This window comes from Gorilla gorilla, chromosome 5 (genome assembly GCF_029281585.2).
Source record: "Gorilla gorilla gorilla isolate KB3781 chromosome 5, NHGRI_mGorGor1-v2.1_pri, whole genome shotgun sequence".
Lineage (NCBI taxonomy): Eukaryota > Metazoa > Chordata > Mammalia > Primates > Hominidae > Gorilla > Gorilla gorilla.
The window spans coordinates 120855390-121292039 of NC_073229.2; the positions used below are offsets into that span (position 1 = coordinate 120855390).

Sequence of the window (436650 nt, forward strand, 5' to 3'; positions counted from 1 at the left end):
ATATATATACAAAGCTGAATTTGAGGGACAAAGTAACAATAAAAGATTGGACACTGGAGCAGAAAGTGGAGAGTTTAAAACTGCATGGATTTGTTTTTCCTTGACATGTCACTGAAGTTTATGGAAACTCTGTTCACAGGCAAGTAGTTGTTTTGTACCTCTTCACTGGGTTTAGGAAAATTCAAGCAGGCCTCAGCAAAAGCACAGGGTGCCTTGGTCTCAGCATATCTCAATTTCTCAGGCTGCTGGGCATCTGCAGGTGCATACTGCCATTGCTTCACATTGAAACCACACAGGCACCTTAGCAAAAAAATGCAGTTTGAGGGATGGAGGGAACCCGAGCAGGTACGGGCGGCCATGGGGCCATAGTAAGCGGAGGACTTGATTACACAGGAAAGTGTTCTCATGTCATGCTTTTTAGATATTTGGGAGTTGTATAAATTATTTGATGCTTTCACTTGGGTTTTTTTTTGTATTGTTTTGCCAATTAGATCAAATCTTAAATTACAACTGTGTTCTACAGAAACTACAGAAAAATAGTGTGGAATCTTAGCTTGAACTTGTTAATGTGAGGCCAAAGTAGAGAGTGGCATAGATTTCTCCAAATACTGTGATGTTTCATGTCATTTGGAATTTCATTCATGAAAAATAGGAAATAGTAGAGGAGCTAAGCTTGGATATAAGCTTAGCTTAGCTAAGCTCTTGTCCACAAATGCTTAAAACTCTGTCCCTCATATAATCTCAAGTTGGCTCTGGATTTTTTAATTCCATAAGTTCTGAAATGGCTTAAAAATGGTGTAAGACACAAGTTGTAGCTGAATTCACAGAAGAGTGGTTTATTTCACCAAAAAAATAAATAAATAAATAGGGCCTTTAGTATAGAAACAAATGCTAACTTCTTAGGCTCAACTGAAATATTGCAGAACCAAGAAAAAAGGTAATTTAAAAGGCCTGTGCTTGAAACATTCTGCCTCTAGGAATCAAGTTTGCTCAGAAGTCAAGGAAGACTTGAGAGTGGCTTTTTAAAAAACTGGTTCAGCCTTCATCTCAGAACAGAAGCAGTAGAAACATGAAAATAAATCAAGAAAGACAAACCAATTAAACTGGAGGAAGAAAAATAATCATCAGGGGAAAGGTTAAGCTCCGAGGAAATGGGTTATGTGGATATTAAAGGAAACATAAGGTCTTGAAGGCCAGAATAGATCAATAATGATGAGAATATAAAATAAATAAGTGTTATATGATAATAAATTAATAATAAAGCAGCATTACACCCAGGTGTTGTGAGGATAAAATGAATTAATATATGGAAAGTCCTCAGAGCAGTGCTTGTATGTGGTAAATGCTCTACCTGGGTCATCTGGTGTCATTATTATCAGTACTGTTAAGTTTAGAGGAGTAAAGATACGGGCATAATAAGCAGAATAAACTGTTAGACACCAGGGCAGAAAAGAGAATAAGGATATGTTAGTAGAAACATCTCTCACTTTGGCCAAAAACAACAGAGAATTAAAGCTACTCAAGGCTTCCGACATCCAAGAGCTGAGGAGCAGTGGTACTCTGGGGAACAGGGGCAGAGGCATAGGTCCTCACCGGGCTCTCAGGTATTTCTATTCAGAAATCTGAGGCGATTCTCCAGCTGAAACAACGAGGGATTGGAGGGAGCCCATCTTTCCTGGGAGTGAGTCTTCCTAAGTGAAAGCAGTTTCATAAGAAGAGATAGAGATCATATCCCCTGTGGCCAATGACCCACAGGCCCACTCACGTGACAGAGCAGTGCCCTCCAGATGAATCCCACCCTCACTACGTTCTGGGGACCATACACACCATTTTTGGTCTTAGCACTCTATTTTGTAGTTGTTGTAGTTACCTTAGCCTTTTGCCTTCATTTTCCTTATTTAGTTAATGGTTCTGCCTGTTGCACTCTAAACTCCACTGGAACATAACCTGGGTCTGTCTTGTTCATTCCCAAATTTCTAACACTTAGCACAATGCCTAGCGTATACTTGTTGAACAGATAAATACATGGGATAGCTATTGAAGATGCTAAAGAGTTTTCTTCAATTTCCTTTTGGTCCTGATCATTTCAAAGCACATGATTAAAAATATAATTACACTTTGGAATTTTAAATTTATACTATTTTCCCATTCTTCCTATATATTGAACATAAGCTTCATGTTCTAATGAGGGAGTAGTAGGTCACAAACTCAGTTGCCTGCGGGGACACTGAGTTAACACAGATGACTAAAATGATCGGCCTAAAAAACTGTAGGGCCAAAACTGTCTAGCTCCAAACCTAATACCTAATTATATTTGTTCTTGGTTATGGTCACATCTTCCTATTTCATTTCATCTCTCTCTCCCTCTCTCTCTCTCTGTCTCTATTTCAGACATCGTCTATAAAAGGATAGTAGAGACTAAAGTCAAAATTATCCCCTCTTTTTTCAGACAGGGCTTGCCTTTCCTCTGTCTGGCAAATAAGGTGAGGGGCCGATCACCTGGTTCTAATCAGGAGTTGAGCTGACTTGGGATGGATGCAGCTTTAGAGAAAACCCAGCTCGCTTCACGTTGGAGATTGTGCTCTCCTCTAGCAGAGCTTCATCTACCGAAGCCCCTGAAAACTGGGGTAAATTTGCCTTTGTTTTTCTCTCCAGGCCCCATCCTTCCTGTTCCTCAGCACTTAGCAGACATATGCATCTGTGGTTCCTCTAGATTCCAATCAGAGTCACCCCATTGTTAGGTATGGCCAGGGGAGAGCAAGGGGAAATTATGTAAGCTAGTTCTGAGCAGAAGCTTGAAAAACCACTGAATGTTTCCATGCATATACTTTTTTCCCTCTGCCATGAGACTGGCATGTCTGTGTTCGTTTCTTAGACCTGCCAGATAAGGTACCCACAAAACTGGGGCTCAAATAACATAAATTTATTGCCTCACAGTTCCAGAGCCTAGAAGTCCACAATCAAGATGTTCAAAGGATTGGTTCTTTCCGAGGACTGTGAGGGAAAGATCTGTCCAGGCCTCTCTCCTTGGCTTGTGGATGGCCGTCTTCTCCCTGTGTCTCTGCACATCATCTTTCCTGTAAACCAAAAATAAAATTCTAAACCCCCAACCAACTGAATAGACCCCTCCTCTCACCAAGGGCATTCCAATTAAGCTGAAAAACTAGTTCAGGCCATGATGGGAAATAGGGGTAAGATGTGCCTCATTATACCTTCCTCCCGTTGGAATTCAGGCACAGCTGACCAGCATTAACATCAGCACAGAGACCTGAAGACTGATGAAACACTTTTGTAGCAGTAAGACGCCAAATTCCAGCCTGATTCTAGTGTCGCATCACATGACAGATCATTGGTACACCCTGAAAGAAACAGAAGTATTTTACCCCAAAATATATTTCTTTGACATATTTTGAAACGGCCCTGCAAAGGTATCTCTTGTGGGGAAAATCTACATTCTGTAGGGAATCTCTGTTCCTTTCCAGGTTTCTTCCCTGACTCAGGAGAGAATTAACAAAGAGTCTGGCACTGATTTAGGTCTGATAAGAGCTCTGAAGCCTGCTACCTGGAGGCTCCAGCTGCATGAAAAAACCTTGTTCTCACAACCCCTTATCTTAACCCAGACATTTCTTTCTATTGATTCCAGGTCTTAATAACTCTTTCAACCAATTGCCAATCAGAAAATCTTTGAGTACACCTATCACCTGGAAGCTCCCACTTTGTCTTGCCTTTCCAGAAAGAACCAATGTACATCTTACATGTATTGATGATGTCTTATGTCTCCCTAAATTGTATAAAACCAAGCTGTAGCCCTGCCACCTTGGGCACATGTTCTCAGGGTATCCTGGGGCTGTGTCACAGGCCGCTGGTCACTCATATTTGGCTCAAAATAAATCTCTTCAAATATTTTACAGAATTTGACTCTTTAGATCAACATGCCTCTGTGTGTGTCTGTCTCTGTGTCCAGATTTCCCCATTTTATAAAGACACCGTTCATATTGCATTAGGGCCTATCTTACCTAATCGTATCTGCAATGACTCTCTTTCCAAATCAGGTCACATGCTGAGGTACTAGGGATTAGAACTTCACCATATGAATTTGGAGGGGATCATAATTCAACCCATAACAGTGTCAGAAATTACAACTGCTTTTTCAACCTGAATCCAGGAATGAAGAAGACATGCAGAGCAAAGCCTTCAGGGCCTTACAGACCCATAGCTGACATGCAACATTAGACATAAATAAACCTGTATTATTGCAGGCCACTGAAAATTCAGGGGTGGTTTGTTACCACTGCCTTACTTCGTGAAAATTACTTAACACAGCATCTAATATGCATTAACTCAATGTATTTCTTTTGGTTTCAGTTAGTGTCATGGGTTAAATTGTGTCTCCAAACAGATAAGTTTAAGTCCTAGTCCCTGATATCTGTGAATGTTACCATACTCAGAAAGAGGTTCTTTGCAGAAGTTAAGGTGAACTCACACTGGATTAGTGTAAGCTCTAAATCCAATGACTGGATACATACAGGGAAGAAAGCCATGTGAAGACAGAGGCAAAGATGGAGTGATGCATCTACAGGCCAAGCGCCAAGTATTGCCAGAAGCTACCAAAAGCTAGGAAGAGGCACAGTAGGATTCTTCCCTAGAAACTTTGGAGGGAGCGTGGCCTTACCAACACCATGATTTCAGACTTTTATCCTCCAGAATTATGAAAGAATAAACTTATGTTGTTTTAAGCCATGCAGTTTGTGGTATTTTTTTTAACAGTCCTAGGAAACTAATACAGGTAGAATGAATCCCTACTCTCACTGCCATGTTTCTTTGCACTCTGTTTCCTCAAGGCCAGTAATTCTCAATGTAGTTCTCTCATCTTTATAGTTTGTGAAATGCCACAAAGATATGGCAACAACTTGTCTGAAAGTGTCTTGGTGGTGGTGTGTGCTTTATTTTGTCTTTCTGTGTATAGCCATTGATATTTCAGTGGAAAGTTAAAAATGTGTGCCAGGTGCTCCTAAAGCTGATACTCTATAACTCTCATATTTAATATGTTTAAGCATTTAGGAAACAATTTTCCATTGAAAACTGAATATTCCAAATCAACTGTGGAGCAGTGGTCAAAAATACCAGGGAAAAGACTAGACGTAAAGTGCAACACTTACTTCAGGAAACCAATGCCTCAAAGCCCCTGTATCTTAAGATCCAACAGGCTCAGTTGTAAGGAACTCCACCTGCCTGCACATTTCTGGCCTTTATCTATGATACCTTCAGGACACTAGAAGGGAGGTAATAATTTTATTATTAATTTTACTGTAATGATTTAGGGTCACTATTTGGAGTGCAGCCATAGTACTCTCTTGCCCAGACACCTTCTGATAGAGCGCAAGGAAGGCAGAGCAGGGAGTCTAAGCACACAGGCTTAGACACAAGCATTATTGCATCATGCTTCCCTTCAAATTGGCCCCAGCAACAATTAAGTGAGCCAGTATTTACCCCAGGTGAGGAGGCACCTGTGACTGACTTCTCCCGCCTCAGAGTGATTCAACAGGAACTGTTTCAAGCAGCAGAGAATGACTAAGGTTGATGGCGGCTTTTACAGAGGCAGCTGGGAATCAGGGGCTTACAGCTTCGGGACAATAACCTAATGAACAGGACTCAGGGATTAGATTAATCATTACTACTACATTTATACTTATTATATTTTCTAATTCAAAAGAATTGTACAATCATTGAAGAATAATTCAAACACTACAGAAATATGTGTAAAGTCAAAGTCCCCATAAACCAGCGTTGTACCCAGAGATAAACATTGTCATCTGTGTGATACACAAATGTCTAGAAATTTTTTCTCTAATAATATAGCCCCTCTCCCCCTTTTTGACAAATTGAGATTGTACTACACTTTTTTTTTAACAATTTGCTTATTGAACTTAACAATATGGAGATACCTTTACAATTTTATATGTCTACTTGTCTTTTTTATTTTACTTTTTTAAAACAATGTTATCATTTTCATAAAAATGAAACATTCCCATTCCAAAATATTTAAGCTATTCAGAAGAGTACAAAACAGGTAGCAAATAAATATAATGTAAATAATTAAAAATACATCTCATTAACATTTTATGAACTTCATTCCAGCTATTAATTTGTGTACAAATATATGGAGAATAAAAAAAGATATATGGATACATTTATAAAATAATTTTGTAATATAAATAATATTTAAATAAAAATGTAATTTTACTTTAAACACTAGAAAAATCAATTGAAATAAAATTAATAGAAGTCAGACAAGCAAGTGTCTTCTGACAAAGAATTAGTTGGTTAAGGTTATGGAAAAATCCAAAAATCATTAAAAGATTTGGTTCCATTATGTTGTTTTAAACTATATACTTCAAGTACCAACAATGTCAATTGACTGCCCCCTATGAAAGATAAGAAAATATTACCCTCATACTGCCTCCCTCTCCTGACTTCTAGATTTGAGTTAAAGCACTATTTTTATTTCGTCAACCAATCCCGTTATTATTTTGCCTTAGCTTCACATATAAATGCATTTAATATTGTAGCAGACACTACCAAACATTTGTTCTTACCCCTCTTTTCTACTCCAAAGAAATCCATTTTGTTCCAGTTCTTAGCCCTTTTCTCACGGCTGTGTGCTTCAGGATAAGCCTAACTCCGAGAGTAAGTCCTAATTAGTCAACCCCGGTGATCTCATTCTCTTCACCAATGATTGGTTAGTATCATAGGCATGTGGTACAATTCTGGCCAATGAGACATGAGGATAACTAATAACTTCCAGGAAATATTTCCTAACTTTTAAAAGGAAACACACAGAAAAAGTCTATTCCTTTTCTGAATGTGATTGCATTTGGCTGTGATGCCTGGATTGTTGCAGCTTCTTTGAATCCTGAGAGCAGATCTCATATTTTGAGGACGAAAGAACATAAAGATTCAGAGAAGCTGAGTCCATGATATGTTCACTGGACTCCTAAACTGAACAATATGGAGCTACACTGTTTCTGAAACTTCTTGTTATATGAAGTAATAAATATTGTTTAAGTCATTTTGAGAAGGATTTGTTTCTTGAATTCAACATCATCTTCAAAGCTATCCTAATAAACATAAGTATTTACCACTGATTCTTCTTACTACATATCACCTTATGATTTAGAGAGAATGTGTGTATGTATTTTATCTAATCCTCGAGTAACTTCGTGGCAAGCTTTATCTACTGGAAAAGTTCTATTAATTAGTAATATAACTAACTCACATTTTTAATTCATTCACAAATTTATTGATTGATGAATTTGTGTGTGTAAATATATAATCTTGACTGTAGGAGAAGATAGGCAATAAAATAAATAAGGACATTATATGGTGTATAAGAAGGTAATAATTGTTATGGCAAAAAGTAGATCAGGAAAGAGGGTAGGGAGAACTATGAATGAAGGGTGGGGTAAGGGTTGCAATTTTAAATAGGGCGGTTGGTGAAAATCCCATTGTTCTGTGCAATTCTCATCATGACTTTCCATTTAATCACTTGGATGCCCTGTAAATTAATAATTTAACCTATTGTAATTCAGTTGAGTAATGTCAAACTCCTTTGTTTAATTTTAGAGTATAAAAAATGTTAATACAATAAATTTGGCATATGATGCTCTCCTTGGAGAATATTATTCAAGCAGATATTTAATTGTTATCTGAAAGATTGACTCCATCGAAGTTTGGGAAAATCAACACAGCCTCCCGAGAAGATATTTTAAAAATATTTGTTAGAGACACATTTTCCCATGCCTTGGAAGTTAAACATAATCTCCATCCTCTCATCCAAACTGTCTTTCAAGTGTCAGTCTGCTGATAAATGAAAAGGAACCTGATATGCACTAACTTTTTGTCTACCTGGTTACTTATTCTTCAAAACAATAAACAATAACTACCATTTATTGAGGATAAGATAAATATCAGATGAGGACGCAAACTTAATACAGAATCCTCCTACAATTTTACAGTAATTTTATAATCTTTCAAACTTCTCTCTCCCTTGCTTGATTTTACATATTTATCTCAATAAAGCATTTAATGAAGCAATTAATGCATTTCATTTATTTTTCCAAGAAGTCACAACTCTTTGTCCATTCACATTTCATTCACTTTCCATAAAATTAAATTATACAATTATAGCAACAGGTAAAATCCATTTAAATCATTTTGGTAGCAACAAACAGACAAACAAAAAACAACATTTCACATGCAAATCAAAAAAAGTAGGGCTGGGCATTTTTCTTTAAGTACTGCTTATCCCAAGGGACTGTGTGGCCCTATCACATAACAGAACTAAAAGTTTAAAAGCACTAAAGAAAATTGATGATCAAAATCTCTACTACTCCATCTTTTTCCTTTCATCTGGCCAGAGTTAATGTGGAAATATTTCAGCTCTGCATTCCTTTCTGTCATGCTGGACCATGGGGAGGGTGAGGCTCCATCATTGTCAGGCAGGGGGAAATCATCGCCCATGACAGGAGAGCAGAGAGACACCAGGATTCATAAGAGCTGGACAACATGTCACATACACAAGGAAGGCTGCAAGCACAAAGTCAGAGAAAGCCAGATCTGAAGTTTTTCAATGATATGACCAATGATCAGACTTGGAGAATATTTCTAGAATATTAGACAGAAACCACGAGCTAGACGATCAAAGAAAGACAAAGACAGGGATAAATCAAAAGCACATCCAGTCAGTGCCTGGAAGGCTGAGCCATCTTTCAGACAGTATTTCTCTCTGACATTTCTCCATTTCTCCAGGTTAGATCAATGTCCTCTCCCTTTCTTCCATGAGATTTATAACACTGTGTCAATGCTATGTCCAACTCCCCAGGTAAGACTTCTTATCTTAGTAAACATGCTTGTCACAAGTTAAACACAAAGACAACAATGTTTAATGCTACTTTGTAGGTATTTCCCAAAGCTCAGAAGTGGAAATAAAATCACAGAAGAAAAAAAAACTGGACATTCTCAGGAACCCAAAATGTAGGGGTATAGGTGTTGAGGGAGAGATAAAAGAGGAAAGTTAATATTTAAGTACTTGATCTTTAAAATGGTAAAAAATTTATATGAATATGTTTTTGGATTTTAGATGTCATCTGCATCTAATCCTCCTGTGACCATTTTAAAACACGGCCACAAATTCTTTGCGGGGCTGGGCAGGGATCTATGTCTACTCCTCTTGATTCCGACCAAGATGTGGCTTCTTTGACAAATAGAGTGTAATAGGGTTCTCTAGAGGGACAGCACTAATAGGATAGCTATATATATATATGAAGGGGAGTTTATTAAAAAGTATTGACTCACATGATCACAAGGTGAAGTCCCTTTTAGCCAGGTGTGGTGGTGTGTTCCTGTAGTCCCAGCTACTCAGGAGGCTGAGGCAGGAGAATTGCTTGAGCCTGGGAGGCGGAGGTTGCAGTGAGCCAAGATTGAGCCATTGCACTCCAGCCTGGGCAACAGAGTGAGACCTTGTCTCAAAAACAAAACAAAACGAAACAAAAAAAACCAAGGTGAAGTCCCACAACAGGCCATCTGCAAGCTGAGGAACAAGGAAGCCAGTCTGAATCCCAAAACTTCAAAAGTAGGGAAGCTGATGACGCAGCCTTCAGTCTGCCTGAGAGTCTTGCCAGGCCTGAGAGTCCCTGGCAAATCACTGGCGTAAGTCCAAGAGTCCAAAAGCTGAAGAACTTGGAATCTGATGTTCGAGGGCAGGAAGCATCCAGCACAGGAGAAAGATGAAGGCCGGAGGACTCAGCAAGTCTGCTCCTTCACCTTCTTCTGCCTGCTTTATTCTGGCCTAGCCATGCTGGCAGATTGAGGGTGGGTCTGCCTCTCCCAGTCCACTGACTCAAATGATTCAAATCTCCTTTGGCAACACCCTCACAGACACACCCAGGAACAATACTTTGCATCCTTCAATCCAATCAAGTTGACACTCAATATTAACCATCACATAGGGTCCATAGGAAGTGACACAATGACTTGATGGTAAATCCTAAAAGCCCAGGCCACTTCTGCCTTGTGTGCTGGAAAACTCACTCGGGAGCCCTAAGCTGCCTGACGAGTTCAGCTGCCTTGAGGCCACTATGGAGAGGCTACAAATAGGGGCTCAGGTAAACAGACCCAGGCTTTGAGTCTTTCCAGATGAAGCGCCAGCAATGGAGAGAGAAGATACGTCTTCCCGGCTATGCTTTGTTTGAGTTTCTGACCACAGAAAGTGTGGACATAATAAAATAGTTGTCTTATAACACTAAGTTTGAGGGTATGAGGGTGGTGTGGAGGTGATTTGTTATACAAAAGAAATAACTGAAATATTCCCAATACTCTTGAGTAGTAAAAAAGTATTTATTTATGTGTCCCACTATACCCAAGCTGCACACACTCTCAGGCATGCAAACTTTCATTATCTGCCTCTTTCCTTCTGAAGAGAAAAGAAAGTTAAATACTGTTTTGGCTGAGTTTTCCCTATAACACTGTTGTTGTTGTTGTTGTTGTTGTTGTTGTTGTTGTTGTTGTTGTTGTTGTTGTTGTTGTTGTTGTTAGAAACTATTCAGGACCTTAAGAATAATCATTCCTTAGGAGGATATATAACCTATTCTCGAGGAATATGCTTTGGCCTTGCTATGGCACTCAAAGGTTAAATTAAAGATTATATCCTTTAAACCCCTAAGAGATGGGAAGAGGCACCCACACATGCTTACTCCCATCTGTCTGCCTTTGCCCTACTCTTCTCTGCCTCTCACAGCCTTGTGCAAAGATCATCTGTCATTCCCAGTTCTGCAAGAGGTATGACGTGCTTGTGTCTGATGCTCAGATTTGGAGCTGCAGATCCTCTCACTAAGAGCCAAGCAGATGGTATCCGTAAATCCAAATCTAGATGAGAAATGGCTTTTATGTAGAAAGATCACTTTTAAATTATCCTATATGTCATGTTCCTGTGAGCCACTTTCTTCCAAATATTCTCAGCAACCTCTTCATAGATGAATTTACTAAAAACATGCCTTCTTTTTAAATGTAAGCCCAAGATAGATAGATGATCCAAGACCCAGATGATTCTATGACTTTCTCTTCCCATTTCATATATCTTGAAGAAATATTTTAAAAGTACAACAAAGATATTTGACTAACTAAAAAATTTATACACAAGAATACATATTCCTAATGTTTATTCGGAACTCCCAGATGTCAAAAAATTGTATACTCTAAATGAAAAGTTGCCAGTTGCTTTCCTTCTTGAATATTAGGTATATTATTAAAGGAAGTTAAATAAAATAATTCATGTTTCGTAAAGGAGTTTGTCATATCTCTGCACCATATAAAGAGAAAAGTAAATCCAGGGATCAAACACTCATAAATAAGAAAAGAAAGGAAGCTATTTTACTGGTGTCATACTTAATAGTAAAGAGACAGTGCTAATAGGTTCTAAGTGGCTGCTTATCTAAGCTTCTTAATTTGTAAACATGTAATGGTTTTGATAATCTACTTCAACCAAATTCAGCTCTATGTCAGGCACTCAAGGCAGAGCACATGATGTGTCCATTGTGAATTGGGGACAGGCACCTTCAAAGCACAGACGCAGAGACAGGGATGAGTAGGGCCTACACAGCTTCGGCAATGCTTCCTTGGACAGAAAAGAAAGCAATGAATTCCTGTGAACCTATTCTGAAGCATGTGCCAGCATCACTTCCTGAGCCTGAGCCATCAGAAGAATAAGGGATTTCCTGACTTTCAAAGTCCTCCATCCATGCTGGGCAGGCTCATTCCTAAAAGAAACAGCCCCTTCATCTCAGCAGCTTAATACAATATTTCTTGCTCATGTAACAGTGCAGTGAGGGTGGATGGAGGGCTCTGTTCTATGCAGTGATTCAGGGACCTCAGATCCATCATCTTCCAGCACCTTGGAGTCCTTTGTTAAATCCTCTCCACTGGGACATCTCACTGGGGATAAGTGAAGAGGTATGACCTCACTTGGTCTCACCATCTCAGCCTGGATGGTGACACTCATCATTTTGCCTCAGGTTCTTCAGGAAAGAACTAGTCTCATGGCCCCATCTATATGCAAGCTCTGCCACAAACATTTAAAAAAAAAAAAGTTTCTATTTTTTTTCCCAATTTTCCGCAATTGAAAGAGTCTAACGACAGCAGAGAATGATATGGTAGAAGATAGCCTGGAATCAGTAGTGTGTGTACTAGATAGAATAATCCCCTCACCAAACACCTCCATGTTTAATCCCAGAACCTGCGAATGTTACCTTATATGGCAAAAGGGACTTTGCAGAAGTAATGAAGTTAAAGATTTTGAGAACTTTTTAAATTTCTTCTTACTTCCTGAGTGGCTACTTCCCTAATCCTGACTAGGAAAATTATCAACTAAAATCTTATATATTCCTTTAAGATGTAGCCCAATTTGGTGGAAATATATTAACATTTGATGTAGATATCATTGTCACCTCAATAATTTATTCCCATTATCTGTGAGAAAATGTAAAAGTTTGGCTGAACAATTATAATGTGGCATTTAAACTTCTCATTTACCAACCTTAAGATTTCCAATCTTAGAAACCATATTTAAAGTAAAGCTCTCAACATGCTATGCTATTCTTAGCTCAGTTAGAAAATGATGCCGGTTATAGCAGCATAGCTATGATGTTGCCATGGTTATCTACCTGTTAATGATTAAATTTGCTTCCTTTTACACTTATTAGAATGTATATTTTGAAAATGGAAAAGTTTCAGTGTATTAGAAGATTACAAGATCCAAAGTTCTGAAACAAAAGTTTGTGTATTAGAAGCCTGTTTAGGCTATGATGTTCAGAAGATACTTCTTGTGTGTCCCCTACGGGTTTTGTTTTATTTTTATTTTTCTCATCAGCTACAAATGGATAAGCATTTTATGCATCAGAGATTCATTATAATTTCCTGGGAAGAGACAAACTTGGTGAAAAATAGTATGAATTATGCAGAAATATAAATTTGTTTAAATACCACAAAGCATCAGCAAATTAAATGTTTATTTGTTTCAATTATTTATCAGACCCATCCTCTTGCATCTACACACAAAATTATTACCATAAACTTCCAAGCCAAGCAAAGTTTTAGCATCACAGAAATAAGATTAATGACTGCTAATTTTTTACAGGAATGATTCTAAAACTCATAAGGCAAGATACTTTTTTTTCAATTTTATTTTTAAAATCACTCAACTGCTTGTCTCTTCTCCACCTTCCAGCACAGCAAATAATTAGTATCCTCACATTTATAGCCATCACTACAAGTTTTTAGAAAAAGAGCCAAAACTTGGAAACTGTTTACAACATATATATCTGAATCTTCAGATTATTTGGCTCTGTTTGAGATGGAAAAAAAGTCGGGGGTGGACTATGAGGTAATGTTTATCTTCCTATGCTTTTCTATTTGTTTATTTCACAGGCATTTCCTGAGTGCTTAATATGTGGCAAGCCCTGCCCTGATGCTAGGGATACAGGAATGAACAGACTCGGTTCCTATCTTTATACAGCTTTTAATAGCAATGGTAAGAAATGATGAGGCCTAAACCAAGGCTTGTGAATGGGTCAATCCCTTCTGACAACAGGATGGACCGTTAGCCTGGCCTTCAAATTCTTCAGCCTATATTTTAAGCCTCCCTTGCCGGAATTTACCATGCTTCCTTCAAACAGGCTATTTTTGTGCATCATTAGAAACCCAATTCCTGTGACAATGGCCCTATTTGCTATCTGCAATGAGAAAATTATATCCAGATTTCAAGGTCTAACTCAAATCTCTCTTTCTCCATATGGCCTTCCACGACCTGATGTCCTCTCTCAGTCTTCTGGACACCCGAAGACTCTTTATTTAATGTCAAAAATCATGTGGAAAACTTTTGACTTTCCTTTATGAGCCAGATACTTCACAAGGTATATTTTGTTTGCATATTGAATGAACTTTATAATGAAAATATCTCCATTTTAATATAAAACGACTTGAGTTTCAGTGGAAATAAATAAGTTACCACAGGTTGGAGCTACAACTCAACCCAGAACATTATGATTCAAAAATCTATGTTCTTTCTAACACACTATAATGACTTAATAATAATTTTTAGATTTCTTATCATCTTATAAATTCTGTTAAGTTAGGAATCATCTTTAAATATGTCTGTATTTCCCTTAGCACCTAAAAACCAATGCTTTTCCCATGATACATTCTGAGTAAAATTTTGTTTCATGATTAAGATAATCATGACCAAAATGCAAGATAAAATTATAATAAATGTCTTCCTCCCCAAGTGATATATAAAATAACAATTAGAAGAGTCAGGAAGGCCAGGCATGGTGGTTCATGCCTATAATCCCAGTACTTTGAGAGGCCAAGTTGGGAATATTGCTTGAGTCAGGAGTTCAAGACCAGCCTGGGCAACATAATGAGACCCCTGCCTCTACAAAAAGTGTGAAAATTAGCAAGGCATGGTGGTGTGTGCCTGTAGTCCCAGCTACCCAGGAGGCAGAGGTGGGAGGATCGCTTGAGCCTAGGAGGTCAAGGATGCAGGGAGCGATGATGGCATCAATGCTCTCCAGCCTAGGTCACAAAGCAAGACTCTGTCTCTAAAAAGATAGATAGACACGTAGATGATAGATAGGTGATTAGAAAAATAGATAGATAGATAGATAGATCAGTCAGGAAGAAGAAAGTCACAGTGAGATAGTATAAGGTGGAAAAGAAGCTTAGAATGAAAGGTTGTGTAGAATTTAAGCTGCTGATGTTAGTGGGCAAAAGCATTAAAAATATGGGAAAAGCTAAGAGTAAAGGTTTAGCAATGAGAATGAAGAAGGTCTATCCATGGGTTTGCAATTGAAGGACTCTGACTACAACAGAGTGATAGAGTATAAGATAGCCTAGAATGATTAGTGGGTGTGGTGGACAGAATAGTGTATTGTCCCCCACACCCTGCAAAGACATCCATGTCCAATCCTGGAACTTATGAATATTACTTTATACAGAAAATGGGACTTGGCAGAATTAATTAAGGATTTTGAGAGAGGGAGATAATCTAGGATTATCCAGGTGGGCACAGTATAATCACAAGCATCCTTGTAAAAGACAGTCAGGGAATAGACACAGATGTTAAGACAGAAGTAGGAATTGCAAGTGATAGAAGCAAGGGGTCAATGAGTCAAGGAATGTAGGCAGCCTCTAGAAGCAGAAAAGGCAAGGAAACAGATTCCCTCCTGAAGGAATGCAGCTCTGCCAACACCTGGTTTTAGACTTCTGATTTCCAAAACTGTAAGAGATTAAAATTGAATTGTTTTAAGCCAGCCCATTTGTGGTCATTCGTTACAGGAACAATAGGAAACTAATAATAGGGTATCAGGACATCAGAAGTTTGAGGGCCATACTAAATAACTAAGAATCTACCCTGAATGCATTGAATTTTTCTAAGCTTAGAATGGAACTAAATTAATGTTATGGAGATGAATTATATTGTTACAGTTATTCAGTTATCTGAACCATTGTGGTAGCATTGAGAATGGAGCCAAGAGGCAGATATGAAGGATTCTAGGAAGAAAATTGTAGAAATACCTGGAGACTATCTCTGAGGAACTCAGAAAAAGCAAGAAAGATTCAAAAGCATACCTAAATTATGAGTGTGAGAGGTATAACTGAGAGAACAATGTAGGTGGAATAATAAGTGTTAAGGAAGATGGTACATTAAGTGCTATACACGTTGAGTTTAGCTATCTGAGGTCATATCCATTAGACAATAGAAGATGGACTACTAGAGAAAGAGAGATGCTTGGATATGCTGCTAACTAATTGTGAGCTCCACGAAAGTAGAAATAAAATCCTTTTTTCATTACCTATAAACCCAAATACAGCACACGTCACGCAGTAGATGCTAAGAACACGGCTGTTGATAGAGGAGTTACCTGATCATGCTAATAAAATGTCTTGCACCAGTGGAACAGAACAGAGGCCTCATAAATAACACCACACATCTACAACCATCTGATCTTTGACAAACCTGACAAAAACAAGCAATGGAGAAAGGATTCCCTATATCATAAATGGTGTTGGGAAAACTGGCTAGCCATATCCAGAAAACTGAAACTGGACCCCTTCCTTACACCTTATACAAAAATTAACCCAAGATGGATTAAAGACTTAAAAATAAGACCTAAAACCATAAAAACCCTAGAAGAAAACCCAGGCAACACCATTCAGGACATAGGCATGGGCAAAGACTTCATGATCAAAACACCAAAAGCAATGGCAACAAAAGCCAAAATTGTCAAATGGGACCTAATTAAACTAAAGAGCTTCTGCACAGCATGAGAAACTGAAAAATCATCAGAGTGAACAGGCAATCTACAGAACGGAAGAAAATTTTTGATATCTATCCATCTGACAAAGGGCTAGTATCTAGAATCTACAAAGAACTTAAACAAATTTACAAGAAGAAAAAACATGTCAAAATGTGGGCAAAGGATATGAACAGACACTTTTCAAAAGAAGACATTTATGCGGCCAACAAACATATGAAAAAAAGTCAACATCACTGGTCATTAGAGAAATGCAAATCACAGCCACAATGAGATACCATCTCATGCCAGCTTGAATGGCGATCATTAAAAAGTCTGGAAACAACAGATGCAGGAGAGGATGTGGAGAAATAGGAATGCTTTTACACTGTTGGTGGGAGTGTAAATTAGTTCAACCATTGTGGAAGATAGTGTGGCAATTCCTCAAGGATCTAGAACCAGAAATACCATTTGACCCAGCAATCCCATTACTGGGTATATACCCAAAGGATTATAAATTATTCTACTATAAAGACACATGCACATGTATGTTTATTGCAGCACTATTCACAATAGCAAAGACTTGGAACCAACCCAAATGTCCATCAATAATAGACTGGATAAAGAAAATGTGGCACATATATACCACGGAATACTATGCAGCCATGAAAGAGGATGAGTTCGTGTCCTTTGCAGGGACATGAATGAAGCTGGAAACCATCATTCTCAGCAAACTAACACAGGAACAGAAAACCAAACACTGCATGTTCTCACTCATAAGTGGGAGGTGAACAATGAGAACACATGGACACAGGGAGGGGAACATCACACACTGGGGCCTGTCGGGGTGGAGGGCTAGGAGAGAGATAGTGTTAGGAGAAATACCTAACATAGATGACAGGTTGATGTGTGCAGCAAACCACCATGGTATGTGTATACCTATGTAACAAACCTGCACGTTCTGCACATGCATCTCAGAACTTAAAGCACAATAAAAAAATTAAAAATTAAAATGTCTTGCAGACACTTCTGATTTGAAAACCATCTCTTTGGGATAAATGTCTAGTTGAAGGGTTTATCTCTTTGTTAAGTGATATCCTGTCCTCCTGTTTCCAATTTTGCATTTGGATTCAGATATATATATCTATGTGGCTTAGATATATATATCTATGTGGGAAGCATTGCCCAGTACCTATGCCTTCCTCTAGGTCTTGATATGTCTGCTGAACTAGGTCTTGATATGTCTGCTGAACTGTGTCTGGGCCCATTTAGTCCCAGGGTGTATTTCACTGATCTCTGCTGAATTGGGACTGTCCCATGTGGCCACTTGAGCATCACTTTGGCACTGTTGTAGGTACCATGATCTCAGGCTACCAAGGTGATACAACCTCCTCATCCCTATCAAAGGCATCTTGTATTTTCTTCCAGCACATCCCCTGCCTCTTAGAGATAATTCCCTTGGAATTCTCAGTTGCTTCCTCTGCATCATTCTGAAGTGTACTAGATCCAGTGAAGTTGTCATCAAGCCCAACGACTTAGCTCTCCTCCCTCTGTCTTTGTTACTCAGCCATTCCCACATCATGATGGACATGATAGTGTTAAATGCAGATATCTCTGAGATTCAGGAAGGCTTTCTTGAACTGCACCTTTGTAACCCTGAATCCTCCAAATTTATCTGAATATTTTAAAACAGCCTGTTAGTTTTCTTATTGTCTCTCCGTGGACTTTAAAATGTCATATTTGAGCAATGACTTCACAGTGACTTCTTGGTTGTAGACAGAATCTTTTACTTCCTTCCTTAGAGCAATAAGCATAGGTCTCATGACTTGGCCTTAAGGATAGAAGACTGCAGAGGAAGCAAAGGAAATATTTGAGAAAGGAAGATTTATTGAAAGCCATTTCAAAAGCATTATTTGCCTCTAAAGTAAAAGGGTTGAAGACAAGAGCATGAATGAGAGTGGAAAGAATGAGAATAAGAAAGAATAAAGGTTGAGGACTGAAGTTGAGGAAGGCTACAAAGCAGGATATGGAGAAGATGAGGAGATAGAGCAGACTCTGAAAAACAATTATTGAGCCAGGAGAATAACTCAGTGCTCACAGCACCCAAGTCCATAGGAGGAGAGAACTTACCAAAGAGGAGATGAGGAGATAGAGCTATTCTTAAAAACAATTATTGAGCCAGGAGAATAACCCAGTGCTCACAGCACCCAAGTCCATAGGAGGAGAGAACTTACCAAAGAGGAGATGAGCAAAAAAGCAAAAAAGTAAGGAGGTCAAGGAGAATGGAGATCCAAAAGGGGCTCCAGGATCTGACAAGTGTACAGTAACTGTTAACATTTGACAGGTCAGAGTTAAGAGTAGAATTTGTATTAGGACCCAGAGAATTTTCAGGAAATACTTCACAGTAGAATATTGCTTTCAATATTATTGGAAGCCATTATACACACACACACGCGTGCGCATGCACACACACACATACACACATATACTCAATATTTACTTTTGTTATTATCCCTATGTAAATAATACTGGTATATGGCCACCCTACTAAAGTATATTTTGTGTAGGTATGTATGTGTGTGTGTGTGTGTATGAGTGTGTACATGCATGTGTGGGTAAAACTCATTCTCAATTATTATTTTCTGTACATGTTACATAATTCTCCTTTTAAAACACACCAAAGTTATTGTGATTTCAGCAGATGGTCATCTCAGTTCTTACTGTAAAGTTCCAAGGCCAGAAGAATGTTATTGTTCTAATAAGCTACTAAATAAAGCAATCATTTTGTTTTTTCAAGAGTTGCTAAGCTTTAAGTAAGGGAAAAGTGTCAATTTAAGAATTGAAATTAAGGCTTATGTTATAAAAACACTGTATTAATTCCACAGAGAACTTATGAGGTAGTAGATTATATACCACCACATGCATCCAAAATTCATTTCATTAGATACTCGAGGAATTGAATTTTATACTTCAAATACTTTATTGGTCACTGTAAAATTCGTTAATAATTATACTTTTCAGTTAAATATTTCATCATAAAAATATATTCAATAAGACAGGCAGATTATACTTTTCCATACATGATAGGTATAAAAATATCTCTGTGGTACTTTTTTTTTTAGTACACCTATTAAAATGGCTGAGATGCAAAAAGTGCCTAACAGCAGAATGACCAACCTGACAAATACTAAACTAAAAAGACTCATGAGTTCTACACAAAGAGACTACAGGCAAGATATTTAAGATTTTCGAACCCCAGTTTTTCATTCTATACATTTATCTGAAATCTATAAAGATTTAGAATAATGAGGGGCATAACTCATATGCTAGGCCAAGATATGGTGCATAAATCTTAAGTGGTAAGATGCTACTCTTTTATCATTTATTTAAATGTTTCATGTTTTATAAAAATATAAAACATGAAATATAGTTTAGTAATAGCATGGAGAATCAGCAAAAGTTTCCTAGATTCATTCAGATTCACTTTCTCGCTTTCGACACAATGTAATCATTTCAGCAGGTCATTCTGTTGATATACGTTCTCAGTATACAGAATATCAATGAAATTACTGTGTTAGATTTTACAAAAGTAAAAATCAAATCCATGCAACTCATTATTTTCTCATTTATTTAATGTCTAAATAAAAGCTCATCCTCCTGATTGACAGAATGGCTGGAACTGTCAACCTCATTTATTTCACCAAAATTTATTAAAGCCCACATGAGGCTACACAGTGACAAACAAAACTTAGCTTTAGAACAGAAAGTGTATTTGAGGGTGTAACAGCTTATCAAAGGCTTGGCACATTCTTGAGTTATCAGATACAGAGGAAGGCCTTGATACCAAATCAGGCAAACAAAGAAAGCACATAAGATTTGCAGACTGATATCATCTAATTCACTGACCTGTTTACACTTCCAGAAAAGGACTAACATTTCTGGGGTTGAATGAGACTGAAAAGAAAGAATAAAAAGCTTTGTGACCATGGCAGCTGATGAGGGCATGCATTGCTGTTAGTAAACGCCATTGGCTGATATCTTCCATGCAGAGTGATGCATCGGTCCTGCAGAATTACATTTATTGCAGAAACCAGCACATGAGGGCACAGAGTTTGGCTCTTACATTATTACTTTTTAAAAGAAAATAAAATGGAAACAATTTTACAGACCTCTTATTGATGCTCCCTGAAATTAAATAATTAAACATTAGTGTGTGATGAATAAAAGCGTTTTTTTTTCTCAAGTCCCCAGGGGTCCCAAGGGGTGAAAACAGCCGCATATTTTGTCAGAAAAATGGCTTGCAACTAACATGCTGATTTCCCCAGAAATAATTGGTATGTGGGGAAAACACAATGAAGCACATATTAATAATGTAAAAGCTAGGCTTTAAAAAGACCAACTTTCAACTGATAGTTAAAAATTTCCTTCTACATTATCAGAGAAAAATCTGGGAAGGAATTCAGATGCATCTTTTCAATCCATCAGATAATATTCATGAACTTATTTTGCATATCGATCGGAGCTTTGTCACATTATGGTCTCTAAAAATCAATATTTCTACAAGGTTGTTTTCCTTTCCTTTCAAGCATTATCTTTGATTTATTATTCTCTCCCCAAATAAAAACATTCTATTCCACCAAAGCCTTGCAAATCTCCAGATGGTTCCAGAAATGTTTCTCTGCGGAGCTGTTTTTTTTTTTCTTGAAATAATTGGTGGTTCAATAACTAGCTTTGTTTGTTTGCTTGCTTGTTCGTTTTCATAACATGCTTGAGTGATTCTTCATATTAAAACCACTTGAGTTTCCCCTTTCTTCTGAACTTTACTTCCCTTTCCTGCAACTCTTTTTTATTGTGTCTCTGTATGTCCAGCTAAAGTATTACAGGTGTGAGAAGACGGGAGAATGGTCTATTATCCCCCAAGGTGAGAGAAAGGGGAAACTCAGGTGTCTTTGGTATGAAGAATCGCTCAAGCACGTTATGAAAACAAACAAATATGAAAAATCATATAGGAACAATTTCTTTCCATTTATCCCAGGTCACGACTAGCAACATAATTTGCAGGGTCTAGTGCAACATGAAAATGTGGAGCCTTTTTTCATGAATTACTAAGGGCTTTAAGAAGTTAGGCTGGGCGCGGTGGCTCACGCCTGTAATCCCAACACTTTGGGAGGCCGAGGCGGGCAGATCACGAGGTCAGGAGATCGAGGCCATCCTGGCTAACACGGTGAAACCTCGTCTCTACTAAAAACACAAAAACAAAATTAGCCGGTCGTGGTGGTGGGCACCTGTAGTCCCAGCTGCTCGGGAGGCTGAGGTGGGAGAATGGCGTGAACTTGGGAGGCGGAGCTTGCAGTGAGCCGAGATCGCGCCAGACTCCATCAAAAAAAAAAAAGGTGACACCAGAGCATTAAACCAAAGACAGGACCCTTCTAATGCAGGGCCTGAGTGCTACTGCATAGGATACATAACATATTGTTAATATGTTGGTTAAAAAAATAAAAGCATTACACAACTATAATTTGGGACACAGTGCTGAACAAGTCTTTGATTTTGTTTTTAGTTTGTGTGCTTGTTTTCTATCTTTTTAAATGCAAGTGTTCTCAGGAAATGTCAATAAGCTGCTGCTCATTGTGCCTGCCTTAGTATTCCCCTCCCCCTTTCAAAAGTAGAACCTATGAGACACAGGCTTTCTTGAGGTGGTTTATTTTATTTTATTTTTTTTCAGACGGAGTCTCGCTCAGTCACCGAGGATGGAGTGCAGTGGCGCGATCTCGACTCACTGCAAGCTCTGCCTCCCAGGTTCACACCATTCTCCTGCCTCAGCCTCCCGAGTAGCTGGGACTACAGGCACCCGCCGAGGTGGTTTATTTTTGCAAGTTACCCCAGGGCAACAAAGAGGCATACTGTGGACAGTGAAATAGGAAAAGAAGAAATTCAAGGATGTTGTGATGGTTAATTTTATATGTCAACTTGACTGGGCTAAGGGATACCCAGATAGCTGATAAAATATTATTTCTGGGTGTGTCTGTGAAGGTGTTTCCAGGATTAATATTTGAATCAGTAGATTGAATAAAGATGACTTCACCAATGCAGGTGGGTATCATCCAATCTGTTTAAGGCCTGAATAGACCAAAAAATGTGGAGGAAGAGTGAATTCACTCTCCCTTCTTGACCTGGGATATTCATCTTCTCCTGCCCTCAGACATTGGCCCCTGGTTCTGAGGCCTTCAGACTCAGAGTAGGACTTACACCATTGTCTTCCCTGGTTCTTAAGTCTTCTGGTTTGTACTGGAACTACACCACCAGCTTTCCTGGGCTTCTGACTTGCAGAAGGCAGATTGGGGGACTTCTCAGCCTCCATAATCCCAGAGCCAAATCCTCATAACAAATCTCTATATATCTAGATATATTCTATTGGTTGTGTTTCTTTGGAGAAGCCTGTCTAACACAGGTGTGTTACTGAGACTGCCACTGCTATGGGAAACTGGGCTAGATCTCCCTGAAACCCCCTGAGGGGCCACAGAGAATGTGCCTCAACATTGTACACCCCACCTAAGAGGTGGAAGAAAGGAGCTTTTATCCTCTTGGTCTTGTTGCCCATTAGCCAAGTGTGGCCCTATCAGGGGTTAACTCCCTGGGCTTTCCATATTGCATGTGAGAGTGCCTGGATAAAGACTTCATGCAGTTGAAGCTGGGCTCTGTCAGGGGGTGAGCCTGTAGCTATGTGAAGCTGCCTGCAGCAGCAGCAGGGCTAGAGGGGCAAACAGGCCCTGATACAGTGATCCCCCCACCCAAGCTGGGGCTTACCAGCAGCACACCCAAACTGATTTCTAACTAAAGCTCTTTACTACTCAAAATACCTATTAACATCTTTCTGGACAGGTGCTATACATGCAGCACAGTTTGGAACAAAGAAGAGCAACTATTATGGGAGTTAGATATTTCTTTTCAAAGAAATCCCACCTTGGGAAGGGCAGATTAGATATCTGAAAGACCAGTGGAAATATTAGGACATAGAGAACGAAAGCCTGACTCCAGCTGAAGGGCAGTTGTGTAATTGTTTTGAATTTCCTCCCACAGATAGAAACATGAGGAGATGGCCCCACCAACTATGTTCTGTGCCAGCTCTCCTGGAACTCTTTAATGTATATCCAGAGAGTTTTAATAGGGGGGATATCACTTTTATGCTGTATAAGTCAGACATTTTTTCAAATGATTGCTCGATGAAACAGAAAATAACCTTTCTGCCTGCAAACTGGTAATAGTAAAAAGTTAAAAGTGAACTTGGCTACAGCTAAAAATTACACAAAGAGAAACCAGTTCCTTGTTTAAGACAATTCTAAACACAAGCACTCTTGGTCTCCAAGACAGCTGGCAGTAATTTGCAGACATATTGTGAATAAATGTCTTCTTACTATATTTGTTTAATTGTGACAGCAGACTCATAGAGCAATCTCAGCACTGAGGGGGAAACTCCCTAAATATGTTTTGTGTAGGTGTTTCCACAGAAGTGATACAATTAACATAGAAATCAGGAAAACAAAACAATCTTTACATAACTAAGTTTACATTTCTACTTTTATTTAGGAACTCTATATGTATGTTCATTTTCCATCAATAATTTGCTATAAAAATTGCTTTCACGCGTCTTCTCTAAAGCACTTTTCCCATTTTCCCATCAGTCAGGCTACATTGTTGATGATGTCTTGAGCCCTGAACTTGATAGTGTGTCAGCAAGATGTTGATACATTTAGCAAAACACAAACATTTCTGTCTCTTAAGGAGGCTATAATTGAAATATCAAAATGGCAACATTTCCTGTATTGAAGAAACCATTTTATTAGGTTTTTAAAGACCAGATTTATCTAAAGAGCAAATAAATGCTTTGAAAGAAAAATGTGGCACATATACACCATGGAATACTATGCAGCCATAAAAAATGATGAGTTCATGTCCTTTGTAGGGACATGGATGAAATTGGAAACCATCATTCTCAGTAAACTATCGCAAGAACAAAAAACCAAACACCGCATATTCTCACTCATAGGTGGGAATTGAACAATGAGATCACATGGACACAGGAAGGGGAATATCACACTCTGGGGACTGTTGTGGGGTGGGGGGAGGGGGGAGGGATAGCATTGGGAGATATACCTAATGCTAGATGACGAGTTAGTGGGTGCAGCGCACCAGCATGGCACATGTATACATATATAACTAACCTGCACAATGTGCACATGTACCCTAAAACTTAAAGTATAATAAAAAAAAAAAAGAATGCTTTTATCAGGATTTTCAAAATGTAATTGTTTTACTCTTAAAGTGTTTATTTGTAATTGGAAAACATGACTTTAAATATTTAGTTTTCCATCTGTTTTAAAATGTAAACACCCACAAAGGCTGTATGTTGCCAGTTTTCCCTACGCTCCTTTTTATTGCCTCAATATACTTCTGCTTATAAACCTGGTAATTTCACATAAAAATAGCTCAATAGCATGGGCCTACAAAGCAAGACTCCTTTAAAACCAGTGTATAAGTGTATTAAAAAACAGAGCAAGGTATACTTAAATTTATTCTTAGATATGGGATTTCAATAAAAATTCCTTTATATCAACAAGGATATTGTTTGCAGACCTCACATCAATAAAAGTTTTACTTACAATATTAAAGGCAAAGATCACACACAAAGAATTCAAACTTAGAGAGAAACCTGGAATTCCATGTTCTTTGCACTACATTTTATTTCTATATTTCATATTTTCTCTTTGCCACATCTATCTGTAATACAATAAAATAAAACAAATATGTTAGAACTTTCTCTCTAAGTTTGGGTAACTTTCAACACAGCAAATCATAAAGTATCCAAGCCTCAGTTACCTGACCTATAAAATGAGGATATTGTACCAAGCAACCACTGTCACCGTACACGTTATAATTAAGTGTTGTCACTGTGTTTTTATTGTAGACCTTCTGGTGGAAGAGATGCCTGAAAACCTTCCTGCATTGTCTTAGTTAATTGGCTTTATCCAGAAAAGAAACAAACTTCTCATATCTTTATAACAGGAGGTAGTTTTGCAATTTGTAGTGAGGTGCCCACCAAAGCTAGGCTCCTACATTCCCACAGATACTGGGAAATAAGAGGTACTATCTTCCTTGATTATTACATTTCAAAGAGATGGCTCCCAGGTTCTTGAGAAAGACTTCACTGGGTCACAAAGCTGACAAAAGATCTATCTAGTTTTCAAAAGAGTATCTACACATTTCAAAGAGAGGAGAAAGCACTTAGTACAAGTTTTCCAAAGTAATTGCTCTTTAAAAAAAAAAGTAGGGTTGGGGAGTTTTCCTTATTTTCAACAGGGAAAATTAAGCCTCTTATTTTTCTTTTTTTTCTTTTGATAAGGAGTCTCGCTCTGTCACCCAGGCTGGAGTGCAGTGGCACCATCTTGGCTCATTGCTACCTCCACCTCCCGGGTTCGAGGGATTCTCCTGCCTCAGCTTCCTGAGTAGCCAGGATTACAGGTCATGCACCACCAGGCCTGGCTAATTTTTTGTATTTTTAGTAGAGATGGAGTTTCACCATGTTGCCCAGGCTGGTCTCAAACTCCTGGCCTCAAGTGATCCACCCCCACTCAGCCTCCCAAAGTGCTGGGATTATAGGTGTGAGCCACCGTACCCGGCCTTATTTTCCATTTTTATTTGTCCTTAAAAGTAATTCTCAGTGGCTTTGGTTTTCAATTATTAATGCTAGTCTGTGCAGGTAATGCCGCAAAACGAATCTTGGAGTCATATTGCCTGTCCAGAGACTCAAGAGTGAACCTCCTCCTACCATGTGGTCCTAACTCAACTGCATTTGTAAATTACATAGGCTCCAACCACAGCTCTAGATTTCTAACCCTCTCGCTCTACAGACACCATGGAAGGCTTTAATTGAAAACTAAGCAAACAAAGGTATAGGAGCCTGTATTATAATGAAAAATGCCTAAGTTAAAGATACAATTAAGTTAAATCTTTTAAAACCAAAGATTAAAGAGGCAATTAGTCTAGGCAATTAGACTGTGCCTACAACAGTCTGTCTCTAGGAATCAGGTTTGTTCAGGACATCAAGGAATGTCTGAAGAGGTTTTTAGAGCATGCTTCAGTGTTAGGACAGGAGCAATGGAAGAATGAGAACACAATACACTAAGAGTAATTAAAAAAAAAAAAAAAGTAATTCTCAGTACAAGTTCTAATTTTTTTCGGCGGCTTCCTAACCAGCATATAGATTTCAGTTTTATTCTCAAAGTCACATCTTCATCACTTCCCATTCAGGTTCTTGCCATGTTCATTTGCCTTGGGGTTTTTATGCCGCATGGCAAAACTCATCAGTTGGCAATTGCCAATAGAAAGGAGGGTAGTATACTCATTTACTAAAAGACTGTGGAAAGGATTCGTTGTTGGAGTGTCCCACAGGTAGTTGGAATCAGAGTCTGTAGAGTGTTCCAAGGGAAGAAAAAAATCCCCTCCAAACTCAGAAAACCTTTTTCTAAAGGTATTATAGAAGGAAAAGAGAACAATTTTATTATTAAAGAACTTTGAACTAGAATGTAATAATGCTCATCACAAGCAATTGATTAAAGACATTGTAAAGACAGAAGGAAATCTTCCTCTTTTATACAGATTATAAATCTTCCTCTTTTATGTATAGCCCATTACACTTATGTTTCCAAGATAAAATTGCTGATTTTCTCATATCTTCATGACTTTGAAGTCAACTGACAGCTGAAATTACACTTATAATCTCCTGGAGTTGGGAGATATGGCATTATCTTCCTCCATCATTACATTTCAGCCATCTGGCTTTCAGGTACTTGAGGGAACATTCCTAAATTGTGAGACTGGCAAGAGGCTTATTTAGAATTTTACTTTCTACAAGAAGGTGAAAGAACTGGGGGTGGGGGTGATGTATAGTACACTAGAGAGGTTGGGCGTGCAGTTTCACATAAGAGCTCATGTCCAGTGGGAGCAGTGGACACTCATGCCTTTGAAGGATTTTGTGAGCTTGGAAAATGTGCATATCAAAGGTGACCAGTGAAGGCTTGAGACCACTGTGCTCTTTCCCAATTGTTTTGTATAATTTAAGAGTCTCACTATCATTGGATAACCCTAGATAAAGGGAGGAAACTTTTCATACATGACACAGATTGAATTTCTTATGAACTAGGAATGGGAAAAAGTAACTCAACTCAGAGTTATTATTCTTAAAAATAGTAATATGTGACATTTTTACACCAAATGTGGTAGAATAAAATTCAGACCTACATTTAATTATTGCCTATTTTATGCCAGTTACTGTTCCATGTAAACAAGACTGAGAAGATCTTTGCCATAATGGAAATCATAATGTGCTAGGAAAAATCACACAAATATGCAGATGATTATAATCAAGGAGAATAAATTATAAAGACAGAAGTACAGGAAGTTATGGATGTTGCTTGAAACCCACATTTGGGGTGTTAAGGAATGTTTACAGATGTAGAAAAGTTTAAACTGAGACCCAAAAGATGGGTGGGAATTACTACGTATATGTGTAATATCCTAAAGGTACCATATAATATTGATTTAAAGCAGTGACCTTGACTGAATGTGGTTGCTCATGCCTGTAATACTAGCACTTTAGGAGGCTGAGGTGGGTGGATCACTTGAGCTCATGAGTTGGGGACCAGCCTGGGCAGCATAGCAAAACCTCATCTCTACAAAAAATACAAAAATTAGCAGGGCATGGTGGTGGGCACCTGTAGTCCCAGCTACTCAGGAGGCTGAGACAGGAGGATCACTTGAGCCCAGGAGGTTGAGAATGCAGTGAGCCATGTTGACACCACTGCACTGCAGCCTGGGCAACAAAGCAAGATCCTGTCTTAAATAAATAAAAATAGTAGTGACCTCCAAGTTAAAAAAAAAAAAAATCCAATTCTCTAAATATGTTTTTACAAAAGTAAGGAGGTCTGGGCTATATCTTAGAAATATTTCAATGTAGGCCGGGCGCGGTGGCTCACGCCTGTAATCCCAGCACTTTGGGAGGCCAAGGCGGGCGGATCACGAGGTCAGGAGATCGAGACCATCCTGGCTAACACGGTGAAACCCCGTCTCTACTAAAAACACAAAAAATTAGCCGGGCGTGGTAGTGGGCGCCTGTAGTCCCAGCTACTCGGGAGGCTGAGGCAGGAGAATGACGTGAACCCGGGAGGTGGAGCTTGCAGTGAGCCGAGATCGCGCCACTGCACTCCAGCCTGGGCGACAAAGCAAGACTCCGTCTCAAAAAAAAAAAAAAAAAAAAAAAAGAAAGAAATATTTCAATGTAAAATAGTTGAGCTTCAAAGCAGAAAATTTTCATTATCTGGAAAATACTTGTATTCATGATACCTCATTTCCTTAATGATGTCAGATAAAATGTTCTTTTGTTTCATGAACAAGATCTGATTGATAAAAACGTTTAGAAAATTAGTTGACCAAAATGGCTGCACTTTTCCTTCAAAAGGAGCTCACTGAGTAATTAACAGATGTAGAGAGAAATCATGATGTTACCTATCGGCAGTGATTGATGTTTCCCAATGTCACACTGTAATGCAATTATGCGAATGCTTTGACATCTGCTGTAATAATTGACCGCACTGAAGCTGCTGCCTGCTCAGGACACTTCTTATCTATGACTGCTCTCTTATTAGGGACTGGATCATGGCTACTCTTTCTGAACACACCTGTTTAAAGGTAAATTATATGTTCCTACAGTACGTCTTCTGTTGTCCACCTCAAAGGGGTCACCTAATGACAGTCTCCAAAAAATCCACATAGGCGAGTACAATTCTTTTTTTTTTTTTTTTTTTTTTTGAGACACTCTTGCTGTGTCATCCAGGCTGGAGTACAGTGGCACAATCTCGACTCACTTGCAGCCTCAACCTCTCAGGTTCAAGGGATTCTCCCACCTCGGCCTCCTGAGTAGCTGAGATTACAGATATGTGAACCATGCCGAGCTAAATTTTGTATTTTTAATAAAGATGGGGTTTTGTCATGTTATCCTGGCTGGTTTCGAACTCCTGGCCTTAAGTGATCCACTCTTGGCCTCCCAAAGTGCTAGTTTTACAGGTGTGAGCCACCGTGCCCGGCCACAATTTTCTACTGAGAAATCTTTTTTGAAATCAAGGTGAAATTTTACCTTTGTAATCTCAACACTTTGGAAGGCTGAAGAGGGAGGATCATTTGAAGCCAGGAATTCACGACTAGCCTGGGCAACATCACAAGACCCCATCTCTACTATTAAATTTTAAAATTAGCTGAACCTGATGGCCCCCACCTGTAGTCCCAGCTACTCAGGAGGCTGAGGCAGGAGGATCACTTGTGCCCAGGAATTCAATGCTGCAGTGAGCTATGATCGCACCACTGCATTCCAGTTAGGTGACTGAGCAAGACGAGACAGAGAAAGATGAAAGGACATATGAATAAATCCCTGCATTTTTAAATCATGAAAACATCTTAGTGGCTATTTTTTAATAGTTCAGCTCATAGATATATAATTGGTATATTTCAGCACTTTATTAAATAAAATATATATTTCCCACAGAAGATACTTGATGAAAGCAGAATGCTTTTCTTTTTTCCATTTAGAATAACGGTAAATTCCATTAAAATGTATTTAATTCATTGACTGGAAGTTAGGCAAAGTAAGTATGCTTAAATACTGTAAATATATGGTAAGTGGCAGATAAAGGTAATCAGGAGGTTCTTTAGCTGAGCTTTTTGAAGTTAAATATTAATATATGTTGACACTATACATCACATGGAAATTAATCCTTAAATTGAAAATACAGGTATAATTGCAACTAATCATTTTAATTGTGTAATTGCCTAGTCTGAATGGGCTGCTTGCTATAGCTGCATCGTCGTAAATTTGTAATCAGATCTAAGTGTCTTGAGGAACAAAATAATCCACCAACACTGTATTACCCACTAATAGAACTATAAAGCAATGAAGTTACAGGCAATACAGGCCCGTGCAAATACGCTAAAATAATAGTTCACAGATTGTCATGGTTCTCTAAAATCTCTAGGCTGGCTATCAAGATTTTTATCTCATTCCAAATAAAAATAGCCTTAGCTCTTTTCAGATTATAAAATAACAAATGTTCAATTTTTGAAATTTCCATACAATACAGAAATGTAAAAGGAATAAAAATGAAAGCAACTTCAGTGTCTCCACCTAAAAGAAAACACTGCTAATATTTCCTTTTATATCTTCCACACCTTTTACTATCTATACAGATTTTCTTACAAAAACTGAATCGTTTTTAAACAATGTCATTCATCTTGCTCCTTTTACTTATTAAAATACTTTGGAATCTGTACATATAATCTATCTTCTTTAATGGATATATATTTTTCAATGTATATATTTTCCTTATTTATTTAACTGTTCCATTTTTAACATACATTTAGTTTCTATGTTTCTTTTTTTGCTATTAATATTACAAGAAACACTTTGACAAAAATTCTTATACCACTTTTAAGTACTTTATTTAAATTTCTGGGCCAAAGAGGAATTATAATTTAAAGGTTTTGTTCAAATATTTGCAAATTTTTCTCTAAAATAGTCATATCAATTTCCTGTTTCATTAATAATAGATGAAACAGACTATTTCCTGTTACTTTCACCAACACTGGTTCTTATCAACATTTTAAAATTTTGGCACACTAGTTTGGTTTTCTAAAGTCTAGGGTGGAATACCAAAGAGGGGACATCAGGGGTAATATAGATGTTCATGTTCTTGATTGTAACGCTATTTCATAGGTACATACCTATGCCAAAACTCAGAAATTATATACTTCCAATACATGCAGTTTATTCCATGTGGATATGGCACTCATTTCTGGGACTGGGGCAAGCCTAACTCAGCCCATACCGAGCTTTGGTGTCCTGGCTTTTAAATTGCTGATGACCCAGCATTGGTTTCTCCATAATCCTGTTTCTCAGCTATAAGCCAGAGAAAAGGGGATAGGAGAAAGTGATATTAGCACTGCCATCAAAGTAAGGGAGCTTATCCCAAACCAGGGGAATGTGAAATATAAGCAAAGGCCAGGTTTGGGGAGATAGGCACAGAGCAGGGGACATACTGATTTTCACTGGGCCCCTAAAGGACCAGCTAAGGTGACAGCACCAACTAAAAGCTTCAGTTTAGAAATATGTTTAGAAATAGACATTGGATACATATGTGGAAACAAGAGAAACAAAAGGCAAAGCTGTTCAGGAAAGCAAGGGTTACAGGCCTAAAGAGATCCAGAGCACGAAGTGCAAGTAGCACAGAATGATGAGCGTCCTGGGCTCCCCACTGGGATTGAAGAAATACAAGAGCTGTGGGAAATATAAAGCCATGGACTTCGGTGGGAGATTTACTGCTATCATTGGCAGTGGGTAGGGTGGGGTGGGTGCCTGCTCTTTAGAAAGAGTAGAAGCTATATTCCTGAATAGGTGGCACTCAATTTAGCATGGGTTTTGGAATACCTCTACCAAGTAAGATTCTAAAGGAAATGTAATAGGCTTTAAAAATGCAGAAAAAAAATTGTTGAGAAGATAGACTACAATTTTACAAATTTTGATAAAAATACGAGTGTTTTAGATGACATTCTCAAAACAGTGAAGCAGTTTACATAGCTGGTGAATTTTTTCCACGTGATACAAGAAAGTGTCATGATTAACCTCCTCATGGGTGGCTATGGCTATCACCAACAGACCTTGAACTTCACAAGAGATACATTTTACTAATTGAAATGAAATTGGGGGCAACTTAGCAAAGTGAAGCTAATGATTCTTTCTCTTCTATTTTTTTCTATTAATGTCTTTGCCTACCCCTACTATAAAAAACACATGAATCTCAGCCATGTTAGTTTTTCTCAATTTTTAATCAAATACATGCCTACTTGCCATAATCTGATACATATTAAATAGCCAATGCAATCATGCCCATTTGCTATACTCAGCTCAAAGCAAAAAAAAACAGTGACGCTTTGGCATTGTCTCTTCACAATATCAAAGTGTGACAGTGTGACTTTATAGAGTTTTGTGAATAGTCACAGAGTATCAGGTAGAGGTTGATCAGCCATGGGGTGCTAGGTTGAATATTATTTTGGGGAGTGTCTATGAGGGTATTTCCAGATAAGGTTAGAATCAGTGGACTCAGTAAAGAAGATTGTCCTCTCCAGTGTAGGTAGGCATTACCCAATCCACTGAGGGCTTGAATAGAACAAAGAGGTACAAAAAGGATTTACCCCCTTATTGCTTCCCGCTTGCCTCATTGAGCTGAGACATCAGTCTTCTCCTGCCCTTTGACTGGCATTTATACTACTGACTTCCTCTGGTTTTCAGACCTTCAAACTCAGACTGGAACTACACCACTGGCTTTCCTAGGTCTCCAGCTTTGCAGATGATAGATCGTGGGACTTCTGCACCTTCATAATTATATGAGCATATATCTTACATTAAATCTCTCTCTAGATAGATATACAGTACATATCCCATTAGTTCTATTTATCTGGAGAAACTGGACTAATACATGGTCTGTGTGAATGCAAATTCCATTCTCGAGAGTCATTTATTCATTCAACAAGTATTTATTAAGGGTCCAGGCACTGGAAATACAACAGTAAATAAAGTTCTTACCTATAAAGAATATATATTCTGGTGGAATTCTATCTTAAGTGTGCTATTATATTGTATCCTAGACAAACATTTCTATCCCTACCACTTGGAAATAGCTGAGTATCAGCATTTTCATAGGAAGCACCAAAAACTGGAAAGTTTAACAGCATAAGCACTAGAGCCCGATGGAGCAATTTAGTTTTTATTTTGGTTCTGGACACGTCTCATGTTTGTGATTATCTTATCTTCATTGGAATCCAAATGGGTAAAGCTGATATCGGCCTGTGAAATGGGGATTTTCCTTCTCAGATTATTTTTTCTTCCCCTGGAAGAAGACTAGGCTATACTAATATTCAGGGTTCACAATACTCTTTGGTTTAAAATGTATTCTGTCCGATTGAAAGAGTGGAGCAAACCTACTTAAATCCTCCTTCCTCCAGATGATATGGAAGAATAAATCAATCAATGAAAAGTAAGCAGTCACTTCTTGCATATTCTCATACACTGTGAATGCTCAGGGGACAGTTGCTCAGTGGAGGGCTCCTCAAGAAGGCTGAGGCCCAATCTAGAGTGGAACTTGGAAACTCAACTTCCACCTGCCCCAACAGAATCTGATTAACTGAAAATAGGGGTCTCAGAAAGGAAGTGGTGCCCTGCAGGAGCCATCATGTCCTGCTCACTGCCAGCACTATCTGTGCAAGACAGGAAGGTCCAGATCAAGACAGTCCCAGGGATGAGCAGCCAGCAGGTGAAGTTTCTCTCTTCTCTCTCTGTTTCTCTCTCTCTCTCACTCTCTCTCTCCCCCCTGTAGTCTGGCATTCAGAATACATAATCTGTGGAAATGTGTACTTGGATAAATGAAAGAGCTTGTCTGTGAATTAAGCCAGCCCAAAAGCCATTCTGCAATATCTCACAAATGCCAATACTTCCTCTCTCACCATTCAACTCACAAGTGTATTGTAAAAATTTAATAAAATAATTTAGTCTTAAATGGTCTAACACAGACTATGTTGCCTAATATAAATATTCACTTGAATGTTTTAAGAAAATATCAGTTACAGTTAGTTAATCTATATAAGTGGAAATGTGTGAACATAACATAGCATGGCACAGGTATGTTATGATTTCTAGGTTAATCAGGTATGATTTCTATGTTGTAGACAATGCTTAACCATCACTCAAGTGCCACCAGTGATAGGGATAAAAGGGAAAAAAGGCAATACAAGAATTCCTGATCCACATTCTGGTTATTCAACCTCTCAATTATAAAGACGAGCTAAAACTGCAAAGAACAAGATGGTTGAGTAGGTGGAACTGCCCTTACACAGGTTAAAAAAAATCACCTTTTGACTAGCTAACCATAACCTCTTTTCTCATTTATTAATATTATCCACCACAATTCTTTAACTCTTGTGCAACTATTCTCAAAGAATAAATACATGTATAAGAATAAAATTACTATAATTACATTCATAATACAATCACAGTAGTAATTATGCTCAATTTATTCGGGAATATGGAAAGCAGTTTTGAAAAGAAATATTTTTAAACAGCTCAAATTCATTTCTGAAAATGAATCAAATGTTTAGAAGACATTTAATTGAGAAAGAAAGATCAAAGGAGCTCCAACACAATGGTGTTCTTTAATAACTGTTTTTAACCACCCAAGGGTATAATTCTCATTGTTTCATTTAATCCTGTCTATGATTTAAGTAGCTACTTTTGCTGTTCACCAGATTTATTGCCATAAGATACACTCCTTTCATTTTTACATCACGCTTTTGATTTAACCAAGGAAATTACTGGTAAAGGATTTAATTCTGATAAAATATACTTTTTGAGGGGCATTTCTGGAGAGAGGGTTCAGCTTAAAAACAAAGTAAAGATACCAAATTTACTGCTGCCAATCAATGAGCTAACCTTAAAATAGTTTTTAAATAAAGTCTGAAACTGTAATAAAGCAATGTGATGTGTTTAAATAGATTGTGAGATCACAATTCTTCCCATGATTCCTAAAAATCCCTCTTTTAATGTTTAACACATTGTGTGCTTTAGTTGCTCTGTAATTGTAAAGAGCATATATGCTTAATTCCACTTAATTCCCAAGTTTCTTGAAGAATTTTATTCACATAGAACATCTCTCTCTATTACAGATCAAGGACGGTTAAAGATATTCATTCAGTAATGTCATGTTAACAGATTACAAAAATCACATTGCTGTTTTATAAACACCCTTATAAACAATGACTTTTCCTTCTAAGTTTTAAAAATATGAAAATTTAAAAGCTCCAAGGCCATAACTATTCACTCTTAATCATGTGGCTTCTGAGAAATTTCCAACAGACCCTTTAAAAAGAGTTTAAGTAAATTTACTTACTAATTTTACACAGTCAGTGTTTTGGGGGAGGCTGTAGAGTTTTCAGCTCCAGTCAAATTTCCAACGTAGTCATTTCTGAAAATGCCCCTTGCTTACCCAAGCTTTCCAAAAACAAACCTCTGTCCTAAAAGACCTGGATTTGAGGTATTATCACATAAAGAAGCTATAGAAAACGTTTTCCATATGAAACACATTTCATAAAGAAAAGTGTTACATTTCAAAAGAGTAGACAGAACAATGTTTGCCACCTACATTTTAAATTTTTCTTCTAATTCCAGATTCATACTATTTGATAAATTTCCTGTAGTGTTTTGGTTTTTTGTTTTTTTTGTTTTTTTTCCGAGACAGCGTCTCGCTCTGTCGCCCAGGCTGGAGTGCAGTGGCGCCATCTCCGCTCACTGTAAGCTCTGCCTCCTGGGTTCACGCCATTCTCCTGCCTCAGCCTCCCGAGTAGCTGGGACTACAGGCGCCTGCCACCATGCCCGGCTATTTTTTTTTTTTTTTTTGTATTTTTAGTAGAGACAGGGTTTCACCATGTTAGCCAGGATGGTCTCCATCTCCTGACCTCGTGATCCACCCGCCTTGGCCTCACAAAGTGCTGGGATTACAGGCGTGAGCCACCGCGCCCGGCCTCCTGTATTTTTTTCTATCTCACTACCTTCATATATCCTTGCAAAGGAAAATCACAAGACCTTACTCTTCATTAAGACTCACGGGTCACACCAATCTAAATCTGATTAACTCATACCAGGAATTCCCAAAATACAATTTCAATTTACAGAGAAAGATTAAAAGGTACATTTGGCGTTTGTACTACAGGAAGAAGTCAGTAGTGGGTGAAGGGCTAACAGTTTCAGAGTGTTATTCTTTCTTTTGTAAGCTTATATAAATTTAAAAAGGCTTATGAAGTGAGTTTTCCAGCCAAGAAATTCCCCACTAAAAAAGCTTTGAGTCCCTGCTGCCAGGCCCTTCAGCTTAATGAACCCACAAATACACATGTCACAAAACACAGAGGCAGAAGTGGTTTGCTTGAGAGAATCAAAGTAGAACATTTTAAAGGATGTAGCTAAAGGAAACCCAAAATCTAAGCATTTCCTTGTCTTCTGTCTCTTTCACAAACCCCATATCCAATCCATGAATAAGTCCTGTCAGCTCTTTACGTCCAAAAATTGTCTAGGCAATCTCCTCTTCCTGCAGGTTTATGGTGGCTAGGACCCTGTGCACAAATCCCAAAACCAGCCATGAGCAAGGCTTTCATCACTGCTCAGTAATGTGGGGCTCCCAGCATGGTCACACTCAGCCTTGACTAAACCCACCTCACATCTGAATTTCCTTGCAAATATCCTTCCAGGGTATTATAATATTTGTCAGTGGTAGACTGTGGTTGAGAGCAAACTATCTGTTGAGCACTGAGTGCTTTGTTGTCCCTCCATTTGGTCCCTAGAATCTGGCCACCCTGAATATCAATAAGCATACCTCAGAGAATACAGAGGTTGTCAAGTAAACCCTGGGGCTGCTAGAGGTTCATGTGAGGACTAAGAAGTTTCTGGTGAGTGAATATGACTCCCCTGCGATCATCACCATTGCTGCACTCCACTGCATCTCAACAGGTAGCTCCTGGAGCATTCTTTTCACAAGGCCTTCTTAATACCAACCCTTTGTTTCTTACCTGCATCCATCAATCTCAATTCTGGACTGCCTTGAGGAAGTTGTAACTGCAAGAATATGGCCTGATTGATGCTAAAATGTTTGCAGAGAGCTCGCCTAAGAAGGAGATCCCATGCAAAAAGAAGAATCATCAATCATCAGGAGAGGGAAGGCAGAAGGCTGAAGCTCAGAAGAAGGAAGAGAAGAAGGTAGGACTTCACTAGACTCTGGTCTGGAGGAGAAATTGCATATGTAAATAGAAATGCTGCTGAGCCCATGGCTAAGGACACCTTTGTTCATCTTCCCAAGAATACTTGCGTGTTGGATGAGTGTAGGTGCAAAATCTCCCATGAAAGCACCCTCTCTACAGTGCTATCATATTTCCAAGAGCGTTTAGCTGAGATGACTAGTATTTGTGGTGTGATGAACACAGCATACCCAGCACTCACCCCGACCCTTACGAGTCCTAATCTAATCACAGGGATGCTGGACCGTGGTTGGACAAACTGAGGCAAAGGCCTTCAGTAGTGTCTTCCTCTTTAGAATCAACTTTATTTTTAGACTCTGGGCCAGAAGATTGCCCTCCCACTGAGTCCAAGTTGGAAGATGTGCTGTGAGTAAAGTAATTGGCATGGTGGTAACTGAAACCTAGAAAGGAAGAGAACTCATCACCATTTGAAAGTGTCTTCCAGAATGTAGGCAGAGTCTTCAATTGGGGCAAGATCATCAAGTCATCATTTTTTGCCATCACCTAGTGTAGTTACTCATTAAAGGAAACCAAACACTGACAACTTCCAGAATTTGACCACTTTTCTCCATTACCATGGCTACCACCCTAGTATAAACCACCATCTTTTTCACCTCCACTAATATAGTAGCTTCCTAACTAACCTTCCTGCCTCCACATTTGTCCACTGTAGTCTGTTTCCACAAGTCACACAAGGCAATTTTTAAAAAATATAAACCAGACTATTTTATTCCTCTGCTGAAAATACTTCAAAGGTGTTCCATCACACCTAGATAAAATCCAAATTTTCTATACAATGGAATGTATTTAAGCAAAACCCTGACAGAGTGGGTTGAGGCCCTCCTTGCTCCTCACTGTGTCCTGTGTCTCCCAGGTGACAACTCCTCCAATTTCTCATAAAAGACTAAACAAACCCTGCTCTCTGGGGGTCATTATTTCTACTTACTTCTTAATTGCTGCTGTGCCCTACAGACCTCCTTATTACTTTCTTTCTTTTGACAAAGACTTTGGCATCTGGCTCATGGTCTTCCTCTTCAGCCCAAGCCCTGCCATCACCATGAGGGACTCCAGTGCTCATCTTAACCCCTGGTCTCTGAGATTTCAGTCTCCTTATGTCTGGTTATTTTCTAGGAACTTTTGAACTCTAATTATATTACCTCCAAAATCAGTTATTGAAATATCCCACAAATTTTCTCTTTTCCGCTGGCTAAAGTATTCCCACTTAAACCTCACTGAGATTTCTATTTTATTAAGCAGTCTTCTTGCTTCCAAACTATTTTTTCAGTACTTTCTCCCTTAGCCATCTTTTACTCCATGACCTACAATTCAAGTAGGTTTTAAACACTTTAAATTTGTTTGTCCTCTTGTGACTAAAACTTCTATTCTTTACATAGAAAAAGTCACAGAATAAAATAGAATGATTCCACTCTAAATTCATGTTTACCAACCCTAACAGGCTTCCAGCATTACCCGGCATTCCAATTAATGATGCACTGTTCAAGTCACTCTTTCCCTCTCCAAAGTGGCTTTGATTCTCCTCCACTCCTTGAAACTCCAATCCTCTTCCTCCCCATGCAATATTAGCAGATGACCCTTAAATATTATTTGCATAAAATGTTAAAATGTAAAGGTTAATAGAATGTCAAAAATGTACATTTTTCAATTTAAAAAATAGAAAGTAAGTGTAGTAATCACAAGCCAGTAGAGAGAAAATAGTCAAGTGATTAGCTCTATCTCACAGAAGAAAGAAACAAATTCAAAGAAAATACATAATACATAGAAAGTAATTTACCGTGGCACAAATAAATCCAAATATTTTGGTAATTTTACAAATACAAATAGATGGGTGGGAGGCAAGGGGAGGGAAAGCATTAGGACAAATACCTAATGCATGCAGGGCTTAAAACCTAGATAACGGGTTGATAGGTGCAGCAAAACAACATGGCACATATATACTTATGTAACAAACCTGCACATTCTGCACATGTATCTAAGAACTTAAAGTAAAATAATAAAAAAATACAAATAGACTAAAATTCCATTAAAATGACAGAGACTTCAGATTAGATTTTTAAAAATAAAATAAAATCTAGCTATGTGCAGTTTGTGAGATATGCCTAAACCACAATGACACAGACAAGTTGAAAGTAAAGTGATGAAAAAATGTATACCAGGCAAATAATAAACAAAAAAGATGGCACATTTATTTCCATGTCATTCAAAACAAAATCAACCCTAAGGCAAAAATAATCACTGGAGATACAGTCAGTACATGATAAAAGAACAATTCTCCAGGAGTATATAGCATATTTAAATTACAAAAAAGAAAAATTGACAGAACTACAAGAGGGTATTTGAAAATCTGGAATTATAGTGGGAAAACTTTAATATATTTCTCTTAATAAACACATATAGCATTCAATACCATTAACATTTGTCAGGCACTATTCTAAGTTCTTTGCGTAATAATTCATTCACCCCAACTCAGCATCTCCTCTTGGATGTCTAAATAGACTCTCGATCTTAACACACCAAAAATCAAACTTCTAATTTTTATCATCATAATTTGCCCCACTCATAGTCTTCCCCATCTCAAGTGATACTCCCCTGTTACAGTTGCCCTAGCCAAATACAGTGGAGTGTTCCTCATTCCTCACTTTCTCTCATTACTCCATATCCAATAGGTAAGGAAGTCCTGTTGACTCTATCTTCAAAGTACACCAATCACCTCTCACCCCGACCTCTGCTACCCTTGAGCCCAAGCCATTATCATCTTCTTCCTATATTGCTTCAGTAGCTTCATAACTGGTCTCCATGATTCTATACTTTCCTCCATACCATCCTGTTCTTAACACAGACACTGGGGCGATTCTTTTAGAATGCATGTTTGTTCAAATACTTGCTCAAATGCCTCTGACTTCTCACTTTACTTCGAGTGACTGTCAAAAGCTTACATGTCTTACAAGGCACTATGAACATAATGACTTACAAGGCATTATGCATGTGGCTCCCTCTCACCTATCAGACCACTTATCCTACTGTTCACTCCCTTGCTCACATCTTTCCAAAACATGGTTGAATTTTACTTTATGCCAACCATAGTCTGGTCCTGTGGCTTTTGCACTGGCTCTTTCCTCTGCCCACAACACTCTTGCTCCAGATATCAGCATGACTATCTTCCTCAATTTCTCCTGGTTTCTATTCAGATGCCATCAGTTCGATGAGGCTTAGCACGGCCACCCTATTTAAAATTAGAACCTGATTCCTGCCCGAACTTCAATCCTTCCACCAAAGATAATCTAAGTGTTAGGAGGGAAGGGATTTTTGCACACACCATTCACTTATATATCACATGTGCCAAGAGCAGAACTGGCACAGAATAGGCAGTCAATGAATATTTGTTAAATGAGTACATGGATGAGCAATTCATTTTTCAATTCAATTTTGAGCAAAATAAATCACTAGCAGTAGATTACTTTATTTAGCATATCAATATTACAGATGAGGAAACAGGCACAAATAGGTTAAATAACTTGCCCAAGTTCACACAGCTAGAGAGTGCTAGAACAGTGATTTTCTTTTATTTCCCCAACACACACATTTTTTAGACTCCTGTACTGTACTGACACTCAATTATTGCTCCTCAACCACTGAGAAATCAAGCAAACAGTAACAACAAAAAGAGTGTGACTACAATATTTGAGTAACAAAGTAAGCAAACTAGGCATGTATAAAACTTCATTCCTAACAAATAGAAAATTCACATTTTTAAGCAGACATATTTCCAAAAATAAACCATGTTACAGATCAAATAAAATTTAACATCAAAGACTCAACATGATACAGACCACATTATTTTACTTCAAATGCAATGAAAATAGAAGTCAGTAAATTAAACACAGTTAGTCTGTTTCCATGTTGCTGATAAAGACATACTCAAGACTGCAAATAAAAAGAGGTTTAATTGGACTTACAGTTCCACATGGCTGGGAAAGCCTCAAATCATGGTGGGAGGTGAAAGGCACTTCTTACATGGCAGCAGCAAGAGAAAATGAGGAAGTTGCAATAGCAGAAACCCCCATAAAACCATCAGATCTCGTGAGACTTTTTCACTACCATGAGAACAGTATGGGGAAAACTGCCCCCATGATTCAAATTATGTCTCACTGGGTCCCTCCCACAACACTTGGGAATTATGAGAATAAAATTCAAGATGAGATTTGGGTGGAGACACAGAGCCAAACCATACCAGATAGCTTCCAAAAATATAATACAGAGATGGAACCTAAAAACCGTACTTCTAAATACTTCATGCATTAAAAAGCCATCATAGAAATTTGGATCAGAAAGAAACATAGGCTGGGCACAGTGGCTCACGCCTGTAATCCTAACACTTTGGGAGACCGAGGCAGGTGGATCACCTGAGGTCAGGAGTTCGAGGCCAGCCTGGCCAACATGGCAAACTCCGTCTCTACTAAGAATACCAAAATTAGCTGGGCATGGTGGCACGTGCCTGTAGTCCCAGCTACTCTGGAGGCTGAGGCAGGAGAACTGCTTGAACCCAGGAGGCAGAGGTTGCAGTGAGCTGAGATTGCATCAGTCCACTCCAGCCTGGGCAACAGAGCAAGACAAGACTCTGTCTCAAAAAAGAAAACAAAAAGAGAAAAAGAAAAGAAAAGAAACATAAAAAGCACTAGATATATAAACTTCTGGGAGTAGTTACATTTGCTTCTTTTAATGTCTTATACTTAAATGTAGGCTAGAAAACAAGAAAGACCACAAATATGTAAGCTATTTGTTCTCAAGAATCTGAAAACAGAATTTACAGCAAATATAAAAATGTAAAAACAAGAAATAAAAATTAGAGCACAAAGTAAAGAAAACAAAAATAAACATGATTCCCAAAACCTGGAGCTACTTCTTTGAAAAGACTGTAAAATACACAAGTCATTGGCAGTACTGATCAGAAAATGAGACAGTAAAAATAAACAGTATCATGTATAAAATAAGGAATAATAACAGAGATATTAGAGATTTTATAATATGAAACTACAATAATAACTCTATACCAAAAAATTTTAAAACTTGGAAAAAATTGATCAAATGCATGGGAAATATGAATTATGTAAAATGACACAAGAAGAAATATAAAGCTTTAAGAGATTTATAACCATTGAAAAATTGGAGTCAATGGTTTAAAATCTACCCACAAAAATCAAAAGAGAAAAAAAAACTCGCTGCAAACAGAAAACCTAATACCTTATACATGTTCTTCAAAACTATCAACAAACATATAATCTCTAATCCCAACAATTTTCAAGGACAGAAAATAAAGAACACTTCCCTAACTCATTGCATGAGGCTGATAGGATCTTGATGCCAAATCTGGGCAAGAACAGTACAAAAACAAAAAAAAGGAAACCTAGAGGCCAATCTCACTTATAACCAAAAATACAAATATTCTAAATAAAATACTGGAAAACCAAATCAAGAATTTTGTGTATATAATATATGAGTAATCTAGGGATTTTCCAGAAGTATGAGAGGTTTACTATTAGAAGACAGATTAATGCACTTCACTTAAACATGAACAGAGGCATTTATCTTTACTCCTTCCTGAAACATTACTAAAATGACCATATGGTGATTTTTTAAGCTATTAATCCAGAAGGCAAACAGAAAAAGAGAGCAGATGACAGTAGGCAACAAAGAGGCTCACTCCATGCCCAAACCCCTACAGTGAAGCCACCTCTGGGTGTGTCCCAACCACATACTCACAGAACATCCAAGCAGCCTGGTCAGGCCTCACTCTAAGGTAGGAACAGCCTTAAGAGCAAACAAAATCCTGGCATTTGTGACAACATGGATGAACCTGGAGGACATTATGTTAAGGGAAATAAGTAATGCACAGAAAGATAAATACTACATGGTCTCACTTATTTGTGGAATCCAAAAAAGTCAAACTCATTGAAACAGAGAGTAGAGTGGTTTGTAACTTTCCATTATGGGGATGGGAGGTGGAGGGGTGGATTGAGGAGATGTTGGTCAGACACAAAATTTCAGTTCAGAGGAATCAGTCCAGGAGATCTATTGTTCAAGATCTATTGTACCACATGGTGACTATAGTTAATAACAATGTATTGTATACTTGAAAATCACTGGGTACATTTTAAATGTTCTCACCACAAAAAAATGATAAATATGTGAGGTAATACATGTTTTAAATAGCTCTTTTTAGCCAATCCACAATGTAAACATATTTTTAAACATCATAAATATATATATTGTCAATTAAAAAACAAAAATATTTTTGAAAATTTTCAGAAAGAGTTGAAACTGTCTCAAAATAAACAGGTTTTTAAATGAAAAAAAGAGATAACTCTATATTACATTAAACTCTAATAACATTTTCAGGAAATAAAAATCTCAAACGATATCTCATTTGCACCCTTCCTCAGGGGCTGCAATATTTAGATAGTATCTAAACATGAAAATATTTAGGCATAGTAGTATACCTAGAGGCATATCATTAAGAAACATGGAGATAAATGCCTGAAGGAGGGGGAAAAAAAACAGCTCAAATGTTTGAGGTTTGCCAGTCTTGCTACTGGGAGCAGGATTTGGAATGGAAATAGTGGCACAAAGAACATAGATTTGGGAGGATAAGCCTCGCAGTACAATTTTACTTTTTAAACAATGTGCCTTTATTCCTTTAACAATAATAAAGGTTCACTTTTTAAAAGGCAATGTAAATAATCACATTAACAATTTAAAGAAGAAACAACATATATTATTATTTCTATGTATAGAAAAAGCATTTAATAAAATTCAACATCCAGCCACGTTAAAATGTCCTAGAAAAATAAGATTAGAAGATAACTTTCTTAACTTGATAAAACCCTGATATGGTTTGGATCTGTGTCCCCACCAGATCTCATGTTGAACTGTAATCCCCAGGATTGGAGGTGGGGCCTGGTGGGAGGTGACTGGATCATGAGGGTGGTCTCATGAATACTTTAGACCATCCCCTTGGTGCTGTTCTCCTGGTAGAGTTCTTAGGAGATCTGGTCGTTTAAAAGTGTATAGCACCTCCCTCTTCTCTGCCTCCTGCTCTGGCCATGTGAAATGCTGGCTATCCCTCTGCCTTCTGCCCATGATTGTAAGTTTCTCCCCAGAAGCTGAGCAGATGCCAGCATCATGCTTCCTATACAGCCTGTGGAACCATGAGTCAATTAAAACTCTTTTTTAAAATATATTATCCAGTCTCAGGTATTTGTTTATAGTATTGCAAGAACAGACTAATACAAAGACATTTACCACAAACCTACAACAAATATCATCATATTAATAAAACATTATTGAGCATTTACTAAGTGTCAGACAATAACAACCCTTTGAGATAAATTTATTATACTCATTGGCATATGAGTGTACTGAGGCACAGAAACATTCAGTAACTAATCCAACTGTTGCATAGGGAGTAAGTGGCCAAGCCAGGATTTAAATTCAGGCTGTCTAGATCCACCACCCACACTGTTAAGGGCTAAACTATACCATCTTTCATACTGGAGAAAAGTTAGAGTCACATGCTTTGACGTCACAAAAAAAGCAAGGATGCCTGATTTCACAGCTTCTACTCAACATTACAAAGCTCCTACAGGGTGTTGTATGAAAATAAAAATAAAAGTATAAGGATTTAAATGGAAAAAACAGGCTGAGGGCAGTGGCTTATGCCTGTAATCTCAACACTTTGGAAGGCTGAGGCAGGAGAATTGCTTGAGCCTAGGAGTTCAAGACCAGCTTGGGCAACATAGGGAGACTCTGTCTCTATAAAAAATAAAAAAAATAGCTGGATGTGGTGGTGTGCCCAGGTAGTGCTATCTACCAGGAACCCTGTCTCTATTCCAAAAAAAAAAAAAAAAAAAAAAGGATAAAAACAGAACTACCATTATTTTCAGATATGATTGTCTACATAGAAATTGAAGATAATCTACAAAATATTACAACTAATAAGAAAGTTCTAAAATGGGTGCTAAGTATAAAATCAATATAAAATTCAATTCATCTTTCTATACATCAGCGACAATCAGAAATGTAATTTTATAATATACCATAACCAAGAGAAATAAAATCTATAATTTATCTATTAGTAAATCCAAGAAAAAGGATATAAGATCATTATAAAGAAATTTATAAGGCTTTACTGAGAGCCATGAAATTGTATAAATAAATGAAGCTATGCAACGTTCACAAACAGGAAGAACTGGTATTAGAAAGATGCAAATTCACCCCCATATTGATCTCTAACTTCATTACAGTAACTATCAAAATTCTCCCAGAAATTGTTATGGAGCTTGATACACTAATCCTATAGACCATATTATATACATTTATTTAATAAAAGTTAAAAATTCTGCATGGTAATGATAGACATCAACTGTAGGAATGATGAAGGCTTCAGTTAAAATTGTAACATTTCATTCCTTAAGAAAAAGATTTCACGATCTGAGGCAAATATGGCAAAATGTTAATGTATGTTAAATCTGTGTAGTTAGTATGTGAGTTTTTATTATAATATTTTCTGAACTTCTCTCATTTTGAAATTTTGCATAATTTAAATATTTTTAGAAGGAAAGTCAGTGATGTTGAGTGCTGCAGTGAGAACAAATAAGATAACTGCTAAATCATCCCTTAGATTTGCTATCATAGACATCACAGCTGACTTTAGCAGGAACTGATGATGTGAGATGAAGGGGCCAGAACATGACTGAATTGGGTTGAGAAATCAGTACCATAAGTAAATGGAGACAGTGAATATAGATCAGGTCATTAAAAAGCCCATTTTTTTAACTAATTCAACAAAAATGAATTGAAAGTTGTGTTTATGGCACATAAAGCTTTGTAAAACCATCTCTGTTCTCAAAGAGCTAACATTTTGGTGAGGCTGTTTTATCAGTCATCTTCTCACCCTTGGTGGCATGTCTACTCTGAAGGCTGTTTGGCATCGTGGTGTGGGAGAGGGGTCTGGCTTGCAATGGTCCTGCACTGGCAGCAGGAGCCATGCTCTCTGGTTGCTGCCTTCAGTCCCACTGACATCCTTGGGTCATTTGTGATTCTAATGCATTTCCAGTCCCATGGCGTATGCTGCCATCCACAGCTGAAACTTTTTATCACAACCACAAAGCACTTTGTCATCTTGTAGTCTTCTTTCATCCTTCATCATTTCCCAGGATGTGGCAGGAGTCTGGGCAACTTTCAGGTGCTTTTTAATGTCACAGTGGAGCTTAGTAAACTTGCAGAGAGTGCTACATCAACCTAAAATGGCTTCCTTTCCATGTTACTGCTGTCTGGAGAGTCAGCCTGGGTGGGTAGAGGTGAAGAGGTCCCAGGTCTCCTTCCAATGCACACTCACCTACGCCAACCTGTCCTGCTTTTTGCTCCAACTATCCACTGTCCTTAACTCAAGGAACCTATTTTAGGCAAGAGAGAGGAGCAGTAGGGAGTCATTCTTTTTCCATGTAGTTCTGTATTCCACCAAGATTAAGGCTGTTGAACTTCAGAGCTAAACATCAGTGTTTCTGTTCTCTAGTTCCTTCTCCCTACCATCATCAGTATTTTATTATTAAAATGTTCAAACATACAGAAAAGTTGAAAGAATTTTCCAATGGACACCCACATACTTACCATCTGGCTTCTACAATTAACATTTTGTCCAACTCTCTTTATCATATATCTATCCTCCATCAGCCTGTCATTATTTTTTAATGCATTTCAAATTAAATTTGCAGAGATCAGTACACTTCACCCCTAAACTTGCAGCATGCACATCATTAACTAGAGTTTAATAATTATTTATAGTTATTTTAGGCAAAATTTTTACGTAGTAAAATCACAAATATTAATGCACTATACAATGAGTTTTGACAAATGTCCATACCTGGGTAAATACATTCCCTGCTCATCCACTGAAACAGCTACCTCATATGCGTTCATAGTCAAAACCTGCCCCATCACCAGACCATTTTTAAGAAGGGTCTAGAAAGTTTCTCTCCTGGAATTTTCCCACGACTAGAAACATGATCCCTTCTCTACTATAATCTCTCTTCTCATGAGTCCTGAGCACTTCTAGTGGAGAGAGAAGATGGCTGCAAATGAAATTCTACGATTCCTGCAGAGAGCAGGGTAGTAAGCATGCCTCCTTCAGAAATTCCATTTCCACCCTCCCCAACTAATCCTTTGGCTTATTTTCAATCTGCCCCAGACCCAAAGGCTTATAGATTTTCTCATCCATATACCATTGCATACAAAATTTCATGTGAAGAGGTGAAAAGCCCACACTCTTTAAAAGGGAGTCTCCTTTGACTTCCTCAAGCTACACCGTATCTGCAGAATATATAAATGCACAGCACATTTCTTAATAATGCACTTTCACTAGAAATGTTTACATTTGTGGCCCATTCTCTGTCCCTAGGTAAATCAATAACCAAATCATCCACATTAGTGTTTATGTTACAGGAACTTTGGAGTGTCGCTTTTCTGGCCAGAATCCTGTGGCTCGTGGTGCTTTTGCCCAAGTTTTGCTCATGCCTGCTGGGCTCGTTCTGCCCACTCGGCCTAGCAGGCTGCACTCGGCTCATGCTACCAGCCTGGATCCCATGCCTCCAAGGAAGTCTGTGAGTCAGGCATGGAGCGGCAAGGGATGGATGAGGGAGTGTGAGGTCTGGCCGCTGCGCAGTCAGATAGGCCGACTGCTGCCGCAGGGCAGTCAGCTCCAGGTCCCGGCATGGGTGCCGGCTCTCTGAAAGGCTGTGGCTGGACCATGTGCACCACAAGCAGCTTCCCCAGCTGGCACTGGGGAATGCGGTGGCACCTGAAAGCTTGGAGATGCCAGGAACTGCAGGGCCCCAAAGAGGGAGTCACAGCCCTGGCTCCAGGAGCTTCCAGGTCTGGGCTCCCCAAAGGGCTGCAGCTCTTCTCTCCTTCTTTTCGCCCACAACGTGGTGAGCAAGGGACACGTTGCAGCACTGTTTGTGTGATAGCTCTTTTAGCCTCACCATTTGGCAGGTCCCAAGTTCTTGTCCTGCTCCCGGGAAGAATGAGGTACACAGGCAAGTGAAGGGTGAGCAAGGCGAAGCTTCTAGCAGAAAGGGTAGCTCCTCTTTGCAGGCAGGTCGTCCTAACAAGTGTTCAGCTCCCAGGAGAAAGGGTAGCTCCTCTCTGCAGCTTGTCATCTGGTTGTCTGCCCTGCTCTGGCTGAGGCCAGGGCTTTTATGGGCCTCAGAGGGGAAGAAGTGCATGCTGATTGATCCACGGGCAGCCACGGGTGGGCCCAGAAAAGGCACCACTCTGGTCCACAGGACTGGCAGCCCAGCCCCCAGCCTTCAGGCCCTCCTTTGCATCCAGCTACCCTCAGTCCTCCTTCAGCTTCCTCCATACCCTGTGCTCGTCAGCATACAAAGTCCAGAGAAGACTGAGGCAGCAGGGGACTGGTATGTCAGCACTGCCCTGAGTGTGCACACACCCAGCCAGGCTGTAACGGTGCCCAGGCTCGGCCCTTGGTCTGCTCTAAGATCAGAGTGGGCACCGGGAGCAGGGAGAGGCCAAGCAGTGGGACCAGACACGCTGAGCCTTCAGGGTCAAGGGGGGTCTTCCTGGGACCCCAAGGGTGCAGACTGCAGAGACGCCTGGGTCCTGTGCCTGGGAAAGTGAGGCTCCCACCCACTCCATGGAGTTTGCAGGCAGCCTCAGCTATGCCTTCCCACTGCAGCCAGTGTGATGACAACAGCCACTCCAGATGGCCCACTGCTGCCATCATTTACATCCTCTTTTTGGCCTCTTCAAGAATATGGTCATCTCGTTTCCTCCCAAACAAATGAATCATAGAATAAAAATGCAGTATGCTTTCTATTTAGGAGGTGAGGTAGCACTGAAGGTAGTGCCTAGCTCTACCTGTACTGACCTTGAAAGCTAGCAATGAAGCCCTTCTCCTGGCCAAGGCCACAGCTATTATTTAAAAGCCATGTGGCTCCCATACTCGCAGCTGAGTACAGGAGGAGGCTGAGGTGGGAGGATCACTTAAGCCAAGGAATTCGAGGCCAGCCTGGACAACATAAGAAGATCCAGTCTCTATAAAGAAAAAAAACCATCTGGAATACATAAATACACATTTTTACAATGATGTTTTTAAAAAAGATACAAAAGCGCCACTATGTTTATATCACTCATTTGTTCATTTTAAACTTAAGACTATGAAAATTAAATTACACTTACTGAAAAAAGTTACTCTATATATATAATAAGGTATTCAACTTCTCTTATGAAATATTTTAAATAAATAGAAGTGTCCACTTAAAAACAAAATCATCGGGGCATTATATCTTTCAAAAATACTTTCTCCTATTAAGAAAGCAAATCCTTTCTCTTATGCTTTAGTAAATAAGAAAAGCACACTTTATGAGCTTCATTTCAACAGTAACTAAGTGACATTTGGCAACAGTAGGAGCACAAATCTGTTAACCATGGTACTTTTGTAATAAACAAATAGTATTAAATGAAGTTATTATATTAAACAAGTGTTCTGGATAATTAACATTTGATTTCTATTTATTCCAGGGTCTTTAAAGTGGTGATGGCCACACTTGTTAGGTTAGGAATACTCTTTAAAGAGAGAAAGCCTCAAAATGCTTGTTGTCAAGGATGTTTCACTGGAATTACAGAGCGCTTCAACAACAGTGAATGTGACTGTATCAACTTCAGACTCCCACCTTAAGTACAAAACAGTATCTGTCAGAACCATAAACTATCTGAAAAGAGAAAGGAGTTTTCGTGGGTAGGCTTTAAAGTCTCAAAAAATAATAATAATTTCCTTCTGTATCTCTCTGTTGCTTATTCAAGCTAACCTTCTTCCTGATCCTCTCACATGTCACCACTAATCTTTATTGAACACCCCTGCTGCCCCTGAAAAGGATATTCCAGGAGCATGCTAAACTTGTGACTGCAAAGAACAACTGCCCAGACAGAGTTCAAAAAGGTTACACGGATCTACACCCTCCACAGGAAATTAGCAATTCCCAATATTAAATTGCTTGCTTGTTATTGTATATTGTCAGTTTGGTTTTGACTCTGTTTGCTTTTGTGAGGAATGCTGAAAATTCTCTTGTATAATTTAGGAAGGTAAGAAAGAAAATGCCAAACTTAATTTCCAACCTAACTCTCCATTTTGATATTGTGGTCAACCAAAATTGAGACTTAGCATCCCCACACACTGACTACCACCCTATTATTCCTCTACCCTCTACTCTCCACCCAAGAAAAAAACAGGAACTACTAAAGGAACTAGAGTGGATGTCCTTTAAATCAATTAACATCAACTGTAGTATTATTCGAGGCAAGGAAAGTCCAAGCATAAGAGTATCAAAGGTTGCTCCTTTTCAAAAAATAATGTCAAATTGTTGTTAATAGGAGCAGCCACATAAATCTCTCAAGCAACTCAAAGTCTCGACTCAAAAATAACCAAAAATGTTAGATGTAATATTTTATTCCAATACTTTAAGAGGATCCCAGCTATACCCGAGAGGATGGCTATTACTACTACTGCTACTACTACCACTGTTACACACACACACACACACACACACACACCCTTTCCACAATTCTCTCCACTAGATTTACATCTGATCCTCCTCTCTGTAAATCCACAGGACCCTAGAAGAAAAAAAAATATTCATATTCAGGATACACTTGAATATCTGCAACATTAGAAAGACCTAGGATTAAATTATATCTGTAGAGAAATATAAATTCTGGAAAAATGGAGAACGAGGGACAGAAAATTAGAGGAAAAGGAGTAAGAGAAGACAGTGAGTGTAAGTGGAGGAAGGAGTTCTGTGGCCACTCTAGGGACGCCAACGTAGTGAAACTCAGTGCTTGTGAAGGACTAGGAACAAAGTGGCTACCCAAGGAGTACAATGCCTCATCTCCACATCCATATCTCACCCTCTCGCCTTTGGGGAACAGCTTGGGCACAGTGAGCTATGCTTTGTAGTAAGAAACTGTTTAGGCCTTCAATGGTGACACAGGTGTGCTCAGTCATGGACACTGGTCTCAGGCAGTGTCTGGAGCTTCACATTCCAGGCTTCTGCCTCTTTCATTGTGGATCATCTGGCAACAAGAAGTGTCTTCCTCCAGACTATAAGAAATTGAGGACAGGGGTTTTGTTGGTTTTGTTTATTGCTCTATAACATGGCCTGGAACATATACACGCTCAATAAACATTTGTTGGATACCAGTTGAATACAGGCCAGCAAGGGGATCACAGCACCTCAGTGGCAGATTCACGATTAGAAACTCTTAATGTCCAGACTTATTATGATTTTCTCCAAATATCACGTAGTTTAGAAACAATTTGGTTTGAAAAAATGTTCAAACTAATCTTAAGGAGTTAGGAGCTTTAACTCATAATTAAGCAAATATTTAATCCCTTTTAACTTTAAATACCAGAGAAAGAGCAAGTAACCTGGGAACACATACACAGAGAGGGACAAAAACTTTACTTTTATTTATTTATTTTTACTTTGTCTTTTCTTTTTTTCTTGAGACAGGTTCTCACTCTGTCACCCAGGGGGAAGTGCAGTGGTATGGTCTCAGCCCACTGCAATCTCAAACTCCTGGGCCCAAACAATTATCCTGCTTCAGCCTCCCGAGTAGCCAGGACTACAGGTGTGTACCACCAGGCCCAGCTACTTTTTAAATTTTGTTTCATAGAAATGGGGCCTTGCTATGTTGCCCAGGCTAGCCTCAAAGTCCTGGCCTCAAGCAGTCCTCCCACCTCGGCCTCCAAAAGTGTTGGGATTACAGGCGTGAGCCACTGCACCCCAGCCTACTTGTATATTTAAAGAGAAGAGATTAAATTTTTTACGTTTAATTTATACAAATCATAATTTAATGATTCCAAGCTCAGACTAATTATAAATAAAGTAAAATCTAGGAACAGAAGATTTGTGGTGCTTTGTTATTTTATAGAATATTTATGTTAAGCTAAATTTCCCCAAGGCATTTTCTTGGGCCCTGGAGAAAGAGACTTAAGTTTACATAGTAAAGTATTATTACATAGTAAAGTAAAGTATAGTAAAGGGCTAACTACTTTACAAATAATATTCACATTTAATGATTTCTGACTAGCTACTATTTTTACAAGGTTTGAAAATCAAAGCAACATTTTTTAAAAGTATACCTTGAGAAATCTCAGTTCCACCCCATTCCTGTCCACCTTGTCCCCACACGCATTACGGTAGCCATTTTTATTTGTTTCTTGATTATCATTCCAATGTGTCTTTATACAAATATAAATAATTACAGATTTTTGTTTTTACTTTTTCATCTTTCTTAGTTTAATATATACACAATGCTGTTCCTTGCTTTCTCCATTAACAGTAATACAGCCTGGAGATCTCACACCAGCATTTTATGAATGTCCTCATTCTTTTCATAACTGCATAGCCCTCCACTGTGTGGTGAATCAGGGCTCTATTGGTGGGCACTGGTAATGTTTCCTGTTTTTTTCTATTGGAGATGATGCCATAATGAGTTTATACATACACTATTTTGTAATTGAGTAGATAGATCTGTAAAATAGATTCCCAGAAGTGAGATTTCTGGAGCAAGGAGTAAAGTGCAGCTATAATTTTTGGTGATTATTACCAGACATTCCTCCACAGGAGTGGTATGCTCCATTTGCCACCAGCAGCAATATATGATTCACTGGCACAGTGTGTTGTCAAACCTTTCAGTTTCCACCAATGTGGCCATGAGAAATGTTATCTCATTTTTATTTCTCCTACTATGAGTGGGGCTGAGCATCTTTTCACATGCTTATGGACATTTCCATTTCTTTTTCTGTATCTATCCACTCCTGCCTTTCAACCATTTTTCTGTGTAGAGGCTGGTCTTTTTCTTCACAGTATTAGGAGCTTTTTATATAGTAGGAAAGTTACATGTTTCTCTGTGATGTCAGTGGCAAATATTTTTTCCTTGTCTATCAACTGACTTCTGGCTTTGCCTATTGGAGTTTTCAAGTTTTTTATTTCCATTCAGAAAATATGACTACATTGTCCTTTCGAAGCATTACACAACCCTAGAAGGTAGCACAATTATTTCCATTATTCAGAAGACACCAAGCTATAGGAATATTAAGTAAATTGTCCAAAAACATACAAATCTGACCACAGATCTAACACTGATGATGATATAAAATTAATTATGCCATACTGCCCTCTCACCATAAAGATAAAAAATGAGAAAAGTAATAATATTAATATTTCACACTTTATATTGGTTGTATTTTTATCCTCACACCAACTCTATAAAGAGATTATTTATTTCATTTACATTACAGATAACAATTTGAGACTACTAAAAGGGAAATAAACTTCCCCAGTTTGCATTGACTTTTTTCTCATCTTCATGGATTTATCTACCTTCGATCTTTGAGGCTGCTGACTTTTGGATGGGGTTTAACATTAAGTGTTCCATTGAGGACTGAATTTTGCTTACATTATGGACCCTGAAACTCTTATAAATGGCCATATGGCCCTCACTAAGTTGTATAGAAGGAAGCTCAGATTTGAATCTGTGACCCCACACATGGAATTTGTGTGCTCACTACTCCAGATTCTTACTACTACTCTACCCTTCTTTTCCTTGTATTTCTTTATTTTCTCTTGTTGAATTGTGTATATTGTATCGTCACCTAAATTAATTTTAATAAGAGTGTAAATACATATTCAAACTAAGTATTTTATCTTCATTTTTAAATCCTTTAAATATTCCAAAAATATTATGATTGAAACTCTACTAAATCCAAATTATGACTCAAATTAAATGGGTTAATAAAATAAAGTTTATTGCATCTGCACCCAAATTTCACTGAATTCTTCTTACTCTGCACTGACCCATAAAACTTCACCAGAGAAGAGCAAAAATGGCAAGTGAATCCTGCTCCATCAACTGAGGTATGCAGGTTCTCTCACTGGGACTGACTAGGCAGTTGGTGAGACCCACACAGAGCAAGGAAAAGCAGGGTGGAGTGATAACCCAGGAGCCACATGGGATAAGGAGAACTCCCACACCCAGCCAAGGGAGGTGGTGAGTGACTGTGCTACCCCACCCAGGAAACAATGTTTTTTCACAGATCTGTGCATCCTACGGACCAGGAAATCCCCTCGTTAGCCCACCCCACCAGGGCCTTGAGTCCCAAGCACAGAGCTGTGCAACCTGCTTGGGCTGCAGCCAGCAGCAGCAGGCTGGACACTGTCTAAGGCTACCGAGTTCCCAGGCAGAGGGGTGGCCGCCATCACTGTGGCTCCAATCGGCCATTTTTCTCTGCTGGTATCAGGAAGACTGGGCAGTTTGGACTGAGAGGAATTCCCCACAGTGCAGCACAGTGGCTATGGCAGATCATGGCCAGACTGCTTCACTAGGTGGGACCCGGATCCATCCCTCCTTACCAGGAGGGGCCTCCCTGCAGGAATTGCAGCAACTCCAGCCACAGGTTTATGGAAAGAACTCTGATATCCTGGAAAGGAGCCCCAACACAAGAACTTCACAATGCAACCATTGTGTCAATAGCTGAATAGACCAAGTGGAGCAAAGGATCTCAGAGCTTGAAGACTATCTTGCTGAAACAAGACAGGCAGACAAAATTAGAGAAAAAACAATGAAGAGGAATGAACATAACCTCCGAGAACTACGGGATTATGTAAAAAGATCAAACCTATGACTGATTGGGGTACCTGAAAAAGATGAGGAGAATGGAAACAAATTGGAAAACGTACTTCATGATATCATCCAGGAGAAGTTCCTCAACCTAGCAAGACAGGCCAACATTCAAATTGAAGAAATCCAGAGAACCCCAGCAAGATACTCCATGAGAAGATCAACGCCAAGACACATAACCTTCAGATTCTCCAAGGTCAAAATGAAGGAAAAAATGTTAAGGGGAGCCACAGAGAAAGGCCAAGTCACCTACAAAGGGAGGCCCATGAGGCTAACACCGGGCCACTCAGTAGAAACCCTACAAACCAGAAGAGATTGGGGGCTGCCAATATTTGACATTCTTAAAGAAAATAATTTCCAACCTGGAATTTCATATCTGGCAAAATTAAGCTTCATAAGCAAAGGAAAAATAAAATCCTTTTCAGACAGGCAAATGCTAAAGGAATTCATCACCACCAGGCCTGCTTTACAAGAGCTCCTGAAAGAAGCACTAAATATGACAAAGAAAAAACATTACCAGCCACTACAAAAACACACTGAAGTACACAGAACAATGACACTATGAAGCAGCTACATTAACAAGTCTGCAAAATAGCCAGCCAGCATTATGACAGGATCAAATTCACACATAACAGTATTAACCTTAAATGTAAATGGGATAAATGCCCCAATTAAAAGACACAGAATGGCAAGCTGTATAAAAACACAAGACCCATCAGCGTGCTACATTCAAGAGACCCATCTCATGTGCAAAGACAAGCATAGGCTCAAAATAAATGAATGGACGAAAATTTACGAAGCAAATGGAAAGCAGAAAAAAACAGAAGTTGCAATCCTAGTTTCTGACAAAACAAACTTTAAATCAACAAACTTTAAATCAAAATTTGTTTCTGACAAAACAAATTTACAATATACACAATTCAACAAGAGAAAATAAAGAAATACAAGGAAAAGAAGGGTAGAGTAGTAGTAAGAATCTGGAGTAGTGAGCACACAAATTCCATGTGTGGGGTCACAGATTCAAATCTGAGCTTCCTTCTATACAACTTAGTGAGGGCCATATAGCCATTTATAAGAGTTTCAGGGTCCATAATGTAAGCAAAATTCAGTCCTCAGTGGAACACTTAATGTTAAACCCCATCCAAAAGTCAGCAGCCTCAAAGATCAAAGGTAGATAAATCCATGAAGATGAGAAGGGTAGAAGGGTATTACATAATGGTAAAGGGTTCAATTCAGCAAGAGGAGCTAACTATCCTAAATATACATGCACCCAATACAGGATCACCCAGTTTCATAAAACAAGTTTTCAGAGACCTACAAAGAGACTTAGACTCCCACACAGTAATAGTGGGAGGCTTTAACACTCCACTGTCAATATTAGATCATCTAAACAAAAAATTAACAAAGATATTCAGGACTTGAACTCAGCTCTGGATCAAGTGATCCTGATAAATATCTACAGAACTCTCCATCCAAAAACAACAGAATATGCATTCTTCTTGGCACCACATGGCACTGACTCTAAAATTGATCACATAATTGGAAGTGAAACACTCCTCAGCAAATACAAAATTACTGAAATCATAACAAACAGTCTCTCAGACGACAGCGCATCAAATTAGAACTCAAGATTAAGAAACTCACTCAAAACCACACAACTACATGGAAATTGAACAACCTGCACCTCAATGACTCCTGGGTAAATAATGAAATTGAGGCAGAAATCAAGAAGTTCTTTGAAACCAATGAGAACTTAAAGACAACATACCAGCATCTCTGGGATGCAGCTAAAGCAGTGTTAAGAGGGAAATTTATAGTACTAAGTGCCCACATCAAAAAGCTAGAAAGATCTCAAATCAACATCCTAACATTACAACTCAGACAACAGGAGAACTGGCTGGATGTGGTGGCTCATGCCTGTAATCCCAGCACTTTGGGAGGCCCAGGTGGGCAGATCACCTGAGGTCAGGAGTTCAAGACCAGCCTGGCCAACATGGTGAAATGCTGTCTCTATTAAAAATACAAAAATTAGCCAGGCATGGTAGTATGCACCTGTAATCCCAGCTACTCGGTCAGCTGAGGCAGGAGAGTTGCTGAACCTGGGAGGCGAAGGCTGCAGTGAGCTGCAATCACACCACTGCACTCCAGCCTGGGTAACAGGGCAAGACTCTGCATAAAAAAAAAAAAAAAGAACCAGAGAATCAACAGCAAACAAATGCCAAAGCTAGCAGAAGGAAAGAAATAACCAAGATCAGAGTGGAACTGAAGGAGATAGAGACAAAAAAAAAAAAAATTTCAAAAAATTAACAAATCCAGGAGCTGTTTTTTTGAAAAAAATAATAAAATACATGGAGCACTAGCTAGAATAATAAAGAAGAAAAGAGAGAATAACGTAATAGACACAGTAAAAAAGATAAAGGGGATATCAACACTGACCCCACAATAAATAGAAACAACCATCAGAGCATACTATAAACACCTCTATGCAAATAAACTAGAAAATCTAGAAGAAATGGATAAATTCCTAGACACATACACCCTCCCAAAACTGAACCAGGAAAAAGTTGAATCCCTGAATAGACCAAAAATGAGTTCTGATATTGAGGCAATAATAAATAGCCTACTAATCAAAAAAGCTTAGGACCAGACAGATTTACAGCTGAATTCCACCAGAAGTAAAAGAAGAGGTGGTACCATTTGAAACTATTCCAAACAATTAAAAAGGAGGGACTTCTCCCTAACTCATTTTATGAGGTCAGCATCATCCTTATATCAAAACCTGGCAGAGATATAACACAAAAAGAAAATTTCAGGCCAATATCCCTGATGAACATTGATGTGAAAATTCTCAATAAAATACTGGCAAATCCAGCAGCACATCAAAAAGCTTATCCATTATGATCAAGTTGGTTTCATCCCTGGGATGCAAGATTGGTTCAATATACACAAATAATAAATGTGATTCATTAGATAAACAAAACTAAAGACAAAAACCACATGATTATCTCAATAGATAGAAAAGGCCTTAGATAAAATTCAACAACCCTTCATGATAAAAACTATCAACAAACTAGGTATTAAAGGAACATACTTCAAAATAATAAGAGCCATTTATTACAAACCCACAGCCAATATCATACTGAAGGGGCAAAATCTGGAAGCATTCCCCTTGAAAACAGTACAAGACAAGGATGTCCTCTCTCAACACTACTATTCAACATAACAATGGAAGTTCTAGCCAGGGCAATCAGGCAAGAGAAAGAAATAAAGGGTATTCAAACAGAAAGAGAGTATGCAGCCAACAGACACATGAAAAAATGCTCATCATCACTGGCCATCAGAGAAATGCAAATCAAAACTACAATGAGATACCATCTCACACCAGTTAGAATGGCAATCATTAAAAAGTCAGGAAAAAACAGGTGCTGGAGAGGATGTGGAGAAATAGGAACACTTTTACACTGTTGGTGGGACTGTAAACTAGTTCAACCATTGTGGAAGTCAGTGTGGCAATTCCTCAGGGATCTAGAACTAGAAATACCATTTGACCCAGCCATCCCATTACTGAGTATATACCCAAAGGATTATAAATCATGCTGCTATAAAGACACATGCACATGCATGTTTATTGTGGCACTATTCACAATAGCAAAGACTTGGAATCAACCCAAATGTCCAATAATGATAGACTGGATTAAGAAAATGTGGCACATATACACCATGGAATCCTATGCAGCCATAAAAAATGATGAGTTCATGTCCTTTGTAGGGACATGGATGAAGCTGGAAACCATCATTCTCAGCAAACTATCACAAGGACGAAAAAACCAAACACTGCATGTTCTCACTCACAGGTGGGAATTGAACAATGAGAACACTCGGACACAGGAAGGGGAACATCACACACCGGGGCCTGTTGCGTGGTAGAGGGAGAGGGGAGGGATAGCATTAGGAGATATACCTAATGTAAATGATGAGCTAATCTGTGCAGCACACCAACATGGCACATGTATACATATGTAACAAAACTGCACATTGTGTACATGTACCCTAGAACTTAAAGTATAATGAAAATATATATATATAAAACAATTTCATGAACTAGAAAAAAATAGGAAGAGTGGAAATCAAATTGCCTTTGTTTGTAGATGACATAATCCTATACCTAGAAGACCCCACTGTCTCAGCCCAAAAGTTTCTTAAGCTGATAAGCAAATTCAGCAAAGTCTCAGGATACAAAATCAATGTGCAAAAGTCACAAGCATTCCTACACATCAACAACAGACAAAGAGAATAAAATACTTAGGAATACAGCTAACAAAGGAAGTGAAGGACCTTTTCAAAGAGAACTACAAACCACTGCTCAAGGAAATCAGATAGGACACAAACAAATGGAAAAACATTCCATGCTTATGGATAGGAAGAATCAACATCATTAAAATGGCCATACTGCCCAAAGTAATTTATAGATTCAATACCATTCTCACTAAACTACCATTGACATGCTTCATAGAATTAGAAAAAACTACTTTGAAATTAATATGAAACCAAAAAAGAGCCCATATAGCCAAGACAATCCTAAGCAAAAAGAACAAAGCTGGAGGCATCATGCTATTGGACTTCAAACTATACTACAAGGCTACGGTAACCAAAACAGCATAGTACTGGTACAAACACAGGCACACAGACAAATGAAACAGAATAGAGAATGCAGAAATAAGACTGCAAATCTACAACAGTCTGATCTTTGACAAACTTGACCATAAAAAGCAATGAGAAAAGGACTCCCTATTTAATAAATGGTGCTGGGATAACAAACTGGCTATATGCAGAAAATTGAAACTGGACCCCTTCCTTACACCTTATACAAAAATTAACTCAACATGGATTAAAGACTTAAATGTAAAACCCCAAGCTATAAAAACTCTAGAAGAAAATCTAGGCAATACCATTCAGGACACAGGCATGGGCAAACATTTCTTGACGAAAATGGAAAAAGCAATTGCAATAAAAGCAAAAATTGACAAATGGGATCTAATTAAAATAAGGAGCTTCTGCAAAGCAAAAGAAACTATCATCAGAGTGAACAGACAACCTACAGAATGGGAGAAAACTTTTACAATCTATCCATCTGACAGAGCTCTAATATCCAGAATCTACATGGAACTTAAAATACAAGAAAAAAAAACAACCCAATTAAAAAGTGGACAAAGGACAAAAACAGACACTTCTCAACAGAATACATTTATGCAGCCAGAAAACATATGAAAAAACTTTCAACATCACTGATCATCAGAGAAATGCAAATCAAACCCACAGTGAGATACTATCTCACATCAGTAAGAATGTCGATTATTAAGAAGTCAAGAAACAACAGATGCTGTTGAGGCTGCAGAGAAACAAAGTGGATCTTTTGCTGCACTTGGTCTATTCAGCTATTGATACTAGTGGTTTTATACTGTTGGTGAGAATATAAATTAGTTCAACCATTGTGGAAGACAGTGTGGCAATTCCTCAAAGACCTAGAACCAGAAATACCATCTGACCAAGCAATCCCATTACTGGGTATATACCCAAAGGAATATAAATCATTCTGTTATAAAGACACATGCACGTATATGTTTATTGCAGCACTACTCACAATAGCAAAGTCATGGAATCAATCCAAATTTCCATCAATGATACACTGGATAAAGAAAATGTGGTACATATACACCATGGAATATTATGCAGCCATAAAAAGGAATGGATCATGTCCTTTGCAGGGACACGGATGGAGCTGGAAGCCATCATTCTCAGCAAACTAACAGAGGAACAGAAAACCAAACACTTCTCACTTGTAAGTGGAGGCTGAACAATGAGAACACATGGACACAGGGAGGAGATCAACACATACTGGGGCCTATGGGAGGTGGGGTGTGTGGGGAGGGAAAGCATTAGGAAAAATAGCTAATGCATGCTGGGCTTAATACCTAGGTGATGGGTTGATAGATGCAGCAAACCACCATGGCACACGTTTTCCTATGTAACAAACCTGCACATCCTGCATATGTACCCCAGAACTTAAAATAAAATGAGAAAAAATTGAAAATGAAAATTTGTATCTCTGTTAAGGGAAGGGTCAAGGCACATCAGAATTATTTTTAGCTTATGGCAATTGTCTGACATGCTAATTGCTACCTGGTTAAATCAAACTTCTTAAAGATGATTTTTTTTTACTAATAAAAAAATCATTTTATGTATGTTTTATTTGAAGCTAAACAGACATGGAGCTTTTAAATTAAAGTTGTTTATTTGAAGTCTGTTTATTTGAAGCTAAACAGACATGGAGCTTTTAAATTAAAGTTGAAGTTGATACTCAAAACATAATCTTCCTAGAAATTTTTGGGCCCCTATGGCTGCAATTAAATTACCCAAAGAGGCAGGGTGTGGTGGCTCACGCCTGTAATCCCAGCACTTTGGGAGGCTGAGGCTGGCAGATCACTTGAGGCCAGGAATTCAAGACCAGGCTGGCCAACATGGCAAAACCCTATCTCTACTAAAAATACAAAAAATTAGCCAGGCATGTTGGTGCACACCTATAATCTCAGCTACCAGGAGGCTGAAGCATGAGAATCATTCAAACCCAGGAAGCAGAGGATGCAGTGAGCCGAGATCGTACCACTGCACTCTAGCCTGAGCAACACGGTTAAGACACTGTCTCAAACAAGTAAAAAAATAAAATCGCCCAAAGAGCTAACTAAAATTACCTGAAACATTATTTTAAAATATTACTTTTTACAGAACAGAAAACTTATTATTATATAAAAACAATCCAAATGTACTCTAAATCATATCACTGGTATCCTTTTTCCATTCACCTTCAGTGAATTCCTTATACAGAACTATCTAGTACAATGGAGAGAGTTTCCCTCTGTTCTCAAACTTCTCTCTATATCACTCCACTCATGGAAGACTGCCAGTATATTCCACTTAGGAAAAGTGCATTATACAAAATGAAAACTTAGCTCATTGTGATTTTAAAAAACCAAAACTAAGATAACACAAATGTATATATCTATCTTAAGAATAAAAGCAAAAAGTTTTCTTCCTCTTGTTTTGTCTATTTGTTCATTTGTTTTTATTCTGTTTCTGATCTTGTTTTCAGTGGGACTGTGAGCAACTCAGTATTTACTCTCCCTAAGCCTTGGATCACTGTATACTTAGACAAGCTGAGTTGAGTTACCTTGAGAAAAATTGGACTTTAGACTTTTGGATTATTTTTAACCTCAGAAAACGACAGTGTTCCTGGAGTCTAAAATTACTATACCTGGAGGAGCTAATTTTCATCTGTGCTTTGAACTTATACAGAAGCCACACCCACCTTTATCTATCTGCCTTATAGGTTAATTTGCCACAGGATGTTCTGTCTGGTCCTCTCTGGTATTATTTAGCTGATAAAAACTGCTTGGAAATGTTGCGACTACCCACATTTTACCTTTATTATATTGAATCCAAATTGATTCAGATCATCCCAGCTCTCTCTTTCTCTTTTTGCCTCTGAAATTTGATTTTGCTGTTGCCAAGAATGAACTGTTCCTTAGGGAAACTGGTAAAAATTCTGATTGTATGTCACCTTGAACATAAGTGTCAGGTAATTTTAGTTTTTCCTCAATTTAAAATCACTGTTTTATCTTCTTACGTATCTTTGAAGGGAGGTAGGGAGAAGAATTGATCCTTATAAAGTCATTTACCACTCACCCTTTCAACTATAGCATATCTACTAACAAGGAATTAAGCTATCCCCAATCAGCAAGAATTAGTATTTAATAGAGCTATCAAAAACAAAAAGTATATCCCACACTGATAATAAATAAATCAGTATACCTAAGAGTTAAATTTTCATTTCAAAGGAAAAACACCAGTCCTGATTTTCTGGGTTGGGATTAAAATCTTAGATCTTTCTGGTTTTCATCTAATTTCTGGGGCCCTTGTGAACCATTACTTTATTACCTGCAGCCAAAAAATCTCCCCTAAGGCTGTTCTCCAGGTACGGTTTCTTGCAAAGGGCACAAAGAACAAATTTCAAGTTACTATAATAAGCGTAAGAAAAAACGCCCTGCTTAAAAAAAAAAGAAAAATAAAGAAAAATAAATCTTAAATTTCAAACTGGTAAGCTAGATGCCTTAACACATTCTTCCCATTGCCTAAGTCACTTCATCAACCACTCTTCTCCCTCTCCCTCTTTCTTCTCCTTCTCCTTCTCCTTCTTCTTCTTTTCTTCCACAAGGTCTTCCTCTGTCACTCAGGCTGAAGTACAGTGGCGCAATCCCGGCTCACTGCAACCTCTGCCTCCTGGGTCAAGCAATCCTCCCACGTCACCCTCCCAAGTAGCTGGGACTACAAGCATGTGCCACCACCACAACCGGCTAATTTTCATGCTTTTTGTTTGTTTGTTTTCATTTTTGTTTTTTGGTAGAGATGAGGTTAAGCCATGTCGTGCAGGCTATCTACTATTTTCTTCTTATGCCCCAAATTTGGAGACATAAAGTGAACAGTCAAAGGGGAAACAGTTAAAGTTTCAAATTTACATTTTTTAAAAGTATTGAATAAAACTCTGGGCCGGGCGCGGTGGCTCACGCCTGCAATCCCAGCATTTTGGGAGGCTGAGGCGGGTGGATCACGAGGTCAGGAGATTGAGACCATCCTGGCTAACACGGTGAAACCCCGTCTCTACTAAAAATACAAAAAATTAGCTGGGCGCAGTGGCGGGCGCCTGTAGTCCCAGCTACTCGGGAGGCTGAGGCAGGAGAATGAAATGAACCTGGTAGGCGGAGCTTGCAGTGAGTCGAGATCGCGCCACTGCACTCCAGCCTGGGCGACAGACCGAGACTCCGTCTCAAAAAAAAAAAAAAAAAAGGGACATGGATGAAGCTGGAAACCATCATTCTCAGCAAACTATCGCAAGGACAAACCATCATTCTCAGCAAACTATCGCAAGGACAAAAAACCAAACACCGAATGTTCTCACTCACAGGTGGGAATTGAACAATGAGAACACATGGACACAGGAAGGGGAACATCACACACCAGGGCCTGTTGTGGGGTGTGGGAAGAGGGGAGGGATAGCATTAGGAGATATGCCTAATGTTAAATGACGAGTTAATGGGTGCAGCACATCAACATGGCACATGTATACATATGTAACAAACCTGCACGTTGTGCACATGTACCCTAAAACTTAAAGTATAATAAAAAAATTTAAAAAAAAGAAATTTGCAATTAAAAAAAAAAAAAAAAAAACCTCTGTGAGAAACATTTAACCAGAGCAGAAATGCAAAGAAATCAGCCATGGTATATAGTTATTAAGAAGAATGAGTTGTATCCAGGTAGACCAACCTATAAAAACAGCCATGAGCTATTAATTTGAAGACAAAACAAAGATATTGTGCAACAATATATACACCATGACCCGATTTTTGTAAAATGAATAAACAAGTAAACAAAACTAAACACAATAGAAGTTTGTAAATCTCTATGAGCCCAGAGGAAAATACACAGGGACATCCAGCCAAAGGTTAGCATTAGCTACCTCAGGAAAGCATAATTAGAAAGAAGAAAGTAGAGATTAAAGTTCTCTGTCATATTTCTGTATTGCTTTGACTTTTGAAAATAAATTTTACTATCTTATAATTAAGCAAAACAAAAACGTAAGTGATAAAAGGTAAACTAAGGAAGACACATACATCATACCTGAGAAATAATTTTTGATTCAATTCAGTAAGTATTTGTTCAGTGTATGGACTGATTAGATATATATTAGATATGGTGCACTTTGCCAAAGTAATAGAAAATCTGATTCAAACTGACTTAAACAAGGACATTTATTGGCACACATAACCAGAAGTCAGCCGTGATGTGGGTTTCAGGAGTGACACCTGTGCATTGATTTCATCCTCAGTCCAAAGGAAAAAGAGGCAGAGTTCTGAGATACAGTCTCCATGTCCAGAATATGAGCGACCTCCTTTCTGGAAGGTAGCCCAGGAGATGAAGGAAATGCTTTCAGGAAATCTTTCCTTGTGCTTCATCAGCTCAAATTGTATTGTGCACCTAATCATGATAAACTCATTGGCAAAAAAAAAAGAAGAAAATTTAGATCAATCAACTACTGTTAGAGTGGGGTGTGAGGATGGCCTCTTCTGAGGACCACAGGGATGAATATCTGAACAAATTTCCATTAACAAAGAGAAAGAAGAAATTGTGGCTATGGTCAAACAACAGTGAACAATGGTGGCATGTCTTTACCCTAACAGTGTTTACACTGTTGCAGAAGGCAAGCAATAAAAAGAAATTCTAATTGTGAAGAGTGTTATGAAAAGGCAAGTATATACAGTGCTATGCTTTCAGAACAGATAGCGAGGATTTACCATTGACAAGTGGGGTTGCGGAAGCTTACAGAAGACCACCCTGAGGAATGTTTAAGACCTGAGGAAGAGAGAGAAACTCTACTAAATCCAAATTTATGATTTAAATTAAATAAATAAAATAAAGTTTACTTCATTTGTACCAGAATTTCACTGAATTCTTCTCACTCTGCACTGACCCATAAAACTTCACTAGAAACTTGTGATTATTTGTATCTCTGTTAAGGGAAGGGTCAAGGCACATCAGAATTCTTTTCAGCTCATGGCAATTGTCTGACATGCTAGTTGCTACCTGGTTAAGTCAAACTGCTTAAAGATGAATTTTTTACTAATAACGTATGAAGACAGGAAGGCCAGTGGGTGTGATATGTTTAAAGAACTGAAAGCAATGCTGATGGCCAGAGCCTAGAGAAACCAATGCTAAGGTTACATCTGCTGTAGGTTAGGAAAACTCCCACAAATTATCAAGGAAAAGACAAATGCCCCGACAGAAAAATGGGAAAAGTAGTTCACAAGAAATAGAAAAAGAAAATAAACATGAAATATTGCTTGGTCTACTAACAATAAAAGAAAAGCATTTTGAAATACGTTCCATTTTTCATTTACCAAAATAAAAATTAAAAACTAATTCTGGAGTTCAGTCTTCAATTAGGACATAGGCATTTGCTACAGTGAATATAAATTCATACAACTTTTCTAAACAGCAATTTGACAATAAGTCCAAAATTTCAAAAATGACTGACTGCCTTCTGAACCTCACAATTCAACCCCTTGGAATTGATCTCAAACAAACAAATGAAACAACAAAACCCACAAATGTGAGTAAATATGTTCAGGGATGTTCATCACAGCATTTTATGTAATATTGTAAAGCAATACTGGATGGAATTGTTACTGAGTGAAAAGCAAATTAAAATAGTATTAGAATCTGACTTCTCAGCCAAGCACAGTGGCTCACACCTGTAATCTCAGCACTTTGGGAGGCTGAGGCAGGAGAATCGCTTGAGGCCAGGAGTTTGAGACCAGTATGGACAATGTAGCAAGAACCCGTTTCTACAAAAAATAAAATATATATAGTTGGGCATGGGGGTGTGCGGCTGTAGTCATAGCTACTTACTTGGGAAGCTGAGGTGGGAAGATGGCTTAAGCCCAGAGTTTGAGGCTACAGTGAGCTATGATTGCACCATTTCACTCCAGCCTGGGCAACAGAGTGAGACCCTATCTCTTTAATAATAATAAGAAGAAAGAATTTGATTTCTGTTTTATATAGCAATGATACACATTCACAAAAAAAGAGAAATATTTGTAGGTTATTTATAGGTTAGTTGAGGATATTTATAGGTTAGTTGTCAGTGGATTTTTTTTTAATATTTTGTGCTTTGCAACATCTTTCAGATTTTCTATATAATATAAATGTTTTCATTTTATAATAAGAATGGAGACGTTTTTAAAAAGAAAAGCCAAATCAGCCCTTTTTGGAGGGACTTATCTCAGTAATCAAGGCAAAACTATAATTTTCCTTTATTTTTCACATCACTATATCAATTCCCAGCTTCTCAATACAGAGAGGGCTTAGACATAGTGAACTCAAATCATCATGGTGAAAAAAGGAAATAAGACCTGTCATATAATAACAGGGTAAGATATCCACATCTTGTCATTTTTCCTTTAAAGCAAATATTTATTTTATTATCAAATTATTGGAAAATGAGAAAGAATTGGGAGAAAAATTTATTAGTTCCATTGCAGCAACTGCTGACGAGATGAACAAATAAGCTATCATATGGGATACAAGTCCATCCTCATTATTTATCATTCTAACTACCATTAACAGAATGAGTTCTGTCTGCCAGGTGCCTTACAAACTTCATTTTATTTCCAAATCTCTGAAGAACAATGAAGGATATGTTGTCTTTGCTTTCACAGATGAGAAAACAAAGGCTCAGAGTAAACAACTGGCCAAGTCAAAACTTGACCCCACATCTGCTGCAATTCAAAGCTTATGTTCCTTCCTCCACACTAATCTACTTCCCCATAGCACACTTTATAACAGTAACTCACATTATTAACATTGTCCAATAGTTGTATTTCCATATTTCAGCAATTGATTCAATATTTATTGAGGGACTACATATCCCAGTGACTATATAAGGAGTAGGATATCAGAAAATGTTGCTTGCCCTCATGGTGCACCCAGAGGCAAGGTTGTCTGCTGAAGCTAAATGAGAGTTAGGAAGAACTGATGTGGGTTAAAAATAATCAGTTTTGGAGCCTATAAAAAGAGCTGACCAGGGCAGTGTAAAAAGTTTGTCAAGTAGTGCTGAGGTCCAAATAAAGTTGGAGAACATGAACTTGAAGTGGCACCAATTTTTATGATTGTGCAATATTATTGTTTCCAACAGCATTCATCGGCTTTGTTTGGAAACCAAATGTAATGGAAATGTGTTGTTTTTTGACGACCCAATATTTATAGACCATCATTTTAGTCATTGTGTTACAGTAGGTAGTCAGGCATGAGCAGGAAAGGAGAGGGCTCCCCATCCACCAGGAATGTGGGGCAACCATTAGGTGATGGTCTGGCAGTTGTCACACTACCTCTGTAAAAATGATCATTGGTTGCAGCCACTGCCAGGGAGATGGCTTGGTAGTTGTCACATTAAAATGATAGTTGGTCACAGGTGCTAGGGAGAGGCAATTTCTCAACAGAATAAAAACACTTGAAAATGGTAATCAGCAACTTCCAATAAAATCTCAGGAACTGGGTGAGTGAGCTTGAGCATGAGTATTAAGAGACAAAATGGTGAAGTATGACCTTCCAGGGGCATTCCACTAGAAAAGGGAAGAAAGCCTCAGGTGACTGTATGCACAACGCTAGTAAACACACTGCACGTGCTCACCTCCTAAGTGCAAGGAAGGCATTGCGCATGCAGGCAGCCCACCCTAAGGGAAGAATCATGGGAAAAGGGACACAAGATGACAGGAGGGGGCCAGCATATAAAGTCCTAGGATCAAGGTTAAACGGGGCACATGACCTTCAAACTGCCCACTTGGGTCTCTTCCAAGTGTACTTTCCTTTCTTTCCTAATATAAAGCTTTTAAATAAACTTCCACTCCTGCTCTGAAACTTGCCTTCGTCTCTTTTTCTGCTTTATGCCCCTTAGTTCAATTCTTTCTTCTGAGAAGGCAAGAATTGAGGTTGCTGCAGACCTGTACACACTCACTGCTAGTAACCCAGATAACCGTATTGCACCCCAACCTCTCTCTAAGAAGTCACCCACTCCTCCTCTCGCTTTTAGCCCAGGGTGGGATCCAGGGTGGAGCATGTTGTCTGGCCCAAACAGATTGGTTAATTTTCTGTTACTTACAACGGAAAGAGCCCTTCCAGCATGTTAAAAACAAAAGGGACTGGAAGTGGGATAGTATAAGAGATGAATTAAAAAGATGGAATTGGCAAAGTCGTGGTGAAAATAACAAGGACTTTCTGTCTTGGGCAGGGAAGCTGGCAATCCTTGCTGAGGAGTAGTGAAATATTTACTTGTATCTTGGGACTGAGACCATGTGCTTCCTGAAGCTTCCTCAATACAAGACTTGATAGGAAAACAAATGGGAGTTCAGAGTGTTATTTGTTATGGCCTTCAGTAAGGTCCTACCAAGAAAATATTGGATTTAGATTGAAACTGGCCCATCTGAAAAGAGAAAAGAAGGAAAATTACAAATATGCTAGTAGAGACCATTTCTGTTGAGGGTCCACAATCTGAGATGGCTAAAAATCCAATGAAATGAAACCCGGGGTAGAAAATGGCACGCTATGCTGTCATTTAACAAACATGCCAGAAAGCTGGGAAGAAGTCATCCCTGGGAGGAAATTGGGATGTGTTCCCCCTCAACTTTCTGCAGTTATGCACCCCAGGACTGACAAAATTCAACTCACCTAATTGCAAAGAAGAAGCTAGGATGGAGCTTAGGGGCAAGAGGAGAATTACTGGTGACTCCTACCGCAGCTGTTGCTTGATTTTATTTCTAGGCAGAAGCCATTCAGTTGAGGGGCAAGTATGTGAGCCAATGCCTGAGACAAAGGCAAGGACAGCTGCTTAAGAGATTGAAATTCCCATGCCCAGTTTCACAAGTCAAGAACTATGTTTTGACATAATGTTTGACCTTTAGTTACTAGCCCTTGGAACTCAGGGAATAGAAAGGGAGGCTGTGGGTAGGAGCCCTCATTAATTGATAAAGAAGTTGCTTTGCTTGAGCTCTAAATCAACTCCCAGAACACTGAAATTTTACTAACCCAAAGTAGACTCCTTAGGGATAACTCTTGGAAGGTTCACTCTCTCCAATACCCATCTGAGGTGTAGCCATGGAAAGCAATGGACAAGAGAGAACCTTCCAGAAAGCAGAATAGGGATTATCCAACTATTTATTAAACACACACAAACAAATATTTGGAATATAGTACGTTCGCAGTAAAAGAACCTGAGATATAGACAACTTAGGACATTTACTTTCATTGAGAGTTTGTCCCATTGATGCAAATGGTCTTTTCTAACTAATCCTAGTTCCTGAATCCCAGGGAGCCTCAGAAAGAGAACTGAAGATTAAGGTCTGGGTGGTATACAGGAATCTGGAGGAAATCTTGGGCCAGGTCAAATATCTTCCCAGGAAACTTGCAGCCACAATTCCAGAGGCATAATCTGAATTATAGTCAAGAAAATACAACACATTTAGAGCCCAGCATCAGATCCTGGGAGTAAAATGAAATCATAAATGGAAGAATTAATAAATGAGCTCAGAAGATGGGAAAATCTCATTTACGAGTATGTGAGGGCCCATGAGACACATAGGATTGTTTAAGGTGCACTTTTATATGGATGCCTATTTATCACAGTTGACCTCCAGTACTAGTTCCATGTGATCCTCCACCCAAACATTTCTGAGCCATAAGCCCTATCCTAGTGTGCACCCATCAGTGGTAATCAGTGATGTTTACTCAGACTTAAACAAAGTAGCTGGACCTATGCACCAGGACCCGGAGGACAGGATTTTCTCCAACTACTATTCTATGGGACTGTGTCCAGCCTGCCTGGATTCTATGAGCACCCAGTGTTCATTGCCTTATTGGAACAGTTACAAGAGGGAAGAAGACAAGAAGAAAAGAATAAGCTAGTAAAAAGAAGAAGAAAACTAGCAGTTGCACTTACTAGAGCAGACTACAGCATTTACAAATCATCAGATAAAGGGCACCTTGAATAGACAGAGGGGAATATTTACAGAAGCAGCTGGTTTCCCTAGGATGTAATTGTAAATGTACCCACCGATTGTGCTATCATATGGCAGCAGCATTCTTCCTCCACTCACATAGTTTATGTCCAGCCCTCTGCCAATGAGAAGATATGGCTGGCTGGTCAGTTCACCTCCTATACACGGACAGCTGACTTTGTGGCCTAGAGTAATAAATCATAGACGTGTCTGGAAAGCCTTCCTGGTGTCAAACACTCTGGTTCTCATTGACCCTGAATAAAGCCTGTGCCAGCAACCAGAACTTCAAGATACAGCAACACATTAACTGATGCCCTGGTAAAGGCGGCAGATGGGTGTGAAGGCACTTAGTGCCAGGCTGGGATGGCCTAATATGGCCTGAAATACTGTGAGAAATCCTCATGCTGATCTGGGGAAAGTTGGTTTGGTCATGAGTGTGGGATTGTTCATCTGTTTGTCTCTCTTCTCAGCCAGGATATCAAGACTGTCAGTCATTCTGCCTCATCCATAAATTTCACAGCCTGGGATACAGAGCTCATCAATGCCATAAGGAAGTTGAGGACTTAGACTGTGTCAGAGGAAATCTTTTTGGCATGGGTCTGAAAATGGAAGCTGGAGCTGTACACGGGCTAACTCTCATGGGCTACTATCAAACAGTGAGGGAAACCCACAGTCTCAGGTGAAGGTTTTCTCTCTTTGGGATGCTGTGGCCACAAAGTGGCCACTGTTGGCTCTACTGTGCAGAAATGACTTTGTTTTCACCAAAACTCATTTCCTTTTCATCTGGGGCACACAAGCTAGACCATATTTCTGCCTCCACTGCAGGAAGGTGCAACCACATAACCAACTTCTATCCATGGAAATATTTGTGAAAGTGATGGAGGCCATATTCAAGTTTGGCCATAAAAATCTTCCAGGTTTCCAGGCCTGGTATCTCTTTTATCACTGGCTTTATATTGGAATACAGTTGTATATTGGAATACTAGCTGTATATTGGAATACATTAGGATCTGCATGCTGAAGATACTAGAGCTTCCCATAGAAGGATTCCTGGGTGATTGCTTGGAGCCAACTGGGGACATTTGAATTGGATTGTTCCATGAAAATGAAATCAACTATTCTTATGTTAAGCTATTGATTTGAGGGGTTTATTGACACAAAAGCTACCACTACTTTAATGAATACACAGATTGATTTTCATGTCACATTTGTGGGGTCAGGGTAATACACCCAGAATAATGTTTGCACCAATGATTACCCAGGCAGCCTGAGGAAGCATGGCTAGAGAGAGAATTTTAATTCCTTTAAGAAAGAAGCAAAACTAACTGCTAGAAAAAAAGCCCCAAAAGTCAGAGTCAATGGAGGAAGTCATTCACAAGAGATTAAGTAGTAAGACTTTAGCCAGGATGCCAGTGGGCGAGTCAAGTTGCACAGCATGAAGACAATCAGAGCACATGGTATATAGAACAAGGGCAGAGGAGATGTGAGGGCAACAAAGGTATATTTTCTTCAAATGACAATAGAGAGAGATCTGAAGGCATAAAAGAACTATGTAAAACCAGATAACTTCAGCCCCTACCTTTAAGCCAGCTCTGCACCCCATTAACTTCCTGAGGCCTTTACACACTGGCATCATTCTTGTAAAGTCCATTTCTTAAGGTTTATAAATTCTTAGGTCATTTCCCAAATTCTCTCATCTACCCTTGATGTGCACTTGTGTTGTAATAGATTTTATTATTATTTCTGTGTGGTAAGGCCAACACATCAGGAGATGAGTGCCATTGAAAAGATAGTTTATACAACTAACAGTTCCCAAGAAAGAGTACATGTTATGCCATAGGAGGCTATACTGGGATCTGTTACAGGGCAGAAAGAGAAGGGGAACTGTGGGCTGAAGCTTCTATTGTGCATTGCTCAGGGGTGAGGCAGAGTATGCAGACTTGGGATTGGTTAGTGTGACTAATCCAGCAAGCTCTGGAGCCTAAGGGCTGTTCCTAGTGTCTGACTGGGGGAATTAGGGTAGGTGAGGTATATGGCTGACTTAGGGAATAAAAGCTTGATAGGGAAGGTGTTTCTGGATATGGACTTAATCAGCTAAAGAAGGCCAACTGGCCAGCCTCTAACCAGGGCCCCCAAACTAGGTCAAGACAGTATTTGAAAAGCTATATTATAACCTGTCCCACAGTGACAGTATTTTCATGGTTCACTTCCTAGCCCTCACCATATCCCATGTTCCAGATTTTAATTTTTGTCATAAGCGTGATTGCTGAGTATACCCTTGTGGGTAATGGTTTCCTTTCCAGAAGAGGAAGGAACTGCTGTTTTTACTCTAGTGTTACTCCTAACCCTTCTAACATCCATAGTACTATGTCAGCCACTTTGGGAATTATATTGAAAGCACCCAGATAAGCACCCAGGCTACAGAAAGGGTCAAATTTCCATGAGGCTCTGCTTCTGAGAATCAGGACTTCATGACCAGAGCCACGGGCCTCCAGATCTCCTGAGATCCCATGGTCAAGCTAGCATTCCTGAGAAAGAAGGTATTTGGCATTCAGTTAATAAAGACCTGAGTAGGAACTTCACCAGCCTGAGTCCCTCCTCACTACCTAAATCTTTTCTGCCTTTCTGATGGTCACCATGTCTGAAAATTTTCCCAGAAATAACCTAGCACAAAGAAACTACCATTGTTTGTATTATTTAGATCTCAAAAGTCTTCTGTTGCACTGGCCTCCAGAAGCTGCATGCCTGCCTGGCCTGCCTAGATTTTGCCCTACACTCAGACCTTCTCTGAAGATATAAGGGCCAATAATGCTTAACAGGGATCTTGAATTCATTTCTTGTGTCTCTTGCTTGCAAATGAGAAACACATTACTTTAGAAAACGATGTGGATATGCATGTTTTACCTATGTCAGAAATTGTGGGGTGGCACTGCTGCAAATTACCAGCACTGAGTAGTAATGCTGAACCTGGTATATACTGAGATGAAGAAGTGATGAATAATGCAGACAAATCACCAAGCTTAGAGCCAGCCGACCATGGAGGAGTTGAGGACAAGCTGAGCGGGCCAGAGGCCACAGGATGAGTCAGGAGGCCCAAGCTAGGTTGACTGGGACAATCAGATTCTAAAGGAAAATCCTTCATGAATGAGGAAAGAATAAAGTGAAGGAAACAAAAAAGTACAGGTAAGAGGTTGGATAGGCAGTATTACAATGTAAAAAACACATGAGTTTCAGTGTCCATACAGACGCAGGTTTAAATTCTTGTTCTGAAACCAGCCCAACTGTCCCATATAACTGATGTTTATGGTTTCTTTTGAAAAAACCTAGAAATTGACCCTCGCAGTCTTAAAACTTGAGAAGCTTGCATTGTCTTATCTGAGTTCCTTTCTCAGGAAACCAACCATCAGGCCTCCCAGACAGTGTCAAGAAACTGAAAGTTTCCAATCAGTCACTGCATCTGGACAATGAGACGTCAGACCCAATACCTGTCATGATTGCCTAACCAACCACTTGCTGCCTGTTAACCAACTCCTCTTCCTTACCCCCTTCTCCAATTCCTGTTTTCCCATGTGGAGTTCCATTTCTTCCCCACTATATAAACCCCTAATTTTAGTCACTTGCAGAGACAGATTTGAGATTGATCTCCCATTCTTGGCTGCAACACTAGAAGCCTTCTTCCCTGGTGATACTCGTCTCAGTGACTGGCCTTCTCCATAGTGAGCAGCAGGACTTAGAAGGAACCCCTGGTGTTTTGGTAACAGTACCTCCACTTTATGAGTCCTGTAGCCTCTTAAAATCCAATTAACCACTTGAAGCTTTAAAGATTTATAAATAATATCTACCTCCCAGAGTCATTATAAGGACTGGCGATTACATAAAGATAAAGTATTTCCATCACCTAGCAGGCATCAAATAAGTGACTTCCATTAATGTAATTATTTGGTTGTGGACTCTCTATGGGCTTTAAACAGCAATAAAAGTCTTAACCAGGAACTGACAACCGAAATCATTATTTATAACACTTACCTTGCTTCAACCAACATTGAACCTTTGTTTAGTATTTACATATTTTAGAACTTACTCATTAAGCAAAGTAAACACCTTTTATATGTAAAAGTCTGAGCTAGTTGCCAAAAACACAGCATTACCCACCCCACCCCATGCACATACCATAATGTTTCCTGCCTTTTTTTGGTTTTTTTTGGAGACAGAGTCTTTGCTCTGTCGCCCATGCTGGAGTGCAGCGGTGCAGTCTTGGCTCACTGCAACCTCTATCTCCCGGGCTTAAGCAATTCTCCTGTTTCAGCCTCCCAAGTAGCTGGGACTACAGGCACACGCTGCCACGCCCAGCTAATTTTTTGTATTTTAGTAGAGATGGAGTTTCACCACATTGCCCAGGCTGGTCTGGAACTCCTGAGCTCAGGCAATCTGCCCTCCTCAGCCTCCCAAAGTGCTAGGACTATAGGAATGAGCCACCGCACCCGGCCAATGTTCCCTGTTTTTACAGATTATCCATCTTTGTTTTAAATGGTCAGTGTTTCAAAGATTTGTTACTAAATTTTAAGTTTTCCTCACTTCTATACAATAGTAGACTGATTTGGCTGCCTTTTTGTTCTTCTAAATTTTCTGTTTTTATTAAGCCAACTGTTTGTTCTGGCACCACATTAATGTATGTACCTTTTAGTCTATTTATACATGTCACATCTTGGATTGACTTTTTATTCCCAGTTTCTTCCTGGCAAAGACAATGAGCACAGTGAGCATACTTAATAAATGTTACATAATAATAACTATTAAATGTTCCTTAAAAAATCTCAAGCAGATTTTTTATCTTTAGCTTCTACTTTGGGATAATTATATCCTTCCTCAAAGCTATTTATAGCTCCCATCAGGAAGAACAACTGAAAAAAAATGTCACAGTCCTGCCAAAACTGTGGTGAAAGTGATTTAAACTCTGAAGATCTGTTGCAAGTGTTCAAAATGGCATTCGACATATGTATATCTAATTCCATCAACAGAAAACTTTTCCCAACCAAAATCTCCATGACGGAGGTGGTCATGGAATATGACTTGTCCATATCCCCATCATCAATCATTCCGATTACCCAAAACAGTCAAAGAAACGCACCTTACATGCAGTCGTTATTAGTCCATCTGCATGTGCACTCTTCAGCTGCATCATAAGTCATGTTCTCCCTCTACCCTGTGAAGAGCCTGAGCCCCAGCATATTTAGTCGAGACCATAAGTTGCAGTCACAGGGCCACCTCATAAATAAGTGAAATGGAGGACCTCCTGCATGACATGAATTGTAAATCATAGGACCAAAAAAATATACACATATGTTCAGTATTCAGGGCTGCCAGATTTAGCAAGTACAAATTAGCAATCTTATTCGCTCTACACATTAATCTCCAAACTTGCCTGGATGGTATAAGAAAACCCCAAGATTACTTTCTCTCTTAAGTCCAGGAAGCAGGTTAGAATAGTAGGTGAGTCTCCAGAGACTGAAGACATGGGCAGTGATCTCAGTTCTTGCTACCTAGAACTTATTTGGCTTGGAAAAGTCCATCCTAGTTTTTACCAGCAAGATTCTATTATCAAAAGGTCCACTTCCAGACTTTGAGAGGGTACTGCTCTCTGTGAGCCACCATGGTAGATGCTGGGGAAACCAGGAACAAGCCTAGTGCCCTGCCCTCAGGGAGCTTAGCATCTAGTAGGAGAGAAAGTGTAATTAAAGGAGAAAGGTGGGGTTAGAAATAAAGATCTAGGTCTATATGAGAAGTCTTGGGTGGGGGGGTGTGGAAGAGGTGGCTGGCATCACATCTCTGTTAGACTACATTTCTGTATTTCCCTTCAGTATGCATCTTGTTTTACTGTATATTTGTTTTCATGAGAAGGCTTTTGCCCTCAGGAGAAATTAAATAGAACCCATTGCTTGGCAATAGCAGCCTTCACACAGATTCACATACAGTGATGTCTTGCATTCTAGGTTAATCATAGCTTTTGAGATTACCTTTGGGGAAATTGTGTAAGAAAAATCCTTTTTTCTCTCCTGTCAGAGAGAAATGTCTTCTGTGCCATTTGCAGTTACCTTGCTAATGAGATGAGTCCACAGAGAGGAGGTAAGTACAGAAAGGTATCTCTGGCTGACAGCTTCCCAATGACTCCCACCATCCATGAACAAAGAGTTCTTCCAGTTTAAGTACAGCAAAAGTGATAGCAATACCTACCAGAGCAGGTGGGCTATGGAAGGCCAGCTTAGGTCCCCTCAGAAGTTTAAGTCCAGACGGAGTAGATGAACTCCTTAAAAAATTGTTATTTTATATAAAATATTATAAAAGTTCCATTATTATTGCTTCTATTAGTAAAAACCTACCTATTAGATGAAGGTATTTTCCAGAATCATTTGTCTGGCCTCTTCTTACTTGATAACAGGTTTTTCCAAAGCTTGCAACCTCACTATTCAGCCCTTTCCTTTCTGACAGTAAATATCTCACTGACTCAAGTGAAGTGGGAAAGAGCTCTAAAGTTGGGAGCTGGGGAGTCTGGTTTGAATCCCAGCTCTGTCTTTTTTTTTTTTTTTTGAGACGGAGTCTTGCTCTGTCGCCCAGGCTGGAGTGCAGTGACGCAATCTCGGCTCACTGCAAGCTCCGCCTCCTGGGTTCACGCCATTCTCCTGCCTCAGCCTCCCGAGTAGCTGGGACTACAGGCGCCCGCCACCATGCCCGGCTAATTTTTTGTACTTTTAGTAGAGACGGGGTTTCACCATGTTAGCCAGGATGGTCTCGATCTCCTGACCTCGTGATCCACCCGCCTTGGCCTCCCAAAGTTCTGGGATTACAGGTGTGAGCCACCGCACCCGGCCTCTGTCTTCTAACTGCTGCAAAAATTTGGTACAGTCATTTAATTGCCCCAGAACTAGTTCCTTGTCTGCTTATTAGGGCATAATGTATCCAAAAACCTCTAATGGAGGTTCTGTCACAGAACAGATGATAAATTACATAATTTAAAAATATTCTGTCTCATTATTTTCAAATATATCTAACAAATTACAGTACCACAGTTTTTTGGGACAGTTTTTTATACAAATTACTCAATTGATTAAGCAATTCTAATTCTTGTAACAATCATGAGTTTAAGAGTATCTTAAAATACTGCCATTTTACAACATGTTGAAAGTTTGGTGACACAGCAAGAATTTCAAAGCTGGTGTGGGGACCCAAAGGGCCCCAACTTCATGCTCAGTACTATCTGATTTATCTTTGACAGTTAAATATGTTCCAGTAACAATTTATATTATTAATTGGTTTAATCAACCTTAGATAAACTATCTACAAACCAGTGCCTAGTTATCCTAAATTCCAAACTGATGGGTGTTACTGTATTTATATATATAACAGATAGTTTTGTTTTGTTTTGTTTTAGACAGAGTCTTGCTCAGTCGCCCAAACTGGAGTGCAGTGGTGTGATCTCAGTTCACTGCAACCTCCGCCTCCCGGGTTCAAGTGATTCTCATGTCTCAGCCTCCCAAGTAGCTGGGATTACAGGCATGTGCCACCACGCCCAGCTAATTTTTGTATTTTAGTAGAGACAGGGTTTCACCATGTTGGCCAGGCTGGTCTCGAACTCCTGGGCTCAAGCAATCTGCTTGCCTCAGCCTCCCAAGTGCAGGGATTACAGGTGTGAGCCACCACGCCTGGCCAGAGATAAGACATTTAATGACATGCAGAGAAGTCCCACTGAGTCAGTTTATATATGAAGATGCGAGTATCATTCTGATCCCCAAACACCAATCTCTTCTGAACATCGGTTTTCTCCTTAGTCATTGTTTTTTTAAAAAAAAAAAAAAAAAAAGTCTGCTAACAATATTAATTGAGTACGTACCATGGTCCAGCTCTGACTCAACACTGGGGATGCAGCAGTAAGCAAAACACTGCTTACTGCCTCAAGGGGCTCAGTCTGGTGGAGGAAATCACCACTTCTCAGGGTGAGCTCTTTCACAGGAGTTTTCCTCTGTGGAACTGCTGGAGTCCTTGGCAGTTCTTCTTTATTCTTTGGGTTTTCCGTCCCCAGAACACCCATGCAGGTGGCTCCAGCAAGGGTAGAGTACAGGGGAGAGCAGTGATCAGGAAAGTCTCACACTGCCTCTTCCAACATTTAGGCCCCACCCAGCCTTGCCAGACTTTCATCACCTCTAGCTCCTTTCTCTCATTCTTGGCTACTACAGATAACCCCCAGTATTTCAGACAAATTAGTACATAATGGAACCCCAATTATGCACCAGGGTGAGAGTCTATTCAAAAGGAGTTCTGGGATCCACGTGATCTGAGGAAAGTGGCTGGGTGCTCCAATATTTCTGCTGCAGTCAGCAGGTTCTGTGAATGTTCCATGACATTACAGATGGTGTGTCCCAGACTCTCAGGGCTCCAGTCAGCCTAACAGTCTTATTTATGACTTAGCCAAATACAGTTCACAATTTAAAACCAAGACTAAACCAATAGCAGTTTAGCATTAATATCCACATCTTGGAATGCATATTTTACTGCTGATTATCTGATGCATTAAGAGTAATACTCATTCACTATGACATTTAGTAAGCTCCTCTCACTAGGGGCTTGGTTCAGTTATCAGAGAATAATAGAGGAAGGTGGCCTAGATGTGAATCCTAGCTATTCCTAAGTAAATGTACTTAACTTCTTGGGAACAGTTACCTCAGCTAGAAAAGGGGAAATACTGTGCATTAAATAGATTGAAGGTGTATTTGACCACAATTAGTGGCCAAAATATGGCATCTGTTATTATTGGTACTATTATTGTACTTTCACGCTTAGATTACTGTTATAACTACAAATGCTTTCAAATTCTTTAAAAGTACTTGGGGTTCATTATTCTTATAGTAGATGTGAATATTCTTTTAATTCAACATGTTGCTTTAATATTTATTTTGCTCTATCTTTCTTACCTTTTTGTGTCAGAAGGAAACATCGAATGTAAATTCAATAACAACCTGCTATTGTAAATCAACCTTCTTTTGTGACTTAAAACTCTCATGTTTAACTGGCACAAAACTGAAACTCTTATATACAAATAAACGATGTTTCCTATGGATTTATAAGTACAGAAAGGCCTTTGCTTTTAGAAATGGAAATGCAGTATGAAATCATTTCATCAAAATAGAAGCAGACATTATCATTGCTTTGCCAAACTGACAATCTAATTTTAAATAATTCAGCAGTAAAATTTTCATCACTTTCCTAGACAGAATTTCTTAAAGCTGTTTAACAGCTTTATAACTCAACAGTTGTTAGCTATACTACTAGTTTTTTTGTCATTTCATCTTGAACTACTCTGAGAACTTCTAAAACTAGAATATAGTTACATGCACAGAGGCCTTGAGGTCTAATTTGAAAATAAGAACCCAAAGGAAGCAGAATTTGAAGCTAAACTCAGCTTTTAACAGAAATTATTATTCATGATAAACTTTTCTAAATGAAATGCAGTAGTCGTTTTTTTAAAAAAAACTCCACTTTAGAAATGTTAAATATTTATTTATTTTCTTATCAGGAGCTCTTTTCTTGGTTGTAATAAGAATATGCACAAATAACCATATTTTTCAATATTTAAATATTAGAACCCATAATTCAAGGTTGTTTTTTTTTCCATACAGGTCAGTTACTATTGTAAAATAAATTAATTTTAATTACAAAGGTCTAGTACCAATAGATATCTAAGAAATGTATACTTTACCTCCAATAACAAACTTGTGCTTTGATATTTTTTATCATAAAAACTGAGTTTTCAATGAAGGCAGTTTAGCAGGACTATAGTTGTGAAAATAAATCTGAATGTAGCCATTCTTTAAACTTACACTAAAAATCATTGTAGAATAAAATGTCAAGCAAGTGAAAACTTTTCTGTGATATATACAGAAATGATACATATGTAAATATTTTCACATAAACAAAAACAAAGATCAAGAAAAAAATTAAATATCTTTGTGGGCAACAGAAATACACAGATTAAAAAGGTTATTTTTATTTTACTTCAATGCTTGCATTGAACACAACTGGCAGAGCAATAGGAATTAGATAAATCTTTACATTCTTCCGGGAATTACACACAATAAAGACAGCTCTCTATAAGAAAATAAAATATGAGCATACTTAGACTGCTGAAAGTCATGACTTTCAATTAAGTCACCCATTTTGCTCTACTGTGAAGCTATATGCTTTATCAGAATTTTGCCAGTTGAAAGAAAATAAAGCTAACACTGGCAAGATCCAGCACAAACACAGGTGGCAGCAAATCAGGCACAATGTTGTGTGGATTTTCCTCTCAATGTGGATTACCCATGCCTAGAAGATAATGGCTTGCAACACGAAACAAACATTGTGGGATAAAACAGATGATATTTAAATAGATATATTTTCTACAGGAATGTTTCCTGAAGAGTTTCCCAGGGACTACCTGAGCCAGAGTCAGGCAGAGTGCTCAATAAAATAAAAATGCACATTCCTGGGCTCAACCACAGACCCTCTGGGGGCCCAGGAATCTGTACTGTTAACAAGCTCCCTTGGGGATGCTTAAACATGTATTAAAAGTTTAAATAACGTTACTCCATACTATTTGGAATTTCCCTTGCATCTTTCTTTTGACCACAAATATTTCATTATCTCTTTTATGCTTCTTACTAGCCAGAAGGAAAAACAGGCAAACAAAAAACCATTTCTGATTATGCCTGTGAGCAGTGAGAATTAGTAGTGGTATCTTTCCCTGCCTCAAGAAAATATGGGGGAATAGGCAACATATGATTTTGCACCTACGTTTCTCAAAGGTGCTCCATAGTACTTATTTTTAAAGCTTTCACAATGTATACATAATAAAAATGTTCAAAATGATTTGTAAACTCTCATCAGATCAAGATAATCCAGTGTAAAAAGAACTGCTGTTCAGTGTTGCTGCTGAATTCTCACAAAGACCCCTTCATAATCTTTGTTCACAAACAGGGAGCGTCTCGGCAGGCACTCCAGAGCTCTCACCAAATGAGGCACTGCCTATTAAGCAGCATGAAAGTACCTAAAGACTGCCCATAAAACAGGAACAAAGAAAACAAAGCTCAGTTTCACCTCCAGCCAAAAAGGAGTCTTCATGACCTACCAATATGTAAGATGAATACAGATCATGCTGACTTTCCTCAGAGAAAAGTCTAATAAAAAATGTCCTTATCAATATCTGCTTGAAATCTAGTTTATATGGAAAATGGAGAGCATAATACACTTCAACATGCTACTAGTATCTACTACAGTGCTTATGTCCTATAAAATCCCTATGGACAAAAACAATTTTACCTGTGAATAAAAATTAGAAATGAAAGAGGTAGGTGACTATCATTTGAAGATAATCCCAAAACAACATGTTGAATAATATGCTTGAGTCCCCAAAGAGCTCTTTAACTGGACAATGAGTTCCAACATCGGTGCAATTTTCTTAAGAGCAGAGTTTCCCAGATATTTCATGATGTCATCAACCTTTCAATGCCCCAACTCCTGATACAGTGCCACACTCTTCAGATATTTAATATTAAGAAATAGCTAATGAAGTAAAATGTAAAGAAGTAATACTGGAGACCAAAGGGTGAGGTGATGCTGAAGTCAGCTAAGCTCTTCAAAAATCTACACCCTAGTATGGAGGAAAGCACATTTGAGTTGGACAGGACGTTAGAGATTCATCTAATCCAACTCTCTGGTTTTACAAATGAAGAAATAGAAGCTTATTTTTTCCACTGGCTCACAAAACACTAACATCCTGAAAAGATGCTATAAATCCACAGTTAACTTACTTAATTAGTCAATGATGTAGCCAAGTGGCTATATTTTCAGCCCTTATCCCTGTGGGCTGTTTTATAAAGTGAGCCACCGGTAACAGAGAAGCTGACCAAGGCCCTAGATGCACCTGGGGGCAGACTGTCAGCAAGAGAAAAACAATTTGAAATGTCAGACATGCCCTATTAAAACTTGTTCTAGACTCAGACCAGGGTTCATTTTCCCTTCTTTGTAGGAGACACACATCTGAGCACGTTCACAAACTCCAGCTCTGCTAGGGCAAGCATTGGGGCAACAATACTATTCTGCCCAGAACACTTAGAACTAACACAGATGGACAACTGGAAACCTCCAAATCCGCAGGGGCAAGACCTACACATAGCTATCTTTAATTTCTCAATAATTGTCAGTCACTTGTTTTGCAAATCAAAAACAAAACAAAAAAATCACTGGTTTTGCTTCACAGCCTTATTTATCTAAGATTTTTAAGTCTCACATTAAAAAGTGGTTGTAGGTCAGATGTGGTGGCTCATGCCTGTAATCCCAACATTTTGGGAGGCCAAGGCAGGCAGATCGTTTGAGCTCAGGACTCTGAGACCAGCCTGGGCAACATGGTGAAACCTTGTCTTTACAAAAGAAAATACAAAAAATTAGCTGGGTGTGGTGGCACACACCTGTGTGTGCGTGTGTGTGTGTGGTTCCAGCTATTCAGGAGGCTGAGACAGGAGGATTACCTGAGCCTGGGAGGTTGAGGCTACAATGAGCCATGATCACACCACTGCACTCCAGCCTGGGTGGCAAAGCGAGACTCCAAAAAACAAAAAGTGGTTGTAAGTGATTTTATTTTTTCTTTTCTATTTTCCAGTGTTTCTGTAATGCTTTCATATTTCTTTCGGTAGTTAGAAAATAAAGGCTAATTTTTAAAAAGAATATCATAGTCTAAAAAATTAAAGGATGCATAGAGTTCCCTCTTGACTATGTGACATCTAAACTGAATGAACTGTCTGCGTGGCACAGTGGAACAGCGCAGTCTCAGGATTCTGACAGATTTTTGGATCCCAGCTCTACCACTAACCTTGGGCAGGATTTTAGTCCCTCTGAGACCTGCTTTCTTCACCTGTAAAAATGAAAACAATAATACCTACCTCACAACATCCTGTAAGGATAAAATGATGCACAGTGCCTGACACATAGGTGTCCATAAATATCAACCCCTTCTCCCTATACTCCACAAAAACCCTTGAGTAAAAGGAATCACCACAGCCTGTACCAGCCACTTGCCATCCCCCTCACTACACTCACCTTTTAAATTTGCAAGGATCCTGTCTCCTAGATTTTGCGCTATTGCTTGAAGAGTTGCTATTGTGCTTAGAAAAGTATCTACATTTTATGTTCTCTTTTACAACTGTACATGCAGATAAAACATTTCTTAAAACTATCTTCCCATAAGTGATAATGCATATTTCCTAAAGCACATATCATGTATAAAAACAATTCTGAAAAATAAGACTGAATTAATTTGTACATTGTCTCTTAAAGTGCACCAAAGTAAATAGTAATGACCATTAAAATGTCGCTAACCTTCCTGGGTTAGTTTTTAAAATAAAACTAAATATATATTGATTGAGATGTTTGGCTCCAATGTGATGGTAAAAAGCAGCAGTGTCTTCCAGAAAAAAAAAGTCTTGATAAACTCAAATAAGCACACCTTAGCAGCACACGAAATGCCTACAATTCAATGTAACTGCAGGCTCAATAAAGCACAATCCTGATTCCCACTATGAAAACAAAATCAATCAAGGAAAAACCCCAAAACCAAAAAAAATCTCCTCACCCTAAATTGAGGATTTCTATTGAACCCTGGAGGTAATATTTGTAATCACTTTCCTATTGTTTATTCTTGGTAACAGAACTATAATTACCATTCTTTCTTTACACTGCTCACACACATACATACACAAACCCTATAAAAAACAATAAAGTGGAGAGGCTATGAGAAAGAAAATTCAATGTCAATAAAGAACAAGCATCACCCAAAATGTCAGTCAGTTCCAATATTCACACCACCGTCCGATGTTCCCCACACACATAGACAGCACTAGGACGTATCCGTCGCCTTGTGTGACCAGGGAGCTGCGGCAAAAACTTGAAGGACTTAGGCATCATGTCCAGGCAAGCATCATGGAATTTCTTAATCCTCCAGTAGTAGATCAGCGGATTCAATGCAGACTTGAGGTAGCAGAGCCACAGTAGCCAGGTGCTAATCTCAAAAAAGTTGTGCTGATAGTAAAAGTGCTTACTGAATGTTGCCACAAGGCTGTAAGTGGTGAATGGGGCCCAGCAGACAATGAAGACAGCAAAGAGAATCAAAATAGTGGTGAAGGCACGTGTTTTAAAGCCCATGTCAATGCTCATCTGGAAAGGTCTCTGCAGACTCATGAGACCCAGTTTGCTGGCCTGGCTGAGGCATATACCTTCAGGGTAGCTATGGATCCTCAAGGCATTGTGCCGAAGGGTGTTGAGTATGCCCATAAATGAGTACAGTATTACCAGGAAGGGTATGAAGAAAGAAATGAGAGAAATCAAAATCACATAAGCCTGGTAGCCTGGATTGGTTGTGTACCCAAACACACACTGGGGAGCTCGGGAAGGTATCTGCAGGTCGGGGTTTCCTACGGCTAAAGGAAAAGCTACACAAAAGGAAGTTGCCCAAGAAACTGCAATCAGAACCTTAGCTCTATATGGGTTTAGCTTATCCTGCCTCTGGACTATAATAAGGAACCTATCTATGCTAATGATGAGCAGGATGGCTACTCCTTCTATCACAAATAACCAGAAAAACATAGCAGATACCCTACAGAAGAATTTCCCAAAAATCCATCGGGTAGTAAGAATAGTTACTAGGGCAAAGGGCATGTTCAGCACTGCAAGCAACATGTCTGCAAAAGCTAGGCTGGCAAGGAGGATGTTAATTGCAGACCTCATGGCAGCTTTTTGGTAAACCATGAGGCACACAACCAAGTTCCCAAGAAAAGACACAAACAGAATGAATATCATTATAGCAGAAAGGGTGATCTGAAGAGGCAAGTTTAGGCTCTTAAATGCTGCTGGTGTTGTGGGCACAGCTGTACTATTCACTGTCAAGGAACTCAAACCAGTGGGAGCCATGGTTTCAAAACTATATCTAAGCAATGGACTGAGGTCAGGATGCTGGAATGGTGGAGGGAGTGTAATATTCATGTAGGTGTTTTCATACACGACAAATGTTGTGTTGGATGTCCCGGTATGGAACGCAGTCAACACTGCCGAGAAGACCATGGTTTCAGTAGGATGGAAGATGCAAGCAGAGATGCAGGAGTTCTTCAAGCATTTCAACACAGAACAGCAGTATCAGGTCCCATTGATGGGCTTGGAAATACATTCTGGAAAATGGACAATGAGTTCCATCTTCCACAAGAGTCCTTTTGCCTGAAAATAAAACCAAAACACAAAAAGTAAATGAGAAATGAGATTTGCAAATAACATTTAACTCCAGGGCTGCCTTTCATCATGAAGGATCAGTTTTGCTCTTTTTGACCGTTTAAAAATATTTTAGTCTCCAGTGTAGTCAACACTAAAATATCGTTCTGTTATTTTATCTTTAGTCAACCATGGTGGAAATTTCATGACATTCATATATAAAGCAAAAGTGCGAGGAATCTCAAAATGTGTTACTGCCCCAAAGACAAAAATTATAATCTTACTGTTAATTTTTAAAATATTTCCAATGCCTTTAATTTTAATTAAATGTTAATTTTAATTTTCATGCTTTGCTATAGTCACTATTAATACAGATTTTTATTACCTGGTTCTCTTGAGCACTATTTTTTTTTTAATTAATAGTTCTTTGGTACAAGTTCTTACTCTAATTTTACATTAGCACAAAACCGGATGACAAAGAAACCTAAAGCAGGTTTCCTATTTCACATGTAACAATTACACGCTTTAGTTCTAACATCCTTATAAGTAGGCACTAGGTAATTGTCAATGAAGATCTGAAACATTTTCTTGGCTTGCTTTCTATTTATTTATTTATCCAATTAATTCATCAATTTTTTTCATTTTTAGTTTTTGAATTAAAAATTCATTCATTTTTAATTTCTTTCCAGAAGTTCCACCACCAACCATACTGGAGAACTTACTCAAGAGGAGAAGAAAAATTCTAAGATGTCTTGGTAATATTTTCAAAAGTTTTATTTTACTAAAGCTCTCTTTGCTTCTCATAGTCTCTCTTCTCTCTCAAGTCCATTGACTTTCATCCTTTCTTTTCTGATATGTATACATCTATCTCCTCTATTTTCTTCTCCCTAAAAAACCAATCTTATTTTGTGTTAGCAACTTGATCAGAATATGTCAACCAGATAACAAAGATAAGAGATGTTAAAGGAGAGATGACTAGAAAAATATTCAGGTATGAAGAATCTATTCCAGAAAACTTACAAAGATATTTAGTTAGCTTGCTCCAAAAAGTTTCTTATCACCTTTCTCTTATCCTAACCCGCAATTTCTTACCCAGATTTCTGTAGCTCCAGAGTTTTCTGTAAGGGACTTTCTTTATCTGCTGTCTTACACATTTTGTGGTATGGGTTTTTCCTTCCGTAGGTCTTTACTGGAGAGGTAACCTCTTTATAGTTAGAAAGAAGTCTCTGAATTTCTGGCTAGATTCCTTTAATAAGCTCTTAAGAGACTGGGAAAACATACATGTACAGCAGTTTAAAACAAATTGCAGTTTACTCATTATTTTGACTTAGAATCAGTCATTGATTTTTTTTTTTTCCAGACAGAGTCTCACTCTTGTTGCCCAGATGGTGCGATCTCGGCTCACCGCAACCTCCGCCTCCTGGGTTCAAGCGATTCTCCTACCTCAGCCTCCCGAGTAGCTGGGATTACAGGTATGCGCCACCAAGCCCAGCTAATTTTGTATTTTTAGTAGAGACGGGGTTTCTCCATGTTGGTCAGGCTGGTCTCGAACTCCCGACCTCAGGTGATCCACCCGCCTCAGCCTCCCAAAGTGTTGGGATTACAGGCGTGAGCCACTGCACCCAGCCTAGTCATTGATTTTAAGGGTCACTGTCAAAATTTCATTCATTCATTTACTAATGTATGATGGGTAGGGATATCACATTTCTAAGACCCAAGATCCAGCAATGTAGCCAAATCAGGGACTCTCTACATACCTATAGCTCTACAATCCCATCTTTTTTTGTCCAGGGCTGCCTTTATAAAAAGAAGAATCCTGATCTATTCATTCAAAATATCAACTTTACTACTTGCGTTCACTTCTACGGTTTAATTTCTTTGCCCTTACTAGATTTTATCTATCCTCACATATTCACTTTGTAATACAAAACATACCTGGATAAGATGCCACACTAAGCCAGCTGCTCTTGAACTTTATTAACCACAAAGGGGCCAGTGGGAAGACAGCAGTGGTAGTTGGAAGATTTTACACCATAATCACCATCAGCCTCTATAGAAGTACCCTAAATATACATATAATTAAGACTAAAGGCTGTGCTTAATTATAAATTAACCTCAATACAAGTCTACCTCCATAGAGGTAGAGGTAATTTCTCTAGAAAAATTATAAATAGACAAATGTGTATCTTAAGCCTAATGTGACAGCTGAAATTGTGTTTGACAAAGTAAACTAACATATATCCATCCTGTACTACCACACTGTTTAAAATATTTCATTTCCTTGACCATGTTAAGGAACAAAAACAAAAAATGGGATGAAGCCAAAGTAAAACCATAATTTAAAAGATGCCTTTTAACTTGTTATATTTGCATAGTCATTGTATCTTTCTACCATAAAAGCTTCCCACAACTATAAAAACTTCTAACAATTCATTCAATATTTCATCAAATATCTATTTAAGAACCTACTACATGCCAGGTACTAAAAGGAAAATGGTGAGCAAATAAATGGTTTCTAAATTTCTCGTTAAAAATGCAGACTAACCACAGTCCACATCCCGAAAATTACACTGAAATGACAGTAAAGGGATTTTTTAAACAAAGTATATAAACCAAAAGGACAAGAGGTATAAATGAAAAACACATCAGTAGATAAAAATTTTTTTCTAATTTTTTTTTTTTTTTTTTTTGAGACAGAGTCTCGCTCTGTCACCCAGGCTGGAGTGCAGTGGCACAGTCTTGGCTCACTACAAGCTCCACCTCCCGGGTTCATGTCATTCTTCTGCCTCAGCCTCACGAGTAGCTGGGACTACAAGCACCTGCCACCATGCCCAGCTAATTTCTTTTTTTTTTTGTATTTTTAGTAAAGACGGGGTTTCACCTGGTTTGCCAGGATGTTTTTTAATGTTTTAAGGCAAAAAAAGCAAATGGTGTTGTAGTAACTGACTTAAGAAACCAGAACAGAGAACAATTTATTCTCAATACTTCCAGGGAAATATGCTTTGAAGAAACTGAAACAATCCTGTAAATCCCCAGAGAATCTCTGGATGCCAATTACCACAGAGTATATAGGCAGAGCTGAAAACTGGAAAATTGACTGAAAATCAGAGACATTGGAACCCCACTCCACACCTAGTTCTCCTCTCTGAACAATCACATGGAAGTACGTATCTCCATTTCAGTAGCCCAACTCTGTGGCACAACTGAACCTGACAAGCACCACACTCGAAAATATTAGTGCAAGGCTGAAAACAGGGGGACTGAGTGAATGCATATTCAATTTGAGAACCTAGCTCCTTTTGCCATCCTGCTCTCAGACTGCCAGAAGCCAGGCACATATTGCCCATGCAGAAGACTGAAAGGCTGTAACTAAACTGCCACAGAGGAAAAACCTCTAGATACTAACATCTGATGGTAGCCCAAGAACAATGCCAGCTTGGTGACCAGTCACCTGTATATGGAAGCCCACCCACTGTCAAACCAGCCCATGAACACAGAGATTCTAATCAACTTGTCAGTGCCTATTAAATATAAATTGTCAATTTCTCTAAGAAATAAAGAGTTTAACAAAGAAATCAAACAAAAGCATTTTTGTAGTTAAACATTAAGGAAAATAACTTCAATTTAAAATGCTAAGGAACATAGCATGAACAGACTTAATAATGCCTTTGCCTCAGTATCTGTACAGTGGTCGTCATTCACTTCACTCCTGGCTCATTGGAATGTAAATATTCCCTGGCCTTCTTCCTTTTCTTATGAAGTATAATAACCAAAGCAGTGCTCTTGAATGCTCACAGTAACTACATTAAAAGATTCTTTCCCCTAAGCATTTCTCATCAAATATCATTGTCACCTGAAGTTTCTTTGAATTTTATGTAAGAATAGGTTAAAAAGTTTCATACTTACAATTTGTATTTCCAAATGAAATAGGACAGTAACAGCATGAGAGCAACAGACAATTAGCGTAGGTTGGTAACATTTACACAGGAGTCTTAATGTTAAATCCAATCTAGACTAGTCTTTATTTGCCATTTGTTGGAAATGTTTAACAAATCTTCCAAGTGAGAAAAATTTTAAATTATGTGTGAATGTGTGCACATGATATATGCATACATAACATACATGTTTATACAAACACACATGTATGTGTACTTGTAAAACTCGCGTATTGTAGAAGTGACTGGATTTATGATTCTCTCTTATTGCATCTACAGCAACAATGCTGGGTTATCACGTTAATGATATAAGTGGAGTGTTTTATATTTGGAGTGTGCCAGAATGTCATATTTATTGGGCTTCAGTGGCTAGAATGGTCAGTAGAGGTTGTAGTATTCTCTTGGTCCTCTTTCCTTAGTCTTACCTGCCACTGGAGTGCTTTATTTTATTTTTTTTGAGACAGTATCTCACTCTATCACCCAGGCTGGAGTGTGGTGGCAAAATCACAGCTCACTGTAGTCTTGACCTCCCAAGCTCAAGTGATTTTTGGAGTGCTTTAAGTACTTGTTTTATTCTCTGAAAAGGCGATATTCTCCTAGAAGGCAGCCATTGATTTTATTAATCCCATTGTACCCTACGACCACTATGCTTTGCACACATTCTGATAAATATTTAGATAACTAAATTCATTTGCACTGTTTTGTGGGATCAATTTTTTGTTTACTCATTTTAATATTCATAAAATATGCACATAATTTTAAAAATAATTAGATAAGTTTTAAGGTGATCATCAAACCCTGTCCCAATCTTCACCACCCCATTTCTGTTTTTAGAGGTACTCATTCTTAATTATTTTAAAGGTTTTTTCATATATTTATTCTTTATATATCTAAATAACATGAAGAAATTACTTTTTGGTTTATCACTTAAATATATTAACTCCTGATTTCCTGTAAGTATAGATGTAGATTTAGCTGTCACAGCATTTCCAACTAATTTCTCTTCCCTTTGTACTATCAAAATCTTTATTTGAAACTTCTCAATTACAGTAGTGTATTAATGTAGTTATGTAAATAGTATATTTACTGATAAGCCAACAGTAGAATATTTTCCTTTCTTGTTTAACTTTTAGAAGTCCTAAAATTAATAATTAACTTACATATTTATTCTCCATTTTTTTGTTTGTTTTGTTTTGGCTGTTTGGATATTTTTTGTTGAAGTTTTTGTTCAAGTCCTTTGCTCATCTTTCAGCTGGGTTATCTTTTTCTTATAAATTTGTTGGCATTTAAATATACATACACACACACACACATACATTCTTTTTTCCCAAAGGATGAAGCTGTGCAATTTATAAGGAACAGAGGTTTATTTTGTCTCACAATTCTGCAGGCTGTAAGAGAAGCATGGTGCCAGCATCTGCTCCTGGAGAGGTTTCAGGAGGCTTACAATCATGGTGGAAGGTGAAGGGTGAGAGCAGGAACAAGAGAGCGAGAGGGGTTGGTGCCATACCCTTTTAAAAAACCAGACCTTGTGTGAACTCAGAGCAAAAACTCACTCACTACGGGGAGGACAGCATCAAGGCATTCATGAGGGATCCACCCCATGACTCAAATACCTCTCACCAGGCCCAAACCTCCAACACTGGGGATTCCATTTCAACATGAGATCTGGAGGGGACAAACAGCCCAACCATGTCAGTATCATATTCTACAGTACTGATTCTATTCAGAGCAGGAGTTTATGGAAATCACATGATTAATGAAGTTTGGGCTCATTACAACTCCCACTCATCCCAGAACTCATGCCATGGTTATTCTACCAGTTTTGAAATGCTGAGTTAGAACAGACAAACTCAGCAGATTCTCTCACTGGTTCTCTAATCTGTGGAGCAAGGGTATAATGGTAGGAAAGGTTAACTGCAAACCCTTAGAACTATCTATTTCTACCTATGAAAATAAACCAAAAGCAACATTTCATTCCTGCAGAGATTGCAAAGATTAGAGTCACCATCAAGGACTTGCAAGAAGAAGGTGATCATTTCTGCCATATCTCTATTCAAGTTGCCTCTTTGGCTTTGTAGAAAACAGATGGATTTTGAAGAGTGCAGATGCTGTACCAGATGTGGTTTTACTGATGGAGCGAATCAACGTATTTCCTGGCATCTGGTACATGGCTATTGATCTGTCAAATTCTGGTTTTCTCTATATGTGTTAGCAAAGACTACTTGAAGCATTTGCCTACCCTACTATCCTACCTCAGGGCTCTGTCAAGTCTCCAGCACGCTATCATAATCTCGTTCACAGGGACCTTGGTTGTACTTCTAGTCCATAGAATGTCATGCTGTCCATTACATGCTGACTATACAGTAAGTGGTAAATACCCTATGCATGGTAAGTCACATGTGCGACAGAGTGAAGAAAGAGTCCTAAAAAAATTCAGAGGCCTGCCATCTTTTAAATTTTCTAGGGGTCTTAGTAGTATTTCAAGATATCCCTTCCAAAGTGATAGCTCTCTTGCCTACCACTAATACAGAGACACAGCATCTAGCTGGCTTTTCTGGACTCTGGAGGCAACATGCACCTCATTTGGGTATGTTATTCTGACCTATTTATCAAGTAGCTTGAAAAGCTGCCATATTTGAGTAATCAGTAATAATAAGAGAAGGCTCCACAACAGGTCCAGGCTGCTATGAAAGCTGCTCTGCCACTGAGCCGAAAGATTTACTGGTGTTTTAGGTGTCTGTGGCACATAGGGATTCTGTATAGCATTTGGCAGGCCCCTTAAAGGTCAGACCAGATCTTTAGTATTTTGGAACAAAGCTATGGAACATGAGTGCTCCACATAAACTTGGTGTTGTCTGACTTTCTGAAGCCATACAGTTGGGTTTGCATGGAGCATTTTAGCCTTATACAGAAGGGTATGTATGAAATCAGACCTGGCAGGTGCTCAGGGCACAGTTCAGTTACATGAGCAAGTGGCTGAGATTCCCACAGCTCCTATGTTTGCTGTAATGACCCTCTCTTTAAACTTCACCTGTGACCTCACTGAGATGAGGTTCTTATGACCAGTTAACTAAAGAAGAACAAAATTAAGGCCTGATTTATTGTGCAGATGGTTCTGCACAATAAATTGGTGCCACCCAGGGGTGAAGAGTTGTAGCATTACAGCCCCACTTGGAAGCCCGTAAGGGCACAGCAGAGAAAACCTCCCAGTGGGCAACATTTTGAATAGTATACTTGGTTGTTCATTTTGACAAATTCATGCCAGAGATGAAAAACTACATTCATTCATAGACAGTAGCTAATGGTTTGACTGGCTAGTCATGTAAATGCTCACCAAATAGCAACTTTCAAAAGAAGAGCTTGATAATCAGGCAGACAACATGACCTATTCTATTGAGATCAATCAACCTCTCTCTCTAGTCACTCCTGTCCTTCCCTAAAGGATTCATGAACAACATAGCCATGGCAGAAGGGACAGAGATTATACATGTGCTCAGCAACATGGACTTCCACTCACCCAGATCAATCTGGCTATAGCCACTGGATACTCACCGTGGCAACACAGGGACCAAAACTAAACTTATTGAAAATGACATAATCTCCTGGAGACACTAGCCAACTACTTGGTGACAAGTGGATTACATGGACTACTTCCATGATTGGTGACTTTGTTTTTCTTAGAATATATCCATATGCTGGATAATTTTACCAAATTAGGCCATCAAGCATAATATCAATATGTTTAGTATCCTGTGCCTCCTTCCTTTCACACAATATCCTACACATATCAGAGAAAAGTAATCAGAAAGCTAATAATCACCTCCACTGTGGTTACACATTTCAAATAAAAACAGTAGGAACTCAAAAACAAAACTCTTAAAATTTTGTTTTTTAAGTATCCAGAAGCATAAAGGAATAGACATATCAAGATATTCAGTATTCAAAGGGGCAATCTGCATTCTTAAGAATAACCTTTTATCTCCCGAGTTTTGTTAGGAAGTATAATATCAAAGAACTGTCTTAAGCTCTTTGAATAGCTTAGCTTTAAAAATTCCACGGCAACTATGACATTACTACTGCTATAATATTATGACATTACTACTGCTATAATATCCATTTTAAGGATAATGGAATGATTGCACAGAATGGTCAAGTAACATGTCCAAGGTCACATGACTAATAATGGGCAAAGCTGGGAGTTAAACCCAGGAAGTGTGTTCTTAGCCACTACGCTATGCTGTAAAACAGAGAATACAACATACAGAAATGCCACTAGTACTAGAAAAACATAATACTTTGTTTTCTTTTACATATCACATGTATGTTTTCAAAAACATATTGCTAAATTTAAAAAGCAATTACAATAAATTTAGAAATGATGTGGAAATGAATCAGGATTATATCTATATTTTTTTACCAGAATATTCATGTAAATGTAGGGCTCTATACCGTGATTACAGAAGTCTAGGTCTGCCAAAAATATGTGACATATGGAATCTAAATATGCATGAAAAATACAAATACTTTTTTTCTTTCAAAAAATGAGACTCAGTAAAAAGAATCTTAACAGTGCTGAATTTGCTCAGTGTTTCCCAATGCAGATGGTACAAATATCTGGTAAAAATACAATAAAGCTCCAAAGCAACGAGATTAGTTTTCCCATGGGGTTGCTAAAACTGGAGTGACCACCTTTTAACCACAATTTCACATGAAACAAAGTGAAAATTCTACAATCCCAATAGAACTGAATATTTAGTAAGTAAAAGGAAAGATTTCTTCACGCCAATTCTTTCAGTGCCCAAAAGGATTTTCTGATGCTGCAGTAATATAAATGCTGGCTGTTTTTCAGAAGAGTTTCACAGGCAGAAGTGCTGAGGGCTTCCATAAAACTCTGCAAAGCAGTCCTCATCAAAACTGGGACTGCAGAGAAAAGGAGCAAAAAAGTGGGACACCTACACTGAACTCCAGTCAACTAAACAGGGCCAGCTTCTTTCTTTCTTTCTTTCTTTCTTTTTTATTTTATTATTATGATACTTTAAGTTTTAGGGTACATGTGCACAATGTGCAGGTTAGTTACATATGTATACATGTGCCATGCTGGTGTGCTGCACCCATTAACTCATCATTTAGCATTAGGTATATCTCCTAAAGCTATCCCTCCCCCCTCCCCCCACCCCACAACAGTCCCCAGAGCGTGATGTTCCCCTTCCTGTGCCAGCTTCTTTCTTTATCTCATCCTGCCATCTCTAATTCTTCAAGATGGTTTTATTCTCTTTCCTTTCTGCTCCTTTCCTTTTTCTCTTCCTTTATATTATTTTGACTGTATCTCTACACTGAAAATTTTCAAAACCAACCTCCCTTTCTAATCTCCAATAAAAGACCATCCTTGGATCCACATACAAGCTGGAGTACACTGGCTTTACCAGCTCATTAGAATCATAGCCTCTCTGCTACAACTTCCACCTCTAACCCCTCTAGGAGAATCCTGCTATCTTTGCCTCCCCAGTTAGGCCTTCAAATGACCCTGTATTTAGAGTGCATGTTAACTAATGTGTCTAACTGCCTGTTATCTCTACCATGACTCAGACTACAAATCTTGCAAAAGAGATAGGAGCACCACATTACAACTTAGAAAGAAACTCATTATACAAAATTCTGCCTTGATGTTAAAATTCACTGGGCTGCCTAGATAGAGATATAAAGATATACAGATTAGATATAGATATATGCATGTATCTATATCTACAGATAGATATAGATATGATGTGTATATATAACCAAAAAATTCTTTCATGGTTCACTAAGTATGTTCTCTTTATATGCAATTTGATCTGAATCATTTTCTGCATTTTTCTCTTCCTTCAAATCCATAGTAACCCAGTACTAAATAAAACCTATCAACTTTCACAAATGCTAAGAAAATGTCATCTAAATATGGCCAACCTCAAGCTTTTCCTAAATTATCTTACTATAAGGATGTCAAAAGTAGAGAAAAAATATCTGGGTAATAGTCTTGGCCCTTCCATTCATTAACTAAGATGTTCAGGCAAGTCAGTGAACTTTCCTGACTCTCAAATGTCCTTATCTCAAAGATGCAGATATAAAACCACACCATAGGTTGGTGAATTAAATAAGATAGATGAAAGTGAATTATAAACTACAAAGTGCTATCAAATTATAACATATTATAACCATAGTCTTCTACAGACTTCCACTATGTTATGCAATCAATATCTCTATTATAGCCTATTGGTGGGAGTATGAACTGGTACAGCATTTTGGGAGTAAGAGTAGGCAGTATTTCTTAATATTAAACAATTTAAATATTGTCTAGAATTCTACATGATAAAAACACTAGCATAAACATGCAGATAAGAATGTTCATTGTAGCATTACTTCATAGTGAAAAACTCAACATCTTTTTAATACTCATCAATAAGATAACAGTTAAATAAGCTGGGGCGCGGTGGCTCACACCTGTAATCCCAGCAGTTTGGAAGGCTGAGGCAGGTGGATAGCTTGAGGTTAAGAGCTCGAGACCAGTCTGGCCAACATGGTGAAACTCTGTCTCTATTAAAAATACAAAAATTAGCTGGGTGTGGTGGCGTGTGCCTCTAATCCCAGCTACTCAGTAGCTGAGGCACAAGAATCACTTGAATCCAGGAGGCAGAGGTTGCAGTTAGCTGAGATCACGCCATTGCCCTCCAGCACAGGCGACAGTGCGAGATTCCGTCTCATAAAAAAAAAAAAAAAAGATAACAGTTAAATAAAGTGTGGTACATACATACTAGGAATACCATGCAGCTATCACAAACAATAGGTCAATCTAGAATAGTGATAGCAGAGAATGTTCATCATATACTAAAAAAAAAGAAAAAAAATTAACATGCAGAATGACATACAACATAGTCCCATTGTTATGTATGTATGTAGATGTGTGTATATGCATATACATGCATGTGTTTGTGCATATGTACATAGGTATAGAAAAACAGACCAAACGGACAAAAGGGATTTCTTTTCTGATATGAAATTAAGGGAGTAAAATATTATTTTCCCCATACATTTACAGTTTTGTATAATTTTTTCCACATTAAATCAATATTGATCTTGTACTATTCTATCACACTTTTCTCCCTGTTTCCTGTATAAAATTCCTTGAGGATGCAAGCTGCAACCTATCTTATTTGTAACATATCTGACCTAACACAAAGCTGTGTATCCTAAAGTTGCTTAAGATAACAATAACCATGTATGCCACTCTCTATGGAAAAGAGGGTAAGAAGCAAACCACAGTCTGCAGATTCTGCAGGACCTGGGCTCAAGCTTCCCAGGGCTCCCAGCAGAGACATCCCACCAGCCCCGGTCTCAGTCCAGTCCTCTAAAATGCTGTACTCATTGCATATGCTCTAAAGGTTGGCCTTGATTCCACTGATCCCAGGATGCTAGGAAGAATCGAGTGGCACCACTATGAAAAAATTGCTGTTCTAAAACTATTCTATCCCCTAACGGATAAACAGAAACTGGCTGCTGGGAATAACCCACGCGTTCCAGCCAACTCATTACTGACAGCAGAATAAAACAGGTAGGAATCTGAAATACTGGCGTTACTCAAGGGTGTCTGCTTTTGTCTTGAACAAAATGAAAGTCTAAAAGAAAGAACAATGCCTAAGAGAAAGGAGAGCTCTTGTGACATTATGGAGCATCTCTCTCTCATTCTGGGCCACAGCCTGCGCTTGAAGAGAAAAGATGTCACATCATGTTCTTCTGTTATTTGCCACACTCTTAGCCAACAAGAATTTCACTTGGTCCTCCCTTCATTCCTATCTTTCCTCTCATCTAAGAAAGAAATTAAATTGCAAACTAAGAGAGGAAAGAAAAAAGTGTATCACATATAAATTTATATTCCTTCCTATATTAGGCCCTTGCAACATATCCAGAGATTCTAATTAAAACTGGGGGAATGGTAGTCGAAGGACACACAAGGATGGAAGTATACTCCTGAGTTCTGTTTTGAAAAAGGTGGAACCAGAAATAAAGAACCAACCATTTCACTTCAGAACTTTATTTCATTAAAAATAAATAAATAAATAAATAAATAAAATAAAAGGCAATCACCTGCATTGAGCAACCTACTTTGCAATTAAAATGAATACTCTATAAATTTAGATCACTATAACAATGTCTACTTTTTTTTTGTCGTTAATTCTGTTATTCTCTGGTTTATCTGTAAGTAGAGTCAAAGGAAGCTTTGAAAACAAACCAAAAAGGAATATACAATAATCACACAGAGTGAGACAGGGTAGGGAAGAGCTTATTTAAAGTTATTTTTTATATAGGGCACATCATCATGGCATCAAAATTACCTTATTTGCAAGGCATATCTAACCTAAAACCTATATGCAATAAAGCTAAAGGAAAAAATGCTGTGTGTACATTTTAAGTATGAACCACAAGTAGTGTTCTATTTAAAATGATGTTCCATTCCTAACATATTTCTAATTCTAACCACAATATTCACCACAAAAAAGAAGAATTTTCTCACTAATGTTCAAAGGAACACTTAGTTTTTCCATAGACATTTAAAAAATGAGATTATTAAGCACAAGGATTTATTTGCCTTCCTGTTACTTTTCCCCATAAATACTAAAAAGAAATTAAACTAAATGTCAGGAAGGGCTCTGGTTCAGAGAATATGCTAAGTGACTTCTGATGACAATCAAAACTGAAACTCAAGTGGCATGAAAGGTCAGCATTTAATAGAAGTGCAAATTAATTATAATTGAAGACTTTAAAAATGTATTTTTAAGTGGCTAATAGATTAACCTTTTAGAAACGCAAAAAGCAAAAGAAGTGATAAGTCCTATCGGTGATAGGTTTTGTTTATATTCCCTTTGTCTCCTACTTCTATTTCTTTTTATTTTTTTATTTTATTGATGCATAATATTTTGCCTATTCATGAGGTACATGTGAGCATTTGTTACATGTATAGAATGTGTAATAATCAAGTCGGGGTATCTGGAGTATCCATCATCTAGAGTATTTAACATTTCTATGCGTTGGGAACATTTCAAGTTCTCTCTTCTAATTAGTTTGAAATACAAAGAACATTGTTGCTAACTATAGTCACCCTACTCTGCTATTGAACATGAGAACTTCTACCTTCTATCTAACTGTATGTTTGTATCCATTAAACAACCTCTCTTCATCCCCTCTTCCTCTTCTGTTATCTTCCTAGCTCCTGGTATCTATCATTCTATTCTCTACCTCCATGACATAGCTTCTTTAGCTCCCACATGAATAAGACATGTGGTACTTGTCTTTCTGTTCCTAGCCTATTTAATTTACCATAATGACCTCCAGTTCCATCCATATTGCTGCAAATAACATGCTTTCATTTTTTATGGCTAAATAGAACTCCACTGTGTACATATACATGTTCTTTATCCCTTTGTCTGTTGATGGACATTTAGGTTGATTCCACATCTTTGCTATTGTGAATACTGCTATGATAAACATGCAACCACAGGTATCCTTGGATATATAAATTCCTTTTGCTTTGAATATATACTCAGCACTGAAATTGCTGGATTGTATGGTAGTTCTCCTCTTTGTTTTTAGAGAAAACTCCATACTGACCCAGTGGTCATTCAGGAGCATGTTTAATTTCCATATATTTGTAAAGTTTCCAAAGTTCCTCTTGTTATTGATTTCTACTTTTATTCCATTGTCATCTGCAAAGATACTTGATATGCTTTCAATTCTATTGAGATTTGTTTTGCATCCCAACACATGGTTTATCCTAGAAAAATGTTCCATGTGCTGATGAGAAGAATGTGTATTCTGTAGCTGTTGGGTGAAATACCCTGAAAATGTCTGTTAGGTCCAATCCAAGGTTTCTTCGTTAATTTTCTGTCTAGATTATCTAACGCTGAGAATGGGGTGTTGAAGTCCCCTACATAGTCTTTAGTCTCCCCTACAAGTTTGTTTTACTTTTGAGATGTCTTCTATTATTTGATCTTTATCTCTGAGCAGTGGCTATGATTATATATTCTCTGTCTCTGAGGAATAACTATGGTTTATTAACATAAGGATGAGCCATAAAGATGGCATCATATTAACATCTGCATAAGATTACCTGATACTAAACTGGAGTAAAACAAAACCTTATGTAAAAAGTGGTATATTTGAAATGTAGGATATAAAAAAAATACTATAAAAATGCAACAAAAAAGAAAAAAATTGTAGTATTGTTACTTCAAAGCAAAAGAAAAAATACTTTTTGTAAATGACATTCAATGGTACTCAGAAAATAACCCACAGACTTGTTCAATCTCCAACTTTATATCTAATACATACAATATTATATATGTATAAAACCTTAGTAAGTTTTCAAGCAAAGGAGGAAATGTAAATTATAGATGAGGAAGCTGAGCCACAAGGAAACTACGTAACTTGCCCAAGGTCACATAGCTGGTAAACAGTAGAGCGAGGATTGGAACTCAGGTAAAATTGCCTCTCGTCTTTGAGCCATCATTATATTAGGGGCAGAAAAAAAGCCTTATCCCAGAAAAAGAAAAAAAATTTCAGATGTGCAATTATTATAGCTACCAATTCTTAAATGTCTACCATGTACCAGACCTTAACATATATTATTGCTAATCCTGACAAACCACCCCAAAGACAGAAGTTATGTTCCCCATTTTCAAGAGAATTAAACCAAGGCTCAGAGGGCAATGTGCTGCCAATCACACAGCTGGTGGGAGGACCGGGATTAGAACCCAGGGCATCCGGCTCCAAAGTTTCTGCTCTTTACAAAATGTTTTGCTGCTTCTCACATAACCTACAGAAGAGAACGGTACTTTTATTCCACTTAATATAGCAATTTGCAATGTTAAAAATGCTGTCCCTCATCCCTGGTCTAATATCTTGAGGGTTTTATTTTTAGACTAGCCTTCCCTAAAGGCTTCAAGTTTTCTGCAGAACACCATTCCCTGAGGGCCTGAGACAGCATGAGAGCAAATAATGTGTTTTACAAAATGACCAAAAAAAAATGTAGGGCAGTGACTAAAACAAGGACATTTCTGTGAGTTATATCATACTTTCACAATTAATAGAGCCAAAATGTGGATAAGGAAAATTCCATTATCCCTTAATCTCAGACACAATTTTCATACTGCTGACTAAAAATTAAACTGTTTGGATGATTTCTTGAAATCCAAACACTTAAGACTTGGATAAACTATGGGAATGAAGAATGTTTTAGATTTTCTAAATTTTTATGTGCATGCTTTAGAACTCTGAAATCAGTTTAAAGTGGTCTAACACTTCAACTCCTTCAAAATGCAACTGGTAAGGTTGACACTCACCATTTATATGAATGCTTCCAGGAGCGAGATAATTTAACTTCATGTGAGGAAGCCAAGACATATAATTCCCCTTTTAAATTTGTGGCGATTTATAAAACAGGTACTTTCTGATACATCACAAAGGAGAATTTGATCTTAAGTTAATGATTTGCATGGATGTGAGAAAGAAGATAACTCAAAATTGGAATGGCTCTGATTCTACTTATAGGAAGTATCTAAAATAGTCAAACTCATAGAAGCAAAGAATAAAATGGTAGTTGCCAGGGACTGGGGAGAGGGAGAAATGGGGAAGTGTTCTTCAGTGGTTATAAAGTTTTTTATGCAGGATGAATAAGTTCTAATAATCTTCTGTACAACACAGTACCTGTATTAACAACAGAGTATTGTGTACTTTAATATACATTAAGAGGACAGATCTGATATTGTGTTCTTACAAGAACACACACATACAAAACAACATGAGGAAAATTTTGGAGGTGATGAATATGTTCAGTGCCTTGGCTGTGGTGAAGATATCGCAGGTTTACACGTATGTCCAAACTCTTCAGGATGTATATGTTAAATGTGTACAATTTTTTGTATATCATATATATCAATAAAGCTAAAAAATGAGATGCCTCATGAACTTAGACTTGAGGCGATGCTCCTAAATGAAATTATATAAATCAATAACTAGACAAACTTTCATACAGATAAATCACTGAACACAGCGTGACATAAGAAAACATTCCTGAAGGGTTTCCTGCTCTTCTCTCTACATTATTTTTGAAATGCGATCCACTTCATGTTAATATGACCTGTACCACATACCAGATACCAAGACAGAATACAAAAGAAAAGGGGACACAACCCTTGCCTTCAAAAATATTAAAACATTATAAAGATTAATGAAAAAACTAATTATTCTGGTCTATTAATATAATATCTTCAAATGCATGGATTCTTATTTGTTAATACAGGCAATATTACACATTAAAAATTCTTAAAAATCATTGAATAATAATGTATATTAATAAGCAAGTAAATCATAAATAGAAGACGCAAAAAAACAACGATTGTTCAAAACAGTGTTCAGTCTCACTCAAGTAAAAATGAGAATTCAAACATAATGGAATGTTAATTTTGTGCCTAGCTTTTCAAAGGTTTAAACAAGATGAAAATAATTCTAGCAAGTTGATACTCCACCAATGGGAATGTAAGCTTATAGCAATTCAGGAAGCTATTTCAACGGCCTTAAAAACATTCCTAGAGACTTCCGCTTCTAGCAAATAAAGTCAAGCCTGTAGCAGACCAACACTCCCACCAAAAACAACCAAAAAAGCTGGATAACATTTTTAAATCTCTTTGAAGACATCTGAGAGCCACCAAAGCAGGGAGAACCTGAGAGGCTACGATCTGAGAGAAATGAAGTATAGAAAAGTGAGGCACTCTGCAATTCGCGTTATTTTTCACCTGAAGGCATGAGCTAATTCTGAAATGCTAGCTCAGAGGTTTTCTCAAGGCAGCTGAGAAACCGAGAGCCTGCAAAGTGGCAGCTGAAAGGATTAAAAGCTGCTGAAAAGCTTGAAAGTCTGGTAAAAGAGGCAGCTAAAATGCTGGGAAGCTAAGCAGAGCACAGTCTCAGTGGGCTGGAAGCTGGCATTCTGGGTTCATGGAAAGGTTGGGGGAAACAACATCTGAAAGATGTCACTCTTGGAATAGGCATGAAGAAAAAATTGAATAGCCCTCCAATATAACAACCAAATATCAGCCTCTAATTAGCTCGTTTAAGTTTCTTAATATTTATTAAGTTTCCAAATCAAATATATTTTTAAGGCACAAACAGGATGTCAAAAGCACTGGCTATAAAGAGTGATAAATTCACCAAAAGGTGAAATTATAAGAACAGAAAGGCAAGCCAAAAGGCAGAAGACATTTGCAATCACTAAAGACAAAGGACTCATCCTTTGAATATATATATTTAAATGCCAACAAATTTATAAGAAAAAGATAAACAACCCAGGCTGAAAGATAGGCAAAGGATTTGAACAAAAACTTCACAAACATATCCAAACGGCCAAAACAAAACAATACAAAACAAAATCCACAACATATGTAAACATGTTCTTCCTCAACACTCATCAGGGAGATGCAAATAAAAATCACAATAAAATAAAAATCCAACAGAATGACTAAAGTTGAAAACATATATATATATATATATATATATATATATATATATATATATAAAAAATATACCAAATACTGACCAGGATGTGGTACAAATGAAACTTTCATTCATTGGGAGTGGAAATGGGTAACTAGATAACAGTATGCTGTCTATGGTAAATTTGTAGTTATGCCTGCTCTGTTACCCAGTAATCCCACTCCTGAGTAATGAACAGAAATACTTAGATTTGTACACCAAAAGTTAAATACAAGTATATTCCTAGAAGCATTATTTGAAATATTAGAACAGCAAAAATGTCCATCAATAGAACTGATAAATCAACGTCATTATATGCATATAATCAAATACTACACAGCCACGAAAATGGGCAAAACTACTATAACGCAACACATGGATGAATCTCACAAATATAACATTGAACAAAAGACAGACACAAATATGTATATACAATATTATTCAATTTATATAGAATTCAAACACAGGCAAAATTCATCTATGTTAGTAGTTTATTGGTTACCTTTGGGGAAGAGTAGGAGTTATGACTGGGAAAGGGTTTCTGGGAGGTTCATATATTCATTTTTTTTTTCAAATTTCACTGAACTGTGCCCGTATGATTGGTGCATCTTTCTGCTTGTTATGTAAAACTTCAAAAAGTTTATGAAAAATATTAAAACTTTCTAGAAATTTTACTTCTCAGGATCCATACTTAAGAAATAATTTTATACTACCCAAAGCAATCTATAGATTCACAGCAATCTCAAAATGCCAATGACATTCTTCATAGAAATATTTTTTAAAATGCTAAAATTTCTATGGAGCCACAGAAGATCCCTTATAGCCAGAGTAATCCTGAGCAAAAAGTTAAAAAAATTTCATGGCCAGGCGTGGTGGCTCAGGCCTGTAATCCCAGCACTTTAGGAGGCCAAGGCGGGTGGATCACCTGAGGTCAGGAGTTCAAGACCAGCCTGGCCAAAATGGTGAAAACCCGTCTTTACTAAAAAATACAAAAATTAGCCAAGTGTGGTAGTTCGTGTCTGTAATCCCAGCTACTTGGGAGGCTGAGGCAAGAGAATCGCCTGAACCCAGGAGGCAGATGTTGCAATGAGCCAAGATCGCACCACTGTACTCCAGCCTGGGCAACAAGAGTAAAACTCCCATTCAAAAAAAAAAAATTTCATGTACATCATAGTAAGAAATTTGAAGCAATCCTAAGGTTTACATTTAAAAAACAGAATTATGTGATTTATAAAATAGAATGCTGTACAGCAACTAAAACTGTTTTTGAAGAGTATTTAATGACACGTGAAAATATTATGCTAGCATATTGAGTGAAGAAAAGCTGTATACATAATATGTTCCCACTATGTTTTGAAAATTTTTTCAAAGAATTAGAAGAGAACATATCAAAATATTAACACACATCAGGGTGAACAGGCAACCCAAGAATGGGAGAAAATTTTTGCAATCTACCCATCTGACAAAAGTCTAATATCCAGAATCTACAAGGAACTTAAACAAATTTACAAAAAGAAAACAAATCAAAAAGTGGGTAAAGGATGTGAACAGACACTTGTCAAAAGAAGACATTTATGCAGCCAACAAACATACGAAAAAAAGCTCATTATCACTGGTGATTAGAGAAATGCAAATCAAAACCACAAGATACCATCTCACACCCGTTAGAATGGTGATCATTAAAAAGTCAGGAAACAACAGATGGATGCTGGAGAGGTTGTGGAGAAATAGGAATGCTTTTACAGTTGGTGGGAGTGTAAATTAGTTCAACCATTGTGGAAGGCAATGTGGTGATTCCTCAAGGATCTAGAACCAGAAATACCATTTGACCCAGCAATCCCACTACTGGGTATATACCCAAAGGATTATAAATTATTCTGCTATAAAGACACATGTACACATATGTTTACTGCAGCACTATTTACAATAGCAAAGACTTGGAACCAAACCAAATGCCCATCAATGATAGACTAGATAAAGAAAATGTGGTATATATACACCATGGAATACTATGCAGCCATAAAAATCAATGAGTTTATGTCCTTTGCAGGGACATGAATGAAGCTGGAAAGCATCATTCTCAGCAAACTAACGGGAACAGAAAACCGAACACGGCATGTTCTCACTCTTAAGTGGCAGCTGAACAATGAGAACACATGGAGACAGGGAGGGGAACATCACACACTGGGGCCTGTCGGGGTGCGGGGGGACAGGGGAGGGAGAGCTTTAGGACAAATACCTAATGCATGCAGGGCTTAAAACCTAAATGAGGGGTTGATAGGTGCAGCAAACCACCATGGTACATGTATATCCATGTAATAAACCTGCATGTTCTGCACATGTATCCCAGAACTTAAAGTAAAATAACATAAAAAGAAAGAAAAAGAAAAACCCAACTAAATTGCCAAAAAAAAAATTAAAAAAAAAAACGGATAGATCACAAGGTCAGGGATGGCTGGCTAACATAGTGAAACCCTTCTCTACTAAAAATACAAAAACAAAATTAGCTAGGCGTGGTGGCGGGCGCCTGTAGTCCCAGCTGCTCTGGAGGCTGAGGCGGGAGAATGGCGTCGACCCGGGAGGCGGAGCTTGCCGTGAGCTGATACCGCTCACTGCACTCCAGCCTGCGCGACACAGCGAGACTCTGTCTCAAAAAAAAAAAAAAAACAAACAACAAAAAAACAAATTCTGACCAGTAGGACAGTCTGTGGTACATTCTTCTCCAGCTTTTCTTTCCCTTACTTTCCAAATCTTGTAAAATGAGTAGTTTTCTTAGAGTCAGAAAATAAAATCTTCTTGAACATTTCATATTATAAATATGTTAATATTTGCTTTCAATGATCATAAAACATATTCCTTAAAAAAAACTCTGTTCCTTAGGAAATACATTAAGACAGCAAAATAAGCATTCTCCTGCCTATCTCATCATGCCTGTTGTCCATGGGTAAAACAAAATAAGGTATTTAGACATTTAGAAACTAGTGACAGGAGGAACTACTCAAATGTCAATTGTTAAGTAAGTGTTACTATTATTATGCAAGAAATGTATTCTCATCGGTAAAGGGCACATGTTTCTTATGAAAATAGGATTTTGTTATCCCCTAAAGAATAAAATTTAAATATGGTGCTTTACCTAGTCACTACTTTTAAGGGTACCCCATATTTCCTGCAATTACTTACCTAGTAATCTAAAAAAACAGTCTTTATCTTTTTATATTAATCTCTAGGTCACCTTTCTGGTTTCCACAAATATTCCCTCAGAATCAGTGTAATTTTTTTAAAAAAAGCAAAACAAGCCAAAAAAGCATGCTTATTTTGTTATTTTCATGCTATTCCACTAGAATCTTTTTTTTCATCCAGCTTTAGCATTGAACTGAATTTCTGGGTAGAGCTCAGCATGCCACTCACTTTTTTAACCTGTTCCCTTAGCAACTCCGTACTCATCTGACCCCATATGCCTATCTTCATGATTAGACATTTAATTTTTCCTTAATCTAGCACAAATTTCCAAGGACTTAGAATTAGTTTATCTAATCAAAACTAAATGTTTATACCATCATATCGGTGGTATTTCTTCTAAAAATGCTGGTACTCTCATCACTGCCTCTCACTACAAATGATTTTGGCGTGTTCTTTGGAGGGAATAAAAAGTCAGTCGGGGAAACAATAGTCTATCTATTGAGCACTCCCACACTCTTCCTCCAGAAGCTCATTGTGCCCACCTTGGCAGTGGTCAGAGGGCCTGGTTGCTATTTACAAACTGTGTGTCACTGGGCAGGTTACTGAACCTCAGGTTTTTCATCAGAAAAATGGAGATGATCATAGTGCAGCTTAGCTCATGAAGCTATAGCAAGGATTAAGCGAGATAGCAAATGTCAAGTATTGACACATAGTGCTCAATAAATATGCACTAGCAGTTTCACTTAAGTCAGAAAAGAAAATCACATCCTCTACAACACCAACTTTTCAGTGACATTTAGGATTCTACTCCTTCATCCTTGCAAATGACTATTTTTCCATACCTCACCTCAAACTGAGTTTAAACCTCTTTCTCACTTCAAGATTCTGCGCTGTGATTTTGATCAGATGCCTTCGTTTCTCTTCCTCTAACTCACCCTTTTATTTCAGAAAAGTGACTTTCAAATATCTCTTTTCAGAACAAAAAAAGGTACAGCTTCTTTTGTCTTTTCACTACTTTAAACAGTGGCAGAATTCTATATATTTCTTACTCAACTTTCTAGGAATAGTCTACTACAACTATGCCCAGATTATTCCTCTATCCCCAGATGCAACTGTAGTCTGGCTTGTTTTTCATAATAACACTTTTTGTTGCTGACTGTGATTATCCCTGAGAGCTCCAGCCAAGTCAATTCAACAAATAGGTCTCAGGCAACAATCATGTACCAAGACCATATATGACATGATGTCTACTAAAAACAAGTGAAAGACATACATATATATACCATGGTCTCCTCTTTCTTCCCACATAAGATAACATGACTATCTGAGACGGTTCAAGCATAATCTCTTGGCATAACAGACACATCTGTTAGACTCCCTACCCTACCACCCTACCTCTCCTCCATCAACCAGGTACCTCGTTTCCAAGGATATAATAGAAATTTCATAGAACGCAGAATCAGAAGACCTTCACAACACCATCAGATACCTCAAATAACCTCATGATTGTATATACAACAGTCAAGCATACACAAACACTTAAAAAAAAATCAAAGAATGGATTCTCAGTCCTTTGGTCTTGCACTACGTAAATGTAATGCATTACCATAGCAAATTCCAATAATGAACACAAAGAAAAATATAGAACTATGAAATTTTGTCATGAGTGGGAAACCAGAAAATAACACAAGGGAAACATCACTGAAATAAAGATCATTCTGCTCTAACGTACACCATTTCAAAATAGGATTGGTGAAGAGCAATGTTGACTCATCCTCAAAAAAAACGGCAAATCTGTTTTGACCTTGATTCACTGATATGATCAAAATAATTATGGTTAACTTGGGAAGGTTCCGAAAAAAAGGTTCTAAAGGTCATACTAAAAATACTCAGAATTTTAAAATCTATGAAATAAGACTTCAGTTTTAGTATTCAAAGTGGCCACCAGATAAAGACAAAAGAAATGTTGACAGCGTCATCATGTGCCAACTGAAATTACCTTCACTTGCCATCTTTCCCTGATACTCAGTCTTCCACCACGCTATCCATGTATACTATATAAATCTTTGGCATATACTTTTCGACTTACACACTTCTTTAAATACATTTCCATCCTTCCCTTAACAAACAGTTGCTAAGCACCTGCTCTAAGCCAGCTTCTGACTAAGCACTGCTTACAATGGGAAACAAACTGGATATATCTCCTGATCTTATGTAACTTACAAGTTTATCAGGGAGACTCACACTAAATACATGGTAACTACTGGGTTATGCCATGATGTATGTTCTGTGAAGAAAAACTCAGGATGCTACAAGAGTGAAAAACAGTGAAAACATAATTCCTCATTTACAGTCATGTACTGTTTAATGACATTTTAGCTAAGGGCAGACCACTATATAAGATTATAATGGAGCTGAAAAATTCCTTTCATAAGATTATAATGGAGCTGAAAAATTCCTATCACCTAATGACATCGTAGCCATCATGGCTTTGTAGTACAACACAATATTCATGTGTTTGTAGTGATGCTGGCATAAATGAACCTTCTGTGCTGCTAGTTGTATAAAAGTCTAGCACATACAGCACATAATACTGAACAAACATAATAAAGGATGTTACTGCTTTATGTATTTACTACTCTATATTTTTTATTGTTATTTTAGAGTACTACTTATTAAGATTTCTAAAAGTTAACATAAAACGGCCTCAAGCACATCCTTCAGGAAGTATTCCAGAAGAAGGCATTGTTATCACAGGAGATGACGGCTCCATGTGTATTGCCCCTGAAGACCTTCTGGTGGGACAAGCTATAGAAGTGGAAGACAGTCATATTGGCCCTGTGTAGGCCTAAGTTATTGTGTGTGTTTGTGTCTTAGTTAACAAAAAAGCTTAAAAGTTAACAAAATTTTAATAGAAAAAGGCATATAGACTAAAGATATAATGAAAATATTTGTATACAAATGTACAATGCATTCATGTTTTAAGATGTTATTACAAAAAATGAAAAAGTTTTAAGAAATTTAAAAGTGTATAAAGTAAAAAATTTACAGTAAGGTATTGAAGAAATTTTAAAAATAAATTTAGTGTCACCTAGGTATATTGTGTTTATAAAGTCTACAGTGGTGTACATTAATATCCCAGACTTTCACGTTCACTTACCACTCACTCACTGACAGAGTAATCTTCCATCCTGCAAGCTCCATTCATGGTAAGTGCTCTATATGGGGTACCATTTTTTCTCTTTTACACCATATTTTTCCTGTACCTACGTTTAGATATATAAATGCTTACAGTTGTGCTACAATTGCCTACAGTATTCAATACAGTAACATGCTTTACAGGTTTGTAGCCCAGAGGCAATAGCCTACACCATAATATAGCCTAGGTGTAGAGCAGGCTATACCATCTAGGCTTGTGTAAGTGCACATTAGGACGTTAACACAATGAAGAAATTGCCTCATGACTCATTTCTCAGAACATTTATGTGTACATGTTTTCTTGTAACACTCTCTAAATCTCATGCTCTATGATAGTATGGTATTATCCACTAAGATGAATCTCTAAGTAGTAGGCTAAAGACTAGTGTATTTTAGTCTTGGAAGTTATAGTTTATTTGTTATAGTTTGGTAGGCAAAGAGTGGGAAAGAATAGGTCCTGGGGAATAAGAGCAGAAAGAAAATAAATGAAGACCAAAAACAGATGTCTTTCACTGTAAGAATAGATAAATTTTTACAATATGCATGTGGTCCTGAAAAAAAGGCTTCTAAAATCAAATTGCTGGCAAACCATTTTAAATTCAAGAATATTTAATGTTTCTTGAAACCTCACTAGCAGAAAGACTCTACTGAATCCTATTATAAAGCAGAATTCATCTAAACAAAATCTAACTCCTCTAAAACAATCCCATTTCTACTATTTCTAAATTTTAATATTCAGTCAAGTTTCCTGTGTAACCAACAAATGGAAAGGACTACTCCAAGTAAAAGGGCTACATAATTATCATTCTAAATTCAAAGTACTGCATGTCACCTACCAACATAAACCCTGCTCACTCCCCACCAAAAATATGCCTTAGCAAAAAAAAAAAAGTCTTAAAGAAAATCTGCACTATTCATTTTGAACTTTTAAAAAAAAAAAAAAAATCAAAATGATAAAATGGCTGTGTTCTTAACACCAAAGAACAATTTATCATCATGCACCACAGTCACAAGGGAGAAAGGGTCCAGTGGGAGGTTGTGGTGTTTGGTTGTTACTGGGTTTCCCACTGATAGTGTCGCAAGTTATTGTCCCCACATAGTAAGACACCTGCCACTAGTCTTCTAGTTCTCTGCTCAAAGATTAAGGCATCAGTAAAAGCTTTGCAAGATTACAAAGAGCTGATGCAACTGATATTAAGACTGGTAAGACCAAAGGCCCATAGGAAATTCAATGGCTCAGTGTTAACTGTGCACACAATAGTCAGAAACGCAATTCCTGGATTTTCTCTCAAACCAAAGGTGCAGAAAGAAAAGTATGAAATATTGTTTATAAATATCACTGCTTAAACTTATGTAAAGTTTTTCTATTTGTATTATACCTCACTCATGCTCAATCCTCATTTTATTTCTTCTAGCAAATAGGGCCCATGAGAGATTGACTAACACCAGAAAGTGATGTGTATATGTGTATGTATGTGTATACTCAATATATATTCAATTAGGGCAAGAACCACTGCAACAATGCGGCCCAAATGCTGAGTTTGTATAATAGGTAATGAAACAAATGTGAAAATTCTTATATGCAGAATATTTATTACACTGGAATTGAGCAGGAAAAAAATCAGACTTGAACATAGGGTCTGGGAGAAACAACATTCAGTGAAATGATCAACTCTCAAGTTTGTATAAGATAAAAAAGAAAATTCTCCCTCCTACAAGGGCCACAAACTAAATGGATTCTTTATAAAATGTGGCTTTTGATATGGAGTGTCTTCTACCTACTAAAAAAAAAATAGCTACTAGAGGGACTGTTTTCAGGAACTTTATTCCAACCTAGAATCTAGATATGAGCAAAGATCTTACCAAAGTGAGATTCTTTTATGTATGCTTCAAAGACTATTTCCATTTTGGTGCCTGTTTACTCAAGGTGAGGAAAAGTAAAAGGACAAAAAGACTTTAAAACTGAAAATGTAAAAAGAGCACAGAAAATAGTAAAAGCTTAATTTTATGACATGGAAGCTTAATTTTATTCCATCATCACCTGATGAATGGAATCATTCCCCAAAGATAATCAAGCTAATTACCTTAGTCTTTTTTTTTTATTTATTCAGCTTCATTTACTATTATACTTGCTTTTATTGTTAACCTACAGCAACTGAGTATTGAGAGATATAATGCTGAAGTTCTTCAACTCTTTCTAGTAACTAACTGTTCATCATAACCAAGGCTGCATCCAGATCACCATATCATGTAGGATTAAAAGTAAAAATTTGAGGATGTTATAAAAACTAAAATATAAAAAATAAAAAGAACAAAAACAAACATTTCTTTAAAATGTTTACCAAGATGTACCATTTCAAATAAGCATAAAATAACTATTCATTTTTAAAAGTGAAGTACCCAGAAGAACCCTGCAGTCTGCCATCTTTAACTTGCTTTTGAGAATATAAATAAGGAATCTGTGAACCATGGGTGGCTTTTTAACTTTACCTACTACCATTTTAAAGGCAAAGCCTAGATATATGAAGGAACAGAAAGCTAAATGTGACTGGCAGTGTCTTTCCAGCTGGAAGATGAAACCAAACTTAAAACAAGGAGCTGGTAATAACTTCCTAAAAAACAAAATACAAAACTAAATACTAAATGACTGTAAACAAAATGAAGTTTGAGACTGAAGAACAGAAAGTGCTGACAACAACATCATATACAGAAATTTCTAATTTATTAACAAACAAAGATGTCAAATTAAAAATTGAAATTAAAAAGAAAGGTATTTTGCTATCATATTGTAATATATTAATGTCTGCTTTTTCTTTTCAAAAGCAAACACTCTACAGTAAGATTAGTTAAGGTCTGTTCATTAACCTGAATAACAAAGATATTCTATTTTATACATGTTTATGATCCCAGAAATAAAATAGTGTCTTTAGTATAGTCAAATTAAAAGCATTTGAGTTGCGATTACAGAATTAGAATATTTGTCAGAAGACCTCAATGGCAACCAGGGACTTCATGGGGCCAATATTTGCTAGGGTAAAAGTGAACAAAAAATAAACTCTACCATGTCAAAAGAAACGGAAATAAAAATTACATTTTATTGCATGAAGAAAATACATCATGGAAAAAAGAAAATAATCTCTCCCAAAAGATCTGTAACCACAAGGTACATTTTAAGAAATAAAGCATCATCAAACAGAAATCTGATTTAAAATGTGCCGAAGTCAGTACAGCACCCAAGCTAGTAGGCAACAGCAAATGTATTTCCCCTCTGGAGGAACTCACCTTCATCACAGGCCTGAAATAATTACCACAAAGTTCCAAGGCAAGTGAACACAGTCTAAAAAAAAAAAAAAAAAACCCACGAAAACCTCAAAATAAAGCAAAATAAAGCAACATGAGTGATTAAGAGCAAGGGGAAAAAAAGACAAACTCACAAAAGACTTCAGTTATAAAAATTATTAGACAAAGAATATAAAAATAATAAATGGTTAGAATTATGACCAGAAGACAAGCAGATTTGAAAATAAAGTTCCATATATGAAAAATATAACTGATATTAAAAACTAAATCAACAAAGTGGCATATTAGACATAGTTGAAGTGAATAAACTGCAAGTTAGAACATAAGAAATTTTTCCAAATACAATCAAGCGAAAACAATGAAAGATAAAAGAGATGAACTAAGGAAGAAAAACACAGAAAGTCTACCAGACATGGAACTGGAGTTCCAGAAGATCATAAAATTAATGAGAAAATATTCAAAAGGATTGTAAATAGAAGTTTCCAGAATTCCTGAAAAATGCTAGTCCTCAATGTAGCCTATCTAATGCCAAATAAGAGACGTTAAAATTCATACCCAAAAACATCAGATCAAAAATTCAGAATAGACAGAGATAATATCTATAAGGAGAAAGAGAGTATCTTCAAAAGATCTTAGAAGGAACCAGAGTTTGGAAAGATAGATTCCCTGACAAAGAAAAAAATGAGCTTGACTGCTTAATTCTCAATGATAATAATAAAATTCAGAAGACAATGAAATGATATTTTTGATACTTCCTTTCAGCAAATTAAATTAAATTAAAGGATTGTCACAAACAAAAATCTCTCTCTCTCCCTCTCCTCTCTTTCACACATACACACACACACTCAGCAAAGGAAAATTAAAGGATATATGTCAGGCAAAAGAGAAATGATCCCAGATAGAAGGTCTAATAGACAAGAAGAAACTGGATGGAAAGATATTAATGAATAAAGAACTAAATATAACAGATACTGTATAAAGCAATAAAAGTAATTTCTAACTTGAGAGAGAAAAAACAGGCTAGAACTAAAATACTCAACAACAATGACATGCAAGTTGGAGGAAGGTATCATAAGAATTAAACAATTCCTAAGAAATAAAATGTCACAGACTGGGTGGCTTGAACAATAGAAATTTATTTTCTCACAGTTCTGGGGGCTAGAAGTCCAAGATCAAGGTACTATGGGGATGTATATCTGGTGAGGCCTCTCTTCCTGGTTTGTAGACACGTATGATCTTACATGGCCTTCCCTCTGTGTATGCAGAGGGAGAGAGAGATCTCTGTATCTCCACAGAGATCTTATTGGATCAGGGCCCTACCCTTATAGTCTTACTTAATCTTAATTACCTCCTTATAGGCCCTATCTCCAAATATAGTCATATTGGGGATTAGGGCTTCAGCATATGAATTTTGGGGGATACAATTCAATTCCGTAATAGAAGGCAAAGATATTAACTTTAGACTAGATAAAGATGAGTATATATTAAAATTGTCTGGGTAACCACTAAAATAATAGATGTAGAACTTATAGGTAATCTCCTGACCCCCCAAATAAAAAATAGTAAAAAAAAAAAAAGGTAGGGGCAGAGGGTCAGTCTATCCAAAAGAAGGCAAGAAAGGAAAGAAGACAAAGAAAAAGCAGAATAGAAAATACATAATAATATGATAAATAAATCCAAGTCAGTCTTCATTCTAAATATAAAGAGACTAAACTCTCCAGTTAAAACTAAAGATCCAGCTATATGCTATTTACAAGAGACACATCTAAAATCATAAGGATATAGATCCAACTTTAAAGCCAACAAGTAGGGAAAGGTGTGTCAAGCCCATCATAATCTATAGGGGACCCTTTATCGTTGTATTACTATCAAAGAAAAAGAGACTTTAATTCAAACAATACTATTAGAGATACAGAAGGTATGACATATGACAAAAGGGTTAATTTCCCACAAAAATATTTAAAAATCTAAACTTGTATGTATCTAATAATAAACCTCAAAAACATATAAAGTAAAAGGTGAATTAACCAGATGAAAATAATAAATCCATAATTATAATCTCTCAGTAATTAAATGATCAAGTAGATAAAAACATCAAGAAGGATAAAGATTTAAATAGCACATTTAAAATTTTCATCTTATAGATACATATGAAACTGCATCCAGTAGCTAGAGAATACACATCGTTTTAAAGCTACACATGGAACACTTATTTGTAGAGAACACCTGCCGTTGTCCATGGAGCTAACCTTAACAAGCATCAAAGAACTGGTAAGATACAGACCACATCCTCTGACCATGTCACAAATAGTTTAGAGATCACCTACAACCACAACAAAATATGCTTAGAAATTAGGAAACATGATTCTCATTAACTCATGGATCAAAGAAATCATAGAAAATACTTAGGACAGGCACGGTGGCTGATGCCTGGAATCCCCACACTTTGAGAAGCTAAAATGGGAAGATGGCTTGAGCCCATGAGTTCAAGACCAGCCTGGACAACACAGCGAGACTTCATCTCTACAAAAAATAAAAATAAAAAAAATTAGACAGGCAGAGTGGCATGCACCTGTAGTCCCAGTTATTCAGGGGGCTGAGGTGAGGGGATCGTTTAAGCCCAGGAGGTCAAGGCTACAGTGAGCCATGATCACACCACTGCACTCCAGCCAGGACAAAGGAATGAGAACCTGTCTTAAAAACAAAGAAAATACTTAGAATTGTATGAAAACATAAGCAGCTAAAGTGATGATTCAAGGGAGATTTATACTCTGAACAAAGCAAGACTCACAACTGAGCTAAGCACTCAACCTAAAAAATTAGAATAAAGGCAGGAATAAACCTAAAAACATTGAAAAAAAGAGTAAAAATGAACATGTTAGAAACAAATATATAAATATTTTCAAAGAAGCAACTTTCGGCTTTGCTGATCATCTCTACTATATATTATACATTATATACAATAAATTAACAAAAAACAAATTACAGCTACAAACAACACTGATGAATCTAAAAAATATAACAGTGAGCAAATGAAGCAAGCATAAAAGTATAAATATTTACAGTAGAATTTACAGTAAAATTCCCTTTATGTAATAAAAGGCCAAAAATAACCACACAAAGAGGGGTGATAAAGCAAGAGTTGCCTCCATGTGAGGAATGAGCAGACAGAGGAATTCTAGGTGTATTTCTTAACTTTAGTAGTAAGTCCATGAGTATTCAATTTTTTAAACTTAAAGGTATGTTTCATGCAATTTTAAATGTACAATGTACATCACAATAAACATTCTTTAAAAATAACATGGCAAAATCAGTTTCTAAAGGATATTCTGAACTTTCCCATAAACAGTGAACATCCACAAGACCTCATGAAAAAAAATTTACCTGTTTAACCTATCCATGCCTGTTACATTCCATACTGAAAATATAGTTCCTGTTATATGAGATAGTAAAAAGGAAAATGATACTTAAACAAAAAAACATATTTAGCACTTATCCAAGTGCTAAAACAGAGGTAAGTACCAGGTATTAAGGGAGCAGATAACCTAAGCCTGACTTAGAGAAAGGAGGAAAGGAAACTATTCCACAGTGAAGAAAACAATGTCTGGAAAACAGTAACTGTCCCAGAAAGCATGTTTGGGAGTACATGCGCGTTTACCTTCTACATCCAGAACCAAATTCTAAAAATGAAAAATGCAAATATAACTGCATTCACTTGGAACACGTTTAATAGCTAAAGATAATTTTCGTTTCAAAAATAAAAGGGAGAATTTCTCTCTAAATTTAGCCATCAGTGTTTAAGTTTCTACCTTTTCCTGACTTTTGCTCATTTTATAGTTCTAGTTTTGTTACTAGAAGTGACCACATGCTTCTGTAGTAGCCAGAGTGATACTCAACTGATTTCAAAAGGTAATTTCTGGCTAAGACGAAGTTTCATATTACTGACAGAAAGGAAGAAAGATACAAACATATAGATAAAATATAGATGTAAACAAACACATGCGCATACACATATACACATAGCTCAAGGCTAAATTTTGTAAATTTAAACCTTCCAAATTTATTTTAAATGTTAAGAGTCCAGGAGTTGGCAGCAAAGTGCAGAAAACAGAATATTTTTACATCTTAGAGATGACTATACAGGAAATGACATTCATTCACTCTATTATTCCACAATTATGTATCAATATGTGTGGGCAAGAGGGCAGATGGCAATACAGTAAACTGAAATTGAAAAAGGGACAGCATTCTCATGGCACACTCAACTACTCTACCTGTTTAGCTGGAGGTAACATTTATAGTTATAACTGAGCATTCATGAATGGTTTTGGATTGAGGCTAAATCTCTATAAACTAGGGTTATTTCATTTGGAAAAAGCACTAGACAATCAGGTCTGGGTTCAAACCCTATCTCACTTGACTCTTTCATATTACACTTACCAAAAAAAAAAAAAACTGTAGAAGATAAACAGGGAAGACAATGATTAGCTCTACAGATTTTATATTGGGAATAATAAAGTGCCTTGAGGGCAATGAAAAATATCAATGCCCTTTTATTCCTCCCCAAAAATTCTATGTCTAGGGTTTTACCCAAAGGGAATAACCATAGGTATGTACAAAAATTGAGCTATAGCCAGGCACGGTGGTTCACACCTGTAATCCCAGCACTTTGGGAGGCTGAGGTAGGCAGATCACTAGAGGTCAGGAGTTCAAGACCAGCCTAACCAACATGATGAAACCCCTATCTACAAAAAATACAAAAATTAGCCAGGCACAGTGATCGGCACCAGTAATCCCAGGTACTCAGGAGGCTGAAGCATGAGAATCGCTTGAACCCGGGAGGCGGAGGTTGCTGTGAGCCAAGATCGCGCCACTGCATTCCAGCCTGGGCAACACGGTGAGACTCTGTCACAAAAAAAAATAAAAAATAAATAAATAAATAAAATTTTTTTAAAAATTGCACTGTAAGATAGTCATTATTGTACAGCTAAAGAAAAAAATTATATCCCCAATAAATTATGATACATCCATAGAATAATATTATTCAGAATTCAAAATGTTACAGATCATTCCATGACAAGGGAAGTGGTTCATCTTTACGCAAAATTACAAAGCTATATATCTACACTAAGGGCCATTTTTAGAAATTAAAATATCACAGTATTTTTCTATATGTATATAAAAATAGATACCAAAATGCTAATAATAGTTATATCTGGGTATAATTCTTCTTTTCTTTTCTTTTTGCTTGTCTGGATTTTCTAAATTTTCTTTTCTTTCTTTTTCTTTTTGAAGACAGGGTCTTTCTCTGTTGTCCTGGCTGGAGTGCAATGGTATGATCACGGCTCACTGCAGCCTCAACCTCCAGGGCTCAAGCAATCCTCCCACTTTAGCTTCGCAAGCAGCTGGGACCACAACCACGTGCCACCATACCTGACTAACTTTTTTTTTTTTTTTTTACTTTTTGGAGAGACAGGGTCTCCTCACATTTCCCAGGCTGGTCTCCAATTCCTGGGATCAAAGAATCCTCCCGCCTCGGCCTCCCAAAGTTCTGGGATTACAGGCATGAATGGCCATGCCTGGCCTCTAAATTTCCTATAATGAACAAGAAAAACTTCTAAAGTAAGAAAAAATTCTATTATGAGGGTGGAGGGTAGGAGTAGGGACAGGATCAGGAGAAATAACTAATGGGTACAAGGCTTAATACTTGGGTGATGAAATAATCTGTACAACAGAGCCCCTCAGCACAAGTTTACCTATGTAACAAACCTGCACTTATACCCCTGAACTTAAATAAAAGTTAAAAAAAAAAAAACAGATTTGAAACCTTGAAATAGTAACTATACATGAACTATAGAAACAAAAATGAGAAGTTCCCAATATCACCAAACCTGTAAGTGGGTGCAAATTTATCCAATTTATAGAAAATGGAGAAACCTGATATTCAACTTATACTCAAAACTCCTATCATTCAAGAAATGAATAATGCAAAAGAAGGAAAAACATCTGAAGAAGTGCTGAGTAGGAACAAGCTGAGAGAACAGACTTTCTGCTAGTGATAGACAGTGTGAAACTTTAGAAGGTATCATGGTTTATGCACGGTTAATCAAAATGGAGTAGGAAGACTGTGTGCTTCAAATACAGGGGAAATGGAGTAAGTTAAAATGATGAAAAGAATGGATCTTATTACAAAAGCCCACTTACCTGAACATTTTTCCCTCTTGAAGACAATGGATTAGTTACGCCTACACCCCAACTCCCTTTGTATCCACATCCTCCCAGGATCAACTTGAGCAAAAAATCCTGCACCAGACAGCCTCAGCCAAATACCATACCAAACACATGGGATATATTTAATTGATTCTTAAATAATTTTCAGTTGAAACTCTTACTCTGATCTAAACTTCAGGCTTCTTTAAATGCCTACAAATGTTCTCTCTCTAAAGTTACCTATGCATTTGTTTTTGTTTTGTTTTATATTGTATAAAGTAGGAAGATGTAAAGATGCCTCATTTTAGGAGAAAGGTAACAGCTAGAATACAGAATCATGTCCCTTCTGCACCAGCCTCCCCAAGGCAGATCCTTAGAAGTTTCCACAGAAAAGAATTTGCCTAAAATATTTTTCAAATGCTTTAATAACATAGACTGAGCTAAGTCAGTTGAGAGAAAGAAGTTAACCAAGAAGCTTTGCTCAAAAACCCTAAAAGGTATGTAAAGCTTATAACTATAATAACACATAAAGGTTTAAATTGAAAATGATGTTAAGAATTTGAAGATGATCTAAGAATCAATTAATATATATGCCAGGTGATTGGTACAGTATCTGGCTGGGGGTGTTTTTAATCTAAATTGTATCTGGGAAGATGTAATTCTTTAGCATATCACTCAAAGGAAATGCTGATAATAATAACCCTATTATTAATTTCTAGGTGACCACTAGATTGGCCCAATACCTGAAAATATACCATCTATTCCCCAAGACCCGAGAGCTGTGTTAAAATCCAACTTTTCTAACTCTTCATTATGTTTATAACGAACATGAATGAGTTTTCCTGTGTATTAAGCTAGAGTTTCATGCTTGAGTTTTCTGAATCTTCTGTCATACAAACAGAATTGGATACAAATCTTGTCCATATTTACTGGTGCAGAGGCTAGAATGCATTTTATCCTATGTGTCAAACTTAAAGCCTGAAACAGCTTGCTGTCAGCTTCAGAAACCATTTTTACAAGCATGGCATACCGCCTCAAGCCAACCAAATCCTAAAGCATGTTGGGCTGCCCACACTTCAAATCATTTGGAATGTTCTCATGTTTTGTGGTTGCAAAAGTACCAATTTTGTGGATCATCTAGTTCAAATTGAGGGCACATCTAACCTTAAACAGAAAATTCCCAGGAAACTGAAACTATAATTGACCAGGATCACATCAGCTCTTAAGATCTATGATCTCAGGCTGGTAGTCAAACATCTCAAATGTTATGTTTTGAAAGTTGAAGAAATGCAACATAAACTCTGTGAAACGCATTAATGTGTCTTCAAGGAAACACTAAGAACTCATCCTAAATATACATATGTCATAGTTGCAAAAAAAAAAGGAAAAAGTGCCACCTGCAACAAAGTAAAGGTGATTTGCAGCAAATATAAACACATTTCTGGTAAACAGCTAGCAAATTAAAGAAAAAAAAACTGCCTAACAGATTACTTCATTTCATTTCTAATTTTCATACATAAACTGAAATATAGCAGCTTCAGCTGTGAAACGTGGTAACAAATATAACAAAGGTGAATGAAATAGTTTTGCTTGTAGTAACTGGAGCACTGTATTTATACATATTGTTTTTCCAAGCATTAATGGGTCCCTCTCTCAAATCAAGTGCTTAAGACATCATTTCACAAATTGGAGTACCAGAACTTCCCCAAGGTTTGCCTCTCATGCCTTTGAGGTCTACTCTCTAAATCCCAGATCTATGAAGAATGTCCTAAAGGTTATTTTTGAAGTATTAAAATAACCTATATTGACAAACTAAATTTTACCTAGAATTTGCCTATTGAAGCTTAAGAAATGCCTGGTTCAATTATCCATTGGCAGGGTAATTCAATCCATGTGAATAGATAAATGTGGTTAGGATATGGTTCCCTGATCCAAGCCTTGTTAAGAGTTCGAGAACATACTGAAAACCAGTGCTTTTTAACTTAACTGATATTGACTAAAATGCTGAAAAGATGACAAGCCCTAGCAATAACTATTTTTAGCTGATCTTTTAGACCTACTGTTCCTGGTGCACACGTATTATTAGCTCCCTAAATGGTTTTCATGTTTTTTATATACTCAATAGCATATACAGATATGGTATATATGGTTCTACTATATATAGTATGGATACATAAATATAGATACATGTGTGATATGGATATATACATATATAAATCCACCTCTGTGTGTATCATTTCCAAAATACTCATTCACAAAACAACCATCCCAAATTAAATAAACCATATACAAAATCTCAAGGTGCTCAAGTAACTCTAGGAACTAAGTCACATCCATTTAGGAACACTAAATTCTTACTTTCTTGCTTGTAGTCCAGCAAACTTAAGGTAAAATAGTAACTACATAGCGGTTTTAGTTATGTTTATTTTTCCTAAGCAAATTTTTCTCCAAGAGTGTTCAGCTTGCCGAAATTTTCAGAAAATGCTTGAGATGGTGGGTTCTTTTTTTCAGTTTCGGTACTGGTATATTTTACAGCAAAGTGACAAAACTGTACTTAGAGATGAAAATCTATATCCCAAACAAAATTTTACAGTATTACTGGTTATTCTGGGATGATTTTCTTCGAAAACTTCCCATTACAAACAATGTTTCCTACACTATCCCGTCTGCCTTGGCAGTATAGTTTTCACACACAAAATTGTATGTAACGCATATACCAGAAATATGTCAAGGCACTCTTTTATTTAAATAAGCTCCCACATTCTGTTTTTATTGTTCAAAATGATCTGAATGCTCATAATTGATGTAATCAATTATGTCACTAAAATTTTGGCTATGCAACATTTTACAAAATATAGGGACTTTTCATCAGCACCTTCGATTTCTAGTTGGCAATGTGAGTGAATAAGGCAAACAGGAATAGAGGTGTGGCAGAGACCTAGGGGTGTGAGAAAATGGGGCTTCCTTTACCCAAGGGACACGTGGAAAAAAAAACTTATCCACGTCTGCAATAAATGTACTTTTATGTTAGGTTTCATTAAATGAAACACGTATTACATACCTCGTCAATGGATTAGAATGTCTGAAGCAGTATCAGCTTATGCAAGAAACATGAGGTTTTTATCCATGATTCTTAGAAACACTACTCCTAGAACTGGTTGAAGGCTTCTTAATCTAAGACATAATGAAAAACAAGCTCACCCAATAAACAAAGAGAAATCCTATCTTAAAAACATATGGTTTAAACTTCATCCTACCTCACTAAAAACCTGCATGCTACTACAGGGATGCCTGTATTCCCTAAGTGTCGAGACTCAGTCTCATCAAAGACTAAACGATCTCTTTGAAAATTTGGGCAAGCCCTGGGGGAAATTTTCATAAAGATATGTTGTTGGATTTTTTTTTAAGCACTCTGAGCCTCCACGACATATTTTATTATTAAAAAGAAGAATGTTTCCGAAAAGGGGCAGAGGAGAGAAGACTGAAATCAGGGCGACGTTGAAAACCGGCCAAGGATGAAACACACAGCGCCGCAGGCTGAACCACATGGAAGAGGGAACCTCTCGTAACTGTTGGAGCGCGAAGGGACCTTTCGCTCTCGCAAACAAGGTAAATTTCAGCCCTCAAGCAGCGAGACCACCGTGTAAAAGTTCAAGTGGAGCTCATCTCCTTCCTCTCACTCCCAGCACTGAATTCTCAACCACAACAGCCCAGCAGGGAAGGAGCCGGCGTGGGGTGCCCCTCTGCAGCCGACCGTTTTCCTAGAAGGCCTAACCGCTCAGACGGGCAGGGGAGGGGGGCGGGCAGCCCGGGAGAAACCGAGTCCCCGCCGGGCCCCCACCGTGTGGCGCCGGCCGAAATAACTCCAGTCCAGCTGCAAAAACCCTCCCGAAAACCCAAGCTTCTCCGGCACAACTTCGGTCTCTCCAGCCTCATTCCCCTCCGCACTCCGCCAAACCGCTCGCCCTGCCCAGCGCGGCGGATGCAAGCGCTCCCCGCCCCGAGCGGCTACCTGTCCCGCGGGCCGGGGATCGCGGGACGGGGATCCCGAGCTTCACCTCACCTCAAGCGAAGGGCAGCGCGCGGGCGCCCGCGGAAGAGCCCAGGGAGCATGGCTTCATGTAGTCCCTCCCGGAACTTTCCTGACATAGCACTTCTCTCCTCCGCTGCAGAGAACAACGCTGCCAGGCGGAGGAGGAAGGAGGACAACGAGGAGGAGGTGGTGGCGGCGGCGGCGATAGAGGCGGCGGTGGCGGGAGCTGGAGCTGAAAGTGAGGAGCATCGCGGACGAGCGCCGCCGCCTCGCGAGCGGCCGAGGGGTTCCCGCCCCCAGGGTAACCAACGCTCCCTCTTAAAGGCGCCGGCCCCGGTTTTAGACCGGGAGGTGAGTGAGAGAAGAGGAGAAAGAGGGAGGAGGCAAGTAAAAAGGGAGGGGGCAAGTAAAGAGGGAGGAGGCTAGTAGAGACGGAGAGATCCCTGGAGGCCACGCCCGAGCTGCCCCAGGGCGGATCGCCGGCCCCTTTCAACCGCTCCCTGCCCTGAACCCCTCCACGCTCAGGTCGCGTCGTTCCTCCGCCTGGGCAAAGGCATCGAGGGTACCGCAAGTGCGCCCACCCGGCACTGGGGCAACCATCGCCGTTGGCCTGCGCCCTGCACCCCGCGCCTCGCTCCCAGACGGTCGCCCCGCCCCTAATCCCTGGCAGTCCTTTTAGGGTCCTGGTTTCCCGCTCCCACGGGCCCCCAGAGTGCACCTCCAGTGGCTACTGCCCAGTGGATTTGCGTTCCCCGAGGCTGCTCGCGTTTCTTCTTTGGTTATTCTTCCTCATTTCCAACACAATGATGAGGGTCTCACCCAGGCGCCCAGAAGACTGAAATAACTAAAAGCCAGCTGGGGCCCCTAGACCAATGCTTGAAGGTGTCCCTGATGTGAGGCATGGGAGACTTGCCAGGTATCCTCCTTTACCCGGTGCTCTGTTCTCTTCCAATGGCCAATCCCCAGCTGGCCTCCCACTGGATTTCTAAAACGATTCACTTTCATCAACACATGGGCTGTAAAGATGCCAAACAACTCAGGAAGACCCCCCAGAAAAAGTATCATCTTGAAACAGTGGAAAATGCTGCTTTCAGTGACAAGTGATATTTTCAGCTATTATCAACATATGTGATCATTACTGAGGCCACAGCCTCATGTGGTGATGCCCAGGAGGCTCCCAGCATCAGCAGCTATCGTCACCCTAGGAAGAGACCACAGCAGCAGTGGGCATGAGCAGCAGAGGGTGGCTACTGTCCACGGACTTGTTTTTCTACCTCATAGTTCCAACCCTTGCTTCTTGGACCTATGGGACTTCAGTATAGTGTTGTGCGGTTTGTACTCTGCACTATGTCCTCTGTCTGAGGAGGTGGGCAGGCAATTTGGAGTTAAGATCTAGCCTGGGTTCCAGAGCACCAGTCCTAGCACCAAGCTCGGAGAGAGTGGCATTTCCTCATTCACACAAAGGCACTTGCATATCACTACCCTGAGACTGAACCAGAACATCTCAGTTCTTTGCCTCCTGCCACCTACAGCTGCAAAAGAAGCACTTGTGTTGAACTTGTAGAAGAAGAAGGCAAGAGGAGACTATACAAAAGATTGAAGAAACTTCTGTAACCAGATGGAGAGGAAATAAGCCCTGGGCTCAATAAAAGCAGGAGATATGGTCTTGCCTGGACCAAACTTTTAAGATGGGAAAGGAGATTATCAGCGAGCAAAAGTGAAGTCAGGATAGTTGGATGTGGCCGGCACACAACTCAAACTGAGTTAGCAAAACCTACAGCAAAGGGCATTGGAATTTATTGGTTCATATGTTTATAAATCCCATAAGTAGAACTGGCACACACACACACACACACACACACACACACACAGATGTTCTTAGAAATCCTTTTTTCTCCAGATACTCAAAGAGCATCAGGACTCAATTTCTCTCCCTGTCTTCATTGTGCTTTCACTGCACTGGTTTTATTTCTCTAAACAGAGGGAAGACCTACATCTCCAGTCTTAACATCCAACCTCCTTAGCAATTAGTCGCATCAGAAAGAGAGCAAGCTGAAGAATGTCTCACCAGACCCACGTGGATCCTGCGTTCATCTCTGAACTAACCATTGTAACTATGGGATGGAATGCACACTGCCAGGCTGGGGTTATTTGCCTTTATCTACAAAAAGGTCAAGGGAAATAATTGTATGTACCCTTCATATATACCCAAACCACAGGGACCAAGTAGAAAGAAAGAGGTTTCCCAAAGGAAAATTAAAGTGTTGTTAATAAAGAAGGCAAAAGAATGTTGAGTAGATAAAGACTATAAATGCCCACTACAATCCCCATTCCCCAGTATACACACATCACCACGACTGTCACCAAGGGGACTGACCACCTCTCTGCTCCTTTACTAACAGTCTCAGGATCAGAAGAATGAGAATGCTGATGGTCATGGAGGTGCTAGTAATTGAGCCAACCAGCCACATCCTTTGGCCTCGGAGCCACTGAGAAGATCCTGAGTGACATTTGTGACATTTCACAAACCACCTGCATACAAACAATATATAAACCATGATTGTATTCAATTATTTTTTCCCTAAATTATAAACCCGCCTCCATGTACCTCAAGCCCACATTCATTATTAGGCCTTTTTTAGTTATGCAATCAATTTAATTTGATAAGAGCTCATGGAAATTCCCATATATATATATATATATATATATATATATATATATATATATATATATTCAACTTGGGGGAAAAAAAAGTGGCCTACGAATAATCACATTTCAGTATCCAAGTGCCAAAGAGCCCAGCTTTCTTTTTAAACTTCAGTAACTTTATCTTTTCAGAGAGAAAGATGTTATCTTTCTCTCTGAAAAGGTGTTTATATTTTGCCTACCAAAAAGTGACAAAAAGTTTCAGGCTTTTTTTGTCTCATACAAGAACTTTTCTTTTACAGTAGTTGCTAATAAAAAAAAAGTTTTGTATTTTTTTCTTCATTTGTGCATTTTATAGAAGTCCTCATATATCATAGAAATTTAGACTAATAAACTGAAAGAGACTTTAGAATAACCTAAAACATCCCTTTCATTTCAGAGCTAAAGAAATGAAAGTTCAGAGGTTGACTTGTGTAGGGTACATAGCTGTTTTTTAGTATCTGTGATGTCCCTAACACACATGTGCTTTTGCTAGACATTTCGAAGGATATAGAAGCAAAAGCATAGAATGTAGTCACTGTCCTCAAAGAGACATAACTATCTAAGATATAAGACAATTACAGAACATCACAATATATCATATAATTTAGTGTAAAAAGTGTGGGATGATCTCCGTGTATTAAAAATAGGCATCAGAAAATGAGACACTATGGACTGGAATAGTCTTTGAAACACTTTCTAGCGAGGAAGCAATTAGATGGTCTTTTTTAAATGCAGAGGAAAAAGGAAAGATTTTCCAAGCAAACAAAATGAGAAGGCATTGATGGGAAAAAGATCTTGCCACTTGCAGGAACAGAAATGAAACCTGTACTGTCACGGTTTAGAAAAGTTTTTCAAACTCGAAGTCATGAAGTCATTTTACTGAGTTTTGACTAGTATTATTTTAATTAAAATATCAGCATGCATCATACTTAATAAGTATTATTTGTTAAACTTGTGTTTCATTGTCGTGCGTGTTCTGAGTTATGACATGACTTCAATGTCTTACTTTGGTTAATGTTCACAGTAAGCTCAAAAGCCTCTGGTTCTGAAGCTAAATAGACTAGGTGTGAAACTGTTTTGAGGCAAGACATTGAGCAAATAACATCTCTCCAAGCATCAATTTCTTTATGTGCAAGAGATTTTCTGCACAGTCCTCTGCACACAGTAAGACTTGTAAATGCCACCTCTTATTGACTAGATTGGGTATTTTCAACCCTGACTGCACATTAGAATCACCTGAGAGGTTTTTTTTTAAAATACCGTTGCCTGGGGCCCATCCTCAGAGACCCAGATTCAATTTCGGGGTTGACTCTGGACATCAGTGAGATTAAAAGCTGCCCAAGTGATTCCAGTGTGCAATCATGGCTGAGAACCCTGAGTTGGAGCCATAGAAGAACACATCTAGCACCTGAGGAGCCTGTCTCTTTCTTCAGTGAGTACATTGACTTTCATAAGTTACGTTTCTGTTTCTTCCCATAGATAGCATGCCAGGTAGTCAGCAGATTTCTAACTACTTTCTACTCTGCATTTGCCCCTGAAAAATCTTCAACTGTGGTGTAACCTGCTCATGGTTTATCTCTGTAACACAGCATGAATCCTGAGTCATAATATTTCATGTGTCTCTCCACATGTACATTTTATGGTCAGTTGTAAGCATAGAGTCATTTCTGGAGGTGTTAAAAGGCAGTAAAAATACCACCAAAAACTCCCTAAGGAAAGGCAGAAAGGCTAGAAGTAAGTGGCATTAGAAATCCATAAGCTGAATAATTAGCAAATGACTCATTAAATTCCAGCTATTTTTATCCTAACTTTTAATAGTGTAGTTTCTAAACATAGTAATTAGTGATGTGCTTTTTGTAATTTTACATTCAGTAATCCCTCTTAAGTGTTCATAACTTACAAACTTTTTCCCCTAGTCAATCCCTTTGTGTATGAAAGAGTAAACATTTTCAAATACAACTTGTCCAAGAAATTCAGTATCTAGACCACTGGTATTTTGACTGATTGTTTTGTCTATGTAAATCCAGACTTTTCTGAACTTTGGCTGGAGAGAGATAATAAAGGTAGCATAAATTTAAATTCCCCCAAAGAGACATAACAACGAAGATAAAGGGGGAAAAACATTATAAACTACAAGTCTGATAAGCAGATACCATGTACTTCATGATATGACAAAATTAGAAGTACCCAGAACCACTGAGAGGTTTTATGGCCTAAGCAACGGAATCCGAATCTAATCAAGCCTCTAGACTTAACAGGAAATACAGGGGACAGAGGATCAAGTTAGAAATCATCTGAAGAAAGCAATCAATCAAATCCAGAATGTCAAACATTCAATAAGCAAAGTGACCTGATTTCCATATGGAATCAATGACATGAAAAAACAGGGGTCAGACTACAAAAGAGTAAAAGAGATTTAAGGATCATAATTAAATGCAACGTGTGGACTGTATGTCCTGTTTGGCACAAACAACCTGTGAAGATAATCCTTGAAATAATCAGGAAAATCAGATTATGGACTAAGTATTTGATACTATAAATGAATTATTGTTAATTTTGTTAGATGTGATAATGGCATGACAGTTATATATAAAACAAATATGTCATCGGGGTGTATATTGAAGAATTTCATAATCCTGCAAAAATAATGGAAGGAGGAATAGGTGAAAAAATGACTAACAATTTTTGAAGCTGGTGGATGGAGATTTATTACCTTGTACTAATTATTATTGAGTATATTTGGAAAACTCCCTAATGAAATTTTTAAAAATTTCTATTTGATGTTGAGCTAACCTTTTATTAAAATCTTTCTCTTCGTTTTGCTAATCGAACAGTGATAAACATATGTGGATCTAGGCCTGGTTGCATGTCAAGTATCCTGAGAAACAAGCTTTAAGTTTCAGAAATCTTTTATTATAATATTTTTGACCAATATTTACTGGTTACATTCAAGGCATCTTTCAACTCACTGTACACTGAGGACAAGGCTCTAATGCCAGTCTCTTTGCTAAGGGAACCCTCAGTGGCATAGGATTGGACCAAAAGAGTGACCAGTGAGGGACTCTGTAGGGAGAGCACACTCCATCCTACACAGCTGCCTCTCTGCGCTGCAGTTGCTTACTCTCCAAGTATCTCTGGGCTTCCATCTTTCTAGGGTGGCTGGTGTCCAGTGACTAGCTCTGGCTGCCAGCTGCCTCTCTGCGCTGCAGTTGCTTACTCTTCAAGTATCTCTGGGCTCCCATCTTTCTCGAGTGGCTGGTGTCCAGTGACTATCTCTGGCTGCCTCCATCTTGGGATGTCCATGGTGAAGTCTGTGGTTAAGTCCATAGGGACTAAATGGTTGATGCTTCTGTTATTTTTGTAAGCCTTAGTAGAGACATGGTCTCTTGGCCAGAAACCTTTCCCTCATCCTACCACATCACACTATTTTCTACCCCTCAAAGAAGACACACAAGTGTGTGCGTGCACACACACTCCAAGAAAACACTGCAGTGGTAAATAAGATTCAGTAGGCCAAGACCAATGAAGGAAGACGTAGAGCAGCCATTCAGCCTGCTTTTAGTCCATGCCTTAGCCTGTTGTTTTTCCAACACTGGTATCTGGACCATTATTGACACATGATTACTTTTAGGGTAGGTAGCTTTTTTTTTTTTTTTTTTTTTTTGAGACGAAGTCTCGCTCTGTTGCCCAGGCTGGAGTGCAGTGGCGCTATCTCGGCTCACTGCAAGCTCCGCCTCCCGGGTTCAACCACTCTCCTGCGTCAGCCTCCCGACTAGCTGGGACTACAGGCACCCCTGTATTCCCACACCCGGCTAATTATTTGTATTTTTAGTAGAGACAGGGTTTCACCGCGTTAGCCAGAACGGTCTCAATCTCCTGACCTTGTGACCCGCCCGCCTCGGCCTCCCAAAGTGCTGGGATTACAGGTGTGAGCCACTGCCGCCCGGCCAGGGTAGGGTAACTTTTAATATGTCTATTTAATGTATCAAGAATTAGAAAAATAACATATCAATCTCATTTCACGGATATTACTTCTTAGGATGATGCTAGATTTTTTTTTTTTTTAATGAGTTCGTTTTTGGCTGGGAGCATTGGCTCATGCCTATAATCCCAACATTTTAGGAGGCCAAGGCAGGAGATCACTTGAGCCAGGAGTTTGAGACCAGGCTGGGCAACATAGTGAGACCCTGTCTCTACTAAAAAGCAATTAATTCAAATAAGTCAATTTAGTAAAAATGTTAAGTGAATAAAAGTGCAGATATTTTTAGGATATGCAAAATTCAAGAAAGTTTTTATATATGACTAAGGGTTTTGAAACTCTGCTTTTATCTACAGAAGCAAAAAGAGTCTTCATAGCTCACACACTGCCAGCCCAGTTCTGCAGGGGCTTAACTAGAAAGACAAGGTAGTTAAGTAAACGCTTCGGCATTTGGAAATCACAAATTATACTTCTAATTCCACCATGACACAGGGAACTTCCATTCCTTCTTGGGAAAAATTCTGGTGGTGGTTGTTCAGCTAATCATCCCTTCTCTCTCCCTCAACCCTTTCTCATATAAGTTAGAAATAGTTCTTTATTTTTCTCTTCCTCTAGTGGACATTGTTATTATCTCTTTGACTTACCAAAACAGGGATTCCCAAATTAATTTTTTATGTTTCATAATTTTATTCTCTTTTCTTTCTCTCTCCATGTGGCTAATACCTTTAGTCCTCTCTTATAGGCAGTCCTTTCTGCTGGTCTCTGCCTTGCTGTAACCATGCATGCCTTTCTTAAAGTTTCAGATGGCTTCTCACTGTTCTGCAGATACTGTACACGATGATCCTGTAAAGAAGCCTTCCTGATTTGAGAAAAAGAATTACACATTAACTCCTTGTGGCTTCCCTTGGCTGGCTATGCTATAGTCTCAGAGCTTGAAGACCAGTTCTTTGAATCAACTCAGTCAGACAAAAATAAAGAAGAAGAAAGAATAATGATCAAAACCTCCAAAAAATATAGTGTTATATAAAAAGACTGAATTTATGACTCATTGTTATTCCTGAAAGAGAGGGAGAATAAGCAAGCAACTTGGGAATACATACTAGAGGATATTGTCCACAAAAATTTCTCCAACCTTGCTAGAGAGCCCAACATTCAAAATCACAAAATGCAGAGAAACCCTGAGAGTTACTATATAAGATGACCATCCCTAAGACATATAATCATCAGATTTCCCAAGGTCAACATGAAAGAAAAAATATTATAGGCAGCAGAGAAGAGGCTGATCACCTACAAAGAGAACCCCAATAGGCTAACAGCAGATCTTTCAGCAGAGAAGGCCTATATTCAGCATTCTTAAAAAAAAAAAAAAAAAAAGAAATTCCAACCAAGAATTTTATGTCCAGCCAAACTAAGTTTCATAAGCAAATGAAAAATAAGATCCTCTTCAGACAAGCAAATGCTACAGGAATTTGTTACCACCAGACCTGCCCTGCAAGAGGTCCTTAAGGGAGTGCTAACTATGGAAATAAAAGACCATTACCAGCCACCACAAAAACATACTTAAGTACATAGACCACTGACACTATAAAGCAACTACACAGTGAAGTCTGCATAATAACCAGCTAACATCACGATGACAGGATCAAATCTATACATATCAGTATCAACCTTGGATGTAAAGGGGCTAAAGGCCCAAATAAAAAGGCACAGAGTGGCAAGTTAGATAAAGAAGCAAGACCTAACTACATGTGGTCTTCAAGAGACCTATCTCACATGCAGTAACACCCATAGACTCAAAGTAAAGGGTTGGAGAAAAATCTACCAAGCAAACAGAAAACAATAAAAGCAGGGTTTGCTATTCTAATTTTGGAAAAAACAGGCTTTAAATCAACACCAATCAAAAAAGACCAAGAAGGGCATTACATAATGCTACAGTGTTCAATTCAACAAGAAAATGTGACTATCTGGTTGTTATAAATTTATATGCACCCAACATAGGAGCACTCAGATGTATAAATCATGTTCTTAGAGATCTATGAAAAAACTTAGATAACTACACAATAATAGTGGGAGACCTCAACACCCCACTGACAGCATTAGATCATCAAGGTAGAAAATTAACAAAGATATTTAGGACTTGAACTTGACACTGGACCAAATAAACCTAACAGACATCTACAGAACTATCCACCCAAAAAACAACAGAATATATCTTCTACTCATGTGCACATGGCACATACTCAAATCAACCACACAATTAGCCCATAAAACAAGTCTTGACAATTTCAAAAAAACCAAAATCATACCAACCACTCTCTTGGACCACAGCACTATAAAAACAGAATCAATACTAAGAAAATAACTCAAAACCATACAATTGCATTGAAATTAAACAACTTGCTCCTGAATTACTTTTGGGTAAACAAGAAAATTAAAGCAGAAATCAATAAGTTCTTTGAAACTAATAAAAACAAATACCAGAATCTCAGGGACACAACTAAAGCAGTGTTAACAGAAAAGTCTGTAGTACTAAAGGCCCACATTAAAAACATGGAAAAATCTCAAATTAACAATCTAACATCCCACCTAAAGGAACTAGAAAAACAAGAGCAAACCAACCCCAAAGCTAGCAGAAGACAAGACATAACCAAAAACAGAGCTACACTGAATGAAATATAGAGATGTGAAAAACATTCAAAAGATCAATGAAAGTAGAAATTTGTTCTTGGAAAGAATACATAAGATTGATAGACTGCTAGCTAGACCAGTAAAGAAAAAAGAAGATCCAAACAAACATAATGAGAAATGACAAGGGGGACATTACCACTGACCCCACAGAAATACAGAAAGCTCTCAAAGTCTGTTACACACACTTCTATGTGAAAAAAAAAAGAAACTTAAAAAACCTACAAGAAATCGATAAATTTCTGGAAAGATATACTGCCCAAGATTTTACCAGGAAGAAACTGAAACCCTGAACAGACCAATAACAAGATCTGACAAGAACTTGTATTTCTGGTTGGTAGTAATAAAAAGCCTACCCTACCAACCAGAAAAAGCCCAGGACCAGGGAGATTCACAGCCAAATTCTACCAGCTATATGAAGAAGAGCCGGTACAATTCCTACTGAAACTATTCCAAAACATTGAGGAAGAGGGACTCCTCTCTTACGCATTCTATGAAGCCAACATCATCCCAATACCAAAACCTGGTAGAAACACACACACAAAGAAGAAAATTTCGGGTCAATATTCTTGATGAACATAGATGCAAAAATCCTCAACAAAATACTAGCAAACCAAATCTAGCACCACAACAAAAAGTTAATCCACCACAATCCAGTAGGTTTTATCCCTGGTATGCAAGGTTGGTTCAACATATGCAAATCAATAAATGTGATTTATCACGTAAAGAAAACTAAAAACAAAAACTACGTGATCATCTCAACAGATGCAGAAAAAGGTTTCCATAAAATTCAACATTCCTTCACGTTAAAAACCCTCAACAAGCTAGGCATTGAAGGAACATACCTCAAAACAATAATAACTGTCTATGACAAACCCACACCCAGCGTCATACTGAATGGGCAAAAGCTGGAAGCATTCTCCTTGAGAACTGGAACAAGACAAGGATGCCCACTCTCACCACTCCTGTTCAACAGAGTACTTGAAGTCCTAGCCAGAGCAGTCAGGCAACAGAAAGAAGTAAAAGGTATCTAAATAGGAAGAAAAGAAGTCTCCATTTGCAAATGGATATGATTGTATATCTAGAAAACCTCACATGGTCTCTGCCCAAAATCTCCTAGATCTCATAAACAACTTCAGCAGTTTCAGGATGCAAAATCAATATACAAAAATCAGTAGCATTTCTATACACCAACAACGCCCAAGCTGATAGCCAAATCAAGAATGCAATCCCATTCACATGAGCCACAAAAAGAATAAAACACCTAGGAATACAGCTAACCAGGGAAGTGAAAGATCTCTACAATGAGAATTACAAAACACTGCTGAAAGAAATCAAATGGAAAAACATTCCATGCTCATGGATAGGAAGAGTCAATATTATAAAAATGGCCATACTTCTCAAAGCAATTTATGCTATTTCTATCAAACTACCAATAACATTTTGCACAGAATTAGAAAAAAATTATTCTAAAATTCATGTGGAACCAAAAAAGGGCCTGAATAGCCAAAGCAATCCTAAGCAAAAGGAACAAAGCTGGAGGCATCACATTACATGACTTTATACTACAAGGCTACAGTAACCAAAACAGCATGGTACTGGTAGAAAAACAGACATATAGACCAATAAAACAGAATAGAGAGGCCAGAAATAATGCCACACACCTAAGACATCTAATCTTTGACAAAGCTGACAAAAACAAACAATTAGCAAAAAGAAGAAAAGCCCTCATTCAGTAAGTGGTGCTGGGATACTAGCTAACCACATGCAAAAGATTGACACTGGACCCCTTCCTTACACTATATACAAACACCAACTCAAGATGGCTTAAAGATTTACATGTAAAACCTAAAACTACAAAAACCCTAGAAGATAGCCTAGGAAATACCATTCTTGACATAGGTATTTCAAAAATACCATTCTTGACATAGGTATTTCAAAAATACCATTCTTGACATTTGACATGAAATGTCAAAGATGCCAAATGCAATTGCAACAAAAGTGAAAACTGACAAATGGGACCTAATTAAAGTGCTTCTGCACAGCAAATGAAACTATCAACATAGTAAATAGACAACCTATAGAATGGGAGAAAATATTTTCAAACTATGCATCCCACAAAAGTCTAATATCCAGAATCTATAAGAAACTTTAACAAGCAAAAAAACAAACAACCCCATTAAAATGTGGGCAAAGGACATGAACAGACATGAACACCTTTCAAAAGAAGACATGCATGAGGCCAAGAAGCATATGAAAAAAGGTGGCTGGGCGTGGTGGCTCATGCCTATAATGCTAGCACTTTGGGAGGCTGAGGCGGATGGATCGCTTGAGCTCAGAAGTTTATGACCAGCCTGGGCAACATGATGAAACTCCATCTCTACAAAAAAATACAAAAATTAGCTGGGGGCCGGGCGCAGTGACTCACGCCTGTAATTCTAACACTTTGGGAGGCCGAGACGGGTATATTGCCTGAACTCAGGGATTCGAGACCAGCCTGGATAACACAGTGAAACCCCGTCTCTACTAAAAATACAAAAAATTAGCCGGGCGTGGCGGCATGCGCCTGTAATCCTAGCTACACGGGAGGCTGACGCAGGAGAATTGCTAGAACCCAGGAGCGGAAGTTGTAGTGAGCCGAGATCATGCCACTGCACTCCAGCCTGGAGTGAGATTCAGTGTCAAAAAAAAAAAAAAAAAAGTGAGCTGGGCATGGTGGTGAGTGCCTGTAAGTCCTAGCTACTCTGGAGGCTGAAGTGGAATGATCAGCTGAGCCCAGGAAGCAGAGGTTGCAGTGAGCCAAAATCATGCCACTGCACTGTAGCCTGTGTGGCAGAGCCAGTTCCTGTATCAAAAATATATAAATAAATAGAAGAAAAAGAAAACATGCTCGACATCACTAATTATTAGAGAAATACAAATCAAACTACAATGAGGTACCATCTTATACCAGTCAGAATGGCTATTATTAAAAAGCCAGAAAATAACAGATCCTAGTGAGGCTGCAGGGAAGAGGGAATGCTTATACACTGCTGGTGGGAATGTAAATTAGTTCAGCCACTGTGGAAAGCAGTTTGGTTATTTCTCAAAGAACTTAAAACAGAGAAATCTCATTATTGAATATATACCCAAAGAAATAAAATCATTCTACCATAAAGACACATGCACGTGTATGTTCATCACAGCACTATTCATCATAGCAAAGACATGGAATCAATCTAAATGCCCATCAACAATAGACTGAATATAGAAAAGGTGGTGTATATAAACCATGGAATACTACTCAGCCATGAAAAAGAATGAGATCATGGTCTTTGCAGCAACCACGGATGAAGCTGGAGGCCATTATCCTAAGCAAAAGAACATGGGAACAGAAAATCAAATACCACATTGTTTTGACTTTTAAGTGGGAGCTAAACATTGAGTATACATGGGCACAAAGTAGGGAACAATAGCCACTGGGGCCTACTTCAGGGTGGAGGTTGAGTGGAGGGTGAGGATCAGAAAACTACCTGTCAGGTATCATGCTTATCACCTGCGTGATGAAATAATCTGCACACCAAACCCCTGTGACATGCAATTAACATATGTAACAAACCTGCATGTGTACCCCTGAATCTAAAATAAAAGGTTTTTTTTTTTTTTCCCCACAGATCAAAACTAAAAGCTCTTCTTAGGTTTTTCTCTGGATACATTATACATATCTTTTCTTTTTGAACTAGAGCCTTATAGCTTTGAAAAATAACTTTAAAGCCAGATCTACTCCCTTTCATCTACACCAACCTCTCCATTATCAACAAGCAGAATCTTGGTGAGGTAAGTTTTAGAATTAAACAGTAATTTTTCTTTTTAAAATTAAGTCATAAATTATTAACATTAAAGGAGTAGATCTCCAAACACAGAGAGGAAGGACAATGTGAAATACTCATAGATGAGAACAATATTATCATTGTTTAGAATTTCAAAGTTATTGCACATCTGTCTTAGTCACTAAAGACACTTCTGCACCAATCCTTCCTTCAGTCATATATTCAGAGCTAAGCACCACTGGAATTCAGCAGTCAAAACTCCTGCCTTCAGGAGCTTACTTTCAGATGAGACACAAAATAAATAAGTAAAATATATGGCACATTGGGGGATGAAAATTACTATGAAGAAAAAGAAAGTAGGGAAAAGACAGCAAGAATTTTGGAGGAGAATTTAACAATAAAATCACCAGAGTGGGCTGGGCGCGGTGGCTTACACCTGTAATCCCACCACTTTGGGAGGCCGAGACGGGTGGATCACGAGGTTACGAGATCGAGACCATCCTGGCTAACACGGTGAAACCCCATCTCTATTAAAAAAAAAATACAAAAAATTATCAGGGCGTGGTGGCGGGGGCCTGTAGTCCCAGCTACTGGGAAGGCTGAGGCAGGAGAATGGCGTGAACCCGGGAGGCGGAGCTTGCAGTGAGCCGAGATCACGCCACTGCACTCCAGCCTGGGCGACAGAGCGAGACTCTGTATCAAAAAAAAAAAAAAAAAATCACCAGAGTGCTCAGGGAAATGCATTTCTGGGGAAAAGTGTCCCAAGCAGGAGGAACAGCAAAGAGAAAGCCTCTGGGCTGCTAGCCTGGAATAAAGAACAGCAGAGACACCCGTGTGGCTGGAGAAAGGGGAAGAGGAGTAGATGAGGGCAGTGTTTCTTAAAGTGAGTTCCAATGGAACCTTATTCCTGTTCTCACTTTGGGAAATGATGTACTCTGTTGCCCTTGGAGAATTACAATATCATTCGTACATTAAATGCTCTAAAAAATCCTGCCGAAGGCAACCCATTTCATGTTGATATCCCAACATTTCTCAGTTTTTCTGGACCACAAATCTCTTATGCAGAGATCACCTGTTTTTTGGAATACACAGTTTGAGAAAGATGCTTCTGGTTTATGAAATCTTAGAAAGGAGATCAAGTGTCTTACTCTTCTTTGTATCTGGTTAAAAATATTCTCAGTAAATATTTGTGGAATGGATCAACCTCATTAAGCCACATTTATCTAATGCACACTGTCCTTGTACCTTAAAGGAAGAAGTCAACCCGATTATTTCTAGTAGGTCGTGTTCCTGTGGGCAGTGGGTTCACTTTCAGCCTTCTGTGTAAACCTGAACATTCTCCTCTGCTCACGTCTCTGTCCTCTCCTGGGTAAGTTAGGAAGCCCGGCAGCCTAAATATACTGAGTTCAAGTACTTAGAAGATTCTTCTCTTGCTTAGCCAATTCTATTTTTACTGCAGTCTTGCCCTGAAGTACAATACTGCTCCCAGTTATTAATAAATGAATCTAGTCATCATTTCCTGAATGGGTTAGTCTCTGTATATACCGCTCTATGAGCAAGGGAACCCCAAAGGTGAAAGGGATAAGTAGTGGAACTTGGGGAAACTTCACGCAAACAACAGTCATCCCTCATTCATTTAAAACATGCGTAACAGTTAACTTACTTACACAAGATATCTACATTTTAAATATTACTAATTTATAATAAAACAAGCAGTGTTTTCAAATAGCCTATGGAGTATACGTACTGTTTTTATTTCTAAAGATACTACCATAGCATTTGTTCCTGAATATTTAAGAAATTCGTAAAATAACAGATAATAAGTCCTGAAGAATGATCTCTTGTTAAGATAGTGCTGTGGCTTGGATATCCTTTGTCCCCACCAAAACTCATGTTGAGGTTTGACCCCCCAGTGTAGGGAGGTGGGACCTAATGGGAGGTGCTTGAGTCATGGGGGCAGATCTTTTATAAATGGTTTGATGCCATTCTCTCTCTGGCAATACTGGATTAGTTCTCAAAGCAATAAACGACTATGTTGAAAGCAGGTTGTTATAAAGCCAGGGCACACCTCAGGTTTTGCCTCTTCACATGTGTCTGCTTTCTTTTTAACTTTTGCTGTGTCATGATGCAGCACAGAAGCCCTCACCAGAAGCTTAGTAGATGCTGGCACCATGCGCCTTGAACTTGCCAGCCTGTGGAACTGTGAGCTAAATAAACCTCTTTTCTTTACAAACTACCTAGTGTCAGTATTCTGTTGTAGCAACAAAGAACTAAGACAGACAGCCATTAACTCCGTGAACATTCTTAAAGCACCTAGGGCTAGACCATGGCTCCTTAACTAACAACTGCTTAATTATTTACTAAGACTATACTATTGTCAACTACCTAGGAAATCCATGTTCCCACAGGGAACTGCACTCTTCAGCTGGTGTCATACATACATAGCTTATAAGAAAAGCATCAATTAGTACAAACTTCAGTAGAAAATATCATAGATATTAACAAATTATCACTTACTTGAGTATTCTGTTTGTTTCAATGCCAAAACTAAAAATATGAAGAATAAAAAGAAGCTGAGAAAAAAATAATTTAAATGGTAGAGAGAAATTCTACCTCATTTAATTTTCATCTTCCCTAAAATAAATTTGCCTTGGTAATTTTGTTTTTCCACCCCTCAAGAATACAGCAGACACATAACCCTATGGTGATTCTTTCTTGGACATTTAACTTTTGATTCTAATATCTCTTCTTCAGTTGAGAATATACTCAAATTTGTCAGGTAAATAGAAAAATTTCAAGAATTTTGGTGTTTGTAAAATGGAAGCTGAAAATAATTGATGAGGAAAGAAATTCACTAAAGTTTCAAAGTAAGAAAATTGCTACAATAAAACAGATTATGTGATGATATTTTTGACAAATCTTTACCATTATTATACTACTCTCCATTTTCAGATTTATACTTTAAATTATAATCATATATCTATATCTCTGCATTATGACAAAATAAGACTCAATTTCAGAACTGCAGACTTAGTATTGGTTACACTAATACTGGTTATAATTTTGTTAGATACTGTGCGTGCATGCGTGCGTGTGTGCATGTGTGTGTGTGGATAAAAGAGAAAGATAGTGACAGAGACAAAGAGATAGATGCAGGCAGGCAAATGCATAATTTTAAAGTGAAAGAAAATCTATTCAAAAATTAACTTTCATTAATATTTGTATTCTGGTAAGATTAAGAATCCTATTTTAAGTTCACCTACATATATGTTCATACATTTATAAATGAAAATATGTTCCTATGATACACTCTGAGCACTCAAAATGCACAGAAATTATAAGGCTTACATCATTGTGTGGATTAATGGAAGCCAGTAGGTAGAATTTTTAAAACTCCCAAAAAGCATTCATAGGTAAATCATCAGCCTCTTTTCTCTTGTCAGCCACTGCTAGCCTTCTGACTTTCAGAACATACAGTACAAAAATCATTTAATATCAGGCTTTTCACTTAATAAAATACATAAATGAGAGAATTGTCTATTTGGAATATGTAGGCCCACTCAGAAGGTAAGCTCTTAAAAAGTCTAACCATGAAATGAATAACAATGTAAAAATAAATTCCAAATGGACTAACAATCTTAAAGTTAAAAAACACTATAGGTATGATAAAAGAAATTTTAGGAAAATGTCCATATAGCTTTGGTGAGAGAGGCTTCCTTAAGAAAATATGAAAGCCTAAAAGATTGATAGTCTTTTTGCATAATATAAAAATTTATGGGGAGCACCACTCCCCACTCCTTATGTGTGGGCTGCACATAGCACTTCCTTCCAAAGAGTACAGGATGGAAAGAGATAGAAAAAGAGTAACTTTACATTGGAGAAACCTGACCAAAACCACTTCAGCCGGGTGATCAAGGTTAAAATCAACAGTGATAAGTCATGTTGATAATATATATCCTCTATATGATGTGAAAAGAATGGCACTTTGTGGTAAACAAAGACAAATTCTAATAGAGTTAGGAAAAACCTGACTAATACTCTTCAAAACTGTCAAGGTCATCAAAAGCAAGGAAAGTCTGAGAAACTCTCACAGCCAAGAAGACGCTAGAAGACATAATAATTACATCTAATGAGGTAATGTGTACAGGGCCCTCAGATAGAAAAAGGATGTTAGATAAAAACTAAGGATATCTGAATAAAGTATAAACAATATGATATCAATATTTGTTAATGAGTGTGGCAAAGGTACTATACTAATGTTAAGTGCTAATAAAAGGGAAAAATTGGTGTGAGGTGTATGGAAACTCTGTTTTATCATCTCAATTTTTCTGTAAATATAAAACTGTCCTAAAAAATAAAGTATATTAAAAATATCCTTTATATGGTAAGTGTCTTAGTTCATTTTCTGTTGCTATAACATAATACCACAGACTGGGTAATTTATAAAGAAAAGACAGTTATTTCTCACAGTACTAGAAGCGGGAAGTCCAAGAGTATAGTGCTTGCATCTGATAAGGACCTTCATGCTCTATCATAATATGGCAAAAGATCAGAAGCACAAGTGAGCACTTGAGACATAAAGAGGGGAAATTGGGCCAAACTCATCCTCTTTATCAGGAGCTCATTCTCAAGGTAACTAAACCACTTCCACAATAATGGTATTAATCTATTCATGAGAGTGGAGACTTGATGACTTAATAACCTCTTATTGGTTCCCACCTCCCAACACTGTTGCTTTGAGGATTAAGTTTCCAACACATGAACTTTTGGGGGACACATTCAAACCATAGCAATACATGAAGTCAAATTACAGAAAAAGTACTTGAATTTGACAGAAAATATTTGAAAACAAATGAAGAAAATATCTGGATATTATTAGTGTTCCAGTTATCTTTGCTATGTAACAAACCATCCAAAAATATACTGCTTAAAACAATAACATTTTCATTTTACGTTCTTTCACAGCTATGAACATAGACTGGGCTCAGCTAGGTGTTCTCACGCAGGGCCTCTCACGTGCTAGGTTCACTCTCCTGTCTGGTGGATGGACAAGAAAGCCTCAACCAGCTGAGGGCTGAAACATCTGGGACTCACCAGGCAAAGCTCCCTGTTTCTCTCTGTATCTCTTTTTCCTCCTCCTCTCTCTCTGTTTTTCCTGTACTCAGTCTCTCTAGTCTCATAACTTCAGGGAAACCGGACTTTCTGTGTGGTGAGTTAGAGCTCCAAAGGCACATGTCCCAAGAATGAGATAGCCAGAATCACCTACTATGAGCTTATTGTCTTATGAGCTAACCTGAAATCATGCAGCATCGTTATCCTGTATTCTATGCATCTTGGTAGTCTTCAAGGTAAGAGAAGGGGAAATAGATTTAAGGGGAGTGGCAAGGTTCTGGATGAGTATGTGGGTCAAGAAATATATTGCCATGACATTTTTGAAAAATATAATCTGCCCCTACTAATATACATAAACCTACAAATTGAAAAAGTAAGCAAATGTACATATATATACACATATATGTGTGTGTGTGTGTGTATATACATACTGGTAAAATAAACAATATAATTATGCATTTCACTGAAATTGACATAAAAAGGCAATCAACATACAAAAAGAGATTCTACCTCACTACATTTGAAAAAAATCAGATTAAAACTATTTTTATACCTTACCCTGGAAAACATAAAAAGAGCATCAAGACTGGAGAAGGTATAGAAAAATGGGTGATTTTAATGCAATTGTAATGAAAATATATCTCATTGGTCACCTCTATCAACAAGATAGGCTGGAAATGTAGTTTTTTTCAACTGGGCACATGGCCCAGGGTCTATTCCTAAGAAAAGAGGTGAGAAGCTTATTGTTTTCAGGAAGTTGGATTTGCTACCATAATCACTAAAAATATACTTGTTTAAATGTATTGCTGTAGCTGTAGTAAATTAAGTTCACTCACCTAAGTTTGTATTGCGCATAGCAGCATTGTGAGAATTAACTCTTCAGCTGTGATTTTACTGACTTCATTTTGTAACTTTACTAGTATGTTTATATGTGTGTTTGTATGTGTGACATATAAATACACACACACACACACACATATATGAAAGCATCAAGACTCTTTATTGACTTTCTGACAGCAAAGTCTTGGCCGCTGAGATAATTACTTATAAATAAAAACGGGAATTTGAGGTTTTATCTATCCATAGGTCCTTCATAGAAATTTTCATTGGTTCATGGAAAGCATATATGAGGATGCTGATCATTGTCTGTGGTAGCAGGAAGTTGATGGCCACCTAGATTACCATCATTTGGCCAATGAATGAGTTAAATGTGGTGGATACATGCAATGAATTACCATGCAATGGTGATAAATATGTGAAAATGTACTGTTAAGTGAAAAACATTAGAAATAAGTGTCAAACAGACAGGAATCGGATCCACTGGGGATCCTCAGGCATCTTTCTCTATGTAATCTCTCCACATAGTCTATTCAGCATGGTGACATCAGGATGGCCAGATTTCTTACACAGAGTGCTTTCAGAGGCTTGCTCTGGGTCTCTCCTGCCATATTAAACATTATTTGATGAGTCAGAGAATGAATGTAAAGATGCTACCATTTCCTGAGTGTACAGCATCCACCCCCTCCCCCCTTCTATGCAGTTTTGCTTTCTGCGGTTTCTGTTACCTGCGGTCAACTGTGGTTTGAAAATATTAAATGGAGAATTCTAGAAATAAACAATTTATGAGTCTTAAGTTGCAAGCTGTTCTAAGTAGTACGATGAAATCTTGCACCATCTGCTCCATCCCACCCAGGATGTGAATAATTTCTTTGTCCAGTGTATCCACACTGTCTATACTATCTGCCCACTAGTCACTTAGAAGCCATATTGGTTATTAGATCGACTGTGGTGTTATTGCAGTGCTTGTGTTCAAGTAATCCTTATTTTACTTAATAACAATGGCCCCAAATGGGCAAGAGGAGTGATGCTGGTATATTTTTACAATTATTGTTAGTTACTGTTGTTAACCTCTTACTGTGCCTAAATTAAACTTTATCACAGGTATGTATGTATAGGAAAAAACAGTATATATAGGGTTCAATACTATCTACAGTTTCAGGCATCCACTGGGGGTCTTGGAACATACCTCCTACAGATAAAGGGAATTACCATACCTGTTCTCACTACACTTAATACGATTGGAAAAATAAACACAGAAGGGATCCACTGTCCTCCTGTACACTTTTGAAATGAGATGCGCTTGACCCAAGATTTTATCTACCATCTTGTCTTCATAAACACCTCCTCTTATTGGTGGGGCACTCTGGCATTTGGAGTCTCCAGGAATTAAGAACCACGATTCAATAACCCCCAGCAGGTCTGAATATTTACTTCCTCATTGTACAGTCACACCTTTAAATGGACAAGTTTTCCTGTAGGGAAAGCTTTGAGGAAGCTTCACAGTACCAACATATACCTGAGGCCATAGTGCAGAGCCTTTAGAACCTGGCTTTTCCCTCTTCAAAAGTGAAAGGTCTATGAACTATCTTAAACTTGGAAACTGGGAATGATCATGCATCTCTAACACAATGACTGAAGTTGGGCCTCTGCCACCAAGCCTGAGATTTTTTTGCCTATATTTTTCAAGCAGTGTCTTAGAGGTTGTCCATTTATTTTATTTCTAGAAAATCCATGATCCATTAGTCATCACTGTAGAACTTTATAGATAAAAATATTGTAATCACTATTCTGTTCTTATAGTTTATTGTGGTATTTGTTTCCATCTTGTCCCTAAAGCTTAAATTCCACCACCCAGTTTCTACCCCTCTGGGATTCCATTTTTGTTACTGACATCAGGGGACCCAATTCCAGTACAGCATCTTCTACCATCATTTGTGTTTTACTAAGGACAACCACCAGGGAGCTTATGAAGGATGACAATACACCCTGATCCATGCATTTCTTAATGCCACGGTGACAAAAAAATCCTCTAGGCCCAGAAGTGGATGGCAGCAAGTGGAAATTTGGGACATACACCTTTTGTTGGTGAGTTGTAATACTGAAGCACATATTACAGGAAAAAGCTTAACATTCTCTTAGCCCAGAGCAACAAACACATGAAAGTCAGAAGTCTCATTAATATAACATTAATCTTTTTTTCCAGTGAGGTAAAATAAGGCATAAATGCACATAATTATTGCCAGCAGATCTAAAGTCAATAAAACATTCTGCTTAAGTGTTTTTCTTACAGAAAAAAATCCTTCAGGCCCCATGGAAGGATATGGTTAGGGGATAGCTGTGAATATTGCATGCACTAGAAGCATTTCAATAATTCCATCTTCCTTAGCCTTCAGAACCCTTTCCTCCATAGCTCTAGTTTTCAAAGTGTAGTTCTAGGACCAGCAATATTGGCATCACCTGGGCACTTGTTAGAAATTCAACTTCTTGGACCTCAGTTTGACCTACTAAATCAGAAACTTTAGGGTAGATTCCAGAAATCTGGATTTTAAGAAGCTTTCCCAAGATTCTGTTGCATACCGAAGTTTGAGAACCAGTACTGTACAGCATGACAGGGAAGATCTATCATTTATACTTCATTAATGGTAGGCTTTTATTGAATCCAGGCTTTCACTGGCCAGTATAGCAGGCTGTCGATGCCATTAAAAGTACTTGTACCAGCACATTAAATTCAAAATTCCATGTGAGCACACCTATGGCAGTAAATTTAATTCAATCAAGCCTTATAGTTAATCCTCTTTGAATTAGACCATTAGAATTCTCTCCCATACATGCCCCTCGCACTTTTGACAATATTTGGTGCTGTCTTGTAACTCTTTTAAAGACTATGTCCTGACATATTTGAAATCTAGATCCTGTTAGGATATAAATCATAAATTAACCGAGAGGCAATAAAATGTAGTGAGGAGATAGGTCCTGAGAAGAATCAGTGTCACCTTGTGAGATTGCTGCCCAAGATATACTTGTGGAAAGACTTCAATTCACAGGAAAGCTGACTTCCTGAAGGCAGGAGAGGGTTCCTTGGACAAGAGAGATTCTCATCATTTGGGATATCAGATTTCTCAGCTTCACACATGTCTGCCCAAATATCTTCATCCACTCCTTTCCAGTAGTGCCTTTAATTTACTATAAGAGATCTAGTAGAAATGAGCATTTCACTGATGTTCCAGTTCTGAAGAACTTCCAATCAGGCCCAAGGCTTGGGGCTCAGCCATATCTACCTTGCAACTTACAGGAGAGGAGGGACTCTTTCAAAGCTGCCATGGAGGCTCTTTTGATTCTCCATGTGTGTTCTCAACTAAACATTCATAGTTTTCATTTCTTCTTTCTCTTGTTGTAGATCATTTAAATCAGAAGCCAGCTGATATCACTATATTATCATTCTTGTTTGTTTTTGTTTGTGTAAACATGGCTTTATTTCACTGTTACCCTTGAAGGATATTTTCCTCAAATATCCTTGATGGTATATAATTCTTTTTTAAAATTTTAATAGTTATTTGGGAACAGGTGGTTTTTGGTTACATGGATAAGTTATTTAGTGGTGATTTCTGAGATTTTAGTGCACCCATCACCCAGGCAGTGTACACTGTACCCAGTATGCAGTCTTTTATCCCTCAGCTCCCTCCCACCCTTCCCTCCCAAGTCCCCAAGTTCATTATATCATTCTTATTCCTTTGTGTCCCCATAGCTTAGCTCCCACTTACAAGTGAGAATGTACAATATTTGGTTTTTAATTCCTGAGTTACTTCATTTAGAATAATGGCCTCCAGCTCCATCCAAGTTGTTGCAAGGGCCATTATTTTGTTCCATTTTATGGCTGAGTAGTATTGCATAGCATATATGTACACCACATTTCCTTTATCCACTCATTGGGTGATGGGCATTAGGTTGGTTCATATTTCTGCAATTGCAAATTGTGCTGCTATAAACATGCATGTGCATGTATGTCTTTTTCATATACTGACTTCTTTTCCTTTGTATAGATACCCAGAAGCAGGATTGCTGGATCAAATGGTAGTTCTACTTTTAGTTCTTTAAGGAATCTCCATGCTGTCTTCCATAGTGGTTTTACTAGTTTATATTCCAGCAGTGTGAAAGCATTCCCTTTTCACCACATCCATGGCAGCATCTAATTTTTTTTTTTTTTTTTTTTACTTTTTAATTATAGCCATTCCTGCAGGAGTAAGGTGGTATCTCATTGTGGTTTTAATTTGCATTTTCCTGATAATTTGTGATGTTGAACATTTTTTCATATGTTTGTTAGCTATTTGTCTATCTTCTTTTCAGAACTGTCTGTTCATGTCCTTTGTCCACTTTTGGATGGGATTGTTTGTTTTTTTCTTGCTGATTTGTTTGAGTTCCTTGTAGATTCTGGATGTTAGTCCTTTGTCAGAAGCATAGTTTGTGAATATTTTCTCCCGCTGTCTGAGTTGTCTGTTTACTCTGTTGATTATTTCTTTTGCTGTGCAGAAGCTTTTTAGTTTAATTAGGTCTCATTTATTTATTTTTGTTTTTGTTGCATTTGGGATCTTAGTCATGAATTAACTGGGGTCTTAGTCATGAATGTCATGAATTCATTGCCTAAGCCAATGTCTAGGAGGGTTTTTCCATTGTTATCTTCTAGAATTTTTATGATTTCAGGTCTTATTATCTTTGATCCATCTTGAGTTGATTTTTGTATAAGGTGAAAGATGAGGATATCCTTCTCCATGTAGAGAAGTTTCGTTCTTCTACATGTGGCTTGCCAGTTGTCCCAGCACCATTTATTGACTAGGGCGTCCTTTCCCCACTTTATGTTTTTGTATCCTTTGTCAAAGATCGGTTGGCTGTATTTGGCTTTATTTCTGGGCTGTCCATTCTGTTCTATTGGTCTACACACCTATTTTTATATCAATACCATGCTGTTTTGGTAACTATAGCCTTGTAGTATAATTTGAAGTTGGGTAATATGATGCCTCTGGATTTGTTCTTTTTGCTTAGTATTGCTTTGGTTATGCAGGCTCCTTTTTGGTTCCATGTGAATTTTAGGGATTCTTTTTTTGTTAGTTCTGTGATGAATGATGATGGTATTTTGATGGGAATTGCATTAAATCTGTAGATTGTTTTGGGCAGTATGGTCACTTTCACAATATTGATTCTACCCTTCCATGAGCATGGGATGTTCTTTATTATCATTGTTGATCATATATGATAACATTGTCTTTATATTGATTAATCACTACAATATTCATAGCAGGAGAAAAATCAACAAAGGAAACAACAAATGTCTATGGAGGCAAAAGGAGAATGGAAGAATAAATTTTAGTATATTCATCTAATGGAATATCATACAGATCTTAAAATTCAGCATTAATTATTCTTGGAAACATAGTATTGAGTACAGAAAGAAAGTCCAAGAAGACTACTTACAATATGATACTATATTTTAGGGCTCAAAAACAAGCAAAATGGAACAATATATTTTAAACATTAGATTTAGATGAGTTAAAACTGTATTAAGAATTATACAATTCACATATTTTTACATATAAAATAACACCTTTTTAGAAACAATAAAGTGAAAAGACATAACAATGCTCTATGGAGATCTGTGATGCTTCCTAGTAGCTAAGGAGAATGAGTCAGCCAGTGCTCTGTATGGAAAGGTAAAGAAAGTCAGTGGAAAAAATGGTAATGGATTGTGTGGGGGATGGAAGAAAAGGAAGTGGGGTATGTATTGAACTAAATTCTCTCTATCAAGTCCATGGGTAAAATCTAAAATTGATAAATTAAGTAATAAACATGCCAATATTTTACTTTGAGAGAAAGACTAAAAAGTATACCAGAAAAACAGCTCAGAGTTAACATAGTTGTATTTGCAGACGGGGCTAGAAGAAATCTGGTTCAAAGACATCGCTTTTCTTCCTAATCCTTTTTTTTGTTTTTAATAACTTTATTTGTAATGTGCCTTCATAAATATTTTAATTATGTAAAACATATAAACTGCAAAGTTATCAAAGAAGTGTTTGGGCTCACAGTTTAGAAACTCTCAGAAAATTGGGAGTTACTGGAGAACAGGAGGATCCAGGAAACAGAAAGCCTGGAGGTTAATCTAATCTTGATTCTGCCACCAGGGAGCTGGGTTATTTTGAGTAAGTATGTAAACTATTTGGTCAGAGTACCTCATCTGGAGTTTGATGAGGTCACCATAAAGTGCTTTGCAGCTCTAAAGTTTAAATTTTCTACTATTATTACAGTGTGGTAGTTAACTTTTGATTATAATTATTATTGACTCTTATTGAGCACTCATTCAGGCCCATTATCCCTTTGCCACCATCTCTGTTAAACATCCATGCCTAGTGGCACTGGGACATCTGCTAGGAAAAAGTTCCCTTTACACTGAAATATCCCAAGAGTATTAAGGAAGGGCTCTCCTGTGTCCCCTGCTCTATCCCCCGTCAAACACTGTTTGCTTCTGAGAGGGAGGAAGAGGGCTGCAGAGACAGAATGCTGCACAGAACTCTAGTTCTCTCCCATCTCTATGACTCAATATTAGAACTCTTTTATCTTGTTGGCAGAACAATTTATGTGCCTGTTCCAGACCTTCATGCCAAGACTGTACACTTCAAACTTCAAAGCTTAAAAAAAAAATAGCACATCCTACATAAAAAATTTTCTTCGTTCTGGCTTCCAATTTCTGGACGATCTGCTTACTCTGATTTCCCACACAAGAGCATTGGTATAAGCCTCAGGGGGTAGATTCTGACAGCCTAGATGAGTGAGCACATCCAGACACCAGGTGAAATCTCGTTGAGCCAAAAAAGCCTGGGCCACAAGTTATCCTATTATTAACTGGCTCCTTAACACCCTCATGCTCCACTTGTAACCCATCTTCAACACCTACATTCACATGAATTTTCCTAAAAAACAGGACATCAACTCTTCTCAAAGAAAATTGAGGCCTTGAGTTTTAAAACTGAACAGTCAAAGCCTTTTATGTCTGTATTCCTGGTGAAGAGTCTGCTGTTAAACTATGTACTGTCCTGTTTATTGGTTATGTGTATCACTCTATTCAGTATCCTTACCCTGGGTACCAATAAAACAAAATTATTTCATTCAGAGTCACTCCTGGCAATTTTAACTTAGCATCCTTGGATATTTTGTTGTTTTGGCTGTTGTCTTCATATTTCTAATCCCATTAGAAGTTATGATTAAGTGTGCCTGTCTAGCTTCTATTTCTCTTTTTTTATAACCATGTCTCTTAGAGTGGTTTTACTGGTATATTTCTCCCAGTGAAATTTAATTATATGGGCTCAAGTTTACAGTTTAGAAAAAGCTCATCTGAGTAGCTAACTTCGGCCGAACTACTATGGGAGTCATAAATCCCTACAGCTTGGGCTAAAATCCTTAGGTTAGGAGGCGGGAGAAAAATCATTGGTTCCATTTTTATTCATGCAGTTTGTACCTGATTGTGTCAAGTCTACAATACTTAAAATTGCAAGATAGTAGGTATCTATTGTGTTTCAAAGTTAAGCTGTAATGATTTTGACTTTGTTTCATTTAACACAACAAGCATTTATTTGACACTTGTACTCTGAGGGATATCAAAGTGAGTAAAACAGAATGGATGCTCTTCCAAGAGGGAAGTTTTCTTTTAAAGCAGATAGAAGCAAGTGCTATAGAGTAATAAAACCAAATATGGTGGTAGGGTGGAAGAGGAAAAGCTTCATTTCACCTCAGGGGTCTTAGAAGACTTTTAGGAGGAAAGAAGATTTGACCTGGCCCTTAAAGAATTGACAAGCACTTCACAGGAAGATATGGACCTGGGACAAAAATATACTTCAGCAAAGACAAAGAGTTAATATTCTTCATATAGCAGCACATATATATTACCAGGCAATTCATAATATATGTCAAAAATATAATAAAGTATCAGTGTCTTTAATATATAGTAAGGTTATATGATGTGTTTAAAAAACCCTAAAACCTCCAATATAAAAATGAATAAAAGACCTTTTTACAGAAGAAATGTATGTGACTACTAAACATGAAATATGTTCAAGCTCACAAGTCATCAAAGAAATACAAGTTCAAACAATTGCAATTTTTAAACCATATGAAATCTAGAAATCTGTTATGAGGAAATAATTGAAGTAGAGCCAAGGTTTATGTGCAATGGTTTCCAACATAAAAATATTCTTTAAAAAGCAGATTGGTTAAATAAGTTATGATATACATTTCTGATAGAATATGCAGTTGATGTAGTTTGGCTCTGTCCCCACCCAAATCTCATCTTGAATTCCCACGTGTTGTAGGAGGTACCTGGTGGGAGGTAATTGAATCATGAGGGCGGGTCTTTCCCATGCTGTTCTCATGATAGTGAATAAGTCTCATAAGATCTGATGGTTTTAAAAATGGGAGTTTCTGGCTAGGTGCGGTGGCTCACGCCTGTAATCCCAACATTGTCGGAGGCCGAGGGGGATGGATCAAGAGGTCAGGAGATCGAGACTATCCTGGCCAACATGGTGAAACCCCGTCTCTATCAAAAACACAAAAATTAGCTGGGCTTTGTGGCACGTGCCTGTAATCCCAGCTACTTGGGAGGCTGAGGCAGGAGAATCACTTGAAGCAGAGAGTCAGAGGTCGCAGTGAGCAGAGATTGTGCCACTGCACTTCAGCCTGGTGACAGAACAAGACTCCATCTCAAAAAAAAAAAAAGGGAGTTTCCCTACACAAGCCCTCTTCTCTTGTCTGCCACCATGTGAGATGTGCCTTTCGCCTTCCGCCATGATTGTGAAACCCCCCCCAGACACGTGGAACTGTGAGGGCATTAAACCTCTTTCTTTTATAAGTTGCCCAGTCTTGGTTATGTCTTTATCAGCAGCATGAAAACAGACTAATACAGTAAATGGGTACCAGTAGAGTGGGGTGTTGCTGAAAACATACCAAAAATGTGGAAGCGACTTTGGAACTGGGTAACAGACAGAGGTTGGAAGAGTTCAGAGGGCTCAGAAGAAAACAGGAAAATGTGGGAAAGTTTGGACTTTCCTAGAGACCTGTTGAATGACTTTGACAAAAATGCTGATAGTCATATGAATAAGGTCTAGGCTGAGGTGATCTCAGATGGAGATGAGGAACTTCTTGGGAGCTGGAGCAAAGGTGACTCTTGTTATGTTTTAGCAAAGAGACTGATGGCATTTTGCCCCTGCCCTAGAGATTTGTGGAACTTTGAACTTGAGAGAGATGATTTAGGGTATCTGGTGGAAGAAATTTCTAAGCAGCAAAGCATTCAAGAGGTAACTTGGGTGCTATTAAAGACATTCAGTTTCAAAAGGGAAACAGATTATAAAAGTTTGGAAAATTTGCAGTCTGACAATGCAATAGAAAAGAAAATCCCATTTTCTGAGGAGAAATTCAAGCCAGCTGCAGAAATTTGCATAAGTAAGGAGGAGCCGAATGTTAATCACCAAGACAATGAGGAAAATTTCTCCAGGGCATGTCAGAGATTTTGTGGCAGCCCCTTCCATCACAGGCCCAGAGGCCTAGGAGGAAAAAGAGGTTTCGTGGACTGAGCTCAGGGCCCCCATGCTGTGTGCAGCCGAGGGACTTGGTGCCCTGCATCCCAGCCAATCCAGCAGTGGCTGAAAGGGGCCAATGTAGAGCTTGGGCCATGGCTTCAGAGGGTGCAAGCTTCAAGCCATGGCAACTTTTCTACATGGTGTTGAGCCTGTGAGTGCACAGAAGTCAAGAATTGAGGTTTGGGAACTTCTTCCTAAATTTCAGATGATGTATGGAAATGCCTGGATGCCCTGGCAGAGATTTGCTGCAGGGGTGGTGCCCTCATGGAGAACCTCTGCTAGGTCAGTGAAGAAGGGAAATGTGGGGTTGGAGCCCCCACACAGAATCGCTACTGGGGCACTGCCTAGTGGGGCTGTGAGAAGAGGGTCACTGTCCTCCATACCCCAGAGTGGTAGATCCACTGTCAGCTTGCACCATGTGCCTGGAAAATCTGCAGATACTCAATGCCAGTCCATGAAAGCAGCCAGAAGGGAGGCTGTACCCTGCAAAGCCACAGGGGTGGAGCTGCCCAAGACCATGGGAACCCACCTTTTGCCTCAGTGTGACCTGAATGTGAGACATGGAGTCAAAGGAGATCATTTTGGAGCTTTAGGGTTTCACTGCCCCACTGGATTTTGGATTTGCATGGGTCCTTTAGCCCCTTTGTGTTGGCCAATTTGTCCCATTTGGAATGGCTGTATTTACCCAATGCCTGTACCCCAATTGTATTTAGGAAGTAACTAACTTGCTTTTGATTTTACAGGTGCATAGGTGGAAGGGACTTGCCTTGTCTCAGATGAGACATTGGACTGTGGACTTTTGAGTTAATGCTGAAATAAGTTAAGACTTTGGGGGACTCTTGGGAAGGCATGATTGATTTTGAAATGTGAGGACATGAGGTTTGGGAGGGAACAGGGGCAGAATGATATGGTTTGGCTGTGTTCCTACCCAGATCTCAACTTGAATTCCCACGTGTTGTGGGAGGTATCTAGTGGGAGGTACCTCCACTCCTGTGGCTTTGCAGGGTACAGACTCCCTTCTGGCTGCTTTCACAGACTGGCATTGAATATCTGCAGCTTTTCCAGGAGAATGGTGCAAGCTGACAGTGGATCTACCATTCTGGGGTGGGTCATGAGGGTGGGTCCTTCCCATAATGTTCTCATGATAGTGAATAAGTCTCATGAGATCTGATGATTTTAAAAATGGGAGGTTCCCTGCACAAGCCCTCTTCTCTTGTCTGCCACCATGTGAGATGTGCCTTTCACCTTCTGCCATGATTGTGAGGCCTCCCAGCCACATGGAACTGTGAGTGCATTAAACTTCCTTCTTTTGTAAATTGCCCAGTCTTGGTTATGTCTCTATTAGCAGTGTGAAAACAGACTAATTCAGCAGTCATTCAAAGTATTTGTGAAAAACTTTTAAAGACATGGCTAATGATTCACTCTTGAGTGAATAAAGCAGAATATAAAACAGTATCTACAGTATATTCCAGTATATATCTGGATATATATTAATATGTATGTGTGTGTATGCATATGTGCATACAAAAAGACTTGTAGAAATGTACCAAAATGTTTATAATAGTTTTTTCTGGATGGAACTATGGTTAATTTTTTCTTTATGTTTCATTTTTTATTTCTTCAATTGATCATGTACTACTTTTATCATTAGGAAAAAATAAGCCTTCAAACAAATTTGGTAACTTCTGTCCTTCCCCCATCCATATCTGAGTCAACAAATGTTAGGAACAAAACTGCATATCTTCCACAGTGCTGGGCTCCACCCTGGAATCTGCTCTTCCTTTGGAAAGCTTTTAGCACTCTGTGGCACTTGCCCAGATCAAATTCATATCTGCTCTCTGCTGCTTCTTATGTGATAGACATTTCTCTCAAGGCAAGACCCCTGAATTATCACAGATTTAAGACTTTACTCCTCCACACTGTAAGCCTTTTATCTGAGCATTAACAAAAAGAAGAGAAAAATCAGGCTTTGACATTACTTAATAACCAGGAAGTACCTCAGCCGAAACCTTTTTCCTTTAAATTCCAGGCTTCTGTTTATGTAAAACAAATCCATTGCTTGTATAAATCTGAGTTCCATATATCCAGGCTACTTAGAAGGAGAGAGGTCTAAAATTTGTGAGCAAATGCACTGAAGTCTGACCCTATCAAATAAATTCATCATATATATCAACACCTAACACTTTTGAACCAGAATTAAAGAAATGATAGGGGTACTTCCATCTCTTTGGGGAAACATGGTATCTTGCAAATCAAGGCTAATTTTTTTCACTCTCAGTACAGCTGCTTGATTCCATAAAGGGAAAAAAAAAAGCAGATGTTGAATTACAAAGAGAAGAAAACACACTTCCTGCAGAACGGTGCACCTAAATTATATTACCTTCACAGAAAACAAGAGCAGATGCATTATTAGTATTTGGACAGAGGCCAATATTGGGTAAAACTATGTAGCTGGTAAGAAAGTCAGTATATAACCTCAAGCATAGAAGAGAAATCACTTAATTTACATTATTTCAACTAAGTTCTGCCTTAGATTCTATCCCACTGGAATTAAATTCTATGTGGGTCATTATTAGGCTCTTAATCCCATCCCAGAAACCAGAAGGCATCCGTGGTGGCTGAAGAAAGAGAAATATCTCTTATATCTCTTTTGTCATGGGTGCAGAAGGCATTTTCACTAATTAAGCCTGACATGGTCTGTTAAACTCTCTGCTTGCATGCCTTGAGTAGGACATGGGGATCTCCCAGGAGGCTGGCAACTCTGGTATCCAGGATCTCACCTCTCTAGGCTCATTTTCATGTCAGGCTAGGGAAGTCCCTCCTTGTCTCAACTTCTCTGTGCCATTCTGCTTCTTTTCAGAAACCTTATACTCCCTTTCATTCTTTCACAATGAGCTGTGAAGGACTATTACGTACAGAGCTGAAATCTTAAAACTAGGCTTCCCTTTCCTTGAGGTCAGGAAGGGTTGACTCTTCAAAGTGTCCTGGATGGTAAGAAAATTATTTCAATTTCCATTTCTGTGACAGCAAGTAGAAGATAAAACAAAGCATGAGGTGTCTAAATTAACAAGTCAGATCATTCATATTCTGTCCTATCCACTTTACTTTCTTTAATCTTATATTCTCATGTGCTTCACAAGCACACTAGTTCCATGTTATCTGTATCCACACATTCGTTTTCCTTCCTTAAACCATTTGCAGGTGCCTGAAGTATACATACCTTCATGCTCCTTCTTTGCTTAACAGTTGAAGCAACTTCAAAAAGAGATATTATTTTATATTATATCTGTATAAATTTTACATTATTTTTGTTATTCCAAAATCTTGATTTCTCACTCTTTCCATTCTCTACTTTCTCTTTTCTTTTTCTAAAAATCATATATATTTATGGTGTACAACATGATGTTTGGATTATATGTATTAATTAATTCTGGCTTCTTTTGAGCATCTTATGGAAGTAGAAAGTGCTGTCAGGATAAGAGATCTGGTAGGCAGATGTCTCCCTGCCAGTATTTGTGTCCCAGGATCTTTCCAAAATGCCCCAGAATTCTTCTGTTTTACTCATGGGATCAACTCCCTCAATCCAAGGTAGCAATCAATGGGCCAACAGAGGTACGTGCCTTCTCTTACCCTAACAGTACTGTGTCTTCCTGTAGTAACCCACCGACCTCTCCCTACTCTTAAAATATTCTCCTTCCCTCCTGGGTATAAAGGTCTGGCCTGAAAATGCTATAGCTGAGTATTAGCTCCCATCCCACAAAGCAATTCTCTGCTCAGCCTCAAAAGGTAAACAAATCTCAGCGCTTGAGTGTTTCAAGTACACTACTGTCTGCAAAAAGCATGCCATAAATTACATGTTTAAGACTTTGTTGTTTTTCATATTATTTATAACACTGGTTAAGACTACTTTAGCTGCAAGTAACAGAAACTAACTCAAGGCCACGTATAGTGGCTCACAGCTATAATCCCAGCATTTTGGAAGGCCCAGGAAGGAGGATTGCTTGAGGCCAGGAGTTTGAGACTAACCTGAGCAACATAGTGAAATATCACCTCTACAAAAAATTCTTTCAGAAAAATTAGCCAAGCATGGTGGTGTGTGCCTGCAATCCTAGCTACTTGGGAGGCTGAGGCAGGAGGATCACTTGAGGTCAGGAAGTTGAGGCTGCAGGGAACATAATCACATTACTGCCTTCCAGACTGGGTGGCAGAATGAGACCCTGTATCAAAAAAAAAAAAAATAGTGTGGGGACAGGTGAGGACAGAAGCCAAGAATCAGCAAACACCCATGAATCTCTTTCATCCCCTTTTCGGCTTTGTCAGTGTATCTGCTGACTTCTTGTGTCTTGGCACAGCTTGTTTTTTGCTTTTTCACTCACAGAAGCTCTTGTTTACAGGAGTTGTGTTTTTTTTTTTTTTCTGTTTTTGGCTGTTGTTTGTATTAACAGAATCTAAATAGTTATTTTTAAAGATTCTTGCTTAAATACCACATTATTCAGAAGCATTTGATTTATTGAATCAAGAAGAGTCCAAATTTGGAATCTTAAATAATTTGTTCCATTTTTCACCAAAACTTTTAAAAATAAAAACTGAAAAAACAAACAAATCCTCAAATGCAGCAGCAATAGGCTTGGATTTGTTTCTTCCACCCATACTGAATTCTGAACAAAGAACATGTGATTACACAGGCCAACTCCACAGTGCTTTCATAGATGACCGATTTCACCATGATTAAATGGCATAAAGAAGTGAAATGAGCTAACTAAACAGGGGAAACATAACTTTGATTGGCACCTCTCATTAGTTCAAGAAATCCAAACAGCGGAATCAGAGGGAAGCCAACTCTCCATTAAAAGCAAGTCTCCTCCCTCCCAGCTGTTGCCAAGAGAAGAGGAAGATGCCCAGAGCAGGAGGGAGCAGCCTGTTGAGTACTGGAAAAAATATTTGGGAGGATTATTTTTCTTCCTCACATTCAATTACTGTATTCCCAGGCCTCTTTTTGTTTCTTTACACAACCATCTCAGAAAGTGAAATTTGCTTAGGGGTCTGGAATTTACCCCTAAATATCCCAGTAAGCTCTTCTTGGGCTGAGCTCTGGAGAGCCTGCTGCAGCACAGGGCTTGATGCAAAGCAATAATGAGGATGCATCTCATGAACATTAATTGGAGGAAAACACAAAGTAAGATGATTTATGTGAACAGAGAAGACAAGGGGAGAGAATCTACACTGTGCTATTGTGTGAAGAGACCGAGGGCGTGATTTAGAAACCAAGGTTGAAATGCAGCCTGAAAGGGCTTTCACCCAAACTCCTGAAGGCAGCTTTAAGGCCACATCATCTCTTCCACTTAAGTGTCGCATTCAAGCAGTTTATTTCCATCCTGTGCAATGTTATGAAGTAGAAAAGGCTATATTTCACAAATTTAAAATTCAAATACCTTTTGAAACATTCTACACTAATACATATTAGATGTTTCTATCAACTCCCATTTTCTATTCATGCACTTGAGGTTTCCATGACAAGTACTTACAGACTTCTCAACATACAAGCTGTTCTCTCTGAGCCACGTTGCAGGTGGGAGGCTGCTTAGCCGGTGGTTAGGTCTGTAAGCTCCGGAACAGGACTGCCTGATTCACCCTCCCAGATCCTTCATTTAACCTAGGTAAGATATCTGAACTTTCTGTGCGATGGTCATGTCATCTTAAAAGTGGGAACAATAATAGTGCCAAATTCACAGGAGGATCAAATGAATTAAACAATAATTCCTTAGACAAGTACCTAGCATACTAAAAGCTTGTGATGATCTTGGATAGTGCTATTATAATAGTTATAAGATCAATGTGAGTTTGACATCTATGAGGAAAATTTAAAGCCTAGATAGTGCAGAAAAAAAACTGGATCTTGATTTTTGAAGCTAAAGATGGCCTTTCACAAGTTACTATGCAGTACAAACCTGGTCAGATTAGTATTTGAACTACATTCAGGGCCATCTTAAAGAAAGCAGGAACTCTTGTCCTGCTTTCAAGGTCACTGTATTTTAGCAAAACAAACATCTTGGCTTTCTGTTTTCCATGACCACAACTTCTTGTAGCCTTGAAGGACAGGATGAAGCATGCCCTTCACCAAGTCATCTTGGATCTCTTGCCTCAATAACCCTGTTCTGCAGCTGGACACAAGCCTACTATTTTTTCCTCACTTTTTTAGCAAAGATAGATCTGCTGTGCTGATAGCCTATAAAATTTCAATTTCCTCCAGTATTCAAATACTTTAGGCTTGCAAGAGTATAAATGACATGTTTTTAGAAACAGAAATTCAGAAAGCATCAAGTTACTGATACAGAAACAAGGAGCTCCAAACACTCTTAGTTATCCAAAAAGCCAACAGATTCTAGATTTGAAAGCTCTCTTGCCTTTTACTGCATGGAATCAATGAAGGAGTATTTTCATGAGTTATGAAGCCATGTGACATGTAAATTCAGTAAGAGTAAGCACCAGAAAAGGAGTTTGGAGTAAATCCATGAAATCTCCCTATGAAAAACATGAAACCTTAAGAGAAAATGATATTTATTAAGATTTGCATCTTGGTCATGAAATATGAAATTTAATTTCTAACAATAAAATAAACTATTTTTTATATTACACTACAATTTTTTCAAATTTCAGTTATGCACAGGCAAGAACTTAAAGAGAACAGATAAAAATGAAAACATTAATATTTTAGAGGGAAAGATTGTCAGAGGACAGTTTTCTGCTTTTGGTTAGATTTTGTCAGATTTGGACAATAAATTTTAAAAACAAAACTATAGGAAAATATTATTTTCTTCTTATTAAGTTAAATGTTGCTTAAGGCATTCCATTATAAAGAATTGAATTTACATTTAACTATAAACATTTTAATGATGATCATTAAAGCCATTCTAATTGAAAACAGAACTAAGAACTTGTAATAGTACAGAAGAGTTCAAAAAGTACCAACATAAGAGTTAAATTTAGCTCATGATTTTAGTGGGGTTTTTTTTAGGCTGCAAGTACCTCCAGGACTCTAGTCATTCAAGAAAAAAAGTGACCTGTCAAAAGTAGAAGTGCATCTTAATTGCTTCAGGACTGGAAATAACTTATAAAATAAACATTTTTGGTTTCCAGCTATTAAGATGGAAACATCTATTTTAAATGCTCGAAATTGCCATGTCATTGGTCAGAGCTGTTATTGTCAGTAAATAAACATCGAGAATAAATACAATACATTAAGACTTCAGAAATATTAATCCACTCAAAAGCATGGGAAACAGCCAAGAGATAAATCATACAACAGTAGAGAGAAGTGATTTTTCTCTCTATCTCTTAAATTGAAATGAACCTTCAGCCCTGGACTTCTTTCTCAACCACGTAGTAATGTCTTATGTCAGAGTCTTCAAACCTGCCAGGATGAATGGGAAGATTAGTGAAAATGTATGATTACTAAATAAATTAGAATGAGTGCTACCCATTGAATATTACCAGCATGTTATTGCCATAACTGCAATTGTCACTGTTGCACTGCAAAGACAGTACCAGCTCTATCTGGGGACTCAGGTAGACTTTACGGCTGAGTTGGAAAATGGGTTTCCTCCCATATACCAGTACCCCAGATGATGGCTGCTGGAGGACTCTGTTGAGAGGAATTGTGAGGTCACCTCCATAATTAATTAGTGATGCTTGCCATGAACATGAGGTGCTGTGAATATGTAGTGGAGGGAGGTGTAATTATGGCTTAAGGGCACATAAAGAGAAGGCGACATCCTCAAGCAATGCCTAACTACAGTTCCCCCAATGTACCCTGTTCTTTCTTTGTGCCTTCGCTTGTGCTATTTCCTGTGCCTGATACATCCTCCTGGGTCTGGCTTCATTGATGAGTAGCTCTATGAGTTCCAGGTAAAAATGGAAATGTGAGTAGAGACACACAATTCTCCCCTTTCTGATCCAGTTCAAAACAATTAAGGAAATGAAAAAACAGGGGTGAAGCATACATCAGTACTGGAAATGAGACTTTGAATGACCAGGAATTTCATCTGGTATATATCTGTCGGATACAAAAGTAGGATGGGTCCAGATTGAAGGACAGCACAGTCTGAATATGCAACTCATCACACTAAGTAGTGTGATCTTTCAGAAAATTAGGTGGAAAAAAGTCTTACATATCACTCCTTGGTTGGGAAGGCAAAAGCAGGCTATGCAAGAGATGAGAGAGGTTGGAGAGACATTTCAGTGTGTCTTGTTTATAGTGTTGGATGACAGGGTGGTTGCAGGGCGGAGGAGGTAACCTAGGCTAAGGGCAGCTTTACTGAGCAAAGAGCCAGCAGTGGAAAGGGTTGCACAAAGCAACTAAAGCATAACTATTATTTGGGCCAAACTATGTTGAAGGGCTAGGAGCCAAGCAGACTGGATCTGTATCAAACTGTGACACTTATTTTTCCCCACAGAAAACTTCTGTTTTAAAAATAAAAATAATATTAAAGTTAAGGAAAAGCAGAAGTGAATAAAATAGAAAGCCCCTCCAACTCCTTGCTTAGCATACTCATGTACCCACCCAATAAATTTTCCAAAGATCATTTTTTCATGGTCTTATATTACTCCAGATATGTTTGGTAAATGTGCAAATCTATACTCACATATTTATTTTTCCTTCATGTGGTGTAATATATTCACATATTTAATAGATGGGTTCATACTATTACAGAATCTGATGTTTTTACTCAAAATACACTTTGGAGAGCTTCCCTTGACAGCACATTTGGATCCTTTTCATGGCTGTAGAGTATTTCATTGCATGAATGTGCCATGATATAACTAATTTCTTTTTTTTGTTTTTTGTTTGTTTGTTTGTTTGAGACAGGGTCTCACTCTATTGCCTGGGCTGGAGTGCAGTGGTGCAATCTCAGCTCACCACCACCTTGACCTTTGTGCTCAGATGATCCTCCCACCTCAGCCTCCCAAGTAGCTGGGACTACAGGCACAAGCCACCAACCCCAGCTAATTTTTTTGTATTTTTTTTGTAGAGACAGGCTTTCGCCATGTTGCCCAGGATGGTCTCAAACTCCCTGGCTCAAACAATCTGACCACCTTGACCTCCCAGATTATTGGAATTACAGGCATGAGCCACTATGCCTGGTCAATCTAAATAATTTCTAGTTTTTGTATGTTTAAGCTGTTCCCAATGTTTCCTCAAATATTAACAATGCTGCTATTGTATGTGTGTGATTATTTCTAATTCATGTTTTCCTAAAAGTAGAGTTGTTTGCTCAAAGAGCATGCACATTTAAAATAGTAATTGATATTGTCAAATTTGTATCCCCATTCGTAATACACACAATATAGGAGAGACCTTTTCCCACACCATTGGCAATACAGGAATAACATCAACCTAAATGTTTAATAGCAGAATACTGCTTAAGGTAACTGTCATATCTATATGAGGAAATACATGCAGCTATTTAAAATTATGATGTAAAGAATACTAATACAAGAATACACTAATGATATATTAAGGAAGATAGAAAGATGCAAACAATAATATGTGGTATAATACTATTATTATAAAACCTTTCTGAGCTTTTGTTTCTTCATTAATAAAATTAGGATAATAATGCCCATCCTAATTTGTTAAGAACAAAATAAGATCGGCCGGGCACGGTGGCTCATGGCTGTAATCCCAGCACTTTAGGAGGCTGAGGCAGGCGGATCACGAGGTCAGGAGATCGAGACCATCCTAGCTAACACGGTGAAACCCTGTCTCTACTGAAAATACAAAAAATTAGCCGGGCCTGGTGATGGGCGCCTGTAGTCCCAGCTACTCGGGAGGCTGAGGCAGGAGAATGGCGTGAACCTGGGAGGCAGAGCTTGCAGTGCGCCGAGATAGCGCCACTGCACTCCAGCCTGGGCGACAGAGCAAGACTCCATCTCAAGAACAAAATAAGATCATTTTCATGAAAATAGGTAAACTATAAAATCTCTGACAAGTATAGAACGCCCTAATTGAAACTAATGCTGTCATTTTCCCAAAAGCTGTATGTCAATGGCATAGCACAGATCAAACCCACTGGGCTTTGAACATATAAGACCACCCAGAGGCTCAGTTAATGGAACACAGTTTTCACTCTGTGCATAGGCTGCCTGACAATACTGGCAAATGTGGGGACCCTGAGCACTTCCAGACACCATATGGAACAACCTGCACGGATTTGCATAGGGTGTGAATTTTTTTCCCAAGAGCTCTCAAAGCCTTCTTTTTCTCACAATTTCAACCTACCACTTTTACCTGCTCACCTTTTCCATAGAACTTACCCCTGACAATCCAAATCTGGAATTGTTTTCTCTTTTCTAACATTCGTCTATACACCTGAACTCTCAATCACCCAATGCTTTGCACAATTATGTTAACGCGTGATGCAAATATGTCAGCTTTGAGTCAGACAGATTCAGTCAAAATCTCTGTCCTTCCTGGGTCCCATTTAACCTACATAATCTTAGGCTATTTAACCTCTCTGGGTCTTGATCTCTTCATCTGAAAAATGGGGATAATTGAATTTATCTTAGAAGATAATGAATGTAAAGTACTTTACACTGACACAATATAAGACTGCAATGTGTTGATATTGTTATTATTATTTCTATTAAATATATGCTTCTTATAAGCATTGACTAGATCTTATCTTCACAAGATTCAGTAGATAATATTTATTTCTAAATGAACTTATCTAGATTGATATATCTTTTATAACTTGACCAAGTATTATTTTATTCAGACAGCAACTTTTTGTGTAGGTCCATAAACTCACAGTAATATAATAAAACATAAAATATTAAAAATGAGAAGGCAAATATTTATTTGGGGCTACATGGTGGGAGGAGGAAAGTTGAAGTAGGAGGGAACATGTAAAAGAAAAACAATACTAATGCTTCTCAAGAAAAACATGCCCAGACTTAAGACATCATTATCCAGGCCATAGAGTGTAAGACAGAGAAAAAAATAACATTTTTACAGCAGAACATAAAACATCAAGGGCTGATATATTTTACATATATCATAATCATAAATATATGTACATATTTAACTTCACAGGAAAAAAAGCTCAAGTTGAACACTTTGGCATTTGTATCACATTATGAATATTTCCCAGATATTGTTCTTCCCTCTCAATCAACTGAGAAAGTGTCATTCAGAGTTTAGGTCTGAACAAAATGTCTGGACTAAAATTTGACTTAATGGTTTCCAAGAGTCTCAAAGCAGTTTGCACTGAGTGAAGCAAAACAACACCTCCGGTCTCCAGGGTTTTTATACTCACAGGAGAGGCACTGAAGCACATAGTAAAATTTGTGATGAAGGTTCTCAGTTTCCAATTAACCCCGAAGACATCCTTTGTTTCATATAGCTCTACTTACATGTTTGTAGCCCAATCACAAAATAAACAAGTTGCCTGTTATAAAATAACATTTCTCCTTTGTGGCTGGTAACAAGCTGCATCTGGGCAAGGCTGTTAATTGGCAATTTCAAAAACACATGGGGCCAACAAGGTCTCCTAAGCAGTGATCAGCAGACATAATATATAATGGGAAAGGGAACATTGGGGATTAATAATAGAATGTGTCTATCTTATCATATTTTTAATGGGATGCATTTCAGAGAGTAAACAACATAAGCATTCCATCTCCTTATTCACAAAAAGCACAAACTATGTTGTAATGCTCTGTACTTAATGTGAAATAAGTTTTGGAATATATAGCATATGAAGTTATTTTAACCCCACTAAATACTTTTATATGAAACTACTCAAGGAACTTAAATTCATTAAGCTTATTGAATTTTTGAGTTTTCTTAGTTAAATGATATTTCAGATGCAGGGAAAACTAAATTTACAAGTGACTTCTTTTATTACAGAATTTCGACACCACATTGGGTAGGGGCTCAATATTTGAGTTCCTAGTTACTAGCCAATAATCAACTGTAAAGAATACAGCTGATGCACTCTGGTTACACTCAAAAGCTTCATTCTTCCTAGTAAGGACTGATAACATTATGGGGAAGGAGCAGCAGAAAAAAGGAAAGCAGAACCCTTCCACCTCGTCAGGAGTCAGTGGTGACACGCAGGCTTAGCATTCCTCACACCAGAGTATGCCTGGGTTCAGCTGCTTGGTAGCACTGCTGCCAAAAATTTCACATCCTGAACATGATAATGCCTAGAAAAGTCATAGGATAGGAAAGGTTATACGCCCATCTTTCAGAGCCATCCTGGCCTACCCAAGGTGTTTGAGTAGATTCTCCTTTCATAGAAAACTCTTGGGAGACAATTATAAAGGAGGAGCCATCTTCCCAACACCTGACACTAGCCATTGCCTGAGGGGAAAATTTGGGGTAAGGATGCATTTTTATTTACATTAAACATTTTGAAATTTAAAAAATTCATTTCAAATATGTGTAAGATTTTCACAATTGAGCCACATAAACTTCATTTTGTTCTAAAAATTTTTAATGGTAATTTCGAAGGTACATTATACACAAAGCATTTATTCATGCTAAAATATCTAAAGGAAAATAGATTCAAATCAGAGATCACTATTTTTACACTTACCTATTTCCTGTAGGTTTGTTGCTCTACAAGTGAAATTTTATGAAATCACATTTAATTTGCATATTTTAAAACTATGCATCACATTAACTTGCAGGACTACAATTTTGTATATTCAAGATTTAGAAAATAAACATCTTTACTGTATAAATTCAGCATACTGCTTTCTGCTGTCATTTTCTTCTTATCACCTAAATATTGAATATAATTATGTTTTAAGGTTAACAAAGTTGAAGTTGAAATTGAGCTCTTTCAAACATAACCAAATTACTAATTAAGTCTACCCATGAAGTAACATTTGGCAGAGACTGTACTTGATAAAATATTCCAATAGTCTGCACTTTAGAAAATTACAAGAGAATTCATGGCTACCCTAGAGAGTTCAACAATTTGTCTGCCTGTATGCATAGAATTCTATGGGAAGATCTTTAAGGATCCTTTTGAGCATATGAATCTATAAAACCTCAGGAGTGGAAGCAAACCATGAATTTCTCACATCCATTGGGATCACATAGCACAGCCCATGTGTTAATTAATACATTCAATCTGGCCTTCTCATCACAATGAGGAAGTCTCTGAAAGAGCCAGCAGCTTTCAAAGCCTATTAATAAATTAACATTTGATGAGTTATATGAAGATGGTATGATGCTACATACACAAGGTATGATGTTAGGTGCCAGAGCACAGGAAAGATGGATACAGTTGTCATCCTGAAAAAGCACAGATAGTGGAAAAAGATTAATAAGTACCCCTTTCAGATTTGCTACAAGAAGCAAAGAGCTACACAAAAGATATCACATATATAAAACAAGCAAATTTTCTCTTTATACACATATGCATACAATATATGTGTATGATAGATCTCCAATCTATCGTAGGAGAAAATTGAGTTGAAACTACAAAAATAAACAGCTACGTGGATCACACGCACATATATTTACATGTGCACAAACACACACGTGTGAGAAACACAACAAGAAGGCCATATGTTCCCAGTAGAAATATAAAGTTGCTTTTTCTTTATATTGCCATACTTCATAAATATTCAAAATTGGCTATTAGTCTATAATTGGAAAAATCATTATTAAAATATAAAATAATCTTAAATCTGGACTTTGAATTTTTTTCATATATTTAAAAGTTCATCTGTCATTAAGGGATTAGAAAGCACATTTCTAGTCTAGCAATCAAATAAAAATGTGTAGCTAGTAGAATAGATCCTGCATTTTAGACATCATATTTAATCTATCATATTAACATGATAAAAGGAAAACAGAAGATAATGTTACAATTTGTATTCTAGTCTAAAAGCTTTCTGGGCGTCCAGACACTATGATAATGAATACTTTAAATGCATGAATGAACCAAGATTTAATGTAAAATCACAAGTGCTTCTATCACAAATACGACCAGCTGTGTTTAGAATTTATGTCTTGATATTTTCAAAAACCAACAAATTTAAATGGACTATAGGAACTAATCACTTCCACAACCCATTTCCTGTGGCCAGTGACAAAGAAACATTTGCAAATAAAGCCAGTTTTATTTACTCTTACTGTCTTATTCAACAAACCTTTAAAAATATTTGTTAATTGCCAGTCACTATATTGAACATTGGGTATTCAAAAAGTAACACTTCAAGAGACACTTTGCATAAGTTATCCAAATGGCCAAAGAGCAAATGAATAGGTGTTCGGCATCATTCCTCATCAGATAAATACAAATTAAAACCACAGTCCATATCTATCCAAATGGCTAAAATAAGATTGGCCATACCAAGAACTGGTGCAGCTGTGGAGCAACTGCAACACTCATTAATGGTGAGAGGGAGAGTAAAATGCAACAACCTTGGAAAACTATTAAACTTTTTTTCTTTTCTTTTCTTTTTTTAATTGAGACAGGGTCTTGTTATGTTGACTAGTATGCTCTTGAACTTCTGGCCTCAAGCAATCCTCCTGCCTTGGCCTCCCAAAGTATTGTGATTACAGGTGTGAACCACCATGCCCAGCCAGCAGTTTATAATAACGTAAAAACTGTGCACACTTATGACCCAGCAACTTCACTTCTAGGTATATACCCAAGAGAAATGAACGTATGTGTCCACAGAAAGACACATATAAGACTGTTCCATTTACACGAAGCTCACAGGCAAAATTAATCTACACAATAGAAGTTAGAACAGTGGTTACCTGGGGCGAAGCTGAGGCATTACTGACTGCGAATAAGCAGGAGGGAATGTTCTGAGATGACTGAAATGTTCAATACCTTCCTTTAGGTAGTGGTTACAATGGGTATATACATAAGTAGGAAGTAACTGAGCTGTACACTAATACTTTATGTATTTTTTCTGAGTGATAATTATACCTCAATTTTTTAAAAATAACATGGTTAGGTCCCTACCTTCAAGAAGTTCTAATACGAGTGAATTAACAGCCATACAATGTGATATGCACAATGATATGCTTAGTGAACAGTGTCCATGAAGCTCAGAGGAGGAAACAATTCCGTCTGGAGAAGGCTCAAAGGTACCGAAAGCAAATGTGGAATTGGTGTTTCATTATGACCTTTATGCCAGGAAAGTCTCTCAAGAATATCACCATTTTCCTATTCCCTGGTATATTGGAATCATTTTTAAAAATCTAACTGAATATTAATTCTAAGCAGCCCACCATTGGCATTGTAGGCATTATTGCTATATATTTAATCTTCACTCACTATGTCCCATCACACAGTCCAATTTACTCCAACATATGCCTATCAGGTTCTTAGCACACCTGATGTTGGGGTGATGGGACAGGCACAGAGAGAAGTAAAACAAAATTCTGGCCTGCAAGGAATTTGTAATTTTTCAAAATACCTCTAATATCCATCTTTTCTCCATTTCTACTGACACCATCTAAGACCAGTTCTTGTTCCTGCAACAACTGAACGAGTCGAAATAAATTACTACCCCATCTTCCTGCTTTCCAGCACTTTCACAGCCCCAATTATCCCATGCATACTATTCTCATCAATTATTTTTGATGTTCAGAATGGCTCGGGAGCTTCCTGGGGCCTAATGCATCAATTGTAAACTCTTCAGCATGGCTTATCAAGTCTTGCACAATTTGGTTCCCCCAGTATTGCTCCAGAAAGAGTAACGTCTACTAAGTGGCAGTGACACTGTAAAGACACATGAGAGAAAAACAATTCTTAGCTTACATGTGCTTTGAACTTTTTCATTTTTAATGGAACACCTTCAATTTATTATTTAAAATGTGTTATATTAATTGTAGTATGATACAGGCTGGATTCTGTCTATGTGGATCTGTTATGGTCTGAAGTGTTCATTTATTCATTCAAAAATCATTTACTGAGCCGGGTGCCGTGGCTCACACCTGTAATCCCAGCAGTTTGGGAGGTCAAGGCAGGCAGATCACAAGGTCAGGGGTTCGAGACCAACCTGGCCAATATGGTGAAAACCCATCTCTACTAAAAAGTACAGAAATTAGCTGGGTGTGGTGGCGGGCTCCTGTAATCCCAGCTACTCGGGAGGATGAGGCAGGAGAATCGCTTGAATCCGGGAGGCGGAGGTTGCAGTGAGTTGAGATGGCACCACTGCACTCCAGCCTGGGTGACACAGCAAGACTCCAACTCAAATAAATAAATAAATATCATTTACTGATCAATTTCTCTGTGTTCTATATTAATGAAATACAGAAATATAAAAGACCAACTACTGTCAAAGAGGGAAACACCAAGATCAAAAACATATACATAGAGTTTTTCCTTTTTTTACGCTGCATAAAATCCTTCTTCCCTCCAGGGGTACCCACAATAGCACTCCCTGGGGCAGCTGTAATTTCCAAAAAGAGATACATAGAGTGGGATGGTGAAAAGTGTCCTGAAACAAATGCCCTTGCATTGTAAAATGTTAAGAGAAAAAATAAGGCAAAAACTTGAGTCAGTCTGGTGCTTTCCTCTGTAGGGCCTATGAGGATACATGTTTCTTCCCTCATTGAGTCAGATTTTATGATCATAGTGTCCTCAGATACAAGAATCAAATCATTTTCAAGAGCCTAACATCATTATTTTAAAACAAGGCATTGCCATTTTAAGCAAAACAGATTATATAAATGTCAGTATATTTTAAAACAATCGAATTTCTCTTTAGCTAGGAACCATTCTGTAAGAGTCTTTTTTCAGCATCTAAGGTTGGTATTGTTGTATACTAGAGAAGCCAAAATTCAGTGACCAGTTTTACTTTTCTGCCAAAAAGCCTGATTATTTTTATACATTCCTGATAGACATTTTGCATCTCTTTTTCTACTCTGAATTTGAGTCGCAGCCTTCTGGCAATATGATGTTTTCAAGCACAGATTCGATATGTATAAGCCATCCGTTTTTCTGAAGATTTATAATCGGTAATTTTAGAAGGATTCCGGCCTTTATCACATCTTAGTTTAATGAAACATCTATGCTAGTATTTTCTAAAGTTCTTTTGGAAACAAAATCTCCTGAAAGACTTCCAGCCTGTGAAAGTGAAAAACTCATTTAAATAATCAGTTCAGAACAACATTTCGGTTTATGTTAAGAATGCTGCTCTGATATTTAAAGTGGTTTAAGAAATCCAACCAGTGAATATAAAATTAAGCATAATTTTCTCTCCTCTAAGAGAGCACGGAAGCTCCAGAGAAACTGGCAACTCAGAAGATGTGTGGCACTGTGCCCGCTCCAAGGAGTAATGCTGAATGCTTTTGCATTCAGGTTTTGCAAAAACTTCATGCACTTCAGAACCCATGCTTACTAACTGAATTTTCAAGCTTCTCTTTTCCCCTTTCTTGTGGAAGCCCAACTTCCTGTGCCATCATTGAGCATACTGAGGCTCCCTGATCTTTCTCAAAATTCTACTAATAAGCCAAATGTACAATTTCAAACAAAGAAAGCCATTTTCTGGTCCCAAGGCTAGAGCTTTGAAAGTGTGGAAAGTTCAAAAGCTTAAGTTTTTTATTTGACTCCTTTTGGCTCAAATGTTGAATGGTCATTTAATTATTTTAAAAAAAAATGTATCCTGGTATTTCACAGGGTAAAAAGGGAACTTCATGAGACTCAGGAAGACAATACCCAAGCAAATGCCTGGGCATTAAAGACTGGATACAGAGAAGGATCTTTCAAAACACCTAGGAGAGCTCTTAATTTACTGATGCTCTGGTTTCACTCACCAAGGTACCATTATCTGCGTCTGAAAGGAAGTGCAGGTTAGACAGCATGTGGGCCCAGGCCTTTTTGATACAGGAATCACCTTCTGTGGGTTGCTCTCCTTCCAGGCTAAAACCCATCATCTTTGAGGGTGGGAGGGTGTGGGCCGTGGTGGATCCTGCGGGGTCAGCTCCTAGGTTAAAATGTAGGCCCACTTTGGGGGATCCAACCTCATCTTTATGGCAGGTTTTCTTACCATGGAGTAGGAGGTCTCATACCAGCAAGGACAGAAGTTTTGCCTGTTTCTTTCACAGAGGAGTCTAGTAGGGTAACATCAATCTATTTCAGCTGTTATTCCACATTTTTTAAAACCACAGTCATCTTTTTGCCTTACATCTTTTTGCTTCACCCACATTTGTTGAAAAACTTTAATGGGTGGCCAGTACAGCTATAAATTACTCTGACTCTTAATTCCATTTTCTTCATAAAATTCAACAATGACTCATTGTGGTTTGAAATGTTTATTCAGGACTAGTGAGAAATTACAGCTGGTTAGACAGCCAGAGGGCCTTTTTCATTACAATGAGAAATAAACATTGAATTCTGAGAGTAACAAGCCATGTACTGCCTTGAAACAGGCATGGCATGAATCTGATTTCAGCAAACTCTGAAGCCCTTATTCAGGTTAAAGTGAACCAAAAATGTAGCAGCTCAGGGCTGTGTGCAATTTTAGATCAAGTGTCCTCATTATAGGGTAAAAATAGAAATATCTAGGTAATATTACTGTGTTGTTCTGAGGTAAAGCAAGGAAATGAGCCTCTGTGACTTCAGTTTCTTCTGGAATCCTTCTGAGAATAAGATGTTTATTAAGCTAAGTATACAACATGATGAATGAGGAAGGATGAATGATCGGCTAAATTGTATACTACATTGAAAAAAATAAACACGAAGTTGGAATTTTGAAAAAGGAAAATTAGATTGCTGGGAAAGAGAGGAGTTTGAGTCCTGGAGGAGGAAAATAGCTTCATCTCCTTTCTCCATCCTCTCTGACATATCAGTGAAAGTAAATCAAGACTGCTGCAGATATGTGCATTACTTTAAAACCTTTTTAGCTGTATCTTCATCCCTGGCTTACCCTGCCTCAAAACTATCATTTTCCTCTTTTATTTTTAGAATAAGTAAAAGTATTAATATATGCAAATAGGATTCTTGAAAATCCAAGGAAAAATTCAAACTGCCTTCCTCAAATTCTTGACAACGTTTTATGTCTTCCTTTTCAAAAAGAAACCTACCTTCCTTCTCTCTCTGACAATGAGGAAGGACCATTGTCAGAAGATAAAGGATAAACTTTTGCTGCTCCACCTTCACCTTTTGACCAAAGATGTTTTTAATACTGTTGTGTCCAATTGCTTTGTCTCATTCTTTGATGTTTCAAGTAGGCCAGAACAAAATCTAGACCAGCCCCTCCCAGCTTCCTTCCAAATCCTAAATTAATATAGCAGGGAGTGTGGGGGAGGCTATTTTTCATTTTTCATACCCATAATTGTTTGAAGGGGCACTGTATGGCCTCCAAGTTCTGACTGATAGGGTGTCTGTTTAAAAAGACGTTCTATCAGACTGGGTACAGTGGCTTACGCCTGTAATCTCAACACTTTGGGAGGCCAAGGCAGGTGGATCACCTGAGGTCAGGAGTTCACGACCAGCCTGGCCAACATGGTAAAACCCTGTCTCTACTAAAAGTACAAAAATTATTCGGGTGTGGTGGCAGGAGCCTGTAATCCCAGCTACTCGGAAGGCTGAGCCAGGAGAATTGCTTGAACACGGGAGGCAGAGGTTGCAGTGACCTGAGATCCTACCATTGTATTTCAGCCTGGGCAACAACAGCAAAACACCATCTCAAAAAAAAAAAAAAAAAAAAAAAAAGACATTCTATCACAATCAGCTGGGAAGGAGAGACTTCAGGAAAGCCCCTATATGACATCTGGCCACTCAAATCCCTCTCACTCAAAACTGTTAGGTATGGGATTGGGGGTAACATGTACATTTGCTAGAATCTTAGGTCTCCCTATGAGACCAAACCAATAGGATTAGTTAATTCTGCTTGAAGTCAAAGTCAGTAGAAACAATATTTGAACTGACATAAAGAATAAGAAGGGTTAAATATGGTTAGATATTTACTCGTGTTTTAATTATTATTGTTAAAACCAGATGTGTAAGTGATAGAACTGGAGAAATAATCTTGAAAACTTTAAGTGCTGTTAACAAAGAGTAGAATAGAGGTAATGTACCAGTATTGCCTCTGGGATGGGACTATAGATGCAAGTCAGGAGGTTTAAGTGATGGCAGAGGCTAGTTAGATGGAAGAAAACAAGCACAGATGTCATATTCCTTTTCTTATGTTTTGAGGATTCTTGGGTGTATTTGCTGTGTATGGAACATATACCAGCATCATAGATACAGGTGACATGATAGCCAAGACCATTTAATGAGAGTGGACCTTCTAGAGCCTACTACTTCCCTCTCCTTAAAGCAAAACCTCCATTGAACCATACATGCTCAGCCTCTTCTCCTTTGCTATCAACCATAACAACCAACATGCCATGAGAAATATAATAAGATGTTGTCCAGAGAAGCGAGGGCTTTCAGTGCCTGTCTTTAGGAGCCTCCTTTAGGGGCTGACCTTCTTTCTCTGAGCCAATGAAACGCCTAAATTATGAAGGTCTAATTAATCAGCATTTGAAAGCTTCCATCAGCATCCCATCACCCAGGATACCTCACAGAACCATGAGTGTGCACCTCAAGGGCTCACCAAAGATGAGGCAAATAGCAAGACTGCATAAGAGTCTGGAAATGGAAAGATACTCTCCAGCAGTACTAGATAGTCTAGGTGTTTGAAGCCTGTGAAAGTAATCAAACGCACAGTCCTTTGTAGGGAGCAGAATTATGTGGGATGAAAGAATGCAAGGCACACCACTGACCCAGATTTGGGTAAAATAACTGGTCATTCCCACATTCTCTGTCTCATCTCTATGCACTGGCACATACGTCCCCTCTATACTAAAGTTTCCTCCACAGTGAATTCCTATTTCTCCTTTTATGCTATACCCAATGACCACTTCCCATGTAAGAGTCACTGTGATATATCATATCCCTTTGAAATTTATGTCTCTGGGAATCTTTGCTGTATGCATTGGTTATATTCATTCCCGGTCTCAAAGTTAAAAAGAGTCTCCCTTGCTAGTGAGAATTACAAGTAGAATACAGGTGTAGTGGTGGTGAGGCAGCCCCCACCTCCTACCGTGGTCAAGATGAGGACTTTGGAAAGGAATCACACCTGGGATAGCCCCTCCCGCATTGCCTTCTAATACAGCCTGGGGTCAAGTAAGTACTCAGCACTCTAATATTGTTTCCTCATCTGTAAGGTGGAGATAGTAGAAGAAACCACCATATAGAATAATTTTGAGGATAAAATGAAATAAGGAAAGGAAAGTACTTAGCATGATGTCAGGCAAATAACAAACACTGTAAATATGTACCATGGTAATATTATTATCACCATTATCATTATAAACACAATGGTTCATATATTGATACTATCCTACAAAGGAATAAAAGGTTTTGCTTCTGGGTTTCCTGTAGATTATTAGTTTCATTAAAAATTTACCATCACCGAAGTAAAATTTGTCATAATTGATTTGAAATCTCTCAAATCAAGCTAGCAAAAGGAAAAACTGTACGAATGACAAATTTCTGAGTTATAGCATACTTTTAAAGGCATGCAGTTTTATCCATTGTAAATTCACGGGACAAACTAGGATATATAAACTGGACTTTCTAAATAGAAGTCCAGTTGAGGAAATAATACGTAATCATGGCATTTGTAATTAGCATAATTTCCTCAAATACATTGCAATATACTAAATTCTTTAACTTGTTGTGGAGGATAAATTGCTCTTAAAAACTCAAAACAATTTGAGTTTTTAAACTCAAAATAACTGCTTTCTTAGAGATCACTTTTTAAAATGATCTGCTTCTGTCCAGTACAAGCAAAAAAAATATTCCAAGTGATGGAGTCTGACTATATTATACTATGTATCAAGCTAAATCATTACGAATTAATCTTCTCTTCAATGTCTTATATCTCATACTATCTCTCATGATCTATTATCACAAGTCAAGTTTGACATTTCTTTTAAATTAAAATTGTATGTTACAGAATTCTGCTCTTTCTAATTAATTAAATTCTTACAAGGTAAAATCACTTTCTTTTATACTAATAAAGCATACTATAGTTTCTGAAAAAAATTCAAAATTGTAATACAAGTTTACAAACTGGGGGGCATAAGAGAGGATTTAAGTTTACAAAGCCATGAAGACAATAATAGCTAGAGAAGATAATTCTAGAGATCCAGAAATCAATTCTTTATCATTATCACAATCACGGTAGGGCAATTTCATTGTTATTATAATGTGGGTTGTGTTTTATTCTGAAGATCATGAAGTTCATACACTTATTTCTGGTTAGTTTGACATATAGTCACGGCTATATAAATAGTGGGTGACATTTGTTGGTGGGAGAATGAACTTGAGAATGTTTAAATAACTTCCCAGTAGTGAGGAAGCTGATAACCGAACACAGATGTGCCTTGCTAACATGCTCTAAAACTTCTAATTCACTTATGTAAAATTACTATAAATATTAAATATGAGTTGCAAATATATTCAAAGCACCAGAACACAATTAGAACTCTTAAACCAAAAACTATACCTACTATTGATTTTATTTCTGATGACAAGAAAGAAACTCTGAAGTCATCCAGCATCTCCAGATCATCTTCAGGAAATTAAGTGTTATTACAGGGGAGGTGAAACACTGCATGGTGGATCAGGGAACAGGATGCTGCGTTCTAGACTCTGCTTTTAACTGTTTGAATTTAGACACCAGACCTGACCCTGAAAAATGAGGGAACTAGACTTGATTTTGATTAAGATATCATCCAGTGCTATACAATGCTTCAATGAGCAGATGTCCCAATTATCATTAACAGAAATATTCAGTCTCAATTGCAGCATAAACTAGCCTGAACTTTATGCAATGCAAAATGCACCAAGATCAACTTGTGCCCTTAAATAAACATATGCAGCTAAAATCTGACACAAGTTGGTGTTATGGGCTGAATTGTGTCCCCAACTCCTCAAATTCATATGTTGAAATCTGAAACTCTAATTCCTCAGAATGTGCCTATATTTGGGGATAGGGCCTTTAAAGAGGTACTTAAGGTTAAGTGAGGTCATTAGGGTGGGCTTTAATCCAATATGACTGGTGTTCTTATAAAAAGAGAAGATTAGCATATAAGCAGGTACAGAGGAAAGACCATGTAAGACACAGGGAGAAAAAAATGGTCATCTACAAACAAAGGAGAGAGGCCTCAGAAGAAACCAACCCTGCCAACTCCTTGATCTCAAACTTTCAGCCTCCAGAGCTGTGAGGAAATAAATTGCTGTTGTTTGTTTAATTTACCCAGTCTGTGATATTTTATTCTGCAGCCCGAGCAAGCTAATGCAGTTGGCTCTTCTATAGCAGCTATATAGTCAAAGGATTCCAATGCACATAAATATAAATAGTAGGTATAGAAAGAACATTAGGTGTCTAATAAAATATGAAGCTCTGAGATTCTGCTAGAGGTCACACCTTCTCTGTAAACATTAAAGAGGGCTCTTTGAGGATAACAGACTCTGCACAAAAGCCCCACAGTGAGCATCAAGGTGGAGTGCCAGCCTCCACTGTACCAGCCACAGCAGTGCTCTGCAAGGAGAAAATCAAAATGCTAACAATATCTACCAGCATAGGAAAATCAAAACCACACAAAGGATGAATACTTAAATAGCCTCTCAAGAACTGGAGTGTATTCACAGGGAGTGGAAGACCTTCCGCATGCATAGTCACTAAATACACCAGCCACACAAAGGGACTAGGATTGCGGGGAACCTGAATTCTTTGGTGAAGTAGTTACTTTTGTATTCTTTTTTCCCCTTAAATGGCAGCTGCAGCTGCATTCATTTTTCTTGGGACAGTACCATTAATTCAGGCAAATAAGTCATGCTCAACAGGGGTTTCATCTCTCACACCTTTGATTCCCCATTGCATTGTGTTTATACTTACAGCACTTACTAAATTTTGCCCTGTAATGGGGTAATCTGCACACTTCTCTTGTCCCAACTAGCAAGCAGGGACTATTTTTATTCTTTCTCATAACTCTTACATAGCTGAGAGCCTTGCACCAAATTAACACTCAGTAATATTCACTAGCTAGAATTGATCTAAACTGCCATTCAATAAGTCTCTGAAGTATTATTCTGCATTTTAGGTCATAGGTAAATACATATCTCAGTAGGAAACTTAGGAAAGCTGGAGTTCACACTGAGAAAGTCGTGAGAGATGAGTTTGGAGAGATTAAGTAGGCATGGAGTTCCTTATAATTTAAGGAACTTGGATTTTATCCTAAGATGATAGAATGAATTTATCACAAAGGAGCAGCATTTTCATGTTTGTGTTTTTGGAAAAATTAGCCTGAGTGCTAGTTGAAAACTGAATTATAGAGAGTCATTACTGAAGCAGGAAGCTGGTGGCAGGGGCAAATTACAGAACAGTCATTGTGTCTGAGTTTTGCAGCCTTTGTAATTGGGAGATTAGTGGGATCACTGTCCAAACAACCAAAGGATGCACAATAGGGCAAGGTATGAAGGTAAAAATGGTGAATTTAATTTTTTAATTTTTTTCTCTTTTATTAAAGTATTAAACACAATATACTAATGTATGTAAAATGCTTTATTCTGAAATATACAGCTTGATGTATTTGTACATTTGCATATACTAACGCAATGGCTACCAAGATCAAGATTGAGAACACTTCCAGAGCTTCTCATGCCCTTTCCTAAGCAATAACTTATTAACCACAAAAAATAGTAATTTTATAGTGAAAATCTGACAGATACCACCTTAGCCGAGCTATCAAAGTTAACATCATCAAAATGAGACAAATTGACATCATGTATTTCCTGATATGATGCACTGCAAAGGGCAAAGATGGCCACAAGTTCTTTGACACTTTTCCCATACTGTGGTTTATGTTCCCTACACTTGAATCAAGGCAGACTTTGTGACTACTCTGACAAATAGAATAAAGAAGTGATGCTTTGCCAGTGTCTAAGCCCAGGCCTAAAGAAGCTGACAGGCCAGGCACAGTGGCTCATGCTTATAATCCCAGCACTTTGAGAGGCCGAGGTAGATGGATCACCTGAGGTCAGGAGTTTGAGACCAGCCTGGTGAAACCCTGTCTTTACTAAAAATATGAAAAATTAGCCAGGTGTGGTGGCCGGCACCTGTAATCCCAGCTACTTGGGAGGCTGAGACAGGAGAATCACTTGAACCTGGGAGGCAGAGGTTGCAGTGAGCCGAGATTGCATCATTGCACTCCAGCCTGGGCAACAAGAGCGAAACTCCATCTCAAAAAAAAAAAAAAAAAAAAAGCAGCAGCAGCAGCAGCTGACCTGACAGTTTCACTTTCTTTGTTCTGTAATGTTTGTTTTTGAACCCAGCCAATCACCATGCTATAAGCAGCCCATGCCACATGAACAGGCTGCCTATAGATGCTCCAGTCTATAGCCTTAGCTGAACTCTCAGCCAACAAACAGTATCAAAAGCTGCCATAAGAGTAGGCTATCTTGAATGTCCCACCCAGGTGAGCCTTCAGATGACAACAGCCCCAGCTTCAACTACATGAAAGATCCCAAGAGAAAACCATCTAGCTGAGCTTCAATGGTTCTTCAATCTGCAGAATCATGAGAGATAATAATGAATTGTTTTAAGCTGCTAGGTTTTGAGATGGTTTATTATGGAGAAATAGATAACTGAGCAGCTAATAGTATAAAACTTAAGCTCCATGAGACTTGGAACTTTGTTATCTTCCATGCAATATCCCCAGCCTCTAGATAAGTGCCTGGCACATAATGGGTATATCAATAAATATTTGTGATGAATGAACAACTGGTAATATTATTGATTTGAGAAAAGAATTTGAAAAGCCACTTATCTTTTAAACAGCTATTAAGCAAAGTTGAAATGTTTGTCTTCTTTTTGCTTAATAACTTGTGCAAGCAGAGAAAGTTTTAAAAAATGCTATTAATCTTAAATCTACATTCAGAAGTAGATTGCACATTTGACCTACCTAGAAATGGGTCTCTGAAAAAAATAGAATGTGGTAACCTAAATATTTAAAGGCTTTATTAAGAATGTTGTTTCGAGGCTTTACAATCTCTTAAATTGGGTCTTTAAAAAATATTGTCTTAGCTTTTATTATTCCTCCAGAAATATCAGGGTTGGTGATGAAAGAAAAAGATGCAACAAAAGAACAATTTAAGAAGAGACAAGGTACTCTTTTTCTTTGGTGGTGTTGCAGGATTTCTGAGATATTTGTAAAGCAAAATGTAATAAATCAATCTCTCTCTCTATCCCCCTTTCTTTCTACAAGACGCATTTTAAATGGCTTTTCCCCATTTCTATGCTCCTTATCTGACGCCATAGCATCAGTTCTGAGCCAGCACCAGAAGAAGAAGGACTAATATAGAAATGATTGAATAATGAATGGATAATGGCCTAAGGAGCAATAAGCAAAGTCAATCAGAGTTGAATACTCTATGACTCTATGCAAGTATTTCCCTACGCCTAAAAATAATGTGAATAATAAATAGGAGCTCATTTGTATTGTTTCTTACATGGGCAATTAAAAAACAGCATCTGTTTCTATACTTGCCAAACCATATAAAGACATGGCAAATCATAATGCCATATACTGAAAACAATTAAAAGTAAAAAAGTAAAATTTAAATATTACACAATAACATACTGGTATGTTACACATAAACATACAAATCACCTGATTGTGTAACAGGATCATTGAAAAATGAAAGGAAATTAAAACTAATTCTAAAATACATGTAGTAATTATTATATAGTTCAGTTAAAGTATTAGGTGATTTGTGTTATGCTTACCCTGAAATGCAGGAAGACATTCAGAGAAAACTTTGGCTATGATATTCCCCATACAAAATGCTATAAAGCAGACACACATGGCAAAATTGCTCAAATATCATTAGCTCTAAATGCGATTTTTACTACCAAATACATATTAATCAATATTTATTCTTCTGGAAATAAAAAAGGTCCAAGGCTTATTGTAGAAATTGATCTATTTTTCCTCAGTGGCCTCTTCTATTTCCATATGTGGATGTCAATAATCCGATATATAAATTATTACTTTGCTTGCATTTCAACCATAAGCAGAGTTGATTGTCAGTCAGGTAACTTTTCTGTTTAAGAATTAGATAACCTTTCCAAAGGTTATTATCTCTCATGTAACTGAGGAATTTCCCTGCTCATCAACTCTACTGTTATCCATTTCATCTCAGGGATTACTTCTCAATTCCCAGGTACTGGCTTATCCCATTTTAACTAAATTCGTATTCCCAAATTATTCATCTTTACAATGACTTCCTTGTTACCTTTTTCCTCACAGGAAGCAGAGAAGGAAGCAATTTTGATGTTACCTACTATATATTTTACAATATCAATACACTGAAAAATACAGAACTCCAGCTCTGCTCAGGATTCTACTTTTCTAACTAGTGAGCCCCTCTTCTACAATTCTATTCACAAGTGCTCCCAAGATTTAGTTTTATTGCTGGGTCACTGACAGTGGCAAAAAAAAAAAAGTATGGGAGTACCTGGAATTCGTGACCCAAATGCTCTGAATTTAAAGCATAGGGATTTATACCTAATACATAGGGATTTTTACATAGGGATTTATACCTAATAAGTGCTTCTGATTTTCACCATTCCTTCTAATAAGTAATCCAGTCCTATTACTCCTGAAGCAGAAGAAATGGAGCATCCACACTAAAACACAAAAAAACAAAAAAATACATTCCTTCTCTCAGACTGTTTCACAGATTGGTCTTTGTCGAGATAAAATAGAGTGGTTATCAAACAATGAGTGATGGCTATTTGAGGTGCATAAAACCATTTTAATCCTTTATACTTGTTCTTTTCTTGTATATTTTCAACTTGTAGCCAACAGGCTATCTTTTAAGCACAGCCCCAATTCAGGGTGCTTTGAGCCCTTCAGTTCAATCCCTCCAAGTATGGGTATTAGAAGCCTCCTCATACTAAATGCTCAGGGCCCCACTCTCCTTTTCTTGAGATTATGGGTGTTTTGAGGGCACTGAGTAAATACAGAAGAGGGGATGTCCATACACAAGTATTTGGGGACGAAGCAAAGCCCCCCGGCACAGACAGGAATCATTCCTGAGTGATGGTGAGATGCTAAACCTTGACAAGTTTTTGCCAAGACAGCTACATCCAGCTCGCAGGTGGCCTTTAAGTCCTCCAACAGTGCCTCTTGCAGTTAGGATTATCAAACCTCCTAATTTGTCCAGGACATTCCAGTTTATGCCTATTGTCCCTGTTATCATGATGTAATTGGTGTCCCTTTTCAAGTATCTTAGTTTGGACAAACAATTATACGGTCATCCTATTTATTTATGGTAGAATTTTCCCAAATCCACCCACTTTTCTGTAGAAGGCTTCTCCCTTCTTGAGAGCTTTTCCTCTATCAGCTCCCTGGATCCTGGCTTTCCTGTCCAGTCTATTAATCTCCTTCCTTCCTCTCCTCACCCTATCCCCAAATCTTTGAATCTCCTGAAATTCTTTCCTTCTCCCTTCCATCATCTGGAAAGCTTCCTTTCTTCAAACTCCTTCAAGGCCACCCTTCTGTCTATTCTCTGATCCTTACCTTCTTTCACAATAAACTTTAGACCAGAGAATGCTATTTCACCTGCACAGGTGATCAGCAGTTTGGAACATGCTGTTGGCACTGGTCATAGATATTTTTTAAACACCCGTTGATCCAGAATCCATGAATCCAGGCATCTCCCAGACTTACACCAGCCTCTCACAGCAGACATCTGTATTTTCCCAGAATTCTACAGATGATTCTCATATACAGTGAGCATTGAGTAGTCCTGTCCTCATATGTCTCAGGCACTTTGCATGACATCTCATTAATTCTCATAATCTTACAAAGGCAACATAGTGTATCAGTTAGAAGCACAAGGTTCTGAAAATAACCTAACAGGACTAAATCCAGGCTTCAACACTTACTAAGTAATATTTGAAGTTACTGAAGCTCTCTGTGCTTCTAAAATATGGCTACTTATCCTTGTACCTATGGTAAATATTAAGCAAGTTAATACACGTAAAGCACTTCAATCAGACCCTAGTAATTACTTTTAAAATGTTAGATGGCATGGCTAGTGGTGATCCTGAGATCTAAACTGTTTTCTGAATCTAAATTCCATGCACTTTCTGACATCACTGCTACCAAGTGCTCTCCTATATATAATAAAAGGCAGTATAGTAGGACTGATGAATGGTATGGGAAGAAGTTCTTTATTTTATCATGTGACACCACATAACAGATGCCTAACCACACAACGTAGATATTAATAAAGAAGATGGCTCAGAAGAGTGTACTAGTATTTGTGACTCAGCTAGTGACCATTATGATAAAAAGAATAAAGTTTTGACTTATTTACAGTTTTAAAATGCATTTTATATTGAGTAGTTATTTCATGTTTTCTTAAAACAATTATTGTATTGAACTAAAAATAAACTAGGTAGTTTGTTCACATAACAAATCTACATTCAAAGACATGCTTACAAATTTTCCACTTAGTCCATTTTTCTGTTCTCAGCATTACTACATATGCCTCATTCCGTCATCACATTGAATTCTTCAACATCCTCTATATCATTTCCAGGGGCATCTCTGGGAAGTAGTGACGCCTATCTTCCCTCGGAAGCACTAATAACTCTAATATACCCACAATTCACACCTTTTCCCTTCTTTGAGGTGTGCTGCTTTTTAGCAAGACAGAAAAAACACACTACTAGGATTTGAAAAACTAAATTCTGGGCCTGTTTAAGTCATAAACTACAGAATCTTCGGTCATATATTCTCCCCAGGCATTTGTTTCTCCACCGCAAAAAATAATTCCTATTTGCTTGGTCCTTTGTAGTCCTTTATTATTTATCTTCATGATAACCCTTACATTTAGGGTAGCATTATGCTTATAGAAGAAACTCAATCTCAAAGCTAGTCTCCCAAAGATCCCACAAGTAGTAATATATTAGGCAGAGCTAAACTCACACACTCAAGATCCTAGTACTGGTACATGCTATGCTAATTAAATTTGCTAAAATGGATGAAATGGCAATTTCTCAGGTCCCTTCCAATGATCCTGTTCTCTGCTTCTACTTGCTATCTTTTTCTCTTCTCTCAACTAGCATTAACATCCAAAACTATATGTAATCACCAAATTTCATTTACCATGGTTTTGTAATTATTCTTTAAATTTTTCTCTATTTCCACATTAAATCCAGAGAAATGTTACTTTTTTGAAAGTTTCTGCTTCCTGCCTCTCTGAAGGCCATGGGACTTAACTATTTGTCAAAGCAGAAATTCCCATGGGACTTACCTATCTGTCAAAGCAGAAATTCCCAACATTTTGTAAACACCACTAATTACTTTTTATAACTGTAAAGACAATTATTCCATGCTTAAAACCAATTCAAAATAAAATAAATCCTCAATACTTCTTATTCCCTGGAGTAGTAATTTTAATTAGATTCTATTGATTCATTTTCTCCTGTGTGCCTTTATTTGGGAACTACTGTTAGTCTACCCTGCTATCGAGTCTCTTTCCCTAACGAGAAAATGTCAGTCTTAAGGGTCAGGAAAGCTTTTACTTTCACTATCACATGTGAAGAATGAACTAAACACCTAACTTGGAAAGTAAAACTCAGTTGAGGGATTCAGGACATTTCCCAAGGGGTAATACGACCAATTTAAAAGTTGGTATATGTGCCTAAAATAACAAATTAACTCTTTCACCATAATAAAGGTACAGATGTGCTCAGTCATGCTGACATGCACTTATGAAATATGCCTAAACCAAATTAAAATAAAACAAAAGATATTCTATGGCAATCTTGAAAAGTCAGGGAGCTCAATAAATATTAAGAGTATGCCCTCACAATGAGAGCATTAAATATTTGGTAGTTAACATAATTTATTACGCAAAAAATGAGAAAATATACAGCAGGAGGGATGAGGAGTACACATAGGAAATTTCTGTGATTTTCTTCATTTTGATCGTATTGCTTTCTTGTCTTCAGGAGGGAAGATTTCGACTTCAAAAGTAACAAAATATTTAAGAAGAGAATTCACATCTTTCTGTTCTAACTGGTATTCTTGCATTATTTTCTCAGCAGTCCAGGTTTCTGGAAAAAGCTTATGATTATTGAGTAGTGTCAATGCTTCTACAATGGAAATTTTGCCTTTGGGAATGCTCTTAATATTTATCATATCAAAGTGATGGTCTTTCGGCAATCTGAATTCCTTCGGCTCTTGACATGTTTCAGCAGCTTTTACCTAGTATCAAAAAAAAAAAAAAAACAGTTTTAGGATGAGAGAAAAGATTTGACATCTACTTTCATACTTCTCAAATCTACACTATTCCTCTTCAAATAACAACTAATATGGTTTGGATCTGTGTCCCCACCCAAATCTCATGTCACCAAATTGTAGTCCCCAAAGTTGGACGTAGGGCATGGTGGAAAGTGACTAGATCATGGGAGTGGATTTCCCCCTTTGGTGCTATTCTCGTGATAGAGTTCTCACCAGATATGGTTGTTTAAAAGTGTGTAGCACCTCCCCCACATCCCGCTTCTGCTTGCTCTGGCAATATAAGCCGTGCCTGCTTCCCATTCCACCATGATTATAAGTTTCCTGAGGCCTCCCCAGAAGCAGAAGCTGCTATCCTTCCTGTGTGGCCTGCAGAATCGTGAGCCAATTAAACATCTTTTCTTTATAAACTACCCAGTCTCATGTATTTCTTTACATCAGTGCAAGAATGGACTAACACAAATTCTATATATGATTTTCCAAACTTCATTTTCTTATTATAATGAGCCATAGTTTAATAGTACTTTTGCCACATTGCCTTTTCATAACTATAGCTCTATCATTAAGAAATGTAGGCATCTCTAGAAAATAATAATCAAATGTATACCATCCACTCACCACATTATTTCATGTGTTTTAAAAGAACAATGAAAATAATTTATTAAAAACTGCACCTGTTTTAAAAGGGCAGGATTCTGATGCCACCCTAACAGCTGGCTTGATAACATCTATTCTGTTTCCCAGCTTTGTATTTCATACGCAGTACTCCCAAACACCTTGAATGAATTGAAATATTGCTAGTGATCTTGTCTCCCGAGAAAATAAACTAACGCCTCCAATACACTCCAGTATAAATAAAACAACCTATGCACACCCATCCTTCCATCTATCTGTCCCATCCCAGCTTAATCCCAGCGCATGTGCTCTGCATTCCATTCTCGTTTCCTAGCTATGCCTATCATTCTTTCTTTTCTTTTCCTTTTTTTTACTGCACTGTGCCTGCTGCTGCTTTTTGGTCAAATACAGAAATGCTATAGTTACTACGTTTTTTAACATGCCCACCAAACCCAAAACCAACACCTCTTTTATGACCAGTTTCCTTCTCTTCAGGTAATGTTTAAAAGAAATAATGCTTGCTATCTCTAATGACTGCCTAGTTGCTTAATTCAGAGGACACTTTTTAGACCTCATTTGAACTCACTATAGTATCTCACTACATCTGACACTGCTGACCACTCCAATGTACCTATAACTATCTTCCCCCTTGGTTTCCATGCCACCCCCTCACAGTTTTACATCGGTTTTTTCAGTGGGTCCTTCGGGGTTTTATTCATGGACCCTTTTCCTTTTGCTTACCCTTAAATGTCAGTGTGTGACATTTAAGAGTGTCCAGGCCTTCTTCTCAGTCTACACATTCTTCCAAAGTAATCCCACACACTCCTCTAACTTCCATTACTGCCTACAAGTTAATTACTTCCAAAGCTGTGATCGTAAACCAAGACCTTTTCTTGATTTCCCAACCCAAATGCTTAACAGGTATCTCCACTTAAATGACCTACATGCTCCTCAAATTCAATATTATCTGAACTAAACCTATCACCAGTTCTACTCCCATATCCTCAATCTCAATGACCAACACTACCCACCTCTCATGCCAAAAATGAGATTATACCTGCACCTCCCTCTCCCTTACTCATTACACCAATCAATGACCAAATCCTGTTGACACTGCATCATATGTCTCTCTCGAACGCACTCACATCTCCCCCGTACTGCCAAATCACCCTAGTCCAAGCCAATGTCTCTTGCAGAAATGACTGCAAATACCTCCTATTTGGTCTCTTCTAATTAGATAAAATGCACTTTGTTCCCCCGCCAGGCTACTTTCAAATCTAACATCACTTTTGACCATTAACTCTTTAATGACTTCCCATTGTCTTCAGAATAAAACAAAACTCCTTAGCAAGAAAAATAAGGGCCTTTACGATCTGACCCCTATCACTCTCCATCCCAACTCACTTCTCCCAAATTCACATTTCACATTTTCTCATAACTGCAGTGAACTCTAACCATTCTTCAAAGGCATCACACACTCTTGTATCTTTATATTGCAAACTAGGCCTGAAACACTCTTCTCAATTTCTTCACTTTCCAAATCTCAAAGCTTCTCTCATTTTCCTATTCCCAGGTAAGGTAGATCTTCCTTCCACTCCAAGCACATCTGTATTCAGATTTCCTTTCTAATTAATAGTCAATACTAAAATAAATAATTATTTGAGACAAAAAAAATCTAAGAAGATTCAAAATCCTCTCGACTGAAAAAAAAAAACCCTTATGAAATTAAAAATAGAAGAAAATGTCCCAAACGTGATATAAGTATTTTTTAATCGAAAACAAGTATCATTCTATTATAATTAATGCTGAAACATTTGAGACATCCTGTGGAAGGAAGGAACAGATGAGAATGCCTACTTTCACTGGCATGTTAATGTATACAACACAATAAAAGAATGAAGTATAAATACTAGAAAGAGAAGTTTTTAATTCTACATAGATATATCTTTAGAAAAGAGAATCAACTGAAAACCTAACAGAAATAATAACCTAGCAATGTGGGTAGCTACACTATAAAAACCACTCACTTTCTGATATATAGTAGTACCTGGCTTTATCTACAGTTACCTGAAGTCAACTACAGACCAAAAATATTAAATGAAAAACTCCAGAAGTAAACAATCCATAAGGTTCAAACTGCAAACCATTCTGAGCAGCATAATGAATTCTTACGCTATCCATTCCATCCTGTCTAGGATGTGAATCCTCCCTTTGTCCAGTGTATCCACGCTGTACAGGCTACCTGCCTGTTAGTCACTTAGTAGCCATTCTGGTTATCAGACTGTGTGGCATCACTGTGCTTGTGTCCAAGTAACCCTTACTTTACCAAGAATAGCCCCAAAGCACAAGAGTAGTGATGCTGGCAACTCAGTTATGCCAAAGAGAAGCCATAAAGTGCTTCCTTCAAGTGAAAAGGTAAAAGTTATTGACTTAATGAGGAAAAAAAATCATATGGCGAGAGTGCTAACATGGATAATAAGAATGATCTTCGAACCCCGAAATTGTTGTAACTGTTCCATTTTATTAGTTGTTAATTAAACTTTATCATAGTATATATTTATAGGAAAAAGCAGTATATATAGGATTCAGTACTACGCTCAGTTTCAGGCATCTACTGAGGGTCTTGGAACCTATCTGCTGATAAGGGAAGACTACTGTAGCAGCAATAAACAGTTTAAATTTAAAGTGAAAAAAGCTCCCATCACAGTAACAACATTCCCTTTACCCCTCAAAGACTTAATAATTAAAATGTTAATTCTCCTCAAATTAATCCATAAATTCCCAATTATACTCAAAATCCAAATAGGACTTATTAAAGAACCTGACAATTTCATTCTCAAATTCATCTGGAAAAATATGTGAAAAGAGACAAGAAACTTTTTAAAAGAATGAGAGAAGACTATAAGAAATATCAACACACATTATAAAGCTCTATTAATTAAAACTATGGTTCTAGTGTATAAATAGAAAAATAAGTAAAACTGATGAGTCCATAAATAGAACCATATGTGTATCTAGAGATGCATTTTAAGTAAGTGGAGAAAGGTCTGGGCTCTTCAACAAATTATATTTACACAAGCCATCTGTTTGAAAAGAGGTTCAACTGATCTATTCCACACATCAAAGACCACATTTAATGCCAGATAAAGATTTTAATATAAAATGTAGTTATAAAACTACTAGAAGAAAATACGGAAGAGTTTATATGATGGTAGAGTGGGCCCAGTATTCCTTTACCACAAAAGGCAAAAAGACTGAAATATTTGACAGAATTTTGAATAAATATGTTAAAAAGTCAGACAACAAATAAATTATTTGCCATATGAAAGGCACAGTATCAATGATGTCTAGAGGCATCACAACCATGAACTGCCCAAAGGAAAAAAAGGGACACAGAACATAAACAAAAGGCAATTCCAGTTTTCATTATCACTCTCCCTAAGGAATCTAGACTTTTCCTAATGTCCCCATGAAATTTTAATATCACTATATACATATCTCTTTATGCATTATATGTATAACTGAGTCTTATACATACAAAGCATTAATTTTTTTTTTGCTCCCAAGAGTGAATTTTCAGATGCATAATTAAGTAACATGAGAGAAAGAATACTGGGGGAGTATTACTCAACACCTATTTTAAAATGACTTAACAACACAGACATTAACCCTATACTTTTTTCATGTGAGCATTTGGTGATAACTGAACCCTACAATTACTATGTGCAGCGATTAACAGATCTTGTTTTATTTCTCCTCTGTAGTGAAAATTATATTAATAATTCTATCTGTGCAAATATCCAGAGAGAGAGGGACAGTACCAGAATATTTTAGAATGAAAAAAAAAATCTGGAAGTTGTTGGCACTTCCTTGGCCTTTAATCAAACTTTTACCCCTAACTAGAATCTTCCTGCCCCCAAAAACTCATCTGGTTAACTCCAACTGATCCCTCCTCAGGCCTGAGCATAACTATCACTTCCTCAGAAACCATCCTTGATCCTCCCATTTCAAAGAGGTCCCTCCAATATACTCAGCAGTGCACGTACTTTTCCCATAATTACGGTCACATTGTTGCTCATTTGTTTAATGGCTGTGTCCTTCACAACATCATAGGCCCTGTGAAAATAAGGACTAGTTTTGTTCATCACTATATACAAAGCACTTGTGCCCAGGACTTACATAATACGGAATATGGATTTACACATAGGTTCCCATTCCTAATGTATTCTTTGATCCTTCTAATTTTAAATATCCTATCTGAATACATCCTTAAAAAAAACAAACAGAACACCCCACAAAATCCAACAACACTACTTACTAAAGGAGTCTCTGAGATTAGAACATACCTCAATCCACAGAAGAATGAGAAAATAATATTAAAGCTCTGCTTTTGTCACTCAAATGACAACCACTGGAAGTAATGCCTTACCAAATCCTACAAATTCTGAAATACTATGAAATAATTCACACAGTTGCTTGTATCAATACTTCCACAAGTTATTTTAGAATTCTGGTAAATATCCAGTGAACCAAGGCATAAGTGTCTTGCTGTCTTACACCACTGTGCTTAAACTTTGCCAAGGCGCGTAGATTGATCACAACACACACTTGCAGAGCACTCTTTTTACGACTTGCCACACTTAATCATTTTCCTGAAGCCCCAAAATAAGTAAATTGTGTATTCACTTAATTAAACACACATTTACCTGCAAGGAAGACACAGGATCTTTGGAATCAACATACACATCTTTTAGAAACGACAGCAGCTTTTCATCTTTACGAGCAATCTCTCCTTTAACTTCTGGATAGACTAAGGAAAGGAAAAAAAGTCACAATGTTAAAATCAAGGAAAATTTCCTGTAATATCCTAAACGTTTAACACAAACGCTTTCTTATATTTTCTTTTTTGTGTCGGAGTCTCGCTCTGTCGCCCAGAGTGGAGTGCAGTCGCGCGATCTCGGCTCCCTGCAACCTCCGCCTCCCGGGTTCGAGAGATTCTCCCACCTCAGCCTCCCGACAAGCTGAGGCTACAGGCGCGCCACCACGCCCGGCTAATTTTTGCATTGTTTGCAGAGACGGGGTTTTGCCATGTTGGCCAGGCTGGTCTCGAACTCCTGACCTCAGGTGATCTGCCCGCCTCGGCCTCCCAAAGTGCTGAGATTACAGGCTTGAGCTACCGCGCCCGGCCTAACCACTTTAATTTTTTTAAAAATAAACATAATCATTTGGACTGTTAGGAAAATACTTTAGATGGAAATCAAAATTCCAGGTCAGGCTCTGCGTCCATCGTCCAGTGAAGACCCCTAGAGAAAGCTCTGTGACCCTCTCGGATTTTGATTCCCTGTATCAAGTCCGTGACAGCAGCCGACGAGGGCCTGGTTAGCGGGAGCACTGGCCGCTGCCTCTGGGTCTCGGAAGTAGGCGGGGCCGCCGACCTCACCGCGGGCGCGGAGGACAGTCTCAATGTCACCGGCCTGGCGGCTCCCCCTTCCAACGCTCCGCCGACCCGAGCGGCTGCAGCCAAGCAGGCTGACGCCGATCCCTCGGCCTCCGGACCCACGCTAGGGACAGCCGGGCAGCACAGGGACTCCGCGCCCCCGGGCCCCGAAACGCCCTCGCACCACTCACGACTAATCTGCTCTCGCAGGAGGCTGTTGGTAGAGGGGTGTCTGGGAGCGACAGAGGGCTTCATCTTGCTGATTTCCCGTTCCGCTCGGTTCTCTAGGTTGAAATTCCTGATACCGCGAATCACTAGTGCTCCCATCTCCTCATAACATTATGCGCTCAGGTTCAGGCCGCACGTGGGAACACCGGCGCAGGACAACTCCCGGACACCCGGAGCATGCGCACAAGTGAGGGGAAGCCCCGCCGCGGGCGCTTAAATGCGTGCCCGTCGCCCCCTAGCGCTCGGGAGGCCACACACCGCTTCTCTGCCCAGAGCATTTAAAAGGGAGCCCCTCCCTTCGGGGCGAGTGACGGCTCCCACGGGGGCCGCTTCCGGCGGGAGGTGGCGGGGCTTAAGTCCCCGGACCCACGGTTGCTTTTAACGCTGGAACTCCGAGGGAGTCACCTGGGAAGCTCTGTAAAGTTCTGTGCCGGGCCCTACCCCAGACTTGCTGATTTAATTCTTGTGGAGTGAGGCCCAGCATTGGATAAGACTCCACGTGATTCCAAAGTTTCAGTGAAGAGTTGAAAATCAAAGTCGTAAGGAAGTTGACCTTGAAGTTGTTTCACAGGGCAATGCCACCAAAGAGTTAGCCGATAAAAATGGAACTTACTGAACCAGGGTCAAACTGGGCTCTCAAGTTGCCCTTTCCTGCTTTTGTGAAAGGAAAATAATGAAAGGATTTTCCTTGTCGATGAGTATTTGTTCTCAGCCGCTCTCATTTAAATGCCTCTTATTTTCCTGTCCCCCCGCCTGATGCATTTTCAAGCCACTGGATTCTTTTTCCATTATTTTTTACATCCCGTTCTCATTTGACCTAATGATATCGATTTTAGTTATAGTTTCCCTTATCTTATTTTTGCTACTAATTTACTTCTCCATGCTACTAAATGCTGAGTCATTCCCTCTCCTATTTCTCTTCTCTCTTGCCTTCTTCATTCTTTTTAAGCCTCTGTGTAATTTAATGAAAGGAACAGACAATAAGACGTCAGAAAAGAAAAACAAAAAAAAAAACGAGTGTTACATTCACCTTCTCCCTGTCTCTCTCCATTTCCTGAATGGGTTACTGTAGTGCTGCTTTTATTTAAGACCCTTTAGAAATATTGTTATTAATCTAAAATAAAACCCACCAGGAAGGAAGCAGTAGGAAGGAAGTTACAGTATTTCTCTTACTGTGGCTGCAAAATCTATTTTTGGTGTTCTGATCTCTGCTTAGCAAAATGAAGTAGAGTGGTTGTTTTTAACCAGTTTAAAGTAAGAAAATATTGATGTAAAGATAATCGAATAGAATAATAATAATAAAACAAGAATCAAAGAACCAAAATGAAGAAAGGGAAAGTTTTTTAAAAAGAAAACTAATGTAATCATTAAATATAATGCTTAATCAGAGCAAAAGCACTGCAAGGAAGACGGCTTCAGCCACTCTAATTTAAATGCCCTTTATTTAATTATACTGAACATTTTTACAGGGATTGGTATTTGGAATTTACAGAAGCTGAAATCAGTGATCTCAGATAGCATTAACTGGGAAGTTATCCTGAAGGTGGCAGACTGCTCCAAGATTTCTATCTTTGATACTTTTAAGCGTGCTTGTGATTCAGGGCTTTTTAGGCACGGTGTTTCTATTTCTATGGGTGCTAAGAAATTTTAATCTGCCTAATTATATCTACGTGCTTTAATCATGGTAGCAATTCGACTCACTGCCTGTTAAAATATTTTAAAAGTGAAAATCTCATTTTCATAGAAATTCCACCAAACTTTGGGCAGCATGAAAAAGTAATGTTAGAAGTGACTGTCAGGACAGTAGGGATTACAATATGAAATAATTATTTGAATTCACACATTCCAATAGAGCTTGGATTCAACATTGAAAGAGCTTCCAGTATGTGTCAGCTGCTTTGCCTGATCCTGGCCCAGTGCTGCTCAGGCCCTCAAACTGCAAAACAGAGGGCAGATGCACTCCATCAGAAACTCACAATTGGCTGTCACCCTTTGGGAATCATGGAAATAAAACCTGAACCATAAATGCATAATTCCAGCTCTTCTTGTCAAAACATATAAATTAACAGGAACTCTGAACTTAAGAACTCCTGTTGGGCTTATGTTAAGGATTGAAGTCAGATCCCCAAGGAAAGTATAACTAGGATGCTGCTTAGAATGAAGCTTCCATCTGAGTGGAGTATTATGATGCATGTGTATGGCTGAATATCTTAAGATACTAATAAACCCAGGGTCTTGACAACACACTAGAATGTAAATTCTGAGGACAGAACTTTTGTCTGTTTTGTTCACTGCTGTATCCAACACATCGAACAGAGCTAGTACACAGTAGGTACTAAACAATTATCAAATAAAGGTCAAATGAACTGAAAGACAAGTAGGATCCCTGAGCTGGAGTCCAGACCCCAGACAAGTTCTCTCTGCCTGAACACTAGCCCTGCTTCCAGAAGTGAGTCCTTATGCAAGTAACTTAATGTGGTTGAACACACTTTGCTCATCTTAAAATTGGGATAATAGTAATCACCTAAAGGGTTTTACACAGATTAAAAATATGTGTCTAGTACAATGCCCAGCTCAGAATCTGATGTTCAATATTTGCATTGTTTTTCATTTTTCAGAGGAGAAGGGAGCAGTTTTAAAAAGGACACATATTCTGAAGCTCTGGTGAATAGGTGAATGAAAGTGATAAAAAAATTTGAGATTACAGTAAGACTCATGTTCTTCAATAATTTAATTTTTAAAAAATAAAAAATGCTAAATTTGATTTTTATTTGCTGATTAACGTGCTCAGCACACGTGGTGGCATTGTTAGATTTATTAAGGTTGGAACATGGGTGGGAATCATTAGCTTTGGGGCATAAAATGCCACCTGCCTTTGCCTGACATTGGCCACAGAAATAGTCCCCACTTTGTTTCCCTCTGCCCTCATGTCTTTCTCTCTGCCTAGACTTTTACCATTGGGTACTCCTTCTTTTGAACATAATTCAACAGCATTCTGCGTTCTCCAAAGGATTACAGTAGCTAAACCCAGGTGACAAGTTGGCTCAAGGGGCCCAGGACAGCCCTCAGAGGTTTCATCAATCAAATCTCAATCACTAGTGAGGAGCACAACAGATTTATGGAGGAATGACTTATTCTGGCAGAGGTTCTGGTGTTCAGGCAGAGAGAACCTCTCCAGGGCCTGGATTCCAGATTAGAAACCAGAGAATGTGTAGAAGTCCAACTGAAGTAATTTACAAGGTTCCCAAGTTTGGCCAATTTCATAGTGATGCAGTGTTTTGGGTCTGTAAAACCTAGAATACTGGGAGCGGGGGGTAGTGCCACAAACTCAAAACCAAAACAAACTAGGCTTTGTGCAGATCCAGTATTCATATTGAGGAACACTGGGTCTCAGATTAGAGATTAGAATGATCAACCAGCAATTATGCCCAGATGCCTGCTTTGTGGTTACTGCACTCATGACTTTTGTCATTGTATTCATTTGTATTCATTTCCCATTGCTGCTAGCAAATTACCTCAAATGGTTTAAAACAAAACAATTTATTATCTTACAGTTCTGGAGGTCAGAAGTCCAAAATGAGTTTTTTAAGGATAAAATCAAGGTGTCAGCAGAGATATATTCCTCCTGGATGCCTTTTTTTTTTTTTTTTTTTTTAATGGGGAAGGGGTTCTTCTAGAGACTTCCCGCATTTCTTGGCAGCCAGCAGTTGCATCACTTCATTGTCACATTTCCTTCTCTGTGACTTTCCTACCTCCCTCTTTCCATTGTAACACCCTTATGATTACATTGGACCTGCGTGGATAATCCAGGATAATCTCTCCATCTGAAGATCCTTGATTTAGTCACATTTGTAAAGTGCATTTTGCTATGTGAGGTAGCATTTGCAGGTTCAGGGATTAAGAGACATTTTTGGAAGGCTTATTGTTTTGTTCACTACAGCCATCAACTTTAGATGACGGTTTGCTGCACAGATCATCCCATCACCCAGGTATTAAGCCCAGTATCCATTAGCTCTTCTTCCTGATTCTCTCCCTCCTCCCACCCTCCGACCTCCAACAGGCTCCAGTGTTTGTTGTTCCCCCTCCATGTGTGTATGTGTTCTCATCATTTAGCTCCCACTTGTAAGTGAGAACATGCAGTATTTGGTTTTCTGTTCCTGTGTTAGTTTGCTAAAGATAATGGCCTCCAGCTCCATCCATGTCCCTGCAAAAGACATGATCTTGTTCCTTTTTATGGCTTCATAGTATTCCATGGTGTATATGTACCACATTTTATCCAGTCTATCATTGATGGACAGTTAGGTTGATTCCATGTCTTTGCTATTGTGAATAGTGCTGCAATGAACATACATGTGCATATATCTTTTTATTAATAATAGAACAATTTATATTCCTTTGAGTATATACCCAGTAATGGGATTGTGGGCTTGGATAGTATTTCTGCCTCTAGGTTTCTGGGGAATTGCCACACTATCTTCCACAATGGTTGAATTAATTTACACTCCCACCAATAGTGTAAAAGTGTTCCTTTTTCTCCACAACCTTGCCAGCATCTGTTTTTGTTGTTTTTTTTTTTTTTTGACATTTTAATAATAGCCATTCTGACTGGTGTGGGATGCTATCTCATTGTGGTTTTGATTTGCATTTCTCTAAGGATCAGTGATATTGAGCTTTTTTTCATATGTTTGTTGGCTGCATGTATGTTTTATTTTGAGAAGTGTCTGGGCATGTTCTTTGCATACTTTTTAATTGGATTATTTGTTTGTTTCTTGTAAATTTGTTTATAGGTGTTGGATATTGGACCTTTGTCAGATGCATGGATTGCAAAACTTTTCCCCCATTCTGTAGGTTGTCTGTTTACTCTGTTGATAGTTTCTTTTTTGTGCAGAGCTCTTTAGTTTAATTAGATCCCATTGGCCAATTTTTGTTTTTGTTGCAATTGCTTTTGGTGTCTTCGTCATGAAATCTTTACCATGCCTATGTCCTGAATGGTATTGCCTAGGTTTTCTTCTAGGGTTTTCATAGTTTTGGGTTTTACATTTCAGTCTGTAATCCATCTTGAGTTGATTTCTGTATATGGTGTAAGGAAGGGGTCCAGTTTTAATTTTCTGCATATTCTAGCCAGTTCTCCCAGCAACATTTATTAAATAGGGAATCCTTTCCCCCATTGCTTGTTTTTGTCGGGTTTGTCAAAGATCAAATGATCATAGGTGTGTGGTCTTATTTCTGGGTTCTCTATTCTGTTCCATTGGCCTATGTGTCTGTTCTTGTACCAGTACCATGCTGTTTTGGTTACTGTAGCCCTGTAGAATAGTTTGAAGTCAGGTAGCATGTTGCCGCCAGCTTTTTTCTTTCTGTTTAGATAAATCAAAAAATTTCTTTAAAGGACTGAAGATAAAGCAGAAATCAACCACATAGAAAACAAACAACAAAAAAAAAACAGTTGGTTCCTTGAGAATATAAAATCTGACAAATTCAAGTGAAAATAAAAGAACAAATAAAATACATTAAGAATTTTTTGGAAAGAATATGATCATAAATATAGAGACATTTTTTTAAATTGAAAGAAAATATATATAAATATATATACAATTATAATACTCTCATTCCCTTGTGTGACATGCTTCTAGCCAATAGAATATAGCAAATATGAATATAACACAATTGAATAGAAAAGAATAGAATAAGGAATAGATACAGAATAGAATAGATTACGGTCACTCTCATGATTACTTTACATTATATAAGACCACCTTAGGAGACAAGAGTGAGGGATTCTCCTGTTGGCTTTGAAGAAGCAAGCTGCCATGTTGTTAGAGGATCTTTGAGAGAACCTGCAAGGAGGCCATAAGGCAAGGAACTTCAGGGCCTTTGGGAGGTAAGAGGAGGCCCAATGTGACAGCCCACAAGAAACAGATATCTCAATCCCACCACCATAAGGAACTTAATTTTGCCAATGACCAAGTAAGCCTGGAAGAGTACCCCTGAGCTCCAGAAATTAAGGCAGTTCAGTCAATCCTATGTAATCATTTCAATGGATTCCCAATATAGATTTCGTTAAATTCAACACCCATTACTAATAATACATTTAGCTAACAGGGAATAGAAGAAAACTGCCTTTACTTTATAAAGGGTACAATTCAGAAAATTATGGCAAATATCGTATTGACCAGCTCACAAAGAACAAGAAAAGGATATAAGAATTATAAATGTTATGTTATTTGTTCTTTTGCAAAATCAGCACTTCTGTCTGCCTTGAAAATTATAGAGAATCTGGCAAAGACTATTAGATCTAATAAATAAATTTAATAGGGTAGCTGAATAGCTAGCTATCCTACCCATCAGTTAGAAAACATAATGACCAAGGCCCAGGGCAATGGCTCACACCCGTAATCCCAGCACTTTTGGGAGCCTAGGGCAGGCAGATTACCTGAGGTCAGGAGTTTGAGACCAGCCTGGCCAACATACTAAAACCCCGTCTCTACTATAAATACAAAAATTTTCCAGGCATGATGGTGCACATCGATAATCCCAGCTGCTCAGGAGGCTGAGGCACAAGAATAGCTTGAACTCAGGAGGCGGAGGTTGCAGTGAGCCGATATCAGGCCACTGTACTCCAGCCTGGGCAACAGAACAAGACTTTGTCAAAAAAAAAAAAAAGAAAGAAAAAGAAAGAAAATATAATGGTCAAAAAATTTCATGGATGATGACCACAAAAATTATTATGCATCTCGAAATAAACTTGAAATATGTGTAAAACTAAAACTTAGTAAACCACAAAAATTATGAAAGAACATAAAGAAACACACATGGCTAGACATACCAGGTTCCTTGATGCAAAGTCTGAATAGTGTAAAAATGTCAATTATTCAAAAAATTAATTAATTTGATACACTTTCAATTTCAATTAAAATTGTAATAGCGTTTTTAATGAAGCTCAATCACTGATAATAAAGTTCATCCAGAAAAGAAAATATGAAAGAATAGCCAATAGATTTTAGAAAAACAGCAATTAGGTAGGACTTACCCTATATCAGAATATGATATAAAACTTTATGGTATGGTATTGTTACAGGAATAGGCAAATAAATAGTGACAAGACAGATGTGATTATGTACAGGGCAACGTTTAAAATCACTCTGTGATGTAAGGATATAATTCTTTCCCCATAAACAACTGAATTTCCAACATCATTTATCAGTTTGCTTTTTCCCCTTGCTCTCCATTCCCATTTATAACAATTCCCTGTCTTCTTTCTTCACTCCAGCTTTCCCTGCTGCATCAGTTTGCTTTCATACTGTATCTGTCCCTCCATGTCCCCATGAACTTGCTTTATATGGAAGTAAGGAACACCTCATCATAGCAGTTTTGGTTTGATTCCAATGAGATCTTTTTTTTTCCATCCATAGCAATTTAATCAATACAACAGTTGTCCATCTTGGCCCCAGCTACAGAAGGTAGTCTTGATAATTTGGCACAGGGAAAAAAAAGTGAAAAGCTGCAAAGAATAAGCAAATACTCAAGAAATCATTTTCATTTCAAAGATTATGAAAGATTATGAAAATAAAGAATATAGAACAGGGAATTCCAGAAGGACCCCAGAAAAGATGTGAAAAGCAAGTGTAACCAAAGCGTTTTACCTTAACTGGTAAATCCAACTCAGTAACTCCGGAGCTAGGGTCTGTGTTTGTTCTTTCCGTCTGTCTGGTCCTTTCTCCCTTTGTAACTGTCTCTGATTCTTTTCTTAGCAGCCATGGTGTAACATAATGATTACTAACCAGCTTGGCATCAGACAAACCTGCATCTGAATCTTGGTTCTATCACTTCCTGACTGCATAATTTTGTGGTAAGCTCCTTAAATTTTCTGGTATTCAGTTTCTTTATCTGTAAAATGGAAATATAACAATACTACTTATTTCATAGGGTTGTTGTGAGATATGATCCATTTGAAAGCATAAGTCTTGTCATACAGTAAACATTCAAAAACTATTAGCTATTATTCTTTTATATAACAAAATACTAATATAATAGGAAACATTTTAATAATTATAGTTTAGGTTTGATTGGCACTTTATGGCTTAGAAGTTAGTATCTTCAGATTCCTTATTCATTAACACATTATTGCAATACTCTGTAGTATTATACCCAACTATAGATATTTAAGAGAACCATTTAGCTGCCTGAGGCTGTTTTTAAAATGGTGAAGGATACTCTGGGAAGTATATGAAGTGTCCTTGCTCATAGACTTTTTGGATTAGTTTCTTATTGTCAATCTATGACCTTGCAGGCACAGCTCTGCCTTTTTATTCTGGTAGTCCCACCTTTTGTTAGCTTCTGTCTCCACTGTCCCTAGGAATTGCACACAGCCACCCCTAAGCATCAGTGCACACAACCCTCTGCCGAGTTTCATTTCTGTTGGATGTGACACTGTTAGGTGAGGCAGGGAGGCAGGTGTGGTAGACAGAAGTCTATGACCCCCAATGACCCTAAACAGGGAACCCAGTTAAGCCTGCTTTGGACTTCTAACCTACAGAACCATAGAATAATAAATAGATATTATTTTAAGCCTCTAAGTTTGTAGTGATTAGTTGTGAAGCAATAGAAAATGAATACAGCAAGAATAAAGTTGGGGATTAAGAGGGTGGTGGAATGAAGAGGGATGGGTAAAGAGACCGGGAGAATGGGATATAGCTATTATAGAAGTCATTGCAGGTCAGGTGGTGGTAGAGGTTTAAAATGATTGGAAAGAGTCTGGTTTTTATTTTCTATGAGTGAAGGTCTCTTGAGTGGAAATTAGAGAGCCATAGGTCTCTCTTAGAAAGATGACTGACAGCTACATAAAGGATGTTTTAGAAGAGAAAGAGAGACCAGGTAAGGTGCTGTTATTCTCATCCATGTGGGAGGTTAAGTTTTTTGGTCCAATTTTCTTAGGGATATCTACTTAATAAGAGGTCTTTGTAGTGGCACTGCTTAGATATGACTTCCACTTGAGCTGGACAGATAGATAGCAACAGTAACCTAAATAGTGGGATTTGAGATTCAGAGGCTGAGTAAGTATAGTCATCTATTTTTTCTCATTCCACTCTTGGTGTAGTTAATCCTTTTTAGAGCTTTTGATTCCATAGAAGCTCAGGATGTATGGATGCAATCTTGTTCACTTAGAGGTTCCCAACCCACAACCATGGGCACAGTAGCTCTTATATGTCCAGAGAAGGCTTCCAGAGAAGTCTCCAGAGAAGGCTAAAAATATGAGGTCTGTCTACAGCTCTCAGCAGTGTGATCTAGTAAAAGAGTATGTGAAGTTCCCATTTTCATCAAAAAGATAATTCATGTACCTAGCTAGCTGCATTTTGATAAGTGGTCTTAATATATTTACTGTAAGAAATTATAAGTATTTATGCAAGTCAGAGAGAATCTTGTTATTTAGCAATGCAGCTTTGTTAGAAATCTAATGGTAGTCTTCTAAAAAATAACTTTTGATTATGAAAATTTCAAACACATTTAAATGTGTAGGGTTTAGTACAACAAATCTCCAGGTACTCTTCACCCAGTATCCATAATTACCAATTTATGGCAAATCTAATTTCTTCTATATACTTTCCCATTTTCTACCTCACTAGTCATTATTTTTAAAAAATCCTTCTTTTAGTGATACATCTTATTATTCTAAGTACATCTTACCAAAGACAAGGACTGCTCTTTTAAAACATAACCACAAAATAACATTAGTCTTGTTCAAAGAGCTGTGAATGAGAAAAAGGTACAGATTTTTGGATGGGTTCACACTCAGAAATTTTTTTTAAGTGTTTTCAATGAATTTGAGCAATAAAGTCATAATGTGATTGCTAAACACTCTATGTACAGGAAGCTCTTGAAACTATGTTTGATTCTACTCAGCACACTGCCTGTGGGCTTCCCTTTCACCAGTTTCTTACCCCTAAGAGGCCACATTGTTTGCTGCTCATCAGAAGAGTGACTCTGTGATCTTAGGATGCCACAACTTAACTCACCCAGCTCATTTCTGTATCAATTCCTGCTAAAAGGTCATTTTTGTTTTAACTGGTTGGTTGAGTCAGATGATAAGTGAAATATGATTCATGTGTATAACAGCTTCCCATCCCTGCTCCTTTGCCAGCCCCTAACTCCACCCCTCAAATCAAAGTTCTGCTTAGCGATCAAGTTGTACAACTAATAGCTCTTCTTTGTATGTGAATGAGTAGTTAATTTTCCATCTTCTAACTCAGAAACCAATAGAACAGACCAAAGATACATGGACTCATAAATAGTGGACACATGGGGGAAAAGAGTTCTAGGCCAAGAGAACAGAAACTACAAAGGCTCTGAGGCAGAAGCGTGCTTGACATTGTACTCCTGTGTACTGGTGTCGTGCCTTCTAGAATAGCTAAACCAGAAAACCCCCAAAAGGATCACAGGGCAGCAAAGCTACCAATGGTAGAGTTGTGTATCTGAGACTCAGAAAATATACTCCTTGATAGTGTACAAGGGAAATAGGAGGAAATTTCAAGATAAGTCAAAGGTTTCTTATGTCATGGTAGCCCAGGGTACAAAAGTACAAGCTGATGTTAATTAACATCAAGAAATATTCCTAGAAAAGAAACATACCAAAACCTTGCCACACACAGAGGTGTTCAAGAATAAACGTATACTTGTAATGATAAAACTGGGCTCGCCTAATGATTTGGCGGGATTCATTTGTGAGACACATAAAAAATGTCACATGAATGTTATTAACAGGGTTCTGCCACATGCACACCCCTCTGCATTTATAGTAGTGAATCAGAACACTTGGAATCATGCATCATCCTACACTTCTGGATATTCCCATCCACTAGATTCTTATCAAAAAGCAAGACGAAAAGAGAAAAAGACCAAAGCTTCTTCCTCTATCTCACTTAAAACATGGCAGTAATAATTTGAGCTATGGAGTTGATCACTTTGAATTATAGGATGCTAGTTAGAACTTAGACATCATCTAGGATAATCAGCTCATTTTTCAATGAACAACTGTCCACTGTCCGCACCCCCCTCCCTTTACTGCCCTATCCTCTTGCCACTGTCCTGCCCCCTCCCCTTCACCAGTTTCTGGTGCTGACTCTAGCATGCCTCCTGCTTGCTCCCAGCCAGCTCTCCCAGGATGAGTTCTGCTGCACAAGAAGACCAAAGCTTCGTACTTGTGCCTATTTGAATTCTACCATTTGGGGATATGCTTCGCTCTTTTGCTGAAACCAGGAGAAACTGAATGAACACTGCAGCAAAAAAGAGGGTCCGTTTGAAGGGTACAGAGACCTGATAAAGGAAGACCTGACCTTTTACAAGGGCAGCTCCGGGGATCTAAGCAGCAGAAGGGCTAAGATGCTACCATTCAAGCACTGAAGACCAGCTGACTTCTGCTGCTGGATTTTTTTCTACTCCAGATTTAAGTTATCAGACAAGAGGGATACCAATTGACCTGCCTTGGGTCAAGTGCCTATCCTTTGGTAGGGTTAGAGAATTCGGCATCCCTATCAGAACCACATGGAAGTGAGGATGGTAGAGACAGACAGAAAAAAGATAGAAGATAGAAGAGAAAAACACTTCTGTCAACTCCTAAAATTAACTGCTCTGTTCTGGAATTTTGCATGTGTGTCACGAAGGCTTATTTTTGGACCTTCTTTCTGTCTTGGGACCCAGTTTTTAGATTCAACAATCTTGTGTGATTGGTCTTGATTTTGGTTCTGGACTATGCTTTGCAACCCTGCTTATCCCACAGTTTTAGGAAGAGCAAATATACTGCTACTCTGCTCACACTGTTGTGGGTTACTCTTTAGCAAAGGCAGTCAAAGCACTCCCATCTCTTAGCTCCATAATGGACAAGCTGAGCAGAAACAGACTCAGCAGAGATAGGGGAAACTTTGCCTAAGATGCTACAGATGGTTAGAGGCAGGTTCAGGACTAGAACTCAGTTATACTGATTTCCCATCCAGTGCTCTTTCCTTCTGTAGTAATTATTTCCAGTCCAACATTTGAGAGCTAACCAGAAAAGGAGAATAGAGTTATTGCCAGAACATCAGCACATTCAGAAGAGTTTGAAAGCATGCATGTGTCTTTTTGTGTGCAGGGATTGTGATTTGAACACATTAAAAATTAGAAATAGAATGTCAGCAGTTGTGTCCTGCTGGTATTGTAAAAAATCTTAAGAAGACAGATGGTAGTTTTGAAATAGAAGATTTAAAGAACTTTGTACTTTGCACTTTTCCACACGTGACAGGTGGGAAAGGAAAAACGGCAGGAGGAAGACTGTCACGCATTCAGACACAAGGTTCACACAGCCAGTTTTGGAGGTGAGCCAGATTACTGGACTGCAGCTCTATTATGAGGTGTTGCTTTCTCTATCACTTTGGGAGTGGGCGCTGTAGCTGCCGCCCACATTTACCATTGACTGCTCCACTACCTGCAACACACCCTATTTTGGAATCTCCTTCATTTGGGAACAGGGAGTGGCACAGGGAGGTCCCACATATGACCTCCCTGTTTTTAATAACCCCATCCCCAGGGAAAAAGAACAAGAAAGATTCCAACAGAAGATAAAGCAAAAAAAAAAAAAAAAATTAGACAAAATTTACCTGTCTCTGTGGCTATGTCAGAGAGGACACACAAAGGGGAAGATCCAAGGATGTGTTTATATGATGGAGGAAAGAAGGGCTTGCTCCCTTGTTCATTAGAGAAAATAGTATCTGCAGCATTGTGTATGAGCACTCTAATTTGTGTTTATTATTTTTACATTTTCAGTCTTCCCAACTATATGTGGAGCAGTATCATTATCACTTGCCTCCACATATCTACAGCACTTCATATGGTGATTTGCAAACTGTATATGCTTAATTGTACTTAATTTGCAAACTGTAAATGCTTGTTTCTGAGAATAAAATACAAGTTTAAAATTTTTGTTGATTTTTAAAATCAATTGTATCTTAATGGAAGTTACTGAGTTACTCCTCAATTTCTGTTGCATTTCCACACATAATCCCTTAAGCCTTTTAGGTAAATCCTCAGTATTAATAAGAATATGATTTTAATCTGGATTACCATGAAGCAATTAGATTTGGCATGCAGTTTGTTGATAAAATAAGAGAACCATAAAACTAGAAGCAGCACAAGCTTTGACACTCAAGGGAGTATTTTCCAGGATAATTAATTGCCAATTTTATTTTAAATACCATTATTTACCAAAATTATAGTTATATTCAGTATATATCATAAATTCTATGTGAACATGTATGGTAAAATGAACATAGTTAATTGTGTAAATAACATAATACATATCTATATCTTAAGTATCTTTTTAAAACTGTACACCTAATGCTTTGATATTCTGAATTAGTTTTCTAGGGTTGCCGTAACAAAGTACCACAAACTGGGGGGTTTAAACAACAGAACTTTATTCTCTCACAGTTCTGGAGGCTGGGAGTTCAAGATCCAGCTGCCAGGATGGCATAGTTCTGGTGTGGGCCCTCTTATGAGTTGCTGACTGCAAATTCTCTTTGTATCTTCCACTTTCCTGATAGAAAATCTTGACGTCTCTTGTGAAGAAAAAGACTTCTGTGCACATACAGATTACTGCATCCTGTGCTACTCTCAGTCCTGCAGCCTCACCCATTCTACTTCCTGAGGGACCTAGAACCAACTCAAGCATTTTCAACTTCCCCCCATGGTTCTCACTGGTTTTAGCTCTTTACAAACAATAAGCTTCTCAATCAGCTGTCTATTCTTTGACCTTTTATTCCACAATTTTTTCCCACCAGCATTTAAGTGTGGTCAAATCTCCTCCAGTGCTGTCTCCTCTACCTTCTACCCTGAATCTCTTTCCCTGTCAAAGTCAAACTTCTTGAAAGAATTAATTCTTATTTCCACTTCCCGCCTCCCATTTACTCCTCACCCCAGGGCAAGTAGCTTTTGATTTCTACCACTTTAAAGAAAGTACTGCAAAGCACAACATAAAGCTCAAACTGCTAAATCCAATAAACATTTTTTTTGTTCTTTTTCTTACTTATTACTCAGCAGTATTTGACAAAATTGGCCATGCCCTTCTTTTGAAATGTTCTTTTTCCATATATCTCCCTGCTCGGTCCTTCTTTTTTTTTTTTTTTTTTTTTTTTTTTTTGGCAGCTGCCACTCCTCCATTCACCCCTTAAATACAGATTTCCTCCATGCTTTGTCCTAGGCTCTTGGCACTCCTCACTCTGCACCCTCTCTCTGAGTAATCTCTTCCTGTTGCTGGCTTCAATTTCCATCTTATTTTGATGATTCCCAAATCTATCACTCCAGCCATCTGCTTTATAGACATGTCTTCCCAGAAGTCCTACAGGCCTTTCAGACGTAATGTTCTGAATCTGAACTCATCATCTTCCCCCGACAAACCTGCTCTTTCTCCTGTGTCCCTTAGCTCAGTGGTGGCCATCACCTCCTCCCTAGGTGTCCAAGGCAGAAAACTGGCAGCATCCTCAACTCTTAATCCCTTCCCATTCCTGACTCTCATCTCCTTCCGGGATTTCACCCTCCTCACTGGCTTTCCTCCCTCTGCTGCCATATGGAGGCTGCAGTGGTGCTTTAAAGTAAGCCAACTTGCTCATCACCCTGATTAACCACCAAACAAATAAACCCTGCTTCTCAGTTCGTGCTTTCTCTGTAGCTTCCATATTTCATCACTCTCCCCTTGCATCTTTAGTCAATAAGTTTCCTCTTTTCCTAGCACCCATTGTGATTTTTCCTGTGTTGCTCCCTTTACTGGAATACTCTTTTCTCCATTATCCCTTAAAATGGCAAACTCCTACTCTCTCAGCTCTTCCCCTGGCTGTGAGACTTGGGGTAAGTTAACTTAGCTATGCTTCAGTTTCCTCTTAAGTAAAATAGGGATAATACTAATAATATTTGCTCCATGAATGTTACAAACACCAAATGAAAAGAAAATATGCTTAGGACTTAAACTGAAACATACAAGGTACTCAATAAGTATTAGCTATTATTATTATTATTACTTATTGGACTCTGTTTATATGTCACTTTATCCAGGACTCCTTGCCTGACTTGGAAAATCTCAGTGAGGAGACCCTCCTAACTACTTCCATGATCCAGTTCCTCTGCATTGTAATTGCTGCTTGTCTGTCTGCTCCTCTCCCTACCACCTGCACATATTCCCTTCTCACCAAGGTACCCTGTAAGCCCTGTGGGAGAAGGAACCATAACTATGAGTTTTACTGTGGTATTCATATTCCTAGGAGAAGCTCGCAATTTTTTGTTGTCTGAATGAATATAGATGCAAAATTATTTCAATGTTTGATTGCTCTCTGTTTCTGCTAAGTCACCACTTTCTGAACCAGCTCTGAAGTGCTTGAACTCTTATCAAGCATGGGATTTGTGGCTATGTATAATCTTGCTAAGATTAGAAAGGACTATTAATGAGGTACAGCCTTTTTGACAGTACTGTCCAGTTTAGGTACATCATAACTCCAATTAGCCTTGGCAACACCCCAGCAACTAATAAACTGAATTCTGCGTATCCTATTTGAGAGCAGAAGCTAATTAGACAAATTATGGTCTATCTGGTATTGGCATTTGTCTGGGAGACCCAGACTAACTGCAATAACCAATCACTGTCTTTGAAACGTAATGTAGGTCCCAGCTTGACTATTAGCAGCACTCACTTTAAATTGATACATACCCAGTGGTTTGCTGGCACATGTTTAATACCTGGCTCTCAGGGGAAAAGCCCTAATTTTAGTGTTTACTCATTTTCATGGTGTAAACAGTCCTACCTTGACTGATGTCAATGTGACATTGCCAAATTCCTGAAATTTTACCAATAACTTTTTGCAAGCGGTGCAAGCAGGCTCCAGCACACTGCAGTCTAGATGGGTTGGTAGGGAGACTAGGTGAGCTTTACTTTCATAAATAAGAAATTCTCTTAAGAACATGAGAGTTAACTGTTCATAGTTGGAGAAAAATTTTGAAAGAAAGTAATGATTCTGAGAGTGGCCTGGATCAGAATATTGCCAGGCTTTCCCTTAACATATGTGCACCTTAATAACTAGGGCTCTCCTCCTGCAGGCCAGGCTGGCACTGTCCCCTCCGTCATGGGGGAAGGGTGTGGTGGGCAGATGTCCATGTGCTAATTCTTAAAGTCTATGGATAGATTATATTACCTGACAAAGGAGAATTAAGACTGCAGATGGAATTAATGTTGTAAATCAGCTGGCTTTAAAGTAGAGAGGTTATCCTGGATTATCCAGGGGACTCAATGTAATGAGAAGCGTCCTTAAAAGTGGAAGAGAGAGGCAGAAAAGGGAGAACAGATAAATGGCAGCATGAGAAGGATTTAGCCTAATGATCCTGGCTTTGAAGAAAGTGGGGGAATCTACAAGCAAAAAAGGGTGGATGACCTCTAGAAGCTGGCAGAGAGGCACAGAAACAGTGTCACTAGAGCCATCCTAAAGAAACTGAGCCTGGCTGACATCCTGATATTAGCCCAGTGAGACCCATGCTAGATTTCTAACCTACAGAACTGTAATATAATACATTTGTATTTGTCTTGTTTCAAGCCTCTGTACTTGAGATAATTTATGACAGGAAACTAATACCAAAAATCCTCTGTACTTGTTAAGTCCTTGCTTAACTTTGACTTTTTATCTAGTGGGCTCCAAATTATTGGCTCTTCAGCCTTAACTGTAATTCTGCCTCTGGTCCTTTGGTCTTAGTAATTGCATTTGATGTTGCTAGCATTTGAAATGTGGCTTTACCAAATAGATTATGCTTTGTCTACCTCCCTGCACTATCGCCCTTTTAGCAGATCCCCAGACAAGTCACCCTTCATTGTCATGAGGGAGAAGGGGGTTTAGCTGGGCAAAGCCTCAACACCGTTCCTTTCCTTTCCATTTCCATGGTCCTCACTGTATCCCATGTTCCCAGCACTTACATCCTGGACAATTTCTTTTTCTTTTATTTTTTTTTTTAGAGACAGGGTCTCATTATGTTGCCCAGGCTGGAGTGCATTGGCTATTTATAGATGCAATCCCACAACTGATCATCATGGGAGTTTTTACCTGCTCCATTTCTGACCTGGGCTGGTTCACCCCACCTAGGCAACCTGGTGGTTCCCTGTTCCCGGGAGGTGACCATATTGATGCTGAACTTAGTGCAGACACCCAATCAGCGTAGCACACTACAGCCCAGAACCCCTGGGCTGAAGCCATCCTCCCACCTCAGTCTCTGAGTAGCTAGGACTATAGGCACGGACCATTGCGCCCGGCAATCCTGGACAATTTCAATGACCCTTCCTCCAACCCATTAAGAAGGTCAACCCTCCTAAAAAGAAACAATAAGTGTCACTTGTGCCTCCTGACTTAAGTACGAAGACTTTGGATTAGCATTTACAGCTTCCCATTATTTTGCCTCAACTTTTTCTGAAAGTATTTCTCCAAATTCTTCTACTGAAATTTATAATTTAATCTCAATGGTACCTACAGCTGTTTTGTATCTTCCTGCTTCTTAACTCATATCCACTCACTACCCATCATCCAACAAATATTTACTGAGTGGTTGCTGTTTTCTAATAGCTGTTCTGGGCATGGTAAAAGGCACAAAAAAAGATAAGACCCTCCAAATGGGCAAGATAATAGCTATGCTATTGCAGATCTCACAACCTAATGAAAGACAGTGACATATGAACACAAAATTTCAGTAAAATATGGCAACAGATGATAGCAACACAAGCCAGGTGCCCGAGAGCTCAGTGGAAGGAATAGTGTGGCTGTCTTCTTTGTGATTCCCTCCTCAACTTAGAAGCAGCTCTGAGTTAGAGGAAAGAGCACTGATCTTGGGAGATAAAAAGCTGGATTTCAGCCAATTAATTTCTGCAATTAATTTCTTGGCAAATTCAATAAATTGATAAGTTTCTATCCATGGAGTAAAAAAAAAAAGGGATGGATAATACTCATAGAATTTTATTAAGAGTGAGAATTAATAATGCTCTGTAATTGGAAAAGTACTATGTATATATGATTCCATGTTTACCTATGAAAAAGGTCAGAATATGCCACCCCAAAATATGCCACTTTGGCATAAGGATTATTTTGAGCTTAAGGCAATTAAAAGCAGAACACACAGAAAAAGCTCTTTGCCCTCCCCCATCGGCTTAAAAGCAGGACATAAATTTCCCTTTATAAAGGTGCTCCCCTTTCCTTTCCCAAAAAAGAAAGAGATCAACCATTACCATTAGAGACAGAAAGTGTTAAAAGAAAAACTTCAGCTGAATTAAATTAAAAGGAGTTTAACTGAGTAATAAATGATTCACAGATTGGGCAGCCTCCAGAATCACAGCAGATTCAGAAAGACTCCAGAGGTGCCTTGTGGTCAGAACAAATTTATAGACAAAAAAGTAGAGAGACATACAGGAATCGAAAGTGAGGTACAGAAACAGCTGGATTGGTAACAGGTTGGCATTTGCCTTATTTGAACACAGTTTGAACACTCGGCAGTGTATGAGTGGTTGAAATATGGCTGCTAGGATTGGCCAAGACTCAGATATTGTTATAGGCACATACTCCTAAGTTAGGTTTTCAATCTTGTCTACCTATTAAGTTAGGTCACAGTTCATCCACAAGGGCTCAAATATAGAAGTACAGAGTCTTTCTCAGGACATATTTAGTTTGCTTTAACAAAAGTCAGCACCAAGATGAGTCTGTAGGAACAAACCTTACTAAAGCAACCCTTACTTTCCATTAGTTTCCCTTGCATATTACCATCCCACAATTTACTGTCTCTTGAAGCTCAAACCTATTTTCCTTTGCCTTGTCACTTTCCCGTAATTTATCACCCTCTGTTAAAATGGTACGTGAGTCCTTGGGTCAAACTGCTTCATTGGTTCTTCCATTCTTTTCTATGAAGGCCTCTGTGCACATAAAAATTAGAATATTAACACAAAAATTTTTGTATGTCTTTTCTTCTGTTAATCTGTATTTTGCCCATTCAATTCAAAGGCCCCAGTGAAAACATGAGAGAACAGAAGAAATATTTCTTTCCTCCTCTACACTTATTTAACCAAAACATATGATTTATGACCCAGATTATATACTATTTATTCTTTCCTTCCTACACGTTTATAGTGCTATTTTTTTGGTGCTCATCATAAAGGAACTGTTTTTCCATCTAAAAATTATGTGTGGTGAAATATAATCAACCTATGGAAAAATGCATAAAACACAAACATGCAACCTAATAAACTACTGTAATAGGAACAACCCTGAACCCTTTCTAGAGTCAAAAACATAACAACCACCTTAGGAGAACCCTATGTATACTTTATATAAGCACTTTTCACATGCTGTTTTATCTGCCTTATTAAATTGCAAGGATTTTGAAGACTGGCATATTAGCCAAGATTCTTATGTTGGAAATGATAAAACCCAAATTAACCAAACTTAAACAGAAAATGAGAAATTTATTGCACACAAAATTAAATGCTGGGAAGTATGCAGTGGAGCTGGACTTAGGATAACCTAGGATACAAGCACTATCACTTCCTCCCTGTCACTTCCTCTTTTCTCCTTGCTTTCCATCCTCCCTGCTTCTCTCTGCCTGATATCCTCACTGTCACAAAATGGTTCCCCTGGAGACTCATACCCTGTAGTCCTCAGACCAGAAAAGAGATTCTCTTTATTCAGCTTGAGTTTAGAAGTAAAACATCCTGGGAAAGGTCTATTGTCGGACCTGAGATCCATGCCCCAATCTGTTATCAGAAGGAGGATGAGGTCAGAGAGAGATGCTGGCAACAGAAAACAACAGCTATGACAGAGGCACCATTTCTTGTTCAATACCTCAAATGATCATTACATTCTTCACAGAGGAGGCAATCCTATCATTAATATTGCAAGGGTCTCAGCAGGAACTTCAACTGGGCCTCCGCTGGTATTCAGGCATGTTTGGGTTTGTCAGGAAGACTACTGAGTGTGGTTCTCTGTGTGCCAGGGATCAATTCCTGTGACGGGCTTAAGAGACTTCAGGGAAAAGAATATCACCCTAAGTGAAGTCAGAGACAAGGAGCATCTTTAGTGTAAGGACATCAAAGGACTGGTGACTTCTGAGGACAGAATATGTTTGTTACTCAGATTGTCCCCTAAGCTACCTCTCTGAGACTGAGGTCTATGCATAGAAAAGAGTTTCTAACAGTTGAGGTCAGATAATTCGTTGTTGCAGGGGCTGTTCCGTACATTGTAGGATGTTTAGCAGCTTCCCTGGATTGACCCTCTAGATACCAATAGCATTCTTATTTTCTAGGCATGCAAAACAGTAATGACTTCAGACATTATGTCCCCTGAGGGACAAAATCACCTTTTCTTGAGAACCACTGGCCTAGAAGGAAGAAGCTATAAAAAGGAGGAAAAGAAGTAAATAAAAACGGAAAGAGCTGCTGTCCAAGGCAGCCATGTAGTCTCACTCGCAATATCTACAAACGGCCATTTCTTGTGCTAGCAAGGATGCATAGGGTGAGTTAACAGAGCTCATAGGTAAAATACCTTTGAGAGAACTTGAAATAAAATTTGGGGAAGTCAGGGATGCTAGTTTCTGTTAATCAGACAGACTAAAGCTGGAGAAATATTTTTGTGTTATTTTTGACAGTTCTTATGACATATTTTTACCTTCAGGCTGATATGGCTTGGGAAACATTAGTTAAATTTGAATGAATGGATGATTTTAATGAATGAGGTTAACAATTTTTTTTCTTAATGGCATGCTTCAATTCACACATTACTACTGTGGGGTTAGAATTTTAGAAGTGTCAGGTACATTAATCTACATTATACTACTGTAAAATAGTGATGAACTTTCTGTGAAAATTGATCCCACACAAAGTTCTAAGATTAGAAACTAAAAATTTGATGTATCACCAAGTGTTCAATTTAAATTCCATGATAAGTGGCCTAAACATGAAAGAAAATTTTCAAAATAGGCTACTGTGAGACATCTTCACATTCAGTGGGTTACTCATCAGTTTTTAAAAGAGAATTTATATCTTTAAGACTTGCATTAGTTTGTTTTAAAATACCAATTCTGATTCCACTGGAAATGTGTTTTGAAGCAGTAATGGGGCAGGAGAGGATATAATAAAAGAAAATATTAAAAGGAAGTAATAAAATTCCTCAATTAAGTCTACTTTTAAAAGATGGAGAAAATGAAGAGCCATCTCTCCGCCTGTGCAGTATAGCATCCCTTCCCCTTATGGAGGTAAGAGAACTTCACTCTTCCTTGGGGGAAGTCCTCCTTCCCCATTTCACATATCCTGTCCTCCCCACCTCTCTTCTCCCTGTCTCAGCACAGTGAGAGGTTCATGACCTAGACTTGACCAATTAGATTCTCCTGGGAATTTGAATCTTGGATGGAGTGGAGTTATTTGGGTTCCTGGCTTTACGAAAAGCTCGGATATTCAGGTTTTCCCTCCCAGTCCCTCAATTCTATGAGCCACCAGTATCCTTCCAATTAAGTATCTTCTTCACTTTATTTCCAGTAATGAGGTTATCAATAATCAATTTCAGTTGCTTAAAACAGAAGCAAAGACCTGTAACTAACACAAGGAACTCTGATTTAAAAGTATTGTGACTCATTTGTCACTATGATTAAAGAGAACGGGAAAGGGTCAGGAAAGAATATGGAATTAGAACTGAAAGGTAGATTTCTTGAGTCTATGCTGACCAAACGTTGAAATGTGTTGATATGAAATATCTATTCATATGTGTTTCATTTGTTTGTTTTTGAATCTTCTACTTCTACCAGGTTTATATATAGGTGAAGTTATATAGTTTCCAATTTTGCTTGATTAATTTTAGGATTCCCACAATATTTAAGCAATTTTTTTTCTGACTGTGATGCTTATTATTTTCCAATAATGCAATTAAAAGTGTTATAATAGCCACTTTTATAAATTGATTCTAAAAGGTAATGCTTTTAATTTACTAATGTATTTTAATATAAATATTATTCATGCTCATCATAAAAATAATAAACAGTACAGAAAGGTAGAAAATGAAAAATAAAAGAGCCACATCATCCCCCTTTTCAGAGAAAATCAAGTTGCTTACTTAAGATATTTCTAGCTATAACTGATATGCCTTTGGTTCCTGGTGTTTTCTCATACTTGGGCTCTTGCCCATTCAACTAAGTAGGCATTTTATAAAACTTGCCTCAGTGGAGGGATAACATTAGAGACCACAGGTTAAGAAAACCAATCAACCAACCGAATTTGCTTCTTGATGTAATGAGTTTCAAAAGGCCAGTCCTCAGTGGAAAGGCAGGGTCTATTTACACAGGAACAGAAAGAGTTTCAGGGAAAAAAACCCGATGAGGAAGAGTGAATCTTGCTAACTGGGAGGACTGGATAGGCTTCCCTGGGCTGGGATGATGGGAAGATCATGACTACTCAGTAAGGGAACATGGTCAGGGAAAGGGACCTGGTCAAGGAAAATCCTTGGAGAGCAGAGTTGGCATCACAGACACCATCCTCTAACACTATGAGCACTGCTGGTCACCTCCAGGACCTGTTGGCACTGAGTCTTCATTCAACTAAGACCTATACAACTGTTAGTTTTCCCTTCCATGGCATTCCACCTTCCAAAATCCAGGAGGAGAGAATATGTGCCCTAAGAGGGGCCTATCCTGACCTTTTGATGGCCTAGGACATGTGTGAGTTCCCCAGGTTAGAGAGTAACACACAGCATCGATGGTACTGAGGTGACATGGAAGGTCCAGCACCTTGATGTGTATGGCACTGAACAGAGCCAGCTTCAGATTCTCCCCTCTCCTCCTGAGCCAGTAAAATGGAAAAACACACACAATTACACACACACACACACACACACACACATCTCCCTCCTTCTCTTCCTCTACTTTTACACAAACTGCATCACATTATACCTATTGATCTTCCACTTGCATTTTTCACTTAGTGATATAGCTTTGATATCAGTCTGCAAGGATCTAATCTGTTTTTTAAATGGCTACTTGGTATCTTCATAATTTGACTGGTCCCCAACTGATGGACCTTTAGTTCTCTCTGTCCCTGTCTCTCTTCTCCCTTCTCCCTCCCCTTTTCTCTCTCAAATATTACCAAGCTATCATGAGTATCCTTTCACATAAGTCTTTGAACTTTTGTTTGAGGTAACCCTAGGATGAATTCTTAGAATTGGAATTACTGGACCAAAAAGTATGAGCTTTTAAGAAAAAAATAATGAATGTAAATATTGACAAGTTGTTTTCCAAAATATTTTTTTGACTTGGATTCTCATAAGCTCTTCTTTACCCATATTCTCTGTAGCACTAGGTATTGTAATCTTTTTATAATCTTTGCCAATCTGATACATGAAAATTACAATTTATTTTTAAATCTGCCTTATCTTAATGATGACTAAGAATCCTCTTTATATTTTGTTGAACCTATTTAATTATGTAATTACGATATTCTTTCTTACAGTTAGGGGCTATTTTCTATTCAGTACTGTAAATTTTTACAAAGTTCCCATCATGTGTCTAGTTAATTATGTTGAATTAGACTGCATTTGATATCACAGAATGTGGCAGAGAAAATGTAAACATGAAATAGTTTAACAGTAAAAAGTTTCCTGTGGCACTAGTTTTGAGTTACACTGGCACTGGCTCCTGATGAATAGGATGAATTAGCTACAAAATGTACCCATAGGTAATTGAGTAAAGCTAAGTGTTAGCTAGAGTTGTTTCGTGTTATCCACTTGAAAACTAGAGAACATCAGCCAAAAATCAATTTTGGTTTTGGCATAATTAATGCTGCTCTGTTCTCTTGAGTAGTACAGTAATTAGAAATATGGCTCAGTGATTCCTTAATGTCACTACTGGTTTGTGACAGAAAACCACGACACTGGCATTAAGAATGACAATTTCCTCCTTACTTGCTTCGGGAGGAGGAAGCTATCAGGAATTGAACAAAGAACTATGACATAGCTCTCTTTCATGATGTAGTTTTAGCTAGAAATCTGATCTGTCTAGAGACAGTTTCAAATCTGATTCTCCCAGAGCTGTTAGAATACAGACTTTATAAAAACTCACAGCACTAGATTTATGCTACCCTTCTATATCTTGGCTCATGGACAAGCTGATGATAGATGAAAAAAATGCTGCAGAAACTTGTGTTCCAAGATGCTTATCAAAGTATATTAAGAGGCAAGCTGAGAAAAACAAAAAAGTGTTACCTACTCAACCAAACTCCAGGATACTTGTTTAAGAAAGTGAAAGAGGTTTCTTTCGTGTAAGACCTCAGTCTTTAATATACCAATGTGACATGAACCTAGTTTTCAGTGTTTCCCCAACTCATTTGACCTGGCACCCAATTTCCTATAGTGAATATATGCTATTTTCCAGGCACCCAGTGTCCACTCTTCTTTTTATATCTAGTGGGGCTATGAGCAGGGGTCCCACACTACCACAACTGAAGGACAGGCCAATGCTACAGGCTAAAACAACTGGAAGCTGCAGACTACAATTGGGAGTACAAAGAGCAATCAATTGGGACTCACCCATTTCAGCAATGGAAGACACCATCTCATAACATTCCTGTCCTGATATTATCCTGTTGTCACTGCTTCTGTGCCCTCTGGAGTTCTCCTGCTGGCTTTTATCCTGGGTATCTAGCTAGGCTTCCCATCAATTCTTAGAGCTCCTGATATCCTTCTACTAAGTTCCTTCTTGCCTAAATTGGGCAGAGAGTTTTCAGTTGCAACCAAAGACTCACACGTTAAAATAAAAAAAAAAATCTTCTTCAGCTCATCCCTCATAACATCACTAGATTGAAACAGGAACAATGTATATTTATTGACAACTAAAAGACCTACGTGGATTATACCACCTAACACATTCTAGGAGCTCAAAAAATTGCTGAACAAATAATAAGTATTCCAAAAAACAGCTTTTGGGAAGTATTATTTTAAGTCATTTTCTTAATAAGGAGAAAGACTATATATAATGGTACCTAAGAGAGAAATGGTGCCTAATACCTAGTTGCTCCTCTAGGAGTGGAGTAAACTGCAACATATGTTTGTGTTGAATTTTGGTGGCTATTGAATAAACTAATGTCTCTTATTTTAGAGAAATAAAATACTTAAGACAAAATATAAACTTTAAATCAATACTAAGGAGCCACTTAGGAAAATCTTGCCCTCTCTGAACTAGACATTTTACTAGGCATTTACCATTTAAACCTCAACACCATGTGTCAATGAACAATATTTAGTGAGCCGATACTATGTGGCAGACATTGTGCTAGGGCCAGGAGATACCATGACACACTCAGCTTGGGCAGTAAGAGACTCTTCCATAGTCACACAGATGGTGAGTTGGTGGTGTAAATATTCTTTTCCTGTGTAAATGCAATTATAGTCTTTGCTCCATTTAATTATACTAAATAAATAGCTGCTATTTATTCTAAACAGATAATCCAATCAATATAGATGGGCTTAAAATTTTAAGTATTCTCACTTTAGTGACAAACACCTTGGGGATCTTAAAGGAGTGTTTTATTTATTGATACCAGTCACTGTCAATATTTTTGGTTCAAAGACGCTTTCATATTCGATTTTCTGATAGAAGACAACGCAATGAAAACTATCAAGTTGCTTATGAAAAATTCTTAGGATGACGCTGCACCTAATGTTTGTAGTCAGTTGTTTGTCATTCTTTCCCTTGTCCTATGCTGTGTCCAGGACTGCTAGATAAGTAGGTACCCAGCATCCTAGCGTCCAGATATCAAAACCATGAAAATGAAGCACTACAAGCCAGACAGATAACCCCCAGAGGGAGCAAACGAATAAACCCCCAAATCCTGTGGATCTAGAAGTAGAAAATAATCGTTGAACCACTGATTTGAGACCAATGAGAACATTAAGGACACCTCAAAATAGATCAGGACACTGTTCCTAGCCCAACTCTGTGGCAGAACATAAACCTGCAAGAAATAGGATTAACATACTATCTTTGCAGTAAGTTAAATCCTGAACTTCTACAAAATACAGTTTACTCCAATTTAGTTACATTCTTCCTGCTTCTGGTGTCTTACCTCCACGTTGGACTAAGGTTTTCAATTCGGTGGTGGAATACTTACCTATTAAAATTACCCACTTTGCTTTAGTGTGAGTTTCTCAGCATGTTTTACACAGGAGTGACCTGAATGACTCGCAAGCGGCACTAGAGTGTGCCAGGCCCTGGAATTTAATGGTATGGTTCTGTGGTTGTTGTCTGTTTGCGGTTTTATTGCTGAATTAGTAGTAACCACAGTAATCACACCCTTTCTCATTTCTCAGGCTTGGGGATTTCGTCCACCTCTGGGGGGTTGGTTCCCCTGTCGTTTCTTAAAGTTACTGTGAATTTGTTCTGGTCAGTACCATAGAGTGTATTATCCTAAGGAGGGCCACTGTAGGGCCGCTAGGACTAGAGGCAACTTGAACTTCACAAGTTAGCAGAGCAAGGACTCCCTGGCACACCGAGTTAGGGCCACGGGGTCTGTTCGCTCAGATTGCCCGCCAGCCCTGGGAAAGGAGTCTGGGGGCGAGCAGGCTGGGTTCCCGGGTCTCAGTCGCCGCAGTGGTGGCTACAGACTGCGCATGTGACCCCGGGGCCGGCGACGCAGGTGCCGGAGAGCGAGGAGGAGGGCGGCGTGGAGGAGGGTACTTCCGGGACCAGCGGGCGCGCGCTGGCAGCTCGCCGACGGCGGGGGCGGGGGCGGGGGGCGCAGGGGAGCGAGCGCGCTGGCGGCGGGCGGCGGCGTTGCGCGCGGGGTGGGGAGAGGATGTGCGCGGGATCGTCGGGGGTGGGGGAGGGGGCGCGCGGGCTCGCTGGAGGCGGGAGGGGGCGGAGCCCTGTGGCGTCTGAACCCGCCCCGGGGGTGCCAAGGTGCGTCTCCAATCTGACGCGACCGCCTGGGGCGGAGTCAGCGGGACGTGCCACCTGCAGTGCTGGCTAGGGCTTTTTATTTACTAGGGAGCAGTTTCCCCGCGCGACAGTTCGGGAGCGCGCAGGCAGTCGCGCGCACACATATGCACGCAGGCAAACACACACACACACACACTTTCGCACACACAAACACGCTAGGACGCTCGTCTTCGCTACTGCATCCCCGAACCAGCAGAGCGAAGCTACTGCGGGTTCTCTTAACCTCAGCATCGTGGGGCGAAGCAGAGCCATTGTGCATCAAGGAGAGGCCGGTGCCTGCGCTGCCGTCTCTGGCACCTAACCCAGCAGACCGCTCACCCCATCGGGTAAGCCAGTCTCTCTCCTTGTAACCTGTTCTGCAGACCTGAGGAAGAGGGTGGGAGGCTGCTGGTGCGCCAAGTGGGGGCAGACCCGGAGTTGACATTTCAGGGGCTTGCAGCCCATGCAGCCTCTGCCCGTGTCGTCTAACGGGAGCAGCCACTACTCAGGTTACTTATGCTGCCAGCCCTGGAGTCGCTCCCCGTTTCTTCCCTCCCCCTGAGCCCAATATGTACTGTGCTCCTTGGTTGCCAAGGAGACTTGCTTAAACATCAGCCCTGGGACATCTATTGAAAGAACTGGTTTCTTAAATGATGCCGTTATTTATTTTGATATTTAAAATAAAATACACACTGAGGACCTTGCCGTAATATGGCATTTGTTAATCTGTATTCAGGTGGCGGTTTCATTCAACTTCAAGAAAAGCCGTAATTGCACTATATGGTATGCTTTAAAAAGGATTCGTCAGATCAATTTTTCAACGGATTGTGTCTTGAATCATAATTTACTCCCATTTTGGTGATCTTATAAAGAAAGATGACTCCAGTTTAGATCCCTTCTTCCCCTCTATTTCCAGTTTTATTTTGCAGTTCACTTAGTCTTGATTATTTTAAATTAAAAGCAGATGATTTAATTGTGGTTCCCCACACAAGGATGAGCTTCTATTGTAAATTGACCAGAACAGGAATACGTTTGTGAATTCGTAACGTAAGAAGGTAGCATTCATGACATACATCTTTGCTAGCATTTTTATATCCCCTGCATCAGTATTGAAGCGCAGTTTTTTGCACCTCTGCTCATTTCTGAGAAGATTCTGTTTTTTAAAAAATCTCTTATTATTTTTAGATCTATCTCTATACACAGATAGAGATAGATATAAAATGTGTGCCATGGCTTACTAGAGCTTATATGAAAGTGCAGTTGTTTTTGCTTTTTGTTTTTTTTCTGATGGGACTGGGTCCTCTACTGGAACACTGATAGGCCAATGGAAGAGGTCAGCCTGATACCTGGGCTGTCAGTTTTGTTTTATTTTGAGGTCTCAGGTGTCTATTGGGTGAACTTGTAACACAGTACTTGAAGGCATCAGCAATCCAGTAATTACACTTTGCACGAATTTCATGCCTCCATCACAAACAAATGGCCCAGTAAAGATCCACTGGCATTCAAGAATTAATTTTGTTTTCCTTTGATATTTGTTCATCTTTTCTACTTCTTGTTAAATGACCCAAGGAAATAAGTCAAATTCTTCTAATTTAGATTTTAAACTCTGTCATAGAGAGTGTAATAAATAATGTGAGGAGCACGTAAGCCAAATAATGACAGAGGTAGATAGAGGGGATTTATGCAATTCACAGAGCTTTGGGAGATGAATGATGACAAACATTTTACATTACAGTGTAGAACGCACTTTTCATATACTTCTTTTTTAATCCTCACAACAACCCTTTGAGGCCAATAAATTACCTTCCATTTAAAGCTGAGGAACCCAAGACTCAAACCTTGCTGAAGGTCACAGCTAGTGAATGGGGAAGCCCTTTCTGGATCCAGTCTCCTTGCCTTTAAAAAAAAGTTGTGTGTGCGTTTCAGATGTGTGCAGGGATCTGACAAGTGAGATAAAGGAGTGGAGCAGGCCTAGACAAGACACGTGGGAGAGAGGGTAGGGAGTGGAGTGCAAACTGTCCTCTGGAACTTGCAAACCACTGTAAAGGAGGCAGCTCCCACTCCACTGTAGCCGATTATTACTGTCCAGGCTCTAAAACATGACAGTTTTTTAAGGAAAACAGAAGCTTCTGGATTTTTTTTATGAGGTATCCTTAATTTTAAAAACTGTAAGGACCACATTAAAAAATGTATCTGGGTCATATCTGGCCTGTGGCCTGCTAGTTAGCAACCCATAATTACTGAGATCTCACTCAATTGTAAGTTATTATTCTCTAACAAAATACTGATGTGAACAAATACATCCATCATTGTGAGTGATCAGTTTTTTATTTCAATATTAAAGTCTAATAAATGCTCTACCTTTGTTCTTCAATAAACAGGTTCAAAAATTTTTTGAGGTTTCCTAGATCTCTGTCTTATATCTCAGAAAATAAAAGACCATGAAGTGCTCCAAAATAGGAATTTTTGAATCTGGTGAAACAAAAGCATATATAGTTTAGAACTTATGTTCCTGGCTTAATGTTTTTTTTCTTGCCATAAGGCCAAGAAGTGGAGAAAAACTCAGTTGAGTGCTTGTTATAGGAAGACGTAGGATTGGTCAGCAAATGGAGCATCCTGAGCCTTTAATGAAAATATCTGATTAAAGTGTTAGATAATTAGGTAAAACCCACCACTGAATACTGCAAGATGCGAAAGGAACGAAAACATAAGTGGGAACTCAGAGACATTAAATCCCAGCACCCTGGTATATAAAATGTTTACTCCTTTAATAACTATCTTGTAGTGAGGTAAATACATCTTAAGAAGCCGCCATTTTCTCGTGTTTCTCCTAGAGCTGCAGAGATGCTAGTGGACTTCACTGAAGTAGGTAAGTAGTCAGAGAGGAGTGTCATTTTATTTACATTGTCTCTTTGGTGGATCCAGAGAGGTGTAGTTAAAAGGAAAAGCCAAAAGATTTGAACAGCGACTTCTCATGGTTCTCTTATTCCAAAATCCCCCCCTCTGGAAAGATGCCTTAACAGTAAATAAAGCCATTTCAGTTTTCCTTTCATGGAAATATGTTGCACCTCTAGTAAGGAGCTATGCAGGTGTGTGTTAGTAATGTTCTAACAAAGTCCTGGCTGAGTGCGTGGAGATACCGTCTCTGCCCTCAATGATTCAGAGCAAACACACTGCTCCTGGCAGCGTCCACTTTTCGAGCTCTTCTGTGAGCAAGCTACTTCCATATTGGCTTCACAATGACTCTATAAAGCGGGCATCTTATTTCCATTTTACAGATGGAGGATCTAAGACTGCGAAGTCCAATTGGAGCAATGAAAGAAATCTTGCAACTTCAGCTGCTCTTCTCTCTTCACATTCCTTCTTCTCAACTGTTACCTAATGCAGGTTATAGACATGTACATAATTGTGATTTTGAGGGAGTTATGTGTTAAATGTTACAATGGAAATATAAGATTCCATAGAAGCTCAGACACAGGGAAAAAATTTTAAATGTTCTGATTGTGGAGATCAGGTCAGTCCCTAGGTAGTAGGGGGATTAGTGCTGGAACTTGATGGCTGGGTATGATTATATTAAATGAAAATCCTTATAGCTATTGAAAGATGGGAGTCTCCACCAGACAGTCTGTTGGAAATGTGGGTTAAGAGGATGATGCTAGTGATAACTAATATTGATGAGCTTACTGTAGCTGAGCGAGTGATGAAAGCTGTGGAAGAACTATGGTCTGGAAGATGGAGTGCAGCAGAGGATGCAACTGCAGATGGGTGGGAGGGGATGGAGGAAGACAAATTTGGGAAGGAGACTAGGAGAGGAGTTGTAGCCATAGAGGAGAATCTGGAGAATGTAGTACTGATTCTTCTAAAGACTGAACATAAAGTCAAGGGACAAACCAAGTATTATATTCTCTATACAGAGACTGGCACACAATAAATACCCATAAACCATGATGATGTGTCTACATTTTTAATGTCCGATGGCTGGTACATAATTTCCTCTCATGATATCACTTTTCTATAGAAAAAGCATACACGTTTTATATGAATTCATTTGGAGTGGGTAAATATATGGATTTTCAAAAATGGGAAAAGATTCTGGCAAATTAGATGATAAAAGATGTAATCTTTTTTTTCTAGTAGAGTCATAGACTTGGAGGCTAAGGAGGCTCTTACAGATACAGATTTTAAGGTTGCATATACTTTTGATGAAGTCTTATATGTTTGGGACAAGTAAAGGAAAAATGTGGGCTGTAAACCATTTGAAAAGCTGTACTCAAATCTAGACAGAAGGCTTTGGTGACAGATAAATGTACTATAATCTTGATCCTGGTTGGGTCAATGTTTTTATTTATTACATCAGTAGAGATATGAAAGAAATGTGACAAGCAAGTGGGAGTTAGACTTGCATTTAAGTACTAGATCTTCAGTGACTGGGTGGGAGAGCTACCTGTTAGAATGTTCAGCACAAGGTAACAGGGTGAAATAAAATAGAAGGCGTCATAGCTAGAGTCTAGCACTGGGGATATTTGTCATGACAGGAATTTACTTTAAAGTTGGAGGGATTTTAATTCCTATCAAGTACAATATAAGCCAATATGATGATTTGCTCTTCACAGATATATTTGGCAAGTAATGGAAAATATTATGAAAAAATGATACTGTAAGGAGCCCATCTTTCTTAATAAGCAAGGGGCTTTTTGGTGACAGCAGAGATAGATGTGGCTATGTCTCTGTGTCAGGCAGTGTCTTACTTCCCTTCTCTGCTTATATGACTGCTTATTATTTCAGAATTGTTTTCCAATTTGTAGAGCAGAACTTAAGAATTTATCCTAGAACATTTTACTTTCTCTCTTGTTGAGAATTAGTAAATAGAATTCATTTTGTTCACCTTTTTCCTGGCATTTCTAATCAGAACCTTCATTCCCAGGCCCTTCTTGTCAAGATCTTTACCTAAGAGGAGCTGAGCAATGTGAAGTGCTCAACTTTCTTCATATTTCTTTTGTTCTTTCCCTATTTCGTATACACATTGCAATGCATTAATGTATTTAATTTAACTTGATTTTGACATATGGCACTATAAGTTTTGGTGAGATTTTTAAACGAGCTATGTAGGAAAAAAAACAGTTTTGCAGACTTGACTTGGAGTCAGATTACTTCCACATATGGCAGAAAGCATTGAAAGCTGTAAATTTGTCTAAAATAGCTTCTTCCCTTGCAAGGTTGGAGTCACCAACCTGATAAGATAATTTTTAAATGAAGAAGAAATGTCTTTGGCAGTTTTCATGGACTCTTGACAACATTTTCCTACATGTTTATTTGAGGCATAATGTATTCTACTTTCCATGCCAGATAAGCCAGTACCAGTTACTTAGAAGCAGGCTACCCCCTCCCTTCCCCACCCAGATGATACAACCCATTTGTTATACAAGATATTGATGGAAAAAGAAGTCCCATCCTAGCTGATTGCTTCAGTGAGAACATATTTGATGCTAATGGCACAGACAATAGAGCAGTGGAGGAGGCATTTTGCAATTTTTTATGACACAAGTTCTGATACCTCATTTAAAATCATTACTTAGAAACCTTATTATTTATGATTTTTAGTTCTACAATTGAAAGTGCAAGGTAGCATGGCACAACCAGAAGAACCTGAGCCTTGGAGCCTGGATTTGAATACTAAATCTGATACTTCTTGGTTCTGTGACTCACAGTCCAGTTACATATCCCCTCTAACTCTCATTTTCCTCATCTGTAAAATGGGAATTATGTTACCTAGATTATGGAGTTGTTTTAAGATTAAATAAGAAATGCATAGAAACATCTAGTACATTGTTGGTGTGTAATAAAATCTCAGTACTTATTAATTCCTTCCCTCTGCCTCCCCTTTCACCACTCCTTTGCCTTCCTCAAAATGATGGTGGAATTCATTTAAATGTCCTGAGCCATATAAAATGTTTTAATCTGGTGTGCCGACCTTGGAGCAGAGCTACTCTCATTATGCTATGGAGCTTTTAGTGATGCAGTATGCTACTTAGATGGGCTCTCCCGGGGAGAGGGATGCATAGCTTGGACTCAGTGATGTCTTTTCTCTCTGACAAGCCACTGTTCCCTCTTTTATGCAGCTCCTGGAGCATCGGCCTGGTCACAAGGAAAAGGAGGGAGGGTCAGTCAGTTTCCTCCTACCCAGGCAGCTCTCTGGGCTCTATCATAGGATCTCTTCAGGGGTCCACATCTGCAAAAAGCACAGAGCTGCCCCTTGTGTTCTCTGTAGAATCAATAGTGGCAGCATCAAGTACCTGGCGGGTACAGACCTCCTAGCCTTTCTGCAAGGTCAATTTCTAGAGCCCACATCTTTCTTGACAACTAGAAGTTTCCCTTCATGCTGAATTATGTAAATTTTATGAAAAGGTCAAAAGCTCACCAGGATAAAAAACAAACAAACAAAAAACACTCCTCAAATTCTCTTTCAAGTCAGATAGGATTAAAATCTTCCCGAACAGAATACTTTCTAGTTAAATCTATGTTTTTTTCTTTTTCTCTGCACCACGACCTCACTCATTCCCTGTTCCCACCAGCAACTCCTTCTTCTGTGTTGAAATATCATGTGGATTTCTGACGACCCAGGAGTGCACATGAGATTAGTATGGCCTGACTCTTTTCAAAGTCACCCTTCTCATGGGCTTAAGGAGAACCTAGACAGCAGCGGGAACTGCTAGCAGCCTACCACACTTGTAGGAAGTTAGCGTGAGCAGTATATTGTAGGATCCCATAGACTGAGCTAAGCTTTGTTTTCATCATACAATGGATTATAAAGCCCGTCCTTAAATAAAATACTTTTTCTTGTGCTAAATGTGTTCTGCTTATACCTGGTATGGATGTATGCATATGTTTATATATTTCAGTATTTCTAAAGATATAGTGCAATTTCATAATTCAGATGCATTTTTACTAGTTGGTAACATTACTTGAGATACCTAAAATAAGAAAGACAAGTTTAGTGATTGTTAAAGACAGAAAATCCTTTACTCATTTCTTTATAGCTCCAGAAAAGAATGTGGTAAAAAATGTTTTGTAATGGAGATTGATTATAGTGAGATGTAGATTCTCAGCTGAAAAATATGGTAGCCGAGATGACATCAGTGCCAAGTCTTTTGTCTGCATCACATTCACAGACCAGCAAAGTTACAAAATCATTAAGAAAAAAAGCCTACTCTAAATGTGAAGATACCAGTTTATTCTAAACTACTCCCCAAGCAATAGTTATGGTTATTATTTTGGAAATTTAGGTTCATAATTAATATGGATATCTGAGTGGAGGAGATTTATTTTGATAGAGTCTCTCGTTCACTTGTTTCCTCATCTATTCTGCTTGACATTTTCTGAAAGGAGACTTTCTCTTAAAAAAAATACTGTTTTGTGATAGGCAGTGGTGTAGATGTAATCCGATGCCCCTTTGGCTGCGTAAAGTTTCGCTAGTCTTTCCTAGCCTGATGTCCTTGAGCTGATAGAACTGTGTGGTTTTTTTTTTTTGAGATTTCAAAGCCTAAAGAAATATGGAATCAATGTTTTTTTTTCCATGAAAACATTAATTACCTACAATCTGATTTAATTTTGCCATAGCTTATCTTCTTTAGCTTTGGGCCAAAGCTATTTATCATTTCTTGGAGGTATTCAAGATCACCTACAGATGGAGCCTCCTAACAGAGCAAAAGTCATTTAAGAAACTCATGCACAGCCCTTAGGCCTTTCTATATAGCATTTAACTTGACTTTTTTCTGAAATCCCTAAGATTTGCGAGTCTTAGTGTCATCTGTAGGGTTTTCTGATGTTTCCCTTCTCTCACCTTGTACTGTTTCACAAAGTTGTCAATTTCCCCCCCCCCTTTTTTTTTTTGAGACAGATTCTCGCTCTGTCACCCAGGCTGGAGTGCAGTGGTATAGTCAGCTCATTGCAGACTTAATCTCCTGGGCTCAAGCAATCCTACCACCTCAGTCTCCCATGTAGTTGGGACTATAGGTGTGTATCACCACACGCAGCTAATTTTTAAAAATTTTTTTGTAGAGATGGGTGTCTCACTATGTTTCCCTGGCTGGTCTCGAGCGCCTGGGCTCAAGCAATTCTTCCACCTTGGCTTTCCAAAGTGCTGGAATTAGAGATCTGAGCCACTGTACCTTACCAAGTTGCCAATTTTTGATTTCTGTGTTTCATGCTGTTTTTATCAATGTTAGCCATCAGAAGCCTGCAATTAATTATTGTCATTACATTTTGTTAATTGCTTTAACATCAAATATTAATATATTCTGTATATGTAACTGCCAAGGGGTTTGCAGATGTGGGTGGAATTCTTTGACCAGCACATTATTTTCCTAGTGGTTAAGGGTTTAGTGGTTAAGGATTTCACTAGCATGGAATTAGGACAGGAGGAATTAGTTACATGGTTTATCTGTGCAGGAGCATCACCCCAACATAACGCCTTTGAAAACAACGACATATTTTACTCCTGGACCCAGTGAGGGATGAAATTCCCATACCCCTCAAAACATGTGCCTTGATTACTGAATTTTTCCTTTTGGGCACTGTATTCTTGGAATTCTGCTTCCTCTACTTGGACCTCTTTCGGGAGATTTATATCCTGTGATTGCTTCAGAATTCTGTTGCCATCCATTCTTTGTTCATGTGGAAACTTAGAGTGCCTCAGTCAGCAGCTATTGGTGTAAGACTCCTTTGTTGGATGCAGGGACAAGGCAAGGTTGGAAGAGGACTTCTTGCCTCTCAACATTAAGTGAGCCCTTCACATCAGTGGCCAACTGTTGACCAAGATGTTTAAGAAACACAGGTTATCATTGCTCTCAAGAACTTCCTTAGTTCTTAGATATGATTCATTTCCCCTTTGTATCTGGAGCCTCATGGTTGACCTCAGGGATGGAAGCATATTGACAGTTTCAGGAGAGAGTCTTTCTATGTGGTGGCATAGCACCCACCAGTATCTCAGCTGGGACAGAGGGTCATCTCCCAGGAGCCAGCCACGTGTCCCTCCTTGGCCAGTTTTGAGACCTCCTAAGGACAGTGCCAGGGTTAATAAGGCCTTTTCTTTAGGCAGCACTCACTTATGGTGGCTTGAGTCACAGATCAGTACTGAAAATCTCTCACTGTTATTGCTTCTGTGGATTACAGTTAGGCTAGGGGTTGACACAGTAAGTGGATTGGGATAGCAAAAGCAGGTGGAATCAGTTTCCTTGAGTTGTCACTCTGTAAGGAGTGACCTTGACTTCAGAACTCTGTGCCTAAGTCTCCTGTATAAATTGGGATAACACAAATAATCTCACTTTTCTCACATGGTCATCCATGAGATAAAATTAGATACGTTAAGTGCTTTGTTTGTATTAAGAGTGCTCTGATACTCCTTTTGACTGGGCATTGTAGGACCTTGCGTCAGAAAATCATATATTTACCACTGTCCTGCAAATACGTGCACTCTAGAGGTTTGCAACAAGGCTGGTCCTCAGAATGACCTGAGGTTGTTTCGAAAATATAGATTACTGGATCTTCTATACTTACTGTGTGAGAATCTGCATTAGTACTGAGTCATTTGTGTATTAAGAAACTCCCATTGAGTAATTATGGTGATAGGTCTACTTTGGGAGATGTGGTCTAGAGTGCAGTGAGCTGCTCACACTCTGCTTCTTATTCCTACCTTCCGAGGACCAGCCAGGCCATCTGGATCTGGGCCTCAGCTTTCTTGTCATTCACACTTAACAACAACAAAAAAAAATAGCAAGTTAAATCAGTTCTGATGTCAGTGCTGTCCAGATACTCAGTGGACATTTAAACAACACAAACAATTCTCTACCAACCAGGTGCCCTGTCTGGGTAGAAGTCTTGATGTGTAATTAACATCTTTACTACTGAAACAGAGGTTATTTTCTACTAAAATTTGTGTATAACTAATTAGGCGGATTGTTGTAGAGAGCAGCTAATATCCTCATAGTTGTCCATATGGTAGCTCAGTTGATTAATAACATACATTTCTGCATAAGATAAAACTAAATACTTTTTAATTTTATACTTTTTAGATTTAGACCATTGATAGTGATTACATGGCTTTATGTAAGCCAACTGGAGAATGCCATTTCCACTGTGGATAAAATCTTATGGGTCATTGATTAACAGGTTAGTAGTGAACTGCTGCAGGATAGTATGGATATAGCACGATATGAGGAGCAGAGAGGCTACAGTTTCAAATTGTAGCTTGATCTTTATTTTTGCGAGGGTTCAAAATGTGCTTTTGAATATTAGGCATTTTGAAGAGATATGCAATTGTTAAGCACCAGTATACAGATAAGAAGAAAAAGAAACCTTGCCATTAGACAACTTGGAAGGCATGAATGAATTGCCGACATCTACAAAAATGATCAAGGTTATGCATGGTAGGATGTTGCTTAATTGTAATTTTAAGAGAATTCATTTTGTGGTGTGTGACTAGCTGAGAGAAAGGCAGACATCATACTTAGGTTTGCCTGTCTATGGTAATTTAATTATTATTGACTATTGTGATGGCTTCCCTGATGTTGAGTTAGGTACAAACCTGCTTAATTCCTATTGCAGGAAACTTTTTAATACTTAATAATATTTTTGACTTGAAGAAAAAGTCTTTTGACCTGAAGAATGACCATTTCAGGACTAGAATTGTTTTATTGAGTTACCTTTTCTCCCCATAGAGTAAGGTAAATGCTATCTGTGGGACTTCGGCAAATTAGATTTTGGTTGGACTCTTCTGCCTTTTTTGTCAAGGAAAAGAGGAGGGGTCTGGGAGAAAAGAGGGAACGCTAACTGTGAAACCGCGTCTATCATCAATTGATTTTGAACTTGCAGCCTCATTAGGTGGTTAGTATTGGGCCATCCAGCCAAAATTATCTTTTTGGCCTTCTGTGCCAAATTATAGGGAGTAATAGCCTTGGGCACAGCTGCTGAGTCTAATGTGTATTTCTAACTGGTGTATTAATGATAATGACTGCATAGAGAAGTCCAGTGACCAAATGTGCAGAATAAATAAGAAGGAACAAAATATATGTAAATTTAGAATTAAAAGAAAGGAAAATCTCTATTTTACATCAGGAAATGACATATTTATTTAAATCTCTATGCAATAATATGACCTTTTTCTACTCCATCTCTTCACAGTTTCTCCTAAGGAGAAATAAATCTTAAGAGAGATTGGCTTTGAATTTTGGTCCTTCTATGTGGTGCTTCTTGAATTTGCTCTGTGATAGGACACGGATTTTATTACTGTATCCCAACATTGATTGGGCCTTTTCTCAGCTCAGCCTGTCCCTTTAAGAGAATCACTCAGGAGTGACTGACTGCCTTTGGTGTCACTGTACTTTTTGTTGGTCAGCTGGGGCCAGCAGTAGGACCTTTATAGGCAGGCTAAGTCTAATGTCACTAGAAATATAATTAAGAAATTATAAGAAAATGAGATATTCCATAGTCCAATGACTAAGGATGAAGAATGCTAAGAATCAGGATTTTAAATAGACATGTCTACATTTTGCATGGCCGTTCATTTCTCTAAAGTATCTTAACTAATGAATGTATTGGAAGGAAACCTTCCTTATAGTGAAGGAAGCCTTTTAAAAACTCACCCAAAGAATGTGAAATGATTCGGCACATAGAACATAGTAGCATAGTTCCCTATACATGCTTTACAATTTTTTTTCCTTCAAGCCTACCTCATCCAGAGCCTCTCCATTTTTGGTTGTTCAGCACCCAAACCTTGGAAACATCCTTAGCTTCTTTCTCTCACAACTTACATCCAAACAGTCAGGAAATTCTGTTGGCTCTACCTTCAAAGTATACCCAGAATCTGACCATATGTCACAACTTCCCACTACCATTCTTGTCCCAGTCAACATTACCTGTTGCTTAAATCATTGCAGCAGATCCCCAGAAGGTCTTCTTTGCCTCCTATATAGACTCTTCTCAACACAGCAGCCAAAAATTTTGTTTTAAAACCTGAATGAGGCTATATTTCTTTGCCTAAAACTGCAGCAGCTTCCATCCCGAGAACCAGACCCTGTATACCATCTATCCCTTTCTTATCTCCCATTGCCTTGCCCATTCCTGCCTTAGAACTGGTGTCTCACAGTTGGTAATACCCTCGGCCTGGAATGCCCTGCCTCCTGCCTACCCCCAGGCCCACTGTCTTACCTCCTTCGGGTCTTTGCTCAAATGTCACTTTCTCAATGAAGTCCATTGTGATCACTGTGCTTAAAATTACAACCTGCCCACCACCCCCACCCCTTCACTCTCAATTCATCTTACCCTGTATTTTTTTTCCCCACAGCTCTTATCGATTAAAAAAAAAAGTTTTACTGAGGGAAAACTTACATATCATTAAAGTTCACCCACTGTAACTGTGTACAGTTCAGTAGTTTGTAGCAAATGTATAGCGTTCTGTAGCCACCAACACAATCCAGTTTTAGAACATTTCTGTCACCCCAAAATGTTCCCTCATGCCCATTTGCAGTTATTCCCCACCCCCTCTCCATCATAGGTAACCTCTGCTGTGCTTCTACATCTGTACACTTGCCTGTTCTAGACATTGGCATATTTGTCTTATTTGCTTAGTGCTTAGCATGTGTGGTCCAAAAGATGAAGGAGCTGCATATTTGTTAAATTTGGATATTACCATATTTCTTGTGTGTGTGTGAACTTATTTGCAGATAACTAGTGTCAGGACATGGGGAAATTGGACAGAAATGGAAGAGAGATGTAGGGGTGCCTGTGCTCCATCCATGTGTGTCTGTCGGGCAACAATCCTGAGGTTCTCTGGGTGTGCCTCCACTGCCCTGTCCCCCTCAGGGAGATGAGCTGACTCCTCACACGTTTTCTATTAATGAATGATTCCATGATTTCTTCATTCAGTTGTGGAGGAGAACATGGAATCAATGTGTACTCCTGCCTCAATATTCAGTCATCAGGGGCTCTCAGCCTCTCCTTCCACTTCCTCCCGTGTCCCCCTCTACCCTCCATCCTCACAGCTGCCCTTCTGCCTTCAGCTTCCTTACAGCTCCTCTGTGCCACTTTCTTTATCCTTCCATCCCTTCCTAGGAACTGTTGTCACTAATATCTTTAGAGATGTGGCTTCCATCATGTCACTCTTCTTTCTAAAAACTTCTGGCAACCCTTGAATACCCACAGCTTGATTGGTCTCAAAAAGCATTTCTCCACCTGCCTTCTAATTCTTCCCCAATGTGAACCGTGTCTCTTTCTCAGACTCTGTAAATAAACACACTCTCAGGAAATACTGATTCCTTGACAACCTTTAGTGTTATGTATTTCTGATTCCTAAGCCTCTTTGTCAAGTAATGAATAATTTAAAACAAACAAACAGAAAAAGCCTTAAAACCCCTAGGAGTTGACTATTTGAAGAAATCCAGTAACTTATCTGTATATGTTTTCCTAAGTCTGTCATTCTCAAAGCATCACAGCTCCAAATTTGCTGTATATTTACCAAGGGTGTCTCTGGCCACCAGAGTAGTGAAGTTATAGTTACAAGATAATTCCATAGTGGAAAAAAAAAAACAAATGTGTGGTTCAGGCTCACCAGCATCAGGATCAGACTTCAGTTCCACTAGGTTCCCTATTGTTCCCTGCCAGAGGGTCCTGGGGTCCCTGGCCAGGTGGTACTGGGGCAGGGCTGGACCCCACAGTGGACACCTTCTCTTCTGGGCTCCACCTTCCCACATGCTTCTCGTGTCCTGCAGATACCTCATCAGCATTCTCTGTGCTGCTGTTGCTGCTTCTGACTGCTCTGGTCCTCCCTGATGACCAGTGGTATTAAGGCTGCCTGTGGACCACACTGTTCACCAGCCACTGGCCTCCTCCACAGCCAGTGGGCTTTGGCTGCTTGTAGCTTCCTTTCTCTCTTCCTGCAGCAGCAGCAGCAGCAGCAGGGGATACATAGATGGAATGGATTTGGAAATAGACGGGCCTAAGCTTGAATCCTGGTTCTTTCATATACAAGTTATTTGGTCTTGGTAAAGTTACTTATTTCTTTGAACCCCAGTATTGTGCTCTGGGGACAGTTACACCCACCCTGCAGTATAATCATGTGACCCACATGCGGTGATGTACATAAGTTTCATTGTCTAGTGCCTGACACAGACTCAGCACCCCATACGTTTTTGTTGTTGACTGTTATGATATTCTAAAGTGAACTGCAGGGGCCCAGGAAGCTAATGGCTGCTCCCCTTTCACTGAGGACAGCAGGCCTTTCTTCCCAGGATTACTGCTCTATGGATGTAGGGTAATGTGAATGTAGGCAGTCTTTTTTGATCACCATCTACATTTTCCATTACTCAGTCTCTAAAGCTAGCAAACAACTATGAGACATGGGCCACACCTTATTGGCTTGCATGGCCCGCCCCTCCCCTCTTCCTGCCATTCTGTCATTGCAGGATGAAAGTTAGAAAACACTGATGTATTCTGTGTTGTTATTGCTTCTTAAAGCTGCCATTGGTGTTTTTGCTTATAAAAGCATTGCCAGTTTTCTCAGTAATACTGTTTTACTCTGTAAAGAAAGCTTATTCGGCACACAGTTACTGGGCATCTGTCAAGTGTCAGGCATTATGCCAAAGGCTGATGAGTCAGTGGTGAGGAAGACAGTCAGGAACTTGTCATCTCTGAGCTGACACTCTAGTGGAAGCATTTATCACATGATCTCACAATTAAGAGTGAGATTACAATACAAATAAATGCTGAGGAGGAGAGAGGTTCATGGCATTGTTAAAAGTATAAAGTGGGAAGCTTTGACCTGCTCTGGAGGTTGATGAGGAAGCCTTCCCTAAGGGGGTTTGAAGGACGTGAGGCTTCAGTGAGGCAAAAGGGAGAGGTTGGAGAGTGTTTCAAGTAATGGGAAAAAATTCTAGGAGGAAGCACAGTGTCAACAAGGTACAGTGGGGTGCAGAGAGCCAAGGGCAGTGAAGGGGGAAATGTGCTGGAGGACGGGTAGAGAAGGACTGCATGCAGGCCTGTAAAGATACCTATCTTTATCAGAAATGCCGAGAAGCCACTGAGGAATGATTGTAATGATGAAGTGGCAGGAACTGGAAGGCTAAGATGAGATCTGATTACAGGGGAACAGTAATCAGAATAGGAGGGCACTGGAGTCCATTGATCTGGTTCAGATCAAAGGTCATAGAAGTAGCTTAGCCTAGGGAGGTGGGAATAGAGAAGGAGAGAAATTGCCTAAGGACAACTCAGGAGGTAAAATTTTCAGGGCCTGGTGCTGGATTGAATATTGAGGGTGAGGGAAGAGAAACCTGATGACTCCTACATGGGCGTAGGTGGAGGTGTCATTCTATACAACTGCAAGTGCGAAGGTAACATTCTATACAGCTGCATTAATGTTGGTGCCATTTGTATGGGTTATAGTACTAATCCGTACAACTGTGTGGTTATGGCAATATTAAATTTGAGCTGTCTTTAGGACGTTGAAATGAAGATATCAAATAGGTTATTGTGTGTTTGGAGGTCATAGAAAACATTGGACCCATAATATGATTTTTGATTGAGATTGAAATTGCCTAGGGATAGAATAGATCAATTAAATCTCAAGGAACTGTAGCTCTTAATGATTAGGTAGAGAGGGATAAGCAAAAAGGAGAAAAAAACAAGTGTAGCCAGAGAGGAAGGAAGAAAACCAGGAGAGACTGGAATCCTAGAAGCCAATGCAGTGGTGTGATTGAAGGAGAGAGCATTTACTGATGCGGAATGCTGCTGATATCCAAAATGTAGAGGAGTGAAAGTGGCAACTGAATTTGATGTTGGTCAAGATAAAGCATGCATGGTGACTCAGAGACCAAAGGCAGCCTGCAGCCCAGACCTCATTACTATGCCACTGCATTAAATCCCAGAACCATACTATAGCCCTGCTTAAGCAGCCCCAAGAAGGCAGAGCTTCCCAACTGGTAGAACAGATAATAAGCCGAGTTACAGAAAACAGGCAAATGAACAGTTTCTTGCACACCAGACTTTGTAGTAAGATTCGTACTTACTCTCTAAATGCTGTATAGTCATTCATTTAGCAGACGTTATTGGATGCTGTATATAGAAATGAGGTGAGAGGCGCTCCATGCCCTGAATACATTCATAGAACAGCAGAGAGAAAAGATATAACAATAATACACCCATAATTGTGATGTAGGCCTAAGGTAAGCATCACTAACACAGGCACAAATTGTTGGCATTCAGAGAATGGAAAGCGTAATAGATGATGTGAAATGTACAAATCAAAAATAGAAACGTGAAGTGCATAGTCCTGGAAATCAGATAATTAACACCTTAGGATTTACTGTAGAGTGGCACTGATAGCTCATTAGCCTTTCTTAGCCATTATTTCTTCCTTTGTACTTTTGTAAATAATTTTTCAAGTCTTTTCAAGGGTTTGTTTACAAGGTTGAAATTTTAAAAAATAAATTTTGCTTGAAAATGCTTTAAAAGTTACAACTTCTATGATTTGCATGTTCAAGTCAGCACTACTTTAATAAAGATAGTGAAAAAGGTATATTTTGTTCTTTCCACCTGGGTTGACACTGGTTTCAAAAATATTAACTTTGAGAAATATTCTTACCAAATACTAAGGCTTCTCTCTAGGAAGTGGTGAAACAAACATGCATTTTGATATCTGATTTAAGAGATATCATGATTCTTACTTATCATGTATTTTCTGAAAAACCTGTTGTTATTCCCATTAAGAATTAGCCATACTTAATCTGATTTAATTCTTAAATAAGTTTTCTGAGTGACTTACATTTTAGTCAAATGAAATGATAGCTCTGAGAAGCATTGATTTTATTAAGCAGAAGAGGTTTGATATGATGTGATGACCAAAAAACAATCGAGGCAAGACTAGATGTTGTAGTCAACTTCACGTAATCCACGAAAGCCCCTCTTATGCTATCTCTTGAATAAGTGAGCTTGAGAAAGTATCCTCTCAGGAGCCTCTGTGGGGTTCCCTGCTGCACAAGGATCACCTGGGTTGGTGTCACATAGCTGCTTTTTTTCTCTGATTTATCCTTTACTGATCTCCTCCATCTAAGCAATGAGAAGACCCCCAAGAACAATTTGGAACACTTTCCTCTGACCTCTTACTTTTTCTCTGTTGTGTAATTGGGATGAGGGGTCAGGTGCAGGAAGTGGTTGTCCCATAACTTTTTGAGAATCAGATAAATGGTCCAGATCCTTATTCCTATGCAAAATGCATGTATGAATATGGTCTCAGAGAAAGAATGCAGAAAAAGATTGGCATATGTACTGTATATATAGTAACTTAGGTAAGGTCTGTTTATGGAACCCCTTTAGAACCCTCTGTTCTTAACTGTCCTGGGCCATGATCTGAAAGAGTTCCCTGAAGCACATGTGTTGCTCTAACATTCTCCTGCTTTACAGCCAGCGGTTACCCCACAGTCACTGTTTGTTAGCTTAGGCTTCACTGCCTTTTGCAGCCCAAGATCTGCTGGCCCCACTTGTCTGGGTCAGCCCAGACTGGTGTTGCCCCTGTACTACTGCTGTCCCCCTCACCATCCTTTCCAGCTACTGCTGCCACCTCGCACCTGCCAGATGCCCAACATGCTTCTTCACCTCAATCTCAGTCCAAAATCTGTGCATCAAGCCATCTGTGCTCAGTACCCATTTCCTCCATGAAACCATTCCTGATTAGCTCTACCATGCAATAATTTCCCTTGTTCTAGACATCTTCATCTAATCTGCCATTTAGCCGTGGAGAGTTGCCTTTTGTTGTTCTCTGGTTATCTTATGTGTGTTTTCTTAATTTGAAAGGATATGAATGATAGAAGCTATGTCTTAAAGTGTTAAGGCTGGAAAGGACATTAGCATTGAAATCCTCAATCTTTTATCCCACTTCAGGAAATCAGTAACAGTGACTTGCTACAGCTGTGGGGTGTGTGTGTGTGTGTGTGTGTGTGTGTGTGTGTGTGTGTGATTCAGAATATCCCTTCAGGGTCATATTTGATTCTCAAGGAAGAAGAGAGAGGGGAGAAAGCATAGAGAGATTGAAAAAGACTTTCCCCACGTTATTCTGATGCCACCACCTCCCTTTCTACCTCCATCTCTAGTTTTTTATTGTCCTCATTCTGCAGAGAATCACTCCTTACGGCAGAATGGCTTTCGATCAAGCCTGAGTAATGTGTAGCAACCTGTTTCACCTCTCTCTTGCCCACATGCCACAGTTAAAAATTAAATTAAGCATTCAGGGCTAGAGATTTAGAGGAGGGACTGTAGGCTAAAAGAGAAAAGAGAAATCAGATGGATTGTTCATGCTCCCTCTACACACACACACACACACACACACACTCTGTACATACACACACATATATGCACATACATATACACACATACGCATACCAGCATATAGACACATATGCACACACATATATACACATACATACACACACATGCCTATACATACATACATTCTCACCACCTATCCTGGGGTAAAGGACTGTGATAGGGCCATTATTCTTTTCCTCAAAATGAATTTGGCTTATGGTAAATGCAGAGTTCATATTCCTCTAGAACCAGCTCTTAAAGGGTTGGTCTCTTGGTGTCATTCACACAAGACCTGTGCGGTAATATGATATTTACTTCTATTTCCAAGAAGAAGTGAAAAGAAAAAAAAACCTTATACTGTTCTACCAAGGAGATTTCTCACCCACACACAGGCTGACACCTGTTTTACTTATTACTGCTGACCCCTGATGTTGGATAACTTCACATCAGCTGTAAATCCCACAAACTGATTTAATTGGATTCCTCCACATTTTGTATGAGAAAGCAGAAGCCCAGGGAAACAAACTGGCTTGGCCAGTGAAACCCTTAGTAGCAGAGCTGGGACCAGGACCCAGGTCTCCGAGGTCTTGTCTTTACTGGTTGCTCTTCTTTGGCTTTGCGGCCCCTGTAGTGCCTCGCACAAACACATTTCATAAGCCTTCACTGCTTCCTTTTCCAGTTAAACACTTCGAGCTTCCTGCTTTTTTCTTTTGCCATATGCACAGACACTTGCCCCAGCCATCTGGGGAAGGGAAAAGTCTTATCTGGCAGGGGAACGAGTGTGCAGATGCATTCTTTTTATAATTACTGAAAAGAAGGTTGTTGGAGGTATGATTTATTTAGCCAGCTTCTTCAGATCTAGATTCAAAAGCTGTTCTCATGTTCAGAAAATATTTTATTTTGTACAAAACTCTCAGGACATTAATTCCTTCTCAACCCGTGGTCTCATTTTTCGGCGTGTGCCTCTCACTGAAAGCTAGTTCACCACCAGCATTAATTTGACCCCCAGCTGTATTCGTTCCCTGTCAGTTCTTGTCCTCCAGGCTGTTGCTCATCGTTATATCAAAGATGGGAGCAGCTGGAATTAGATGCCTGTGATTATTAAGATGGTAATTACTGATCATGCTGACACCAGTAATATTAACTGGTGTTTAAATAATTTAAAATGTTACCTATGAGGCATGCATGAATTCAAGGTATCAGAATAAAAGGCACTATCTAAAAGAGCCTAGGCAAGAATAAAATATTTGTTCTTGTTTTATTCAGATATTCTGGCTTAAAATGCTATGCAAGGATGATGGACTTCCTCTAGTTTAAACAGTTGTTTTAAGTTTCTTTACAATAGACCTATGTAATATGGTTCTAAGGAATGCTGTTTGTGGGGAACAAATTAGTTTTATTAGATTTGTCAAGTCATTAACATAACTTAATAACTTAATATTCTACTACAATGGCCCCATCTGCCATATGGGTTTTATGAGTTTGATGATGCTATATGTTCATATTGTACTTCATAGTTTAGGAAGTACATGCAAACTCATCATATCATTTAGTCTTAAAAGTATTGTGGGGGATGTAGGTTTACCTCTGTCTTAATGGAGAAATAAATGTTGGCTCAGAAAGGCTATATTACTTGTTCAAGTTACATGAGTAATAAGTTGTGAGGTTAGAAGATGAGATTTGTTGGTGACTTCACAACACTTTCCAAATCTGTGAAGTGACAGTAAACTGTATACCATAGTTTGCTGTACTTGGGAAAATAAAAGAAATACTGTCTTCTTTGGTGGAATCTTCTGAATCTATTCTTCATCTAAGAATAAACAGTCTTAGGAAGGAAAAGAGCTTTTCATGGACTTACAAGAGCTTTTCTTTATTGGAAGAATGATCATCTTTACTCTTAAATTTATAATTCTAAGAATATAACATGACTTTGACAACTCTTTATTTTTATAGATGATTAAAGTGTATGACTTCTGCCATTTATGAGATAATTCCAATGTGCTGTGCTGAATTTCTAGGTCTCTTGTCATAAACTACTTAAAATATTTTTGTTTTAATTTCGGAAGCATTTCCTTGAGACGTTGGATGCGGCTTCCATTACTTCATTTTTATTTATTGTTGTTTTTAAACATCATCATTTAATCCTAGCACATGGCTGTGCCAGCCCTTTATGCTAATTGTGGATAGTGCATGGCAGGGATAATGCTAACACTGTTGCTTACCATGATGCCACATAACTCAAAACCATGCTTCTTTTGAAGAGTTGGAAAACCACATCCAACTCCCTTAGAGCAGAAATCCCAGCCTGTACCCTAAGACTGGGGCATGCCTATGGGGCAGGCCCTTTGATAGATCACAGACCTTGTGGAGAGAATAAAGGTGCACACACTTAGTTCTAGCCCAGTGGGCCAGCGTCAGAGCAAAAGTTTTATTTCCAAGTGCAGCACAGTGCCTACCACTCAATTGTCCCTTCACCCAAGCCTACTCAGACTGAAGACCAAGTCCTAGAAAGAGAGGGGTGCTTTAAAAAGGGTAGGAAAAAAATTTTAAGCATTGTTTTACTGAAACCCCTATGGGATCCTGAGTGCACAACATTGGTGACTTGGGCAGCACTGGCACTTAAAATTTTGGTCATTGTAGGAAATGGCATTCTTGGGCAGTGTCTTCTTCAGAGACGTGGGTGGTGGCTTCCCGGGGGAGTCACAGGCTTTAGAGCCATGTTCAGTGCTTTTGGCATGAACCTGGGCCCCGTTGGTGTCTACATCAGTAGATTCAGAGGCTGGCATTGTTGTACAGTGTGGAATAATGAGAATGTGGAGGCTGACAGAGTGATTATGGTTTTGAGAGTTAGTGAGACAAACCCTGGAACTGAGGAGCTGGTCTTCCTTGTGTAGTTGAAGTTTCTGCAGTTATGGGTGTGGGGTATAAGGCCAGACAAGGATGGTTTTTAACGTTTTCTGGGGTCTTAGCTTTTACTTAAATGGCTGGGATATAAGGGTTTACACGAATGATAAGATGAGATTCATCTTGTTTCATGGAAAAATATTCACTTTACCAAAGAAGTATCAACAGGATTAGTAAGCTTTTAGATATTCAAAATATGAGTTTATTTAGGAAAAAATATTTTAAATATTTTGTTTTAAGTGATATCCCCTTTTAGACCAATCTAACCATTAAGAATCGATATATAATATCTATTTTCAGTTTCTGGTAAAAGAATTTTTTAACATGAATCCTTCATCTGGATACCATTTATGGTGCTCAGTTTTTTAAAGCACTTATTATCTCGTGGCACACCATATCACTTACTTATTTGCCATGTTTATTGTTTGTCTGTCTTCTTGTGTAGAAAGTTAGCTCCACAGGGCAGGCATTTTGTCTGTTCTGTTCACTGATATGTCCCAAGAACCTAGAAGTGCCTGGATATGGTGACCACTAAATAATTACTTGTTGATTCTTAAGTCAAGAATCTGTCACTTCACTGCTATGAGCTAGGAATTATTGTAATTGTTTTGTGAGAAATAGGTAGTGAGGAACAGGGGCCTGGATAATTATTTTATAATATTGATAATTGGACAAAGTATGGGAGAAAGCACGGTAGTGGCAGGCCACTTCTGAATTTGTAATTTTCATCTTATGTTTTTGCCATTTGTGCCAATCCTGCTCCAACTAGACCTAGAGTAGATCCTAATGAGATAACAGCTCATATATTCCCATCTTTCCCTTTACTATTCCTCTGGATTGGCTGATTGTTTTATACTCTGGTTACTTAGGGGGAAAAAAGTGTAAGGGTTAACAAATGAGAAATGATGGTAAAAGAAAAACAAAGGGAATGGCCATAAAATGAGCTGTGAATTGTAGAAAAATATTGGGTTCTATATACTTATTAACAGTGGGCACATATTTAATTCTAAACTTCCTTAGTAGTCATTGTGAAAAAAGCAGCTTGATTACTTTCTTGATTTAAAGCATTTGTAAATGTTAAAAGAAATTTATCTGGGAGGCCATTAGGCTGAGATGGCTCCAGCACCTTGGGTTCCTACCTAAATAAATGAAACCAGTGTTAATAGTAAAATGAAACAAACATAACCAGCTGAAATCATCAACTAACCACTAACTAGAGACTTTCCACCAATCATATCCAAATAAGGCAAACACCTAACTGTAGCCAATCAAGTAATTTCTTAGTTTTGCTTCTGCATTCAACCTGTGTAAGCCTGAAGCTCACACTGCACAGCTGAGTTCTCTGAACCTCCTCTGGTTCCAAGTGATGCCCAATTCATGAATTGTTCATTGCTCAAATAAACTGTTATATTTAATTTGTCTAAAGTTTTTATTTTAACATAAATAAGACACAACCACATGTTAGGAACATCGATACAATTTATTTCTTTATACTAAGACCAAAAATAAATCCCTCTCAAGGATTCTCATGAAAAGGACACTGTGTGATTAATGTCATGAGCAATGTCTTACAAGCATCTTTACAGGGTTATCACATCTCTTCTCTGATGCTTTTATTGATGGCATACCTCAATATATACAGAGATGGTAATTTGGGAGTACAGATGGGAAGGTATATTGCCTTTTGTACTCTGGCATAATAATGATTAAAACTAACACTTTCACGGATTTTATGCTCTTTGCATTGTTCTTAGTAATTATATTGACTCATTAAACTCTTATAAACATGCTGTGAGGTAAGTAGTATTATATTAATCATATTTTATAGAATGAAGAAACTGAGGCAGAGAGGAATTAAGTACTTGTCCAGGGTCACACTGGTAGTGGCTGGGGATTTAAACCTAGGCAGTTTGATTACAAAGTTTGCACTCTTATCTTATGTCAAAAGGATACTACACAGTGTCCTTTTCAGAGAATCCTTGAGAGGGACTTCTTTCTGGTCTTGGCATAAAGAAATGAATTGTATGATGCTCCTAAACGTTTGGTTTGGCTAGATGCCTTTCTGGAATCCAAGGCTAGATTTTAGAGGATCCAGAAGAGAAATGAACATTTTTCAGAAAATTGTCTATTGTAGGTTACTTAGAAGTTACTGGGCAATTGTGAGAGTTTTTGCTCTCTGGAAAGTCCCTGAAGTCTAGCTATTCCATGTTACTAATGCTAGAGGCAGCACAGTGTACAATGAGGGGTGTGAATTTTAGTCAGACTTACCTGGATTCTAATCCTGGTTCTACCACTTATTAGACTGGTGATCTTGGGAAAGTTATTTCACCTTGTACGTCAAACTTGAGGTTGGTTCATATCCTCTGCTTGGTAGATCATCATAGTTGGTATTCCTAGGCATTTCTCCAGAGAGACCAAATATTTTTGTTTTTAATAATGTGGAGAAAAAAAATTCAACCAAGAAATCAGATGATTCCTGAGACCTACAGAAAAATTTTGTGATGTAGGTGTGTCGTTATGTGGGCAAGGCTATTTTTGTGTGTGTGATACACAATTATTGAAATCATAGGATATACTTTGGGTCTGTTTCTTCATGAAATAAACATGATGGTTTTATTTTCACTAATAGTATTTAGCAGTTTTAAGTACAGGATATCACAAAGGGCAATAATATCTTGGTTAGAGAATACACTTTTTTAAAAAACAACATTATGTGATCATAGATTTTGTGCATTAGGAAAATTAGGATTGATGAAGGAAGGATTTGACTTCAGTCACTGTGATGGATTTGACAGCCTTTTTCCCCTCCACCTCCCCCACGCAGTTCTCTCTGAGATTTATCCTCCCACTTGTCGAGCTCACCCAAGCCTATTGACTGAGCCAAGAAAACATACTCCACTCTCCTCCTCTTTTTCTGACTCATGCCAAAAAGTCATGTAGCAATTCAAACATTTCTGAAATTACAAAACATAATGTAGAAAACTTTCTTATCTCCGACTTTAGAATCTTTTTTATTATTTTGATATTTGCATAAGTAAGATTTTAGATTAATTTCATTTCTTCAGAGGCTTTCCCTGACAACACAGTAAACACCTGTTGACTCAATCACATCACGATGTTTTGTGCATTTTAGCAGCCATTGTTATCCAGTGTTTTCTTGTTTGTCTATTTACTATTTATTCTTCTTAGAATGTAAGTTCTGTGAAAATAGGGACATTGCATGTCTTGTTTTAAACTGTGTCTTCTAAAGGTAATGGCACATAGTAGGAATTAATAACTTTTCAAATGGATGAGTCTTTCTAAAATCCTCATGCATTTTACTTCATTTAAATTGAGTCTCCATAGCTCCAGCTCTGATATTCTAGTTAGTCAGTTTTCTCTTCATGCAATTCTTTTTGCCATCCTTCACATTTGTTCACACTTGTTATCATTGTTCATTTACCCAGATCCAGTGTCTCTGGGTTCATTTCTAATGTTGCCATCATCTACCCCCACCAGCCTTTCTTTCCACAGTTGTAGACTTGCCACCATCTTTTTGTGTAATGTTGACTGAGTATTTGATAATCTCATTTTTATTTTTGTAAAAATTGTGAATATTTTCCATTTGACTGACTCACAGTTGTGAGTCCATATGACTGACTTCCATTAATAATACAGATTATTAATGACATCTCTTATTTACTTTCATAAGATCATATCTTCAGAGTTCCCTGGTGAGATTAATGATTTTGCATTGTTTAAATATTCATAGTGTAATTGGTACTGTGATTCCGAAAGCAGAACTTTTCTCTCTTTTTTCCCTTCCTAAATTTTAATATTTCACAAAGGTATTTAGTAGTAGTAAAACTAAGGAAAGGAAATTCAGTAGGTAAATGGTTTGCCACTAATAACTGGAATTAAATATACTGACTTAAAAATTTTTTACTTAAATCAATATTGTTTTTTCTTTTTTAATAGTAAAATTATGGCTAGTGTTTTGAGTGCTCATTATATTTTCAAAGTGCCTCATCTTGCTGTTCAGTTACTCTGTAAAAAGCAGGACAATGTAATATTGTCTTAAAACGGAGCCACAGTGTATTTTTCAAAGCCAAGATTTTAAAGTGATATTAATTTAAAAATTAAAATGAAATTTTGATTTCTTTTGAGTTTTGATATCTCAAAGTTGTTAAAATTATGTGCATATTCTGTAAAAGACTTAGAAGCACATTTTTAATGACAGGCAAGTGTTTTTGGAGGTGTCTGAAATTTCTACATTTGTGTTAAAAAAAAAAACCATTAGCTCTCTAAACAAGAACAATGTCTAAACAATACATTTATTAGTAAGTGTTCTAGGAACATAGCTCATTCTAGCAAAGAGAAGAGTGGGATGTGATCCCTGCCCCTATAATTCATAGTTAAGATGTCAGTTAACATGAAGCTCAACCCAGCTGAAGGAACTTCACCTCATGCCCACGTTCTTTCTTCTACCTTACATCTCTTTTTAAAAAAGAAAATTATGCTCTAAGTGATAGCTTTTATCAGTTGTCATGTTAAAAAAAAAAAAAAACCCAGACACTCTGCTTTACAAAATCATTTTAATCTTACTCCTTTACATGCATTCCTGGTGTATGGTAAGTGCTATTTAAATATTGAATGAGTTGAGTGAGTGAGTGAATGAGTGAATGGTTAGTGAACGACTAGTTACAGTAAATTCTTTGTTATTCAACCTGGCCAGATGTATTTTCATGGAAAACCAAATATTTTATCTGAGAGAATTAGCATGTTCGTCACACCAATTAACATAACCAGTTGAATAGCTGAGGGTTGTCCTCTTTGCCATAGACATTGATATTAGTAACAAGACAAGGGTATTTCACATATGACTCTTGTTCTACTTTGATTCCACAACAGAAGACATTCTTATATCTGAGAGCCCATGAGATGATAGTGAGAAAATGCAGTTTTGGGGGTAGACATGTGCATATAGCTGTCATTGATTTCTTAAACTCAAGAAAGCTTTGTAATACAAATTACTCAGTTTGAACAAAAAAAAAGTACTTCTCACAAAACATGTAATCCTGAATGTTTTGTAAGTTAGGTTAGAACTGTGACCTGATCTAAACATAAAGTGGTTAAATAGAAATTTAAAACATGATGTTTAAAATTTTATTATTAATAATGGAAAAATATACATGAGTCAGACTCACATAGTCTCTGTTTGATGATAAGGGAGACTTCAACAGGCTGAGTAGGACAGGGAAGAAGCCAGGACCAGTTGGGTTCAGGCAAAGGAAACAAACTGAGCTGTTGGCATGAGAGGAGATGTCAACAGCCCTATACACCTTGTTCCTGGAGTATTATGAATTTGGGCTGCATTTACCTAGTGTCTGTGGCTAGAAGTTGGGTACTATAAGGGGACAGCAGCAGGAGGAAAGTTTGCGACTAATACTCAGAGTCAGGTGAGCAGTATGTTGTTTCTAGGTCTATTTTAAATAGTTTCCAAAGAGGGCTGGGCCATGTGGGGCATGTTGGGCAGTGCGCCACCCCACACCCTGTACCTTAACCATCGCTGGTAAGGTAGTTACTGATACCTTAGAGTTTGCCATCACTACCATCATCTTACCATCATCATCAAGATAATATTAATTGCTCACTATTAATATTGAGCAATATGCATACCAAAACTGGTATGTACTTTGGATTGTCTCATTTAATTGTCTGTCTCATAAATTGCATTAGTTATAATTTAGCTAATTAAGTTGTATACCTTGTGAGATAAGTTTTATATATTTTTTAAATTTAGCTTTTATTTTTACCAGTGTTATATAAAGAGTCAAATAATCCACAAGGCTTGTTATGTGGAAGTATAGAAGAGGCAACTGCTTTCAATTCTTTTAGCTGTTTCTTTAGATAACAGCAGGTCCTGGAGTAGCGTTGTTTTGTTCAATGCCATTTCATTACAATGTCAATCAGAGAAAAAAATTGATTCCCAGCTGGGACCACTGTCTGTGTGAAGTTTGCCCATTCTCCCCATGTCTGCATGGGTTTTTTCCAGGTACTTTGGATTCCCCCCACATCCTAAAAATGTGCACATTCGGTTCATTGGTGTGTCTACATTGTCCCAGAGTGAGTGAGTGTGAGTGTGTGTGAGTGCACCCTGTGATGGGATGGAATCCTGTCCAGGATGGGTTCCCGCCTTTTGCCCTGAGCTGCCAGGATGGGCTTCAGCCACCCACGACCTTGAACTGGGATAATTGGGTAAATAATTATCTTACTTGTCTTTATTAATGTTTCTTAAATGTATGTATAGCTCATATTCATTTCATTGTTTAATATTAGAAGTGTTTTGAGCATTTTTAAAAAGAAGTTTGGTGACTTTTTATGACCAGAAATATGCCATAGGAACTTAACTCTTGGGTTTATGAATTAGCCTATGGTAAAATTGAAACTGCCTTTGTAAAGAATATGACAGCAAGAGAAATTTGTGATGGCTGACTCCATCTTGCTTCTAGCCTCACAGGCTGGCTGGACTCACTTATTCCTAGGTGTAGGCCCAGCTAACCATGGGAGGAATTTAGCTAAAGTCTAACTGTGAAGGAAGAATCATAATAGCTACTCCCTAAAACTGACGCTTCCTTGTTCAGGGACTGAAACTACCTTTTGTAAGACTAATGAAAGGCCACAAGATTAGGATTGTGAGAGGGGCCTGAATTCTGTAAAGAGGTGAGCATAGCTTGCCTTTCTATAATCGTTTACTGCACTGTAGTAAATGTATCATCACAAGGTGATCACAAGATTTGTGACTTCCCCAGTTGTTCCCATAGATAACATCACTATTGTAGAACCTAAGGTTGGTCTTTTGAGATGTTTTTCAGACCTTTGTATTCTGGTGACCAATTGACTCCACCAGGACCCATGACTTATGACTCAGCCAGGCCTATGGCCCCCACCCAGAGGCTGTCCCAGCACATAAGGATTGTTTACTACAACCCTGTGAGTTCATCCCCAATCAATCAGCAGCACCCATTCCCTGGTCCCCTGCCTGCCAACTTACCCATAAAAACCCTAGCCTCTGAGTTCCTGGGGAGGCTGATTTGAGTAATAAACTCCTGTCCTCTCACTTGGCTAGCTCTACATTAATTAAACTCTTTCTCTACCACAAGACTGCTGTCTTGGTGAATTAGTTTTGTCTGTGCAGCCGGCAAGAAGACCCCATCAGGTGATTACAAATTTGATTAATTATACATTGTTTCCAAGAATCTATCAATAATGTATGTGAGAACTTAGTTTATTTACTTCCATATATCTCAGTAACATGCTTATGTTGCCAGTCTTGGTTTTTGATGTTTGAGTTGATTGGTTTCCCATGAAAAAAGATGAAAATTTAAGTTTCTTGCCAGGCGTGTTGGCTCATGCCTGTAATACCAGCACTTTGGGAGGCTAAGGCAGGAGGATCACTTGAGGCCTGGAGTTCAAGACCAGCTTGACCAACATGGCGAAACCCTGTTTGTACTAAAAATACAAAAATTAGCCGGGTGTGGTGGCACATAACCGTAATCCAAGCTACTCAGGAGGCTGAGGCAGGAGAATTGCTTGAACCTGGGAGGTGGAGGTTGCAGTGAGCTGAGATTGCACCACTGCACTCCAGTCTGGGCGACAGAGTGAGACTCCATCTCAAAAAAAAAAAAAAAAAAAAAAAAAAGAAAATTTAGCTTTCTTCATTCATTCCCTAAAATCACCCCATCATACATACAGGCTTCCCATCCCTCCATTCTCTCAATTACTTACACTGATACTTTGGTTGGATCATTATTTCATTTTTATATGGTTATGACAATCTAAATGTTATTTATATAATCAAACCATGATTACTTTTCCTTTCCTGCACTACTTTTGTTTTTCATTAATAGTTGTCTTTTTTTTTTTTTTTTGCTTATGTTTTTATGTTGTTATCAACAATTCAATCCTCAAACTCTCCTCTAGCTGTAAATTGATAGAAACCACATTAGGTTTTCTGTTTCACCTTCTGGTCAAAGTCTCTCTGGATCTTTCTGAACTCCTCTAGTTTGCCTGTTTTTAATAATTGTAGTTTGGGAACTTCCTTCACTATCACCTGAGAATTCCTATCATCTCTTTCTTGTGTTGAATCCTTGGTCTCCTGAATCACATGTCTTCCTTTTCTCAATATGTACTCCCTTGTTTAGGTGGAAAACATCCTCTAATAACTTCCTGGGAAACAATGCCTGGGAGATAATTGCTTGTAATTTGCAAGTCTGGAAACATCTTTATTCTATTTTTAGACTTTAAAAAAATGATAATTTGTTTGGATATGGAAGACTACAGTGGAAAAAATTGTTTTAGTTTTCTTTCCTTCAATTTTTTTTTTTTTTTTTTTTTGCTTAGATAATTCTCTTTTCTTTTCAAAATTTTGGTGATGCTTAGATATTCACTCATATTAAAGAGAAAAAAAAAACCTGGCTGGAAGCTCTGAGCACATGGGCAGGCTTGTTATGCAGCGATTACCCCATAAAGTGATCTGGTTGAGCCATTTATTTGGGAAACCTATGATGTCAGACTTCTTAGGTTTGGTGTTGGCTTAGTTATATTCCCCAGAGAGTAATCTTCTAATTTCCCTGGGTTATATAAACCTAGCTGCTGGCATTCTGGAAGTTGAATGGAACATGAAAGCTTAGGGGCTCCACGTTTTCTGTGTAAACTTTCCCTCTCTTTGTTTTTCAGATGGCACTTCTACCCTCTACTGAACCTGGCATTCCCCAGTCTAGAGATACTTTTATTTTCTCCAGAGAGCAAATATCCATTCTGTCACTGGGATGAGACAGACAGTAACCATGTAGTGCAGATTAGGGGAAGGGACCTAGGAGTTCAAACTGCTTTTTAAATAGATTTTTTTCTCCTAGTTTCTCTATTGTCAAATGTCTTAGCCAGCTTGGGCTGTTATAACAATAACAAACTACCATAGACTGGGTAGCTTAAACAACAAGCATATTTCTCACAATTCTGAAGCCTGGAAAGTCAAAGATCAAGATGCTGCCAGATTCAATGTCTGGGGAAGACCTGCTTCCTAGTTTACAGATGACCATCACATTGTGGAGAAACGAGAGAGGAAGCAAGCTCTGTTTTGTCTCTTCTTATAACAGCATTGATCCCATCATGAGTGCACCACTGTCATTACCCAATTACCTCCCAAAGGCTCCACCTCCCAGTACCATCACATTGGATATAAGAGTTTGAACACTTGAATTTTGGGGGAGACACATTCAGTCCACAGCATGAACCTCATACTCATACTGTTGGTTCCTGAGTCTTTTGGATATATATTCCTTGATGCAAATTGAGTTTTTTCTTTGAATTGCCCATTGCCAGATTGGAATTTGCCTTTCTTGTCTCCTGCTGAGTCAGTTATTATGCATCCAACTGTTCTGTTCTCTATCTTCAATAAGTTTTATGTTTTTAATTTCTTCTCTTGTTCTCTTTGATCTTGGGGGTTTATTGTTGCTTTTTCATCTCTTTACTGTAGTTTCAGTGAGGTTATTTCCTCAAGAGAAAGATGAAAAAAATATTTTAAATTAATGTTTCCTTAAATCAGGGTGTGAGTTGCATTCAGTGCAAACATTTGAATGGATATGTGTTCAATCTGCCATTTTTAACTTTTGGTAAGTGTATTAGTCCATTTTTACACTGCTGATAAAGACATACCCGAGGCCAGGCACGGTGGCTCATACCTGTAATCCCAGCACTTTGAGAGGCTGAGGCAGGCAGATCATCTGAGGTCAGGAGTTCGAGACCAGCTTGGCCAACATGGTGAAACCCCGTCTCTACTAAAAATATAAAAATTAGCTTGGCGTGGTGATGGGCGCCTGTAATCCCAGCTACTCAGGAGGCTGAGGCAGGAGAATTGCTTGAACCTGGGAGGCAGAGGTTGCAGTGAGCCAAGATTACACCACTGCACTCCAATCTGGGCAACAGAGCAAGACTCCATCTCAAACAACAATAACAACAAAAAATATACCCAAGTCTGGGCAATTTACAAAAGACGGATGTTTATTGGACTTACAGTTCCATGTCATGTGGCTGGTGAGGCCTCACAATCATACTGGAAGGTGAAAGGCACGTCTCATATGGTGGCAGACAAGCAAAGAGAGCTTGTGCTGGGAATCTCCCCTTTTTAAAACCATCAAATCTCATGAGACTTATTCACTATCACGAGAACAGCATGAGAAAGACCTGCCCCCATGATTCAGTTACCTCTCACTGGGTCCTTCCCACAACACTTGGGAATTCCAGATGAGATTTGGGTGGGGAAACAGCCAAACCATATCAGAAAGTTTCATTTTTATGCCCCTTTTACTAATTAGGAAATTGAGATGTGGAGAAATGTAGTAACTTCATGAAGGTCACGTAAGCACTATTGGAGCCAGAATATAAACCTCTTCCTCCAACAGTCTTCTTCCAGAACCCACTCTTCTTACCTGTATACTATGCTGCATCTCCATGTAGTACAGGTTTCTCATTTTACAAAAGTGTAGCTTGGAGGTCTCTATATCTTTGAGTGTGTTGTGCTTCTCATTTGGAAAGCTTTCTCCTTTCTCTCCATCCTTTAGTGCTCCCCTACTTGGTCTTTACTCAGTGTTCTAACCCACATGCCTCTCCTTTGGTAGGATAAAGTGGTGCAGCAGAATGTAAGAGCTGGATTTGAGTCTCAGCTTCAGCAGCTATCAGTTTTACCTTAAGCATTTCAGCTTGCTGAGCCTCTCCTTTTTCTTCTGGGAAAAAAGCTCATTTAATTCTTATAATGTTCAATTGTTGTAAGAATTAAGTGTATTAGCACATGTACATACATACACCTAGCCCATATGTAGGCACTTGAACAACAGTGTTTCCCCAGTTCTAATGTTTCTTGCAGATGTAAGAAGCACATCAGGTTTTTCAAGGCAAAAAAATAGTAGCACATTAAGGTATATAGTGATTTAAAATACACCTCCAATTTTAGACATTTTAAAATGAGGAAAATTTGTACCTCTCTCAATAGAAGAAAATGCAGAATGTCTTATACTGTTAGGGTAACTGCAAATGTGGATGTTATGCCTTTGATTATAAGCTTTTTGATTTATGCCAAAGATTATAAGCTCTTTGAAGACACAGACTATTTTTAATCTTTTTATGTCACTCCTGATATCTAGTTCAATGATTAATGGAAATGTATTAAGCGCTTAGCACATATTTGATGAATGAACAGTCTATATATTAAAATTCAAAAGCAAGAGCATTTCTCTATTTGAAAATGGAGTCTGGATTACATCTAGATCATAAATTTGGGAACTCTAAATCTCATATTTTCTATTTGCTAGAAGGCAAAAATTAATCACTGGAGAATGGTCATTTGCTATTGGATTAAGAACTTTTTAATACAGGACTTTCTAATTAAAATAATTACATATATGTAGAATGTTGATTTTGTCATATTGTAAAGTAATATGTTATTTATCATACAAATAATTTCTATACTAGCAAAACACTCAAGATCTACATTGTGTCATTTATAAAGATGAAGATGAATAATTTATTGTAATTTTAACTGGTGTGAAAGCTTTAAGAAATTCCTTGATAAAAAATTTTTCATAGCAATATTTTTAAAAAGCACCTCAGGATGTTATAATTGCAGGTTAGGTTATTTTGACAAGACTGTGTAACCGATCCATGCATTTTATGTTTCTATTCATAGAGGAGTGATGGAGCTAAAAATTAAATTAAAATAAGAGCTGAAAAGGCATGTGCTAATGTGACTGGAAGAACTTACACATTATATTTTAATTTGGTTCCCAAGGTCTCCAGCTGTATTCATGAGGGTGACTAGATACCTTATCCTTATTCTTATATAAAGAAACTTTTAATATTTAGTGTAACATTATTTTAGGGAATGAATTTCATAATACAAACTAAAACATCATGATTCAATATATGCAAATAATCTGTCATGCTCCTCATTTTTAAAACAGAATACATTGTACTTTTACTTTATCTGCTTTGGAAGATTTTGTAAGAATAATGGTAGTCCATGAGGATTTAAAACAGTGAGCAAGATAGATGTGGATCCTGCCCATATAGACAGGATGACCAGATAATTTATCATCCAAACTGGGAAACAAAAGAGAACAAATGGGATGTGATTAGTAAATTGCACTGGGACAATATGCAAAACGTAACCATTCCAGAATGAATGATCACCTCACTTAAAGAACTTATTGTCTAGGGAAGGGTTACAGGTAGAAATGAAACTAGGGCAGTAGACCCCCACCCCAACAAGTAATCATATAGAGTGCTGATTATGCTGTGAGTGGGGATCTATAGGTGCTATTGGATCATATAGGAGAGTAATTAACTGTGACCTGGGAGGATCAGGGAGGGCTTCCCAGAGGAGGTGACATCTGAAACCTGCAGGATGAATAGAGGTTAACCAGGCAAAAAGGAGCGGTAGAAAGTTCTAAACAGTGAAGATGGCTGTTACTGGTACCCTGAGGGGAGAGAACAATTGAGTGTTGATGAGTATGTCTGTATGACTGCAACCAGAAGAAGAAGGATCAAGTGGTAAAACACAAGGCTGGAAGTGTTGGAAGGGGTACTATTTTAAGAAGTTCGACTTTATCTCAACAGCTTTAAGCAGGGCAGTGAGATGATCAAGTGGGCCAAGAGCTATTGCCTGTATTCATTTGATCATCATGTATCCAGTTATCTTGGCTAGAACTGGATCTTCACATCTCTCAGCACGTGGAGCTAGGCAATGTTTCCCCTTCCCTCTGTGGGTGGATCCAGCAGCAGGACTGCATTGGAAAGAATTCAGAAAGGGTCATATCTGACAGACTAGTGGGTTACCCATGGAAGGTAGCTGGGTAGAAGGAGTGCCAAGGAAAAAAAGTCACCCTAAGTTATGCAGAAGGCATGCAGGTGCACACACAGCTTGGCCTCAGGGATGGAGTGTTGGGAGGTGATGGTGCTTCAAGCATATGGCTGTGCATCTACACTTTGGACCCTCATCCCTCTCTGCTTGGACCCCCACAGTATTTATGAAAGCTGGAAGGGAGTGTTCTGGTAAAACAAGCAAATTATATGCCTGGGTGTTGAAAGCAACTTCCCAGAGAAAATTTCCTCCAAGAGTGGTGGGGTTTAGCGCCTAGAGAAAGATGAGCGCTGATTGGAAAAGTGAAAGCTGGGGGCCAGATGCTCCGAGAGGACAGTAGTGGAGAGGCCACTGTCTCAGGCCCCAGGAGGCCTCCAACGTCATGGATTGCTCAGCATGCCTGTGGTCCAGCTTTGTCTGAGCAGAGCACAGACCATCCCAGACCTGGAGGTAGTGTGGTCTGCAGGCCCGGCACAGCTTCTGAGCCGTAGTAGCATGGAAGAGACCGGCAAAGGGCTGCCATAACAAAGTACCACAGACTGGGTGACTTGAACAACACGAATTTATTTTCTCACAATTCTGGAGGCTACAAGTCTGAGATCAAGGTGTTAACAGGCTTGGTTTCTTCTGAGGCCTCTCTCTTTGGCTTGCAGTTGCTACCTTCTCCCTGTGTCCTCACGCGGTCTTTCGTTTGTATTTGCATGTGTTTTAATCTCTTCTTAGAAGGATGCCAATCATTTTGAATTAGAGCCCACCCAGTAACCTTTTAACCTTGATTACCTCTTTAAAGCCCAAATCTCCAACACAGTCACATACTGAGGTATTGGAAGCTTCAAGACATGAATTGTGGGGGGACACAATTCAGCTCACATCAGGGCCTCCTTGGGAGACACTAGCATGCGGTGGTTGCAGGTTCTGATCCTTGGCCTTTGGTTTCTATGGATCAGGAAGGCCTAGGAGCATTTGAATCATCTTCAGAACAATACCAAGTGTCTTATGGTCCTATTTTTCACTTCCAGTGACAGAGGTATTACCTTACATAGTCTGTGTGCATCTTAGATTATTGGAAACTTCCTTTGTACTGATTCAAAGTTGATGTTGCCTTAGCTCACCTGCCCTGGTACTAGGTGCCTGAGGCTGTTGGTCTTTGGTCTCTTTAGCACTTCAGGGTATGACTGTGTCCTAGAATAGTTCCCTTTCTTACTGTTAGGCGTGGTTAAGGGTATGGGCTCTGTTGGATTTGAAGCCTGATTTCACTATTTATTACTTGTGTGTCTTTCAGTAAATTCCTTGACCTCATTATGCCTTATTATCCAGATCCATACAGAATAGGGATAGTAAATAAGGTAGGGAGAAGTTAGCACTGTGCTGCACACTTATTACATGTTTAATTAAGGTTTTATCATCTTCATCATTATCATCATTGCCATCACCATCGTTTCCTTTTAACATGACACTGAGAAAGGCCTGCACTGCCACTCACATGATGACCTGTGCAGGAAGAGGAGGACTAGCATTTTCCCTATTCTTACTGAACAATTCTTGTTTACCGTACTTTTCCTGGTCATCTTCCCATAACTTGTCTTTCCCATCTAGAAGCCCAAAACCCCTTTACCTTTGATTATCCTAAGATCGTATGTAAGGCCAAGTTCTAACCACTCCTTTGAGTTACTCATCACTGGGGGCTCCCACATGTATTTATGTTGAACATGTTAATAAACTTCTGTTTGTTTTTCTCTTTAAAAATTGTAAGGTATTATTGGAGTATTACACTAAAACATTATTAAACAAATATGTGATAATAGCATGAATAAACCAGTGTTGGCAAAAAGAGTCAAATTCTGTAAAATATTTTGAAGGGATTTATTCTGAGCCAAATATGAGTGAGGGCCCCTGACACAGCCCTCAGGAGATCCTGAGAACATGTGCCCAAGGTGTTCAGGATACAGTTTGGTTTTATACATTTTAGGGAGACATAAGGCATCAGTCAATCATGTAAGATGTACATTGGTTTGGTCCAGAAGGGTGTGACAGATGGAAGCGGGGGCTTCTGGGTCATAGGTAGATTCAAAGATTTTCCGATTGGCGTTTGGTTGAAAGAGTTTAATTATTGTCTAAAGACCTAGAATCAACAGAAAGGAATGTCTGGGTTAAGGTAAGGGGTTGTGGAGACCAATGTTCTCATTATACAGAAGTAGTCCCCAGGTAGAGGCTTGGGAAAGAATAGATTATAAGTCAGTTGTCTCCTGGATCAGGAAAAAAATGAAGGACAAGGAAGGGGATTCTCTTCAGAATGTAGATTTTCCCCACAAGAGTGAGCTTTGGAGGACTATTTCAAGACATGGTAAAGAAGACATATTTGGGGTTAAAATATTTTGATTTCCTTCTTTATCTGCCATGTGATATTATGCCAGAGTCAGGTTGGAAAGTCAGCCACATTATATAGGGTTAAATAAAACGCCTTGGATGAGATTTTTTGGTTTGTAGGGCATGACTTCCCAGACCCCTTAGATAGGAATTTGGGCAGTAGAAGAAAAAGGTCAGAGTTGAGTTCTTCACCAGTCTCTTATATGTTGGTAGGATTGGTATGCATCCACATAATTAAGGAAGCTTAATTTTTAGTATCTTATGTTTATTGATTATATTAAACTAACTTACCTTGTCTGGTCCTTCTTTCTTTGTATGTCATCAAGACCTATAGGACACTTACTTTTTTCCTACCCCTTTTGTTACTGGCCGGGCTCGTTCTGCCTGTATGCAGCAAGCTAATCACTGTGGTGACAGTTTTTGCAAAAAAGAAAAGATTTTATTCACGAGGCTGCAATGTGCAGGGCCAGGGAAATCAATCTCAGATCCAGCTCTCTGAAAAGAGGGCTTGGAGGTATGTATGTGATAGAAAGTGAGGTGGTCTAAAGTATGGGGAAAGATGATTGGTGAGTCGGAAAGGTGAGGTAATTAGGGCTTCTGCACAAGGGTAATTGAGCTATACGGTTCTTCATAGGATATGTGTGCAGAAAATGGTGGCACTAGCATAATGTGATAATGGAGTTTTTGGCTCTCTGATATCAAAAAGGTCCCTCTTCAGGCAGCTGTTGCAGGCCCAACCTGTGCAACCAACTTGTGAAGTTGAAGGTCTCAACTGGCTTGAACTAGACAAAAGCTGCCCCCTAGTTTCTGAAAAATAACTATAAGCACTGTTACTACCGTGACCCATAGTCAGAGACGTTACCCATAAGGTAACTAGTGGGAGTTTAGTTATGTATTGTTCGGTCATGTAACTTGCCAGTGGCAGTTTTAAGATCAACTAGAAGTAAGTAATTAAAAGCTAGCCAGCTAGTTTGGAAGGCTTAATCATGTTTCACTTGCTCACTATTATGGTTTAATAAGATATTTATTTCGTCTGTGTAAATATATTTTCAGGTTTGACTTCAAAAAAACCCAAGTGAGACTCTAGCAACTTTGAAACATTTTAATAAAAATAAAGACTATTAAGAGGTTAGACCCCATCAATCCTATGTACCAGATTATATTTGAAAAGAGACTTACCAGAAATGGAGGACATTCCACTAATGAATATTTCCTAAGGGTGAGGATGGTAAATAATTTCAATTATGTGAAAAAATTGCTGTATTTTAAGAAATTTTTGCTGTGTTTCTGGGGGTAAATGCCCAGCTTCCTCTGGAGAGCTTGGAGACAGGGGTCTGAGTCTTCACCAGCTGTAAATTTGTCTTGAGAACAGTCCTTGAAGGATTGCTGCTATACACATTTTTGGTATTAAAAACACTAGTATTTGGCATATGAACTACATTAGCAAAAAGTGAAACAAAAGAAAAAATTCACAGAGATACCTGTCACTGGAGCAAATCACTACATGATTCATATTTGTATTCTATAACAAAAGAAGACACACAATGATGTTTACTGAGACCCTGTGATGTGTCAGCCTTTGCACTAGGTACACTACATACACTATACAGCCCTGTGATAAGGTGGTATTATCTGTGTTTTTAGAAAATGAAGAAATTGAGCCTTGGGAAAGGTAAGAAACTACCCTAGCCTAGCTGCATATTGATATGTGCAAACAGCTTCATTTTGTAAAATGTGTGTTTTATTTTTGTTTGCAAGCTGGATTTATTTGGTTTTATTTTTAATCACAAAGACTGAAATTTGTGGTACTAATCTTTTGGGGGTCATTACTCACTTTGAGAAGTTACTACAGTAGCTGAACTTTTACACTGTTAAATGAAAACCACTATGCCTGTTGTAGGGGAGGGGGAAAAATCTTTTTTCCTCTATCTATCTTAGATTTTTCAGCAGGGCCTCCATATGTTAGACCACCAAAGACAGATTAGCAAGAGAAAAACAAACAAATTTATTTCCATGTTCATCACAGATACACGTGGGGGCACCCAGTGATGACTAACCCAAAGGAGTGGTTTGAACTTGGCCTTATATACGATCCTAGGATAATCAAAGGAAAAGGGGTTTGGGGCTTCTGGATGGGAAAGCTAAGTTACAGAAAGATGACCAGGAAAAGTACTGTAAACAAGAATTGTTGAGTAAGGTTTGTTGTGCAGATTGAAGTCTGCACAACAAACTTCAATGGAGTACCTTCTCCATTGATAAGAGTTAGGAGTCCTCCTCTTCCTGGTCCAGGAGAGGAAGAGACCTTCATTTACAAAAAGAAATTATGAAAATGTTCTTTATAAATGTAAATTTTCTTTACAAAAGGAAAACGGTACCCTGTGTTTAGAGCTACTCCTGCATCTGCTGGTTCTCAATGGCTTTTAGGTCAAAATGATCCATGTGCTGAGGAGGCATATTTTGGAGTGGCTATTCTGGTACCCTCCCTGCCTTGCTTTTTTATAGTAGTTATGCAATAGAGGCAAATCCCTTCCTCCTTCCTGGGTTCATTAAGCTGAACTGAGAGGCTGATGGATACTTAAAATTTTAACATGTTTTATTAACTATTTTTATATATTCCTTGTGTTTAAATGTTCAGTAAAATCAATAAATTCTCTGTTCACCAAAATAATATTTTCATTATTCAGTGGTTGACCACAAAGCTCCTGAGGTCATGCCCAAGGACAGGGCCTACTTGAAAAAGAGCTCAGAGGAGCCTGACTAGAGTTTGGTCTGGAAGAGAATCTTTGTCATGCCAATGGCTCAGAAGATTGTAGATGATCACAGTTGAAAGAGATCTCAAAGGTGATCACTCTTAAGTGACAGAAAAAGAGCCACCTCATTTGCTTCCAGCCCCACATAGCACTCCCTTGGGGTTTGTGATAAATGCAGTTCTATCTCTTGAGAGTGTGTGAGCAGCCCTAAATGCTGGCTACCTGGAGAGCAACTCTGGCCTTTTTTCATATTGCTCTGTTTCCTAATGCTCCACTCAGCTGGCTCAGCTCTGATTATTTCTGGATTCTGAGGAGGGGAACTGCAGGAGACTGGCCTGGATTTCCCTGGGCTGTAGGGGAAAACAGCCTTGGGTTAATCCACGTGCGAGGCATGGGAAAAAGTGCAAGGAGGTGGGAAGAGGGAGAAGAGGTGTCTGCCTGGAGCTTACAAGTAGCCATGTTGTTCACTCTATGGTGAGAGAAACTTTTTATAAAAACAAATATATGGTCGGGCGCAGTGGCTCATGCCTGTAATCGCAGCGCTTTGGCACGCCGAGATGGGTGGATCACAAGGTCAGGAGATCGAGACCATCCTGGCTAACACGGTGAAACCCCGTCTCTACTAAAAATACAAAAAATTAGCAGGGCGTGTTGGCCGGCGCCTGTAGTCCCAGCTACTCAGGAGGCTGAGGCAGGAGAATGGCGTGAACCCGGGAGGCGGAGCTTGCAGTGAGCTGAGATCGCGCCACTGCACTCCAGCCTGGGCGACAGAGCGAGACCCTGTCTCAACAGAAAAACAAAACAAAAACAAAAACAAATGTGTTTGCTAACAAATTTTAATTCAATATATACATTTTAATCAAGTATATAAATATATGGAGGATATAGGGAATAATAAATAGTAAATAATATGTAGTAAAAATAGTAAATATAACAAACCTTTTCCAGTGGTGATTAATCCTTAACTCATTTTAACTCACCTTTTGAAAAAAATAATTTCAACTTTTATTTTGGATTTAGCATGTGCATGTGTAGGTTTGTTACATGGGTATATTGCATGATGCTGAGGTTTGGGATACGGATGATCCCATCACCCAGGTAACGAGCAATGGAGTTTTTTAGTCCATGCCCCCAGTCCCCTTCTAGTTGTCCCCAATGTTTGTGTTTCCTATCTTTATGCCTAGGGATACTCAATGCTTAACTCACTTAGAAGTGAGAAGAACATGTGTTATTTGTTTTTCTGTTCCTGCATTAATTCGTTTTGCATAATGGCCTGCAGTTGCATCCATATTGCTGCAAAGGACAAGATTTTCTTCTTTTTTACAGCTATTAATACATAGTATTCTATGGTATATATGTACCATATTTTTAAAATTCAGTCTACCACTGGTGGGCACCTAGCTAATTCACGTTTAAAATGGTGTCCATTCCCCTAAGCTTTGTAGTATATAGCAGATTATGATTCAACAATTTTAGAAAACACCTGATTTAGTGAGTTGGTCTCCAAACGATGAATGTCTGTAAAAGAGAATTTCATCTATCTTATTATTTTTAATGATCATGTTTGAAATGAAGCATATCAAGTTAGATTTATTAGTTAGATGCCATTTAATTTGAGATTATTTTAACTTTAGGATTTTTGCTCTCCATTCAATTGTTGGGAGTGTTTTAAAAACACTGGACTTTCAGAAAGATTAAGGTGTTATAACTCCCTATAGTAATCAATATTCTTTGCAGTTTTAAAGCTCAAGTGTCCATGCCTGTTGGAGTTTGTGTTAGGCTACAAAAGATGAGTTTATAACCTAGATTCTGAAAGGACACTGTAGCAACATTAGGTTGCTAAGCAAGTCTCTTGGCTACTTAAACAACGTGCCTTGAATTATTCTGACTGCCCGTGCTGCTCAGTCATAATGGAGCAATTAAAAAATGACACTCACTTTTAGGTTTGTCCAGACTTAAGTTAGAAATAAATGGAAGTAGAGACATACTATTTTTAATAATTAAAAAAAGAAAATAAGAAATAAAAATATAGTTGTGTGAAAAATGTTCAAAGCAACTCGACAACCTAATGTTCAATAAAATGGAATACTTAACCAACTATGATATACTATATGAAGTATGCAGTCATACCAATTGAGGGTTTGTACACAATATAACAAATATTATATTTCACTCAGATTGTAAATCATAGCTCTCTCTTTTATACAAATCATCAGAAACAGGCACAGCTTAACATATTCCTTTCATAAGCATTTTCCTCCTGTTATTGCTTTGCAAAATAAAATTGAGACAGAAGGAAGCCTATTTAGCTTATCCAGATTATAATTAATTTAGCCACTTGGGTGTATTAGAAAATGGGAGCTAGACCCTCTACTGAGGGTTGTAAAGTGTAGTCATGGACCAGGACCCAGACTATTCAAATAATTTATTTTTCTAGTCAGAGTTACTCCAGTGATTAAAAACAAAGACACGGGATGGGGGCAGGGACCAAATGAATAAATGTGCTTGAATAGCCAAGGAGCAATTTCAAGCCTGACAACTGCATCCTGTTGTATATTTCAATCATGCAATATTGAAGCCCCTATAAGAATCCATTTTTCATTTCCTACTGATTTTTATTCTCTCTGTTATTTTTTCCACCTACTTTTCAGAAATCTGCTTCTTGAATGGAAAATTATATTTCTGTAGACACTTAGCCATGAGGTACTTGATTTTAATTTAATTCCACTAATCATATTTGGAAGGAAAATAAAATCTCTATAAATGACAAGTCAACTAGTATTTGTGGTTTAGATCATTGTGTCTTTATTTTATCCAATCTTAATTTTTTTCCTTTGGCCATTCCATCTCTTGTTTTAATTTTTACTTCAACACTTAATTACTATTGTTGATTCTCAAACATATTTTACTTCCTAGTCCTTGAAGCTTCAATAATGTGAAAACACTTAAAAATATCCAGAACGATTACTTGTTTGTTAAAGGAGCATTGTGTCAGAATGTTTTATGTGGACAGTAAAACTCTCCAAGCTGCCTCCCTGGAATTCAGAAACTTTAGCATCGGGAAGACCCAGAGTGTGCTTTTCTGCATTTAGCTCAGTGCACCCTTTTCTCTTGTCTTTTTATTCAGCTGGAATGCTTGCTGATTCCTCTGCACACTTCTAAGGCTGAGAACCTGAGGAACCCAGCTGGAAAATGCCGTCTGAACGCTGCCTCAGGTATACCCTGCAGGATATGTCCTCGCATGCTGTAGTGAGCCCCGAAATAAGTGCATTGCACATTCCAGGATCAAGCACAAAGCAGGGGCTTAATGCATATTTGAAGGAATCATCAAACTAGTCAGAGCTTTTGTGAATTTACTGTGGTGGCACAAGGACTAACTGCTGTGACCTAGTTATTTGTCAAACCTAAATATGTTTCCTGATTCTTTGAATGATACTATTTTTTAATCTTTTTTTCTTATTTAGGATGCTAACTTCCCTCAAACATAAGGTATGCTACTATAAAGGTATATGACATAAAAAAGGAATCAAAAAACTATACATATATATGTGTGTGTATATATATATAGATGTGTATATATAGAGAGATGTGTATATATATAGAGAGAGAGATAGAGAGAGATAGAGAATGAGAGAGAGAGAGAGAGAGAGAGAGAGAAAGGTAGAGCCCTCTCTAAGGCAATCACTTTGGGGAGTACAATGCTTATTCTCAAAATGCTCACAACATTTCCTTTTAATAATTCATTTATTTAATAGATATTAATTAAGCCAAACACTCTGCTTGGTGCTGAGGACCCAGCTATGAATAAAACAGATAAGGTTCCTTCCCTCTTAAAATGTATATTCTATGGTGAAAACAGACATTAAACAAATAAGCACACCAGTAACGACACAAAAATAATTGTGAAAGTGCTCTGAAGGAAAAAATACAGGATAGATAGAGCAAGAAAATGCCTTCCTGAGAAAGGCTGTATACCTGAGATTTGAAGGGGGGCATGCCCTGAGGCAGGAAGGAGCTTGGCACATTCCAGAAACTGAGGGGCAGCCAATGAGAAAATGCATGGCATTCATTTGAATAGTCTCACTGGAGGTAAACCTGCATCATCCTCTGAGGGAACAGTCAAAATATCTTCAGAGCAAAGAATAAGAGAGATGACAAACCTGGGGAATACATTTTTCTTAAGAATTGGGTGTCTGTTAAGTAATGAGACCAGCTTCTTTCCGTGACTCTGAAGCTATTAGAGGTGATTTGTTCCAGAAATGTGTTGAGAACTGGTGACATTGCTGTAGCAGGTGTAACGCCTCTGCACTCCCTATGTGAGTCTGTTGCTCTCAATCAGTGATTCTCAATGGTGGATGATTTTGCCACCAGTGTACGTTGTGCAATATCTGACAATGTTTTTGGATGTCACTGGGATTGTGGATACATTTGGCATCTACTGGGTAGAGGCCAGGAATCATTTTAAACATCTTGCAATGCATAGGGCAGCCCCCTACAGCAAAAAACAAAAACAAAATCTAGCCCAAAATGTCAATAATACTGAGGCTGAGAAACCCTGCTCTAGACCTGGCATCCAACCAACACAGCACATGGAGACCATGGTGTCTGTCTGTCACCACCTCAGCCAAGTTATTTATTTCTGGCTACCAGGATCAGTGTGCATACTTAAAATAATTTTTTACTTTTAAGTCTGCCATCCCGTTCTTATTAATCAACTGTCTTCCACAGTGCAATAATCTCTATGATGTTCTCTCCTTCTCTGCTTCAACCCAGAGCCCTCCCTTCCCCACCTCTCAGACTCTCCCACTGTGCCATGTGGAAGTGTCACAACACAACCATATGCTCTGCTGTATCATCTCCTTGTCCTGAAAAGCTCTGTTTGCCTCCGACTTCACTGAGACCCATCCTCCTCTGAGGACCATTTCCCTTGTAGCCCTCTCAAAGTAGTGGCATTATTATTTCCTCACATCCCATGTATTTCAAGGATGGATAGAGAGAGTGTCATCCTCCTAGGGCATGGTTTTGCTTCTAGACCATTACTCCACAAATTGATTGTTTGAGAAAGCCACAGCCACAAAAACAACAAAGACATGCTCTTCTGAAGATGGTGCCCTTTATCTCTCTCCTCTTCCTAACTGTAGTCGGGGTCATTGTCCTTTATTCACTGAGCATTTCGGCACTTGGCTTGCAGTCTTCCTCCTCATCACAAACCCCTTACTACACACCCAGGGCCCTCATGTCAGCCTGGAAGATATGTCTGCTTCATGGTCCTTGGACCCTCAATCTGCTTAGCTCCAAAGACCTTCTCCCTGCACTCAGCCACCCAGTTTCATGGCCACACCTCAGACCTTGTCATTCTCAGTAATTGCTCTGTTTCTGAAATCACGCTATCAGCCATTTTACTCTTACCACAGCCTCCTCTCCTTTTTCAAAATATGGTTGTACTTTGACCTCATTGTAATGTCTCATTTTCTGGCCCTGCTACTTTCTACCAACCCATCCAGTCTTTCCTTTCCTCATTTGCCTTCTTAAGCAGTTTAGATTCTATCACTGTTGCTAAACCCTTAAGTTCTCTCATTTCCTGTATTTTTGATGCATTTGCTTGAGAAAACCCCAATCCAGATGAACCGATCTATTCATATTTCCATGCCTATGTTGTCTACTGGAGACTAGTTCCACAAAAATCTTCGGATTCAACAAGCCAAAAGTGCCCAGAGTTTTAGTATGTGATTCTGGTCCACTGATTCCCCGCCACTCAAGAGGCAATCCTTTCCCACAACTAGGCCAAAACCTGCCTCTGTGCTTCAAACTGATCTTTCATATCTTCTCAGCAACCTTTGAGTGTTGCTTGTTTCTCAGCCATGTTCTTGAGATACAGCTGTGTTGTTACCTTCTCTATGCAGATGAGTCTCAGATTTACATCTCTAGCAAAGACTCCTTTCTGAGTTCCAGATCCATGAATCAAACTACATATTTGACATTTGTGCTTGGATGTCTTAAAGACAACTCAAACTTAACATGTCCCAAACCAAATTCATCATCATTCTCTTCTACAATTCTGATCCTCTTTCATTTGTTTCCTATTCTGAAAATATCAAGTTGTATAAGCCAGAAATGTAGGTGTCTTCTGGAAATCTTCCTCCCACTCACCTCCATATATAATCTAACATCAAGACCTGTAGATTTTCCCACTAAATAGCTTTTAATCCCATTCACCTTTCTGAAACTTCATCTGAGTGCTCCTTGGGCTCCAAGACCCAACTCCATCATTCAGCTGAACCACAGCCACAGTCCAGGTCTGCTCTAGTCTGGCCCAGTCTCCCCTACTGCTCTTGCTACTACAGCTTGAATGACCTTTTCTGTGACTTCCCATTGCCCTTAGGATAACCTGGCCCAGAATTCCTGCACAAGTGGGCTCAGGCCTCTGCTGCTCGGGCCTTACCTGCACCATGTTCTCCTTTGTCCCTAGCTGTTAACTTTCTGTAGACACTCTATAAGGGCCATGCTCCCTCCTGCCACAGGATCGTAGCATTTGCTGTTCTCCTGCCTGGAAAACCTTCTCTTTCATTTTTAAAAGATTAACTTGTTCTCATCCTTCAGCCAGCAGCTCAAGTATTATTTCTTTAGGGAGGCCAGATTATTTGATTAATGTGTAACTGCCCTACTACACTGAATGTTCCATGAGGGCTGCTAGCACATATGGTTTGCTCACCATTTTATCCCCGGTACCCAGCAGAACACCTGGCACAGGCTTAATAAATATTTGTGGGGTAAATGAATGAGGGAAGGAAGGAAACAAAACTATTCATTCATAATTAAGTTCCTTTCTACAGAGTTTTCATTATTTAATAATTGTCTAAGCATACTGTATCTTCTTTACTTATTACTATGACCATTGCTATTAGTTGATCAAGTTCATTTTAAAGTGTTTATAAATTATAAAGTGTTCTATAGAAATGAAATTATTTTATTATAGGGTCTTTTAATATCCTGCTACCTTAAATATAATTTTTAAAATATTAATGTCTTTAATTTTCATGAAAAGATTTTGACTACATAATTTAAGTGATTTAAGACACTCACTTGATAGTTCACCAATAGACTGAATTGAGATAATTATGCATAATTATTACTGTTAGATTTTTTTTGTCCAGCCTTTTTCTTTCTTGTGTAAAGTAGCCTAGTTAAGAAATGAGAATCTTTATCCCACTTGGTTGTTTTTAATATGTAAGTATGTAACACCTTATTGGTAGTCTTACTTAAAAACTACTGCATATTTTTTATATATCCAGGTTGTAGGTAAACACTGACATAGAAATTGACTTGAATTTTAAAATTTGAAATGCAGATGTTTAAAACCATATAGCTGTTTTCAGAATTTACAACTTTGAAACTGACAGAACTTAGTCAAAATTCTTTCCATGAACATCAAACCCTATAGGATTTCTGTGACCAAAAATGTTAACTCTGTGACCTCAGAGCAGCAATTTGCACTAAAACAGTGATTCACTCTGAGTAGGGAATATGATATAATGAACATCGTTCTCTGCATTTGATTTATTAGTTTTTGTGATCAGTTCCAGAATGAAAGTTAAAGGCTTAAAGTTATGAATAATTCTCTTTCCTGAGACCTCGTTTATTTATTTCCCCGTTACTAGATACTGACATATGGCTGATCAAATGGTTGCTCCCTGGCATTACTAAAAGGCCATCTTACTGTCAGGGAGTCTGGGGCTTTCCATTGTTGCATGAGGGCCTATGTGGGGTCCTGTGAAATACAGGGACAGCAGTTCGCACAGGCAGCCTGACGGGGGTTGCCTAAAGCCCTTATAGTGTTCAGGTGGAAAAAAACAGAGGGACATATATCCCTGGGAACTCATAGAGTATCCAATAGAACCATAATGAGAAGCATATCTATAATTTAAAATTTCAGGTAGCTATATTAAAAAGGGTAAAAAAAAAATTTTTTTTCTGTTGTTGAGACAGAGTTTCACTCTTGTTGCCCAGGCTGGAGTGCAGTGGCGTGATCTCGGCTCACTGCAACCTCTGCTTCTCGGGTTCAAGTAATTCTCCTGCCTTAGCCTCCTGAGTAGCTGGGATACAGGCATGCGCCACCATACCTGGCTAATTTTTGTATTTTTAGTAGAGACGGGGTTTCACCATGTTGGCCAGGCTGGTCTTGAACTCCTGCCCTCAGATGATCCGCCCACTTTGGCCTCCTAAAGTGCTGGTATTACAGGTGTGAGTCATCATGCCCAGCCCTAAAAAAGGTAAAATTAATTTTAACAATATGTTTTATTTAACCCAACATACCCTAAATATTATAATTTAAACATGTAATCAGTACAGAAATATTGAGCTATTTTGCTTTCTTTTATTCATATTGTCTTTGACATTCATTGTGCATTTTATATGTATGGTACATCTCAATTTGGACTGTCCATATTTCAAGTGCTCAGTGACCATGTGTGGTTAGTGTCTACTGTATAGGTGTATCCCTACAATAGAGTATTACTATTGTATTGATACAATACAATACAATAGAGTGTTACTATGGTATTAATATAGCATATACTCTTTTGTATTGATGCAGTTCTAGGGCATCCCTCAGAGAAAGAGGTTGCATTGGGGAAGCCAGGACACTGTCTGCACTCACTGATGAATTTTGAGGTGGCAACATGGCTTCTGTGGGAGACCTTTTCCAGTTTTAGGATGACACTCAAATCTGTGTTTCCTTGAGAAATATGGTTCTTGCTTTCAGTCTTTTTTCCAGAAATTTAGAAGTTTTAGGATATACTTTTCCTTCCTTTATTTCTCAAAAAATTGAGGGACATTGCTCTAAGTTGAGAGGCTTAGTTTGCTAATTTGATATATGTTCTAGATGCTGAGGGAGCTGTTTGCAAGCATGTGTCTGCTCCCCATTTTAATTTAGACATAGTGCATTACAGTCTTCGATTTATCTCCTCCCTGGTTTATGACTATTGACTTGGTGAAGTGGGCCTGCTCCCTTCCAGCTATGTTCTGTGGCCACGTGTGCGTTAACATTTAGAGGGTTGAGATGTTTTACAAATTTACATCCAAGAGTTGAGTGGGAAGTTACTTTCAGAATACAATAATGATTTGTTGATTAAGAGGCCTTTATTTCTTGCCAAATGTTGGAGTATTTGTTTCTGCTTTTAAGGATCCCTAACATATTGGTTCCAAAATATTTGGGATCTTGTGCCAACTGTTGTCTTAAATATTTAGCTTGTTGTTTTCTTGAAGCTTGAATTTTCAAGCCCAGCTGAATGATCCTGTGAAATTGTGCAGCATCACTATTGTTTAAAAGCTGAGGCTTTTATTCTTTGCCAAATTTCAGTTTACAGCTGCTCTTTTTCTGGCAAGATTTATTCACTCTCAAGAGACATATAAAATGCAAATACCGATTCAGTCTTAATAATAAGGACAGGAATTGTGGCACTATATTTGGAAAACTTTTTAAGGCAATTATCTTAATATATTCTTCGGTTCCACTACAAATGAAATTTTGAAATACATTTATTTAACATTTAAGGTGATATAAAAGTAGAGAAAGTAAGTTGTGAAAGTTTCAAATATATTTTCTAAGGTTATAATGATTAGAATCTATTTTCCATCCCAAAACTTTCACAGTATGAAGATAAATGTTTTTGAAGCAAAATTTCAGACATTTCTTACTGCTGTGTCATGTTGTTCTGTTCATGTATATTATTCTAAAAGGCTGATTTTGAGATTCATTATACATAATATAAAGTTAATAGGGACTTACATGATTTTTTCCCCTTAAGCATAGATTTTTGAGATCTTTACAGATTGCCTTTTTATTTTATTTATTTTTATTTTTTTTTTAGACAGAGTCTCGCTCTGTTGCCCAGGCTGGAGTGCAGTGGCATGATCTCAGCTTACTGCAACCTCCACCTACTGGGTTCAAGCAATTCTCCTGCCTCAGCCTCCTGAGTCGCTAGGATTAAGGTGCACGCCACCATGCCTGGCTAATTTTTGTATTTTTAGTACAGACGGGGTTTCACCATATTGGCCAGGCTGGTCTCGAACTCCTGACCTCAAGTGATCCACCTGCCTCAGCCTGGGATTACAGGCATGAGCCACCGTATCTGACTTCTTTTTTTTTTTTTTCCTTTAAGCAGGAGGAGGAATTACATTGTTATATTCTTGGTGATAGGTTCTCAAAATGCCGGATCTTGGACCTTCAGTTTTTCTATCTGTAAAATAGAGATAATAATAGTACCTGCCTAACGGTGTTGTTGTGCAGATTACATGAACTAGTCATTGTAAATCACTAAGAATAGTTCATGGGACACGGTAAGCACTATGTGTTTCTCAAATATATTAAAAAGTCATCCTTTTAGGAAAGATTTTTCAAAGACTATCCTAAAGCTTTACTTGTCTGATACAATGTTTCTATTGCTATTCCATTTCTTGATTTGAGATGCTAATTAATTGAGTGATGCTAATTAATCTCCATTCTAGACTTTGCATAAAAACTTGCAAAAAATTATTTATGCTTCTGAATGTGGTTTTTAATTACTGATTTTAAAGTCTGCCTATAGCTTGAGCTACTAGATGAATATTCAGTGACAGTAACCATTTCAAAACTCACTGCTACATTTCAACTGAAAATAATCCTCCCACCTTCCCACAGGAACTTCCTATATCATCACCGTCTGTCAAGTTTTTTTCTTAACATATTTCTGACATTTCTGATGCTTCCCAGTCAAAACTGTCCAATAAAGCTTAATGACTGCCTTCTGGCATTTCACAGGAAGTATTTGGTTAATTTTAAGATGGTGATTTGTACCTAACGGTAATTTACCAGCCAACTGGCACCACAGGCTGAGCAGAGCCCTGCCAAATAAACCCACCATGCAAACTAGGCTGGTGGCAACTCTGGCTCCCCTGAGAAACTCTTTCACATTCAGAGGGAGGGGTTGGATACAGGAATTACCAACATGGGAGAGACACAGCTTAATCATCCCAACGGTATTTTTACTCAGCTTTGAGATGGATCTGCTGGCCAGAACCAGGGCTTGATGGCTCTGGGAGTAACCTATTCCTGGCAGATCACCTGTCTTAGTCCAATACCAGTTCTGAGATTTTAGAGCACTGTGTAGATTCCCATTGACATAAGCTGGAAATGTCCATAGCTGTCTATAAAGTGAAAGTTTGCATTTTGTGTTTATGGCATTACTTCTGTATTATTGTAGAATGATCTAGAGCTTCACCTAGGACTTTTGAAAGGACATAAGGATAAATGTTTTAGGTTGGGGTAGAGAGTGAAGGGGTAAGTTTCACAATGTGTAAGGTTAGCAATATCACAAAGTAGAACAAAAAGAAAATTATATAGTCATTCATAAATCCAGTATAATGATCACACATAGAAACTAAATGCTGATAATAGATAAATTTTACTTTCAGCTTTAAATTTGTTTTCATTTACAATGCATTCCTTTTGATGTTCTTATGGTGCACAATTTCCCAAGTTTAATAATAAGCTTCTCTGGTTTAATTGCCTTTTACATGGAATGGTCATTTGCACCCCCTTTTTGTCCTAACATTAGCTCAGTTTTCTTGTATGTGTTAACAGAGTCTTGTGTCCTGTGGGAGACATGGTAAGGTACGAAGGTGGGGAAGGAATCAGGGAATTAGAGAGAGGGGACAGAGTAGGAAGGGTCACACACACATATACACATGCCCAGATGCACATCCAGAGGAAGTTTTGCGCTCAGAGATGTTCACACACTGAAGGGACGGGACCCAGAAACAGAGGCTTGCAGGTCCAGACACCTGGGTCAGTATGCAGCCACAGATGAACACACACAAACACAAATGCAGAAAGAGAGGCACCAGTAAAAGAGAGAAAGACCCTGCAGGGAGGGGAGCAGAGAGAATAAGAAAAAGGGAGAACAAGAGAATGGTGGAGAGAAAGAAAATGAGGGAACAGATGGTCACACTCATAGAGTGCACTGGAACCCGTGTTGCCTCAGTTGATGTTCAAGGAATGAGGGAGCAGCTGGCCCACAGGGCTGGGAAAAGGAAAAATGTTGACTTGATTGCTCTCCTTTGTAGTATTCAAGAAATGCTGACAGGCCAGAGGCTCTGCCACTCCGAATCTCACAATGACAGTGTCCTGGCAGCGCTGAATCAGCAGAGGAGTGATGGCATCCTCTGCGACATCACCCTGATTGCTGAGGAACAGAAATTCCATGCTCACAAGGCAGTCCTAGCAGCATGCAGTGACTATTTCCGGGTAAGTCAGCATTGTTTGTTTCTCTTAAAATATTGATAAAGAGAGGATGACAATGTTTCCCAAACTGTCACTAAACCAGGAGCCAATTAGGTGGAACACCCAGAGCTGAATGGTGGGGGCCTTTGTTCTTTCCTGGGTAGAATGCTTCCTGGGGCCCCATTGGGTCCTCTCTGGGCAGGGCACCTGGATGTCCCTCCAATGTAGAACAGACCTCCCCTGGCATCTGAGCCAAGGAGTGCTTGGCACTTTACCACCATGAGAAAATGTGGCACTGTAGTGCTTCATGTGGGGGTGCAGACTGGAGTGAGAGGATGCTTCTGGATTCAGGATCAAAGACCAAGCTATAAGACAATTTGTTAAAATTTAAAAGTCTTTAAGTATATGTATTGTTTCTGATATATATATATATATTTTTGTTTTGTTTTGTTTGTTTTTGAGACAAAGTCTCGCTCTTTCACCCAGGCTGGAGTGCCAATGGCGCAATCTTGGCTCACTGCAACCTCTGCTTCCTGGGTTCAAGCGATTCTCCTGCCTTAGCCTCCTGAGTAGCTGGGATTACAGGGACATGCCACCACACCTGGCTAATTTTTGTAGTTTTAGTAGAGACGGGGGTCTCACCAAGTTGGCCAGGTTGGTCTCGAACTCCTGACCTCAAGTAATCTGCCCGCCTTGGCCTCCCAAAGTGCTGGGATTACAAACATACACCACCGCACCCAGCCTATATATACTCTTAATGCTTTCTAATTATTTGCTCCAAGGACAGAGATTCATAGGCCTAATGGACCTTCATGGTCAGTACATGCGGCTAATGAAGACACATCTTGTTTACCAGAGCTTTGGGGTTGATTTCCAACAGCAAATTACATGTGGTAATAAGATTGCTGTTTTTCTTGAAGATGAAAGTACATAATATGGTGATAGCTGATTAAATGCCACTTATTAGCACTTCTTGTGATTCACATGGTGAGCAAAGGATTTTATATGCATATCTCATTTAATCCTCACAACAGCCCATTGTGCACATATATATACATACTATTAAAATGACCATTTTGCATATATGGAAACAATAACAAAGACTAAGTAATTTGCACTAACTCAGGATCAGTAAGAAGTCACACAGTTCCTAAATGGCAGATCTGGAATTGAAATCTGTGTTTGACTCTTAACGAGTGTGATAGTCTGCTTCATATATGGACATAAAATAGCAAACCTGGACAATTATTAGCCAGAATGTTTTGAAACATTAATTTCTAAATATACATTATTTCAATGCCTATTTAATTTTCTTTTCAATGTTTTTTCAGTTAACAAGTGACTAATACTTTTGAAACATAATGGTATGAATCTCCATATAAATGGGAATATAAATTAATTTAATTATGTTGTGTTGTTTTTTTAATTTCCCCCAGTAAAGCCTAAATGTTACAGACACCAACTTAGGCCCATGAGCAATTTGTTGATTGGTTTGAATATTTCTAATAATACTGTTGCTTTTGTTATTTAAGAGACAATATCAACTGCACTTAATTACCAACTAGCAGTCACAGAGAATTTTCAAAGATGCCAAATCATAGAAGACAGCCTTTTTTAAAAAGCATATTAAATGTGATGAAACTGAGTAATGTAGAAGATAAAGAGGTAATTACTTGAAATATCTGTTTCTGAAATAAAAAGTAGGGATTTAATTCTAAACTACAAAGATGATACAGAATATCTGTAAAGTGGCCTTTTAGTTCCATTAATATAATTATACATTTCACACACCCTCACTCACATTGTCAGATATTCTTCTTTCAGAAAGGTCATATTATTCAGAGGGGCTTTTGAATCAGCAAAACACTTTAGATCGTATGCAGATTATGGAATAGGAATTTTGTCTTTTAATGGACCATAATATAGCCTTCTTGGTGTTAACTTCTCTCTACTTAGGTTTCAGCATTTCGGTATTGGATTTTTTTTTTGAACTTTTATTTTAGGTTCAGGGGTACATGTGCAGGTTTGTTATGTCAGTAAATTACGTTTCATGAGGGTTTGGTGTACAGATTATTTCATCACCCAGGTAATAAGCATAATACTCAATAGCTAGTTTTTCAATTTTCTCCCTTCCCCCAACCTCCACCATTAAGTAGGCCCCAGTGTCTGTTGTTCCCTTCTTTGCATCCAAGTATTCTCAGTGTTTAGCTCTCACTTATAAGTGAGAATATGTGGTGTTTGGTTTTCTGTTCCCGTGTTAGTTAGCTTAGAATAATGGCCTCCAGCTCCATCCATGTTGCTGCAAAGGACATGATCTCATTCTTTTTTATGACTGTGTAGTATTCCACAATATATACATACCACATTTTCTTTATCCTGTCTACCACTGATGGTCATTTAAGTTGATTCCATGTCTTTGCTATTGTGAATAGCGCTACAGTGAACATACACATGCAGGTGTCTTTATGGTAGAATGATTTGTAATACTTTAGGTCTATACCCAGTAATGGGATTGCTAGGTTAAATGGTAATACTGTTTTAAGTTCTTTGAGAAATTGCCAAACAGCTTTCCACAATGACTGAACTAATTTGCATTGCCACCAGCAGTGTATCAGCATTCTCTTTTCTCTGCAACCTCTCCATCATCTGCTATTTTTTTACTTTTTAATCATAGTCATTCTGACTGGTGTGAGATAGTATCTCATTGTGGTTTTGAGTTGCATTTCTCTAATGATTAGGAATGTTGAGCACTTTTTTATATGCTTGTTGGCTGCATGTATGTCTTTTTTTGAAATGTGTCTGTTCATGTCTTTTGCCCCCTTTTTTTATGGGGTTGTTTATTTTTTGCTTGTTAATTTGTTTAACTTCTTTATAGATTCTGGATAGTAGACCTTTGTCAGATGCATAGTTTGCAAAATATTTTTCCCATTTTGTGGGGTGTGTTTGTTGATAGTTTCTGTTGCCGTCCATAAGCTCTTTAGTTTAATTAGGTCCCATTTGTCAATTTTTGGTTTTGTTGGAATTGCTTTTGGTGTCTTTGTCATGACATATTTGTCAGGGCCTATGTCCAAAATGGTATTTCCTAGATTATCTTCCAGGGTTTTTATCATTTTAGGTTTTACATTTAAGTCTTTAATCCCTCTTGAGTTGATTTTTGTACCTGGTGAAAGAAAAGGGTCTAGTTTCAATGTTTGACATATGGCTAGCCAGTTATTTCAGCATCATTTATTGAATTTGGTCTTTTCCCATTGCTTGTTTTCTTGACTTTGTCAAAGATCAGATGGTTGTAGGTGTGCAGCTTTATTTCTGGGCTCGGGCTCTCTATTCTGTTCCATTTGTCTATGTGCCTGTTTTTGTACTGGTATCATGCTGTTTTGGTTATTGTAGCCTTGTAGTATAGTTTGAACTTGGGTAATGTGACTTCAAACTATACTAGAAACAATACTACAGCTTTGTTCTTTTTGCTTAGGATTGCTTTGGCTATTTGGGCTCTTTTATGGTTCCATATGAATTTTAGAATAGGTTTTTTCTAATTCTGTGAAAAACATCATTGGTAGTTTGATAGGAATAACATTGAATGTGTACATTGCTTTAGACAGTGTGGCCATTTTCACGACATTGATTCTTCCTATCCATGAGCATGAAATATTTTTCCACTTGTTGGTATCATCACTAATTTCAATGAGAAGTGTTTTGTAATTCTCTTTGTAGAGCTCTTTTACCTCTCTGGTTGGCTGTCTTCCTAGGTATTTTATTCTTTTTGTGACTATTGTGAATGAAATTGCAATCTTGATTTGGCTCTCAGCTTGGATGTTGTTGGTGTATAGAAATGCTACTGATATTCGTACATTGATTTTGTATCCTGAAACTTTGCTGAAGTTGTTTATCAGATTTAGGAGATATGGGGCAGAGACTATGTGGAGAGTTCTAAGTATAGAATCACATCATCTGCAAACAGGGATAGTTTGATTCCTCTCCTCCTATTTGGATGCCTTTTATTTCTCTCTGTTTCCTGATCACTCTGGCTAGGACTTCCAGTACTATGTTGAATAGGAGTGCTGAGGGTAGCCATTCTTGTCATGTTCTAGTTCTCAAAGGGAATGCTCCAGCTTTTACCTATTCAGTATGATGTTGGTATGGGTTTGTCATAGATGGCTTTTGTTAGTTTGAGGTATAGTCATACAATGCCTAGTTTTTTGAGGGCTTTTAACATGAAGGGAAGTTGATTTTTATCAAAAGCCTTTTCTAAATCTATTGAGATGATCATGTGGTTTTTGTTTTTGGTTTTCTTTATGTGATGAATCACATTTATTTATTTGCATATAGTGAACCTACCTTTTATTTCAAGTATAAAGCCTACTTGATTGTGGTGGATTAGCTTTTTGATGTGCTTCTGGATTTGGTTTGCTACTATTTTGTTGTGGATTTTTACATCTATGTTCATCAAGGATACTGGCCTGAATTTTCTTTTTTTGTTGTGTCTCTGCCAGGTTTTGGTATCAGGATGATACTTGTCCCATAGAAAGACATAGAGGGGAGTTTTTCTTCCTTAGTTTGTAAAAGTAGTTTTAGTAGGAATTGTACCAGCTCTTTTTTATATATCTGGTAGAAGTCAGCTGTGAATCCGTTTGGTCCTGGGCATGTTCAGGTTAATAGGTATATTAGTCCGTTCTCATGCTGCTAATAAAGACAAACCTGAGACTGGGTAATTTATAAAGGAAAGAGATTTAATTGACTCACAGTTCTGCAGGGCTGGGGAGGCCTCAAGAAACTTACAATCATGGCAGAAGGGGAAGCAAACATGTTATTCTTCACATGGTGGCAGCAAGAAGTGCAGAGCAAAGTGGTGGGGTGGGGGAGCAGTCGGGGGGAAAGCCCCTCATAAAACCCTTAGATCTCATGAGAACTCACTCACTAGCACAGGAACAGCATGGAGGTAACTGCCCCCATAATTCAATTACCTCCCACCAGGTCCCTCCCAGGACACATGGTGATTATGAAAGCTACAGTTCAAAATGAGATTTGGGTGGGGATAAAGCCAAACCATATCAGTAGGCTTCTTCTTACTGATTCAGTTTTGGAACTTCTTGTTGGTCTGTACAGGGATTCAAATTTTTTCCTGGTTCAATTTGGGAGGTTGTATGTTTCCATGAATTTATCCATTTCTTCTAAATTATATCTTGTGCACATAGAGGTTTGTAGTTGTCTTTGAGGTTTTTTTTGTATTTCTGTGAAGTTGGAAGTAATATCCCCTTTTTCACTTCTGATTGCATTTATTTGGATTTTCTGTCTTTCTTTTATTAGTCTAGTTTGCTGTCTATCTTATTTATTCTTTTGAAGAACAAACTCCTAGTTTCATTGATCTTTTATATGATTTTTAGAATCTCAATTTCCTTCAGTTCAGCATTGATTTTGGTTATTTCTGGTCTTTTGTTAGCTTTGTGATTGGTTTGCTCTTGTTTCTCTAGTTTTTCTAGGTGTGATGTTAGATTGTTAACGTGACATCTTTCTAACTTTTTGATATGTGTATTTAGTACTGTAAACTCCTCTCTTAACACTGCTTTAGCTTTGTCTCAGAGATGCTCATGTGTTGTATCTTTGTTCTCATTATTTTTAAATAATTTTTTGACTTCTACCTTAATTTCATTGTTTACCCAAAAATCATTCAGGAGCAAGTTGTTTAATGTCCATGTGTTTGTGTAGTTTTGAGTGATTTTCCTAGTATTGATTTCTATTTTTATTACACTTTGGTCTGAGAGTGTGACGGGTATGATGTCAGTTTTTTTTAATTTGCTGAGGATTGTTTTGTGGCTAATTGAGTCATCAATTTCAGAGTATGTGCCATGTGCATATGATAAAAATATATATTCTGTTGTTTTTGGATGAGGAGTTCTGTAGATATCTGTTAGGCCCATTCAGTCAAGTGTTGAGTTCAGGTCCTGAATATCTTGGTTAGTTCTCTGCCTCAATGATCTATCTAATAGTATCAGTGAGGTGTTGAAGTCTCCCAGTATTATTATGTGGTTATTTAAGTCTCTTTATAGGTCCCCAAGAATTCTGTTTATTAATCTGGGCGCTGCTGTGTTGCGTGAATATATGTTTAGTATAGTTATGTCTTTTTGTTGAATTGACCCTTTACCATTAGGTAATGCCCTTCTTTGTCTTCTTTTATTGGTGTTGCTTTAAAGTCTGTTTTGTCTGAAATTAGAAGAGCAACCCTGCTTTTTTCCATTTTCTGTTTGCTTGGTAGATTTTTCTTTATCCCTTTACATTGAGCCTTTGGGGGTCACTGCATGTGAGATGGGTCTCTTGAAGTCAGCACATCATTGGGTCTTTCCTTTATCAAACTTGCCACTCTCTGCCTTTTAATTGGGGCATTTAGGTCATTTGCATTGGAGGTTAATATTGACATGTGTGGTTCTCCTTGAAGAGGTCCTTCACATCCCTTGTAAGTTGGATTCCTAGGTATTTTATTCTCTTTGAAGCAATTGTGAATGGGAGTTCACTCATGATTTGGCTCTCTGTTTGTCTGTTATTGGTGCATAAGAATGCTTGTGATTTTTGCACGTTGATTTTGTATCCTGAGACTTTGCTGAAGTTGCCTATCAGCTTAAGGAGATTTTGGGCTGAGACAATGGGGTTTTCTGGATATACAATCATGTCATCTGCAAACAGGGACAATTTGACTTCCTCTTTTTCTAATTGAATACCCTTTATTTCCTTCTCCTGCCTGATTGCCCTGGCCACAACTTCCGACACTATGTTGAATAGGAGTGGTGAGAGAGGGCATCCCTGTCTTGTGCCAGTTTTCAAAGGGAGTGCTTCCAGTTTTTGCCCATTCAGTATGATATTGGCTGTGGGTTTGTGATAGATAGCTCTTATTGTTTTGAGATATGTCCCATCAATACCTAATTTATTGAGAGTTTTTAGCATGAAGCGTTGTTGAATTTTGTCAAAGGCCTTTTCTGCATCTATTGAGATAATCATATGGTTTTTGTCGTTGGTTCTGTTTATATGCTGGATTACGTTTATTGATTTGTGTATGTTGAACCAGCCTTGCATCCCAGGGATGAAGCCCACTTGATCATGATGGATAAGCTTCTTGATGTGCTGCTGGATTCGGTTTGCCGGTATTGTATTGAGGATTTTTGCATCAATGTTCATCAGGGATATTGGTCTAAAATTCTCTTTTTTTGTTGTGTCTCTGCCAGGCTTTGGTATCAGGATGATGCTGGCCTCATAAAATGAGTTAGGGAGGATTCCCTCATTTTCTATTGATTGGAATAGTTTCAGAAGGAATGGTACCAGCTCCTCCATATACCTCTGGTAGAATTCAGCTGTGAATCCACCTGGTGCTGGACTTTTTTTGGTTGGTAAGCTATTAATTGTTGCCTCAATTTCAGAGCCTGTTATTGGTCTATTCAGAGATTCAACTTCTTCCTGGTTTAGTCTTGGGAGGTGTATGTGTCAAGGAATTTATCCATTTCTTCTAGATTTTCTAGTTTATTTGCGTAGAGGTGTTTATAGTGTTCTCTGATGGTAGTTTGTATTTCTGTGGGATCGGTGGTGATATCCCTTTATCATTTTCTGTTGCATCTATTTCATTCTTCTTCTTTTCTTCTTTATTAGTCTTGCTAGCGGTCTATCAATTTTGTTGATCTTTTCAAAAAACCAGCTCCTGGATTCATTGATTTTTTGAAGGGTTCTTTGTGTCTCTATTTCCTTCAGTTCTGCTCTGATCTTAGTTATTTCTTGCCTTCTGCTAGCTTTTGAATGTGTTTGCTCTTGCTTCTCTAGTTCTTTTAATTGTGATGTTAGGGTGTCAATTTTAGATCTCTCCTGCTTTCTCTTGTGGGCATTTAGTAGTATAAATTTCCCTCTACACACTGCTTTGAATGTGTCCCAGAGATCCTAATATGTTGTGTCTTTGTTCTCATTGGTTTCAAAGCACATCTTTATTTCTGCCTTCATTTCGTTATATGCCCAGTAGTCATTCAGGAGCAGGTTGTTCAGTTTCCATGTAGTTGAGCGGTTTTGAGTGAGTTTCTTAATCCTGAGCTCTAGTTTGATTGCACTGTGGTCTCAGAGACAGTTTGTTATAATTTCTGTTCTTTTACATTTGCTGAGGAGTGCTTTACTTCCAACTAAGTGGTCAATTTTGGAATAAGTGCAGTGTGGCGCTGAGAAGAATGTATATTCTGTTGATTTGGGGTGGAGTGTTCTGTAGATGTCTATTAGGTCCACTTGGTGCAGAGCTGAGTTCAATTCGTGGATATCCTTGTTAACTGTCTCATTGATCTGTCTAATGTTGATAGTGGGATGTTAAAGTCTCCCATTATTATTGTGTGGGAGTCTAAGTCTCTTTACTTGCTTTATGAATCTGGGTGCTCCTGTATTGGGTGCATATATATTTAGGATAGTTAGCTGTTCTTGTTGAATTGATCCCTTTACCATTAAGTAATGGCCTTGTCTCTTTTGATCTTTGTTGGTTTAAAGTCTGTTTTATCAGAGACTAGGATTGCAACCCCTGCCTTTTTTTGTTTTCTGTTTGCTTGGTGGATCTTCCTCCATCCTTTTATTTTGACCCTATGTGTGTCTCTGCACGTGAGATGGGTTTCCTGAATACAGTACACTGATGGGTCTTGACTCTTTATCCAATTTGCAAGTCTGTGTCTTTTAATTGGAGCATTTAGCCCATTTACATTTAAGGTTAGTATTGTTATGTGTGAATTTGATCCTGTCATTATGATGTTAGCTGGTTATTTTGCTCGTTAGTTGATGCAGTTTCTTCCTAGCCTCGATGGTCTTTACAATTTGGCCTGTTTTTGCAGTGGCTGGTACCGGTTGTTCCTTTCCATGTTTAGTGCTTCCTTCAGGAGCTCTTTTAGGGCAGGCCTGGTGGTGACAAAATCTCTCAGTATTTGCTTGTCTGTAAAGGATTTTATTTCTCCTTCACTTATGAAGCTTAGTTTGGCTGGATATGAAATTCTGGGTTGAAAATTCTTTTCTTCAAGAATGTTGAATATTGGCCCCCACTCTCTTCTGACTTGTAGAGTTTCTGCCAAGAGATCAGCTGTTAGTCTGATGGGCTTCCCTTTGTGGGTAACCTGGTCTTTCTCTCTGGCTGCCCTTAACATTTTTTCCTTCATTTCAGCTTTGGTGAATCTGACAATTATGTGTCTTGGAGTTGCTTTTCTCGAGGAGTATCTTTGTGGCATTCTCTGTATTTCCTGAATTTGAATGTTGGCCTGCCTTGCTAGGTTGGGGTAGTTCCCCTAGATCATATCCTGCAGAGTGTTTTCCAACGTGGTTCCATTCTCCTCGTCACTTTCAGGTATACCAATCAGATGTAGATTTGGTCTTTTCATATAGTCCCATATTTCTTGGAGGCTTTGTTCATTTCTTTTTATTCTTTTTTCTCTAAACTTCTCTTCTTGCTTCATTTCATTCATTTCATCTTCCATCACTGATACCCTTTCTTCCAGTTGATTGAATCAGCTACTGAGGCTTGTGCATTTGTCACGTAGTTCTCGTGCCTTGGTTTTCAGTTCCATCAGGTCCTTTAAGGACTTCTCTGCATTGGTTATTCTAGTTAGCCATTCATCTAATTTTTTTTCAAGGTTTTTAACTTCTTTGTCATGGGTACGAACTTCCTCCTTTAGCTCAGAGTAGTTTGATTGTATGAAGCCTTCTTGTCTCAACTTGTCAAAGTCATTCTCCGTCCAGCTTTGTTCTGTTGCTGGTGAGGAGCTGTGTCCTTTGGAGGAGGAGAGGTGCTCTGATTTTTAGAGTTTCCACTTTCTCTGCTCTGTTTTTTCCCCATCTTTGTGGATTTATCTACCTTTGGTCTTTGATGATGGTGACGTACAGATGGGGTTTTGGTGTGGATGTCCTTTCTGTTTGTTAGTTTTCCTTCTAACAGTCAGGACCCTCAGCTGCAGGTCTTTTGGAGTTTGCTGGAGGTCCACTCCAGACCCTGTTTGCCTGGGTATCAGCAGTGGAGGCTGCAGAACAGCAGATATTGGTGAACAGCAGTTGTTGCTGCCGGATCGTTCCTCTGGAATTTTTGTCTCAGAGGAGTATCCGGCCGTGTGAGGTGTCAGTCTGCCCCTAATGGGGGGGGGGGCTCCCAGTTAGCCTACTCAGGGGTCAGGGACCCACTTGAGGAGGCAGTCTGTCCGTTCTTAGATGTCCAACTGCATGCTGGGAGAACCACTACTCTCATCAAGGCTGTCAGACAGGGACATTTAAGTCTGCAGAGGATTCTGCTGCCTTTTGTTTGGCTGTGCCCTGCCCCCAGAGGTGGAGTCTACAGAGGCAGGCAGGCCTCCTTGAGCTGCGGTGGGCTCCACCCAGTTCGAGCTTCCTGGCTGCTTTGTTTACCTACTCAAGCCTTGGCAATGGCGGGCGCCCCTCCCCCAGCCTGGCTGCCGCCTTGCAGTTTGATCTCCCACTGCTGTGCTAGCAATGAGCGAGGCTTCGTGGGTGTAGGACCCTCCAAGCCATGCGCAGGATATAATCTCCTGGTGTGCCATTTGCTAAGACCATTGGAAAAGCACAGTATTAGGGTGGGAGTGACCCAATTTTCCAGGTGCCATCTGTCACAGCTTTCTTTGACTAGGGATGGGAATTCCCTGACCCCTTGCACTTCCTGGGTGAGATGATGCCTCGCCCTGCTTCAGCTCATGCTTGGTGCACTGCATCCACTGTCCTGCACCCACTTCCTGACACTCCCCAGTGAGATGAACCCAGTACCTCAGTTGGAAATGCAGAAATCACCCATCTTCTGCATCGCTCACGCTGGGAGCTGTAGACTGGAGCTGTTCCTATCTGGCCATCTTGGCTCCACCCCCCAGTAGTTTGTATTTCTATGGGATCAGTGGTGATATCCCCTTTATCATTTTTTATTGCATCTTATTTCATTCTTCTCTCTTTTCTTCTTTATTAGTCTTGCTAGCGGTCTATCAATTTTGTTGATCTTTTCAAAAAACCAGCTCCTGGATTCATTGATTTTTTGAAGGGTTTTTTGAGTCTCTATTTCCTTCAGTTCTGCTCTGATCTTAGTTATTTCTTGCCTTCTGCTAGCTTTTGAATGTGTTTGCTCTTGCTTCTCTAGTTCTTTTAATTGTGATGTTAGGGTGTCAATTTTAGATCTCTCCTGCTTTCTCTTGTGGGCATTTAGTGGTATAAATTTCCCTCCGCACACTGCTTTCAATGTCCCAGAGATTCTGGTATGTTGTGTCTTTGTTCTCCTTGGCAAACCACTGCTCAATGAAATAAAAGAGGATACAAACAAATGGAAGAACATTCCATGCTCATGGGTAGGAAGAATCAATACCATGAAAATGGCCATACTGCTCAAGGTAATTTATAGATTCAATGCCATCCCCATCAAGCTACCAATGACTTTCTTCATAGAATTGGAAAAAAACTACTTTAAAGTTCATATGGAACCAAAAAAGAGTCCGCATTGCCAAGTCAATCTTAAGCCAAAAGAACAAAGCTGTAGGCATCATGCTACCTGACTTCAAACTATACTGCAAGGCTACAGTAACCAAAACAGCAAGGTACTGGTACCACAACAGAGATATAGACCAATGGAACAGAACAGAGCCCTCAGAAGTAATGCTGTATATCTACGACTATCTGATCTTTGACAAACCTGACAAAAACAAGAAATGGGGAAACAATTCTCTATTTAATAAATGGTGCTGGGAAAACTGGCTAGCCATATGTAGAAAGCTGAAACTGGATCCCTTCCTTACACCTTATACAAAAATTAATTCAAGATGGATTAAAGACTTAAATGTTAGACCTAAAACCATAAAAACCCTAGAAGAAAACCTAGGCAATACCATTCAGGACATAGGCATGGGCAAGGACTTCATGTCTAAAACACCAAAAGCAATGGCAACAAAAGCCAAAATAGACAAATGGGATCTAATTAAACTAAAGAGCTTCTGCACAGCAAAATAAACTACCATCAGAGTGACCAGGCAACCTACAGAATGGGAGAAAATTTGTGCAATCTACTCATCTGACAAAGGGCTAATATCCAGAATCTACAATGAACTCAAACAAATCTACAAGAAAAAAATGAACAACCCCATCAACAAGTGGGTGAAGGATATGAACAGACACTTCTCAAAAGAAGACATTTGTGCAGCCAGAAGACACATGAAAAATGCTCATCATCACTGGCCATCAGAGAAATGCAAATCAAAACCACAATGAGATACCATCTCACACCAGTTAGAATGGCAATCATTAAAAAGTCAGGAAACAATAGGTGCTGGAGAGGATGTGGAGAAATAGGAACACTTTTACACTGTTGGTGGGACTGTAAACTAGTTCGACCATTGTGGAAGTCAGTGTGGTGATTCCTCAGGGATCTAGAGCTAGAACTACCATTTGACCCAGCCATCCCATTACTGGGTATATACCCAAAGGATTATAAATCATGCTGCTATAAAGACACATGCACATGTATGTTTATTGCGGCACTATTCACAATAGCAAAGACTTGGAACCAACCCAAATGTCCAACAATGATAGACTGGATTAAGAAAATGTGGCACATATACACCATGGAATACTATGCAACCATAAAAAAGGATGAGTTCATGTCCTTTGTAGGGACATGGATGAAGCTGGAAACCATCATTCTCAGCAAACTATCGCAAGGACAAAAAACTAAACACCCATGTTCTCACTCATAGGTGGGAATTGAACAATGAGAACACATGGAGACAGGAAGGGGAACATCACACACTCGGACCTGTTGTGGGGTTGGGGGAGGGAGGAGGGATAGCATTAGGAGATATACCTAATGTTAAATGACAAGTTAATGGGTGCAGCACACCAACATGGCACATGTATACGTATGTAACAAACCTGCACGTTGTGCACATGTACCCTAAAACTTAAAGTATAATAAAAAAAAAATATTGACGTGTGGATTTTCCTGTCATTGTGTTGTTAGCTGGTTATTATGCAGACTTGATTGTGTGGTTGCTTTATTGTATCAGTGGCCTATATACATAAGTGTTTTTGTGGTAGCTGGTAATGATGTTTCATTTCCATATTTAGCACTCCCTTAAGTGCCTATGTTAAGCCAGGTCTGTTGGTAATGAATTCCCTTAGCATTTGCTTGTCTGAAAAGGATTTTATTTCTCCTTCACTTATGAAGCTGTGTTTGGCTGGATATGAATTTCTTGGATGGAATTTTTTTCTTTAAGAATGCTGAATATAGGCCCCAATCTCTTCAGGCTTGTAGGGTTTCTTTTGAAAGGCATGCTGTTAGCTTGATGGGTTTCTCTTTGTATATGTGATTTGCCCTTTATCTCTAGCAGCCTTTAATATTTTTTTCTTTCATGTGAGCCTTGGAGAATCTGACAACTGTGCGTCTTGGGGATGGTCATCTTGTATAGTATTTTGCAGAAGTTCTCTACATCTCCTGAATTTGAATGTTCACCTCTCTAATGAAACTTGGGAAATTTTTCTGGATAATATCCTGAAATATGTTTTCCAAGTTGCTTTTTCCCCCCCTTCTCTTCCAGGGATACCAATTTGTCTTAGCTGTGGTCTCTTTACATAATCCAATATTTCTTGGAAGATTTACTCATTTTTTAAACTTTTGGCTGACTGAATTAGTTCATAAACCAGCCTTCAAGCTCTGAGATTCTCTCCTCAGCTTGGTCTATTCTGCTGTTAAAAAAAGTGCAATTATTATTATGAAATTCTTGTACTGTTTGTCAGCTCTATCAGATCAGTTTTTTTTCTTTCTTATAATGGCCATTTCATCTTTCAGCTCTTATATAATTTTATTGTAATCCTTGGATTCCTTGGATTGGGTTTCAACTTTCTCCTGAATTGCGATGATCTTCATTCTTATCCATATTCTGAATTCTCTGTCATTTCAGCCATTTCAGCCTGGTTAAGAACCCTTGCTGGGGAACTGGTGCGGTTGTTTGGAGAAAAAGACTCTCTGGCTTTTTGACTTGCCAGAGTTTTTGTACTAGTTCTTTCTTATCTCTGTGTGCTGATGTTCCTTTCACAGTTACAATTTGAGTACATTCAGTTGGCCTCTTTTCTGGATGTTTTCAAAGGGCTGAGGCTTTGTGCAGGATCTTTATTTGCAGCTGATTTCTTGTCCTTGTTTTTATGGGGGTGGGGGTTATATTAGCAAGTATTTTTGGTGTTGAAGTTTGGGCTGTGATCCAGTAAATGGTGCTTAAGTATAATGGTAGGTTCTTGCTCAACCACGTGGCTCCTCTGTATTTCCTCTCCATTTCAGCTGTGCTCCCTCTTAGTGCTCTGAAATTGTAGTTTCTTCTCCCAGTCAATTTCTGGCTGCAGATCTTGGATTGGCACTCCCAGGGTACACACTGCAGCTCTGGGGTGAGCTCAGGCTTTGTGTGTCCTCTCCAGCTTGAAGGCAGCAGAGGGAGGGACCTTGGCAGTGGCTGTAGCAGAGAGCCATTCACTTGTCTCTTGGGGCTCCAGCCCAGAGAAATACAGAGCTGCTACCAGTTGGTGTGATTGGCCCAGGGTTGGGCAGCTGTGTTATGGGCCCAAGCTGGGGTTGGGGGGGCTTGCTTGGTGATGAGCAGGGAGCATTGGAGGCTCATAGGTGAGCTAGACTGGCCTCTTCTCTTTAAGATGGCTGTGGTTGCTGGAGGTGTAGGTAAAGCCCTTAGGGTCTTTGTTCCTTCCTTAGTCCAAGGGCAGCAAGGGAAGTACCACTGCAGTGGCAGTGGCAGAGGGGCTTTTGGTTTTGTCTAGGAGCTCCACCACAGAGAATCACAGACCCGTTGCTAATGGGAATGTTTAATCGGGGCTTGTGGTGACTGTACTACTGGCCCTGCTTGGTGAAGTGCAGGGGGTCAAGGCCTCATGGGGAGGAGAGACTGGGCTCCTCTCCTTATGGCGGCTTTGGTGCTGGGAGTGCAGGTGAAGCCCTCAGGTTCTTTGTTCCTTCCCCAGTGCAAGGGCAGCAAGGGCAGGACCAGTGCACTGGTGGTGGCAGAGGGACTGTTGGTTGCCTCTGGGAGCCCCTCCCAGGGAAACTTAGAGCCACTAGCAGTGGAAATGCTCAGCTGGGGGTGGGGTGGCTGCTCTGCAATTCCAGCTGAAGGGTCCTTCCTGGGGAAGAATACAGGGTGGGAGCTCACGAGAAGAGACATTGGGTTTCTCTCCGTATGGTGGCTGGGTGTGCTAGGGATGTCAGCATAGCAACCAGGCCCTTTGTTCCTTCCCCAATGCAGTAAGGGTGGTACCCATCGCAGCTGTAATGGCAGAGGGGCTATGGGTTGTCTCTGGGGATTTCCTCCCCAAAGAAACACAGAGCTGCCACCAACTGACATGTTCAGGCCAGGGCAGGGCGGTTGTGCTAGGCGCCCAGGTGGAGAGACCCTGCCCATTGAGGGGTAGCACGGTGGGGACCTGTGTGGAAAACTGGCCGCTTTTCTGTAAAGCAGCTCTGCCTTAGTGCCTGATCACTGCGTTCCTTCCCAAGCCGGAGAGCCACAGGAGCGAGGGCTTCAGAGCAGCAAAAGTAGTAGCTTGCCTGTTACCTCCGGGAGATCCCTTCCAAGAAAGTGCAGAGCTGCTACCGCGGAGAGCCCTAGCAGGGAGTGGCCAAGGTCGCAGATCTAGAGGCCCTGCCCAGTGAGGAGTAGCAGGGGCGGGGGACCGCATTGAAAACAGGCCGCTTTTCCGGGTAAGGTGGCTGCGCTGTGCTGGGGGTCTATGATAGTCCTTAATCACTGTGCTCCCTCCCCAGCCTGAGGGCAGCAAGAGCTAGGGCTTCCGAGCGGCAGAAATGGCGGCCTGCCTGCGACCCGAGAGCTCAGGCAGGGCTGCGATGGCCGCAGTAGAGTCCCAGGCCAGTGGGCCATGTCTGGCGAGGTGCAGTGGAGGTGAGGCGTGCACTCCATCTGCTGCTCAGCCCTGTGGATTTGCCCCCATCCTGGGGGGCCTGTGCGGGAGCCTGACCTCTCTTGTTGCCAGAGATGCAGCTGCTGGTGTCCGGTACCAGGGGGTCCATGGCTCCCGGGACCCAGGGTTGCAGAGGTCCATGGCAGAAGTGTGGGTCCCCAGGGACTCTCACTGACTCACTCACTATTTCCTGGCAGTGGGGGGCCTCCCCTGGCTCTTCGCCTCTCCCAGGTGGGCAGTTGTCCTGTCTCACTCTTCTCACTTCTGTGTGGATTGTATTGCTTCCTTGATGAAAGTGTCCACTTGGATAATCCGGTTGAAGAGCTAATGTTTACTCACTACTCTCTTCTCTCTCTCAGAGCAATGCGCACTAGCTGCTTCTAGTCAGCCATCTTGGCTGGAATCCCGGTTTTGAATTTCATTTTGGGAAATGATTTGATTTCGCACATTTGTGTATGTGTGAGAGAGAGAGGGGAGAGCGTATCAATACGTGCGCGCATGTGAGTGCAAGAGACCATTTCACTTGTTGGCATTTAACGGTGTTTGCTGCTACTCCCAGTTTCTCAACTCTTCCACCACAATGCCCCTCATACTCTGATAGGTTATGCACAAAGAGTGCCTCCTTTGTAATACCTATATTATAAAGCCTCTGGAGAAACTTTATTATTTGCATTTTGCAGGTGTGGGAACTAAATTACGATATGTTTAAATAATTTGCCCAGGGACTGCCAGATATAAAGTAGAAGAGCTGATTTTCACACATCTGTCTCCCTCAGTACCAAGTTGTGCCGTTTCCACTTAAGCTGTGTGCTCTGCTGGATTCATGTGCATTTCCTTCAGTCTCATAAGCTGCTTGTAAGATGAAAATTCACTGACTTGTGCACTGATTGTTCAGATGGAGAAAGCCGAATAAAGTTGGAGCAGTTGGCACTTAACTGTTATCTGGGCAGTGCTAAGTGCTGGAGTTTTGGTATTTAAGAGACATAGGCTGAGCCCTATGGAGCTTGTAATATAGATATCATACTGGAAGTAATTTTTTCCTTATACTCAGTATTTTTTGTTAGCTTTTGCTGCATAACAAAGTACCCCAAAACCTAGAGGCTGAATTGTTCTGGTCTGTCAGCTCAGCTGATCTCTACTGGATTTGCTTTTGCATCAGTGGTTAATCAAAGGGTTGATTGGAGGCTAGTGATCTAAGTTGGCCTTGTTGACATGGCTGGTGATTGATAGGCTGTTGGTTGGGGTGGTAAGGGAAGCTGGGCCATGTATTTAGAAACTAGCCTAGGCATTTTCACGTGGCAACTAAATCCTAAGAACACAAGAGGACCAGCCTCAAGGCACAAGTGCTTCTCAAGCTTCTGTTTGGATCTTGTTTGCTAATGTCCCCCCTGCTGGCTGAGCAAGTCACATGGCCAAGTCCAGAATCTTCAGAATCATTTTAAGAGGGTGTACAAAAGGGCATAGACACAAGTACGGGAAGAATTTGTTGCCATTGTTGCACCCTTCTCCTGTCAGGAACTATCAAAACTCTGAGATTTTTACCCTACTTGCAAGCTAACTAGTTAGGCTACCACACTGTTATAGATGCTGGTAGAAGACATAAGACTCCTAAATCAGAAACAAAGGAGTTTATCCTCATGATGGCAGTAGTAATCAAGTCTCAGCATTTTTGCACCTCTTTTCTGAGCCCCAATTCCCACAGGATGACATGAAGAGGGCCAGCTTGTGAGTGAGTTGTGTTATGGGAGAATATCATTGAGGTTAGGGAACCGGAGTCTTTTATAATGAGTAGCAAACATGTCTACCCTTTGCTCTGGAGAGAGACATTATTATTCTGGACAGTAAGCATGCCACCCTTTGCTCTACATAGAGATACTGTATCTTCCAGGATTGTAAACAAACCTACCCCTTGCTCTGGAGGGAGATACTACTCTGTCTTCCAAGGCTGTTTGCTATAGAAACATCCTTGAAAAGAAAGTTCAGAACAAAAAAACAGTTGTCTCATTCACAATATATGCCAAAATGCAAGAAACTCATGGAGAATTGTCTCCCAACAGTCACATGCCCTAAACTAGAATATTTGTTTTCCTTGTGTCTTATACTCTATCAAACTGAAACATCTGGAAAGAGTATCCTGTCTTAGTAATTTGTGCCTCTCACAATACTTATAATGTTGCCTCATGTTTCATAAAGGCTCAATAAATATTTATTAAGGGAATGAAGAAATGTTTTCTAATATTTTATAGTTCCATTTATATTTCAATTCTTAATATCCTGAAAATAAAACTATACAAATTATTTATGTTTTTTTTTCTTTTAGTGTGATATGTTCAAGTTAATTAAGTACTTTGGTATAAACTAGATTTTTGTGCTCTGTACTCTGATATTTGGCAGTTTGTTTTGAAGCTCAAGTAATTGTTGTTCTGATTCAGGGAAGGTGGGACTGCAAGAGTAAGAAGGCCGAAGCTTTGATGGATCTTTTCCTTTATGTTGGTCTGTGAGTTAATATCAGCTTTTCTTGCTTAAAATATGATTAATGAATGATTAGTTGCGTGCAAAGTACTATGAGTTCCTGTGATCATCACCATTTTAAAAGAAAGCGAAAAAACACATTTTTCAGCCAGATAATAATGCTTTAAAAAAATAACAAAAATGTTAGGCTTAATTTAAGCAGTGTGAGCACAGCATAGCATTAGCCAGATGCTGTAACAGTCAGACCAGGACTTCTTTCATCAAAGTGCAAAGTAGTTGTGGAAAAAAGAAAGGGATGAGCTTATGAGTCAGATTTGAGTTTGAATCTAGCAGCAGGGACCTAATCTGTCTGTTCTGTTCACCATTGTTTCCCACACTACCTGGCAAATAGTAGGCACTATTTTAATAAATGTTTGTGGGGTTACTCATCTTCTTCACTATCCATTCTATGAACATAGCCAAATCCCGTTACTTCTGTGAACCTATGTTTTTTCATCTATAAATTGATAATCACCAAGCATAGTTCTCTGGATGGGTTGATACAGAGACTTAAGTGAGATATGGTATATAAACCTCCAAGTATAGTACCTGACACTCAATAAATGTGAGCTGTTTCACTTCTTGGACTAACTTGAAATTCCTGGTCATGTTCTGCCTAGGTGTTACGGTGAAGGAAGTTCAGTTAGTTGTTAGGCTCAGCTACTGCAGGTTCACTCACTTTTTGATGGGTCAGAATAACTTTTTAATTTCATCCTTTCCCAACTTTTCATTTCCTGACTCTGTCACCACCTTCCCTCTTGCTTAGAACATTGCAGTAGCCATTTAACTTTTCTCCTCCTCTGGCTGTTCTTTTTCAAACCATTGTGCAGATGACTCCATGACTAACTTTCCCTTCATGCTGAGGTATTCCTGAGCCCCTCACTTCCTGCCTACCAGGCTCCAGGAGTGGCTTCACACTGTCTCATCATCATTCACCCTCCCCTTTGTTCCCTTGTCTGTTTATCCAGTGTTGTAGCCACACTATTCTCCAAACACATTCTTTCCACCTCAGGGCCTTTGCACTTCTCAGCTTTGCTAGTGACCATTCTTTCCACCTGTAACTTCCTGTTCAGCTCTTAGTCTACCCTGTCCGTCTTCCAAGGTTTCTCACAACCAACAAATATGATGTCTCTCATGAAGCCCTATCCTGATCACCCTCTGCCACCACGTTAAGTTCATATGTAAGGTTCCCCTTTTTTGAAATCTTAATACTTTCAGCTTGTCACCTTCAAGGAATTAAAGATTATGTACTGTGTGTGGCAGCCCCCTTACCAGTAACATCTCAGAGAGATTGTGACCAACTAAACACTAGTGAAGTCCATCAAACTACTGTTGAACACTATTAAGTGAGGAAGTATTGAAACAGAGATAGCAAGAGAAATGAGGGGCCTCGAGTGGTGGGGACAAGTCAGCCTCTTCTCCCTGCTTCCTTGGAAGCCCCTCTGACAGTGGGAACACATAAGTTACAGGGCCCAGCGTGGGCAGCCCTGGGCTGCGGGCCACTCTGTAGGTTCTGGAAGCTGTTGTCTAACATTTGCTATCTCCAGCTTAAATCTCCATGAACGCCTACAGTTTCTGGCCAGGGAAACAGATGTCTTGACTGTCTAACATAACTTCGTATATGTGTTGGTAAAGTGATTCAAATATGACATTTTGGAAAATTAAATATTTGAGCATCTTTTTCCGTTAGAGGCTGGGCGTGCTCCTGCCTATGTAATTTTTAGAATTGAGAAAAGGGCGTAAATCCCATGATTAAAACAACAACAACAACAACAATCTGTGTTTCATGTATTTTGTAATCCTACTTTCTAGTTGCTATTTGATTTAAATTACATAAAAGACTATAAATGAGTATAATATGTAATTAGAAATAAATAGGTTTTTAAAAATTCAATAAATAAGTATTTGTTACATACCTACCATTTTCTAGACACTGAATGAATTCATAGTCTGGTAGGAGTTAGAAACAAGTGACCAAATGACTGCAATATAATGTAATTGGTATACGGGTTTTGGCATGGTATTTTGGGCTCAAACCTTATTTTTATCCCTTTTCCCCTCTTCAACATTCTCAAGCAATAACAATAATAACTAATTAATATTAAATAATAATTAATTGAGCACTTACTGTTCTCAGGCAACTATTCTAAATGTTTTATGTGTATCAAACTCATTTAATCCTCTAGAGAAACTTGTAAGATGGGTATTACCGTCATCTCTATTTTAAAAATAAAGAACAGGAAGCCCAAATTTTAATAATTCACATTAGGGGCATGAAAAGTGGTTAAGTAAGAGCTGATGATGGCCTGAAGTAAGCAAGGAGCAGATGGCTGGAGAGAAGAGGGTACGTTTGAGGAATGGGTTGGGAGGTAGGTAAACAGGACATTGTGATGGATGGCGAGGGGGAGGAAAGACAAGAGTGAGTGTGGTTGAGGGTCAGGGAGCATGGGAGCAAAGGGATGTTCATGCTGACCAAAGGCTTGAGGTCTGGAGAGTGTTGGGAAAAGAGCAGGCACAAGACATTTGGAAAGAAGCTGTACCACTGAGCGAGCAAATGAGGAAGGCTATGTGTATGAAGATGTCTGTCCTCCTTGAGGCTGGAGCCAGTGTCTTTTCCTTTCTGATGTTTGTACCCTAGAACCCACAGTGCCTGGCCCACACAGACCATCTTCATTCTCCCTGTTGCTATCTGATTGGAATAGTTTCTTGCTGTGTCATGTGGGTGGGCCCTCCCAAACCCCTCTCCATTATTTATCCCCTAAAACACCCACATATGTATGCATTGGTTAAGACATTAGTTTGTCTTATTTCCTGAGAAAGTGTCCTATAAAGACTTGAAGGTGGCCAGGCATGGTGGCTCGTAAATGTAATCCCAGCCCTTTGGAAGGCCCAATGGGGAGAATTGCCTGAGCTCAGGAATTTGAGACCAGCTTGGACAGCATAGTGAGACCCTGTCTCTATAAAAAAAATTAGCTGGGTGTAGTGGCAGGCACCTGCAGTCTCAGTTTCTTGAGAGGCTTAGCAGGAGGATCGCTTGAGCCCAGGTGGAGGCTGTAGTGAGCCATGATTACACCATTGCACAGGAGTGCACAAAATACATGAACAGTCATGCCAGCAACAACAACAACAAAAAACATACAAGAGATCCTCCTGCTTAAGCCTCTCAAGTAGCTGAGACTACAAAACATACAAACAACCATACAAACCATAAAAAACGTACAAACCAACCAACCAAAAACAGCTTGAAGGTAACAGTACTGCTGATTTTAAAATATGTAAATGGAATCAATGTTGGATTCATGTTGTTTCCTATTTGGTTGCTTTGTAGACTCTTCATTACCATTTCTGCTTCTCAGAAATCACATGTAGTGACACGTGGTGTTTATTACATAAAGGATAAATGGCAGCATAACATTGACAGTAATTTTTTGCTTCCAGCCCCCAAGACTGTAGCCTTCTGCCTTATTCCTAGCCTGCTCCTCAACCTCCATTGAGTCTGTAAACCTCCAGTATACTTCCAGTAAATTATCCTTTTGCTTAAAAACTAAAATTAAAAATAAATATACTTTGTAAACTGTCAAATACCATATGAACATTAAAAGCCTTTTAGTAGTCAGTTTCAGTCTTTCATTCAGTTATCCAAGCCACAGCTTTCTTCTGGGTACGTACTAAGCAGTCCCTGGACTTGATGCTGTAATTAGAATCTGCTCGTTTGATCTGCAGGAATATTGTCACATTCTGATTAAAACAGTTCTCAAAAATTAAATTTTGACTTGGAACAACATACACTAAATCTCTTTTTCAGAAAAAAAATTAATAAAAATAATAGTAAAATAACCCCAAGTCCTTTAATACATATAGTGATTATTTTTAGTTTAGCTTTTTTATGGTTACTGTAAGCATATAAATATTTACTACTGTCCTAAATAGCAAAGCATTACCCTGCAGTTGTCTAATTGGTGCATGAATGTCACTAAAATTAAATCTCATGATGTTCAATATTTTCCTTAGTCAATTTTACACTGTCCTGCCCTGTGATTAATTACTTTGCTTGAGGCCAAGCAAGTACTACTGAGTCCTGTGATAAGTGGATGTTTATGCCAAAAACAACAGCATTGCTAATTCTTGCATATTTGCACATGTTAAGTTCTTTTCTTTTTCTGCCACCTGTATTTCATGTGTTGATCACAGAGGCACCAGAGTATCATTCTTACAGTATTTGAATTATGCATTACATGGTAAACTGATTGTTATTTTCCATCAAATGAATACTTTGGCTTACACTTAATTTTATAAAATCTGTTTATAGAAATCATTAATAACTAGAACAATGTTAGTTAGAAATTGAAGAATATGGCTAAAGAATTTATTACCTTGGAAGATATTATGAAGATCCTAAGAAGAAAAAAAATTTAAGGAGGCATCTAATAGGCAGATTAACAAGGCTGTGGGGAAGTGATACAAATGTATATTGCTTTCAAAAAGTATATTTCTCTTGGGCATGGATGCTCATGCCTGTAATCTCAACACTTTAGGAGGCTGAGGCAGAAGGATCATTTGAGCCCAGGAGTTCAAGACCAGCCTATGCGACATAGGGACACCCCACCTCTACAAAAAATTAGCCTCCTTGGGAGGCTAAGGTTGGGAGGGTCATTTGAGCCTGGGAAGTCGAGGCTGCAGTGAGGCGTGATTGTTCCACAGCACTCCAGCCTGATTGACAGAGTAAGACTCTGTCTCAACAACAACAACAACAACAAAAAAGAGTTAATTTCCGTTTTTGTTTGAATTTTGATATCAAAAACATCAATAAAATAATTTATTTCCAGATTGTACTCGTCTGTTTTCACCATATTTGATGGAATTTTGAAGTGAACAATTCCTGACAGTATAAAAAGGTAAAAATCCAGGTATTAGGACCATTTTTTCCCTGCTATTTTCTTTTTCTGATGACAAATTTATTTTTCTCTGTGAAGCTATAATTTGCCTCTAATATTTTTATTTTAAATGTTTTTCAAACTTTGAATTTTAATTTTTTAGATTCTAGTTAGTATTAATATTTTATCTTATTTAATATTTTTATTACAGTAGCTATTGGTACTTCCTGAATAAATGTGCTTCTTTATGTTGGTTCTTAATGTGGTAAGAACGAATAAACCACATGCACGTAATTCACCATTATCTCAATTTCATAGATATTTACCGAGCGTCTACTACATGCAAAAAAGTTTGTGCCGGATGTTGCAAGGGCTCCTAAAACATCACCACTACAGCTTCTGCATAGAGATGATTGTTGACACTTCAGGAATAGAGACTACATGGGGAGGGAAAGAGAGCAGGAAAAGAATGTCTGTGATCAGAACCTAAAGGATGCTTTTACTTGGGTGGTAGAAAAAGAATGCAAAGATGGCCAATGGGACAAAGAAGGAAAAGTCAAAGATAAAAACATAAGCAAAGTGTACATTTTAATCAAAGCCAGAAAAGGAAAGGGTTTCAGGAGGTTGACATATTCTGCAGAAGACTGAGGAGGACTCAGGAAAATTCAACAAAGTGGTACTATTAGAGAGTTGGGAAAGGAAGGCTAACTCTAAGGGTGTTATATAAAACTATTAATTGATGCTACTCAAAGTGTGGTCCATGGATAAGTGCCAGTCTGCAAAGTGCCTGTTAACTATGCATGCTGATGAGCTACAGGATGTAAATGAACTACATTGTTACACACTGTGTCAGTTCAATGGGCATTTTTTGACAGGAAGTCTTTCTTGAGGAAGCATGTAGTAAGTTCATTTGTGTGCTGGTAATCGGATTTCTGATCTTGTCCCAGATGTTTAAGGAGCGGTTCACAGACAGACTACTTTGAGGAGCACTGATAGAAATACAATACAATGTAGACAAACATGATTTCATTTTTAGATAAAATTTATGATTTCCTGGTGAGGTAATAAATATGATTATAATTTCTATTGAAAATACTTGTGCCGTTTTCTAGACATCAAATAAAACTTGCAAGAATGGGTTTCTTTCTAATAATTCCTGTCACTATTACTTTGGGGTACATTTTAATTTTTATTCTAATTACTCAAAAACATTCTCTAAAAAATACTGCACATAATTTCCAAAATGTGAAGCAACGAAGATGTTACTCAGTAGGTGAATAGGTAAACTATGCTATATTCATAAAATGGAATATTAGTCTGTAATAAAAAGAAATGAGCTATCAAGCCATGAAAATGCATGGGTGAAACTTGAATTTATATTACAAAGTGAATGAAGCCAGTCTAAAAAGACTATCTATTCTATGAATCCAACTATATGACATTCTGGAAAAGGCAAAACTATGGAGACAATAAAAGGTCAGTGTTTGGCAGAGACTTGAGAGAAGGAGGGATAATAGATGGAGCACAGGGGATTTTTAAAGCAGTGAAACTATTCTATATGATACTGTAATGGTCGATACAAATAAGCATACATTTATAAAAACCCATAGAATATACAACACCAGGAGTGAACCCTAACATAAACTTTGGATTTGGTAGATAATGATGTGTAAATGTTGGTTCAGCAATTTTGCCATACTGGTGGGGCATGTTGATGGAGTAGGCTGTGCTTGTGGAGGGGGAAGGAGCTATGTGGAACTCTCTGTACTTTCTACTCAGTTTTACTGGTGAACCTAAAACTGGTCTAAAACATAGATTTTATTAATTAAATTTTTAAATTAAAAAAATATTGTAGGTACCTCACAACTGTCTCATAATTGTTTTATTGTTTTCGAGAAAGGTGGCCTTCCAATGAAGGTTTTGTGTTTTGTTTTGGTTTTTTTTGTTTGTTTGTTTTTTTGAGACAGGGTCTTTGTCACTCAGACTGAAGTGCAGTGGCACAATCATGGCTCACCAAAGCCTCAATCTCCCAGACCTGAGTGATCCTCACACCTCAGCCTCATGAGTAGTTGGGACCACAGGCATGTGCCACCACACTTGGCTAATTTTTCTTATATTTTTGTAGAGACAGGGTCTCCCTATATTGCCCAATACTGAACTATTAGGTTGTAAAAACAAAATGTATTCCTTTGAAGAACAGATAATAGTCATGGTCTATCAGGTCTTAGTGTCAAAGTTGAGTGATTCTAAGATAATGAAAGTAGATATTTTTAGGTGGAGAGTAGCACTCTGAAGATGATCTGCCTGGCTCTTTTGTTAAAGGTTGTTGCCGTTCATCTAGACGTATGTATATGCCTAAGAAGAGCGTTATACTGATGCTGTTACAAAAGAGAGAAATCAGACACTGATTGAGTGTGAGTTCTCCAAAGAAACATAACTAAGAGGAATAGATAGATAGATAGATAGATAGATAGATAGATAGATAGATAGATAGATAGATGGATAGATAGATAGATAGATAAACTCTACTGTAAAGAACTGGCTTACATGATTATGGAACCTGAGAAGTCCTTGGATCTACGGTTGGTAAGCTGGAAACCCAGGAGAGTTGGCTGTATGCTTCTAGTCCAAGTCTGAAGGCCTGAACTAGGAGAGCTGTTGGTGTAAGTTCCAGTCTGAGTGTAAGTCCAAAGGTAGGATAAGAACAATGTTCCTGCTCAAAGACAGCCAGGCAGAGAGAAGGAATTCTTTTTTCACTTAGCCTTTTATTCTATCCAGGTCTTCAACCAGTTGGATGAAGCCCACTCACATTAGAGAAAGCAATTTGCTTTACTCATTCTACCAATTCCTTGACTTGCTTCTGGGAATCCCTAGTTGACTAATAATTTTACTTTAAAATATTTCAAGAAAAAAGCATAATTTAAAAATATAACGAATATAGCTTAAGAGCAAAAACAAATATTTTTCAAACTCTATGAAGAACCCATATTTTTGTTTATTTATTATTTTTTGCACTTTTAGGGTCAGGGTACATGTGCAGGTTTGTTATATAGGTAAATTGTGCATCATAGGAGTTTGGTGTACAGATTATTTCATTACTCAGGTCCTAAGCGTAGTACGCTATAGGTGTATTTTTATCCTCACCCTCCTCCAACCCGCCACTCTCAAGTAGGCCCCACTGTCTATTGTTCCCTTCTTTGTGTCCATGTGTACTCAGTGTTTAGCTCCCACTTATAAGTGAGATCACGCAGTATTTGGTTTTCTGTTCCTGCGTTAGTTCACTTACCGTAGTGATCTCCAGCTCCATCCATGTTTCTGCAAAGGACATGATTTCTTTCATTTTTATGGTTACACAAAAAAGAATAGTACATGTGTAGTACATATTCCATGGTGAATATGTACTACATTTCCTTTATTTAGTCTACCATTAATGGGCATTTAGGTTGATTTCATGTCTTTGCTATCGTAAATAATGCTGCACTGAACATGCATGTGTCTTTATGGTAGAAAATATATATATTCCTATATTCCTTTGGGTATGTACCCAATAATGTGATTGCGGGTCAAATGGTAGTTCTAAGTTCTTTGAGAAATCGCCAAAGTTCTGTCCACAATGGCTAAACTAATTTACATTCGTACCAGCAGTGTATAAGTATTCCCTTTTTCTGTAACCTTGCCAGCATCTGTTATTTTCTGACTTTTTTAATAATAGCCATTCTGACTGGTATAAGATGGTACCTCATCATGGTTTCGATTTCCATTTCTCAAATGATTAATGATGATGAACATTTTTTCATATGCTTGTTAGCAGTATGTATGTCTTCTTTTAGAAAGTGTCTGTTCATGTCCTTTTCCCACTTTTTAATGGGGTTATTTGTTTTTTGCTTGTTAATTTTTTTAAGTTCCCTATAGATTCTGGATAGTAGACCTTTGTTGGATATATAGTTTATAAAAATTTTCTCCCATTCTCTATAGTGCCTGTTTACTCTGTTGATAGTTTCTTTTGCTATGCAGAAGCTATTTAGTTTAATTAGTCATTTGTAAATTTTTGGTTTTGTTGCAATTGCTTTCGGCATCTTTGTCATGAAATGTCTGCCAGGGCCTATGTCCGAAATGGTATTTCCTAGATTATCTTCCAGGATTTTTAGAGTTTTAGGTTTTACATTTAGCTTTAATCCATCTTGAGTTGATTTTTTTGTATATACTGTAAGGAAGGGGTCTAGTTTCAAAGTTCTGCATATGGCTAGCTAGTTATACCAGCACCATTGATTGAATAGGGAGTCTTTTTCCCATTGCTTGTTTTTGTTGACTTTGACAAAGATCAGATGGTTGTAGGTATGTGGCTTTATTTCTGGGTTCTCTGTTCTGTTCCATTGGTCTATGTCTCTGTTTTTGTACCAATATCATGCTGTTTTGGTTACTGTAGTCTGGTAGTATAGTTTGAAGTTAGTTAATGTGAGGCTTCCTGCTTTGTTCTTTTTTCTTTGAGTATTCAAGCTCTCTTTTGGTTCTGTATGAATTTTAAAATAGTTATTTCTAATTCTGTGAAGAATGCTATTGGTTGTTTGATAGGAATAGCACTGAATTTGTATGTTGCTTTGGGAAGTATGGCCATTTAACAATATTGATTCTTCCTATTCATGAGTGTGGAATGTTTTTCCATTCATTTGTATTGTCTCTGATTTCTTTGAGCAGTGTTTTGTAAATCTTGTAGAGATCTTTCACCTCCCTGGTTGGTTATATTCCAGGTATTTTATTCTTTTTATGGCTATCGTGAATGTGACTGAGTTCTTGATTTGGCTTTCAGCTTGGACGTTGTTGGTGTATAGAAATGCTACTGATTTTTGTACACTGATTTTGTATTCTGAAGCTTTGCTGAGGTTGTTTATCAGATGTCAGAACTTTTGGGCAGAGGCTATGTGAGGTTTTCTAAGTATAGAGTCACATCATCTGCAAACAGGGATAGTTTGATTCCTGTCTTCCTATTTGGATGCCTTTCATTTCTTTCTATTTCCTGATTGTTCTGGCTAGGACTTCCAGTACTATGTTGAATAGGAGTGGTGAGAATGGGCATTCTTGTCTTGTTCCCGTTCTCAAGGGGAATGCTTCCAGCGTTTGCCTATTTAGTATGTTTGCTGAGGGTTTGTTGTAGATGGCTGTTATTATTTTGAGATATGTTCCTTCAGTGCCTAGTTTATTGAGTTTTTTTTTAACACGAAGGGATATTTAATTTTATCAAAAGCCTTTTCTGCATCTATTAGGAGAATCATAAGGTTTTGGTTTTAGTTTTGTTTATGTGATGAGTCACAATAATTGATTTGCATATGGTGAACCAACCTTGCTTCCCAAGGATAAAGCCTATTTGATCGTAGTGTATTAGCTTTTTGATGTGCTGCTGGGTTTGGTTTATTAGTATTTTGTTGTGGATTTTTGCATCTATGTTCATCAAGGCTATTGGCCTGAAGTTTTCTTTCTTTTTTTTTTGTTATGGCTCTGCTAGGTTTTGGTATCAGGATGATGCTGCTCTCATAGAATGATTTAGGGAGGAGTACATCCTCCCCAATGTTTTTGAATAGTTTTAGTGGGAATGGTATCAGCACTTTTTTGTACACCTGGTAGAATTCGACTGCGAATCTGTCTGGTCCTGGGCTTTTTCTGGTTGCTAGGCTTTTTATTACTGATTTAATTTTGGAACTCATTTTGTCTGTTCAGGATTTCAATTTCTTCCTGGTTCAGTCTTGGAAGATTGTATGTTTCTAGGAATTTATTCATTTCCTCTAGGTTTTCTAGTTTTTGTGCCTAGAGGTGTTCATAATAGTCTCTGAGGGTATTTTGCATATCTGTGGGGTCAGTGGTAATGTCCCCTTTGTCATTTCTGTTTGTGTTTATTTAGATCTTCTCTCTTTTTTTCTTTATTAATCTAGGTAGTGGTCTATCTCTCTTATTTATTCTTTCAAAAAGCAAACTTCTAAATTGTTGAACTTTTGTATGGTTTTTCACATCTCAATTTCATTCGATTCAGCTCTGATTTTGGTTATTTCTTGTCTTCTGCTAGCTTTGGGAGTTGGTTGCTGTTCTTTTCCTATTTCTTCTAGGTGTGATGTTAGGTTGTTAATTTGAGATATTTCTAACTTTTTGATGTGGGCATTTATCACTATAAACATTCTTCTTCAGTCTGCTGTAGCTGTGTCCCAGAGATTCTGGCATGTGGTGAATTGATTCTCATTAGTTTCAAATAATTTCTTGATTTATGCCTTAATTTCACTGTTTACCCAAGTCATTCTGTAACAGATTAATTTCCACATAATTGTGTAGTTTTGAGAGATTTTCTTAGTATTAATGTCTTTTCTATCAGACTGTGCTCTGAGAATGTGGTTGGTATAATTTCAGTTTTTTATTTTTTTTAATTTTCTGAGGATTGTTTTCTGGCTAAATGTGTGCTTGATTTTAGAGTATGTGGTATGTGCAGAAGAGAAGAATGTATAGTATGTACAGAAGAGAAGAACGTATATGCTCTTGTTTTGGGGCGTCAAGTTCAGTAGATGTCTGTTAGTTCCATTTGGTCAAGTGCTGAGTATAGGTCCTGAATATCTTTGTTAGTTTTTTCCCTCGATGATCTGATACTATCAGTGGAGTGTTTAAGCCTCTCATTTTTATTGTTTAGTTATTTAGGTCTCTTCATAGGTCTCTAAGAACTTGCTTTATGAAGCTGGGTGTCCTTCTGTTAGGTGCATACATATTTAGGATAGTTAGGTCTTTTCATTGAATGAATCCTTCACCATTAGGTAATGCTCTTCTTTGTCTTTTTAAATTGTTGTTGTTGATTTATAGTCTTTTTTGCCTGATACCAGAATAGAAAGCTCTGCTCTTTTCTGTTTTCTATTTGCTTGGCAGATTTTTCTCCATTTCTTTACTTTGAGCCTATGGGGGTTATTGCATGTGAGATGGGCCTCTTGAAGCGAGCATACAGTTGGGTCTTGCTTCTTTATCCAAGTTGACATTCTGTGCCTTTTATTTGGGCATTTCTACGTTTACATTTAAGGTTAATATTGATGTGTGTGGGTTTGATCCTGTCATCGTGTTGTTAGCTGGTTACTATGCAGACTTGATTGTGTAGTTGCTCTATATACTTAAATGTGTTTTTGTGGTGACCAGTAATGGTCTTTGTTTCCATGTTTAGCACTCTTTTAAGGACTTCTTGTAAGGCAGATCTTGTGGTAATGAATTCCTGTACCATTTGCTTGTCTGAAAAGGATCTTATTTCTCCTTTGCTTATGAAACTTAGTTTGGTTAGGTATGACATTCTTTGTTGGATTTTTTTTCTTTAAGAATGCTGAATATCGGCCCCCAAACTCTTCTGCTTATAGGGTTTCTGGTGAAAGGTCCACTGTTAGCTTGATGGTGATCTCTTTTTAGGTGACCAACCCCTTCTCTCTAGATGCTTTTAAGAGTTTTTCTTTCATATCTACCTTATGGAATCTGAGGACTATGTGTCTTGGGGATGGTCATCTCATATAGTGTCTCACAGGGGTTCTCCACATTTCCCAAATTTTAGTGTTGGCCTCTTTAGCAAGGTTGGGGAAATTTTCATGAAAGCTATCTTCAAATATGTTTTCTAAGTTGCTTGTTTTTTTCTCTCTCTCTTTTAGGGATGCTAATGAATTGTAGATTTGGTCTCTTTACATTATCCTATATTTCTTGGAGGTTTTGCTCATCCTTTTTTACTCATTTTTATTTATTTTTGTCTGACTGAAATATTTTGGAGAGGTGGTCTTCGAGTTCTGAGACTCTTTGGCTTCATCATTTCTGCCGTTAGTACTTAGGATTGTATTATGTAATCCTTAAAGTGAGCTTTTCAGCTTTACCAGCTCATTTCTTAAAGTGGCCATTTCATCTTTTTGCTCCTGTATCATTTTATTGTACTTCTTAGATCTCTTGGATTGGGTTTTGATTTTCTCTTGAATATGGATGATCTTTGTTCCTATCCATATTTTGAATTCTATGTGTCATTTGAGCCATTTCAGCCTGGTTAAGAACCATTGCTGACAAACTAGTGTGGCTGGTTGAAGGTAGGAAGACCCTCTGGTTTTCTGAGTTGCCACAGTTCTTGCACTGGTTCTTTCTCATGTGTATGGGCTGATGTTTCTTCAGTCTTCAGGTTGCTGTCCTTTGGATGAGGTTTTTTGCTTTTTCATCTTTGATACCCTTGGGAGTTTGATTGTGCTATAAGGTAGGTACAGTCAACTGGCCTCATTTCTGGAAGATTTTATGAGGCCAAGGCTCAGCTCAGCACTCCTGGACTATGTGCTCTAACTCTGGGGGGCTGGCAATGGGGCCCTAGCTTTGTTCTCTGGCCCCTAAAGGTTAGGAACCTGCTGCACTGGAGGGGCCAAAGTGTTCCCAGTCTGCTGGCCACAACCCGATGAGGGCTGCCCACTAAATCACTTCATCAAGGTGATGGCAGTGGAATTTGTGCTCGCTTGCACATGCCAGCGATTGCAGCAATGCTCAGTGTGTATGTGAATTGCCTGGGATGTGGGACCAGTGGAAGCAGGGCAGTGGCATTCCTGCACCTGCTCATGCAGGTGGTTTTGGTGGTGGTGACATGACAGGGTCAGGGCACTGGGGTAACAGGTTGTCTGGCATTTGTGCCAGTGGTGGCGGCATGGGGTTGGGTATCAGGGTGTGCTAGCACCAGCAGAGGGAGGTTGTGGTGGGGGGAAGGCCGTGGCAGCCCTGTGTGTTTCAGCCAGTTCCAGTGCACTGGAACTCTCTGACAGTCAGGTGTAGTCTGCCAGCAAAGGAGCTATGGTAAAATTTTCCAGGAAGTACCCTGTTTGGGCATCTGAGGCTGCACTGCAAGTGGGTGCAACCAGTCTGGAGCCCTAGGAGAGGCCAGAAGACAGGGTAGTGCTCAGATCAGACTAGCCCCATCTCACAAGGAAGACCACCCTGCTGTGTCCAGGTATGACAGTCACCCCTAGGCTAATGTCTCCTAGAGGAGCATAGGTGTCCCTGGCTGTGCTCCACTGCAGCCACTCCCATGCCAAACCCTCTGAGCTGTGCACAGGCTGGAGTCCTGCTCCTGCCACCTCTCCCGGCAGCTCTCCCTGCCAGGGTAAGTGTTTGTGGAGGTCATGGGGTCTCCTGCTGATAGGATTCTGGAGGTCCACGGTGAGAGCAGGCCATACCTTGGCTGTTCATCTCACTCCTTCCCCAGGAGACACTGGAGCCCAGGAATGAGTCCCTTTGCTCAGCAGCCCTGTGCAGGGTTCCTAGCATCCTTTCCCTCCAGCCCAGCCTCTGTGTCTTCCTTCCATCCACTCATTGCCTTCTCTCCAAAGATCTGCTCAGAGAGTATTTCATTCTTCCCTATGTCCCTGTCTCTTGATGGGAGGTGTTCCTCCTGGCTGTGCTTAGCCGGCCATCTCGGCTCCCCAGCCGCATTTTTATAAGATAATTAATTAGAAGGGCAGTATAGTTTTAGACTGAGACCAGTCTAATTTATAACGTCTCTGTTCATATACTTTCTGGCTGTGTATATCCTTGGGCAAGTGGCTTTATATCATTAAGTTATATATTCTTCTCCAATTGTAAAAGCAGGTGAGTTGTCACTTCATGGGGCTAATGTAGAAATTAAATAAGATAAATGTCAGTTGCAAACCAAGGGTCTGAAACATACTAGATGTTAAACTGATGGTTTACTAGTATTGGTGATGGTATCTAGTTTTCAAGCACAATAGAGTGGAATTTTGGTTTATAAACCAAAATTCTGTTAAGAAACAGTATTTTTAAGGCTATTCAGCAGAGACAATTTTTACCAATTTCATCTATATTTTAAATTTAAATGTTTCTTTTATTTTGAAATAATTTTTCGCAAGGCTTTGCTTTTCAAATGTAAATGTTTAATCTTTTAAACACATTGGCTGTCTGGGCACCTAAAACTCTCTTCACTATCGACACTTTAGGATTTACTGGCCATGCTGTTGCTTCTGTTTTAATTTGCAATAGAGCACTTGTATAAATGTAATTTGAAATGTTTGGAAAGTTGTGTATGGGATTGGAAAAATGCATGCGAGATGTTCCTTTGCTTTGTATATTGTGAAAGGGAGGATTTGTACATGCTTTGTTGTTGTTGTTACATACGCTAGTTTACTGTTTTGAACATAATTTGTTTACTACTTTGAATTCCCTATTTGATGGAAGTGAAATGTGATCTTGCTGGACAGTAGAAGGAAAGACTGCCTGTATTTCATGCTCATACCTACCAAAGCATCAGACTGTTTCATATTTAAGAGCAGTTTAAAAAGCATGTGAGGGACTTCTTAATCTTAATTCTAGTGTCTTAAAAAATGTATGTGGAGATTATACGTTTTTGAGACACTATAATTAAGGTCAAGAAGGGAGGTAATTTGCATTCCCCTTGAAAAAGCTTTGATACCAGCTCTGGGGACTGAGGGGCATTGTCAGTGAGAGGGCCCCACACAGAGCCTTCTATGTCTCCAGCCTGCAGCCTGGAGAACTATGAAGACTTCTGTTTAGCCTCACACAGAGGAAGGCAGAATAAACAAACTGAAATGGCTCAAACAAGCTACTGGGTTTTTCCCTAGACTTAGGGTAAGGAAAAGGATCAGGCACTGATTTGACAAAAAAAAAAAAAAAGTGAGCATACAGAAAAATATTTATAGGACACTCTATGCCATGCTCCTGGTTCACTGCAGATTATCAATCAGTGGAAAGTGATAGAAGCAATGGAAGCATCAGCAGAATGGGTATAGAGGTAAGATAGCAGTTGCAGCAGCAGTGGCTTGGCTCTGGTAGGGCTGGTGGAGCAGGGCTGCTGTATTAGAAGAGTCAGGACTTGTTCATATGTCTGTCTCTCCCTCTCCCCCAGATCATAGCTGAATACCCAGCCCTGGACTTTGCAGATAATAAGTGTAGCAAATATTTTTTAAAACATTTATCAGCATCATTTAAATTATTATGAAAGTTTATAAATTGAATCCTATATAGTGCATTGTTCCCCTTAACTATTTCTGATTATATATCATCTTGTTATTTTAGATATTGAAGAATTTATCCCTCATCTTTCCTCAATTTTGTGTGTGTATGAGTGAGGAACCACAAAAGTGTTTTCCTAAAAAAATACTTGCTAATATTCTGCTGTGTGTTGTATTTTGGTCCTAATGTTGAAAAACAAATATCCTCAAATGACCTCAAATCTTGCTACCTAGGGAAGGAAATAGTGGCTTTTGGGAAATCAAGAACTTTTGAATATAAAAAAAGTACCTAGAAGAATAAAAGGCACATTCCTTTATGTATCTTATAAGGCTTTCTTTTTTTCCTAAGTAGTAAAACAATCATTAGTTTCACTGAGTATTTTGGACAGCATATTAGAAATTTGGAGTACCAAGTTTACTATTCTTTACTGGAGATTGTCCAGCAGAGGAAAGCAAATACCAGTGGATGTGTGGAAGCATTTTCTGATCTTTAACACGTACACCTGCTATACCTAACAGCCTGCTCAGAAGAAGGTTCTATTTCTAGATGGTAAATGAGAGCTTCGCAGTGGACCATTATTTTATCATGAGTGTTAGTGGGAGGAGGGACAGCATTTGGACATGAGGGAATTATCATGTATGCCATCATATCATTGCGAGGTCATTTATCTCTTGTCTAGCCAAGTTCATGTTAAATTCTACTAGGTTAGCACTTGAGGTCATTTAACAAAACTGCTGTTTTTTAAGAATAGGAGACATGTTCTTCTTTGAATCCTGCAAGAGGTGGTTGCTGAAAATAATAGGAACCATATCTTCATATTTTAGGCAAAAGTCACTTTTAAGAAGCTTTGTGATAAATCACCTAGAGAAGCCAGTGAATTATGCCCTAATGGTTGGAATGAGACAAGCTTTCTAATAGTGATGACAATTATTAATTACTAATCACAAGTATGTGTGTGGTGGGAGTGAATCTCAAAGCTATAATAAAAGGAAATTTGTGCCTTTTTGCATAATGAATGAGAAAAGTCTCTTCAAAAGAGCAAAGAAAACTATTAAATTATAAAAATGTTGAATTTCTTGTCACAACCTTTAAAAACTCTATAAACCCATCTAAAACCCCAATTCACTGTAGTGTGAAAAATAGATACATATTCAGAGTGATCATTTATCTTGAATTAAAATTAAGCATCCAAGTCATTGCAAACTTATCTCCTGCTTATGGACATGCTGAAATAAAAGTATTTAAAACTTCGTAGTAGAAAAGGATATTAATGATGCAAGGATAGGCCAGAAAATGAATACACTTCTTACTAAGGAAATAATGATTGTTATTCAAGCTGCAAAACCTAAACATGGAAAGGAAGGTAAACTGGCGTTTATTAAAAATCTTTCTTTCTTTGCTAACCTCAGTCCTAGTTGTATTCACATTTGTTACTTTGTTTAATCCCCCCAATAATCCTTAAATGTAGATATTACAACAACTTTACAGATGATGAAATAAAGTTTGCTAAACATTGAATAATTTGTAGTCAATCACGTAACTGCTGAATGCTAGAGTCTAAACCCTAGCCTAGGCACACATGCCTCCAAACCCCCTCCATTTTCCATTATACCAAGCTGTGTGGAACTGAGTACTCCCTGTTCATGTCTGCCATTAGCTATTGAGCATTATGGTAGGCAAAATAATAGACCCCCTGGCCAAAGATGTCCATGTCCTAATTTCTGGAGCCTGTAATAATGAAGTGATGGACCTTGAGGTGGCAATACTATTCTGGATTATGTAGCTGGACCCAATGTAACCACAAAGTCCTAAAGATAGAAGAAAGAGTCAGCAGAGTCACAGTCAGAGGAGTCAGGACAGAAGCAGAGGTTGGAGTGATGTGATTGTTGGCTTTGAAGGAGGAGACCATGAAACAAGTGACTTCTGTAAGCTGGAAAAGACAAGGAAACAAGTTCTTCCTAAAGCCTCCAGAAGGAATACAGCCCTGCTGACACCTTGATTTTAGCCCAGTGAGACGCATTTTGGGCTTTCGACTTCCAGAACTATAAAATAGATTTGTGTTGTTTTAAACCACGAAGTTTGTGGTACTATCACAGTAGCAAGGAAACTAATACAGGCATCTTAACAATTGCTAGCTGCAGTGAATTTTTCATAATTTTTGTGAATTTTCAGATGCGGCTTTGCTTACTATCATTTCTGTAATCCTGGTCTCATAGTGCCACCTGAAAATGTTGAGAAACGTAATTCAGTCATAGGTTTCAGATTTGAAGAGCAATTAAACTATATATGAGGGTTCTCATATAAGAAGTAATTGGGTTCCTTTATTTCAAAGCAGAATATCAGAAGAGAGTCAGAAGGATTTGACATGTTTGATGTAGAAAACTTTATTGTTATTGTTATTGTTATTGTTATGGTTGTGGTTATTTTTCACTGCACCTTCCTCAGCACTCTAAGTCCAAAAGAGCCCTTTTTCAAAATTTCATCTTTTTCTTGTTAATAATAGAGATCTCTGTGCCTCTAAATGGTGTTTGGTCAGTGAGTTTTGTAATCTTAAATGGCAGAAATGTCATGACATGTAATTTTGTGAGAAAAAGATACTTACCCCTCCTAGCCTTTACATAAGTGAAATATAGTAAATGCTCTTAAAATAACTGTATATTTTCTTGTGAGAAATAACATTCCTTGTACTTTATGAGAAAAATATGTGTAAAGTTGCACATCATAGAAGATGCAGATTTTAATATCCAGTGTATTTCAGCAGTTTGGTATCAGAAAAGTGCACTGAGCTAGTGTTAAATAACTTCTTATTAGAATGTCCTCTCTATTGTTAAGTTGCCACATTATATGAGGAAACTCACTTCAGTTTTTGTTCCTTGGTTTCGTTGTTGTAAAATGGAGAGAATAGTACCTGTTTTGTTATTCCATTTAAAAAATCACCTGATATAATATAAGTGGCAGTGCTTAGAAAGGAATAAAAATAGTTACACCAATGCTAGGTGGTGTTTTTGTTTTTACTAAGAAAGTCCCTGAAGTCACCCTGCTGTCCCCACCACATACATACACAGACACACACATACACACATGTACACGTGTCAGGTCTAACAATGAAATACCCAGTTAAGGCATTTTGATTCCATGAAAGGATAAAATAACATTTAGTAAACAGCCTAAGTATTAATTACAAAGTTATTCAATCTTTTGATATAAGTTCCACAAATACCTTCAATCAGAATTTATATTAATTTTTCAGTGTTCCCAGAGCTGAAATGATTATCACCTACTGAGGCAAAGGAAGAAAGCGTATTACGGGAGTCAAGCCAACTTTGCAACTTGCTGTGACTTATTATATTGGGTTATTTCCCCTGTTGCCACAAACAATATTTGTCAAAAGGGATAAATGCTCATTTTATAAATTTGTTGTCCTGAAGTTTAAACTGAAAAATTAACATAAGTGCAGTGGTCTCTGAAGTAGGGGTTTGTGCACCCCTGAGGGTGCAGGGGAAGGAAATTTTCTCTCTGTATATGTTTCTTTTTTGGCTGGGTGCGGTGGCTCACGCTTGTAACCCCACCACTTTGGGAGGCCGAGGCGGGCGGATCACGAGGTCAGGAGATCAAGACCATGGTGAAACCCCGTCTCTACTAAAAATACAAAAAATTAGCCGGGCATGGTGGCGGGCGCCTGTAGTCCCAGCTACTCGGAGAGGCTGAGGCAGGAGAATGGCGTGAACCCGGGAGGCGGAGCTTGCAGTGAGCCGAATTCGCGCCACTGCACTCCAACCTGGGTGACAGAGCGAGACTCCGTCTCAAAAAGAAAAAAAAAAGTTTCTTTTTTCGTATCTGTAAATTATTATTACCAACTTTATTTCTGCTTTGGGTTTGTTTTATAGTATATATAACAAATTGGTATATAGTATGTCTATATAATTTATAATTTATAAATATTAGGGCTACTACTCAACAGTATGGTGATGGTGTTTGCACAGTGAAAAAATGTTTCAAGAATACTACAATAGTGAAACAGTACACAGAATTTAAATATGACTTCATAGGCACTACTACTGAAGTTTAGAGAAAAAGAATTCATTGACCCATTGGACAAATTCTGATTGTCTACCATAAGCCAGATAATCTGCATTTTGTCATTGTCCATGCAACAGTTCTCTGAGACAGGTATCTTCATTTTGTGTTCATGAAAACTGAGGCTTAGGGAAGTAAAGTAACCCAGCTAAGGTCATGTAACTCATAAAGGATGCAGCCAAGGCTCAATTCCTTATCTGTTGGACTTCAAAGGTCAAATTCCCAACCCCATTCTCACCTGCCTCCTACTCTGCTGAATAGCTTAGTATGAGAGCAAAGGTTGTGATATGGTTAGGCTCTGTGTCCCCACCCAAATCTCATCTCGAATTTTAATCCCCATAATCCCCATTTGTCAGGGGAAGGACCTGGTGGGAGGTTATTGAATCATGGCGGTGGTTTCCCCCATGGTGTTCTCATCATAGTGAGTGAGTTCTCAGGAGATCTGATGGGTTTATATGGGGCTCGTTTTCCTTCACTCCCTTTTTCTCTCCCCTGCTGCCTTCTGAAGAAGGTCCTTGCTTGCCCCTTGCCTTCTGCCATGATTGTAAGTTTCCTGAGGCCTCCCTAGCCATGTGCAACTGTGAGTCAATTAAACCTCCTTTCTTTATAAACCACCCAGTCTTGGGTATTTATTGCAGTGTGAGAACGGACCAGTGCAGGAAATTGATACTGCAGAGAGTAGGGTACTGCTATAAAGATACTTGAAAATATGGAAGCAACTTTGGATAACAGGCAGAGGTTGGAACAGTTTGGAGGGCTCAGAAGAAGACAGGAAGATGTGGGAAAGTTTGAAGCTTCTTAGAGACTTGTTGAATGGACTTTACCAAAATGCTGATATGATGTAGACAGTGAAGTCCAGGCTGAGGTGGTCTCAGATGGAAATGAGGAACTTCTTGGGAACTGGAGCAAAGGTCACTATTGCTATGCTTTAGCAAAGAGACTGTCAGCATTTTGCCCCTGCTCTAGAGACCAGTGTAACTCTGAATGTGAGAGAGATGATGTGAAATTGGAACCTATGTTTAAAAGGGAAGGAGAGCATAAAAGTTTGGAAAATTTGCAGCCTGATGATGCAATAGAAAAGAAAAACCCATTTTCTGGGGAGACATTCAAGCTGCCTGCAGAAATTTGCATAAGTAACAAGGAGCAGAATGTTAATTGCCAAGACCATGGGGAAAATGTCCCCAGGGCATGTCAGAGATCTTGGTGGCAGCCCCTCCCATCAGAGGCCTGGAGGCCTAGGAGGAAAATATGGTTTCGTGGGTCGGCCGTCACTATGTGCAGCCTTGGGACTTGGTCCCCTTCATCTCAGCCATGGCTAAAAGGGACCAAGGTACAGCTCAGACCATTGCTTCAGAGGGCACAAGCTCAAAGCCTTGGAGGCTTCCATGTGATGTTGGGGCTGTGGGTGCACAGAAGTCAAGAATTGAGTCTTGGGAACCTCCTCCTAGATTTAGAGGATGTATGGAAACACCTGCATGTCCAGGCAGAAATTTGCTGCAGGGTTGGAGCCCTCATGGAGAACCTCTGTTAGGGCAATGCAGAAGGGAAATGTGGGGTCAGAGCCCCCACACAGAGTCCCCACTGGGGCACTGCCTAGTATTGCTGTGAGAAGAGGGCCACCATCCTCCAGACCCCAGAATGGCAGCTCCACTGACAGCTTGCACTGTGTGCCTCGGAAAGCTGAAGACATTCAATGCAAGCCCATGAAAGCAGAGAGGGGGACTGTACCCTGCGAAGCCACAGGGGTGGCTGCCCAAGGCTATGGGAGGCCACCTCTTGCATCAGTGTGCCTTAGATGTGAGACATGGAGTCAAAGGAGATCATTTTGGAACTTTAAGGTTTAATGACTGCCCTATTGGATTTCAGACTTGCATGGAACTGTAGCTCCTTTATTTTGGCCAATTTCTCCCTTTTGGAATGAGTGTATTTACCCAATGCTTGTACACCCATTTTATCTAGGAAGTAACTAACCTGCTTTTGATTTTACAGGCTTATAGGTGGAAGGGACTTTCCTTGTCTTAGATGAGACTTTGGACTTGGACTTTTCAGTTAATGTTGTATTGAGTTAAGACTTTGGGGGATTGTTGGAAGGGAATGATTGTGTTTTGAAGTGTGAGGACGAGATTTGGGAGGGGCCAGGGGCAGAATTATATGGTTTGGGCTATGTCGCCAGCCAAATCTCATCTGGAATTGCAATCCCCATAATCCTGGGAGGGACCTGGTGTGAGATGATTGGATCCTGCGGTTGGTTTACCCCATGATGTTCTCATGATAATGAGTGAGTTTTCACAAGAACTGATGGTTTTATAAGAGGCTCTATCCCCTTCACTCTCTTCTGTCTCCTGCTGCCATGTGAAGAAAGTCCTTGCTTCTCCTTTGCCTTCCACCATTATTGTAAGTTTCCTGAAGCCTCCCCAGCCATGTGGAACTGTGAGTCAATTAAACCTCTTTCCTTTATAAATTACCCAGTCTCAGGTATTTCTTTATAGCAGTGTGAAAATGGACTAAATACAGGTTGGAAATGTTAACTGGTTTTTAAAGTCAGTATGACTGGAATTTGGTGAGCAAATTAGCATGACGTTTTATAGATGTTAATTTCAAAAAGAAAAAAATTCCTGGACACATCTGGATGAGTTATCCCATGCCATGTCCTTGAGATTTAGGAGATTAATAAGCAGAGCCAAGCTGGTGCATCTAAAAGATTTGACTTGAACTCAGAGACAGATAGCATAGCTAATTTCAGCTGGAAGCTTCTTAATCTCCAGGGTTCTTACCCAATGTTTTGGCTACCATAGGGAATGCCCTCATCATTGGGAGAGTTGCTGCCCTTCTCTACCTATAGTTTGAGGTTTGCTGGTACCATTCCATTCTGGAGAGGGGCTGATGGAACAGATAATGCCAAATACAGAACAAAGGTGAGGAGTCAGGCAAGGGTTAGGTGGAAAAAAGGATGGAAGACAGAGAAATAAATGGTGCCATGCAAAGGGGCCACGGTCTTCTAATCTTGAAGTTGTGATAGACAAGCCAGACTATTCTGGAAATTATAGAAACAAGAGTGTGGCAGAGATGGCCAGCAAATTTAGGTTTCTCTTTTGGGGATATGGCTTGGAAATTCTTCTCAGCCAGCGACTTCACTTTCCAGTCCCACTTGTATCTAGGTGGGGCCATATGACTAGCCCTTGCCAGGAGGGTATGACTAGAAGGACACAATGTTTATGAAACAGAGGTACCTGTTCCACAGTCTCTCTTTCCCATCTACAAGCCAGATGGAATGGCAGCAGAGGACCTAGAGGAGAGCAGAGCCCCATGATGGAAGGAACCTGGGCCCCAAGTGATCATGTGGATGATGGCTTAACTAGGAATACACACACTAGGCTGTGTCATGAGTGAGTGAAGTCACTGGGAATTTGGGTTTTATCTATTATAAAACTGCCTAAGATTTTAATGCCACATTACCTTAGTTAATACAAAATCATTAACAGACTCAACAAGTGGTTGAAACTAGGACAGTGTGGAAACTAGTTATTGATGCAGTCAAAAAGAGTACAGTAAGTATAATTAATATTGAATCGAGGAAACTTTTTTTCAATGCTACATACTTCTAAGGAGAAAAAAAGAAACAGAGAAAGCATGGAATGTAAAAACACAACAGAAGATGACAGATATTAGACCAAATATTTTAGTAATCACAAAATATGTGAACTGATCAAAGGCATCTATTGAAAGATACAAACTAAGATTTATTAAAAATATCAATTTGGCCAGGCACGGACACCAAGGCAGGTGGATCACCTGAGGTCAGGAGTTTGAGACCAGCCTGGCCAACATGGTGAAACCCTGTCTCTACTTAAAAAAAAAAAAAAAATTATCTGGGCATGTTGGCGCACTCCTGTGATCCCAGCTGCTCAGGAGGCTGAGGCAGGAGTATAGGAGAATCGCCTGAACCAGGGAGGCGGAGGTTGCAGCGAGCCGAGATTGCACCACTGTGCTCCAGCCTGGACGACAGAGCAAGACTCAGTCTCAAAAAAAAAAAAAAATCAATCCAAGTATATTTATTAATAAAGAAATGTACCTCAGAAAAATATATTAGTCAGATGCTAACAAAAACATATGTGTAACAATATTAATATGCTATAAAGTAGAATTCAAGATGAACAGAATTGTAAGGGAGAAAAAGTAGAAATTCTATGCTGGCCAAAGTAACAGTCTATCAGATAACAGTTATGAACCTATATTCACTTAACAAAGCTTCAAAATATATTAGGAAAATGATAGAATCATAAGGAGAAATTAACAAATTCTCAATTAGTTGGAGATTTTTAACATTCTTCTCTCTGAAACTGACAGATCATATAGATTTTTTTAAATGTAGACGGAGGATATGGATAGTACACATTCTCAGCACACATGAAACAATTACAAAAATGATAGTTAAGTAGGTTGTTCTGATCAAGTACATAATTAGGACATAAAGGACTCATTAAAATCAGAAACCTGTAACAAAATTGATAATCTAGCCTCCTCCTATCATATACTTGCAATTGTAAAAAATACTCTTAAAAGTCTATGAGATAAAAGGAAAACGAATATAGAAATTACAAAATATTTAAAACTGAATACCAGAAAAAAGCAGCGTTCTTAATATGGACTTGAAGAAGCATAGTTATAGCCTTTTTGCAATTTGTGTTCCTTGGGAAGTAGACTCTGAGACAGAGATTAGTGTGAAGAGCCCTTGGACCCAATACCTGCAGAAGGGAGGTAAAGAAGGCAGGAAGGAGAAGTTGGTCTTCAATGCAAGCCCAACGACAGCCTCAGTGGACTCCACAGGGAACACAGGAGCTAAAATGTTTTTCAGAGTTGGCCAGTGTGATTAGGACTTTATATTCTTGCAAAGATTAGTCACTGGATGTGGGCCACCCCGGTAAGGTGTGGGACTTTGGGTGAAGCACTCACAGTAGCTGAGTCAATCCCTGAAAAGGCTGGCAGGTGAAGTCGGTCTGCCCACAGTTCTGTCAGCAGCTAGGAATGAAGAATTCTTCATTAAAGAGGGATCTGAGTGGCACATCAGTGTCCTCTCCAAGCCTTGGTGCATTTATTTAAAAATAGGAAACATCCAAAATAAGAGCTATGCTTTCAACCCTAATAAAATAATTGGAAGTAAATAAGCATAAAAGCAGACATTCATGAAACAGCAAAAAAATTTTGATACTATTTTCTTTTTTTTGAGATGGAGTCTCCCTCTGTCGCCAGGCTGGAGTGCAGTGGCGCGATCTCGGCTCACTGAAATCTCTGCCTCCCGGGTTCAAGCCATTCTCCTACCTCAGCCTCCCAAGTAGCTGGAACTACAGGCACCCACCACCACGCCTGGCTAATTTTTTTTTTTTTTTTTGAGACAGAGTCTTGCTCTGTCGTCCAGGCTAGAGTGCAGCAATCTTGGCACACTGCTACCTCTGCCTCCTGGGTTCAAGCAATTCTCCTGCCTCAGCCTGCCGAGTAACTGGGATTATAGGTGCCAGCCACCGTGCCAGGCTGATTTTTGTATTTTTAGTAGAGACAGGGTTTCACCATGTTGGCCAAGCTGGTCTCAAACTCCTGACCTCATGATCCACCCGCTTCGGCCTCCCAAAGTGCTGGGATTACAGGCGTGAGCCACTGCGCCTGGCCTTTTTTTTTTTTTTTTTTTTTTTTTGGATTTTTAGTAGAGACGGGGTTTCACCATTTTGGCCAGGCTGGTCTCGAACTCTTAACCTTGTGATCTGTCCGCCTTGGCCTCCCAAAGTGCTGGGATTACAGGCGTTAGCCACTGCACCCAGCCTATACTATTTTTTAAAAATACAAATTATTTAGATAAACTTTGACCAAATTATTCAAGAATTTCAAAAAAAGAAATACAATATAAAAAATGAAAAAAGGTGTTATCTAGAGATGAAAAAAATGATTACCAGAAATACTATAGAAACTCTATGCCAATAAACTTCAAAATCTTGGTAACAAGTTTATAGAAAAATGTAATTATCAAAAGTGGGCCTATTTTGTTGACAAAATAAGCACACATTTTGTCAGAAAGGCAATGGGCCCAGATTTTTTTCTTACTAGTACTATCAACTCTTTACTTAATAGCTGATTCCTATATTACATAAACCTGTTCTAAAGTCCAGAAGAAGATGGAAAGCCACACACCTCATTTTATAAGACTAGCATAATGAGAACCATATCTCAATATAGATACAAAAATTATAAATAAAATACAGCCAAATTCAATAATCGGTTTCCAGTCCTCATTTTCCTCAACGCGTCAGCATCTCAGTCACTTCCTATTTCTTCCTTGAAATATTTTCTTCACCTGGCTTTGTTCCACATTCTCCAGGTTTTCCTCCCACTTCCTGGCTGCTCCTTCTGAACTTTCCTTGCTAGTTTTTCCCAATCTCCCCAACTTCTTAAAATTACAGGACTGACCCAGGTTCAGTCCTTCCACCTTGCTGTGTCTATTAGCTTCCATGGTGATCTCACAGGATCTCACACATACATGTATTCCTATATGATCATGTATTATATAGGGTAATATATATGTATTCCTATATGATAATGTATTAGAGTCCTCCAGAGAAGCAGAACCAATAGGTTGTATATATACAGAAAAAAAGATTTATTATAAGGAGTTGGCTCATACGATTATGGAGGCTGACAAGTCCCAAGATCTGCATTTGGCAAGCTGGAGACCCAGGGGAGCCAATAGTGTTGGGTTTTTTATTTTAACTTTTACTTTAGGTTTAGGGGCACATGTGCAGGTTTATTATGTGGGTAAATTGTGTGTCACTGATGTTTGCTGTATGAATGACCACATCACCACGTAGTGAGGATAGTACCCAACAGGTAGTTTTTCAACAATGGTGTAGTTTTACTGTCAGCCTGAAGGCCTGAGACCCAGGAGAGCCGATGATGTAGTTTCTGTTGGAAAGCTGGCAGGCGTGAGACCCAGAAAGGGCTGATGTTTCAGTTCAAGCCTGAAGATGGCATGTCCTAGCATGAAGACAGTCAGTAGAGGGAATCCCCTCTTTTTCAGTCTTTTGATTCTATTCAGGCTTTCAATTGACTAGATGAGTCCCATCTACATTAAGGAGGACGATCTGCTTTATTCAGTCTACTGATTAACATGTTAATTTCATCCGGAAACACCTTCACAGACATACTAGAATAATGTTTTACCAAATATCTAAACACCTGTGGCAAGTCAAATTGGCACATGAAATTAACCACCAGAGATGATGACTGACAAATTTATGTTTCCGAATTGGACTTCCCCTAAAATTGTGAAATCATATATCCAACAGCCTGCTTATCATCTCTAGTTGGATGTTTAAGAGGCATCACAAATCCAATGTGTCCTAAATCAAACTTCCAGTTTTCTCCCACAAAACTGCTTATTGCACAGTTTTTTCAATTTCAGTTAATGGCAACTGTCCAGTTAATGCAGGCCCCAATTATCTGTGTCATCCTTGACTCTATTTTCTTGCTTCCAGACTGCTGGCAGGTCCCCATAGCTGGACCTTCAAAACATATCCAGACTCCAGCCACTTCTAGTACTACCACCCTGGTCTAAGCTACCATTATGTTTTGCCTGGAGTTTTGCAGTATCCTCCTAGTCTGTTTTCCTTCTTCAATCCTTGATGCTTTGGAGTCTGTTTCAATACTGCAGCCCCAGTGAACCCACTGAAAACACAAATTGGATTGTCACTTCTGCTCAAACCCTATGACGGTTTCTACTCTCATGCAGAATAACAGCCAGCGTCTTTAAGGGTACACGATTCTACGTCATCTGTCATCCCTCCTACAACTCTAAACCTCCATCCATTCCAGTCACACTGCCCTTCTTGCTATTCCTCAGACAGGCACCTGAGAATCTTTGCACAGCTGTTTCCTCTGCCTGGATTACTCCTCTAGATAGCTACATGACTTCCTTCCTTGCCCTCTGCAGGTCTTTGCTCAAATACTGTATTACCTTCTCAGAAAGGAGGACTCTAATTTTACTTGTGATAACACCTAATTTTTTTTTCTTTTTTTTTTTTTTTTTTTTGAGATGGAGTTTCACTCTTGTTGCCCAGGCTGGAGTGCAGTGGTGTGATCTCAACTCACTGCAATCTCCGTCTCCCAGGTTCAAGCGATTCTCCTGCCTCAGCTTTCCAAGTAGCTGGGATTACAGGCGCCTGCCACCACACCTGGCTAATTTTTGTATTTTTAGTAGAGATGGGGTTTCATCTTGTTGGCCAGGCTGGTCTCGAACTCCTGACCTCAGGTGATCCATTGGCCTCAGCCTCCCAAAGTGCTGGGATTATAGGCATGAGCCATGGCGCCCAGCCCTGATCACCTAATTTTTAAAGAAGACTTGTATTAGTTCATTTTCATACTGCTATAAAGAAATACCTGAGACTGGGTAATTTATAAAAGAAAGAGTTTTAATTGACTCGCAGTTCCACATGGCTGGGGAGGCCTCAGGAAACTTACAATCATGGCATCAGGCGAAGAGGAGGCAAGCACCTTCTTCACAAGGTGGTAGGAGCGAGAAGAGAGCAGGGGAAACTGCCACTTATAAAACCATCAGATATCATGAGAACTCTCTGACTATCATGAGAACATCATGGGGGAAACCGTCTCCACAATCCAATCACCTCCCACCAGGTCTCTCCCTTGACATGTGGGGATTATGAGGATTACAATTTGAGATGAGATTTAAGTGGGGACAGAGATCCAAACCATATCAACTATATTCATATATTACTAAATACATATAATTTAGAAATTGTAAAGGCAAAAAAGCCACCATTTAGGTTTTTTAAAACACTTGAAGGCATAAGACTGGTTAGCAAAAGATCTTTCCCCTCTGGGGTTTTGGATCATATTTTTTCAGCATTGACAATCTATAAACTATAAGCTGACAATCTATAAACTGAATTTATAGATACACTTGTAAATATAAAACTGATCAGTGTAACTTCTTTCAATTTCACAAGTAAAACTGATTTTCTTTAAAACTAAATATATATTTTTTGTTTTTATCCTTACAGAAGCTGCTGTGGGGGTGGGAAACACAAGGATGGCTCAGAAAATTTGGGTCACTGTCTGTTTTCTTTCTACACATGACAGTATGGCATTACTGATGCTGAGATTCATTTAAAATCCAGGGCAACAAGGATTGTCCCCGTTCCTTAACATAGAATTTCTTGAATTCTTAGTGGATGCATGCTGCTGAAATGGAGATTTAATTGTAAGTCCCAAAGACTTGTCACCCAGCAGGCTTTTCGCTGTTTTCTCAGATCCAGCTGGCCTAGTTCTACATGGATAGTATCACCTGAAGCCACTAGAGAACTACGGGCCAGGAAAATCCTTGGCTAACTAATTGGGAACCTAATGTGGTAACTGTGGTCTCTCTTATCTTCAACTTGTAACTCTCTGGAGATACTAGAATCTGGTTCAGAAGAGAGTCCTGAAAAGCTGCAATAGGCTCTTCTTGTCTTGTCCTAAAGCAATTGTGACTTTTGAAAAATGTATGAAAAAATATAGTCCAAGGAGCTGTAGAAATTGACAAAAAATCATCTAGAGATGAAAATGTGCTCAATTTGTCACCTAAATCGTATTATACTGTTGTCTGTGAGTAGAAGTTGGCATTGTCCACTTTGTTTCTGATGATTAATCATTTAGGTAGTATCTGTTAGGAAGAGGACTCAAGAAATAGCTTCTAATTTTAGTCAGAAAAAGTAGCACTATTAATAGTGGCCTTGACATTCTGCAAAGCCAAATTAAGCAGTCAACCTGGCATTTTATAAACAGGCTGTTACAGAGCCTCACATCTGGTAGATATTCGATAAGTATTAATTGCCTGGCTGACTATGAGCAGCCACATAGCTGCTGTAATAGAGTCTGCACATGGTGGTGGGATAAGGCTGATTCTGATGTACTGTGGGACAGGACCTAGTGAACATGAAGAAGTATGTGGGTTTTTGTTGTAGCTTTTTTTTTTTTCCAAATTAAATGACTTCATAATTTCCTTTTGAAACTGAGCACATTTCATTAAAAATGGATTTCCTTTTGTCAATTCAAGGTAAGTTACCAGGTAACAGTGATATTGGTCAAATGTTACCTCTTTTTTAAATAGAAAGCTGAGAGCCATCTAAAGAGCCATCATCATATTCCTCTTTAAAATTATTTGAATCAATGCCAGAGAAATTGTTAACATTTCAGTCATTCATTTAATTTTCATTATCGCGTTTATAGTTAGTTCGTTGTCTCCATTTTAGTGAATGGATGGATAATGGTGAAGTCTGGTCTACACTTTATTCTTTTATTTAAACTGATTCACATCTACTAAATGTAAGTATTATGAAGCTAGAAAAATAGTTTTAAAGTAATAATAATAGCTAACATTTTTTATCATTTACACTGTGACAGTCATTGTGCTAAGCCCCTTTATATGTATTTGTTTCAAATATATATTGAAATATCACTTTATTTTTCTGCCATATCTTTTCTATGCTTTTAAGATTATAACTTTTATGCTGTTTTATTTAAAGTAAAATTTGCATTCATGCTTATTTGATCTCAGGTATACAGTCAACCTCAGCTTCATCCAAAAGAAGACCACATGTTTAAAGGATAATAAAGCTGATGGAATTTTTAAACTCTTAAGAATTAGTGTTGAGTGAAGGCAGATGTTTTACAAAAGAGGAGAAGACATCTGATCCTGTGAGCCTGATGAATTGGTATAAAGAATTATTGGAATCTGTAGAAATGCCATGATTCTATTTATCGTCTTTGTAAAAAACTGATTTGGAACGAATTGTCCATAGAGTGGGATGATCCAGCTGCTTGTTGAATCGGTTGCTTTTCATTAGCCCATCTGATGTTGACTGCATTCTGGGCTTGCATGCCTGAACTCCTGAAAGATTGAATTATCAGTATGCTTCTCACTCAGAGAGCTGTGACTCTAATGAGAGATTTTCATATCAAATCATTCATATCACTTTATAATCACAATACAAGTATTAGATGCTTTCTGATCCTGCTACAATTATGGGAATTAGCTAACTTCATGTGAAATTCCAGTAATAGATATTAACGCATTTCTCAGGTAGGCAATGAATATTCATCCTTCTGAGGTCAACTGTGGTTGGAAGAAGTGGAGGAGAGGAGGTCTGTAAGTCTAAACACAGCCTGATTCTGTTTGTCTTTCTTTGAATTGAAGGGCCTACCGGTTTCCCAGTTTATCTGGCAGTCTTTCCAACTTGAGAGGGAGGCACATGAGTAGGCACAGAAGAATAGTGGTGAAGGGCATGGGTTCAAGTCCCGACTCTCCCTCTTACCAGCTTTATCACCTTGAACCGTTTGCTTAATTTCACTGGGTCTCATTTTCTCATGTTTAAAATGAGGTAATAGTAGTACCTGACTTCACAGAGTTGTGAAAATAAAACTTTAATTCAAGTAGGACTCTGACACAGGGCCTGCCACATGGTAAAGGCTGGGTAAACATGAGTTGCTATTGTCATTGTTCTCATTATCACACCAGAGCTATAGGGAGGCCCTAGAAGAAAAAACTATTTATCTTTATTTTAATGATGGAGCAAAGCTCATTTCACCCAAGAGAAAATGAAGATCAAGATGGGTAATAGGTAAAATATAATTATATAAATTTTGAGAAATAAATACATTATATATATATAAATGTTCATAGGATTAAAAGAAGTCCATCTAATTATTTTTTAAACGGTGTTTGAAAGCTTGTGGATGATTCCTAAACCCTTTTGTTTCCCCATTTTTATAAGATGTAGAGACTTTGTATTAGCCTGCATGGACAAAGCATCAAATGTGTTTGCAGAAAAAGTGAGCTTGATGGGAGGATTGCTTGAGCCCAGGAGTTCGAGGTTGCAGTGAGCTATGATCATGTCACTGTACCCTAGCCTGGGTGACAAAGTAAGACCCTGTCTCAAAAAAATAAAAAATTAACTCGAACATTTGGGAAGACTTGAACTCTTCATATTCATTGAGCTGACCTGTTCTTAGATTAGGAAGGTGCCAGGGAAATGGTTGCTTAGCAACTAATGGGGTTAAATGAAACAGTCTGTTAGCTGGGCTCTTGCCCTGTCTGTGTGCATGCCTAATAAAGGAGATGGTCTCCAGTGGGTATTGCTTGACTCACAGCTGTCAAACAAAAGTGATGAATAAAATGCAAGATCGAAGGGAGGGTCCACACCTGGACTGGGCATCTATATTTATGGTCATATACCTTCCTTTATGTTAGATGTTGAAGAAAAAGTTATTAAGAGAGGACATTAAAAATAAGAGAGGGACTGTTGAAATTTAGGGTTAAAATTTTAAGAGCGATCATTAGTTTACATTGAGTTTTAAGAGACTAAGATAATAAGTGATAACTGAGGAAATTCCACACTATTATCTTCAACATTCTTCTAAAAAATTATCTATAGAAGAGGGATAACAGGGCTGGGCGTAGTGGCTTACACCTGTATTCCCAGCACTTTGGGAGGCCGAGGCAGGTGGATCATGAGGTCAGGAGTTCGAGACCAGCCCGGCCAATGTGGTGAAACCCCATCTCTACTAAAAATACAAAAACCAGCTGGGCGTGGTGGCGTGCACCTGTAGTCCCAGCTACTCGGGAGGCTGAGGCAGGAGAATCGCTTGAACCCAGGAGGCAGAGGTTGCAGTGAGCCGAGATTGTGCCACTGCGCTCCAGCCTGGGCAACAGAGGGAGATTCCCTCTCAAAAAAAAAAAAAAGCAAAAGAAAAGGGATAACAGATCTTATGGATGACATTGTGAATTCTAGGACAGAAATTGTGTGTTTTAGTACTTGTCTGCTCCTGGTCCCTATTTATACCCATGACAGACATTATGACTAGATCCTGACCACTGTCAGTTGAGCTGGATGTGGCCTTACAGCCCTCAACGGGGCTCCAGGAAGCCATTACCAATATCTGATTGGGCAGGTAAGAAACTTCCTTGTCATTCTTTATGACAAATTGAAACTTGTTAAAAACTTCTACTTTTTGAAGTCCATAGGAATATTCTGAGTGATTTGTGTCAAAAGCAGCTTTGAGGTAGCCACATGAAATTCGTCTTAAGGAAAATTGATAAGAAGGAAATGGACCAGAGAAAATCAACCAAAATAATTGGGGGAAAAGGGAGACAGTGTGAAAGATTTTCCTGAAAGTTCTTACCACTGCCACCATTCACAAGCTTAGGATGATTTACTCTTTCAAAAACCATGTCCTTGAATCCACTTTCTTTCTTTTGAAATACCTTTTATTTTCTGTATAGTAATCACTCCCACCCCTCCAAATCTAGGGATCAGTCCTCCCATGCTGGGATTTGGACTCAGGCCTTCTGCCCAGCCTACAAAACTTCGAGCATTGGCTTCAAGCACTAACATTTTATGACTCCGAGAATTCAGATTAGATACTATTTCCAGTAGGAGACTCTGGAGCTATTACTGTATGTATTTGAAAGGCTATTAAGCAGAAAAGAGAGTGAACTCATTGATCTTCTCCTATGACCAAGGGGAGAAAGTTATCAAGAGGGTGATTAGAAGTCAATATTTTGAAGGTTTTACTAATATTTCTCCAGCAAGGGACAGCCTGTCATGAAAAATATTAGGTGTCTCATCACCTCAAGTATTCAAGTATGCAAGGAGTGCTGCAAGGGGGGGGGAGGACTGACTACCCCAGCTGTGCTTCTCAAACATTTATGTGCATGTGGTTCACCTGGGGCTCTCGTTAAAACTCAGCTTTCCCATCTAGTAAGTGTCAGGTAGGAGCCGAGATTCTATATTTCTTACAAGTTCCTTGGCAATACCAATGCTGCTATTCCAGGGACCACACCTTAAGTAGGGAAGGACCAGTGATCTCTAAAGTGTTAACATTCCAAAATTCCATTTGCAGAAGAGAGGCTAGAGTTTAGTCTTGCTTCTTACACACACCCAGCACAGCTTTGAAAACCACATAGGAGTCTCTTCTGGTCTTAGAGAATTCTCCCTGAATTCCTATCATATTTTCCTCAGTAAAGAATCCCCCTGTCTGTCTCCTCAGTTGCTTCACTTCTTTCTTTCTCCAGGCTTTCAACCTTTTCTGATATCACTGTTCTCTAAATAAATTTCCTTTTTTCATATTTTCTCTGATCCATGCAGACTCTAATCACAACTGCTCAGTCATTCCTTCGTGCAAGCCCCAAATTCTGTCTTAGGACAGTTGTCAAAATTCAGGAAATCTAGGTTATGTCTCTGTTGGGGTGTCCTTAGAAGTTTGTGAAGAACAGGATTGTGCCATTGGCTGCCATATGAGAGAGATCAAACAGCCTCTTCAATTAATTCGATTCATTCAATAATGGTTTAGCAAATATATTCAATAAGAAAGAGTAAAAGTGCCATCCCTAAACATCTGAAAGAGGCAAATTTGTGATAGATAAAACAATGGACTTCTTTGTATGGTGGGTAGGAATGTATTGTGATCCCATGTTCAGGGGATACAATTAGAAAGTAACAGAACCACCAGAGGAATAAGGAGAACCATAGGGATCTGAGAGGGCAACCCAAGGCTGAAGTCAAATGTGTGGATGCCACTTTCCAGAAGACAGAAAGACTGGCAAGGATAAATTGTGTGAGTTACCCAGCTGCATGGTGAGCAGCAGTTTCTGGCCTTCACAATTACCATAACTTTGGCTAAGAAACAACTTGATTTGTGTCCTTTTTTTATTCCACCCTTTCCTCTCCCAGAAGACCCAGGTCGTTGAAACACGGCCACATTCAGGAGGAGGAGAATTCTAAACAGACAGGATAAACCATAATGATGCTTGTTTTGAAGAGCTCATTATCACTGTATAGTTAATTTAGGAAGCAACTGTGCCAAGAGCAAAGCTGTGAAACGCAGCTAGATCCTTTAAATAAACAAGCTACATATTTGAAGATTTTAGAAAAAAAACAATATGTAACATAATTTTTAGCATATAAGATGGATCTTTATGTGGTTAAGGTGAGGGAAAACTGGTATTTTACAGATATTAATTTGTGTTGCCTAATTATATTTACAGTAATATAATTTTACTGTTTTAGTTTGTCTTGTGATATTTTATTCTCTGACAGTATTATTATACTACGGGAGGAAAAATTAAAACAATTGTAAAGAGGAAAGAAAACCACCAACCAAACATCCTCACTCTTTCATACCATTTAGCTCTCCAGGTGGATTGGGTTATTTTTTTCATTTGCAAGATAAAGGAGGTAAATAGTCCAATTTAACTGTGATTGGGACCCTCCTCTCCCTAATGGAAGGGAATGGACTATTGCAGTTAATTGAATGGTCTCATTAACTGAGATTTACTACCCATTCTATATGTGAGGTGTAAACAAAATGTAATAAAGGCTAATAACCATTAACACTAAATTGAGCAAAATGTAATCTTTGTTGATTCGGAAGTTAGTTCAAATCTCTGTAATGCCTCATGGCCATTTTAAACATCACTAATTATGTAACAGTGGGCATATAGAAGATGTAAGATGTAATGGATCTACTGTAATCATTGCGAGTTGCTCTTTTCAATGACTTCCTTAAACATGTCTTTTTACTTTCATTTAACTCTGTTTAATGCTTATAAAATGTAAGGGTTGAATGTACCTCCAAACAATTCAGTTATTTCACCTGTAAGATTATTTGTATTCTTGATAAAATGGGAGTCACAGTGGTTTTGCCTGTGTTCAGTGTAACTCCAAAGCTGCACATAGTTTGCCAGGTAAAAAGATCATATTTTACCAGATGCTTTAAAAAGTCTATCATCTGCCATTTTACTTATCTATGAAGATGTAGTAGAATTTTTGTCAGTTTTGTGTCGTAAGGTACCACCCTAAAATGTAGCTGTAACTAATCTTGTGTCTGCATGACAACTAACATGACTCAAGAAAACGTCACATACTGTGATTTTAGGACTCAATTTGCATCACTTCTGTGTGAAATAAAGAGGGAATAACACACCATAAATCCACACCTCCCTCTGTGGTAGGCACTTAAAGTGGATTATATACTCACAAACTAGGTTTTCAATTAGAAAGGTTTGTTGTTGGTGGCAGCACATTATCAGCCACAAATGAGCTGTGATGACTGTAAATCTCAGCCTGGCCGAGGCTCTCCCAAAGACAAAATCTTGTGAACCAAGCCTGAGTCTGTGCAATGCTTTCATATTTCTAAGCAGAACTTTATCCCATGCTTTGGCAGAATGTTGTGACTTGATAGAGAACATTGACATATGTTCTTTTTTTTTCTAAATGTCTAGCTTTGAACTCACTTGTGTTTCTCAAATGTTTAGCTTACAGTAGATGCTCTTTCTCTTTAGTTACGATTTTACATTTTGGTATCTAAAACACCTTACATGCAGAACATTCTCTGTTACATAGAATGAATTCTTTTTCTTTATGACACTGTAGGGTGGTAGGACATCATCTGCAGATGAGTTTTGAAGATCATATTGGTTGATTCATTCATTTTCTGTATTTATTGCATGTATGCACTCCTAGGATCTGGGGGCACCACAGTGAGAAAAGGAGATATGGCACCTGCCTTCATGGAGCCTGCAGTCTACCTTTTCAAGATGTTATATGCTTAAAAATATTACTGCTGGTCTCATCACCTCTTTTGCTGCCAGGGAGACTTTGACCTTCCTCCTGGTCTCTAGCAGGTCTCTGGACATTGTTTCAGTAGTTCGGATAGACTAGGGAACTGGTGTTTCACTGTACCAAATGGCCAAGTTCTTCCTTATCACCAGGTGGTATCCAATGAGGCTCTTCCTAATTGAGATGTCTTTTAAATGTATTATACCCAAGACATTGACCTTGATATAATAGTTCCCCTTTTTTAATCTTTAGGTTAATTCTAGTTTTTAAAAATTATAAGCATTAAGTTTTTAACATTTTTTTTTTTTTGAGATAGAGTCTCACTCTTTTGCCCAAGCTGGAGTGCAGTGGTGTGATCATGGCTCACTGCAGCCTCAAACTCATGGGGTCAAGTGATCCTCCTGCCTTACCGTCTTGAGTAGCTGGGACTACAGGTGCGGACCACCATGCTCAGCTAATTTTTTTTTATTGTTTATAGAGATAGGGTCTTCTTATGTTGCCCAGCCTGGTCTCAAACTCCTGGCCTCAAGTGAACTTCCAGCCTCAGCCTCCCAAAGTGGTGGGATTATAGACATGACCCACGGTGCCTGGCAATGTTAACTTTCTAAAACAGTATGATGTGATGTCAAAGTGGAAGTTCTGTATTTATAGAAGTGGTGGTGATGATTTTTATAATGGGGTCATTCCATAAAGTAGAAGTCTAGGAGTATGTTGCAAAAGTAAAGTCCTGAAGCCGGAGATAGGGATTTAGAGTGAGACTGTCATTTGGAAACTATTTGAAATGAATGGATTTAGTCAGCAATTGAGTGGAGGGTGCTGTTTCTCAGCTCTCGTTTCAATTGGAATCAAAGGGAGACATGGGACAGTAAGACAATCAACCTGGATTATAGCGACAGTTTCTACCTATTAAACATTTACTGTGTGCCACATATTATGCCTAACATTAAGCATAATTGTATTTAAACCTATGACAACCCTGTGAAGTTGGTATTATTCCCATTTTACAGATAAAGAACCTGAGGCTCAGAGAAGGTAACAAATTAGCCAAAGTTTCAAGATGAATTGCCCACATGACTAGTAGGTTATAGAACCAGATGTATCTTCCTGCATAGTTCTGAACATTAAAAATAAAGTTTTTAAAAGGGAGTTGTTTGAAACACATAAGTAATACATGTTCATTGCAATGATCCAAAAGATACTTACATAAACAGGATAAAATTAAGTCTATTTTTTCCCTCTACAATTGTACTCTATAATATAGCAATTATAGATGCATTTAATTGTATTGATATAAAATGATTACCAATATGGTGTTCCTTTATTGCTCATACAAACGTGCAAATATAGATATACATTATTTAAGGAATTGTGTTTTCCTCCCAACTCTACTAACTCTCTGATGAGTATCCCTATTCTATGCCAGTGTTATCCTGATTACTTTTGAAAGACCCTAGAAATGTCGATTTTTAAAACTCCTTTGGCAGCCTATTTTGTTTTTTTAACCTTTGTTCTCAGGAAGTTTTTCCATTTCATTAACCCAGATCATTCTTCTGCAGTTTAAGCTATTTTGAGTCCTGCTGTATATACGGGATTGGTGGCAAGCAGGCGGTCAGCACATCAGGGGCAATTACAACTTGGAAGATCTGAAAAAAGAACTTGGTTGGTGTGGGGAATGTTAAAAACTTAACCACTCGTGTAATAAAAAGCAGACACTGAAAACAACTGAAATTTCTTTCAGGTTCTTTCAAGAAGTTCAGAAGCAAATTCAACATTTTATAAACTAAAGGTTTTTATTTAACTGTGATCTGTTTTTTAATTTTGGAATTTCAGGTAATCTTCTGCAAATGCATAAACAAAATCTACTTAACTCTAAAGGCAATTTCCTGTTAGCTTTTTTTTATCTATAGTCACACTTGATTTAAAAAAACAACAACAGAAACTGGTGCTTCTCCTAACATATCAATCCTTTTAGCCAGGGAATACATAAAAGAAACTTCACTACATTTTATTGTTACCACAAAATATAAATTTTACTAAGAGCTTGCCATATGTCAGGCACTGTTCACTTTGTATGTATACTTAATAGACCGCAGTATAGTGTCAACATAACTTTTATATGTACTGGGAAACCAAAACATATGTCTGACTCACTGTATTATGATATTTGCTTTATTAAGTTGGTCTGGAACTAAACCCACCATATGCCTATATAAGTGAGATCATTCAATATTTGTCTTTCTGTGTCTAGTTTATTTCACTTAGCATAATGTCGTCCAAGTTCATCCATATTGTTGCAAGTGGCAGGATTTTCTTCTTTTTTAAGGCTAAATAATGTTCGTATGTGTGTGTATGTCTCACATTTTCTTTATCCATTCATCCGTTGAGGGACATTAAGATTGTTTCCGTATTGTGGCTATTGTAAATAATGCTGTAATAACCATGGGAGTGTGGCTATCACTTTAAGATACTAATTTCATTTTCTTTGCATACATACCCAGAAGTGAGATTGTTAGCTCATAAGCTAGTTCTTTTTAAATTTTTTTTAGTACCCTCTCTACTGTTTCCCATAATGGCTGTACCAATTTACATGCCAACCAACAATAAACAAGGATTCCCTTTTCTCTACAACCTCACCAACACTTATCTTCTGTCTTTTTGGTAATAATTATTCTAATGGGTGTGAGGAGACCCCTCATTGTGGTTTTTACTTGCTTTTCCCTGATGATTAGTGATGTTGAGCATCTTTTTATGTACCTGTTGCCCATTTGTATGCCTTCTTTGGAAAAATGTCTATTCAGGTCCTGTGACCATTTTAAAATTCAGTTATTTAATTATTTATTTATTTTGCTATTGAATTTTGAGTTCCTTAAATATTTTGGATATTAACCCTTTATCAGATATATGGTTTGCAAATATTTTTCCCATTCTGTGGGTTGCCATTTTAATCTGTTGATTGTTTCCTTTGGTATGCATAAGGTTTTAGTTTGATGCAAGCCCACTTATTTTTGCTTTTGTTGCCCGTAGTTTGGTGTCGTATCCAAAAAATTATTGCCTAGACCAATGTCAAGGAGCTTTTCCTCTACATTTTCTTCTGTATTGTTTCAAGTCTTACATTTAAGTCATTAATACATTTAAGTTAATTTTTGCATATGATGTGAGATAAGGGTTCAATTCTATTCTTTGGCATGCGAATGTCAAGTTTTTCTTGCACCGTATATTGAAAAGCCTGTCCTTTCCCTATTGTGTGTTCTTGGCACCCTGTCAAAGATCAGTTTACCATAGATGCATGGATTTATTTCTGGGATATTCCGTTTGTTGGTCTATATATCTGTTTTTATGACAGTACTATACTGTTTTGATTACTGTAGCTTTGTAATATATTTTGAAATCAGGAAGTGTGATGCCTCCAGCATGTTCTTTTTGTTTAAGATTTCTTTGGCTATTCAGGGTCTTTTTGTGGTTTCATTTGATTTTAGCTTTTTTTTTTCTATTTCTATACAGAATGCCACTTGAATTTTGATAGGGGTTGTGTTGAATGTATAGATCATTTGGGGTAGTATGAACATTTTAACACATTTTTTTCAATCCATGGACATGGATGTCTTTCCATTTTATCTGTGTCTTTGATTTCCTTCACCAATGTTTTATAATTTTCAGTTAACAAGTCTGTTACTTCTTTGATTACATGTATGCCTAAGTATTTTATTTGTTATTGTAAATGGGATGGTTTTCTTAAATTTCTTTTTGATGACTTTCCTGTTTGTGTATACAAATACCACTGATTTTTATATGTTAATTTTGCACCAAAAAACTTTATTAAACTCATTTATTAGTTCTAACATTGTTTTTTGGTTGAATCTTCAGGGTTTCCTACATATATAATCATGTTATCTGTGGAGGTAATTTCACTTTTTCCTCTCCCATTTGGATGCTTTTTATTTCTTTTTCTTGTTTAATTGCTCTGGGAAGGACTTCCAGTACTAAGTTGAATAAAAGTGGTCTCTCGTCTTCTCTTGCCATCTTCCTTTGTTATCTGATTATTTTTGTAGTATTTGCCTTGATTCTTCTCTATTTATCTTTTGTATATCTATTATAAGTTTTTTTCTGTGTGGTTACCTCAAGGCTGGCATAAAATGTCTTGTAGTTACAATGGTCTATTTTAAGTTGATAACAACTTAACTGCACACAGAAATTCCACACTTTTACCACCTCCCCCAAACTTTGTGTTTTTGCAGTCAGAGTTTAATTCTTTTTATATTGTGTATCCATCAACAAATTTTGGTCTTTTATCTTTTAAATGTTGGGGTAAAAGTAACTTGCACACCACCATTACAGTGTTACACTATTATATATTTGTCTGTATATTTTTGCCAGTGAGATTTATGTTTTCTTATGCTTTCACGTTACTGTTTAGCATGTTTTTGTTTTCAATTTGAAGAACCCCCTTAGCCATTTTGTGTAAAATAGGTCTAGGAGTGACAAACTCTCTCAGTTTTTGTTTCCCTGGGAAAGACTTTCTCTTTCATTTATTTTTAAAGGATAGTTTTGCCAGATATTGTATACTTGGCAGTTTTTTTCTTTCAGTATTTTGAATGTATCATCCCACTCTCTTCTGGCCTGCAACATTTCTACTAAAAAAAAATCCACTGATGTCTTATGGAGGTGGTTCCCTTATACATGACAAGTCACTTTTCTTTTGCTTCTTTCAAAATTCTCTGTCTTTAACTTTTGAAATTTAATTATAATGTATCCTGGTGCAGATCTCTTTGTATTCAACTTATTTAGGATTCTTTGGGGTTAATCAATCTGGATGTCCACTTCCTTCCCTGATTTAGAATGTTTTTGGTAATTATTCCTTTTCAATAATCTTTCTTCTCCTTTCTATTTCTCTTCTCTTTATTAAGCTTTCATAATCTGTATCAGTTTACTTGATATTGTTCCATAAAATCCATAGGCTTTCTTTACTCCTTTTTATTCTTTTTTCTTTTTTGTCCTCTGACTGGATAATTTTAAACGACCAGTATTCAAGTTTACTAATTCTTTCCTCTGCTTGATCGAGTCTGGTATTGAAGTTCTCTGTCGCATTTTTTTATTTCATTTATTGTGTTCTTCAGCTTCAGAATTTGTTTGCTTCATTTTTGTGGTTTACATTTCTCTAACTTTCCCTTTCATTTATGTATTACATAAAATTTACATTTCTCTAACTTTCCCTTTTGTTTATGTATTATTTTCCTGATATTATTGAGTTGTCTATATGTGTTCGATGATAACTTCTTAAAACAATAATTTTGTCAGGCAATTCATAGGTCCCCATTTCTTTGGGATCATTACTGGAAATTATCGTATTCCTTTAGTGGTGTTATGTTTCCCTGACATTTCATGTTCCTTGTAGCCTTGCATTGGTGTCTGAACATTTGAAGGAGCAGTTACATCTTTCAGATATTACAGACTGGCTTTGGTGGGGAAGACTTTCACCTGAGGTGTGATGATGGGTGGGGTGTGTGGTGGTTCTTAAATAATCACCTGAGGTGTGATGATGGGTGGGCTGTGTCGTGGTTCTGGGTCCAGTGCAAGTTCTGAGGAATGTGCAGGGGCACTAGTTTTGGGGATTGTGTGACACTGTCATGGTGCATGGGGGTGCCAGGTCCTAGTGCAGGTGTAAGACAAGTGACATCACACCCAGGTGTGGGCTCATGTGAAGCCGTACCAGGTGCAGGGTGCCAGAGTGGCCCCCTCCAGCTCCAGGGGATGCAAGGCATGGGCTCCAGGCATCTCTGTCAGCTGGGGTTTGTGTTGGTAAAGACTGGGGATCTTTAGCAGCAAAGACTGTAGGAATCCTCCTGCTCTTTTCCCCTACGGGGGGATATAGTGGTCAAGGCAATTTCTGTTGGCACTAAGCTGTACTATGTGGAACATCCTCAGTTCTAAAAATGTTCAATTTTTAAAATTTATGATAAAGTAAATTTCTGAAAGTTAAATACATTATGAATGTTAGCTTTTTAATATATCAAATATAATTGAATATATTATATGTTAAATACTCCCAGTAGCTTTAAGATATTTTGAATGTTATTTTATTTTTTCAAATTGTATTTAAAATATATTTTAGAAAATTTCTTAAATGGCAAGAGAGCAATAATTTAGTGTTTCTAACAGTAAAAGGTTTAACTATAAATTAAGCTCTCAAAAATAATCCTTTTCATTATGAAAACATAAAACTCTCTAATGCAGTGAGATGGAAATGAAGATCTCTACGAGGAATAATGGGTCATCAGTTTATATTGTCCATCTTATACATATTAATTTAAAATGTATAGACTTGTGAGGATAAAAAAATACATTTGTTAAAATAAAATCCTATTAGTTCAATAGTACAAAGAATATAAAATACCTAGGAATCAATTTAACCAAAGAAGTAAAATATCTATACAAGGAAAACTATAAAACACTGATGAAAGAAGATGATGCCAAAAAAAGGGAAAGATACTCCGTATTCATGGATAGGAATAATTAATGCTGCTAAAATAACAATACTATCCAAAGTAGTTTACAGACTCAATGCAATCCATATCAAATTTTCAATGACGTTCTTCACAGAAATAGAAAAAAATCTTAAATATAAATGGAACCACAAAAACCCCAAATAACCAAAGCCACCCTGAGCAAAAAGAACAAAGACATTACACTATCAGATATCAGAATGTACTATAAAGCTACAGTAACTCAATTAGCCTGGTACTGGCATAAAAACAGACACATGGATCAATGGAATAGAATAGGGAACCCAAATATAAGTCCACACATTTACAGACAACTTATCTTTGCAAAGGTGCCAAGAACATACAGTGGGGAAAGGACAGTCTTTTTAATACATGGTGTTGGGAAAATTGCATAACTATATGCAGAAGAATGAAACTACACCCTTATCTCTCACCATACACAAAAATCAAATCCAAATGTATTAAAAACTTAAATCTAAGGCCCCAACTATGAAATAACTAGAAGACAATACTGGGGAAATGCTCCAGGACATTGGTCTGGGCAAAGGCTTTTTGGGATTAAGACCCCAAAAACACAGGCAACCAAAGCAAAAATAGACAAATGGAATTTCATCAAGCTAAAAAGCTTCTACACAGCAAAGGAAACAATCAACAAAGTGTAGAGCAAACCCACAGAATGGGGACAAATATTTGTAAACTACCATCTGACAAGGGATTGATAACCAGAATATATAAGAAACTCAAACAGTTCACTAGCAAAAAAAAAAAAAATCCAATTTAAAAATGGGCAAAAATAGATATTTCTTAAAAGAAGATATACAAATGTCCAATAGATATATTTTAAAAAATGCTGAAGGTCACTGAGCATCAGAAGATGCAAATCAAAACTACAATGAAATACCTCACCCCAGTTAAAATGGCTTTTATCAAAAAGAGAGGCAATAACAGATTCTGGCAATGATATGGAGAAAGGGGAACCCTAGTACACTGTTGATGGGAATAAATTAGTACAGCCACTGTGGAGAACGGTATGGAGCTACATTAAAAATGTAGCTAGCATATGACTCAGCAATTTTACTACTGAGTATATATTCAAAAGAAAGGAAATCAGTATATATATAGATATATATATATATCTATATATATCTCCAAAAGAAAGGAAATCAGTATATCTGCACTCCCATGTTTATTGTAGCACTGTTCACAATAGTCAAAATTTGGAATTGGGCTGGGTGCAGTAGCTCACACCTGTAATCCCAGCACTCCAGCACTTTGGGAGGCTGAGGCAGGTGGATCACTTGAGGTCAGGAGTTCGAGACCAGCATGGCCAACATGGTGAAACCCTGCTCTACTAAAAATACAAAAATTAGCTGGGTATGGTGGCACGTGCCGGTAGCCCCAGCTACTCAGGAGGCTGAGGAAGGAGAATTGCTTGGACCCAGGAGGCGGAGGTTGCAGTGAGCTGAGATCATGCCACTGCACTCCAGCCTGGGTGGCAGAGCAAGACTCTGTCTCAAAAAAAAAAGAAAAAAAAGAAAAAAAGAAAAAGAAAATGGAATTAACTAAGTGCTCATCAGTGAATGAATGGACAAAGAAAATGTGGTATATATACCCAAAGAAATATTATTTAGCCATAAAAAAATGAAATCCTGTCATTTGCAGCAATGTGGATGGAATTAGAGGTCATTATGTTAAGTGAACTAAGCCTAGCACAAAAAGACAAATATTGTTAAGTTGTCACTCATAGTGAGAGCTAAAAAAAGTGAATCTCATGAAGACATAGAGTAGATTGGTGGTTACCCTACCCAGTAGGCTGGGAAGGGTCGTAGGGAGGGGGAGGATGATGGGGATATTAAGTAATGAGTGCAAATATACAGTTTAATAGAAGAAATAAGAGCTAGTGTTAGATCAGTAGAGTGACTATAGTTTACAGTAATCTATTGTACACTTGAAAATAGCTAGAAGACAGCCAGGTGCAGTGGTTCACGCCTGTAATCCCAGCACTTTGGGAGGCTGAGGCAGGTGGATCACAAGGTCAGGAGTTCAAGACCAGCCTGGCCAATATGGTGAAACCCCATCTCTACTAAAAATACAAAAATTAGCCAGGAGTGGTGGCGGGCACCTATAGTCCCAGCTACTTGGGAAGCTGAGGTAGGAGAATCGCTTGAACCTGGGAGGCAGAGGTTGCAGTGAGCCGAGATTGCACCACTGCACTCCAGCCTGGGTGACAGAGTGAGACTCCATCTCAAAAAACAAACAAACAAACAAAAAACAAAGAAAGAAAAGAAAATCGCTAGAAGAGAATAATTTGAATGTTTTAAGCATAAAGAAAAGACATTTTAAGGTGATAGATATCTCAAATACACTGATTTGGCAATTAAAAATTATGACTATATTATCATATGTACCCCTGAAATATGTACATTCCTTAGGCATTGATAAAATTTAAATAAATAAATAAAATTGCTAAAAGATGAATATTGATACATTGGCAAAAGTAAAAAAAAAATCACATTTTTCAAATTAAAAAAATTCAGCATGAACTAAATACCACATAGCATAGTGAGGTTTTTTTGTTTTTGTTTTTTATGACTATAAAGTTAGCTAAACTGCAGAATCTCAGGGAACAGTTCCCACAAAACTTCTCTCATTATCAGTAAACAAAATTGAATTCTCTTTATATTTCTTAAGTCAAAGATTAAAGGTGCACAAATTAGCATGGGGTTGTATTTTTTTTTTTTTTGCCTTTTAAAATGCATTTGTTTTAATTTGTCAAGTTTTTGTCTTTTTAATTTCAAATTTTCATTTGACATACTGATTTGCAGTAAATTGGCCATTTGGAGAATTGGTTGGGGGCAAATTCACTTGCACTGAATAGCTGAGTGGTTCTCAAATTCAAGTGGGCATGAGAGTCACCTGGAGGGCCTATTACAGCACAGATTGCTGGGCCCTGCTTGGAGTATCAGTTTCAGTAAATCTGCATTGGGGCCCTGAGAGTCTGTACTCAGGCACGTTTCCAGGTGATCCTGATGTCGCTGGTCCAAGGGCTACACTTCGAGAACAACTGAAATGGAGTGTGTGATACATGGCTTTGTATCCCCACCCAAATCTCATCTTAAATTGTAATCCCCATAGTCCCTATAATCCCCACATGTCAAGGGAGAGACCAGATGGAGGGTAATTGGATCATGGGGGTGATTTCCCCCATGCTCTTCTCATGATAGTGAGTGAGTTCTCACAAGATCTGATGGTTTTATAAAGGGCTCTTCCCCTTCCCTCGGCACTTCTACTTTCTGCTGCCTTGTGAAAAAGGTGCCTTGCTTCGCCTTCGCCTTCCACCATTATTGTAAGTTTCCTGAGGCCTCCCCAGTCATTCTGAACTGTGAGTCAATTAAACCTCTTTCCTTTATAAGTCACCTAGTCTCAGGCAGTTCTTTATAGCATATGAAAATGAACTAATACAATGGCAGATGAGAGGAACTAGCTGTTTCATTGGACTGAGGCAGAAAAAAGCAGAGAAGTCAGAAGATGAAGGCTTTTCATGTCCTATTGGGCAGGATGTTTGGCATTGCTGCATATAACTTGGTAGCAATGAGAATCCAGGACCAAGACAAAGCGTTCGGTGGGCCTAAATACCATCACCTCGAAATGAGACTGTGTATTACATATGGAAGTACTGTATATAGTGAGGAATGCCATCCTGTGTGTGTTGTTATTGCAACTGTTCAGACATCAAAATGATTTGCAGTGGTTTGTGTGAATGACACTTTCTAGAAGCATTTCAAAAATCAAAATCAATTATTAATTTGTAAAACTTTTTTTTCCCCTAGTCTCTCTAGAATTTTGTCTTGCTCCCTTGCTGTCAAAGTCTCATAACTGTCTTTCTCCCTTTCCTCACCTCAGGCAATGTTCAGTCTTTGTATGGTTGAAAGTGGAGCTGATGAGGTTAATTTGCACGGTGTGACCAGCCTTGGCTTAAAGCAGGCTCTGGAGTTTGCATACACAGGACAGGTATGGTATTAAATGTGATCTGTAAAGTTTAACATTTTAACTACACCTAATCAAAGGAGATTATCCTTGAGGTATGAGATTTAGTTATTGTTCTTGTTACTTATTTTGATGTTAAAAATAAGATTCACATCCTCTTAATTTTATGACTAAAGTTATGGAAAGGTAAGTAAAGCAATTTGATTTTTTAATATGATCCAGTGAACATAGTATTTTAAATTTAACTCAGTGCTTGCTGGTGTAATTTTTTGAATATCTTAAAGAGCTATCATAAGGAAAAGAGTTTTCAAGATAATGGATTCTCATTGTTATCACTGACGCTCGGTGACTCAATCATGGCTTTATTGCCTTAAAAACAAGACAAAAAATTTAGAGCCCCCAAAATTTATGTCCAACGTCTTGGTACCATGTCCTCCACATATCTCAGAGTCAGAATTGAAGGCATTTAGATTAGTAGATTGTGATGGTTTGAAATCCTAATACATTAATGACTAAAATTGTTATAGGATTTATAGGACATCAGAGGATATCCATTTACATTTGAGAACTACTCAAATAAATCAATTCAAATACAGACTGGATGTTTAGCTCCCCTTTTATAAATTGTTGTCCTTTAACACCATTTCATCCAACGTGGATTTAGTATCTTCTATGCTAAAATGAAAGTGTCTTCTCTTGAGAGGCTCACATCCTAGTGAGAGAAAGACAGGCAAATACATGATTAAAATCCTCACTGGTATTGGAGTTATAACAGAAGCAGAATACAAAGCAGAGTGGGAGAAGGATGCATGTGGTCAGGTGTGGCTACCAGTACACAATTTTACAGATAGGGTGGTATTTGTGTCTTGAAGAATGTGTGGGAGCTCATTTTTCTACTGAATTTTATTTTTGTTTAATTTTATTCTTAATTAGCAAATAATAATTGTATATACTTATGTGATGTAAATGTGATGTTCTGATATATGTTTACAATGTGGAATGATTAAATCAGGCTAATTAACAAATTTATCACCTAACCTACCTATTTTTTTTGTGGTGAAAACATTTAAAATGCACTCTTCTAGCAATGTTGAACTATACAATGCATTATTATTTATTATAGTTACCATTCTGTGAAGTAGATCACTACAGCTTATTCCTGCTGTCTAACTGAAACTATATACCCTTTGATCAACATCTCCCGTTAGCCCATCCACCCCTGCTACAGTTTGGATGTTTGTCCTCTCCAAGTCTCATGTTGAAATTTGATCCCCAGTGTTGGAGGTCGGGTCTGTAGGTGGATGTTGGGGTCATGTTGATTGATTCTTCATGAATAGGCTGATGCTCTCCCTCAGGGTGTGAGTGAGTTCTCACTGTTAATTCCTGAAAAAGCTGTTTATTAAAAAGAGGCTGGCACCTCCTTCCCACTCTCTTGCTTCCTCTCTTACTATATGATCTTGGCACATGCCAGCTCCGCTTCTCCTCTGCCATGAGTGGAAATAGCCTGAAACCCTCACCAGAAGCAGATGCTGGAGCCATGTTTCTTGTTTAGCCTGCAGAACCATAAGCCAAATAAACCTCTTTCTTATATAAGTTACCCAATCTCAGGTATTCCTTTATAACAACTCTAAATGGACTAAGAAAACACCCTCCCCTAGCCTTTGGTAACCATCATTCTACTTGCTACTTCTATGAGTTCAACTTTTTTAGATTCAGCATATAAGTGAGATCATGAAGTATTTGTCTTTCTGTGCCTGGCTTATTTCACTTAACATAATGTCCTCAAAGTTCATCCATGTCATTGCAAATGACAGGATTTATCTGCTTCTTAAAGCTAAATAGCAGTATGTTGTGTATACATACCATCTTTTCTTTATTTATTCATCTGATGATGGACAACTAGGTTGCATTCATATCTTAGTTACTGCGAATAATGCTGCAGTGAACATGGGTATGCAGATGTCTCTATAGCATACTAATTTCAGTTCCTTTGGCTATTACCCAGAAGTGGGATTGCTGGTTCATATGGTAATTTTATTTTTACTTTTTTGAAGAACCTCCATACTGTTTAACATAATGGGTGTATTAATTTATATTCCCACTAACAGTGCACAAAGGTTTTTCTCCACACCCTCATCAGTACTTGTTATCGATTGTCTTTTTTTATAGTAGGGGTGAGGCGATATCTCACCGTAGTTTTAATTTGCATTTCCCTGATGACTAATGATGATGAATTTTTTTCATATATCTGTTGGCCATCTGTATGTCTTCTTTTGAGAAGTGTCTATTAGGTCCTTTGCCAACTTTTTGATTGGGTTATTTATTTTCTCATCTTCTTGTGATGGCTCTAGCTTTGTTCTTTTTGCACAAGATTGCTTTAACTATTCGAGTTCTCAGTTGTATTTTTTTTTCTTGTCTAATTTCTCTGGCTAGAACTTCCAGTACTATGTTGAATAGAAGTGGTCAAAATGGGCATACTTGTCTTGTTTCTGATCTTAAAGGAGGAGCTTTCAACTTTTCACCACTAAGTATAATGTTAACTCTGGGCTTTTCAGATATGGCCTTTATTGTATTGATACACATTCTTTCTATGCCTAACTTGTTGAGAGTTTTTATCATGATAGGATGCTGAATTTTGTCAAATGCTTTTTCTGAATCTATTCAGATGATCGTATGGTTGTTATCTGTCATTCTGTTAATATGGTATATTGCATTTATTTATTAATATTTGCATATGTTGAATCATCATTGCATCCCAGGGATAAATCTCCCTTGATCATAGTGAATGATTCTTTTAATCATTCACTGTGCTGTTGAATGTAGTTTGCTAGTATTTTCTTGAGGAGTTTTGCAGCCATGTTCATCATGGATATTGGCCTGGAATTTTCTTTTCTTGTAGTGTCTTTGTTTGGCTTTGGTATCAGAATAATGCTAGTCTCATAAAATGAATTTGAAAGTATTCCTTCTTTAATTTTTTGAAAGAGTTTTTAGAAAGATTGATATTCTTTCTTCTTTAAACGTTTGGTAGAATTCTGCTGTGATGCTATAAGGTCCTAGATTTTTCTTTAATGGGAGATATTTTTTATTAATAGTATTGATATAATCTCCTTACTTGCTATTGGTCTGTTCAGATTTTTTATTACTTTTTTATTCAGTCTTGCTAGGTTGCATGTTTCTAGGACTTCATCCATTTCTTCTAGATTATCCAATTTTTAGGTGTATAATTATTCATAGTAGTCTCTTATAGTCCTTTGTATGTCTATGATATCTGTTGTAATATCTTCTCTTTCATTTCTGATTTTATTTATTTGAATCTTCTCTTTTTTTTCTTAGTCTGGCTAAAGTTTTGTTGATTTTATCTTTTCAAAGAATGAAGTCTCACTTTCATTAATCTTTTCTATTGTCTTTGTAGTCTCTATTTTTCACTAAGTTTTCTTTAGAGGCTTATTAAAACGTATGATATCATTTATTCTCTTTTCTGGAGTTAGTAGAATTTAAGATATGTGTCTTAGAATAATTGAGGCAACTCTGGCAGCTAGAAGAAAATAGTAAGTATAAAGGAAATAAGCCATTAATCAAGTAGAAAGTATAACAGGAGAAAGAAGGGTGATGGATCACAAATTCAAGATTAGCCCAGCCAAATTTCAAGACTTAGGAAATTAAGGCAGGCCATTATCATTCACAGAGTTGCCAAAATATATTCCTAGTGAAGTGGGTAAATCATATATTTTGTGTTTTTTGGTTTACAGATGTGAAGAAAGATACCATCTCTAAATTCTGTCTTATTATTTCTCTTTTTATACTTGAATTACATGCAGTCACATCTGTATTTGCCCATCTCTAGAGTAAGATTGAAAACCCATAGCTCTTACTTCATAGGTGTGCCATGGGATGAAATAATTTTTTTTTTTTTTGTAAAACTACCCAAGTAAATAATATCTGCACTCAGCTGCATTAGCAACTAAACGGTTTAAGTTTAGAGGCAATGGTCTGTAAAGCATGTTTGAAGTATTAGGAAACTCAAGAGCACAAATTCCTGGGAAGGCTGAGTTAAAATACACATGCAAATATATGTGGCTGCCTTATTGCTTGCTTGATTGCTTTGTGATTTCCTTCAGAATGGCTAAGTTGATGTGTATGTGCGTGTGTGTGTGCACGCGTGTGTGCATGTAATTCCTGTCACACAAAGGATCTATGAAATGTGAACTGAAGTGAAGATAGCAGAAGGAGAGCTGACTTTTTGAAGGTGAAGAAACCTACTTGGAAAGCAGGAAGATATTTGCAGAAGGGCAGCCATATCCCATTGCCCAGGAGTCATATGCCTTAGGTGCTTAAATTCTACTTTTACGAGAAAAAGAAAACCAAATGAGATGAAAATATATCTGGTGTGAGTGCCTTTAAAAAGAAAGAAAGAAAAGCAAGTCCTAGGGCCAGATCTGGGGTTGCAATTATTCTGTCCAAACACCAGAGACTTATTCTGACTGTGCATCCACAGAGGCATATGACAGTCTGTGGCATACTGCAGTAATTCATCTGTTCAAATTGTGTGCTGAGAGGACAGGAAAGGGGCTGACATTTCCTGGAGCACCTTCTGAAAAAGCCAGGGGACAGCACTAGGCACTTTATGCGTGCTGTTTAAACTAATCTTTAAAACAGCTCTAAGGAATGCTGTGACCCCACTTGAAAGATGACAGGCCCAGGGAAATGCAGTGAATTGACTAAGATCATTCTCTCGTATATTTTGGCCCAATTAGTCAAACCGAGTCCTACTAATTTCAATAAAAAATGTTCATTTTTTATTATACTCTGTCATTAAGAAAAGATTAAGTTATATTTGTTATACTTTGTTGAAGGAGGCAGAAAAGTGTTTGGGCATTTAGAGAGTCCACTATCTTGGTGGTTTTCTAAACTTGGAAACTGTGCCTTTTCAAGTCAGTCCATGAGGGCTTAGACTTGTTCTCCCTATGTGATCACTCTTTGCCACAGAGTAGAAGTTGATACCTCTACAGCCTTTCTTGAACAACATCCAAGAAAGTTTGGTTCTTAAACATCTTTAATTTGTAATAAATCTATTTTCCCTTTGAGACATGGACACAGCTGATGGCAAAAAGAACGAAGTTGCAGTTTACTTGAGATTGTTGAACAGCTGCTTTCTCTTACTATGGAATCGACATTAATATTAAGCAAAAAGGTTGGAGCATAGGAATGTGAGTGAAAGCATAATTCTTCAGTTTCTTAACTGTTATTTAGTATTAGGGACATTCACTGACATGTAGTCTTTAGCCATGATATGTATATAGATTTGTAAAAATTCAGGGTTAACATCGAGTGTATCTGCCTATAGCTATTTCTAACAGTTGATTATATGTTTAGTCAGTTGTAATATGCATAGTATGAAATGTATGTATTTTAAGTGTCTGAAAATTGTTGCTGTCTTGGAGAGAAATTGGAAGTATAGAGTGGGAGTGATGAATGAATGCCTCTAAGTGTAACAAGATGTGTGCGTGTTCCTCCTACACATTGCTCTAAAGTGTAGCCTTCTTAAAATTGGCCTACAGATTTCATCCAGGAAATTTTAAAGAAAAAGCAAATTTTCCTCTTAATATTAATACATATTCTGAAAATGCATGCATTTCCTATCAAGTAGCAAACAGGGCTGCATAAGCATTCACTCTGCCTTTGCACTAATGAGAAATATGCCCTTCTTCTGGGCACACTGTGTTTGGGACACTGCTTGAATAGAGCTTGGGATGCAGTGCAGTCTTCGTGGGTGTCCTTGCACAGCCATGCATGGAGGCCATTATTACAGCAGAACCAGTGGTGGAGGGCATAGAGGCCAGGCTGCTCTTGCTCTGCAGGGCTTGTTTTGGGAGCAAGGTTGGAAGCAAATGGTGACATAAACTGACTCTGGGCAGATCTGCCTTAGAGAGAAAAGGACAAAGTGAATCTAAGAAAATACAAACTCCACTTACACTGGTGGGCAAGAGGGACCATCCTGTTACCCTGGCCTCCCTTACTCTCCTCACTTTGAAACTGTGGCCAAGTTTTTTCATGTTTCAGACCAGTCCTGAGTAGAAGAGGCATGAGGAAGAAGGAAGAGAAATACTCTGATGGAAATGTTGCCTGGGAGATGGATCCCAGTCCAAACTAGACAAGAGGTCAGCCACCCGGGAGCAGGCAGGTGTTTTTAGAAAATCAAAAAGCAAAAACCAAAAAACCCAGCCTGACAGTGAAGAGCAGAAAACATCAAGACCCTTTTATAAAAAGAAGAGCCCTGCTTGGAAAGTAGAACTTCCAGCACCAAAGGCCTTGGGATAAGCCTCTAGAAATTCGAGTACCTTAGGACCGAAATGGAAGCAAATAGGACTGCGAACCACGATAAAGTTTATTGTTTAACACTCTGGCTATGATGATGTCAAGGAATATACACTATATGCCAAGCACTGTGATAAATACCTTACATGTAGTGGAGGAAGGGTTGAAACCTAGTTAGCTTCCTCTTAATTTCCGGAGAGCTCTCCTCCTTTTCTGTCCCTTGGAGACTGATGAAGAGGTTCCAGAAACCCAGTGGAGAGAGAAACTCTGCACCAAATGATAGTGACGTTTATAGTCCCCTTTACAATTCTCCACTTCCAGGCACTGCTAACTCTGTCAGCTGTGAACCAATTATGTCATATCCGGGCTTCTGAAGAAGGATGCCTTGGGATCTGTGTTCCCTTGCATTTCTCTTTATTATTCAGTAACTCCAGCCCTTGGCTTCTGAAAATCATAGAAGAACCCATCTCTTGGGGGATATTCACCCTAAATACATTTCTCTGACCCAGAGAATGCTTCAATACGATCTTTACAAGGAAATATTGTATCACCATTACTGTTCTTATTTTGAAGACTTTTGGCAATCAAGAAAACTATCATACTCTGTTAAGGGAAAAATTACTTTAAAAATATTCATTCAGTCAGAGGTCTCACCATAGTAACTTTTTTTTTTTGATTGTCATTTGGTTCCCTAATAAGTTCACATGACTTTTTTTTCTATAGCCCTGATAATGCAAACACTGTGCATTACATTTTGATGATCATTGAAACTGTATTCCCCACAGCAGAATACTTTTCTCGGGAGACCTGAGCATCAGGCCAGGCAGCAGAGTGACAGGAATCTTAATTGGATCTGCTTTCTCATGGACCATCCCTTCAGGGGTAGAAGTATCCATTTATATGGAGAAAGTCCCTGTCAGATTTACTTATAAACATAACCCAATTGAGCTAAATAGTAGCACATGGAGCAAACATGGGAGAAAATTTTTAAAATGTTTCTCTCAGGAGTGGTGTTAAGACTATTCAGTGGTTTAAATATTTTAGCTTCCCAATCCTTTCTTTAGCTGGCAGTACCTACCTGGCAAGTAAAAGGCCCTGAGGCACCTCCACTGTGTCTTGCACTCTGGAGGGTACACAGTGAAATCCACATTTTAAGGAAGAATATAGCATCCCTTCCTTACCTACAGGGGCTATATTCCAAGACCCCAGTGGATGCCTGAAACCTCAGATAAGTACCAAACCCTATATATACTATGTTTTTTTCCTATCCATACACACCTGTCATAAAATTTAGTTTATAAATTAGGCACAATAAGATTAACAACAATTACTAACAATAAAGTAGAACAATTATAACAATACACCAGCATCACTTCTCTTGCACCTTGGGGCCATTATTAAGTAAAATAAACACAAGCACTGAGATACTGCCACAGTGGTCTGATAACCCAGAGGGCTACTAGGTTACTAACAGGCAGAGAGCATCTACAATGAGGATATGCTGAACAAAGGAATGATTCATGTCTTGGTAGGACAGAGTGGGATGGTGGGAGATTGCATCATGCCACTCAGAATGGTGCATAATTTAAAACTCATGAATCGTTTATTTCTAGAATTTTCTATTTAATATTTTTGGACTGCAGTTTACCATGGGTAACTGAAACCGTAGAAAGCGAAACCATCGATAACCGGGCGGGGGGGGGACTACTTTATTTTGAATTTTGCAGAAAGTGACATTTCTCCTTACCTTCTTGTCAGAGCTATGCCAGAATCCATAACTGGAGTGTTGACATGGAAAGTTTGAGAAGTGTGAAACAAAAGAGGAAGTTTGAATTTCATCAGTTACTTTTTTGCTTTTTTAGATCTTTTGAAACTAGTTATTTGCCTTGGGGGAGATTTTCTCTTTTATCAGTGCATTATTGAAACAAACAAGCAGATTAGTCTGCTTCCTGTTTGACAGTGAAGTCATAAAATATGAACAGCTTTGTTGGTCCCAAGACCTGTCTCTTTCTCACAAAGACCAGCTGATTCACAGTCAGGTCATTTAGGGGGCCTCCCACCTGTAGGGCAGGGCCAATTCTAAGTGACAGTCTCTGCTTCACGCCAGTCTGTTCTCCTTTATTAAATTTCTCTGTGCTATCCAGTCAGAATGTGCTCAGAGTGTAGTTTGTGCTGCAAGAATTATAAAGCCACTCGTTCAGCAGATTCGTGTCTAAAATGTCTCTGTGCAAAGAAGTTTGTGGCCACCCTTCTAAGATCAGCTTTCCAATTCAGTATGTTTTAATTTTTGAAAAATGTATTCTTGTTTTTCCCAAATAATTTATAAATTTATGTCTTCATTTTCTTGCTGTCACTTGGCAGAAATAGAATGCGCAACCCCCAACCCAAAATCTGATTTGGATGTTGAGACTGATAATGCCACACACCCCAACAGGATGTGAAAAGGTTTATTCCTCACATAATGAGGCTTTCTGGAGAGAGCAGGGTGACTCCTAAGCAGGTGCAAAAATGGCTTGAGAGAGCCTGGAGATATGGCTGGCTTTGGCTTTTATTGTGGGGCAGGGGCAAGGGCTACCCGCAGGTAGGGCTTGTGTATTTTGGAGAGAGTTTTCAGGCTTTTTTAAACCTTTGCTCAGATGTAGGGCAAGCAGGAAAATAGGGAAGGGTGGGGCTTGAAAGCCATCCGGAGTGAAATAACAAAAATAGGGGCAGACTCTATTACATTAGTCTAGCATTCTACTTGAGTAATAGTCACATTTCAGGCACAGACATTTTCCTTTGGAATATTATTAAACTCAGTCACCTAATGAAAACACAATGTGGGCTGGACGCAGTGGCTCATGCCTATAATCCCAGCACTTTGGGAGGCCGAGGTGGGCAGATCACCTGTGGTCAGGAGTTTGAGACCAGCCTGGCCAACATGGCAAAACCCCATCTCTACTAAAAATAAAAAAATTAGCCAGGTTTGGCAGTGGACACCTGTAATCCCAGCTACTCAGGAGGCTGAGGCAGGAGAACCGCTTGAACTCGGGAAGTGGAGGCTGCAGTGAGCCAAGATCATGCCACTGCACTCCAGCCTGGGCAACAAGAGCGAAACTCCATCTCAAACAAACAAACAAACAAAAAACACATGTGTTTGAACAATATTCTTACAGCATTTATAATCTTTTCTGGCACCAATTCTGTGCTGAGGAACCCACTGTGGGCTAAGGTGCCTGAGGTCGTATGTACAGATCATGCACACTGATAACACTGTGAGGGTGTCCAGATATCTTAGATAATATAGATGACAAGGATGAGTGTGGCCCCTTCTGTGTTTTAACCATATCTCCCTTGTGTAAAAATCAATTCAAATGAGCTGGATTTGTTGTTCTTTCCTCCATTCTCCTTCCAACTCTCAGCACCTCCCACCCTACCCCATTGCCAGTATTGGGAATAGAAAAAGAAATATTTCCTTTTTGCTCTTGATAATGGTTTTATTGTCATAGGTGGGGCAATAAACAGTCTTTCTCTGACATTCTCCAAAGTAGAAATGGCGAGTATCCAGTAACTCCAAACAGTACATCAACCCTCCTAGTTAACTCAGTGGGTTTTGCACTTCTGTGCACGTGTTTCTTTTGAATGTTTCAACAGAAAGTTCCATTGCTACATATTTCATAATCCATGGTGTGCATCTGAGATTTTTACTTTGCCATGGTGGGTAAACAGCACAGAAATCATTACAACTTTGTTCCTTCTTGATCATGGGAATTTCTGAGTGTTGACTGCACTCAGAATCATTTCCTAAAGAAATTTCGATCCTTCCTTTAGGTGCTCCCTCAAATCATCTTAGTGGAGGGAAGTTAATCATTTATATAGTGGGGAGTCTTGGTTAGTTCCTTAAATTTCATAAGAAGATATCAGCCTATTGATGGATTTTTAAAGCACATGAACTTTTTCTCTTATTGAGAAAAAAAGAACAATTGTGCTCCAGCCTTATCCTGTTTTCTGGACAACTCTTACTAAAAGTTCATTTAGGAGAAATTTTACAGATAAAGGATCCCCAGAAGATATGCAGTCTGTTCATCTGGCTTGGTGGTTCTCAACCTCAACTGTCAGTCCTTAATATAAAAAGGCCACCTTTACTATCCTAAAATGAAATTCCTAGACAATATAACATACTTACACAAATTACTCTAAGCACCAATAGAATTTCCTAACCATATGTAAAAGAACAAACGAAAGAAGTTTGTGTTTAAAATCCTTTATATTTCAGTGTGTACATGCTGGGGTACAACCCTTCCAAAAGACACAATGAAGTAGTCACCTGTCTGCCCCTATAGGGAGAATCACCATGATTGGGACAGCAGATGCACATGCAGATGCAGACTGGTGAATGAATGTTGTACTGTCAACTCAGATACCACAAGGACAGATCCCAGGTGGCATGTGACATGATTTTCCAAAATAATGAACAACTCTTGGTATTATACAATTCTAAACAAAACAAAGTAACAGTCTTCTCTTTGTTTTTATGGGCGTAGCATTCCTGGAAAAGCCAGTGTATTCTGACACAGAACATCAAAGAATGTGTTTATATGTAAAACAGTGTTAGGTCCGGGGCTTCAATCTGTGTAAACAAATGTTTCACTTCTTTGCACATCCAGCAGGGCATTCCGGCGTGCAGGCTGTAGGTCAATCCTCGTGGTTGGTGACCGCCCTGTGTGTTGCCTGGCATCTAGCCTCCCAGCCACTGCCCAATAACAGCCAATATTGCCCACCCTCCTGGGAGGACCAGAAATATCCCCGCAAATTTCCGAATTTCCCTGAGAAGGTAGTATTGACTCCATTGAGAAGGACTTCTTAAATATTTTAAATTTTATACCTAGATCAAGCCAGAAAACCAGAAAATTGGATGGATCTGGGTCTTAAATAATCTCTTTATTAACCTTCACTTTTTATGCAATGTTCTATAAAATATACTTCTGATGGTATTATTAGAAGTATTATCAAGCAAATCATTCAATAACCCTCTTAATGTCTGCTGGGAAATTTCCATTACATCTCAGGGTCTGGAGAATCTAGAAATCTCCTTAGTATTTTCACCTTTTAATCTTGCATTAGGTTACATTTCTTTTTCAGTTTTGATGCTAGGAAGCATAGAGCCACATTGTGACCCACTTATAATAGTTAGGAGGATGGATACACACACACACGCGCGCACACACATTCTCTCCTGACCTCATATTGTTTCTTTTCTCTTGCTTTGAGTTATTTTTATTCTTAATATTTAAATGCTTGTATTGATGCCTCAGATCCTTTTTGAAATGAGGCAGAGAAGATAATAAGTAAATAGACTGAATAAAAAGATTTGAGACCTCTTTCTGAACATTTTTGGAATCCCGGAGGGATCTTAATGTTAGTTGTAGGCATGAATAAAGTGGTGCTACAGCCCATTAGCTCTGCCTATGAAAAGGAAGTGCCTCCAAATTCCCAGCTTGCTCCATAAATAAATCATTCCACACATTTCCCAAATTTTTTTCATCCTTGTTTCAGCACTAAATATAAGGATACTGCAAATTCTATAAAAAGAAATTACTTTGTCTTTGAAAATGAAAAAACACGACCCAAATTTTTATAAAATTATTAATAAGACTAAAAGTAAAAAAAATTTTCACTCCAAATTCTCACTTACTTACATGTTATATGTTATCTTTCCGCTTTCTTCGGATGCCCATTTTCTTCAGATGCCCATATGTCTATGTGATTTTATAAAGATTTTGTGATTATAATTTACTTCAACTTCTCTTCTGGAATTAGATAAGATATAAGTACATTTGTTTTTTTTATTTATATACTGTGCATTTATATGCGTAGTATATACTAAATGTATTAAATAAATTTATTGTGTACTATGCCTTTTATTTATATACTATGCATTTTTATTTATATACTATGCATTCATACATAGACATTTTGTAGTCTGTGCATATACTACACATAGACTACAAAATACATAGACTACACGTAATGTATGCATAGACTACAAAACACCTTATTTTCTTTCTTTTCTTTCACTTTTCCTTAAATATTCATAAGGAATTCTTTTTTCCTTAAAATAGAATTCTTGAGCCCTCTGCTGGAAGCATTCAGTATTTGTATGAAGCAGCAGTATATGGGAGTTTTACAATTCTAACTTAAGTTTTTTAAAAAGAAAGCAACATGATAGCAAAAATATATGGTCAAGTTATAATTAATATCAGGATAAATAATTTGCTAAACAGTACTTTTAAGATGATTTATATTGGAAGTATATATTCCATTTGAGTAAAATAATGATGAGAACATTCAAATGAAGGCATAATTTGAATGTATTGAATACTCTAAGTTAACTTGTGAATATTTTATTTTTATATACTTCATAAAAACCATCCATTTACATTTTATTCTCAAATTTAGATTCATTAATTCAGCAAATACTTAATGAACACCTACTATATGCTAAGGACTTACTAGTTGTTAGAGATGCACTGATGAGAAAATGTACATTGGTGCTTTCTCACAGTAGGTCAAACTGTGATTGGAAATGCCAGATCAACACACCATTGCATTTTTAAGAAATGGATTAGCAGGGATCTGAGTTATTTGCATATATAACATAGAAAAATACCTGAGTATGTTTGATGCTTCAAAAGTTGCACTAATTCAGGTAGGAGAATGGATAATTGAGTTGTAGTACTTTGTCAAGGACTGCCTGAAAAATAAGACAGTAATTTGCATTATACTTTGCAGAAAGAAAATAATAGGCATTTATTCTATAGTAATTGAATAGACAGATATAGCACTTTAAAAACTAATGATAGCTATTCATCTCTGTGTATCATGTATCTGTCAAAGTAGGAAGAACTTGGCACAGCCCAAAGAATACAGCCTGTACTCCCGGCTATTCGGGAGGTTGAGGTGGAAGAATTGCTTGAACCTGGGAGGTGGAGGTTGCAGTGGGCTGATATCGTGCCACTGCGCCCCAGCCTGGGCAACAGAGTGAGATCCTGTCTAAAAAAAAATAAGAGAGAATAAAAATTGATTCCAGCCTGTGGCATCTTTGGAGAATTATTTGTTGAATCCAACTGTAAGAATCAATTCTGCTGGTTGTCACTGGAGAAAGTCACTGTTTTCACTTCAAATCCATGACCCCAAATCTCAGACAGATACCCAGTGCCAGGCAATGTTAATCTGTTTCCCTAGTAAATTTGCTTTCCTCCTCTTCTTGATGAGTTTCTCACCCTCTGTCTTCTCTTTTTAGAGACATTCCCCTCACCAACCTACCTCCAGTACACATATCATAAGGAAAAGTCACCGTCCATTGAGAAAATAGAAACAGAAAGGAAGATCTTCGTCATCATACCATCAAATTCTCAACCCTCCCTGTTTCTGAACTTCTTCTGGGTATATCCCTCTTTTACAGTGGGAGGGGTATCCCTGAACTGTCAGAGACTAATCTCCCCACGTAGGGTCCAGATCCACTACCTCTGACTCTGTCCAATATCACTCCTGTCATCCTGCTGCTGTCTCTTCTGCCATCAGTTTCTCCTCTACTGCATTATTTCCACAGCGTGTAAACACTCTCTACTGCTCACCTTTAAAAATCCCTTTCTTGCAAGGTGTGGTGGCTGATGCCTGTAATCCCAGCACTTTGGGAGGCCAACGCAGATGGGTTACTTGAGGCCAGGAATTCAAGACCGTCCTGGCCAACATGGTGAAACTTTGTCTCTACTAAAAATACAAAAATTAACCAGGTGTGGTGACATGTGCCTGTACTCCTGGCTAGTCGGGAGGTTGAAGTGAAAGAATTGCTTAAACCTGGGAGGTGGATGTTGCAGTGGGCCGATATCGTGCCACTGCACCCCAGCCTAGGTAACAGACTGAGACCCTGTCTAATAAAAAAAAAAAAAAAAACCCTTTCTTATTTCTGTATTCCTCTTGAGCTACCATTTATTTCTCTGACTCTTCTCACAGCAGAGCTTATGAAAAGTGTTACATAGTTATTTTTCCTCACTTTCACTCATTTATCACTCACTTTTCCACTCCAAGTCTGGAGGGTTTTATCTTCATCATTCCACTAAAACTGTTTTTGGCAGTCACAAATATTGCCATATCTAATTAAATACTGTCATATGTGACCTCACAGCTTCGTGCAGCATAGCCAGCCTCCCTTTTCTTTTTCTTTTTTTTTTTTTTTTTGAGACGGAGTCTTGCTCTGTCACCCAGGCTGGAGTGCAGTGGCACGATCTCGGCTCACTGCAAGCTCTGCCTCCCGGGTTCACGCCATTCTCCTGCCTCAGCCTCCCTAGTAGCTGGGACTACAGGCGCCTGCCACCACGCCCGGCTAATTTTTTGTATTTTTAGTAGAGTCGGGGTTTCACCGTGTTAGCCAGGATGGTCTCGATCTCCTGACTTCATGATCCTCCCGCCTTGGCCTCCCAAAGTGCTGGGATTACAAGCGTGAGCCACCAGGCCCAGCCCACCAGCCCGCCTTTTCTCTCTTGGCCTTTGTAACACTGCTCACTGTGGGCTTTTATTCTGTGCCACCATCAGCCTTCCCATCACTCCTTTCCAGGTGGCTTTGCTTGCTCCTCCCCACTCTGTAGGCTTCAAATCCTTCCTGCTTCAGAACCCTCCTGTTTAATCCAACTAGCTTCCTTGGTGATGTCATCCAGACCCAAGTTATTTGGTATTGACAAATAACTTGCTATTATCTTATGCTATTGACTCCCAGCCCCTACCTATACTCTAGACCAAGGATCAGCAAACTTTTTTTGTGAGGGGCCAGGTAGTAAATAATTCAGGCCATATAAAGTTTCTGTCACAGCCGGGTGCAGTGGCTCACGCCCATAGTCTCAGCACTTTGGGAGGCCAAAGCAGAAAGATCATTTGAGCCCCGGAGCTCGACACCAGGCTGGGCAACATAGCGAGACCCTGTCTCTATTTTAAAAAGTAAATAAAGTTTATTTTGCAACTACTCAACTTAGCTCTTGTAGCATGAAAACTGCCAGAGACAAATATGTAAATGAATAAGCATAGCTATGTTATAATAAAACTCTATCTATACTTAAATTTGAATTTCATATAATTTTCATGTATCACAACATATTATTCATCTTTTGGGTTTGGGGGACTGTTTTGAAAAGTTAAAACTATTCTTAGAAATTAGTATCCCAAAAATTAAACAGGTATAAATCTAACAAAATATGTACAAAAAATGCAGTTTTCCTATGTGAGCATCTTTTTATATGCTTATTTGCCACCTATCTTCTTTGGTGAGGTATCCGCTCAGATCTTTTACACCCCTCCCCGCCCCCATTTAAAAAATCAGATGGTTCTTTTTTTTATTGTTGAGTGTTAAGAGTTTTTTGATATTTTGTATAACATTCCTTTAATAGATGTATCTGTTGCAAATATTTTCTCCTACTATGGCTTGTCTTCTCAATTTCCTAATAGTGTATTTTGTGGAGCAGAAGTTTTTAATTTTAAAAAAGTCCAAGTTGTCAATTATGTCTTTCATGGACCATGTTTTTGGTGTTGTATCTAAAGAGTCATTGTCATACCCAGAATTATCTAGATCTTCTCCTGTGTTACCTTGTAGGAGTTTTCTAGTTTTGCATTTTACATCTACATCTGTAATCCGCTTTGAGTTTATTTTTGTGAAGGGTTTGAGAGCTGTGTCCAGGTTCAATTTTTGTATGTGAGTGTCCAGTTGATCTAGCCCCATTCTTGAAAAGACTATCTTTTATCCATTATTATTATATTATCTATAATATAATATTATCTATGCTCTTTCATTGGCCATATTTATGTGAGTTTGTTTCTGAGTTCTCTGTTCTGTTCCATTGATCTGTTTCTCTCTTCTTTTGCCAATGTCACACTGTCCTGATAACTGTAGTTTTTTTTAGTCTTGAAGCGGGTATTGTCAGTCCTCCAACTTTGTTCTCCTTCAACATCGTGTTGGCTATTTTGGGTCTTTTGCTTCTTCATATAAGCTTTAGAATCTGTTTGTTAATACACAAAAAATAATTTTGTGTGATTTTGAATAAGATTACATTGAATCTATAAATTGAGTTGGGAAGAACTGACATCTTGACAATATAGAGTCCTTTTTATCCACAGACATGGACTATCTTTCCATTTATTTAGTTTTTCTTTGATTTCTCTCATCAGAGTTTTGTAGTTTTCCTCATATATATATATGTGCTAAGTCCCATGGCCAATGCCCTGATTGCCTACCCAATATTCATTTCTTCTTTTTTCTTTATATAGAACTCTAATTTGATTTGGGACTATGGTGCATCTAGCCATAAAAAATTTAATTTCCCAGGCTCTTTTACAGCTATGTGTAGCCACCCAGCCAATGAGATGCAAATGGAAGTCTCTGTAACAGTGTTTGTAGGAAATCTATTGTTTTTCTGATAAACAATGCCAGACTCAGCTGGCAAATGTTTTTTGTTCTTTGACCTCTCCTTTCTTTCTGCTTTGAATGTAGACATAATGCCTGGAGCTATGGCAGCCAGTTTGAGACCATGAAACCACAGCCTGAGATTTGCCAAGCAGGAAAATACAAGGAGGCTGCTTGCCACTCTAAGCTGCCTAATCCAAATGTTATTGGAAAAGTAACCCTTATATTTGTCTAAGCTGCTTTGTTACATATAGACACACACAATTGTAATGATACACAAGCATTCTCTTGGTCCTTAAAACAGTTTTTGAGGTAGACATCATTACTTTCACTGTACAAATAAGAACACTGAGGCACCTGGAGTTGAGCTGTTCTCCCAAGTTGATTCTGTCAGCAAGTGTAGGAGGCACGATTTGAAAGCAGACAGCGTGACCTAGAACACATGTGCTTATTAGTTCACCAGATGTCTGTGGAGACCCAGGTTGAGGTAGGGGTAGGGAGAGATCTTGCCAAGCTTTGTATAAGGAGTGGATTTAGAGTTGGATCTTGAAATGAGTAGGATTTTGAGATATGGAAATTAAAGAAATGAGGAGGACATTGAAGATGGAGAACAAGGTATTGCCTGAGTGTGGAGACTAGTAGATTACTGGCTTTAGCAAAGACCAGAAGGTCATAAAACTGGAGAAAAGTTTTTAACAGCAGGTTGGGGCTACATGGTGAGGGTTTCCAAATACAAGCCTCAAAAGTTTGAATTCTCTGATTCATAGAGAACTACTGAATTCTAGCCAGTATTGCTCAGATGGAGCACTTCAACAGGCATATTTATGAACATTTCCCAATATGATCACAACATTTAGAAACTGGAATTCATGTGTTTATTATCCTTACCTGAACTATGTTTTTCTTTCTTAAAAATAAACTTCAGATGTCAGATATAGATGTGCAGTGCATGATTCAATTTAGAAAATTCTTTTCCTTTAAATGGGTGCCACCTTGTGGATAAAAAGTCCTTAGTGCAGTGGTTTTGAAACTAACACTAGATTGGTAGAAATTTCTCATAGCTAGATAGATCTTGTGTTTCATGTTCCATCTGTGAGAATTCTGTCATAAATAACTTTATGCAAAACATTTTATGTGTGTTGAATATATGATCATTTAAAAGCTATTTATGCTCTTGTATCCAGTTAATTTGATGATTATAAATTCAAGATTCTGATAATTTGCCATTCTGTAATACTATACAGGAAAAAAAAAATACCAAAGAAACAAAGTATAAAGAAGGGAGGAAATGTAATCATTTATTCTCATAAATGGTATTAGACCACTCTAATTTGCAGTTGTACAAGCGCTTGTTTTGCTTGCAAAAGTGTGTTGTTCATGTGCACACATGGTATGCGTGTTTACTAAAGACCTTAGTTGTCTGATTTTAACATGCTCAAATCCTTCAGTCTACTGTACACATAGACCAAGAAGCAGGTAATTAAAAAATCTCCTTATGCAAGAAATGAAGAAGATAGCTTTGAAGATCTGAAGATACAAAATTTTCTGAAGATGCCAACTCACTTGTTCACAGGCAGGAAAAAAAAAAAGGTCACACTGAGACTTACCATGGCTGTTAAAGACAGTCCCTACCAGCCACCAATCCAAGAGGCTAGGTGTAAGGGAGAGGGAAAATAAAGAGAAAAAGAAGACAGAATTGAGAGAGTGGACATCTGATGATCCAGGAGGATGAGCTGAAGAAGGAGGGGCAGGGATGCCCTGGGGACTGTGGGGTGTCCCTACTCCTACCGCTCAGTCCCAGCTCCACCCTCCCAGAGCCCCCATGTGAGGTGTGGGCACTGACTGAGGTGGCCCACGTCATCATGCCCTACACAGAATCTCACCTCAGGTCCCATTCTCCTCCTCTTTCACCAGATTCTGGCCCCATATTCTTCCTGGACACCAGGAGTCCCAGTCTTATTGCAGTTTAGAGGGCCTTCATTGGAGATCATGCAAATTCACCTGTCTGCTACCAACCCTGCTTGGATTGGTGACCAGAGGACATGTTGGCACACAGTATTCAAGAGTGCCTCCTACCAGGAGGGTGATTGGGCCACCTCATGACTGAATTCTGACATAATTTCTCCTACCAGTTACCCATCCCCTTCTCCTGCACTTGTGGGTTTTACACTATTACTTTGTCACACCATTCTGTGTCACCCTAAATACAGCCACTGGTTGGTTCTTATCCCCACCAAAATGAGTGTAGAGTTTCAGCATTTGGAATGGGAATCAGTCATGGCCCTCTCCTCATTCATATGACCTTGCCTGCTACAAATTGCAGGAGATGTTCCTGGGCCAGACCCAAGTAATGAGATGTGATCATCTCATTACTTGGTGAGGTGAGACTAGAGGTGACCTCTCCGCTAGCACTGTCCAGCATCCCTCATTCGAGAACAGCCCCTTGTGTTCCACCACCTGGAGGTCAGGCGGGGAAAGAATCCTCTATACAGGTGGTTCTGTGAACAAGAAACATTCATGCCACCACCTAAGTTTGCTCCTGGTTGCATCAAAACCTGTTTGCAAATCTGGAGAAGCCCCAGCTCTACAGGTGAGCTCCACCCAAGCAGGTGAGCGTCACTGGGGGTAGAGGCAATGCCCAGCCTAGTTTGGCTTCTTTTAGGGTTTCCTTTCCCCCCACTTCCCCCACCCCGCCCCACCCCGCCCCTGGATTCTGGACCACTTGGCTTTATGTATCTAGCATTTGCTTGATCTCTTGTTATTAAGATATTTTGTCTTGTCCACTGTTTATGCCTCTAGCTGTGATATGCTCCTCCAGACTGATGAGTGACTGGATGTGTCAGGCCACTCACATTAGCTCCTATTCCCACCCTGTGTGCTTTCAGATCTTGGGGAACATCTCTTCCTTCCTGCAGGTGGTCCTTGAGTGACCCTTCTTCCTATCTGTCCTGGTTTGAGTGTCAGACTACATGTTGATGGGTATGTTTCTGAAATACCTAAATATAATGCTTGGCAGAAGTTAAATGCAGCTGTCTTAGTTGTTCTCCATAAACCTGTGTGTTTGAGATCCCTTTTTTCTGCAGAGGTTGTTCTTTTGGCCAGTCCTTCGAGGCAGGTGACAGATAAATTCACCACACTGTAAATCATGAGGAGACTGGACCTTTGATTTTATTGCTGGCCAAACACAAATTCCCTGGAAAAATATATTCGAACAGTCAGTCACCAAAGAGCAACAAAGCTGAATCAAAAGCCTCTGGTACAGTGAGGTTTGCAAACACTGGTTCTGTTTCCATAAGTGAGAACAGCTGTCCTGGTAGGGTTTCTTTCTCCAACCCTTTAAGAGCACTTAGAGATTTTCTGTGCTAAAGCATATTTTAGAAAAACTTATGTTATAATGAGTGGGAGGAAAAAACTACAAAACAAAAAATAAAAAAAGACAAAAACAATCGCCTTACGGGTTTTTCATGTGCAGGCTTCTGGAAGTCAGCCTGCTGGACATGTAACACATGCTATGGAATATTCATCTTGTCTCTCTGTGATCACTGTCTTTGTGTTTGCTATTAGTGAGCCTTGGAGGTTATCATAAATACCAGTTGTGTGAAATGAGCGCAACTGACAGGATTTAAAGGCTAAACCAACCTTTCTAATCCATCTATTCCCCATTCTCCTCCTTAGGCCGTGCCTCTTCTGCAAGACTATACAACATCCTTGCTCCTCTGATGGGAGCTGCACTAATTTCCTGAATGTCAGTCAAAGCCTCCTTCCTTGAGGAGTTGGCGAAAGATGGGTTTCTCTTTCTGACTAGATGGAAAAGGAGATATAAAGATTTTTCAGAATAAGATGAGTGTTGGTATTTTTGCCACATGTGCTTAACTTTTTCACTTCTTTACTTTGCCAGCTTAGAAATATAGAGTCCTTTTTTCTTTCTTATAAAATTAGTTAAAATTGATTCTGAATAAAAAATATGTGTAGAGATCAATTAATTCATTAGCATTTTAATTAAATAACTTCATGAATATTGAGCAACAGCTATGTGTGCTGGACATTGTTCTAAGTGCTGGGGATACAAAATAGACTAAGTCCCTGCTCTCCTGAAACTTATACTGAGCAGAGAAAAATAAGCAAATAGGCAAAAAGATATATAACGTGAGGTGGTAAGCACTATGGTGAAGAATAAAACAAAGTTAGGAGCTAGGGAATGATGGCTGTTCAGGGGTGGGTTACTGTTCTACATAGGATGGTCAGGGAAGGCATCTCAGGTAAGACGTTATCTGAAGTATATGAGGGAGTGGCCCAGGCAGAGCAAACGACTAGTTGTAAACACCAAGGTGCTCAGCATATTCAAGAACTTTTTAGGTTATAGTGGAGACTTTTTGGATTTTATTTTCATGGAGATGGAAAGTCTTCAGAAAGTTCTGAATAAAAACAGTGACATGATTTCATTTGTGGTTTTGAAGAACCAGTTTGGTTGATATGATTAAAACAGATAGTGTGAGTGGACAAAGGAGAAAGCAGTGCAACTAGCTAGGAGGTGATTACAGTTAAGTTTAGGAAGAGGAATGGACTGGACTAAAGCAGTGATTATCGAAGTCATGAGCAGTGATTGAATTCCGAAACTATTTTGAAGGTAGAACCAACGGGACTGGCTGATGGATTCGATATAAGGCCTAAGGAAAACAAGAGTCAAGAAAGACCCTGAGGTTTTCAAACCTACCATCCAGTAGAAAGAGAACCTATAGTGATGCAGGAACAAGAGGGGAGAATTGCAGGCAGAAGGGGTTGGGATCAAGCACACAAGTGGACTGTTGGGGAGAGCAAAAGGTACTGATACAGATGTAGGTAGATAGGTTGGTAGATTTGGTGGTAAGAGGTTTTCAAAGATCATGAAGTGAAAATCCAGTGGCAGAGGAGGAGTTGGAGGCTTGAGAAAGGAGTGTGGTGAAGTAGTAGAGTGGAGGGGTGAGTTGACTAGTGCTTCCCTGTGCATCAGAGCCACTCAGGACACTTGATAAAACACTAGTTGCCTCACCCTGAAACTTACTGATTCAGTACATCTGGGAGGCTCCCAAGAGTTTGCAGTTTAATAAGTTCCTAGGTGATGCCAATGCTGCTTGTCCAGAGACCAGATTCAGGAAGCACTGGGCTGGGGAAATGGGTTAGAATGGAGGGCTGGGGCATCACTTAAAGGCCTCCTTGCACCTGGCAGTAATTCATGTGAATTTTGTCAACATGGTCGTGTGCCTTTTTTCCAGCCCTGATCAGCTGCTCAAGAGCTGGCAGCAGTAGGTAGATAATTGGACTTAACAAAGTGAAAAATTGGTATCACCAGGATACTTGGGAGGCATTACCTCTATGTGATGTCTTTGTATTCTGAAAATGCTAGTTGAACCTCCTTTATTTTAAATAGAAAGGATAAGAGAATCTGAGACGGAGAAAGAGGAAAATGGAAGTTTGCGGATGAAGCTTACTGTTGTAGGACTTAGAAGTAAAATGGACTAATATCCACCTCTGGTCTTATATGGCAAGGAGAAACATATGCCCCTTTCCCTAAAATACCTGTTTCTGTGGTCTACTAAAGAGCAAAATTCTGAAATATGCTTTGAAAAACTAAAACTCAGTTCTTTTGTATTTTATAAGATTATATCACAAACTGAATTTTAAGAGGGTTATGTTGTTCTTTGAAAATGTTTATACCCTCCTACAAAAAAATAAGTGGTTAAGTGCAGAGCTTCACACACACAAATGGTATCAGCACATGCAGTAAAGAGAAAATCGGCTGTTAGAGTAAGGGCCACAGCTCATTAATCAGAACAGGAAGAGAAGAACTGACTTCCATAAAAAGGAACAGTGTTAATTGAAATAGAGTATGTAAAGCAGCAATTTAAATATACTATGGTATATCTACATATTAAGCAGCATTATATTTTTAAGTGTAACTGATTGTTTTATTTTTGTTAACAAACAAAACAGATTTTGCTGGAGCCAGGTGTGATCCAGGATGTGCTAGCAGCGGGCAGTCACCTACAGCTGTTGGAGCTTCTCAATTTATGCTCCCACTATCTCATCCAGGTATGTGAGCTTGCATCCTGCTCATACACCCTTCACATTCCTTTCCCCACAGTCATAAGCTGGCCCCCACCAACTGGAGCTGAATGACAGGTAAAGTGGGGGTGGGGTGTGGGCTGTGGTAGTAGAGTTTCTCCAGGACACAAGCTGAGAAGTTCCTAGGAGGGCGGCTGCAGCTCTTGCATCCAATCACAGAAGCAGGAGTCTTCCTCCACTGTCCTACCCACCTTAGGTCCCCACGACCATTGAGCAGCCGATTAACTCAGTGACCATGTACAGGGTTCCCTGCAGGAGCCGGGGGAGGTGTCGCTAAAAGGAGTCCTAGTCCGAAGCAATATTGTCTGGTTATGGAAATAATCACAAATGCAAGAAAAGTCTAATAGTCATTGAAGATTTCAGTAACAGTATCTAGTAAATCACAAAGTCCTATGTAATTAATTACCATGTGAACTTCCCAGGCAGTAAATGCCGGAGAAGGGATGAGTAATGTGCGTATTCCTCCCTGATTTGCTGGTCAGGAAAGGCCCCATGAGAAGGAGGGAGAGAAAACTCCTGAACACCAAGCACTGACTGTGTGTTCACAGTTGTTTCACATTCAGTCCTCACAATAACTTTGCCCATTTTTATAGATCTAAAACATCAGAGATTCAAAATATATCCAACTTGTCTGAGGCAATGTGGCTGGTAGGACGTTCTGATTCCAAAGACCATTTCTTGGTTGGGTGAAAACTTCTTGTTAGGTAGGAGTCTGTGAGGCATCTTAGGCAGACAGCATGGCTATGAGTCTCTTGGACTTTGTAGAGTGTTACTAACTAATTTGCAATTTTAGGATCCTCCCACTTCCCCCACTGGTGTCACCTTCACTTGCATTTATTATAGCATTAAAAAATTAATTTGAAGAAATAATAAATTCATCACACAATTTAATTCCACTATCTTTGTGCATATGACATGATATTAGTGAGCAGAAAAGTTTTGTTTTCCTGCCCAATTACTTTATTTTCCTTTTAAATCACTTTCTGTAATTTTAAATATATACTTTTACCATTGACTTCTGTTACCTCTTAGGTAGTTTACAAAGCTCTTTCTCATCTAGCATCTTATTTAATCTTCCCAGCAACCCTGGAAAATAGGAACCAGCACTTCCCAGGGAGACAGTGTGAGGAAGGTCAGCCATGTTCACCTGAGGAAAATTCAAATACAGTTTATGGAATTCTTATGATTATTTGCGCACATTTAATCTAACAGTAAATGGTTAATGATTTTTTTTACCTTATTTTCCTTTCTTTTCTTCTCAATATTGTTAGGTGGTATGGGAAAGCTATTTTTAATCCCTTTCTGCCTGTAGCAAATGGGAATCATGTAGAAAGGTTATAAGACTTCAAAAGTGTGTGTTTGACTTGTGAAATTAAAATTACTTTTATTTGACATTTCTACATCAAATATTGCAACTTGGGCTTTACGCATCATCACCTGATTCACTTTCCCCATGGCAGATAGTAATCAGTGATGCATGCTGACACAGTTTGGTTAGAGCGTTAGTTATCATGATGTACATTATAAATGGTGTGTATATGCAAGGGTGTGTGGGTATATCTAAGCCTATAATTTTCTGTAAGTGAGAATTCCAGATGAACATTAAAGGTCCATGGGTATTTTCCCCTATCCCATCAGATGGGTGATTTGTTGAGATACTAAGTGACTTGTATACTTTGGAATTTAACTTCTGCATTTCATTATTGTGCTGAGGTAAAAGTGTAGCATGCATACATGCTTGTGGACAGTTATTATTCAGGCTTCTTGAATAGTGGTTGAAATTTTCACTGACTTTTCACAAATGTTTTCATTTTGTCATGTAACTTTACTTTTTCTTTTTATCTGTGATTATTGCAAGATGTCAAACTTGTAGAAGGAAATTTTGACTATATGAGTACCAAAATCATGTTGACGTAGAAACCTTCCTTATTTCAGCCTCTAAAAAATATATACCCTGCTTCTCTCTTAGGATTATAAAAATCACAGACTGGGTCAATTCAATCTACTTTTATATTTTGATATAGTCTCCATAGCTATATCTATTTGCTGTGTTTTGGTAATATTGTTCAACTGATTTTTAATTTAATGTGGGACTATTTCATTGAGTATATAAAAATAATATTTTATTAATGTGAAAAATTCCCAGTGCTTAAAATGTACCCAGGAATTGTGCCCCTTCAATCAATGCTGATATATTCTCCATCTTTGTGTGGTACTTTGTCAACTAGGAGTTTTTGAAACCGCTCTCTTCACTAAGATGTCTGGTATTGTTTTGTTGTTCTTAAAATGCCATTCTTTCTTTGGTTTCTCTGCCAGAGGAGTGAAGGGCAGACCGCCTCAAATACACCGTTGCCCTCCAGTGCTCACTACAAAGCAGCTCCAAGGGAAACCGTTGGTGGAAGCTCCCAGAGCCTCACCATCCTGCAGCTCCTGTGAACATGTAAATGGTGCTGCTGCCCTCCTGAAAAGGAAAGGGATACCTGGCACTGTGTGGGCTCCTTTCTCTTTCATTTCCTCTGGCAGGCTGCTGAAAGAAGGAACCCCAAATTGCAGGAGCAGTGCTCCTCTGTGTCAATGAGGACAGCTATTTAATTAGCCCCCTAATTAGCCTTCTCACAGGTTCTCAAAGCATGTGTGTGGGAAAAAGGAAAGCTGGGCAATGTATTTAATGCTAATTGATGGGGGGGGTGCCTTTCTTTAGGCTCCCATTAATCTTGTCTATAGGTTACAGTACCGTCCTGAGCAGTCTGCTTGTTTCTAGCCTCAATCTGTGGTAACCCATGGCCCCCAGACCATCACTATCTTTCCCAAGAAAGGGAACCACATATATTGAGGGCCTATCCATGCTGAGTGTTTTGCAGGGACTCCCATTTCCACTGCTAAGTCACCCCTTAACACTGGTGGGTGTTGTTTTCTTTTTACAGATGGAGAAACTTAAATTCAGAACTGGGATGTTGATCTGGCTTGAAAACTTTCATTAGCTACCCTGATCATCATTCAGGTGCATTATTTCTCCCACAAAAGTCTTTAGCCTCATCTTCAAGGCCAGGCCTGTTCCTCCCTGGCTTCATCTCCAGCCACTGTGCCTTTCCTAGCCTGCTTTGTTCTGGGCCCTAAGGCAGAGTTTTCATATTGGGACTTGCCATTAGGGGAGAAGATTCGTTGGTAGATATCCTCAGTGGCAGGCAGAGCCTCTCAGTCCCCTTTAGATTGTACCAAGGGGTAGGAATGGGGAAAACTTCATACAGACACACACACACACACATACACACACCATCACCTCTGCTGATGCACAATGCCATAAGATCAGGAATATTGGCAACTGAATTTTGTGTTACATCTCCTGCAAGTGATGCATCAGAAGCTTTGATGAAGATGTCTCTTTTTTGTCGTTAGCTTTCCAAAAAAAAAAAAATAGTTTATACATTTTGTATCACCTTGCCCAAGCATATTATATTGTTTTATTAACAACCATTCTTTATGTGCACCAAGTATCATTGTCTTTTTAATAATATGCAATTTAAATGTATTGATAAACAGAACCATCATGTAGACTTTTCAAATAAAACCACCAAAGTACTGAATACGCAACTCCCTTTTTGATAGGAATATAGGTTTAATATCTATTGCTAGACAGCAGGTGGCAGTGTGAATCCACCAGAATTCAGTAGTTAATTTAAAGCAAAAATCAGAAAAAATAATGAAAAGAAAAATTATTTATTTTGCTACATATTAGTCTTCTGACCTAATCAGTAAAAAAGTCATTATTCACACCACACTGGGCAATATGCACTGTAATTTTTAACAAATAATAGGAAACTGTTAATGTGTTCACAGGAAATACAGTATTGTCTTGGGCTGCTGTGGTCATTTATCAGCACACTTTGTGAAATCACTCATTTGTTCTAATTTGAATGTAAATGACTCTAAGGTTTTACAAATAAGGTGACAGACTCACATAAATGTAATTGCAGGGTTCATCTCCCTCTTTTTATATATCACTCATTAGGTTATGAATTAAATACATCGTATTAAACCAGGGGCATGTCCAATGATGATATTGTAATGGCAAATTACTCTATGCTATTAGAGGTGTATTTTTTATTCATGGACATTAATATGTCATTAAGCGGCATTAGTTTAGCACTTTTATGTGAAAGACGTGACCTGCAAGAGGAGGCGTGCTGCTGGGATGTGAGAGGCTGGGACGCAAGGGCGATAGGTAGAGCATTTTATCATTGTAAGGGAAACAGAGGGGGGGGGGGGTCTGTTGCATTTGTTTTGTTTTCTGTTTTTACAGCATGAAAGATCATTTCCTCAGATTGAAGACATTGTTCTGTTTACAGCGTGCACATGTGGATCATCGAGTAAAGCAAAGCCCAAATTCTTACTATTCTTCACTCAGAAGCCAAGGAGGAACATAAAGGGAACAGGAGGGAGAAAGGGTCCTGCCCTAAATCTCCTTCTCTGTAACTGATGTTTACTCAGCATCCCTTGTCTTCGTTAAATTTTACACTAAGTGGGCAACAGTGAAAATTAGTTATTTTCTCTCTTCAGTTAAGGTACAAAGGTTTAAAAAATGCTATTCTCTCACCGGGGAGTTAAGGAGAATTCTGGATAATTTTGTTCCTTTTTTTTTTTTTTGTACCAATGGCAATTTCAATAAGAAACTGTGTTTCCACTTTCAATTCTGAGAAGCACTAGATTCTTGAAATACCTACATCAGGGCTGAAGGTATCTGAGGGCTGTTTTTGCATCATTTTGCACATGGTTTAATGTAGTTGGAAAATGTCTCACCACCTCCAGTTACACTGTGGGGCTTTCGAGCAGAGGGATCACACCTTATACTGATTTTATGCCTTTTACCCTCCCTCCCTTCACATCGTGGGAGTTCATTATGTACTGAGGGATTGAAAGGTGCCTCCATTAAGTAATTTTTCTCTGCTTTTTAAATATTAAAATTTATGTTATAGTAGGAAAAATATACTACCAGCCTTTCATTAGTTTTGCCCACTGAATACATTTTTTTGTTAAAAATACTTTCTTCAGGGATTAAATTTGACACTGAGGAGCTCACATATTTTACAGTATTATAATAGATTATCATTTTAAATTAAGTAATACTACAATGACTTATAGGAGGTTATCTCTTCTAAACAATGTATTATTATAATTTTAATTATTAAATTAAGAGTATCACCCAAATACATAATATATAGTGGGTGTTCTGAAGACAATAACTTCTCCTCAAGATTGAGGAGAAGTTATAACTCATGTTCATTTTTCTTCAACACTGAACCATTTTTTCCCACATTAGAGAAGACAAATGATTGTACCAACATATATATTTAATATACTCATAATCAAATGCACTGAGTGCTGTTCCATAGTTCACTAGAGCTGAGGCTTTTGTGTTTGGAGAAAGTTAAAGTACAGAGTTTGGAAAACATATTTCAGGTGGTTTAATCTTTTGGATTATTTTTAATCAGCAAAAATGATCAAAAAGGGTGGAAATGTATCAGACCTATTAAATCATAGCCAACTAGTAATTATTTGTTCTAATCAAGAGTATTTGCTATCTGGCATGGGTAATCCAGAATATCATATTTGCCAAATAACATTCATATTTGGCTTTGAAATGCATCATAAGATCTGCAGTAGCCATTTTAGGGTCCCAATTAATTTTTTTCATATGCTATTATGTTGGGTTTTATTCCCTAAGCCCACACTAAAGGATGTCAGGAAGCGACAGCCCAGAGGCACACTGGCTGGCCAGGGAAGTCATTTCAGCATTTTAATCTGTTATATGGATAATGTAAGATTGACTGTATCTTCTTTGTTTGTGAGGTTTTTAAAGAGGAGAAAGATTCTCCTGAAAGAATATCTCTTGAAAGAGTTCACTATTAGTCATTTCAAACCTAAGCTAACTGTTGTCAGCTGGGTGATTTTAAAATCACTTTCAGTATGCATTTTTCTTCTTAAAAATGAAGTGTTTCCAGGATTTTATTCATGCTAGAGTTCAGAATCAATAATCAAAACAAACAAACATCAATCTCACTGAGTTCCATTATTAATACTTGGAAATTGGTGGGGGGTGTGTAAAAGAAGATCTGTGTTTCATTTGAGTTATTTATTCTCCCACCCACGCATCTGTAAATATTTCTAGTCATGGTGAAATGTCTCTCCTCTTTCCTGAAGCTAAACCACCTTTCTGCTCCTTATTCCATCAGTTACGCCCTGTGTTTCCTCTGGTTTTGATTTCTCCTACTTTACTGGCACTTTTCTTTCAGTTTATAAATAGGATCAATAAGGCAGGAGACACTCTTCTTCATCTCTCATTACCGCAGCTGCTCCTTGCCCTCACTACCCAACTGTACCCAGTGTCTGCACTCCTTACCTCCTGTTCATTCTTCAGGCCCATTGAACTCAGTGTTCTGCCTTCATTACTCCTCAAAAGTTCTTCCAACAAAGGTCACCAAAGCCTCCTTATTGTCTGATGCAGCAGGCCTTTGTGGTATCCTAAGTGACTCCTCTACAGCATTTAAACACCAGGAGCTGCATTCTTTCCTGCGCCTCTCTTTCTCGGGGCTCTCTCCTATTCTCCTCCTACTCATTTTCAATACCTTTACAAGTGTTCTTCCATTAGCTCCTTGACTGTCCCTCAAAGCATGGGAGCTCTGCATGGGCACCCTTCCCTTCTGCTCACTATCACTCTCTTTCATGCATCTGGGGAGGGTTACTGACTCCAGCCCTCTCTCCTGAGCTCCAGCCCTGTATGTTCAGCCAGCATTTCACTTGATATCCCACATGCTGCCCAAATTCGCCTTTGCCCAGTCTCACACACCTGCTCCTCCTCATCCTCCCTGTCTTTGTTAAGGGACCATCATCTTTTTAGTCACTCAAACCTTGGCATAATCTTACACTCTGCCAAGACCTCATGAATTCCACTAAATAGTGTTGGTTTAGCCATTTAAATCTTTCTCAGATATGCTACCTTCTCTTTCTCCTCCTTGTCATTGACGTCATTCGGGTTGGGACTATTTTTCCTGGACTGCCCTGCAATAACTCAGCTGCGCTCCCTGCTTGTAGTCTAATGCTAATCAACACTGTACAATCTAAGTTATTTGTCTGGTCCACAAAACAATTTCTTTCCCTAAAATCCAAGCTAGCTTTCCATCTTTTGGTTGCAGAACCATGTCCTTTCTATTTCTTGTCTCTATAATATACCCTATTCTGACTGTACCCCATGGTCAGCTTGTCTTAGCTCCAGGCCAGCTGCCTAGTCTACACTTTAGCTTGGATAGTTCTCAGGCACATGACCTTTATGAGTGTGAACCCAAGCCAGAAAACCAGGAGTCATCCTAGAATCTCCCATCTCCTTGAGCCCCACATACACTGACACAGAGACCTTTCAGCCCCACCCCCTTAACTTGTTAAATCTCTCTCATTGTCTCTCTTTCCACTACTACTGTCTTCATTCCGATCCACATTACTTATTTTATGGGCTAAAGAAACTTCTTGCTAACTGATGAACCTGCTTTCCCTCTTGCCCCATTCCAGTACAGAATTCCAAAATTCTGTTTGATAGATTTTGAAAAGTTTTCTTAATCCATGAAAAATTCTGTTTGATTGATTTTTTTAAAAAATCACAACCTGATCATGTCATATCCTTGCTTAAAATTATTCATTATGATGAATGTGGTTCACATAGTCTTCAGGATGAGGTTCACTCCTTTTAATTTGGTACATAGGGCCTGTCTTTATTATGAAATGTGCTATCTCTTTAGCTTTTTTTTTTTGACAATTTGCTATCCATGTGCAATGCCTGTCCCACAGTCATTATGAACTTTGTGCATTTCCCTGTACCTAATCCTCTTCATACGAAACCTCCTTTTCTGTGAATTATTTTTCCCTCACTTTGTCACCTTCTGAATTCCTATTTAACTTTCAAGTACTTGGCTCACATTGTCTCCTCTTCCAGAGTTGCCTGATCAATCTACTCAGTTGGAATTATATCTTCCTCCTCTTCTTTAATTATGGGCGATCTTCTGGGAGGCCATATTGTTTGTGTTAATTTACGTATCTGTCTCCCCAAGACATAAGTTTATTCCCAAAGTTGTGTGACGTCGGACAAGTTACTTAACCCCTTTGCCCCCCAACTCCTCATCTGTGAAATACAGATACGGTATCCTATATACAGTCTACCTTTTAGGGATGTTGAAGGATTCAATGAGATAGTGCATGCAAAGTATCTTACAAACACAGTATCCTACATCGGTGAGTGCTCTATAAACCAGAGCCGATATAACGTGGTGCTTCACCTGTGAATTCCTCTGTTAATTCCACAGTTATCCTCCTACCCAATCCCCTCACCCCTGTCTTCCCTCATTTCTGGAAATGTCAGCAACTTTTCTGCCTACTTCAAATTGACAACCTATTGGACAAATCTGTTCCTGAAATTTTGGGGAATAATCACCATTCTGTAAAAGATATTCTTCCTCTTAGCCACTTCTCTTTGATTTTGCTGAAATACATGCATTGTTTTTTTAGAAGTCACAAATAATTAAATGAACCGTCACTTTCTCTCTGCCTCTGAAATTTGAAAACATCATACTGAAATTGTACTTTAATAAATAATAAAATAATGCTTTGACAAAAGCAACACAATACATGGTATTGACACTTTTTAGACAGAAAATTTTGTTTTATTGTTTCCCCTGCCCTTTCTATAATTAAAACATCTTTCTCCATCCTGGTATACAGAATCCAAGAAACAATTGGAAAAGTCTTTCATCTCTAGTTCTAGTGCATGGTAGGTACTTAGAAACACATATTGTCTGATTGGATTCCTTCTGCATGTACCATAAGAGCTCCCTATGATAGAAACTTTGATTATAAAGTTGCATGATATCCTATGCTTCCTGACTAGGGGACATAAAAACTGTGTATTTATTTAAAAGAAAAAAAATCTGAATTTTTCCTTACTGGGAGAATGCTATCCATGTGTCTCACTTCCCTCCAGCTGTCTTTCTTTCCTCTGGCGTTCCTTCCAGAGGAAGGGAAGGAGTGTGAAGGGGTGGAGACTTCTCTTCCCCCCTTCCTCACTGTCTATCCACAAGTATCTTTTAGAACAGGCTACCAACCTTTTTCCTGCTGCACATCAAGGGGCATGTGCTACAGGCACTAGGAAGTGGCTGCTTGTCTGTGTCATGGACTTGGCTCCAGATACCCTGGCCTCAGTCCTGCACATTCAGTATAACGTTTGCCTACTTCAGAGGCACAGTTGAAGGCCTCGGGTCACACAGTTTGTTTGCTGCAACAATATATTTATGCAGGACACAGTCATTCCTGTCTTCATTGAAATGCATACTCCAGAGTAATGATTCCTAAAGTTGATTATGCAAGGAATCATCTGAATGGATGGCTAAAACAGACTGCTTGGGCCCCACTCCAGAGTTCCTGATTCAGGAGGTCTGGGGAGGGCCTAAGAACCTGTATTCTAACAAGTTTTGAGGGATGCTGATGTCTGAACTAGGGAGCACAGTTTGAGAACTCCCGCTCTAGATTCTGTTGCCACACTGCTTTTTATCAAGTACCTGACTGTTAAATCACTGATATTCAGATTTTTAAAGTGTATTTGTCACATTTAGATGAATTTGCATTGCTCCTAGTAACATAAAGATACTGATGCTATGTATGCTTCATAGCATCCAAAAGATAAAAAGCGAAAATAATGCAAATCTGAAACAAACAAACAAAAAAACCTTCCAGGTCTCACTCTTATTCGTAATAATGATTAAGACAGTCTGTAGGTAAGTGAGGGATTTAAAAAAAAACAAACAAAAAAACTACTTTATTAAGTTATGATTGACATACTGAGGGATGATTTAAAAGTCTGCAGTACTGGGCTAATTTTCAGCAATCTGACTTTGTGTACTAGAGCAAGTAGGGAAATAGATGATAATGACTTCTATACTATTCTTTTAAACATTTTAAAACTGATTTTACCTATCCTGGTTCAAAAAGTATAGTTATTGAAATTTTAGTTTTAAAACCGTAGTTGCTCAGATAAACTATTTTCAATTAAAAGAAAATATATATATATATTAATTTCCCATATATATTCCATATTCATTGGCAATCTCCTTACGTGCTGAGTCAGGTTTAGTGAACTTTGAAACAGCATTTTGCAGCACGTAGTGACTGGGGCCAGAATTATTAGTTATTGTTGATGGATATGTTTCACTCCCTCCCTACTAGATTTCCAGCTTACTAGAGAATTTCCCAAGGAACAATATAAAATTATTCATGAGCCTTGGGTATTATGCATACAATTGATTATGAAAATGTACTAGTAACCTAATTGTAGAATTCCTCTGTTACACAGCACAAATGTATTTAAATAGGCCTTGCAAGACTCCAAAAATTAGAGCATGCTGGAGTTTTCCTTGTACTTTTGAATTGCTGCTAATACTTTGTTTTCATTTAATCAAATTGTATCATATACATATTCATATCAATGTTTGAATATATCATTACATACAGTTGTCCATACATATTTACATATTTATATACAAAATATGCCTATATCTCTATATGTTTATACATATAAAAATATCTGAGTTTGATTATTTTATTATATTACAAGTTATCTGGCCTGCATTGTCAATGAATTGCTCATTTTTTCTTCTATAACAATTAGACTTTATCCTATCAACTCTGTGACAATGTTGAGAAAATTCACAGAGCCCTTCACATGCACAATAAACATGATAACTTCTTTCCTCTATAACTGATCCCAAGGCTATTAAAAGGTTTGGATTTTGTTTATTTATTGGTTTGTGTCAACCTGTTCCAAAGGCCAGACCTTACCGCACATCCACACCAGCCCCCTTTATGTTGCTTTCTCTACTCCTGGAGTACCAGCCTTTCCTGCAGCACCAGGTTAGGTAGTCACATAATACCTTGATTTATAACTAGGTTGTAATCAAAATAGGAAACAGGTGGAATCACAACTGGGTATGGTGCCTTGGATATTAATGGCTTGGCTCAGCAGTGGAATTTCTAAAGCCGTATACACTTTTTTGTCTTAATTATGCATTCATTAAAAGCTTTTATACCCAACAGAATAAAGTAAATATTTTTTGATCTCCATAGTGTGCTCCCAGACTGTAGATTTGCACAGCGGGGTCTTGATAATCTGAATAAATTGTATTTCCCCAAGGAGTTTATCTTTCAAATAAGGTCATAAAGAAATGCAGCTCCCCCACCCGTAGATTTCGCCATGTGCCTTTTCTGCTATGAGTAATATAGAGCTTGAGAACCAGAGTATATTATAGTAATACATACTTGCTTATGGTCCAGTATAATGTCTCTATCTGTTCTCCCTGCTTATCTCCAGTGAAGTATTTTTTGAGTACAAAAGAAATGAATGATTTTACATGACAGCTATGGTTTTTGCTGACACTCATAGAAAAACAATGTCCATATTAGATATTCAGTGTTTTCTTCCCTTTACCCGCTCAGTGAGTATGGACTATGCAAAGCTATAGTTTAAGTACTGTTAACAGCATTTGTAAAAGGGAGTAATGATAGCTACTGTATGTTGAGCATCTACTATGTAGAAGGTACTTTACCTGCACTTTTGAGAATCCTTATCACAGATCTGGAATGCAGTGTCACTTTTCACAATTTTTAGATGAGAAAATTAGACTTGAAAAGATTAACCACTTCCTGAGGCCATCCAGATGGGTCAGCTCCAAATCATGTGTTTTTCCTACAGCTCTAAACTAAAGACGCCACCGGTGCCTTGTTCCCACAGTTTACCACCCAGTGAAGGAGACAGGGAAACTATGAAATTAGGAACCTAAGTAAATATGCACAATTAGGTGTACTTATAATATTTCTAAATCATGAAGACTAAGATGGCAACGCACCTCATGGTGCATACGTATGCTAAAAGTAGCACACAGTTCTGAAAAGTTCAGGAAATAGCTTTTTCCTATCTTTTTAGGTTGCCATATTTATCTCCAGTGTGGCTAACATTTCTAGGCACGTACCTTTATTTAAATATTAAATATATGTATTAATATTTAATAAATTATTTACATTGTAAAATATTTAAATATTTTTAGAGGAGCAGGAAAATCTATGTTTTTGCTATAAACTAAGAAATAAAAGCAATAAAATTTGAAATTTTAAAGATGTGGTATTTTTTCCTGCCTACCCACTGTATATCAATCAAAACTTGCTAGGTAGCCACTTTCTGAAGACAGAGAGGAAGATCTAAAGAACTAAAGATACTATCTGCACCTTTATGCACAGCTGGAGAGAGAAGAGTCAAATAAATGATACAAACAGCAAGTGCAATTAAAAGTCAGAGGAGGGAAAGTCCTCCAAGCTGGAGTGGCCTGCCTTTCCCTGGAGATGGAATATGATCTGGGTTGTCCTGCAGAAGGGAAGGGCATTTATGTTACAGAACTTCCCCTTTCTCACAAGCTTTTTAAAGTCTGCTGAAGCAAACGATGTCTTTAAATCTTTCACAAATAATAATCATTTGTGACAAAAGAGTCTCAAAGTTCTGCTTATGGTATAAAGGAAAATTAATGAGAATTCATTTGATAATGTCCGACTTTTTTTTGGCAAACAGTTTGCACATTTATCTTTTTCTGATCATCACTAAAAACCAAGAGAAGTAAGCTTCTTTTTCAACATTCTGGGGAAAGGGGGAAAAATCTAACATATAGAAAACAAGGAGACCCAAGATTCACTGTGGAAGTCAGGCCTCATGTATCTGGCACCACAAGAGGGCATTCCATTTTATTTCCCAATTGTATGAAAAACCCGATACCTAGATAGCATCACAAGGGACTTTCTGAAGCTCAGATTAAGTACTTAAGAACACTTTTCTCAGTTAATTGTGGGAGAGCTGTTTATTTTGCCCAACTGTTAAGTTATATCTATAACCAAGCTATTATTTCCTCTTTCCATGTAAAGTCATAGATGTGCCTCACAACTGTTTGCTTTTTTTTCATTCTTGATCCAACAAATACTTCTCTGTTGCAATCTATGAGAAAGACATTATGATTGACATTGTGCAGAATACAAAAAACATACGATGCGAAATCTACTTTTCACTAGTTTACTAGGTACATTTTTAATAGTTTGAAGATAAGCTACATGCATGAATAGGTTAGTGACAAGCTTATTGTGTATGTGATAGGAAACTTGAAGTGGGAGGCATTAGAATTCATTCAGTGATAAAGAGCCTTATACTTACCGTATCCTACTTGCTACTTGGTCCTTATAAGCAGCTGATACAATTTTTAAATTTCACTTTGACTTAACATTGCTAAAAATCAAACCATACTGATTTTTATGTAGAGTGGTTTCTCAGGCTGTTTGGAATAGATTTGGGAGTGGTTTTAAAAAGAGAATTTCTTGACTTACAGAGCCAAGGATGGCCTTTCATTTAGAGGAATTTTCAAATTGTGATATAAAATCAACATTTTGTATAAGAACTTCATGTATGCTACTACATCATGGGCATAGAACCACTATGTCTCCTGCCTATCTTTATCTGTAGTAAAGTATCGACATGGGGTAATTTAGGTGACATTTCAAAGGAGAGTTGTCTAAGTGAAGTGCATCAATAATTGGAAATGAAAGATTATAATTACATTGATGAAACAAAGCATTGTTAAAATAGCCACATCTGTTGAGTGTTATTACCTGGAAAAATCTGTAATCCTATTCAATTTGGACATCTTAGAGGGGGAAAACTTGGGAAATCAAAATGAAATTACTCTTGTTTTAACCTTGAGAGGAGTTTATTATCTTTAACCCAAGTCATAGTTTTCTATAGTGATAGTACATGATGCTTATTTTTCTTTCACACGTCAGTGGCATTCTCAGAACTAGATGAGATAGCAAGAGAAATAGGTGTTTTTAAGGCGTTGTTTTGAAGGGTGCCTCATCTAGTTTTAAGAATGTCAAAACACCTATTTTTAAGATGACTGCATCCACTGTAGACTAACTCCATTATCTACCCCACAAACAGATATCATATAATTATGCATAATGTGTATAATTTCTGTGTCAGAGGCATGATTAAACTGCAGTGTGGATGGGCAAGGGGTTATTGACAAGCCAGGGAGCCACAGCGGTAGCCAAAACTAAGACTACGTTTCAGAAATTCAGATGATTCTCAGCTTGTATCATCATTGGCACACAAGACACAGCTCTTGAGCGTGACATCCCTAAGCTAGGCTGTGGGTTATGTGTGGTAAATATGCAGACTCTAGGTATAAGGCTACAAGTTTTTCTCTCATTCAAGAAGGTATAGTAGAATACAAGTGAGTCTGGGTGGCATTATTTCATAGGCTTAAATCTACTCTAAATTATAAACAAAGTATTTCTTGTATGAACTTTGGTCATTTATTAGTAGTTCCTGCATAATTGAGATATTGAGAGACACCGCAAAGGCCATGGCCACTCTGCTGCAGATGAGACCCGCCAGGGGACATCACTGAGGCCAAGACTCCTCCTTCTCTTGCTGCCTTCACTGGCTTGGGAAGGGTGGGCTGAAAGGCCACAGGATCAACACTGTCCTCAAACTGCCCTTCTTCCTCCCATTCATGTCCTAACTGCTCGATAATTGCCTTGCAAATGTAATTACACTTGAATATAAACCAAAATAAACAATATTTGCCTTTCCCATATTTTTACCCCTACCGTATTTGGTAGTTAATCTGGGGAATAACCGTTGAAGGAACCAATTAGGGAAAGAGGCCACACAGAAAGACTGAGTTTGGGGAATATATAAAGTTTAAAAATTATTGAACTTGAAAAACTGGTGTTTATTCCATAGCTAGTGTGGTATTGAGGACACATTTTATGGCTCTTCTTCTGTGATTTAACTTGTCATTCACACTATGAGAAGCAAATAGAAGGAATAAGAGAAGCCAAATAGCCCTAAACCAAAGGAAAATAAATACTATTTAAAAAATATTCCCCAAAGAACAACAATGTATGCACCATAATTCTGAATAGAAACTAAATTTCAAGTGAGAAGCAGTGTGACAGAAATGAAACCTTTTTAGAAAAAAAAAGAGTAAGATTTTCTTTTACTCAAGAGAGTTTCTTGTTGCTGAGCTGTAATTTCCATTCAAAACCACTGCCACTACCTGGATACTTACATTTTTAAGTCACAGAATGTAGGAGAGCTGAGACAATCTCGTAATTAGGAAAAAGTATCATTTGAAAAGATATTAAAATCTTTTGATCTAAGTAGCCAATTGATAGAGGAAATGATTCTCTGTTGGACTGTAAAAGAAATTTGGGGTGGATTTTTTGTCACAGAAGAATGATTATATTATACTTGTTCAGTAACACTTTCAACTCTAGTCATTATTACCAATTTTCCCACGCAGAAAACAGGATGACCACTGGCTTTGCCTTTGTGTGTATGTGTCAGAAGGCCAGAAAGAGAAAGGGACAATCAGGAAGGCCTGTGAGATATGAAAAATGGCCTGATTTGGACAAGGTTCAGAATTGGATAGCCATATTGGAAAGACATGGGCTATTCTGTTTTTGCCTAATTATAAGTAAACAGAAAAAGCTCATGGGTATTCTTTCATTAAACACACATGTATTAAGCATCTGCTCCCTACTGGATACCAGGGGCACACAAGGCGTGAGACACAATCTTTGCTTCCAAGAAGCTTAGATTTGGTAGAGGGAGATAGATCTGCAGTCAAAGGGTGCTTGCAGTGACAAGTGATGTGCTAGACATATTTGGAGAGGGCAGAGTAGAAGTACACAGGAAGAGGTGGTCAATTTGACCTGACCCAGGGAAGTTGAAAAGATGATATGGTTTCTTCATTCAGCAAGTGCGGCTTGAACGTACCTGGCATTGTTCTAGGCTCTGGGGATACAGTGGTGAACAAACTAGCAGCTCCTTCCTCCCATGGAGCTTACTGGGGGATCAGGGGAGGAGATAAACACATTATAAAAAAGTGGGCAAATAAATGCTGAAGATAATTATAGGTGGTGAAAGCTCTAAAACAAATAAGATGGAGAAATGTGACTGAGGGTGACATGGAGAGGAAGGGAGATGTGCTATATAGGATATTCAGATGAAACAAGGGAAACATAATTCCTACCCCATAGGAATTTTGCTCATGCTGCTTCTTTGGCTTGGAGCATCTCCCTGAAATCCCACCATCATCCTGTTTTAAAATGTAGGTTTTGTTATTACTGAGTTATGGTGAGGCCAACAGATCAGGAGACAATTGCCATTGAAAACATGATTTGTTTCTGCTCCAATAAGAGGGCACAGACCACACCTCCAGGACTGCATAGGGAAGCCCCAGGGTTGGTGAGGAGGTAGAAGGAGTGAGGGGGGAAAAGTGGACTAGAGTCTTTATAGTGGTATCTGCAGGAAGGAAGTGGGCAAAGCAGGGTTAGCAGGCTTATGATTGGCTAGTTTGAAAGTTTCCGTGGGTTCGCGAGTATAGGGGCTGGCTCTGGTTGTCTGGTACTTGGCCCTGGGATGATGGGGACAGAGGACTATTGCCTCCTGGAGTGTAGAAGCCACATAGAGGAGGTGATTTAGAGTATGGGTTCTGGATTGGTTAGTTGGCATATGAAAGCCTTTTGCTCTCTCAAAGAATTGGCTAGCCCTGGGAGGGGCAGTCTATTCTCAGTCAGTGAAACCCCAGATGCCAGAACATGGAGAATACAGAAATAAAATGTTGTTAATATACATCCCCATCCCACCCTTTGCCAAGTGAACAAAGGGTGCTCTTCCTTCAACTCTCAGCATCAAACGGCTTCTGAGGGAAGCCTTTACTAACTTTCCACTCCAAGTCAACTCCAAGTTAGTCCTTTATTAACTCCAAGTCAAATCCCTGTTATGGACACTTATAGTCCTATATTCTACTCTTTGTAGCTTTTACCTCAGTTATAGTTTTCCATGTAATTTAAGGTTTTTTGATTTATGGCCTTCTCTTCCAGTAGACTATATATCCCATAAGGCCTAGGGCTTGCCTTTTTTTGCTCATCGGTGTTGCCAATTCCTGCTGTAGTCCTGGCACATGGTGTGAATGTGTAGGTTGTTGTCATGGCTAGAGCCAAGCCAGAGTGGATAGGGTTGCTGCACCTTAGGATGTGAAGATCGCAGAGTCCAGGTCATGGAAGGCTATACAGTGTTACTGAGTTTGGACTTTTTCCCCAAAGCAAATAACTTATCAGTGGGTTTTAAAGAGATGATAAATATGGTCAGATTCTTGTGAAAAGAGAGGATTGAGAGTTTGCTGCTGGAGGCAGGAATGGTAATTAAGGACACTGTTGCAAGAAGTCCAGACGGGATGATAAGGAACAGAACAAGAAATACTAAAGAGGAAAAAGAGACCGGACTGGCGATTGATTAGATGTAAGGGAGGAATGTAGGCCAGCTTTTGGGTTCTTGATGTGGGTGTCTAGATGTGACTGTTATCTAAAAGAGGAGATACAGGAGTAGATGCAGGCTATCATAAAATAAGCTCAGTTTAGGCTGGGAGCGGTGGCTCACACCTGTAATCCCAGCACTTTGGGAGGCCGAGGTGGGCGGATCACGAGGTGAGGAAATCAAGACCATCCTGGCTAACACGGTGAAACCCAGTTTCCACTAAAAATACAAAAAGTTAGCCGGGCATGGTGGCGGGCGCCTGTAGTCCCAGCTACTCGGGAGGCTGAAGCAGGAGAATGGCGTGAACCCGGGAGGCGGAGCTTGCACTGAGCCAAGATAGCACCACTGCACTCCAGCCTTGGGTGACAGAGCAAGATTCCATCTCAAAAAAAAAAAAGAAAAAAGAAAAAAGAAAAAAGCTCAGTTTGGACATGATGAGTTTATGACTGTGGGATATCCAAGAGACAGCATCTTCTTATAGGCAGTTGGGAAAATGAATTCAGAGCTTAGGAGAAAGATGTGGGTCAGTCATATAAATGTGGAAGGCATTAACTTACAATTAGTTTTTATCTTAATTCTATGGTTTTTATTTTGGCCACCCCCTCTTTCCCTGAGTTAATGGTGTGCCTTATTCAAGACTTGAATATTTAAAGAGAACACATGCTTCATTTTGACCTCTTTGCATCAGTGATTAATCATGGTTTATGGATCCCAAACAACAATGCTCAAATATACTTTATTGTTCTTGCTCTCCCCCGCAACCTACTGTGTACTTTCCACGTGCCAAACTTTTATGGTAAGTGCTTTTCATACATTATCTTTATGCCAACCCTATGAGCTTGTTGAGCTCTTAAATTTGTACTTGGGGAAGGCTGGGCGCCGTGGCTCATGCCTGTAATCCTAGCACTTTGGGAGGACAAGGTGGGCGGATCATGAGGTCAGGAGTTCAAGACCAGCCTGACCAATATGGTGAAACCCCACCTCTACTAAAAATCCAAAAATTAGCTGGGTGCGATGGCACGCGCCTGTGGTCCCAGCTGCTCAGGAGGCTGAGGCAGGAGAATCACTTGAACTTGGGAAGCAGAGGTTGCAGTGAGCTGAGATCGCACCACTGCATTCCAGCCTGGGTGACAGAGCAAGACTCCGTCTCAAAAAAAAAAAAAAAAAATTTGTACTTGGGGAATAACAGAGATTCAGTGACTGACCCGAGGCCCCAGCCAATGGTGTGTCAAGCTGGATTTGAGCCGAGTCTGCCTGCCTGCCTCCACCGCCCTTGCTCTTCTCTGCCTGCCTTGGTTGCCTCCAGGTGCCTATGGTGGCTGATGATTTGTTTGGTCCTAAATGCAACTATTCTCTTTTTTCAACATATAAAAGACTTATTTTTTAAAAGTCTAGAAGTATATATACAAAAACATTAATAGTGATTATCTCTGCATGGTGAAATTATGAACGATTTTTGTTTTCCATACTTTGTATTTCTGAATTTTATGAAATGAGCATTTATTACTTTTTATAACTAGAAATGGCACTCTTTCTATAACAGCAGTAATTTTTGTTTCCCATCCACAGTACTATTGTTGGGCATTTAATGAAGTTTATTGCTTCCCACCTTCCCCCATCACGTTAATGGAAAATTTAAAAGCAGCATTATTGGTGCTTATTTTGCTTACACATGGTTTAACCAAAAGGACAAAAAGCAATGGTTTTGCTTAAGACTCACAGAGCCCATCTGCCCCAAAAGGAGGAGTGTGTGCTATGTTGTCATTGCCTTGGGGTGAGTTTTCTTTTTCCTTCAGCTCCCCGCTTTATACAGTTATCTACTGAGGTGCAAACTATGCACCTCAGTAAGGAGTTCTTAATACTCTTAGGTAACTGGAAAGGGGAAAAGTAGGTTGAAAATTACTTGGATTTATAGAGTGAAATTGCAATCTGATAGCATTATACATTCCTCAAGTTATTGGAAAACTATTGTTCATAATTATATTAATAATTGTAAGTTAAAAGTGAGGAGAAAGTAGGAAATAGCCCACTCTCATTCTACTTGACATATGCAAATTTTCTTTCAACAACTGTACTGTATCTCTGATTTTTGTGGGGGTACAGTGACAAAGGTACAGTGGAAGCTGTGGCTCTCTGGAGGCATAATCGTAGAGCCCTGGCTATGAGCTTGAGACTGCAGGTAAAATCCTCCCAAATTTGAAGCATTTCTGCAGAAACTCTTCAAAAAGGTGGGAAAAATGGAATGTTTGAGGCTCAGATAAAAACAAAGAACAATTACAAATCATCCATCTTAGGTGGATTCAATATAGAATTATTCAAACAGGAGTCTTTTCTGTGAGATTTCCTCATTTCCTGAGACCTTGTGTATAAAACTCTGGATTTTAGTTAAGACAAGATGGGTTGTTTTGACTTAAAGACCTACTTAGTTTGAAGTTTTGGAAAAAGAGCGGAGTCAGTCTGTCTTCATATAGTTTATGTCATCTAATCATGAATCGCCATTTACCTGCCCTTACATTATCTTTAGTAGAGAAAAAGCTGTGAAATATGGTAAGGGTAGAAAAAGCAATTGCCCTCATTAGTAAAATGTCTCTAGAATGTTGCAAAGTAACATTTCAGCCCTTGAAACCAGAGACCCCTTTCACTCCTTTTATTAAGATGTCTTTAAATATATGGGTTTTAAGAGGAGTAAAATGAGGAAAAATTATGAATTCTAGAATAGCCATTCTCTATGCAGAACTTTATCATTGTGATTTCTTTTTTTTTTTTTCTTTTATACTAGCCCTCCCATTTCTCCCACCACTGTGATGAAAACCTTAGTGAGTCAATCTGAATTTCTTGCCTGCTCTTTCTCGGATTTATTTCTAAGAGATTTTTTTTCATTTTTATTTTTTTGGCACCCAGGAATTAAATAGCTTTAATTACTTGGATCTGTACAGACTTGCTGACCTCTTTAACCTCACTTTGTTGGAGAAGGCAGTGATCGATTTCTTAGTGAAACATCTCTCTGAACTCCTGAAGAGCCGCCCAGAAGATGTTCTAACGCTTCCCTATTGCCTGCTTCAGGAGGTGCTGAAGAGCGACCGCCTGACCTCCCTGAGTGAAGAGCAGATCTGGCAGGTAAGGGCGCTGTGCACAGTCGTCTTTTGGCACTGAAAAGGCATGCCGTGATTGGAAGTTAAAGGACTGAGGAACAATTACCACTATTTTAGTGGCTTTGGTCCTCATGGAGTTGTTTTAGAAGTCATGCTTCCTTGATGGACAAGTGATTGGAGAACACTGGCCCTTGAGGCTCAGAGCCCTCAGCGGACTCTGCAGCTTAACTCAGGGAATTGCAGGGGCAACCCATGAGACCCTCACTGTGGCTTCCCAGAACCTAACGTGGTCACATCTGAGTCAAGGGATGTTTTTTTCTTGATAAAAATTGTTTCTTAAACAAAATATGACAAAAAAATGGATTGTAAAGTGATATATATGCATATTTAAGACCAGGAGAATCAGACTAAATTTGAGCCTTTGCTGTAAACAATTCAGAAACATTTCTTTGTTGCAATAGAGAGCAGCTTGGATCTCGAATGAAATGAAGCTCTTCTTGCATGGCAGTGGAAAAATCTCCATCCTTAGTTCATTCTGCATTCATTGCTATTTTCCTAAGCCCTGCCTTTTCGCCTGACATAGCATTCTTTTCACATTGTGTCGCTCCCTTGTCTAGAGGACAGGAGGATGTTTTGTGGTTTGAAGTTGATTATTCAATTTAAATCCTCTTCTGCTCATCTCCAGTGACTATTCCTTGAACAATCCACTTGGTGTCTTTGGGGAATAGTCAGAGAGCCTATCTTCCTCTTCCCTATTACAGCCTGTCTATCTCACTCTCTGAAGCACTGGCTAGCCATTTTGTTACTTGTAGGGTGCCATGCCTCCAAGATTTCACGATCATTTGAAAAATAATTAAATACAGACTACCAGGGAAAATTTAAAGTCTTCTGTTAGCTGATTAAACAGTGAATCCCTGGTATCTTATCAAGTAATATTTAGAGAGTATTTTAATTCTGGCCAAAATTGTCATATAGGTAGCTGTTAATTATTCAGTAGCTAACTCTACTGACTGATTATTTTCCTGATGCCTTTCTGCCTTATTTCATTATTTGTGTTACTTTAATCAGTAACTTCCCTCTTCATTATTGCTTCCACCAGAGGGAATTAAAGAGCTGCAGCGTCCTGAAGGCCTTCTGGGTCCCAGGCTCTTTGCAAACTTATTGACAGCAGGCCTGAAAGAATGGCTATTATCACTGCATGTACCAGATGAACAAAATGAGGCTTCTGTGCCTTACTCAGTGTCACAGAGCAGAGCCAGCCTTCAAATTTAAGTCTGCTAACACCGGCCCCCATGTCTTCAGTATTCCACACTGTCTTGATAAAGAAAATATAAGGACCAAAAAAACAGTAAAGAATAAATTTTTGTGGCTCCTTGGGTATTTCTGGTAATGTTTGTTCAGGCAGAGTTTGAACAGGTTGACAAGGATCTGTTTTTGGTAGAAATTTCAATTATCTCTGGCTCTCTCTTATAAACACAAATCAACAGAATTTACTTTGGTCAATTCAAAATGGGAAGTAGCCAAATTTTCTTCACTTCCCAAGGGAAAAAGAAAGATTTGGAATGAATCCTGCATTTAATTTTTTCTAACTGAATTGACATCTGAGGCTAACCATCCTTGTGGCTTCTATCTCTTTTTGTGGCGCAGTTGAAGGCACTGCCAGAGATTGACGTGGTAATGTGCAGATGGCTGAGTGTCAAGAAAATTCCATACTATCCACTTAAGAGTTATCATAATTGCCTCTCTAAAGGTTACTAATATTATAATGTAGAATTTTAAAAGCTGCTTTCTGCTGCAGGCAATAATTTTTTTAATACCTGGTCCTCAAGAAAGAATTAAAAGACTCACATAAATATTATCAATTTAGGCATTCAGCAGGCAATAAGAAACTGTTTTTGCTTTATCTTAGTAAATAAGTATTTCCCTCATATTCAACCCCATAGAGAAAAATCAAATCAGACCAGCTATTTTGCCTCAAGTATAGTTAAGTTCATCATTTTTGCTGAGGTTATGCTGGTAATGCAATATACCATGGAAGAATCTAATATTCAGCCCAGGGTAGAGATTGGGTATGCCAGAGGATTAGTGTCAGGGTGCTTTATAGAAGTGAAACTTGATGGACAGGCTGGAGACAGATCTACAGAATCTCATTAAATTGCTGAATTGTTCATTACGGAACGTTCTCACTGTAATAAAGTGCTCATTGACTTTGACAAATCCCTATCCCATGTCTTAAAGAAGAAGTGTGAAGCAAAGGGTGTTGGGGAGGAGAAAGGAAATTGGCACAAGGTAGGACAGGTAATAGAAAACTGGATGGAGGGGGGCGTGCTATTTGATTAATATGTGCAACCAGTAACTTAGATGAGAGCATGGTAAACACACACACACACTTACGCAGGTGGCTCTTCTACTATGTACTGATAATGTAATCTGGGACCATCCCATGTTTGGTGAAAGGTCTAATTTTCATTATTCACCAGATTTCATGCAGTCTGGCTCTGAAGACCTGTCATAAGAACCTTCAAATTATCCTCACTGAACCAACTCTTTTTCACTTTTTCCTGCTGTTCCTTACCCAGGCCCTTTCCTTGACAAAATGTGTTGTATGTAGGCCACAGTAATCATTCTGTGGATCTGTGAACCTGTAAAATACCCCAAGATGATGCCTTGGAACTGTTCTTTTTTTCCATCTGACCTTTTTAAGCTTTATTCTGAGTCTCTTCTCTCACAGAAGTCTTCTTGGTTCCTCCTAGACAAATTTTCATCCCTTCCATGGTCTGAAATGACTTGATCTGTTGGTTAATTTCACTCTATATTTAGAGGTAACATAGAGAGTTGTTCACATACATACCTTAGATGGATAAGGACATAGAAGTTCCCTAAATATATTGTTTTTTAAAAATTCGGTTCAATTCAGCTCAACAATTTGGTTTTATGTTTCAAGGCCAGCAATTTATCAGGTTCCAGATGAAAGACACCAAATTGGCTATTGGGTTCAAAGAAAGGAAACTAAAACTGAACAAATCAGCTGAAATGGAAATATGGGACATTAGGTCACTTGCCTTTGTGACCTGGCAAATCTCTATCTGTTTGATTTTGCTTTCAGGTATTAGCTCCCAATTAGAACTTCATTTCAGTAGGGCCCTGTTAAATATCTTCTGTTAGATTTTGCATATATTTTCAGACTGATGAGCCAGGGTCTTACCATAGGAGCTGGGGAGTGCAAGAAATGGGGAGATGTTGGTCAAAGGGCACAAAACTTTCAGTTAGAAAATAAACAAGTTCTAGGGATCTAATGTAGAGCATGGGTTCCAGGGATATGTTAATTAATTTGATTGTGGTAATCATTTCCTAGTGTATATGCTTATCAAATCATCATATTGTACACCTTGAATCTAAACAATCCTTATCTGTCAATAAAATATTTTTAAATAAATAAGCCAAAACATGGCAATTCTTCATAAAAAAAACTTACAACAACACATAGAAGTAATTCCGTATCATTCTCATGATCAGATCTGTTTTCATTTTCATAGGAAGTGCTGAGTAAGCTCTGTTTTCTTTTCAGGAACGTGCATTTCCTGCCTCTTCTGCCTTTAGGTTCTCTTTCACCAGAGTAAGAGGGAGTTTACTGTTTTCCATGGAAGTACAATTTGTAGAAAAAGCCTATATAGAAAAATATAACATCAATTCTTATACACACTAGCATAGGGAGAAAGTATGGCTCTCCACCCATCAGTATGTACTGAGCACCTACTAAATACCCAGAATTATGCTAGAGTGGAAGGAAGGCAGAGGACAGATCTGCCAACTCCGTTTCCCTCTTCCAGGCCTCCTCCCAAATGGAGAGAATCCTCCTGATTTTAAACCATAAGTACAGCTCTCTGAATTTTTATTTTATCTCCAAAGTAGCAGAAACAAGAAGGATATTTAAAAATGAAAGAAAACAGCTTGTGGAAATAAAAATGAATATTTCTTGACCACCTGTTACATGCTAGGCATAGTGTTGGGAGCTAGATTCTGGGGTAAAATGCTTTACAAAAATATTCAATAGTTAGGTTAAGGAAATTTATTTCACCTTTATCTCTGAGTGGGAAGTTTTGTTTTCCTTTAATTATTAATTTATTAACTGTTTCTTACTCTTAGTGAGGACTTATAATTTTGTAAGAACAGTCCTTTTCTGGGTAGGTGCGGTGGCTTACGCCTGTAATCCCAACACTTTGGGAGGCTGAGGCGGGCAGATCACTTGAGGTCAGGAATTTGAAACCAGCCTGCCTATCTCCACTAAAAATACAAAAATTAGCCAGGTGTGGTGGCAGGCACCTGTAATCCCAGCTGAGGCCCGGAGGCTGAGATAGGAGAATCAGTTGAAGCGAGAGGCAGAGGTTGCGGCGAGTGGAGATTGCGCCACTACACTCCAGCCGGGATGATAGAATGAGACTCCAGCTCAAAATAAAAAATAATAATAATAAAAAAAAAGAACAGTACTTTTCTTACTTTATTAACCTGGGGGTTGAGGACACTTCCTACTTGTATTCTGAGTCTCACTTTGCCTGGACTTAAGTAGATATTAAGACCAAAAAATGTGCTGGCTATGTGAGTGGCGTCAAACAAGGTAAGACCTCAGCAGGGAGGGTTTCCTTTATTCTATTAGGTTGGTGCAAAAGTAATTGCACAAACCTAAGTTATGTCCTATTTTAGTGTGGCAAAGAGGGACCACGTCACCTGATTTGGGGCTGGGGCAATCCTGTTCATATTTGTCCGTGATTATCCATCCCTAGAGGCAGAGGCTGTGCTGTAGTGTTTGCATTACCTACTGCTTGCACTCTATTAATAATAAATAAAAACAACAATGTAGAGTTTCCATATTAAAATGTATTGAATGGATAAGACATCCTACTATTCCTACATTAGGCTGGATTTATTCTAAGAAAATTGATATAGAAAATGAGTTTGGCCTTTTAAAGACTGCATTTTTCCTTATATTTTTGTTGGAAATTTGCTTCCCTAAGTCATACTCTTAATAACACATTTATTTTATATGTTGAGAGACATAAGCCACATATTGTTTAGTCAACAATCTCAAATGCAGTGGTTTTTTTGACATGCTCCTCCTGGGCTTTTATGTATACCACAGAATCAGCCATGTTACAGTTTGAATTAATCATTTTCTTCAAAAGGAGTCCCAGAAGTGAACCCAAACAAAAAGCTACTATCCCTTTACAGTTGGAAAGTAGAAGACACTAGTGATATACTCAGCTTTCATCTTTTATCCTTCGATGATAAATTGACCCAAATGTACCTCTGGCCAGGAAGAAGCAAGGACTTTAAATAGTACTAGATGTCAAACAATACTATTAAAATACTTCCAATTTGAATATCACATCACAGTTTTGAAAATGCATCTTCATTTATTATTGCTTTGTTCTCCTATAGTACAAAAGGGAAAACTGAGGTAACATATCTAGGAATCAAACTCATGTCTTCTAATTCTTGAGCTATGTCTACTTTGGTCTATAGCTTCTAAATTTGTAATAGAAGCTCAGAAATACTCAGGCGATGGGCACAGAGGTGCATCCAATTAATCCTATGACTTTAACAGGAATTAAGAAGGGCTTGATTAGCTGGGCACAGTGGCTTACGCCTGTAATCCTAACACATTGGGAGGTTGAGGCAGGCTGATCGCTTGAGCCCAGAAGTTTGAGACCAGCCTGTGCAACATAGTGAGACCCCTGTCTCTACGAAAATATTAGCTAGGCATGGTAGCATGCACCTGTAGTTCCAGCTACCCAAAGGGCAGGTTCACCTGAGCCCAAGAAGTTGAGGCTGCAGTGTGCCGTGATTGCACCACTGCTCTCCAGCCTGGGCAATAGAACGAGACCCTGTCTGGAAGAAAAAAAAAAAAAAAAACAAAACAGAAAAAAGAGCATGACCATTCTAGTTCCCTTGGGTAGTGCCCATGGATTGAACAAATCATGGCCTCTATGCCTGCCTCCATGTCTGTGTCATGTTGCTAATTCTAATTCTGTTAGATGACATATGCCTCATTCATTCCAAATAGTTATTGAGTGCCTGCTCTGCCCAGCCATGTCCTGTGGGGTACTACTATTGCCTGCCATATGACGGGTGCTGGGTAGTCAGTAATGGGAAGTACCAACAGGGTCCTGCTGTCATGGGCCTGACAGTGTCTGATGTGGGGCTTTCCGCTTGCTGCTCTTTCCCACCTGCCCAATGCCTTCCCAGTGGGGACTGACCTGTGCCAAATAGCGTAATGATTTCTTTGCCAAGTTGGGGCACGTTGAAATGATATGGGTACAATGGAGATGACATGCTTTTGACTGGATGTTTCAATACCAACCAGTGACCCTTCGCCTTTTGTTCAATGCTTTGCTTATTGTTAACTCTCGATCGTTGTATGCACCCTCTAAACAGCTTCGCAAACCTTTGTCAATCCATGTGATACAGTCCATGCCTCAGACAAATCAGGCTGTGGGTAAACATTTAATCAAAAAATTCTACAAGCTGTGTTCATGTTTTAATATTTGGACCTTGGTAACTAGAAATAGAATAAAATACTAAGAACTCTTATCCTCAAACAAAATTATAATTTTTCATCATGTTCCTGCCCTTCTTCAATTCTCTTTTTTTTTTTTTTTTTTTTTTGTTGAGATGGAGTTTCACTCTCGTTGCCCAGGCTGGAGTGCAATGGCATGATCTCAGCTCACCGCAACCTCCGCCTCCCGAGTTCAAGTGATTCTCCTGCCTCCGCTTCCCAAGTAGCTGGGATTACAGGCATGTGCCACACACCTGGCTAATTTTTTTGTATTTTTAGTAGAGACGGGGTTTCACCATGTTAGCCAGGATGGTCTCGATCTCCTGACCTCGTGATCCACCTGCCTCGGCCTCCCAAAGTGCTGGGATTACAGGCGTGAGCCACCGCGCCCGGCCAATTCTCTTTCATACATGCATGTGTTGTTACTATTATTTTCCCAGATAGCTACTTTCTGGGTATCTTCATAATATCTCCTATTTTTTAAAGTTACCATTTCTTAAACTTATCAAATTCCTACATGTGGTCCCAACTTACAAATTTGTACCACTTCTTAATTTTCTTTCTGAAACTGTTTATAGTTTCTCCCAACTACATACAGTTTTTTCTACAAATGTGATGAGGGTATCTCCATTTCCTTCTTCTTAGATGTTAGTGAAGAGAATAAACAGTGGCTCCTTTGCATCCCGAATAATGTTATGCCCAGAGGATGTTTTATCCTTTGAGGGGCCCCTAGCTGGACACGGAGTAACACTGCTATTTCAGGGATTGGTGCTCCTAGTTGCCAGAGCATATATTTAATCTTTCCTTCTAATCTATATGCGGCTAACTCCTCTGTGAGGGTGCATCCCACAGTAGCTTGACTCGTGGCTTTGCTGTTGTTTGTCTGGGGTATATGCCTTTGCAAGACGCATGACATGTTCATTTCAGAGGGGCTTTGCTCCAGCTAATCCTCAGTGCTAGAGCTGTGCGTTGCTGAGTAGCTGTGAGGGGCAGTGATTATCAGAAATTACAGGAGACCCAACTTGTATTCATGTGCTGCTGTTCTCATGAGTTAATAGTTTTTTTTCTTTCCTTTTTTTTTAAAGAATGAGCACAACAGAACAACAAGGTGATTTATGAGATATGACATATTTATGTTCTCTGCTTCTAATTTTCATTGTGATTCATGTTGTTTCCAGACTGATATTTTTGTTGTTGCTGCTGTGAGTAGGAAAAAGATGACTGTAGAATATTACTTATGCATTGGTGCCCTGCAGTAATATTGCTGCTACCTGGGTTATCAGGGATTTAAAAATAAAACCCAACTATAAGCCATATATGAGGTAGAAACCCTGAGGCTAGCGTAGAAGTCCATCAATAATAATACCAACAATAATAATTCTTTGCAAGACTAGAGAGCTTTATATTTTAAAGCATTTCACACATATAATTTCTCTTGAGTTCTCATCAGCCTTGTTAAGGTTGATAAGGCAAGTATGATCCAAATTTTAACTAGTGAGAAAACTAAAGCTTCCAGAAGTTCAATAGTTGACTCACTTCACAGTGTAGATTTCAATGGAGGTCTCACTGTATTCTCTTGAAATACACCAACTCTTTAAGAAAACAGAACCTCAAAGTACCTTATACATCTCATAAGTCAAACGTTTTTATATATTACTCTGTAATGAGTGAGCCAGAAGTAGACATTTCCTAATAAATTACCAGTTTTCATTTTCACCTGTTGTGAGACTTTGTGGGAAGTTGCAAAAATGTCTCCAATAAAGTCGTACTGGAAAGTGTTGCTGAGGGTCTTTCTTGATCAGAGCCCAGAAACTGAGGCTCTGGATGGTTTGATAAGGAAGAATGCTTAGAGAATTCTGGCAGAGGGAGGGAACCATCTTTTATTCCTTCAAAGTACACGATGGTGTAGTATAAAGCAGGAAATGAAAGCTGATAAGGGAGGATCTCTTTAAAATCTGACCAAGAGACATAAATTAGAGTAAAAAAGAACCTGGAGTGCCATTATGTCTGTTGCAGTGACACAGACTGTGTGGGAAAAAGTCTGTAGGCTGTTGTCCCTGTTTGAGACCAGAGATTGGATGGATCAAATGGAAATGATTGATCATTCCATCTTCATTTTATGCCCAATATATTGAAATTTTAGAAATGTATGCAGCAGAAATTGACAGTTGGGTGATGGTTTAGATATGGGGTTCAAGAGAGAGGGTGAAAGATATAAATTTCTTGAAATTGATAAATGTTAGTCTCTTTCCAACACAAATGATCCTGTGAGTCCTTTTTCTTCAATGTTAGGCCAGTTGAATAGCAATGATGTTCATGCTAATTGGCTGTGTCAGATCATAGAGATTTGCTATTCTGGGAGTTCTATAGGAGAGGATGTAAATTTACTTATAAAGTGACCCAGAGGCTCTAGAATTATTTACATTCTAAAGAGATGTCAAGAGAAGCCTCAACATTTATTGTTGAATACTGACTTCCTTAGAAGTGCTTCTCCCACCCTTGCCTCCAAAACTTCTGCTACAAGGAAAAATAACACCCTGATTCAACACACCTGGAGGAGAAAAGTGGCCATTCTGAGATCATAATCAGGAGAAGCATTCATACATCATTCTTGAGCTTTTTTTATGCTCATAATACAGAGTTATGCATTCTCCATGGTGAGGATCCACCGTTTCGTCTGACCACCTCCTCCTTGTTACGTGCGGTGGCATGTTGATGAACTGCAAACCTATTTTGATATTCTGGTAGAGAAAGCATAACCAGGAAGACAACTTCAGGGAAAAAAAGTCAATGACTGATTCTAAAGTTATGTATCAAAGATTTTGTGCGTTGTTCTCCTTTGTCTATAGGAAGAGTTACAAGTGAGTATTGGTAAGTGGCACGGTATTACTTATGCTTCAAGAACAGGAGCTAAAAAGACCCCCACACACCAGAGGCTGAGGGCACATATCTTCTTTGTGTGTGTTCTTGTTGATGAGGAATGCCCACTACCTTCTCTGGCCACACAAGGAAATTGAGTAATTAAAGGAGTGATGGATGATGCGCTAAAGTTTAAACGTTTTAGGAGGACCTATCTTATTAACACTTTAAAACAAGTGAGCATAATATCATTAATTTTGATTAATTCATTTGCTCTTAATATAGCTTTTAATTTGTAATTCTACGTGAATTACAATGTAATTTGGCATTAATTATACTAAATTGACTATAAGTCAGCCAATCACAATGGAAAATTACTCACAGCTGAAACTAAAACTAAACCTCTCCCTCCAGAAAAGACGATGCTTAGTTAAGTGGCAAACACACTTTAGGCTCTTTGGCAGTGAGAATGACATTGGACCTGCTGAGGACTGTAATCAATTTCTTATTCTGCCCACTGCTGGGACTATGTACTCTTTGGAGTGAAGCCCCATATAAATCCAATAAAGTGTAAATAATGAAGTAAACAAAGGGGTTGATTTATCAGGTTTGCCAGGTCCCCTGAAGAATCTTTTTGCTCTTCTCATCTCATGTAAGTTTTAGGCAATGTAGAGGGGCTGTGTAGTGCTTTAGAATGATTAATTCCACACCCCTTGGATTCTGGGAGTTAGAATAGGCACCTACCCAAATTGGCCTGCTTCTCGTCTTCATGCTCTGTAAAACAGCCGGGAAATCCTGTTTTCGACCCCATGTGTAGTCAGTATCCTGAAGCCACTCCTATTTGACCTATACACAAACTGCCTTCTAGGCAGAAGGAAGTCATGCCTTAAAAAGCCAACACCACACTGAGAAAACTAAACCCTCAGGAGATAATGGAGCATGTGTCATTCATTGATAAAGCTTGTGGAAGGTGCCCGGGAGCACACAAGAAGTAAAGTGATCTGCTAAGGAATGCAGCCCTTGAGAAAGTGTGTGTGAGAGTGAGGATGGATTTGGAAAATACATGTGTTTGAACCATTTCCCAGATAGCTTTCTTTGACGACTGTCTTCTGAAAAACAAAACAAAAACTCTGAGATTTTGCAGAAAGTCATATGCAAGATTTGGCAATATTCTGCTTGAAGTCCGTTTACATGTAGGTAGAACGACATGAATTTTGTACATTCTAGATACATTCCTGGTGAGCAATTGGCTCATAAAATGAGGCCTGGTTCAGAGACAACAAATTTTGCTAAATATTGCATGGAAAATTCAAGACTGTTATTTTATAGGTCTTCTTTTTACCTTATTAGTTATATACCCCATCTCATCATTCTCACACCCAACGTAGCTAATAAAATGGCATAAGTTTTATATAAAAATTTTGAGTAAAGAGGTTAAAAGCCACCCTGGATTCTGAGCCAACAGCCGTCCTGCCCTCTGTCACTTACACATATGCAGGTGGGATTCACACCGTACACACACTTGCAGGTAGACACACATGCACACACACATATTAGATGCATATTAATCTTTGCAGCTAAAAGGCTTTCCTTTGTTTTGCAGCACTGACCTAAATCATAATACTCCCATGATTGGCTCGTTGGTCTCAGCATTAAAGAAAATAGAAAGTAGAAGCTTATTTTCACCCCTCCAAGCGTATATATTCCATTCATCACTAAACTTTTTAAGGATGTTAATGCCAATAGTTTGTTAACAGAAGCATCTGTATAGATGCAGCTTTATGGTGTTTCAGTTCTCTCCAAATCCTTTTTATGCTAGATTTAGCCTGGCCTATTGCAGAATTTTTTATTCCTTTTCCCCAGATATTCTTTTTGATATCCACATTGGATTGGTGGGTTCCAGTCCCTTTCCTACCACTTGTGGTTCCCACCATAGCATCAAGTTCTTAAGCAAAAACAACTCCTGTTTGAGGCATGCCCTCTGATGGATGAGCTCTTTTGAGCTCTTAATGTTCTTACTGCTTTTAGAGAACTGTAAGGATTTTGGGGCAAAGGAACTAATACTGAAGTAAGCAGAGCAGTGAGACTGGGGAAAAACATTTACAGGATATTCCTGCCCTTGGTTTTATCTTCTCATCATTTAACAGCAGCAGAATAAATGGGTCTGCTAATGAAACAGCACTGAGAGGTTAGGTCATTGGAAGCCTTTTTAGTCATTTTGTGCTTTTCAAGAGCGAATTTGTTAGAATTATGCTGAATACCCACTTAAAGCCTCAGCTGATAACCCTACCTGTGTTTTATAACTCTGCACTGTCAGAACTCATAATAAGTCAAACATTCTTTCAGTGGTGCTCATGAGGGAGGGAAAAAAACCACACAAATTTAAGAGTAATTTCAGATTGTAAATGAAAAGGAGAGGCACGACTGTTCATTTGCACCAATCATGCCTTCCTTTCATCTGCTCTGATTAGGCCTGGTGCGGTTTCATCAGACTCCTCCATCACCGAGCTGTCACTCCAGCCGTCTGTTGATTGAAAACAATCAAGGCTCTGATGGCACAATTATTCTGACCCTTTAACTAGAGGCTGCTGTGATAATGAAAGGTTGATTATGATAGTTTGTGCCTCTTTCAGTTTGCCAAGAAGGTTAATTTGGGCATCAGACGGATGTTTAATGGGCGCTTGCTGGCTACACTGAGGTAAATGAGAACGTGCAGTCTTGGATATTGCACGGATATAGTTTGGCTGTCAATCATTGTCATTTGGAGTTTGTGCCTCACACTCTGGAAATCACATTTTATTTTTTCCTTGGGATTTAATTTATTCTGTGCCCTGAGGAAGTTCTTTCACTCGGTGACCTTCACAGCAGCTTTCTCTGCCTTTTTTTTTTCTTTTTTCAAATGGAGCTCAAAGGCACAACACATCTAGAAGAGCATTTTTCTTTCATTTTCACTTAAAAATGGAAACTTTAAAAATCCGTCCTTATCACTGCCTTCCAATAGAGCAAATGTTTCCATTCCGATTGTGCAGTGGGGAAGTATAAACGACAGGGATACTTTAGCCAGTTTGCTAATGCAGCAGCTCACACAGTTGTTCTGCCCTGTTTCGCACAGTAACCAGCAAATGCAGTAAATTCAAAATGGGCACATATATGAAAGTGAAGGCCCCATTCTATCACTAGCATGTCTCATAACAGTTTGTAGAATTCCTGCTTCCAAACACAGCATCTTACTCCTTTTACCCTCCTTCTTGGCAAACATAGGGGAGGGGTTGAGGAAGGAAGACAGATATTTGTCTGTGGAAGCACTAAGGTTTTAAAAGTTGCAAATTTCAATTTGTATAAATCCAGCACCTAATCTTGTAGCTATTTGAAGTATAGGCTAAAAACGATACAGACATCTAATAATGCTGGTGTTTACAATGTGCAGCTCACATTGTGTTATAATGAGCTTTGTACCGCTTTCATGCATACCCTTTAAAAAAGAAAAATAGAGGAAAAGAAAAAATAAAGGAAAACCTTTATTTCTGTCTCCAAGCTATGCATAGTGGTCTCATCGTATATTAGGCACCTGAGAGCTAGAATCGTTTTGCCTTTTTTTGTTTGTTGTCTTCATTATTTTTTTTTTCCTCCAATGAACATTCAGCAGCATATTTTTACCTAGCCTGGGACATTTTTTCTCACATGTCAATTGGAAAACAATTAAGTCTATAGATGTTAAAGTGACAGCATCATAATTATTGTAATTTTACTTCAAGTGTTCTATTTTCACATTATTTTTTTCTTGCTTTCAAAAAACCCTATTTGTTTTTTAATAGTAAAGAGAGTCATTAGGTGATCATTCAGTCTCACCTGAGAAGTCTCCAAAAATGAATTAAGTCATTGAATCCAGTTGCTGTTTTAATGCAGCCCTTATTTAATGAACAGTTCTGTTTAAAATGTTTATTTAAAAAATAAATGAGAATGGGATTGTGTATATATGGTCTCACAAGATTCCTCACTGCAGTACACCACAAATGATTTTTTTTTAGCTCTATAAAATAGTAAAATAGACCTCAGGGATACTTCATAAAATTATTGCTTTGTTATGTCTTGTTTTTGGTTAAGCAATGGGAACTAAAAAGATAATTTGGAGAGAAGTGCATCAGTCAAGTCAATCAATAGTTTTTGCTATTGGAAAAGTAATGTGAAGTTTAATTTTCATATTAACTTGTGGGATCTGTGACAATGAATTATTTTATCTTATAGATTCACTATGTTTTTAAAGTAATGGGACTCAAGCAAAGGCTGTTTCATCTTAAAGAAAGCATAACTCATTTTGTCAAATTGTTTCTGGTCTAAGCCTGACTGAGTTCTGAGTTTCCCCACGTCTGTACTTTTTATATCAAACTCATCTCCAACACAGAGGGCCTTCTTCCCTCATACACCTGCATGACATGACTGCCACTGTCCTGCTCTCAAGCAGACTCTGTCCACCCAGACTGCGCCCCTCAACAGTGATGTTCCCACTTGGGGCCTCTTGCCTTTCATTGCCTGCCTGTGCTGGCCATGCTTCTGCTACTAGGCTGGGCCTGGTCATGGGGCCCTGTTTCTTTTTCCTCTTCAGTGTGTCCTTCTCTATCTTCAAGGTTCACCTTGCTCTTCCTCCTAATCTGATAAAGAATGTTTCAGACCTGTGATTTCCCCAGATTGGCCTCCTGTGTTCTTTCATTCGACATTGATGGTTCTCAGTGAGGCTGCAATACAGTCTTTCTCTCAACTATCCTACAGATTCTCTTTTGCAACAGCTACTACCTTCTACTCATTCCTTCCTCCTCCACAGTCCTCTCTTCTCTCATGAGTCTTCTGAGACTATCAGGCGGCTGGTTCTCCACCACAGGGCTATCTCTCTACATCTCTGACTTCTTTGCATGACTGCTGCACGCTGGGCTCTCTGGGCCACTTCTCCCACCCGAACTAAGCCCTGCCCCTGTCTCTCTGCTGCTTTGATTCCTTACATGCTTGATTTCTGTTTTGAGACTCATCTGACATTTATTGTTTGTAATGATCCTTGTGGAACCCAAATCCTTTGATATGACTACCTGGGCATTGGCCCAAATCTTCTCTGAAATTTCTATTTGGGTAAAAAAAAAAAAAATCTGTGATCATTGTGGTGAAGAGGGTATCTTCTTCGATAAAAATATTATTTGTATGATCAGCTTGGCCAACATGGTGAGATCCCATCTCTACTAAAAATACAAAAATTAGCCAGGCGCAGTGGTGCACACCTGTAATCCCAGCTACTCAGGCTGAGGTAGGAGAATTGCTTGAACCCAGGAGGTGGAGGTAGCAGTACGCCAAGATCATGCCACTGTACTCCAGCCTAGGTGACAGAGTGAGACTCTATCTCAAAAAATACATATATAAATATATATATAAATTGTGTGTACTGTACTCACAGGTGTTACAAAGTAGAAATAGAGGATTCATAGTTCCCTAGTTTTTTATACTATGATGAAATGAAGTTAGAGAAGGCAGTGCAAAATATGCTTTTTCAACATCAGTAGCCAGACTGAAATTCACCTAGTACAGGTAGTCAGTGGTGCCATCAAATTTATGTATATCCTTTGCAGCTCACTGACAGTGTAGACCCTGGCTCCCCTTCCCCAGCCCTACCAGCTGGCTGGCAGTGCTCCTTGTCCTATCCCCTTGACAGTAGAGTCTGGCCCTGACAGTGTTTAGTCCTGTGCTTCAGTTTATGGGTTCCCCCATGCCAGTCTCTGTGCCCCATGGCTCTAAAAGATGTTTAAAGTTACCTTTGACTATTCTTTTATTTTTATTTGGATTAAATCCTTAAATGCAACTTGGGTACTTTCTGGACATCTAAACTCATCATAGTACCACTTGTTTGAGGGATCTGACTGTCCCTATGTCAGTGACCTGGGGCAGCTGCTTGAGCCCTTGAGGTCCATTTGGTTATAATATTGAAGATTTGATTTCGGATGGTGAGCACATTTGCCAGTGAACGTGCTCTTGTGCTCTTGGCTCATTATTCTTTTTTTTTTTTTTTTTGAGACACGGTCTTGCTCTGTTGCCCAGGCTGGATGCAGTGACACAATCATGGCTTAATGAAGCTTCAAACTCCCAGGCCTAGGTGATCCCTCCACCTCAGACTCCCAAGTAGCTGGACCACAGGCATATGCCACTACACCCAAGCTTTTTTTTTTTTTTTTTTTTTTTTTTTTGGTAGAGACAGGGCCTCCCTATGTTGCCCAGGTTAGTCTTGAACTTCTGGGCTCAAGCAATCCTCCCACCTCGGCCTCCCAAAGTGCTGGGATTATAGGCATGAGCCACTGCATTCAGCCAAGCTCATTATTCTTGAATCAATTCATGAACAAATATTCAAAGGCCTAATGCTCTCAGGATGCATGTTTACAAATTAAACAGTTTTTTTAAACCATAAAATGTATAAATGTGCCAGCAACATTTAAAACACCAATGAAATGACAACATAGAAAGATGAATCTTGTGCGTTTCTGAAAAATCTGTCTACAAAAGGCTTAAACTTCCAGATTTGCAGGATTCCCCCCAACAATTCCAAATTTCGTTAGAATATTTTACAGGAACATATCAAGACACTCAAAATCAAGAATAAGCCTCGAGTTTTATGGTATTAATGGAAGTGAATGGCCAATGAGAATGTTGATATACACTGATTAGAATCTTTCTCACCAAGTTTCTGACATATAATGGACACTTAAGAAAACGAGAAGTGTTTGTAATGGGAGATCCAAGCCAAGTGATGAAAGTGACTTATATGCTGAGTATTGTACAAAAACAACTGGGTTTCAGTCTGTCTCTCCCTTTTTATTCATTCATTCATTCATGCATTCGTTCATGCTTCTCCAACGTTGAATTTAACAAAGCCACAGAACTTAAATTACTGGATTAGAATTACTGAGTTTATTTGTGTGAAATATGGTTAATCATAAGAGCTAGTTTATAATCTGTTGTGCTGCCATGGTTTTATTATCACTTTAAATATGTGAAGTATTTAATACTGTATAGCAAATTTCTTATCAACTATAGCAATCTCTCAAAATTTACATCACTAACACACAATGTTGTATTACATAAAAATGGTCTGCATGTGATGACTTTATCATGAATTCAAAAGGATAATTATATTGGGGAATACCTTCATCTCTTGGAGGCATATTGCCATCATATAAATTCTGTACATTGTCTAAATATCAGTTTACCAGGCACCTTCACATGTCTGATCTCATTCAGTCTTCCGTAGAACCCTATGACATAGGTATTATCATACTTGTTTTGCTGAGTATCAGTATGTTGATAAAACTGAGTATCAGTATGTTGGTTTTTCATAACTGCACAAATATATTAGGTTGCAGAAATGGGTCTTTTGACATCAAGTCCTGTATTCTTTTTCTTGTGTCAGATTTACCTCTATAGACATATACCAATTCGTAATAGAAAAAAGCATCAGGATTTCCCTGGCCATTTCAGCTGACTTCACCCTGGTAATGCATCCTTATTGCATGCAGTAGCTAGGAAACAATGGGGGGTGTTGTGACCCACATGAGGTCACTCTAGTCCCTATTGCCAATGTGATACAGAAGGGTTTTCTTTTATTGACCAAATTGGTTTTCTCTCATTTTCCAGTGTAGTTATACAATATAAGCTGAATATCTCAGTGACCACATGCAAAGTTCCTTCAACATCTAGTAGGACATGTTATATAAATATGCAGGAGCTATCATTTTATTTAGAAGTCTCATGTCATCAATCCAGTATTGAGTAATGCTCTGATGCAATCCCAGCCATCAATGACTAGATGGATGAATATTGTCTTTTGGCTCAGAGACTATGATCAAACCACTGAAGGGAAATTATAGGGTGTTATTCTATAACTGTACATGTGTTTTGCTCAAATATGAGACCAAGAATGGGTTTCATTTTTCCTATGGCATCATTGGCAAGGGTGGTGCTGTTTTTTATTGTCCTGTAGGACATTTTCGCCATTTAAAAGTTTTGTATATACTAGATATGGGATGGGAATGGTATGTATACATATAACTTTTATTTTAGGTTTGGGAGTACACGTGAAGGTTTCTTATATAGGTAAACTGATGTCATGGGGGTTTGTACAGATTATTTCATCACCCAGATATTAAGCCTAGTACTCAATAGTTATTTTTTCTGCTCCTCTCCCTCCTCCCACCCTCCACCATCATGAAGGTATATTTACCTCTACGAGGTAAATAAATATAAATATACCATTATATATAAATAAACATAGAAATATAAATATGCCCATTATATATAAATAAACGTATATAAATGTAAATATACCACTGTATTCCCTCATGGAGGGAATGGTACATTTAAAGACAGTCCAGAGGTAAAATATATGTGAACAATTTACTAAAACTTGAATTTATCTTTTTTTTTTTTTTTTTGAGACGGCGTCTCGCTCTGTCACCCAGGCTGGAGTGCAGTGGTGCGATCTCAGCTCACTGCAAGCTCTGCTTCCCGGGTTCATGCGATTCTCCTGCCTCAGCCTCCTGAGCAGCTGGGACTATAGGCACCCGCCATCACACCTGGGTAATTTTTTGTATTTTTGGTAGAGATGGGGTTTCACCATGTTAGCCAGGATGGTCTCTATCTCCTGACCTTGTGATCTGCCCGCCTTGGCCTCCCAAAGTGCTGGGATTACAGGCGCCCAGCCATGTATAAAATCTTATTCTGGGATTCTAACCAATATTACCTTGAAGCAGTCACCTTAATAAATTTGAAATTTGTATTCTTTGGCACAAATTTTATTTTATTTTTACAAGAGATGGTATTATTATTCAGTTTCATAATATAATCTGATCAAAGTTGTTCCTAGGGAGAGTGACTATGATGTAACCTAGTTCTCTGCATTGGCCCCACGTGCATGTGCACTTTCATACATGCAAACATTCACGCAGACATTTCTGCTGAGCACAGAATTATAGACAAAAAAATGTCACCTTGTTTTTCTGAAAAGAGATTTACCAAAACTCTCTGTGCTACAGAAACCTGTGACTTGGGTACTAGATTAATTTTGGTTGCCTCTACCACCTCTAGGAAAATTAGAGAATTCTACTTTAAAATATTTTTGGTGGATCCATAGGTGACATATATCCTAGAGAAGGAGGAGACTCTCTCATCAACTAATTTATTTTAAAAATGAGAAGCCAAATAACTAATCCAATGTCAGCCATATACTCACATTGCCCTTTTAATACTGGCTTTCCAAAGATCAGCTTACACTGGTGGCTGAATCTCACAGGTAGAGAGGATATCACAGGTTATTAACCTCACCTCTTATCCTATCTTGATTTTCTCTTCATCTTGATATAAAATTTACCTTTTAAATAAATCCTCTTTTGTTATTGTTATAAGATTGAGCAAAGGGACAACTCAGGTCACTTTTCGTGCACCCCAACTAAATATCTGGAACTTACATGTGGCAGGTCTGAGGGTAGTTTTTGTTGTGGTTCTTCCAGTCCTGTGTGTTTATCCCCATTTGTGGGAAATAGACACCTTTAGTTGCAAGGGCTTTTCGCTTTTGGAACTCTGAAGTATGTACTTTAAAAAATGTGTTTAAAGATGATTACCAGAGAACAAATCTTATGCTAAAGGTGAACATAATAACATTTACCAATCTTTCAATTTCCCAAAGTTTTAAAGGAACAATGAAATAATGTATTATTATCATCTGTGATAAGCTGAATATTGTTTTAAAAATCTGTCAGGTTTTTTTTCTTACAGTATATGAGCCTCGGGCCTCATCAGATTTGGTTCCATTGAAATATATTTCTTAGAAGAAAAAATAGCCTATGTGTCTTACATAAGTCTGTAGTCAGCTATAATGGTTAATGTGCAATCTCCCTTGAAAGATCTGTCTTACAAGGAAAATGTTGACACAGTTTTAAATATAGCACTCAGGTGAGCACTGTTATAATTTTTAATATTCCTCCATGGTAGCATTTTCATTGTTCTGGTAAAGGAAAATGCTCTGATGCTGCGTCCCTAGTTTCTGGTGATTTTCAATTTTATGGGAAAGTTGTCTTTTTGAACTGAAACTTTTCATTTGGTCTCAAGGAAGAGAATGTAACTATAAGATCTGTCACATTTATTTATTAGTATATACTTTTCTCTCTATGGCAGTTGCTATTCTGGTTTATGACATCATTATTTCACCTTACATGATTCACGTTAAAGAGGTGAGCTTCTGTGTAGTATTGCATGGCAAATCGCAACACCTGCTCACTTGCATTAGGGAAACATCACATTTTTAAAGAAACTGTATGCAATATTAAAAGGGTAACATGCTAAAGTTTTATGTTTATTAGAGTTCAAGGCATTATAAAATAATATATAAAACAATGTACTTTAATATAGAATAATCACTGAACTCTTCCCTTTGAGAACACAAATTAGAAGATAAAGAGCATGCTCGATACTCTGTTTAGAAAGGAAAAGATTCGTCTATGCATCATCATCCATTCTATTAAAACATGCTTTCCTGGCTTCCTACTTCTTGTTGCCCAAGAGCTCATCAACATGCCCTGCTGTTTGATGGAGGTTCAGGAGTGGGTTTTTGACTTGCTCCTGTGCCCTTCCTTTGTCTTTTTCTGAATTTGCAGAAGTGTGGAATTTATGCTGCCTTTTGTGCACTGAGGGGAGACTGGTGCCCTGGCTTACCTCAATGGGATGACAAGACTGGTAAGGATATGGACACTTGTGCCTCACAGCGTGGGATTCTGCAAAGAGAAGGGCTCCGTGTGCACCTTCAGCAGAGCTATCTGCAACCAGATTTTACATAGGAACATAATAATAGCTGCCCCTGGCCAAGGAGCAGAATAAAGGCTGTGAGCAAAAAGACCAGTCATTGCTTACTTAGCTCTTCATGATGAGCTCTGTGATAAGAACATCCTTTCAGTGAAAGACAATATTTGTAGACCAAGACAAAAAAAATACTTGTTACTTTTAGACAATGACATAGGGCTTTATTCTTTGTTAGCATTGCTTTAAAAGATTTGATCACTCATCTGATGAGAACCTGCTTTTTAAGGGCACTTGTATTTATATATATTTGCAAGATATAAAGACAGTTCTATGGAAGAGTGCAATAATGTTTATTCTTGAATTTGGGATGTCTTCATAATTAATGTATTTTCTGGAAATCGGAGAATAACATTTTCATTGTTTTGGCATTCCTTTGGGGTCATAGTGTATAATATATATGGATATATACAAGCAGTTGGAATTCAAAACATCCACTTCTTTAAAAGGATCAGGAATTTTAGATATCAAAACAGCAGCTTCTATCTGAGTGTGTTTCACATGAACAATAAAGGAATTAGAATCACAATATGAGGACTTGATAATGTTAGGAATATAACTTTTTTCATATAATTGATATATTTCTGAAATACATATGATTAAATTGCATATTTTAATTGAACTGGGGCAACATTTGTAGCATTTAGGATTATACTATTATGTTTAGGATTATATATCATATATTCTACTCTGTAGAGTAGCAATCAATAGGGATATGCTGAGAAAACTAAACGGAAGGGATTATCTGTTCTGTATATTTTTGGGTCAAGTTTAGTTAACAAGAAATAATCTAGAACTAAAATACATTTAAAAAATAGACCGGGTGCAGTGGCTAACACTTGTAATCCCAGCACTTTAGGAGGCCAAGGCAGATGGATCATTTGAGGTCGGTAGTTTGAGACCAGCCTGACCAACATGGTGAAACCCCATCTCTACTAAAAATACAAAAATTAGCTGGGTGGTAGTGGTGCACGCTTGTAATCCCAGCTACTTGGGAGGCTGAGACAGGAGAATCGCTTGAGCCTGGGAGGCAGAAGTCGTAGTGAGCTGAGATTGCGCCACTGCACTCCACTCTGGGTGACAGAGGAGACCCTGTCTCAAAAAAAAAAAAAAAAATTAAATGTGAAATATGTATTCTCATAAAAAGTGAAGCAATAATTCAACACTCAAGACATGTCCTTTCCCCTCAGTATTTGTTCTTTAATTACAAACTCTTTAATTGGTATCATAAACCTATGGTCTTTATTTCTGAAGTAATCCATAAATGAGGCTCATTGAAAAATACTGCCAACCTATTTTGAAGCAAAACATTCTTATTTTTAAAGCAGAATTTATTTTTCTAATTTACTGAATATAGAAGTTATTTTTGGGCCGGGCGCGGTGGCTCACACCTGTAATCCCAGCACTTTGGGAGGCGAAGGCGGGCGGATCACGAGGTCAGGAGATCGAGACCATCTTGGCTAACACGGTGAAACCCCGTCTCTACTAAAAATACAAAAAATTAGCCGGGCGCGGTGGTGGGCCCCTGTAATCCCAGCTACTCAGGAGGCTGAGGCAGGAGAATGGCGTGAATCCAGGAGGCGGAGCTTGCAGTGAGCCGAGATCGCGCCACTGCAGTCCGGCCTGGGCGAAAGAGCAGGACTCCATCTCAAAAAAAAAAAGAAGTTATGTTTGGACTTAGTGCATTTGCCTGGATTTTCCCTTGAAATAATTATTGATGGAAAAATAATGACAAGTAGATATAATTAAAAAATACATTGTATAAGTTAAAAACTTAGTTTCTAGTTCTAGCTTTTCTGCTAATTCATTGTATGACTTGGGTTAAGTCGGTTAACTTGTCTGGTTTTGATTTCCATTTGTAAAATTGAAAAGCTTGAGCCAAGTGGACTCAGCTTTCTTCTTGCTCAAATATTTTATAATTTATTTGAAGGTTTAAAACACTGCAATGCTTATTGCTTTGCCAAGAATCTCAAATAGAAGTGGCCAACACCAAACATGTGAGGGAAGAAAACAAGGGCTTATGAATCTAAGTTTAGGGCACTGTATGCTGCAGTGTGGAGCCTTGAGGGCTTATAAAGGCCTTAGAAGAAAGCCATAAAGATGATATAATAAAATAGAAAACTGAAGCCTGTGATAGATAAATAAATATGTGTGTATGTATGTGTGAATAAAGGATTTGATACTATTTGTGTAAGAGAATCTGAGAAATAGCCTAAAAACCGAATTTTCCATTTATGCCACAAATATGTATAGCAAACTGTGGGTCAGGTGCTGTTCTTAGCAAATATCTGAGGATCAATTGGTTTGAAGTTGGATTAAGCTGTAGCTAATGTTCCTTTTAGGAAGCAACAATTCTCCGTTGTGGTCAGATGAGTTGGGTCAGGCAGGGTACTTGAGAGACCTCCTGTTGTACATGGAAATGATGGTCTGCTGTGTTGCAGGTGGTTTAGGAAATGTCTTACCTAATGGCCATGTTTCTTAAGCACTCTTTCATAATGTCCTCCTAAACTGAATCTGTTGTTTCTTTTCCACTCTTGCTGGCTTGGCCACCAAAAATGCTGCGTGCTCCATTTTCTTCCCCATTAAATCCTAGAGTTTATGGTGATAGGGATTTCAGTATGCCAGAATAAATAAGATAGAATAGGATTCAGCTTACCCTGAGTTGTGCTTTCTCAGTGTAATGCCATTATTTTAAAAGCCACCAGTTCCAAGAATAATTTTTTTCAAGCTTAAGCACCGAAATATACCACAAAGCTAACTGTTGTCTTTGGGTTCTATGATGCCCCAATGATAAATCAGCTTTCCTCTTACTGTAGTAGTCTTTAAGCTCCTTAAATGGGCTCCAGGATTCCCTCCACCAGCATGGCAGTGAATAGTGTTAGATGAGGTTCACAGCACAGAGGTGATTTTGAAGTGGCTCATTGTTTTGAATTTTCTTTGCCATTTTTTAATTATTTATTTGAATAAACAAGAGTTATCTGTGATTTCAGTGGGGTTTCTCCTTTAGATTCTTATGAACGTAAAAACAGAGCACAGTAACACTTTTACATTTATGTGTTTATTATTGCAAAGGCAAAAATGCAGAGTGTTTATAGACTATCTAGAACCAAGGTCTCAAAAAATGCTACCTCATCCATAATATTAAGCTAATTAAGTATCTTATATCATAACTTAAGCATTACTTCAACTTCACTGGATTTATACCTGCTTAAATTTAAAAAACAGAGTGAATTTCCTCTGATAAGGCAGCAATTTACCATAGTGGATGGAACAGTTAATAAATACAGCTTCCTAGAGTAACTAAATTCATGACAGCCTGATAGGAGAATACTGTTATGAATGGAAATCTGTCCAAAGCCTTCCTATTCAAAGTGTGGTACATGGACCAGTGGCATATGCAACAAGGACTTTGTTGGAAGTGCAGACTCCTCATCCTCCAGTCCCCCACCTGCTGAATGAGAGCCTACATTTTGACCAGAAACCCCCATGTAATTTGTGTACATGTTAAGTTTGTAGTTGGTGACAAGATGGTTAGTTGTAAATTAGATTCACCTTTGATCTGGAAAAAAATATAAACCCAACAAGTAGGGATGACTTGTATAGTCTGAAAATATTAATAAATGATAAAAGTTGAAAGTTATATGAAATCTATGAGAAGTTAGAAATGTTGGAAAGAAATAAGATAAAAATGTCTCAGAAAATGCAAACTAATAGTTATGCACAAAATATTCTGTAATACATAGTATTTGGAGAAATTGAACACAGAAAGCATCATGACACATGTGATGTGGGATGATAGTAGACCACAAACCAGAAATTAATCAGTAATAGATCACAGTGGTCACTGTTCCATGGCTAATTTTATCCTTTAGAGATTTTCTTAAAAGCATAGCTTAGTTGAGGCTTGTGTGCTTCTCACGCAGTTAGTAACACTGCTTGCTAGAAAGATAAAGATAAACCGGAGGGTGTTCAGAGATGGGCTAGAAGATTGATTATGGCATAGGCAGAGCTGATTTATGAGGAGAGAGAAAAATAATTAAATGGGCAGCACTATGCTATAAAAAGAGCCTATGGAGACATGGATATTTATCTAATGTCTCTTGTGCTGTTTCCGGTAGTATCTATGTGGATGCAGAACTGTAAGGATATAAGAATGCCAAGAAATTGGTTGCAGAGCAAAGCAATATCAGCTAGAATTACTTGACTAAATTAGGAACAATAGCAAATATTACGTTTCAGAAATTTTTCCCTCGTGCATAAGAAATGACCTTGAGCCGGATGACTTTATCCCTGAGAACTTTTAAAAACACTGTGGGCAAAGAGTGGAAAATTATTTATCAAGTTGCTGAACAATCTCCCCAGAAATAATTGGAACCCCGTGTCTTGAAAATTCCAAGATTAGGGTAGAGAAAATCTAGGGTGCAGCATGTGGGAACTGTCTCCACTTCTGGCAGAGACCTGGTGATTGATGAGTACCACTTTTCCATATCACTCATTTCTTTTGCAATATCTTTGATTATTGCAGATATTACCATACATAGATAATTTTGTGTCAGGTTGGTATCTTATTTAGTTAAAAATGCTACCTTCTATAAAAGCATCTAGAGTGTATCGCTTGTTTGACCTCTACCGTGTCTGCCTCCTTGGCACCTAGCGACATTTCCTTTTTCATTTCTCTCACTCTGTCACTCATTAAGAGATGCGATTCATGACGTAGCAGAAGTGAATTCACTTCCACGTTCACTTCATTCAGAAAACTAAAAAGACAAGCCCAAAATGCATCTTGCCTTTCTGGAGCCCTTTTTCAACTGGACGCAGAAACTCTGAATGTCTGAAATCATCTAGTGCCTTAGAGAGTTTAGTGATTCTTTTCACCAGGTTGAAAACCCAGTTTGTGTTTGCCAAGGAGCAGTGGTCTGAGAATACCACATTTCCTCTTCCCTCCCTCAGTACATTTCCCCTGATGCCCCAGTAAAATCTGTTATCTGAACAGGGAAGCCCAGAATCCTGATTCCATGGTTCAAAAAGGAAGTAAAGCATGATAAAATTGAAGAAGGATATTTTCCTTGACAGCTTTGCAGGCGGGAACCGGAGCACGGGCGATGGAGCTAGCTGGCTATTTTGGTGCCGGCAGGGGCAAACTCAAAACAGAAGCCAGCTGCTGTTGGTGTGGGGATGGTTGTGGCAATTCACATTGTTCTGAATTGCTTATCTGATTGCTGGGCCAAATGCTTATTCTACTTAGTAACATTTCTGAAGTTTGTAGCAAAACCTTAACATTATAAAAGAACAGATAAGGAGCCATTTCAAACCACAAAGGAAGAAAGGAAAGATACCACAGAAAAGTCTGGGGCGGGGGGGGGGGTCTTAGCCAACCACCTGTTACATCTGGGACTGGGTCCAGTCCAGGGGCCTTCCAGCAACACTGAGGAGTGGCCTTGGCCAGATGCCTTCAGTTGCCCCAGGACTTTATTCTGGTCCCACATGGTGGCTAAGCCTCCATGAACGGAAACAGAGCCAACATTCCTTTCACCTGCAGGAAAGAGAGAGATGGCAGTGTTGCATCCTGTCCCCTGCAAGAGGCATAGCTCAGAAGAAAGTCTGAGGACAAGAAGAGACAGATCTGCATTTTACTCACCCTTCTGATGTATCCTAGGCAGGCTCCCAGAGGAAGATCCTGGGCGGGCCTCCAGTTTCCCTGACCCCTTCACGGGCGGGAACTGGAATGCGGGTGCTGGAGCTAGCCAGCTGCTTCAGTGCCAGCAGAGATACACTTCACTCACTCGAACCCGCTGCACCCAACCCCTCATGGGAGGGAACATGCAGGTGAGTGAGTGCAGGACCTGGCAAGTGCTTTTGGGCACTGGCAGGAGCAAAACTCTGTGCAGGCCCTACCACAGCATCTAGTGGGGAGTGCCTGTAGCCCCCAAAGCTCCAGAAGGAGTGTTACGGTACACCTTCTTTTATCTTTGCCATCTGTGGACGGCTTAAATATTAACAGCTCAGTGGAGGGTCACCCTCTTGGCACCTGAGTTCTTGTCTGGCGTTCAGGAGGAATGAAGTCACACAAACAAGATGAAGACGGTAAATGTGGGGGATTTTATTGCCAATGAAAGTGACTCTTAGCAGAAAGGGGAGCTGGAAAGGGGGTGGGGTGGGAAGGTAATCTTCCCCTGAAGTCTGGCCATGCCCTGTTGGACTCCTCTCTGAAGCTATGCTGTCAAGCTGTCCCTCTGAAGTCAAGCTGCTTCTCTCCGACTGTAGTCTCTTGACATTTAGCTGCTGCTTCTACTCTTGATGTTCAGTCACTTCTCCTCTCTGCTGGCTGTGTCAGGGGTTTTTATGGGTACAGGATGGGGGGTGGGGTGGATCATGGGTGGTTTTGGAAAAGTCAACATTCCAGCATAAAACAGGAATGTATGTTCTCACTTTGGGCTGCGGTGCCAGGCTTGAGGGTGGGGCCCTCAGTGGGGACCCACCTTCTTCTGCCCAGAATTTCCTGCCTCCTATCCCTATCAAAATTATTTGATATTCTATTTCTTTGCTTCATTCTTTCCTGCTAATTCCTTCAGACTCACATTCACATTGTCTGGGAGATCTACTTTAATGTAAGTGCTGCTAAGAATAATTCATGTCAAATATGTTGACTGAGATGTTAGATATACTTCATTATGCTGGTGTGTGGGAAGGTTTGCCAAACTTAACTATTAAGTCACACTAATTAAATTACTTTAGGTGCTCCATAAATGAATTGTGGTTTTTTCATTGATGATTTTTTTTTTTTCCTGAGATGGAGTCTTGCTCTGTCGCCCAGGCTGGAGTGCAATGGTGCGATCTCAGCTCACTGTAAGCTCTGCCTCCCGGGTTCAAGCAATTCTCCTGCCTCAGCCTCCCGAGTAGCTGGGACTACAGGCACGTGCCACCACACCCAGCTAATTTTTGTAGTCTTAGTAGAGACAGGGTTTCACCATGTTGGCCAGGCTGGACTCAAACCCTTGACCTCTTGATCTGCCTGCCTAGGCCTCCCAAAGTGCTGGGATTACAGGCGTGAGCCACCGTGCCTGGCCCTGATGAATTTTTTTAATTTGAAAAAAAAAAAAAGGAGAATTTCTTAAAACTAAAGCAGGTACATTGTCATAAATAACAAAATGAAACAATATTCTTTATTATTTAATAATAAATATATGTTATTTATAAAATTATTATAAATAACAAAATTAAACAATAATTTTTATTATGTATGACAATGTACCTGCTTTAGTTTTAAGAAATTCTCTTTGCTCATATCAAAATGTTATAACTCCTTTCCTTCTTAGAAGAGATCTGAAAGGAATAAAAAGGTTAGGATTACATTCTGCTATTATGTTCGTAATACAAAGATGATCTCCTCTATATTCTGTTTTTGTGAAAATGACTCTAACAAATTTCCAGTATCTTACATGTGCAAATTACAACTGTCTTCAAGGTAAAAGTTAATTGAGAGAAAAAATTAATAGGTTAGAATCTTACTTTTTCTTTTCTTGCTTCCTGATTGTTATACCTACTAAAGGGATGTGGGGTGGGAGGGGGAGTCTTTTTTCTTTCTAAATCATTCTACTAGTGTTATGTTGATTTTCTTTCAAGTACACCCTGTGGTCTCAGATGATCACATATTTTCTTACGTTACTCATATTGATACAGCACCTTGGCTTATGGGTTGACATATATTACTTGAGCTTTGATGACACCTCCCACCATTGACATTTCCTGGTGGTGGGGTGTACTGAGCCTCTTATGCATGAAACATAAGGGAACAGGCTGTTTCACAACAGTATTTTCATTCTTTGAAAATCAATTATTGTTCACCCCAAATGGTATCTGAAGCCCCCATCAGTGTTGCTTCACGTTGTTTCTTACCCCTACAGCAATGTCTTGAGTGCTTTTGTGTCTTTGCTGAGACAGAAAAAAAGTTCCTCACATGGGCTTCAAAATATTCCAGTTATACTGTTTGTAAGAAAGTTTGTATTATTACCTGCCTGGAAGAATACAGGTAACCTACCTATATGCTGTTGCTTTCTCTCTTTCTTTCTTACCTTTGTGTCTCCTCTCATCTCACTTCCCTCTGTTTCAGCTAGCTGTGAGGTGGTTGGAACACAACTGCCACTACCAGTACATGGACGAGCTCCTGCAATACATCCGCTTTGGCCTAATGGATGTGGATACTCTCCATACAGTTGCCCTGTCCCACCCCCTTGTCCAAGCAAGTGAGACTGCAACAGCCCTCGTCAACGAGGCCCTGGAATACCACCAGAGCATCTATGCACAGCCTGTCTGGCAGACTCGCAGGACCAAACCACGGTTCCAGTCAGACACTCTGTATATCATTGGTGGGAAAAAGCGCGAGGTCTGCAAGGTCAAGGAACTTCGGTACTTCAATCCTGTTGATCAGGAGAATGCTCTCATAGCTGCCATTGCCAACTGGAGTGAGCTGGCTCCCATGCCTGTGGGAAGGAGCCACCATTGTGTGGCAGTCATGGGGGACTTCCTGTTTGTGGCAGGAGGGGAAGTTGAGCATGCCAGTGGCCGGACGTGTGCTGTGAGGACTGCCTGTCGCTATGACCCCCGCAGTAATTCCTGGGCAGAGATAGCACCCATGAAAAACTGCCGGGAGCATTTTGTGCTGGGTGCCATGGAGGAATACCTCTATGCAGTTGGGGGCAGAAATGAACTGCGCCAGGTTCTGCCTACAGTTGAGCGATATTGCCCCAAGAAGAACAAATGGACTTTTGTTCAGTCCTTTGACAGATCCCTTTCATGCCATGCTGGATATGTGGCTGATGGTCTTCTTTGGATATCAGGTAGAACATACCTCATGTTGGATTTATCAAAACACACTTTCATTGTGGTATATATTTAAAAGTCAAGCTTTAATACTGTGGCCATGTGTAATTGAAAGATTGAACCAAGCATGCCATTTTAGCTAATTAACATTCATTTATTGAGCACCTACTCTAGAGAGCAATGTAATTGGAAATAATACGCCTTTCTGTGACTTTCTGAGTGCCTAATGGAATAAAAATTCAAGGTGGAAATTGTTGGTCCATCACAACTGTTTTTTTCCTACCAGAACTTCTCCTGTCAGCTCTTGATTATTCATGGATTGTATTGCACAGCTTGTGGTTTATCTAGGTCATTTGCTTTTTCTTTCACCCCTGGCTACCTGACTAGAGCCATTTCATCAAAGACAAGGCAAGAGAAGTATAAGCCCAGTTAATCCATTTTTCTGGGTATAGCAATAGGTATATATCCAAGTAATCACTATGCTGTGCATTGAGGGAAGGGATTTAAGTTACCAAAACAAAGTTGTTGTTGTTGCTGTTTCAGATAGGGTCTCACTCTGTTACCCAGGCTGGACTGCAGTGGTGCCATCTCGACTCACTGCAACCTCCACCTCTCAGGCTCAAGTGATCCTCCCACCTCAGCCTCCCAAATAGCTGGGACTACAGGAGCACACCACCACACCCAGCTAATTTTTGTAATTTTTGTCGAGGCAGGGTTTCACTACATTGCCCAGGCTGCCCTCGAACTCCTGAGCTCAAGCAATCCACCAGTCTTGGCCTCCCAAAGTGTTGGGATTGCAGGCGTGAGCCACTGTGCCCAGCCTAAAACAAAGTTTGTTTGTTTGTTTTTAATTACCTGTGAATGGTAGTTACTGGTGCCATTCTAACCCTTCATTCCTATTTACTCTCCTATTTTTACTAATAGTACAGTTTGAGCTCTAGTTTACCTTTTCAAAACTCTTTTGAAAACCTTTTGATTATGGAAAAAGTAGGGAGACTAGAATAATGAACCCCATGTACCCACAACCCAAAATCCACAGTTAACTACTCCTTGCCAATCTTGTTTTCTCTACACCCACAGACCCGTCACACCCCTCTGGGCTGCCTTTTTGCTTATACAGAAGGAGTCTGTGAGGCCTATGCTATCAACATCACATTATCAACATGTGTTTCAATCTTAGTTTTGAGAAAGGCCCTAAGTGTTCTCCTTTGAAAGGTTTTTCTATCAGGAAGAAAGCTGCATTTTCTCCCAGTTGGAAGATACTCATATTGTAACCCAAATGGAACTTGTTGGATTTCTGTGTCATCAAGCACTAAGAGGAATAGAAAGGGTAAAAAACTTAAATATTAAGAATAACCCTGATGTTTGTACTTAGAAGAAATCATCACTTTTAAGTACACCTGCAAAGGCTTCTCAGCTTTCCTCAATAATCGTCTCTAGTGTTCTAACACCTGCTCTGACAAAATTCTCCCTTGCACTTCTTTAAATTCATTTGGACTTTGACTGTTTGTTCTTCTGCTGTCCTCAATAACCAGGAAGATAGTCACAGGCTCAGCTTCTCTGAGCGGTGCCTCAGTTATTGGCAATTCACTGATTTTTATTGACAGAACCTAGCTCACATCAGGGTTTAAGTGCTCAATAAATTAATGAATGAAGGGAAGACTAGGACTAAGGAAGCAGACAGATGAAGTGGACCCAACATTTACTGGCTCTATACCAAAGAAACATTAGAAACAAGTATGTATGTTAGTATATGTAGATATATTTAAATTAAAACCTCATTTATCTAATTACTGTTCCTTTTTCTTTAAATGTATATTTCAACAGTTAATAACCACCAAGACTATATTCTTTTAGCTGTGCTGGAGAAATTTCAAGCTAGGCAGCAAATAAGTCTTTGCTAACAGAAGGAACAGATCTGTACTTGTCTTGGATGGCAAAACAACAATGGGTTTATGAAATCAATGCCATTTATGTTTTCTCCCAATTGACATTCCTTCCATTGACTCATTTAGTTTCATATATTATTAATATACTGTATTCCTAAATTTTGCACTGCATTTTCTAAGTTTTGTATGAATTTCTCATAAATATTTTAATAAATATTCCTTGTGTTTTGGCTGTAAACCTAGCTTGTAAAAGAATGCTGGGGTTTCCCTTACATAGTCTTAAAGATATGATGATTTAATACCTTCTTCAGTGAGGCCTTAAGAAAGCACAGAAGCTCCTCTTAGACTCGCTAGATGCGTCGTCCTGGTATCAAGCTGACTTCCCTTTCAATATGTGTCTATATGTTTCGTTTTCCATTTTATTAAATCTATCAACCTATTACAGATCCTTATTGCTATCTCACTTTGTTTTTCTCCTACTGTGAAAGGAAATACATTTTCTTTGTTCTTCTTTTGCACTAATATATGCTGCCTCTGTTAACCAAACTTAATGAAAACAATCACAATTTTCTCAGGTTTGTTTCTCCCTACTGTGTACTTGAGATGAGAAACTCACTTTGCTGTGTACAGTACAATGTCTTTAATTGGAAAGAAGAGGAAATCGCCAGTGACATTTCTAATACCTTCAGTCGTCTGCCTCTTTCCTCAGGCCCAGCTTATAATAAATCAATTGTGAATCTAACCATGAATAGGGAGGGGTGACTAGATTTGCTAATGGGCCCCTTAACAAAAATACAGGTATAGTTCACCCTGCCTATCACTGAGTTGGGAGTGTAACCTGATTTACTGGAGCAGATGAAAATGTTTGAGGCTATTCCTTATCCTTTACCAAATAATCATGTATTTCCAATTTAATTGATGGGGATTGAGTCATTGGCATCCTTCTGGTATTTTGCAAACTTTGCCTGAGGTGGGGGTAGTATGGATTATAGAAGGTGGATTTTAGGGTCTTGGTTCTGTTCTCTAGAACACAGAATGAATGTTTCTTTAGAGACTTGACATTTCCAGCGTGCTCACTCCCTCTCCACACCTCTCCCCCATTGTGGTCCATTTTGGGGTCAGGAAATCTTGAAACCTGTTTATAGTTTTTAAAAGTATGACAAGCTGAAAGGAATCCAGAAAATCATGCTGTGTATACATATCCATTAGCATTTAATTAAAGACGTTAGAGTCGAATTTTACAGGCTCCTGTAGCGTTTGACATTGTGACCCAATTCACAAGTGTTCCATACCATTTTGATTTGAAATTCACAGTATCAAGGTAAAATAAGCTCTTAAATATCCTAAGCTGTGTTTTTAAAATATATGCTCTCTGTTGGAAGGTATAGTTTGTGAACTACTAAAAAGAACCTTTTTGTGTGTGTGAGGGAAAATTAATCCTGAGCTCATCATGAAGAACAGCTTATTTTTTTCATTTTCATCAAATGATAGCAAAATAAGAGGCTAACTGCAAAGTTAGTGCTTTAAAACTATAAAAATAAGACAAATGTTATTGCATTTACTCAAAAGCAATATTTAGTGCTTTCTTGATTCTCTTGGTGAATGCCACATCCTTGTAAAGTATAGTGCTGAGTCACAGATACATGAAATTAATTTAGCAAACATACTTCCTGCCCTCTAGGAGCTGGCAATCAAATAATTTTTCAGATATTTCATTAAGGAAAGGACATTTGTTAAGGCTTAACTCCCTAGAAGCTATGTGTATTTTCATCTTGATTAAATTTATATGAAGTTTGCATTGCCCCATTTTAAATAACTTTAATTTATTCAAAGCTACTATCAGGACTTGGGTTTTTCTAGTATTAATTAAAATAATGTAAAATTTTATTAACATTTAAAAATATAATTGCCTTATCTTTTTGCAGATATTGTTTTACTTACATCTTGAGAATTGTAGACAAAGGCCGGGTGCAGTGGCTCACGCCAGTAATCCCAGCACTTTGGGAGGCCGAGGCGGGTGGATCGCCTGAGATTAGGAGTTCGAGACCAGCCTGGCCAGCATGGTGAAACCCCATCTTTACTAAAAATACAAAAATTAGCTGGGCATGGTGGCGGGCGCCTGTAATCGCAGCTACTTGGGAGGCTGAGACAGGAGAATTGCTTGAACCCGGGAGGTGGAGGTTGCAGTGAGCCGAGGTCACACCACTGCACTCCAGCCTGGGCAAGAAGAGCGAAACTGCATCTCAAAAAAAAAAAAAAAAAAAAAAAAAAAAGAATTGTAGACAAAATATTGGAAACTACCAGCAGGCATAGCAGAGGCTGAGTTGTGGTGCGCTGAGACCACAGACCGTGGTCACACACACACAAAACTTGTGCTGCATTTCTTATCCATCATGAGATGCTGAGCTCAAGTTCCTAACCTCTCCAAGTCCTGTTCCGGGATAGTGCTGGAGCATTAAAGTAGCATATAGTAGAGGGAACAGACTTTTAAACAGGTAATTAGAGGGTGACAGCAGAAGTCTTTCCAAGGTACAAAAGTAGTGCAAAGCAGGGAGTGACTATTGCAGAAGGCAGGAAAGGTAGCACCTAAAATAACTGAGGAATTATTTTAACCCTGGAGGTGCCTAACTTAGCTGCGGGTCCATTGGCTACTTTCTATTATACATTAACTCCTCCCTGTCCTCACACTTGAACTTCATGGTCCAATCACTTCAATAATTATCTTGTCCTCTGGGAAACATGCAGTGTTTGACAAACCCAGTGATCTGCTTGTTCTGTCCCTGTACCTAGGTGGCTCTACTTGTGGGAGGAGGACAATTAGCAGGAGGGCTTGGTATGGGTATATTCTCAGCACATCACGCACAGTGGCACTCTCAGCCCTCTCTATCCCCCACTGCTACTCTCTCACCCCTTTCCTTCACTGGCTGGAACTTCTTCACTTTCCTCAAAACCCCCTCTTCTCAGACTCAGAGAGAAGATCTTTCCTTTGGTTTCTCAGAGCAAATCTAAGTGAGATAATAGGAGGAGGAGGCAGAGAGTGTGACAAGAGAGATGGATAAGAGTTTGTCTGGAAAGGGGCTAAGGGCAGAAGTTTGGGAAACACTACAGGGATATCAAGGTCCAAAATATTTCCACTGCATTTTTTAATTGGGAAAATTGTAGTGAAAGCAGTTTCAGGGAATTGGAAGAAGGTGGAAACTAGAATACAGTAGTTTAAGGTATGATTGAAAAGTGAGGAAATAGAAACCCCAGGTGCAGACTACCTTGGCAAAAAGTTAGGGTAAAGCCTTTCTTAGTCTAATACTAATGAACAAGCGTATTTTCTAAACTTCATTCCCCGAATCTGAGCTTATCAGACAACTTTCCAATTAACAATCTGGCTTCCTGTATACATATAGGGAGAGAATGTGCTGTTTTTAGTTGTTCACATATTTTAGTTCATGTAACAGCCTCATTTTTTCATTATAAATTAATAAATAGCATTTTGGCTTTAGGAAGAATAAAGGAGATTAAGAAGGAAAGAAGGGAAGAAAGAGGGGAGTTTGGCTGAGAAAAGGAAGCAAGAGGGGAGTTTGGCTGAGTAGCTAGAGGACGAAATCCAGAGGTGAAGGAGGGATTTTGTTTGTTTAAGGATGCAAGTGCACCGAGCATATATATTAATAAGGAAAGAGAGTGAAATTGAAGGTGTAGGGAGGAGGGGCATCCATTTGGCTGGTAAAGGCTGAGAGCATTTCCCAGGTACCAGGAACAGTGAAGAGTCCTGAGGATACAATATTGAAAACAGACACAGTGTCCTGAAAGGCAAGGAACTGGGCAGGGGTTAGGTCTTGAACATGAGAAGGGAGGGACCCTTAAGCCTGGAGGGAAGGAGTTAATTATGGGTGTGAACCTAGGTAAGCTCACAGGTGAGGGGTAGGAACCTGAGGAGGTTTCTTGTAGATTGATTAAAATGAGAAACAGGTCTGTCGAGATTGTGCCTGTCAGGACTAAGTAGAGGGCCTGAGGAGAGTGACCTTGGAATAAGCCTCTGAGAGAAAACAGAGGGAATTAACAGGTTAAAGAAAAATAGGTGTTCAGAATCCACACTAACCTTGGAAACCACAAAACTGTAGTGGCTCTGTTTTCAAATTTCTGTCATTTTATGGTGCTCAGCAGAGGACTGAAGAAGGCAGATCTGTGGATTCACTCATGAGGAAAGGTTATGAGACTGGAATAGTCCAGAGAATCCTCCTGGAAGGAGTTCCGCAAGCTAGGATCTCAGTTAGGTGAGAGGCAAGGGCTGAAGGTTTGCTTGAGGGAGAAAAGTGTGTGTTGTGGGAGTAAGTAGTAAGAGAATGCCCCCTTGTTGTCCCTGGAGGCGGCCATGATGTAAGGAAGCCACTTGCCTGGTAGAGGTTAGGAGGTGGATAACTTGGCACATCCACTTAAAAGTTCCTAGTGAATTAGAATGTCCATGAAGAATTAAATCTTTGTTGCTTTAGATCCTAGCAACCAGCTGCCCCCAGCAGTTACTTTTTCTTTTTTTCACTTGTGCCCCAATCTTTCCTACCCCGCATCTGAAAGAGATGAAAACAAAGCTACTGTAGTATTGAACTGAGGTGGAAAACAAACAGAAATGTAATATTCTACAATGCTTGTTAGAGAGCTAAATGATTTAAAGGAAAGAAAGCAATCAGATCACCTACATTCTCCAAATAATTAACAAAGCTTTCATCCTAAACTGTCTTACCTGTATCCCGAATAAGTTGCACTTTGTTGATTTACCCTCACATCACTGCCCAGGAAATGAGGCTTGAAGAGGTTAAATGACTCCCCAGATCACACAGCTTATAGCTGACAGAGTTAGAATTTGAACTCTGTGTCTCTGGTTCTTTAGACCATGCTTTTCCCACCAAACCACACAGGTTACCAGTTGTTTATCATGACAGTGAAGGTCTGCAAAATAGATGCTTAAATTGTAAAAAAAGAACTTCCAAATGGCATAAAACTGAAAGTAAATGATACACAGAAGCAGAGTGCTATCTGGGGATTTGTTTAGAATCAACAATCATTGATTGTCCTTAATTGCTTAACTGTCCATCCTTCTCAGGGGAGAGAAGAGACACATAATGTCTTTCTGCGATTTTATGGTTCAGTTTCTAAAATTTAAAATGTAAAGAGAAAGGTGATAAAATGGAACTACTCTAAAATACATTGGTGTAGATTAGAAATTTTTTTCTGAAAGAATTACATACTACAGGAGTCTAATGGCCTTTAAAATTGGTGTTGTAAGGTTTTGTTTTGTTTTGTTTTGTTTTTTTTAATGTCCAAATCATTGGCTACAAAACTCTTCTCACGGAGAGAACCCCCTTTGTTTAGATGATTGATTTGTGTCTAACTAGATGGGTCTAGTAAAAGACGGTAAACTAAATGGTGAGCTCTATTGTTCTACTAAAGAATATGTGAACAATATCATTTGCTTTATTCCCAAGAGGAGAGAAGATGGTTAAAGCTACGCCATAGAAATAGGGAATGGCTGAAGAACTTAGCTGATGGTGGAAGGGAGATAAAAGATCCAAGAGCACAGCAAAGCTGGGACATGAAAGACAGACAGAGGTGGCCTTGAGAGTTTGACCCTGCTGGGAATGTGCAAAAATACTTGGAGGCAGGATTTCAACTTTCTACAGAATGAGGAATGGGAGTTAGAGTGAATATTATTGAGATTATAAAGGGCAGGTGAATCTAATTGATATCTGCATTATGGTTGATTTCACCCCCATTTTATCATTTCATTTATTTAAAACAATACATAATGCATACTTTACATATTTCTGGGTCACAAGCTTGTACCTATTTGCTCTAAATGACATAATTTCTATTTTCAAATGCAGCAACCCTGCCTTTATAGGTATTTTGTAAATTAGAGACTTTGCAGGCTTTGAGTATATTAAGTACCCATCATCTGTGTGGGTTCCTCAAGTATGACAGAAATAATATGGATACTAGTTTTAATTTAATGCATGGATTATGTATGCTTCTATTCAAGATGCTAATTTAGTAGAAAGATTCTTAGCTGTAATTGTTTAGTATTATAAACATCCAGAAAATATGGACAGTCTAATGTCATATCAAAATAGGTAAGTTTGGTTTTGCATTTATTATAAATGTTCCTATGGTATTACTTTTTTTAAGGGCTAACAATGAGTGTAGCCCTCTAAATAGTGACTAATAGGAACTTGCACTTAATGGCAGGTTGTAATTTAGGTAATTAAATTGTAAGCGTGAAGTTATAGTCTTTCAAGAACTGGAGAAAGTTTATGGAAATGGTAAGAAATTTTTATAAACAGCTACAGGATTGTAGCAAACTTCCCTCTGTGGATTGTCTCTATGCTTTGCACTCTAGTTCATCTGAAACCTATGAGGAATGTATCATCATCACTGTTTTGCATATGAGGAAGCTGAGCATGGCTGTGTTAAATGGCTTCCCCAAGGATACAGTCATGTAGGACCCATGTTAATGCCACAGCCTGTCCTGAAACTCTTCCCTTAGACTAGTGTGAACCTGGCCACTGCAGGTCTCCAAGACAGTTGCAGAGAACTTGAGATGGTTTTCCTCAATCCTGAATTTGCTGGCAGAATTCCAACCTGGAGCATGCTCCTCCACCCTGCATGTGGGGATCAGTTCTTTGCATCCCACTCTGTCCTGGTGGTGCGTTAGCACTGCATTACGAACCGTAGACATCTACTCCTGGAGTTTACTCTATTTACCAACAGAGGTATTTTTTGTCATTAAAAAAAAAATTAGCAGAGCCATCAGACTTGACCCAGTCTGACCATGTACAATGAGAGCAGTTTTTCTACACACTCTATTTTATGAGCACTGCCGGCATTGACCAGTTGTTGCTTTTGAGTAGAATATGAGTTTGAGAGTCAGTGATCTCAGTAGCAGAGACAAAGGTTGCTTGTTTGGCAGTCGCTTGTCATCTCTCCAGTATGCACTCATCCATTTGTCACAACATTTTGTGGCGAGTTGTACAGGGAAGCTTAAGAAAAATGCTTTTCTCCTGTCTTGATGATAGAAAGCATTTCTCACTGTTGGTAGCATGGTGGTAACTTTTCATTCCTTCTGGCAGTTTTTAAAGACTTATTTGACTTTGGGGGACCTTGCAGTATATCTTTAAGTCACAGTTCAAAAGTATAAGACAGGGTTGCTCATTTTCAATTTTGGCTGAAAAGTCTTAACTTTCACTGTGGCACTTCAAAGTTAGAGAAAACTTGGTTTTAAAAATGGATGCTGATATGAGATGGCATATTTAATGACAGATGTATCTATAGAAAGCTGTTAAGATGCAGATTATCCCCCCTGGGGTGGGGGAGGGAGATCAAAACTGCCAATCTATAAAATATACTCGATAGAGGAAGGCATGGAATCTATCTTTGCAAGTGCTTTGATTGCAGGGGACAGTATAGCAGCATGTGGCATCGTAACCCAGAGCAGACAAATCAGCTTGATGACTTTCAAAGCCAGGAATACTGCTGCAGGCAAGGGTACTCCAGTCTAGGAGAAATTAAAACATATAGAGACTGTTATTAATTCCATATCTATTTTTGTATAGTCAAATCTGTATGCAAATCCTTAGCATCTCATTTCAGCAGATTAATCTAAAAGCGAAGAGTGTTATGTGAAGGGAATGTAATGATAAAGCCCTGCAAATGAGTAACACTGCTAAAGAAATGTGGGCTGCAAACTGGGATGCTTTTTTAAAATGTATTTTAGTGTTGAGAGAAAAATGATTTTTATTTATATGCTCATTTGTAAATTATTTCAAAGGGGAAGGCAAGAGAACCAGTTTCCAAGGTTTTTCTTTGCAATCCTGACTTGGCAAAAGTTGCAGCACTAGGTTTGTTAGGCACCTCCTGTGGTTTAACATTCTAGAGGGAATCTATTAATATCAAATAACTGGGACTTTAATTTTTACTCCCAACTAGTAACTTAATATCTCATTTCTAAACATTGTCATTTGAGTGAAAATTTGTATGTAAGGGTAAAGAATCTAATTACTGAGTGCAGATTAAAAAGAAAATGTATTATAGATGCATTTGTGGAAGACAGTAAATAATAATTCTGAAAAGCATGGAGATAAATTGTATGCCCTGCTTGGGAGAGGGGATGTAATAGCTACATTCGAATCCATTGGTTGTATGTTTAATCTATAATGGGCAGAGTCTGATACATACAGTAGTGTAAGTATTTTCAAATAGTGTCATAAAACAGTTTACTACAGTAGATATTAATTATGTCCCATATTTCTAAAACAAGTAGAGAAACTTTTGAGGTCTTTAAATGATGGGTGGAGCTTTGCCCTCTGTTCCATTTCAGTTAGAGAAGTGATTGTAGGCAAGCTGCACATTAATCTGGTGGTTATGGCTCAGATCAAAAGCACTAGCAATTATTTTAACCCTGAAGACTTGTGAAGTCTCAAGAGATTAAATTATTCTTGTGTGGTTATGCTGAGAAAGAATTATTGAACATTCTGTTTTTAATCACACAAGAAAGGGAAGGTTGGGAGTAAAAGCAAACACAACCCTATATTTATTTTGACACACATCTTGACTATATAGGCATTTCAGCCTCAGCTTTCTTAAGAGTGTTTTCCTTTCCTCTGATTTCATTTTTAAAATGAGATATTCGATGAGAAATCCAGAGAAGACTTTCTTTGAGGGCAGGAAGCTCATGTCTGTGTTCTTTGTGGATTTCTCTGCAGACAAAGCTTTTGTTGATCTTTAAAATCTTAAATCTTCAAGCTTCTGAGAGAATTTTAAAAATAGTCCTCTAGTTAATAATAGCCAAAGCCAATTATATGAAAGATATAATCTCCCTCCTGGGGTTGAGTGAGAGAGTAATGATTGGCCTGGATACGTTCCTTCCCCTTTATGTATCCATTAGTTTTGATTGATTATTCCAGCTCAGTTAAGGATTAGACACTAATCCTCTGGATTCTTGTTGACTTGACTCCTAGCCATGTAGTTGATGGTGGTGACCTATTCAAAGTATTTGAACTGTCAAAGCAAAAACTGCACCAGATAAGGTTAAACAGAGAAAGAAGACTTTATTCAAGACTATAGCAATAGGAGAGAGAGATCAGAATACAGTCTGAAATCAATTCTATTAAGCAAAGTTTTTAAGAGGATGGTTTTTAAGCACTGGGGTGATTTAGTAGAAAAGTACTGAAGAACATTTCAGAGGAGCTTGATTAATGGATGTGTTGTACCCATGCAGTTATTTCTGAGTTGACAATTTTGGTCTCTGTGATTAGGCCATCTGTGTTTGGTGCAAATTGGTGTCTATCACAGTTAGGGTCCTTGGGAGACTGAGGTTGCAGTGAGCCGAGGTTGCACCATTGCACTCCAAGCCTGGGCAACAAAAGCGAGACTGTCTCAAAAAAAAAAAGTTACCGTCCTACCTTCCCATAGAGGCTGGGATATAGAGCACTATCTTCCTTGATGATTACATTTCAAAGGGATGGCTCTCTGGACTTTAAGGAAGATATTATTGGGTTATAAAACTGGCAAGCAGCTTTTGAAATGATTTACATCTCAAAAAGGGAGAGAAAGAAGTTATGATTACAAGTTTTCTAAAGTAAGTAATCTAAGAAAAGGGAGGTCAAGGGGCCTAGAGTCAGGAAGCAACCTATTTAGTTTAGTTAAGCTGGGGGAATGTTAAGGCCATCTTGGTCAGTATTTTAACAGTGTTTGTTTTTTAAATTCAAAAAATTCTAGTAGGAAACTTTTTTTAGTCTGGCTTAATTTTATATCTTTATTGAAAAATTAGCTGCTTCTTTGTGATACCGATTAAAATAAGAATATTATTCGTTTTACACCAGTGTCTAGAACTACATGTAAGGCAATATTTCTAAAGATAGATTTCTTTGGTCCCATATCCTTGATATTTTATTATCTAACATTTAATATCTATTGGTGATATTTTCTTACTATGCTGTTTTATGTATTTTTTTAGAGTTTTTCCACTTAATGGTAAAACTTAAAGCAAAATGAATAATTTCTGGGTTTTACAGGGCTCAGTATACACTACAAGTATGAAAAGAAGTATGAGGACAAATAAGAGAAACTTAGCTGGAAGTGTGATGATTTTTTAGTGGTTCTTGATTAGGTGGGTCTCAGGTCTTTTAGATCTAAGCAGTTGTCAAGAGGACTTCAAAAGAGTCCACCACAATAGCAATTGCACTGAAGAGCCCTAGATTTGTGCTGCCCAGTGTGGTAGCCATTAGCCCCATGTGACTTATTGAATCCTTGAAGCATGGCTAATCTGTACTGAGATGTGTTGTGTCAAATATACACTGGCTTTTGAAGACTTAGTATGAAAAAAAGAATATGAAATATATAAAATATCTTAATAATTTTTATGTTGATTTCATGTTGAAATGATAATTGTGGCTATACTGGGGTATATAAAATTTATTAAATTTAATTTCACTGTTTCTTTTTACTTTTTATGTGGCTACTGGAAAATTTATCATTGCATATGTGGCTTGCATATGTGGCTCTTGTTATATTCTATTGGACAGAACTGGCTTTAGATATTTTTTGATAAGTAATATCAAGAGATATCAAGATATCACTGTGTTAGAGTACAGATGTTAGAGCTTTAAAATTGACAGTTTAGTGAAGGACAAGAATTTTCCATATAACTATGTCCATGGCATAAATTGTATAGAGATTTGTCTGTGTGTACTATGTTCACTCTCACTCCCTAATACTTTGCCCCTCATTCTGGCCATGCAGAACAGCTTGTCAGAATTGGGGTCCTCTTGGTAATGTCAGCATACTTGTTGCTTGCTCTTAACTGGATTGCTTCTGAAATGTTTCTTGAAAATGAAACTGCTTCAACAATAAGCTTCTTAATTATGTCATGGGCTCACCATGAGGGTATACAAACAGATCCTCAGCAGTAGCTAATTTTCCTTTAATTGTATCTCATTCTTATGTTGGAATATCCTATTTCTTATTCATGAAAAGCTCTAACACATTTTAATCCATTACAGGTGGAGTAACTAATACGGCACAATATCAGAACAGGCTAATGGTGTATGAACCTAACCAGGTAAGAATCATATATAAGAACACCTCATTATCTTAATTAATGAATTTTAAAAGATTCCAGAGTAATTAGTAATTGGAATGCCAAGTCTACACACACAGATATGCATCTTAAGCTTATATAGAGAAAAGGAAGCATCTGAATAAACTGCTTTTTGGTTCCTTTTTTTGTTTTGTTACTCAAAACATTTCACCTCCTCTAGTTTTGTGCTATACACAATACATCACCCTTTCAGAGTTCTGCATAATATAGAAATGATTTGAATTGTCCTGTTGCAACGTCCTTCTGGAAGGGGCTGCCATTCTAGGAGGGGATCATGCTTATGGTTTATTCTAAAAAACAAGTATTAACTTAATATAGCCCAAATGACCTAAAACAGTATCTAGGACAAGTCTAAAGTAGAAGTATATGAAGAATTTGAGAGATGAGAAGTATCTGAAGGGTTTTCATCTAACAGCTGGGGGTTGAATATGCATATGGATGGTGCCTGTACCTTCTTTTGTCTACATTTCATGAACACCCAATTACTATTTTCCCCCAAAAGAAATATTTTTATTCTCTTTTCCATATACTAAAATATGGATGAACCTTGGCAATTGTCTGCTGAATTTTGCCATTTCTATGATTTTGGTAATGTAAATATTTTTGATTATGACGGTATTCCAAAATGATTTGTAGGCTTAATATTCATCAGCTGAACGTAATGGGATATGACACAACAGGTTGGCTTTGGCAGTCTGGGTTGGGACTGGCCACCAAATCTATGTCCCTAGTGGACTCAGTGTATTTGGTATCTTTTTATTTTAGCAATTACTTGATTCTGTATTTAATGAAGGCATTTCTCTCTTTGCAAAGTGTGTTTCATGATGTCATTAGAAGCTGTAGATTTCAGAGACCAAATGTCCATGGGTCAGCTGTCTCAAGAGGGATCGTTAATTGCAGTTGCTTGAGTTTGGTGCACACGTGGTTAAAGAGGAAGAAGGTGTTAAAATTTCTCAAATGAGTTCTGTTTCGTATTTGTACACACATGCTCTTTTAAAAAATTCTGCTGGCATATTGTTTACGGTGGGTACTGGCAAACATCACATCTGCTTGCATCTTGCTCAGAATCTCAATAACTCTATCATTCAGCCCTGGTGCTTATTTCTCTTCTAGGCCTTCGTGGAGAGTCGATAATGCCTGCCATCTGCCACAGAGCACATTGCTGCCTGCCAACAGGCAGGCTGGGGTGACCTCTGCTTCCCCACCACTGATTAGTATTCACATGCTAGCTTATTAGGAATGACCCCACCAGGCCTCTCTGTTTCTTTGCCTTTGCAGCGGTTGGTGGCTCACCTGGCAGGCACTGCAGTGAAGGAAGCTAAAGATATAATCAGGGGATGCAGGCAGGCTTTGCAAACCAGATGGCATCCATAGTCTGGTGGCAGGGGACTGGACTGCTAATGCAAACATTGATTCCTAATACTGTAATGGGTTGTTTCATAGAAAACACCTAAGAAAAGCGTCCTCAGAGTTTTGAGTTAAATACATTCATGTGTAATGTATTACAGATATTAGCAAAATAGCTGAAAGGCAGGCTTGACTATTTTATTAAAGAAGACATTTGATTGGAAGGAAATTCTTATTATATGTTCGAATGGGGGAACAGATAAATGCAAGCTTTTCAAGCCGTACAAATCACTTCTCTTCTTGAGTGTATCTTTAAAAGAGCTAGTCTATATGCCTATTAGTGAGTGGACCAATTTTTATATAAAATGTTTATTGTTGTTGTGTCTTGCTTCTTCCCTTACAGTTTTGTGAAATGGTGAAATTCCATGTATTCAAAACATCATATGACTTTTTTTCTGGCCGAAATCCAAATTTTTCTTGGCAAAAAGGAATCTGGGTTCTTCCTGTATGCTTAGTTTTTATGTAGAAAGAAAACTGTTAGGGTTATTTACCTGTCCATTACTTTCTTTACTTATCTGTCCATTACTTAGTTGAGATTTAAAATTAAAGTCATATTTGGTCTTCATTTAATTTTACAATGAGAGCCTTATTTTAAGAAAGGTTGGGCATACTCTTCCCATTACTGAGGGTGAACAGGAACCAAATATTGAAGGTTTCACTATTCCCTAAAGTTATCATATAAAAAAGTCTTCCAGCAGGGTGCGGTGGTTCACACCTATAATCCCAGCACTTTGGGAGGCCGAGGTGGGTGGATCACCTGAGGTCAGGAGTTTGTGACCAGCCTGGCCAACATGGTGAAACCCCGTCTTTACTAAAAATACAAAAATCAGCCAGGTTTGGTGGCACTTGCCTGTAATCCCAGCTACTCGGGAGGATGAGGCAGAAGAATTGACTTGAACCTGGGAGGCGGAGGTTGCAGTGAGCCGAGATCATGTCACTGCACTCCAGCCTGGGCAACAGAGCAAGACTCTGTCTCAAATACAAAACAAAACAAAACAAAACAAAACAAAACTTAGTCTTCCACCAAAACAAATAAATGTGTGCCTAGAAATAACCTTTCCCAATTTGGCAAAAGATGTGACTGTTAATATATTAAAGGAGGCTGATAAAAGGAAGTGTGGGTGGTTTGTTGCTGAACCAAATCTTAGCTCTTCCACTGATCTCAGGAGGTTAATTTTGGAAAGAACAGCAAAGCCATTACCCTAGCTTATCTAGCGGCCTGAGGTACCCAATGATTATCATCACATCATTTTGAAAAAATGAATATGTATTGAACATTTTTCATGTGCATTTTTCTAAGTGCTTTATGTGTATTAGCTCATTTAATCTTCACAATAGGCTTATCAGGTAGGCATTATTATCCCCATTTTACAGATGAGAAAACTGGCACAGAGATATTAAGTAAATTGCTCAAGATCACATACAAGTTATAAATCCAGGTAGTCTGGATCCAGAAACTGTTTTCTTAATCATTGCACCACTGTATACTGTATACCTAGCCATGTGCTTTCACTCTTAATGAATTTGCATGAGTAAATTCTCTGAATTGGGTGAGATAAACATCATGAAAATTTCAATGTTCCCCTGATGTAATTCAAAATGCACTATAAAATGCAACACAAACTAGAGGAGATGCCATGTGTAAATCGCAAAAAACAATTGGAATATGTGGCTCTTTTGTACTTGTTCTCATGTAAGAAGCCCATACCTTTCAATATATATAAACAACATTCAAACAGAATGTTGATCTATTGATTGATAAACATTAGGGTTCTCACTACTTATGAGGCACTCGTTGCTGTTTTCTGACATGGAGGTCTCCTACTAACAGAATACACTTAAATTTCTTTTTTCAGAATAAGTGGATAAGCCGTAGCCCCATGCTGCAGAGAAGGGTCTACCATTCCATGGCTGCTGTACAAAGGAAGCTTTATGTTCTTGGAGGCAATGACCTAGACTACAATAATGACCGGATCCTTGTGCGCCATATAGATTCTTACAACATAGACACTGACCAGTGGACACGTTGTAATTTCAACCTGCTGACTGGCAAGTACCTTTCATTAAGTAAATCAGGAAAAGTAGATTCAAGAAGTCACCAAACTTGTTTCGTAGACATCTTTAGGGCATCACTAAATATTAAGTGCATAGTTGTAGAAGAACCTGCATTTATTAACCAGAAAGGTGTGTATCATTTATGTTCTAACAGAACTGGACTCATTTAGGTAGCTGAGCATCTAGTTTCTCAGGGCCTATATTACTACCATTATGCACATCCTCATATGGCTGAGAGGCATGTCAAGTCCATTATCATCCATCAGTGTTAAGATGGAACTCTGAGACAAGTAGGAGGAACCAGACACTGAAAGATTTAATAACTCTTTACAGAAGGAATTTATTGTTTACTTCTCACTGCTTTTAGTCTTATTTCTTGTGAGTTCAGGAGTTTAGGAGCATGGTCTTCATTATTTGTCACTGTCAAGTATTGTTTCTGGGAGTATTCTCCTAGAAATGAAACCCTTAAGTGGTTCTGTACACAGGAGTTTAGCTGCATTTCTGGCCACAAATACCCATCCAAGCATTTACCACAGAGCAACATTAGGTATGGACCTTCCTCATCCCAAAAAAGGATGAAAGTAACACGGTGAACAACTTACCCCTCATGTTTCTTTATGGAGTGAATAACTTTTCCCCCTTGTCAGCTTGCATTGTTAACATCTACAAGTGATCAGATCCCTTCCAGGTCTGCTCAAATAATAGGAAAAATCACAAACTGAAAATGGTAGGTTGGGTTAAGACATTTTAATATGCTGAGTGGGCACTCAATCCCTTGCAGCTGCTGCTGGGGGAGGCAATGCTGGGAATCTAACCAGAGGTTTAGATGCTTGTATTGAGCTCCTGTTTTTGCAAAATGATTTTTGAAGCCCACTGGACAAGGACTTAGAAACTCTCTAAGTTTTAGTGGTACCTTAGGCCCTCGATTCTGGATCTGTGATTCTGCCTGCTGTAAGATCCAGCTTATTTATTACCCCAGTCAGTCCTGTGTCAGCCCATCAATAAAAAGAGACTCTTTCACTCTGTGATGGCCTCCAGGGAAGAATATGTGGTAGTGAGTTATTCTGTCTTCTTTTTGAAATGGGAGGGGAAACCTTTCATCATTTTGGCGTGTCAGCATCTAGGGATTATCCAGGCTGGTCCCAGCTCAGGAACTTTAATATAATCTTTAAAATGTTGGGTATGTAAAGAGAGGTAGGGTAGCAAGTTGATCAATCTCTTCTGCCGTTTGTCTTCATTTGGGGCATGCTAGGGGCATGGCTCTGCTTTATTGGCTTCTTGGGGTTGCAGCTGTTACTTTACAAATGTAAGCACTTGTCTAAAAAGCATTTGCGGGTATAGAAGAGGTGTTTGCATTTCTATAATATACCTTATTTCCACCACTGTAAATTAATGGCATATGACATAGCATATAATTCAGTTCTACATGGCTTACTATTGCTGTATTTAATGCTGTACTTACTAACTTGGCTGGCTAATAAGTGTTTTGGCCTGGTTCTGACCCGACAGATTCATTCTCTGAGAAATAGTGCTTAATTTTTTTGAGTACTGGGAGGCAGTGATTAGTTGCTGCAAAAATCCCATGGAGTATACAAATGTGCCACAAGGGAAAATTGTATCCCTCAGTGGCAAAAGGGTTAATTAAAATATGTAAGAAATGGATTTTTTTTTCTTTTTATTCAATTCTGTTTACTTTAGGCCAAAATGAATCTGGAGTTGCTGTCCATAATGGGAGAATATATTTAGTTGGTGGATATTCAATTTGGACAAATGAGCCTCTGGCTTGTATCCAGGTGAGTGGTAGAAGTTCCTTTTGAAGTTTGTTCAAGTGGTTCAGCGAGGTTACATTTTGCAATGCTGCTACTGAAGAAAGAGATATTTATGTTTAGAAAGAGGCTTAACGTCCCGTTTTTTGTGCAACTAGTTCAGCCACTAAACTTCATCCTGTATCCTAAAAGTGATGCCTAAATAAATTATTGAGCCCTATTAAAAATAAAAATGAGGATGAATTTTGAAAAATATATGTAATATATATTGGAAACTGGGAAACCAGGATAGCGTTCCCTTTCTCATAAACCAAAAAATTCTAAAAATCTTTGGCAATAGTTCCTTCACATCCCCCAAGCTTTACAAATACTTCCTTTCCACACCATTGCCTTATTTTCTATATTACAGTTCATTCATTCCCACAAATGCCACCTACAAGGGTGTTCTTCCTTCATGGCAGAGGCTGTGAGCAGTAGTGATTTATGACTGGTCTGATAGGGACAGCCTCTGTCCCAAAGAATAGCCCTGGTGCATCAGCATATGAGCAGCCCAGGCTGGGCAAGTTGCCAGCTGGGCCTTTCAGAAGAGCAATAGCCCTCATTGATAGACACATTCATAGTATTATTCCTATTATTATTTTACGGTTATTACCATAGTTTTCTCTTTTACATGTTCTCTGATAAAATATTGACATGTATTAGCCCTGACCTTTCTTCCTGACCTCCAGAAAAGTATATCCTTATAACTACTTTTATTATCTAATCGCATCTTTATGGGAAGATTTTTAACAACTGCATCAATATCTTTAATAGTTGCTGCAGAACTGTTCAACCTTTTTATTTCTTTTTCAGTCACATCTCATAAAGTACATATATTTTCAAGAAAATTCCATGTTGTCTAAGTTTTCAAAATTGCTAGAATATAGTTGTTGTGTTATCCTTAGTTATATCTCCCTTTACATTCATAATATTGTCTCTTCTTCTCTTGATTTGTCTTGACAGAGGTTTGTCTGGGGAATTTAAAGTACTTCTATTATTCATATAGATGAAGTTAAAAAAGTCAGCAAGGGTTAGGTAGATATGGAAAATATAATTAACAAGCTTGTCTGAATGGATATGGGTTCTGACTGAGCAGTTGGAAAGACTGTATTTTTCTTAGCATACATGGAACATTTACAAAAACCAGTCATGTATGAGGGTTAGGGTTAAGAAAACTTTAGTTAAAAAAATTAAGTATTGTTTAGTATTATATATCTCTAATACAATGCAATTAAGTTAGAACTTAACAAAAAAAACCCCTACATAACTGGAAATAATAAAACACATTGCTATATAACTTATGGGTTAAAGAAGAAATCATAATGGAACTCAAAAAAATTCCCAGAACTGTGATAATAAAAACAATATACAGCAAAGCTTGTGAGATATAGCTTCATAAGTTAGAAAATGAACCAAAAAGTAATCTCAAAGAAAGTAGAAGAGGAGAGATGATAAAGATGAGAGAAAATTAATAAACTGGGAAACAATAATACAGGAGAAAAGAATTATCAAAGCCACACACACATGAAGAGCCACATAAGACTTTAAGGGAGTTCACTGAAGGCTGCCTTGTACTGGTTTTAGTTAGTTAATGGAAAGCTGCCTTGGACTAGAGCTTCGTCCTGTCTTTCGGATAACAACAAATGAACAAACTTTTCTCTCAAAGAGTGCTTCTAGTCTTCATCCAAGCATGTATTTGGTAGTCCTTCCTAGTCTTTTAGGTTTCTTTTTATTTTTTGCTTTTCAGAATTGGTAGAACTCAGAACTGGGCAACAGTTCTCTATAGTGCTGGAACACTGTTTTTTAAATGGCTTTGGGACCCTTCATTTGATCACTTGCACAATGGAAGTAAGTTTGGGTTTATCATGAAATAAAATTGTAAATTTTAAATACATTTATGAGCATATTTCTACTAGTTTTAGTATCAGATTAGCTCAAGGAATAGAAAATGAGTGGAAATCATAACATAATGAGGAAATAAAGAAAATGCTGTACGTATCAAGTTTCGGAGATCAGAGTGCTGCCATAGTGCACATTTTTTCCACATCTCATATTTTGTTAACAGGCGTGAATGTTAGTTTGTAAGACATAGAAATTTAAATAAAAAAAACTTCGTAGTCGCATCATTTATTTTTTGTCACCAAAGAATTTTTCTGTAAATGATCACTAATGATATACACTAATTAATTGCTAATGACATTTGGCTGTTTTCAAACAAATCTATCCACAAGAAATGAAGAGGTAAACAAGTGCATATTTTAAACCACTGAGGATATTTGGGAGTATCCTCAGGATTATGGTGATTATCAAAGGGGATTCAATTATTTTTTTAAGTCAACACCTGTATTAGTGGAATAAGTTTCACCTCTGATATTGTACAATAATATATTCTAATATATTTGCTTTTAAATAAAAGTCAGCATGATGGGTATTTCTGTGTTCCAGTAGCCATTTTGATGAACAGAATCAATCCTTTGGCAAATACTGTGTTTATTCCTTTGGCTGGCACACTGGTCCTACAAAGCACAGACAAATTTGTTAATTAATTTATTTATTTTTTTCCTGAGAGTGTCTTGCTCTGTCACCCAGGCTGGAGTGCAGTGGCGTGATCTTGGCTCACTGCAACTTCTGCCTCCTGGGTTCAAGTCATTCTCCTGCCTCAGCCTCCTGAGTAACTGGGATTTCAGGCATGTGCCGCCATGCCCAGCTAATTTTTTGTATTTTTTAGTAGAGACGGGGTTTCACCATGCTGGCCAGGCTGGTCTCAAACTCCTGAACTGCCCACCTCGGCCTCCCAAAGTGCTGGGATTACAGGCGTGAGCCACTGCACCTGGATGATTTGTTATTAAGAGCCTTTACTATTAATAGGTAATAAGTATCCCTATTTGCATATGGATTATCACTTAAAGAGATGTTTGAAATAGAGGTATTCATGGATAGTGACATGTATCTTTCATTTTAGTTAATGACAGCTGGTTACAGGCTATATTATCATTCATTCTGAACTAAAGCTCCATTTTTTTATGTTATGGATGACTATAGAACAATTGGTTTCAATACACTAACAGTAATAAATTAAATTGATGGTTGGAGAGAATAGCTACATGTTCAAAAGTAGGCCACTTCTTTACTACTTAAAGAGCATCCAACAGAGGCAAGATGATGGGCGACTGGAATAGTATTTATGAGAAAATGCTTAACAAACAGTGGAAATTCCTAAGTGTGTCAGTGGGTTGAGAAGTACAGAAGCATAGTGGGGAAAAATCATATGCATACTAAAAATATAAAGGTTTAAATGTTTTGTGTCATCAGTCACAAATCTGTATAATATTTGATCCAAGATTAATCCACAAATCATTAATCCAAGAGCATGGCTGATTAATGGAAGTCATACTTAAATAGTTCTGAGATTGTTCTATTAACATTTGGAAGTACTAATTTTTTTTTGCCCTCAAAAGTACCAGCCAATAACTTCTCACTTAACTGTCCCTTCTGGACCCTAATCCAAGCTCATTTAACTGTGATTTGTAGGATTCAACCACAGTGGGATGAAGCATGTCCAATGTTGAAAAAGCATACTTTATTTCCTGCTACTACTCTGATTTAGCACAGACTATTTATCCATCAGAAGGACAACCCAAACAAGAGAAAAGCAGAGATACTCTTAGGTTGAGATTTGGACTTGTTAGTAATAAACACTCATGGAAAATAATGGAAATAGATTACTGACGAAAGTGAAGGTGTTCTTGTTTATTTAGTGGATGTGTAAACTAATGTCTGTCACAGAGGTTTGACTCTAATCTTGTGTGCCATGGATGACAAGTGGCACATAAAGGAGCAGCTGCGTAAGTGTGCAAGTGATTAGTCTGTGTTTCTAGATCACCTCTACTGTTATCTTCATTTACTATTATTTCTTTTTGGCTGGAGGATACAGTGTCAGCTTGGCACCACATTCTCCCAAACGCCTTCTTTCAGCCAGTTTACAGGGGAGTGTTTTGGAGAAAAACTGCCAATGCTTCCTTTTCCCTTCTCAGATTAAATACATTACATCTGCTTAACATATGCAGTCTCTGTTGGCCCAGGAAACCAGACAAAAGCTCTCTGGATGATTATCTCATTAGTATTTTGCCTTCTAAAAATGTTTTCAGTCAGGAGGGAGGGCACAAAATCCTTGCTCTTTCTGGGTTGCGTCTTGAGCTCAAATACTGGCTCCACCACTTGCCGTGTGACCCTGAGAAAGTCACTTAATATTTTCCGGTATCAATTTTCTTCTCTGTAAATTGAAGACAATACTTAACCTTATAGAGTTGTGGTAAATACTAAATGACCTCTGATTTACTTTTTGTATTTAATGAAATACTAGCCAAAACCCCACCGGGGTTTTTCCCTTTTCTCATGGGGCGAAGTAGTGATACTTGTCAAACTGATCTTGAAAGATTCTCTAGGAAAGTAAATGAGTAAGAATAATCAAGAAAATTTTGAAAATAAATGAGGAGTCTTGCCTTACCTAGTCAAAACAACTGTAAATGTGACACTGAAAGAAAATACATCAATTAACAAGAGAACAGAGAAAACGTTTATATTTAGTATATGAGTTATTTTAAATTAGTAGTGACGGTATATTGTTCAATAAAGATATTGGGACATCTAATCTCTACTTGTTTGTTCTTTCTTTTATTCTAGGACTTAGTAATTTCCTCCTTTGTGAAACATGGATCCCCAAATTTCAAGGGCCCATTTCCTGTAAAATAATGCGTTGTTGAAGTTAAAGTCTTTTTTCTTCCCCCCCCAGACGGAGTATCGCTCTGTCGCCCAGGCTGGAGTGCAGTGGCGCGATCTTGGCCCACTGCAAGCTCTGCCTCCTAGGTTCAAGCCATTCTCCTGCCTCAGCCTCCCGAGTAGCTGGGACTACAGGCAGCCGCCACCACGCCTGGCTAATTTTTTTGTATTTTTAGTAGAGACAGGGTTTCACCATGTTAGCCAGGATGGTCTCGATCTCCTGGGCTCGTGATCCACCTGCCTGACTCCCGAAGTCCTGAGATTACAGGCATCAGCCACCGCGCCCAGCCTACTGCAGTTAAAGTCTTAAGATTTATCCACACAGGTGATAGATGAAGGCATGAGAGTGGACTAGATCATTAAAGACGGGTACAAAGAGGTCTGTGATTGAAATATTGGGAAACACCTACGTCCAGGATGCAGATGAAGGAAAAGGGACTCAAGGTGGATTGCAATATGACAATGTCAATGACAAACTTTCATTTTTTTAAAACACTAAATCCAAGGGAGGCAAATGTTTAAATAGTTAGAGAAAAGTCAAATGAAAAGGGATCAAGATGATAACTGCAGACTTGAAAGAGCCTAATAGGTTTGACAAATGGGGCGAGAGCAGCTCTCCTGAAGAAAGAATTTTCCTGCTTCAAAGATTCAGCCAGGTTCAGTTAGGAGACAGCAGGCACTGACTAACAAAGAGGCTGTGCTATATAAGAAGAGAGAGGCCAGGCACAGTGGCTTACACTTATAATCCCAGCACTTCGGGAGGCTGAGGTGGAAGGATTGCTTGAGCCCAGGAGTTTGAGACCAGGCTGCACAACATGGCGAGAGCCCATCACTACAGAAAATTTACAGATTAGCTAGGCGTGGTGGTGTGCACCTGTGGTCCTGGCCACTCACTCAGGAGGGTGAGGCAGGAGGATTGTTTGAGCCCAAGAGATCAAGGCTACAGTGAGCACCACTGCACCCCAGCCTAGGTGACAGAGCAAGACCCTGTCTCAAAAAAAAAAAAAAAAAAAAAAAACCCAAAAACAAACAAAACAAACAAAAAAACTCTAGGATGAACAGGAAAGAACTGGGGAAAACCTTCCAGAATCGACTGAATGAATTTTGAATTTGCTACTAAGCTGTGTTATATTCCACTACCTGCCAGACACTGAGCTAGATGTCATCAATTTTCACAACAAAGCTGCAAGGTTTTGTTTTCTTCATTTCACAGATGAGGATGTTTAAGCCAACATTATGTCAGACTGCCTACTAACTAGTTTGGGCAAGTTATTTAACTTGTCTAAGGCAGTTTTCTTAAATGAAGATAATGCTACCTACCTCATAATTGTTCTGAAGATTAAATGCTTATAAATATACATGCATGTATATATGTACATCCAAAAACATACTAACATAGTGTAGCATTTAGTAGGAGCTTAATAAATATTTCTGGTACCATCCAAGCAAGAAAAAGAATTCCTAAGATATGGTGATGGTGACATAACTGAATTTAAGTTCAGAATTTCTTTTATGTATACATAGCTTTATTTTGAGCAGTCATCTTTGATATACAAGCTTCTTCTCTTCCTCTTTTGTAGGTACTGGATGTAAGCAGAGAAGGCAAAGAAGAAGTATTCTATGGGCCTACACTCCCTTTTGCTTCCAATGGAATAGCAGCATGCTTCCTTCCAGCTCCATATTTTACATGCCCTAACCTTCAAACTCTTCAAGTGCCTCATCACAGGATTGGCACCATCTGAAAAGCCAATGCCATCATGAACAGGAGGAAAACATAACCCTGACTGTTGGATACTGGGCATGAAAAGACTCTGCTCCATGCTTCCTTGTCTTGCTTTATAGGTCTTATATTCGGATAAATTTAAGCAAAAAATGAACAATTTTCTAAAATACATTATTGAAAACTCGTCACCCTTCTCAGTGTATGTCAACATTCAATATGTATGACTTTTATTGTGGTATAGCTTAGTGCCAATTTAAGGTATATTGTGTTCCATGGGTCTTTAGAGCATTCTTTGTACACTTTTTCTAATCAGCACTGTCTTAAGACAACATAACACTGTTAGTAAGGCAATTTATTGGACACAATGGCATCGATGATCTTAAAAAAATATATATTCTGTACTTAATCCCTTTATTATTTAAAGCCGGGCTTGTAATTTTTCTTTTTAAAATTTAACATTATGCAGCCCTGCTCAGTAGAGACTCAGCATTATGACATCATAAATTTTTAAATGCCATATTTTATTCAAGGTGATACGAATAATAGACATACACTGGAACAGCAGTTGAAATACCCAGATTTTTCACCTTGGTTACTCTGACCTTGGGTCAGAACCTAACTTTACAGTGCTTCAGTTTTCCCACCCTTTAAGGAGGATAATTACTGATTTCCATGTTAATTTAAAAGAACATTATGAGGATTAGGCGAACACTTTGTAATACTTTGCCCAAGAAAAAGAAAAATGTTATTGAAATTATAAGGTATTTTACTGTCTTTAGAACCTTGTAATTGAACAGGAAGATTATTTTTGAAGTTTAAAAATTACTAGATAGAATTTGGAAACATGTTGTGGAATAAATGATTCTAAAAAGCATGTGAAAGAGACACACAATGAGGAAATAGGGAGTTTCTCAAAATCTAAACTTGTACAGATATCTAAACTTGCCTCAAGTAACTCTCAGATGTCTTATTTAAAATCATTTAGTGAAAAATGACATTTAAAGCTAAAAAATAATTTAGTTGTACTAATTATGGTACCATAAAGTGCTTTGACATAAATTTGAACCTAGAATTGGCAGTTCTAATAAAAGTTTTTCCACTTTGTTAAAGGTTATGTCAATCTTGAGTGCTTGTGGAATTCTTCACCACCAATACATATTTTATTACTATCACTTTTAATAATGCACAGGAATTCTTTTTTAGACTAGTTTTTGGGTTTGCTTTGTCTATAACAAAAAATAAATACAACAACTTAATAATCACATTTGAAAACAAATTTAACAAGTATAATGTGAGTTTTTCTTTTTTCCTAACTTCCTCAGGACCTAGGTCACCTTTATTAAAAGGAAGAATTCACTCTTTTTTCCTTGGCAGTTCAATGATTCAGCAATCCCTCTCTTAAAGGAAATTGTTATTTTATTCATGTAACCTTTTTTTGTAATCAAAAGTGAATAAAAACGATCTTTTTGTCTTACATATAGAATTCACTAACTTCATATATCGTTATACATAAAACATTGAAAAAAATATATGGCTTCTGGTTATTCAGATTTAAAGGGCAGGAAAGGGGACTAGGGAGAAGGAAAACAGGTAAATTTTAAAAAGAATAGGAATTTAGTATAGACAAACCTTAAGAGTATTTGGACAGTTCTGAACAGTGAAAATTGATATTGACAATTGATATTTAGAATGAAGACAGCTTCTTTAAATGGTTTAAGCCATCTAAATTTTAAAAATGCCTTACCAAGGCAGGAAAATGAACTCCAGTATTTCAGAAAACTCTTCAACAAGGACTTAAGTATTCAGCTATATTAATTTTTCTACTTGGGACATGAATTTTCTCTCTAGCAGTTTTATCTAGTAAAACTATTAAAATCTATTTGTATTCCCAGGCCCTACATCCAACCAATGAAAGGGAAAAGCTCTAAAAATAAGCTTACCCAACTAATAATAGCCTGAAAGGTAGCCTGAAACTACCCTTATTGCTGTATATATTTCTAACAATTCATATAAAACAAATCAGCATATATTAAACCCCTCCTAAGTGATCTTTATAATGTAATATTCATTAATATTACAGAACTGAACTCAGAATTTTAAAAAGTTTTACCAGGTTCAGACACATCCTTTACAGCTATAGCCAAGAGAAGTATGAAAACATTACATCTCTTCCCTAAAAGGGAAAAAACCTAGATAACTTATAATTAGATCCTTTTATTCAAGGTTATCAATAATAGAAATAAGAATTCTATTAAACTATGGTCATATGAGCCAAATTTCACTGAAACTATTCAAATATACATTTTCGATTTAAGTGAACTACACTATAGTAATTCATCTTCCATTTCCATTTTTACTCTTCAAAATTAAAGGCTATATTGTATTTGTAATGTAAATTATTATACTAATGTGAATTTCTATAGGAAGGTCATGAGACTTGCAAACATTTAAATATCACTTCAATATTTTACTTTAAAAGAGAAAACAAAACACAGTACCAAACAGATGATAACAGATATTCTTGGTGTTAAAGGAAAAGCCAGCAAAGATGTGAATTTCTAAAATAATCTGTACAATGCAGTAACACTTCTTAGATCCTTAATAACAAAATAGCAATTAGGTAATGACTAGGTTACTTTTCATACTTTTTCCTTCGTATTTTCTTCACACTTTAACCACATGTACATCAAACTCTTTCAGCTATCACAGCATCTGAAAACCTAACTTTCCATAGTTTTACCACAAAGTAGAAAAACATCAGTAATAAGATAGAAATTATGCCTTCTGGTAACATGGCTCATTTTTACTTTAGCTTCCAAACAGTGAATCTGGTATAAAAAGGAAGTTTTCAATAATCAATGGCACAATGTAAGTTACATATATACTTTTATTATTATATATAATTTTATCATATGCACAAATAACTCATAAATATGTATATAAAACTAAAATGTCCACAATTTTTCTAAAAGCACAATTCACAAATGCAATGAATTGGATAGCCATTGGCACATCAAAAATTTTAATAAGTATAAACTGGTCAATTCCAACCATTTGGTAATTTACAATGCAGGTTATCACAGTATCAAAATGCACATCTTATTAAATTTGTAAAGAATATGCTATGTTGCTAGCTTCCCAAACCAACTGTTTCTAACCAAATAAAGCATATTATTTATATTGGCATACTATACTCTTGCCTGACAAGGCAATATTTTTAAGTCTAAGAGGGGTAGGTAAAAGATCAGTTTTTTGGAAAATAAAAGATTTATATAAAAAGTCTGGATAAAAAAGCAGTGGTTTAGTACAGATGATTCAACTTTTGGTGAGGTTTCTGTATCTATTTACCTTTTAGACATGGGGAGACATGAGTGCTTTGGTAACATACGGTTTGGGGAAGGCAGATTTCTAAAGGCTTTTCCTAACTGTAGAAGCTTGTCAAATTTTTATATAACATATAATTTTTAACTGTCAAAGATTCTGTGAAAGTACACAGAAGCAGGTCCGTGTAATTATTTAAGAACAAGGTAGTTTAAAAAATGTGTTGTAAAGCATGGAAGAAAATAATAATAGGTAAGGAAAACCCACAAACATCTGACTCGCAAATATTTTCTTATACAGATGCTGAGGTAGAAAAAGTCAAATATGCTTAAGAAGAAAACATACGAAGGATAGGTAAAGATATACAAGTTTTAAACTATGAAATTCCTCTAATGCAAATGAACTCAATACTGAATGATTTTTCCACAGTCCTCCATGCTTCCTTCCTTGCCATGGAAACGTTCTAATTAAATTGAAATTTAAATCATAACCAAATCCAAATGCCTAATAAAGTCCTTTCATCACTCTGTTGTCCTTCAGTTGTCTTTTATACTCTATCTGGTATTTTATAGCTATTATTTGACTGGAATACTCATGTATCCAAATGTATATTTTAATTTTCTTCCTATTTAAGTGTCTTCAATTTCTATAGGAAAGAGGTCCTATACAGTTTCCACGCTGTAAACTGAATGAGGCTGAGTGTAGGATGAACATGGCAATCAGAGAAAGCTGCTAAATGAGCCTCTTGTTTGGAAAGAGATAAGCTTGAAGATAAAAGGTACACTCAGATAGGTGGCAGAAAGTCTCCAGACTGAAGGGTTTGAACATCACCTTATAAACAATGGGAAGTTACTGGAAGTCCTCGAGCAGAAAAGTAACAAGAGGAAAACAGTATTTTAGGAATACACATTTCAGAACATAAGCTGTAGGAGAAGAAACCAGAGGTAAGGAAATAAGTAGTGCCCAACAGAAAAAACAAACAACAAACCAGTGGATGCAAGGCACTGCAAAAAGATAAAAAGAAGCCTAAGATCCTGTAATGGTAATCAACTGAAAGTGGGAGAAACATGAAGAACCTAAAATGCCTCTGACATTTCAAGGCTAAATAACTTAGGACAATAGTGTATTCCCTGGGTAGAAAATGAAAGCAGGAGGTAGTCTGAAATAGAAAGTGACATGGGAAGCTTGACATGTTGCCTTGAGATTTCAGGAGACTCCAACTACAGAGGTTTAGAGATAAATTAGCACTAAGTGGCTCATCACGCCTGTTAATCCCAGCACTTTGGGAGGCCAAGGCGGGCGGATCACGAGGTCAGGAGATCGAGACCATCCTGGCTAACATGGTGAAACCCCGTCTCTACTAAAAATACAAAAAAAATTAGCCGGGCGTGGTGGCGGGCACCTGTAGTCCCAGCTACTTGGGAGGCTGAGGCAGGAGAATGGCGTGAACCCGGGAGGCAGAGCTTGCAGTGAGCTGAGATCGTGCCACTGCACTCCAGCCTGGGCGACAGAGCAAGACTCTGCCTCAAAACAACAACAACAACAAAAAAAAAAAAAAAAAAGAGAGAGAGAAAAGCTGGAGTTATCAGTTCACCACTAACAGAATGTTGAGACAAAGCAGATGAAGGGTCATATCTTATGACTGGGGACAGGAAAGAAGACCATGAAGGTGCTCTCAAGATACAGTGGTCATTTTTGGTCTGGGGACTGGTTCCAGGATCCCCTGTGCATACCATAATCTGCACTTACTCAAGTCCTGCAGTTAACCCTGAGGAACCTGCCTCTACAAAAAGTTGGTCCTCCATATACTCAGATTTTGCATCCCACAAATACTGCATTTTAGATCCACATATAAGTGGACCTGCACAGTTCAAACTTGTGTTGTTCAAGGGTCAACTGTATATGTAGGAAGGAGCAGTACCATTGTGGAAATGATGGGAAGATAAAAGAAAATACAATTGTCACAGAGAGGACAAAGAACATGAGAAAGGAGAACAAACTCAGATTTGACCAAAAGACAACGGCTTATATTACACTGGTAGAAGCAGCAGCCTCAGAAATTACAGGGTATTTAGGGAAAGTGGCTATTAAAGAAGCAGGTATAAGGGACTCCAAGTCTGGGAATGAAAGAGGGCAAGATTGTAGTAATAAGTGAAGGATCAGTGAAGATTTTAAAAAAAAGGAACTGAGCCATAAATTTTCTTCTTTCTTCAATTTAAAA

At 38.5% G+C, this 436650-nt stretch overlaps 3 protein-coding genes across 9 annotated transcripts; 1 reads left to right on the forward strand and 2 right to left on the reverse strand.

Moving 5' to 3' along the window:
• Window positions 1-80239: 80239 nt before the first annotated feature.
• On the reverse strand, window positions 80240-123880 carry GPR63 (G protein-coupled receptor 63). The gene is made up of 2 exons (XM_004044427.5): window positions 123437-123880; window positions 80240-86002 (listed from the first exon to the last, which is right to left on the reverse strand). The coding sequence occupies exon 2, from the start codon at window positions 85850-85852 to the stop codon at window positions 84593-84595; it is 1260 nt and encodes a 419-aa protein (XP_004044475.1). The 5' UTR covers window positions 85853-86002; window positions 123437-123880; the 3' UTR covers window positions 80240-84592.
• Window positions 123881-181394: 57514 nt separating this feature from the next.
• On the reverse strand, window positions 181395-189959 carry NDUFAF4 (NADH:ubiquinone oxidoreductase complex assembly factor 4). Its single transcript, XM_004044429.4, has 3 exons — window positions 189734-189959; window positions 188812-188915; window positions 181395-183457 (listed from the first exon to the last, which is right to left on the reverse strand). Exons 1-3 carry the CDS (start codon window positions 189867-189869, stop codon window positions 183170-183172), a joined length of 528 nt encoding a protein of 175 aa, XP_004044477.1. The 5' UTR covers window positions 189870-189959; the 3' UTR covers window positions 181395-183169.
• Window positions 189960-190150: 191 nt separating this feature from the next.
• Window positions 190151-432591, forward strand: KLHL32 (kelch like family member 32). Of its 7 annotated transcripts, XM_055392006.1 has the most exons (12): window positions 216689-217093; window positions 220025-220133; window positions 259138-259225; window positions 268113-268293; window positions 333733-333840; window positions 356531-356629; window positions 377013-377228; window positions 405601-406327; window positions 419242-419300; window positions 422603-422795; window positions 424500-424594; window positions 430966-432591. In XM_055392006.1, exons 3-12 carry the CDS (start codon window positions 259203-259205, stop codon window positions 431125-431127), a joined length of 1863 nt encoding a protein of 620 aa, XP_055247981.1. In that variant the 5' UTR covers window positions 216689-217093; window positions 220025-220133; window positions 259138-259202; the 3' UTR covers window positions 431128-432591. The 7 variants fall into 7 exon arrangements, with proteins under 7 accessions (XP_018885718.1, XP_004044478.1, XP_055247984.1 ...); XM_004044430.4 differs by lacking the exon at window positions 220025-220133 and having other exon boundaries at window positions 216627-217093; XM_055392008.1 differs by lacking the exons at window positions 220025-220133; window positions 377013-377228.
• Window positions 432592-436650: the final 4059 nt, after the last annotated feature.

Coding starts and splice junctions, on each gene's coding strand:
- GPR63 (XM_004044427.5), bottom strand. CDS start 85,852: ATGGTCTTCTCGGCAGTGTTGACTGCGTTCCATACCGGGACATCCAAC.
- NDUFAF4 (XM_004044429.4), bottom strand. CDS start 189,869: ATGGGAGCACTAGTGATTCGCGGTATCAGGAATTTCAACCTAGAGAAC. Junction 188,916..189,733: donor CCTGCGAGAGCAGATTAGTC/GTGAGTGGTGCG, acceptor TCCTTTCCTTAG/TCTATCCAGAAGTTAAAGGA. Junction 183,458..188,811: donor ATCCTGTGTCTTCCTTGCAG/GTAAATGTGTGT, acceptor TTTTGATACTAG/GTAAAAGCTGCTGAAACATG.
- KLHL32 (XM_004044430.4), top strand. CDS start 259,203: ATGCCGTCTGAACGCTGCCTCAG. Junction 259,226..268,112: donor CCGTCTGAACGCTGCCTCAG/GTATACCCTGCA, acceptor TCTCCTTTGTAG/TATTCAAGAAATGCTGACAG. Junction 333,841..356,530: donor AGTTTGCATACACAGGACAG/GTATGGTATTAA, acceptor CAAACAAAACAG/ATTTTGCTGGAGCCAGGTGT.